This window comes from Leuresthes tenuis, unplaced genomic scaffold, assembly GCF_036924035.1.
Source record: "Leuresthes tenuis unplaced genomic scaffold, fLeuTen1.0.hap1 SCAF_3, whole genome shotgun sequence".
Lineage (NCBI taxonomy): Eukaryota > Metazoa > Chordata > Actinopteri > Atheriniformes > Atherinopsidae > Leuresthes > Leuresthes tenuis.
Window position 1 is genome coordinate 9,667,604 of NW_027325357.1, and position 551,554 is coordinate 10,219,157.

Genomic DNA, 551,554 nt, shown 5'->3' on the forward strand with positions numbered 1-551,554 from the left:
ATCCCCAGCCATAGCACTGATGGCAAATTTAGCTAATTAAAGGGAAACAACTTGTGAACATGCAGATTACAAACTTGATTTTCATTGGAGGGCAACTTAAATTTAAAGCAACCAGTTTAGGCTGTGTGCACACAGATGTCATTCCTGTGTGAAAAAAACTTTATACCCTTGACTTTAAAGGCTTTGGCAGAAAAATCAAGCAGCACTTGTGAAAGACGTGACTCATCCCCACGGCAACCTCACTTAGCACTTGTGCTACTTTTGCTGCCCACATTGTTTACACAAATTCCCTCTAGATTACTTTTACAAGGCCACAGTTATATAGCTCATTATATAGCTCAACAATGGACAAAACCCACTCACCCTCGTGAAAGGGTGCACCTGGAATTTAGTCCCAGGTCAAATAATTCGGCAGTAGTCAAGGATACTGTATTTGTTGGGTCGACTTCTGATGAGCATGTGGTAACATGACATCCAGGCAGACACATTAATTTCTGACATTTCTTTGGTGCAATGTTCCAACAACAGTTAGGACAATAAGGGTTTTTCAGGTTCTGTTGCCTTCATCATTCCAAAGATTCCAAAGAAGAGTTTTGAAAGAAAATAAAAAAGCAAAGGCAAGAGGTTCAGGGCCAATGGGTTAATTCTAAGGTTTATTCACTTATAACTGTAAGTGCAATAGTCACAACTATGACAGCTATGGCATCACGAGTCTATTTAATGTCTTCAAAAAGTAATAATTTGCCAAAATAATTTAATTCATTTTTAAAAACCTACTCATTCTGTCACTGAGTTGCTGAATGCTAACAGTGTGAAAAGTTGTCTTGTCATCAGGAAATGTTTCTTACAAACAAGTCTTTGTTCTGCTCAACTTTTTTTTCTAATTGAATATTTTTGTCTATCTCATAGTTCTTTTTTTAAGTCGAATGCCTTTGTGTATCAGACCAAGGTTGTAGCGTTGTACAACAATGCACAAAAAGGTTGTATTGTTTTAAATACACTTAAAAAGTGTATCCACACGAAAATCTTCCTTTTAAGAAATCTATTACCAAACAATGTTGGACCAAGTTTTATGATTTTATTGCCACCATGTCAGTCTTTAGCTCTTCTGCATGAGAGTTTTGGGGTTATTCACCTAAATCAGGTTACAACTGGTTTGTATATAAAAGTGAGGAGTTTAAAACAGGATCAAACTATATCAAGGGGAAGTTTTGGTGTATGCTTCGTTTCTCACAAATTTTCAACAAGATTCTATTAATTATTAGTCTTCCACATGTTCAAGATTTGTTTGCACGCAGGTTGCTCCTATCTCTGTACAACAAAATCAGCATGGCCTTAAAGTCAATGAATCCCTGAAATGAATGCATTTCCAGTGCCTGAACTGAAGAAAATTTGACAACATGTCTCTTGCACTTCTCCACATATGTGGTAAAACACTGAAAATTAGTTTAAATGAATGAGAAGTTCAAATCAGCTGTAAACAAACATTTGAGTGATTTTATTTTAGTGTCTGAAATAAAAAAAAATCAAGAACTGAGCCAGAGCAAATGAAAAAAAGTGAAAATCCCTATTTAAGTTAACCCTGGTTAGGTAACTGTCCATTTCATCATACTGCTGAGAATGACGTGCAGAAGTCAAAAGACATCCACTAAACTGTCAAACATCGCATCCACGCTGCGGTTTCCAAACACGCAGAATATCTATTCAACTACTGTGAAGGTCCTTTATGAGCAGCAAAACCCAGCGGAGCTCCAGTATGAAAGATCTTTCATTATTAATAGAATATTAGCCAACATAAAGGTGGATGACTGAAGGATTGTGTTTCAACACTGTTGGGGCTATAAAGTGCAGAGAGGTTAATTCTCTGATCCAAGGGTAGATTTGTATCATTGTTTGTAGATAGAAAGGGTTTTTCCAGGGGACTGGAGTCACGTCTTCTCTTTCTGCTCCTCGGAGCACTGTGGTAGATTGCCTGGTCTGATTAATCTTAATGAATTATGCAAATAGCCTTTATCTCAAATGATTTAGCAATGTTTCTGTATTGTTTTATTAATGCACTTTTGAATTACTCTGTATAATCACGTAGCCTTTTCTGTGCTGTTCGCTGTTTGTAATTCATCGCCAGCTCTTTATTAAATCCATGGTGGTCTCCCGTGAGTTGTATGCAGGAATGAGAAATTAGTCATTACTGTAATTTAATGATTTCTAACCAAACAAGACGCAACCTGGATCGCTAACCATTGCAACCCTCCTCATTCCTCCCCTTCAGCATCAATCCCACGGGTCTGATCTTTGGTAGAAAGCCTCCTACATTTTTGCCTAATTAATTGTGTTTAGCATAAGAGGCATTCTGTGGTGAATGTACAGTTTCAATTACAAGCAGGAATTGACTTAGAAAATATGAAATTGCTTATAAAGTGATGGTTTGTTTGGAGTTTAACCCCCCCCCCCCCCCAAGTGAAATACTTTCTCTGCAACAATGAGTGAATTTAAGTAAGTTTGACATCTTTTGTTTGTTCAAAGAAGAGTTTTGTAGGCTCTCCTTGATTGTGTTACACAGATTGAATGGAGATGTTTGTCTTGTATTCATGAACATGATTGCTACACATGAACTTTACATTTCAAAAATGTATTTTATTGTCATATCAAAGGAGGAGCCTGTGCATTGAATTCTATGATTTTCTGTCCCTAAGGTGTTCGTCACATGCAGGTAAAATATGAACACATCTCCAGTAGTTTCCTGCCTCATATCAGAGGCCTTTTTCTAACCTGTTTGACTTCCACGGAGAAGGGAATAGAGTTTCATGTTGATATCAGTAATGATGGTAACCACATTATATGCAACACAATAGATGGACATCTTCTTTGCCCTTGGATCCCACTGATTCAGCTGGCACGCTACCGGGTCTAAGTAATCCTTTTCCATTCATCCATTATCTTTTACTTTCCTATCATGCTACCCAGCCAACCTCTTTCAGAAGGTTTATTTATTTTAATGGCACACAGTAACAATACCTTATGGGATGTAATCAGGACCAAAAAGGAATAAAAGCTAGCACAGTTTGGTTTCTGATGTAAACCATTAATATAATACAAGAAACTCAGACTTGGATGACGCCCACATGTAGTTTGGGAAATAGATCAAATAGGATTGAGGTTGTTTTAGGGTGAGAGCTAATTAGCCATCTCTCACTTGGCCAGATTTCAGATGGATTTTTGTGAAGTCTGTTCATTTGAGGAGATATTGTGTGGTGAAATTTTCCCTTTTGTGTTTTTGAACATGGCCTATTTTTGCATTTGCTGATATTCACATTTCAGTTTTACCATGAGAGCTACCCCGATTAGCTGTGAGCTATCCTCCTCCCACTGACTTTTTTTTTCTCTGACGGATTATTTGCTTGGTGTGCTAATTTGAAGTCCCAACAGCTGCTGCTGAAACAGCACTATGACCTGGTGAGCAACACAGACCACACAACAACAACAAAAAAAAATCAAAAGTTTTCTTAACAGAAATGTTCATTGAGTTAGATTTATTGAGATAATACTGACATTTGTAATGAATAGTAGTCACCAGGCTTTGAAAACAACAGGTACCATTAAAACATTTTGGCAAAACTTAGCTATATTAACCATAGGTGACTCAAAGTCAAATATCATAACATCTTTTCTGGGTTTTATCATTGTGGCATTGTCTTTTGTCTTAAAAAGAGGACTTGACTTCCTAATAAATTAAAAAAAAAAAGACAGACTCTTTGAAATCAATAAAAAAACAGAAGAGATATCTGCTCCATAAGGCTAAAAGGAATGGAAATGCTTAGGATCTCACAAGATCATCCACACAGATACGCATCAAGAGTCCCAGGGCTCCTTGTGGCGAGAAAATAACACAAAATTTTCACATCACATGGTTTTGTTTTAAGGATGATTTTTTTTTTCAGGTTAGTCCACAGTCTTTAAGTCAATAAATATCTTCATGGTTGAGTCTTCTAGTCCATAGGAATAGAACTATAATACAAAGAGAGATTTGGTGGGTGGCAGAGCTCAGAGACAGCTACTGTTGATGCTAAATCAAAAGTCTGAAATCTGTTTGGCTATATAGTCTCAATTGATGCATCCTGGTACTTTTCCTCCTTTTGTTCACTGGAATGACCGTGAATACTGTCCTTGTTGGTCCCTTTTTTTTCCACCAGTCCCTAAATCACATAGTGTCCAAAAATGTCCTACTGTGTTGGTCAAAGAAACAACGTGTGGTTCCAAATAAGGTTGTCCTCGAAACACACGACTATCGGGTGACCTAGAAACAAAGAAAAAGACAAACAAGTAAGCAAACATATGATAAATTAATAAAATTAGTCTTTTTATTAATTTTCAATACCCATTTTATCCTATTCAGGGTCACTGGGGGCTGGAGCTTATCCTAAATACTATTGGAAGAGAGGCAGGGTACACCCCTTTATTGTCATCTTTAAATCAAATGTATTTACTCTATAATTATAAATACTGTAAATGCTCAGATTAGAGCTGATTTTGACATTCTAATGCCTCACTTTAGTCTAGACTGAAAAGTCTCAATGATTATCCAAGTTAGTGCCTTGAAATCTGGCATTCATGCACTCATAACTGGAATAACACCAGATATCCCAACAATTTTCACACACCATGATCAGCCAGCCCACAGAAAACTGTTATGTGATTTTCAAAGAAATGTATTTTAGCAGGAAGTCTGGTATGTGAGTTTAGCTGAAGGTGTGGCACTCGGCAGCCAGTAATCCAGGAAAAGGATATTTTGATGCCGGATGTCATCACAGTGTTTATTTTAATGCAAGACATGATGTTTTCTTGACTGTCTCGTTTTAAATACATAACCTTAACCATGCCATTTTTTTTTGTTTGTAATGTGTACAACAGTGATGAAACAACGAGTGACAATTTATTGGAACACTGGATGCAAGAACACCAATCCTACAAAAATAAGTTACTTGAGGGGACTACTGGTCAGGACTCGAGCTTGACTCTCCCACACTCAGTCGGGTGTTTAGTGTCATCCTCTGACCCCCAAATGTGACCTTTGTGCCTAAACGTTTGATGTGTCAGTCATTACTGAGTTACATCAGTCAATATGTTTTGTCAGATGTTTTTAAAATCAGTCTAAGATGTAGAAAGATGTATTTTACATCTATCATTTTAGTTATATATAATCTGCATGCTGATTGTTGTTCTTTCTTGGTTTGCCTTTTAAAAAATAGAAAACCTGTGACTTTCTGTCCTGCTCTGTGATAAATGAGAAACTTTAAAACATGCAAACAGATGCACACAGAGCTCAAAATAAGAACTCCTGTGTGAATATTTGCACATAACTGTCATTCATTTAGCAGTTGGTGGGGTCCCACCAGAAAATCAGCATGACATTACCACCCACAATCAGTTTTCTGAGCAATGTCGTTCTAAAATTCTGTGCTGGTGTGATTTTTTTTATGCCGTTTACAGCTATAGCTGATGGCCCTGTGCTCGCTGTTTGGGGAGATGCAATTTAATTTTCACTTCCATGCGACAATCTTCAGGAATCATGGTGTGAGAAAGGATATGGAAATGATCCGAGCTTGCTAAAGTTGCAGCACTGGCCTGTAGACATAGTAGGGCTGTTCCATTATGGTAAACATCACGATCATTCTGGTCAGCACAGACACTTAAGTGATGTCGCACTATTTACTCACTTTTTAAACATTGTGCATTTATTGAGCTTTTAAAAATATTAGATTTGTCATTTCTTGTGAGGCTCTTTGAAAATAGTGTTGACCAACACTGTTTTTCCCAGTGTTAAATAATCTTGGCGTGTTTTAAACATGATATGCATGATCCAAGCTTTTTTTCTTTTATTATTATGTAAGAAGAAAAATAAACAAGAACACAGTCCCAGATCAATAAGAAGGTAAAAGCTTAAATGCACAAAAGAGCAAAACAAAGCAAAGCAACTGCATTTATTTGCAGCAACAAACGCTTAGAGCTTGATGAAACCTCATCAAAGCTGTTAGGATGCTGTGGTGTTGTGGGTGTCACTGTGAGGGTTACTGGTGAGTAAACACACTTGAGGGGCATCACAACAGAAGGCAGTTCCTCAGGGCTTGGTGCTTAAGCTGCTTGAGGATGAAAGACCACACTTGACTGGTCATCTGTGGGTTCAAAGTTTAATTGACAAACAGGGCATAGTAAAGCAATCATATGTGCACATTTGTGTATTCTCCAAGGACTGTTTAATACATTGTTTATATTAGATTTTTCATTATTTTGGACTCTCTTTTTCGCAAAGTGTACATTTTTTTCAATATTAGTTGCTCTAAATTCTCATTCCTCATCAGTAGTTTAGAGGCATAAGAAAAGAAAAATCTAATCAACTGTCCACATTATGATTCAGCTCATCTTTACAAGTAATCTACTGAGTCAAAATTCACCACTATTTCTTATCATTTAACCCCAAAAGTCTTATTCATCCACTGTTTTGACTGACAACACAGTAGGGAAGTATCATATAAAGGTGTTTTTGATGCCACAGAACATCTTATTTTCATAAAGAAGTAATCACAACAAAAAGCTAAATAAACTAGTAATCTTAAAGTAAATAATGGTATTTAACTGTGTGACTACTTTTCATCTAAACTGTAATTTAATATAGCCAGTTATTTAATCTAATTCATCAAGCCAATCAACTGGCAAATAAACCGTCTCATATTGGTGAATTCGCTTCTAACAGCAAATATAAAGATATAAACATCAGGCTGCAGAAGTGTTGAATCTGCACCCTTAAGACCAGAGTACATTTCATAGCTTGGTGACATGTATCAACATCACAGCTGGAAGCTTGGAGTTGGAAGCTAGTGAGGGATCATGTTGTTGCACTAGCTGCTCCTACTAGCTGGTTGGGACAACTGAAATATGAGAAATGTGAATATTCAGGTGAGTTATTATGTCCTAGTGACACTTTATATTTGATTGTTTTATTCTCACAACTATATTTATTTTATTTGGCATCTTTGTGATTGGCGCTAACCTTTGCCTTCTGATCATTTCAACTCGCTACAATCTAAGTCTACTTGAGATGTCTCAAGCATGAGCAAACCACTAAATACACTCACGTAGAGAACCTGGGCTTATGTAAGTAAGACAGTATGCAGTAATAGACACTGCTACTTTGACGTCACCACTTTGTATGTGGGCAAATGTTTTTAAGCCCTTTGAAGCATTTTGGTTGAGCTAGAATGGGATCTGATTGGGAACCTGAGGCCACCATTATCCATACCGCATCAGTTGTGTTGCACCATTTTAGCAGCCAGAGGAGTCGCCCCCTACTGCCTATTAAATTCATACACATCAAGGCAATTTCACATTTGCTTAACTTTTCAGACATTGATGCTTTGCCCTGCTATTATAAGCACTTTATGCAGCATCTATCACTCAGGATTTGCAAGGTCAGCTGACCAGTGGATGGGTTCCTGTTTAGTCTGTTTTAAAAGCGAGAATAGTAAATATTTCATACATTTGTAGTACAGGAAATGTTAGACATATTTTCAATATGTCTTGAAAAGTAAGCTTGCAGACAGCTATCCATCAACAAACTTCAACACTTTCTAAGCAAGCTTCATAGCGCCTGTCAAGTGGAAAAGCTCTGTGGTTTTTTTGCTCTCTGCTCTCTGATTGATGGGAAGTGAAAAGCAGGAGCCGCTGGGGTTATAATTCTTGACATTACCAGCAGGACTATAAACCTAGCTGCTCCTGAAACATGTAGAGAAAGATGGAACAAACAGAGCTGTCCGAGGAGGGCTAGAGGGTGTTAAGACGTCTGATTTACTGATGTTACTTCATCATGAGGTGAAACCACACCATCATTTTTTAGCTTTTTTTATCAACAATGCCACCGCTGGACATCAAAGAAGAAAGGATTTATAATGCTGCGTGAGGAATGTTCTGCAAGTGAGCAGTTTGTTGACAGCTGCGGTATTCATTTGGGGAATAATTTGTGTGCTTTTTCTTATCTCTATGATTCAAAATATATAATTATTCAAAATAGAAGTACAAACAGTCTTGCATACTGCTTTCTAAAAGATGGTGATGAGAAATGAAAACACAGTTAAAGTACAAGTTAGAACAGCAAAATAAAGGGCAAAAAGACAGGTATCCATTTGCATACATTTACTTTTTAAATCTATTTTATTACAAAAACAGTTGATTATGGTAAGTTTAAACCACCAAAGTGCGGACGGAGACTTGGTGGTCAATTGTAGGTCAGTGAAAATGAGACCAATGTCTGACTACATTTACATTTGTGACTTGCATAGTTATTGTGTATATAAAGGGGTAATCATTTGACTTTAACCAAGGTTTTCTATTGTTTATCTCTCAACCGCAGCTGGAAATCCGATTTGATTACTGTACGTTTAAGAAAATTTTAAAGAACTGCTAAGATGACGTTTAAGCTCTTGTCAGAAAAATCGTCTCTCTCCTGTCTGTTCCTCTGTAGTGAACACAAGCTCGTACAGATCTATTCGCTTTGTTACTTATGCTTTTTAAAGCTATCAAAATAATTCCATGTTACTTCTGTCACACAATAATCTTTTAGCCCTATTTCTGCGAGTCCACAGCCCTCGTTATATCATCATAATTGTGTCACTCTAACTTCCATTCCCTCTTTCATGCAACCAGTTCTTCATCTGGATTTACCATGTTATCTCCACTGCCTCAGCCATCTCTAGCGTCTTGACTCTGGGGGCTCATATTCCTATCTCATGTTCTTATCCAGGACTCTAGTGCTGTGATGTTGCTTCTCTTTAGACTCTAAATGTCATCAAATGACTTCATGTGTGAATGCTGCTTTAGCATTCACTTTACTGAGATCCCCTTTTCTGACTTCATTACAATTTTGGCACCTAACTATTTCCACATACTTTCAGCGATTAAAACCATTCAAATGCCAAAATATTTAGTTCATTCAGGTGATGTGTTCTTACACACAATGTTTTCATAGTTATCAGGATTTCAGATATATTCAATATTTCCTTTAAATAATCTGATGGGATGGTGAAATTTCTTCAAACATACTCAACTTCAAATGTGTCTCTGTCCACATGCTTTCAAATAGACACCATTCCAACATTAAAATGTTCACATGAGAGTGGCCTATTGAAAAAGATTTTTGAGAGCAGTTTTGACAAAATTCCCATTGAAAGTTTGAAGTCCAATTCAAACAGATTTTGGATATATAATGGGCCTCTATGGGACAGAATGGTCAGAGCTAAAGTCTACAAACTGAGAGCAGGATTTTGGCCAAAAACTGTTGTGAACTGTTTTTTAATTTGCTTTAATATCAAGATTGTTTTGCGCAGCAACACACACGACACAAATAGTGTTCAGCACAGCCTTGTTGTTCCTAATGTGGCAAAGATGTGGCAAAAGAAGTTAGGGATTTTCTCTGAATTTAAGAAGTTTGAGACAAAGTGCGAGTGCATTTTCAGTAGCATGAGTCAAATAGAATGTTACCAGACTTACCATCACCGTGGCAACCTAACACACAGCAGCTGTTAGGACTGACTGTGTCGACACACACACACAATGACATTTATATAAAAAAAATCTTTCTGGTTTCTGTCTCCTGTTTTTAAGCATTTAAAAACCTCTTTATACAGATCTCACTGGAAATACTATTATTTGAAAATTGCATACTGTCAGTTGATGAGTAGTCAGTTCAGAATCAGTTGGTGAATTCTAACTCAATTTATATGCACTGAGGCATGTAGCAATTGACAAAAACAGACCAGCACATACAAACCAATATACACACTCGGAATAGACCACACGTACAAACCAACTCATAGCAACACACAAGTAACCAACACAACATGCAAGATCAAACACAAAACCAACACACACACACACAATCCTACCTACACATGGAATAATTTACATATACCAATTCCAACATATCTTAGTAAGTGGATGTAATGCAATTCTTTCACACACTTCTCATTTAAACATTTTATGTCTAAGTTTTTCAGATTCCAGTATGTTTTTGTTTTGAACATGGTTTCCTATGTTTCTATCAGATAATGCCTCAAGTTCACGTTTTTAAAGTAAAATCCCACTGCAAAGTTTTCTGAAGTGATCTAGTGGGATTATAACATTTTCAATTTCTTTATGCAGTAACTCCAGCTTCAAATTATGTCGTTTGTAATATTGCAGGACGTTCAGCATGCTCATACAATTCTATTCAGACACTTCAATGGCTTCTTCAAAATTTCACATTTTGGAGCAAGACATCATCATTCAACAAATTATCTAAATGATGGCTCCTTATTGAAATGTCATTCGTATGAATTTACAGCCCTCTAAAAAACCTCCCACACCACCAATGCCACACTGAGGCCCTGAGCACTATTCTAAGACAGCCCTTCTGTTCATTCCTCAGAAGGATTTCAAGTGTCCGGGAAGTTCGGGTACAAGCCATCCCTTGCTGGTTCTCTGTGGGAGGCAGCAGGGCCGTGAGCAAAGAGCGACCCCCGCTGACTCCCTAATCAAAAAAAAAGAACCCATGTTCTGCTAGCCACCTGGACCCCTGCTCATCTGTGCCTCTGTTTCTGCTTTCCTGTAGCTGTGTGAGAGGGCATGAATTATTAACCCAGCTAAAATAAAAAGCTCTGCCTCATCCAGGCCTCCTGTAGCCATGAATAATGGAAGAGGTAGCTCAACTACAGGCATTTGGTGAGTCAAACAGTGGACTGTGATGGATGGGAAAGGGTCTACTGCATCACCCCCCCCCCTTCACCTACCATCCACTTCAGGTCTACCACACCCTGAAACGCAAAGCACGCATCCAGACAACCTCTATTAATCTCTAGAAGTGCTGCAGCTTGAGCCCTCATGCCCTGCTTCAGCACAAGACACTTACCAATTTTGCTTCCTGGAGGGAATTTTGTCTGTTGTTTGCTTGTCTTTCTTCTACCTTTGCATGCTTTTGTTTCACTTTTTGAAGCCATATACAAGCCTGTTCAAAGGTCGGACCTGACACTATCTCACACTTAACGATAAAACCCCGAGGATGAGATAGATATATGTGAGATGGATCCAACTTTAACCAGTGTATTCATTGGTGTACAATCACACTGTATTACAGAGGTGATAATTGTTTTCCATTTTTAAAGCATTCATATGCTTCCATATCTCATTTCTCACCAAAACCACCAAGTGACAATAGAGAGCAGAATTTAAACCGATCTTACCATCTTCAAGACAACATATCTAACACATTTTCTCTGAGCCTTAAAATTTAGATGCACGTGGAATTATACATCAGATCCAAACTGAAATAAGACTCACTGCACAAATAAATATGGCACATTAACATTAATTTTGACACTACATATTACGTTTTGTAGTTAGGATCTGTCTTAAACAAGCTCATGTGTCAACTTGTGGTGAAAACCCCAAATTTATCTTAATGAATATTAATGAAAAAGCACCAAGTGACATAGTGCTGTATATTTCAAGCATTATTCACTTTTTCATCAATTTCAAACTTAATTGCCCAGGAAGTGAGAAATTTTGCCACTTTTAAACTACAGAACTGGTCTAAAAAACTAATCTTGATAAATGTCTTCATGTCATAAAGGCAAAATCTGTTTATTGTGCAGATGGACAAAAGTTGTATGTTGTTTTCTTTCTTATTGTCAAAGCAACTTTTTTTATTTTGAGGTTCCTGCACAACTTTTATGGCTTTTTCAAGTGGGGCAGGACTAAGCTGGAAGGAGGCTTGAAACCTTCTCATCTATTTTTATCTGTTCTTGGCTTTAAAAAACCTACATGTCTAAACTGACTTCTTGTTTGATGTTCCCTTTGTTTGTACTTATGAGTGGTCAGTGTCTTACCTATAGCATACAAAGTGCTGTTAGACTATCAGAAGTTCTCCCAACGTGCAAGCTAAAATTAAAAGCTTAACTCAAAGCCTGAAACACTTGCTTTTGGGGTTGCATTCCCTTCATTTCAACTTAAGTTACGATTCAAACAAAACCTTTAGTGTTATAAACTCCCATATAAAAGCAAAACAATTTGTTCCTTACCCAGGTCAGATGTACATTTTTCCTCTGGCTATATGCTATCAACTACTGATTTTGCTCATCTGTGGGTGTTTTGGTCTTTACCCAAGTACCAAGGGGAATAACGACCAACAATCTCAGCTATATTTAGAATAAATAACACAGGCTCAAAAATGTTCTGTAACACCTTCGAATAAGCCGATACTCATCTATTGTGTGAACAATTCTCAGCTGAACTGAGGTTTAAGTGGTTTTGGTTTGTCTCACCGGCTCCTGGATTGCTGACAAGCTGACCTACATGGTTCAACCCAATCAGCAGCTTAAGCAAAATACAATAATCGACTGTAGTTTGCTGCTACAAACTGGGGCTGTAGCTTAATACAGAGCTAAACTTAACTCACCCCCTTCCAGTGTTGTAAGCCAATCGCATCAAGACACACTTCACTGGCTCCCCTGTGAGTTACATCTTCCTCTCCTGCCTACTCTGCTCTGCACTCATCTGAAGTTAATAAAAAAATCTTTCAGTGCTCTCTTTAGCTCTTGTTTCATTCTTTTACCCAGCCATCCTCCAATATTCTGGAGTCAATTTTGCTAAAGTTCTTATTTCAGGGTATGGAACTGTGGTCATTTTGTACTCTTTGAAAACTAGTGACTCTTGTCAATCTGTTACTTTTGAGCAATACATTTGAAGATTACACACAATTTATCTACACATGGAGATATAATGTTTCGGAAATTATCCCACCTTAGTTGTCTTAACTTTGTTTCCTGTACTGCAGCTCCATCCTTTGAGATCTGGCAGCACTTTACACTCTTCTCCATCCATGCAGGGATGCATCTGGCACCACCACTTCTGTGCAACTATTGATGCTGTGAGGAAAGGAAAAGATGAAAAAGAAAACAGAAAACACTACTGGAAGCAATTAACAGCATGCTGTTTGAAAGTGTAGCACAATTTTGCCTAGACTGGAGCAACAACAAGCCCTTTTGGCTTCTATCTACATCCTTGTGACTGAAGAAAGCATTGTGATCTCTGGCATCTGTGGAGACCTGTCAGTCCTGCCCCTACGCGTTTCCAGGTCTGATTTACAGGGCATGGGTCAATGTCAAGCTGGTGGATGTTGTGAGGAGGTGTGATCAATGTGGAAGACAGCATGCAGTCAAGGTCTTATGTTACTTTCAAAAGGCCTAGAGGGAACATTTCGAGAGTGAGGGGAGAACTGTCAAAATCAAGGAAGCCCCTGTCACAGCTGTTACACTGAAAAGAGGAGATGGGGATCGATTCACCTGTGACTTAGGCCACTGCTGACATGATATTAAATGATCTGGCTATCTGTCTGCTCTGCTGAACATATCTGATGCAACTTCAACAACAAACAAAAGGCTCAGTGAATGAATGGATGGGTGATTTGATTTTGACAAACCTTAACATTGTATTTTTTCCTTCTTTTAAGCAACCAAGCTTTCAGGCTCAAAAGCTTGGTGAAGCAAGCACCAGAGGCTCAGTGACAGGTGTGACAGTTTTGCACTGTGCCACACATTTCTAATCTAAAGTCAGTCTCATAGCATTACCAAAACTATAATAGGAAGCCTGGCATACCATCTACACAAGATGGAGCTGCTCTTGTTGTTCCTGCCACCTGTCCAGGGAAGCAGGAGCATTTGACAGTCTGGGATCTCTCTTCGATCTTGTTCTTGTTGCAGCATCGGTGCGCTGCAATTACCTCACAGGTTCCTGCTTTCACATGAACTGGAAGCAAAAACACAGACAACGATTAGAGTGCATGTGACCGCCTTTTGAGACATTTCTTAACATTTTTCAGCAGAGCAGAATCCTGTAATAACAACAGAAATATGTATCCATGTAGATTGTATACACAGTTTCTTTTACTTATGCCATATATCGCTTTGTTTTAGAATAATCCAAAAGTCACATTAAAACAGTTAAAGCAGCACAGGATTAATTTTTCTCTCTTTACTTTCCTATATTGACTGTGGTGATCTGCCCGAAGTCTACTGTTTCCAGCTAAATATTACTCCTGGGCTGTGTATGGTCTTAGCAATTTGTTACTGGGATAGTCAGTCCCTACACTTACATTCACAGTTGAGTCCAGCTATGGTTAGAGTCTAACCTGGCCATATAATTGGACTACATTTGTCCTAGTAGATATGATCAAGAGGGGAATCAAGTTATCGATCACACTATGTCAAAAGATGACATAGGATACGTGGGGTAAAATGTTTAAGACTAAATATTTACGGTCTGATTTTTTTTTCTTAGCATATTCAACATATTCTTTTTCCCAACTGATGCTTCACGAGGAACCCTTTGCATCAGTTTTCAATGACCAGGGTACTGTTCCACAGCTACAGCTTTCCAGGTGTCCTTTTGCATCAGTAACTGAGGCTGTGGTGTTAATCCCAACTGTCGACAGCAAATGCTGCACATGGCATTCTACAGTGCTCACTTATTATGTGGTACTAGCAGGCACAAGAACAAGTCTTCCATAAACATGACTTACATCTGACACAAATCTTGGGAAAGGTATTTTTCACTTCCTTCTTTTCATCATTTTGCTCATTAATATGCTGTAATACTACTTGGTTAGACACTTAAAATGTTTAGCTAGGTTTAGGGATATATTTAAGGTTAGGAAAACATCATGGGTAGGCTTTTAAAACCTCAGTTTCAGTATGAAGATTCTCAGAATAGCCACTCCATCGGTTTATCCACTCTCTAGCTAACACTGCACTTTCTGCAGCACAGAAAAGAGTTCATTATAAGAAATTTTCTTAGTGCATCCTTCTAATTGGTGTGGAAAACTTGATGCTGCTGCTCTGTACTCCTTTGTGTTATCTAATCTTTTCTTGCCACAATATCAGTAATAAATCAGTTATTGATTTTGACTGTTGCACTCAATATGTGAAATTTGGCAGCCCTGGCCTATACCAATAACCAGAAAGACTGACATTACGGTTACACAAACATCTGGGCTGCAATCACAGCTCCACTGGACAACTTAACTGGACCGCCATCCTTGTAACAGTATACATGCACAGAAAGATAATCGAGTTACCGACTGAAGTACGTCCAACACCATGGTGCTAAATTTTCAAGACATTCTGCTGATTCTAACCTTCTCTGTGGGAGATCTTTGTAGGCACAGCTGAATTCTCTGCACAGATGTCTGTTAGTTACTTGAAAGGTGATTTTGTCAGATGATGCTGCAGTTATGAGCAGAGCATGAGTCTGGAAATTCTGTGAGTTGTGAGTTGGTTTGTAGTCTTGGTGGCCTGATTTTGAGCATATGCAAAACGCCTGGGCCTGTTTGAGCGCAGTTGATCTTATACACGCAGGGGTGATTCGATCCCCAAATACATTATCTGGTTGTATTTGCTCAGTTTCAAGAAGCTTAATTCCATGTTTTCATCAGATTAACATGTTTGCATGCATTTCTGACTGGACTAACATCATCATCTTTTTCTAGCATCATGTAAACTTGCTTTTGAGAACTGAAAACAAAAGTACTAAGCTTTGTTGGGGACACACAATTCTAACAAAGCAATTAACCAGATAAACAGCATTTACTGATTTTTTTCCAAAATAATAATGTTCTAAAGTACAAATAAACCCCTGGACATCCCTGCAGAAAGAAACCTCATTGCCACATTTGGTTTGAATACAGCTTTAGCTCAGCTTCCTTTTGTCTTGCCTGACCTAACTTACTTTGTTTTTATGTAATCTGGTTTTCTATGTAATTACCTATCACAGGCACACTGCAGCTTGAATGGCCCAGCCAAAAACTGGTAACAAATACAGAATCTATTCTAATATAGATGACGTACTTGAAAGATTGGCATCCTGGTTTTATGATAATGGAAGATACAGGACTGAAGATTATTTTGAAATACAGACTGAATAAATATTCACAGCAGCAAGACAATTTATGTGGGAGTACCTGATGAATTAACATGGTACCCAGTGCAATGCTATGTCTTAAAAATGTGCTTTTTTTGTTCTTTAATGTCTATGTCACACTGTAGGTCTATGGCAGAGAAGAATAAACTATAATGTTGGAAATTACACAATACCCCCCCCCCCCCCCCCCCCTTTCCAGTATGTGTGTGTTAAGCCAACCTAACCAGCTGAAGGTGGTAGCTTAATATTCATTCAACAGATATAACTGATATCAAATAAGCATATTTCCCAAAATGTCTCAATGTATTCCTTTGGGCCAGCTACACAAGCTTGCTTTAATCTGCTTGTAATGTGCAGGCAACCATCCAGATAATAAAATGTATCACTCATTTCTAATATGAATCTCCACCAACTGGTCATGTATTATGCAGAAATCCACAGAGGCTATGCAAACAGTACAGAGTCCACAGTGCTGAGAAAATGTTCAATAAAGATGATCATTGAGATTCTTGTTTATAAATCTGGCTCTACAAAAGGTCGAACACTGTTTCCTCAGTGGAGTGCTTCCACGTCTCCTGTGGCTCTCAGTGAAGCCTTGTTTTAAATGTGCAATCATAATGGCTACTTGAAATCCAGGACATCCCCCATGTGGAGGAACCCAGCTTTGAACCCCACTGCAGCCCAACCCACCCATTTATGCTTGACCAACATACTAAATCCACTGATCCCACACACCAACCAAAGGACAACCAGAGAAGCTATGGTGTAGGCTTATGCAGTTTTTTACCTAACATCCAGAACAAATGTAATTAGAAATTAAGTAATCTTAATCGCTAAATGACAAAAACAAAGTTACATTAGTAATAACAACACAGGTTACACTGTATGGCGTAAACACAAATTTTCCTCTCTATTTTATAATAATTGCTTAGACTCATCACAGTTTTGAGCATGTTTGTGTATCTAATCAGAAGAAGAAAAAAACAGGCCTGTGTGGGCGAGTGGAAAAACAGGTAAAAGTTTTGACATTCCTTTCAGAGAAACCTTAATTATGTGTGTAAAGATTTTCAATTTGGAACTTGACTTGAAAATAGATTGCAGAGAGCTTCCATCTTCCCATTAGCTAGCAATCCTGAAATCTCATCTACAACATTAAAAACATTTTGCTCCCAATCAATAAGGTGCTATTCACATTCCCACAAAAGGCAAGACAACAATTGCAGATTGAGTGCTTTTCATTGAGCAGAAACTTAGTGATGCAAAAACAGGTCAGGCTCCGTGCCCTTGATGTGATTATCTTTAAGCCACTAGCACGCCCCTCAGTCAAAGTTACTTTCAAAAGTTGGAATAGCTTGGATAGAAAATTCAAACTTCATTTGAGAGATACATGCTCATGGACAATAGGCAATTACAGGAGGTGCAATGGACGGTAAAATTTGCTGTCAGTCTGCAGAAACTGCCTTAAGATATTAAGTTGCCCATTATTACAAATCTCAAATCAAGATGGTAATAAAGCGAGATAATAATTCTGCACAAACCAATGATATACAGTAACTGAGTTAACTAGTCTGTTAAACCTAGTCTGCTTGGACAAAAAAGTGCTCCATGTGCATGTGTTTTTTATTTTTTATTTATTTATTTTTTTACTGCTGTATATAAGTCCACTGTGCCCTGAGATAAAAGCCCTGAGATAAAAAAGAAGGAAAAAGCTACTACATGGGCCAAGGCTGGTTCTGGAGTGGGACTCTCAGGTCATTAAGCTGCAGGAAGTGGTTAGTTGGAGCTGTCTGTGTGAAGAGAACTGCTGATTAAAACTGGAGCTGTGAGGCCAAGGTCGTGCACTCTGAGGCTGGACCCAGAAACACAATGCAGCGTGGCATGGATGGGAGGTCAGAGAGCAGGGTGTGACGGTCAGCCCCAAGTTCCGTATAAGAAACAACCATGAACTCGCTGACTAGTGTTGTTACATTAGGATATGGGTTCTGACTGACTCCAGATCCAGATAAGGTGTACTAAAAATTGTGGAACTAAGGTTATAATCTTTTAGTTTACAACACAAGGGTGCAACTTCATGATTTTTTTTTTTACCTTGAAATGTAATACCTTGAAATTACCTTATCATGCAAATACAACAACTTAACATAATTCAATTAGAGTTAAACATGAACAGTATACAAGAAAATGATCTTTACAATAATACATATAGAATGTTATATATTATATATATAAATGTATATGTGACACTTACTGAATATGATTAGAATAAAATATAACATAAGGAACAAATAATGTGCCTTCCAAGAAAGGAAGATCACAGTCACATCTTGCCAAGCTGTAAGTGATCAGTCTGGGGTTAAAACAGAACTTTGGACCAATTTGCTTCCCGAACTAGCCGCTGTGATGGGTTTTAGGTGTAATGCAAAAATCAATTGTTAAGCATATTCAATCGGTTCTAGTTTGTTTTGGCCTTATGTTGGTAACTACGGTCTTTCATGGAACAGTTTAACTAATTTTAAGGAATCCTTAAGTATAAGGTCAAAGTAAAGAGGAAACCTTAAAAACGTTTTAAGGGAATCTTACAAACAACATTTAAGGGTGTTTTATTTAAGGGAATCCCGAAATCAAACTCAGAGGAACATCTTAAGGGACTTTTTGCAGCTGGCTCCAGGTTTTATAACCTCATCCAGACTGAGTGTGAGATTTGAAAAGTGTAACACACATGAAGAAGAAAGGCTGCCTGTTGTCTACTCTGTGATTGAATATACAGGTAACAGCATAAATGGCTCATAAGCTCTATGATCAATACATTTCTATTAAAGCACTTAGAACTGCCATCAGGTTGAATCACGAGACACCAACAACAGTGGGTGGGAGAGATGAGAGACAAAGAGAGGTGAAAGGACAGAGCCCACTAATGAGAACTGGCACAACGCCCAACCCTTCAGCAAATCAATACCACTCTGAGTCAAAGCACTCTGGCCCACAATCATATTCATTGATCCCTGATTGATAAATACCAATGTGGAGCTACAACCCCTGCAGAGTTAGAAAGGCATAAACAGGAAAAGTCTGGGGCCCTCTTAAAACATTTCCTGCACACTCAAACATGAGGCACATGAGTTAGGACTGGGACTGTGCTGTAAAACAGGAAATCTGAATCTAAAGATATTTTAGGTAATAATAAAGAACGTTTAATTATTTTTCTTTATTATTATTATTTTGTTAATAAATTATCGTCTATAATGACGTCTATAATTTTCTTGGCAAAAAACAGATGATTTCAATGTCCACAGAAGAGTTTTAGAGGATGCATATTTTGGACTTTAAAGGAAAGTGATAAAAAGCCACATTTCTAACAAGCAGTCAGTCATATTTTGCAATTTTCAAAGCATTCTGCATAAGTTTGTGTTGATGAACTAAAAGTATAAGAGTATAAACCTGTAACTACTGCTGAGGAATAACCATTTGGATTTGAAAGCCTTTTTCTAAAAAAAATATACTCCTCTGATGCAAAAAAAGAAGAGCTGATGGATGCAGTCTTCTTTCAGTTATTCTACCTGTATCTTTGGAAAGTGCCTTTGACTTAATCTTGTGTTTCATGCAGGCATTTGCAAACATTTTCACAAAAGGCAGACAAAAAAAGAGAACCAGAAACCTGCTTATTAGTGCAGAGGCAGAGTTACACTTTGTTGTCCTTTTCTTTTTTTCACAAAACATATTTTTAATCCTCAAAATCCTTACAGGAAACAGGACAATCAAAGATGTATAGGTTAAGGAGGTTATTTTTTTCAACTGTGAATCTGAAAGACGCATTCACCTACATTTAACATGAGGGCAGAGACCTAAATGGATTTAACCCATTTACATCTGAATGTAAATTCAAGGTTAGTCTGACTTTAAGTATGCTAGTGTTGCTATCTGCTTCATATTTTCACATTGATGGGCTACACATTGGAATTTGCCCTAATACTAAAAAAATAAATCAGGTCCCACGACAGTAAGCCCTTGTGAAATTTCACTGGAGACTGAGCCTTATGGGACAGAACCGTACTTTCAGCTGTGCACTGAATCCTGTTGCTAGTCACTAGGTTAAGTGCTCTCCTGTTGTCCTTATCACAGAACTGATCGTATGGGTTAGAACTAAACCACAGGTTGCTTTCAGCTTCTACAGCAATCAAACAATTGATCTAACATGCAGGTAGGGAGGCAACAACAACAACACACTGTTCCAGCTGTCAGCTGCATGACTTGCTGTATCAACCTCACCTGGCCAGCCAAGCACAGCATACAGTAATAGAAGCACAACAGGGGATACATGAAAAACAGAAGCATGCTGTTCATTCTAATGCTGACAGAGAAACTTCACTGGCTGCAACAACCCAGAATCAAAAATATGTCTTGTGCCAAGACTGATGCCAAGGTTGTTTCATTTGTCATTGTGACACTGAAGAGCTATTCTGTTGAAGAAAAAAATTCCATCTCAAACAGACATCTATTACAAATATGGCACTGAGGTAAGAAGATCAGTCACTTCCAAAGATGGGGAAATTGTCTTTGGGCGTGGTTTATGTAAACTTCTTTCAAAAACTTTTTAAAAAATGTTGAATATGGACTACACTTTGATATACTGAGAGACATTATCTAACACATTACTCGTCCTTACTTTTAGAGAAGGAGTGTGACTTAATGAGACTACACTAAATGTATCTGAACATGCAATTAAAAGCACAAGAACCACATTAAAAAAGCAACTCACATCCCAAAATACTAGTTAAAATTAGAAAACATCATTCACCGCAGCATTAACAATGCCTGTGCATTTGATGTTACACCTGCAAACTTTTTTTAAATAACCAAGAGACGGATGTGTCAGTAGTTGTCACTACACAGGTGAAACCTGTGAAATCAATCAACGCATCTGAACACCAAGAAAGTTTCGACAAGCAGAGTGAATGTGCTGTATGTTAGCCACAGTAGTCTTCTTGGTTTGATTTCAGCTGAGAAACTGTGTTCATTGGTGAAAAACGTCCACATTTTTTCATGTAGTATACGGCAGTATAAGAAGACCTCATTTCAAGTAAAAGTCGTGCATGAAAATTCAGTAAAAGCATGCATGTCTTAGCAGTGAAATACAGGAATTTAAGAAAAATATTGATTTGATCCCTAGAACATTGAATTATCAATAAAAAAGAATGTAGCTGCCGCAGGTGCAGCTGGTTTAATCTACTTTTTATACTGTTTATATACACCAGATAAATTAGAGACAACAGATAAATTTGACAGATTATGAGTTGATTAAAGGAAGAGGAAAGAAAAACATAAAATATTTCAGACTCTCAAATCAGTTTTCAGTTAGGTTTTGTTTTGATTTTCTAGTTTTTTTTTTGTCAAAGAATTTAAGCATGTATTTAAATAAAACTGTATATTGTTAGATTTCTCTATGTATCAGTATTATTATCATTGTTCAGTTGGATTTATGTCAAATCAAATGTTAATTCTTGTTGACATGAACAGATGTATCCAGTTGGCATGAAATAAACTGCTTTATCCACCAAGGCATGATGCAATAAATTCAGCTTTCAGCAGGCTTTCACAACAGAGGGACAGAGAGCAAAATATATAAAGGTGTATTTTCTGATTCAATCCCGCCCCATTCAGCTAGCTGCCAGTCAGTCGACAAATGCAGAGGCAGATCAAAACACTGAAAACAGAGTAACATCCTGGCCACAGGGACTGACCACAGAAACAGCAGCAGCCATGAAAACATCCTCATACCCCTCTCTCCTCTAGCTCCTGTATGCAACATACACTCAAGGTTTTGAGGTGTGTGTGTCTTCTATGAAGTGTAGTGGATAGGACAACCTAGGTGGTCCCATTAACTGCACTCTACAGCTCTCAGTTTTAATTACACTTTAGACATTGCTACATATCACACACACACTGTTGCATACTCATCATACAGTTGCTGTGTTGTCCTGTGGTTTCAAACCATCCATATCCAGAGTTATGCTATATGTACTTGCTGTTGGTGTTGTAGCTGTTTTTTTTCTCTCTGTTTGTCTACCTGCAGGTGCTCCTGATGATTCTCCAGCTGGTTTCCCCACGGAGGCCGTAGGATGTTTTCTGTTTAGGTTCTGCTTGTGTAGAAGCTAGTTGTCTGGTTTTGTTCTACATTGTCTTCCCCTATCATTCTATTTCAGTCTCATTTCCCTTTCTTTTTCTTTGCTCTACCTCTTTCTCTGTCCCCCCATCAGGTTCAATGTTATTTTCTATAAAGTATATATAAATTACATTCATAAAGCTTCCCTTGGCAAAGCAAATGTGTTTGGCATAACATGGTATTCAGATTACAATTCTGCTGCCATAATGCTGGACAGGAAAAAGGGGGAAAGGTTATACACAACAGAGACACACAAATTAACAATGATTCAAATCATCCTTTTAGCTCGAGATGCCTATAAACCTCTACATGCTGAACACAACTTACTGCAGTATATTTTCCAGGTAGAACGGAGCCTATGAAGGACTGCAGCTGCGAGCTTCACACAGCCAAAACACTCATTAAGAGGAGCAATGAGTGGGCTTAAAAGGTAGATCTAAGTGAAACATTTCAAATGGCCACATTAAAGAAAATCTGCTAATGTGGAAGAAAAGACTCCTGAGACTGAGGTACTGATTTATGAAACATTTACTCCACTTGCCTGGTGAGAAACACAGTTATCTCTTATAAACCAGTGTTTAATTGGATTACCATATTCTGAAAAGACTAATTTATCTCCAGCTGTAAACCTGCTGAGCTGACAATCGGACCCAGCAGGATCCAAGAGATGCACTTACATCTAAGAGACAGAATTAGTAGTTTAAAAAAAAGTAGATTTTAATCACCCTGAGCATTGTTCTCATGTATTAGACCATAATTAATATAGGTTGATGTAATATTTGGACATTTAGCTCTTTGCGTTTATTGTAGAGCAAACTTTGCCCAATCAAGTTAGGAAATCTATCGGGAACAATCATGTAAATTCTCCAGCAGCTTTCCAAATAATGGAAAAATAAAGAAAGAAAAATATTGTGAATTATGTCAGAAATATCATCCAACTCTCCAGTATCCCTTTCTTTTAGCAAGGGTAATGGGAACTTATTATTTTCATTCATTTATCTATTTTGCTGTGAGAGATTGCAGTTTTTGGTTCGGTCAGCTGGTCAACTTCCTGTCAGCAAAGTCAATAATATAACTTCTTTGCTAAACCTAACTGACATCAAAAAGCAGAGAGACAAAGAATCATTTCACTTTGGGAAACAGTGGAGACAGATACTTCAGTTACTGAAGCCCAAAAAAGATATTTAAAATGAAAAAGAAAATTGTAAATATCTTAAATGCACCAGGTTAACAGATATTACTCACAATGAATGTTGATAAATGTTGCTGTGTCAGTGCTGTGTTTGCTGCACTGCAACTGCCTCAAGTGAAGAAAAAAATCAGTTACAGCAAGTTTAATTAAACAGATGTCAACGACTAAAAGCAGCTAAGGTCATTCGAACTTAATGTCAACTTAAATTATAGGCAATGTTAAAAAAATTTATCACTGAAAAAAAATTACCTACTAATGTAAATGTGGGTTTATTTAAGCAGATTATCTGTATTCATTTTCAGTCATGATCAAAGACAGGTGTTTGAGGTCATTTCTCAAAACTATGCAAAAATTTGTGATGACAGCCTTTTGAGGATATTTAGACCCATGCATGCAGTTGTTATTTCAAAAATGGTAACTGTAATGCTGCAGCCAGAGTTCTCATGAGAACTAGCAGGAGATATCATGTTTATCCAGTTTTAGCTTCACCTCATTGGCTCCATGTTAAATTCAGAGCAGTATTTAAAATTCTTCTCTTCACATATAAAGCTCTTAATGACCAAGCTCCATCATACCTTAAAGATCTCATAGTGTGATATTTTCCCAACAGAGCACTTTGCTCTCACCTGAGGGTTTACTTGTGGTTCCCAGAGATTCTAAAAGAAGAATGGGAGGCAGAGCCTTCAGTTATCAGTCTCAGCTGCCAGTTCGGCTTCAGGAAGAAGACAGCCTCTCTACCTTTAAAATTAGATTGTTCATGGGACCTCGCATAATGCACCTTTCCTCACTCTGCTCTCTTTACTCTCCATGTACATTTGACATTGTTGTTAACTTGTGTTTCTTTTTCAGCAGGTATCCCCTGTTGTTTGTTGTCCCCTCTTTTCTGTCCTCTTAACCCCCAGCCGGTCGAGGCAGATGGCCCCCTTTCCTGACTTTCCACAGTCGCCTCATGCACGCTCAGGATGGGGGACTGGATTACAGGGGTTTCGATGCAATAGCTTGGTTTCCTTAGCTCGGCAACTTTTTAAAAAATAATTGGCTTTGCATGACTTGGACTAATTTTAAATTTAATGGCTTTTTATTTAATTGGATTAACATTGTATTACAATCAATTGGGTTGCAATTGGCTTCAATTGGACTGTATCTTTGAAGTGCTTTGAGGTGATATTTGTTGAGATTTGGCGCTATATTAATAAAACTGGATTGAATTGTATTAGATTGAATTGAACTATGACTCTTATTCTGTCATGAGCCAATATGGAAGTAGCATAATGATAATGTGGTTCTCAGAGAAAAGGTTTTGGATAGATTGTTGATTGGGTCTATCAACACGGATGCTTCAACCCATAAATCAAAAATCACATTTAAATTCTTCTAAGTATTTAGACTAATTTAAACAAGTAGTTCCAGTTGTCTATACCTCTAAAAACCTTTTAGATTTGGGAGGGGTGACAAATGAATGATTTTGCCATGAAGATGCTATAAAAGTGATGTGAAAAACATTATCTAGTCATCAGGATTTCCCTTTTTTAAATCACAAATATTGTAAAATGGGTAATAAGATGAGAAAAATATGAGAATAATTCCCATTCTGGCAAACACTGGACGTTCCCCAAATGCAGTAGTTAAGTGCACATTTAGTAGATAATCCTGTAAGAGCAAACTAAAGCCACACCATAAACCATTTCCAATATTCTAATAATAAGTACTGCTTGCTTACCAGTCTTTGTTCTCACTGGCCAGTTTCCTTGTGAAAACAAGCAGAATATTCTTTTTCCATTTCAACTTTTCCTTTCGGAGTACCAGCTTTACAGAGAAAGAATACGAAAACAGATGACTGGGCTCTTACACTCCCAGGGTGTATGCTTTAGTGGTTTAGATGAGATCCGTGTCAGTACCATTCATCTGGCTGCCGCAGTGTAAGAGCCCACTACTGACTGATCAATTGGAGTCCCTCAAGGAATCATACAGCCTTATAAGTGAAAGGCTACTGAAGTTATTCAATCCAGGGACCGCAGTGCTGGCAGAGGAAGCAAGAAAGACAGACATATATACAGATGCATAGTTTTCTATAAAGAAACAGTTTGTCTGGACAGTGTCCACAGTCAGAGAAAGGATGTAAGAGAGACTCATTCAAGTCTTCTTCTCATCTCATATGTGATTTTATGGCATTTTCAGTAGTTCTTATCATCTAGTCTTAACATTGTAAGATGCAATGAAAAAGCATTTCTGTATGTTGCTTTCCTGACATACTGCAAGAATCTAGAATTCAAATAGTTGGGTATTTTAATACCAACACTGAATACTATTCCATGTGCATGTAGAGCAAGAAATATTTACCGCCCTTGCAAATTCTAGTTTTTGTTTTGAAATGTTTTGATTTTTAAGATCAAAGTCTAATACAAGTAAAATGTGATTTTTCAACAAATGAAGAAAAGGGCTGCTTCCAAGTAGGCCAAAGACTGAGCCCAGTTGAAAATGGTCTTACAACCCTGGCCAGAGTGATGGGCAGCAACAGTTGCTCCCTTAAGATCACTGCCAATGTCTTCCCTCCTTTTCATTGTCTTAACACACACCAGCAAACTGACAAAAAATTATTTTGATTAGCTGCACCTCGCTGCTATTTACCCCTTCTTATGAAAGCAGTAGGGGGGACTTAGTTTTTCCACACACTACTTTTGCAAATTGGCTTAGCTTTTGTTTTTAAAGAGATGAGACTGTGAGACATGTCATAGGGTGGTGTTCATCTGAGGATGTTTATACATAATTTTAAGAACTGGTAAGGTCAGACAAAGATCCTTTTAAGTTCTGTCCTGATAAGTAAAACCATTGAACTGAAAGGAGCATGAACTTCCTTTTTTCCACATGACTGTGTTTCAGAGTTAAGTCTGGATTTTATCTCGCATCAACTGCTGAAAGTTTACTGAGTGACTTAAATGTATAATTGTGATAATTATGGTGAGGATAACTTTGCATATGTATCAGTTAAGGTTTTACTCTTAACATGCTAACTAAACCTTAGCAGAACCACAATTCTGGCATGATTAAATATATCTTCCATTGTAAGTCAGTTGCATATCCTATCACGTTTGTCCGCATCCAAGTAACATTTTGCTGTGGGTATATGTAAAACATTAATTATATGGTAAGCCATAACTTATATATAGTATTGCTAATATAGCATGCCAGAAACTGGATTTTCTTGAAGCAGTATCATTGGCTCTGCACGCCAAGCTTTTACCGTATCTGCATTGGGCTCAACACAGGCAGACAAAAGAGATGCCTGAGATCCTCTTCTTCTCCCTCTGGTCTCTCATCTGACATGCACACATGCTGGTTATCTGTCAAGCGGATGTCACGTCTGCTCTAAACGGCTGCCATCTCTGCTCTCCAACTAGATTCCCATGTTTTTCATCTTGAACAGATTTCACTGATGTCTTTCAGAGCTGAGTGACAAGCACAGTGTCAGGAAACACACAGGACTGGCTCAGCTAAGAGGAGAAGAGGATCCCCTGTTAAACAATGACAAAACCACGATGATCTGAACTACAGACAGATCGATCTTCATTAGATGTAAGAGACGACATACTGTGGCGGAAGTAGAGCACAGTCTGAAAATAAGAAGGATGGCTCAAATTATTCATTGCTGAGGATGAGAGATTATTCTCCTCTAAATCAAACTGTCATGTAATTACATTAACAACACAGCTAACTGAGAGGTATATTTAACCACTTGCTCTAAATCAAACTTTGTGCTGGAAAACAATATTATCTCGTTAGTGGAAAGGCAGCCACCGGCACTGATTCTCAGTTGAATAGCAGGCTGCCTGAGGACACTATTAAAGGAGCATCTGACCCGTCCACCCACTGACAGCTCAATATAAATGTTCCTCTTTTTAATAGACCATCTTGCTGAAAAATATGTCGACAAACCTTTTAAAAAAGCCATTTCAGAAGAACTCCAATGGTCCCACCCATTACATTTTATGCTCCAGTCCGTTCACATAAACTTGATGCTCAGCCTCGGTTGCTGTTTTTATGGTCTGACGTGGACACTCTGTACTTCATTCCTGGGGAGATGTGAGCCAGAGGGCGAAAAATCATGGAGTGCAACGGGAAAACGGAGGCAAGCAACTAATAGACTGCATTACAGGAGCTTATATTTCACTTTACTCAGTCGGTATCCAGCCTCCAGTGAATTGCCATCGGGCCATAGCATAACATTACTTTAAAAGAAAAGAGGAAACTACCCAAGGCAAAAGATATGACAAGTTTCACTTCAACTTTCTGACTACTGATGAGCACCTGTAAAAATGTTCAGAATTACATTATCAGATTGTATGGGATAGAAGTTTCAGTGGACAGTTTTAGAGGAAATTACTTTTACAGCGTGATTTATGATGGATGGCTGCAGGGTACAGGGAATTAGTGTTCAGAGAAAACATTACATTTTCCTGGCATATCCTCGGAACATCGAGAAATTACAGCATGAGCCAATTAAGAGACGGATGCTAAGTTGGAGAAAAGTCTTCACCAGTCCTAATGATCGAGCAGCCACAACAAACAGTTCTGAAAGGAAAGAGAAAATCCTCCAGACGAAGTTCAGTTAATCATGACAAAACTGAGACTTAACTCAAACCAAGTTCTTTAATTCAAAATCGTTCAAAAAGTTTCAATATCGGACTCTTCGTGCCACGCCAAGAAAGCTTTTAGACCTGATCTAATTTTTGAAACAGTTCCCATGATACTCTGCTTGATTTTTTTTACAGACGGCAGTATAGAAAATGGATTTGAAGAGTTTGGTTGGGGCTCTGCATTTTTAATCTCTATTTGATTGCATTTTGGAAAACTGAAACCCCTAAAAAATAGCCAAACTAGCTGTAAGTAAGTGATGGTTGGAAATGACAGTGATAAAATTCTTTGTTTTTTTTTTGTAAGGAAAACATGTAAGTCTGTGAAATGTCTGCATGTTCTGCTGTTTTGGGATCTAACACCACTTTTTTGTTGTTGTTGACGGTGTTGGTCTCTTGGGGTCACGGCAGAACCTTTAGTAATTTAAATAGTCTAATTTGAACTTTGAGATGAATTTGGGTCATCATCTTGTTGTTGAAGCATTTCCCGTTTTTGCCATCAGTTGCTTTTCTAATATTGTGTTGTTTGATTAAAGATTTGAACTATGTTTCCCAGGTTCTGGGATAACTTAAACATTGTTCACCACATTCAGAGTCTAAGATGTTGAACTAAAGACCCAGTTCATCCAAAGTTCTCATTTCCTCCACGTCACTGCAGAGTATGTCCAGACAGGCCCTTGACTACATCAGTCAGCCTGCAGTACACACACAACACTACTATCTTTAAAGGTTTGAAATTTGCATCCCTGGGCCTATCCTTACAATTGTCCTAACAAGCTACCCAAGTTTAGCCATGTCAGATATAAAATCTCATTGGGTTCCCAAAGCTTTGCATGATAATCAAGACAAGACAATACAAGTTCTGAACTTATACTGTATCCAAACATGTATAAGCAGCTATTACTGTAGATAACATATCAAAGAAACAAAAAAGCAAAAAAACACATTGAAATTAAGAAAGAAAAAAATTGCTATAATTTAAATGTAGCACATAAAACACTTCTGGAATGTCTTGTACTTTTCAGAGTTCTTCAGTGTCCAAATAATACAGCTATTGTTCACTGTTACCCACTGACCTGACCTGACTACCAGGCAATTAAGAGTTGAATTTTGGTGTTCACACTAGGCTTTTCATGTTCTAAAGATTAATTCATAATTAATCAACCTATATTTCAACCTTTGAATTATAACAAGGGCCATACAAGAAATATCTGCATTTTTGGCAGGTTTCAGAATTGTGTATTCATTCTTTGGCTTGAACCCAGCAGTTGGTCGAGCTCTTTGATGTCTGAAATCCCAACACACCACAGGAACTGTGCAGACAGGTTGTAAATATCAGATCTGTTTGATAAGCTAGGAGCAGTTCAATCAGTCTGTTGCTTATAAACTGTGGTTGTAGTGCCAAGAGACCAAAATGTGAAGTTTTCCACATTTTGTTATGATTTAGACTTATCTCAATGACACTAGAAACTGAGCTCTTGTGCATCTAATGACTGCTACCAGTAGTCCTTGAAATAATTTTCCAGTTTGACTCAAGTCCATCTGTGCCTAGCTGAATTTAATTAGGTGAAATCAAGAGGGAACACACCTGTCAAGGTTTCCAGCTGAAGGTGTATGTCAGAGTGACACCCAAGCGAACAGGCTGACAGAACTGTATGTGGACAGGATTGCACTCAAGGATACAAGAACATTTCTGCCATATTTCAAGTTTCTAAGTCTCCATTGTTATAAGATGGAATAAGTCTGTAATGCTGGATGAAAATGTTAGTATCTGACACAGAGTGGGGAAGGTGGAGGACCCAAATGCCGGATCACATACAGGAGGCAGACAGGTATAGAAACTGAAGAGTCTACTTTAAAACAAAGAAGGCACAGTAGTAGAGTAAAATCGAGTATGTGGCACTGTACAAGGAAATCAAAGAGTATTTATACAGAGGGAGCTAATTGGCTAACAAAAGGCATGGGGACTTTGCTAAATGAATTCTTGCTAAAAGGTGAGCTGAAAGCAAACCATATCAAGAACCAGGCTGAGGACTGAGGATCTAAAACTATACAGGGCATATATAAATATATATATATAAATAAATATATATATAAAAGGCAGAGGTATGCTCAGTTGTATCTGGGATCCTTGTTACTCTGCTGTCAGGAGTGATCTTCTACTGTGATTGGAAGAGTCTGCACACCTCATATCAGAGAATTGTGACTGGGATTGGAAGTTTTCAATTCCAGATACAGCTGAACACGCTCTTTCGTTCATCCAGAGAATGATTGATTCACGACAGTGAACAGGGATTTCACACCAGTTTCCTCCAGTGTAACCATCAACAACTTCCAAAGTGCGGCTGCTCAGACAAATCGAGGATGAAGGGCATTAGTTACACAGATAACCAACTAGCCACTGGTCACTATGAATCAGATCTTGAATTACTTTGTGTAGATGGAAGAACCTTAGAGAAGCTAAAGTCATTTAAGCACTCAGCAGTCAGGCTTCCATGGTCAAGTTGCCAAACAGCATACTGGGAATTTGTCAAATGGTACCTAAATGAATTTCAGGCCATGACGAGTGATACCTCCTGACCTGATTAACCAAGAGTTAAATTACAGGGCACAATTCTCAATGCTGTAAATTACAGAAACTAGGTACTGAGCATCACATCATCAATACCAGCCCTGCAGTCAAACATGGTAATGGCAGCATCTGTCTGTGGGGGTGTTTTTGTCAAAGAAGATTTGCAACACTTGTTTGGAAAAACAGAAATCTGAACATAGAAAAATAGAGAGCAATCCTGTGAAAACCTTTTCCTAAGAGCTCAAGAGATCAGGTTGGGGCGAAAATCTACATTTCAAGGAGACAAGACAGTGGAGGACGGACTTTCAGTGTTTCATCTTTAAAAATATTCACAAAAAAAAGCAAACAAATACAATGTTTTCCTTTGCCTCTAACTAATAACAAAAGTGTGCAACATAACAAAATATGAAAAATATAATTGCGTTCTTCAGTTGCCTTTCTCTTCTGACCCAACTGACTGGTTCTCCACTTGCACATCACAGGACAGCTGCACTCGTCTGCTTGGGTTTCTATCATGACTGCCTGCTTGCACCTCTGCAGCTATGATACACCCAGACATGTACCACACGTCTGCCACGCCAGAAAACCCTAAGCTTAACAAAAAACAAGCAAAAAACTGTACAGCATTTAGCACAACACAACTGTAACATGCCCTGTTTCACAACAGCTCTTTGTCTTTTGAAAGTAGACATTAGAGAGCGTAATGTGTAATCTGGGATTTTATGCTCGAATGCATGCTGCAACTTCTTCACCGACAGAAATGAAGACTGAAGAAATGTCTCAGCAACACCACCTGTCTGAAAATTATACGGGCTGCATGATGCAGCTGATGAAAACTTAACCAGCATTCAGTTACAATTTCCTAACATCATGCCATACCTTCCTATCAAACTTTCTGAACCTCTGAGCTGAGATTCATTGTGCATATGACATTTTAATTTGCTGTACTCTGTAGTTTTATAATGTACAGCTGTTCTACCTTTCTGAGTTCCCTTTGAGCTCATTACTTTAAAGCCCCTGTCCTATATGAATCTCATAAAACATTTTAGTCATTTATTCAAATGGTTTTTCACTCTGGAAGATCATACATATGCCAAAACGTTAAGCGTTGTAATTACAAATTAAATTAAGTGAATCTGAGTTATGAGTGTGCTGCTGCCCCCTCCATTTAGTATGAGCTATGCTACTAGCGCATTAAGAGCAATATGTTTGAAAGCTGAACAATGGCATTATTCTTTATGAAACATAAACCGTAATAAGAGACTAATTCCAAAGTTAATGCAATGTAGAATTGCACATCAAACAACCTCACATATATCACAGTCTGTGGAGCAGTGAATCACTACCACAAACAAATTAATCACTTCAAAAACTCTTCGTCATATTAACATTTCAGCACTGAATATTTGTGATAAGGAACAGAGTCGTGGCAAACTTGAAAGGGAACTTTCCTCCTCCTTGCATTAAGCTTCAGCCAAGCATAGACCATTAACAGAAATACAACTGACTAACTTTAAAGGAGGTTGCTTTAATTGCTGGGTAAGGGCAGCCTTTTAGTTTGTAAGACCCAATTACTGCCGTGCTGTTAGCACTTCTTCACTAATTGCATTCATCAACTGAAATCATTATCAGCAGGCTCTCCTTCGATTTCTATCAAAATCCAAAAATCCTCATTTCTTTGAGTTTCAGAATCGCCAGAGGTACCTCATAATGTGGCGAGGGATAATGGGTTTACATTTGAGCTGTAATTAGAGAGGGAATGAAGATGGAAGACTTCTGGCGCATGCAGTTCTGGCACGGTAAGGGTTCTTTCAGCTGTGGTGAAACACAGACAGATTTTACTCTAGGCTATTATGACAGTCAGTTTTTTTTTTATCGTGATCAGATGTGAATGGAGATGAATGCAATTAGAGCACAGATGCTGAAGAGGATTCTGGTTTTCCCTTTTTTATTTTTTATTTGGCCTTCTTGAAGCATATGTTTTCATAGCTACATGTTTCTATGTAGGATGACAACAAACAGCAACAAAAACTCAAATTCAAATTCCCATACAGTCAAATGTTATGAGCAATTACACTTGGGGCTTCTGTGTCTTGGAGTATTCTTCTTAGCTGCCAGACAGTTGTTAGAAAATACATAGTTAAAAATAGCTTCTGTGCCATCATTAAACAAGTGAGAAAAGTAAAAGAAAAAGGCCAATGGTAAAAATATAATCCAAAGATTGCTATGACTTTTTCAGATTTTTATTTTAAGCCAGAACCTTAGTGGTACCTCTGAAGGGAAATCACTCCCATGGGGTCTGATCCCTGAACCCATTTACACTAACTGGACAACAGTTTACATCTGATCAAAAACTGCAAACAAACCAAACCTCTTCATTTAGAGATAAAAAGTGAGTTGAACACATCTGAAATGCTCCCTTTTTGCTCACGAAAGCTATGCAACATATTCCAAAACAGACTGCTGCTGGTACACACTTGATTTGTAGCTGATGCTTCAAATCCTGCCATTTTGAACTTCATCTCAGGGGATGGGCACAGTTAAAGTTGCATCTTGCTGATCCTTGCATGCTATAACTATGAAGATTTAGATAGTAACTTCAGATTATGTCTGATAGGTCAAAGTCAGTGAAACGTTTGATGTTTGAGTCTGTGCTCCACCAAAATGACCAAATGGGTAGTTAGTTCTAACACTTATCAAGTAGTTTTGACTTCTAACCCTAACCAAGTGCTACTATTGCCTAAACCCAACCAGGAAGTGTCAAAATGTTGTTGTAATTTGTTGTGTTAATGTGTCAACCAGACAGTTAACACAAAGTCATCTACTAAGATGAGAGTGGCAATGTAAAAAGAATGTATTTTAACCTACGATCTACAATCGTTTACTAACCTTAACCAAGTAATATTAGTGTTTAAACACGACCAGGAACTGGCAAAAATGTTTTACTATTATTGTTGTGTTATTGATCAAAAGTAATTCAGAAATTTAGAACAAAAGGAAGAAAGAAAAAACAGCTCTGAAAAACAATTGTGGGTCTCCCGTTGTTGAAAGCACAGCACATGTTTAAGACATTGCCCACGATGACATACAAGAAGTTTTATAAAACCTGAATTCCACTTTAAGCTTTGTATTAGATTAATGTGTAAAAATGTCTCCCACATTTCCCAGAAGCTCATGTCTGAACTTTGATTTCCTCTAGTGAAAAAAGACTATTGATATTCTCTTTGCACATGCACTGTCCCCTGCTCCCCTCTGTTGGCTACATAACCACACACAGAGAGGATACAACTAAGGCCACACGCAGCCACTCATGGCTCATCTATACAGCTGCCATTCACATGCGTATAGCAGAGGACGTTTGATGGTTTTCTAATCTCAGGAGCTGCCACTGGGAGATGGGGCGAGCTGACCCCTGTCATCCCCACAGTGCATCTCAAACAGCCCCACATCTCCATCTCAATCTCTCTCTGCTTGCTCACTATCCTCAATTGTGTCATCTACTGGCCCTCCAAATGTCAGGATGAATGCTCCACATTCACATTTCTACGCATCCCCAGGGTGGGGGTGACCTGCACACAGCCGCTCGGTATAATGTCATGCTATCTCTGGGCAAGGGTTTCACACTGACCTGTGATGTGAAGTGTCCAGAAAGCTAATTCATGCTAACATGCAGCAAAAAAAATCCACATTCACAACATCTATTTCAATTCAGGGCTCTTTACAAGCAAGCAAGCTGGAAGAGGCAACATACAGGGAAGCGCCTGAGTTAAATAATAAGGCAGAAATGTACAGAGGGTGTGTGCACTTGCCTGGGCATCTGCAAAATGTATTCAATAATTAATCTGTATCATGTCTCATGTTTAATCCATGCATGTTTTATATTTTTACAGCATTCCTAGAGACTAGAAAAGCAATTCAGTTTTTATAACTCACTGTTTAAAGTCTGTGAGCTGAGAGAGAAAGTGTGTAGCTACTAGCTTCACCTGGACTCTGACCATACGATACATTCAGAGCAGCAATGTCAAAGTTTTGTGTTTGTGTGTGGTCTTAAAGAGGATTGTTAAGTGGCTAATGTGTGTTCATCATAAAGTGGTTGTGTATCATATTGAATAAATATGTCACTATTTGGTGCTGTTAAGCTTTGGGGATGGAGAGATAAGGACCCAAATGTGGGACAGCAGACTGGAGGAAAAATGTGGCCGAGATGGAAAACCACAAACTAAACCATGAAAATAAAACTAAATACAAAACTAACCAAACAGCAAAAACTGACACACACCGAACAGCCGGAAGAACCATGAGGAAAATAACAACAATGATCTGACAAAGAACTATGAACAAAAAGACAAGTCAACATCAGACAAATAAAACCGGAATGAATCCTAATTTGAACCAATGACTTCTATTTCAAGAACAGAAATGTTTCTTGAGCTTTGGGCTTTGAATAAATTTAAGAATAAATAAATAAAAGCTATAGTTTCCCCCATAACTTTCAGCTGCAGACTTGGTTCGTCATAATCAAAATAAATGCACTCCAAAACATCCATCCATTTTCTATACCGTCAATCCGTTAATCGGGTAGCGGGTGGGCTGGAGCCTATCCCAGCAGTCATCGGGCGAAAGGCGGGGTACACCCTGGACAGGTCACTCCAAAACACTGACACAAAACAAGTTTGCACACAGCAGTACAGCTGACATATCATGCCATTAGGAAACACAAATCATTATGTTAAACAAACAGTAATACTTGTATATATTCGCTGGGCAAAACCGCCTTTATCTTCTGATGCTTGTCTTAAAAGGTATTCATCAAATGAATACCTTTTGAAATGAAGAAAACTTTAAAGTTTCTTTAGCTTTTTTTGTTTTGTGCTTGTCTGGTGACCCAAGAAAATATGAACAAAGGGAGAAGCAGAAATTACTTCAGTAACTGAACAGTGCAAAATACAGTATAAAAACTCCTTTAATTAACCATCTGGCTATTCCTTTCTAATATGTCTTTGCTGGTACACTGTGGCGCTGTTGTTGGGTTTGTTGTCAGTTTCTGTTATTTTAGAATTTCTGAAATAATCTAAACCTTTTAGCTTGAAAAGTCCACTGTTAGCATAAGAAGGTCTCTCATAGCCTTTTCCTTCCAAGCTGCCACAGGGAAGCAATTCAAATTCATATTTTGATCTTCGATTGTCATTAATGTAACATATCTTAACACATGTTTTCAAAAATTAATCAGACTTGGAAAGCGTGAGGGGTAAGGCGAAACTTTCTGCTTGATTCTATCATTAGTTTGGACTGTGGATAATCAGTTATATTGAATATTAGGGAACACTGAGAATGAAAGGCAAAAAAAGTTATAGCATTTGCATAGAGTAAAATAAAAAGAAAGGAAATCCCCTGAAGCATTAACAGAGTTTTTAGAAAATCTCTACCATAAGCAAATATGGAAATATTCTACTTAATTCAAATGAGCCAGAGCACAGTTTCATCTTATTAATAAGGTAGTAAAGCCCTTTGTGTGTGTGAGTAAAGAAAAGGAGGGTAAACCTGATCTTCAAAGTCATTTTACAATTTGTGGAACTATCTGCTAGCCATGTGGCTTAATGTGGTATATTCAAACATCTAACAGAGTTTACAACCTGTAAAGAGCACAGCTTGGAGCATTTTCATTTCAAGAAGAAGGAGCTGCTGCCATGTTGCCTCAGTTGGAAATGTGTTCTTTATGCCTGTTTTCCTCTCTACCATGTATGCCCTTGCAGACACTGACCAACAAACCAAAGAGCTTGATTGCTGTTTTTTTTCTAATGAGGCAGTGTGAGTTAAGAAAAAAGCTTCCAAGTATCTAAATAGCTGAGTAATGAGGCTCCCATTTGACCTTGTCACATCATCAGTCTAAATCCTATCGATGCGACCAAATCAAATTGTACAGCCGAAAGGTACTTGTTACCGCACTCACTCTCGCTCAGAACACCATCCTTTAGCACCCTCTCCCACCTTTCTTCACCCTTTCCACTCTTTCATGACTAGCTAATGAATGTAGATGGTGCTCTGGGGGATGCAGTGGTCTTATTACGGGGGGTTATGTGTGCACTATGCAAGCTCAGTCTGCTCCAGTCAGGCAATGGTGAGAGGTCCAATTGCTTTGGCAAAGCCCCCACCTCAATAAACAGAAGGGCTAAAGAGGTTTGTTTATTGGGCCCACCTTGGTTTGACCTCCGTAGCTCAGGGACAGGCTACGTGATTACAGAAGTGTCAGTGCAGTCTGTGGAGAGTCTACTTGTATTGGCTCTCCCTCAGTCTTCCAATAAATCACATGAATAAGTGCACAATCCGCAAGTGTGAGATAAATGAAAAAAAAGAGAGAGTCCAATGTAAAATTGGAGATTAAATGGTTTATTCACCATGTTTGTGATTAAACGTGGGATTCAGTTCTCTCCTGTAGGCCCACAATGATGTAATCTCTATAAACAAATATGTGTGAATATGCAGAATGAGTGGGAAAAGGATTCAACTTTGTTACGGGAAGCTACGGGAAGCTGTTTTTTGTTTGCATTCTAAGTAGTAGTGATCAGCCATGTTTGTTCATGTAGTGGTTGCATTCAGGTAGTGATGAGTTATTACACAAGGTGCAAAGAAAACATGTAATTTGCCTTAGGTATGTGGGCACCTGAATATTATAGAGGTACTTGATTGTCTGTTGTTATTCCAAACAGCTTCCTGCTGCAGTATATCTCAATTCACCACCAAGGTCTTCAGTGATGGTAAACAGTGAAGCCTGGCTTGCACTCAGTATTACGGCTTAACTGTGAAGGCCAGACAAGTCCTAAACACCAAACTTTAAATATAATTTCTTTTGCATGGTCATGTTTAAACAGGAAAAGGCCTGTCACATACTTCTGTCACCAAGTCTTCAAATCACAACCCTGAAGAATATTACTTGGGCTCAAGCCAGCAAGCCCACACAGCCTCAACCTTCTTGGTGAAAGTTAACTTTTTATTTTGGCTGGTGACAATATATTTTTTTATATAAAGGAAATCCCCTTGACAAAAACTTTTGTTTTATGTCAGCAAAAAAAGTCAATTTACTTTCTACCTTGCATCGCGTATATATCAGTGTTCACCCTGTATTTTCATCTGCTGTATGTTTTGTGTTTGTTTTATCGAGGAAAACTGTAAAAGAACATGATTTCTACTTATTACTAGGGACAAACTAGTCAACTCATTAAGCTGTGCAAGGATGCTTTACGCTTCCTGTTGAAGAGAGAATGAGCACAAGCACATCTCCAGAAATAAACACCAAATAATCCGACCATGGAGAACCTTAGTGGACAAATAAAACCACAAGGAGGCAACAGTGCAACAAAACACCTCACAGTAGAAAAAGTAAGTAAGAAGAAGTAAGACGACTATGGAGAGCCCACCATTTGGAGAGACCATGTCAAAGTTATTTTGCTATCTGAGCAATCCAAAGCAAACTTTCTCTTTGGCTTAAAAGAATTATCAAATGGCGGCGTGTGAGCCCTTATCCTTTCTATAGTCAGGACTGTGACAGTTAATGAGCTCACAGGTTAACCTTTGAATGAATGCTGTCTTATCCCACAAGTGGATTTTTTTCTGACATTGGCACTAATATTATTACAAAACCTGTGCACATTAAAACCAGGTGTGCACATAAAAACACAGAGCGCTTGAACAAATTCCAAGAATGAAAAACAATGGAAAAGGCAGAGCAGTATGCATGAGCAGAGAAGTATGCATCCCCTCCGTGCACAAAAAGTGGTTCTGGGAGCAAATGGCTGTGATGATCACACGCTTCACCCTTCATATGTACTCTCAACTGCTCAACCTACACTTGCTCGTCATCTGCCTGTCATCAAAAGACTGCCAAGAGAGACTCTCAAGGCAGGCACGGTGTATGAGGTCTCTCCTCCTCTGATAGGCGCTTCTAAGATTTCTTTTTTCACTGAAACAACAGGTCCTTTTATTTGAAGTAAGAATAGGAATTGGTATTATTGTGTTAGTGGCACAATATATCTTAAAACCTACTTTATTTTAGAGGTATTACAACAAACAGCCTATCAATGACATTGCTTTTAATTCTACTACTTCTATTGACACTATAACAGCTACAACTAAATCTTGTATGCTGGTATTTCACTTGCTTATATAGTCACCATAAAGTGCAAATAATATTACAGTCCCTAGAATTACGAGGGACCAGTTTACAGAAGCAATCTATGAACAAAACAATTGTAAATACTACCACACTTTACTGTAACAGCACTGCAATGGCATGAGAGCGCACAGTATCTTCCAGCACAGGTAGCATTTGGATTTGAATTAAATCAAAATTCAATAATCCCAAAACAAACATTATATTGTTACTGTGTATTTTTACACAATAATGATAATTACTAAAAGGCTTAAATGTCACTGATCCATTTCATGACTTCACTTTTAATTATAGTTTGAACCTATTCCAGCTGTCATAGGGCTGTATTAGGTGACCAATACACTGGTAGATGAGGTGATCTGCATGCACCCCTGTGGCCTTTACATCTGGATCCCTTATTTATGAGGAAAAAAAGGGCCAGTAACATATTACTAAAACATCAAATCTAGGTAAAATAGCTTCCTGCTTCCAGAAGTCTTTAAAGGTGAATCTAAAAGGAAGCTATTAATTTGTAAAACCATTCAACACATGCAAAAGTGTGCCTGACATGAAATTAATTCTGCTGCTGCAACTTTTCAACTCGTTTTTGCTTTGCTCTGAAGCCCACCTTGACAAGACATGTTCCGTTTCATTTCTGATAATGTGAGCCGTCTCTTTGTTTCCATCCTGTCATTATCCAATCAAAGTCTTTTTACTGGTCATGTTTCTGCTTTCAGCCACAGTGTGTTGACTTTCCTCCAGTGGAAAATGGCTCATTATTTCAATGTGTAGTCACCGTTTCTACCGTTCTGCCCAGGGTTCAAGCCATCTTTTCATTAGGGAGAATCACTTTGAAAGGTCCTCTCCCCAGCCTGAAACACACACTCCCTTAGAGATGTGTGCACACTTGGTGCATTGAGATTATGTTTTCCACGGAACGATCATCATGTGCAAAATGCAACCTTACAAAACATCATCACCTTACTGTTTTTCACAGAAACTAAGAAAGTCTAGCTAATTATGTCAGTTTCAATCTAAAAAAGCCAAGGAGTGAAATTTGGTTAGCTCATGTGGCTTGGGCTTTTAAAAATGACTTCTGATATGCTGTGACTGCTGTACCAACTTATACACAATGCAATCAAATGTAATTTGTTCTGATGCCTTTCACCATATTAGTGTGGTGATGTACTGTATGGTTCAGGGTGACAAAAGGCTATTCAACAATACAATCATCTGAATTTCAAATGCTGAACTTGGTTGGTTGACGGATAACAACCAATGACACAAACATGGATAATATTTCACAGGTTACCAAATCTGTAAAAATGAATTTACAAAAAACATGTACAAAGCTCTCCTTCCACTATCTGTTCTGTTTTCGCTCTTCCTGCTACAAATTACAATTATGTATATTTCCCAGCTGTTTTTTTTACTGGAAGTAACTCAGTAATTTCAAAATTACATTAAAATACATTAACATTTTATGGACAAATTATCATAGTTAGGGAGAATGCGTGTTTCTGGTTATTATAAATGAAAACAAATCCCTTACACAGAATCCCTTAGTTCAGATACTTATCCTCAGAAAAAGATCAAAAAGGAGCACATGTGGAGTACCTATGTGGCTTCGGTGTGAAGATGCACTGGTCAGTTGTCCCCAGAGAGACACCATACAGACGGTCAGCAGCAGCACCCTTCTGCACATGCTCTGTAGGTCCCTCTCCTGCATTCTGAAAGGAATAAGACACAAAAAAGCAGCAGCAGTTAGCTAATTGACCAACACAAAAACACTTGTGCATTTGGAGCTTGGTCACTTGGGCTAAAGCCAACCAATTCCCAGAGCTTTGACTTGACTTGTCACAGGTGGTCAATTAGCCGAACTCCTAAAATCACAAAAAAAGAGCTTTCAATGGGTATCTTTGTTGTGTAGAGGATGTGGCTACACACTGCAAGTATCATCACACCAAGGATGTTTTATGCCAACATTGAAAAAATTTTAATTTACAATGGCCTCAGAATAATAGAGTTGTAGTAACCAGTGGATTTGTTTGAGTGCCAGTTGTAAATCTGAATAAACTGTTCAACTTTGGGGCAACAAATCGGTGTGTTAGTTAGTTCTGTTGCATCATAGCAAGAAGTTTCTTGTTTGTAACATTGATAGTGTGTCTCTTTGTGTTTTGTACAGAGCAGGTTTCTCTTGAATCATGTTAGTTTTCAGTTCCTTCACTCCACATGTCTTTCTCTCATCACTCCCGCTTCTCTTCTCATGCACTTATTCAACTGTACTACACTGTAATACCAACCAGAGTGGGCTCTCCCTCTGACAGACCAAAAACAAAAAGACTGACAAGAGAAACTGATTTTCACCAAGGTGTGCCAGATGACTGATTATCAGGTTGGTGTATAGGGGCTCTTTAGCTCATTCCTAGTTTTAAACTAATCAAACTGTATGTATGGCTGTGAGTGTGCATGGTTGTTAAATTCTGTGTTAGCTCTGTGATAGATGGCAGACCTATTTGGGGTCTAGCATTTTGGATGCACTCCAGCTCCCCGTGACCCTAAACAGAATAAAGAGAGAGATTAGATTAGATTAGATTAGATTACGGTAGATTAGATTAGATTAGATTAGAGAGAATGAATGGCTATTCATTCAATTTGGAGTATTCTGACATGAATTTCTGCACTTTTGCAAGTCTTTTGACAGTGTTTGACAGAGAGAATGATCTTGTAGTATATAAGTGTTTAAGCCATGGTTTTATATCACAACTATTTGGTAAATATTGTATTAAAAATCTCTATCACACTCAAATTACACTTATACAATTAATATGGGCTTTTATGTAGGAGTAATCATATCCAAACTGGGGTAAATGTTAATAAATTACAACTCTTTAATATGTACAACCCTCTTTTTCAGGAGCTTTAATGTATTATGACAAATTAATCAAGATCTTTTTAATGGAAAGGGGTGGAAATTCCTTGTAATATTTATTAATTGAATAGGCAGGAAAATGGTCAAAAGACGATTCCAAGTGTGTCATTTGCATTTGGAAAGTTGTTGTCCCCTGAAACATGCAGTCAGTAGAGCACCCAATGCAAGTGAAATGAGCCATCCTTAGGCTGCAAAAGCAGAACAAATCCATCAGAGAGATAGAAGGAACATTCAGAGATAAAAAGGACGCATTGGTGAGCTTGGCAACATAAAAAGGCAGAGACAACCACAGTAGACAAGATTAGTCTGTGATCGCATTTGTGAAGGGCTTTTTTCTTTACCATGGAAGGGATTCCATGGTAAAGAAAAAAGCCCTTCACAAAAATAACACCATAAAGAGAAAAGCCAAGGGCAGAGGACCAGAGCAAAGGAAGAGGGTTCACCACTACGTGGAAAAAACATTTATAAGACATGACAACAGATAGGTCAGATAAGAGTCTGCGAAAAATACATCTTAAAAACCCAGGACAGTTCTGGAACAGTCTTTGGACAGATTAACCAAGATTTATCTGAACCGGAATGACGGACAAAAAAACCGTCAGATGAATGCATGGAACAGCTCAGATCTGACGCATTTAATGACATCTGTAAAACAGATAATGGCTTCAAGTGGTACAGTATTTATAATTACATGGCAGAGGTATCTGGATGACAGTGCATAGCGATGCGCTGTCTGCTTGTGTTCAGCAAAATGGAGCATAGCTGACTGGCTAATGCTTCACAGTACAGATAGACAACGACTCTAGACATGCTTAACAAAATAACATTTTTTTTACAGTCAAGACATAGAATATTCTGCACAGACTGGGCCAATCACCTGATCTCAACATGATTGAGCTGCGTTGAAGACAAATCTAACGACAGAAAGACCCACAAATAACATTGAAAGACAGCATTGTTATGTTAATTTGTGCAATTACAATTTAGTTCTGTGTTAGTTATATCATTTTAATGTAAACTGTATGTTATATTAAACATCTAAAATTACTATCCATCCCACAACTATTTTAAGTAAATAAGTACATTGAAATGCTAAAAGGTTAATTTATTGCATGTTAATTTAATTGAAGATTAGACTACGATCGAGTGTTATGATAATGTTATGGTGTACTGGTTCAGTACAGGTTAAACTGAGTTCTAGTTAGGTTGTTTTTCTTCCCTTTCTTGATCACCCGTGTAAGTGTTTGGTCAAAAATAGTTGCAGTTACAGTAGAGGCATGTGCAAATACACTTTATAACACTTTATTAAAGAAAGACTAAATGCAAAGAGATGCTGAGCTGGGTTTCCAAAATAGTCTATGTAGTCTAAAATAGTACAATGAAACAAAGTCCAAAAGTAAACAGGCAAGCAAGGTAGAAATCATAGATATAACCAGAATGGATAACAAAGACAAGGTACTAAACAAAATAAACTGGGAAGAATATATACGTAAATAAATCAAAACTAATTCAGAATGTTTATATAAAGTCTTTGTCTTTCTTTTTCCCTTGTCAATCCATCTGTTTACCTCACCTGTCTCGTTCCTATGATCCTCTCCTGTGTCACCAGCCCTGTTGGAACCTTGAATTCTTGCCTGGATTTTGTTTGATTGGGACTACTGTTATTCTGCCTCAGTGTCTGCTGTTCACTTCCGTAAGTTTGATTGAACTTTTTTACTCCACAGCTGCCTGCCTACTCTCGGCTCTCTTTGGTTCTTAAATAACGAATAAACAATGCATGTCCTGTGTGTGGCGTGCAGATCCTGGCTACGTGTTTGCTGGTACATTCTGGGATAATTTTAGAAAATACATACATACCGCAATTTATAACACCAATTTAGATCTGCAGACAGAGAGCAAATAGAGTCTGTTTGTGTTCTCTTCTGTCCCACTTGCTGTTATCAAGCTACCTAGGAGGTGAGTAATGCTGTTTGTGTGGTCTGCCTTCATGTGCTCAGTAATCTTCATGTACTTTCAGCTGACTGTTGTCCAGTAATACCCTCCATCTCCATCTAAGGAGCCCATGGAGAGTGGAACAAACAATAAGTGGCTCTTCTTACTGCCAACAGAGCTCGTCTCCCCTCTCCTGAGAAAGCAGCCGCAAATCACAGCTTTGCTTTGAACTCGGTTCCAGTGCAAGCCACTCAAATTAGTAAAATGCTTGGTTTCATGCAGAAAGATCAACTCTTGCTTATCTGGCAGAGGCTCACATGATGTTTTGCTGTGACTGTCTTTGTACTGACAGCCAGAGCTGGTGAGATCTTAACACGACGCTCTAATTCTGTACAAGCTCAGACAGCTGACGCAATCACAATGTTATGAGTGCACAGACTGCAGAAAAGCTCAGCATCTGTAACATCACCACAAAACCACCAAGGGAGCTATTTGAAGCCAGGGGTTTAAGTTAGCACTTGTTGTTGTCTGGTCAAATGCTGAAACCAGATAATCCAGATTTGGACAAAGAGGAGCCTGGGTTGACCTAAGGTAAGGCAAACTAAAGGCTGCCATGCGAGGTGAATATGAGGGAGAGGTGCATGTTAGCCAAGATTATCTCTGCCAACAAATGCACATCCTTCTAAGCCTAATTCTACTGAAAATCCTTATTGTTTTATGACATTAATCTCATGTCAAATGTGTTATTAGATGTTAATGCACTGGGATGTACAATAAGTGGATTTCAATGTAATAACTTTCAGAAAAATGTGGCATTATATGTAATGGTACAAGCTGAGTATTGACTCTGTGCTTTGATTATTTAGAAAGATGAACAATAATTTGTGAGTGATGATGTTAGTTTCAAACATTTTATGCTGGCAGAAGAGACTTAGCATGTTTTGTTATTTCACAATGTATTTATTATAGTTTAATTAAGCAGGATTCGACTAAATATTATGTTACAGTTAACAAGTATTGGACAATTGTGGGTTTAACATAATTTTACAAAATCCGCTAGTAATAAAATCAGCTACTTTAGCATTTAATTTTCATCAGTCCCTACAAATTAAACAAATATTTTAAAAAAATTGGGAGCTACTATTACACAACTCTGTATAGATAAGAATAATCCAACCAATTGCAAATTGTTTAATTGAATAACACCATTACAATTATGAAAAAATTTGCATGAACATTCTTCACAAGAACTACTTGAAACCCTTGTAACAGTGAGTAAAGTCTCTGTAAACTCTGCTTGGCAGGTCAATTTCTGCCTCTCAAACTGGCATTTCCTTTGCAGCAGCAACTTTATATTTATCCTCTTATGCAAACATGGGGATTTTCATCAACCCGGCAACCAGCTGCAGTCATGTTGTCAGAGCTTCAGTAATCTAACATGAAGGTAAATAAACCGCAACCGTACCAACAGAACCTTAAGCATTGATTTGACTATTAACTTTGTTATTATTACAAAGACAGGAACTTCCCAAACGCACCAACAACTGAAGAACACAGCAGACACATGTTTCAGAGAGGGCCTGATAACAGAAAACCCTTTTATCTAATGATTAATTAAAGCTACTAGTTATCTGACAGCTTTTACTGGTAATTTACATATCTCTTCTATTTAACTTGTTATCAAATAGAGTAAGATACTGCAGTAAATTCATAGTAAATTTGCTGACTCCTCCTCTCCAAGATGTCCTGTTCATCTCCTTTCATCTGTCACTTCTCTTACAGTGTTGTCCTAGTCTCAAGTTTTAGGCTGCCCCTGATGCTGAGGGAGGTCACAGATTATCATGGAAGAATGGCAAGGTGGATGTGTGAGACAGAGTTGCTCAGTGCCCAGGACCATAGGAGACTAAAGAGTCAAGGTACCCTTTTTGAGGTGAAGGACTTTTCTCTTTCAGACTCATCTGACCTTTACTGTTGTGGAGGACTTAAGGGGTTCTAAACTGCATGAACACAGGCCTTTACCTACAGCCAAGTATTGCCAATAGGTCTCTGAGCTGAGGCAAGTGCAAGAGAGGATAAAGCTTCTTTGAGAAGGAAGGTAACATTAGTCAAAGGTAAAAATGCACTCAGTGTAAATGCAAATGGTGTTTATGTAGCCTGCTCTTGTGAAATAGCAAATGAATAATAGACAAAGTCATGTTGCATGTCATTACAACATTTGTTGTAAAGGTTCTACATGTCATTGCATGTCATGTACTGAGGGATGAGAAGCCACATCACATGTTCCAACTATGCATCATTTTGGTGTCTTTGTGACAGCTTATTCGACATATTGATAAGATGAGACTCTGTTCTATAGTCATGCCTTAACTATTTGGGGAATCATTTTAACAGTGAAAAATTACTTTAAAAAATCTAGAAAAGTTAAACAAATGACAAGTAAAACTCTGCCCAGATGTCACATACTCAAATACACCAGCTGGGACTGTGGTAGATAAGGCATCCATCTCTAGAGGACAAAAACATCACACAATAATAGTTGACTTTTGGTCTGACATGACATGAAAACAAAGGATGAGATTTTCATTTTCACATTTACTGACCTAGTCAAATTTTGGCATTTGGCATTTGGCGTTATATGAATTAGACCAATTTGGATTATAATGAATTTGATTTAATTGGATTATAACTCAGTTACAATTAATTGGATTGAATGGGACTATATCTTTAAAGTGCCTTGAGACAACTTTGAATTGAAGATGAAATGCAGACGGTTCATAATTTGGTAAAAATGTCAATATTAACATGTATATGAAGAGAAGAGAATATATCAATAGTTTCATCACAGTTCAGCCCGAGAAGTTAGTCCACAGCTCAAAAACATGTTTAAGTGTACAGTACATCTTTAACATAACTTGAAACAATAACTGTGTGTGAGTGAGGAGATGTCTGCCTCTCAGATTGAGCTCTACCTTGCTCTAACAGCATCCTTGGCATGAAAACTGGCAAGCAAAAAATCACAGCTCTTTTCTCCACGCCTTGCTTTCTTGTTCATAAACGACACCACTGCTTTTTGCTCGCACATCGTTCTGCTGCCAGTAGTTTCTGCATAGTACACTTCCCTTTATTGTTAACTCTGACGATCCTTAAATAGCTCAACTTTTAAATGTGTGAGGTGGAGACAGAGAAGAGGAAAGGCAGACTGGTTTAAAGAAAGGTCTATGACTGACTTGATTTTACGTTTTGTCAGGCTTTTTATTATATTTTTAACCACAAAGGATAGAAGGGCCAAGTGTTCTTTACCAATCAAAAAGAAACAGCTTAAATGGCACACTTATGTAAGCAAAAAATTAAGCTTATTATCAATGTATTGTTTGCTGTTTTCTTAAAAATCAAAGATGTAAGTGCATAGCATCATATACTTTAGTTGAATTGCATTGTACTGAATAAAATTACATTGGCTTGCACTGGCAGCGACTTCATGTATCTTGAATGGATTGGACTGACAGGGAATCAACATTAGTACCGCATCAGCTTCAGTGATGAAGACTCATGAAATGTCTCTGAAATACAGAAATGAATAATTCATCAGGTGTCAGGGAGACAGAACCAACAAGGCACTGTGGCAAGAAAATACACGTGTAAACATTACATGTATGTTTGAAAAAATACAGAGTCAAGGACGAGTAAAATGATAATAACATCCACAACATCAGCTATGGACCACATGAAGTGGTAACGCAATTTTGAAGAAAAAAGCTTGGTTTGGTTTATCTTACAGAAAATAAAGAAATATGAAGCACGATATGAATAATTAAATGTTTGTGCTAAACCTTATTTTCATATATTTGCGGATGGAGAGAACAGGAAACAGAGAAAACTGATAAATCTGCTCTGACAGCTGAACTCTTGGAGTAATTACAATTTGAGAGCACGGTGCTGAGAAGGAAATTTACAGTATTTATTGTTTTAATGTAGATTTTTTTATTCAAGTTGTAGATTGCCAGGTTTTATTCCAAATTTAATTCTACTTTCTTGAGCTGCGATTGCAGTCGTGGGTCTGGTGGTGTTCAGGTGGCTTATTGGAGCTGGTTAACAAGAAAATTATTCCACCTGACTGATGTGACACTGGGACCAGGTGGCTCATCACAAAATGCCCTGAACAGGTTAAACCTATTTTAGGGATGGGTTTAGGCACATTTTAACATACACAAATGAGATCAATGTGTATGCAGCTATGTCACGTTATGGCCCACTCAGCTTCTCCTCTCACTAGACTGTAAGGGTCCTCTCATGAATTAACTTAGTAGTTTGTTAGATAACGACACAGTTAAACTCTGAGCATGTAAGATCTGAAAGTACATTTGAATAGACAAGCTACAACATACGTAGAAGGGAATAACTTAATTAATTCCGGTCTGAAACATTTAGACAATGAAAGGCATACAGACATGCGTACTGACCTTCATGAAGCAATTATTACTACCCATCAATCTGGGAGGGTTTTAAGGCCATTTTGGAACAATTTGGAATTTGTCATTCTGCAGTGACAAAGAATATTCAAAAGTAGAAAACATTGAAAAAAAATGATCAATTTTCCTAGAAGTGGACTTCCCAGTGAATTCAGCTCAAGGTCAGACTGTACAGCTCTCAGAAAAAAAAAACCAAAAAAACCAAGAGCTACTTCTGAGACTCTACAAGCCACAGTGAGTATGTTAAAACATCAAAGTTCATGACAGTAGATTTAGAAAATGACTGAAAAATGTGGCTTGTTTGGGGTTACCAGGAGAAAGCCTTTTTTCTCTAAAAAGAACATGGCAACAGAGCTGAGGTTCGCGAAGTTGCATCTGAACCAACCACAAGACTTCTGGGACAGTGTCCTTTGGACAGATGAGACCAGAGCGCAGATGTTTGGCTGTAAAGCACAGCACATGTGCTGTGTTGTTATTTATCTAAGGTTGTATGTATCTCATTTTAGGATCTGCACCTTGGAAGTGGAAAGTCAAAACAATTGTTTTTGCTTTGATATTAAGCCTAATTTTCATAAGAAATTACATAGTACCCTTAATCTAAAAATAAATCACTAAGAATATCACTATTTGTGTCAGGTTTTGTATTCCAACAAGAAAATCCCACTTGTTGTGAGTCTCTTAATGCATTTCACGTTCTCCTCTAACAAAACAAACAAAAAAAAAACATTTCTCTCTTAGGATTAGTCTAAGGACTGGGCCGATAGTGCCCAGGGTTTATTGAGACTACATGTTATGGAAGACCTAATCTGAATTTAACTGGCCTATTAACTACAGGCAGCAATAATGTTACTTCAGTGTTTCACCAAACTGGGCCAGTTCAACACATGACTCATAATGAGATTAAGTCTAAAAGAGGGATCAGTAATTCTTCAAACTGCGGATGATGTTTATATGTTACCTTTCTTATATTTAAGTATTTACCAAAAAAATGGAAATCTAAAATTTCCAGTCAAGTTTAGTGGGTGATTATGTGAGCTCGGTGTGCCTTGTGTGGTAGTGTGATCTCTCAGCGTAAGTACAAAAAACTCTTTCCAACCATAAAATGTGTTTTAAGGGTTACTGAGTGTAATATGTGTCCAAAGTGTGTTTGCATGATCATGTAAAACTGTAAGTCTGATGTCAAAACATACACGCTGTTCAGAAAACAGTAGTGGAGAGGAGTCAAAGGGCTCCCTTCATCCCCTAAACATACTACTTTTAACAGAGGTGTAAAGACATGGTTCAGAAGGGTGCTACAGTACTATTCTCCCATTATATTTTGACCAAAGCTTATTGTCAGATATACTGCCAAAAAGGAATAATATGTGTCATGTAACAATGACTTTTTTAACTAATAATAATAATTTTGAAAAAATGCAATGCCTCTTAGAATAAACATTATATCAACATCATAGCAAATGTACTAAACTGCAAAAGCAGAAAAACAATTGACTAAACATCCACAAGTATCCATCCTTCATTGTTCAGTATTAATTTGATTTCTCTATTAAAACACATTGTTGTGGCGGATAAAGCATGACAAATTGTTTAAATTTAGGCACAGTAACTCAACAAAACAGGACTGTTTTTCTATACCAAGCACACAGAACATGAAGTCTAGTCGGCAGTGTATGTCTTAAACAAAGCCTATTCACCCTGAGCACACCAGTTCCACAAAGAAGCCACAACACTGACTCCACAAAATGGCTTATCTCAAGGTTGGAACTATTTATATAATAAAACAAAACCAAATTTCCACTTTGGAATGCTTTGTCACATACAATTTCCAAACCTGTCAAAATGAAGTTTGGTTATTCAGAGCCATAAAGGCAGAATTAACTGCACTTGTGCACCCACCTTCCAGATGATTGTGTTATAAGAGTGCACACTTCTGGCCTCTGTGCAAGGCAAGAACTGGAAATCATATTTGATTGCAAAATTCACACATGCAACTTACATTTTCTCTAAGACAAAGCAGGTGAGACCATTTAGTAGTTTAGGAGAGCTGAAAGCTGAGTACCATGTGTGCCACAAGAGCTAAATGAAGTATGAATGCCACTGAGTTTCTCAAGAAATGGTTTCTGACTAAATATAGTTTTCTCACAAGAAAGCTTCATTTAACCACTTAGAAATAGCAACTCATCTTGTGTAGAGATAACCCATTATTTAAATAGATACCTTGCATGTGAATGGCAAATTTTGTGTTGCATAGCAACCACAGCGAAATAGCACTCACTGCATCCTTTGATCCTCTGCTCTTTTTGATTCTCACAACTGCTCATTGTGAAATAAAGCATTTTCTCTGATTACAGCCTAATGGATGGGAATAATGCACACACAAATGTATACACAAACACACAATCTCTCACACAGCAAACGACCCCCAGCCATCTTCTGCCTTGGTGCAGCAGCGAGTAAATGTGACTAATAAGACAGAGAAGTGTGTTTACAGTTGATACATGACACAAAGTTGACAAGCTCGAGGTGTCTGCGGTAGTTGGAGGGCAAATCCAAACCAGAGTTGCTGTATAAGTTAGTCATTTTTGTTCTTCTCACAACTGAATATGACACACAGTCGGTTGTGTACCAGTAGTAATGCCTCAGGCCAAGCTTTCCCTCAATTACATAAACAGTTATTACACTTACTGACACAGAAAGCATGGGCAGAACTATGGACTCAGGAAAATTATTAAAGCCCAAGTTCAAAGGCTGCCTACAGTAACAATCAGAGTTAATATATTTACATCTACAATACACACATATTTCTGTTCAAATCAATGTAATGTTTCACATATAGTTTTTTTCTCTCTTTACTTTCCATTTGTAGTAGTAAACATCATTACACATTCTCTAAAGTATTGTACTGTAAAGTACCGCAGGCTATTTTTTTACTTTTCAACTTGATTATTATCAGTTCATGTCACTTTCAACTTCTACTCCACCACAATTTGAAGCAAAACATTGTACCTTTGAATCAACCAAATTAAATGGCAGCTTTACTTCTGTGTACAACAGAAATAAAGCATTTATCCAAATAATATATATACATACATTAATGTATTCAGTATTCAGGGAGGAGAGTGTAACAGACTACATCTATGCAGCAGTAACAGCATTTCCTCAGTAGATGTAGTTCCTTTGAAAACTATACATACTATATGTTCTCTGTAGACGTGGGTTGTTCAACATTTTCAATGGAGTAACAAAGGGTCTGTTTGTGAATTTTCAAGACATAAAAACAGATACTCTGGCATGTGTTTTATCTACATATATACATATATATATATATATATATATATATATATATATATATATATACATATATATGTGTGTATATATATATTCATATATATATATGTGTGTGTGTGTGTGTTTTACACATCTGCTGTCTTGAATAATTTAACTGCATAGAACCCAGAAGATTCAAACATATAACACAGTCACTATTTTTGGATTGATAGTTACAGCACTTTTAATGTCTGGACAAGAAAACAAAACAAAACAAAAAAATATTGTTCCCTAGCTGCTGATCCTAATATCCCTTGTTTGATGAAATGGACGCTTACAGTTGTCTTTGTGATAAGAACAACTAATTAATCTGTCATCTTTCCATGTAGATGTATCACATGTAGTTCTGTACCTTTTTTAAAGCATCTTTATGACAAAAATAATGAGTTAAAACGCTAAAAACAGAGAAGCTGCCAATCCAGTAGGGAGCTGGAATGACTGGTTAACAAAAGGATTGTAATGACAGGATGAAGGAGAAAGCGTGCTACTTAAATCCCCAGATGAATGGATTGAGGGAATGGCCATTTCCATAAAGTGATGGAATTTGCTCCAAGCGTGCTTTGTACCCACAAATCCCAAGCAATCCTTTAGAAAACTGGAAAGAAGAAAAAAGATTTGTGCATTATACAGCTGACTGCCATGAGAAAATCACACGACAAGTGACAGATGAGCATCACACAGCTTGTCAGAGACAGCTTTAACTCTGCATGACTGATTACCTGACAAAATTATACGTTCTAAGGGAATGGTGCAAGCATGTAATCAAATGCATGATTAACACTGCAGCATATGGCTGAGTTGGCAGGCCTGACAAAAATGATGAAGTATGTAAATACAACTGCAACATATAGGGGGGTTGTTTGCTTGTTAGTTTTTCTTTCACTCACCAATATATTCCTCACATTTTTTTCAAAGTGCTCAAGACCATAATTACCTCATTCAGTTTCACTTTGATTTACTGACTACATTTTTTTTTCTTTAGAATATCGTCAGTCTATTAAACGGGCTTTACTACTTTACTACAAATAACCCAGATGGTACATGTCTTCCTTTCTGATTGCTGATGATACAATGATACAACGCGACCTGCTGAAGGAAAATTATTCAATTTGACCGATTTGACCTCTAAATTGTGGTAAACAAGAGATCTTTTACTAAACTTAGACATACATTATTATCACATTAACATCACCAAAGAGGAACTGAAACATAAATATGGAAAACAAATGTAGAAAAAGAATGACATGACCCTCAGTTTCCTGGATCAAAGGCCTTCTTTGCCAATACTGAACTCTTAGCTAAATGACCTGCACAGTCCCCTCAGTAACAATCAGCAGTAACGGTCTACTAAGTATTACTTTTTGGCTACTCACTCCCATCACTATTAATGTTAAAAACACTAGATTTGTGTTCGGTAACACCGGAGCACAGGGATCCCAATCCCTATGCAATCATCTGGTCCTGACCAAAGTCCAAATGTGAGCGGTTGAGAGTAAAAACAGGTTTGAGAGGAGAAAGACAAGACTTAATAATGTTTGCAATTTTTTGGGTTCTGATATTAACCAATGTAAATATTAACATAACAAATTTTAATTCATAGAGGTGTGACATCATTAAGGAAAAAATGTTTTAATGAGGTGTTGAGCTGCATCATGCTGAAAGGGCAGCTTGAACTTTACTCAAGTTTATGAACATTCTTTCACATAATTTTAATACCCACAAATATGCACACTGTCATTCTGTATCAGACCACATCACAGGATAAAGGTGATCACTCAAATCAAATTTGCATTGATTGCTGCAAGTAGTTTCAAACCATGTCAGCAAAAGGTTTACACAGCATAGCAGAGCCACTAGATTCCCTAAAGAAGAGGGAAAAGGATCAGGTTTGTCTTTTAATTTGTAATATACATGTACAGATTTACTCATAAAACATAATAAAAACCTATACCTATAGAACCTCAAATAAGATTTCAGTGCAAGGTTAAGCAGTAATACAACGTCACTTCCAATAAATTCAGACACATTTTATTATTCTATGAAAAACATGAGTTCATCTTGAATTTGATGGCAGCAACATGTCTCAAAAAGGTAGATTGGGGGTGACAAAAGGCTGTAAAAGTAAGTGGTACTAACCTGAAACAGCCAGTGTAATTAATTATGTTAAATGGAAAGTGGTCAGTATTCACAAATACTGCATTCACAAATTGTGGTGTAATTTTAGAACATAAAATATGTTTTGATTATCGCATAATCTGCAGTACATAATGTCATCAAAAGAAAATCTGGAGACATCTCTGTGTAAAAGAGACTCCTCTAAAATCAATATTGGATGCCAATGGTCTTTGGCCACTCGGCTCTGCAATAAAACAGACATGATTCTGTCATGGAAATCAGTGCATCAGCTCAGAAACGCTTCCAGAAATCATTGTTCCACCATTGTTCCACCACCTAAAGCACTAATGTACAAAAAAGAAGCCATATGATCCAAAAACACTGTAGTCTTCTCTGGACCGTCTTCTCAGTCAAAATGGAAAACAATTCTATACTCAGACGAATCAAAATTTTAAATTATTTTTGGAAATCATGGAAAACCGCATCCACCATACAAATGAAGAGAGGGACTATCCAATTTGTTATCAGTGATAAGTTTAAACATGTCTCCCATGGTATGGGGGTGCATTAAAGTTTATGGAACTCGCAACTAGTACATTTGGAAAAGCACCATCAGTGCTGAAGGATATTTACAGGTTTTAGAGCAACATATGCTCCCATCTTTTTCAGGGAAGGTCTTGTATGTATCAGCAAGACAATGCTAAACCCCACACTGCATCTATTACAACTGCATAGCTTCATAGTAGAGGAGCCTGGGAGCAACAAATTTAACAAAGACCCAGAACAACTGAGCTGCTCGAATCCCATATGAGACAAGAATGGGAAAACATTCCTTTCTGAAGGAACAGCGACTCTTTTTTTCATTTCACACATGACCCTGTCCTAACTTTTTTTAGATGTGTTGCTGCCAATAAATTCAAAATGAGCTAATATTATTCATGAAATAGCAATATTTGAGACACTTTCTATATATGTTCCAATATGAGTAAAATATTGTTTGATGACATTTGCAAAGATTTTCATTCTGTTTTTATTTACATTTTACCGCATCCAAACTTTTTTTTGTATTTGGGTTGTACTAAAAAAAACAAAAAAAAGAGTCAAATAAGAATCTGCAGCATTTTGGGAGGGTAAGGGTCCAAAACACATGTTTTCAGTCAATATCATGCTGTAAAGATTGTGTGGTAACCTCCCTCAACTGTGTTTTTCAAGATTTAACTGAAGCTTACCCTTACTTTGCTCCTGGGTACAACCACAGCAGTGATCGAAGACCTTTTAGTCTGTTCTGTTCAAAAGATTGCCTTCGAGTCAGACTATTTTCCGAATGTGTATTATAGGCCTTAAATGTATCTCTTCTTTTAAGATAGTAAGACTCGGAGAGATTTTCAATTCAGCTGTGTAGAAACTGGATCGTCATTATTTCCTATTCAGTAACTCGCCATAATGTGACTTGCAGACTCCCGTTGTGTCTAATGCTGGCAGAGAAAATGGTTGTTATGAAAAACAGCGGTAAATTTAGAGGGCAAAGGTGGAGGACTGTGGCCACATTCCAATGTTTGCTCCCCGCCAGGCTTGATATGACGTTATTTTGGAGGTGGCAGACCAGAGGAAACAGAGTGCTTAGTTCCAGAAGCCACCATCAGGCTCAGACCTGTAGATAAACATCCCCTCAGGTACAGAAGCAGAGGTCGCCTCAGTGTAGCTGCAGTCTTCTGACACACTTGGCTAGCCCCTCTATCTCTCCCTGTCCCTATCTATCTCTCTATCTCCTGTGTGTTGAGGTTCAGCGAGGTCTGCTTGCTTCTGACTCATTCTGAGTCCTCACAGCATGTTCTGTGCCACCGGACACATGGTCCAACGCAGCAGGGATCAGATAGCTGTCCCACTGAATCATCACACTGCACAGACACAGGTGAACAGAGGAAGAGTCAGGGACTGCAGGTTTAGAATGTAAATATGCAAAACACATTTTGTTTTGCATTCAATCACATTTTATTGAAAATGCACTGCATCCGGCACACTGTACGACGTCATTCAAGCATCAAAATGAAAATTTGAGAGGGAGAACATATTCTTGACTAAGCGCAGTTACATTTATTTTCATAGGCCAACATTCAGTACTTCTTAATATGTAATAGAAAGAAAGACATGCCCTCCTTTAACTTATGAAAGATTAAATATGAAAACATAATCAAATCATAACTAATTATATCTTATTTTACTCTCCACAACTTAGCATTGATGAGACATATGTAAACTGCTAATGTTGGTTTATGAAAGTATTATAAATTTCATATTAACAGTTGTTACAAAGCTGAAAACTTTCAAGCTTAAATAATTCCTGAGCTGAAAGAGCCCTCCTGCTTTGAACCTTGGCTCAATTTTGTGTGGCTGCATGTTCCCCCTGGATAGCTTTTCTCTGTTTCCTCCCTCGTATGATTTAGTATCTTTTTTCAAAAATGATTGCAGAGCTGCCAAAGAATAAGACCACGCAAACCTAGTCTGAGTTAAAAGTAAAAAAAACAATATGTAGAAATGCTGCCTTGTAGCATCAACATTTCCCTCCATTATCCTCTGGATACATTTGAATAATTTGCATTTTTAAAAAAATCTGCAAACCTTTACGACAGGTTATTTTTCTGAATTATTTCGCTCAGCAGCACTTTTGTCATGTCTGATAATGACTCATACACAAAATGCTGTTTTTTGTGTGCTGTGTACCACCGACTTAAATGCATATTCAAAACCGTGAAAGAGTATTTTGACATAAAGTGAATGTGTGAGCCAGCCATAAGCTGTAATAAGATCAAAGTCATGCTAAGTGGATCTTCAAGCCTTATTTTCCCTTTTTATCCAACAATGTGCCTGCTGAAGCAGAAAATCATTCCGCTTCTTTAAAGCAATATAAGTCACTCTACAATAAACATTATTTGCTCGGGTCCTCATATTCGTAAAATTAAGCTCCAACGACTGACTGAGCAGATAAGAACTATCAAGAGATGAACCTGACATAAAATGAGTAATGGTGGCAATAAAGCACCAGTCCAACAATCTCCACATATGTGGTGTTAACACTCAACAGCAAGTTGGGAACACTTCTGATTTTATTTCCTCCTTGAACATAAACAGGTTTTTTAACACAATGCATCACTGATTGATCCTTGCAGTCCTCTTTACTACAGCTGTACACAGATGTTGCTATGGCTTATATATGTCTTATGTATAGTTTTATTTATCTATTCATATAAGATTCAGCAATCGGCAACCATTTAGTTGGGGACAGTTTTATTTTAAATAAGAAAATAAAATGGCTCCACACAGTTTTAGGTTTACTATGAGGATAGAATATGAGCATCTCCCCCCACCTTTCTTGTTAGCATTCTCTGAGGGGTTTGCCACCCTGCTGTATTTTTTTAGGATTTTGTCATCTTCAGTACAGGAAATCATGAAAAGAGAATTCTGAGGTATGAGTCTAAAATCAGTACTGAATGGTGCTACATTAAAATCAGCCAGCAGTCGTGGAAATCCCTGCATGGGCTCAGGAATGCCACCTCAACAAAACACATTGTCCGGGAACAGTTTGTCCCTGCATGTATAAATACAAGTAAGAACTTCACTATGGGCCTGAGTTCATTTGAGATGGATTGTGATAAAGTGGAAAAGTCTCCTGTGGTCCGAAGATAAAATTTGGAAATGATTTCTGCATGTCGTGGATGTTCCGTCACTCATTCTAAAGGGAAAAGGAGCAATATGTCTTGTTTAAAGAATCAACATCAGTCGTCATATGGACTACTTCCACAAATATTTTACTTTCAAAACTACTTCAATTTGTGTCCTTGTTGCCCAAACACAGTGTTGTAGAGAAAAAAAAGAAGAGTTGGTGCAACACAAACATGCCCCCGTCCCAATTTCTTTGAAACGTGTTGCTGTGTTGTCTGTGCACTATTCTAAACTGAATACTATGTTTTTGGGTTTTTTTGGAATGATTGATGTAATATCAATTATTATTCTACAGAGAAACATCAAATCCAATCAACAAATATGCAACAAATAACGGATTCAGGAGAAAGTCATTTGTTTACAGTTTTCCCACAATGCCAGCTCAGTGGGAGGTGATGGGGGCATTGGTGCAGAATGTAAAAAAAAAAAAAAACATACATACAAACATATATATATATATATTTCATCCATCACGAGTCAGGTCAATAAGAGCACCGCACACATTCAACCTCTTTCTATATACAGCATAGAACCCACCTAACATACAATTTTGCAGTCTGTACACACAGCTTTGCATGTTTTTTGCCCTCATCTCAGTTATACATCTACCCAACTTACGGTCAGTTATTTGTGTTTTCCATCCTCTGATGTCTTGACCCACAGGGTCTTACATCACCCTCTGGTTAATTCCTTTTCTCTATTCATATACATATTTCTGCTATAATCTTAGTGCTGGAAAATACACTCCAAGTCTTCCTGATTCTTCGAGTGTGTTTGGAGTAATAATTTAAATGTTTTAACTAGTTGTTGTAGAGGTTGAGGTTTGAGGTTTACTTACGTGATACAAAAGGTCACTTTATGCAAGAACTATTAAGTAGCGTCATGAGACTGATTCATACTGTATTAATTAGACTTTTATTCCTTATAAGTAAAAATGGTCAATATAGATGTTAATAGTAATTACGCTACATATGTCTGGTTTATGTCTTTGTGAAATAGTTTTGACTGCTCAAGCAAGCTGGCTTAAGTGTCTTTCCTGCATGCCAAAGTGGAAATATGTTCCTGTGAATGTAACTCAACAGGAAACGCTACCGTTAAATGTATTATTACCACGTTTATCTGCCATTGTAGTTATCATTTTACCTTACCCAATGTGACTCTATGTTGATTCTTTGACCTACTTTCTGCATCCATGCTGAAGTGGCTGCCGTGTATGTTTCAGTACAACGTTGAGCCTTAAAAAAGTTTTCACTTCTGGCGATGAGTTGCGAGAAAAAAATAAATTCTAATAAACTGGCAGAGTGAATGAGAATGATGCTTTGCATAAATACTAACTGGGGGCAATGGATCTGGAATTCATTACAGATGAATTAGCTTTGGGTCCTTGATAAGCAGTTTGATGGTTCTCTGTTTAGAGAAGAAAGTTTTTGTTGTTTGCAGAGACAGGATTTAGCTAGTAGGTTCAGTTCATGAAAAGACTGCGGTAAAGCTTTCCAGGAAAACAAGAAACCAATACCAGCCACATTACTGCTAAGATAATGAATCCCCAAGCTGCTGCTGGACTCTGTTCTGCATCATAATAAATGTAAGGTCAAAAGGATAACTTGGAGCTACTGTGGTGCACCTCATTAGCCCGCCTTTAGGACAGCAGAGTAGGTGCCAGAGACTCCAAAGGGCAGCATTTTTGGGACTCGGGCCAGTATTCATGAAGCTGTAAGACAACACTGTGATCTACTATGTGGAAGTCCACTAATACCTTAGCTAAAACTGCATGTTGGAGCCAAATGTATTATTTACAGTGGAGCAATATTGCAACAGAGGTAGCTTTGCATGCATTCATAAATAATAAACGTGCAGCACAATGTATGGAAACAGGAAAAAGCAAGCATTAAGAGAAGCCCAGTCACACAGCATGACAGAGAACAAGGCTGTTTAATCTGGGCACAACAAAAACACCAAGCATATCACCACACCATCCATGTCACCCAAGAAGAAGTAACATGCAACAGAAAAACAACCAGAGTGAGCAGGTGACAACAACAAAACTAAATGAACAGCTCTGGCAGCATTTCAGTACGGGGCTGGCTAAATTGATGTAATCTCTGTCTGGCAATATGAAGAAAGAAAAAGCTCTGGATCAGATGAATATTTCATGTACCAGAAGGTACAATGAGAAGCTTTCAATGACACTTATGACAACTAAGCCAAAATGCTCTAAGACATGCTTTATTGCTTGCTTCAAGAAAACTGCCACTTAACTAATTCTTCTTTCAAGCTGCTGATGAGGGTTCCACACAGACTACTGTGACTGGTGCCGTGAAAAATGAGCAAACCTTTCAAATGGGATTAGACGTCAACCCCGACCTCTCACAAATCTAACGACGATTTGCAGAATGTTTGGATTCATTTTTCATAGGAGAGTAGTTAATAAAAGTTGTTCCAGCCAATAGCCCTGGGAGACTAGTGGCTGTAATTGGATGTCTAAGCAAGTACTCTGACATGTTTGGACAAGCTAATTCTCAGAGCAATTTAGAACTTCAGTTTTACTCCATGCAAAGCTCCACCGTTGTGTTCTCCTGACAGCCACCCACAAACATCAGTTAGACGCTGCCTTGAAGGTTGTCCTTTTCCATTTTGGTCAAATTAAATGAGCAGATGAACAGTACAGTTTAGTAAACAGAAATAAATGCAGCCTGTGATGTCCAGTGAAGCAAATATAATGACGAGGCGATCGCAAAACGGGGAGAGGATTTTTGAAAAAATTATTAAAATCTCATGTGCACAAAATGATTTTGCTACATTGGTGTTGGTCTTGCAACATCATAATACAAGCTGCTCCAGAACCATCATTCCAACAAACATATGAGCGAGACAAAAGACTTTATAAATAGACTCTGTGTGAGGTTTTTCTCCATAGCTGAAAGATCTGCAGTGGTTTGGCAAGACCCTATGTATTCAGGGAGAGGGAATGGTGAGGCAGTAGAGAGGCGCAAAAGAATCCCTTTTTGAATTCAATCCAGTTTAATTTTTTGACAGGCCTGCTTAATTCCCTTTTAGAGTCCCTTCAAAAGATTTAGTTGTTTGCTGCTCCTTTGTGTCTTTCCAGCAGGGAGTCTTGTGTTTGTATCTTCCAGTCACAATTCAAGCTTGTTTATGCAAGCTAATCTTAAGTATAAATGAGGTCCCATTTTTGGTTTGCATATACACTTGCAAGTGGAAAAGGAGTTGGGTTTACTTTTTTCCCCCAAAGTAAGTTTTGCAATGATGCTTAGTCTCTACAGAACAAAACACAATTTCAGGTTATATCAAATTTGAAAAAAACTCTTGTGAGACTGAAGGATGTAACCATCAACATTGTCTGTCTGAAAAGCATTCAGGACATCTTTTTAAAACTGATGCTTTGCAGAGCTGTATAAACCACAAAGTATCAGAGACATGTCCAGCTTTCCCATTTCATGGTGAGATTAGATGAAGGTAATCACTCATCATCTTACCTCATGCTTCAATATAAGGAAGGTACTCATTAGCTCAGATCTTTACATGACTCCCATAGACAGAGAAAGAATTAAAAAAGATATTTTTTGGTGTATCAAGTAAGAATACAGATCTGTCCACATGATCTGTTACATGCAACCTTTTTTTACAGAAATAACTGCAACTAAATACTTCTTATTTAAAGGAGAACAGCTTCAGCTCTGTGGAAAGAGATTTGTGCCAACAAATTCAAGTAGAACTTCTTTTACAAAAGAAGCCATTACAAAAGTAAAACCTATGGATTGCAAACAAATTATTTGTGTAATTTTATAAAACCTTCAACTTTGATTTTCTTACAATAAATCCTATTTCCAGTTTCCTCTGCTTCGTTCTTAAAGACAGTCATCTTCGCAGTTATGCTGACAGCTCTCTCCTTTGCGCTGCCTGACTTTTCGATTGCACTTCTGGCTCAAATGTGTCAGATGGGGGGGCTATTGACGGGTTTGTTTCCACTAGTAAGTTCTTGAGTGACAGTGTAGCTAGCAGGCAAATTCTTGTGGACCTTTCCGGTATAATTCTGAATTCATTGTTTAGTCAATGGTGAAACGCTGTTCCATCTCAGATGAGGTCAAACGGATGCTAACCATGCTACCACCACCCTGTTTCACAGACAGGGCAGTAATGTTTATTTTGGAGGGCAGTGCATATTGTTTCTCTAAATTGTGGACTTATGAACATTAACGTTAGTAAAGTCAAAGATGCCCTTAGTTGCTTAGAAAATCCCCAATGTTCTTCTATGGCCTTACACATAACTATGCGTCTTACTTTTGGAGTGATGTTTGTTGGAAAGCCATTACTGGATAACATAACAATATTCTTGAATGAAATCCATTTGAATACAACCAGTCTGTTTGGGGATTTATGGTAGTCTCAGGACTCAAAGAAAGCCTCCAAAATTGTACTGTGAGTGTCTTTTCCACACTCATTTCCATACTTGTTCATACAGAGAACCAGCTTACATGATGACATTTTGCATAGAGTCATGTTCTCGCAACATGATGACATTCATTTGCAACAACTCACTGCAAAATGCAGTGTTTCACAATAGGTCACGACTCGTCCTGCATGTTTTCCACTTCCACTCACAAGATTTTACATTTTGACTTCACTCCAACCCATGAACGATTAGAATTGATTACTATAAACGTTGTTATTACATTATTACAATCAGCTTGACTCCGGTCGTGTTGTTGATGCTGCTCATTATGGTGAGACTGGGCATTTCATAGAGTTAAAAATGTTTTGTTTTTTTAAGTTACAGCCTGATGAGCATCAACAACTCTTTCAGAGGTCCTCTGAATGCTCCGAATGCTCATGCCATATAACACTTCCAAAAGTGTGTGATGTAAAGCTTTGATTTATCTGTTTTATCTGTCTCAATAACACAGAACGTCCGCTCAGATTTGATTTTAATTCCATTTTCAGTTTAGCAGCTGATCCGAGAAGTTCACGTAATTTTTCCACTTACATTTAAGATATACTGAATTATTTTTCATGAATAAATAAAGTTTAATATTTAGCCTCATTTGTTTAATTGAATCCACTTTACCTACTTTTAGCAGAAATATGAAAATCTGATTAACCCTTTCACGCACGAATTATGAAAGCAGTCAGGATTTTCTTTAATGTTTTTGTGTTTTTATGTTTTCTGTTTTTCTTTATCTTTAGACATAAAAAGAACAAATTATTATTATTATTATTTACACCAATTATTTAAGGAGTTACTGAAATGTCACATGGAATGGACATTGTGCATCTGAGGAACAGAAACAGAAAACGTGAAGCTTTAACGCCCACTGTAGTGGCCTATGTGCAACTTTGACAAAAAAAAACATATATTATTATATATTTTTGTTTCTGTCCACTCAAGTGGACATCGTGCATGAAAGTGTTAAATCACTGTATACAGAGAATCACAATCACAAGGTTACAACATGTGCATTTATGCATATATGTGCACATACATATTGTACATTCAGGGTAAATAATGTGCCTTGTAGGATGTAAGTAGTACTGCACAAAGTATGACTGATGAGATCTTGCCTGAAACCAACATTTGTCAAAGTGTCACATTTGAGAAGAACAGCAGAAACAGACTGATGTGGGTTTGATCTTCCTTCACAGTAACCTGCAGGTCGTTCCACCCTTCAGCCTTACTGTGTTCCTACATGCCAGGGTGTTGTCACGCCAACGACAGCAGCAAAAAGAGCCTTGGGATTGTCCATATGGTGCAAATATCTGTAGTGTGAGGCACTGCATATTCTACTTCCTATCTTTTAATCTCTTAATATTTCTCTGCTTTTTAAATATATTTTGCAACCTTTTATCAAGTGAAGGAAAGATGTTTTTTCATTAACTGCTCAAATTGCCACTTCTGGAACTCAATAGCAATTAATAATGCCACTTTAATGTTACATACCAATTAAAATAATTATGAAAAATCTTGTAAAACGGTTGCAGCATTTCAATCGAATCCACCTGTACCAACATGCTGTGTATAAGTGGATGTGTCCGTGTGTGTGTGTGTGACAGAGAAAGAGTGCTTAACAGTGTTTGCATAACAGATGTATTGGCTGTCTGTATTTCTCTTTCCCTCTCTCCCACCTTCTTACTTTACCACATCCTTTTCATTCAGCTGCAGCGCTACATGAAGCCCAGCTCCTGTCAATTTCCTGTCCAAAGTATCTAAATACCGCGTATACCTTCTTCCCTTCTGCTCTCCACTGTGGAAGAAACTGCTCTAAGCTTATCTTACAATCCCACTCTGGAGAATTGATTAATTCATTCCTGCAAGATGTTTTTAATTACAGTGTCAAATGATCTGTTAATGGACAAAGTGAAATCTGTTACATCATTCTATATATAAGCAATCGTTGTGTGGCTCAGCCAACAATCCCTGGTCTCCAGTGGCTGAGGTCATACTGGATTTCTGATATGTGAAACAGTGTTCGTAGGCATAAGCAACACTTAATTAGCTCCAGTTTGCTCGCCTCTCACCATCTCAGTCTAATCCTGCATCTTCGACACCATCATGAAAAGGACGTTTTCTTTCAATCTTTAAGTGCCACTAAAATATCACACAAAGACATAAAAGTATGAAAATCAAACATTCAAGAAATGAAAATGAAATACACAATTGTTCAATTCTGGCAGCTTCGTAAGCAGACATTACCACACTGAGGTGCTGAAAAGGTGAAAAGCATGCAGCCTTGACATTGTGTTGAAATAAATGGAAGCATAGTTGCTCTCCTGAAAAGCGAGCTCAAGGCCCTGAGGTTGAAAACTGCTTTCAGTGCGTTTGGCCTGAAACGATAGCACAGCACATATTATAATGGCACTCTACCTAACGTCAGGTGAATGTTGATATGTGCTGTGTTATCAGTTTCTCTGATACTCTTTGAAGGCTTTCTTCAGCTTTGTATTTCATTCCTTAAATGAAATATTAATCTCCAGATCAAGAATGGAGAGTCTCTTGACAACATGTGTCTTAGCAATCTTTTCTTATTTTTCTTCCTTTGGTTTTTATTTATTTATTGTACTTTTTTTTTTAACGAGGAAGCAGACAGCAGACGAGGTGGAGCAGAAGTGACATTTTCAATAAGAAAGATTTATGGATGTCATCTGACCCAGACAAGGGAGGGATCATTGTTGCTTTGAATGTTCCCCTCACAGGAATGAAAAGTTGTGTTTCAAAAAATATGACTTTGTGATCACCAGTATGTAAAGCAGCCATAGTTCTTGACACGACAGGCACATGCGTAGGAGATACAGACATTGGTTTGTGGGCCTTATATACCTTTTTTTATGACAGCATTGATTCCATAAGCTTTGAGAATGCAGAAAAAAAGCTTTGTTTTATCCGAGATACACCAACAGTGTAAAAGGTTACACTGACATCACCTGAGGCTACAACATCCTAGAAAAAAATATCGACATTCAAGAGAAGAGTCAGTAAAATGGAAACATCTAAGGAACAGTATAAGAAGTCTTTTAGTCCAACAACATAAGAGCCTCTCTGAGTGACAGCATGTTTTTCTTTTATCCATGCATCCTCTGACTTGAGATCTGAAATTTCTCAGTGGGGCTACAGCGATGATCTACTAACTACCGCTCATTAAAATATCACCTTACACTTTGAACAACACTGCCCGTGCTGCTGAGCTGATTTCCACTCCTTTCCTGCTTGCCATCGCCTTTATCCTTTTTAACCACACTTTTTAACACTCTTGTCCACTTAGTTTTGTCCATATTCAGTAGGTCCCTCTGGGATGAGTCATGCACGTACTGCAAGTCTGGAGAGGAGCGAGGGCACCAGCTATTAAACACAAAATCAGGAGTCCAGTCTGTCTCAGATGTGTGCAAGACTCTTTCTAATTCCGCTAACCACTACTCTAAACGCATCTGTCTGGCCAGCTGTGGTGACTGCAGAGAGGTACCACTCTGTGTGTGCTCCTCTATGTAAGCTGACAGATTAAACACCGCTCTGGGACCATGACTGGTCATGCATTAGGAAAAGGCCTGATTGGCTCAGTAGATGGGTTTTAGTGAAAAAGCTTTTATCAGTCCAGTTTGTACCATGTGTCTACAGAGAAAATGTTAAAGCTAAGAGAAGAGAAAAGCAGAGTAGAAGGTTGGTTGATATTAAATAAACGTTCACATCCTCTAATTGATTTATGTGCTGTCGGACTCTCTCTTGACCAGATGCTTTGAAGCAAACACAGTTAGCCTTGTTTCAGTTTATCCTGCAGTTAAAGACAACAGCTACTATGAAGTTACTATAAACATTCATTTTGACTTGCACAACTTCAAAATGGCATCTGTTCCTGCATTTGGCTGGTGGCCTCAAGCTGATATCAAGCAGTGCACACTAGCAACGGCTGTGGTCATTAGGTTAGCGGTGACAAGGAGCCCTCAGGTCAGTGCACACTTGCTCGCATGTCAGGGAAAAGGTTATTACCACACCAATGGACAAACTGAGTCAGTGATTTAGAGTTTGTTGGTTGGTGTCTTTTACACAGCCTTTACCAAATAATTAATTAAATCTAATATGACTCATAATGTTATCATATTGAGCTGTCTACACCATGAGCCAGTACAGAATATGCATGCAGTTCCTCTCAGTCTTTCAAAACATTGTTGGACGAATCATTTTGTGGTGCTCAGTAATGACTTCCCTTTATTAGAGGCGTTCATTTTTCTATGAGCATGTTTCCATGCACAGGAAAGTCAAGCTACATTCACATTGTGAATAGGGCATTTAAATGGACCATTGTTCCTGTCCTAGGTGACAAGCAAGGGAGGGTGAATCGATTTTTTTTTAGGGTTAGGCATTAAAAAAAAAAGTAAAAATCTCATGGTGAAGCTTTAATATTATCAAATACATGGCTACAGTTTGGCACCACATCTTTATACAAAACAAGACGCAACGTAAAATGTAACCATCTCACAGTTCTTTTGCCTAGACTCTACTACATTTAGGTTATGTGGACAAACTTATCTAACATTACACGTTATCTCAGGAGACTTGGCTGCACAAACACAGACGCAGAAACAACTTGTTTTCTACTACACTATCTCTGAGGCCTGGCTTACTGTTTGTGTAACTTAACTCTGCTTCCAAGATTAAACAGGATATCTTTACAGGTGGAATTGAGATTTCCTTTGTCGTACTTATATATATTTCTTTTACAAACTACTTACCTTGACACTGCAATGAAAGGTTCTGTTTATTATTGTCATCAGGTAACACTGGCTTGTGAGCGTGCTTGCTTTCAACCTGGGACTGAAGTGAAACTGGAGATAGTTTGCACAACATGATTCAGCTATGCAGTGGGCCTGATTGATACGAGGACGTCTGCAATGTGCAATTCTATTTCAATGATGATTTGAATTGTAATGAACACAAATTAAAGTATGTGAATTAGCTGTGTAGTTTAAATGTCTTTCAGCTTTAACAGGTACATTCCCAACTAGGTTTGGGTGCAGTGCATAATTGAATGGATGATGTGTGATATTAGCACCTCTTTTAGGTGCTTCACTCTTTCTGTAATAACAAAAATGTCATTTGAGTTGTAAATAAGTCCAACTGGGCTTCAAAGCTGTGTTACTGCAGGGTGTAAAAGGTCTGAGAGAACATGAAGAATATGACAGATAGTTGTAACCCAACTTAGGAAGAGAAGAAAAAACAAATTGTATATATTTGTTTTTATGAGGTGCACACGAATGCATCATAACATATTTGAAGCACAAAACAAGGTGGATTTCAGAGTTTACCAAGTGTAGCAGTGGTGTGCTATCGAGTCCCTGGTAATAACTGTGTTTAGTCATCAAGTGATACAGAAAATGATACAAAAAGTGATGGAAGTGGTGATAACTTGACTGTGCACGTCAAGTGTAGATGGTGATGAGACGGCAATGCAATGGTACACTTTATGTGAAATGACAAGTCGTATTTCTGGGTTTCAAATGGAAATGTTTTCTCTAATGCATACTTGACTCCCCTGTAACCTCTTCTGATTTGTTCTTTGGAATCAAAAAACAGCAACAACTACTATGAATGTAGCAACAAGTATCGTGTAATACTGACATAAATCGGTCTGAACCCAACTCTACTTTACATAGAGGCCAAACACTGAAAAGCCTGGAACTTTTAACTATTATACCAGAGCATGGCTGTGTTTTTTATATATTTGTTTTTGTGAGACATCTCACCCCTAACTGATCCATACAGATGGTCATGCTTCGGGTTCTGCTGGAAGTCTCTTCCTGTTAAAAGAGAATTCTTCCTCTGCACTTATTTCTGCTGTCCTGTGCACACTTTGGACAGGGGATTGAATAAAAATGAAAGACTGTAATCTGTGGATTTCCTTAGCTAGGCAACTTTTGATTAATTAGCATTGAATGGATACTCTTATAATGAATTGGACTGAATCGCAATGACTTGGACTGTAATAAATTGGATAATAATTGGATTATGATTAATTAGACTGCATTTAACTGAATTCAGCTGAATAAAAATAAGACATTTTACATTTAGTATACAGCATGCTTTCATTGACAAAGAAACAGTATTTACAACAGTTGCTGAGTTGTACATATATTGACATTTCTCATTCATTCCATATCAGTTTCTGAACTTAATGACCCACTGAGTGAAAAATGCATGAATTTTGTGAAGAAAGTCTGAAAATGTTACCAGATAACCATTGTGACACTGTAATGCAACAGTAACCAAAGAGAAGACAGTCACTGTTGACATTTCCATTGTTGAATACAACTCATTTTAGCTTTTCATGGAGGTTACATAAGAAATGCTGTGACTAATTTTTCAACAGTCACTATGATCAATATTGGGACACTTTCATAATTCATAAGCGAGTCACACAATGCAGCAGACTAAGTGTGTAATGTGAAACATGACAGCAGACTAATGACAGCTGATGGAAAGTTAATGGAGGTTTATTTTTACATGTGTTTTTAAATCGTTTTGATGAGTGACAGCTGATTGAGAGTGGGATTTTAGGCAGGGATGAAGATGACACAATTCAGTCTTTTTTCAGTGCATTTTATTGAGACGTTTCAAGGGCCAAAAATAGATCGTACACTGAAGGGCCTGCATGTTGTTGTTTATGACCTTTTTTACAGGATTCGCTGAAGTTTAAATCAACTGGTGATGTAAACCACCCTGGTTCCCTCATTCGCTCAGTTGAGAACCTCATTAAATATTTCCCCTGTGATTTACCAAAGAAAAACCAAAGCAGTAGCTTTTGTTTTTGATTCCTCTTTGATCAACCTTCTATTGTGTGACTGAAATATTCATCACTTTTTTTTCCTCATCCAGGATTTATTTCGCCTGTGACTGTGCATGTTAATACTTTATTACAGCCTGTATGCTAAGTGGATTGTATAAGCTTGCTTAGCATAATCTCACTGGTGTAAGCATATGCATCACTGCCTGCAAAACCACACAAACACAAATTCTCACTGCTAACCAAAGCTAAATCAGAAGTTGATACACGAGCTTACTTACCAATTAGTTGAATTAAAGTCATTTTTTTTCTTTTACTGGATACCTTCGAATACATGTGTTCTCACCATAGCTGGCATGTCCTCCAAGTCCTGTAAGAGCCTAAGTATGTCCACTGAAAAATGCTAGCTACTTGCTTGGCCAGTGTGTAGAGAAACCTGGAGAACAAAGAACATGTTGCTGACTGCTGATTCTGATGCTTTTACTAATTTACTTGCTTTTCCTCTGCTTTCATTCCCTTTTCACCTTTTTGTAGTCTCTGTCACTTCCTTCTCTTTTTTTCTTCTCCTCATCTGCCTCCTTCCTCACAGGCACCTGTTTCTTTTTAGTAACCTGTGATTACAGTATCACCTTCCAGACGGGACATGCACCGTGCAGCTCACAAAATAAGCCTCTTTACTGCACCACTATTCCACATCAGTGGGGCCGATAAGAAAAGGGAAGCTTGCTGTGAGAATGACCCTTTTTTATTTTGAGAGAAGCAAACCAACTGAGAGAATTTGCATTGATCAAGTAAATAATCTACATGTGTGAACAACTGTGTTGATCTGCTCTCTTTGAGAAACAAGATGTTCATGTGTCTTTGTTCGTATTTTCATTAGATTTCACCTTCAGTCCCTCTCCAGCTTCTTTATTTTCCTCCTGTTGGTGCAGAATACAGTTTTCATGTAAAACACTGCACAATCACGTCCTCTCCAATAAGGCCAGAAGATGAACACATCTGCTAAAACAACATCTGAATAATAAAGTTGCACTTCACATGACCCCGAACACATTTATACATAGAGGCAAACTAACAACTGAGGCAGGTCAAAATAACAGTAATACTGCCCGAAAATGGTAGAGTTGAAAAAACATGTTTGTCTGTTTCAGTCTGAAATTCAGTCAGCTTTTAATGCAACTTGAAAATGCAGCCGTTTCAGTTAGATACTTTAACAGCACAGATCTCCAATGAAGTCATGATATTGTGTTTTATGACTAATCTTAAAAGTATTAAGGTCAATATTGAAGGTGAAATTAATCTTAAAGTTGAACCCAACAGATTTGTTGATTATCCAGGCCAGTCAATTTTACAAAAGAAAATCATACAAAATGTTATATCTACCGACAAACCCAGTTTGTAATTGTTTACAAATTTCACAGATTTGAGGCACTTTTTGTGGTCATCTCTCAGTCAATCCACTGTTGACATCATGCCGCAACCTAAGGGCTTCATATTGGATCATGCTGAGCTCTGTTGTTCTGCATTATAGAGGACTGAAATGACTGAAATGTGTCACCTAACAGACAAGCACAAACATGAGACAAACAACTACTGCTCAGACTCAAGGGAAGACACTGAGATTAAAACAACAAAAATAGTCTGCATGCTTCATATTGTGGTGTTGCTTCTCTTTGCAGGCGTCATAACTTTCATTAGATTTTACACAGGTGGACAAAACTGCTTGTTTTATACATATTTCATGTTTTGATAGTTTAGTCAGATGTTTTTTCTAATAGAAAGTAATTGAATTATTGATAATCATGGTATTTAAAGATTTAAATATCAATATCCTTTTGATAATAAACATTTTTGTCTGCAAATTGTGGATTTTGTCTTTTTTTACTGTTTCTTTCCACCTTTTCTGAGTTTAATTCAATTACTAAAAGAAGAATGACCAAAATTTGAAAAAACAGGGTTGAATTAGTTGATATTGATTTTTTTATCTAGTATTCAATTCATATTTTGTTAATAGTATCATGAATACTTTTGGCCATGCGGGACTTCTCTAAACTGAAACAGTGACTTTCAATTACTGATGTCTCAAAACAGCATTAAATTAGAAGCAGCTAATGGCAGTTCAACAGCAGATAAGTTCTCACAGTCTCCAGTAATCGTGAGTTCCTCTCAGAGACTGGCTGAGGATCTGAAGATCTAGCTAACTGATGCCTTCAAAGCTTAGAAACCATGTAAAGTGTGTCAGGCTTGCCATTTCCAGTGTGTGAAACATCATTAACAAATGGCAGAAAAAAAGAACTGTGAAAGTCAAGCGATGTCCTGAAGGACTTACATAAAAGTGAACATCATTTGAGTGGAAAGGAAAAACAAAACTCCCACAAAACTGCATTGGAGCTGTAGAGAAGCTTAGTGACTCCTCTGAAAAACAGGATCCTCATGGAGGAATCCTCTTAAGGGAACCACTCCTGCAATCTCTTCACAGCGCTTAACATGTGAAGTCTGCAAAACAACATTTTCACAAAATATTTTGGATTAAAATGACAAAAAATGTTAGTAGTCTGCTTTTCAGCCACTGTCATCAAGTGTCTGCTGTATGTTTATCGTAAAAATGAGAAACATTCAAAACAAAGGAAAAACTTGCTATGTGTTTAACTCATGAGTAGAAATATCCTGGATGTAAACGTCAAGCAAGGAGTTGAGGATGTGAAACTGAAAAAAGGTGGCTTCTAAAACAGAGCAGACTTCAATATCCACCATGAACACCAACAGAAAAAAATGAATTTTTTAAAATGGTCATAACATTGTCTGAGCATCACTAAAGAGTTCTCAAACCTCCTTCTTATCAAGATCTCTTCAGTCAATCAGAGCAGGGGGGAGTTTGACAGCATCTGTTTCCAACACACTGGGTTAACACAAGAGAAACGTGTTCTTCAAGCCTAACCACAAACACTTCCTATCCATATCCATTCCTTAACTTTTCAAGATATTGAGGTGTTATAACCAAACCAGCCTGCGAGCTAAAAGGGAAAACAAAAAGCAAAATGAAAGTGAAAAAATAATCCCAGACTGCCTTTCATCTAAGGTCTGACTGTCATCCAACACCCCTTCTTGTCTGTTTATGTAGACTTTACGATTTCCTCACATACTCCAGAAGGATGTGGGATATTTCAATATTTCTGCAGTTGGAGCATCACGACATCAGCGTCAAAGCACACCTTGTCCGCACATCAAAGATGCCACAGAATTTGAATAAAAGACTACAGCATTTGATTCCCTGGGATGAGAACAGGGATGTGCTGCAAGTACGAGTGCTCTCATTTGTCCCTCATCTCTTACTTTTAAATTGAGTATGTGCAGCAAATCCCATACCTACGTCACACTTAACCAAGACTGTATTTTGAAAATAATTGTTTTCGGTCCATTGTTAAAATACATTTAATGAGCAAAACTGTGTTGTGAAGTAACCAAATCTGCATAGAACCTTTGTTGAACATAACTGCGAGTAAAACCAGTACAATGCTGAATGAATTTAAATGCTCGTGCCCAGCAACAATGCAAAATACAAATGACGTTGTGATGCAGGAAAAGAGAGCAGTGTTCTTTAAATAAATGTGTTTTCATGTGACCATTACCTTTAAACACACAAAAAACAAACATGACTCAATACACACTAACCTGCAGGTTCCAACACACCCAAGTGTGATGATGCAGTTTTTATTACATATGTACACAACAGTACAGAAAATACATGCACAGGAAGTGCACGGATAAAAGAGTATACTCAACAAATGAGTGAACACTAAGCCAGCCATCTGATCAAGTCGACCATCTTTGACCAGGAACCTGATTCTTCATTCAGAACGGTGAATATTGATTTCTTTACCCATTTCTCTTCGTGTCACAGTCAGTGATGACTGGCTCTCTTCCGCCTGTCAATGTGCCTGTAGCTTATGTTGCATTTAAGTGGGGTGGGATCAATCTGTCAAATGACCTGACAGCTCAAAGCAGCAGCATGGACATGGGGATGTGTTCAGGGCTTTGGTGCAGTTTGTGAATGCAACACGAACGTGTGAGAGGTGCTGCTCTTAGTTATGAATCTGCAGCGCTCCTATGCTTTTCAGAGGTTCACAGACTGTTTCATCTCATTATATATCAGTCTGGCAGCTACAATACATTACTGATTTAGGTGACTGTCACCACTCTCATAATGTTGTATCCTGCTTTTCAGTGGAAATAGCTTTAAAACACACTGCATAAGACCAGCACGAATGGACAAAGATAGCAAGTAGCCAGTGAAAAACTGGAGCAATTAGCAACTAAAGAGTCAAGAGGCATTTCTCTGGGAGATGCTAGAAGCCACTGTTGTTTGCATAAAGAAACAACAGTCTGCTGGTAAGTAAAGTAAACTGCATCAGCTCAGCATCGGCATCAAGCTGGTCAATGTCTTGCTGACAACTGCTGACTACTACCCCATAAATACGTAGAGGTTGTATGAAAAACAAGTTAGCCTTCAAGGCTGTTCTGATCTGATATCATGTTTGACATGTGTACACTGTACAGTGTTGATACTTCTGAATAAGCTACCACACTGCTGCTTCCCATATTTTTCCCATGCTACATCCTGCTTAGTGTGGTCAGAACAGTTGAAGAACAAATCTATACAAAGCTTCTGGTGACCCTAATTGACATTTTCTTGAGGTCTTTCTGTGTGGGGTTTACGTGTTCTGACCGCGCATGCTTGGGTTCTCTCAGGGTACTCCGGCTTCCTCCCACCATCCAAAAACAAGCCTGTCAGGTTAATTGGTGGTTTTAAATTGTCTCTAGGAGTGAGTGTGGCCCTGTGATGGACTGGTGACTCGTCCATGGTGTATCCCACCTCTCGCGGAATGGCAGCTGGGATAGGCCTCAGTCGCTCCACAAGCCTGAATTGGATTAAGCACGTGTGGAAAATGGATGGATGGAGGAATGGATGTTTGACCTCCATCCAGCCTGCTTGAGTTTGTCTTGGTTCTTCATTGGAGTCAGGATCATGTTGATCAGAGCATCATTTCATGCTATTTTCATGCTGTATTCCTGTATGTTGCTTTGGAAACTGAAGCTGCAGCCATATTGCAAAACGGTCTACCTAAAGCTCTGATGCTTGCCGCTGGCTATTTTTGGGAGTGAGAGTGCTTCTCAGCAGTCAATACACATCTCAAGGCCATCATTTTGGAGCCACAAGTCTTTCATGTTGGTTATGTTTTCCTTGCGATGTCTAAATTATAAGTGTAGACTTACCTTTAAGATGAATGTCAAAAAAGGCAACACAGATGATTTTTTAGGAAATAAATAGACTTATTCGTAGAAAACAAATGTCATATTTCCATTTCATAGATTCCCCCTTCAGCTTTTATTGTACATTACTGACTCTGTCATGTTTATCTATATTTATTCGAAATTAAGATATTTTGGCTTGAAAAGACTTGAAACGTAATACAACGTATATATTTTGCTCCAGGTCATAAAGGGATGACGTTAAATAAAGCAATTTGATAAGTGAGGTGAAATCTTGTTGTTGATATAAAAAATGTTAACAAACCTGCGGGTGGGGTACAAACCTGGTCTCTGATGGCAAAGTCATATGTTGTGTATACACACCTCAGACTGTTCCAGGTAATACAATGACATCCCATCTCATAAACAAACATCTGCCAGAGAGGGTTATACATGCAGGAACTCAACTTAAATGTATAGATTGAAACAAATTAGGAAAATAAATATGTATTTTGCAGTGTTGAAAAACAGCATTGCTCTTCATAGCTCTCAATTACACTGAGTCATTTCCTATCTCCCGTCTCAGTGGCTTTCACTGACTGAGTTTTAAACACAGACATAACACACACACACACACTCACACTCTCTAAGACACACATATACCCTGTTAACACCCAAACATGCTGATGAGTGACAAGACATGGAGGCTATGTTTTGAGTGCTGCTGCAGACAGTGTGAAGACTTCTTACCAGACGGGCTAATAAATTGGCAAAAGCCAACTGCACCGTGTGCCAAACAGCAGAGAGTTATCAACAATGCAGCCCTGGCATCTGTTTGTCAGCCAGGAGGGCGCCCACCTGCTATCATCCTCTGCTGTTTTTTTTTTTCTTTATCATTTATTTATTTATCATCACTTTTTCACAATCTTGTTTTTCTCCTGGAAAAGAAGCTTGTTTCTAATTACCTCAGGGCTATTCATTACAAATGACACCCTCTACACTGCACTGATACAGATACTCGAGTGTTGGAGCAAATGAGGTTTGCCTTCACCCTGTGTTCTTCTGTGTTGATGAATAGTGAGATAGAGGGGAGGAAAGCTTTTATCTTTTGACAAAAATGCTATGCTGGGGCATGAATATCTGCTTTTATTGTCGGACTATCTTCTGTGTGAAAAATCTTTTAAAGGGAGTTGGTCTTGCTAGAGAGACCTGGAAGATGCATGCATTACACGAGTGAAATAAGGAAGATTCAACGTGCCGCAGAAAGTATCAAACATAGGAGGGAAGCATTATTTCTGCACCATCACAGCACATCTGCATTTCTGCCTCTGCACTGTGTCAGAGATCATGTGGTTTTCCTGAACTCTCTGTCTTAAAATAATGGTGGAAGTAATCACACATCCCACTGTTTGACTCACTTCCGGACAGAAATAACGTCAACATATTCAATCAACCCCCAGTGGACTGCAATATTTACCTCCTGCTTGTTAAGGCATGGCAAGGACAGCTGTTGACTTGGCTAATATTGCAATCACACAATCAATGCAGTGATGTGATTGCTTTACCGGCTGTTCTGAGTGAGTTTTAATGTGGATACACTCTGTATACAGCAAAGCAGGATGAAAATGATTTTTCAAATTGTTGTTAACTTTCCTCAGTGGGAAATAAGTTTATCAATTTAGTTTATCAATGTTAAAACAAATGGTCAAAAACGTTTTAAACTTCGAAAAGTAACAATGCTCCCTCACCGTCCATGTTCAGGGCTGATAGAGAAATTGCAGAACACTAAAATCCTTCTCTAGAGCCAGAGTTTGATTCGTTTCCTTCAGGGCATGAGAGTGCAACAAGGCGGGTTCAGTGGAAGAGGATCTGCAGCATCTGAAGGTAAAAATTGTTCTCTTTGGGCTTTGACAGTACACACACATAAACAACTGCTGACTGAAAAACACACCTATACCCAAATCAATTCTGGGCAATGTATTTCATTCAGTCTAATATGAAATGGTGCTTTATCTGTCAGCCTAAGAAGAATTGTCAGTAGTGGTGTAGGGATTTTTGTTGTTAATGATAATGAAAACGCAGGGATGAAAAACACAGGACTTCAGACTGACTTAATAACAGTCCAAGAAAACAAGTTCAAGAGCTTTACCATATTTTACTGGACATGTTGATCAGATGGGAAAACCAGCACACAATTTAAAACATGTAATGTATGCAAGGCTTCCAACGTGTACAAGAGAAACTCTGAAGGCAGTCATCGTTTTTCTTTTCAGCGTTTGCTTTTTACAACAATAGATTAAAAACAATCAGTCACCAAAAGAGTTGGAAAGATCAGTGTTTGGAGTTTGGAGGGTTTCGATGGTGGAGTAACACACGATTGTTCTGAGAGCTGTGTTTATGTACTGTTTGGCACAGTACTTCCCATACATATACTTACTTTGAAATATCACTTTTGTTGTTTACCTATCCTTTCAGTTACTGCGTCGTTAGGTTTATGAAATTATAAGCAGGTGCCTATCTTACACATCAAAGATTAGGTGGTCGGGGTTGAGGAAACATGATGACTTGCCTTAACACTAGCACACTCATAACATGTACTGGACTCGAGTGTAGTGAGACTTTAATTGGCAACTGACTCCATAGTAGTTGTGGGTATTTATCATCTTCAGCTCTAATCGGCTTTGATGGCCACACAAAACCTGGGGGTACAATAATAATTTCCTTTAATGTTTGGGGTGACAACAATGGAAACAGTTCACATCTTCTTTACAGAAACACATTTACCAAAAATAACATCCCATATGATGGCTCTGAAACTAACAGCTACAACTCAAAGACAAAAAGAGACGAGACTGACAGCAAAATGCCTGACTACTCAATCTATGTCTTGCTTCATGGAGTTAGCATCCATGGTCAAATCAAAAACATTAAAGGAGACTCTTCTTTTTTCTTTTGTCTTCAGCAAAAGACATAAAAGTTGGTTCAGACACAAGAGAAACTTCCCACTAAAATACACTGAGTGTCACAAAAAAGACAATATGTGTCCATCAGCTCAAGAATAAAATATGTTTTATTTTGTGACCGTTTAATATTTTGCAATAAAATAGATAGTAAAATAAAATACATAGATCGTTCTACCTGTCAAAAGTTTGGGTTCAACTACTTGACAATATTCAAGCGGTGTATAAATTTACCCAAAAACCTTTAGTTAAAGAGATATGTACACACATTGTTTTTTATATGACTGTAAACTTTCATTATAAACCAAAACATTTTTAGATAAATCGGATAATTAATATCTCAAGTTTAGTGAGATGGCTATCCATAGTGGTCCAATGTGACATTGCTCCACGATTGCAAGACAGCTTATACATATAAAGCCCCTCTGACCAGTCTTTGATCCACACCTTCACAGGCGCAAACAGTCAAGGCAATTAAGAAAACACACTGACAAAGCTCCTGCAATGCCTTTGCAAGCCCTGTGAGGCCACATTCACTTACATGGGACAACTTTCCCCTCCTGCCACTGTTGCAGTTCTTCAAACAAACATTCAATCATTTTACCGTTTTTAAAGGGGTGGACTGACCATCTGACATCGACAGAGGCACTTCTCAGTTGACGCCACTAGCATGGTGAGAAAACACACTCACTACAAGCAACACATGACACACACACATTTTGTTTAATTTTCACTTATAATGTAATTAGGGAAAAATCTCAGACACCTGGTTCCCGCAGCATTTAAAAATTAGGGTTTTTAATTTCACTGTCTGCTTAAATGTGCTGTAAGCCAGTCCAGCTTTGGCTCAACAGCTGCCTCCGGCTGCTAATGATGTTTTAACATGTGGCTTGTTCATTACCACTTCCTCCTCTGTTGATTTACCTTTTCTTCAGCAAAACAACAGAAAACTAAACAATACACCAGATGGTGACTTTATGATGAGACCAAATGCTTTGGTCTCACCAGGCTGAAAGACAACTTTTCAACAGCTCCCAGTGACTGTACCAAACCACGGGCAACACAGCACTAATGCATCATCCCTGGGTTAAAATTTTGTTTGTTTGATTTTTCTATTTCCAGCTAAATGGAAGTGACGGGACATTTCAAAGTTTAAAAGCAGGTTATGTAACAACATCAGTAAACACCATATTTGCTGTAGGTGCACAGTAAGTCACTCACAGTTCAGGAGTAAATGGTTCTCTCTAGCTTCACAAACACTTGACAATCAAACAGATGAAAAACCACTGCTGAACAAGCAGAGTTGGCAGTTTCTACAAAAGCAGTGGCCACTAACCTAATAGACCATGGTGCAGCGCAATCACAGGACACACAGTGGTCTGACTGACTGTTGCTCTCTCAGAGAAAGTAGCACTTTTGCCTTTTTTAACTTCATCACAAGATCAGTGCGCTTTCACTCTTCATCTCCATATAGGACTCTGAGAGCTGAGAAGGACTAGTTCAGATCAGCAGTTCAGGTGTTATCTCTGTGCTCCTGCTCCTCAGCTGCTCTCTTGAGATATCCTGGTGAAATATTCCCCTCAGACACAAAAGTATCAACTGGGCATTTGAGAATTTGCAAACATGGTAAGAACAGTTTAAATCATAAGCATATAAAAGCTACCTTGATAACACTGTAATTATGTGAATATTCAGAATAAGATCTTTTCAGAACACGATCAGGATAATAACTGTTATGATTAACGCTAAACCCCAAGAACAAAATGAAAATAGAACATACACGTACATTTGCAAGCTACTTTTTTCATGGTTAATTAAGTCTGTGAAGGTTAATACATCTTTATTGTTTTTTATTGTTTGTTTAGAAAAAAAAACAAGTAATCTGACAGGATCGCACTGGCTTCTCCCAGAGAAATACTTTTTCTATGGATATGTCACAGATCAAGCAATTAACTAAGACAGATAGAGATAACTACCATAATAAACAACGGACTATCTTACCACATCTTATTTCTGAGCAATAATACATTTTTTTGTAGAATTAGACTTTCTGAAAGTTCATTCACATTAACTCAAAGACGTGTCACATTCTCAAGTCTTTAATAAGGTTGTGCAGCTGGAAATTAACCAGCTGTTTAACAGCTGTTTAACATTCCCAACTTAAGCCCTCAAATTGAAACCTGAAAACACTATAATTCAGACTTGTAATTCAAAAGCGAACCATTTTTTATGGTAAAGAATCTTTCTTAAAGTATTTATCTTTGGTGCTTAGTTGTATGTTATACCTGTTAAAGTCAAATTAGCTCCAGTTGACCAGAGGCGACACCAGTGAACAGTTAACACACTTAAGCAAAGACGAAAGGGCAGTACATTTCAGCCAAGACTGGTTAAAGAAGCTGAAGGAGTGACACTCGAGAAGGCACAGAGGGAGGTGGACTGAGCCAAGGAGCATGTGAGGTGAGTTAGAAAATGGAGAGTTCAACAGAGGCAGGAAAAACAAGTAGAGGGGGAGGCAGAAATTTAGGAATGTGAGGGATGAAAGGGTATCAGGAGACCGGTAAGAAGCCTGGTGAAAATGGGTAAAAAGTTATGGAGAGATATAGACTTGGGAAATTGCATGACTCGAAAAGAACAGGGAGAAAAGGAAATGAGACTAATAGGAAAAAGAAAACCATGTAAGAGCTAAAGCAACTGATAGAACAAACAGCAGGCGCTCAATTATCCACACTTCCCGCTGCTTCTGCTTCTGCCTCTTATTGGACACCACAAATCTATCACCTCACACAGCAAACTAATTAATGCTTATATGGGGCAATCATTTCAAACAAAGTTTAATTTCGCATTATTATTACGCACAGTTTTCCAAGCTGTTTGCGTACAGTAAATATTTGATTAAAATTAATTGAGCAGTGGGGAGTGCTGTCAGAACAAGCAGCCACAGCCTAAAAATCCCATGTTTTTCGTAGTGATTGTTCAGAAACTCTGCTCACAAGCCTTTGGAGAGATGATGTCATTCAGAGCTAATAATAACAATAATTTAGCGCACTTTCTCAACTGCTCGCATCCGGCTCTCCGCTAGATTTTGCCTCAATGTTTGCAAAGCCAGAGCAAACAACGACGCTCACACATGCACAAAAATGCACACGTTATATTGAAAATGTCAGCAGAGAGACAGCATTCATCTGAGGCTGACAGGGCCCAGATCAATAAAGCTTTTGGATATTTTAAGAAAATGACTGAGGAAGCATGCAGGCAGCCCAGAGCTGTGCCACGGCCCCAGCTCTGTGTGTATTTACAGAGCTATTCCTGAGGGAAAGGCAAAGAGCAGCAAAGCTCAAACAGAGCCACAGAGTCATTATTTTTAGTCCTGTTTGCTGTGGGCTCGTTCGAAACGCCCTCTCCCCTCACCGGGAATGAAGAGCAGCAGCATGAGAAGAGAAATGGAACAGACCCCGAGGAGAACGCACACAGGCAAACACATCATCATGGAATCAGATACAACCATAATTGTAATCACTCAGTTTCATTTCTTACAGCTGGATTAAGTCATTACAGAATAAGGTGCATTGTGGAGGAACTACGAGTCTCAGTGTAAACGTTCTGCCGAAGACATTTTTCCACATCGAGTTAGATTACACTTTCGCTCTTTGTGCTGGTGGAGTTTTACAGGTCATTAGAGAGGAGGAGAGGTCTGACACTGTTCCTGTGGGATTTCAGCACTGAAAGCGCTCCTTCATCATAGTCTCCACAGATGTGTGTGACTGTATGCGCACAAATGTGAGTGTCTGCATGAAGTTGCTGTACATGTGTTGTGTAGGAGTGCATGACTCTATGTCCATGTACGTGCATGTGTGCACCACTGAAGCACCAAAGAGAGGAGCTCATTCCTGTAGGGCTAACACAGAACGAAGCAGAGCCAGAGATGACATCTATGATCTATCACACTCAGCCACCTGCTTCCCAAACAAAACGAAAAAAAAAAAGGCCATTTAAATGCCACATCTGCTCCAGTGCACCACCGCCCGCCAACCATAAAACAGAAAATGAAGACTAGGTTCCAGCACTCCCAGTATGTTTGGGCTTTTCCTATATATGCACACGGTAAAACATACACAAGGAAGAGCTACTGAATCCTGACAACTATTTGGAAGAAGAAAACTATAATAGCCTAATTTTGGCTTTGCGGTTACCCACATGGAGCCAAATGATTCATGTGCAGCTGCCATGAGTTTTAGAGATGGCTGCAGATAACTGCAGAGGTCACCCTGGCTGCACTCGCTGAGAACCAAAAGCCCATTGGTCACAAAGCGAATGAAGTCAAACGAAATCTGACCAGCTGTCTGAGTTCAGTTGGCTCACTGTGTGAACTGGGCTGCACTGGGGTGGACAAGAAATTAATGTGCTATGCTGCACTGCAGTAAGATGAAAAAAGTCAAACTAAAATCACAGATGACGCCTCAGGCTAAAACTTTCTAAAGCTTTATTTGTTTGTTTGTTTTGTGCTTTAACTTGGCTGGACACCTGACAGATTTTGATAAAAAATTTAATTTTGTTGAAAAGATGGTGGAAGATAATCATCTTTTCAGTTTGTTGCCAGTTTCCCCAGATAGTACTCTACATATATTCACACATGAAATGTTCCATTCTTGACTGAAAAGTTGAATATTTTCAACTTGTCCTTGTCAATAAATGTGAGGCTGGAGTCATTAAGCTTACCTTAAGTGTAGATTTTAACTGAGGAGACAACTTCCCAAAAGAACATGATCTACTACCAGGACTCCTAAACCGTTCTTACATCAGTTTTTGACCTGCAAAGAACTGTATCTCCTCCAGTTTGAGCACCAAATTTTGAACTCTTTGGATTATTTTGTGGAAAAAAAGAAGAAGTTTCTGAACATGGAGAGCTGCTTCCCCGGTGTAATGAAGAAATAGCAGGTTTTCAAGTGCAAACCATGACATCAGTGGGTGTATCTCATTGTACAGGTTGGACAAAGATGATGTGCAACGTTCTGTATTGATGATGGTATTTTTTTTGGTATTCACGGACACGAGTACAAGGAAAACAAACCAAAGGTTTTTAAAAAAGATTAAATTAGTATGTGTAGGAATTAGGAATGAATATGACATTTTGTTTCACGTGACTTTCATAGATGCTGGTATATGGACTAACCCCTTACTCGTAGGTAGGATTGTATCCCTCTGTTTCCAGTGTTCGTGCTAAGTTTAGTTAACTATCTACTAGCTGTCGCTGTATATTCCCAACTGAGTGATACCTAGATGAGTCCGACATTGCTCAGACTGTGGAGGATTTATAAAGGAGAAAGTACATGGCAACGCTTGCCAGTGTTGACGAAAGTCTCTATCACCGCTGAACATTATTGTTGGAATGGTGGCGTTTCTAATGCACTCTTTTGCCTTTAAGGTTGCCATGTTATATACTTAAAACAAACACTTTCAGGTGCCATATGTTTATTCTGCATCTGCACTCTGTGGACAGATTCAAATGTTAAACAGAGGACAGCACTGTTTTGTTGTCATGTGTTTACACAAGAACACTATTAAAACAATATCAGGCTAAAATGTGATGCAAGCTATTTTGTCATAAACAGCGATTTACTTTTAAAGCTCTAGATCTCTCTGGTTCACCTGTATGTCCTTTAGTTAATGATATTTATGTTTCCCATGACAACAACTACAGTCAAAATGAGACTCAATAAATGTTTACAACAATGTTAGTAAAAAGAAACTACAAGGGTAATTATATTTTTATTTACACAACAGATGATTACACTGCAATAACATGTACTAAAATAATCTAATCTCTGTAATTTTGAGATATTTAAAGATGGATATGGTCTTAAGTTCTCACTCAGAGAGTATCACATTTTTAAAAAAGTCTGATGCATCATCTGTGACCTCAATGTACCTCAATGTCCATGAAATGCCAATACAAAATGAGAAACAAACACAGTACATAGACTGTATTTTGTAAGATATACAAAATACAGTCTATGTCTAGATATACAAAAAAACAGCCTTTTGGAAACCACAGTTGCTACATATTCTATGCTGTATGTAGGGGTTCTCACAGCAGCTCTCTGCAGGTCTCTGCTGTGAGAACACCACCTGCAAATATTGCATCAGCGATGTCCTCTGTATGCTAAATTTCATGTATGAACAAATAAAGTGTGAAATACAGACACCAGGCACCAGATGCATGAAACCGTGTGCAGATTCATGAATAAAGCTGTGTGTACAAAGAAAGGCAGAAATGTGCATAAACATTCTTTTTGTCACATTTCTAAAGCTGCATGTACGGATGGTTCTCTTTTATTTATCAGAATAATAAAGAAACCAAACGCACTTTCACAAATCAGATTGCCACTCCCATTTTTAGCCATAAATGGTTACAGACACTCCCCTTTTTTGTCATTTAAAACAATTTTGACCACCACTAAATAGGCATGATGATGGAAGCAACACTGGAGAAAATGTAGAGTTTTACCAAATATAAAACTAGAAATGGTCAGATTATAAACCAGTGGTATTAAAAAAGAAATAAAAATCGTATCAGCACACACATCACATCCAAGGGTTAAGGACCGACAGCTCCTGTTTTATCTGCAGTGGATGAACGCACAGCCAGAACATGTTTTTGTCAGATATATAGAATGATCTCTAAATCGTTTTCTTTTTAAAGTCTCATTAGAGAGGTCTTCAACTGCGTTTACACATTACATGCTGCTGTAATTATCTGTAGCACCCACAATGAGCATAAATAAGAGTTTATTGTGAACGCACTATAAGAAAAAAAATCTGAAAAAAAAAAACATACAGAGCAATCTCTGTGAAATGATCAGTTTTCTTTTATGACTTTTCCCTCATATAAGATCACTGTCACATTGCTATAAAAACAGGTGTATGCATGGTCTGCAGAATGCATGACATGTGCACATTATCACTGCACATGGTTCCTTTTTAAATACCAGTTTGTGACAGAATAAGGCGCACACATGTTCTTTACGTGAATGATTCAGTGAATCATGCATTCGGCCCCAGGTTTATTGCTATTTTTTAATTTTAGAAGTTCATCATGAAGAAGAGAAAAATTGTTCGTGAAACTGAGAACATAATATGGATTAAAACAAATCTTCACAGAGTTAAAAGCTGTCTTTTTGCTGAGACAGTTTATGTTGCAGGATCTATACTATATACTATGGCTAGTGTAGTGGTAAGATTGCCACCTTTCATGTGGGTGACCTAGGTTCAAATCCTGACACCCCTGCATGAAAGGTACTACCTCCAGTAGGAGTCCTTAGGACCCCTTTACCCTACCAGTGTAAGTTGCTTGGGATAAACATACAGTCCATGATCTGAGGAGAACCCAAACATAGTACAAAAGAGGCAGGAGGCAGACAGGGGTCAGAGGGAAAAGCTGCCATGGCAGGAAATCCAAGAAGAAACAGAGCTGAGGTGAACAACATGAGCAGCTGATATACAGGACTAACACAGAGAATATGGCAAATAATAATGAAAGCCAAGAAGCATATATACTGAGATAAGTAACAACTAATGCAGAGGAGTGAGGCAAGAGCAATATACACAATAAAACCAAACATAATCTAACTAGATCATATTAACAGAACATGAAATGAAATCAAACACAGAAACATATGACAAACTGATGCTAAGAACCAGCAGCAATGACAGATGCCCTTAAACACACACCAAGAAAGTAGCCAGCAGGAAAGGTTTCCCTCACTTTGCTACTTCTTCATCTCTGTCTCATTATCAAGACTTGGTTAGCTTGATAATCAGCTCCATGTAGAACAAGATTAATTAGTACTAAGAGCGACTGCCTTTGTGACTGTGTGTCATTAAAATGTTCAAACCCGTGTCAGAGAAATAATAAATCAATAAAAAATACTTTATTCCCTTTTATGTTATGAAATAACCATCTTAAAAGAAACAGCAATGTATGATAATATCTATATATCTATATAATATTAAGGAGAGCTTCTAAACAAAAAAAATGTGATCCGACACATCTTTAGCCAGTGATCCATGTAGATTGGATGAGTTAGATTTTTTTCTTTCTTTCATTATTTTGGCTGAAACGTCTCAGTGTGTAGTGAGATCACTTTCTAACCCTGTTTGTTTTGCATGAAAAAGGCTGGCTGTGGTCCAGGAGCCACAGAGGAGGCTGTGTGGGATACTTTAATGAACTCCCTGCTTCACAGTGATGAATAGGTGTGTCTGAGTGCCATTTCTACTCCACCCCTTCAGAGGGCTCAACTACCAGGGAGCCCTTAAGCAGATTCTTGTTCTTCCCACACACACACACATATATATATATATATATACACAAGCATCCAATGCATGCTAATAATGAACACAACGGCATGTGTATTCACATAAAAAAACATACACTTAATGAATGCAGCAGTATTCTAACTCAGGTATATGAAAGGGCAAATTAACATCATCTGGGACCACACACAGAATCTGAAGGCAGTTACTAAAGAAAAGACAACAGCAACTGTTATCGCTGCTTGGAAAAAAATGCACATAAAGCCACGGAGAAATTATTTTCCTTTATGAGTCCCACAACAGATCATTTTCTGCCAAAGCTATAACCGTTTATTGTACTTTATCAGTTATCAGCATGTTTGCTTGGTAAATCCAATAAAATTTGATAAAAATCTAATCAGTCCCAGCACACAGTCATGTTTATACACATCATCTGTGACAAGTGTCGAGACGTTTTCCTAATCTATTTAACTTTTAAGAAAAGGTAATAAAGAATATCTTAATCTTTTACTTATCTTATCTACTTATCTACCTTCTTATTCAAGGTTTAAAATTTGATTTTTTTTAGGGTTATTAGAGTCAAATGCACATATATGCATTATTAAGTTATACATATATGTCTGATGTTCTAGTCTTTCACTGAGAAAAGGTTGGAAAAGAAAATCAATTGCCATTAATTGGAGAATTAAGATGGGAAGCAACAAAGTATACAAAAAAAGTAAACATAACTGCTAATAACTGCAAAAGACGACAAGCTAGACCACTGATGATGAATTCACCTTAAGATAAGGAATTCTGTAGCTGTAAGAATTAATGTCATCCTGTTTTCATGGTGTGAGCTGAGACTCATCATTCAGACCTCACACTGCTGTCAGCAGCATATTCAACTATGACTCAACACAACTTACTCAGCCACCGCTGAGCAGCGTTGCTCTGCTGCTACTGCTGACTGGTATAAGGAATCAAACAGACTAAAAAGACAGTGACAACAGAAGATGCAGCTGCCCTGGGCCCTGCAGTTCTCTCCAGTTACCTTTAGCCCCATCTGCCTGACTGAACACGAAATTCTGCTGTTTAGTTTTCTATTTTTACTTTGAAACTTGAAATCACAGGCGCAGACCATTTCGATGTTCTCTTCAGAGTAGAGAGGAGCCCCCACCACTGTGTAATGGTTCACATCTCATGCAGCAAAATACATCATTAAGGTTACCGTGGCCTATTTGCATTGTCACTGATTCAACTCACTACTACCCTCCTACTAAGATCCCTTCCATGCTGAATCGTGGAGATTGTCAGAGTTTTCATAGCCTGAATAATTCCTGTTTCACTTGCTTGTTTTAGTAAGATTTAAAGTGTAAAATAAAACAGGGTGAGAAAGATAACTGTCTTTGCTGCTGGTTGTAGTGGGCTGCCCTATCTGCTTGGTTGTTGTGGTAACAGCAGGACACAGCTTCCATATTTGTTCATCTTTTGTCATGTGTCAGTTAAAGTAGCTTGATTTATGGCTGCACAGCTGTATCTGTATCTATCCAATTATTAGCATGCTTTTGAAACAGTCGATCAGCAGTTGCTGCTCAAATATAAGCAGGTCTCTATTTGATGGTAAAAGTGTGACTCTGTCCATGTTGCTGAAAGAGCAAACTGTACTGCTTTCTGCGTCTCTCTCTGTTCCACCCCTTAGTCACCTTCAGTTTCCCCTAGGATCTGTCCTCTATTTCCATACAGCATATAATACAATGTATAAAGGCCCACTACAGGCCCTTATCTTAAACTTGCCTTGTCTTAGAAAACTGGCCTTTCTCTTTCTCAGCAAAGCTTGTTAAAGACATTTGATGAGAAAATTCTGTAAATTCTAAGATTTTTAGTAGCAGTCCTGTGCGGAAAATGGTGCAGGTGGAACAAAAGAAGGGTGACATCATCCACCTACAAAAGCTAGCCATCAAGATACATTAATAAAAAACAGCAGCAGAATAATATCTGCCGAATTTGCATCAGCTGTCGAAAAGGTCGCGACAGCTATGCAAGCTGCTGCTGAAGGATTAAGTTATCTGCTAACAACTGCTACAACTGTTTGAATCTTCTATGAAAATGACCTTTGGAAAAAACTGTCAATCTGACTGAAAATGTAATTCAGTCGGATTGTTTGGGTCAGTTGCTATAAAATAAAAAATGATCAGGCACATGAAATGCAGTATGAGTCAAAGCACTGACTGTGCAGGGTTTCATGCCAGCAGTTAAGATGGATTTTTGGAGATCAAAATGAAATCTGCGTGTTCTATAATGTCACTAAAAGTCCCTACATGCACAGAGAAACTGTGAGTGCAGAATACAAGCATATGGAATATTTGCCACTGGCAATAGATTTACCAAATGCGTTTGTCTTGACAGTTACTCTTATTCATTTTATTAGAATTATTAGAAACAGTGGATTTAAACATGTGTTTCACACAGCAGTTCTTGTTAAGTACTATCTTGTGTGAATTAATTTACATGAAACTTGAACATTTTGAAGCAGACAAGTATCTGATGTCGGGGCATGGTGTTGCATAACCGAAGACTTTCTGACAGGAGGAGCTGAATTTATTAACCTTTATTTATCCATGGCACACTTGAAGTGCAGGTTTTGTTTGTTCAGTCACGCTGCGCTGCGTACACACCAAAATGCCTGCAAGGGAGGATGAGCAAGACACAGACAGACCACCGTCCCTGCCGACTTATTTTTTCTTTCTCTTTTTCTCAACAGATGGAAGAGACAGCTTCTATAACACATCACAGTTTATTAGCAGCAATCCAGACCCGTTCCATTTTACTTTCTTTTCAGTGAACATTCTTCTTCTTCTCACAGTGGGCAGAATGACGCGCCGTCAGATTCTTCCAGTTTTTGTCATACAACGGGCTCCTTAGGGAGCTCAGACTTCACATCCCAGCTATGAGAGGGAGATGCTTTCAGAAACCTGAGTGTGCCGTAATGCAAATGTCCAAATCCATGTCCAACTCTGTAGTCCCAGTGGTGCCTGAGGGGGCTTCAGGCCAAGACATGCTATATCTTACTACAGAATTACTGTCCGTCAAGTCTCACACCATTAATTCAGTGAAGGCTCCACAAACTGTTAACCGTCAGGCTATCGACTTCTTCCTACCCCACCTACCCCACCCCATGTCTCCTTCTCATTTGCAGATAATAGGCCATACAAGGGAAAAAGTGCTCTTTTTCTAATTATCCCCAGGATTATGAGGTTTTAGTTGTTCCTGAATGCTAATAGATAGATGGCAGCTGTGCATCTTTGCATAAGGAGGAGTATATTAACCTACCATTTGGTCTTTGTAGCTGGTGGCTTACTGATGATCTGTGCACACCTCATTTGACTGTAAACCTAGAGTCTGGAAGGCTCTGCAAGAGACCTGGAAGTGTAATGAGATTCTGACATCTGATTAAAGAGTTAATGCCAACACTCATGCTGTATTCATTTTGAACAATAAAAGGTGCTGATAAAGATGATTTCATGGCAGAGAGTAAAACTCAGAAATCAAATCTTACAGCATGGATCAGATCTGAAGAGAACATCAGGATAATTTGGGGATTTTTAGTTGTGCTCCAGTGACTATTGAATAGTCTGCTGTAAACAACTTTTTATTGTCTTCAGCATAAGCCTAAACCCATCAACAACTATAAGGAGCTTAAAATGTACACTGCAAACATTGGCTTTTGCCCAAAGACCAACAGAAGTTGGTCAGAATGGTCTTATCTAACACTGAATGAACTTGATGGGGGTGAACACAAACATATTGTTTTTATTTCATATCCTCAAAACAACACTTTCCAAATGCCAGCTTTACAAGCAATTATCTGTTGAGAATGGGGGGAAAAAACATGCAATGAGTATTCTCTTTTTTAAAAAAATCTTCAGTTTATATATTAAATCTTCTGAGAGTGTGTTCTGATGACATGCACTGCAAAATATTAGTACATATTTCAATCAATATCAATAATGCTCACAGTGCTCATTAATTACAGCTGCTTTTCAGAGATATACCGGATTTTAGAATTACCCCCATGTTCTTAATACAGTCTCGAAACCACACAGCAGACATATTAATTTTCTTCTCTTTAATTCTCTATTTTCTTCTTGGCTCGCTTAGCTGCTACTTTGTCAGTGAATGTGGGAGACAAAATAATTGCCTCCATATTTCCTGAATTGATTTCCTGCACAGTTCTAATACAGTGGTCAGGTTGGCACACAGGCATCCCTGACTGCCCCCCTTGTATTGAAAGGCTTTGTATTTCTAGAAAAAAAAAACACTTAAGGGTCAAGATTTTTTTCTATTTCCATTATCAAGGGCAAGTGTTTGCAATCAAAACAGAAATCTCTTGTGTTGGTGCTATGTTGGTGGGAAAAACAATCAGATTGTGATACACAAATAAACACACCGATGATGCACCGTGTAAAGGTCAGGGACAACCAAAAGGTCGTGAATTAATGAGACTAGGAATGAAAAGAGGCAAATACACTTCAAATGATCTGTCTTCTTTTTAAATAAGCTTTTCTCAGGCCTGTAAAACTAATTCAGATTATAAGAGAGAAATAATCCATGGCGGCTGAAGCAGCTCAGAAACACGGAACAAGAGATCACACAGACTGATTCACAAAATCCTGGGTTAAGACTTCTAATTTGTTTTGGGTTTTTTATTACTTTTTCTGTTCTTGTTTTGCATCTGATAAAAAAAATGAAGTCACAATAACAAATGAGTCACAAACATTAACAAGGCTGCCTGTACTGCAGATCCGCCTCCAATCTTCTTTTTGCTAAATAATCTGTGGCTGATGTTATTTTATGGCTAATGGTATTTTGCCCTGGAGACCTGAGTCTGAGTTGCTCATCACATTCTTGATTCTACCAAAGAATTTGCTTTACACTGTCTGCCTTCAATCAGCTGAAAAAGTTAGACTGCAGAAGAACTTATTGTCTTACTTTCAATCTACTTTCAACTTCCCTCTCTTCTTCATTGTTTGGTAATGTTTAGGCTAAACATCAGCTTGGTTATTATGAGTCGGTAAAGTACCATGTACATGATCTCTGGAGTGATATGGGTTGCTTTCTATTTATAAGTTATCAGAGCAGATGATGTCACCGTTTGTCACAACTGAGGAACGTCCTTGCTACTCTGCATCTTTGCTAGCATGATGGCTGCCCAGTGTATCCTGCTGCTGGTCATCAGCTACAGACAGTTCTGCTGGTCTAACCCCCAAATACCAATAAAAAGACACTAAAAATAAGAGAAAAGTCTGGAAAGGTACAAACTGCCCAGCAGTAAACTGTCAATGGTGCCAATATTTCACTGCAGGGAATTAAACAGACCTTCTTCTGCTGAGAAAATACTGACAAACTAAATAACTGTCTAATTCAAGAGTGACCTGGTTGTAGTTGTTTTAAAAGGCAAGATTTGCTCATTTGTTTCCCCCTTTTGAGTAGTGATTGGCTCCCCAATAAGAATTCTTCTTCAAATCCAAATTAAGCTGCTGTTAACTGCAGGTAAGAAACTAACTTCTCATGAGCACTTCACACAACCAAATTAAAAACTAATGAAAATCCATTGAAGGGTAAGAAAGGAAGTCTTGGACCTAAAATAAAAAAAAGCAGATCCAGTGGTCATCCTCCAATGAGAAGACTCAACATCTCAAAGTCATTTTATGCAAGACTATGAACCTCACACTGCCCATAATAGATAGATAGATAGATGAATCGGAGGGAAATTCAAAGTATTCAGCAGCTACATAGTATCAACAAGTACTTAGTATCAACAACAAACAACTGTAAATTAAGAATCAGAATCAAGTTTCAGGTATGGAATCAACATATGGAATCAGAAACTTGTTTTCTTTGTTTTCTTTACATATGGAATAAAATAGAAGATAGATGCATTCTCAGTGACTGAAATAACTAAAATTATTAGGAGTGAGAAGGATTCCTCTTTACCCGAGCTAATTTCTTCTGTCGTCTGTACTCTTAATGAGCAAAGACAACACCAAGTCTTTTCTGATTTTGCAGCTCTTAATCCCTTAACTTTTCATCTTGTTTTACCCTTCATGTTGTTGTTCCCTGTGGTGAATATTCAGTATACTGACCCCCTTGAACCTTCCCTTCAGGTAAAAACTGCTCTTTAAATTAGGCCACAGCAGGAAAGGTACCTGCCACCCACACTCTGAGGTGAATGATGGAGAATACAGGGCCCAGCTCCATAGAAACAAAACCAGGGCAGATGTTCAAAGATGGTGAGACAGAGGTAAAAGAAATGTAGAATACCCTGTCCACTTACACCTGTCTTATCAAACACAGTGTCTCCTCTTAGTGGTCCTGTGGGGTGAAGGCACCTTTTGAACCATTTCAGCATGACTTCATGACATCAGACTTTCTGTAAAAGCCCCTCACACCATATGTGTGAGTGGGGGAAGACACGACATGCTGGATCAGTGGAGAAAGGACAGGAAGAGTGAGAGTGCATTAGACCTCCAGTGTCATGTGAGGCATCAATTAATGAGCAGCCCAGTAATGTCCATTCAGACAAACTCTGCACCGGGTTGCCACAGGAGGCTGGGCCAGGGCCACAGTTGGCTGGGGGGCATGAATAATTAAGTTCCCTGTTTTAAATGTTTAAATGAATTACGACCAGGGGAAGAGGTGTTAAGAGATGAACAAGAGGGAAAAAGGGAATTACAGCAACAAAAAAAAATCCATTATGCTTCGAATCCCGAAGCAGAAAAAAAGACTTTGGGAAGTTATATCATGAGTGGAAACTAAGCTCTACAAAATACCAGCCCTGGCACTTTGATTGAGTGAGCAATTTTTTTTTTGCTTTGGAAAACCAGGTGGGGTCTGAGTCAGATTTCTGTCTGTGTAAAAAAATTATAACACATGCAAGTCTCTGGTTGGGTGTGAAAATTTGCTTTTATCAGCCTAAACAGTAAATTAATTTGGTCATTCCAAGGGAGAATTTTCATTTTCTTTTTTTTAATCTACTGGATAGGTGATAAGTTTCAACCTGAAGTGGCTGCACAACATATTATCAACGACACAGTTTTGAATTGTCACATCGCTTCATATCACATAGAAAGTGTTTTAGAAGCTAAACATATTGTCTTCCAAGTAGTTCAACTGCCATTCACACATTTCTGTGTCATTTCATTACAAGGTCACTTCCCTGCTTTTTCCAAACCTCTGGCAATCACTACTCTTTGTCCTCACTGGTCTCATCATTAAAAAGATGAAGGGACTGCAGTGTTATTCAACATATTGTATTCTCTACCTGCTGAACCTCAAGACATCGATGGTGTAAATCTTCTGACCAGTTGATTTCTTGCCAGATGCCACTGATCTTTTTAATACACAGGCTTTATTGATCCCACATTAAAGTAATTTACAAATCTCTGCAGCAGTAGTAGTAATAAAATAAAAGTCGTCTTATTTTCAAAACTGATGCAGCAGCAAAAAGTTGGCAAAATTTAGACCAGTTAAATATTTTTAGTGAACAGAATTTTACCCAAATGTATTGTCTAGAGACTGGGGCAGGATGAAACTTAAAAGCATCATGGTGATGTGGAATTCAGCGGTTAGACAGGAAACAAGAGGATAGGCAGAGAGGACATGAAATGCAAAGACACCTAACTGGGATTAAGGCTAGATGGAAAACATGCACAGTCCCCAACAGAATTATTCAACTCCTAATGCAATGGATTCCCCATGCAATAGGGTTTGAATAATTCTGCTGGTGACTGTAGCAGTTCTATCTTTCTGTTTCACAATCCATTTGCACTTTGTTATCAAGAGAAGTGACGATGTCAAGAAAGGGCTACCTGCAACCTCAGAGCATAAACAAAGACAACAAAATGTATTTGGTGGGGTCGGTGGATGAGAAACAGCTCTATTGCTGTAACTGCAGATACAAAATTACAGCAGGGTTAATAAACAGATCAATTGGAACAGCTTCACTTTTTATATGCTAGGCAGTCATATAAGATATTTTGTTAGAGGTTGGTGAGCAGTGCTGGACAAAAGCCCAAGTGGAGCCCAAGGGCCAACAGTGTCACTGGTGTTCCATAAAAGATAAAAACTAGTATTATCACATAGTAATAAATAGTGCAACATAAGCAATTCATAATAATCTGACGCAACCAAAAATAGGATATAACAAGTGATATTTGAAATATGAAAGAACATGAGGGGGTCGCACAGTAATGTGGTGGTTAGCATCATTGCCACAAAGCAAGAGGGTTCCTGTGTTCCTTTCTATGTTTGCTCCCTGTGTATGCATGGATTCTCTCTGGGTACGCCGACTTCCTCTCTACCGTCCAAAGACATGCATGTTCAGTTAACTGGTGATTTTAAATTCACCGTTGGAATTAGTGTGCATGAGTTTGTGTCTCATTTGTCTCTGTGTTGGTGCAGTTATGGACCCTGAATTGGATTAAGTGGGATAGAAGATGGATGGATGGAAGAATATGATCATACAAATAAAACAATATCTAAACATATACATATTGTTTATATATAGTACATTAGATTATGTAATACTAAGACTGAGCTTTTGAGAGTTTTTGTTTCATGAAATGCATATATGTTCAAACTTAAACCAAATAATGTCATAAGGCCCAAGGTGAATGGTTTTGAGGGCCCAAATGTGGAAGGGAGCGAGAAAACTAATGAAAAAGTAAAGTGTTTATTGAAAAAACAAACAAAAAGTGCAGCTGAGCCAGAAATCCAAGAACTAAACTTCAGATACAATAATACTCAATAATAAAACAACATAACATAATAAACCCAGGGAAACAGGCAAGTGGAAAGCAGAGAGTTGAAGAAATCCAGGTAACAGCAAGGATCTGACAGGGACTGAGAGAAACCAAGGGGAATATATATATTGAGGGAAACTAATGAGGAAGTGACTGCAGCTGTGGTTGATTGAGTTGGAGACAGGTGTGGAAATGGAGCTAAGAACCAAACAGGGAAATTGAGTACAAAAGCCACAGATCATGACAAATACTACAGACAAAACCTGCACCTACACATCCAGATAATGCAGTGGGGGTTCAAACCACTCTGCATATGTAAGTTCAACTAGATTCAAATTAGCCTAGGCAAAAGTTTCAGTTTACATTTACACAGCATCAGAACTATTTTGGAATAGTAGATGACTACCTACATTTGATTATAATAGGGTTACCTCAGATGTCAAGTCCTGCAGGGATATAACTGACTTCCAGCAGGGCCTCCCATTAGATGGTACCCTAGACAACAGCTTATGTCTTTTTCAGAAAAGACAAACTGTTGATAAGGTTCCTCCATCTGTAAGTGTTAAAAATTGATCCCGGTGGTGTTTCAGTTTACAGAAAACTAATAGAAACAAAAATTTAAACTTCCAAGTTCAAATAGAATGGACAAAAAATATCTTCAGGGTTGCAAAACAGCAACAAAACAGTTTTTTTCTTGATATTCATGCCCCATCTCAACATCAGTGAATGCATTGGAAAGGGAATGTAGTCTTTTCTGTCTTCTAAAATAAACATCTCGGAGAATGAAACAGCAAACTAAAGATAGGCAAACATGCTCCACAGAGAAATCAGGAAAAACTGCAATCACAGTGTAGTGGCTTATCATAACAAACATTAATATGCAAACAAAAGAAAAGAACAAAAAGTCTGTAAAACATCCAGTCTTTTTTTTCACAGTGCTTACATTGTGATATAATTAATTTCATGATAATTCCAAATTTGAGGAAATTATTTCCAATGAGCATGCTCAGTGTTCCTTTTTAACTGCTGCCAAGATTTTTCAGTCCACATCTGGAAAGCAAATTAGGCCTTTGTGTGTATTTGTGGCTTTTTTTAATTATTTGAACTATTTACCTTTCTTTAAGTAAATTTCAGCAAAAGAAGCTTAATTTCACCAGACTGTCTCTTCAAACTGTCTGATGATAAATCCATATTTCCAATCCGCTCCCTGATTTGTCATTGCCCTGAATTACTGTTGCAAGTCTACAATGTATAGCAGTTGTTTTAGTGGCACACAACCTATTTCAGTTCACTTTTTATCAAACTGCACAATGGCACAGTGTGTGACAGTACAGCAGCTGACATTTGTATCAGTCCATTGTCAGCAGGACGCATAGAGTAAACAAAGCCGAGCTGATTGGCAGCCGTTCCACTCCACAGAATCCAGAAAAGACAGCTCGAATTGGATTCAAAAAGAGCACACTTAGATTTCAATTTCTTTTCACAGATGGAAGCATCACGCATGTTGCTTGTGTTTTGTCTCCAGTACCTGAAACTGGAGAGTAAACAGTGATAAAATTGACACAGTTCCACTGAAGCTACACACATGCAGGGTGCTCTGGGCTGGCACTGGTTTACGAAGCAAAACAGACAGACAGGCGGCCAAAAAGGCGACATGAGAGGTGGTATCGAGCTCCTTCAATGTGGGCGGCTTCCTGTGAGCTGCCAGTGCACCGCTGCTTCTCCTCTCCCTTTCATTTTCTCCTTCTCACCCTCTCTGACGCCGAAGTCCAAAGCCCAGGAGAAATTAGTCACCCTGCACGCTATGGTGAGGAAGTTGCTGCGTGTGTGTGTGTGATCGTGATCGTACGGTTGTGTGTATAAAGGAAAAAGAAAGTACAACAAAGATGGAGGGAGATAGAACAAAACAGATTCTCATCCCAAGGCTTATAATTCCACCCCCTATCTGAAAATTGATGCTGGTGTATAAAAAGTGCATCAATCCAAACAGAAATGTACTGCAGTATGTACTGCTTCCCTGTGCTGTACAGTTAAACAGTGAAGGGAATCTACAATAGCCCCTAACCTTTAATGTCCACACATACCCATACAGAGTTTGAGCTGGCAAGTGCAATTCTGAAAAGAAACTGTTAAAGGTTACACTTCAACCTCCAAATTAAAAACAAATATATCAAAACAATCCTATTAGAACCTATTGAAAACAATGATATACTATCAAGAATTATCTGCGATGTAAGCAGATTGGGCTTTTGTCTCTAGTAAACTGTATGAATATATGCTGTAACAAACGTGTATCTGTCGTGCAACACAGACATGCATGCTGTTCATTGGATGATTCGAAAGCCGTTTGGATGATTTCTCCATCTTTCGTGGTAGAGTGTTGCTGAATATTTAAAAACAGACCTGCCACAATCTTAGCTGAAGGCATGTTTCCTTTTCTTCTTCTTTTTAAGTGAGGTTGTGTGAGGTACTTATGAGTAGACACTGACGTCCCTGCCGCAGACAGCGCTCTCAGTTTGGAGAGTCAGGTGGGAATTCTAAAAGCTACTTAGAATAGAGCTAAAGAAGAGCAAATCTTATCCATGTTAAACAATTCAAATCTCAAATATTTCACAGCACCTCAAGCAAACACTATATGTTTTGCACTATGTAGCTTTTGCATCAGACAGTTTGCTTTGTTACTGTTTTCTCAGCCAAAGAAAACCTACGTTGCTCCTCATCATAGCATGCACAGCGGCTCACCAATATATCCTGCTTCTGATCACCTGTGCCTCATAATTCTGCCAGTCCAATTACAAAACACCAACTATGAGATAGTAAAGCCATCTTTTAAATCTTTGAGAAGGTAATGTCCAGCAGTAAGCTAATTCAGGAGTCTGAAACAACTTCTGACGGGCTCAGCTGATCAGCAGCAGGATTCATTGGGCAGCCACAGTGCAATGATGAGGAGCATCACTGACATTCTTTGGTTGAGTGATTCTAAGTTTTACCAAACTAAAAAATAACACATCTTTTGCCAGGTGAGCATGCACTCTGCTGAAAGAAAAAAGGTAACAATTGTACCTGCCTGCATTAGTCATTTCCAGTTTTGTTTCTACCCTGTAACTACACCACAGTCCAACTTTAAAAAGGTAAGTTCGATCAGCTCGAACAAGACAGAAGAATCTTTCCTGATAACTTTATCCCACACTGAAGGCTACAACTAAATCAATCTTATTGTTGTGTTGCAACAGGTATTGATTTACAAACACCTTCCTGTGTTTTTGTGTAGCCTTTTACATTGCTTTTAATACCAAAACATCAGCTTTTAGCTGTGTAGCACTGCAGGTATTTCACAGTATAGAATGCAGATAAAGTTACTGTCGCATTGCTTTGCTGCAAATTCATTTTACATTGAAGGCAGAAAATCAGGAGAACAATGCACACAAGAAAGGAGCAAGAGATTACATTTTCTGCCTGTTTTATTTCACCTTAAAAGAATAGGCTGTTTCTTTAGAGACAAGTTAATGAACTTGCAGTGTAGTGCGCCAGCTGCTCTATTGTCTACATAAAAACATACCAAATAGGATAATTTCTTTAAATGCACTTAAAACCTAAGGGAATTAATGTATTGCCCCTTACAATCCACAGCAAAAGATAATAATTCAACTTTGGGTGTTGCTTCTAAATCTGACATGTGTGAACTGGAGAAAAGAGGAGATGAGAAATCAAACCACAGCAGGAAGCTGACCAACTTTCAATTTAAAGAACGGCTGAACAAGCCCTCCTCCACAAAGCACGTGTAAAGACTAGTGATGATGATTGCAAAATTTACTGAGTCTGATTTGTTTCATTATGATTACAACACAGTTGCCTCTCTCCTGCTTACTCACCAAAGAAGTAACAAGCATGTAAGATAACAGGCCCATTTTTAATCCTCGCAATTGTAATTTTCAACCCAAATTACGGTCTAATGATTACAGACGCAAAGTGGAGCTTGACAGCAGCAACACCACAAACAAAAAAAGAAAACATCTGCTAAAGTCCCCCAGGCCCCATAAGAGATGAAGAAGAAAATCTGCCAAGAATAAATTAGTGCTCCTGTTTTCCCCGAGGAACCAAGATTTAGAAATATGGCCTCTGAAAATCTGCAATTCCCAAACCTTTCTACTGAGCTGATGGTTGAGGACTTAAAGTATCTAGTTCTTTGCTGCTGTGTTGAAGAAGTAGTTGATGAAAACTCTGCTGGCTCAATATTCAGAGCAAAAGCTGCCAAATACTCATGTCTATGTCAGGGAAAGGGAGCAAGGAGAGGATTGAAAAGAGAGTCAGAAGAACTGAAAACTACCACCTTTGAAAAGCGAATGTGATGGCTCATCTCCAGTCAAACCTCACCATCCTTAGCATCTAAAACACTTTAAGAGTCAACTGGAAAAAGTCTCAGGCAGTCATGTTGCTCCCCACAGGATACACAGGTTGTCGACACTGGCTTTAAAATGCTTGTATGCTTGCATATATTATCCATGCACAGCAAGAAGTCTGAGGACCAAGTTGAATCAATTTCAAAAGATGATCATATCTGTCAGAACTTCAGATACAATCCATGGTGTTGTATTTCATTATTTTAGTTTAAGTGCAAATATTCAGAAAACAAGCTGTATTACAACTCACCTCCGATATGTTTACTTTTCAGACGTATAGTTCTTGTACATGTTTTACTTACACAATCTCAAGTCCTGCAACTCAAGCAGAAAAAGAGACTGATTGTTTTATGTTCAAGCAATCAGTCAAGCACTCTAAACCGGTATGAAAAAGAATGAGCAGCAAATGTTAGCGTTTGCCAGCTTTCGCTAGCGGTGGCATGCTTCCTCATATGCAGCGAACAGCCTTTATATGGTACTTCCGGTGTACCAAATAAAAAGTTTGTAGTGCACGTGAACAAAAAGTTTTAACGAAAATTTTGAACAGCACTAAAATGGCTGCCTCAACTACATAGTGAATGAGTGGACAATTGAAACACAGGCCCTATTTCACTGATCTCTACAGGTAAATTATGACATAGGTATAGAATAAAAAACATGTTCTTCGTGCTGATGTACAGGAATTGCACTTATTTTTCATGACATGCAACACAGCTTTCAAAGACATGTACTTCTTTTGGTGTTTTCTTTCTGCACAATGTTTATGTCTAGGGGTGGGACTCGCCTCCCTGCAACCACACTGCTGCTGGTTTCTGGGGAGATGCAAATGTGAACTTTACCAGTCAACAAAAACGTTGGCAACCAGAGCCTTTGAAGAATACAATAATATTACCAACAGGACACTCAAATACAGACGTTATTCCACAGAAATGTGTCAAAATTTTACAGTGAATGCTCAAAATGGCTGCATCTTATGTCCTTTACCTCTGATCGCACCTGCAGTGATGCGTTTTCATGCCGCAAGCGCTGACGCTTGCAAAGCAATGATGATCAACAGTTGCCACTTTTGGCAAAGACAAAAATGGCACATTACTGAAAAGTAGGAGTCTGTGGGGGGTGTTATCCCTGAATGTTGAACTGAGACACTGCTGATTCAAATCCCATCCTGCAAAACCTTTTCTGTAGTTCTTTTACTTTTTTTCTTTGCTCACACCTGCTAATCGTTAGCAGTAGGAGTTAAAAGTACATGGTTAGTGATAGAAGTAGTGTACATGGTTCATATAGTTAGGAATAGAAACCTACATATCATCACAAACTACCCAGTTTAATACTCAATATGTGGACAAATGGTCCTATTTCACAGTTTCTGATGAGACTGGGCTGACGCTACATACTAAAGGCAGTCATGCCAATAAAATGGCTCTTTTTTGCAAGTTGGTACAGTTGTATACATTTCTTTGAATTCAAAATCTTTTAGATTGCCACTTTAAGCAAAAGGTTGAATGAATTATTACAGAAATGGTAACATTAGCTGTGCATCAATAATTATTGCATGAGAGTAAGATGAACTTCTCATGATTGTCAGTATTCCAATCTTGTCCACTGACCAGATGAGAAAAGAAATGCTAATGTGACATAATGATATCACAATACACACTTACACACACAGTTTTAATGTAGTAGTAGGAGATCCAAAAACATGAACACATATGCACGATGTGCCCACACACATCATTCACATAAACACTGCCACACTCGAGCTGTATGCACATGCACACACACACACACACTGTCTCTTGTTCACACACACCTACAGCCAAACATGCACAGAACAAATCAACATGAATAAATGAGATATGGAGTTTTGCTTCACAGCCTAATCTCTTAGGAAAAAACCGACTCGCCGCATCGGCACGGATCAGCCCGGGAGAGTAGCTGGGACACTGCTGGTTCCCAGAAAACCAATTTGTTAGTTTATTGTCTTGGTGTTTAGTCTGTGGTTACAGTTCATTTCAGCCAGCCATTCTTGGGCATGCTCCTTTAAATGGCATCTATAAAACATGGGATGTGCTCTCTTCATGTCCTCCACCTCTTCTGTACATGACGGTGAAGCACACAAGCACCACAATGCTGTATTTTTTTTCTATGATAAGGCTTTGAATTTCTCCTTAAGCACCCGATGGATTCACCCCAGTAGCTCAAGCTGGCACATTGTGAGGTGAAACAAACAGCTCTCTAAACACATTAACTTATGAACACCACTGAGAAGTGAATCTCGAGGTGCAGAAATCAGGTGTTATCATGTAATTAAATGGCTGACTTTTTCATTGTTCTGCTAAACTAAATCTGAAGAGCTGGTGGTGAATACTGAGATGATGCAATAGCCAGGATTTTATGGTAAACTCATGGTTTTGCTGTGCTACGTTTTCCATGACAAGACACAGAAAATGTCACAAGTATATGAATTCTGCATAAGCAGACGTGCCTGGCATCCCCACAACGCAGGAAATGAAAAAGCGCCATCTTAAAATGGAAACATTCGGAAAAACTGCAGTATAAAAAAGCAATCTTCAATGTACAATAACACAGAACCAAAGCACACTTTTATAAGGTGTCGAAAACAAAGTGCTGAATGGTTTTGTTTCATGCCTGCAAACGCAGGCATTATATATGTCCTATTGATCTGACAGAGTGAGCAGGAAGCTGGTGGAGAACATAAATACCGCCTGGGGTGGCTCCTTAAGACTAGAAACAAATCTCTTATCCATGATGTTCTGCACTGTTCTCTTTTGGATATCACCTGGTGGCTCATGCATATCAAGGACTCCTTCCATGCCTCACCCTTCCTTAGGTACTGCTGTTTGTTGCAGCGCCTGCGTGATGGTTGCTTTTAAAAAACAAACCACACTGCAAGCCAATCTGTCTCAGCTGTTCATGCTGGTTGCTCTTCAGAGCAGCATTCAAACGACACAAGAGCAAACATTTTTGCTTCACCTTTTGTTGGAGGGTGCGTATGTTATAGTGCAGTATTGCAATGTCATGGACACACAACTTCTGTGGCTCCACAGTAAATTCCCACTTTTCAACAACAAACTCTGCAGAACAAGCTTTTTTAAGTCTCCAGTGTTACTGACAAATACAGTGGACCTGTCACAGAGATCCCATCTCCAGTAATCCCAGGGTGGCCTTTGCTCTGCCTGTCAGCAATAGCAACCAATAACCTTCCACAATAAAACCCTCCAGAACAACAGTGGGCCGCAGGCAGCTTCAAGGGCTACTGACGGCGATCTATAAAACAATATAATGGGTTGCCTGTCAGTGAGTGTGAAAGGGAAGATCTGCGCCTCCTATGACTCTCTGAGGGGACTTCAATTAATCACAGCAGAATTGTATCACCGCGCAATAGGAGTGTAAGGTTATTACCATCCCCGTACTCCGTAGGATGAAATGCGATGATAGCACTAATTGAGGGGAAGAAAAAAAAAATAGCTGACCGTACAACACTTGTCAAGCGAATGAAGGGCAGATGAAAGAACATATTGAATGAGGAAATAGACTGATGGACACCAAAAAAGGGGAGAAGAAGAGACAAATTGGAGAGTGGAGAGGGAGGCACTCACAGTCGTGTGGAAGCATTGTGTGGAAACATAATCATAAATATCTAAAGTCTATGTGCAAAGCAGCTGACGGCAAACACAAGAGCCAGTTTTCATGAGGGACTCCAAGTCACAAAGCAGCTGCTTGTAGTTGGGGCTGTTTTTCTCTTGTGTTGGAACCCAGGTGAAGCACACTTGCCCCTGCTGTGATTTCAGATCTGTATTTGACCAGGCAATAGAGCTTTACCTTGGGGAGCCATGTTTAGTCGGGGGCTACCTTTCCATAGGTACAAAGGATGAAGACATGTAGATAAATTAGTGTCACACGCTCTTGTTGTAGGGTGGGGTTAAAGAAAAAAGAAACGCTTAAACTTAAATGTAATCAGATAGATAGATAGATAGATAGATAGATAGATAGATAGATAGATAGATAGATAGATAGATAGATAGATAGATAGATAGATAGATAGATAGATAGATAGATAGATAAATAGATAGATAGATAGATAGATAGATAGATAGATAGATAGATAGATAGATAGATAGATAGATAGATAGATTGCACCCAACTTTATCAATTCATCAAATTTAACCAATCTGAAGAGTTTATGTTACTGCATGAATCTGATTTTTTTTCTGCATCCACACAATATGAAGTTGAACATTTGCCATCTTGCAGCTACATCTGTACACCACCTGAAGTCATTAGTTTCCAGTAGCTTTATTGGTGTCACGAGTTAATAACTATTTGTCACAGTGGACATAATAAATAATTTAAGAAATAAACCTGCAAAAGTCAATCGTTTTGGATGCTTGGCTATATCATGAGCTGTTAGGGTTTAGAAATGCATAATGTAAACTGTATATATATTCCATATTTTTGCAGAATGTCAAAAGCCTAATAAGAGGTCAAAATACAGAACTGAATTGCCGTTTTACCTGTCGTTGTTGTGTCAGTTAATCCCGGGAAATGTCCATTTCATTTAAGCTCCATTGCCAACCACAAACACCAGAAATCTGTTCTTCAGGGAATTGCCATTTTCTTGCAGCTTCAAGACGCCCAGGACAACACATAATCTAAACACAGCGGTATAACATCAGCACTCCAAGTCATATAAGTCTAAAATGTGGCTGCTGCGTACTTTGTAGGCAGTGGACTTTAAAGTCTATAAAAGTTGCTGGTCCTCCGGCTCTGACTGACAACTTCCCATCCGCCAGAGCGCCGCGACAGCTGGACACCACGCCGGACGGTCGCACATAGTTTCTGGATTCAAGCAGGGTGTGTTTTTTTACAATCCTCCATCCACATACTAGGTACGGCTGTGCTTTGGCAACGGCTTCGAGCAGTTAGAGAAATGGATTTGAGGTGTCCTGCTTGAGAGCAGCCGGATTCTTCACGGGGAGTGTGTGCAGCTTGGTGGTGCAGCACTGGTGTTTTAGCGCCACCCAGCGGTCATCCACGTGGCGGTGACCCGAGGGACAACAGACTATTTTCACAGCCGCCTTTCAGACATGATCACTGGGTGATTGTGCTGTGCAACATTTAAGAAAAATAAAATAGAACAACATCAGGTTAATTTAAAGATTTAATATAATTCATAATCTTTTTTTATTTCTAATGATCGAGAATGACAAAGCAAAAAGCCTTTTTATTTTAAATTTGACATGACTTCGGAGGAAGGGCTTTGAGCTATTTTAGGTGAGTGCAAAAAAAAGAAAAATAGACTTATATACTGTAGGAAAATGAATCAGGTGAGGAGGAGTCCTGATAATTTGGATATAGTCAGAAAATTGTTTATGTATGTCTTTATATTTCATCCACTTTATCCAAAAAGGCAAGTCCCTCTCCAGTATTTTAAAGGGTGATAATGCAACTGCAAGTGCCCCCAATTTAAGCAATAAAAAAACATCTAAATATATTTTTCCACTGAAAAAATTGGAAGAACAATATTATATTTGACAGTTTAGCCTATGCTTGTGCATTCCAAAGCTGTTAATGAATCACTGCTTCTTCAGTTTGAACCAAGACTGCAGCCATTTGAAGGCTCGGTCTTATTTCAAATGCTGCACATAAATGGTTACATGAACAAACAGCCCTATGCTGTAGGGCTTTTCCACTGCAACCCACTTTCACTGCATATGGCAAAATATACCTCTGCACACACACTCCACCATCTTTGTATTGTCACGATGGGAATTACCCCTCCATCAGCATGAATAAATCAACCACTCTGTCAAAATTTATGTTACAGTGACCAGTAAAAAGATCCAAAGTTAAAGATGACACATATATTTATTATTCTAAACAAGATTACCTTTTTGTTTAGATCTCTTAAAGTGTCAAAATGGTACAAAAGGTAATTAACCCAAAGTAAAGTTTTGGTCAAGCTCAGATAGTAATGCAAACTTTGACAAGTGTCACACATTGTCAGTTTTTTGCAGTCATCTAAGATTTCATGTTTGGGATTTATTTATTTTTTTTCATTTTTCTTGACAATAGCTTCTAGTTCTGTGAGATTCTTGGACAATCATGCACTGCTCTTATTAACTCCAAATGTAGAAAACTTTCAGCTTGGAGCTCTTTAGATTGTATTTAGGATATTTATTCAGTTGTGTGGGTCATTCTTTCCTTTGCCAATAAATTATGTCCTCTGCTGCAACACAAGCCCAATAGATGATCGATCCACCACCAAGCTTAACAATTGGGGATGTGTTGTTCCCATGAATCTCTACACCTTTTGTTTCTAATTGGGGCTAACTTTAATTTGATTAGCCAGCAAGGACTTGTTTCCAAAATATATCCAGATAGTTTAGATATGAACTTGCAAACTGGCAAACAAGAATCTTCCTTCCTGCAGGTTTTTTGCAGTCAAACAGGGGTTTAGGATCCTATGAGCACTTCCCCTGAATGTTCTCTTGGTCTTCCAGACCTCAACTTGACCCCCACCTTTTCTGTAAACTGCAATTTACTAATTATTTTCACACTGAGAAAATGGCTGACTGAAAATTCCTCCTCTGGTTTATGGATATCTTAACTTGAGAGTGCTTGCTTAGAAAAGCCTGTGGGTGCTGAGCTTTAAAATTTGGATCACTTTGTTTTCCCCAATGACTGTGACCAAACATTTAGCCTTGCAAGTGAAGACAGTGGGAAAAGTTATCTCAATGCTAAAATTTCTTAAGGTGCCCAAACTTGTATATGGCACAGTCTTTATGTTTTTCTCTTAAACTAGCTCAAAACAAACAGCATTAACATTATGAATTCTTAAGATCAGTTCATCTTCTTCTCACTTAACTGCTCACAGAAAGAGGCACTTTGACGAGGAGTGCCCAAACTAACACATCTGTTAGTGTCTGACATTCTCCATCCACTCTCCTTGAGTCTACAAAGGCTTCCCCTCTCTATCTGCATCATCATCTTTCCATTTCTCAAGCAGTCTCTTTCGTCTGGCTCGTCGAAACGCAGGGATGGGTGGAATAATCAATACCAGCCTTTGAAACAGCCGGTAGAGATGGAAGACAAGCATTTGGATTTGGATTGGATTGATTTGGGGCCGCCTTTGGAGAGTGTTATCATCATAAAGCTAAAGCCATCAACCTCATAGAAAGTTCCATAAACACACACACACGCACACACAGAATCACACAAGCAGAATCAAAGGGCAGAGCACACCAATCCCTGCTGATCATGTATAAAAAAAATGTCGGCTCATTGTCATTGACCAGGCTGAGCTATAAAATTCAAAGCAGATAAGTAGACAACAGCCAGGTCTCGCATCGCCACATAACTGACGAAGAATAGAGAAGCTATTATTTTGATTCTCTTAGCGTCGTTTATATTATATCCTTCCCAAAGTCATCAAATTTATTTCTTCCTTTCCGAGTGTCTCTCACGCATATTGAGAGAGCAGATGACCTCATTAATCTTTCGAGCATTGTATAGACCTATCCTGTCATTCCCCTGACGCTGTGGTTTGTGACACCGCTCTGCTCATTAAATCATATGACAGGATGAGGTCAGCTGTGTGGTAAGGTGTCTCAAGCTGTGCAAGAGCAGATAAAGCCAGCAGCGAAGGTTTCTGTTGGCGAACTCAACTGCTAATGTACTGAAGGTGGCAGCTGAGGTGACGGTTAGTGAGCATTTGGCATCAAAGTTGAATAAAAATGTCTGGTTTTGGCTCTTTGAGGTCACACCACACAGAGAAACACGACACTCGCAGCGCTTGAGGCGTCATGTGATTTGGCACCTCTCAGAGGGAACCTTGCCGCCTCTTTTGGTTTTGTTAGTGTAGGTGGTGCTTTGCATAACAGTCATCATCCCATGCTTTCATCCTGTGATTACTCTCGTTTCACACAGGCAACATGAGCTGCGGAGGCTTCACAGCTCAACATTGATTGTGGTGGTTCGGTTTAAAATAACAGCAACCTAAAAGGGCGAGCACTTCACCTGAACCCTGCTTGCTTTCTCCACAGAAGTGTGTTTGAAGACAGTCAGACGTCTACTAGAAAATTGCAAGGGGAAAAATAGCAAGCATTATGGCCTCAGGAATGGAGCTCTCCATCAATAATGCAGAGGAAGCAGCAGTTAATGCCCCCTTTAATTCAACAGGTCTGCAGACATCGGCACAGTTATTCTTCCTCAGCGTCAGATGCTCGATGAGAGGCCGCTACATCAGGCTTTATGGCTTTGTGTGCGGTTGCACTGCCAGGTCTTTCCCTCGACCTCAATCCTGACTGCAGAGCCTTTAATGGGTTTTCATCAGGGGCACCCGATAATGGAGTTTCCGACTTCACCAACACTCTCAGTCGAACCAGCGGAGGGCTGCATCTACAGAGAAAGAAATAATGCCCACATAAACTCAGAATATATGATCTCAGTTCAGTGTGAGCACTGAGAGTACACATCCGAAAAAAACAGTCAGTGTTATACAGCAAAAACAACCCTTTACAGAGGTCAAGTTTAACAAAAGTAATAAAATCCACCATCAACAAAAGAAGATTTCACTAAGGTAGATTATTTTCTTGTCTTGAAGTTTTGCTTTAATAAAAACAGTTTCCATAGAAGGTCTTTAAAATAATAAATGGTACACAACATATTATTTTTTGGGAGAATTGCCTTTAAAATACTGATTTAAGTGAAAGAATAGTTCAATCAGTAGAGTAATGGATCAGTAAAAGGTAAAGCTAATAAATCTGCAGAACTATCTTCCTCCTGTGATATATTGTGACCTTTCACAATAACAGAAAGTGAAATCTTATGCTTCATAGTTTTATTGTTGCAGCTGACTTATGTGTCAGGATGACTGAATCATTATTGAATCTTTGCATGAGTTGTGAATGTTCTTACAACATAAGCCAACTTTACCTGATAATACTAATGTTTCGGATGATAAAGGTATTACAGTATCATTCAACTTATCAGAATATATTAAGAAAACAGTTTGAAATTGAAATTCAGAGAATTATTGTCACTTGAGAACAAAGGAAGAATATTCTTAATTCACTGTACAGAAAACATTTTGAAGATGTTATTGAGGCACGATATAACAGAACAGAGCTGTGAAATTGATGTGTTGGAGTAAATAAGTCCATATTTTACTCAAAAAATACTGTGAGGCAACAGTTTTAAATGGCTTAAACTGTAAATAATCCAATTTGGTTGTTAAATAAATGTAATGAAATGAAACAAACAAGAAAATTGAATTAGTTTTATGGCTTAAACTTAAACTAAAATGTTCATCCATTGCAGTTATGCGTTGAAGCTTTCTTTCTTTGATGTCAACCTGAGAGCAGCACCTCACAAGAGCAGTTTTTCCCTCAGTTTTGAGTCAAAGCCGAACATCAGAGGAGAATAAAAGGCGTGTATCTGACACACTGATGTGGTGTTAATCTGACTGACTGTTTTGAATTGCCACACAATGAAATATGAATCTCAGACTTTACTTTGATCTTTTTCCTATCTGCATTAGTTATCAAACGTCCCCTCTCAACAGATTTTTTTTTAACTGCCTCCAATGTTTTCACCATCAGTACCCTTTCATAAACCTATACGGAGAGCTCGAGGAATTACAGACACAAATTTTCCAATCATTTCAATGTTTCTCAGAGTTCAGTGTGGCCTGCCTCAGCGCCCTCTGTCAGAAGAGTAGAAGGATCATTTATCAGGAAAGAGATTAAATCTTCATCCACTGCTACAGAGTGTTGAGAGTACTTTATCTTAAAGAGAGGAAATGAAACCAAAGGGGGGGGGAAACATGTTTTGAGGCAAAGGAAACATTTAATTTTCTTTTATCACTTGTCAGCATGTGATGTTCTGGATGGCTTGAAGCACACCAGCTGGCATTACAAAAACAAATTGCAGAAAGATGAAATACAGAGAACTTGTTATCATACATACACATGTTTCCAACTGAGATGCAAAAAGCAGAATAAACACACAATCTTAGTGTACAAAATTGCCAACAAACATAAAGAATGAATGAACCTTTACAAGGTTCTTCCACACCATCATAGACCAATTCTTTCAACTTTGTCTTTTCTTTTATACATCTTTGGCTCCATCTATTGGTGAGTATAGATAAGTGCAAACATCTCACTGAACATGAAATTTTCACTGCAGAGTCAACTCTCTCCTGATTCAGGTCTGAGTGTGACCCACTGCTCTCCCAACAACTAAACAAACACCTCAGTCCAGTCCATTTCTACCCTGGTAACCTACCGTGGTGCCAGTCTGATCTCAATGTCCTCTTCTCAGCTCTGTCAGTTTTGGTTGGAACATTAAAATATTGATGATTCAGTTCATTATTCAACAATACCATCCTATTGTGACTGATGTGGAACTAGTCAAAAACGTTGAAGATTATTATCATTATTACAGCTACAACTTTTTTCTTATTGTATCATTGAACAAATGGCCTCAGTATAAAATATTACACTTACGCACAAACACAAAAAAATGTATATATATATAACTAATTTACATCTCTTGTTGAGCAGTGGTTTGAAAGAATAACATAGTAGTGTTGGCCCACCAGTGGCTCACCAGGCAATACCAAAGAATTGAGGTGTCCCATTACTGCGCGGTATGTTTCATTGAGATGTGATGTCCTCTTAATGTGAGCAACAAAGAAACGAACACTTGCTACTAGATGTTGCAGTCCAAGAAAATTAGTGAACAAATTTTACTTAAATCATCATCTCTTTCTTGCAAACAGTAGACATCAATACATCAAATTTCACTTTAAATCCTCCTTTAATAATAACATCACATCTCTATGACGGCATATTAGGGCCTGTACAGTTCCAAATAAATTAATGAATTAATATATAAATGCTTTTTTTTTCAAAAAGATGGAAATTCACTGTATAACATTGATATAGGGGTTTCTTACCTTCACTTAACACTGATTCATGAGTTCAAAGCATGAAATTATCTGCAGAAGGTTTTTTATAACAACATAATGTTGAATGCACTGCAACACATTGCAAGTAAAAATCCTTCAATACAAATTACAGTTGTGTTGGCAAATGTTTTCACTTCAACCAAAGCTCAAACTTTAAACAATGAATAGAAAAAATTTATTACGTTCTGCACATTCCTGTATGTACAACTTTCTCAGGAAATACTGAGTGCTCAACAAAGAATGTAGATGTGGTAACGTAGGATAAACAGAGTACTTTTTTTGTTTCAAGGGATTTGTTGGCAGAAAACCACTAACAAAGATAAGAGTATGTCCCAGTGGGAACAAGAAGAAATAGGTCAGAGGATACATTGCTTAAGAACAGTAAATTTTAGGAGCATACACAATCAGCACTGAAGCATTACAGTCGATCTTCAGTCCTTCAGCAGCTGAACGATGGACTGTGACCTCAAACATTTATGTAACACAACTACAGGCCACTCCTGTGTCTCACCAGTACTGCTTTTCTATAAAAGTTGGATCCAAACAAGTCTCGAGCCAAACTCCAGCTCATGTGTGTTGTCTTTTAACCTCATAAAGTTAAGGTACTTTTAGTGCCAGGAATATGGTGAAATGCAGTTGTTACCAACACTTTTTCATTAAGGCACCATTTTACAGGTGAAAGGGGTCTCTCCTTTTTAAAATTTGGCATTTGTCTTACTCCAGGTTTACTCATACTTTTAGCATTTAATTAATCATCTCAGGCATTCCTTCAATTAAATTAGTCAATTGCAGCCTAACATTTGACTGTTGACCATAACCACACCTGTTATCATGTCAGAAAATGGAAAAAAAGCTTATAAATGCTCAATAAATTGACCTCTTTATGGTAGACAGTTTTATTGAATATCATTTAAAGAGATATACAATATTATTTCCGTTATTGTAGCTTTCTATGACTTACAGATGAAAAAAATTGTATTGATGCTCTTATCACCTTACTGCTGTACCATCTCCTAAAAGTCACGTCAGCACAGCAGGTGCTCTGTGAGCTTTGGAGTCATTTTGACGGCTCATGCACTGCCCAGATTTGTATTCTTGATTATAAGGGTTTCTAACTGCCAAGGTCTCCAACAGCTGGGAAAGATGCAACATTAAGCTGAAAAGTATGGAGAAGGCTACGCACCACACAGTTCTATCAGTTCAAATCAAATCAATATGTCAAGTATAAGCCAGGCTTTAGGCACAACCTCACTTAAAGAAGCACTTTAACAACTTTATTTGAACTATCACCACTTGGGGGCAACGTTCTACAGAGAGAAACCAAAATGCAGTTCCTGCAAGACAATTGCTTATTGAGAACTTTTGCATATTTACAAAGAAAATTTAATCTTATTTAGCTAAGATGCATATTTTATTGTGACGTAAAATCTGGTGGAATTGCACCCTGTCTAACTGGTGCATTTGAGTAAAGGATGCTCAAAGTCCATTTTTATAAGCTGTCAACCCAAACAACCTTTATTGCAAACCAACAGAACATGTGAGAAATACAACTGCTGAGGAATAAAAACAGAGATATCCAACAATGGGCACTACAATGCCACTTTTATTTTCTGTGGATAAGTAAAGTCCCCCTCTGCTAAAAGTCAAGTTGCTATAATACATCTTGTAAGCAAAAGCAGCCATCAACGCTGTGGCCCAGGATTTGACTCAACAGGACACAGCCAATAGTCTTAGAAAGGCAAAGACAGACAAGCACTTCTAGGTAAAGTCGAGGAAAAAAAATAATTCTAAAAAAATGAAAGGCTTTTTGCATGCACTGTGAAGAACTAGATAAATAAGAAGCTAGAGCAGGCTAGATGTGAAGATGGCACACACTACAGTAGGAGGAGAAAATGGTAAAAGTAAGGGGTCATGACTCAAGGGCCATTACTGAGTGAACCAATGAGCCGGGAGACGGCCAATCAGTGGGGCAGTGAATTTATCATAATGTGGAACGCAATAAAGAGTAAATACATCGCCATTAGATACTACTAAGTGCTTTGAGTAGTCAACAAAACCAGAACAGTATATTAGCACAGTCCATTTACCATTTGCCTCTTATGATCTTGTTTAGCTTTCTCTTGAGGTTTGAATATTTACAGATGAATTCTTCCAATTAGTTAAACAGAGCATAGAGTAAGAGCAGTCACAATGCTGATGGGTGGCGTATGGGCAGGGTCAATTTAGTATACTTATAGAACACTGAATGAGGAAAAAGGTGAGGAATTTTTCTATTATGTTAAGTGTCTTTTTCACAGAAAAACGCTAAATATTAAATTTTAGGAGTAAAGATGACATGTTTGGTTTGTAATGACTGTTGGAGATTAACTTAAAGACATGTTGACACAGATAAAATCATGGTGGCAGGGAAAACTGCAACACCTTCAGTAAAACATGGTGCATGCTGGTTGTATAGTATCAAGGGCAACATAAAAATAGCGATCTCTGCCAGACACGGTCCTAATGGAGGGAGAGACAGAGCCACAACTTTAATATTGACTTTAACAATGACTGTGAGAAACAATAAACTCTGAATCAGTTGTTCCGAGTTTAAATATTAATCTTCGGCAGACAGTTAAATTGTTAAATCAGGTTTTCAAAGAGGTGGAAATATTCTCAGACTCCCAGGATGTACAGTATTGTTTTAGAGTTAAAAGCCCTCAGATATTCCTCTTTGTTGTTATTTACAGTACCTGTTTAACTGCTATTTCCTCATAAAGTATTGGTGAATAAAAGCATTTTGGAGTGTATTTAGTATTGAAAGAGGGTTTAAAACCATACGTTATGATGGAAATGTAATTATTTATTTTTTCATGTGAGGTTTGTGGAGTGGACATTGATACAGCTTGTTTCAGTTTTCATTAGGACTACTGAGGGATTCCCTAAACTTTTTTTTCAAGAATACGGCTGGTATCTAATTCTTTCCAAGCATATTTGACTTTTCTTAGTGTGACTAAAATTTCATTGACATATCTTCATTTGAAAATGAAATTGTTTCCTCGAGTCCTTGGCTTCACATTTTCCCAAAGCAGTGAATGTAAGTGAACTATAACTGCATTTTAAATGCAAATGTGTCTGAGTAAATGTATGTGTCATCATTTACAATTAAAGAGTAGATGATTTGTCAGACAGTAAGACACTGCCCTCATCATTTAAGGTGGAGAGGAGTTTTATATGTAAATGAAAGTCTGTAACATTCAAACTGTTGTCAAATGAGTTTACTCATTGCTGATCATGTCTGTCGAGGGAATGTAAATCTCTCTGTAACTGGTGTTCTGGTGATGTTCTCCTGCTGGTGAGATGGTAGCAAAGTGTACATTTATATTTACATCACTGAAAGTTGAGGAACAATATCCGCAGAAATCTCCAAACTGGCAATAAGAAAAGGTCATCGTGATAATGATCTTACAAGCCTGGGACACCTTTCCCATGGAAGTTTATCCTATTTTTATTGGCAGAGCGTGGGTGGATGGGGAGAATCAGTGCACAGCCATTTTCTGGTCTCCTCAAAGATTCTCCACTGGGTTCAGTATTCCTCTGGAAGTTTACACAGCTTTCAAGCTAAGTCTTTGATCCTCAACACTCTGGTAAAGGTTTACACTTATTCTACATCCATCTTCTCCTCTATCATGACAAGTTTATCTGCCCCTGTCACAGACAAACGTCCCCATTTCATTTCAAAGTACAATAAATTAATTTAGGTTCAGATGAAGAAGAACCCCAAGAACTATTGGCAGAAGTATGAGGTTTCATTCTTCCATCTGTAATAAATCTGGCCAAAAATATATATATATATAAATTAAAAAGGGGGGAAATGCATTCTGTGTGAACTGAAGGGAATAATAGAGCTAAATGCATTCATAAAATGTGTTTGAGACATAGCCTAAAACTATCATATTCTTTGTGATTGGCCTTGGCTTTATCTGTGAGTAAATGCGCATATTTGTTGTGGAGTTTGCCATTTTTTTAAAGAGGTTTTGGGATGTGTGTGAGATCTTCGCGGCTGGCTGCACACCCCTGTGAAGCCCTGCCTCCTGAGATGAGATATAGCCGCCTCTGATTACAGCCTATGCGCAGCGTCACTCACGGCTTTATTCTGTTTGAATGAGGAAAACATCGCGTCTGCTTTTCTGAAGGCTTGTCACATGGGGTCAAGGAGGAAAACAATCGCTTCCTGAAATGATCCTCGCCTTTGGCTGTATGAATTGTTGGATCCCCCTTCCCTTTCTACCGTAAAATCGCATCCAGTTTATTTTTTTCCGCCCGGATCTTTTGGCCCAGTGTCGGTACCGATGATGATTAGCAAAGTTAAAAACGCGATGTCCAACCTGGTAGGAGGGATGATGCCGCACGGACACCATCACCACCACAACCATCACGCAGGTGGCGGCCAGAACTGCGGACCGGACAGCTTGCCGCCGCGCTTCCCTTACGGCCGGCCGGATTTCTTGGACCTTACCCCGGAGCTCCTGCAGTACTCCACCGAGCACGCATCACGGCCGGTGCTCACGTTAAAGAGAGGCACCAGGCTTCCCTGGGGGACGGGATACGCAGAGTGAGTGGGTCAAGGCATTCATTGACATATTATTGATTATGTTTTAAAATCAATAAACGATAGCGACGCGATCACGTACGCAAAGGCCTCGTGAGTGTGAGGTGCGTGAAGTGTTTCTGTTGCTGCCGCAGCTCCGATCCACTGCAGCAGCCAGATGATGGCCAGTTATGGCCTTTTGCTGTTTCACAGTTTTACCTCAGTTCACACCCCTGAGCTGCTGTGTTCGCTTGGAGCAGCGCGTCTGTGCTGTAGTTAGACAACGCAGTTTCTGAAATGTGACATTCAAAATACTTGAATACGTAAGCTCCACCTCAGATCACTTTAAATGCACATCCAAAGCCGTTCAAAAGTGAAAGCAGGAAATGTGAGCTCACCCATATAAACATGTCTGTGGGTTGTGGTTTTTAGTTTTTTTATTATGTTTGCTAAAGATACATGTGTCTTTTTCACGAACTCAGAAAGGTTTAGTGGCCATCCACTCAGGTGAGATACAAAGCAAAACTTTTATTTTATCCTTATAACTGCTGGTGATTTTATTTGCACCAGCAACACTTTGACAGGTAGAAACAGTGCGGCTGTTTGTGCATTTCGTTCACTCTGCTGGGCAGAATGTGCTGTTTGGGGGATTCAAGCCGAATAAAAGCACTTTCAGACATTCCACTTTCCCAGAAGGGCAGGGGGTTCTAATGGATTTAAAGCTTCAGTCCACCAACATGGGGCCCATACCACCCCTTCCTGATCCATGATGGAATAAGAAAAAAAAGAAAAAAAAAAAGGTCTGACTCATGCAGAAAGTCTGCAGGGGACAGGGGTGAGTTGAGTGATTCAGAGGAGTAAAAGAGTCAAGTCCCAGCTGATGATGGCGTAGTGCAAAAAGTGAGATGGGAATTTGCACCATCGTCAATGAAATTAATCTGCACTCTGCAGCAAGTTTGCGTGATCCAAGTCTCTGAGACTGTAAGCGCAGCATTAGGAGTGCTGCACGTATCGCAGCATAATAAAGTGAGCCTCTCACACAGCAACTGTTAGTGTTCTTATAGAGTTTACACTCTTTACACTCCAGAGTGTAAAAATCCCCCAAAAGCTGAAGCCATTAGTGTTAGATTGTTACAGAGGGAGCAAACACAACTCAGTTGCAGTTAGAAATGAATGGCACTGAAAAGTCAGCAAATGACTCCTCAAGTAAAACACTGCACTGATGCAAAGTGTATGCAAATTCTCATTTGAAATGGGTTTTTTTCTCCAGTGTTAATTTAATTGTGTTTCTTGATGGGGGCAAACTAGAAGAATTTAGCCGTTAAGGTTCATTCCAGGTCCATTTGGCTGAAATTTGAACCTTCACAGAGATTTATGCATTGGACCATCTTCTTGCATTGTTTCTTTTCTGTTTGGTGCTGTTTGCTCCCCTTCTGTGTCAATGAGTAGGAACAATTATGTTTAGACAGTAGATGGAGGCTGTCCAGTTGGAAGCTACCCTGCTGGCCTACATTCAAACTTTGTGCAACTTCTCCTCTTTGATAGCACTTAATTAACGTCTTTCCGTCGTTCTGGAGGTAATGAGGATTTAATGGTGTGTTTTCTATTCCTGGAATCACAATGATTAAGCTGACAATTTGTACCTCACGTGGACCATTCTTATCACAGTGTTGCAACCCAAAGATGCACATGATTGCTTTCTCAGAAATGAGATGCACATCAATCTTAGCTCAAAGTGCTTTTGTCAAAAGCCTGTTAAATGCTATTTGCTATGGATGGGCTCCTCCAGAACGGGATCATGCAATGGGATCATGACAGAAAGGTAGCAAAGGCTCTGAAGCATAAAAGGAAATGCTCTCAGTATTATTTTTGGATTTTGAAAAAAACCTTTGGTTTTGTGCAAAAAACTTTGTGTAAGAGTCCAGACTTTTACAGATAGTAGATATATATATAGATAATTGTTTATGTGATGTGATTAAAATGGGCCACCCAATAACTTTGGAACAGTTTATGTACTTTGATATTTGATTAACACTTGACGGAAGAGTGTTCATAATTTTTTCTTTTTTTTTTTCTTTTTTTTTTTTCTCAGCAAGAAAGACATCATAAGTTAATCGGGGAGGACTCCTGTAATCTGAATAAATAAGCAACTGGACAGAATTGGCAACGTTTGATTAATTTTTCAAGCTGAAATGCTGAAAATGCTGATGTCCAGTTAGTTTAACTACTAATTGAGAAAAAAGAAACTATTTCAGAATATTTTTAAAGAAACTGACCCCCAGATGAGATGAAAACAGTGTGAGCTGTATTACTTATGTTCTTATTCACCTGTTGCTCATATGCCAAGCCTTTCCGTATTCTGATTGTTCTTTGAATACCCTTTGTTTTGTGTCCTGATTGCAGAGATTATACAGGTTGCAACATGCTCTAATTCTAATAACAGTATTATTTTCTAAACAATACCCAAGTTACTTCAGTGCCTGTTTTGACTCTTGAGATGTTAGTTTTTGTCATGTCTTGTCTGTCAGCATTGTTTCTTCATGTGCCGAACAGCTTCCTCTCCCTGGAAAGGAATTCAGACGATGACGAGTCTAATTCTTCAATGTTCCTCATGAAGACATTACTGTGAGACTGCAGAAGAGTTTATGTAACTGGGCCTGCAGTGTTTGTCAATCTGCCAACTTCCACCTGAAGTAGCCTCATTCAGCAGGGAGCTGAGAAGGTTTTGTCACATATAGACGTAGCTGAGAACAAGACAAACTGTTGAAACAGGGATACAGTTTTAACGCAGTTTTTAACACAGTTAAATGGTTTCAACCAAGGAGGAAAATACAAAACAAGCCTGTTATGGGGCCTGTTACGGGGGTTACATCCACATCTCAGATTGACAACAACTTTGAGAGGATTATCACAGAGGTGTTTCCACTCACTGGATTACATGCTCTGCTGATCTGCCTCCGACTAAACCACAGAAACAGTTTCTGCATCATTAAAACAGCTTTCATTAAATGGGAGGTTATGATAGACTCTGCAAACTTGTCTTAAGTCTGAGGTATTTAGTTTGCAGAGATCCAATTTCATAAGATGCGTGATGTTAAAATGCCCAGCAGCCGCAACAAGAGAATTCACTGGAACTTTCGACTTCCTCTTTTGAACTTTCCTTGCATAATATACAGCAGGACAGTTTAAACAGAGAAAGACTGCTTCACCAAACATGACCAGTTTGGTTTCCAGCCACAGGCTGTAAAAACATATGACTGAAAGATAGCTATGTCAAAGAGTTAAGTCACATTATAAGAGAGCTTGAGCTCCCCTCTAAGTATGAAATCCTCCCACGTGGCAAACAGTAATGTACAAAATAGCTCACTGGACTCATGTGACTGCTTTCAAAACAAGATAACCGCTGATTCTTTTTACTGTAAGCCTGGTAGCTCACATCACAGTCTCTGCTGAAGTCATTTTGATCAACAGTTCTATGTGATAACAGCACATAAAAAGCATGTTGTCTGTATTTGGTCAAACTTTTCTTCTAACCTAAGAGCATCAGGACAATGTTCTGCCTGACTGTATCCAGTCATTCCATATAGCACATGACCTTGTCAAAAAGAAAAGAAGGAAAAAAAGTGACCAAGCTGTCGACTAAGATAGACTAAAGTTAAAGAAAAGCAAGCAATATGTAGGGCTTAGTCAAAAAAAGGAGCTCTTCTGGATTTGCTGTGATCACATTCCAGTCTTGCATCCAAATACCTGAAAATGTCCTCAGCTCAGCAGAAAGTGTAGATGACAATCAGGTGATTTGAAATTCTTCTCTGCCATTACTCCTAATGCACTCAGCACAGTGCAGGACACTGCGGTGCCTGTCCACTGCTCTCAGCTGGATGGAAAGTGAAAGGGCTTTTTATAATCCAGATTTGGGCAGCCGTTGCATTTTGAACCTCGTGAAGTATTTATAACTGGCATCAAGGCCTCTGACCAGCTAGCATCCATTTTCTAGAATGACCATATTCAGCTGAATTATGCTTGTTTTAGTTCAGATTTTTTCACATCTCTGTTGACTATTGAGTTTGTCTTCTTTTATTTTCACTATTGTTTTAGTTTTCACTTTAATCTCTGAATCTACTTCTTTTACTTTTTCCTACGGTGACCCCAGCAGTAGTTGACACATTTCCAAAACCTGCTCCGTAGAAATTTTGGCAGCCACCTTAAAGACAATACTTAGATTATCGGTATTGCTTAATAGGCATTTTGCTGTATTATCCAGCTAATGTGGGATTTATCTATGATTTAAACTGAAAATGTTACATATTATACTAGCGTGAGCTCCAGACAGCAGCCTTTACAAGTCAGACTTCTGTGGCAGCTTGACCATGCCATTTCCTTTTTTCTCTTATTACTGATGAGTCACCACGAAACAAAGACTTTTAGGGGTTACGCATATATGTTTTGGATGTAATTTATGGTCTCTCCCAGACAGCTTTCTCATCTCCATAGTATTAAAAACCCAATGAGGAGTTTCTTTAAACTTTGCTGAAGCTGAAGTTAAAGGAGCTGTTATCAATGTTTTTATATTAGCAATAAAGTAAAGTGCAGTGTGTAATGATGCCATGTTCAAGTGTAATAACTTTCAAATCATCTCAGCTAAAGAGTCAAGTATTTCCCCCAGGATACGCTGGAAGATTGAATATTGGACTTAGATTTGTCAAGAGGCCAGAAACAGGACTCGACATGAACAGACACTTGCTTTGTATTTGCTGGCTCTGTAATTAGGGAACTGTTTGTTAATGGGTTTGTATGACACAGTGATCCCATATCAGTATAGCCCACGAGTGGCCAAAAAAAATCAATAACTGGAGTTTATGACTGCTCTAAAATGACTGCTCTGTATAGCTGTGCAGTGATATAAGCCATCAGCTTAGCTAGTGACGGATTGGAACTCAAATGATGACTGTGCTTACTAATTCTCAGAGTGAGGATGGAAGCTGAAAGCAGCAACTTCCTGAAAAATGCACTCAAAATGTTTAATCTGATGTATAGAGCTTGCGATTACAGAAATTCTTGCTTTACCAAACTGAATGTATGATGTAATTATTTGAGCATGAACATTTCAAACATACTCGCAGAATTGAGCATGCAACTGAATGTTATTAGAACTGATTACCATTTTAATAAACACTTTCCTGCAGCCTTGGCAAAATGAAAGCTGATGCTCTGCACTGGTCGTTTCAATAAATGTTGTAGCAACACACGCTAGGACAGATGATGCTGCTTGAGTATGCTGCTTGGTGCATTACTCCAAAGCTATTATCCTCCACAGTCATAATAAAAACACTTAATCCCTTCTGCAACTTCCCTCTGGGACATGACTGCATCCTGCCCTACTTTTTTTTACCTCACAGTTTGTAACGCACTCCATTTTTCTGGTTGCTGTTGTGTTTTCATGTGGTTAGAGGACCCAGAGCAAACATTATTAGTCATCAGACTCGAGGCTCACCTTTCCCTCCTTGTGTCTGTCTCCATCAGGGTGATCAATGCAGGGAAGAGCATGCTGAACGAGGACCAGGCCTCTTGTGAGAAACTGTTTGTGAGGAGGCCAACTGGCAAACACAGGAACTCCACTCTACTGGAGGACAACGGGGTGAGCCAAGAGCAAATTTCATATTATCAAAACAAGGGAATGTGGGATGAAATGTCTGGTGAAAGGCTGTCAGTAAATGATCACTGATAAAGTTTTTGAGTCTGACATCATGACTCTCAGAGCTCCAAATATTTTTAAGGGGAATATCACTGAGGGGTATTAAGAATCCTTGTTATAAAACAGCCTCGCTGTATTTGAACTGTTCATGCTTATCTGTGCATAGTTGGGTAGCTGACACTTTGGATGTGAATATCTAGCTATCACATGATTCTACTCCAGTTCTTCAGGTAAGAGTTCGGTTGGATTCAAAATGTATTCTGTTTATGTTAAGTACAAAATAGTAATAATTTCAGAAGCTATTCAAGTCCCCGTGTGCAGAGAAAGCAGAACTAAGCTTCAGTGAATGTAAAATATATGATTTTAGGAAGTTTTTGAATTGGAAAAGGTCATATCATGTGATTAAATACTGTATTAATAAATAAAATAAACAAATCAAACCAGTTGGCTTTTACCTTTGTGTCTCTGTGAAACTTCACAGATAAGACTAAATGGTTTTGGGTACTGCACTTACTGCGCTTAATCTTCGTTGTTAACCATGCTGGGTAAGGTGGTGCAATGTGGACTTTTAACGTGTTCTCTCAGTTTTTTTCAGCTCTGGGGGCAGATAATGTGAAACCAGCCATTTGTGGTGTTACCATTCTACTTGACTTTCATTTTCCAAACCTTGCATATTCAACAAGTTCAGCTTTTTCTTGCCTGGAACTTTGTCGAACTTAAAGTACCCCCACACGCTTGTCTTCACTGAAGACGGAAGTAGCTGCGTTTTCCTGTTACATCATTCCTGCTCTATATTGACTTAACTAACTACTCCGAAAGCTAACTTTACAACCGACTGATTTACATGCTGCTCCCCAGATGCCATACATTATCTAGTAACATGGCACATGCAGAGTTAGCTTCATCAGACAGACAAAACTCGATTTTTCAGAGTCGCAAATCAAAAAGTAAGCGTTATGATCCTAATGTGACTGTTTTTCACTCACAACTACCATTTCTGATTTCCATCAGAGGAGTTTTCTTGTGTGGTATTGGTAGACTCCCAAGTCCACGTTGCCCTTTTTAATTTTTCATCTATAGTTGCTCAATATACCTTAAACTAAGGACTACATTACTTTCTATTGTCTCTAAGCACCATTTAAAATCTTTGAGATCATTGTTTTAGAGTCTTGATGCAAAACTGAAGTATTTTTGTTCACCGTCAGTGCTCTCATTAGCTTGATTTTTTTTTTTTGCAGACAGATACAGTCTGTGAGTTCTGGTGAGCATACAGTATATTTTTACTCATGGGGGTGCATATTTTTGGTTAATCTGTTTTTTTCGTTCTGCAATAACATTGTACTAAACCCTAAACTTTTAGGTCTTCCTTTTAAGAAAAAAGGCAAATTAATTCATCAGGACAGGGAACCTCCATCAAAAAGCAAATATTTGAGGGTTTAGTAAGAAAATATAGATTTATACCACAGATTTATTCATCTTAGTGACAGTAGGGCTGTTTCCCAGCCTCCATATCTGTTTGGGTTCCACACCTCCTGATGGGCCTGCATACGCACACACACAGACACACACATTCGCATCCTCCATTTATTGTAAATAAATTACATCATCCCTCGCCGTGCCCTTCCCCCACTCGAGTGTAGTGTCTGTGGGGTAACCAGATGTCTCGGGCCTGGTAATTTATTAGTGAGCCAGGCTAACTAGACAAAGGTGGCAACGCCTTCCCATCGCTCATATGAAAGCAGTAAAAAGGAGCTTTTTCTTTCCCTCTTCATGACTCAAGTAGAGCGAATTTAGATATTGCAGAGCACTTGCTTTTTAGTATTATATCAGTTCTATGTTTTGTGCACTATTGTAGCATTTGAAAGCTGCTGTATGACATTATATTTGACTTATAGGATTCCAAATAAGGGACTAATACATAGAAAGTTAAGCTTTTAAGCTTAAATTTCCTTGAAATTATAATCAACATAGACTGTGGATGTTGATTATCTCAACTTTTTCATTGACCAGATGTATCCTTTACATTTTATATATCTCTGTTTCCATCTTAGGATTGCACAGGAATCCCCCTCCAATTCTGGGGGGTGTTTGATGGACATGCAGGTTCTGGTGCTGCCATCATGGCCTCCAAGCTTCTGCACCGCGTCATCAGAGACCGACTTGGGGAAATCTGCCACCTCCTAGAGAACCCCAGCAGCACACCTCCTATCTGCTTGGCCAAGAACGGCAGCCCATACCAGGCAGAGGCGAAGAAAGGGGCACAACAGGAAACAGAAGACCCCGACGCTGTCTGCGACTCCTCAGTGCGCTTTCACATGGAGAAGGTTGTTAGCTTGGAGAGCCTGGTAATGGGAGTCATAGAGACCGCCTTCAAACAGATGGTGAGCAGATGATAACAAACGATGCATGTGGAAAAACAAATAAAACAGCAATCGGAATTTTTCAACCTGCACTGGGTGTTTTGTATCTTTAGAAAGATTTAAACTGAAATTACTTGGGACAGTAACACGGCTGTTCTACACAGAAAGGAGACAGCACCTTCTCTCAATACTTTTTTGGCCATATTGCTTTATGCAAGTATCTTGGCTGATCACTCGCCACTCAGTCAATATGAAAATTTAAAAGAGATGTTTGTGGAGGCTTGAGGATGAAGCCAGGCTCTTTTGTGACTTATTTGTATTGACTACAGGGTTGACAAATCTGACTTATAGTACTGTCCTTACAAATTTGGGATGAATTGCCATGAAACATTGTGCTCATCACTCTCAGAATCCTAATAAAGATGGTGATCCACTTTGTTTCTGTAGCTTCACCATATGTTTCACATTCACGGTTATGCGTAAATGGTATTAACAACCACTGAAAAAGGTACAGATAATGTTCCCCACAGATTTTTAATTTTGATATCTTTGGTTATCTCCTAACTCTTACTTGCTTTCACTTTAATGTGGTTATTAGATCAAGGTACTTTTTAAATTTTTTTTAGACCAAATAACTGGAAAAATATTTCCTTCGGCCTCAGGTGTACTTATAAAGGAACAAAAGCCACAGTTAACTAAGATGTTTGATACCTGCTAAACATTATTGTGCATGCTGTGGTTAGCATTTGGCATGTCTGAATCTGCTGCTGTGCAACCCCGCAGAGCTGCAAGCATAGCTGTCCACTGTTATGTTTTCAGTCTAATTTTCTTCCTGACAAATAACCTGACATTATTAGTTTGATATTACGTTTCCCTGATGCAATTTCACCATCTGCTATATATGATACTGCCAACAAGCATCCCCTGTTTAGCTTTAAATCATTCCATCATTATGCTCATTGGCATTGCGTTGATAATGAATATGTGGGAAGAAAATAACGTGCTATTAGTTCTGATGAGGAGTAGATATGAAAAATTTAAGATTTTGCAGCTTTTTAATGCTACTTTGATTTATTACTCTCATTTCAGGATGATCTTATTGAAAAGGAGAAAGCTTCATATGCCATTTCTGGTGGCTGTTGTGCCTTAGCTGCCATCAATTTAATGGGGAAGCTCTATGTAGCCAATTCTGGAGATAGCAGGTGAGAAGAATGTTATCTACTGCAATAACTTGTTCCGCTAAGGCTTCAATATATATTAAACCTTTTTTTTTTCTTACAACTCTCTTGCTAACCAGCCCAATGTTGTGTCCTCCCACTCCTATTTCTCCCTCTTGTTTCTCCCCGCAGGGCCATAATCATACGAAATAATGAAGTCATTCCCATGACTAATGAATTCACACCTGAGTCTGAGCGACAGCGGTTACAGTATCTGGTACACTTTCTCTCTGCTGTTACACATGTCATATACATTTTAGTTTGACCAAACTTACTGAATACTTTATTGTGAGCTAACAGCTGTCTGTAAAATGAAGAGAATAAACATGAGCAGTTACACAGTAAGTCGTGTTTCAGACTGAAATAAATTGATGTTCACTGTCGCCTGTTTTAGCAGCTGTGTGTAGTTCTGAGTCATAGCGTGTGTGGGTGGGGTTTGCTGCTAAAAACAGGAGCTGTTATTTGCACTAAAGGCCTGCTGTCACACATGAAATCCTATCGCTTCTTTTAGAAAAAACACTGAGTCGTGACCAGCAAATCTTTTCTTTCTCCGGTTTGATGTAACCTATCCAATTTTGTGTGACACTCCAGGGCTTCCTGAGGCCAGAACTCTTGGGTAATGAGTTCACTCACATTGAGTTCCCTCGCAGGATCCAGCACAGCGAGCTGGGAAAAAAGATGCTCTACAGAGACCACACCATGACTGGATGGTAAACCTCGTTAATCACATTTCCAACACTTTATTTTTGGATTAGGGTATCTCGCATGTGTTCAGACGAGTTTGACTCTGGAGGATTTAAACTAGAGCAGTGGTAAGCTATCATTATTATAATGACAATAACTAACTAAATAAAGAAAATCAATCAAAATCTCAGAAGTCAAACTTACGGAAGTAAGTTACTTGCTTTGACGATTCAAATCTAAAGGAATCCTGTTACAATGATATACAATTGACACATTATGATACAAATCCTTTTTGCATTGTGTTGATTTACAAATGAATTTGAAACCTGTTTTATTGCTGCAGGGCTTATAAGACAATCGTAGAAGATGATCTGAAATTCCCCCTAATATATGGAGAGGGGAAAAAGGTAAGAAACAGAGAAAAAAAGTCAATACATTTTATTGTATTACAGCTTATTTTCCTAAGAGGCTAGACAAGATTGATATAATGATAATATAATTGCGTATCTGCTTGCAGAAGTGTGATGCTTTGTTTCAGTCTGTGTAAGAAGATTATCTTGATAATCTCATTTTAATTTCTAAAGAGTTCTCATATCTTCAGGTTTGTTTTTTGTTTTTTTGTCAGACCAGAAATGAGACCTCAGTTTTTTCATTATTCTCTTAAAGAACACGGCCTTCACTTGATAATCCCTCATGAGTGGATTTTCTAAGAGTTGAATCATATCCTGGAATCTGAATTACATTATCTTGCTTGTATGTGTTTGCTCTAACTATGGGTGTGTCGGTGTGTATAGGCTCGTGTCATGGCAACAATCGGAGTGACCCGTGGTTTGGGAGATCATGACCTGAAGGTTTATAACTCCAACATCTACATCAAGCCCTTCCTCTCATGTGTCCCTGAGGTGAGCGTGAGGAGTCAGAGGCAGTGTTGGTGTTGCCTCAAAGTAGAGTCGCCTCAGCTTTGCAGCTTTAGAGCATTTAGGGAAAATTCAAATTACTGTCCGGCAATCATAAAAAGAAAATGTTCGTGACGGGACATCTTCTCTTTTAAAGGTGCAATATAAGCCTTAAGAGGCCACTAAATTTCACATTAGAGAGCAGCAGTAGAGTTAAACAAAACCACACCTGGAGCCCAACTCAGAGCCCTTCACCAGCTTTGGCTTTTGAATCTAGTCTTATCCCTCCTTTTTCAACTTATTAGAACTTATACATAGGTACATGGAATCTTATTAGACAAAGAAAGTAGTTTTTTGGTGGAGAGATATCTGGAATTTCCTTTTTTTTTTTAGCTGGTTGGAATGGACCAGCAGACATGGCTCGCCTGGTTTTCACAACAAAGAGGCTCAGAGTAAAAACACACAAAAGGATAGTGACTTCTTTCTCTGCTAGTCGTGTCTCGCTGAAGAAATGTTCCATATGTTATATATTCAACCTCCAATGATGTTTAGGTGGGTGGCAAATGTCAAAGTAACATCCACATGGATGCCGGAACCCAACATTTTCCAACAGTGCTTCATAACAATAAGATCAGAAATGTTTTATTTTTACCTGACAGTGCTTTTAATGTTTGGCCTGATAAGTGTAAAGTTGTTACTTTACAGATTTTTATGCTCCATTTCTTTCACTTTCTGGAAAACCATTTCATTTCATTAATGTTTATGGAAAATGACAGTTTGTCCATCATATGCACATACTGCTTTTGTTGCGCTCCAGTTTTGTGCTGGATTTGGGCAAAGAAAACTTTTATCAGCAAATTTCAGTGAAATTGTCTGTTATAACAGCAAGTAAGAGTGAGTACTGTACACTTACACCTATTTACATGCTTCCTGTAAAACCAGAAGAAAGGAGGGCTCATCTCACTGTCTTATTTCAGCCTCCTCGTCTCTTCTTGCCTTCGCCCTCTCGCCTGTGACACAGAAATTGTTCACAGCCAAATATTCTGAAGGACGTCCTAAGACCTTGCCAGTGGATACATAAGTGATGATACTCCAGTGTGTCCTCTGTGGAAGTTTCAGATTAATTCCTCTTAAATTAAGAGTAAATGCTCATCGGACAAACAGATAAATCAAAGGCGACAACAAAATTGTGGTTTGATGATGCAGTTGTGTCACATATTTAGTTGGCATTGCTTTAAAATGATACCCTGAAGCAATGACAGCTCCTTTTATTAAAAACCTGTCACCTTGTCCCCCCTCTCCTGTCTGTCCCCGACTCCTCCCTTCGCAACTCTGGTGGGAGGAACTAAGACATGAGGTGAAGAGTCAATAGGAGGAATTGAGCCTGTGCAATTGGGGAAATGGAAAAAGAGGGAGGGAGGTCAGTCTTCTACCACTAAGCCAGTCTGTTCTGATTGGTCAGTTCCAATGACCTGGGTAAACATCCCCCACTATTCTTCATCAGCTCTGCTGAAATTAAAATGTGTGCCATTTTTCTACTTCATTTCTACAGACTACTTTCGTGTCATTGTTGAGCCAAATACTGGTGTATAGATGATTCAATATCTGATACAAACAAACATTTAAACATGACTCTGATTTAAAAGGAACTTTAAAGGAGAAATCCATAAATAGAGATGCGATTAAAATCAGTCAAAACAGTGTGGAGCTGGAAGGAAACAAGCTAACCTCTGCAGCCACTACCTCATTTCAACGTGAGACCTGCAGCTTTAGGCTGCAACCGGCTAACCGCACAGAAAATAAGCTCTCTGTTGTGGAGTGTATTGTCTGTGCCATGTTTTTATAAGAAAGTACAATGCATGACATTTTTAAAAAAAGACACAAAATGAATAGTTTAGCTGTATCACTCCTATCCTGTAGCTGTATCCCTCCTATCCTCATCACGACTCTCAGAATTATAGATGAGTCGCACTCCTTTAATATTACACCAATATACTCAGACTTATGAGAATAATTAGCATTCATGTGCCTACAGAGTTATTTTAGATAAGAGTTAAGATTATATGCTGCCAGAATTTCTTCATGTAATAATCCTTGATTTTGAATCTTCAGTTCATTCACATTTTATCTACACAGATTAATATGCACAATGATTCACATTTGCAGTCATTTTTACACCAGTTAGCTTTTTTTCAGTATTTTGAGCTTTATTACAGCACTTAATGAGTTAAATGGAGCTTATTCTGCTTTTTGCTCACTTACTGTTCGAGCACCTCTCAGCTCAGCCTCACAGAATCACCATCTGGTTTCTGTTTCTTCTGTTTGGAACTCATCTGATCATATCATGTTTGTTAAAAGATGCGACTCCAATTCAGTGTTAAAAATGTGACCGAACATCGAGTAGTTTTTCTCCGTCAAATTGATGTTATGCTCCTTACATGCCAGCTTACAATTACCAATCCTCTTATAAGCGTAAGTAAGTAAGCAAAATTTATTTATATAGCAACTTTCACAAAGTCCTTCACAGGAAGTAAGTACAATATGAACATTTAAAAATACATTACAGTCATACAGTCTTAGCAGCCCGGGGACCGTTGGGCTAGAATGCTTGTTTAAAAAATAATGTCTTTTTAAAAAAGAATGAAGCATCGACAGAGTCAAGTGATCACAAGTAAAGTGGTAATTCATTCCACATTCTTGGTCTAACAGCTTGGAAAGATCTGTTTCCTCGGGTCCTAAAGCAAGTGCGAGGGACCATCAATAGATATTGCTCAGAGGATCTCAAGCTACAAGCTGAAGTATAAGGCTGGATCAAATCACAAATGTAGGGAGGAGCCTGTCCATGCAATGCTCTGAATGTCAAAACCAAAATTTTATAGTTTATGCGGTACAATACAGGGAGCCAGTGAAGACATTTTAAGACAGGGGTAATGTAGGCTCTTCTGTCAATGTGCGTCAGGATCCTCGCAGTAGAATTTTGTACCAGCTGTAAACGAGTCAAATCCTTCTTGCTTAGACAGGTGAACAGGCTGTTACAGTAGTCTAGACTTGATTAAATAAATGCATGTTCTAGCATCTCAAGATTATTTTTAGAGATGATAGTTCTTAGTTTGGAGATGTTACACAGCTGTAAAAGGCAGGTCTTTAGTAATTGTTTTGTGTGATGTTCTAGAGACATGGCTTCGTCAAAAATGACTCCTAAATTTCTCAGGCTAGTTTTGGATGTCTGGCTGAGGCTACCTAAGTGCTGTTTGATGCCAGGAATAGCACTATCTGGGGCAATGATGAGGGTCTCAGTTTTTTTTTAATTTAACTGTAGACAGTTATCACTCAACCACTGTTTTATTTGTGATAAACAGTTGGTCAGGGAGCTCAATTTATGGGCCTCAGATATCTTAAAAGAACAATATAATTGGATGTCATCCGCAAACAGATGATAAGAGATGTCAGCAAACTTCTGTATAATCCTCCCTAAGGGGAGCATGTACAGCAAAAATAGAATTGGTCCCAGGACAGAACCTTGAGGTAACCCATATAGGAGACCAGCGGGGTCGGATGTTAAGTTGTTCACTGAGACACTAAAGTAAGAGCTTGAATAAGGGCAACAGGACTTCTTCTCGGATCTTGAACAATCCTCTGGTACAAAACGCATAATAAATGTTGACTGACGACATTAATATGTTTGTTCATCACAGGTGAAGGTTTACAACATGGATGAACATAAACATGGTCCTGACGACGTTTTGGTCATGGGCACAGATGGACTGTGGGACGTGACAACAGACAAGGAAGTGGCAGATGCTGTGTCAGCATTCTTATCATGCTGTGACCCCTCTGATCCCATGAGGTACACGGCGTCCTAAATGATCCTATACGTTAGGTCTTCGCTGTCTGTGTGTCATCTGTCATGTGTGATCATGTTCAGGAAAGCTAAAGCACATCAGAGTTTAATGTAAGTGTGGTCGGATTCTCATTGCAGCGTGATCACCTTTTCCTGGGTACTTGTACATTTCTCCCACTTTTCTTAACCCCATATCTTCCAATGAGGTAAAGGAAAAGAGTTTAGGAAAATATGACAGGAGGTCATTTTTTGACTCCTCTGCCAGTCTTCCCATGGTAACTTCAGTGGTGTTTGGTGTATCAGGTTTGCCCACTAGGTGGCGACAGATGAGTAGGTATGCTGCAAAACTCTGCATGTAATATGTTTGATCATCTCTTGAATAAGTTGTATTATTCAATTTTAATAAATCAGTAACGTTGCATTGAAATCAAATATCAACATATATGAGCTTTAAGACATAATATTTTAGGACTTTTTGTCAAAATGCATTATAGGATATTTTTAAATGCTTATACTGCTCACAAGTGCTCAGTAAAGGACTAAAAAGTGTTGTTTAATCTGCATTCAGAAAGTGGCGGACAGCATAATCATCTGTGATAGAATCTACATTTACTGAGATAATGTGTTGAAGTACAAATTTCTGGTACTACTGAGGCACATTCCATGGTCAGGTCTGAGCTTTATACTCCTCCTTAGTTCCATTTCAGAGAGAAATGTTATACTTTACACGAGTATTGAGCTGTTTTGTCCGTGATAGAATTTTACACCAATTAATATTTGACCTCATAAGATAAGAATATCGTTTGTATTTATTTGGAAGACTTCTGTTTAAGATACCTTTCATCTGCAAGCAGTACCACTGATGAAACATTTCCCTTTAAACTTATGTCATGGCAAACATTTAGATCACTGTTTGGGTGATTTCAGATTGTTTTACTGGTACCTTTAGCTAAATGTGAGTTTTTTGTCAGATATGTTTACAGAATGTGAGTATGTCTTTTGGTTTTGTGGTTGTCCTTAAATATAGAGTGCACTTAAGTAGTGTAATAACTGTTTATGCTCTCTTCCCTCCTTGTGTGTTGCACAGATACACTCTGGCAGCGCAGGACCTGCTGATGAGGTCACGAGGTGTTCTGAAAGAGCGAGGCTGGCGGCTACCCAATGATAAACTGGGCTCTGGCGATGACATCACCGTCTTTATCGTCCCACTGGCAGGGCACGAGTCAGAGACTTGACGAGTCATGTTGTAGCGACCACTGTGTCAGGGCTGACTCTTTAGAATCCGTCCCACGACCCCTCCAAGCAACTTAAACCCTGGACAGACGAGGCGGTGGGAGAGGAAAACATCTTAGTCATAGAGAAGACTCGGGTCTCAGCAACACCTTCATCAACTCTCTAGATCAGACCCAGTTTCTTCACTTCAACTTAACCCAGAATTAGTCTCCCATTGCCTTTGATTGGTTTCAATCATGCAACAAAAAAATTATCTGTGAGATTGTCAGAGATGTTAAAATCGTCCTCCCAAACCTGCTGTTTGTGACAAATGCAAGTGATCCTTTCAGTACCTTTGTTTCTTGTTTAGGTCCAAGACTGGACGGTTTATCAACTTTTGAAGCACTTGTTCATTTTATTGTCATGCCCAAATCCTTACATCCTCTTTGTCAAGAAAAAAAAATGAATGAATAAAAATTAAAAAAACTCTTAACAGTTTTTCAATCAAATACAGTAAAGGGGACTAAAATGGAGAATGTGAGGAAACCAAAGAGATGCTAAGCTGGAGGATGGAAATCTGTAAAAATGAAACACATTCACAAAAAACCCCAAAAAAATCATTTGACGTTATCTCTGTACATTAAAGGAGCATGGCAAAAAAAACAAAAAAACAACAACAAAAGAACAGCCGCTGGACCCAAACAGAGGCAGTTCAGTCTATGTTGCAGTATTTCTTTTTATTAATAATGAATGAAAGACAACACCTGAAGCACTTGAAGGCTACCACATGCTCTGTGGTAGCCTTTTGATTTGCATTATCTCTTAATTGAATGTGCTCATACTGTAAATGTTATTTTTCTCATTGAAACAAAGAGACTGGAGGGTTATACGTGAAAGCAGCAAAGAAAATACAAAGAAACAGAAACATTTGCTAATTTACCTACATGTTTACTTTGTCGAACCCTCAAAGGAGAAAGTAAATTGTTCTCCGTATAGTAAGATGTGATAAACTTCACACATATGCCTTATTAAAACATGAAAGGGAGTCTCTTTCTTCCAATGCACTAAATTTGATTCTTGTTGAAGAGACAAAAAACAATGTACGCCCTTAAATGTACCTCATACCTCTTTTGTACCATTTTTCTCTTTTGTTATACCATGTTGTTATTTAGATTATCCATATATTTTTAATGATCATTTTGGTTGACAGACGTTTATTTTTATGTTTCTATCCATAACTGTTGGAGAGTCCCAGAATCTAAGCTACCAAAATATGTGGTGGAAGGATAATGTGTTCCAGTTTAAAAATAAATCTGATTTTTCCCATTTCTGTTGAATGTGTTTATTACTTTCTGGAATCATTGTCGTACGGAAAAGTTCCTCGCATTTGCTCGAAGATAATGAACCTTTCGCGTATACAGACAACTGAGGAGTCAGAACAGTACAGCATTTGCACTGTTTGCATGACTTGAATAAGGGATTTGTTTTGGTTTGCAATCTTTGAGCATTATGAATAAAAGCAGTTCTCTAAAGAAAATTTCATTTGAGCAGAATTTCTCTGCACATTTTGGCCTCAAGTTCAAAAGAACCAAAGTGTTTTCCTTTTTTTCATGTTCATGTTCAGTGACATAAACACAAAGTATTTGAATATAGACATTAAGATATTTCTTTGAATCTTGCCTCTCATCTGTCCCTAATAAAACCTGACATTGTTGTGTCTTTCCTTGTTTACTCTTGTTTTCTCTTCCCTCGTGTTTCATCCTGTTTCATCTGTGTGTGTGTTTCTCCTGTATATCATCAGGGCGTGACGCTCTCTTCTCCAACTGCACGCCTGAGATGCATAACTCAGCAAGCCCCTGCTGTATACTTTGCTCTGCTCCCCGCTTCTCTCCAGATTGTTAGTTTGTCTTTGCAGTCTTCAATGTGTGTCCTCAGACAACTTTCTGCCTTGCTCAGTTCCTGCCCACCTGCTCCAATCCTCTTGTCAGCCACTCAACTTTGAGTGCTCCCTTGCTGTTCCGCTTCTCACCGACTCCCAGCTCTTCAGCTCACAATAAACCCACTTAAAGGTTCTTGCTGTCTTTCTGCTTTGTCTGCTACGATTCTGCGTGCATTTACCTTAACAAACACATGGATGAATATAAATAGTACCACTCGCTTTGCCACAAATGAGGCTTTCACTTCTGATGCCTCAAAGACAACAGATAACTAGCAAAGCTTTCCCGTCATGGGAGTGTACGCACACATACCAAATGTTCGTGCAACACAAGATTTATCTATTACACTGGCATTAGGAAACCGCCCGTCAGTCAGTCCAGCAGTTTGACTTTTTTAATTTAGCAGCTTATCATTCTTGCATTGCATCCAGCAGTTCTTATGACATGGCTTTCAGGGTGTTATTTTTGTTCTGCCATTCTCCTCTGGATGGTCAGCTCCACTGGCCTGCACAGGCATCACTCCACCACGTATTGACAGCATCAAAATACACCTAATTGTGTTTATTATCAGACTTTGTATTAGCCAGATTTTTTTCAATAAGAACACAATGAATTTCAGGTTTGCTTTGCAGCATTGAAAACTGTTTTTAATGAGAGCGGCCTCTTTCTGCGAAGACCTGCGTTTGGCAGAAGTCTCCCTTCAGGAATGAGGTTTTACTGAAGCCTTAAAACAAAGTCTAGAAAAAGTGTAGCAGTCTCGTTTCCTCTCAGACCACATCAACAACAGTGTCCTGAAAGGGTATCTTGGAAGTTTGCCCCAACAAGGCCATGCAGAAAAAAAGTTATACTACCTACCCCAGCTTTAAGCAAGCCTTGCAGTTCCTTGCCATGTTTTTAAATTTTAGGTTTTTATACAGGTAAAAAATAAAAATAAATCAATAAATGAGCCAACAAATTGACAGCAAAGCAAAGACACGGCAGCTTATTGAGGTAGATGTCAGAAACTTCAATCTTCTCATGAATCCCCAACAACTGGCTGCTGGCAAAAATCAAAACTGTGACAGCATGGTGCAGCTGGGTTTTCTACAAAACCGTCTCCAGGAGAGATCTGTCAAATATAAGGTAAATTAACACTTTGAAATATATCAGTGCACATATATGTATGGTTGATTGGCATTGCAGGTACCTGGAGTTCAGGCTACAATGTTCCTAGGGGGTCTAGATTTTTCATCATTGGTCAGACAGGGCTGCAAGTCCAGTTGTATTAAACAATAAAAATTTTAAAACAACTCTAAAGCGTAGCCGGTGGGTTGCGATAAATCAGTCAATAAGCGAAGGTTGGCGGGTTTTTTTTTTTTCCAGAAAGGCCACACTGCTGAGATCCACACCCATCCCTCCTGTTGCACGAGTGTCCTGTACTACGGATGATGTCATCCCTGACCGGGGAGGGAGGGGAACCTGGCTGACTCCACCAGCGCCTGCAGCGTTCACGTCAATTTAACAGGCTGCAACCATAAAAATACCGGAAATACGGGCTTCGGCTTCAAAACAAACTTTTAGCTTGTGTCACTTTAAAAAAACAACAACACAATAATGAATGACACGTTGGCCGGAGCAACATGTTGCAATGTTCCAGTACACCAAAAATATTCTATTTCAATTTGTTTGGACTGCCAACAAGGTAATGGTGCAATCACCCCAGTGGCTATTGGCCAATATGAGAAATTTCTCATTTGATAAGGAACAAACATTTCGGTACCTACAGAGCAACGATTTAGGATTTGTATTGCTTCAGACAATATGTGAGGACATCTTAATGTCATCCAGTGCACATTTAGTGGAGATGTCTCATCACGGTTAGGTCATATGGTTTCTCCAGTTGTCAAAAAAAGCAGATGTTTTTGGAAAAAAAATTCTTCTCAACAAGTATAAAAATGACTCCAAAATTGAAATACAGGTTAAAAAAATTACAAGAGAACGACATTACATTTTATTTAAATTTTAGTAAAAATGTCGTTACGCTGGTGTTTTCCCCACTTTTTTTAAACATGGTTACAGTATGTGAAACAGTGTCATTGTCCTTAACGCGCTTCTCTTTTATTTTGAAAGCCTGAGCCGGAAGTATCACCTGTTAGCTTAGCTTAGCTTCTTGCTGGTGCTGGTGGGAGGATCTCTGCTCGCCTCCGTTTCTCGACACTCACTGTGTAAAATTAGCGAACACTGCAGCAAGAAGTCTGTGTATGTGCGTCTGTGTGTGTGTCACGGTCGAGAAAAATCCAGAGAGAAGGAGCGAGCGGGGAAATTTATATTTCTAAGAACCTCTCATCCGGCTGGTGGCAGGTAACTATGAGACGGAGGCTGTGGTTCGACTAACTGCTCCTATTTGACACTATCTAATTATAGCTCTCTTACTTGGGTGAAAGAACAAGGTGGTGGCTTGTCTCCTGCCTTTTTTCCTGCTTAGGTTATAGTTTAATCCTTGTGGTGCTGATTCGTAATGGAGTGTTGTGGCTGTGTTTAAGTACAACTGTTGATAGCTTCATTGTCGCTTGTTTAAAAGTGACGGCAGCAGATCAGATCCTGTCAGTGTGAACAGTCTGTCCAAGTGCAACGACCTCAATAACAGACTACTCATGGCAAAGGTCCAAATCTCCTTATGAGCCTCTTTTTTCTTCTTCTTCTTCTTCCTGTGAACATTTAATTGACTTTAGTTTCAAGCTTGAAGTGTCATTATTTTCTAACACAACGAAATTATTTAAAAACGATGCCTCGAAGTTTGTTAATCTTTTGCAAAAACCTACCAGATTCTCGACATTTGTACGGACAAGTCGATTAATCGAACTGCATGTTGTAGTTGAAAGATAATAGCATTTGTAATCATTGTTACGCATCAAAATCCACTTATTGTCTTGGTCTGATAGATTGTTTTTCCTTTTTATACCATTATAGATGTCATATCTACATTTTCACTGAGACATGCAAGAAATTACAAAGCTGGAGACTTAAACTGCACAGTCATTTTACAGATTAGTTAATCCATTCGATTAATAAAAGTGACACAGTTACTTAACTTTAATGGGCTCCCTTAATGTCCAACATTTATTGAGGTAATCAAATGGCTTCTCGGTTACAGTTTGAAATGAAAAGATATTCAAGCTGAGATGATATGATGAGCGAGGGCAATTATGAAATGCCCTTTTAGTCGTGTGTTTTTCAGCAGTTCAGTTCGTGCATCCTAAAGTGAAGTTATGGAACATTTGCATCTGTTGTGGGAATAAACTTGCATTTAGAGATTAATATATTGATTTCTTTGTTTTGGACTGCGTGCCACACAGAGCAGTTATGGAGAACAGTGATGGACATTTTTCTCTGATTTCTTAAACCACAGACCAAACACTCATTAAAGGACCTGAGAAAATATCTTGGAAGTTATTCAATAAGGAAAATAATCTTTAATTGGAGCCAATCAGTGTCCAGGGCCAGTAAACCTGGCTGGATCCTCTTAACTGGCTGGTCGTTAGTCGGCGCAGGACCTGGGTTACTGAAGTGAAGTGAGTCATGAGGCGTCTGTCTCTCTCTCAAAGCCCCGCAGTGTGTCTTTGTGCCTGCTCATCCTGCTCCGGATACCACTGGCCGACTTAATGCCCTTGTCCTGTCCTACTTCCCTTCAGCAGGCTTCAAGAGCAGGGCCTTCTTTTCGTGTTTTTAAAAATCTTGACGCTGAGCGGGTTGTGAGTCATTCATCTGAAAATGGTTGGTGGATGTTGTCATCGCAGTCATCGTGTTGAGGATGCTGACTTTCAGGGGAAAATGTGCTTACTTACATTGTTGCTGAGAGTTGGATGGGCAAAAAACGGGGGAGACTTAAGCATGTATGTTAATTATGATGCTTTATGTAGACCGTTGGCACAGTTTCATAGAAAGTTCGTAAACAGGGGGAACCAGCTATCCTGGCTCTGCTTGAAAATAACAATCCGCCTGCCAACACCTGCGAAGCTCTGTACATTAGTTTCAACCGTATATAGATCAAAGTGTATATATGACGTGCAGCAGTTTCCCTGAGCTTGTCATTGTTTAGAAAAAATCATACTCAATCTACAAATATCCTTTTATATTCTGTTCATGATTAATTGTCTGCCAGCAGCCTTGATAAGGTTAATATTTTATTTGATATCTCGAGCTGACTGTTGACACATTCCATGAGCATACCAGTAGTCACGACTACTGTCAGTGACGGTAAAGAGCTGCCATGTTTGTAACAAGCTGATCTGATTTCTCGACTATGTTCCTGCTGTTGTGTAAGACACTCTCATTTCAGTTTTGTGCACTTGAGTCACGAGCAGAAACCCCAGGAATCTCTTCCTCTAATCCATAAATATCTGATCAAAGTCAGGCTGACGTTTCTCTGTGAGATAAGTTCTATAGTCACCAGATGTCTGAGCCTACAAGTGATCCGTTCTCTGCTGCCGCCTGTCAGATTTAGCCAGATAAGATGTTTCTGAGCTCGAGTGAAAGCAGCGTAGATGGCTTGTGTCACGGATGGTCTGCTCTGTCTCAGCCTCTATTTTTATGAACTTTGGCCCATTTCTCAGACTGACCACCTGCAGAGGCGGCTAATTCGTCAGTGCTTAAAATCCAAATGTTTCTCTCTTCTAAAAACAGTAATAGACCTTTAACTGGTGGAAAACCTCAAGATAGTTGGTTGCAGCATGACACCTGCTGAGATGCCTGCTGTACATTTGGAATCTATTTTATTCTGTATATTTGTGTTGATTCAGTGTAGAATCACAGAGTGAACGTTTCAGGTCAAAATCCACCTGGATTTTAGCCTCTTTCTATGTTTGTTATAATAGTAGCACAACAAGAAACTTCCTGAGTGTTGTTAGCTGATCTATAACTTTTTGAGGACGGTGTAGTTTATCAAAGACAGAGGTGCAGTCCTGGAAAGCCTGTTCGACCAGCAAAATAAAGCCTACTTGTACTCATTTCCTGTCATATGTTTGCCGGATAGCAGAACCACAAAGTCAGCGTCTCAGGAACAACAGGCCTGACATTAGCTGCATGTTTGTCTTTGCTTAGCATAGTTGTTGATATTGAACTCACATGAGGACTGAAAGGCAGCTCACCTCGCTGGTCGGGGTCACGGTCTGCTCTGTGCTAACTCTGCTCAGCTTGTTGCATAACTCCTGGTGGCCCCTAAGCCTCAGGAAGCCTCCTTAGAAAAGGGGAGATGGTTGTGGTGTGTTCATTAACCCGGGACACTGCTCAAATAGTTGGAGGAACTAGTGGTGCTTTGCCTTTCTTTACATTTCAGTGTTGTGTTTGGATCAGGTTTTCTGCATGCTTCACTGAGAGCTTTCACATTATTTCCCCTTTTGGGACTTCCGTGGGTGTGTTGCACCTGGACTTTGGCTGTGGATCTAGGTCACTGAGAGGGGTCCAAACTTGTTATGTTGCATCCACTGGATGCTTGAACGTTGGAGCCAGGCCATCACCTTGGGCTCTTTGTGATTTCCTGTAAAGCCATTCTTTAGCAGTTCTTCCAGTGTGTCCTGTTGGGGCGAAGAGCCGCCGCCATCAGTAACATTTCCGATTTGCTCGTTATTTGACAATATGTGTGACAACCTTTGGCGCATATATTGGGACCTATTGATGGCAGACATTAAAAAATCTCCATGGATGAGCATAATCCCAACTGGTTAGATGCAACTATTGGAGTCATGAATAATTCTTTTATAACACTAGAAATAATGATTGTAGTGCAGAGAGTTCCACCAGAAAGGTGCTTTTGCATCACTTCTCCACCACCTGACGTAGTCAGAAACCAGAATAGTGACAGAATGTTCTTGCTTTGTCACCAGTAGAGCTGGTTCTCAGCCGGTCCGAACATGTTTCTGAGCATAGCTCTGTGCGCCACCAGATAAATCTTTGTTGCGATGTAGAGTCAGAATCGCAGGTAAATGAAAATGTCTGCACCCTGAGCTGAGTTATGTTTATTTAGTCATCAAAGTTCAGCCAGTCGATACTGGATAGATAAGTGCTGCTTCCTCACTTGTTTTGATTGAATAAGGGAGAGATCAGGTTTCAATCCGCGTGCGGAAGAGAGGAATGAAATTATTATTATTTTTTCCAGAAACAGGGGTCCGTTTGATCCTTCTTGACCACAGGAAGCGGGAACTACCACAGAAACTCTACAGAGTTTCTGATTGGTTTATGTGTTTATTTTCACCTTTCTATCTCAGTCATGTCCTGTTTAATTTTCACCATGAAATCTTGTAACTTTAACCAGTGTCGCAGGAACAGTTGTGCAGCCTTCTGCCTGCTTAAATCAGCTGAGGAGACTGAGAGTGACTTAGGAAAGGGAGCGATAATCTTGACAAAAAAGCAGTGAATTGGGGCACTGTAATGTAAATATCCAATTGTTTCAAAGCGGTTACATTATCAGGCACAAAAAAAGCTCCCATATATATGTATATTTAACAGATTTTCAGTTGATACAACTGGAGCACACTTCCTGGTTTGACTGCTCTGTGTAGACTGCTGCTGTGACCCTGATACCCCAGTAAATAGACATGTTTTACACTTCAGTTGACCCCCCCCCCCCGTAACATACCGTAACATCTGTTACTACTGGCAACAGCTTGAACATCCACTTAAGCTCTTCCTGCCATTAGTATCCATTAGTGCCTAAATTTAGGCCATTAGTCACAGGTAGCCTGAGCATCCAGCACAGATTGTTACTATGTTTGGGACATCTTCATGCACCATTTCCCTTTGCCAATATGTCAAGATGTTCCTTCTTAGGCTCCACCAAGGAAAAACTCACTGAACAGGTCAAACAGAACAGCTGTGTTAGTGTGCATGTATGTGTGAGTAAGCAGGCAGGAGTGTGTGCTCACATGCATTTTGCTGCCTCTGGCTGCTCTGCTGATGTCTCTCCAAACAGACCTATAGCCAAAAACTCCTCCCAGACTCCACAGAACAGGAAGTGGATTGTTTTCTTTCACAGGGTGAGCCTTGCAGCCCCGAGCTTCTGTCCCCTTCTTGTTTGGCTTCTTGTTGGCCATCATCTTCTTTATCTCCGGTCCATTTGTCTCTGAAAAGTAAAGGCTGCAGAAGGAGGGTCTTTTGACGATTAAAATGCAGATGAAGTGGATTGTTACTTGCTTACTTGCCCTCCATGAGATGAGTAACCGATGTGTTCAATCAAGCAAACAACCACAGATTCCTGTGTAGCTGCTGGTTAAGTTAAAGACATAGAAGTTTATTTTCTTACCATTTCTATATACATCTACTTTAACAACAGTGAGTATAAATGTACGTATTTGTTGGCCTTTTTATGCAGCCGAAGCTGTTAATTTCTATTAGTTTTGACCAGCCTGAGATGTGTTTAAAAAAGTTGTCCCCATATGAATGATATCTTTTCCTCATATGTCTGACTCTGCTAAGCAAACTCCCGCTGTTGATAGTTCACCTGAATTGTAGCGTTGATGCCAAGGTAAGCATCAAACTTTCTACTTTAAAGCTATTAATGTAATAATAATACAACCCTAAATGAACAGATGCCATTATTTATTTATCAAAACCCAAGATACAGGAAACACCTTTTAGCTCTATGTGGAATAAATTCCGTTAATAATCTATTTATCAGGTCAGTCATGGTACCAACAGCTCGACTGATGGCCTTTGTCTGCGTTTCATTTTTCTTATTGATTAATGGCTGAATGTACCCTTGTTACTATGCATCTGAGCAGCGATTAAAAGTGGGCAGACACAGCTCAAAGTTTTGCCCGTGGCACTGGAAGATGAATTTCTCCTGATAAGTGGGTGCCCTCATGAAGAGAATTGCTGTCAAGACTGTCTGGCAGAAAGTGGATGAGGTGAGGAGCCAAACGACTATATGCACAGCTGCTCCCAGGCAGCGAGGCTCCAGCTCATCCATCAGTTGCTCTGCTAACTCATCCCCCAGCAGCCGGCACGCACACCAGCTAAACCAGCCCTCTGCTCCCAGGATGTTGCAGAGACGTTTCTCGGTTCAGTTTATTTACACAAACGTTGTTTATAGAATAACATCACTCTGTGGGATTGTACAGTCAGCAGATTAATTGGTGACAGGTGAGGGTATCTGGATTGGTTATAAAAGGAGCTTCCACCAAAGACAAAGGTGGGTGGGCAGCACTATGTGCCAGACTCCAGACCCAAATTGTGAAAAACTGCAGTTTTTCAAGACTTGCAGCTCAAAATCTGAAAAGAATATAGGGAGTGAGCCAGACCTCATTTTGCACGACGTACAGTGCAGCAGCGTGTGATCGGAAGCACATTGTGTGCGGTTGACTGGCCTGCCCGCATTCCAGATCGGTCCCCTGTTGATGATGTGTTTCAAATCAGTAATAGGAGAATCAGACTGAGGCAGTTCATCAGCTAACATTCAGCCAGAATGGACACAGATTCCTCTGTAAAACTGCAACAGTTGGTGTCCTCGGTTCCCAGCCGATTAAAAACCGTAACACAGTGGTAAATAGATTTGTTTGTGCTTTCTAATTACAGTTGAGTTGGTCAGTAATGACGGTAAAAATGATTTCCTGGTGCACTTCCTGTTGTTGCAGGGTAAAGTTTGTGTTATAGTTTTGGTGGGAAAAGGAATGGGTGGTGTTGTTGCTGTAGGACAGTTTACACACGTGCACATACTTGCTAAATGCCGTGTAAGCTGTTACAACCCAGCATGACACAATGTTGTCTTTGCAGGTTCGGCTCCAGCTCTTTTAATAAAGAAACGTTTTGAGATAATTACGGTGTTTTCTGTTATCAAAATATTGCTGAAAGAAACTGAAGGAGCATCTGAAGGGATCAAAGGCAAAGTAGTGTTTTGTGTGCTTTAGTACACTCCGTGTTCCGCGTACTTCACCAGCTGCTCGAATTTCCTGTACACTTTCCTCCTCCTCACATGTTGAAGGGGGGAACAAACAGGGCGGTGGAGGAGCCTCATGGCACATTCTTTCATGTGCTAGCTTGTCTCAACACCCCTGCTCTGTTTTTCATCCTCCTCACTCCTTTCTCATCCTCTGGCGCCTCCGTCCTTCATGTTGTTTTGTAGTCTAGATTTGGGTGAATCAAAGTCTCTGCCGTGGTTGCAGTCAGCTGAGACGACGTACAGATCAGACAGCCCTCCTTTAGGCGTAATGTGATGTTGGAGCGGTTATCTTGGAGCTACACATCACGAGCAGGAAAAAAATGTCATCTTGCAAACTGCATTCATCTGTACAAATATTTTAAATACTCAAGTAGATGTCAGTGTGAGACATTGTTTGACTGCAGCAGACAAATGCAGCCTCGCCTAAAAGCCATGAAGTTTCTTTTGCTCTGTATTACCTCTAAGAGCCCCTTGTTCTTCTCCCAACAGAAATGGCAGCCATTCGGAAGAAACTGGTGATTGTTGGGGATGGAGCTTGCGGGAAAACATGTCTTCTGATTGTTTTCAGTAAGGACCAGTTTCCTGAGGTCTACGTCCCAACAGTGTTTGAGAACTACATTGCTGATATCGAGGTTGATGGAAAACAGGTTTGTACGATTGACATTATTGTCCTGTTATTGTGTGCGTAAAAGGTTTTCCAGTGCATTTTCCTGTTGAAAAAAGACTCACGTGTTCCAGACAGCAAGAGAAACACATTTTCCCCTCTTTTTGAAGTTGACAGTTGAGCCTTCACATTTATAACACGTTTCCTGAAACTTGGAGCCTGTGAGAACAAAACAAATGCAACAAAAATAGCCACTTAACAGGTAATGGTGTGGAAGATTTAGGCCAAAGTGGGGATCGTACCATAGTGTTCAGAACATGTGCCTCGGTCCTGGTGGCTGAGAGTTAGCATAGGTTCATGTTAAAGTAAATCTAACATGTCTCTGTTAGAAAAAGAAAAAACAAGTTCACACCAGTTGATGTTCCATGCAGATGACGGGCAACATAAATTTTTTGGTTTTGTTTTAGCGAGGGTCGGATTTATAAGTACAATGAGGAAAATTGCAAGATCAGATTGTTTTTACTTTCGGTGCTACGAGAGATTAAGCTTTCAGGATTATGACTGAAAATATATTTTGTGACAAAGAACCCAAGGAGCTAATCTGTCTCTCAAAGCAACCCCACCCTTATTTACGTGCCTTGCAGTTTGAGCCTTGTTTGAGACATGAAGATGTGTCACGCTGTGTTGCATAATGAGACGTTGCCTCTCTTTACTATCTATGTTGCCTGGTTAGATTTAGTGCCAGTCAAATCTGGCAGAGATGTAAAGAAATGGAGAAAGGAAAAGTGTTTATTTTATGGAATCATACGTAGTGGGTTTTATGAGCCACTATCTTGATAATAAAGGTCTTTTACTTTTGAAACTCAATAAAAAAAAACTTTTTTTAATGTTCATGAGCAGTTAAGCAAGTGGGAATTCAATTTGGCGTCCAAACGATCCAACGTGTGACATCGACCTCACTACTACCGTTCTCAGGACTCTGGAAAGTAGTCCAGCTGGAAACATGTTTATTCCTGCTGTAAGGTTGAACATCTTAACATGGGTCTATGAACCAGGCCCAGGGGGTCATTCCAGGGACTGTTTTGGTATAGTTGGGTTATTAAAGACTAGAGAACGGTTGTTAACGCAGGTTGTGAGTTACACAGACATGTACTGCTCGCGTAATTACAGTTGTTACGCTGTGATTGGGCGGTTTGTTTTTAGAGGGGCAGATTTAGCCTTTAGTGGATGGAGACTTATAAAACAAAGTGGGTTTTTTTTTTAGTCGGTTCTCCTACTCCATAGTGCATGTGACGTCTTGAATGTGAGTCATGGGGAGTTGGTCGGAGAAGGTTGAGTCTCAGCTGCAGATGGCTTGTTATGTCAAAGGGTTTTGTTCACTTGATCTGACCACCGGTGCAGGATCACAACTTGGCAAAACAGGAAATGACTCTACTTCCTGGCTTCCTGTTCAGACAGGGAACAGGGATGTCTCCTGGCAATCCCCCTCCCTCCCTCAGGACCCTCCTCCTGCTGCTGCCTGATAAGTCTTTCATTTCCTGTCTTTCTTGTCCTGGCTGCACTTCGATGGAAGGAGGCAGGAAGGGGTTAACTGCTGTGGTTTGGATATGGAATATAAAGTTAGGAGTTCATAATGGACATCTCTCTGGAGGATGGCTGTTCTGTAAGAATCAGTCCCCTCCCACACCCCTGAGATGGAAAACATTTTCTTTCTCACACCTTCAGTGGACTGGGCAGATTCTATAAATGGCTGTTTTTTCCCTTTTTCCTTTACTCCCCAAAGTCTGCAGCTTACAGCAAGTCCAGTGGGAACATAATGATCTGGTTGCTCATGCAGTCTCAACAGTCTTCAGCCACCTCCCACCCTCTGCCTCTGCAAAGCTCTATTTTAGGTCTGTTGACTGATTCCTGTGCCCTCCGTGGGCATACCAGAAATTGCCCTCATTCTGTAAAGTTCCAGTTTTATAACTTTGTGAAAGTTTTCTTTCGCTGAAACCATCAAGTCAGCTAATAAGCAGACTCCATTCGAGACAGGCTGTTAATGGCTCTACAGGGACAGAAGGTATCTGATTTGATGCTCACTAATCTCCCACTTCCCCTAATTGAATTAATCAGCTGTGTGATGGGATGAAGCCAGTCCTCATGTTCACTTCTGTAACACTGACAACATGACAGACTTATGGAGCTGTTTGGGTCACAGCTGCTATGGTGATGATAATCAGAATCAGAAACCGTTTTATTGTCAAGTAGGTTCACACAGTCAAGGAATTTGTTGCGGTGTGCTGGTGCTTTGTTTTCCGGATAATTCAATAAAAACAATGAATAAGAACAGTAAGTAAAAGTGAAAGCGTCTGTGATCTCATCTGAACAAGGAATGCGTTTGAATTAGAACAAACACATCACAAGTTATGATCAAGATGCAAGGTACCAGTGGCAGGAGGAGGGAGGAGTTCCAATCAAGTCATGTTAACATAATTCCACATATTTAAGGCATTAGCCATTGAGAAATTTACTCAGACAGCCCACAGGTGTCAGCGTTCTTATGTCATCTTTCAAAGTCATGACACTCAAAGAAACCTGGTAACATTTGAAGTGGCAACGCTTTGTAAACTCCTAGCAGACAGATTATGATCCATATCAATCACTTCTGAGTAATCCAAGCAAACAAAAGAATCCTGGTTAAAACAGCGGGTAAAAAGAGAGTTGTTGTGACTCACGTTTATGTGAGCTGCTTCTGTAATGTTTCCTGACTCACCAGGTGGAGCTGGCGTTGTGGGATACTGCAGGCCAGGAGGACTATGACAGGCTGAGGCCTCTCTCATACCCTGACACAGATGTCATCCTCATGTGCTTCTCCATTGACAGCCCAGACAGCTTGGGTGAGGAACTCTGTCAAAACCTTTTATTTGTATACAATTCATTTAAATATGATAGTCTGAGTTGATAAAAACCTTACTGACATGGCAGCAGAACTGAAAGAAACAGTAATGCAATAGAACATTATTAAATACTGGGCTTATACTGTCTAAAATTTATATTTTGATAACATCTTGGTAGGCTGCTTGTTAAATGCTTTAATGGACTTGGTGGGAACCAGGACTACTGCAGCTAAAAACATCTTTGCCCCAAGCAGTCTGCAGAGCAATCCATCATGAGAACTGTTCTGCACCATGACTCTGTACTGCTTGCCCTTTTTTATCGCCCCCTCCCCTCCCCTCTCCTCCCCTCTCCTCCCCTCTCCTCTCCTCTCCTCTCCCCCCTCCTTCCTTTACTGCCTCTGGAGTCTTTCGGCTGACTTCTTTTCTCTCCCGGGACAGAAAACATCCCTGAGAAGTGGACACCAGAGGTGAAACACTTCTGTCCCAATGTGCCCATCATCCTGGTGGGGAATAAGAAGGACCTGAGGAATGATGAGCACACACGGCGAGAGCTGGCCAAGATGAAGCAGGTATGAAGGGCCCGAAAACGGGTAGAAAGCTATTCATATCTCGGGCTCTAAAGGCCTGAGGGTATGACTTATGTCTGACTTGTTTATGGACATATTCGTGACATTTTATGATGTTTTAGTAAAAGTCAGGTAACACTGCATTTATCGTCCTGCTGTCGTTTCCAGTTAACTTAGTTAAGAACTGTCAGCTGATACAAGGACTGCGGTTAGAAATGTTCACTTCATTGTTCTACTGGATTTAATCCCCACGTTTCCTACGTTACTCCACCATTCCATGCACTCCCTTCCATGCACGCACCACTCTGCTTACTAATAATATGTCTCATCCTTGTTTCAGACACCCTGCTTTAAACATGTCTGAAACGGATGCATATTGAAGCTTGTTTGGAGACATGAGATGGATAACTTTAAGGTTAAAGGGACATTCAGACATCCAGACTTTGGTCACTTTTATGTAAATGTTCGTCTTGGATTCATCCAGAAATGCCTTTGCAAAATTGGTCAGTGCAGTTGTTAAAATGAAAGTTTTCCCTCTTTCAGTTTGAAGGTTTTATGTATATATATGAAAAGAAACATCTGATCCTTATCAGATCTTAAAATTAGGGAAATACAACCTCAAATGACATTTACTCATTTAGCTTTTATCCAAAGCGATTCACAGGTGAGGAAACAACAATCAGCCATCGGTGCAGGAAAAAACGCTGGTCTATACACTGAAGGCTAAATCAGTATAAATCTGAGTACAGATGTTCACTCGGTAGCTCCTTCCATCATCATAGAACCACATATGAGGACAGTCTGAAAGGCAAACATTAATAACTTGAATTTTATTCGGGCAGCCAAATGAACAGCAACACGCAACATACTACACCGTGTCATTCATTGGACAGTTGAGCCAAAATGTTGAGGCAGAATGTGGAAAATTTTGAGTAAACCTGAAAGCTTTTCAAAGCAGCTTTGGGAGCAATAATTTGAATGAATTGTTTTCAGTCTCTCACATCGTTATGGAGGAATTACCTCGCCCAAAAATACCTTTCAGAATTAAAATGAATGCGTTCAACATGCTAAGTGAGGCTTAGCATCAGTCTCTCTGAGCATTGCATGATTTGACCCCAGGGTGAACTTGCTGGGACGCCCACTCCTGCGAAGATGAACGACCATCTCAAATCTTTTCCACTGTGGCCAGATGAACTTGAACTTGTTTGGAAATGACGCTGTAACCCTGTTCAGATGGATGGGCAGCGACAACGAGGTCATTGCTGATGTCTTTCCTCCTGGGCATTGAGTGAACACGCACCTGAACGCTCCAGACCAGCAACCTGACATCTGCTTCTGCATTTTGGCTTAGTTTTTGTTTAATATGACACGTTGTAAAGTGTAACGTGTTGTTTATTCGTCTCCACACCGTCACACAAACGTTTCCTCATAACAGCATTTGACTTTGCCATAAAAAGGAATATAAAGCCAACAGCTATGCTGCTATGTTAAAGTTGGAAATATTTTATTATTGCAGGTAAAAGCAATGATGAGGGAAGTTTGTTTAACGCTGTTATTTATTGATTCAGTTTGGCGATCTGTGGTTTTCCAAGCAAACGGCTGTTCACATCACATTAACTCACCTCTTCTGTGCGTTTGTCTGGTAAAATGACTGCCGTGGTACGCGTTTGTGCCGTGTTGAAAGTGAAACATACATGCGATACAAGGTCTGACCCAATCATAGGTCATTCAGATGCGACACTGACACTTTATGAGATTTATTTTGAACTATAAACCTCACTGTCTCTCCTATTGGTCACTGAAAGTTGACTTGCCCTTGGAAGCAGCAGTGATGGTGGTCTGAAAGGCTTTCACTGACCCATTTGTTATGCCATAATGAGAGCAACAGATCGGTTTACTCTGTCACAGAATGGCACAGCATGCCGCTGCGGCCCATTCTGTCCTCCTGGTCCAGCTGATAATGGGAACATGTTGACAAAGCTCTTCAGTTCTTTTCCACACCATCGTCAGCTTTTCTTTTCTGCAGAAATCAGGGAGTGTTCGACAAAGAGGAGCACTGAGCCATCGGTTCAGGTGTTTCAGATGTTACACATGGTTAAAAACAGATGTCCAAGACAGACAATCGTCCAGACAACAGAGTTCAGCTGCACTGAACTCAGATCATCTTGCTTTGACAAAAATGTTGTTGCAGGTGGAACTGGACTTTGCATTGGAGATTAGTATGTTTTATTACCTGTGAATGAAATGCCATTCAGTTCCTCCTGGGTGAAGTTTTTTTTGTTTCGAGTGTGACTTACTGTAAATGTAAATGTAGGACATTCCATTTACCAAACCTTGTTTGACAAAGAACAACAGGAATTTATCTTGTTTGAGAAGCTGAAACATGAGAATATTTGGCTCTTTTTGTTTGAAAATAAGTGATATTTTGAGAAAGTATCAGACTCGGTGCAACTGTTTAACGGACAAATTTCTGCAGCGCTAATTATGACCCGAAAAAGAGAAAGGCTGTTCTTAAAGTTTCTCTCTCCTGGTAAGTTTAAATCTGTCTAATCATTTCTGATATAACCCTGCAGGAGCCAGTGAGGATAGAGGAAGGCAGAGACATGGCCGGCAGGATCAGCGCTTTTGGCTACTTGGAGTGCTCTGCCAAGACAAAGGATGGTGTGCGGGAGGTGTTCGAGATGGCCACTAGAGCGGCGCTGCAGGTCCGCAAGCACAGGAAGAGAAGCGGCTGCACGTTGCTGTGAGAAGTCCAGATCCAGATGCCACAAACTCAACTGACCAATAGAAGAAAAGCAAGAAACCGAAAAGAACTGATTTATTACCAAATAGATCTTTGTACTGTATCTTGCATTTCTCACAAACAGGCAGACAGATGAACGTAAACAAAACCAGAACAGGAAAAGGACTTGTCTATATTACAACCATGGTTAGGAAATGAAGTTTAAAGCTCTTTATTGATTTGCTTTAGCTCCAAAATCTCTTTACACATTTTTTTTTCCCTTTTCAAAATTGTCTTTCTTCACACTTGTAGTGTAACAGGGCTGTGGTAGGTGCACATATATGTATGCAATTTTGTTCTTTACGAGCTCGAGTGAGCAGCATCCTCCTTCGCTTCTGTAGTCTTCATAAGTAGGGTGTTGATTAAACAGTCCATCTCTGTTTATAACTGTAGCAGTTGTCGTTGCAAATGACCACAGGAGCCACCGTCTACATGTCTTTGTCAGTCAGCCGGCATTTAAGCTGAGGACCTCTTCATTGTACCGTAGCTCATTTTACACAATGTTGTCATTGTGCGACCCGAGTAAAGCCGTAACTAAGGCTTTCAAAACAAATGCTTGAGGCATTTTTGCAGGCAGGAAACATCACCTTTCCCTCTGCATTCTCTGTTTTCAGTCCAAGACAGCCAGCTGCTTCTGTAATGTTGTAAATGATCAACGAAGGAGTGAGCTTTCCATTCTGTACCCCTCGTAACTCTTTCTAATCTTTGCAGTGGACCTAGATGGTGAGGGGAAGTGGCCAGTAGAGACCTAAGCCAATAAGACTCAACTATGCACAATCGCCATCAGGACCAACAGGGAGATGACACAGCTGAAACAGAATTCACATGGAGGCTAAGGCCTGTTTGTTTATTGTCACCTAGTTCAGCTCTCCTGCTACTACTCAAGTGAGCCTGTCACACCCGCTGTTGGAGCTGGAATGTTTCACCGGTTAGCCCAGTCATGGAAATGATGTCTTCATAGCTTTGTTGCCCTTTTTCCAGTCGGACGACATTCTTTACATGTCTGAGAGGAGCCGAGATGTGATTGAGCAGTTTGTTTTTCCCTGGTGCCTTCTCTGTTCTGGCGTGCCTTTGCTTGTTTCCTCCCAGACCAGGCTGACAAGGCTGCTGTATGCCGACCTGATACTGGCTGACAAAGTAAAGAGTAAACTCCCAGACATGTTTGACAAGGCTTGCTTCTTTGAATAGTTTGAAAAGTACCAGTGTCATTGGTCTGCTAAAAATACATGCAGGGGCTGAACATTAAGAGCTGCTGTATAAATGCAGAATCACATCATGTAGTTAAGCATCGTGACTCACTTGTGGAAAAATGTACTAAATTGTAACACGTTCCTTCAGCTTGCTTGCAATACACCCGCCTGCAGCCATGAAGATTTGATGTTTTATGACTGCTAGAAGTTTGCACAACATTCACGATTTTATGTCTCAAGGCAAATCACCAAAAGTTAATTTATAGTTATACGAACCTTTTGAGGCATTTCACACCGTCCACTCGTCCCAGTTTTGGCTCACGTGTCCTTTCAGAATACTCTGTTGATCTGAAAATACAACAGCTTAATAACCGACCTTCTCAGCGCCCAGTGACTGGCCCTCTCTTGACGGCAGTCCTTCACTCTGCCTGTGTCGCTCATTCATGTACAGTACATGTTCCGCAGTTGCATAAAGGGTGATTTATGAAAGGTCTGTGGCAAAACAATACCTTTGATGTTGCATGCTACCTTCTTAGGATGCCGGAAACCAAGCATACCTGCTGGTAAGGTCTGTATCTATTATACTTTAGTGTCGTATGTCTTGCAAACGTAATCCCTCTGCTGCTCAAGCACATGTTCAGTGAGTGAGCAATAGGAGAGGCTACAACCGTTCTAATTGTAGACGAGTACAGTTTTTCAGTCACGACAACTTGAGATGATGGATGCTACATTTGAATTCTGGACTTTGCATCATTATGGACAACAAGCACACGATTAAGGGAAGGGTGAACAAATATCAGAATGTGAGCTTTTTATCACTGAAAACAGGCCCCGTTGTCAGTGTTTCATAGTTGTGGAATTACGCTCTGAGGTCTCAACAAGCTCACTGCCAAGGAATCCTATGGAAGCAGAGGTCAGCAAGGATAGTAACTGTCACAGCTGGAAACACAGCGCCACGATGAAAGCATTCCTGTAGAGCAACAGAAGACCCGCTGGTAAACATATCCCTAAGAGCATGCGCCACACTGCTGTTACTGTGTACGCAGATGATGTCCAGCTAAATCAAAACGTCCTTACAATGTTGATGCATGCCTGGGAAGCCCACGGGTCTTTACTGTGCGCACATACACAAGCACTAACATGCACACGTCTGTGGGAACAGCTTCTGCTCAGTGTTGTAACTTTTCTTTCTTTCTCTGGTAGTATTTGAAATGATAAAAGGATCCAGATTTATATAAAAGCTCCTTGTAATAATGCTTTGTAAACAGAAAGTTGCTGTAGTGAATGTCTAATCTGAAGTGAACATTATTAATAAAATATTTTTTAAACAAGACAGACTAGTTTTCCGATCAGTTCTTGCGTCACACACCTGCAGCACATGGCTCCATTTTAGGCAATAAATAAATAACTGGGGGAGACATTACAATGTGGGTCAAATAGTAAAGACTTTATTTTATACAAGTCCTCTATCAGAGAGGAATTTGAAGAAGTTTAAGAGCAACACTGGTTGGAATGACAACGTTAGTAAGACATGGTGATGAATTCAGTGAGATTAAAATGTACCGCTCTTCATTTGCTGCTGAAAATGCTTCGCTTTTGAACAGTCACACCAAGATTTATTCAACTTTAAAAGTCATATTCAAAAAGACCAAAAGAGTCAAAGTGTAAAAAGCAGTAATTAAATAGATTCATGTATTAAAATCTCATCATTATTTGAGGATGCCAATCCTAGGTCCAAGGAAAACTGTTGTTCCCTGTTCTTCCAGTCAGGGTCCACTCACAGTTCAGTTAGAGCTCTCTCTCCTCGTCTGCAGGCTCTACAACAAAACAAAGAAGACACTAATGTAGTTTCTCATCAGAGGAAAATATCATGATTCCAGTCTGGCAAATGATACCACCTTACATGAAAATCTGCTTTAACCCACACTGTAGCTGTTAATGATCCGAACACCCACTTAGTCTCAGGCTTAATGAGGCTTCAGCCTGAAAAAACTGATCTCAAAATGAATGAAATGCTCATCACGATTTCCTAAAACCAAAAGGTGACGTCTTCAAACAGTTGCTTTGGTTCAACCAGCAGCTGACAACTCAAAAACAAGCTCCATTATACAACAAAGACCATTATCAGCTGTTGCCAGCTATTAAGAAGTAATTGATCTACTTGTTCCATCTTAACTGAGTGTAAAACTGTACTAACGTTCAGAATCAAAGATTCTCAGGGAGGCCATTCTTGCCACAAACTCTTTTTCCTCTTCATACTTTAAATCCAGGCCAGCATAACCCTTCATCTCCTCACAGTAGCTGATGAATCTGGAAAAAAAACAAACAGATTAAGCAAATATGGAAGAGAAATCTTTAAGAGTCCGAGTTAAGCTAATTTCACTGCTTTTTTCTCCCGCAGCTCAGCCCCTTCTGATCCCCTCTGAAACTACTCCAACAGGTCAGCTGATTGCGGCAAGCTAAACAAGCCATATAACACACAGAGGGGTTTGATACTGTTGTAGACATGATAGAACGGAGGCCTGGGCTACAAAACAACTACATAGTTAACAAAGAATCAGAATAAATAGTAGAATAGATTAGTTTGTAAAATTCAACTGCTGACGAGAACTTTTATACAAACGACAATGAGCTTTCACTCCCAATGATCACATTTTCAATTTAAAAAAAAAAACATTTTTCTCCTCTGAGCCCTTTTCAGACGTGGGATATGCAACATTAACGGGTTCATGTCTCTGTTAAAGCGAGGGCATCCTGTCTTTCAGATAAGGATCCCATTTATATGGGAAGGATATTTAGATTTTGGGGGTGTGAGCAGCAGTTAGTGTCTTACCTGTAGTAGAAACTTTATGACATTTCTTTAGTTTAAAGTGTTCTTGCTCCTCTGGTGGCCTCATCCTGAGTGGCTTTAAAGCTTTAAGTCGTTCCTTTGGAAAGCTGCTGAAAATGATTTGACCGCCGTCTGCAGCAGGTAAGACTGACTATAAGTACTACATGCAACCTCACAAAACAAAATATCCCTTTAATGTTTCCCGTGGTCTCACTGGACAGAAGAGACACACGAGTGTCGAGGTTTCTCCCCTTTAACAAGTTCATGTGAGAGAACAAAACATTCCAGTCTTGGATGGAAGCAGTTGAAAAGGTAACTTTTCTACTTGTTTAAGCCTGTTGAACAGATTGGCTTCTCACTCTTTAAGAGTTAACTGCACTCCATGTCCAAAACTATTACTCCCAAAGAACTGGAAAAAGCTTGTGTTGTTGACTTAACTGAATACTCATGAAGCCAGATAACATTTTCAGTTTACTTTAAGCTCTGAAAAGTGTTTAACTTCATTCAAGAGGCTGGATGGAGTAAGAAATCTACACTTACTGTCTGACGATCAAATGGACTTCTGATGCTTGTATTTATCAAATCTACCCACAGACAAAAAGGACTGAGAGCACTAATTTATATTAGAGGGAAAAAAAAAACATAAGAGAGTGTGTCAGGCAGCCAGAGCAGGGAGGCTGCAGCATGCTCATAAAATGAGAACATTCAGATCACTTTTTCCTCCTCATCTGTGAACATGTTTAGGTCATTAACCTAATAATGGTGGTGAAAACCATTGAGTTGGAAAGTTTTGTGGATTTCCTTGATATCACAATAAGTGGGACTCATCTAAACAGTCGTTCGTAAACCAAATAAAAACCCACAGCTACTTGTGTGCGTGCTCATAGGCTGATGTGCCAGTAGGAGGTTTTGTGACATGTTGAAAGTGAGTCTAAACTAAGTTTAACAAAGTAAGGCCCCTCAGACATGAGGCTGAAGCTGTTTGGACTTACTTCTCCCAGATTGGGTCCGTTTTGAGGATCACAGGGTTTCCGATGACAATAAGCAGGGACTTGGCTCTTGTCAGGGCCACATTGAACCTCTACAAATACATACAGGCATAAATAAAAATTTGAATCACTTCTTTAAAGATAAACACATCAGCGGTGTACACAGTTTCAATCTAATTTCAAATAATAAAGAATGGGACCTTTTTATTTGATAGGAATCCAATATTGTAGTCTCTGTCCATCTTAAAGTAGCTGGAGCTACTGCGAACAGTGGAGACCATGATGATCTTCCTCTCTTGTCCCTGAAACTCCTCCACAGATCCCACCTGATTTCATGAAGAGACATCAGACACACCACGATGCACCACTTTACATTACCCCACATTGAACACAAGCCTCAATAATTCAGTTACATTTTCCAATAGGAGTGAGCGGGATGTATTCCCTGCTAACCTTCAGTTCCTTGAGGTCAGTCCATCGACTCAGGGCTGGGACAGACTTCAGGGCCTTCTGGATTTTCTCAACCTGAAACAAAAGTAATAAGGCTACTAATGTGTACGAATATCTCTAACAGCCACTGTCTCTTGGCCTTTAAAACACAAATGAGCATCATGAAGCCTCACTTGTTTCCTGTATGGAGTGATTATGCCAATATCTTTAGGAGAGAGCTTGGGCAGACCCTTCTTTCCTTGTGTCTCCACCAGCTTGGTTAGGTAAGAGACCAGGATTTCAATCTCAGACACATTGAAGAAAGATGGACTGTTGGCCTCTCTCTCATCCTTCCCCATCACTCCGTGGAAGATCACAGGGAAACCCTGTTGTAGTGGAGAATAAGCAGTTATCAGTTAATGTGTTGAATGCTGTGTGTGAGATTGAAAATGATGCGCAAATCAAAATCTGGGTGGATAACAGAAACAATCCCCCTATGTTTATTATGCCATTTAAGAGTTTTAGAACGTTTATCAAACAACAGAGCTCATAGTGATGTTGTGGCCTGTGATGGGGGCCACAGTTGCCATAACGACATAACACTTTCATGTCAAAAGCAGCAGCATTCAAATTCAAATCCATACATAGGGGATATTACACTTAAAGTCAAGGGACTTCTGAGACAATTAAAATTTTACAAAATTCAGTAGAGGCTGAGATATCTAAAAGGAAAGTTTTTTTAATCATTCCGTATTATTATCATTGTAATTGTGTCGTTTTTATTTTGGATTGGTTTATTTTTCCCCCACTGGGGGATTAATTAAGTATTTTTCTATTCTATTCTATAACCATTAAATGCCAAGAAGTGTCACACCACAACAAACATCCCAACAGCTGCACCTTTTTGGGAAGGTCGTCCCAGTTGCAGTAGGCCTCGCACTCCATCTGGTCAGCGAAAACCAGCAATTCATTCTGATAAAACAACTCATTGGGGATTTTCAGAATCGCACCATGAGACCTGAGAAGAGAGAAAACAAGTCAACCCCGCCCCAAAAAAAAAGTTACAAGTAATCCAAACAAGAACAAAATAAACAGGAAACTCCCACCAGGAGAATGGAGGTTATAGCTGAGACTCACCTGTAGTTTCGCAGCAGTTTGGTGACAAACCGGGTGTCAAAGTCTCGATATAATTCATGTTTCATCAGCCTCTCCAACAGAGAAAGTTCTGGAGGGAGTTTACAAAACAGTATTAGATTATGTTATTAATCTGAGATATGACCCCAAGAATGGAAACAACAAACATTCACTTTCTCCCATAAAACTGCTAATGATGCACAGTGCAGTAGCTAATGCCATAGGAGACGGAATGTCCAAGCAAGTAAAGGGAAATTCAACACCCTGCTCTTACCGAGTCCATACTGAATTGCAAAAGGAGATCTAAGGATTGGTCCCAGCTGCTCGGGATCTCCTGCCAGCACCAACTGACCCTTCTCTGCGCTGAGCAGGCCTGTGAAACAACCCAACCAATCAGAAACAGGATGCATCAAATTCACCATCAATCTGACCTTTAACCCTCTGAAATATAAATGTCCCTTGTTGCTATATCTGCTTATAATCACCTTTTAAGGCACTCCGTATAACCTGACACCCCATACGTTGCATATCAAAATGTGCAGAATCTCAATCACACTGAAAGTACGAACCAATGATCAGTCTGAGAAACCCGATACACGACAGACATCCTTTACACTTAAAACTATGTCAATCAATGGATAAATTATTTCAGTGTGTGATTCAATCAATAAACTGTGTGATGCAGGCACAGACTCCTATGGGTAAATCCCAACACCAACATCAACTGTGCCAGTGTAATATTTAAGTAAAAGGACTTTTTTTTTGTTTTTTTTTTAATGGTAGTCAACACTTTTGTAGCAAGGCAAGTTTATTTGTAGAGCACAATTCGTACGCAAGGCAATACAAAGTGCTTAGCGAGGTTTGATAACCTACAACCTCTTACAAAAGTTCTGCCCTCCACAATCCAACTTCTGCTTATTGTTGAACCAAAGCGATCCTGTTCGTGAGCAGTGAACATCCCTGAAAGACTTTTTCAGAATAATCTGTTTTTTGAGGAATGGAAGGCATTTATTTCTAATGTCTTCTTCAAAAATAGCTTAAAAATTGTTTAAGGCATCATTCAACATGATGGTACATTCTGATGCAAAAATTAAACTAAAATTAACTCACTGTACCCAAAACGAGTCTTTATGAATTCCGTTTCTAGTTTGATTAATTCAAAAAGAAAATTGGATGCAAAAACTTGTAGATCGTTTTTTTTCACGGTTTCACCAAACCCAAAGATTTTTGTTACCAAAACCTTCAGAATTCACCTGCAAAGGCAATAGCGCACTCTGGCTCTGCAGCTTGGCCCGCTTCATCCACAAACACATGTGAGAAGTGGCCGACTGGGATCCCTCCAGTCACGAGTCTAAAGAAACACATAATTTACCACAGCAAAACTGTATACACACTGAATAATGTGCCAAATGTCACATAGAAGCCAACACTGTGTATGTTCTGTGAAGAACAGATACTTCATGTACAAGAGGGCAGCTCTCACCTGCCAGCTGTGAACAGAGTTGTGATTATAACTGTGTATTTCATCAGAATTTCTTTCTCTGGAAACACAAAGCAACCCTGTCTGTCGTCCCAGTTAGAGTATTTCTGAAAGACACGTAGGATGTGAAAAGTTTTATGACCATGAGGAATCTGGTGAAGATGCAGGTCTACGTGTCTGACTTGCTGAGACAAGAAAATATCTCTGCTTTCACTCACATTTATACTAAAAGACCCTTTGTAAAAAAATCTAGACATGACTTCTCATTCGTAGAGGAGATGTCGAAACCTTTGACAGGTGCGTGTGGACGCACAAGAAAATTGTGATGCTCACCAGCAGGTTCTTGGGGATGCTGCTCGGGTCACGGCTGTAGGCGTACATGCGGTAAACCTGATAAGAATTCGTGTGAACCGTCAGTCTCTCGCAGAGCAAGTCGCACGCACTGTTTGAGGGTGCGCAGGCGAGGATGTGGGCTGATGGATTTGCCCTGTTGACCTGACAATATAAGAAAATTAAAAACACATTACTTAAAAGGGAAAAGCTTTGTCATATGCAGTAATAAGTTATCAATGCAGTGAATGATAGGTTTAAAGGGATGCATAATAATGCAGTCTTGCTGCTAACTCGTTTTGGTCCCTTGCTAACGGTGCTACCACTAAACGCACACATATTTCCCAGAGCAGATCAACCCTACTCCACTGTTGCACTGAAATGTTATTACGCCTGAGCTTACTGTGATGGCCTGCTTGATGCTAAGATAAGAGGCAAATTGGCAAAACAAGAAAAATACATAACCTGACGTGGAAAACATGCCACAGTCATTGTTATAAACATTTTCGAACAAAACTGGAAACTTCATCGTGTTTCATTAGGCAAATAAGATGCCTTCTAAATCAGTCCTGTTAGTATGACATCATTGTGCTGCTACATCTGCGTCAAGCAGAAGAGTAAGAACACAAAAACACAAAGAATTTTAGAAGCACAAAAACATTTCACCATTTTCATCAATCGACACAAGAGTCCAAAAATGATGAGAAACATTACAACATCAAAGGTTAACAGAAAATGAGGTATTCCTTTTGTGACTTTCCATCCTTTTACTGACGAACATCTTCCTGTGACAAATAGGACACAAATTCATCCTTCTGTATGTTTTCCACAATGGTTTGGTTATACATTAGTAAGACTCTAATGATGAAAACCCGTCTCCTCTGGGCTTGTATTGAGCCGATACGTCGGTGCTGTTGTTACTGTGGCAACCAAAGCAAACATCCAAACAACCGTGAGCAGGCTCTGGTCCATGAATAAAATCTCACAGACAGGCGGAAATACACAGCATCATCATCTTTCTTCTTCACAGATGAGACAAATACAGAAATCCATCATGTGAGATCTATTTGTCTGGCAGATAATATTAACTTCATATCATGGAGTAATAATAATTGTATTGATAGTTATTTTCTTTACCGTTTGGTCAGTGTAACATAGTAACAATGGCCACCACAACATCTTACCCACAGTGCTATCAACTGTCTTTGTTTGGTCATTCAGTCAGTCATCTGACTAATAAAACTCTGGTTCATAGAGTGTGCATCTCCATTTCATATAGAGGAAGGATAATTACAGACATCAACAGAGATTTAATACAAACTGTCTTGGATGGTTAATACCTGTTTAATAGCTTCAACCAGAGTGATTGTCTTTCCAGTTCCAGGAGGCCCAAACACAATATAGGGAGCAGGCTTTGATGACTGGGCTGCTATGCGCCGGACAGCATCCCGTTGCTCTGGGTTGTCTTCCAGCTGACGGTTGAACATACTAGAGAGTGAAGCAGGAATGGTCTTTAACACTTTGCACTCAGACGAAACACTCAGACGAGGGGGTGGGAAGGTTTATTTGTTTGCTCATTGTTGTCTTTAGCCTCTGTGAGGCACTTTGTGTTGCTTTTAAAGTATGAAAGGTGCCATATAAATAGAATGTCATTTGATTTGATGACCGCTGGGATAGGCTCCAGCGCATAGGGACAACAGGTCTTTTAAGCTGGGGTCGATGCACCTTTGCTGCACATCGGTGTCATACGTGAAAGTAAAGAGGCAGCAGGGGGACAGTGAAGTTGATTTGCTGCTAAACCTCCCAGCAGGGGAGGTTGTAAGAGAGGCAAAACAGTTTGTGTGCAAAGGCAAGCCAGCATCGTCGAACATGCCCCTCCTACCAACTACGCTGATCCCACAATGCCAGCTTGATGCGTGTTAACACACACCGATGCAGGAATGATCTACCACTGTCTGGCATTAAACTCTAACCGTAGCTTGACTGATTATCACCCCCACGCCCAAAAAAAGGAATATCCATTTAATAGTAGCAGACTGTTCAAACTTGTCTATTAAACACATGGCGGTTACATCTCTGTGTTTGTTCCTGATACAGACCTGAGTTCAGGCAAGGGAACATTAGGTGCGGCTGCACCCGACGGGAACAGCACCTCCTCAAGCCGATGCTGCACTGCCAAATCCACAGCCCGCTGCTGCAGCTTCAAAGTCAGCCTGTTGACTGTGAACTCCACGTCGAACTTCATATTGCTGATGAAAGTCTCCAACAACCTCAAATCAGTCAATAGTGGGTAACATGTGAGATAGGTTCTGAGGTGCTCCAACTTGCCTGAGGTCACGTATCATTATTCCAGCTCTTACTTTTTAGAGAAGCCCAGCTTGACTCTATCCAGCTCTACTTTGTGTACATATCCGGTGTACACTGTGATCGGTGAACTTTTCTCCGCAGATTTGGTCGCCCACAGACAATCTCCTCGTAGTACAGATGGACGATTTTCAGCAACACCAGGGACCTGTAGAAAAGATTAATAGAACTTACTATTCTATGCTATACAGCAGATTGATTTCAAGTTTTACAATCATACATCTCTGCAGGTCATTCACATTCATTTGGCTATATTTTTGTTGATTAAAACTTATCTTTCAACACTCCTAAATATCAATACACCCCATTTCAGTGTACAATTGACCACTGTTTTTAAGAACTTTGTCAGTGTTGGAGCTGAAAAATGTATTGTAGGGATTTCTTCTGCAGCTCAAGTGCTTACTTGCTGTTTAACATAGCATCTGACAAGAAAATATAGAAAAATAATTTCAATTAAGCAGCTTTAAACAGAGTATAGGTGACCAAAGGGCTGTGTTTATATTTATCTTTCTCTCCCTTTAGTCCCAAAAATCATCATTTTCATCAAACAAGACATGAGGACTCTTTACTTTGAGTATGAGCAGTTTTCTGTTGCCTTGGTCTTGAGTCATGGTTTGATTGCGGAGGTCATACTTTCTGATGTCCACTTCCATCTGTATCTCTTCCAAGTAGAGCAGGAGGTGGAACCGACGAGAGTAGTTCTTCATGCTTAAGGACGAGTTGAGGACACTTCTGGACATAGAGCACAGATACAAAGAGCTTAGCTCTATAAATGCTTGAATGACAGAAGGAATAGTTCATTATAATGAGTTAGGCTGATCTCTCACTTCACTTCCTCAAACTTATTTCTGGCAGTTAAAGAGAGGTGCTTAGAGTACTCCAACCCGTGTTTGGCAAGTTCCTTCAGGTACTTGGGGCACTTGTATTCTCCTAATTTCACAGCCGCTGTCGCATTCTGGACAGTAGAACTAAGGAGAACAAAACACACCACATGACTGTAATAAGTGTGAATAAAACACAAAGTCTATGTTGTGTTCCAGGTTATGTTTTTTTATCTGAACATTTAGCATCATCCTATCATATATATTAACATGGTTTAACAGCTTACCCCTCAGGTGGTTCTCCCTCCACCACCACACTAACATCAGGTTTGAATGTAGCCACTTTGAAAGGCTCATATGGAGCCACAGGCCTCAGCTCCACAGCCAGAGGCGTCTGCACTGCAGCTTCTATCTCTCTGACAATCGCAAAGTGCGCCGGCGTTGGCAGATCAGCTATGAACTCAAAGTACATCATGACGGGGAAGAATCCCGAGTGCTTGAGTGTAAACCGAGCCTTGACGTCATAGCTCTCTCCTGTGGAATAAAAGAAGAAAGCAGGGATCCAAAACTATTCGGTGTATTTTTCATCATTAAAAATGACAAATGACGAGTGTTTGTCTGTCTCACCAGGACAGAGGAACAGCGGACAGGCTTTGGACACTCTCCTTTCATCCATCAGGGTGAAACAGCGAATCCTGCTGAGGGCAGTGTAGTGGATGAAGTTGATGTTGTTTGGGCCCTTGTTTACAATGTGGAAAGTGACAATGAAGGGCTCCCCATGATGAGACACGGTGAACTGAACCTTTCCACCGCTCGCCGCAGGTTCTGAAGTGATTTCAATGCCCTGCTTATCAGCCGTCATCTCTTCCCTGTGAGAGATAGACATGATCAGGCTGGTTTTTTTTTTGTTTTTTTATCTTGCTTGATGCGAGATGCCACCGTATCTCAGAGGGTGCACACAACAACCATTTTTCACTTCATGCAGGTTTATTCACAGTACAGAGCAGAAGTAAGCAGAGTTATCATAAGAATAACAAACTAGGCAAAGGGAACGCACCTCTTTTTAAGGAAGAGGTGGCTGTCACTTCTGTGTATACTTAGAACATCTTACATAAATAAAATCTGTTTCTGATATTCAACAACATAATGCCTTTACTTAGCATTCCCAGTAAACGACACGCAATCCTGTTTTCAACACAGCATGCTGAAAAAACATGAACTCTAGGTTATAATAACCCAGACATAACATTGTCTTAACAGAAACATATGAAAAAGAACTACTTTGCTGAACTTGAGAGCGTGTATTTGGGTGTCTGAAGTTCCTACCAGCTAAAAAACCTCGATGTAACAGAACCCTGACACTTATTTCATTCAGTGAGCCATTCAGATTTTCAGGGAAAAGTAATTCACAAATCTCAGCTCAGCGTATTGTGTTCCAGCCGTCTTATCTTATTTCCTCCCAAAAGTTCAACTCACGCTGCATTCGATGTGTTCCGGAATTAGGAACTTCACACTTTTTTAACACTTGCTATTTGTTTCGCCATTTACAACAAATTCTCATCAACAGCCAATAGTTTAGAAAAGTAATAAAATTCACTTCTGGAAATTTCCAGAAACAGGGTTTTTTAGTTGGTCCTTTCCTCTGCCACGTCTATTCGAAACCGGACAGCTTGCCAGTTCATCGCTGCAGAAGAGGGTTTCAGGAGAGAAATTTCAGCCTTAAAATGGGCCTTGGTAGGGAGATAATACTTTTGAGTGTTATGCTCTAACACACAATCCCCCAGAGAAAAGTAGAACATAGACAGATTTTGTTTTAGTACAGCTGAAGCAAACTCCGTGTGGCAGTGAGCAATAGTCTTCAGAAGACTTAACTTGCCTGAGCAACCCTGAACCTTCACTAACCCTGACATTAGAGGGGAATGCAAGCAACCCAGGGCTGAAATAAGCACTAAGATCTGAGCGCTGTTAGTCAAGATACAGCTAATTAGACAACTCTCAGATCCCCTGTTGCAACACATATCATTTGCACCTGCAATCGGCCCACAGCTCTTTCCGCCACTCTCTCACACACACACACAGACACACACACACTTTCACACACGCTGCAGGTTTCAAACATGCATCTAACTCAGGCCCCAAGTTTCCACTCACATATGATCATTTGACTTAGAAAAGATTGACACTCCTGTAGTGGAAGTGGCACAGTTCATAGCTAACTGTTATAATTTCATATACCCATTAACACAAAGCCAGTGTGCCATATGTAAAAGTCATATACTTGAGTGTTACATGTATCATAACCAGGGCTCTTCTGATTGGGCTTTGTAATCAAGAAACAACCAAGAAAGTCAATGCAACCTGGTGATTGGCATAACAGCCTAACTTCAAATATCTGATACATCTTTATTGCAAAGTTGCATCCTACACAAAGTACCTCCGGCTTTATTCTGTGAGATATCAATTGAAGTAAAACAAACTTCTGACAACTGGTGATCATGTCACTGAATGCTGTGACAAAGTTGGGTTCTGCCGGCTGAGTCTTTTTTTTTTTTAAAACAAGACCACTGCCTATATTTTTGTTAGATATATAATAATGACAAGTTTAGGGATGAAAAAAACGCACTGTAACTTATTTGTGTGGCAGACAAAATAATGCAGAACAAAGAATAAAGCTGCATCAGCAAAAAGACGAAGAGAAAACAAGAGACCGCGAAAACAAAAAAAAGCAAAAAGGAAGGAAGAGTATAGAAAACGCACCACAAGAGAAGCAAGAAAAATGAAGGAATGAGTCATTGAGTGAAGTAGACCATGACGGATGTCGGGTAACCTTTGGGTCGTTGGGCTCCGTCATGGCATAGGCTATATTTATAAGCAAATTAACTGCTTTAGTTACTTATTATGTCACTAAAAAAAATTATTCTCTTCCGTTCTGAGATAACTTTATATGATTATATGAGCCACTGTAGGACTAACACTGATCAAATCAATATACTTAGATACTCTATACTTAATATACTCAAACTCTCCTCCTACGTTGTACTTCTATCAGCACCCTATAAGGACAATGTGGTGAACTATGACCTTAAGTGGTTAAGTGGCCTCCTCGCTTTAGTTCTCGTCTTGTTTTCATGCTGAAGTCAAAGGTGCTTCATCACAAACTGCCTCTAAACCGTCTCTCTTCCACACTCCTGACGTGGGTTTGAAACGGTGTCCCGTCCCCATTTGGACCAGAATTTGACTCAGGACATAGTCTCCAACACTTCAGCAGCACAGCTGTGCAGATTATCAGAGCTTGATGCAGTAGAGTTTATTCCATCAGACAGACAAAAACAAAGTCAGCCTGGAGTTGACTGAAATCTGTGCGGTGTTACATCTGCTTTATGCCTTCAGTCTCTAGTGAAGCCCTGACTTAATGAGGAGAAAAAAAAGAGATAATGGTGTCATATTAAATTTTTTTTTTCCTTACTGGTTTCACTTTCAGTCTCAGCAAGTCCTCTCGGGCAAGTCCTGACATGCCCAGTGATATGCTTCACACAATCAAATGAATGTAATGACTTTTCATAACACCTGTTAATTATTTTTTATGTAGTGTTTTTGCATAATATTAATAATACGTGAACCTAGTGACTTACTTGATAGAAATACAGTGTGCTTGAGTGTCATGGTCTATAGCTTTTACTCCTACAGCATCTGGACTGATACATAGGACTGCACATTTCCTGCAAGATGTGCAATGACCTGCACACTGCTGCACAGATCTAGATGCTTCCGATGCTTACTTCAGTTTGTATTGAATAGAATAGAATAGAAAAATACTTTATTTATCCCCCAGTGGGGGAAATTCAAATTAGTCAAGTAACTCAAAAAAAATGTATATGTACCATTATTGTATATAAGAACACCAGCAACAATAATAATAATAATAAATGACTAAATAAATAAATGTGAGAAGAACATGTCAGCAGTCCCTGTTAAAAAGCCTTATGGCTGTGGGGACAAAGGACCTCCTGAACCTCTCAGTCCTGCGGCGCAGTGAGATGAGCGCACTGCAGCTGCTCCTCTGTCTTGCCAGGAAGCTGTGGAGAGGATGTTTATTATTCTCCAATAATTAAACTGAACTAAACTGCATTGTTGAATATTGTAGATTAGGAAAAGTCCCACGCTGCGTGTTTAAACCCATATATAAGATTTTGCTGGGGGCAAATGGTGACACTTGTGCAGGTCAACTCAGAAGTGAAAATGGAATCGGTTTAGTGTTCATCTTGGAAACATTGAGGGCACATGGCTGACCAGTTCATTCCTGACCACAGTGACACTTGTACCAGAATGGCATATGACTTGATGAGGGATCTTCACCTGACGTACGTCTGGTTATTTTCTCCGTTCTATTGTGGAGTAAGTTTACCGGGCCCCAAAAGTTATAGAATAAAAAGGCATGCTGTCGAAAAATTGAGGCATGCTGTCGAAAATTAAGGCATGCTGTCGACAGTTAAGGCATGCTGACGAAGGCGTGCTGTCGAAAATTAAGGCATGCTGACGAAGGATAATATATGGAAAAGTACCAACGTTTAGCTCTGTGTAAGGACGAGTCAGGCGTTAGGGTCATGGAAAGTACCTAAGGTCAGTGTCGAGTCACGCATCAATGCAAACATGAACAATGCAAAAAAAAAATGGATGTAGAGGGGAAGTCAGGAGTAGGGGGAAGGACTATTGCATGAATAAAGGTTTTAAAAAAAAAAAGACATGACTAAGGGCCCTGCCACGGGTAAGCTAATTGATTAAAACCTAACGGTGGAAGATGGACGGTGGAAAACACGCCATATGAAAGGAGGGGCCCGGGGAGGAGCGTCCACAGGCCCAACTTGTATAAAAGACGGGACTTTCAGAAGAGTTTTCAGACTTAGCCCGGGCTACTTCTCATGTATGGTCGAATTGTAACTCTGCAATAAAACCATCATTGGACCGCGAACCAGCTGAATCTGTCTCATCTTTGACACTTCGTGACTTCTCATCTTTAACTACTGAGTATAGCACATTAGGTAATTTGGACTCCACAAAAGTCACAACACTATCTCTAAATTATCTATACTGCAACACTTTCTCGATGGAGATAATGAATAGTTTGTCCACCCACAGCTATAATAAACAGACTTCTTTGTCTGTGACATCTAATCTCGTCTCTCGACTTATCCTTACTACAGATTTTGGCAGGTTCTCCTTGTCCGTTTCTAGTTTCTCTGTTATGAGTGCATTAACCGGGGCCAGGAGGGGAGGGGTCAGGGAAGGGCCACAAGGATGAAGCATGGGTGAACTCCAGGGACCTCTGAATGTACAACCATATTAAGATGTCAACATAAAATTTGTATTGAACATGGACCTTGTACTTCCTCTTTCTCCAGAATCCATGCAGGCATGCGTGTCTCAGGCATTACAGTAACTGAATTTCATGTTTAGTTCATCATATACAGAACATGGACATCCTGAAATTGAATATATGAAACCGTGTTTTTTTCCAGATAATTAGATATGAAACATGTGAAACACAGAAGTTCAGTCTAGACTTCTGGGTTTAGTTACAATCCCGAGTCTCTGTTTTTCATCTGTTGCGACGGCTTGATAGAAGAAAAAGAAGAGTAATCGACTTGGTATTCTCCATAACCCCTCCTGGCATCATCCGGCTCCCAGAGGTTCACTATTTCATAACACAGTCCAATGTTTGCTGAACCAGCAAGCACAGCCTGCTGTTCAAAAAGGTGTGGCTGTCCATCACCTCCCTGGAAATCTCAAGTTAGGGAGGGACCCACACGTTGCCAGTGGGATTTAAGTAAATAGATGAAGAAGCTCTGGTCATTTTCCGGTCATCTCTGAGGTGTTTGCTGGTGAGCCAAGCGGTGGAATACGTGATGAAGCATTGTACCGCATAAAGCAATAAAAAAAAAATGCTGTGGATGCAGCTAATTTGGGGGTGATTTTCAGTTCATTTTCAACCAGAAAAGGTCCAACTAGTTCTTCCTTAAGGACAGCAGCCAACATGCTGGGACTTGCCGCGAAAGGCTTTTTCACTCATGCATTTCAAGCTGAGACTGATGCGCTTTCTTTGTTCATTGGTGTCATGTGTGAAAGTACAGGCACCTTGGGGTCCAAGTTGATCAGCAGCTAATACGCCTCCGTGTGTGTAAAGAAGAGCCGGCATCGCAGAACTCACCGTTCTAATCAACTTTGCTGTCGTCACTGAGCTGATTCCACACCTGCTTGATGTGTAAAAGTAAACACTGATGCTGAGCTGAAACTCCTCTGTGTACACATTAATTCGGAGTATGAGCCCATACTGGATCACTGAGTTCTCGGTTCAATTTAGTTACTGTGACTAGAAAATGTTATCCAAACTTGTTTACCTTGGCCAAGTCGCAGATATCAGATGAATTCCTAATCCAAAGCTTGTATCATTTTCCCAGAAATCACCCAAACAGTGACAAATGAATGCCAGCTCTAATACAGATCTGGATTATCTGTTGACATGCGCATGGATGTGTGGTTGCTGATTTTATGCCCCTGAGTTTTTCAAACCAATTTTTCATTTTGTATAAAGTATTTAATGGCACTGAGTCATAAATTCAGCTGAAACTGGTGCAAATTAATTCTGAAGTACCCATTTTTCCAGACAACTGGCAGGAAAGTTTCAGTTGCTTGAACTAATGTAGTCTTTCTCTGCAGGGCTGAAGAACTCTGCATACCTCTGCACACAGCTGCGACCGCTAATCAGGAACCAAAGCGAAACGGTACACAAAACAAGTTTTAAACCTTGAAAACTTAGCACTGAGGAGATTATTCTGTCTTTTGCCACTCTTCCCCTTCAGCTAATCCAGAACACAGTGGGAAGGAGGAGGCACAATGAAACCGACGATTATCAGTCATGGGAATTTCCAGCTGATAAAGTCAAAGCTCTCGGATTTTTGATCTCCCATCTGAGCTCACAAAACACCTGACTTGGTTTGAAATGTGACATATCAGATAAATAACAATGGAAATAAGAAAATTAAAACCGTATATTTCCTTGGCAACTCTGGCGACTGCTTCATACATTTTTATTGTCTCAGGCTCGGTCTCTGTGGCTCCTTTTTTGTGAGAGTCGGGTGAGGTTTTGTGTGATTGATGGTTCGTAGTGAAGCTCTGAAACTTCCTGTTCATATCAGGAGGAGACAGCACCAACCACCCCCTGGTTTATCAGTCTAATGGAGAAGTCACTATAAGAGTTTCTCAATTCTTTTTGAAGTTCTGAATGGATGGAGACACTTTTAACGTAACTGTCTTGATATAACTGTACCATTTTTGTCTGGTACAGTTATTTTTATTGTTTTGTCATCAACTTGCATCTAAATTATCTCTGGGAAACCTTCTGCAACCTCCTGACGCTTTTAAAAATGCTTTAGTTGATGTTAACCCGACATAAAGAGCAACACGTTGCACAGACATCTGATGGGAAAATGTGTGTCTGCATGCCACTGAAAGGCCAACAAAGCGGAGACTTAACATGACCTTGTGATTTATCTTTTCTCTTCAAGAATGTGACCTCGTTACATCCTGAAACATAAACAAGTCAGCGCTCTGTGGTGGACAAACTATGAAAAGAGACAGTTTCTAAATCACCTTCAAGTTTGCTATCACCTACTTACTGCTCTGATTCACCTGTTTTTCTGTTTCTTCACTCAGACGGACGTTAATAACTGCATGTGGAGTGGGACAACGATGGTGGTCCAGTTAAATGGCCACGTCGAGCTGTGGCTATCGCTTGAGTCAACTGTGCATGTAGCTGTACTGACAGAGCAATGAATCCTTCAAGCACAAAAAAATAAAAAGGCTCCTAACTCAACCAGGGTTGAGGCAAAATATATCAGACAACAAATTCCTGAAGACCACTTAAAAGAATTACAAGGAAGCTCGTCTAAGAGGGTTCAGGCCGTATTGAATGGAGCTGGTCATACCAAATTTTGACTTTCAAGTTGTTAGAAATGTACAAACTTAATTTTCCTGCCTTCCTGGAAATGTATAAAGAAACATGTGGCAGCTCAAGACTTTTGCACTGTACAACTGTATTAAATCCTACATGTACCTGCTTACCATCTGCCTCTGCAAGCTGGCTGTGGAGGTTTGCTGCACTCTGACTTTGAGGTATACACTTATCATAAAAAAGGGTTTGACAAAAACACTAGAAAGAATACGATGGTGTTGCATCTCACTGAGACTCAACCGTACCTGTTCAGCCTCATCTTGCTGAGGATATCTGTTGCCACTTTGTTCTTTGGAGTCAGCACAAGTGCCTGTGTTTTCTGATCTCTGGAGCTGAGACTGTGTTTCCGGGGGGCCCGGGTCCTCCTCCACTGATCAGAGTACACCCGAATCTACCAAAGAAATAGCGCCACGTATCATTATATGTAGGTAAGCTAAAAGAACAGCAATGGCCATGTAAACAACAGACAACATCACAGCTTACCTGAGGTTTGACATGGCTGTAGATTCTCCCCTGTCTTAAATGGACTTTGTTGAATTTCAGAAGAGCAAAGAGAACACTGGAAAAGTTGGGGTGTTTTTGTCCGTCTCTGTGAATGCAGACATGAGACATGCATCAGAAACCGAGCAGGTCGCCACTGAACGGGGGAACGACTTTTTGGAGCCTACCTGCCCTTAAACTCGGTGTTGTAGATGCTTCGGATCTCAGTTTTGCTGTTGTTGAAATTTATTCTGTCTCCGAGAAACTCAATGAACTCTAGTCCGGATTCCAGCGACTGAAATAAATGCTTCGGCATGTCGACTTGCTTCCCCAGGTCTAAGCTAATGACTGTCGATCATCAGGTTGAAAATGAGGAAGCTCATGTGCTGGCTGGTGTTTAACTGACAGTTTCCCCAAGTATTACTGTGGCTGCTTGTCACCGTCAACTAGCGTCGTACTAGCACAGTGCTGTCCGGACTTCAGCTCACGTTTACAGTGTTAAGCTACCAGTCAATCCCCCAGACGTTTCCTCGTCCGAAAGATCAACCTGAATATATGGATCTACTATTTGGCTGTTACGCGCAAAGCTCGTGCTCAGGAACACTCTCCAACGGTTAATGTCAGGGAGAGTCTGCAAATTCTTCACGAAAGCAGAGCGAAACACTTTCAGCGACTCAACAAAATATAAACTAAAAACGAACAACTTCAGCGTGAAATGCTTTTTATTTCCACGATTTCCTTGATGACCGAAAGCAACGCCTTCTTTTTAGTCCCATGTAACGAGTGGTCCACTTCGGCCGCTCAGGTTTCTGTTGATACTCCCTGCCTTCACAGTTATGACATAATTGGAAGTAGATACACGAATACACGAGTCCTTCTTTTCAAATATATGTTTTAATTAATTTTTAACTTATTATTCCTATTAATATCACTATTAATTGACGTAGTCACCTTTTGTCATTAGCTAACCCACGACTGTTTATTTTTAATGTTTATTTTAAACGAAAGAACAAAAAGCTATTATTCGCCTTTTATCTCCTTATTTTTGCTTGATTTTAATTTGTATTTTGTCGTGATAAATGCCCCAAAGGAGTCATAAACTTTCAACCAAGGAGTATTTTCACAACATTCTTACCTACAAACACAAATCAATTTAAACTCCTTGAAATCTTGTAAAATTTTGCTCAACCTATTATTTTATTTATGTACCAACACACACATAGGAGGATAAACTTAAACGAGCTTGAAAATTAGATGGGTATAAGATTTATAAGAAAAAAAATATGGTCGATAAAAGACTCAGATGATTTAGCACTTTGGGATTGTTAGCACTTTGAGATTTTTAAATATAAAGTGCAATACAAATACAATGTTTTATTATTAACCAACATACATTTGATTTCTTTAAAATTAGAAACATTTTAAAGACGACTATTTTTCATTTTGTCTAAATATTGTGAAATTTTGACTCATTTCTAAAACACAATTAACCTAATACAAACCCTTTTCTGCTTAATGATTTTATCGAGTAAATCAAAAACATTTTTAAGTGTCTTAATAACAAAGGATCACCACATCTCCAAGGACCACATTTGGTGCAATAATTTTATTTCATGAATAATAAATGTACTTACAGTTTGTATAAAAAATATAGCGCAGGCTAAAGGCAAAGAGCTGGCACGAGGACACCGATATTCAATCAGTTCAGGGGACAGAGAGAGGCAGAGGAAGCAATCCTCAAGAGGGAAAACAAAAACTGCTCCAGAAATAGGACAGGAAAAAAAAGAAAGATATTTATGTTGATGTAAACCTGCTACTTACAACCTTGCAGCAGGAATGCATTTTTTTTTTTTAAAGTACGGGATCTTTTGACTGAAATTTGATGCAACCGAGTCTCTCCTGTCGGCTAACATTTCAAACTGCATTTAGTACTTGCCTTCAAACAAAGAAAAGAGAAGGGATATTAGAAGCTCTCAAAGAAAAATAGCTATGTTCGATTAAAAATGTAAATTAGTTGCTACATGAGAAGTGGAGAAGGGCTTCTGGAGGATGTGTCCCTGTGGTGTCAGGATGTCTAACAATCCTTGAATGTAATACTATAGAAAACACCAATGTGTAGCTCTGAGTCAATCATTAATGAATGCATGTGCGACAATAGGGACATAATAATAAGAAGACACAATGGTGGAAGGATGGGGGAAATATGCCATATGAAGGGAGGGGCCCGGGGAGGAGCAGCCACAGGCCCCAAATTGTATAAAAGATGGAAACTTTCAGAAGAGACTTCAGACTTAGCCCGGGCTACTTCTCATGTATGGTCATATTGTAACTCTGCAATAAACCATCATTGGACCGTGAACCAGCTGAATCTATCTCATCTTTGACGCTTCGTGACTTCTCATCTTTAACTACTGAGTATAGCATATTAGGTAAATTGAACGTCCACAGAAAGTCACAACATCCCCTGAAACACTGAAGGATCAGACACATGCAGACAGTAGAATTTCTGTGGACGTTCAATTTACCTAATATGCTATACTCAGTAGTTAAAGATGAGAAGTCACGAAGCATCAAAGATGAGACAGATTCAGCTGGTTTGCGGTCCAATGATGGTTTATTGCAGAGTTACAATATGACCATACATGAGAAGTAGCCCGGGCTAAGTCTGAAGTCTCTTCTGAAAGTTCCCCTCTCTTATACAATCTGGGCCTGAGGTTGCTCCTCCCCGGGCTCCTCCTTTCATATGGCGTATTTTCCCCAATTTTCCACCATTACGTCTTATTTACTATGTTTACCCGAGGATGGGCCCGTTGTCCTATCTTTTTTTAAAAACCCATTTATTCATACAATAGTCCCTCCTCCTACTCCTGACCTTTCCCCTACATCCATATGTCCTGTTTACCATCTTTGCACTTAGTGTGGACATCATTATAGTCCTAACTATAAAACAGATATGGTGTTTTCTTTGTAAAGCCCTTCCTGGACATATGGTGCTCGCACATGCATTCATTAATGATTGACTCAGAGCTACACATTGTTTTTTTCCATAGTATTACATTCAGGGATTGTTAGATATCCTGGTAACCAGACACTACAACGTATTATGTAGATGTGAGAATTTGGATGGCAGGGCCCAGCCTAACTTTCACAGTGTAACCAAAGGCATTATTTGTTAAAAAATAAAAAATATACGGTTAGAAATGAGCGACAGAAACACCACTTTATGTGTTTTTTTTCTTTTTTTTTTTTAAATGAAGGCATTCCAACTTAGTCCCCAACAGAACCTGTAACTCTCTGAAAGGACATACAGTACGTTATGCTGCTACAGCTTCTCCCCGACCAGTCTGTCGTAACCCCCGACAGATGCCGACCTCTAGGCATTCTGCATCTCCTTGCCGATCTTGTAGCTGAGGATCTTGTTCCAGTCAATCTTGGTGCGGGTGACTGGGAGCTGTCTACGTAAGGCCTTGAATGTGGTGTCTGACATGGTCTGATAGTTCTCAGTGATGGCCACCTGAAAGACAAAAAAAAAAAAAAAAAAAAAAAAAAAAAAAAGGTACATCAGTCATGATTTCTACCAATAGACACAAAATATACTATGATGCAATTTCAGTTTTTACTTATTTTGTCAGTGTGACACCTCTCATTTCTTTATATAATGCTGAGAAAACAAGGAATAGTCTCAGTGATAAACTGAAACAAACATAAATGGAAATGCAGAAGATAAGGGAAAGACAGTTTGTACAATTCTAACAAGCTTAAAAGTTAACATTAGATCACTTTTATTCTTCAACACAGACTGAACCCTCTTAGACAAGCTTTCTTGTCATTTCTTTAAGTAGTCTTCAGGAATAGTTCTCCAGGCTTCTCGAAGGACTTTTCAAAGCTCTTCTTTGGATGTTGGCTGCCTTTAATTCTGTTCTCTGTCAAGATGATCCCACACTGCTTCAAGAATAATAATATTCTGATTTTCATTCCACTTCTTGTGTCATTTGGCATAGCTCAGCCTTTTCTGCCTGCTTCCCTGCCTTACGAATGGCTTCTTGACAGCCACTCTTCCATGGAGACCATTTCTGATGAGGTTTTGGCCAACAGTCAATGGATCAACTGAAGGGTCAGATAAATCTCTCACATCATGTGTCTGGTCTTTGCTGGATTTATTCCTACTAGGACATCACTTTTAGATTCAGTTCATCAGCTGTAGATAGTTCTTCTCCGTTATCCTCCACTTTTCAAGGACACCAGGCTAAAGCTAGATTTATAGATTTATACTCTTCCAGAACGTCGTTGACGTGACGTCTTCATTGAGCATTCGAAGTTCTGCGTCGAGGGAACACGTTGCTCTGCAATTCACTATGCTGGTAGGGAGGTGTGGCGGTACGTTTGAGGGGTTATGGCTGAATCCTTGCTTTTTCTTCCGGTCACAGTTAACAACAGTAAACAATGGCAACCGAAGTGGAGCAGCTGTAGTTGGAACTTATAAGTAATGAAGAACAAATGCTTATATTGCAAATGTTGAAGCGCAGGCAACAGAGAAGACATTCGCGGGGGTGGTCTGTACGACCAGCCGAGGCTGGGAACGGGTGAATTTACTACTCTGGATGTGAATTCACTGGTGTGAATACATCCTGGATGAACAAATGCACTGTAGATCATTTCGAATGTCAATGAGCTTCTTCGCTGTATACAGCAATTAAGACAGGAAAAAGCAACTGCCGGAAATTACGTTCTGAGCAGACCAATCACAGCCCTTACAGCCCGCATCTACGCCACGCGTAGCTAGAATTTTTGGGAGGTGCACGTCAGTCGACATGACGTTAAAGCATAAACTACAACTAAGATGTGCCAAGTTATCAGCCGATAGCCTTTTGGGAATCATCTTGTTGGTACAACAATACTACTTTATGTCTGTCAAACTGTGTCATACTTGACCATTTCTGTACTTGTTATTGTCAAATGTCTGCAAATGTTATAGATAGATAACAAAAATTAATTTTCAATAACATTTTTTTTTTTAAAGCCTTTTTTAGGCCTGAAATGTTCAGCGGTTTAACAAACAAAACAAAACGCTCAGGCATGAGAACAGGACAAAACCCTTCCACCCAACCATCCATTTTCTACACCCGCTTAATCCAACTCAGGGTCGTGGAGGGGCTGGAGCCTATCCCGGCTGCCACTGGGTGTGAGGCAGGGTACATCCTGGACAGGCTGCCAGTCAATCACAGCAGGACGAAACCCGTAGAACTATTTCTCAAGCGGACTTTAAAAAGACATTCTGGCTCCTTGGAAGCAAAATACAAACAAAGAATTTTGCACAAAGACAACTACACAAAAAAAAATCTTATCTTGTAAGGGCCTCAAACAAAATGTCGTAAACCAAGAAATAAAAAAAAACAAAAAAATTATAAAAAAGGTTGTTCTTTTAAAGGCAAAGACATTTAAAACAGCACCAGCTGTTTGCATTTCCAATGTGCTTGTCAGATAGGATATTACAAGCATACGTTGGGAGCCAGGGGTCTTCTCTTGCTCTCAGAGTTTTTATTAAGGCAATTCCCACGTACCTGGTATTCATTCTCAGCTTCCTCAATAATTTTCACCAACTCCTTTGCAGTTTGGCTCTCATTCTGCTTAAAAACAAAAAAGAAATGAATCAATTAAAAACTGTGGCACACATCACAGTCAAGATAATAATCTGAAGAGAAGTATTATAAAGAGAAAAGAAACAAAGACTTACAGACACAGTCAGTGATTCCTGTATATCTTTATGGCTGACCAGCTGCACATTCCCATCCTCATAGTAATGTACCTGTGATACACAGAGAAAATAATATCTGGGACAATACGATAAAGCATCGAGATTAACCTCACAAGAAACCTTACACTGAACCCAATGATTAGTCAACACACCTGTACTTTTAAGACTCCAACCAGCTGTGCTGTAGACTGTGAGACACTGAACTTCCATTCAGATCTGTAGCGGCCGTTCCTGGAAACAGAAAATGTAGAGGAAAGTGCTTGAAAGCTGACCCTAAACGCATCACTGTCTCTACCCAGCACAACCACAGTATTCCAGGTAGATTTGATTAAGAAGTTTAAAAAGACATCATTACCCTTTAACCGCTATCAACTTACCAGAAGTTTTTAGGCTCAAATTGATGGCCCTCGATGCAAGCGATAACAGTCTGCTGGCCATCGATTGTCTTCCCATAAACCTGAAATAAATTAGACAGAATCAGTTATTATGTGCAGTGCTGAACATGGCAGCTGCAGTGCAGACTGGTAGAATGAGCTCACGGTGCAGACTCCACTGGGGTAGTGCTCCTTGACGTAGGTCCTCAGAGCAGAATCACAGGCGTCTCTCCATGACCTGAGCGCCGCCTCGCCCTCGTGGGGCTGGGGGTCGCTAGCTTCCTTCCTCAGGTGGTCAAACTTGAAAGAGATCTTGTTATGTGGGTCAAAGAAGCGGCCATTGCCCAGATCTCCGTGCTCCGTTATCAGAACCTACAGAGGACGCAGATGGAGAAACCTGCTGTTACTGTGCGAGCTCATGAAGGCATGAACACGGGGACTACAATTACAGTTTTGTCTGGTTTGATGAGATGAGAAAATAGTTCAAAGAATACTTGCCTGATCTTCATATCCATCAATTTTGGCACGAGAGAACTGATCCATATTATACTGGGCAAAGGCACTGTATTCAAGAAAAGATTACAACCGAAAGTGTCATTCGGATGCAGAAAGTCAGTCTGCATTTGCTGAGTAGAAAACCAAATTGAAGAAATTAAACTTACTGAGATGACCCTTCCCTGAGAAGATTATCATTGTTGAGCAGAAGACGCACATCTGAAAATAATGAGCGTGAGATAAGCTTCTTTATTTTCTTTCACAGGTGATTATTACAGGCAGCCTTGAATTAAAGACGTAAATCATAAAGAAGGCTCACCGTTGAAAACTTCATTGAACTCCCCTGGAGGGGCATGCATCACAAAATTGGCTGCAATACGGACCTGAAAATAATAATAAGTTCATCATAATACTTAAAAATACCTAGAAGCATCACTTGGTCTTCCTCTTCTGAGAAACTGTAATTAAGGGGAAATTATTTTCTTTAAATCAAGACAATTCATTTTTGATATAACAGGTAAAGTGAAAAAGTTGCATGTATCCACACGAGAGAAGAGAAGGGCAGTGGGTTAATATTCTTGGCTGGATTGGGTAGCTCTACTTTGACCACTCCTTAGATGGTATGCAGTGTACAAGGGCTTTTCTTAGCCACCAGTATGCAAGTGTAAGCACGTGGTGTCAAAATCTTCAAGTAAACTAGTTGTTAGAAGCTGCCTCTGCTCTCATACCGCAACTTATGACAAGTAGAAGTAGAAGAAGAAGCATTTGTTATCAATAAATGAGTTACAACAACCCTGCTCTCTTTTTTTTTTTTAGCTTTAACCAGCCCTACTTCTTAGTGTCCCTCACAGCTAGGTTAATATGTGGTTGTGCCAGTGACAGGTCCATCAGTCAGGCGGGATTATTAAAGCCTTCGGGGTTAAAGCTGGCACTGACCTACAATTGGGCTATCCGGCTGAAAGAGCAGAGTGACTTTACTACAAGTAACCTAGTTTCACTGCAGCCCTCACTCCATTCAGATCCCAGAAAGCCCTCACAGGCTCAGACTCAGCCTCTAGGTCATGGTTTTCAACAACAACAAAAATCAGGTTTATGGATGCTAGTTCAAGAATTTCAATCTTGTCATTACATTTGGAATCATTTGAAAGGTTTACTGTAGTAATACCAGGAGGAGTAAGCTCCTGGCCACACCATCAGCCATAGGAATGCAAAGCGTATCTTTACAACATGTTGCAGCCTGATGCAGGCGGCTCGACGAGTCACTGCAGGGCAGCATCTGCCGACACTAAGAGCCACAGCTAAAAGTTACTGCCTGACAAACGCAAACGCAAAACAGACCAAAAGTAGAGTATGTGCATCTTGATTAAATGTCTGATCTTATCAGGACCAGTTGAGGAAGTTAAGTTACTGTGTAGTAAACTGGGTGTGGGTGGTGTTATGCAGCGATGCTCTGTCCTTACTGTAGATGCAGGAAGTAGCCCGACTTCCCCCGGTTTAGCATTAGCTAACCACTGCTAATTATTCTTCATGCACACTCATGCTAAATTAGACAGCATAATCACTCACTTTTGTGAGATTGGACACACGGGGTCGGAATCGAACACGTGTAAGCTTACATTGGAAATGTCCCCTGGAGGAAGGTTTAATGCTCAGCTCCAAACTGTCAAATACAACATTGCTCTGGTTTAGCTAGCTCCACCAAAACTTAAAACGCCCCATTGAGCAATCCATGCAACGCCGAGAGTTTTGTACAGAGCATGCCGTCTCAGAAAGCGCTTAAACGTAAAAGGAAACATAATTTCTGAATAATAATACCTTCTCTTCATCGCTGAGCTCTTCGAAATCTGCCATCTTGACTCTGTGAAGCGTTAACAAAGCAACGGTGGCTAGATGTTGCCAGGTATGTGTGCATCTCCTCCCAGCTCACCGCCCAGTCCGGAAATCGGTGACAAAAACCTGCATTTGGTCGAATTACTGACTTTAGAGACAGAGATGTGATCACAGATAAATAGTATATGTAAAAAAAAAAAAAGAATAAATATTGGCGAATTAGATAGATAACTGATCAACTTTCTGAAGGCTGAAATGCTTATCAGAGTCTAAAAACACTTTTATTTTTTCCTCAAAAATGATAAATTCTGATGCCCTCTCTAGATTAACTGTTATATTTGTACACGATCTAAAGCAGCGTTTTTATCTTGAGAAAATCATATTATACAATATTTTCATCCAAAGCATAACGCTGATCATTTTCCAACCTGGCAACCCCACCAACTTCAAGTTCTTTGGGGCAGATGATTAATTTAAAAATTTACAACTGTATATACTGTACTCTTTGATTGGAGCATTAGTGTTGTCCAAATACATATAGAAAGGCCCATAAAATAAAAATATCCCCTCATTTAGTCACTAACTTCAACAGGGATTAACAGATTCATTCTCATTGTCCCGTCATCAGGTCAGAGTAAGATCTGAAAAACTGAAAGTTTTCAAAATTATTTTTATTCTCACTTACTAGAAATAGAAAGATAGTGTTGCTTCACAGCACTTCACAAAAACAGCTAAACAAACAGTATGAGTCAAGATAACTCGATTAAAAGTATAAAGTATCTATGCAAATCTATGAAAACTACTAAACTGATATCTCAAAAGTAAAAATATACAATTGTGCATTGCATTTTGCATAGTCACCACACTAAAAGTATCTGCCCATTATCAGTTAAGTTCGCTGCTTGATTTCAGGAAGAAAGATCGTTGTGGAACTATCATAAGTTATAGAAGGGGTGCATGTTTTTCAGTCACTACTAGCCAACAGACTGGGTGAGATAACACCAAAATTATTCATTTTGATTGAACAGATCCCAATTCTTCAGCCCATTTTAACATCAAAACCGGAAAGCTGTTCTCTCACCGAAATCCACGAGTTAATTACATCTTATGTATACTGTCACTTGGCTTATTGTGAGTTTTATTCATAACATTCCAAAGACCATATAATTTTTCTTTAGCATTTCCGTAACAATATTGAGAAGGTAAACTGAAAGCGAATTGAGTTGAAAATAATCTGCTCTGCTATGTTGCACTAGTTTTACATTTCCAGTCCAGGTGGTGAGTTGTGAACCTTTTGTCCTCCACAACCGGTTTGACCCTGGATGCTTCGTCATTGTTTCCCTAAACACCAGTGACTCGCAAAAAGTTAAGAAAACTAACTAAATAAACTTCATTCATGGGGAAATACACCCTCCAGCTGCTGGCGAAAGAACACAGCATAATCGATGTGAGGTTAGATTTAAAAAAGGAGAAAAACTAAAACATCACATCCACTACACAGAATGTAGTTCTCTGAAATAATACAATTAGCTCAGTGGAGCAGAGCATGCTAGGAACTCCGACCAACCACTAACAACACGCAACAATATTATGAATAAAGAGAGAAACTATTATTTTTGGTATCTTGCGGTCTCCTGTGCTCAGAAAAGCGGCGTTAGGTCATTAGTCGCGCGATGCTGCACCGCCGCTGAAACCCCGGATATTGAATTATAACGCTTTTAGAAACGCGCATGCGCAGCTCGGACTCATAAACGGTATATTGCTACGTTTTACCATAGAGCGGCTAGTGGTTGTCCGTGGCATCGGGAGACCTGAAATAAAAATAAGACATACGTTGGTGGTAAGTACACATTTGCATCGTTGTCTATAAAATAATAATACGCACTGTGACTCGTTTTCTAAATACGACTTGTAACTGTGAACCTAGTTGTTTGGTTTTAACCTTTCATGTAGCTAATGCTAAGTAGCTAACAGCGAATGCTACATGTAGCTTAACCATTACCACACAACTAACAATATATTAAAGAGTGATTGCAAACAAACGGAAGAAAGATGTTCTCAGTTTTAAGATGATGGATTTCAGATTTAAATTATATGGTTATCTGTTTTCATACCCTGTGCTGTCGTGCGTAGCACGCCATTTGCAACCAGACTGGCATGTGTGTTAGAATGGACTCCATATCGAAACAACGACATTAGCTTATTGGCTAACATAAGGCTATAAGCTGCCATTGTAGGAGTAAAGTATTTTCACAAATGATAACCAGTCAGTTCGAGGTGCTGCCCAGTAAATTGGCCCCGTAAGCACAGTGCATATCTGGAGTCAGTGGTTGTTTTATTTATCTAACATATGTACGTGTTAACCTAAACTTGAGCTGTTGGAATAACATAAAACAAGTTGCATCATCAAACGCCAGATAATTTACTGCATAATTAATCTTCTTAAAATCCCTGGCAGAAGAATAAGGAATCACCACACTTGGAGGATGTTCATTCAGCTTTTTTGCATCGTAAAAACACAGATATGACACCAGGAAATAGCTGAGTATTCATCGAATTATGCAAAAGAAATTTTTTTTTGGTTTGTAGTCTGGCTTTTATGGCAGCCTGAATTATTTTAGGCATAGCCTTAACTTATAATGATTAATGAGATGACACCTTTTTATTTTAAGAAACTTTTATTTTTTCATTTCCACCTTAAGTTGTCATTGAGCTTTTATGGCAAAATGGATTACCATCCTGAACTACAACTTGGTAACAATGGTGAATCTCTTTTCTTTCAGCCAGTTTCTTACAGTTTGGTCACAAACACTGACTCTGATTTCTGCCTATTTGTATTAGATCCCCTTTGGTGCACAGTTTCTATTTTCAAGGCATAACGCTTTGAGTTTCCTCTCTTAACTAATTAACGCGACCATCCCACTTTGTTTGTATCTGCTCCAAAGTTCCGACCTGGCTGATTTCGAACAACCAATATCTCTTGTCACTCTCTGAGTTGAACAACGTTCTTGATGGAGTTTTATAATCCTTTCTGTTGTTTCCACTGGCATCTCTGTTGTTGGGGGCACGTTTCTCATTTATCGGTCAGGTGCAGCAGCTCACTAAGCTCTGCAAGCACTCTTTTAACTGCAGACTCATGCATATGTAGACTAGTGCAAGTTTTGTTTTAGAAATACGAATTACAAGGTGATTCCAAATTTGTTTCCGTCTACTTCATAGGAAAAAAAAAAAAGAAGCAGAAAATCTCAATTTTATTAAGATTTTTTTTAGGTACGATTTACAAAGCCAGAACATTCAGATATTGAATTAAACAATTTTATGTCATATGTGTTTTGTTAATTTTTTCACTATATTAAAAAGCTGAATGAACGTCCTCCAAGTGGGATGGTTCCATGAATTTATTTTATTTTTTTTCCCCCAGGGTCGCGTGGCTAAACGTCTGAATGGTATTTCACCACAGCGTGGTGCCAATACACCAAATTAATTCAAATACATTGTCTCATGATGTATTTACACAAATGCCAGAGTTAAATGTCAAGAATTTGAATTTTATTTATTTATTTTCTAAATTAGAAACTCTTCTTATGACTCAAAGTTAATCTGGGTCAGTTTGTCTGAAGGAGCCTTAGAGAAACTAACTCAGCTTCTTCTGTTTTGGTAATCGGTATGTTGTGAAGTTATTGTAGACAGCTCAGAGCATCTGAAGTGACTCATTCTTTAAACTCTGGCTAACTTAATTTTTTCCCTTTTTTTATAGATATTTGGGTCTTCAAAAGTAGGCAGACTCCGAATCCAGGGCATCCAGGTTCAAGTTAAGGTATGTAAGGGGCTGCTCCCTGAAAAGCATGTATGCATTTACCTCCAGCTGAAATGTAATGTACGTTTGTGCTCAAGAGAATCTTTATTCTCAACATCACTTTACATTTTGGTGTCGATTTCTTTGGAGAATAAAAGAAAAACGGCATTTCTCCAGAGGACGAATGTGGCTTTCTTTTAAAAGAAACATTTGAATTTTGACATTTTCAGTCGGCCATAAACCTGTCGTTTCATTTTAAAACGGATTTTCTCATGATGGCTCCACTATTTCAACAGAAGAGGACATTTTAAAACAAACTTTTCATTTCATTTTTACAAAGTGCTGCTCGAAAGTCGTCTGCATGTTTTGGTGGATTTCTCTTGCGCGGTGTGACCATAAACCAACAAACTTGTTGAATGTGTGACTCGTAATCGTAACTTATTGCCGACAGTCCATTTTAAATTTGGTGGGAGAGAAGGTCTTACCCTCCTCAACATATTCTTCTTTGGTGCCTTTGTTTCAAAAACTGGGTACAACTTTGGAATTTGTACCTTTTTTTGTATTTTACATCACAAAATGAGTCATTTCACCTCCGATTCAAAACATGAATACTTTCAGAACAAAACAGGCAGTGATGGAGGTTTTCTTTTCATGCCGCGGTTTGAGCTACAAAATGATGTTTCTCCTTCAATGCCTCTGTAGCAGTGTTGCCATTTCTTCACTTCTTATTTGTTACTGGGACATTTAGCATTTGTTTTCAAAGTTTTTGGCTCAACAAAGAAAGCGAAAACTCATTCCTCATTTTAAGTGAAATAATAATACGGCCAATTAATATTGTTCCATTTTTCCGGGAAATTTTCACGATGAGACGCACATCAAACGGGCTTTAAAGGTCGCCGTCATTTGAAGCGCCCGAACCCGGTAAACCGCTTCGATCAAAAGATGAGCCACCGTTAAATTTCACGGGCAGGAGGAGCAGCCAAGTGCGCTTCTCTGATCAGTGCAAAAGTGGAACATTTGCGGTGATATTCTAACATTTTCATCATTTCTGTCGATCAACGTAATAAAGTCGTCGGCCGCTTCTGCAAAGTTTCCACTCGCCTGCGCGAGGGAATTTACGTTCGTCGTTGATCGGGGTGCATTTGATATTCACCAACCTTCAAAACTGTTGCTTGGGCCACTTTTTAAGGCAAGCACTCAAAACATTTTAATGAGCACAAGAGAAAACAAAAGACAAACGATACAGACAATCATCGCGAAGACGCTGCTTCACACGCACATAGGTTTTTCACCCTTGACATTTGCTTTTGAAAACTAAATTTCAGCGTTTGAGTCTACTTTGTCTTGAGCTTTGTGATTTTGATCTGCAACTTTTGATCAACTAAACTCTTTATCCTTGAAGGAATTTGATCTCTTTTCTTAACTCACTGACATGTTTCAGGATCGTGGACGCTTTAAAGACGCTTATTTGTGAACAGCCCGAACCTGTTCAAGCATTTGAGGCGCACGAAGAAAGAAACCGGTAAACCGTGGGATCTAGTCATGTCTCGCAGAAGAAGCCACAGCCCGTCACCAGGGCGATATTCACGCACCTGCAGCAGTAATGATCCGAGAGATTTGGAGAGAAGAATTTTTGTCGGGAATTTGCCGACTTCTGACATGGAAAACAAGGATTTGGAAGGCCTGTTCAGCCCATACGGGAAGATAGTCGGTTAGTAAATTCATGAGCGATAAGTTGCCAGTTTGAATTGATTGCAGTTTACATAAGGAAGGCTGTCCCTGAATGTCACAGCTGTTGGAATATTTTAGACACAGCATTAACTTAAACATTGATCTTACTATGTAATGCAAGAATGTTTCTACTGATGAACTGGATAGGTATCCAAATGTTTAGTATGGTCTTAAGTTTGTGCCACTTAAAATATTCCTCTTCCAGGCGTATCCTTGTTTCGAGGGTATGGATTTGTACAATTTGAGCGTGTTGAGGAAGCTGAGGCTGCAAGGGCGGCCCAAAAAGGCAGAATATATAAAGGTTACAAAATAGGTAAGCCTTACCTGCAGAAAGTGTGATTGTATGGCTGAAGAGGATGCGTATTAATTGTTTAATGGGCCATAAAAACAAGAAAATGACAGATTCAAGTCAAGGTTTTCTCTTTTCTTGATGGCAGTGATGATTTGAATCTCGTTTGTTATCATTAAAAATGCCTATAAAGTGCAAAAATGCAGCTTTTAAAGCTAATAGTTGTCTGTGCAGGATTAAATCCTTAAGATCATATGCAACATATTCTCACACCAGGGCTGAACATTTGTTCAAATTCAAACGTCAGTACCCAGAGAAACTCTCTTATCCGGTAACGCATGCCCTGGTAACTAATGTTGCATGTTATGATTACTGCGTTGCTACGGAAGTGGCGGAAACTAGTGAGCAAAACTGGCCTAAGAGGAGTAATCGGAAGCAGTCTTTGGAAGTATTTTTGCATCCTGCATGGTGTAAAGAGGTGGTGCTACTGCAGCAGCAGATGGTGGTCAAAACAACTGGTTTCTGAATTAGGCACTGGGTCTGAGCTGTATGTTACAACGGCAAAGTGCATTATAGGAACTGGATTTCACTTGAATCCCAGTGCATGACATTTGTTAAACGTCTTAAACAATAAACTCCACTCGTGTCTCATGAGGATCTCTGTCAAAGGTCACATCTGAGCTGCTTTTTGACCGAGAAGTTGCTGAGGGTTATGGGAACTGCAGTTAAGAATGCTGTAGTGACGCAACAGTGAGGCGATGGTTGGCTGAGTCCAAATCAGGGTGTAGTTCCTCCTTTGTGCATCAGCTCAGTAAACCCTGAGTTTCACCACTGCTCCAGTCCCCATCTTTAAGGAACGCACAGACATATGTTGCATTTGGTCTTACTGGTTTATTTGGTAAAAAATTGTAAAATTGTTTATGACATTCTGATCTTTTAAACGCCATTTTAGCAGTATGTGTTGACACTCAGCATTTAATGGATTGTATGTGTTTGATGAGAAGAGCGGAGCCCTGACCAACAATAAACAAGTGCATTGTAACATTCTGATGAATCTTTAAAATCTCTTGTTTTATTTGCAGTAGTGTTTTGGATTTCAGCTCATCGTGGATTTATTTGCGTCACTTATGTGGGACACTTGTGCTGTCGGGATTTTCTTAATTTCAACTCTGATCTAACTACTTCGTTCATCCTTTGCCAGTTGCAAGCAGATTTTAAAAAGGAGAAACTCCTGAATTTCTTGTTCATTCCATCTCAATTTGTCAGATTTGGCAACTCAATTCCGCTGTTTTCTGATCTTTCGCCCAGTTTGGATTTTCAAATTTGGATCCTGGCACTCGGTTTCTCCTGGATCGTGAAAGTGTTGACGCGGCCAGTCATTTTGCGTGAACAACATTAGCTGATCTACATGTCATTGTTATGTTCAACGTTTGGATTGATTTATTTTCAGATGTAAATATGGCAGTGGAGCGACGGCAAGCTAAACCTCAATCCCAGCAGAGCCCTCCACGAAGGTAAAGTAACGCAAAATGGATTTTGACCATCACCTCTGAGGTGTCGGGTAAAAAAAAAAAAGCGTGTTTAACTTTTTCCCCACCTGTAATTTCCACCAGTGAAGTCCTCATGGAAGCTGCTGCATCGTTGGATGGGTTTGTGATGGTTTATGGAACAATAAATATCTCACTCGAAGAATTCCTATGTATTGAAATAAAGAACAGAGACATATTGATGTAATTTAAGTGTCTTTGTCTCCAAGATTATTGACCTTATGGTGTTCAGCCACAGTGCTTTTTGATGTGTGCTTTCCACCGCACATTTCTTCTTGTGTCTAAAAGTTCAGGTTAAACATTAGTTACTGTCTTACATCCAACAACATGGTCTCAAGTGAAATATTTATGTGCCCTGAAACGGTTTTAATCATGGGAAACGGCTGTTCTCAAACGGGCCGCACTGAAAATGCGCTTCAGGGAACCTGGAGTTTAACTGGTCAACAAATGTGTACTTGCATTTACGACTCCATTACACCGCACGATTACTGTGTTGTTGTTTTTTTTCGTTTTTTAAAAATGTTTTTTCTTGAACACCTACAACCATCCATCAGCGGAATAACGTTAAGCCATCCGCTTGCTTGCGTCTGTGCGTGCATAAAACGCCAACCGTGGGAAAGCATCTTTAAAATGACAAAGCTCCGTCGTGCTACCTGTGATCAAAATAAATGTTTTTATTTTTTTTTTATTAACAAGCAAAGGGTTACTCCGGTTACTTGTAGCACCTAAACCAGCTCACAGCTGGCCACGTGTTAACAATTCAACACACGCCCAACCAACAATGATTTCAATAAAAACAACGTGTACAGCACTTATTCTAATATGATTTGATGGCATTTTCTAAGTTGACTGTCTGTGAAGCCCCCTCAAGGCTGAAGGTGGCACCATCATTTTCTGGAGCACTTTTACACTCATTTGCAATTATGTTTTGCTGTTATCTTCAATAAAGTTTGCAATGTGTTTGATCCACCTGAGCAAATGGGTTGGGCTGGCTTAGTTAGAATAGACCGTTTAAAGGAAGCTCATACAGTAGAAGGCAAGGATGACGTAACTCGAGCGTCATCTCTGACAGTACGTTTAGGAGAACGAGCACAATCGTAACGAAGCGGTGTCAAATAAATGTAAACTCTCAAAATCGGGTGTATTAACGTAAAACAGCCGAGCTTCTGCTTACGGATCGGAGGTGGTGTTGGCTGAAGGCGAGACGGTTCCCTTAATTAAATGCAAATGTTAATGTGAGGAAACCGGAGAGGTTCCACAAAATACACTCTGGGGTAACAGCTTTGGTTGACCTTTCACTTTCCGACTTGAGTTTGAACATCATGCAATAGGATTATATCCAGAGGTTTTTTTCTTTTTTTTTTTAATCACAAGGCCTAAACAACATAAAAACAACATAAAAACAAAACGTGTCTCTGAGGAATGGGAAACAAATGATCTTGTAGAGCGGAATATGCTAAAGGAACCAGCTTGTTAAAATGGTAGTTGGTGATCGGTTAACTTCAGATGGTTGATGATTGTACTTGTCCAGGATCACTGGACTTCTTTTAAAGATCCTTGAAGAGTTTAATTTCTACCTGGATTAAAAAAAGAGAAAGAAACTAGGCTTCATGTCACCAGTTAATAAGTTATACCCACTGTGGTGTTTCATAGGAACTCTCTCTCTTGCTGTTCTCGCACTAATTGAAAACGTTTCTCTCAGGGCCCCGTACAACAAAGAGCCCCGCCCTCGATCACGTTCACCCATTTATGGGCGTGACACACGAGATCCTCGGGACAGCCGCGATGGGAGGGACTCTGGTAGAGAGCAGAGACCAGGAAGTCACTCCCGTGACCCCGATTATCGATACCGCAGCACGGCGAGCCGAGACAAGGACATCCGGGGTGACCCACGGGACTCTGCCTACAGGTGACTGACTTTTGCCCATGTCAGCTGCAAGTCCCAAATGACTTGTCTATATTTGTTTCTGAACTTGAAATCTTTTCCACATAACAGAGAAGATTATGAACGATACTACCGCAGTGGCAGCGGGGCCGAGGATTATTACAGGAGGAAGGATGAACCCTACAGGGACCCTTACATGGATCCCTGGAATGGACGCCGTGAGCCAGGAGGTAAGTTTACAGCACAGAGTAATCAAAGTCTCTGAAATGATATTTCATTTGTTCAAGAGAACACATTCCCGAGTGTTTTCAATAAAAAAAATCTTTGTTCTTCATGTAAAACCTCAAGTAATTTTTTTTCTACCTCAAACATTTTTCTTTTTCTTTTGATGGAGCACAGGTTTACAGCAAAAGGCCTGTTGATAATATGATTTTTATAAAAAAAATTGTGTTGTAAACATAATTTCTTTGAAGTATTTTGCATATTTGCTGCATGTCAGAGGTGGAACTGAGGCTGCGTTCACACTGCTCTCTGAACAGCACAAATCAGACCCAGGCCACATTCAAATGTAAACAATGGACAGACACCTTTGATGGAGCTGGTCAGTGGAAACAAAGTGAGAGCTTGGGCTTCTTCTTCTGCACATGCGGGTCACGTCAGGGCAGTTCAGACTGTTCACACTGCAATCTGATGGCAGTCGCATTTAAATTATGATGTGAACGGGGGGAAAAAATCGACCTGCAGTGTGAATGTAGCCTGAGGTTCAAATTATTTAGTTTTATCAGCCGTTTTACTGAAATAAATGAGGACGACACTGATGTGAGACTTTTCTATCCTGCTCAACAGTAGATGATCGCGCTCGACCTGAGGAGCGTCGTCGTAATGAACTGTATCGACAGTACTATGAAGAACTCCAGCGGCGCTACGACACTGAACGTCCCGTTGACTGCTCCGTGATCGTCGTCAACAAGGCGCAGAAGTAAGTTTACTCTCTCTGTTCTTTACAGGGAGCAGAAGCATTTGTGTAAATATTCAACCAGGACATGGCATGCTTTCATTTCATATCGCTCCTCTGTCTGTGTGTGTGTGTGTGTGTGTGTGTGTGTCTCTCTACCTGTACCTGTGCTTCAAAAACAACTGTAGGGAGTATGCTGAGACGGTCGGGCGGAAAGTCCGTGATTTGGGAATGGTGGTGGATCTGATCTTCCTCAACACAGAAGTGTCTCTTACCCAGGCACTGGAAGATGTAGGCCGAGCCCGCACTCCTTTTGCCATCATCATTACCCAGCAGCACCAGGTGCACCGCTCCTGCACCGTCAACATCCTGTTTGGAACACCTCAAGGTGATTCACAGCAACACGCATGCATTAGTCGTGTCACTCCGGAAGTAGCGAGCGCAGCCTTTCAAAGGAATGAATACCCTCTGTCGTCGTGCTTGTTTTTGTGGGTCCTTCCACAGCAGGAACGCATCGACTTTTCTTTTACAATCACTCTTTATCGAGTCTATGTGCTGCAGGTGAATTTTGCCATTTGGGATTAATCAAGTGTTGTTGGATTCCACTGTTGTCACAGAGCATCGAAACATGCCAATGCAGGATGCCATGATGTTGGTTGCCCACAACTATGACACCTACAAAGTCGAAAACCGCGAAAAAGAACGCGAGGAGATTGCCAGAAAGGCCGCGAAGATGGCGGATGACGTGTTACTCAGAGAGCCTGACAGAGAGGGTCATCCCTCATCGGTGCTCACCGCCGTCACACTGCTGTCAGAGAACAGGTATCAGGTTTAACATGTTGATTAAACTATTGTTCTCATAGGTTTCTATGAAAACTCTTTTTCTTTAGAATTAAACCTACTCACATTTGTAGTAATGAGTTTTTTAAACTGTGCTTGTCGGATAGATTTTTAACTCCAGAAGAACTGGACAGTCTCATTGCGTACCTGAAGGACAAAAGAGCTCGGCTGGTACGAAGCACAGCGGATCCTCTTGCAGGTAATAAGTTCATTAAAGGACAAGTTCACATTTTACAAGTTACTCTTGTGCACAAATATACCTATAATATATATGCCTACAGAGCGCACCTGAATATAACCGCACCCTCTCATTTTAGAAGGAAAATCCATTTTGTACTTGTATAGGCTGCACCGGATTATAAGCCGCAGGTGTCCACGTTGTAATATGAGATATTTACACAGAAAGATATTCCACATAAGGATTTTTAAACTTCTAAATAAATGCGTATGGTAACATAAACAAATACAAACTGCAAATGCATTTTTTTTCGAACAGTGCCCGTAACACTGCTGGTTTAAAAAAAAAAAAAAATTTAAAAAAAGACGCCTTCTTCATTTTCCTCCTGCGCACTAAAACCATCAAAGTCACCTTCTTCAGTGTCCGAATTGAACAGCCTCAGAACTTGGTCACCCACTTCAGTCTCTTCGTTGTCGCTCTCACAATCTCATCTCAGATTGATCGCCTTTAATTTAAAAGCTGCATCATATGCATTTCTTCGTTTGTTTTCCATGTTGAGGGTGAGTACAAATGATAGATTTACAATAATTTCGCAGTGTAAGTGTGTTTGATTTATCGTACGATTTCATTGGACCACTGTGAAATATTCGTTAATTTTAATGTTCTAATGTTACGAGGCAAAATGTTTTCGGCGGACTGTATTATAAGCCGTGGCGCTCAAAGCCTGGGAAAAAAGAAGCGGCTTATAGTCTGGAATTTACGGTACATTAAATGGGTGTGTGGTCACTGTAATTGCGCGTGTCCCCTTACAGCTGCGGTCCACGTTGGGGCTCCTGCAGGAGTGCACCATGATGGCCAGCTGTCATCTGCAGGACTCCCTCCATCCACTCACACTGCCTCACAGCCAAGTCACCACAGCCTGTCGACTACTTCGAGCGCCTCGGCCAATCCGAGTCATCAACAGGAGCTGCAGGCTAAAATCCTCAGTCTGTTCAACAGCGGCTCTGGGACGGGCGCTGTTGGCCACCAATCTGCTGCCCCCCAGTCTCATCCCTACAGCTCTCTTGGCCCATCTCCCTCCCAAAACCCATCCCGCCCAGCCATGCCTGGGCCACCCACAGCCGTATCTCAGGGTTACGGCACCCCGCCGAGCCGCATTCCCTTAGCACCAAGTGGTCAGAGAGCCCCTCTGGTGGCTTCAGGTATCAATTTCGACAACCCGAGTGTCCAGAAAGCTCTTGACACGCTCATTCAGAGTGGACCATCTCTCAACAGTCTAGTGGGCCCCGTGGCCTCTCAGCAGCCACCTCAGAGATCAGCAGCCACCATGGGCCAGGTCCCACCCATGTCCATGTATCCCCGACACTACTGACGGGCTTATTCATGTGTGGCCCCGCTCCCCCTCTAATAGCAGTAGATACCGCATCTTTCTCTGTGTTACACATTTACCAGCTTTGTCTTGGTAGACTGTAGGAACGTTTTGTAAAGGTTTTTATGACCCTTTTTTCCCCCCCACACATTGTGTTGAAATTGGATGATTTCAGACTGCTGATTGTCTGTATTTTTGATTGTTCGCCTGAAGAATTTTATTGTCTTTTTACAAGCAAGTTAAACAGTGAGGTTCTGAAGTACATTTTGGTTTCTTGATGGAATCTGTTCTTTTCCAACCATTACAGTTTGTGTTTTGTAGTTTTGCACAGTATTCTTTAATTTGTATTTTTGTTGTCATGATCAAAACAAGACATGATTAAAAACTCAAGACACGATTGCTGTAATAAAATGGTATTGGTTTATTGCATTTTGTGCTGACAAATCTATAAAATGGTACGGGTATCGCCAGAAGCCATAGAGATAAGCATTTGAAATGTAAGATAAAACTACATTTTTTTTCCTCTTTTTTTTATATGTACCATGAATCACAATAGAGAATAATACATGTCCTTTTTTTTATTTTAGAATATTTAACTTACACTGACACAGAAAATAAACACCTCCACACTAATTATTTGTTTTATTTACACGTTGCTCCCTCCCACCCTTGCCCATAACCACCCCCACCCCCCCCATCCAGCAGTTGCAAGTGCACGTGTACACACACACACACACGCTCCCACAGAACTGAAAGGAACACACTACAGCTTAACTATAAGACTGGGTACAGTAGTAAGGAAAAATAATGAACGCTTCAGAGTGAACAAACGTTTTTCATATTAGTGAAATTTGACACAGGTGCGTGTACGCTAATCTACATCCATTATGTGTTTCAAGCATTCGTACAAAATAGTCCAGTGAATTAGAAGCCAGTTTGGACAACGAGATGGTTCCTCTGTAGGGAAGCGCTGCTTTTTAATTTATATCTAGTACTTTTTAAAACTTCCAAGTATTGAAGGAAATAACTTTTGGGGGAAATGTGTGCACTTTAGGAGGTTAATATCATTCAAGTCTGTAGCAGCTTGCTTAGTCGGGCACAAAGATTGAAAAGGAGACGTGGAATTCCAAAGTTTTAGGACCAAATGCATGAAATGTTGCCTGTTCGCCCCTTCCAATCTCTGTGCCAGTTCTTGACAAGAAAGAGCATTTACCAAAATTTTAAACTCGACTTTCTAAAGGTTGTTCGTCTGGAAAACCAAACAATTTGGTGACTTGAAATGTCCTGGGGTAGAACCGCAGCTCTTGAGCAAAAAAAAAAAAAGTCCATCTACAGTTTTGATCAGGCAGCAGATAAAACATCTGTCAAGCAACTTGTAGTCAAATGTTTTCATATATTTTAGCACATCTGCAGTTAACCATGTGACTTGGTTCAAAGATTTCAACAGCTGCTACAAATTTAAAGGCTATTTTCCTTGTCTGAATCTAATTCACTGGATCACATGTTTTCACACTCAACTGATAAATACTTTGGTAATCAGTTTATCTGCAGGTAACTGACACAACGAAAGGACCTTGTCAATAGATCTACCATAAAAAATAGAATTTTGTACCATACTATTCATCTTGGATACAACAATAGGCCAGTCCTAAGGAAAGAGAAAAATAACTTACTACAAGAAAGAAAGGTTTCTGACTGATATAAACAAAACACTTTTTATATCACAAACATCCAATATATTTTCAGCACACCTTGTTCAGGGTAGTTGCATGCATGCACTGAGTTACACAACATAACTGGGATGGGGCTCTGCTTGCACTGCATTGACAGCCACTTGAGCTTTGACTCCCAGAGAGATTGCGGCTGTTGTCTTCTCTCTGACGTCAGACACGTCTGTGATCTACTGAAGGTACGATCTTTTCTCGCCTCAGACTGCGAGGCCTCTCTGCAAAAAAATCTGGGGTTTACTTTGTTTTTGTTGACTTCTTAACAGGACAACCTCATCAACCCAGTAACAGATGTGTTTCAGAGCCCTTAATATCCATTTAAGGATGGAGACTGTGTAATGATCACCCACAGATTTGTCTCATGCTACAGTTGTGCAGGTGAAGGATCTGATCTAAATCACGGATCAGCTGGGGGGGAGAGGGGGACATGCTGGTTTCCCAGTCAGCTATCTCCTGTTGTCCAAGCAGAGCCGGTACCAGAATTGGAAGCGCAAGTTTATTCTTTGATCATTTTTCTGAATTATACTGCAGTCACATTTAAAATACAGAGCTGAAGGTGGATTTTGTGGCTGGGATGGGGGAGACCAGAGATTTTGGGGCAGATGGAGAGAGGCGGGGTGGGAGGATTCACAGAAAGAGTGACACGCACTATAAATTCAACAGTTATTTTTCTTTTAAATAAGTTTGGCAAGAGAATAAATTAAAGACTGTAATGCATGCTAAAATGTCCAAAAGATAACAAAATAAACAGATTCTTTTCCGTTATAATTAAATGATTTTATAATGTCAGCTGTCAGGCTGTCACAACTGGCTGTTATACACCATTTATGCCACCAGAGGTCACTGTGAGGCAGTCTGGACCCTCCACTGCTGCAGACCGTCGCAAAGTGCCCTCTCAGTGTGAAGTGGCTCACTGTCGCAGCCACATTTGGTTTCAACATGATTTGACCTCTTCAGGGTCCAAAAGACCTGGCGACAAACACTGCCATTCAATCGGTGTCTGCTGACTCCTGTTCAAACGAAAACAAAACTGACTAAATGAGAAAAGAAACCAAAGAGAGAATGATATTGCACATGATCTTACAAAACTCCAAGACTTTGTCCACAGTGATAGAACAGTGTACAACAAAAGACAACACTAGTAGGTTACAGTGTCTCTGACTTAAGTGATATATATATATATATATATATTTACAAAAGTGAAATGATCCTTCCTAAGGCCCATCTATTCGCAAACTCAAAATCTCCTACGTTACATAAGACTACTTGAGCAAGATTGAAATAGAACAATTAACAATATAGTGAACTCATACTTTTCTTCTTTTTTTTTTTTTTTTTTGCAAAAGACTTGTTTTCAAGGTCTGGCCATGTTACCGACTGCAGTTCTCGGAAAATACTCATTGAGAACAACTGGCCGCCTCCTCTGCCCCACTGCTGCACCTTGAACATGTAAGTCGTTACTATAGAAACTACTCAAACAAATATTGCCACAGAGTACCATGCAAACAGCAATTATAAAACATTTATAATTCAATAAATAAAGGAATTTCCAATAAACTTCCCCAATAAACATCAGACATCTTCTCTTCTGAATAAATTTAAAAGGCTCAGATGATGCAGGCGATGTTGCAGAGGCAATCCTAAAATAACAGCGTTCCTCCAAAAACTGCTGCGAGCAACCTCCTCGTCAGCGTTAAAAGAAAATCCCCCATGACCCGACACTCCGACATCTTTGAAAACTCGGAGTGGCTTCTTGTTAAGTATCACAGGTGTCAAAGGTAGTTTTTCCAAACAGCAACATTTATCAAATACATCAGAAATACTCATATTTAAACATTTTGGCAACGCCTTCTTTAAATACACCACAGAAATGAAAATCCTGTTATCTTAGAGTCGCTTCTCTACTTGTGGGATTTTAAGATAAGAAGAATGAGGAGATAATTTAAAAAGAGAAAAAGGGTGGCGCGTTTGCCCTCAGTTGGAATATTGCATCAAGATATTCAGTTTTCTAGTAAAACAGAAAGCTAACCCTGTCCAGAGATCACAGGCCAAATGTATACAGGTAGCCTCGTCTTGTTAGATAAACACCACCACCACTGATATGTATGTCTATACCCTTTTTCACTTTATCTTTAATGTTGACTCAGTCATCTATATTTACAGTACATATAAATCTATAGATGCCTACTGTAGCAGCATTCACAACATATGGTCAGACATTCAAGCAACACTAAAAACATTAAATAAGTTTTTTTTTTAAATAGTTCTAGAAGCTAATTTGTTTCGCTTCCCTATACTGTATATACGGCGTATATATACGTATTTATTTATATTTATACTTCTACTACAAGTGCAAATGACCAAAAATAGTTTCTTCAAGAAAAGAAACAGGAATAATCAAAGTAAAGTGACAGCTGTCCTTGGTCAGAGTGAAATGATTCTGGATTGTATAAGACTTACGAAATCTACATATACAAAATATACGTGTAAAAAAATAAATAACATGATCACATGAGTCCAGATTTCAGCTATTGCACATTCCTTCCAAGATGCACTTTTTCAACCCAAGTATGATTTGCTAACAAGTAGCTCAGTCGGGGACACTTGTGGCTCAAATCTTCACCAATCTAGAGGATATAAAATCTGCCTGAAGAATCTACTGCATAGAGTTCATTCTTGTGGACGAAGCGGGGTTTGTAGCTACAAAAGTCGTAGTCCTCTTTGTTTGGAGAAGACCCTATAAACTAATAGCTGATGGATGTCCAACATCTCACCCTGGTCTCAGCAGCTGGCTGTTCATTCTTTAACTATCTGTAGGGGCGACTTTACAACTACATTGTCTCTAATCTAGTTTCACGTAGACGCTTCTTGCAACTTTTTAGTACATTTTGTTCGCTCTCATTGGAATCAATAAAGTTTTTGTTCCCTATTTCTCATCGAAAAATACTTTGATATGGCACATTGAATGCATCTAAATTTGGCAAAATGATGATACATAGCTTTGAGTGGCAATAAAAATGACATAAAACTATTTAATCAATATGTTTAACATCTGTCTATAAACATAAATACATATTTGTTCTCTAAATGAAAAAATAACATTTAATTTTATTCTAATGAACTTGATGAAATCATCAAAATTTCACTTGTTGCACAATGGTGAACAGTGCAGGTACAGTGCTTTTTTTGAGCTTATACTGACGGTTATCCACCTATTAGGAACCTATGCCATCCAATAAATAAATAAATACAATAAATAAATAAATACATTTTTAAAAAGAGCAATTTCGAGCTGTCCCTTTAAGCAAAGGAACCTTTTCTCTCCATTAGAAGCTTTTAAGTTTGTCACAAAAATACTACACTCATACCGAACAATGCGTCAGAGCTTGTACATTATTTACAGTGACTCACGAGGGTCGAGGGCTGCTGGCGATGGTAATCTCCTCGAGGGATGGGCTTTGTACCGTTTCCCCACTCTGCTGTCACACCAGCTTTCAACTAGGAAACTATTCACAGTTTAATCATGTGTCAATCTCAAGAAACTAAGCTAGCCTTGGAATTTCTTTTCTTTTTTGGCACTAACAGTGGCCACGAGGATAAACAGCCACCAAAGAAAGAGTTTGAAAGGAGGGTGGATGTCACTAACAGAACAAGTGTAATAAAAACACACACACAGTTGTAAGGTTGTCGTGCTAAAGAGTGATCAGGTTAAAGATGAAACCGCAACTCTGACCCATATTTCAGTCTCCTTTGAATACATGAATTTCACAGTTCTTATTTAACAGCTGCACTCTCCTCCTTCCTCCAACTTTCACCGGAGCCGCAGAGTCTTTTGCCTCGGATGACAATTGACATCAGTGACAACAGGCTGCGTCCGACCACCACGAGGGAACCTAACAGACAGTCCTACACTGAGCTGATTTCAGCTGCCTCTCCTTTGCTCTGAGTGGCAACCATGTTTGCGCCACATTTGTGTTTGAAAAAAAAGTTTTGAAAATAGACAGACACGTACATGCATGTGCACTCACACCTCAGCTGACAGCCCGCACCCACCAACACCTCCTCCTGACCGAGTGCGAGTTACTACAGCAGATTACAGACTAGCAGAGAAAAGGAACAAATCGAAGTAGCGTTTATTTTCGTCTTGTGGTTGCGGTATTTAGAGCAGGTTATTGAACAAGAGTAAATGGTTTCGTTTGTCTGCTGGGGAAGGAGCTGAGGGAGAGGCGCTGAAGCTGAGCGGGGCTCTTGGTTGGGAGTGAGAGGACTATCTCACAGAAATAAACAGGACGTGATCGTGAAGCAAAGTTGATGAAAGGATGGGAGTACAGCTGACACTGGATCGGGGCTGAGGGAGGGGTGGTAGTCGGGGGAGTGGGGGGGCTGCTCTTTCAGGAGTAGATGGTGATAACCTCGCGACCGCCTCCGCGGACCAGGAGGACCCGGTTGAGTCCTTCAGTGAGAACCTCCAGGAACTCCATGTCTGTGGGAGAAAAGTTAAAGAAACAACCGAGAGAACGCAGCACATTCAGCCGCTGCAGAGTTTCCATCCCCTTTGCCTGGAGATGAAAAGTGCACAAAATAAAAACACGCACACATTTCGCAGAAGTCAACAAGAACACAACAATTTATAATACAGAAAACAAAACAGCAGACTTGAACTCATTTCAGAAAGCACAACATTTTGGCCACCCAGACAAAACCTCAGGGCCATCACGGTCTTCACTCCATCGGCCATAATGACTATGATAAGAAGTCCTTTAAGATCTTTTTGCCAATATCCAGAAAAAAAATATATATATTTAAAAAATCTTGAGCTGCCACGTCCCTCTTGAGCTCATCTACTCTGTCTGGCTGCATAGCTTACTCTTGGAAGAGTCCTGCAGGCGTCATAGCGCTTCCATTTCACGACCAATGGGAGCAAAGTGCTTCTGGGATCATTTAAGGCTTTAGAAATGGTTTCATAGCCTGGTCCTGATCTATGGCTCCTCACAATATTATCACAGAGGCCTAAAAAGGACTCCATGTCTCTGAAACAGTCTGAGTACTTTGGTAAAAAAGGGACTTGTTATTCCTTTTAAATAAGTATGTTCAAAATGTTTAGGAGAAATTGGCTTTCTCCTTATTGAGCACAATTGAGGTAACATTAGCATTAATTTTATGACATTTTAAATGAATCTACTGCTGTGTAACTACACAGAGAGTTTAGTTACTTGACAGTTTTCCAGTCCTGCTCAGGTGATTTAAGAAGACAGCTACTCACTTGTTACTCTTGAATTTGGGGAATAAGCTTAAGCTTCAGGTCTACTTTCCCGTGTTTTATGTAAATGTGACAGTGGCTGTGCTTTTGGATCTCTTTGTGGTGACTGATGTGCAGCTCAGTGCTGTGTCTGATCTGTGTCTGTGTGGACACAGATGAGGATCTGGAGCTGCTGCTCTGTTAACTTTCTATAACTCTTGAGCACAGGGCTCAAGTGCGCTGTTCACTTCCATTTCATTGCACTCACAGCTGTCAGCAGTGTGGAGCTGGACCGACAACATACAGTCAGTATGTGGGGGATTAAAAAGATGTAGGTGTGGGGATGGTGAGAGAGTCTCGTCTGTTTCAGGAATTGAGTGTCTGAGAGCGATTAAAGCACTAATACTTGTCAACATAATTAGACTGAGGAGTAAAGTCATCTCTTTTAATTTAAATTACTGGACTCATACACATCTCCTTGGTGTTCTTGGACTACAGCACCAGTTTTTAGGCTGTCGTCTCCAAACTGTTGCACAATGTCTGTAATTTCTTAAGACATCTAAGTTATGAAATGTTTTGAAATCAAATTAAAATCACAGATCGTATCTTAATCCTGTGAATTTCACAGAAAATGTCAATTGTGCACACATTTGCAATAAGCCAACGTAATGGTTATTTGATTTGTTTTTATGGGTTTTTATCAATGTGAATTAAGACAGCCAGAGCTGCATCTGATGGGATAACACTAAAACTATCTGTAGTGACTGTGTTTGGGATTGTCCTCTCTTTGGAAACATGTAGCTCCTGATCCATGTCTGTGATTGGTCAGTGGTCAGATGCCATTTCCACCACTTTTATATGGGTTGATTTGAACGTCGTGGCACCACTTAAGGTGATCTGGATTGTTTAGGTCTGTTAAGCCAGATATTATAAAGATACTCTGGATATGTTGAACCTGCTTTGTAATACAGGGATCAGAGCCTTTTTTTGCTGAAAATAACGAGGCATTGAAACACTTGTGGCTTCTTTTTGTCAAAACATTGTTTGCCTGACGAAAATCCAGAGCAGAAAGTTGTTTCTGCTAAACTGGTAATATTTAAAATAAAAACTAACAGACCTTTACAGTGCTGTCAATACATCATAGATAATTTATACAATCACCAATTGACAGACGAAACTATAACTGCCAAAAGTGATCCATTTCAATTTGAATGCCATGTGTTTAAAGAGTTAAAAGAATAGAGTAAATCAATAACCTGCAGAGATTGCCTCAAAAGATATTTCTTCTCTGTTTTGGTGTCTGCTTCAAAATCCTAATCAGCTCTTTGCCCCATGGTCATTTTACACATATTGTTGTTCCTGAAAGCAAATTAGTTCCATTTATTGTTTAAATTTCTTCCAAGAGTTAGAATAACCTGGGGATGTATTTGTATTTATCTGAAGTGCTCCTCTAAAAGTTTTTAAATCACTGGAATGATCACAAACTCTGGTTACCGCCTAATATAATGCTGTAGTTTTCCTATTGAATGAACATGTATGATTTAAGTCTCTCATTTAAACTCAAAAAAAATATTAATAAAATAATATTTTCAGTGACGTTAAGATTAGCTCTTTCTTAGCAGTACTTTTCTACTGAGTTTTATTATATTTTAGATCTCCAGCCTCGTTCGTATTAATGTTTAAATCTGTTTCAGGCATCAAAAATGCTGGTGTGGCGTAAAAACACTTCAGGTTTATTCCTGGGACTCAAATGGTACTCAGGATCTGAGCATAAGTGACACCGGTGTCATAGCTGATTACCTGTGCTTTGAAAGGAAGGCGGCGCTGTCACCGTCACTTTAGAGACTCAGAGTAAACCTACTTCTGTCCTGGTGAAGGATACAGTTCTCGTCACCTATCCGGTTCTTCGGAGCTCCCGGCATGTTGAGGAGGACTAGTTTGGCTTCTGAGGACTTTTTAAGAATGACTTCATTCAGCCGGAGTGCTGTGTGCATACGTCTCACGTTGGACTGGTTCCTGAGTGAAGACGAAGCAGCAGAGGAGGTCAGGCTCATCCAGACTAATTCGAGCTGAGATGTTTTATATTTTAGAATGTGTAACAAATCATTTTGTGATGATTGGAGTTAACATCAATGACAGGGGCTCATTCACACACTTCTCAATTCATGTGAACAGTTTGAGATGTAGAGGGACTGCATGAGGTTTATAAGGGTTTCAGTACTTACAGGTTCTCCCACTCACTGCAGCATAACAAGGAGGGAAACACGTCATTATCAGGACTACAGTTTGTTTTTAGTAAGCTTAATCTCTCCTGATGCATGCAAGCTTAAAATCTTCTGCTCCATCATAATTCTTTGGTGCTTTGTTATTAGCAACAAAACAAAAAAGAAAGAAACCGCCTGGAGGATCTTCTTTAAAAAATTTTATCAGGAGCGAGAAAATGGCGCACCTTTACAGCAGCTAACGGTTCATTGAGCATTGCAAAGCACTCACGGCTTCATGTTAAAGATGTCTTTGATGCTCTCCTGTGCGGCAGCTCCAGGAGGCTGGGCTGGCTCGCCGTCACATTTCTCAGTCCAGGTCCTCTGGACCTGCTCCCCGGGGCTCTGAGCCTCCTCTCCGGGGGTCAGCGGGGTGGCTGGGGTTGCAGGGCTGGCTGGAGTGGTGTTGTCGTGGATGAGCTGAACCTGTGCAGGAGGGGACACAGTGGGAGAGGCCGACTTTGACTATGAGACGAGAGGAAAACGGGACACGTGGATTTACATGTGCGTTACATGGAAAGTTGAAAGAGCCACAGTTGAGGTGGAAATGTAGGAATGTAGGCCAAGTCACAGAGTGTGTTGAGAGAAGGAGAGGAAGGAGAAGTGTGATTAAGAAGCCTTACATGGTTGATTGTTTAGTTTTTTTCATACATGGTTTGTTTGAATGTACAATCCCTTAAAAAAAAGACAATGTTGTTCAAGCTTAAGATGTTATCAGTTAAACAGAAAATTGAACATAACAGGAAGGAACATGGTTCCTCTCCAGTGGAATCAAATTATTTCAGCTATAAGGAATGTGGGAAATATCTTCGTTTGCTTCACCGCTAAGAGGTAAATAATGATAGCACTATCATTCACGCATCTTTAAGGTAAAGAGAAAGCAGCTTCATAACCAACCTTTGCACAGTAACTAGCCTGGCTCCCTCCAAAGGCAACCAGTTTTATCTCTAAGCAGTTTAGCTTTACAAATAGGAAGCTGGACAAGAAATGAAGGGAGACTTGAAAGTCACTCTATAGTGGTGAGTATCATTGCATGTGAAATAAAGTCTTGAAATAAAGCCGCCTGAGTTCCTGGATATCTGGGGCAGAGAAACCAGGCATAAAAAACTGCTTACACAGCAGGATGACTCAAAAGCAGATACCAATCATATTTAATATTCTTTCCCTTAATGAACTCTCCTGTAATGGATTTTGACTCCCTCCACTGTCTTTTTTTAAGCTGTTTTCTGACTCCAGCAAACACTTAAAAGGGACAACCAATATTGCTTTAATGAGGCATTTTTTGATAAATGTTGGTGTGGGAGTCCAGTGTCAAAACTGGCCGTGACCTGGATATTTTTACACCACAAAGTGCCCACACATAAGCTGCAACATGCTGTGGGTGGATTTTCACATTTAGGGACAACCCAGAAGAGTCAGTTCACACTATTTCCAGTATTTAGGTTACCGCTTTAAATCCCATATCGGCAATGTGATTCTGCGCTGCTGTCCAGTATTAGTAAATGTGGAATAAATGCTTTCCCGGGTGCTTGGTTTAGTCTTAATACTCGCTTTTGACTGGTTTTCATCCTGATGTGTGACCATACAAATAAACTTCACATCCTAAACCAAAATCTCCTGGAGAGGTTGATCCTACCTCCTCTTCGGGCTTCTCCTCCTTGCTGGCTGCAGGCGGTTCCTCGGTCACACTCAGCTGGGTGGTGACAGCGGCCGGGTTTTTACGGCGGATGGACCCGCGGGAAGAATCTGTAATGCTCTGGATCTGTGATTGCAGCAATGAAGGAGAGGAGAAAGATGTGATAGATGCCCTTCATTTGTTAAAACAGTTATTTTAAAAGTAATTCATTGACCAGAAATAGCTTGCGTAGAATTTGATAGTGATCATGTGACACTGATATCGAAACATTTCACGCATTTTCTAAGACTGTCAAAGCATCAAAATGCCATCAAAAACAACAGCAAAGCAGTTGCTATTGTGGCTGTGGTCAAATCTCTGATAGAGTGGATAAATATGGTGTCCTACTGCTCTGATTTAGCCTTAGAATATGCTTTTGTCTAGAGGGGAATCATTGTCATGTTAAGTCAAATCAAGCCAAGCGAAGCCAAGTCGGCCTGTCAAGTCACGTCAGTTTCATAAGTGTATCTTTGAATGTATTTCAGAGGAAAACTTTGACGTCAACAAACTTTCTTACCTCTCTCTCGCGCTCAGTTTTGGTCAGATTGATCTGTTTAAGCATCTGTGACCGTTGCTCCATCACCAGGGTCTTTTCGTAAGTGTAAGCTGAGATGTCACCATCGTGCTGTCATGAGGAACGAAACATCTTTTTACTCAGTTGATATCCATTGTATATTCACAGCTACATTTCATTCAGTAACGCTATCCCCTTTTCTTTCTGACTCATCTTTAGACGTCCTGACATCGTTGTAGTCACCAGCTGCTAAATTTCTCCGAACAAGTAGAACTTTATAAAAAGGGTAATGTTTGAGGGATGCTCAAAGCAAACTAGTTTATACAAAATGGTTACACCCTCAGTCTGGCAAAGACCAAAGACACTCGTCCAGTGTCTCCAAGTTGTACAAATGAAAAGTAATTTGGCGAAGAATGAAAAATTAGCTTGAAAGTTAATTAAATTCCTGCCTGCTTTGTCATTGCTGCATGCCTGAATGAGCACTTCAAATGATGAACATCAAGAGTTTAATTGTGGGATTGGAAATTACCCAAATTACCCGACATGGCCGCTCACTGCCAGCCTTGGAAAGGTGTCAGGGAGGAAGGTTTTAACACTGTTTGGCCATCTGACAACGCCTTTGAAGGAAGCATTCTGACACCTTAGCACACAGTATTTCATGGTGTCACTTTAACAAGCTTCGGTTGTCTAACGACCACAGCAGCCATTTCCTCCTTGAGTATAAAAATGTTGTTGTGTTTACTAGAGCCACGGACCAAGCCTGAGGCATTTGTGGACTTAATAATCAAGTTCCCAGCTGAGTGGCTCTGACTTTAAAGTGCTTATAAATGTGGTTTTATGGGATACGTCTGTAGCTTTACGAATCCAATAGTGCTTCCAGCTTTCAGAAAACTTACCATTTCTACAACTTCAATCATCGCTTCAATACGGAGGTGATAGAGGAATGTGGTCAAGTCCTTTTTCATTTGGATGCTGTTGTCGTCCATCTGGGCCACGGTGAAGATGCGCATCTTGCACTTCCTCCAGACCTGAAGAGCAACAACATTATTCCTCATTCAGTATTCATAGTGGGATCAACACGGGCTAATTGTGGGCTTTTGTATTTGTTAGGAATTATTAAAACTCAAAAAAATTGCATGACAGAGAACATTTTTGAATGCACGACTCAAACTGCAGATTTGACTTCTTAAAGAAAATGTACATGTCTTCACATAGTCTGTAAGAAATTTGGATATGACAGTGAAAGTCTTCTCATTTGCACATGTTGAATTTCTTTGTAGCGTGAACTACTGCACCGTACCTTGTGCTGGCGGAGGAGGAATGGCAGCAGCATCAACATGCCTCCATCGTGGACGATCCACCACACGTCAATGTGACCCTCAGTGAAGCGCTCGCCATTGGACGGGAAGGCTGAGATGTTTTTCGGTACAAGCAGAGCGAGGCGAGCTGCAGTGGTTTCTCTGACCAGCTCTGCAGAACACAGGGGCAGAAAGAAAACACTTAAGCTGAATGACATCTGACAGAGACTCTAGCTATAAAGGTTTCATTTCCACGCTGCTTCACTTCCTTTTATTGCTGTGGATTTTGCTCTCGTTAGCTTGTGGCAGGTATGTCGGTGTGCTTCTCATTAGCAGATTTTTTTGTTTCAAGTTAAATTAAATATATATACATTGTTATTTATAGGCATTGTTATTTATTATTGTTATTTATATATATTTATACATTGTTTCAATGTACAAATATTTTCTACATTCTTTCTCTTCTTCTTCTTCTTCTTTAAAGGTGTACTGCATTACTGGATGTTGCACACATTCCCCTTCAACAGAGAGCTTCAACAACTGGGTGAACTACAAAAAACTTTTCTCACGAGATGCTCCGGCTGGACATAAAAAGTGTATTAACCCTTTGTTTTTACTTGAAGATAAGAGTGTTTGAGCTCCTCCCCAACTGTTTACCTTAAAAATCTTATTTCCGATGTGATTATCAGATTCCTTTTACTTTTCCAGGAACTCACCAATAAAGTTCCTCCAGTGCTGGTGCTCATCTCCTTGCTTCCAGGTGCGTGGCCAGGAGAGCAGGACAGCATTGTGTTTTAGGCCTCCCAGCCCACTGGCCTGCAGCAGATGTGATGTAGCATCCCGGAGGTTTGAGGACACGGTCACCTGACAGAAGCCCTTCACCTTCTCAGTATCCATCAGTTTACGAAGTGCCTAGAATTGCAAGAAAGAGAAAATTACTGTTACCAAAGTACAAAGATGGCTACTTAATCTGAAACTTGAATTTCCATGATAAGAACTTGTGATTTGTTGTTCTTGGATCACATTTTATGACACTTAAAATTTTTTTCACATGTTGAATCTTCTACTAATTCACATAATTATTATGTATTATATGTACAACAGGAAGGACTATGAGAGAAACATGCAAGTAAATTATAATTATAAAGACTAATTTGGCACTGAAACAATCTCAAACTGCAACTTAAACATAAACTGGTGATAACATAGTAAAAATGTAGAGCTATTCAGTGTTTATTGCTAGTATAAAATGTATTGTCCGACACAGAATTAACATATTACGATGAACTGTCATGATTGTTAAAGGCTCTTTACCTGCTCTGCACGCTGGGCCTGTTCACTATTCTCCAGGTAGGTGCCCTCCAGAGCCGTCCCAACGATAGTTAGACCTTTGCCTGCTTTCAGCTGGTTGGTCAGAGACAGCAGACGTGGCTGCTCTACAGTCTGCTCTGCATCAGTACTAACCAGCACCAGCAGCTGTGGCCTGAAGGGCAGAGAGAGCGGAGAGCAGAGGCAGTGTAATACAGAGCAGAAAAGTACAGGAAGACAAATGTGGGTGAAAACAACAGTGGAATGATGAGAAGTCAAAAGCAAAAGTAAGAAAATGGCTGAGTTGGCCAAGTTAAAGTTAAAGTGGGAAAGAGAGACAGAGGAAAAGAGCATGAAAGGTTCATGTGTTGTCATGTTTCCACAAACACTTCTTGTTGTTCGACAGCACTGACGGGGGAGTGACATGCGCAGACATGTTATTCATTTTCATGTTAATCAGAATCATGATAAAACCACATAGTGCGCGTTTGTGTGTGCCATACCTCCAGTTCTTGGTGTGTGGGGGACCTTCCTCCAGCCTCATGAGAGCGTAACGTGCAGCGCTCAGAGACAGACCACGAATCCCATCACCCCATTCTTTCTCCGCACTGTCAGACACACAAGTGTCAACAAAGTGCCAGCGTCAGTCAAAACATGAACAATAGCTTTTCAGTTTCATGGTGAATTTAAAAAGTGACAGTGATACAGTCTGATGTGTCAAAGAGATTAAAGACGGTAAAACTCACTGGGAATCAAAACACTTACATACGGCTTTTTACTACATAACTAAAGCATTGATCGATCACTGGAAGACACTTACACTAGGGTCAAGTGATCATAAGCCCCTGAGTTAGAGACTCTTATTTGAAATACACATTAATGTTTATTAAGTCACAGACCTCAGCTTAAAATAGGGATGTGCTGATCCTGTTTTTTTTATTATAATGGTTATAATGGCTTATAATGGTTTCTTAATGGTTATCTGCCAACCAAAACCAATCTAAAATGACTATTAGTATTATTTTTGTTGTTTATCTTTATACTACACCTGTAACAGTGACGTTTCTTTAAATTAGAAAAAGACACTTATGCTTTAAGTAAAATTCACAATGCAGGGTAAAACATTCACATCACAGGACGTGACAACGGGCTCAGTCAGTGGAACTAAATCCAAAATCACAAATAGCCGTAAGTGCTAACATGAAAGCCTCACGCTTTTAATATTCAGTGCATACACACATCCAAACATACACACACTAGCCAAATACAACCAGGCTCTCACAGGATTGCGTTGGACTCACCCTGCAAACTCAATATACTTGTAGATGGAGCCGGCAATTACCATGGCGACGATGGCATAGTACCAGGAGCAGATGAACATAAGAGTGAGACACAAGCTCATCCCCAGGAAGGACAGAGCCCTACAGAGAGAAAAAGAAACATTTAAAATCAGAGGTTTGCTGTGAAACATGAACATGAAGTTTTTCTTTGTAGCTGCTGAACTGACCAGTGATAGAACTTAAAGCGGGGTCTCCAGTTTGGAGTCCTCAGCAGCGTTTGGAGGGCACAGGCCAGATTCACAAACATGTAGCACATCAGGAAGAACCTGCGGGATGCATTTTAACTCAATTTACAACACAGTACCTCTTATGTAGTGTGACATAATGTTTTTTTATCAAAGGCAATCCAAGGTGTTTGTTAACTAAACAGAAAAAGTAATCTGTCTATTTGTGTGATGAGAAATATCTTGAGCTCATAAAATTTCCATTTAAGAAAGTATCAGCCTTTCAACTCTCCCACCGTTGGCTTGAAAAAAAGGGTTTAACTTCTCACATGGAGAGAATGGGAGCTACTGCATCCAGGGAGGCAATGAGGATGCCAGATTCACAGATACAAGCTGTCAGCAGGAGGGACCACGTGGGTTCTCCGTTGGCCTTTCCATGGCCAAAGATCTGGAGGATAGACCAAAAACATTTTTTTTAAAAAGACCACCATTGTGATTTAAGTATGAGGCGTCAAGTACTGTAAACTTTTATGACTGTATGCTGTAAAAAGCAGACAGACTGACCCGAAGGGCAGGCACGATGCCATCCTTGGCGATGGCCTGCAGAAGACGGGGAGCTCCTGTCAGGCTCTGAAGCCCCGCCCCGCAGGTAGAGAAGAAAGAGCCGATCACGATCACCCAGGGCGATGGCCAAGCTAACGTGCCAATCACCAAGTTCCCGTGGACGCCCTCTCCGAACCTAAAGGAGATTGACAGCGGGACTGTAAGATTACAAACAGCATCACTCTTGGACTTATTTAGTGTTAAAAACGGGCACAGTTAAAGAGAATAATCACTTTTGGGTTAAGCAAGGATTGACTCACTTGTCCCTGAGGACAACTCCCTCAATGCAGGCACCAAACAGAACCACACTGGACATGTCTGAGCAGTTGTTGATCAGGGAAATAAAGCTGTTGCATAGAGACGGTTAGCATTTCTTTCAAACTGTTGATACTGAATAGAGTCTGTCAGTTTCTCTCTTTCTATTAGAAAAATTAGACACTTCTCCTTCCAAAGATGCATTTAATTTTCTGACAAACCAGTTTAATGTAACAACTGAGAGCAGACATAAATCGATTTAATTTCGGATTATATCTCAGAGATCAATCACAATGTAATAAATATCTTTCAGCTTTATTATCTTGCACTTGCGTAGGCAGTCAGATGATAAGATTAGAAGTCATAATCAAATTTGTGGAAACCAACAGCTGATTATTCAGAGAAACACCGGAGGACATTCAAGATGGCTGCCTCATTAAAATCTGCCTTTTATCTTTAAGCATGTATTAAAGCCATCTGGTTAAAACATTTAATGCGAAAAAGAAAATAATTACATCATAGAATATGATTATACTCCTAATATGGAAACAAAAATCCCCTGTAGTGAAACACTAAACTGATTCAGAAGCCACCATGATTTTAAAACAGAGGCCAGTTGCTTCCCCTATTAGTGATGCACACATAGTTTGGACTACATGTTAAAATTCAACTGGTATCATTGCAGTAGTGGCCTTTTCAAATTTAAGATACTGACCTTTAATAATGAGGCTCCCCGCAGACCAGTCGCTGAAATTACAAATTTCAAATTCTGTATCTAAAAATTTTAAGTTACTAGTTTTTTTTTTACATCAGTGTGTCCAATAGCCCGTGATGTCCTGCAGAGGGCAGAAGTGAGAGGATACAGACCAAAGAGGTAGTGGTGATGGCTGCAATAGTCCCAATGGGGATTGACTTCTGAGCATCACGCAGATCTCCAGAGCGGTTGGATCCAGCCATGATTCCTTAAGAGACAGTTGGAAAGCAAACGATATATTAAAAAAGAAACACGTGGTGTGTTAAAAGCAGAAGAAAATCAGTCGACTTGTGTAATTGCACAGCTTGACATTTTGGACAATATCAGTAGTGTCACATAGAAACCTGTTTGGTAAACAATCAATACAATCAACAAAACTGAAACATCAAAAAACAATAACTTGTGAAAACCACGTTCACCTGTTACAGATGGGAAGTAGATTCCAACCAGCAATGTGAAGAAACTGGTGATGTCGGCCAACACGTAGCGGTTAGAGTTGGTCAGAGGATCATCCTGTTCTTCTACTGATGCCATGTTGTTCCTTGCAATTAAGTCCCCTTTCTCATAGTAGTTCCCAAAGATGTTCTCTGAAATGACCATAAACAGTTGTAGAATTAGGCTAATGATTGGTTTGGACAGCTAAACATTTACATAAAAAACAACAGAAAAAGCAATGTGCAATACTTTCAAATTCTCATCTAAACCCTTTTTAAATCTACCCTTCTCCTTAGCTATTCAGTGATACCTCAATCAAGATTGTGCACAACTAGTTTGAGCCTTTAAATTTTTTTGCTTAATTACAATGAGCATAAAAGGAACTGCTTTCCCACAGTTACTTTGTAGGGATCCTGACACTAGGCTTAGCCATTGCCTGGGACTCCCAAATCTATGCACAGTATTATCTCACATCAAAAGCGAGCGGCTAAACGGTAACTTTTTTAGGGCTTTTAGAAAACCAAGTGCTTAATATTACGACTACCTGAAGGACATAACTTTTGGATGTCGATGAAACTGATGACATAACATACTAGTAGTGGATTTTGTTACCGTGAGGTTTTCATACATTGAATCAAAATGCATGAATATTGTATCTTCAAATTTTTTTACACTGATGAGCAAAGAAAGAGCGCTCAGTGTCAAAGAGAAATCATCTCTGGAGGGCAAACTAAATCAACTGCATGCATGAAATTCAAAATACATATTTGCTTATTTCTCCAACCTTTTTAACAGGACCCAATCATCTATGGGGCAGCCAGGCAGCGTTAAAAGTCACCATACGTGACATTAAAAGTTTCTTGTTATTTATCAATATAAAAAGGTTACATTAAATCTTTTTTGATTCAAAGCTGCAAAAGAGCAAAATATGTGAACTTTCAAGAGGGGAGAATAATTTTTAAAGGGCACAGTCTTACCTATGGACTCTGATTTTCAAATGTAAAACCTTAACACAGATTTACTGATTAATACCAGGCATTTTTCAGACCTTTTCAGACATTCTGCTGTTGATTTGCTGCTGTGTTTGGGATAATTGTCCTGTTGATGACCCATTTAACGTAAAATATTCACCAATGCCCCCTTTGTTCATATGGGCCATTCTAACAAAGCACTGGGTTATGCTGCCAACTTTCAAGCTGCCACGCATAGCTGGTTTTGGACCAGGCAGGATTGGACCTTGAGTTGGTGGGACAAGTTTCAGAACAAGGTAGTAATGATGAAGGAAATTTTGCATATCCAGGACACTACTTTTGTTTTTGACTGCGCTGCTTCTCCCATACATTGAAGGACAAGAAACTGTAAGATATCACCTGTCAGTCCTGTCAGAAACGTTGCATGCGCACTGTAACACAATCACTTTTTTTTTTTTAAAGTACCTGTTTTAGGGTGTACTCATCCAAAGTGTGGCCTAACACATGATTTCAGCCCTCTTCACTATATCAACCTTTTTTACTCATGTTTCTCGTGTCCATTTACCTTTTATTAGGGAAATCAAATCTATGTTTTTCCATCACTCAACAGATTTTTTGTGGGAAAAAAAATAAGAAAATAGATCTTCTGTTGCACTTATCTTATGGTGAATTCATCATACTTCAGCTTTTGAGCAAAGAATAAATGAAGCCTTATTCAGTTAACAACAGACTTAAACTGCGAGCAGGTGTAAGACGAATTAACCAACCTGCCAAGATTCCACTGGTGACCCCAGGAATGCCCTGGATTCGAGTCACGTTGTTGGCAGCAAAGTAACTGTCACAGGTGGCGTTGAGGAGAGGTGAGTCACAGAACATGCGCCACAGCTGGGTGGTGACTGTCCCATTAACTGTCTCAATGGTCTTGGCACAAACATCAAAGGTCTTCCACACCAATGTGCGGTTTCCCAAAACACAAACACTGCAGAAAAGACAAGAAGAAAATGTTTTTTAAAGCCTTGACTTCACAATGTTACAGTATGTAATTACAATTTTTCATACTTAACTTCATGAACAATTTGGTTTTTCATGGTGCAACAACTATAACAGTAAGAATAGACTGTTTAAAAAGATCAATCCCCAAACAGTGGGTCAAAAAGTGTCTTGTGTTTTAAGTTAGGCCCCCAGAGAGCACAAATGTGGCTGATACAGTGAATTTACAAAGCCATGTAGTTTTCTTTTAGCAATGAATCTACTGGTATAGTACTGAGTCATGTTCTGCAAAGCTTGCAGGTGTTTAAGTGAGCTGTTCCTCTCGGCCCTGATCACCTATGACCACATGTGCATTATGAGAGCTCAGGTGTGCTCCAATTTGACTTCTGGTTACGTACAGCTGATCAAATTGTAATCTGCGGGATGGTGTTGGTTGTAGTTCCTTACGGGAAGTCAGGAGCATCTATGCCTGTCTTGATTACTCCGGCATAGACGGCCAGGATGGAGAGGATGACGCAGGCCAGAAACACCAGGGCCAGCTTATTGACGTACTTTACGCCAACAAACACGACCGTAGCCATGGAGGTCAACAGGATTGTCCCATACACGCGCATGTTGTTCAGCAGGGCTGCCTCCGCCTCAGCACCCTCCAAACCCTCTAGGGGAAAGATGGCTGCTTTGGGCGCTATATAGATCTGAAGAAGAGGGTTAAATCCTTATTATTGTTACACTTTCTGTATCCAGGGAAAACACAACTGCATTTTGTTTTACCATAAAAGTTCTATACAATCTCACTGTGACTCAAGGTAAAGCCTGTATTACTCATACACTTTCACTTCACTCTCTCCAGCCTGTCTGGAGATTTAAACAGTCAGATTTAAGGTTACAAACCTGCTTCACTGTTCAAAGCTGAACTTAATAAATTTCACTGAACAGAAGAAAGAAGAAACACATTTAAAGAGATGAGACAGGCAGGGAGGAATGAGTCGAGTGAGGCAGACAACTCTGCTAAATGTAAAAACGTGATGCCCACATTGATCCTCTTCTGCTGGAGCTTTAAGCAGCATAGTGGCAGCTATTTTAATTCAGCTTAATTATAGAACTCAAGCATGGAATTAATGCTGAATCAAATTTACCGTCATCATTACACAGTTACTATTACTTAATCTTAGAATAGTCCCATCATACTATATAAAACAGCAAACCTATAATTAGTCCATCAGTATATGTCATCAGCTTCAGATGATTCATGCAGTACTGTTACATAAGCACGGGAATTTCTGCCATTTTTTTAAACCATCCTTTGGTTTCCACCACAAACAACTCAACTACGATAGAGAGCTATAAGAGAACTGAAAAACAGCAGGAAGCCATGGCTGAATTCGGACAATTGGCTGGAGAAGCAGATCTGATGCTAATAACAGCATATCACTGGGCAAACAAATCTCCTGCCTCACTGTGAACGGTTCATGCCTCTTTAAATAGCACCTTCAGTTAGTGTTCTTGGCATGGGTGGAAGGATGAAACATATTCAAATCAACCCTCTTCATATCCGCTCCTCACAATTCTGCAAGGATTGTTATTTTACAATGGAAACTAAGCCAGCTTTGACCCAGAAGACAGAATTAACCTCCAGGCATCATCAAACTCTGCATAACTGTTAGAGGCAACCAGAAGGAGAATAATAAAAGAATGAAAAATGTATATTCTAGTTTGCTGATAACAGTGGGCTGAAGCGTTGAAAGCTGTTTCAAGGAATGGATTTACTACCCCACCAGTGTCTTGATGTCTCACTAATGCAGTTTTTACGTAATTATCCATTATTCCGTGGAGAATGGGGCACTGCAGAGGAAGATATGTGGAAACAACGGCAGAAGAAGAGGAGAAGGATGTGGATAATAAAAACATCCCAACATTACTTCATAAAACCAGACATCACATTGAAGAAGACTAATAAGAGACTAAAATGGTTGCAGAGTGCAGCGAGTAGGAAAACGACGTGAATATAATAGATTACATTCTGCACAAAATAATATGCTGGAATTGAGACAGAAACAGCATGCAGAGGGTTTATCTGCTCTTTTTTGGCCATTTTCACCCTGGTTCAAGACCTCTTGTGCTCACGGACAGCTGTTTCCCTTATCAGAAAATTTGAACCAATCCGAGGCTTGTAGGAAAGATTAAAAATGAGGGGATCATCTTCCTGCTGCTGGGCAACAAAAATAGTGACAAGAATGGATGAGATTAACAAGCAACAGAGGTTGCTATAGGAACACTGCAACCTAAATATCTCAACGTATTCCTGCTCTTGTTGTTGGAGTTGGAGAATAAGACTGATATCAGCTACACTAACATTAATTGAATGGGGCAAAAACCCTGATTTAAGTGTAAGAAAAAGAAAGATTAGACCCAGACACTGACGTAGGCATCAGTGATTGATTTTAAAATACCCTCGTGCTGCTGGTGTTGTGTGGCTTATTGAACTGTTTTCAGTTTTCTCTCCAGATTTCCTTGGATCAGAAGAACGTGGTGTGCACATATTTGATACAATAACAATTTAATCTGATTGTAACCCTGATTATATTTATAGCACTAAGAAATATCGGGTTCCTTGAATGCATCGTAGGTTTCCCGTATCGTAGGGTTCTCGTCTGATAATTTAATTTTCGGGCTTGTCCTGAACATATCACCTGCAGCTCTCGTGAGAGCAAAGGTGTGGGACAGAGGAAAGACCGGGAGAAAAAGGAGAAGGCAGGAGAAACTCCATGCTGCCGTGAAAGCACGCTGCTTCCTAATTAGCAGAGGAAAATAGTTTTCCATAGGCATTGGGAAAGAGCTGCTGTTAGTGGTGAACCATAACCCAGTACCTACCTCGAAGGAGTCGGAGTGGGCTGGAAGAGAGCCTTCGTCGGAGTGTTTCCTCAAACTTTTCGAACTATTCTGGTGAGTTAGCTTAGCTCAATTAGCACTATAGTTGCGGTTCAATGCGTTGGAAAATAAATAACCAGTCAGAATAGTAGATGAATGTTGTTCAATGATGCTTGAGACTTGTTTGTATTGAGTATTGTGATGATGTGATGAATGTTTAGCACTTTTAAGTGGCTATGCGCAGTGCATATACAGTAGCGTTGCTGTAACTGCGAGTGATGCAGAGTAATGCCATTCAATGTATAATGTGTTCCAAAATGCTGTGTATTTTTCATGTTTGAAGCTTATAATTCATGTTTAAAGCTAGATATGCACATGATAATTCAATTCATTACTTGTTTCATTCCATCTGTGAAGAAAAAGGGGAAATATTTAATTCATGTATGGGTTAACTAGTTAAAATGCTATTTTATTTGTTTTAAAACAAGGACATTAGAGAAAAAGACATTTAAGAAGTGTGGAAGTCTAACGGTTCTGCATACTTGTGTGCAGACTGTTTTTTTTTTTTTGAGGGACAATTCTGTCTGTGCCAATTGAGGAACTGCCCCATCGTGGTCCAGGACGCCATTGCTGTTGTGGATGTTTGCCGTAGGAGGAGGCGGTAGGAACAAAAAACAAAAGGAAGTTCACTTGAGAGCCACCCTTTTAATTGTTTTGCTACTTTTCTCCACCTGAGACTCAGGTTGTTTTTTGTTCTTTGGCCCAAGATGCACGAGATAAACTGACTAAAATTTCAGTCCTAAGGAACTGAAGGTTGTCAACCAGTAAATAGAGAAGTGGTACCACAATTTCTTTTCCTTTTCTTAATTTCTTTTTGGAGTATTGAAATATTTAGTTTGTTTTACATCCATTTTGGTTGTTTAAATTATTTTTGTGGTATGTTTGAGTTCTATTTTACTTTGAAGGTATTCCTACTGAACTGAACAAGCTGTTTATATAAAGCTAAATTTCTGTTTCATAAATCTGTGTGTTGAGTGGATTGGAGGGGTCATTCATTCTTACAAAGCCTGCTACTGCCAATCTCCTTCCCAAACCTAGTAGATCGGTGAGAGAGAATCTGAGTAACCTTGTGATGAATCTGAGCTGGAAGATCGTAAGTCTAAGATTTTTGATACAAGCCTAGACTCACCTTTGTAGATATTATTTTGGGGTCAGTACAGATCTCTTTATAAGATAGAAAGGCACATATCCAGGTTACATGATCAAAGGGGCAATATTCACTACGGACAGTGCTGCAATTGCTACACAACAATGCTGACATCACCTTAGAGTAAAAGAGATTATTTGACAGATAATTACCTTTACCTTCCTCTGACCCTGACAGTCTGTTGATACTGTCAGTGGCAAAAAAAATCACATCCTAAAATAAAAGGTGAGCTTATACACCTGCCCTGATGATGACAGTAACAGAATAAGAGAGCAGTGGAAACAGACACTGACGTAGGATGTTTCTTACCAGGAGCAGCTCGATGGCTCCCAGGATGTACATGGCTCCAGCGTAGGTGGTTCCCAAATAGAAACAGATCCCCACTGCTCCACCAAACTCTGGGCCCAGTGAACGGGATATCATGTAGTAGGAGCCTCCAGCTGCATGCAAACACAAAATGGAACAAATACTGTGTGGTGTGCACATCATTTCTGCTGTATGAAGCAATAACATGAATCATCTTCAATCATCTCTTTTAATAAGATTTTAGCTTTGACATTTGTGTGCAACATGTTTGGATCTGCATGAAAAAGTGCTTGATTAATACATTTACTAATAATTGATTGAGCTAATGTTTAACAGCGAGTGAAAGTGCACATTTGCAAAAAGAAATGAAAATAATTCAAATTACAGTTTGAAATTATGCAACCACTAAATGTCTGGCAGCTTTACTTAAATGACAAAAAGGTTACAATTTTCATCAAAAATAATGATGCAATCTAAGATGTAAAACAACCCTAAATGTGTGACTTTTAGTGCTGTCAAGCAATTATAATAAAAAAAATTGTAGTAAATTGCAAGCAATTGCGAACTTATTTTACTATTTTAATGCAACTATGCTCAAAACAAATGTATCTCACCTGCCGAGCCTTCTCCTTTAATTAGTTGCAGTCAAGTGGATATATTTGTCATTGTGATACTTTAACTAGCATCAATGATTTATTTCAATTATGTCTTATAGCTTTCTAGTAATTGTAATTTGGACTCTGCTGGTTTTGTTACAGCATGCAGCAACTTATAAACATTGTCTTATCTCTGCATCTCAACACAGGGCTTTTGTACTTGTGTGCAACCGTGTGCAAACTAATTAATTGGGCATAACTAAATAGACCTTAATCAGCACGTTGCAGCAGCATAAAGGCTTCTACCAGTTATAGGGCAGACAGTTATAATTGGCGTACAGATCCCTGCTCCTCTACAAGCCTGTAATTTGCTCTGACCCTTGCAGTATGAACTCCAACTGGTAAGACACAGGGCATCATTACATCATTACAACATATGTAACTCCACACTACAAAATGTAGCTTTACTGTATGTGTACATTAATGTGTCCTCATACAGACACAAACCTCCCAAATCAGATCTCCATGGCAGGCATTTGGCTGGTGCTTTATTTTGTGTAAATAATGTTGTGAGACGAAGAAGTTAAAGTCCACAAGAGCGCAGACTAAAGCTCTTAATATTTCTGGTGATATCAAGCTGCGCTCGGAGTAACATGCCAAAAGCAATCAGGGAAAATAGAAATTTAGAAGCAGACAGTTTCAAACAGAGATGACTGTCTGGCACCAGCGTCTGCTTACCCACCTGGCACCACTCCATTGGTAGCGATGGCACTCATCGAGATGGCAGTCAGCATGGTCTACAGGGAGAGAAAAATGAGATCATATTTATCAGATTCTACGGGTAAGAGGTCATGGCTACTGACTTTCTCATCCCTCCAGCGTTTGAAATGTTACCAGTTGCATTCATTGTTTTCTTTAATCAAAACCCTGATGTATAGCATGACTAAGTACAGTTTTATATCAGTAGGTTTTATAAATTAACTTTATAAGTTCCATAACTAACAAACGCTACTGAGAGTTTACACCTGTGCTTGCAGCTCTCTGATTCTATGGTTTTTAATCGCATTGTCCCAAAGACTGGAAGCAGAGAGCCTGACTGTATCTTCAACTTTTGACAATTAGTACTAAATTAAGGGTACAGCTGAGGCAGATGGGGATATAATCAGCTTAATCAATAATCAAAGAGTTTAATCAATTACATTTTTTGACTTAATGATGCAATAGAATAGTTAAGAACCATCAAAGCGAGTCACCTTAGCAGATTTTATCAGCTAAATTTTGTAACAAGACATTCAACAGACAAAAAAAACTTAATAAAACTATTGCTGAAATATGCAAGGCCTTCCCTAAAAAAGACTTGATGGTACTCCAGAGCCACTTATGCACCGTCATACCATCAGAGATTCAGACTTTTGAACTGAGCGTTGATAACAAGCCATCTTTAGTCTGGAGAACACCAGACTCCACTTTGCCTCAGTCCATTTTAAACAAGCTTTGGCCCAGAAAAAAGGGCAGTGTTTCTGGATCATGTTCACATTTGACTTCTTCTTTGCATGATAGAGCTTTCCATGACTGAATGATTGTGAGCTGTGTCCGATGTGCACAGAGATGTCTCCAGAATCTTTTGATATTATGTACCGTGGACGATGAACTATAAAAAGTGTTTTCTTCATTTCTGCGAGACTCTGCAGAGACTCAGTCATGCTTCTTACTTTTTACCAATTAACCTAATTAGTTGGAACATGTTCCTCCAGCTGTTTCTTTGTAGTATCATTTTACTTTTCCAGTCTTTTGGTGCCCATGTCCCACCTTTTTTTCTGAGACAGGTTGCTGATGAGCTAATATTATTCAGGAAATAGCTAAATGACTTCCTTATAATATTTGAGTTTTGAAAACATTAACATATTTCTGTCCTATTGTGAATACAACATGTTTTGTTTCGGGATTTTCAAATCACTGCAATCTATTTTTCATTGACATTTTACACTGTGTCCCACTATCCTTGGAATTAGGGTTTTACATAAGTGATCTTTGTGTAAATTAGATAAGATCATACATGAGATGGGCATATCCCAGTTAGTCTGACATTGCAGCTGAAAGTCACTCATAATGATCTTATGTAAGGACGTGAACATCGCACTGAAGAGAAAGTCATTGGATTTCTTAAGTCATTAAGTTTCATCCTCTGGCTATCAGAAATGTCTTTGTAAATATCTTTGTAATCTATCTGATAGTTTATGAGATATTTCTCTGTGAGCCACGGAAGATGGCAGACAATACTTCTCCTAGAGCTGTTATAATGGCAAATAATAATGTAATCACATATCTACTTTTAGAAGTAAAGTGAACGAATAAACAGTCTTTCTGTAGGGACAATGAGAGTTTACAGCAATGCTAAAAGCTACATCTTCCTGCTTTTTGACTGAATAAATAAAAACACCACAGGGCCTGTCAACAACTGTCAGAGCACATTCAGACAGCTAATCACATCTCAAATGGAAGTATGATACTGAGTGGGGGATTGAACACCATAAGAAATGTAAGAGCACGCTCGAGTGGAGCTGCATTCAACGCTGACAGCCAGCTCTCACTGCCCTGCAGAGGACGAGAGGGAGCGATGCGTGCAGTTAGTGGAAGAACAGGCCAGAAAAAAATATTTAAAATAAGACAAGGTGAGCAGCTGTGAGGCTGACTGAGACTGAGAGAAACATGGTGTGTTTGACAGTTGAAATACTGCATTAGGATTTTATCATTCTTTCAAATGCTACTGTTCAGTTTCTGAGTATATTTTTACAATGTCTGCACATTAAAAAAAGAGAGCGACAGACAGAAGCATGAGGAGGAGAGGAGTCTGGTAGAAATCAGAGCTCCAAAAGCTATTATCTCACTGACTCACTGCTCATTATAATATGCCAATGTCTGCAAATACTTATGCTGTTTAAATTGATGTTTTATTATTAAAATATGACTACATTTTAAATTGTTACTAATTTAGCTGTGCATAGTTCAGAAAAGCTTTCAGATTTGCAAATATGTGCATTTATGCAGCAATCACTGATGTGGATAACAGCTAATGTCATGAAAAATCTAATGTTAAAGGAGCAATACAGTACTGCATTTATGTGGTGTTCTCTGTATGTGCATAGAAATGAAAAATTCAAATTACTCTTATTTTCTAATTCATCCCACATTGTTGTTGTTCAGGTATTAGCTACAATAGCACAAGGTCGGTCGCTTTGGCTATGTTTGACTGTCATTACATCTACATCTGTGAAGACTGTAATGTGGTTAGTGTCACCTGAAGGCCCGGTGGGCTGATGATCAGGACTGAAGAGTTAGTGAAGATCTGTTTCTGTCTAATCTGGTCATAATGAGGCCACAAGCTCTTCTCCCACAACAGCAGATAGGACAGTAATTGTTTAAGTGTTTTATCTGATGTGGGCAGTAGCCACGCAGAGGTAGCCCGCTGCATACCCAATCACTGAATCACCATTCAACTGTAGAGACACGCCAGCAATGTGCCCAGCAATGGATGATTTATGCTGCCAATACAATCTAATAGAATGTAATGTATATTGGAAAAACTTGATGCTGAATTCCGTATATTTCAGAAATGCTAAAATAAAGAGGCAACATGGCAATTCATGAATTTTGCTCCCCATAAATTTAATTTAGTCTTTAAAGTTGTAACCAGCTGTGTTGTAATAATCTCTTTTTTCCTTCCAAACCAAGAAAAACATTTTCTTTACTTTCCATATTGCAGCACTTTAATCACTGTGTTCCTGGCTCCTCTTAAACTAGCTTTTATTGTTGTTCAAAAGTGATTTTGATGCTGATGATATTGTGCACTGTACCTGAAAAAATAAACCGATAAAAAAATCAGCAAATGTGTAGATGGGGTCTGGCTAAAGTGGCTCACCTGTCATCCATAACAAGCTAAGCACCTGCATGATTGTGTTGGGTTTCCGTGCCACCACAGCAGCTCAGGTCGGTTGAGGCTTGGACTGGGTGTGTCCTGTGGTGAGTGGAGCCGGGACATTGGCACTGACATTGACTTTTGGGCTTTGGTTTAGGGCCTGTGTGGACTGGGCTTGTTACTGAGCATAACACAGATGGTTGATTGAGTGAGATTTGACAACCTTGGGCTCTTCTTTGTGTTCTTCAACTGTTCATTTGTAGTTTTTGTCTGGATGCACTGTCCCACAAGTCCCATCAATGTTACTTCCGCTCCTGTTAGTGGTTTTGATGTTGTGGCTGATAAGTGTATTTATAGATAACTACATAGTTTTCAGTATGCTTTCAAACAATGTCTTAGAACTGAAAGACAGCCTCCTCTTGCTTTTTGCTTTTTCTGATTCATACTTTGCAGTAAATGTCACTTGGACTCATTAGTTTTAGCTGACAGTGTAAAAACAGAGCTGCTCCTTTGTTTCAGTCCTTTCTGCAGTGACAAGCAGCTGATGAGGTTGCTTATTCTTATTCTCAGAGACGTGGAGCTTCAGCTGCAGTATTTTAGCACAGTTTAATTTATGCAACCATCAACTCCATATTTAAGACCTTTTCACAGGCACTTTTTGCGCTGGTGAAACTGTAATTAGCCACATAGACAGCTAAATCCAATAAACTTGGTCGTGACAGCTGTGACTTCAGCTTTCAATCTCAGTGGTGGCTGGCTAAAAATGAGACGCCTGCTACCTCTGTGTAAAATCGAGAGGCTCCTCTTTTGAAAATGACTGAGAATTTTCAGTGGTACTTCTTCCAGTATTATCACTGACAAGTGCTTCATATTCTTTGGGAGAACAGAAATCTTTATAAAGAAAAGGGCAGAAACAAAAAGCGGAATTTGGATCAATGAGTCATTTGGGGTTTATAAGGTTCTTGTTTTTTTTTTTTTTTGTGAAATTAAAACAGCAAAAGGTTTTTGTCTGGACCACAAAAAGCTCCACACAGGGCAAAGTAAGAACCATAAATTCACATAAAGCATAATTTATTTTCTCCTGTCAGATAGAAAACGTTTGCTGTGACTGGAGTGCCACAGCGCTAAACATGTGATTATTATGTAAAATCCCATGTAATCACCTTACCTTTACTTTAAGCAGTGTCCTGATTATATGACACTAAGGGCATCACAACAGACATGGACATGAACAGTCATCATCAACCAGCTGCTGTCACAAACATAGATGACTGTGACCTTCCTGTACTGACCTTGGAAGGTTTCAGATTAAAGTTAAGATAAAGGTGATCGAATAACTACATTTAATTGGATATTAGGATTTTCTATTAGTATTTTTGGGCATTTCAGGTAGCTGATGGCCAAAGAGCCAAATTACCTGTCCTGATTACCTCACGTCTGAACCAGCAGTCTATTGGTGGACTGGCACTAAAAGCAGCAGTGTTCTGCTGTAGAAGCCAGGCTTGGTGGCGTCTTTTTTTTTTCCCACTGACCCAGAGCCTGTGGCCTGTTTTATTGTCCCACTTTTAGTCAATGCGGTCAGCCTAAAACTGTGACGGTTTAAGAGTCTGTGTGATAGATTTTGGTTTACTAACGCTAGTTTTCTCTGAAACCTGGAGTCAGTGCCTCCAAACACGTACCCTCTGGCCTCTGAGCATGCCAGCAGACACCGTCAGATTATGCTGCCCCGCCATCTGTCTCATCCACATGAGGTACAACAGCTTACGTATCAGAGAACGGGGCCATTTTCTTTCAAAGAAAGTCTGACTGGCAGGAAAGACTAAATCATTGCAAAGCTGTAGTGGTTACAGACGAGCCAGACAAATGTATTTGAGAATTTATATTTTTAACATAAGTCTGCTGGCTGATGCATTCCCTAAGTCTGACTGCAGAGGACATTTTCGGTCTGTTTTGTCCCAAAGCTACAAACAAACTCAGATGTGCCCTTTAGTCGACCTTAGAGCTGAGTAGAAATGAGTTTCGACAGGAATGGGGATTTTATGCTGCCCTGAGAGGGTGCTTCATTATCGTGCTTCATTACACAAATGCAGAATAGTTTTGTACAAGCACAGGTTTATCAATTCAAATATAGCCGGACAGCAGACTATTTTCAGCGCGCTGCTTATCACTTGAAATCCCCGTGGATGGAATAGCACGGAAGGCAAAAGTGCCAGATGAAGGAGAAGCAGGTGATTTTTACTTTCAGACCGACGGCGAGGATCGAATCTGATCACAAGGGGACTGAGATGCGGTTGTGAGAGTGAGGTGGATAGAGGTGGCCGAACAGCACGAAAAAAACGACAGGTGGGAAAAAAGAAGAGACGAGCCGAAAGAACAAAAAGAAAGGAAGCAGAGAGGGGAAATAATGTGAAATGGAAAAAAAGCTTTGCAGACACTGAGGAAGTGAAAGAGATGAGAGGGAAAAAATAAAAGACATGAAAGGAGGAAAGCATCCTTAGCATTTAAATGAGTCATGGCAGAGGGCAGACATCCCTCTCCCCTCACAGCATTTGGATTCAAGACCTGGGAGTAATGAGGAAGGCTCAACAACACACGAGTTTCCATCGAGAATATTAAACCTCGTTTCATCTTCCTGACAAGCCCGCATTCATTATGTGGGATAAAAATACGACACACAGCAGATGTTTGAATATACCGGCTTGGAGGGTGATATCTGCAGTGTGCTGTCTCTTAAAGTGGTTGCTTGTGTGTATAATTTCATGCTCAATGCTGGATGTGTCAGATCGGTTTCACATGAAAGTTGTCTGACGGCAAAATTATGCGTGTAAGTGTTCGACAACAGAATTGTGATTAAGCATCTGATGAAAAGTGCGCTGTCAGTGATATCCTGTCTGTCAGGTAAATAAAGTATAAGGGTCACACTGTATATTATCAAGCTCCACAGCATCTGCGATTGCTTTACACAAATCCTGCGGCTTTCACTCAGGTGGAATGCATGTACGCACACATGCACGCACTCCTCTGTTGTGTTGCTGGCAACCCCTGGAGGTCTGGGTGGTTGTGTGTTATGTAAGAAGCTCAGGAGGAGAGAGGTGGGGGTTTCTCACACACCGTTCATGCTCAGGCTTATCGCCCCGGGGCTCTGCTATGAGCTCGGTGTGACTGATAAGAGATGTGAGTGTGTGTGCGTGAGATTGAGGAGGAAGAGTATGTGTTTTAGAGCCTAAACATACTCTGGTTTGTACACGGAGGGAAACTGTAGTGTTAATGTGTGCATATGAGCAAAGGAAATGAAGTGTGTTTGTGTGTGTTTGCAGGCTTCCTGTCAAACTGAGTCTGAACAAGCTTTGATCTTTCAGGCTTTTTTCTTTTATACTATTTCTAGCATAGATCAGGAACTTTTTTCTTTTTCAGGAGCTTCATGAAATCTATTCTCTTTCGGAAAATAATATAATAAATATAAGTCCTTTCAATCATTAGATAGTAATAGAATATCTAAAATATTGATATATATATATATATATAAATTAACATTACTACCTTTTCTTAATAATTTTCTGAATAAGGTAATGTTAAAAAAAATCCTCAGACATTTGCTACACTTGCATATCAATTCAATCTACAAATTTGTAGATCAAATGTAGCCATACAAAACATACAGTGTCTTCAGTGTTATTTCAAAGCTCTCTTTATATTGTCACAGAGAAACATGATTTGGAAGGAATGTATGCAGGAATTGCATCTGAGCTGGCAACTTTGCCATGGTTGGGATTTGAGGGGGTTGTTCTATAAATAAACTCAGTGCAAGAGGAAAATCTAGGTTGCACAAACACACTCACATACAACGTACAGACCTGCCATAACGCACCGAGCAAATCAGAGAAAAATAAACGCACAGCTCTGACAGCCGATTGTATGAAACTTCTACATACAAGAAAAGAAGCATTGGATTATCCATCCAAAGGCTCAAATTCTAACTGAAATTGTCTTTAATATGTCCGTGATATCTGGCAGGAAGCTCCTTTCAGCAGAAAAGCACTAGGAACAGACGAGATGTTTGGCTTTCACCAGAGACACAATAAACACTTCCTGGCAATGAAATGCATCAAACAAGTCAAACACAATGATTTTGTAGCAGGCACTCTGATAATAGGCAGCAGCACCATCGATCTTGTGGGACAGTGTCGAGCGTAATTTGAGTCTCAAGGCCACTTCAGGGTGTCAGTCCAAAGTCACTGTAACACATGACAACAACTCTGTGGCATTGACAGTGATGGAAACAGCAGAACGTCGCAGCATGTCATCCATTTTGTCCTTTTTACAGATTGACTGTGTGGCACCTGGGATATTCCTTATTTCTACAACCCAGTTAGGTGCAAACTAGCAAATGTTGTGTCAGTTCAGGTATAGTTACATTATTCTAGATAACATTAACCTGCTGAAATTAGATAAAGATGTAAATTTCCTTCCTTAAATTACTGCCTTGGTATTGGCTTTATTTGGTTTTAAGCTGGTTCCAGGTTCCATCCCCGCCTGGGGCCTTTCTGTGGGGAGTTTGCATGTTCTCCCCGTGTATGTGTGGGTTCTCTCCGGGTTCTCCGGCTTCCTCCCACCGTCCAAAAACACGCATGTTAGTTTGATTGGTGACTCTAAATTGTCCTTAGGAGTGAGTGTGCATGGTTATTTGTCTCTATGTGGCCCTGTGATGGACTGGCGACCTGTCCAGGGTGTACCCCGCCTTTCGCCCGATGACTGCTGGGATAGGCTCCAGCCCACCCGCTACCTGATTAACGGATTGACGGTATAGAAAATGGATGGATGGATGGTTTTAAGCTGGGTCAGACTCAGGCACGTGGAAATACTGATGATATCCATCAGACAATAAAAGCATAAAACTGTCAGCTGTCAGCAGGTTGAATTGATGACTTAATGCTGGTCCTGGTGGACAGCGACATACAGGTCAGCAGAGTAGAGGCTGAAGCAACTTTTATAAGCACACGCACTTGTTTGTTGTAAATACATTAGAGTTTTTATCAGGTTGCTGGCCAGGTAATCATATTAGCGGGCCCCACTAAGCCTGGTGTCATGATGAACATGACACATTTAATTCAAGCTGATCTCACAGCACTATCCTAATGCCATAAATAATCAACTACATCCCATCTGAAGTTGAAAAAGCCCCCAATAAACAACTGCCTTTGAAAATAACTGAGCCTTAGGAATTATTTTTCCCCCGCAATGGCCTCACTTAAAAAGATAAATGAACGTGATAACCGCTTTCAAACAGAAACTTTTAACTGTTATGCAGTATATTCCTCCAACTAGCTCCTAAACCTTTATTGCTCTGGGAACGCTTATAATATTTGGTATCTTTTTCTCCTGCACAGGTTATTACGATGCACACCTGCTGCCTTACAAATCATGTCTTAACTCATTCACTATTCATTTGTGAAATTCTGATCTTCAGGACAAACTAGAGCTAAATCAAAAAGAGGTAAAAGACTCACTGTGGTACAGCAAATGAAGACGATGACGAAGGTACCGATGACCCCTCCGATTCCCACCAACCAGGTCATCCTGAGGAAGAGGATCACTCCGAAGATGTTCTGGATGCACGGCAGATAGACGCCCATCAGGGTGCCGAGCTGGGGGGCCTGCAGGTCGGCGAAAGAGAAGTTTTTATGACATGAATCCAACCTGAGTAAAAAACAACCCTTATACATAACTTGTTTGATTCACAGTTGGTATAATTTTAAATTTCAGACAGTCCATGCCAAAGACTTTTTTTCAGCCTAGTGGTACTTGTCAGATTGCTATCAGGCTCATTCGCCAGGAGTGCAGCTGCGTGTCTCTTGCTACATTTTGGCAGAAATGTGACTGTGTGCCTTGTTTTTTTTTCTTTTACATGCAAATAGCTCCAAAACACCACAACACAGACTGTCACAGAGCCTTTGTAACAGGTTGCTTAAGGCTGGACAGGCTGCTGTTGCCACATTAATGCCTTAGTTTATGTGGATTCATTGTAAACACATGCTCTAAGTTGTGTTTTACTTCTTCCTGTATTTGTGTTACTGTTGTTTAAAATCCACTTCAAGTTGCAATATATCCAATTAGCTTCTATCTAAAAACACACAATATGTTTTACTTTAGTCTAGTTGTTGGCATCTAAAATGGTTACTTTGAGTCCATATAATGAGGAAACCTTTGCGATCAGAGAGCAGCCATGGGACCAATCTGCTAAATACCTGGATGTTATATTATTGGATTTCTTAAGCGGCTCTTTTTTTGTGGTGGATTTGTCCTGGGTGGTTTTGCTGCAGTGTTGTCCCCGCTGTGGATCAACGGACAAAGAGAGGCTGCAGCTGTGTGCAGCACAGGAATCGCTTTCAAGGATGTTCTATTGGGGGCAATTACAGACACTTGAACACTGGAGTTACATTCTCTCATATTTCTTATTGATGAATAAAAATGTTTTCTTCCTCCCGAGCATTTTGTTTTTTGATGTGAATGCGCCTGCTACAGTATACCACTGTGTCCTGTTGCACGTGTGTCTGCATCATCGTGATGGCGTCAATTAGATTTGAAGCACACATCCAATGACCCCGCACAAAGCAGAGGAATATTCATTTCCTGCTCAAGGACAGCTATGTCAAAGATGGGTAATTATGCCCATATCCAGCCGTGACCCATTCTGCCGAGTGGAAGCTTGACCTTAACACATCATCACAGAAACAGCACATGAACAAACTCTCTCTGCTGAGTCTTTGTGCTTAAATACAAACTGGATGGATACAGGGAATATTATCTGTTATTCATGCCAATGCAGACGGTGTTATGCATGTGAATGTTTCCCAAAAAGGTTTAAGTTTCACAGATAGATTCATTTAACGTGACCAATTTCCATAAAGTAGGAATTCCCAGCTATTTAAGACTATACACACCTGGTAGTTCAGGGAATCAGGCTTTTTCTACCAGAGGAAACTACTGAATCATACATTTTGAGATATTTTGAGTGATTGTGTGATTTTTTTTCTATTCTGTGTTCATATAAAATATCTATTTTTCAAAACCGTATTTTAATCTCAGCATTTATTCCAAAGTGTATAAGACAACTATTGATGGTTCTCAGCTCAGTCACCGATATGTTTCTTAAACAGTTGTTACTGAATTATTCAATCTTATTTAATTTTTTTAAAGAAGGCCTGCACTGGTAAGTGATAGTAGATGCTTAATTCTGAAAACAGATTTCTAATTGAATCATCCTGACAAGAGGGTGACATCAAATGAATAATACTGTGTCTGATGTACGTGTTTTGTTTGATGCTTGGCTTTCAAGCATAAAAAAACTACCATTTATGCAGAGGAGACGACAAAGGACGAGCTGCATAGTGGGACACAGACATAGCAGGTCCAAACACGTCTGAAAAATACAATTATTCTCACTTTTCCTTTAAATAAACAACAGAGCTTGTTCCCGTAACTCTGATTAGAAAACTTAACACTTCGGAGGCGCCCGCTCTAGAAATGATCTCTCATATCATATCACATCATTATCTGAATGATGTATTCTACAGCGTTTGTGATGAGTAATGTGACCAGCCTTCCAATCCACTTGGTAAACATATGTAAACAGGGCATCTAAAAGGAATGTGAATCGTGTAGCTTCAATCGCACTTTGACACGAACAATCACAATATTTTCTGCAGAGTTTAAATGTTTTCGATTATAAGCCAATGGTGTTTCTTTCCAGATCCATCACAGAATCAGCTGTGAGCATCACAGTAATTGGTTTGCGGTGACTAAGCTCTCTGGTGTGCGGATGCGCTCTTTGGCCAACAAATTAAAAGACTAAGCAAAATCTCAGTAAATCTGAGCCATCTTTTTTTTTTTAACAAATCTGATATCCTCCTGTCTTTTCAAATCCCACGCTGTCCCTTGTTTGTCACATAGCTTTGCACTCAACCGTAGCCCAAACATTTAAGCCTGTTCGGTTGATCAGTTAATGTCAACCATGACCTGTTTTGCTTAAGGGATAAATTGTCTACATCATTTTAGGTCAATTTCATGACATTTTCTTAAACATTAATATTTCTAAACTCTCAACTCCAACATGAGAGTAAAGACCTGGTCAGCAGAGATAAGAAACCATTAGACGAAGCTACAGGTTCTGCAGTTTTCTGTGTTTTCTTTCAGATTTCATTTATTCTTAGCTGCCGAAATATATTTATTCACCTCAGTTCTCTTTTCAGCTAATACCATTTTCCTATTTCCAATGACTGCATAATATTGTATTATTCTAATATTCTGAATGTTTTTTCCGCATCAGTGAGACCTACAGAATATTTAAACAATGCATTTGTCACATTTTCTGTGTATATGCATGCAGTTTGCCTTCCACAAGGCTGAAATTTAACCTACAACTTCACTGCCAACAACTTAATCCTCACAGCAGGGAATCTCTCAGCCTTCAGCCTGGTTGTGCTTTAATCATAGAGCCATGTCTTGGTCTCCACAGGTAGCTTGTGGGAGCCGCTGAGAGCAAACCTCGTTCATCTCCATCACATCCCCCACTATATGATAATGATTTATAGTCTGCCTGTTGCCTATGGTATGTAAATCAGACTGTGACTCACTGTGACTGTGCCCTTCACTGTGTGGCACTGAGGATTTTTCATCATCATCATGTCAAGGAACTTAATGTAATTTTTTCTGAATTTGTGAGCCCCAAATAGACTTCAAGTACACATGTATTGTCAAAGCAATGTTTACTTTTAGTGAAGTTTTACAAATTTCCTATGCTACCAGTGCCACACGGCCAAAAGGTGGAAGGTTCAAAATGTATTGCCTTATAAAAAACGGGCAAAAAAGTCACTTTTACATGTTCACAGTTGACTCAAGCTACATTTACAGTTTGACATTGTCAATGATCTGGATCACTGTCCTTGTCTCTTTATACATGCAGAGGAGGGTAATCAAGTTGTTGCCTAAATATGTCCCACACTGCGACGGTGAGGACTGTGTGGAAAAAATGTTCAAGATATTCTGTTGCTTTGAACTTTCTCTGTGGAAGATCTTTGTGCATGTAAGTATCACTCCACAGATGTTGTCTTTGAGTTACTTGATTTTGTCAGATGATGCTGTGATTATAAAATCAGGAATTTATTAGAGCAGAGTGACAGTAAGAAAACGCTTTAAGCGACTGTGAGCTGACATGTTGACAATGTCTGACGTGTTTATTCATCTAACAAAAGAAACAGAAAAATGTGTAAATGAGAGCAGCCATTTTGGGAATTTGGTTGTAATATACACTTATGCTTTACTGTTTTTACAAAAAGAAGCAATAAGATAGAACTTTGAAGCATGTGTGGCGCACCTAGGCCCATTTGAGTTTAGGTGAGTGTATATATGCAGACTGATTTGTGTAGTCCGGGTTTGGTTGGCCAAACAAACTATATTTATTTCTTTCCAGTGTCATGTCAACATGCTGAGTGTTTGTGTTCAAGATCAGAATCAGTCAATCAATAATTATATTTTAAGATGAGTCTTTAATCTGTATTTACTGAAAATAATCATATAAAAATGTGCTCTCCCCCAGAGTAAAACAGGTAACAAGACAACATGGATGATTTCCATGTCTTCTAAAAGATTCTTCTAAAAACTTGCAAAGTCACTTCTTTTCAACCTCCAAAATTCTTTTCTGTCCCACCAACCAGAAATGCTGTAATTAAACAGTTTCCATTGGCAGGTCCTTAAGGGACTTGTGTGTAATATATGATAGCAGTCAGGTGTTACAGGCAGACAGGTCCCCCTGCGGTCAGCACTTTGTTGTTTCACCCAAAACTGCTGCCGCTGCACAAAGCAGATTAAGGTCAGTTTGTAACATAACAGGTAGCTTAATAAGGGAAAACCTGTGTGCATTAACAAACTCTAGTACACTGCTGAAGAGAAAACACCTTCAAGACAATGAAGGTCTTTAAATCCTTTCAGTGATGGTGAAGGTTAGACTGTGTGATCCAACAAACAACCTCTTTGTAGAGTTGCTAAAAGAAAAACAGCATTAGTTTAATAATCTGATAGTTGTCATACAGTCTCTGTCGACTTAGTGAAAGGCAGGTTAAAAGTACAGAATGAAAGACAACAAAGCAGCCTATACTCTTCAGACCTCAAACGTGTTCAAATACTAGTTAGTATCAAAGCAACGAAAAGGTGTTTATGCTCCACAACACTCACCAAGAGCGTGACAAAACAAAGTAGGCAACAACCCTGTCCAGACTTCAAAAGGTCATTTTCCCCGGCTGTTCCCCAGCACAATGGAAGAGCATAATCAAGCAGACCTTCTCTGTTAGCCCGCTGTATGAGTGCCTGTGGAGGCATACAGCACTTGTGTGCATGAATTATAGTCCAGATTCAACAATAGGCAGGCTTTGGAAAGCAGTATTTGTCTACCAGAAATCCTGGTTGTTACACTAGATGTACAGACAATAAACACTAACAGGGCTTAAACTGCCCATGAAAACCTGAACATGAACACCTCTGCAGGTTCAGTAAACACAAACAGAAAAATCTTGTGAACTAATAGATGCATTTAATAACCGTGTACTGAGAAATAGGCTGAAACAGATGGAACAACTGCATTTACACTAAATCACTGACCCTTTGGGGAGAAAAGGTTTGTGCACAGGGAATGCGGTCTTGACTGGCGTCGGCTTGCATAAACGCATGCGCTCACACACGCATACAGAATGAGAGACTGTTTAATTGCCTGGGAGCCAACAGCGTGATGATTTCCCTGGAGAGTGAGCCACCGAGAGCAAAAGCAACACAAACTGCTGCAGAGCTACAGGTACGCCAGTGTGGCACCACTGAACTAGGAAGGAACAGCTGCCCACCGACCCCCTGGGACGAGAAGTCAGCCCAACGAATGGATGGCTCAGGTGTGCTTAACAAACAGCAGAATCTTTCAATGGATCTGCCGTAACGCCTTCCTCAGATTCTCTACCTCCTGCTGTCCAACCACTTACCACTAGCCTCTCACCAGAGTGGGCTTCTCTGTCTGCCTCTGTCCAGCTTTACGTCCACAGGGAGCACCATCATCAAACGCAAAGTGGACTTCATCCGTTAAAAGACAGATAAAAAGTAATCCCTCCAAAGCACTCACAATGAACATAACAATACTTTGTATTATCAAAACACAGTATCTGATCGGACTTTCCTTATAATTACTCCTCTGTTTAAGTAGCAAAAGTGACACAACTTTGCTTGTCCAAAGAAGTGGGGATTAGGAGGTGTTGATGGTTGTGTGTGATGGAGCGTGTTACTGAAACATAAAAGACCAGAATCACTGGTCAATAATGCTGATTCTATGATCCTGAATCATGGATACTCTCCAAAAAGCACTAAACTATAGTTCTGCAGCTTGGTAGCTCTGGTAATATCGTGTGGGCATTTTGTATTTTGTTATTTTTTTGCTGGTTTAAAGCTGTGGTGATTGCTCCACGTACTTCTGACACTTTGCAACATCTGTTATTTGTTACCATGCCAACTGAAAAGTTGTTTACAGGGATGAAAGAGATCAGGCTCTGAGGAGAAGCGGGTCAGACTGATGGAAGTTTGGAGAGAGCTGAACATGTTCTTTAATGGGTTCAGTTCAGAACAACACTCAGCATTCTCCTCAGAGCCGCCTCCAGCTTACTGACCTTAACGCAACCTCATCAGAAAATACACAGACCTCCTCTGCCTCCCCAGCTAACCTGTCTTTCTCCAGCAGTTAGGTGAAGAAGCAGCTGAAAGACTGAAGGCCTTTGCTGAACAGCTATGTGGGTTACTACTTCTGCTATTCTCATCTGGACACCTCAGACTTCCAGCACAACTCAGAGTCCTGTCATCTACAGATATACTCAGATGATTCGGCAGTTGTTGGGTGCATCAGTGATGGACAAGAGGCTGAGTACCGGGAACCGGTCGACCATTTTGTGGCATGGAGTGGGAACAATCAACTCATCTTGAATGTGAACAATACATAGGAGATGATTGTGGATTTTAGGACAACCAGGAACAAGGCAAACACTGTATTCATCCTTGGGGAAAAGGTGGAGGATTGTGGAGGACTACAGAGTGTTTACCAGGACAACAGACCAAATTGGGAATGCAACACCGAGGCTGTCTACATCGAGGCACATAGCAGACTCTACGTCCTAAGGAAGTTTAGTACTCTGGCTTCCTCCCACTGTCCAATAACGTGCATGTTAGGTTAATAGGTGTCTCTAAAAATTGTCCTTAGGAGTGAGTGTGACACTCTGTGTGGCTCTGTGATGGACTGGCGACCTGTCCAGGGTGTACCCACCTCTCACCCATTGACAGCTGGGATAGGCTCCAGCCCCCCCGTGACCCGACCGATGGATTAAGCGAGTACGGACAATGGCTGGACGGATGGAGCTCACAATGACAAATTCCATTCAACTATGTTGACATGGCAATAAAATATTGACTCTTGGAACTTGAATTAGGATTAGGTCCATGTAACACCATGCATGTATGACCTAATACGATCTTTATTAAAACTGAAATACATTCTTTTTTATTCTTATTAATTTATTTTATTCAATTTATCAATTCAGTTTTCGGGGCTGTATGGTGGTTAGCACTGTCGCCGAGCAGCAAGAGGGTTGCTGGTTTGAATCCCTGCTGGAGCCTTTCTCTGTGGTTTTCAGCATGTTTTCCCCGTGTACGTGTGGGTTCTCTCTGTGTACTCCGGCTTCCTCACAACATTCAAAATGTTAGGTTAATTGATGATTCTAGATTGATCCTAGGAGTGTGTGTGCTTGGTTGTTTGTCGGTTTTGGCCCTGTGATGGACTGGCGACCTGTCCAGGTTGTACCCCGCCTTTCATCCAATGGCAGCTGGGATAGGGTCCTGCCCCCCCTGCAACTCTGAATTGGATGGAGCGTATAGAAAATATATGGAGATCAGTTCTCTCACAAAAGGTCTGGTGATTGAACTACTGTTAGTGTGGGATTGCATCACTGAATGTATGATAAGTAAGGTTGTTTGATGTTTCTATTTCCCGACACAGATCAGTGGAATCAGTGCATTTGACATTTAATTAATCAACTTAATTATACATCAAAGTAACAAATTATATAGCGTTTGATTTGTTTGGTTCCTCTACCTGAGTACAGAGAGTACACAGGCACGGTTACTGTTTTATTACTTTCATTACTGGCAGAAATAGAGGCGTGAAGTGAAGCGAGTGTTGCCGAATGAAGGGGTGAGTGGGCTAACAACTGAGGGGGAGGCAGAATGAGAGCTTGTAACGCCATCTCCACGCTCGGCTGGCTAAACAGGAGCTGATAGGGCAAATGTGTTTCTGCTCAGGTGTACTGAATTATTAAACAGACAGCATGAGGAGAGGCCAGCGAACATCAGCCTCCCTGACTGGCTGTGGATGAACCAGTCAATTTGCGGTCATGTTGGTTTGTACGTGTGTGTGTGTGTGTGTGTGCGTGCATATAACAGCCAATAGTTATCTGTAAAACAATGAATGGTGCAGCCTCTGCGGAGCCCAGCACTCGCCACCTCAAAATAATGTCTACATGTCTTACTAGAATATTCTAGATCAGAAAAATCCACAGAGCCTCATGTGTGACGGTCAGTTATGGTTTAGCAGCACTATCGGATTCAGGACCAAAAAACTCTGTGTACCCTTATGCACATGTTCTGCTGCTGCACTGAGACTCAAATCCAGGCTTGACATAAACAGGACAGGTAGGTTAAAAATGCACTTTATTAAAATTCTCCAGCAAATGAGCACAATATTGCATTCAATCATAAGAGATTAGATGGAATTAAACAAAAAATCTGCCATTACGGGAAGAAAAAATGACTTGTTGAATATCAGATGACACTGATACACTGATAAAGATTCTTGAAACTGGATTATATGTCTCTTAATTCAGCTCAGTCTACCCTTTGTCTTGAAATTTAATTTAAGACTTCAGCGAAGACGTCTTTTGATTATATCTAACCACTACTCCAAAATCAACACACTCTGTCAGTCACATTGAGACAACAAACTGTTGCTGTTCATCCTTGCATAAACTAAATAATTAATCTCTGAATCCAAAAATGACAGGAAGACTCAAAAACAAGAAGAACAGTGCAGAATAAAACTCTGCTGAGGCTGTTAGCTTTGGGTCTCAGGTAGGTGAGCAACACGTGAGCGGTGAACTTTCATTTAGTTCCGCTGTTATGAATAACACAAATTGACAATGATCAGGATACATCTTCCAGCAGGCTGCTGATGGGAATACCGATCTGATACGGCAGTCTAATGAGAGGGACAGGATGTTATGGGTAGAGGGGGAGAGGCTGAGGGCAGAGCTCAGAGCGGGATCATAAAACACCCAGAAGGGAAACAACATTTATGTGAGGGAACATTAGGCCGTAAAAGGCAGACGGGGAGCGTATGGACAAATGTTCCTGTAATTTCAGGCAGGAGCAATCATCTAGAAAATTACGAGAATAAAAGTAAAGAGGTGAAGATTTCTATTGTTTTTAGTTTCTGAATATACAAGATGATATTAAGGAAAAATCACAGTGCAGGTTTTCTTGGATTTTATTTGAGGAACTACATACAAAAAGTTACTTTTAACTGACTGACAGTTTCCATAGGTTGCAGCTTTGAGTACTGCTATTGGATATTGTTAGATTGATATCATTATTGGTTCTAGCAAGAAGAAATTTTATGTTAGTTTGATTTCTGAGAAATGAAGACTCAACGCAGAGTTGGAACTCCTGCTCTTTTCGCAGATACAAATCTTTGGTTCAGCAGCCATGTGGAGGCAGTAACAAGTTGAATCTCCTGTCATGTAAAACAAATAGCAAGAGCTAAAAGTCTTATGTGCAGACTAGATTAAACGCATCTAATTCTGCTTTATGCAAAGATCCCTCCTTTAGCCCCTCTGTGAAGATCATTACACAACTACTCCACGTTCATGATGCCGCTGTCAGATTTCTAATGAGATCTGTGAGAAATGAGAATATTACTGCTGTTCTTAATCCAATATGTCTGCAGTTTAGGTCATCAGATTAAAACACACGGCATTTGTCACCAAAAAATACAGAGCTGCAAGTGTTCAAGGAGACTGAATGACTGTGGGGGGGGGAATGAGTGGACCCGACGAGCGGTACAAAAGCAGGGATGAGTTTGAGACTGAGATTGAATTTACAATATACTTCAAAACTGGTTAGGTAATTTTTTCCTTGTAATTTTTACCATCCTAAACAGTAAACAGCTCTCCTCTGTGTGTCTTAGGGAAATGGCCCACACATGCTTACATTACATCTGGCCCTCCCCTCTTTCTGTTGCACATGTCATGATGATTAATGTGAATATAAAGAAAACGGTAGATAAATATGAATATATAGATGAAAAGTACACTAATATAATTGAATTAACTGAATTCACCTCCCCCTCCCTCTAAATTCTGTATTGTGATGAAGATCAAGAGTGTTTAAAATTGTGACTTGCATTAGAAACGAGCCAAAATATTTCTCTGATAACTGCCAACATAACCAACCAGGAACAAGGTGCATTTAGCTACTGCTATGGACACAAATGGAACCAATGCTTATGATCAATATTTTCTGTTACATAAGATTTTTTTGGATTACTTCATTTTCTAGCTGATACAAGAGCAGGTAGTAAATAATTTATTAATCTTAAAAGGATGGATAATTTTCTCAGTCCGTTAAAGGAGATTTCATATTCCTTTACTTTGCCAAGATGCATGCATTTGTTTAGGGATGCACTCTGAGCTGCATACATATATGAATGCTTCACACTGCTATAATGAATGGATCAGCAGGGAGAAAACCACAGACGGATCAACTGTGACTAGTTTTCATCTTGACCTGTGTGACCTTCATGCTGCTCCGTTGTGTCACGCGTCTTTAATCTTTAGCTTTCAAATGGTACCAAAGGACGCCTGCTGGCTCTGTCTCATTCTGTCACAACTCAGTTGATGAAGCAATGATGAGGGATGCAGAGTGAGGAGGGGAGTGAGATAGAAAGAGGGAAGGTGATGGGAGAGACTGGAGGTGGTGTGAGCAATAAAACACCACAGGCTGCCTTAATGAAAAGCCTCTTGCGGCGATGGCGAAATTACCTATGGAATGGGCTGCTGATTGGAGATGTAGCAGCTTGGTGCAGCAGGCAAACTAATTAAAGTAGGGAAGGGGTTGAGGTGAGAAGATTAGGCCTTCTCACGGTGTCACTTGAGCTAAGGAGAGCTGGAAAAGTACAACATTCACTGGAGATGATGGAATAAAATAACTACGACATGTTGAGCCGAGGCTGACCCCTGATTTGGGCAGTGCTGTGTTCCTGCAATCAGTTGATAACTGATAATCATGTAAAAAATCAGATGATGATGCCATACTTTGAAAACCAGTTTGAAGGTTAATTCACCCAAAATACATCTGTTTTTGTAAAAACAGTTTCCCCCGACTCCAGGCAGGGAAAAGTTCTCAGTGTCAGCTATTTTCACAGGAGCAATTTACACAGCAGAAAAGCAGCGTCGATGCCCATTGTGTGCTGTGTGGATTATCCCAATACACTAAGGACTTGTCCCCGGGAAAAAAAGCAGTTGTTGATGCTTTATCCAACCCTTAAATCAAAGTTGTGTCAAAACAGCTAAAAGTCCACAATTAAAAGCATACTAAGTAGAACTCGCCCCCCAAAAAAACTCTTGACTCATAACAAGCTAATTGCTCTCAATCATGTTTTATGGCCCAGAAGAAATGTGCAATAGTACATTCCTCTGCAAAGATGTGTAGACATCAGCAAAAAGGTAAGAGGACTATAAAAAATACAAATAAGTTAAGTGCCAACTGGAAAACTATCTCATATCACACACATATAAAAAACTTCATTCACTGTTAAGATGTGGTTAAAATCTCTCAAAAAGGAGAACACTTTCAGTCACTACACTTTTTTAATAATACAGAAATCAATGCTTTGCTCCCAAATTAAGTAGCTCCTATAAATCTCATATCTGCTGCAGGTTTAGAATTTTCACTGAAGAGCAACTGTATGTCTGCTCGATTTATCTGGAGGCACAAATGAAAGCGAATCTGATATAGTAGGTACTCTGACCTCCGAGGTCTACAGCTACAGTGATTTGCCTCAAGGTAGAAAGAAAAAAGGAACACCTGAGTGAAAGTAAAACAGGGTGAAAGGTGTGGGGAGGGGTGGAAAAGTGACAGACTCATATAAGGACAAACGCGAGAGCGGAGGGAGAATATCTGGCTGATTAGACACCCGGAGAGACAGATGCATCAAAGGTCATAGAAATCTGTCAACCTGTCACTGCTGTGGCTTTTCAATGTCTTAACTATGTTTTACCTCATATGGGCTAGCTCTGAAGTCACAGACTTCTGAAAGTCATTGTGAAATATCTGGATCAGTCACTTTTCCACCAGTCTGCTGCACTGATTTTTGCACTGTCTGTCGATCAAGTGCTGAGAAAGTGCCTGAAAAGTAAACTCCTTCCTGCTGGCATCTCAACAACCAGCAGCAGAAAATATCCATGGGATGGTATGCAGGGAGCTCATTAATGAGTGACATTTAAAATGCAATCCAGTAACATGAACAGGGGATTTATAATATCAACAGAGAGTGAGTGACAAGGTTTAAACTGGTGAACTTTTACCGGTTCTCCGATAAGTCAACAAAACAATCGAAAACTGGGCTATTAGGGATTTATTATGTGAACTTATGTAAAGTACAAATCTATATTTGGAAACAGTTAATGACTATCCAGCAACAATCATACAATAACTTTCCTTTCTGGTTGAGCAAGTTGCCCAGAGTGCACGGTGAATAATATTACTGCTGCGAATGTAAATCCACTGGAAAGTGATTTACGGAAGCACACAGCATCATACTGAGCAGGAAGCCAAATTGGTGTAAGTTGATTTCTGTAATTTGTTTTAGGAGGAATAGTTTTTCATAACGAAAGCCTGGCATTTTTCATGCAGACAGCTTAAACTATCATTGCAATATTAATATCTATGTTGCAGCGAATGACATCATTAGTTTGTGCTTCATCAGTGCGGCTCAAACTTTAGATTCCTTTGATGTGATGCAGAGACTGTGCTGGATAACAATGAGCTGCCTTTAAACAACATCTTTAATATATTCAAATTCTTTTATGAACTAATAAAAGCCTCAGTGGTTATAAGCATTACTACGCATCCTAGAAAACACTAAACTTTACCTTTACACGTAATGGCTTTTGTGACATAAAGCCAAGTGAAAACTGATGAAAAATGTAAAATTGTTAATTGAGCACAAATTCTACAAATGACATAAAGTGGACTAGTTGAACTGCAAAGTATTTGAATTCAAAAATATTTCTATCATTAGTTTGTACACAAATAATTTATGCTTAGGATTCTGTGCTCCCAAATTCAGTTGTATGTATGTACAATAGGGGATATTTTGGAAAATACCTTGACCGGTTTCTTGCGCGCTGACTCTGCCTCGTTGTTCTCAGCCTCCTCATGCTCCTTGCTACCTTGGGGCAGGTTGGAGTAGTTGGCCAGGCTGCTGAGAAGAGACGACACCATGGGGCTGGTGTCCATCTCCTCCTGCAGAGACAAAGACAGGCAGAAAGGTGCAGTCATCCTCATCATTACCAGTCTCAGGTTGAACAGTGAACCCGATGGTTTCCAAAGATCCCTGGTAGAAGTAACTATTTCTAGTGCTGTGTTATCCCTCCTTTTGCAAATTCCAAGGAACAAAGCACTCACGCAACAAAATGTTTTCCTTTTTTCTTGTTCAGTCTGGGAGTCCCACTGAGAACACTATGTAAATACATTGTGCAGAGCTGAGGCAAATTGCTCTGTTGAAGTTCTTTCCTGTAGCAGTGTGAGATTTGCTTGCTTTATCCTGAAGTTTCCACATGCCCTTCACACAATAATTACGCTCATTAATCGATGTCAGAGCCCGAATTCGATCGCTGAATAATGAAAACAAGTGTATCTCATTTCTTACATTTATTTCTGAATATATGTATTAACAAATCTGTGTGTGTGTGTGTGCCTGTGCAGAGTATTAGATTGTACCTCAAACAAGGCCATGTGCTTGCCGTCATATTGCTGGCTCTTCTCTGCAGCAGCATCACTGCTGTTGATGAAGGGGCTGCTCTCCTTGGGGTTACTGTCGCCTGGAAGAAAGAGACACACACACACACATATTCTACTTTTAGATTGGACTAAAATAGAACGATCAAAAAGAGCAGACTAGAAGAAAGCAAAAACGCACAAGACAGTTTTATCAAGTGAACCTTTTTCTAGGCAAAGAGTAACTTTCAAGAGCAGGAAGAATTTTGAAATGGATGACTATCTATTTATTTATTCATCTTTTTTTGTTTTAAGAAAATACACAAAAGGCTTTAAGTGGAGTATGTTTGCCAAGAAATGGGCGGGGGTCCATAAAACACCCACTGTCAGAGACACAGAGTCATACCTAATGGACTGTGCATTCACAATATGTGCAGAGCTATATATTCCATATGTCCATGGGGAGAAACCAGACACCGGAGACTTGGACATCTCAATCAGTGGCTTCTTTGCACAGTGTTATAAATTTTGCTACTTTTTTGCCACACTGACAAACAACAGTGAAAGTACGAATGCCACCTCGGAAGCAACATATGCGATGCTCAAGAACTCTGCCGCTTCTTTACCCTCAAACCACTGAGAAGTAGGAGAAGCATGACATTATTTTGGTGACAGTTTGCTCAAGGCATCATGACTCTATCGAGAAGCATCTGTCTATATGTTCTCGGGACCGAAGCGAGGGTGGATCTCCAAAACAAACAAATGCTCACAACAAACAGTGCTGAAAGGGCAGCATGGCCCTGGGCAGATCTATTGATTTTCAGCCTCCGAGATCATTGACAAGCGCATTGATTTCCTGTGATATTTTTAAAAAAAAATTACAAACAACATAAGTCGGGGATTTTTGCAACTAACTGTTCCAAAGAGATCTCACTAAGCTGTACTATGATTCCAGTTATCAACTCAGTAAGTCTGCTATCTGGGCTCTAAAATGCAGCATAAAAGAGATTTTTGGATACTTTATAAGATGTATTTGATACACTGCACATTCATATAATGTGTGACAAAAAGGCAAGGGAATATTCTATATTTCAGTGACTATTTTGATTGATAAAGTCATAAATCTGAGATCAAAATCTTTTAAATTCAGCAGGAACAAGCTTTAGAGTAATCAATTCCTGTTCTAGGCTGCATAAACATTCTCTTTGGCTTGATACGTCTTTAAAACAGATGCTTCTAAATGAAAGTCAAAACAGCATGATCGGTCCTTGATTCCAGTGGGTTTGAACAGAGACGGTCTCATTGCTTTTTTGCTTTTTAATTTTTCAAGATAAGTGATTGGTCAGGAGACGGTGCTTTTCTGTATGTTGATCACTTATCCTGCACTGGAAACCTTCGAGAGTAGTCACCACGGTTGGTGATACAATCCAATCACAAGTGAACCAGCTTAATGATACTGAAAGTCCGGAGCTTACCCTGAAGTTACCTCAATAAGTCACTGCTCCTGTTTTGTGATACTGGCCCCAGGTTTGCAGCCGTCATCAAAATTTAAATAGTGCTACAACCAAACTTTAATAGGTGACATGGAAGCTACAAAAACATTGGCGGTGATATTATTTCTGATGAAAGTTTAATCGTGGGGAAACCAAGTTGAAAAAAAAGGCTTTACATGCTGAAATCTGTTAGTAAAACTCTGTCAAATGTTGCATTTACATAGCAGCTGAGGGTTTGTCTTTTTATCACACAGCAACTATGAAAGTTTAAAGATAATTACACATGGTCTATACAAGTGATAATTATGTAAACATCAATTAAAAAAAGACGAGAAATGAACATACTGATTTGTCAATCAATGTTAAGACGGTGCTATTACTGAAATTTTAGCCTCGTTGGTTGAAGCTGGAGTGAAAGCTGTCAGTTGCACGGACTAAACTGGTTAAAATCAAAAAGAAAAAAACAATAGTCGATCTGGCTGCAAGCTGTAAAATGTACCAACAAGAGGATTTTATCACAGACATTAAAGCCAGAATAATAAAGTCGTCCAAGCAGATATATCAGCTGATGCTTGCTTACAGCAGATAAGGGGAATTCAGTTTTCACAAAGCTAAATATCCTGCACAGTACGCAACTTGGTCACAATAAACAATATTAATTTAGGTTCCAGTGGATATGCAGCACAAACCACGCATTTACAAGATCTATTGGTAACCATGGTAATGCATCTACAGTGTCTGTGACGATGACAGTGTAAGGACCGACCAACTGAATTCCGAATGGTGTATTGTTTAAGTTCCTCAGTGCAGCCAGAACTTTAACGTAACAATGCACCACTATGAATATTTCTGCTGGAGTGTAAGAAACTGAAGTCCTGTGTGAAGCTGTAAATCAATCCCGATGCTCTAAAATCCACCGCTTCTTAACAGAGATTCGTTAGAGACTGATGCTTTACTGTTGTCAATAAAGCCTCTGAAAGTGATGGATGATACAGACAAGCAGACCTCACATTCTTACTTATGTCTTGAATAAAACCGCACGACACCACTGACCAGACATTAGCTATTGTCTGGAAGAATTTATTCACCCCGAACGACAAAGAGAAAGCTGTTTAATTTGCAACTCCGAGCAGCTCTTGAGGGAGACAGCAGATTGCGCTCCCTCTGGTTCTTGGTCCTGTCTTGGACTGAACACTGTGAGACCAAGTTATTTATAGCCAGGATGCCGCAGCCATTTGCCCTGACGTCGGGGCACCGCTAACAGACGGCACGCTGTTCTTCAGAGACATGGGCCGCTCATGTGGTGGCATGAAGATAAGGAGGGCATTCGTGAAAAAAAGACCAAAGACAGAAAGCAAAGAAACAGGCAGCAGAGAGGTTAATGCAAAGAACTGAAAATCGGGAGAATGAGGGTGCGGATGGGAATATGGAGGAATACACAGTCAGGTGGTGTGAGGGCGAACAGAGAGATATGTCCTCAGACAGAAATGGGAAAAGAGAGAGAGGCGACGTGCATATTTCTGGCCGTAAACTGTAAAAGCCTCTGCAGCACTTAAGGTTGAGCTCCCTTCGACCTGCAGGTTAAAATGAACATAGCTGTTAGAAAGGAGGCCAGAGCTCCCCACTGAGTATTTTCAGTTATTTAGTTTTTTCTCTTTTTTCTTAAAGTGTTTTTAAGCTCACTTGCTCCACTGGGAAACAAATTACGCTGGAAGCAGGCCCAAATGGTGTCTTCAATGCACTTTCACTTTCAATTTCACTGTAAAAAATATGTACAATATCAGCAGAAGCGACATCACATGGATATTTACACTTCCAGTATGTGGCAGTAAAATACCTGAAGATTTTCAATCATTTTACAATATTCAAAAGGATTTCACTAAATATTCAAATAAAACGTGCTTCACTTGAGACTCATTCAGTTAAAAGAGTAGAAATACACTGAAAAGTGATAAGTTACTGTTAAAGTATGACTTTGTGTAGCAATGAGTCATCTGACAGTTGGACTCCAAAAACAACAATGACTTTACAATTACTGAAATTTATTAACTTGTTATTAAGGACGAGCAATAATTTTCCACTTGAATAGTCGTTAAACTATAAAAAATCTAACAGTTTATGTGACTATTGTCTTGATATGGAACTTTTATGTACAGTACATTTCGAGAACGTACACTTAACAAGCTGAACGAAATAGTGTTTTTATTCCTGCCAGTAACCATAAATTACATCCAGTTCGAACTCTTCCAGGTAAGGTTAGCATGTCATAAACTGACCACAACTATGGTTTGTTATTTAAGAGCGAAGCACCCAGTGCATTTTTTAAATTTATGACAGTGTAACACCCATTTTGTGCTATATTAACTACAGCATTACATTGCTGAAAAATGTGATACTAAAACAAACAAATGTAAAGAAAAGAGTGTGTGTGCACATGTAAGCATTGTGGGGGTAGCAGTGGTGGCCTCACAGGCAGCAGGTCATATATTGGAAAAATGGTTGAATCCTGATTTGGAATCATATTTCCCCTATTTGTTATCACTGCCTTGCATGAGTCTTAGCTTCGTCTAAAACAAGCTTTTTCACAAGGTCAGTCTGTGCTTCTCAAACCAACATTTCATAACGAGAGACACATCCAATTACATTTAGCATGGAGGTCGTCTGGTCAGTCCAGCAACTGACTGAGCTCAAATCAGTGAGAGCGTCAGAGCTTTCCTAATCTAACACGGAGGAAGAATTCCAGACGGAAAACACACTTTTATCTTGATAATTAACAGTTTGTAAGGGACGAACACTGTAAAGTCAATATTTCTATGAAATTCAGTAACTGTAAGACATGGTTATCAGCTTACATCAGATCAAGACCCTGAACATCAGAGCACCTGCCAGTGACTTCTGAAAACAGTGATGCTTTATCGGATTGTGTTATCAGAGGTGTTGTGAGTATTGTGTATATGTGAGTGAGTGCTTTTAAAGGCTCAAAGCACATGCACATGAGCAGGGAACTTAAAGAATACAAAAGGAGAAGTGGTATCAAACAAGCACACACACAGTTGTGTATCTGTGGGATGAAGCCCCAAAGTCTGTCATTTGATTTATCTCTTCATGGCCCATTTCTCTCAATAATCTAATAATTAAAACCCCATCATCAGAGGAGTGATGGATTTCTTCTTTTTGGAAAAATGACATTACCCAGAAGAGTTTAGCGCTGACTGCTTCCCCAAAGCAGCTTATCCTTCCTCAATCTGATGGGCTCAGTCCAACAATGTTCTCGCTATCAAAGCCTCCCTATCTGTGGTCCAAATCCAGAGGTTCACCACTCTGAGAGCATGAGATTGTCGCCTTCAAAATCTAGTACCAGAACACCAAATCCCATGTTCTTATAGCTGACAGTTTATTTACAGCTTGCTTTACAACGCTTACTATCACGTCAGGTAAGAAAATCTTTTATATAGAGTCGTGTTGTGTATGCAGTAGACATATCGCAGCCTTTTTTTCACAAGCTGACTCAATCTTCCGGTCTTAATGAAATGTCTGTGACATACTATGGTCAACATAACACATGGTCTGCCTCTTTTGGCATCTGTTGTACTTAATCACCCTTGGACCACACTGATGTGGGGATAGCCTACAGTATGTAGTCTGACAGCTCAGACTACTCACCAAACTGATACCTGACTGGCATTTTGTTCTCAGATACTTACTATTTAATTGTCGGCAGTTTGACGATGGACAAATGGTAAGCCACCAGTTACAAGTCATGTGTTGAACTGGCCCACATTGTTAAAACACACAGCAGGATATAACAGTGAGTGGTCGGTTATTAACACCATTAAGAACTTACTTCATAATACCTCTGACACATATCGGCTCCATGAACTCTTGACTTCACTGTCGCTCCATTCCTCTGTGTTTTGTTCAAAATTTTAGCAGCTAACAGCACAAACTTTCTTATTTGCCAATATTTCACTGATGTTTGTTTCTGAAATGGCTGTAATGATGGTGCATTGAGTGACAACAACAGGAAATCGGATTTTCTAACTACCCGCTGATGAAATAATCAAAGAATGCCAATTAGAAGTCAGTTTTTCTTACAGGGATGTAAATAAATTACTAAAACAAATACTAAAAAAGTACTGGTAAAGCATTATTAGCTCTTTTTTATGTTATGTGAAAAGAAGTCATGAGATTCTATGTTAATAGCAAAGCAAAAACCAGGAACAAAACAGTTTCAACTCTGCAGTCATCAACCTAAATTGATGCTAGGTAAAGATAGCTGGAAAAACTAACGTCATAACTGACATAATTCTTTGGGGACCCAAAAAAAAGTTTTATCAAGTTTCTGAGTTGGTAGGGACTTTAGACTTCCAAATATATGCTCTCAAACAGAAGTGATATTTTAATTTACTTGCCCTATTTAAAGGATTAGTCAGTGTATGCTAAATTAATTATTACCACTTCTATATGTAGTTACTTTTATAATCTTATTAATTTACCAAACAAATAATAAAAAAATTAAAGAAAAACTAGTTGGAATCTGCGAAAAAACAAATATGCTATTTAATGTCAAAAAGGAGCAAATCCTTCAAAATCACATAATGGAATAATCAAATGAATCATATATATTACAGATGTGAAAAATCCAGTATGTAAGAATCATGTTTCACAAAGGGGATTATGTTCAGTTCAGTTCAGAAATATATGGACACTGACAACATTTTTGCTTTAATTTACAGTTAAGTAATGAATACGGGGTTTAAGTACAGACAAAGCTTTAATCTGAGGGGCTTTACATCCAAATTGAGGGAAGGGTTTAAGCTTTAATACCATCTTCTTTGAGGCTTAAATGTCATTGGGACACATCAATATAACTACAAATTAAAAACTCATTTTTGATATAACATCAAAAATCTTTTGCAAGAAATGGCTGCTTGAACCCTGAAACCAATGGACATGAAAAAAATTAATTTGTTTCATTCAGCCGTTCATGCAGCCGTTGTGTGTTTGTGGGTCTCCCTGCCTTTAGTTTTGCCATTTTTTTCATTCTGCTTAATTTCCTTTCAAAACTCCTGGGTCACACTGACTTCATATTGTTGCCCAGATGTACTGTGAAACATCCTCAAAACAGCTTTGCTGCATTTGGCTGAACCTGAGGAAACTGTGTTTTTATGCACTTTGAATTTCATCAGACTACTTTGGTCTTCTGTCACATCATCAATTAACACCAGTGACCCAGTGCCATAGGAAACCATGCATATCCATGCCATGTATATCACACTTCCTCCATCTTACCAAAGATGCTGTGTGCTTCAGATCATGAGTTGTTCAAACCCTCCACATACTTTTGTTCCTTCCGTCATTCAGGTACAGGTTGAGCTTAAGAATGTCATTGGAAAGCTGGTTTGGCCTTTTTAAAATGTTCTGCACCCTGTAGTCCTGTGAGGCCTCTTCCTCGTAATAAATCTGGAAAATGACATGCTGGCCATCATCAGATTGTTCTTCACTTGTTTGGATGTTGTAAAAGAGACTAACTTCACCACGGACCCAATCCTGTGATTGGGATTGGGATCCTGTTGTCCTCTATGGACATCCAGGCCTTTAAATGTTCAAGTTCACCAGTGCACTCTTTTCTTCTACAGATTAAAGAGCTGTAATTTAAACCCCTGTTCCAGTTTGGATGTGAATACCTTCAAATTAAAGGAGACTTAAAGGGGAGTCTGTACTTTAATCCCATATTCAGTATGTAACTGTGACCTCAATAAGTTTTGGGGAAATGGCTGAAATAGCAAGAATTTCAGGGTCCAAATATATCCAGGTGTTTGATCAATGTTTGATCTAACATCTGAGACACAATCAGTGTAAGAAACTTCATAAACAGTTCGGAAAACTGTCCCATTGTATACGTTTGGCCCGACTGTATCCTGCACTTAACTGAATCTGTCAGCTTGCTGTTGTCAGTGTGTTGGAGCCACACCAGAAGACACTTCTACTGTTTGAGAGTAAACATAAAATTCAGTGCAAACGAGTGGAGGCCTGGTCCGCTGCTCTCACCTCAGTTTTCCAACAGATCTTTGAACAGAGCCACAGAGGATTACTTGGTGAGAACTATTTGACTTTGCTTTATTGATCCCCCTTGTGCGGTGCTGAGGTGGCAACAGTCACAGTTATTGCTGTCTCTCCCTCTGCCTGCTATGTGTCACGTTACCGTAGAGATCTTTGTCTCTGAGGACATCAAGAGGAAGAGCCAAAGAGTTAGATGTTTTCCTGAAGAACTGACTCAACTGAAGCTCTGGGACCACTTATTGGTTTGGTGTGCGCATAAGAATAAGTGTGTACACACACACATATACATATATATGTACTGTATATATATGTATGTATATGCATGTGTGTGCATATGTGTATGTGCTTGGCTCAGGCCCGACTAACTGTGTCGTACAGCAACAGAGGAGCGGCTGTGGCCAATTAATCTCAGTCTGGGCACAGACGCCTGGATTTCAGCCATTTCATGAGAAAATAAGGACACTCACTACCCCATAGCAGAAAAATTTGGCTTTTTCTTTGCATCCCAAATTTATTCACCATGACTTCAAGTATGACTGTAAACACTGAACATCCTTTTGGATGTCAGTCTGAGACACAGCGGAGTAAACTGTGAGTACATGAGCTCAGACAAACATCTGTTTTGGATCCAGGGGGAATCCAAATGGAATTAACGAGACAGAAACAAACAATTTAAACAAAAAATAGGTTAGAGCCTCTTTGTACATCACAATATCCAAGCAGGTTTGCTCAATGATTCTATTCTAACTGTGACACTGGTGTATTAATTCATGTCAAGCAATCAGCACTTTAGGTCTCTGTGTGCCTGCGGTTGTGGCAGAGGGATGCTGGGCAGAGTCAGGTGGAAGATTAAGGTCACTTTAATCTAAATTCCAGTCAAATCAGGATTTACAGTGATTTAACATGTACCAAAAAAAAAATGACAGTAGCTAAGTAGTCCAGGAGTTAAGAAAAACAAAACAAGTTTGTGTAAAGTTGACCTATATGCAGAAGTTTGTACTTAAAAAGCTGTAAAAGGATGGATCAATGGGGTAGAGGCTAATGCTTAACCCAAATCTTGTTGGTACATGATATATGATCAATGATTGAAAACAATGCTGCAATATTACAAAGAATCCTCAAATGAATCTTCTCAAACTACTTTTTATTGTATTTTGTATAACAATTGTTACAAATGTAATCTTAATTAAGTCTAATACATCTAAAAACATTGTGTTCATTTGATTTTCCCAGTGTTGGAGGGTAATATCTTCAAATCCCATGTGTTGTCTGACCAAAAGCCCTGCAAATATAATCTGTTATCTGTATAGTTTATGAGTAAATTTAGGTTTTAAAGTAGTTATTTTGTTATTCAGCAAACTGCTTATTGTTCTAATATTATGGATTAGATCAGATTTTAACATGTTAACATGTTAAAAACTGAAATATTTACATAGAAATACTTTAATACTGAAATGCTTAATTATGATTTCTTAGAATGAAAAAAATCATGGCTCAGGTGAAAATCTACAAATTGGGTTTATCTTTCTAACAGATTGGAACAAATATCTGCCTCCACCTGCGCAAAGTCAGACTGTTTACTGTAATCTATTCAAATTCCCGACACAGAATAATTGGTTGATACTACGTTTGCCGAGTTTACGGCGCATTTATATTTTTATTGATCTTGTTTTCTCCACACTAATCTGCAGACGTCTATTCATGACAACACACAGAGGCAGCAGGAAGCCAGAAGATACCCCCTTTGTTTCTTTTTTAAAATTTTGCATTTACTGGTAATTTATTCTCTTTCAGAAGCACAAACATACCGTACGGAGGAAAGCAGCTGCATATAGTTACATGACCACATCTGCCCACACACACTGTCATAAACAGATATTCGTTCTCTCTCCTTCCTCCGATCGAGGCTCCGGCAGCACATCAGACACAACAGCCTTGTATAACTGGATCTCACACTCTGTCTCCCACTCTCCTCTATCCAGCTGTCTTTATTTCACTTCTCTCTGCCTGACGCTATTTTCCCTTATGATAGATTCTTATGGTTACACAGTTTGTGTGCACACAACATCACGGTTGATATCTATATGAAATAGCCCAGTTTCTTTCCTGCGCTGCGGGAAAGTACCTGTTTGCTGATCAGCATTCAGTCTGTTGCTCCAGCACAGTATGAATTTTAACGCAGCATTGCCTCACCGGGCACGACTTTGACACAGTCCCTTCTCTCCAACCCATCAACATCTCCAGCAGAGATCCTCGCTCCTGATTGGCTCTTGAGGTGACAGCAGCTGATTGGCTGAGAGCGGATGGAGGACGGAGGACTGGTGTTCACGTGTAATAGACTGTATAGCATGTCTTAGCATGTGGACTGCGCCTCCTGCTTGTGTCACTAACTGGTGTCTGATGATGAATGGGTGGATTTGGTCCAATTTCCCCCCGCTGCCACTGCCCCCCATCCGTCCCCTACCTTAGCTGTGCCTGCCAGGATTAATTTTTGTTAAATGGCAAACTCCCGTAATGCATTCTCAGCAGCACCCTCTCTATCTAGCATCAGACATACAAGGTGACAGTGCACGGGAGAATGACACTCAAATAAAACTAAGCCATCCCTCCCTGCTTTACTTGTAAATCTCTGTGACTTCCAGTCGAGCAGAGGAATATCTTGACAGAGACAGAGACACAGATGCTTCTACGAGGACACAACTGTCAGATTAAAACATGAAATGATGCAGAAAAAAAAGGCACACTGAAAGTTTAAAAACATTTTTTTGGGGCTGTAAATCATACTTTAAAACTTCACTTCACTCACTCACTCTTAAACTCATCATTCTATGGGTGAATTCAATCTATTCTTTTGCTTCTGTCATCACATGATGTGTTGTGTTCAATAATCTGCTACCTTAACATTTGTTAAGCTATCTGATAGTATCTCCATCTATCAGATAGCTGGAAATAGAAGGCTCCCAGATTCACCGACAGTCACTGCTTCACTGTAAAATAATTTTTAGATGATAGATTTAGTGATTTATGGAATGCCAGGATAGCTCACTAGCTTCACATGACATATGGCAGGATGTGAGCTGCAGTGACAACAGCAGCTGTAAACGTCTCGGCAGATAATTTCCAGATGTGTTTTCAATTTACTCTGCTCGAGAACAGAGAGAAAGTCCACACTGCACAAGTTTTCTTGAAAATGGCTCAAATCTAACCAACACATTCACTCGCTATCATGTAAAATGTTCACCTCACTCCATTTATCATCCCCATTTCCCTACACTGTGTACTGTTGTGCATTAGTGATTAAACTTTTGAACCAAAACCCTACACCCCTCTGGCTTGTTACCTTGTCCATGGATGTTCACTTGTGAAAGAAAAAAGTCTCAGGCAGGCGGAAGGCCAATTGGCGCGAGGTGCAGCAAATGGTCAGCCATGTAAAGCCAGCCACACTAAGCCCCGATGGAGCCTGGCTATCAGACAACCTCAGGTCTTGTGCTTGCTTCGGGAGAGCACTATGTCATGCCAGTCAGCTGCACGCCTCCTGCATGCATGAGACTGCCTGTGGTTGTGACTTCAGCTAGCTGCCTATTGCCGCTGTAATTGGTGAGCCATGGAGCCGCAGGGATGAAAGAAAGAGATGAAAAAAAGAATAATCGCGTGGGTGGAGGAGAGGGAGTGAGAGTGGAAGAGAGGGAAAAAGATGAAGCTGGGTAGGATTATACACTTGTGAGGTAATTGGTTGAGAAGCAAAGGTGCCTCACACCTGCTATCTTTTACTTTTTTAAGAACAGTGTAGTCAGAAGAAAGACACTGGGGCAGGAGGCAGATCGAAACATCGGGGAAATGGAAAGTGGCAGGATGGAGGACACGATAGCAACAGAAAGATCGACATTTTTCATGAGGTCATGGATTAAAAATTCACCCCAACTTATCACACGCCAGGAAACCAATTTAACTCTGAAACATAATTTCCTTCTGTGTGCTCCGGTGCCAGGTCTCGACGTGAAGCCAAGCGCTATCACACTTTTATTACGTTTGGCACCTTTTTGGACAAGGGGCTCCTATAAGATGGCTCAGCAGCCTGTAACAGGATGAGAGAGTTATCTTGACTGAGTCTAAAAATGAGAGAGAGGAGAAACAGCAGAGGGAGTAGGTTGGGGATCCAATCTCTTGCGGGAATGCCTTACAGATTGCTTGTGCAATTGCTAGGACCAGTGGAAGATGGTGGGGCTATCACCTTGCCAGGTCTGCAGCTTTCTGGCTCGCTAATGGAAAACTGGAGGTGTGAATTGAGGTCCAAATTAACACCAGAGTGTTCCCTGCTGATCTCCCCTCCCTGGGCTGTTGCCATATTCTGTACCTTTCCCCACTTAAATTCAAAAGCAAGAGAGGAAACAATCTTTCCAAAAGCCCAAAGGACAACAGGGAAAGGGGACGTCTTTCAGCACCTTTCCTCATTTATTTCACTCTCTCCTCTTCAGCCTTATGGTGGGATATCACGTCCCCATAGTGCCTTCATTCCCACAACTCTTCACCTTCTCATCCTATTCTATCTTTCGTGCATCTATTCACACCTCTCAAATCTTCTTTGCAACATTCTTCCTATCCTCCAGAGACATAACAAAGTCAACAGGCTGAGCTGTGAAGTAGCACTAAAACAAATTTCAAAAATTTCATGCACACTGGAGTGAATCTGGGAGAAAAACAAACCTACAGAGTGATCAGAAATAAATGGAAGCAGAATCAAAAAGAAAGAGAAACAGATAGAGGAATAATTGGGTAATTAGTGAGTAAATTCAAACAAGTGATAAGATTGCCACCTTTCATGTGGGCGACCTGGGTTCAAATCCCCTGCATGAAAGGTACAAACTCCAGTAGGGGTCCTTAAGCAAGACCCCCTAATCCTACCAGTGTAAGTCGCTTTGGATAAAAGCATCTGCCAAATGAATAAACGTAAACATAAAGTGGCTAAAATGGGAACAGATTACGGCATCCCTGAAGTCTGCAAGGTGAATAGAAAAAAAAATCCAACCTAGAAATGAGATTCAAACAAGAGAGAGCTTCCAGTTTACTGCAAACATGACCAGCACAATCCAGTTAACTACAAGAGAACGTTAGCAAAAAAAAATCTTATGTTGAGCTTTACAATTTTCCATGAGTTCCTATTCCAGTGAATGTCTTTCAGATTTGGACTGCTGGCTGAACAAACACATATAACAGAATTTAAAGATCCTTACCTTTTCGGGTCCTTATCCTTATCGAGTTATTATTTTTTGGACTGTTTTGTCACATTTCTTTAAAGACCAGAGATCGACAGATTAATTAGCTTTGCTTTAATACTATTATCAGTTAACGGCATTGAAATACAGAGCTAAAGACCGTCTACGTCAATAATGACTTTCATGTAAGATTTTTGTTAAATGTGTGTCGCAGAAGTGTCGATTTAACTCTATGCTCGGATGATATAATTTGCAGCTATGATCTGCTGTACATTATATGGATAACATGAAAGAAACCAGCGACTGTATAACTGGTTTCAATTAAAACAACAACATTTGTTACAAAGTAACCTACAAAATATGCTCATTATTTACATTGTGATCACTCTTAAAGGGCACAGAATAACAACTTGTCAGGTCTAGGACATCTTTGTGTATACTTAATGTTTACTGATTAATAATACAATGCAACCGACCAGAAGGAAACTTTGGCTCACTCTACTGGAAAAACTTCCTCAACCCCAGATGGTCTGTCTGCCTCTGCTGGCCTCTAAAGCTCTTCTTTTCCAATTCTACAAAAATCAAAGCAATAAAGCAGTCAGTTTCAGCGTTGTGACGACTTTTTCTAGGTTTTTCTTATATTAAAACTGTGCAACCAATAGCAAGGGGCTGAAGCAAAATAACATCTCCAACACAACACAGTTAATACTTTAGTGCTGATATGCCTGCCAACTGCTCAACATCTTACGGCTTCATAATGAGAAGAGACAGAAAGAGACTTATTATGTAACATCGCCACATATGACTGCAGCGAACACTTCGCCATCCTATCTGAAAATAAAGAGCCAAACAAGGGATGGTGGGGATAAATCTACATCAGATTCATTTGGAAGATCCTAACCGCATAAACAGCAGCAACAACATCAACAAGCATCAAGAGTCATAAAGCAAACGCAGCCAACTCTATCACAGCCCCGCTCAGGCATGCAACGGTTTAAATTAGCCCCTTTCCAGGCCTGCCATACTTTGTACTGTGATCCCAGGAGGTTTTGTTACTTTTCAGCCAGCTGACATCACTTCCACCCCTCTGTTTCGCCTTTAACCTGAGATGAGTTTGAACTGTCCTGGTTATAAGTTAGGAGTGGTCGGATCTGGGCCAGATTTCATCTGGCAAGCCAACCTACAATGTAACACCACATAAATGACATTGAAATGATGGACTGTCAAAACTACCACAATTGTATGTGACGCAAGCTGAAGTAACAGCCACTGGTCTTTGATGGGCACTGGAATAATTTGTTGGCACAAAACAGACATTTAGTCACATACATTGCTCTTATGGGTAAACTCATTACAAAATGTGTCATAGCTTTGTCGTTCTAAAGCACAAATGGTAGATTTTAAGAAGGAAGTGGGGTGGTGGAGGTGCATGACATTACTTTCTGATACTTGGAAATTGGTAGTCCAAGACTCATCCTGCACACTTTCCATCGTCCTTACTCTTTTCTACTTTGCCTTGCACTCGCAGTTCCTTACTTTTCTATTCTGCTCTCACCTACAAATAGTTATGGTTAGTAGTTAGAAGTATATGTGTTGGATTAGAAATATTTCATTAAGATTTTTTGGGCTTTGACATTTTGATAGTGACATGATGCCGCTCCAAAAAAAACAAAGCAAGCTAGCAATATGCTATCTTTTAAAAAAAAATTAGTTTTCACAATTTTTCACTATGTTTTTGACGTGTAGAAATGTACCTTTTACACATTTTCTGGTGAGCTAATAGAAAATAGCTGCCTACAAATTACAGAGCATTAGCATTAAATTATAGTCTTGTAATCACTCTCTTTGTCTGTCCTCCACAAGCACATACATTAGGTCTAAGTTAAGTGCATCCCACAAATGGAATCAGTAGCAAATTCCAACAATGACTTGAAAAACAGAAAAAAAAAGAAAAGAGAAAAATATGAAAATTAGGGCATTTTCTGAGATGTGCAGTAATTTTCCGTAGGTTTGTTACTCTTTGTTATACAAAGTCATCTAACTGATCGTTGAGGTAAAATACTTATCAGTGCAGCCTTAAATTTAACTAGACCTTGTGAGCCTTGTAGTTCTGCCTCAGCAGAAGGTTCCTGACATTTTAAAGGAAATAAAAAGACGAAGTAACACGTAGGGAGCAAGAGATCATCCGTAATGAGCTGAATTTATAGCCTTTCCTCTTCAACAGCAGACTGAAGCGCTGAAGCAGGTGGACAGAGACACAGACACAAACAGTGGGACAGACATACCGACGGAGCCACACACAAAAAGAACGAAGCCTTTTTTTGGAGTCTGGCACCAGCTGATAAGACGACAGCATTCAAGGATTTATCAGGTGACTCGGTTGAGGTGCATTACCTGGACAGCTGAGCGCAGTCCCAGTCTTTTACTGATAGTCTACACTATATGTGAATCATGTGTGCGCGTGAACCTTAACACTCGTGTTCTTACTCTGCCCTTACATTTGTGTGTTTCTGTGTGTGTGACCGCTCTTTTCAGAGACCCACCGCAAGGCTGAGGCTAATCTTGTTGAGGACGGGCAGATCTTAGCCGATATTTCCAGTCTCTGGGAGATAAATAAATAATGGAACACAGGTTTGGATTTAGACAGAGATGAAAGCTTTAAGAGCTGGGCTTTTTACAGCTGTACCCTGGGAGAGGGACACAGAGAGAAAGAAAGCCAAAGTGGCACCATGCAAACATACACAACCAAGTGCCATGACCCCAGAAGTGACTCCACGTCTTTACAGTGCACTGTTGGCACACCTTGAATCCTTGTACTGTACAGTATAATATCAAGGCAAAATAGGGCTTATTAAAATCTTATGGGTGTTTCTCATCTGCATTTCATGAAATTCTAATTGGATACGAGCCTAAAAACATGTTTTTGTACCACAAAAAATCCTGTCTCTTTGGAGACGTGCTTGTGAGAAAATGGACTGAGCAAAAAAAAAAAGAAGAGCAGATGAAACAATAACTTGGAGCCAAAAAGCTCAGAGTTTATCTCTACTTGTGTGTCTCTCTGCAGAGAAGGAAAGTGCAGAGGTTTTGTAAAAAACTGTCCCCTCTCTGTCTCCATCTTTTCCTTTTATTCCCCTCTTTCTCTCCCTTTTACCCTCTGCAGACTATTGCCTGGCTGGTAGGATCCTCTATTCTTTTGAATTGATAGAGTGGTTGTGTGTGTATGTAAAACTGTGCTCTGGTGGGCCCATAGACTCAAAAGACTAAAGCTTTTGTCTGCCTTTGATTACACCTATGAATTATGCATCCTGCGCCTCTCTGTTTTTGTGTGTCCATTTGTCCCTCAGAGTGTGTGCGCGTGGAACTAAGCCAGGGACTGCAGTGGTTGGTGACAGTGACTGATGCTGCTTTGCCCTCCTTAACATCCTTACACGCATGCACATACATACAAAATCATGTATTTTCACATAGACAGCCACAAGCACATATATGAAAACATACATGGAAACTCAAAGTGACTGATACGTGTCCTTCTTTGTTCTTTACTCTCTCAGGCATTTGATCCTGAACTTCTGTAAACGTTAAAAACTATGCCCAACTGCTTTATGTTGAATAAGACTATCTGGGAGTGAGTCACTGGTGTACGTTTCAATGAAAGCTAAACAAAAGTAATCTATTAAATACTTTTTAATATACATAAAAATGTTGCATCTGGTTTTAATGAGTTAGCCTATATAATCATACAGATAGAAAGTTAAAAAGAAAGATAACATCCATAAAGTTATTTCTGTAAATTACTTCAGTTACTTAAAAAACAAACCAAAAAATAACCTCATTTCAGTGATTCAGATGGAGGATATTTTTTCATTTAAGCCAGATAAACCCATTTTCTGTCTGAAGCCTGAAGGATTAACTTGCATCAGCACGAGTTTTAACATGAGATAATGTGAGTCCAGATGGGATTTCGATGTACAGACAGAATTAGTTCAGTTTACAGATTCTTTGGTGAGAGGTAATCCCTGTGAACCGCCAGCTTGTCTGACAGCAAACAGCCACTTAAAACAGCCACTTTTGAATGACAACACATCTGTAGCAGAATGTGATACATTAAATCGTGATATTTCTTTTTGCTGCTGAACATATTTATATAACTGGAACGATTGCAACAAAAATAAGCTGCTGGATTGTTGAGGTATTTCAAGGATATTGATGAATTTTATCAACAAAGTAAATCATTTTAACTGAGCAAATGGTGGTCAATGAAATTAACTTAAAAATTTTAAGAGAAAAAAAAAAGATAATTTCTTCTAAAACTGTGTTTTAATCCAATACTGGCATTCGCACCATAAGTGAACAAATTTTTAATGATCATTTCTGTTTGGGTTGTCATCATATTAATCTGCTGTATGTCCACGGAACACCTGTTCATGGCTCTGAATAGAAACAAAGAAAGAATAAAAGAAATTCCTAGATTAGGTTTCTGACATGCAACCAGGTGCAAACTTCAGACTGAATACAGTATTTGGGCTCAACAGTCCTCCTGATCATCACTTTTTATGGAGTGGCCTTCTGCTGATGCTGTTATATCACCACATCCATCCATCTTATCTATCTCTTATCTCCCATGTCAGGCCCAGGGGGAGGCCTGCACTGCTAAACAGGAACAGCCCTTCAATCATGGCCGAGGAAATCCCTATAGACACTCGCTTCTGTGCAAATAGGCAAAAGACTGAGGCGCGATATTTCGAAATATGCAGCATATATACGATAGCTGCTAGGATGCAGCATTGTCATACCTGTTCCTGACAAGCTAACAGATGATTCATCCACCCACTGTCTTCTCCTCCCTCTTCTTCTATTCTGTTGCAACCTGACAGCCTTCTTTTACGACAGCATTTTCTGTGTCCCGAGTGTGATATTCAGTGGAGGACACCAAAAAGTATAGAAACAAATAGAGAATAGAGAAAAAAGGAGAAAGGGTAACTCCAGTATTCTAGTAGTTGCTGGGGAAAAATGGCTGCTGCAGAGGCAGAGATGGAGCAAGCTCATGGGAAAAGGCAGAAAAGAGATAGAAATTTAGGAAGAGTTCAACAAAGGGAATCCATTTAGTCCAGACATGTGTTGCTATTGAGATGCATTCGTCTCAGACACAATGCATCAGTCTCTTCAGCCCAATCCACATTTACAGTGAATAAAAGATGCAATCTTCAGAACATGGAGCTGTGAGCTGCCCCAGCCGCTCAGAAAGGGACAGCACGCACAATGTTGGGTCTCTTGCTCTGATAGGAGTTTGGATACTCTCACACTTCCACTTTCATCATCTCTGGATTCACTTTTCCAGATTCAAAAGTTTCTCTGGTGGAATACTGAAGACTGTGCGCAGTTTAAAAAATCCTACATTGGGTTTGGACTGGGAATTGGGACAAGTTTAAATCCTTAAACATTATATAAATATACTAATATGGAAAAATAACTTTTTTTTTGGTGCTTGAGAGCATATGTTGGTGCCTGAAGTCGATTAAACTCAAAAACTCAGAGAAAACAACACTGGCATTTTGTATTGCAGACCCATACGTCTGAAAATGTGTCATGGAGTGTAGGGAGAGCAGGGCCCTGGCACTGCTCAAACCACATATTGTTTCGGACCAGAATGAACTCTGTCTAGACAATGACGAAGCTGTAGTAGCATTCTCAGACAGCAGGTGCCACATAGAGAGTGGGTTTGGGCCACATACACACAGAATGATATCAAGAGGTATAAGAAGATCTCACAAAATAAGGTCATTTGGAATTTACGTACATGCTGCCATGTACATGTCTCTGTGTCATTCTAATCAATAAATTCCATATAAGAGATTGCAAAGGTGAGTCCGACTACTCTTTTCTCCACAGCAGCAGTGGTCCATGCAGATGTGCTAACCCATACGTCACTTTGCAAGGTTATCCAGTTTCAGACAACATCCACAGGGCACAAGGAATCTGCTACAAACGTCCCAGTGCAGACTGTGTGTCTACAGATCACAGCTGCTCTGGTGACACAAGAGGAACATAAGCAATATTAGGAAAGTGGTTTTAATCTTCTGGCTGATTGGTGCGTTTAAACCTTCAATAAAGATGGTGTGTAAAATGTTTTCTCCTTATCTTGAAGTGCGAATGTCATCTCCACTTCATTTACCAGTTTTTCAAAGTCGGAAAGTGAAGTTTGCTTTCTGACCATCAACTAAGGTTTCTACATTCAGACAATCCTTTGAGTACGCTTAAAGCCGACTTACTGACCCTGTCCACACGGACAGAGGGCATATGCTCAACCATAAGTTTAGTCAGCACTTCAGGAAAATGTCAGTACATGTTTCTACTGAATTTACTGATAATTCAGTTCCCCCTTTTACACATCTGTCATTGTACAGTAAAAGTTGTTTATCTCTTAGCTTTGATCAATTCTTTTTTTTTTTTTTTAAAAGCCACGAGAGAAGATAAGATGATGATCACAGCATCAGCAGCACAAACCTTTTGACTGCTGATCAGACTTGATGTTCTCTCAGTTGCTGCTGCAGCCCTTTTCAACATGAACCAGTCTGCTGGCTGCTAACCTCCCTCTGTTCTGCCTGGTTGTGTGTATTGTCGAGCATTTGACAAGACACCTCTGCCAGCTTCCCGCCACAGTCGCCTGCGAGCCTCCCTCAGAGAGACATAATGCGCTCCTTCCAAGTGGCTGTTAACCAAGCCGCCATTTTGGGCACTCCAGTCTGTGGGAATCACTCGCTAGTCAGGGACTCTTTTTTATGGACCATGAAGACAACACAGCTTGTTCATAGGCAATATCAGAGACGAAGAACGAGCTTTAAAGAGTGTCTGTGTAGGTTTTTGTAATCAGACTGAAGTTTGGTTGTTTTCTTTGGTAAAATATTATCTTATATTCCACGACCCATCTATGTCTGCAGTACTCTGCACAGAATTTTTAAATATTTTGAAGGACATAGTTTATTCAAACTAAAATTGTGTACAAGTGTATGAGACATAAATATATGCATTGGTTGTGGTGGTTTAATCCTAACCTTGTGGGGACATCTTCTAAATGTTTTGCTGGATCTCATAATGAGTTATCACTTCATTCGTTGCTGCAGATCTTTTTGATTGCCCTATAACATTTCAACAGACTAACAAATTTACAGTCAATTCACCAAACTAAAAGTTAGCAAATCCGTAAATGACATCAAGACTGTTTTGTGACGACTGTTGCAGTGGTTTCTGAAGAAAAGACAGAAAAAGTGAGGGGTGATGCAGATGGAATCAGACATTAAAATGAAGAATGAATTTTAACTTTCGGTTAAGTCAATTTTCAAGATATTAAAACATGACATAAACGTGTCGTAGCTCATGTTTTGAGGACTAAGTAGTGGAGGGAGTTTGGGATCATTTTTCAATGTTTTTAATGCACCCAGCAGAGCTCCAGCAGCTGTCATGTTTTGACCCCTGATGAGCTATCACTGGGTGTGGTTGTGTTGTGTTCTGGATGTCAGTGATCTCATCAGTAAAGTGACGGGACTGTGTGTTGAATTTAGACCAACTTGTTGTGGGTGCTGTTTTTTTTCTCTTCCCATCACTCCGCAGCATGCCTTCTGAATGCTGAGTTATCCCACTGCATGTGTGCACGTACGCAGCTGCATTCTGAAAACTAAGTGTTAAACACTATATTGTTAAAGTGTGCCTGTCTTAAGTATCTTCCTCTGTGTGCCCTTGAGTTTGATTCTGCATGCAGATTAAGTTAGATGGTAAATAATGGCCCGTCCATGCTTGGCTATCCACAGCACATCTTCTTGGCCTGTCTGAGTGATGGGAGGGGGACACACTCCCACTGAATAAAACATGAATTCAGATTCACTGTCAGCAGACACAAGTCACACAAGCAGGATGATATGACATATGTTCATGCGTTTGTGACAGAAACAACTTCTTCTTGAGTTTACATTAAAAATGGTAAACTCATAAAAAGCTGCAACTTCAGATTAATCTTTATTTTCTAAAACTTTTTGACAACCATGAGCTGAATATATTTGTGTTACTGTCTAGGTTCCCAGGATAGCTTTAAACTTTACAATCAGGTTAAGCTAAAAGGATTGTAAGTTTGAATTTTCTGTAAGAATTTGTTACATACTTATCTTGCAGCAACTGAGCAACAAGCTGAACCCCTGCAGCGTTCCACAGTAGATGTTTAGTCAGAGCTTGTGCATTATTACAAGACAATGGCGCCAAATTTTTTTTGGCACAAGCACAACACACGTACAACATGTCATTTCATTCAGATGTTCCTCATCCATTTGGAAAAATGCATTCATATTCAAACTAATAAGCCAGACACACTTTAAAACTTGCATTTAGGATGTCTTCCTTGTGACATAGAGGTAAACATCACATACAGCTTAGTCCTGTCTGACAAATGTATGGTACACACTGTTCTTAGCTTAAGCCTACTTCATTGATGAGACAGCAACACCTCTCCAATATGTTTTAAGTAGTCTTATCTCTGTTTCCTCTGACCTGATCTTCTTCTTCTTTAATCTTCCCATGGCCTCCTTGTGCCCTTGTCTCTGGCTTATTTTCCTATTCACTATTTTTCACTTTCCTTGCATCTTTCCCATCATCCCCCTTTCCCTGCTCCTCTCTTTCATAAGCAGCTGCTGGTCCTACGTTTGTGTCGGTGGGTTCCCACCGATGACACACTGGCTCTTACCGAGCCGAGGCAGATGTGCTCCTGGCATTAAGTACACTCCTCCTAAGTACACTTGAGCCTCAGTTAAGTACACATCTGACAGACGGAGTGCGGGTTGACCAGGCCAACTGATTACTGCTGTGACACTGACACCGATCTTTAATAAAGCAATCAAGCCATTTTCTAACTTGAATCGAAAAGGCAATCAGTAAAATGAACGACTCATCAGATTGTTTTACTACTGGAGGGGGGAAGAACACTTCATTTGACTTCATTTTAGCCTAATTAGAATGCAGTTAAAGTATTACATGCTGCTCTTCTCTATTTGTTTTATTATCAACAATACTAATAAAAAAGTGTGTGAATTTGTTTTCCTCCCTATCAACGTATTTAATCCAAATCTTTGACAAAATAAAGAAAGAATGTGGTTAGAGATTCTGACTGGAGGCTCTATAATTGCATTAAACAGCTGGTTTTCCTTCAGTCAGAGATGAGAAGTTTAATAAATTTTTTCTTTTTTCTTTTGACAAATACTGGAGACTACTTTCAGCAGCAGATTAATGCATACTTCACCAAGAATTAAGAAAAATTTATGTATGCGCTGGTACTGGGAATAAGATGTACCAGGCTTTGGTAACTAAGGAAATACTAGTAGGAATTTTTCTTTCCATGGGAAGAAGCTAAAAGTATATGTACCAACCACGAAAAGTCCTTAGGAAGTCAGCCACAGCCATGCATATACAAATTGTAAGGCAGGTCCTGAGGAGTTACCTGAATGGAATAACAAACTCTGAGCCATCAACACGTATGCCCTGCTAGTTATCAGATATGCCACTGATATATTAACCTGGCCAAAAGAAGAGATAGAAGCTGCCGAAATTAGTAAAATAAAATGTCTTACAATGCATGGCATGTACCACTAACAGACTGAAGAAATGGCTTTTATCAAGGAATCTCATCAGTGACCAGCAAAGACTGGTCTGTAAGACAACATGTATGTATAGATATACATATATATCTATACATACATGTGATGTATTCTTCTGAGAAAGAGCACTCTTGATTTGGTAATCAATAAACTGAGTAAAAATTCTAAATTGACCCATGTACAAGAGTGCTGCAACTGTCAATCCCTGTCAGTATTAATAATTTTAATGGCATTTAATTGATTACCAGATTAATTGCCTCGTCTTCAAAATGTCAGATAATACTTTCACAGTAAGTGGTAATTTATGTCTACTGTAACTATGATGTGATTCATGGTTTCACCTCCACTATAAATAACTTTAATACACCCACATGTGTTATTATCATCCTGGGTCACATTGTCCTTGAGGCTGTCTTTTGTTTCCAGGTTCCTGTTACATGACCTGACCACAGTGAACGTTTAACTGCAGCAGCTTTTTTAACTGTGGCATTAGCCCTCGCAGCTGAGGACAAGGGCCCCTTTGATATGAGCACGCATGTGTGTGTGTGAGTCTGTGTGATGCTCCTTGCGTTCCCTGCTGCCTTTGAAGACGGATGCCGGTGAAATGCTAATTACCTCAGGCCACGAGGCAGGACGCGTGCACAGTTCAAAGACTGGGCCGGGTGCAGCCCAACCTCAAAGCTGTTAGGCTGAATCTGTTCCGCTTTGAGGCTCTCCTGCCTCCAAAGTCCGATTCCTCAGCTGAGACGAACTCTCTTCCCCTTTCATTACATGCATTACACATCCACAGAACATGGGTTTGACTGACTGTATGCGTTAATGTGGGGGCCTCTGAGTGCATATGCTTTTGTAAGCATGCTAAAATGAGAGGGACTTGTCTCAGCAGCCGTGCATTGGAAGCTACTTCAGTCTCCATGATGCGGCACATTCTAAAGTTGCACTGTTTCTGTCTCATTGCCTGTCTGTATTAGGTGTCTTTAGGGAAAGATCTCACTTCTGAAACATTTTGCTGTGCTGTCATCAAACTCTTTTTATAACCTTGCCTTCTAGTGTTGGATCAGTCCCTCAGGTTTGGGCTGCTGATGTGTGCACAGCTGGAGTGAAAGGCTCGATGCTGCATTGCACTGCAGCAGCTGTGTGTTGAGGGAGGTAACAAAGTATGACAGGTAAATAGAGGTCACTTCCTGAAGGAGGGTAAGCAGGGGAAACAGGTGCATGTGTGCAAACACACACACATACACACGTAAGCCAACTCTGTCTCTGCAGGTGATTTATGCAAGGTGTCGGCTCTGCAAGTGTTTGCATTTGAGGGTGATGTTGATGAATCACCCACGAAAGCACAGTTCCAACAAGTTATCGCTGGATGCATTTTTATTGCTCTTGACAAAATTGTGTATATATGTGTGTTTGCGTGCATTCATGTTGACTGCACTGCAAAAGGGAGTGCAGTACTGGGGGATTCTCACCACCAGACAGAGCTTGCTGTGTCATCTATCACTGCATAAGAATAATTGCACCAGTTTGCTTCTGCTGACAGTTTACTGTCTGTAACCGTTTAGGAAAGTCACACTACTGGAAGAAGGCACAGGCATAGACACACACATTCAGTCATAAAACAGAAAACCTGCTGGTTTTGTGATAAAAGTAAGGACTTAAATATGTTTTGGAATGATAAGATGACTCCGGCCCTCTTGTCTTGTAACTACATGATTTATCACAGAAGAAGAAAATATGAACTTCCTCACATTCTCACAAGCAGCACACTTGCAAAAATTACTAAAAGAAGGGAACATTTCCAATAGACCTGACTGCAGTATTTTTGGCTGAGTCTTGTCCTGGTTTGTGTCTGTGAGACTGAAGCAATGAACGCTGCTGGAATAATAACACATCATTCCTTATTTGCTCCGTTCCACCCAGCACACATGCAAAAGAGGTTTGCACACATTGTCGTTTTACATTTTGGCATACCAACACCCTAAAAGAAAGAAGTGCACTAACATGTTGTCCAAACCTGCATTCTTTTAATCTATTTTCACAATGTTCCACTTTTAAACCTGATGACCTGATCAGAGCTGAGCCTGTTTAACAAAGTACAATTTCTTTGCTTTTAAGAATGAGCGCACAGAAATAAAGTGTTACTAAGCAAAAAACTGTTTACAAATTACAGTAAATAGACTGCATTTATAGTTGCACGGTCATCTCACAGCAAGAAAGTTCTCTTGTCTGAGGAAGCCAAGGATCCAGGGAAAATAAGGCTGCTTTGGAATAATCTATACAAATTAAACATCTAGGCTCCTTTAATTGAGGCCCTATTACAAAGCAGTGTGTTTGAATGTTCCTCTGCACCTAGACAGATCGGACTCTAGCTGTAGCTCAGACAACAAAAAAGGTAAGTATCTGTACACTGACTGAAGGATGAAACTTGAGACTGAGACTTTGGAATACTAATTAATACAAATTGTCATACCCTGCTTCATCCATTTGTTTGTTGTGTCTTATCAAGTTCACCCAACTGGAAATTAAAGCTTCATGTTTAGCCATTAACTGAAAACCTTATCTTGTTAGCCTAATAGCATAATTGCCTAAGTCATATTTGAATGTTTTTGGAAAATCTTTTTGTGTAGCGTCACAAATGCACAAGTCAAAGAGATGACTAATCTAAAATGTGTTCTGATAAGTCGAGGACATCGGCAATAAGGCAGGGTGATGCAGCAGTGGTAGGAGAGTAAAGTTAGGCAGATATCACAATTGGGCCAAACAATGTTATGTTATGTTTATGCATTTGGCAGATGCTTTTATCCAAAGCAACTTTCAGGTAGGGTAAGGGAGTCTTGCCTAAGGACCCCTACCGGAGGTAGTACCTTTCATGCAGGGGATTTGAACCCAGGTCTCCCACACACAATCACACTATTATGCTATTAGGCTAATGATGTAATAATTGGTTGTTTCACACCAAAAACAATTACAAAAGATGGCATCTGAAATATCAACTTTAGCTGTTGTATTAGATCAGGGTTAACCGAGCTGGAATTTGAGATAAAACACAACTTAAAGTTTGAAATGCTTGAATCAGTGCAGTTGGAGCATTGATTCACGATACTGAAGTGACTGAACTGCCTCAGTGAATATAGATTTATATGACTTTATACAATAAAGCTTTAACTGGATTCGTTGCCCAAAACCATACAAAAATACAACATTTAAATAAACAAATATATGAAAATAAAGAACTGGATGGTGAGACAAGAAAGGAACCTGATTTCTGGACTGGCAGTGCTGTTAATCTGCTATCAAGCTAATGCACTAAGAAAACATCAGCACCATACACCACCTTCCATAACTGTAAATATATGAAAAATTCCTAACAGTCTCCTCAAACATTTGTCTAAGACTACTTCACAGCTGGTGTAGGAAATCCCAGAACACTTTTGAGAAATGAAGCTATGTACCGCTTTAGATGAGTGATTTTGTAGGTCTGTGGAGCCCATCGACTTGGCACTAAGTAGCACAGAAAAAGAAGGGAATCAGAAATTTGTTTTCATTGAACATTTTGGCACAAAAGAAAATTCAGAATAACAGCAACCTTGTTCTTTACTAGCATAACGGACACTGTGAAAATAAGCATCTTGAAGAGATAAAGTGTTTTACCAATGTGTCAACAGTCCTTCACTTGTCACGATCTTTGGCGGATATTCAGCAGGCTCAAAGCTAGAGATTAATCAGATGGGCTGAAGACAGAGGAGGGATGCGAGGAGGATGGAAAAACTGTTGCCATGACATTTTCAATCCACTGATAGAGCGCGATTCGGGAGTTTTGTGGTACAGTAGTGAACAGTGCGGTACCACTGCACATCTGATGCAGGCAACTAGAGATGTATGTAGGATTGAATATATGAGGATGTTCAATAAATCTGTCAAACAGTGTCACATGTTTACCAAGAACACACAAGTCTTCTTTTGGCTGTAACGTATCCAATTCAAAACTAGATCTGCAGTTTTTAGCTTCCCTTTCTCTCACTCTGTTCATCTATTCGTGCCCTCATCACTCTCCTGATCCTCCCCCTGCTGTTTGCTGAGTGGGAGGGTGGGAAGAATGCACACCCTCTGCATGGCAAACAGTTGAGGAAGAAGGAGAGGTGAGACACAGCTCTGATGTAAGTGATTTCATTAGAGGGCGTTGACATTGGCATTGGAGGCTATTGACACGACCACAGGTATTAATAACCTAATGAGGGTGTTAAACTGTCACTGTGTGCTTGGTTAAAACGGTGTGAGTAGGTAATTTATGTGTGTGTGCGCTCTTGAAAGGTCTGGACTGTGTGAGATGGATCATATGTGCGCAGTGAGGACACCGAACAGACACGCTGAAAGAAAGACAGAGAAATGATGATGGATTGTTTTCACAGATCTGAGAAAGCTTCCTCCTCCAGAAAAGACAAATGTCCTATTTCTTATCAGACCTCACAACTGTGTAGCTGAGCTACATTAAAGTCAGTGTCACAGACGTGTGTCTGTGCTGTTCCAATATCGGAGAGCCAGAAGTCTGACAGCCAGTCTTTACAACGTTTGCTCTTCCTTGGTGACCTTGACGAGACTAAGCTTATCCTGAGTGAGAAAAGTAGATTATCTCAGCTGACATGTCTGTACCTGCAGTACTGCATTTGTTCATTACACCATGAAACCCCCTCTTCGTGTATTCTGTCACTGAAGCCAAATTATGTTCTTCCAGCTTTAAGAGTCACAGAGAGCACATTGAAATGCAAAGTTGCTCAGCTGCTCAGAGTGAAAGACGAAGCTGTTTCCTACCCAGTCTTGAGTAATGCACATTCTGAAGAGCTACCATTTAGACACAAAGCTAATCTGCTATTAAATGTAAAATATTAACACACCATTGATATTTCCATCTGCATATGGACACCTAGAAACATCTAAGCCAATCTGCCAATGCTTTTTAACATGAGTTAATTATGTATTTATGATTTTGTTTGCTGTGCCAACATTTTTTCTGCATATCACCGCCAAGACCAACACGTGATCTTTTTTTGATCTCCCCAACTGAATGCTCACTCAACCTTTGCAATGCATGTTTGTGCTTTGAAGCAAAGCAAAGATTTTCATAAGCATATCACTGCAGTAGCAGTGGATTATTGTACAAAAGGGGGTTATTCAACCTGTACAATATAGCGAAAAAAGAAAAAAATGCATTTTTATATCTGCTTCTCAGTAAATTTGTCTTTTTTCCTTAAGAAGGCAACAAAATCAAGATTCAAACCATATATCTAAACAATTATAGTCTCTTCATTTGGGTTTCTGCAGAGAAATGGATCATTTTCTGCAACATTATAATAATAATCTTTTTTTAAAGCTATTTTCTAGTTTCTTTTTTAGACCAAAAACTAGTTAACTGAATTAATTGACTGTCTTTAGAGAAAGCCAAGCATGAGTAACATGGTTAACAGAGCAGCAGTGGAGGTTTTTTATCGGAGTGTGTACACAGGAGGCCTTCCAGGTACTGTGCTAAACATAGGTAACCTAAATTTTGAAACACTCAAAGACAAATAAATAATGACGGCAGATTTCAAGTCCTAAATCATTGATGGGTTGCAACCAGCTTTGTAACTATATCGATTTACAGATGCTAAGAGTCCCATCAGAGATGGGCGCTACATTGACATGTTGCAATTAAAGTTCTCTGCAGATTAACCAAAATTGAGGATCAAACATTCACAAATACTACATACCTACTATTTTTCACCTTTCATGCTACCTCCATTCCCCTCAAACAGGTGATTGTAAAATTGATGCAACTGTATAATACTGTGTGTCGTCAATGGGCATCAAATCTAGCCTTTTCTTTTCCCTTATTTTATGGGAGAAAGGGACTTTTTCTGACTTCTAGTTCTGTCTACTTTCTCATTTTCCATGATCTACAACAGAGGTCTGTTTCCAGGGCTCTTTGCTACACAGAGATAATTGTTCTAACTTTATTCGTAAAACAAGGAGTTTGTTACTTCTGCACACACAGTCGAATGAGTGAGGAACAGGCTGGAGAGGTGAAAGCCTCCTTTTGCATATTTGTCCACCGGTTCAACCAGTACTGGGGTTGAGTGCAACCCATGCTGACTGTGATCCCCTTAAAGAACGGCAAACAGGGAGAGCATTTTTCCATCCTATACCAGAAATAAAAATGGATGTACTCAGGGCTTTTCCGGTGCCTCTGTCGAGGCGGTTGATCTAATATTCATGTTGTGTTATGTTTTCTAAGGTTCTGGCTAAAGTTACAGTCATATCTCTTACATTAGCTTGTAGCATTTGTTATGTGAGAAACGTGTGATTAACCATGTTACTCCAAGTACCAAAGCTACGTTTGTAAGAATACCCAAATAGTAAAATAAAATCTGATGAACACTTCATGTACATATATGTCTGCAACTGTAAAAAATTTAAATATGACTCTCGGAGTATTTTGAATTGATGCTTTTTTACTGGGATTAAACCTTGTATCTAATGGATATTTCAATGATGAATTTCTTTAGTTAAATTATCAACCAGAATGAAGAGTTTGGAAATGAACATTACAGAAAATACAGCAGCAGCACAGAGTATTGTGGTTTTATATTCTTGGTGCAAAGAAGGAATATTTTAAGACTGCACGCTGTCTTCTGAACAACTAAAGGTGGAAAAATAACATCACCTTTTTGAATGAGATTGTCAGGTCGACGTGTCGGTTTGCATTTGTGATATATCCTTTCACCTGCCTCACAATCACCTTTTACAGATACTATTCTCTGATTCTTTGTTCTGTGTGAAAAAAAGACTGCTTTTCTAAAAATCCATCCACAAACCACCTCCTCTGCCTCTTTTATAGTTTGCTCCCATCTTCTCTCAGTCCTGATCTTCCTACACCCGCTGTTTCTCTTCTTATCTCATTCCTTTATCTTCTATATAAACTCTGTCTTTAACCCTCCCTCTCCATCTCTCTTTCGTAGCTTCCTTTCTCTTCTCTAGTCGAAGTCTCTTCTCTTGCTGTAGCTGTGAAGCTGGTGTGACTGCAGTGTGACCTACTTAGCAGTACTGCAGCGGCTGCTGCTGCTGCTGACTGGCATGGTTGAGAGTTGGCATAGTGATGAAGGCACCCGAGAGGCTACTATGATGAGCGCTGCTAACTGAATATCACCACGCACCAGAAACACAGAAAAATGAAGAACCTTACGCCTCTGTGTTTCTCTTGGTATGCAGAAAGAATTATGATGTTGGTTCCATTTTGAATATCAAATCAGGTATATTACATAATGATATAATTATATCTCTTTGTCAATTTTGGAGATATGTCCATGTGTAATTCAAGTCTCACTTACTGAAGTAATTTACAGAAATTTGATTGCTTCATTTTGGTCTGCATATTGTTAGATGTTTTGGCTTGAAAATGACAATCTGCTAGACGCATTTGGGTTTCCATCTGTAGGTAGCGATCTTCGTTGTCTGTTCAATCACATGGGCTATTTCTGCTGAATGTTAACAGCCTGCGTCTTTCATTTGTCTCAGATGAACCCAGAGAAATCCTTTCTCCAAAGACTTAGGGAAAACTTGACTCATTTCTGTTTCTCCTTCTCATTTTCTATTTCATATATGAAGGACAGAAAATAGCAAGATTTATTTCTTGATGTATACTAAACTCTTTGTGTTTAGTGGATAAGCTAAATTCATGTTCAGTGTTGGGTATCTGTGCCGTTTTACATTCACGTAGAAGCTAATCTGTTGCAACGAGTAGTTAAACAGAGTTCCTTAAATTAACTTACAATAGCTTGTAAAGATGTGTCCATCTAAGCAACCAACTTTCTGCTGCTACTAACTTTTTTCATTATTGTAACTAACTTGCAGTGAAGAGAGCTGAAGTTTCTTACCTGTTGACAAAGTCTATTAGCGGACACAGCACAGCACGTACTGAATCAAATGAAACAAATCGAACTTGTGGCCAACCCAAGCTGGTTATAGAAAAGAGATCTGTGCTTCATGACCGATGTCCTTCATACACTATTAATGCTCTCAGACCTGCTTCACCAACACAAACATCTGGGGACAGTTCAAGCAGAGATTAGAAAATTGTATATCAAAATAGCCCACTTTTCATACCTAAATAAAAAACAAAAAAAAACTTCCCAGTAACTTTCCAGCGCTCAACATTTTTTCTCTTCAGGCTTTTTAAAATGAAAGCTTGTCACTTTTTGACCAAGGGCTGTCTGTGTTTTCACACAACTCACTGTGGGTTTTAATTGGCAACACAAGCCTGTGAGGTTTTAATGGGTTCAAAATAGATCTTGAATATCTCAACAGACATAGAAGCATAAGCTGTATGCAAAAATCCCCACTGGACTCAGAGAGGATTTCATGAATAACCTGCACTGTCTGCCATACAAACAAACACACAACTCAATTCTTTCCCCAATGATTTGGGGAAACCCAGGTGCTGTGTAAATGACACAGGTGACGTTGCTCAGCCCTGCCTCTGTACCTGTACTTGTCACTCACGGTCGAGGTTTTGTTTCAGTGGAAACCCTGAAATGACTGCAGATCCTGCAGTTTTTCAGGAACATGGTTTTCTTGGGTGTATTTGTGTTTATGCTTATGTGTGCAGGATTTGTGACCTACTCGAAATGTAGCACTAATGAGTTGGGATATTAGGCTTTGGACATCAGACATGGGACAACAGATCCCCTTTTTGTTTGTTTTTCTTCCTCTTAGCCACGCAGAATTTGTATGCAATTGCCCAGTTTACCACCTCTACACGTAGCATTTTGCAGTGCAATTTAATTTAAAGGCACAATTTGTATGGGCATCCAATTCATTTATTTCATGAAGGAAACTGCACATCATTCCTCTGTAAAACATTGTTCTAATGATGAGCAGTTTTGTGGAAATTAAGAAGTGAGTTATGTAAGTAGAGGCACTCACATTTTCTCCATATTTGTGCTGCACATATGGAGCAAAGTGAAGGAAAAGGGAAAACTGTGCAAAAGAGAGGTGACAATATGGAATCCCAGGGATAAATCAGAGTGGACTATCTGTAAATTATAGATGCATGTTCATTATCTATAGATACTGTATATAAGGACTGTAAGCAGATATCACTGAATAGAAATGCTGTTTTACGTGAGAGCTTAGTTATCCCGCCTCGATGCCTCCAGCTCCCTGCATACCCTGTTTCCTCACGCAGAACTGACTGTCACTATCCATCTATAGACCTATTAAAGAGGACCCAGCCCGAAGCCCTTTGTTTTCACTTTCCTGATTAAAATGGGCTGATTAGCACACTACCATTTTGGGAAAAAACAGGAGGCTTAATAATGGAGGCTGGGTGACACATATGAATAGTTCAAATGCACAAAAAAGGTGACTTTTTTGTGGCAAAGACTTGGTCCCATCTTATATATGGCTTACTGTTCTGTTCTTCCGTGATTTAGCCGGGGACGAACATAAGCACTCATTCCAATTAATTTTTTGTTAGGTTTTGTCAAACAGCTCTCACGTTACCTAGAGGAATGGACAGTGGACAATGGACTGTACTAATGCTGGGGAAATCTTTACCTAAAGGGCTTGACTGACATTGTCATAGTGGTGTTATCTCTCTCAGAGAGCTGTGTCTTCCAACGTTAGGATTTAGAGTCGTAACACTCTGATATTGTGTTGTACCTTAGCAGACGGCACAAGTACGCATGAGGATCGTGATGGAATAGATGAAAGCTATTCTGCATTTATTACCACTGGGGAGGCTGATTTGCAGATATTAGAGACATGGCAGCAGTCCTTTCTAAGAGAGTGATGATAAACCAGCTGCAGTGGTGAGGTATTTCAGGACAAAAGAAGGTTGCTGAGGGAGACGCATGAGTGAGAATTGATCAAAAACGGCAGGTGAAAAGGAATGCGAAGTCATGTTGCTATAGCAACTAGCCATGCAGCGAAGGATAAAGGCTGGGGTTACGTGTGTGCAGCTCCTTTCTCTATCTCTCCCTCAGACTTGCCGTTTGACCATCTGAGCAGCTTCCGTATGCTTTTGGTGAACAAATAACATGTCAAGTATTCTGTCCATCCGACTGTGCCATTTCCCATTTACTCGCGGGGGTGGAAGCACTTTAATCTGTCTTCCATGTTTTTTCTTGTTGCTAAAGCCAGACAGTGTGATCCATTCCAGGATGGATCACATGCACAACTTCCCATTTGTATGCAAGAGACAACACTGCTGCCTATATCATTTCTGGAGGCAACTGCCTGCAATGTCAAATAATGGAGGTAGAAAGACTGCCACAGCAGCAAAGAAGCAAATAGTAAAATATTTTTTTCTGCAACAGTACGTACGTGCCAATGACCTCAATAGTAATATTAATGCAGACACATACTTTAATACTTACACTGTTTCCACTTACTGATACTGTGGTTTGCTTAGCAAATGAGCTTTGAGTGATTTTGTGGCCAACCAAAAGTCTGGAAGCTGCTGGGATGTTTGTGTGACATTTGTGTCAATATGAGTTAAAAGAGGAACAGCAGCATGAGCAGGGAGGCTATAATAATAAATAATGAACAAGTGTAACCCTTAACTGACTGACAGCTTAATATGAAAGTGTTAACGTATAACCTGGTACACTAAAATCCTAAATATGAAACTGGTGGCCCCATTCAGTCACACTTGGTTTGGCCAGCCATGTACCATTAGGCCTGTCAGGCCTTCCGGCCCAAAACATACCGAACACAGTTTATTATTCCCTGTTGTTGCACTCTCTGAAACACAGGGTGACAGTTGCTATAGAGGCAAAACAGCAAAATAAAGAGACATGCCTTGACATGACTCTTTTTCTGAGTCTATTTGAAGGGTAAAAGCAGGGAGCAGTCACTGGGGGGGGGGTCTATCACTAGCATAAAATAACCCATGCACACACGAGTATGCCGCATAATCACCAACCTGTTCTTATTACTGTGGTAGTTGAGTAAGCTGACCTAGCGGCCATCTTGTTTAGATATCTGCTAAGGAATCCTTTGATGTGTCTGAGCAATGATGGCAGCACCCCCTCCTTCCCATGAGCCCCACTGTTTCTATTTTCCCACACATTGTGCTTCTGAACTATCAAAGGCTCCTTAGCCTCTCCATCTGCACCACCAACAATAATGAAATGAAGTGACTGCGTGACAACCAGCAGAGATCACGTCATAGAAGTGTCCACGGGACTGGAGCTCAGGGAAGAGAAGGCAAAGACAAAATAAGGCTAGATGATTAGAAGGAGAGTTGATGCACAAATCAACCTCATAAGAATGAACACACTGTTTATGCTTAACTGTATAATAATAAGTGATTCCCAAGAACCCAAACTACTATTCCTCTTTGACTTGGCAGCATAAAGATCCAGAGGCTTGACCCAGCTGTTATAAAGAGTGTCTGAGCGTAGGTCCTGAGCTGCTACTGAGCTAAATGAAAAAGTAGCAGTCTGTGGATGACCAGCTGTGGAATAGGTGGATGAGGGGATTAGGACGTGTTGGGTTTAATAATCTAGACATCCTGGACGAAGATGACAGAGTAGAAAAGAAAGAAGGCTAAACATAGCAAATGTGGAGGGATCAGCAGTGAGTAAGAACAGGTCCAGGGATTAGTGGATGGAGGTCACGGAAAGCTTTCAGTCTCAGGTGGGTAGACACATGCAGAAATCACTTTTGAGGAGAAGAACAGGGAGCATTGAGTGAATGGACCAAGATCTTAGCGCACTCGACAGCTACTGAAAAATTTTAAACATACATAACATTTGAACAGTGGCTGGAGAGAATGGTAGCATGTGAAAAACTTCCCTTGATGGATCACAAATTATAGGACATAACAAGAGACCATAAGGACTTCTATTCTTAGTAGGTTGGGAGCCTTTATGTCCCTTACTAAAGATGCATTATTGAATCCAAAAAAAAGGAACAGGAATATCAGTAGATCAGAATAAATGTATTCATGAGAGGAGTTAAAATGGTCAAAAGTGTCATGACAAACATTTAAATGAGGTAGTGTCTATAATCTACAAGAAAAAATATGTCTCTGTGAACACTGAAACACTGTCATCTTCAGACCTGTTGTAATATTTCACAGGAGCTCAAACAAACTGCATTGCACTGGTGTGATGGAGCTTGTGATTCATTTCTAATATTTACCACCTTCCTCACACTAATCAAGAGTGACTGATCTGAAGGGCAGGCTTGGGTGGGTTGTATTCTTCAACACCTTCCTGAAATTCCATCTGAGTTTAAAGTATATGACGGTATATTTCATATAAAGCCGCCATACAAAGCAAATACTAAACATTTACCATGTAAAGTTCCACAAAGTCCACAGTAAGTTCAGCAGTAAGGCATGGCAACAGACAATGACATGGGAGCTTGTTTCTCTTGTCTGTAAAGATACTATAGATGGCTATTTACTTTATATTACTTTTATCAAGAAAATGGCTATTTCTGCATGGCTATTTAGCTTATGCAACACTAATGACATGAGTATCTTTAAATCTTTATTTAGACATGCTTTTTACACCAAGAGATGCAGAGTGGCTTGCCTCACAGCAAGACCGTTTCTGACTTCCTCCCTCAGTCCAAATACATGCATGTTGGGTGAACTGTTTATTCTAAATTGACTTCAGGAGTGAATGTGTTAGTGCATGGTTGTCTCTGTCTCTGCGGTGGTCTCTGTGATAGACCAGCCCCCGTATCAAAAAATGGCTGAATAGACTCTAAAATAAACTGTGAAATGAACTACAAAGCTTGGCTAACTTGTAGCAAAGCTGCTCCAAACAAATAGACTGTTTCTGGCCTCGGGAAGGTGTCCTTGTGGCTAATTTGGATGTGCCAAAGTTGCTGAGGAAAGTGGGTACAAATTAGTAATGGATGGAGGGCCACAACAGAGCACAACCTGGCTGCAGTTGATAAATGTATGCCAGCACAGAAGATTTGTTGTTTCATTATCAGCTGCTAAATATCTAGAAAAGCTCAGGTTAAGGGAAAACTGTTTACTAAATCGTGTTCAGTGTCTCATAAAAGTTGAGGTCATGTTACAATGTTGTGTCTCTGTCCCTTTTCTTCAAAGTTGGTCAAGACAGTGAAAGCAGTTTTTCATTTTCATTTGCTCCAGGTTGAAACCGTTCTTTAATTAATCTTTTGCATGACTGAGCTGTCGAACAGGCCTAACTGTGTGGTTTGCTTACATTGGATGTTGTAGCCTGGCTGTGATAAACTCCAAAAAACCCTCTTTACTGAGGTGGCAGCTTGATGAAGAAAGCTGTGGTGCATTCTTCAAAGCACCTCGGCCTGATAAAAACATTGACAAATTAAACAACATTACAGGTTCTATTTACCAGGCAATCAACACAAAGATGCTCAAAGAGCGGAAAGAAACTGCACAGTTATGGTATCAATTATTCTACAAGAGTCTACAAATACAACAGTACAACAGATCTTTGACTAATATTGCCACGATCCATGTCGTTTTTATGTTGTTTTTCCATTCTGTTTCTTGCTTAGGTTCTGTCACTTCCTCACTTGTTTCTTCAGGCTCTCTTCAGTATAATCATCAGCTCCACTCCCTTCACCTGTGTTCACTTATCATCAGCTGCACTCATTCACTAATCACCTTCCTCTGTATTCAAACTCCCATTTTTTTTTTTACTCTTTGCCAGATCCTCACCGTTATCCCCTCTCGTGTGCTTCCTAGTTCCTTGTGGCTATTTTTGTCAGTCTAGTTCTTTCAAGTTTTCTCAGCGTTTTGCTTTTGTTTTCCTATGTTTCGGTTTCTATGTATTTCTGGCTTTGCCAGAAATGAAATAAATAAAATAAATAGTTAATAAAATAAATAGTTTTGTTTAATTTTTGCCTCCTGGCTCTAGGTCAGTGTCTGCACCTGGGTCCTCCTTCCTCGACTCCACTATCAAAACGTGACAAATATATAATTGATTTATTAGTGAAACTTGGTTACAGAAAAACAATAAAAACACCTCAGTCACTGACTGAGGTAACCTGATGTTGTAAATTGGTGTTACAAATGGGAACACACTTGAATAATAAAAAAAACATCTTATAAACTAACTAATAATTACACTTACAAATATCTGTTCAGCCATGTGGTGAATATAAAACATCAAACGGTAAGAGGGCCATGACAAAGCTTCAGTATTTTCGCCGCAGCACACATAACACCAATCTCCCAGCTCTCCAGTTAAGTTACTTCATTTCCTATTTGACAATAGCTAAATGGGTTTCTATTGAGGGCCAAGATGGGACGCAGGGCAAGTAGCACAGCTCCCTGCCGCCTGCAGAGCAGCCTGAATGATAGATGGTTTATTTCCATTTGCTGAGAACGCTGATAGGCTCTGTGGGCTGTGGCAAAATGAGAAAAACTATTCGTACAGGGATATGAGCTGTAGACAGTTGCCTGATTGAGAGTTATGCAGACATGTCAACTAAGCTGTCGTCAAAGAGAAGGAGTGAGACAGATAGACAGAGAGAGGTGTCGTAGCACTGGAAGCTAGGTGGTCAGCCTAGCCAAGAAACACAACACTCAGGGGAATAGTGTATGAAATCCATACAGACCATACAGACATAAATATTTTATTGTGAGATTATACTACATCTATATGTCCACTTTGCTCACTAGTGTTACAATGGGCTAAAAGGCAATGAGTCAATAAGACGGGTGTGTGTGAGCAATTCACCGCTTTCTGTGACGGCAACACAGAGATTAATTTATTCACAATGTTCAAAGAATAGCCTGAAATCTAAAGGTAAGCAGGTTCAGATACAGTCACCTCTTAAATATGCTTAAATCATAAGAAGCCAGCTCAGCAGTTGCAGTACCATTCCTATAACAAGACACATAACAGTGTATGTGACATGACAGGCAACATTCACAGATGCTATTAGCCTAAAACAGCCGTACCAATCACTACCTCTCCATGTCTCTGTGTATTATTTCCTTCTCTGTCACGTCTGTTTGATCCCTGAGAAGGCCAGTGTCATCAAATGACTCTATGACATGAAAGCGTTGGTGGGAACACGCTACAACTGTAAGAAGGTCAAACTAAATCTATGGGGACTATCAAACAAATTGGACCATTTAGATGATAGTATATAATCAGCTTGGGTTTGTGTGTGTTTTATAGAATTAGCTGTCTACAGTTTATTCTAAAAGGGGGTAAAGTGTCTTCTTTCAACAATGACTGACTATTTTCCCAAACAACTCCACTGATAGCCCTCCCATTGAAAATGTTCAAATTACAGTGTTGCTCTTTGTGTCCCGGTCATAATGGCTGTAAGCCAGTACTGTCCTTATATATTTATCTGTCACTTCAACTTCAAGTAATGGTTAAAGGAGGAAATGAGATTTCAAGACAATTGTTGAGTATGTAATATATACATAAAAGTATATATATTCCACATATTGATGGATTGATAAGATGTACTGTATATGCTCATCATCTTACAAATGATAATGATAAAATTTAAATGTCACTTTTTGGCCTAGAATAGATATTAGTCTCTTATGGAAAAGCATACCCTAAACCCTAAATCACTTTGTGGATGTTTAAAATAACAAAAAGCAACACAGGTAGCACCAATGGTATAAGTACCTCTGTGCTTTCCTGCTGTTCTCTGCCTTGGACAGAAACATCCACCCACAATCCCCCCTCTGCCCCCAAAAGAGCCACAAAACCATGTCTGAAGGAAAACAAATTAACAAAAAAAAACGTAATAAAAACTTAATATCCTGTAATTATGCTCTGGGCAGCCTAATGACCATGAACCATCTGGAAAAACAGCTATTTCTAAAACTTCATCACCTGTTATGGCCGAAAAAAGCAACCACTGAGCTTTAAAGTGGTCAGTCATGTGAATAGAAAGACTTATGATCAACGTCTGCCTCAAGATATTCATTTTCATCATTGATCACATGTAAGTTCTGATTACTGTGATCAAAAGGTAAAACAGGTTAATCACAGTCTAAACATTAAACCTACCTATAACAGCCATAGACGGGATAAAGAAGTCACTCACAAACAAACCCTTACGGATATCACGTTCTGCTGTTTGATTCTGGCTCCAAAAAGCCAAACATGGCAACGCCCAAATGCATCACTCAAGTTTTCAAAATGGCAGTTGACAAACCAGTGAGTGACAACTCATACGAAGTTTGTGGGGAACATGATATAATCAGTTTTTCATTTTTGGAAAATGTACTAAATATGTCAGCATGTAGTAATGTGATTTATAAAGGAAGAGTAAATCATCTGAATTTAGCTTCTTCTGACTTTTCCTCATCTAAGCATCCTTTCCATGTTCAGAATGTGTGCATTGAAGATCTAATGCAAAAATGAGATTCTGGTGCCATGCCCATGTGCCTCATTAGCAGTTCAAATCCATCCCAAAAAAGATGTACTCTGAATGTTTGTGTTTCTGGAGAGTCCACAGGCGTACTGCTGGTCAGAACAGGCATCCTGGCAGTGAAGCAGACTGAGAAGCACTGATGCCCCTCTGTGCTCTTCTCCGGCCCAGTTACAAGGCTATATGTTTGATATTCATTCACTTGGGTCTACAGAAAGAAACCTCTTTCTTCCCACTCATGCCCACCAATTAAGCTGCTTGCTACCTTTAAAGGTAGCAGTCCCACAATGCCATGCTTTGCCAAGGAGGATATTCCCACAGGCCCACAGCTAAAACTGTACATCCACTTTTTTTCTAGCACACATGATAATGAGTTTCTCCCAGCCGCTAGTTGATTTCAACACGAGCAGTTTTCTCAAGACAGGAGTCAACATTATCAAGGAAAAGCTATTGAACACATATGTATGAGAATCACAGATTGAACACATGTGACAGCAAGTAGTTCGAATTAAAGAAAGTAAATAGTAGGTTCGTGGTTTCAAAAGCAAATAAAGATGAAGCTTAGGTGACTTTGAAGCGTTCCTTAGAGCTGGAGTGAGACAAAAAGTGCACCAGGACAAGGGAGAAACATGGCTCCTTTCTCTCTTATGAAAGGCAAATGGCATTTACACCAGGGAAATTATGTCAGTAAATAAGTGAGAGTATATTATTTATGAAATCAAATGTATCAGAGGAATTTTTTACTTGCATAAAGCGATGAATGGACGTATGTGCTGTTTTTATTTGTCATGGTTAACCCCACTGTAAAGACTGCATATTTAGCAAATATATGGAACATTTCCAGCTGTCCAGACTGTAACCATGGCAATCCACATTACCTACTTGGTTATTTCTCTCCTGAGCCAAAAGAAAACAGCTTGATAAAATGGAATGAAGCCAGGCTCCGACCTACACATACACACAAACAGTGATGTAATAACATGTATTATTTTGCTTTTAACAGAAGTCTTCGTGTATAGCTGCTGACCGTGGAGTCATCAGACCGAGTGGGCATCATGATTCTGAAGCTGGTCTCCGCCAATTTCAAGCTTATATCCCACAAGTAGTTATATGACTGAGAGCAAATCGATACGTGCCTTTTCATTATTTTTTTCGTCCCCAAGCACAGGTTGGTTCATAGTATTGTCAGATAGGGTGTAAATTGAGAGACTCATTAAGGACTAAAGCCTGTTCAATAAAGTGCAGCGGGGACATGACGAGGGTCTGGAGTGTGGTTGCTTTGATTTACTTTCTCTGTTGTGTGCGGCTCCCCTTCACTGGTGCATCTGAACGACCAGATTCCTTTTGAAAAGTAATTCAAAACCATTGAATGGAACTTCCTGCTACTTATAAGATGCCTAATCACTAATTAAGAATGCAAAAGTGTACGTAATGACCCCAAAAGTTTTGTGTTTTCATGTTGTATCATTATTCTTTTCTTGCATACACTTTTCTGGCATGGTGTTCAAGGTGTTCCCCGCCTCTCAGCCAATGGCAGCTGGGATAGGATCCAGACCCACCACCTCCCATCCTTTTTGATTTCTAAGATCTTCGAGTGAGTGTGCCTTTTGACACACTAACAGAGCATTCAGCATTCTGCCCTGATCTTTACTAACAATGACAAGAGCAAACGAGAAATCTGTACCTTAAAACCACACCTTGACCTAATTGTGATGCTAAAAGCCTCTTGTATAACAATCTTTTCATGCTCCTGCAAAAATTCAAAATAACTGAAAAGGGGAGCAAATTTAACACATATTACCAACAAACAATTTATGGTAAATTATTCTCACTGATTTAATTCTTGCTGAATAATAAGCAGGGGAGGCAAGCTGATCACTTTAATCTGAGAGCCATTTGAGATCAGTCTGAACACCGTCTGGGACAACAGTCAATACTACTGAGCTACACATGTAACTGATAACTGATAACTTGTATTTCAGCCAATGCATCTTCCTCCACAGGATAATTTACATCAGTTTGATCAAAGCCTACTTTAAACATAACAGATAAACTACAAAATGGAAAGCTTCCAGTATCAGAAATCTGGCCCCTCCATTTTGACTGCAGGAAGCAGATGTTAAAGGGATCCAGGGGAGAAATTTCAGCCTCAATCATGGCCCTCTTAGGAGTCTATCACTTTATGAAATAACTGCAAACATTTGGGGAGGAGCTTACAGCATGGAGCACTTCTGATTGGTTTTAGTATTCCCAGGAGTTTATTTCCACTTTTCTGTCTCAGTCATCTTAAGTTAACAACAGCTACAACAGCTCATAAAATCTGTTAACTGCAAGTTGCACCAAAGGAGCAGTTGTTTCTGTTTCTGAGCACAGCGTTCAAGCTCATACATTCATATACAAGGACAAGAAAGAGCTCAGATTGTTACAAAAAAAGTGGTTAAATCAGAGCAGAAAAACATTAATATCTGATTCACAGCAGTTTTGCTCAATAAAAAGATGTAAAACCCTGTTGAAATGTGTAAGATTACAGATTTTAAGTGAATGGAGGTGACTTATCAAAGTAGAAAAGAACATATGCTGCAGTGGTGGAGTGAGCTCCAGACTGAATGGTTGCTCCAATTGTGAATAGAAGCTGAAATCAGAGCAATAAAATGCCAATCAATGACACACAACACAAGGAGCAGCTGTGATGATTACAAAGATGAGCAATAAAATCTTGGTCTGCGATTTTTGTTAAAAGCGGTTATAGTCTGAAGCACGAATAAAAAGACCCTAAAACCACAGAAAAGTGTTAAACATGAGCAGATTAGCTTTAACACAGCTGAAGCGCAGTTTCTGGATTTACTGTTGGTCAAAATGCACCTTTATAGAGATGCACTTGTCATGAATAATTATGATCAACTGTCTGAGGATCGTTTAAAACTAATTCTGATCTATTCTGTATGTAAGCTGAAAAGAGCTGAAGCCTCATCTAACATATGGTCACTAACATATGAACTTTACAATGAAATTACTAAATTAACTTGAATATTTAAGAGCTTATGTAACCATGTGAGCAAACACTCTTGTACTTTGGTTGTGCACATCCCTGATCCCCTTTTTGTCCTGTTACATCCTCTACTGAGCAACATTTTATCTGTTTTTGATATGCGGCCAAGCTGTTACCAATGAAATAATGGAGATAGATTAAATGGACCCACGAGACAACATACTGTTCTTTACTAAGCCAGCTCTCGCAATGTTTGGCAGTGTAAGGTTATAAAGAACAATCATTTATATCATATTCATCTGGCAGGTGCTTATATCCAAGGTGACTTCCAATAAGTTCATTCAAACTCAAAGAGGACAGTCACTAGCTCCAAAATTCAAATCGAAAACTAAATATATTAAAAGGGACTTTTTACTTTATACCTATGCAAGAACAAACAGTTATAGCTCCAGAGGACTGTTATCCATTGTCATGCTGACACTGTTTTATTCATACATTCATTAAGGTGTTTCAATTCTGGTCGTCATTCATGAATTCTATTACAGTTATGAGCACTCTTCCCAATCAAAAAGCTTCCTAATGAAACAACGTCACATTTCATTTTCACGTACTGAAATCAAGTAGTTTCAGAAATAATGCAGTAAGAAACCAAAGTGCACAGATTTTTCATTTTATTTCTATAAGAGTGGTGAAAGAGAAGGACAAGGTTCCTGTGCCAAGCTTGATTGAACTTCTTTTGACATGATTCATCCGTTTCTTTCATGTCAGCCGACCTCCCCTTCCCCTCCGTAAAATTGACCATCTATTTCTCTTCATTTGAAATCTTTCACCTCAGATAACCTTGGAGACTGAATATTCCTCCCACCATATTTGTTTCTGAACAGGGATTTGGGCAGTTGTAATATTGCAACTGCATTCAGTTAAGTGGAATGCATTTAAAGAATGTTTCTGTGTCTTCGTATATTCTCATATACAAGGAAAGGAAAATATTTAGTATGACTATGACTAACGGCCGGTTGAATGCCATTTTTTTTGTGTGTGTGTGTGTGAGTGCGTGTGCATGAGCCCCATGTTTGTACTTTCTTTTGTCTGAGCTTTTCATGATAACAGTATGAGTCAACAGCAAGCTTTGGAGAAGCAGAGCCCTTCACCACTCCTGCTTTTTAATTGACAAACCAATGAATGAATAGCCATCCATTATATCTGGACACCCACTACTGACGGTAACCATACTCTAATTAGCAAGAAAAACCCATTCATAGTGATGCAAGTCTTTGTATTTATGTTTCAATCATACCCACTTTTATTAAATTCAATTAGGCAATACATAATTAGGATCTATCTTTGAACTTCGGGAGCCATTTCTCTATTAGTATGGTGGTTGGTTTTCTGATGGAAAACACCATTTACTCACAGGCAGATGATTTCTGTGAATTTGGCATTGGGCAGATAAGGCAAAACTATAACTTTGAGCTAGATATTAATTGTCAACAGTTTGTCTTTGTCAAAAGGGCTCAGCACCTTCATGCTATACGATTAACCTGGTTGACATGGCAGTGAGATACAGTATGAAACTGGACCTAAACAGCCCTATACTGCACGATACCAGGAATATGTGTGTGTGTACTCATGTGGATATGTAAAACTTAAGCAGTCAGCAATAGAAAATGTTTTTGTGTGTGTGTGTGTGTGTGTGTGCAGAGAGCTACCTTTCAGAGAACAAGTGCCTGTGGTTGTGTATTAGCCAGCAGTCTCTCTCTCTCTCCATTCACAGCAGACAAGTTGCAGAGTGGGTAGACAGAGAATAATGACGTTGAGCATGCACAACAACTGCTTCACGAGGAGAAGGCCCCGGGGAGCATTTTGCAGGATTATGAAGTCAGCCATAGCTAAAACATCATTACCACCCAATTGAGAGCCTGGACCAAAGTATGGACTGGCTGCAGAGAAGAGGCAGATGGACCACTGGAACTAAGAATTGTTTATGTCATTTAATACTCTCAATTAATCTGCATATTGTTTCATATAAACCACTTATAATGGCCATTTATATGAAATACTGACCACATACTCGTACTTGAAGTGGATGGATACATTTGGACCTGTACTGATACTCTTTCCCTAAGGAGACCTCCTGCTGTACGCAGTCCTGCCATAAATCCAGATCAACGTAAAGCCTCAGGTTGGCAGCTTCTGATTAAACACTGAACTTACTTTTGTGTATTTCATACATGAGCTCATAATATTTGTTAAAAAAAAAGTCAAAACCCTATTCTAATATAACCAGCAATAATATTTACAGTTTTTAATCAATATTTATGTATTTATTGTTTGAGGAGATTGAACAATGATGTTAGTATTGACATCGCATCAATGTCAACATCATATTTCACATTTTACTCTTTGACCACTAGTTATCACAGCTTTTACATTATTGTTAATGCAATCCCAATACCTCCAAATAGAAGTTTACATTAAAAGCCCTTCTATTGAAAAGAAATGTACTCAAACTAATGTGAAGCTTTAAATCACCCGCTGTTAATGGAAGTATGTTTGGTTGCACAAATGTACCAATTGCATAAACAGTCATAAATAATCTCTCTCTATTTATCTGTGACTGTTTTTGTTTCAGCACCTGGGGTTTCATTTTTAGTGAGGTTACTTATGTACATTATACAGCTGATCTTGTCCTTTCTCCTGAGTGACACTTAATTTTGTTTCTGCATGACATCTCATCTATAAAATGAATCTTACCCTGTCCAAAAGAAGCAATTATGTGCAACGATTTTTAAACAGGTCTCTGTAGAACCAAACGTCACTTATTCGTGACGCACACACATACACACATACCCAAAACCACTGACTTTGTCCTGGCAGAGCTCAACAGCAATAATTAATTATGTAAGAAAAACTAGTCACTCATCAAACCACAGCAAATAAACTGACAAGTTAATGAGCAGCTTGTAAAAACAGAAATGGAAAAATTTCAGACAGTAACAAACATTTGGGGAAGTAGCATGAAATCATACTGTTGAACACTGACAGCTCCCGTTAGTGCTCTGACAGCCTGAAACATTGTTTATACCTGCTTATTATTATCATGACAGACTCAAACATTTAATTGATGTCATGAATGTATTAAGTAGTATTTGTTGCAAGTGGTAAGGTTGCTCAAAAACCTTAGACCAAGAATACCATAATGTGTTTTAGCACCTTCCATGAAGGGAACGACTCTTTAACCCCATCACTTTATCTCTCAGATAATACCAGCTTCTCCTCTTGCACACCAAAAAGAACGAACACTCCACCGTCAAACTATAAAACTTGTCTTCCCCTTCAACCCTTGACTGTTTTCCACTTTCTCCCACTTTTCCAACTGCTCTGAGGAGAACAATCTACAGCTGATTAACAATATGATGTGAGAGCAACATGGATGCTCATGAATATGTAAACATGACTGTGATTCAACATGCACTTCTTTTATTGTCCCTACAACCTTTTGTAATTTTTCTCAGTCGTTCCTTTCATCTCTGCATGCTGTTGGCTACACAGTGCAATAACACACCCCTTTAAACCACCTCCACCCTGTGCTGTATGCACTGTGCCTCTCACAGGCCGATATCCAGCCATGTAATGAAGGCTGTAAATCAGCACCTCGGACAGCGCTAGGCAGCTCAGAGGGAGAAGGGTGGGAGTCGCTTTCAGCACCAGGGGGAGCGGACAGTGACAACCCCTGACGTTACTACTTATTGGCGCTGCCCTGCATAGTACTGATGACTAAACATAGTTATTCAGGTTGTTGCCCTGCTAGCTTAGCAGAGCTGTGATTCAGACAAAAAGGATGAAGAGGTTGGTGTGTGTGAATGAGGTCCTATCCTGAGATATGCTGCTACTGCAGAGTGACAAAAAGAGAAAGAAAGAGAGAAACTGACGGGGTGAGAGGCTGAGAGATGTGTAGGGAGTAGGTGCTGAGGGGACACTAATCCCCTTTCCATGGGTCCCAACACGGTTTTGAGCACACTGCATGCATAGTTTACATCTGTGTCACCTCAGAGGGAAATTTGAAGGGACAGTTTTAGAAATGACACATTCTGACATTTATTCATAGCTGAGGATGCAGTGAGCTACATGCACACACACTTTTCATCACATTAGCGTGTGTTCAGGATGTGTGTCAACTTCAGAATGCCATCCAGATACATACACAAACATCAGAAAGTAAATCTAATAGAGCTAAAAGAAAGAGGCCCACAGTGATGCTAAAATAATTGTATCAGCTTAACACTTCTGCAGTTTTAAGTCAAGCTAGGTGACCTGCCCCTGATGTCCCCATGCTTACGGTGCCCGTAGTTCTTAGCACATCATTGTAAGTCTTTATAAACACTGCATTAAGTTAAATATTCATGTTCCTAGCGCTAGTCTATTTTTATCATTGAGCCCTCACAGGTAGAAGAAGCAGCATAGTGACTGTTCTCTCATCTGCAACCTGCTTCTCCAGTGCATTCCTTGGAGCCCAGAACTGACAAGAACGGGGAGATTTGTGCATAATGAAGAGTGGGAGAGATGAGAAAGTGAAAATGCAGCTGAGACAAAAGCAGATAAAAGAGGACAGTAAGTGAGAGACTTAAGAGAGGGATATGTGCAGTGATACAACTATCTTTAACATGTAGGAAATAGCACAAAGAAGTGCTGCTGTTTTGATGCTTTTACACCAGCTATTCCAGCTTTTTTCAAACTGAATAAGGCTGTGACATGTACACTGTAGTCAAACCAGGGACGTACTATTGTGAATTAATACAGTTCTATAATGTGCAGTGTTTGCAGCAACAACAGGTGCAATGTTTTCACCAGGGCCCGAGAAGGTTGGTGCTATCTGGTGTCACCCACAGCAGAGCGCTCTGCACAGACCAGCAGTCTACAGGTTCTCTCCTGAAAGCCTGCAGAGACTGAAGAGCGGATTGAGTGACGGGGATTGGATGGAGGGCTGACTTTGCCAGCTGGGGGGCGATGGGATTAGCAGAAATGATGGCTTGGTATCTGTTATTGTGAGTGGTTCTGTGTGTATGTGCATGTGTAAATGTCCATACCACCTGTCCGAACACGGCCATATGTGATGGGAATATTAACACTGCCATGAAGAGTGGATGAACACTTTATACTGTCTGTGCATGAATGCGTAATCATTTGTGTGTGTGTGTGTGTGTGTGTGTGTGTGTGTATGTATGTTAGTGAGAGTGTGTGCATGCGCTGGACGGAGCTGTAATGCCCTTATGCTCACAATCCATCGTACGGAGTGAGCCCATTACTATTCTTGTCACAACAGCCTTGCAGTAAGAGCAGCAGCAGAGGAGGCAAGCAGGCCAACCACTGTACAATGTAACACTCACACTCACACACACCAGTTCTCTTCACTCCAAACAAGTTGTGTGTGTATAAACCTACGTCGTGCAGATTGTTTTTTTTTTTAAGAACTATTTTCTGCTATCTTACTCTTCCTTGGTGCTGTTGCGTCGGGAGATACAGCACTCTGCCTGCATGTCATGCATCGCCATGTGAACGTCCCTATTTGTACATATCTGCTCATGTGTTTGAGCGACCGCGTGACACATCTCATCACTCACCCTGGCTTTGCGCTCCCCCGTCCCCCTCCTCTGTGTCGGTCAGATTGTTAAGCATCCCGGCTCCTGTATGGTACTCTTCTTCTGCTGCGGAGCAACGTCACCGATCAAGCTGTCGGCGGCTCTCCCTGCACTCCAGGCACTGTGATACAGCCACAGAAATTGCAGGGAAGCAGCGCAGAAAATATGCCGGCCGGATCCTCCTCACTCCTCTTCGCTCCGTGCTGCCTGTAGGATGCAACGACGAGAGGCAGCAGAAGAGAGAGAAGGATTTTTTTCCTCCTCTCTGTAGTTCCTCCTCTTGACGTCTCTTCTTCAGCTGGTAAGCGTGACTCTCTCTCTGTTGCTCTCTCTCTCTCCAGAAGGAGGAGGAGGAGGGAGGGGAGAAGGGAAGCGGGAAGCTGCAGGAGTTTGGTGGATGATGGAACGCCTCAAAGCAGCATACTTTCTTTCCCTCCTTCCCAATTTCCTTCTTTATGTCTCTTTTTATGTCTTTTTATTCTTTATGTCGCCTTTCTCACTCCTGATCTCAATATAACGCTACTCCCCTGCTCAAATGTTGCTCTGTCATTGTAAACTGCCAAACTGATTGCATATAAGCAGCAGTGTGGTTTCCTCTGTATCTATTTCTCCTCTCTATCTCTTTCTTCTCATCACCCTGTCAGACAGAGAGATGATTGGAGAAGCAGAACTGAAGAGGTTTGAAGAACGAGCACACGGCAGCCTCGCTGCTCTGATGTTTTCTGTCCACAGAGGTGCATTATGCATCAGCTTCTCCTTCTGTCTGCTTCGTAATAAGCTGCCGCACTCACTCCCCACTTTAATGTCAGATGCAAATAGACCCTCTGTTTCTTTCAAGGGATAAACAAGCCCTATCAATGTCATCTGTATGCAGTTATGATAAACAAGAACAGTAATGCACTCAAATTCACACAAGCACAGACTCAGCCTCAGCAGTAACAACCAGTTTTACAAGATGCTTTATCCTGGACATTTTTTTCCCATTTAATCCATCTCTCTTTAAAGCGTAAAGACGTTTGGTTCCAGCTGAGAGGACCTGGGTGCCGTGTGGTAGCAGTGAAGCATCCTTGCCTCGCTGTCAATTAGACCAGCCTCATTTTGATTCATGTAGATTCATTTTGATCTGGTACATCGTGTACTTTGAGAAAAAAATGCATGCAGCATGAGGATACTGCATGTGTGTTCTAGTGGTTGTGATTCTACGTCATGCATATGAAAACAATTAATCTGAATTCTAGTTGTTGCACAGAGCACAGTTAAAAGGAAAAAAATAAGAATATAACTACACGCTCAGCTCCACTGAATGTTTATTACCAATGTCTACAAACAAAACCGGTTTTGTCAAGACACAATTACCTTGACAAAGACCCAATACCTTGAGCCGTGGTGATACATTTCTGCACTGTGCTTTCTGTTCCCTCTCATTTTTCACTCACGTTAGAGCCAGCAGTTTGTTTTAAACAACAAAACTGTCCCTGACAATTTCAATTTTGATATCCAGCGAGAAGAAAAATATCTGGATTAACAAAGTGGAAGCATTAATTATTTCCAATGTATTCTGAATGTTTGCATCATGTAGATTATACTAAACATAGATTTAAGCAACAGTCTGATTGGAAAAATGTTGGGAGCCATGACTTTCTATTTGATTATTTCCTTCAGCTTTTCCATGGACACGACAGACTTGGATCCATGTTGGTTTTAAGCACTTGCATGTAAACATGTACACATGCATTATTTACAGCACATGGGCATTTATCACTGTACTAATGGGCACTTTGTGGTGTGACTGCACCACATGAATGTGCCCCACACACAGAGCTCTGACGGTACTGTACCCACAACCCGGGTAGGCACTCCACCTGCCCAAAGGAGATGTAACACAGTAATGATCCATGGTCCTGTTGACAGTCACCGCTAGCTGGTGGCTCATCACTTATTCAACAAGAATCAATGCATGGACGGTTAGTAAATGGTTAATTTAAAACCAAATACAGCATATGTTTATGTCTCTGTTACAGCCCTTAAGTACAAAAAACTATCAAAAGCTTTTTTAAAATCATTTTTTGTTTCCTCTGAGTTTGAGAAATAAAGAATTTACTGAATGTTGAGTTTTTCAGAAAAGGAGGCTGTTTTCAGACAATACCAAGGTTATGCTTAGGCTTTGTGCTACCAACAACCAGTGATTGTTGTCAGTCAATGACTTTTTCTTGTATATTAGATATTCATGTACAACTCCAGCTCATAAAGGTTTGTATGCTGAGTAAAATACAAATGATTTGCAAACATCATAAACCAGTATTTAAACCAGTATTTAATTCACAGTAGAACATAAACAATTAACTATCAATTGTAAAAAAAGACATTTTGTCATTTCTTGAATAACTCATTTTGAATATGAAGACAGCTACATGTCTCAAAAAAGTTGGGGCAAGCCCATGTTTACCACTGCTTAGCATCTCCTTTCCTTTTAACAACAGACTGTGAACATCTGGGAGTTGCTGGATCTTCTAGCTGCTGTACAGTCCTGAATCTTCTTTAACATATTTGGTCATACTTTCAGTTGGTCAAAGGTCTGGACTGTATTCAGGTCAGTCCAGCATCTGTACTCTTATACTACAAAGCCATGCTGTTGATGCAGTATATGGTTTAGCGTTGTCTTGAATGCAAGGCTTTTAGTCTTAGAATCATAGATACAATTTTTTTAAAGAAAGCCAATAATAAATGTTAATTCAAGGCAGTTATATTCTGTTTTTTACTAACTTACACATCAATTTGCAAGTAAACTTATTGGTTTGAATCCTGTATCAGTGTTTGTTCTTTATTTTCTACCGAGTCCTGTTAACATATATATCAGACTTCATAATGAAGCAGTGATATTGATCAGTAAATTTAACTTATGTCCTCACACAGTCTGCAGCGCTTCCGTCTTGGGTTTGGATGGACCCATGTTGTATTAACCTCCTCTACAGGACTCTACGGGATTAAGATGACTGGTCATCTGGTGCTAGCAAATATTAGTTAACAATGTCCCTGCATTTCATGCTGCTATTATACTTCAAGAGTACTTCATTACTACAGCTGACTGTGTGCAGTGAGATTAGCACCACAACTGATGCCCCTTCATGCAGGTTTAAATGTCAGAGGCTGGACAACAAGCATCAACTTTGCGAACAGATTGATAGCAGTGATATGTGAGTTGGCTGACTCAAAAGAAAATTAATTTTGCACCAAACAAGCTGACGTTAGCCAACAGACTGCCAAAACTCTGCAATATTTTTTTGATTTGAGGGGACACAAGGTAGGCAGTGAGCCAACTGTAAATTTGAGTAATTTTTCTGTTTAACATTGTTAAGCAGTGTGACATCTTGTTTGACAACACTGTCCTTGAAACAGAGCTCCTTCATAGCATACTGAACTATTTGGTAATTCCTAAATCAATACTCAAAATACATTCAATGAACAAAATCAAATAAAAAAAGCTGCATGCTAGCAATATAAAAACTCTCTAATGGTCCAATCAGTTCTGAAAATGTTTTATATATATATAAAAGGGCATCTCGATGTCAGATAACCACCATCACTGTATGTCTGCCCTATACACCAAAACAAAAACTACTTTGCAAAACATCAGCATAGAGATTAATGATCTTTTTTTCAAAAAAAGAAAGCGTTTAACCTCGTAATGAATTGATGCAACATCTAATATAAACTTTTCACCTTATTATCCCATTTATGGTTCATGACAACAACATATTGTGTCTCAGGGCAATCGGAATCAGGAATGTAGAAGGAAAATATCAGACATTTACTGACTGCAGCGGTGCAGGGGGACCTGCTGACACAGCAGCTGTTTTTTCCCTGACAGAGTATGAAAGAAACACAAGATTTAAATACCCCAATCTAAAGACAATCCACGGAACACCAATTGAGGTTCAAAAGGGACAATTTGCAACTGCAGAACACAAACTTAGGTTAGAAGAGCTGTTAAAATGTCACTTATGCTTTCATTTCATTCAGGTTTGTAGGTTAGTCACAGCTAAAGTTTATCTCTTATTTTGACAAATCCAAGCAGTTAGAAAGTCTAATTAATGCAATTCAGATTTTCTGTGGGCAAAATTTTGTGCACAAACTGCTGACTCTTATTTCTTAAACGGAATGGCTTATGTGGTTGTACACAAGAACTTATCAGTATCTTGTGTACAACCAAAGTCTTGCTATTGGATTAGCACAAACCCTTACAACAGCAGGACACCGCCCAAAGGAACTATTGGGATGGGAGGTTCAGCACAACCAGCAACAACAATAAAACAAAACTACAGTGGAGGCACCATAAAACAAAACTGGACACACTTATCTGGGGGGGTGTATATGTAAGACTGTAAAGCTGTATGCATGTTGCTGTCAACAGTGTTGGAATAAATAACTTAATGAAACAGTGAAACTTTTACATGATTGTAGATTTTTTTAGCAGAGTGAGATAAAGAGAAAGTTAAAGGGATATTGAAAAATTCTGTAAAAGGGTTTTATACCTAAATGTAGATGCATGAGTCACCTTTTTCCTGAACTTGTTATGTGTGAGCTGGCATTCAGAGGCGAGTTTTTTGTTCCTGTGTCACATCTTTCTCAGCAGTACTTGTACCAATTAATCGCATTTGAGAGGATTATTTACAAAAGGTTTTTTTAGACAGAAAGGCTAAATTTACATTTTCAAGGGTTGAAGTTGAAGTTGAAGTTGAAGTTGAAGCCAGGATCATTTAAATCTCATGAACTATGAGCACAACTCTAAACTGGAGCTGACTGGGACAATCTTTAATTATTAATGTTTAACTAAATAAAGCCTTTTATAAGGTATGCTGTGCTTAAAAGCTTAATAATGAAGCAGACCAGCTACTGTTAATGATGACAGGGTCAAAAGAAACTGAATTGTGTTTTAAACAGAACTCGCTGACCTTCAGTGACTGTCTGTTATCAAAAGATGGAAATTAGAAGACTAGGATGAGAATGGAATAAAAAGGAGGGATACACGGTGTACATGGGTAGGAGCATTGAGTAGAAACTTACTCAACAATGACATCTGGAAAAAAATGTAGAAGAGACTACATCCTCCATCAAAACCAGTGCTATATTTGGCAATTTTAACTAAAGCTATCCTGATCCACACCAGTATCGTATGGGTTTTTCTCCACAGAGTTTCATTAATGTTGCTTGGTATTTTTTGCAGAATCAGACAACCAGAAAAATAGCAACGATCACATACCTACGCCAAGGCAAAATTTTCTATATAACGTAGTGAAGCAATAAGCAGGATTTACTGTGCCATAGTGAAAAGGACAAAGACGGTGAAATGATATTAAACTAGACTGTACCATCCACAGTGAAGGGCTATCACTTCTTACATAAATAAGTTTGAATGCCAGGAGACTGCAGCTCCTTTCTGTGTGGCTTCCTCTCAGCTTCTCACTACATTAAGACGTTGACTGTCAAGTTTGTCATGGCTCCAGCACTATCATACGCACCTGAAACCCCTCTCCTCACTTTCACAAATGGTGATGGCATTTTCACGAGTGTCTGGAAATGGACCTGCTACGGCAGACTGTGTCCAACATTGACTTGCTTGGTTGGGTGGCAAGCTAGAAGGTGAGTGAGCAGATTTGCTGGAGTCGTAAGCAAAACAGCTGCTTTGTATAAAGTCAACAAATGTCTCATTACTATTTACAAAGTCAAATACAAAGTATTTCTCAGATTATTTGGTGTTAATTTTTCCTTCATTTTCTTGACAAACCATCTTAGCTCCTGTAACTGGGAATTTTATCAGGACATGCATAAGGTCAAGCTGACATTAGAACACCCTCTGTTGGATCACAAAGTACAAAGTTGAAAGCATGCATGTCCCTGACTTCCTCCAAGTGAGTCAGCCAACTTACTGATCAACTTCACACCTATAAATGGAACAAAACGATCACATCCCACAGCTAATGCTTTCTGAGGTTATGTCACACGATGACTGCAGCCATAGGAATATCCAGTGCAACACCTACAACAAAATAACCTCCCAACACAGGTCGGTTTTTATCAGCTTGTACTGGACCTTTCATTGCAGCACTAAACAAAAGTGTGCTGCTTAAGCTGCTTTGGTTATCATAGGATGAGCTAAAGCAAGGACAACCAGTTCCAATCTGCAGTAGCAGCAACGCTGCATCACCTGTGATATCTTGGCTTCCTGCCAGACCGTTATGATCTGTCTAAACACCTTCAGACATTGACAAGGGCACACTGCTTTTTATAGCTCCCCCCTGGTTAAGACTTCAACTGGACACATGATACAAGAGACAAAGACACAACTAACCATGGTAATACTCAACAGCACTGAAATATGGTTCTGTCCTGCTGTTTTCCATATGTATGTGCAGAAGAAGCATCTTAAACTAAAAAAACATTTTGAGTGAGAAAGTGCAATAATGCTTAAATACGGCGATACACTGCATTGTTATCAGTTAAAACCCCGGCCACAAGAACAAAAACACATCAAGAACACCTTTTTCATCACAACTTACTAATGTTTGTTTCATATAAATAAATAACTAGGTTCATTTGGAATTTTTTGTGTGGAGGTAACCATTATTTAGCATTCATAGGTCAAACATGTAGTGGATGATGACAAGAAGCAGCAATGTCTGAGACATTTTTAGAATGAAATGTGCAAATATCAAAACACCTCCCGTAATGTGGATCTGATGGGCACAAAGTGCTATCACGGAGCCGCGGTGAAACAATTTTGAGCATGCAGATTGTTAGCACAACACTCAGGCACTTCTGCTGATGAGATGGACTTGATTAGATTTTCCACGTGTCTTACTTTCTGTCTCACCTGTTAATCTGATCAGTTTTTGCTCAAGAACAATCTAATATCATCCTACGGCAAACCTGAGGACAAACACAAACCTGATTGCATGCACAAACGCTTCTGCAGGGTTTACTTGCATGGAACTGTGTCAGGAGAGATGAGCTCAAGAGAATTCCTTTAACTTTGAATTTAGCCCTGGTCTCCTGATAGGTTTTTGCAGCAAGCTGTGGCCAATCATGGATATTATTCAGAGGATTCCACGTGCTGCTGCTCATCATCTCCCAGGAGCTGCCAAATTGTATATAAAACTCACGCCCACTGTTTGAACTATCTTTATTGAACTGACCCCCTGAAATTTGTCCTTCAGAAACAAATCTAACCATAGCTTTGTCGCCTGTGAAAGGTGTTTTTTTAACTTGAAAGAACTACAGTACTCTGACCATCATTATATTTTATGAGTTGGAAACATAAAAGAGAAGGGCAGAAATCAATTTAGCACAATTGCCTAAAACTGAGCTTTGATGAAACATCATTATATAACTTATCCCCACAATGTAATGTTCAGAGCCTAAAGCCTCCATGTCAGTGGTGTCAGAGATTTGCTTGTGCTGAAACCTGCAGGGGTGGCAGAAGCTCTTGGCCCTCAGAGGGACTGTCAAGTAATTAATCTGAGAATAGCCAGGGCAGTCCTTAGGGATGAGCCCCCGCATTCGACAGGGCTTTGATTGCATGACAGACATCTAAAGATGTAAGGGAGATTCTTGTAGCCGAGGAAGGAAGAATGAAGAGATCAAAGTGGTCCAGTGATGTTTCGACACTGCACAGCCAGGCGTTTGTTTGCTCGAAACATGTTTTATCTGACAAGGCCTGCCGGCCAGCCTCTGAGTGTAATAATAGCCTAATCTTTCCACAGCAACAGCTCCCCCATACTGATAAAAGTAGTTGAATGTTTCAGTAAAATCCTCAACACTTTCTATATGCCAGCTCATCATCAATAAAGCATCACGTGTGTATACATGCACAGACCTTGACTTCCATACAACAAAAAATGTTACTTGTATACAAAAATGCCACAGCAACAGCACGTAGATTAATTTAGGAATTAATAACTTCATTGAATGAAAAAGAAATTAAAGCAAAAGCTGCAGACTGATTAAAACTCATGGACTTTAGTGGAAATAACAGACTCTTATAATTATTCTTAAGAGGATTGCTCACTGACAGGTGAAGGCATGAAATATAATGATTTAAATGGACAGATTTTCCATTCAAAATAAGAGAATGACTTCATCTTACATGTAAAACATGTCATGTACAATTTCAAACAAATCTTAAATACAGAGATGTAGGACAGTGAATTTTTTCTGCTGTTTAAAATAACATGTATTTTGTAGATCTGTTGAGGTCAGACAAATTAAAAATACTGATAGTCAGTCCAAATTTAACTGTTTGAGTATATTCATAATATTCAGTTTACAATCTTTACAACTTTTTCATCCAGACAAGAGGTCACAATCATAAAACTTGTTATATTACGGTGAGGCGGGTGAGCCATAATATCATAATGTGCAATATGAAGCAGAGATTAAAAGTAAGATGTCAAAGTTCAAGTGAAGCAAATTCATAGATTTACATGGAAACATGTTGTACTGTATGCGTTAGACAGAAGTCACTTCATGCATCTGAAAAGGCTGTGAACCATGTTTTACAGAATTGTGGATTTGGGTTGTCAATTGTTTTTCATTGATTCTCCATCAGAATTTTTAGGACAAGTCTTAAATCCCGTTTTCTGAGTGTGATTGAGAATAAAAGTTGAGCTAAGCCAACAACACCCCAACACTGGATTATTATAATCAGACCTAATGTGATGCATTAGCCTTGGACTGGCAATTAGCTAGCTAACCTTTCTGCTATCATCACTGAAATGCATTTTCCTTGCCAGAATTTAATATTGGAATTTGCAGAGTCGACCTAAATTACAGAGGAATAATGAGAACAAGAAAGGCTGTACTCATTTTGGGAGGAGGGAGACTGAAAGGAGGCACTGTCGCAGATCTGGTGACACACCAGCTTGGAAGCCAACATCAGCATCATTCAGCTCAGAGAATCAAAGTTATGCTTGGTGGCGTGATGGTTGAAGTTAACCATTTCTCACTGCGGTTGTCATAAACTGTATGTACAGGTACACGACATGTTACACAACATGAACTAATTTAGGAAAAAGCGCACACCGCACTGTGGTTTTAGAGCTGTTCTTCTACTCAGAGAATGAAAGTTTTATGAGTAACTATAGTCAACCATGGTGATAGAGAAGTCCACAGCTGAAAGGTGATATACCGAAAGAGTATACTCATACTATGTCTGTGTAACTTCTTTCAATCATATAAGCTTTGTTTAACTGTATTAATTGAGTGTTTTATATATATATAGTATATTACATTGTAGTTGTCAAAGAACTGCAGGCAAAAACCAAATTTTTTGGCTGACTGTGGTGCATTTAAATGTTGTTTGTTTGCTTGCTTGTTCTGACTTTGATTAACAGTTCATTCACAAATTGAAATGATGAAGTAAGTGTCATCATTAGCGTATCCTATCATCCACTATCCTGTGTGTTATCACTGTGTGAGAAAGAGAAACTCTGACAACTTCCCGCTTTAAAAAAAGGTGAACCTGACAGAACCATTGAGCTGTGGTGGAAAGCAGTCTGCGCTGAAACGCAACTGAAAAGTTAGATTAAGACATAGAAAGAAGAAAAGCAGCAGTGCGATGTACCTTCTGCAGGAGGGAAAAGACACACAATAGGTTAAGGTGCTCTGAGAGCGCTGATATTTTGAGTGCTTTCGGATTAAGAGTACATGTTCATCCAAGTACATATATTCACTAGTTCTCCAGTAACTCTTTTTTTCTAATTATTCAATTTTTGCCACTGAGGAGAAAGAGCAAGAGGGAAAAAAAGACATGACCTAGTTTAATTTTCTCCAAAGTAAAGAGATGAAGCAAGGGAGAGAAAAGACGTGAGAGAAGAGGATGAAGAGGAGCGGGGAAATGAGAACAGAGAGTAATAATAACGAGCGCTCATTTCCATGCGTGGCTCTGCTACATCTTCCAGCCTACCAACATTGATCACTGTGCTGCATGGTGAACCCAACAATACTGAGGCACTTGTTCCTCGCCAAACTGAACACAAGCTGCAATAAAGTTACAGAAAAACAATGGAATATATGCAAAACAGAGACAGATAAATGTATAACTGTATGTGTAATTATAGAGGATTGCGCTTGTGTTCAGAAACATAATAAAACGCCCTGTTTGTGGTCTGATAATGATAAGGTCCACGAACCCCGCCTTCAAGCTGTGTGCCAATATGCTGGTCCATCGTGTCAAGAGCACCAAGACACTTTAGGCATTTCCTTTTCATGAAGCAACACACTGCTATTGTACAGTAAGCTGCTTTAGAGAACAGAACATCTGTTTATGTCAAAGCGGAGACACTTCACTGAGACTGCAAAGGGGGGATTTAACCAGTGTAACACAAGTCAATGTTTGGTTCAGTCCTCACAGAAACATCATCAGAAGGAGCCTGTTTAGTGAGGAGCTGATAGCTGTGTTTGGTAAATCTGTGAAAATGAAATGCAGGGGATATGAAATCTGTGGTTTGCAGATTTGATGAGTTTCAGCTGCTGAATTGCTTCATAATCCGAAGGCATAATAAAGAAATTAGAAATGTTCTGAAAAATACTGGATGAAATGCTGCATTATGTGAAAATGAAGTTCTGTTGTGCAACAATTAACAATGCTCTGCTTGCCATTCTAAAATAGGTCCTAAAGGGTTACAGTAGGCTTAGGGTGTGTGAGCATTAAGGTTTTTATAGGCTTCATTCTGGACGGTACTATTTTTGCATCACATATTTGGGGTCCATACCTTGATTTAGATGAATTAGCATTCACTGGAAAACTTGCATCAAACTAAATACAACAATCTGTCATCAACAGCGATAATGTTTTTTTCTTTTCTTTCTTTATACAATATCCCACACACTCACAGGGAAACTGACACTTAACTGTTTTTGAGAAAAATAATAATACCAGCTGCTTGTTATACTGACTTTACTGACTCACCAGATGTTTGTATTAAGTGGCACAAAGAAGCAAAATATGATCTAAATTCGAATAAAAAAGGTGAGCAGATTCTCCACAGACAAATTAATGGATTTGGGAGTAGCATAAGGTTGTTTTTAGTTCAAAAGTGAATTTATAAATCTAAGACAATGCAGTCGTTTGTATTCAGTGACCAGGTGTGTTGTCTAACTGGTTTGTAACGCACTATTTGTCATAAAGGGCCTTGGGATATGAATGTCCAGGTCTGGTGAGCTTAAAAAAAGATCATTGTTCATCTCGTATACTCCTGCACAGCTGCACAAACTTATGGGACATGAACAAACAGGTCAATGATCAAGAGCGAATATGTCTGGTTTCCAGATAAAAGGGACACTTGTATTTAAGATATACTGCAAAAGCTTCCTAAACCTTCATATTCCCTCAGTCATACGCTTCATGTGTTTAAAACATATGGATTAGCCATGAAAGGTCACCTCATTACCACTCCGACATTAAGCAATCTGATGTCAATTTTATGCCACAATGACCTTTGTTCCTATTTCTATCTATTCTGCTACAGTTCACCTGTAAGCTTGTTGGCACTAAGCTGACATTTCTTCAAAAAAAATCTCAGTTGCAGTTAAAGGGGAAAACTGTCAAGCATTGAATGTGCACTTAGTAGAGCACACCTTGTTCTGCCTTTAAAACAGCTGCAGTAGCATGGTCACATTGCCCCATGATGTTGAGTATTTGACAGGTACTCACAACTGTTCAAACTGCTGGCAAAAAGATGGTCTGCTGTCAAATACTGCACAAAACACTCCAAATAGTTTTTGATTTATTGTTGAAGGCAAATTCTTCACATCCAAGAAGCCTTAGTGGAGAGGAGATGAGGCTAATCAAAATGGTCATCAGTACTCATGATATCAACGCTGGGTTAAGTCTGTGTTAACAGCCAGGGTGCTGAGAGTGAACTGTCCCTTTGAAGAGTGTGGCTTTTATCCGCCATTCATAAATTACTCGATGCGGATTCAAAAACCGGAGGAGCAAGTGAAAAAGAGAGCAAATGAGTACACCCAAGATGCCCCGCTGGGACCTGCAGGCATTTGCTGGGCTTGTCTTCTGTCTATTCATATCACAGTTAATATCACATTTTCCTCCATTTGTTGGTATCTTCCTCTAAATTTCAAGATTTCCACTGCCTTCTTACTGGAGCAGTCAGCCATTGATACAGCAAATACCCCAATGACTGTGAATACAATAATCTTGCTGTTTTGGGATAAGTACATATTGGCCATGGGCTGGTTTCAAGGTATAGTGTTGTTTTAGAGAGTCATACCATTTCCATGGTATGAGCTGTTTTTATGACTCATCAAAGACAGAAAGTGTGAAAATCCTTCAAGTCGTTTGCAGCAGAGAAATACTCCTCCTCCCCCCTCTGTTTGGTGGTAGCAGTCAGTCAGTTATGTATGATGTTTGAAGGATGTCAACCCAATGGAACTTTTCACTGCATCTAAAACAATACGAAGTTGGCTGTTTTAGAGATTTTTTTCAGGTGAAATAAAGGTAATCCGCCATTGTGAAGAGTGGCAGCCAGAGGAGGCAGTCCTTGAAATAGAAAAGTACAATTACAGGAGCACCATCCATAACTGCTAAATTCAGAGTCATGCTGTCTTGGAATGAACATTTAAAACTTGAAAGCCTGTGCAGCAGTGTTGAAATAAATGGCCAAACACAGGCTTTTTATACAGGCAGGTAACATGGCTTATCCTCTAACATTAGCTCGTTACTCTCCTAATCTTACTTTACAAAGTGAAGAAGAACAGAGAAGCACTAATCTTCTGTAAAATTTGAAATTCAATTTTGGTATCATGGTCTCACATCTATACTTTCAAATATTCCAAGAGTATGTTTTTTTTAAATCAAGTGGGTCATGTAATACATTGTTTTAATGTATGTTTAATCCACAACTGTATGTACATATTTACTAATGTTCCAAAGATGTAGATGTGGTTTGAAAATAAAATAGACTGTATCATATAGAAAAACAGTGATATGTTGCTAAAGTTTATCATACCTTGTACACATCATAATGTATATCTGAAATATACTTGCATAACATTAAAAGATAACTTAGTAATACAAACATATATGTAAGTAACTTCCTTTACAACATAGTTGGGTTGATATGCTATTATATACTGAACTTGAGTGAATTAACCCCTACAAAGTAGTCAAATATATTTGTTTTTCATGCAGTAGGAACATCATTGTTGCTGACTCTAAAACAGGTGAACTAGTCAGAAATTTAGTGCTGATGTATTTAAAATTTACACTTAGTAATTCTCAAATTTGGTGCTGTTGGGAATTTCAACCAAAGATCTGATGAGCCAGCAGTAAATATGATCACATAGCATTAGAAACAGCAGTGAAACTGGCACTATCACGTGTTGCAGATTTTTGAGTAAGAACGGGAACTTTTTAAAAAAATATATAATAAAGTGAAAATTGTTGCATTGTTGTGCAGATAATCTGTGTACTACAGTCTGTAGTCAAAATGTCCATGGCAGCATGGCAGATAATTTAGGAAGGCTTCCTTCACACAAGCAGAAGATCAGCAATGTATTTTGTGGAACTGTGCAGTGGAATGGTGGTCTCACAGACCCTTACAGCAGCAAATCATTGTTTTAAAAAAACTAGCGTGAAAACATAGTGATGATGCACAATAAGAGACCAAGCGAGAGACCAGCAGGTTGTATCCACTGAAGTAAAGTGTCTCATCTTCTCTATAATTAACTGACGATGGGAGTGGCCAGCATCACTAGAGGGACAATCTGATTGGATCAATTGACACATCTGGCTTGTGATAGGTGATAATGTCCTATTCTGAGTGGATAATGCAGAGGTAATCTGCCCTGTGGAGATCCATATCGCTACCGAGGCCCCTCCAACCCCAACTTTGTTAACCACAGATAATAAGATTACAGCTCAGCTTGTGGCTGATACAATTACGACTATATCAAGGAGGTCGATAATTTCAGATTATTGTATGCCTTTGGACTGAAGAAGGACTCACACTGACAGACTGTCATCTCACATTTGCAGTACTGGACATGTTCCCTGGGCACTGACATTGTGTCAGAATGACTGTGGATTAGGTTTCATCCTTCTGTAACACTATCATTATTACCTTTTGGTTTACACATTAGAGCATAACCAGTGTTACAGTCTGCCAGCATCAAAAGTTTGATATGAGATATTGATACAAAAACATGAACTGCAACACCAGGAATTTGAACTAAAATCAACTGGACTTCTTTTCTTGGGTTTTGAAGATATTTCACCTCTCGTACGAAAGGCTTCTTCAATCCCAACTATAGAAGCTTTCCATAGCTTATAAGCAAGAAAATCCCCATCAGCTTGTTAGAGCCGAATGTTTGGATGAGAGGTGAAATGTCTTCTAAAAACAAGAAAAGTAAGTCCAGTTCTTTTCTTCAGGCTCCTAATACTGCAGTTCATGTTTGTTACCTTGACCTAGATGACTGAGAATCTACACTGCCATTTACTGTAATAGTTGGCTGATTGTGCTGCATGTCTCAGTATTACTTTTCTTGCAGAAGCATAGAGAAAGAGTGATTTGTCCTGAGGATACAGACTTTAACTTGGGATGGGAGGACAGTGGGACAAAGCAAGATGAGCAAAAATCCCATTTGAACTGTTAAAACATTTTTTTTTCAAAGGAAAGTATAATAGAGCAGGGCTGTGATATATTCTTTGTGACAAAGCAATTAGAAATCCCAGAGTACATACTTTAATCTTTTTGAACATGCTCATACATAATGTTCGCCCAGGTGCAGTTAATTTCATTTTGCGGCTCTAAACTATAAACTTTAATGTAATTCCCCGTCAGTTTTTTTTTTTTTTTTTTTTTTTTTTAATATCTGGGGCTTGTGGGGATACAAGAAGCCTATTTAAATCCTCTGAGACCAACAAATTCACATAAGGATCAGTCAATGCAGCTCATGCCCCAATACAGTAAGCAGCTGAGCCAAGAAAAACTTAACTGGAGCTATAGACAGTGAAGGAATTTGTGTTGCACAGCAAGTCTGGTCTAGTGCGTCCACAAATTAAAGGAAAAAGGCAGCAGCATGTTGTCGATATGGCGACGCTCAAGTTCTCACAGCCAGGGTGTAGATCTCGCCAGCTAGAAGTGAGAGAATGTCTGCTGCTGAATCTAAATGCTATAATCTTATCTGCCCACTGGAGCAGGAAGCAGAGAGGCACTAAATTCCCTCCTGGTGACTGGCTCCAACATCGTTGGAGGAGCCTTACTCACACACACACAGAGAACCCATCTCCTGTGTGTCTCTCCTGTGTGTCTTACCCACTCGCCCCAGAGTTATTGGACATCCAGAACTGAGGAGAAAGAGTTTCTCTGGTTCTACTCTCCTGACTTTGTAATTTACAATGAAGATCTCAGGATAAAAAAACAGAGTAAAACAGCAGTGTTTCTTGAGGAGCCATCGTCTGCCTGTAAGGGTTGTTTTGCTGACTGGCTGAATGGCTAACTGACTAACAAGGTGACACATGTCACATGTCTTTAGTACTGTGTCTTCCAGTAAAGGTCATTTCAGGTTAATTCCACCAGCTAACAGGATGATTGAGTATTCAAGGAAATTCGCCATCCTAGCAATTATTTGATAATATTTCTCAAAAACAAATTTTTCATTTGCGACTACTTTCTTAATCAATTGTTCATTGATTGACTTCCTGTGCTTTTGTGTTTGCTGCCATGTGTTTGTGTATGTTTATAGTCTTTATCTGTTTTCTCTACTTACTTTTCCTGTCCGTTGTGCATTTTGGTTACTTTATTTGGAACAACTTGTTTTTGGACTATGTTTGATTTCCTGTCCTTTTACCGACAGCTCCTTTTTTGTGCATTAAAGTAACTTTTATTTTGCTTCATCGACATCTTGCTGCGGCCTGCAGTTGCTGAGTAGCTTGTTTTTTCTATAAAACTGTCAAGATATATAGTTTTCAGATTAAGTTTAAAAAAAGAAAGAATCCGTGTTTAAGAGGCTAGAGACGTCACCTCGAAGAGAGGTGTTGTTTTGAGAATGGGTAAATCTTAACATATTTGATAGAATATAAATGTTAATTATGTGAAAAAGTAAGACAAGTTATAACTGTTTCAGCCTATCTTTGTACAATGTAATTAAGTTGATTCATATATATCAAATGGGATCTAATCCAAAGCAGTAAAGTAATAATCATTTTATTGATAATAAGAAAAATAAGATATCTCTTAAACTGATCATTTATCTGCAAACATATGCGTCAGATGTCACTGCAAGAAACTTTATTTTGACATTTAAAGCTCTAGACATGGGGAATCTCTAATTCTAACATTCATCCATCCATTCATCTATAAGCTGCTGTAGAGGGTTGCGGAGTGTTGGAGCAGCAGGGTACTCCCTGGAAAGACTGCCAGGCCATTACATACTGTACTTAATACTAACACGCACACCTACAGCCAATTCAGAGCAAAAGAAAACCAATTAAGTATTAAATATCTTTGGACTGTGGGAGGAAACCGGAGCACCCGCTGAAAACCCACACAGGCACACGAAGAACATTCAACCTCCACACAAACACAGCCCCAGCCAAGCTTGCTGTGAGATCCATCAATGTGCTGCCTTTGTGTAACATAGCTTGGCTGCAGGCAAACATGTTTTACATTCATTGGTGTGTAAAAAAATAAATAAACTGCTGTCTACACCTGAGTACTTCTCTGAAGCAGGTACAGGCAACGCCTAGCCATGAGAAGCGCAATACCCACATATTACATCCGGTGTTATGGGTGAAACATGGTGTGAAGGGCAGTGCAAAAATGGCACGACTTCATTAGAACAACTATGTTGATTTTTTAAATATCCACTGTAGTGTGCAAACTAACAAGTGTACAGTCAGCAGGTTCAAATCTGAACTTTCTACCAAGAAACAAGTGTGAGTCCCATTTAACCCAAATGTTCTTGAAGGACTTGTCACTTTTTTCAAAACTTTGCTGTTAGTCATTGTTGGTTAAAGTTAAGACTTAAAAAATACAGCCAATAATTACGTTTTAAGAAAATTGTAAACCTGTTGTGTTTCTATGTAAGCAAGGCAACCAGCAAAATGGTGTTAAGGATGGCACGATCACATTGTAAAAAAAATGCTTGTGAGCCTTAAACCTGTCCAGGGTGTACCTCGCTTCCTGCCCAATGGCAGCTGGGATAAGCACAAGCCTCCCAATGACCCCTGAATTGCAATAAATTGGCATAAATAATGGACAGATGGATGTTTTTAAACCTAACCAAGTAATGTTACTGCCTAAATCCACCAGGAAGTGACAGAAGTGTTTTTTTGTTATTGACAGAATGTATGTTGGTCTCACAAAGGCCCAGAGCTGAATGCAAACCGCCCGTCCAACCCATCCTTATCCTTCTTATGATGACATTCAAGCTTTTCAACTTGAGAATTAAGTGTGCTCTGATGTGAAAATACTCATGAGTCATATATCTATTGCACCTACTCTTGTGAGACTGGGCCATGACAGTGCACAACAAGAATATACTTTTACTTTTCATTTAATATAGATAGAGCTAGTGAATGTTTTAAGCTAATTAGATTAATATTTCTATTTAGGCCTAACTGGATAGCATCATTCACTGTCTTGGATTATATTGGCTAAGTATAAGATAGCAAATCACGAAATTGACTGAAAAACTGAAAAATAGATTAAGAATACATCTTACAGTTGTCTTAACAGCAGTGCCAGAATTCCGAGCCTCCAACAAGCTTTTCCTGCCTGTCCTTCCAGTTCACAAGCTTCGAAGGAGCCTCAAGGAGAAAGATAGCATCTCAAACAAACTTGACGGGAAATGAAGTGAAAGTGACACAGCGAGGACAGCCTGTGCCCTGCGGCGTTACCTGTTCCAACCTGACACGCAAACTGGTTCCACCTCAGAAACCAGCTGTTGAGCCAGCAGAGAAGGGGAGTTGGGATTTGAGGTTTGAGACGCAGGACGAGATGACACAACAAGCGATGGAGTCAACTCAAGAGAGGATAAGCTGATGTGAAGTGTTACGGGAGGTAGAAAGGACATCAGAAAGGGAGCGTTCAGTAAAAAGTGTCAAAGAGAAGTTAATCTTATGTAAGTTAGGAAAGAGATGATGATAGAGACTTAGTGAGAAAGCAGTAGAACAAAAAGAAGATGACATAACAAGGTAAGTGATAAGAAGAAAAACACATGAGCCCAAGAGCCCTTACCTTGGTGTGTTAATGTCTGTCACATACTGGAAAGTGTTCTGTACAATGAAAGGGTGTGATGTAATTAAAAACTGGGTTAACACATTTATTTCTCATTTCCAACTCTATATGAAGCTCCCTGAATTTAGACTAGAAGGCAGCTTTCTCTTTTGGCTACAGACAGTTTATTATACAATCAGTTCATTTTGAGTTTTTTAGTGTAATTTTTTTTCCTCTTTCAAAAGAATGCTGCACATTTTTCTCTGTAAATAAAAACAAAAAAAAAATAATGACAAAAAGGGTAAAGGGTAAATTTACATCCTCTTTTCAACAGTACTGCATAGTATTTACAGTGTAAGCATCAGTTAATGCTAAAAATTGTCCATTAATCTATGAATTTCAGTCAGTTTTACTTCCTGGTTTATGGGTTTACTTTTGATTATATCTTAAGTGTGAACTTCAAAAGACCTATATTTACTTTATATATTAATTTTCATGTATTTGTTTAACTGTGTGTTATATTATTATTCTATCTAATTTCCTTTACATGTATGGTCCGTTAACATCTGTTTAAGATTTTAAACTTGAGCCTTAGAACCTGGGAAACTCTTGACTCTAATTGAGATGAGTGGGTGACAAACTTTCTGTGTAGCACCTAAACGAGAAAGGCTGCAACAGTAGAAGAGGGCATGTTCAAGCTAACATGATTTTAGGTTTCTCTTTTCCAGCTTTATCTCCAGCTCGTGTTGTAACTTGTACATATTCCAAACAATTAACATTTATATCAAAAATCAATAACGACTGAGGTGGCAGTTGTGCACATTCTCCTAACACCTAAACAGAAAAAGAGAAATGAATCACCATTTCATCAGGCCATTTAGTAATTACAGTTATTTATCAGCTTAGTGTGCTTAATATACTTCCATTAATCTTAAAAGCAGGAGTGCACAAAGGACCCATCTTATTAGGAAAGTGGCAAAAAAACAAGCTGACAACATGTTATGTTCTGCAGAGGCTCAGAAATAGCCCAAATATCTCTGCCACAGATTGTTTTGAGCTCCCATGGATGCAGCGATGATGTCACCTCGTGGGTCTTATAAATTAACTGTGCTGCCTTGAGGGGAAATATGCTTGAATGGGGAAGTAAACAAAACTGTTGCAATATCTGGTGTCTGCGCAAAAGAAGCGCCTCATCGTCTTTTGAAGTGTTTTGTGAGACTGAAACATAACTACCTGCAATGAATAGGCCCCAGTTCATTTGATGAAGATTGAGAAACTCAATGGAAATGAAACAATATTGTGCCCTTGGATTGGCTTTGTGTTTTTTTTGGACAGTCACATAAATCCAGCATTTCATGAATGGGCTTCACTGGAAAATAAATTCTTGTAATATAATTTCGACTACTTCTTACTAATGTAAGGACATAAACATGGGAATATATAATATACAGAAATGTAATATATAGAAATCTGGTTATTAAATCTCATCTTATCCTGAATTTGGTCCGGTTTAAAGTTAATCAAACATATTTCAGCATGAAGGGAGACTCCCTTCAACATCCATGTTTTTGAGCCACCTAAATCTGAATGTGCAGCTTTGAGCTTGTTTTTTGTTCATGCATGCATACTTGAGTGTCCACTGTCAGAATGTAGTGCATAAACAAGTGACTCTCCAAGCTCTAATTATAACAAATGGCAGTTGTTCATTGATCAGTGAGTAAACAACGGGAGGTAAAGGTATAAATGTCTAGATGTACATGACCTTATTAAAATGACAGGATTTTACCCTGAGAGCAGAAAATGACCAAATACAGATTGATAACCACTTTAACCTGGTGTTTAAATTAGGCACTTGTCCCCGTGTTCACAGTGTAACTGCATGCTTTTCAGCTTTTTATTCAAATGCATATGCCAAAAATGATCCAGTTGGAAATCTTCTTCAAGAGACAAGCTATTCAGCGACTTTGCAGCAATAACCAGGGACTTTGGACTAGAATTAAGCCAAAACGTAGTTTTAATTCTATTCTTCGGTTTCAAGTTTTAGAAGCCAAATGTCTGTAAACTGACATGGATCTCATCTAACAAAGCATATAAACCTATTTCACAACATGAGTTTGAGTTTTCTGACATTATTTTTTGTATTTCATTTTGTATTTTCTGCTGCAGCACAAGTGGACAGAGAGGAAAAGTAGCTCTGCTTTATTTCGTCCGTGTGAACGTTTCAATCCCTGAATTTCCAGTGGAAACCTAGTTGTTCCTCAATGAACAAAAGTGAACTTCCCGTGATGCTGGAGGCTCTGCAGAAACTAGACAACAATCTTATCTCTGCTTTTGTGAAATCATGCTTTCCATCTCTTCATGTCAGCTGCCTTCTTTTTACTTCATTGTCACTTGTGGGTCGATGTGAATGGTTATCAAAATGCAGACTAAATATAATAACTGCCTTTCTTTGTTACATCTGCACTGTTCACCACCCCTCTCTTTGGTAGAGAGTGAACATTTTATCTGCATATGAGAGTTGTGGCAAATAAGAATGAATTATCTAACCATCATTATATTTTCATTACTCATCATTATATAAGAAGTGACAGAATGGCCTCAGATTTTTCATCTCATTCACATTCAATCACTTTCAGGTGTCACGCTGCTTCTTTTTCTGTCGGAAATTAACTGAAGAGATTGTGGTCAAGTCTACTGCAAAATCTACGCGGGATAAAATCATCCGTATTCTCATCATTATGGTCATGCGTGTGCATGAGCTCTTCCTTCTCCGTTCCTGCAGCGACAGTAGTTCTAGGCAGCTAGACTTTTTTCTTCTAGGTTCTTTCATGAAAAAGAAAAAAGAAAAGTTGCTAAAAGGGTCTGAAAAGGCACTAAATGTACAAAAATTCTTAGCTGGCAGCAGCATAACAACAAGTTGTCTTTTCACAGATAGATATGTACTGATTTGGTGTATTTGTGCATTAAGAGGACAGGGTGGAATGCAACTTTGGTGTGTGCGTGTGTGTGTGCGTGTGTGTGTGCGTGTGTGCGTGGATGAGCTCTGTGTACCTCTACAGTAAAAGAAGATGTTACTAGTTTGGATAGTAAAAAATTACAATATAATCCTATATACATGGCTAGCGGTTATGTGATACTAATATTAACATTGTTGGGGAAACAGACAATACAATAGATCTTGCTTTTGCAGGTACATCATTTCTTCTTTCTGGACACAATCCAACTTCTTCTGCACAGTTTGCAACACCTCTTTGTGAATAAAGCATAATTCAGGGCTTTATCTATAAAAAATGAGGTCAGGAGAATGAACTCCTTCTCACTTCTCAAGAAATCTGTCTTTTGTCACAATTATATTGAAAAAGATAAATTAGCAATTTCAATACAACCCAGTGAACGTTTTTTGTTCACTGATATCAACAGATACTGATCCTGATTGTTACTGATGCTAATGATTTTACTGCTCCTCAAAGAACTTTGACTAAATTACATAACAACATAGCATCTTGTTGTTAAAAATAAACCTGACAGTCAAACCACGCAAATGACTTCAAATGTATCTTTGGTAGCATATTCTGTTCAAAATAAACCTCTGTTGCACAATTCTCACAGGTGCTGCCAAGACAGACCGTGTTTCCCCTGTTTGAGTTTCTCTTCACTGGTTCACTGGTTGTGAAATTTAGAATAGGATTCAAAGGTTTTAAAATTCCCTTAATTACATACAAGGTCCGTAATGACCAGGCACCATCATATCTGAAAGATCTCATTGCTCCATATCACCCCACATGAACGCTTTGCTCCTAGAATGCTGGCCTACTTGTGGTTCCCAGAGTTTCTAAGGCTAAAACGAGAGGCTTTTAGTTATTCATACTTCTCTCCTGTGGAATCAGCTCCCAGTTGGGGTGCAAAATCCTGACTGCCTCTCTGTTTTTAGGACAAATCTTAAAACATGTCTCTTTGGAAGAGGTTATACTTACCGTAATTTACTAATGTTTGTGTGCTATTTGTTTGAATATATCTGTATGTGATTTTGTATTGCTATTTATATTATATTCAGTGTCCAGCTGTTGTATTGTATTATTTGTTGTCTGCAAATTGCTTTTATATGTGTGTTTATGTGTGCAATCCTCCTGTAAAGTACTTTGGGTTTGAAAAGTGTTACTTAAATCAAGCTGAGTTAAGTTGAGAATTCTGCAACATGTCTGCCAACATACACACAGATACCAATCTGAAAGTAATATCAATCCCACAGATTAATCTAACCAGGTCTGTCATATTACTGCTACTATACACAACAGTAATGATTCTGTCCTCCTTACATAAGACGTACATCTTATCTTCTTGCTCGTGGGATCTGTAATGACTCTCAGCTCAGTGTTGGCTTCAGGCGAGCTATGCTCCTATGCAAGACTCATTTAAAAAATTCAAGTCAACATTAAAGATTTTACTGTAAACGGTGACATTGTATGGCTTAGACAGAGATGCATACTTTCAGCGGAGTAGACCAGACAAGCTGTTGCACGAGGTCAGCAGGGGATGATTGTGCTCTGACGTGATGTTTGCTCAGTACTCCTGAGGGACTGGGGAACAATAAGATGCATGATTGAAATACATAAAAAAGAGGACGGGAGTGGAGCGCAGGAGAACAAGCGGAGTGGTGAGGAAACATAAGTCAGAACAAAAACAAAGATGAAAGGATGTAGAGGGGCAGGCAGGGGAGGGGGACCCAGAGGTAAGAAGAGTAGGGGAAGGTGTAGAAAAAGAGGGATGTAATCTGTGATCCAGATGGAGTAAGGCTTGTTGTTGGGAGCAGCAAGGGATTGGGGCTCTCAGCTAATGTGACGGGCATGCTGGGTAAAAATAGCCTGGGGAAGAAGGGCAGGACTCCTCTATGATGAATAATACACAGAGGAAAAGGGGGGGGGGGGGGGGGGTGGAGCCCAGAGAGGAAAGAAGCATGGTTCGCTTATAATAAAATTATTAATGACATGCATTCAGCTTTGTCATTATCCATCTAATATCCACAATGACAAATAATTTTGCCTTCTTAACACTTGTTTATGTAAAAAAAAAATGCAGATTTCAAAACATGCCTAACTCATGAGACCACAGAACAAGGAGCATTACAAAACCATTTGGGTTGAAGAGAAGTGAGAGGAGAAATGTGGGGCTTTTATCCCCACCACATCCACAGAGACACAGGAATATGCAATAAGCTCTTCTCTCTGTCAAACATGCACTCAGGGGAGAAATGCACTGGATCCCTAAGGATCTGCTTGAGACACTTTGTACATCCATACAGGTACATTTCATCATATAATCTCAACAGGCAGCAACCTTGCAATTTTGCATTTCTGCCCATAAAAGAAGCTCTCAGTCCTCCAAGAGCATTGCTTGACAGTAACAGACAGTCGCAACCCAGACGAGGATGAAGCGGACAATGAAATAAGACTTAAGAAAGCAGCAGTGATTTGTGGTAAGTGAGAATGAGAGCACCGTGTTTGTTGAGAGTTATACGCACAAAAGCAAGAAGGGAGTGAATTAATTTGAAGCGGAACCTTTATGCTTTTTATCCTTTATCATACTCCATTTTCCAAATCTTACTTCTTGAATAAGCCTTCATCACACAGTAAAGGTTTTTGAAAAAAAATCACTTAAATTGGTTAACATAATCTATGTCAAATTTAACAATGACAGCATGTTTCAGTGAGTGTTCCTTATTGAATGCTAGCAGCAGCGACGCATTGTTTGAGCGTTACTTGAGGAAAATTGATTGCCACAAGCATTATGTTGCTGAATGAGTTTGTTTACCCCGTTCGGTTTACAAAAATGATGGGGGAGATGTTGTTGCCACTCAGTTCTAAACTAATCACCCCGTCTCTCCATATCACAACAAAGCAATGATGAATTTCTCTCTATGAAAAGGTAGATTATGCCGTCAGCTGTTTGACTGACAATCTCTCAGTCTGGCCATAATGCATTGCTAATTGAAAATTCAGCTCTGTGGGAAGGAGAGTTTTTACAACCTTAATGTGCCTTTACCGATCTATGAAAGTGTCGCACAGCAATCACAATCACTCAAAGTCATAGTCCATAGACCTGATTCACCTCTGAATCCACCATCTTGACTGAGATTAAAGATGCACTTTAAAATGAAGAAACTCTCTAAATTGTTGGATTTACTGTACCACTTTAATCCAAGCTGGTTTGTCACTAAACCAAGTTTTTCTCATTTCTTATTCTCTGGAATTCTTCGTGGCACACATAAACTTCAAAGGATGTGTGTGTACCCTTGTGTGCATATAAACACGTGAGCATGCATGTAAAAAGGGATAAAAAAGACTGTTAAAGTAGTGCAGATCTACAACCAGAGGCTAAAGATAAACTTAAAGTGCCTGAGGTGCTTGCTATCCTCCCTTTGAGCTGAAAGTCGAACCAACATTCAAATATTTAAATGACAACGCTGGTGTGACACTGAACCCTTTTATTGAATTTATCAACTCAAGTAGAAAGAACGAAGGGAGCTAAAGCCAAAAGTAAAAGCCAGAAAAGAGTGGGGAGACAAAGAGATGTGAGTTTGCTCAGAAATATGAAAAGCTATTCATTTGAAGTTCTGTTAAGTGGAGCATGCTCTGCACAGAAAAACATCATTACACAAATATATGAATCTTGCTTATGGAATCGTATAAGCTACGAGTACATGTTACCAACTTTGTAGCTGCTTTAAAGACAGAGTGCCCAAAATGCAAAACTTTTCAAAATGGATGTCAGAGTTTATTCATGACTTCATTAATCCCAGACTATGTAGCCTTCCCATGAAGGAGCTGTTTGCAGTCTGCTTTGAGAAATCTCAGAGAAGCTTACAGAGGAACAGATGTTTGAAACGCCCATGAAGTAGGGCAAAGCAGAATGCAAGAAAACACGAATCCTATATCTTTTCATTTTCAAATCTTTCAAAAGTTAAAGACTGAAAGGCTGACATTACTCTTACTCTGAGTTTCTCTTGACGTTATCAGAAACCACAGAGAGCTATGAATGAACTGACTTGATGGTGCCTGTGATTATGAGCCCCTCAGAATTTTCTAGATTTCCTCATTTTACTAGAATTTAAAAAAGGGGGACCTGGTTAAACATGGAGATAAGCTTATTCAACTTCAGAGTTGCACAATTTAACAAATCCTGTCTTTAAATTTCGACTCTTAAGTTTCTCTGACCTGCAGGACTGATCAACAGTTACTACAAAACTTCTCAGCCTGTTGTTCTGTATTCTCCTTTTGACCCTTCCTTTTCATCTCCAACTCTGGGATGTAGATATGCTTACTGAAATGAACTTCTCCCTTTAGGTCATTCCATAACATTTTTGTTGGATTAACATCAGGAATATGACTTTCTTAACCATTGTTTGATACATGTCCTTAAAGATGATCCTGCTGCCCGACCCACATTCTGTCAATATTCTAAATACTAAATCATGGAGCGAGACAAGGCCCTTCAATTTCCATTTTTAAAACTCGTCTTAAAACTCATTTTTACTCCCTGGATTTTAACCCAGCATGAGACTCTGTTTCTGTTTTTGCTTTATTGTTTTAATATTGTTATCGTTTATTATTGTTTTTATATTGTTCTTATGTTTTATGTCTTATACTTCATGTTGTTATTCATGTACAGCACTTTGTTTCAGCCACGGCTGTTTTTAAAGGGCTTTATAAAAAAAGTTGAGTTGAGTTGATACTACCACCACTCTTCTCAAATAACTTATCCACACGATAAACTTGGAAAGAGGAAAGCCCCACAGTCCTGCAAGTAGTTTACAGATTAAGTATCGAGAGCATTAACATCAGTCTCTAAAATGTATTTCATAAAATAGTTAATCAAGTTAATATTCTTAGAAGCTGGTGTGCAATATGTTGAGGATGTCAGAGCTGTGGGTAAGAATTGGTGGCCACGTTGAAGATCAAACTGTGTGCTTACACGAAGTGTAAATGTTACGTATTCTATGTTATAAGAGTGCATTTAAATGAGCTATTAGCTAGGTTTCCTTCCTATTCTAAAAAAGAAGAATCAGACACATTTCCATTGCCCGGTTTAAAGTGAATGAACCAGACTGCGACGTGTCACCAGAGTGCGCCGCTGCCGCTGGTTGTAATTCAGTAGAAGAAGCTGAATTACGAGTCAGCTGAGTCACAACGAGTCAGCAGCTCCTAAAGGAAAAATAATTTTAAAAAAAGCATGACAACAAAGACTGCTGTGGACATCCACGAGACCTGACACAGGCGGTGTTTCATGTCATTTTAATCTTTGCCAGGTCATAACTTTGTTTTCTTTCCCCCTAATGTGCATCAAGCCATGCTTGTCCTGTTGTTTCTGTTGGACTTGGAGAACTGAGAATTAATGCAATTTTCTGGAAGATTAATTTGAAACAATGTGCATGCCTTGTATATTTTCTTGTCTGAGTGAAACTTCCCTTTCATGGTCTTTCTCACTTTGGTGCACAAGCCAATTTTAACTTGGTTTGAGATATTTGTGTAATTTCAGGGACAAAAAATTTAAAATGTAACTAAAAATGTGATTCAGAAACAAGGGAAAAGTGAACGGGTACAAATGATACAAATTATTTCAAAGGTACTGTTCATAGAATTAACTACATGAGCTACAACACCTGTGTTCATTATATCAAAAGAAAGGGAAGCAATGGTGTGCTTCACTTGTTCTTATTATTGCAAGTGAAGAACTTGAAATATCAGCTATAAAACCTTTTATCGTCCTATTTTAAGAACAAACAGTATGTAATCTCACTTTTAAATATTTTGGAGTGGTCAGTTTCAGCAAAAATATATCAGTAGATGTCAGCTGAGAAAGTTTTGTTTGGGAATCTAAATGTTTCAGTGCATCATAGAACGAATATGTAGTCAATATTCAATTTAAGACCCTTTTGAAATATTTGAGGGACGAAATGTGTGGTGGAATCAAATCTAAACCTTTCCGACTAATTTCTTTGATGTTTTTTTTGTTTTTGCTTGTTTGTCATTTCACAGCTAAATATCTTTAAGTGTTTTAGTTTTCACAATTTGAAAAAATAACTGGCAGATTATCAGATAACAAAATCCCTTCATACTGCAGCTTTAGTTGTAACAATGAATGTTATATTCACTATTTCAAAAGCTACCATGAAGACACTCTCCTCTTCTGTGGCAAATCAATAAACAGGCTCCCCTGTACTTCACCATGCCTGAGAATGAAACTCAGTGGCTAAGGAGCATAAGGTTTAATCAGTCTACAACAACTGAGAGTAGAATGGCAAAAGGCACCATACAAATATGTTTGGGAACTCAGCTCATAACTGTCTATATGTTTCTTGGTTTCAGTGTTAAATGCTATGACTTTGAATTCTGCAGCCTTAAAAAAGGTTAGACCCCGGGGCGGGGGGGGACACGGACAACAACAGTTTACACAAAAGCAATGAAGGGTGCTCTCCAAACACATGCTCAGTTTTCGACCGACAATCTGACATTGTTCTCTGCACCTGTAACATCTGTCAGGATGAGCACAACTGTTGGCTAATCTGGCACTCTGTGAGGGCTTTCAGCTCAGGTGGGTCCGGTGCCAGCCGCTGCGTCCCAAAACGAGGGGATTGTAGCGAGCAAAAGGAGTGGCTGATTCTGGTGCCATATTAGCTGACCCCAGATGTGTACTGAACATCAAATCCTCTGCAGTAATTCCACTCACTGCTCCAAATACCAATTGAGGGCTGCTGGTTGCCATGGCAACGGCACTCCTATCCAATATAGCAAGTAGTGGGTCTGCCAGTCTCTTGGTTTTAATCTCTCGCCCTCTCTTTTCTTGTCTTACTCGCTGTTATCTGTGATGCGTGTGTAAATGACACGGCGTGGATTTGCTGTTTACATTCTTGTGCCGTCGTGGCGTGACTGGACTCATAGCACATATGTACGGCGCATGCCTTTAATGTAAGCAGGTGTTTAGGTTAAGTGATGTAATAATGCTTTTTTATTTATTAAAGCAGAGAGTCGAGCTGGCTTCAACAATGTTTGAAGCGCTCCAACATGATCAACCATTTGACCAGTCCATATTTGCAGGGCAAGATTTGCGAGTAATCAGATATCTACTGACAGCTCTAACGATGAGCCTCATCTGATTTTTGTCTGGGGAGCAATGAGAGTTTAGCTACACTCTAATAAAAGTGCACTGATAAGTCCGAAAGTGAATATAGACCATTAAGCAAAGAAGCTTTAACGGAATTATCTGTAGACAAAATTAAGCTGTATTGGCGAAGTCCATGCATTTACCCCATTCTGACATTCACGTTTATGATCCACCTTTTTGGTCTCTTCAACCCATCCTCTTTGTGTAATTTACCAAATGGTTCTAACCCATTTGTGCTGGTGCACAGCTGAATATATTCTACACTCAGTCCCAGATTCAGCAGACTGCCCTTTTCCACTTGGCTGCCTGGCTGCCCATGTGCCAGGCTGTGGTTCCCACTGCCAGAGCTTTGCCCTCTTCCAGTTCGCTGCATCTCGTCTGCCTTATGCTGCATTCACAAGGCAGGGTCTGCTCACCTTGCGTGCTTGCCTGTCAGGCCCCTGGCAGTCTACACCACAAGATAATAATTCCAGTCAACGAAAAAGTGTGAAGAGATGAAGGAGGCAGCTGAGTGTTCTTATCTGTACTAAAGCTCCAAAGTGAAATCCTGCATTATGCTTCAGATATCTATCTTGTTCACGGCTGTAGTGGATTATTTTTTCCTGTTTTATGACAAGGGCTGCTGCAGTTCTCATAGTACACTATAATAGCAAAAAAAATACAATTAGCTGCTACAGACGTAAAGTGAATCCAGGCACCTAACCTTCAATTTAGGTATAACTGTTACAAGGCAGTACATCGTGTTCCCAGTCACAGTTAAAATTGATTCAAAGCCATTTTGACAATAAAAAGACTCAGTGACACCGGCTTCCTTCCACAGTCCAAAAACTTGCATGCTATTATAATCAAGTTTTCCTAATTGACTGTAGCTGTGAGTATGAGAGTGCATTGTTGACTGACTCACAGAGCTGTACTACTAATCTCAAATAAGGCACACGACACGAAGGAGAAGGATGGATTCATATGGCTCCCCCTATCACAAAAGCTGTGACCGAAGGTTTAAAGACAGTAGTGGAAAAATGAGCTGTTTTACTGTATCTCGACAGCATTCTGTCCAAATCATCCATTTTCTATATACCTAGTTATTCCAATTTAAGGTTGGGCTGGAGCCTTTCCCAGCTGTCATTGGGCGAGAGGCAGGGTACATACCGGACAGGTTCGCCAGTCCATCAGAGGGACAAACAATCATGCAACAATCTAGGTCACTCCTAGGGTCAGTTCAGAGACACCAGTTAACATAACATAAAAGAGGTAGTAGGTAATAGAAATAAAAGGTGTATTGCATGCTGTCTATTATGTGAGATGGGGAACATACCAGCAGTCACTGTTAAAAAGTCTAATGACAGTGGTGACTAAAGATCCCCTGAACCTCAGTCCTGCAGCGCAGTGAGATGAGCCTCTCACTGCTTCTCTGTCGTGCAAGGATGTCGTGGAAGGGCTGTTTATTTTTGTCTATTACAGCATTCAACTTCCTCCTCATCTGCTGAGAGGGTCCAGCCTCTTGCCAAGCACAGAACTGGTTCCAGTTTGTCTAGTTTTTGCCCATAGTGCCACTCCCCCATCAGACAACACCATAGAACAGTGCACTTGCAATGACAGTGAGATAAAACATGCACAGCATGTCACAGCAGACGTTGAAGGACCTGAGCCGTCTCAGTGCCCCTTCCTGCGCACTGCATCTATGTTGGCAGACGACTCCAGTTTTTCATCCAATACCACACCCAGATATTTGTGGGTCTACACAGTCTCTATCTCCTCTTCGTCAATGCAGACTGACTGGCATGGTGTTTTAGATCTCCTGAAGTCCAACAACACCACCATCTTGGTGAAGGCCTCCTCATTGTCTCTGCACTCTGTGCATGTTTTTGGACAGTGGGAGGAAGCCGGAGTACTCAGAGAACATGCAAACTCCACGCAGAAAGGCCCAGCTGGGATTTGAACTCTCTTGCTGTGGGGCGACGGAGCAAAGCATGACACCACTGCACAGCCCACAGATATTTCTTTAAGACCTCAGGAATCTGTGTAAACTTCAAAACAGGGCATATTTCTCATTTGTGTTGGGCAACTTTTTACACTGTGCTCAACGTAAATTTTCACACAAATTATACTCAGTAAACCCAGAAGCATGTTATCACTGTGTTAGAGAAAATGAACACTGCCAAACACCTGATTCTATTTTGATAAACTTGCATTTCCCTCATCTGCAGTTCATAACTGCTGTATATTCCACACAGGCTCCATAAAACTTTGGCTTCACTGTCAGCACCTTTCGTATTCCTTAATAATACCAAACTGCTGTTGCACTGCTGAGGACGCATTCAGAACAAATTGGAATTTCCCCCTTTCAAGATTTGATTAGTAGCATTTTTCTCTCTTACGTTTGGTGAACTATTTAACTGATGAGATGATCATTTGTTGTTAATAGCAAAAGCAAAATAACTTTTAACATCCTTCTACCAAGGGACAGAGGTTCCAGCGAGATTTGAAGCTGAAGCTATGGATGGATAAAGAGAGTGAGCCAAATTATTTCTCCTCAGAGCTGGAGGTGCGACGTCTCACTATCCTGAAAATCTAATGGCCCAAGCAAATTGTCTAGTTTGGGTTTTGTCGGACTCTGACAGTTGGTAGTCACTTCAGACACCCACATCTGCTCACAAGCACTGAAAAATGGGACCTTTTTTTCATAACACGACCCTTTTAAAAGGATAGTTTCTCATGTAAAGAAACCAAAAAAAATTAAAGAATTTGATAAACCAGTTCATGCCTGGCATATAACAAGTGCTACACAAATAAACTTCTGAATGTGAAAAGCAAGTTTTTGACTTTTGGCAGGATTCCAAAAATTCTATTCCATTATACAGAAGTGTCTCTCTGCCCTCACTTTATTAACATGAGCCAACTCTGATGTCCTTAGCAGGTTTATGTCCATTTTGAAGGACAAACCCATAACTGTGGGTTAAAAACAAATGTCACAGGCGGAAGTAACTTTCATCTGTTTTCTCTCAGTTCAATGATAAATCGGCGTAATCGTTAAATTAGCTTTATCAGTAGCTCAGAGACACTGAATTGTCAGATAATGGAGATATGAAATACAGAGGGTATTTGCTATGCTCACCTCTGTCTCCACTTTTCTCCACTCCACTCTCTGTCTTGGCCCTTTTTTTCAGTTTACTCCACAGACAAAGGCAACAGCATCATTCCCTGTAATCAGTCACGGGTGCTGTACTGAATGGCTTCTAACCTCAACTGTGATACATTGCCCACAGAGTGAAACGTGCATGATAATAAGCCTTATGACTCAAGTTTCTGGTGCAAATGAGGTTTATTTTCATTTCCAGAACATCTACAGCATTTCTGAACAAAGTCATTATACTTAATTATAATACTTAAGCTGCACTAGGTTATACTTGTAAAGTTATTATAGTGTACATTATATTTACTGTCTTGTTAAGCATGCTCTCACACAATATGCCAATTTTGCTTTCCCTGAAACAGAAGCGTAACATAAGTAACGCTCATAGTTGTCATGCTGGGATAGGCTGCATCATATGTTGATGAGACCAGCCTTAGGTCATGCTTAAACACAACAACACCAGACAGATGTTTGAAAGCTGCTGCTTAGATCACCCGGGCCACTGGGAATATCTGGCCAAGAAAACACAGCCATGTCTTAATCTGCTTTCACAGCTAAGCATATTTAGCCAACAGGATTACAAGCATGACCATCACAGCATGCACGTGTCAGCTGAGAATATCAAATCAATGTTTGGTGGATGCATAAGCCTCTTAAAGATTCACAAGGGGAAAGCACATACCAAACTATTTTGAGGTATGAGGACTGGTGTCCACAGCAGATGAATGCACTCAGAGAGATTTCAACAGCTCACTAATTAGAGCAGCTACTTATTCTTTCATTAATTACCATGTGTTTGTTCGAAGGTGATGGCTGAAGAAACGTCTCAAGGATTATATTTACTTTACTGTGAAGATGTGGTTGAGAAAACCTGTCTCTTTGTGAGGCAACTGAGTTTTAGTTACAAAATGCAGTCCATGAGCAGCAGCCAACCGCACAAAACTTTGGACAGCAGCTCGTCAGGAGCTCAAATTTTGACCTTACATAGGTTCTAGAAATTGCTTTTTTCTCTTATTTCTAACTTACCCATTCACACAAACACCTTGTAGAGCACAAACTTGCACAAGGGCTGTGACTTGACAGCCCCTTTTCCAAAGATCAGGTTTGAGCAGGTGTGCCTCTCTTCACTGGCTCTCATCGAAACAAAGAGTTGATCTTAGATACATTTTCATTGTTTTTATATCAGTGAATGGCCTGGCTTCCCCATATGTTGTTAGGATGACCCTTCATCTCATCATTGTACTCAAGAATAAGATCTAAATCTGCTTATAGCGCTCTTTCTAACAAGAACTCGGGTCTGCTGCGAAAGCTGACTGAAAACATATTTCTCCTAAGGATTCAGTTAGGTTTAACGTGTATACTTAGTGGGTAAAATATGTATACTCTTTATACTATTTTCTAATTTTCCATGTGATCTTGTATGTTTTTTACACTTTCACGACTTATATTGTTGCTTCTATCCATTTTTAAGCACACCAAATGTACTTCTAGTGTATGAAATATACCAAACAAACAGCTAACTTGACTTTGTATTTATTCAAATGTCTCCCCAGCCCCGTGGAGCAGCAGTGGCTCAGGTGGGAGTGTACCTAAAAACTTCTCATTTGCTCAGAGGGTGCAGCTCTTGGTGTGATGTTTGAGCTGGGATCCCACACACAGGATGAGAGCGGGCTAGTTTGTGTGCCGCTGCTCTAACACTGAGCCAGATACCACAGTAGTGAGATGAATCACTTGATGAAATTCTCCCACATCTTATTTACTGCCAAGGAGAAGACAGGAATCACACCAACAAAAGTAAAGAAGAAAAAGTTATCAAAACTTCACTGAATCTTGTTAAGGCTCTAAGCTCTAATAAAATCCTCATTTTAGCATTTCTTACATAATTTTTGCTATAATTTTTCGTCATTCAGTTCAGTCCCGCTTTGAGCACAGAAGACTTTCACTGAAAGAAATACGCCTCTATTTTAAATGGTTTCCTTGACTACACGGTATCCTTGGCACATCCATTTATAGCACACAGTGACGCTGATGCTGGATCCCTTCTGTGGATGAAGGGAAAGAAAAGCAGAGAGGAGGAAAATGCGAAACTCTCTGTACAGGATTTTTTGCCGCTCTGCCAAAAGCCTCTTAAAGGAATGAGAAAACAAAATGTTTGACCACTGTAAAGGGATTTAACAGTCCAGTCCATAGAAGAGTGCCTTGTAAAAGATTAAGGCTGACAAGATCTTTAGCCATGAAGTGCAGCTTTGTGTTCAGCGTTCTCAGACATAAGGAAGGAAACCATCAATGGTGACGCTGCTGCCGCACCAATTGATATCTGTGGTGTCAACTTGTCTCTGGTACGGTGTAATAAAGAGTAGAAGGAAAAGCGAACAATTCTCTTTTCACAAGGGCTGGGAAAAAGTGCACCCAGCTCTACATTGGACTCAATAGAAAGCAGTTTGGGGGTTCAGCTGGTATGACTAAATTCAATTAGCGGTGTGCACAAACAGCCTGGACAATTGCCCTCATTTTATCTGTGACAAATGCTGAAGGAGAAGAAGAAGCCTCCACATACTTTTAAAGCTTTGTCCTTACTTTGCCACTCGAAGTAAAAAACAAAACCGAAGCATTTTTATTACTAACACAAACACAGACAGTCAAGAGTCCTACATTAAAGAGAGGAGGAGAAATATGGAGTGGAAAGTAATGAAATAAAAGGACTGAAAGAAGTGTTAAATCCACAATATTGACTCCATTAGAGGTTTTCATTGCAAGTGAAGCAACAAATGAGTGGAAATTAACATCAAATGCAATGATGTTTATTTTCAGCCTTCGCTTCCATCAGAAGAGAAGGTTAATAACACACATTGTTTTGTATAACTGAAAACTTATGAGCCTTCCAAAACCATTAGGATGCTTTGGGAGATTTGCAGGCAGCTATGCAACATTGCCCATCTGTTATAGAAGCTTCCTTTGCTGGAGACAAAATCAATTTCAATTAAATCAACTCTGGCAAAGACAGGCCCCCATTTCTACCTTGAAAGATGGACAGAGATAGAGATCGACAGCTTCAACATAAGCTGCCGACAAGCACACGGGGCATGTATTAATTTGACCAACAAATGAGCTCCTGGACCAGCTCAACATGGTTAGATCTTCAGCACCCCATTGATCAAAGCTTGCGTAATCCATTTCCCCTTGGGTGAGCTTTTGAATTCTGTCTTGATTTTTTTTCCTCTTTATTCTTTTTTTGTTTAGAAAATACACCTAAAATCATCCATGTTAATAAGAAGCAGGGCAAGCAGAATGATAGTAAAAGTATAACTTAACATATGCACTTTTTCTAATTTCCGTGGTCAATGCCAGTTTAATTACAGCAGAATACTTTAATGAACAAATTACCAGATGCTATTAATTAATTAATTGCAATCTCCTACATCTAAAGTGCCGGGTTTCATTAATTCATTCATGTACTTGTTGCTATTTGAGGTCCTTTTTTGGTACATTTTCTTTTCCACAACACTGAGCCATTGCATCTATGAAATCGGCTTTACATTCTTAGTGTTAAAGTATTGTTCAGCTTTATCTAGACTCTATGTCCAATCAGAGTGGTGACTATTGGTCTATGGGTCACGCCAACGCTCTCCTCCTCCGCACGAAACAGTATACGGGAGAAAAAAGCCTGGGGTTGCTGTAGTGAGCACAGAAATTAGCTGCCTGGAACAACCATTTTGAGAATTGCATAGGGGATTTCCATCTGAGGATGCTTGCCGTCTGATCTTCTCACCCCGTACTCTCCCTCAGTCTCTATAAATATGACTTCTGGACTTATGCTAGTCATAAAGAGATCAACTAAGCAGATATAATCTTTTAAAGTCACCATAATTTTCTAAAAAGTCAAAATAAATAAAGTAAAGTAGACAATAAATACAATACTAAAAGTTTTTCTGCAGGAAGCTCATGTTGCACGATTTGAGAAGATATGAAAGCAAAATACTGTTCAAAGAAAACAAACATTAGCTCTTTACACTGACATAAATCCTAATTTTAATAGAGCCTATCCTCACAAAATATATGTGAAATGAAAGATTAGAAGTATATAAAGTTCCACTGTCATTTTGCAGGTAACATTAGGCAGCCATAATTTTGCACATTTTCCTCACCAAACAAAGAATTTTTGGCCCCTGAACCTAATCTCTCTAGTTTGTTTTCAAAAGACAAAACAATGTGGATTTAAGGAAACAAAGCAGGCGCACTTCAGTATTTGTTTGAGTGAGAATCAGAAGTTCTTGCGGCCTGGTGCAGTTTTATAGTCTTAAAAGGGATGAAAGTTACAATCAGCTGAACTCAGACTGAGAATTAAATACACGACTTAGATATCCTTTACTTTCCTGAAGTCACATATTGTCTGAGACACTGAGGTCCTTGGGCTGAGAAATGTGTCTTCATAGTACTATATAAGTATATGTAGCTACTTTTTCATTATTAAAAACAAGCAATCAGACTTTCACTTATTCATCATAGTTCTTCTCATAGTCAAGAAACCTCCACAACTTTAAATAAATCTCTACCTAAAACTGCAACTGGAACTAAAAACTGAGTAATCTGAGTGGGAGAGATGCCTAATTATCAAATGTGCCTGCATGCCAAACACAGATAATGTACATTATTTAACTCCACATTCTCTGTACTAATTACAGTTTCACCCCAATACTCTGGACGACTGCTAGACTAGAAAGACAAGTGAAATTATTTCAGACTTTTAGATTTCTCCTTCAAAAAGACAACAAGAGGAAGCAGGACAACACCACTCATCTACATCAGTGATCATAACTCTTGGTCGCTAATCTCTGCATTGCTCCAGATTGTGGTCTTTCCATCAGCACTCACAACATGTCACAAATGTCACTTTAAAAAGGGCTGTGCAGTTTGTACTAACTGTGGGAGTCCATAGAACAGTCTTCAAAACTTCAGATTTAGATGCAAGTAAATGTGCACACAAAAACACACACAGGCACAGCACGTGCGCACATATATACCATTATTCATTGATACATATTCACACATGCATACATAGACATCCTCTTCTCAAACATGCAATCCATTTCATTAATAAACTATGCCTGTGCCTGGAGAGGAGTTGAAGCATGAAAGACAAAAGCATTACGTAACACTGGCATGGAATTCTAAATCACTGGCTCGGCTGTGGGATTTCACAAGTGAGTGTTAGCTTTAAATAACTTGGACTACAACGAGGAACGCTTCACCGGGTTCGCTTCACACAGTCCATTGTGCCTCTGTGGCAGCGGTGGGATAACGTGCCGCCAACTCACCTGAGTGAGTGATAAATAAACAGGCAAACCCTTTTTATTAGAAGCTGTGCCTTTTTTTGGTCTTTTCAAATAATTCAGATAATATTTCTGTTACATAAATTAAATTAAAACCTTTATGCAAAATTAATCTTCGAAAAAGAACTACCTTTTTGACCAGTGACCTGATATATATATATATATATATATATATGAAGTATTTTTCAATCGTGTGTCTTTGAATTAATGATAAGCCTGACAGGACATCAGCATCACAGTCAGTTTAAAAGCATGATAGAAGAAAATGAAAGCATAAAAGAAAAGCACATAAATGTCGCTCCAGGTTTAAAAGGGAGTTCATGCACATGGCACATTGGGTATTAATGGCAGTGTGAGTGCTCGACTGTAGTTTTAACCACTTTTGTAAAGAAAGATATGCAGATACCATTATCTTAAGATTTTCTTTTTAACACATCAAGTCTGTGAAAATAAAACTTGATGAAGACAAAACACTATACTGAAGATGTGAGTTTGAATCCATTTGTTAGCTTGAGAATACTTGAATCCCTCATCAAATCTATGTTCAATCACTTCCAGAATTATCTGGATTAATGCTACAACACAATGCCAGTCCCCTCCTACAGTGTGTCTTCTGGTATTTCATCCCAAGTGTGACAGATAACGGCAAATCTTGAAAAAGCCTTTGTAGTCCAAAGATCTATGAAGTGTCTTCATCCCTAAGAATCAGAGAGCCATCAATCATAAAAACAGACAAGGTGATTGCCCTGCAACTATTTAGGAAGCATGAGGCTTCTGATAAACTCAACAGACTATGAGACATCTTTATGGAAACTTGCAAATATTCCAAGCAAGAATAAGGGCAAAGTATTGTGTTTTGCTTTTTCTTTAAAATCACGTGCAGCTTATAGAAATGGACATGATTGAGGTTGCCGCTGTACTCATTCTGAAGGCTTTGTCTCTCACTCTTGGTAAGCCTTGAGAGCGCATAATAAAAGTAAAGGGGATAGAGGAGTGGGGCTAAATTAAGAGAAAAAAAGTACCAATTGTGTCCGTATGTGTGGTGTGTGTATGTGTGTGTGTGTGTGTGTGTGTGTGTGTGTGTGCGTGTGTGAGGGAGAGGAAGAAAGGGAGACCTCGTTTGCCAAGGCTGTTGTGTCTCCAATGTGGTGGTGGAGCCACTGCAATGCACCAAAACCAAGGGGAGAGAGGGTGTAAGAGTGAGGGGGTGGGTAGAGACAGAAAAAAAGAAAGACAGAAGAGAGGAAAGAGAGGGAGACAAAAACACAGAGAAGAGGTGATGGCAAAGGCAAAGATGACAAAATCAAGGAGGGGGAAAGTGAGCAAGAAAGATCACACAAAAACGGAGCGAAACCGAGCAAACCTGGAGTATGGATTGTGTGTGTGTGTGTGTGTTGGTGTGATAGAGAGCAAGTCTAAATAAGCCTTTTTGCCATCCATCCAGCTTTAGCTCACACTTCTTACGGATGGGATGGGGTGTGAGTCTTAAACCCAAGACATAAGTATTCCACTTTTCGATTCCCCTTGGTATTCACAGACGGTCCTGATCTCTGCTGTTACAACCAAAACACATCTGTGCACCATTTTTCTGAGCACACAAAATGCAGACAGCCCAGTCTACCTATCATCCCTTACACACACCATTAACAAAGCAAGCCAGCCAAACATCCATTCACACACTAGTGAGTTTGACCATCCATTCAGCAGCCCAGACAGTCAAAGTTGCCCCCAGCTGAATGAAAATAACAGGAGGAGAGACAGGATTGGGTGAAAAAGTGCTATGTGTGAAAATCCAGCTTAAAAATGACTGAGAATGGACATTAACTACCCATTGGGTGGACTTGCTATAAAGATAGATCACACACACAGCAGAGCTATAATGTCTGCAGTTTACCTGGCTGACAAAATGCACATGGTGTGAAAACAAATGACTGCGGAGAGCGGGATCATAATGTGCCATCTTAAAATACTCGTCATTACAGCAACTCCAGATGCACTCGCCTTTTGGCAGGCAGATAAAACGAAGGTCACAGAGACATGAAAAAGGGAGGTGACGACGAGAGCAAACACAGACGGAAGGAAAGGGGAGGATTAATGAGTTTTCATGACTCAATCCACTCTTAAAGCAACTTTTGGGGCTTATACCCAAAAAGGATAGTAGCCCTGTGTCCTTTCACACATGCACTACTTTCCATTAATCTGGTGGCAACTAAATCTGTTTTTGTGCTTTCTATGATTTTGTGTGACCCTCTCTGGTGGTTTCTTTTTGTACATTTTTTTAACCCTCTCCTGTGCAGCATCATGTCAAGCAGAATAATCTGAATGCTCTGTTGTGGCAAACACATTTGCCTTGCCAAGGGTAGCTTTATGGCAGCTTTATGATGACTATGTACTACTTATTTATTCATTTGTTTTTGTTAAAAGTACATATTGATGCCAAATCTGACAGGGGGAACAAGGAAAGAGGCAGAGCAAGGGAAATAAAAGTGAGACAGAGATACAAAGGAATAATATAAAAAAGCAATAGTTCAGAAAGACAAAAAAACAGACAAAACCAGACAACCAAATCTGCAGAGAGAATTAACAGAATAAATTATATGGCATCTGTGTTGAAACCAGGCGGAGAACCATGAGGAGCTCCTGCAAAAAGACAAACCGAGAAAAACACAAACAGCACAACACCAGCAGCAAGCACAAAAACATAACTGTGGATACTGATGACTAAAACTACAGGACACCACAGACATTGTATATTAAGCATGTGAGTGAGTGAATGTGCTTTGGAAATATATGGCATAGGTCTTACATGAACTGTGCTCAATAATGGGTGCAGGGGGCCACCACCATAGAAACAGGCAGAAAAGGCCTCCACGGAGCGTAGAACCCAGGCAGCCCACAACAGGGATAACCATGGGCACGTCCAGAAGACAGCAGAGGAAAGCCCTAGACAGGGCAGCCCACGGCCATGTAGCAACTGCCCCAGCCGGGTAAACAGCCACTGGCCCTGCCAGGCACCAGCCACCCAAGTATGAGTCGAACACCCGAGAACCATTCAGCTCCCTGTCAGAGGCCTCGACTGATACCCAAGAGGGTAAGATTAGACAGCCAACCAAGGACCTGCCCCAGTGCCCCCAGCAAACACCTCGGGGAACTCTCTGCCATTTTCTATTTAGAGAGATGGAAATCTGACTAGGCAGACCTAGTAACATACACATATTGATTCTGTCACTTTTTCTTCAAAGTTAGAATATCTGTTCAAAAGTGGAGAGCAGAAGTTGCTAATGTTAAGTTTGCTACGAAAATGTAAGAAATTAGTGTAAAAAAACAGTCCCAAGGGAAAACCACAACACTAAATAATCTGAGAAGTGCATTTTGGATTGTGTAAACATAGTATAGTAAGGAATAAAGACCATTTTTGACTCTGTACATAGCAGCTTTTTTACTCGACAACAACAGAAAATCAGCAAACTACAGCTAGCTTGGCACCCACCAAATTGAGGCAGTGTAGGCACCACATACAGGCGAGTCCACATGAGACACATTCTGTGACACCAGGTCTCTTACCATTACTGATAAGATAGCAAACTTTATATGCAAATATGTGCAACCCATCAGTGTTGTGTAGGTACATACGTTTCAAGAACTTATGATGGAGCCACAATGTACTTTACAATCTGACCTTTGTGGCGAGGAGCTGAGATGAAGCCACACTGCTAATCGTGTCACCTCCAGTGAATATCTCCCTTTAACGGCTCAAGAATGGACTGTTGCTCAGCAGTGACGGGTTAATTTGACATATAATCAGTAGTTCAGATGAATCCAACAACTTGTAATTATAGATAGATAAATAGCAGCGCTGCTGCTTTCTACTAGCTATACCTGAAGCTCCAACTATCTGACTATATAACAATATTTTGAACTTCTCCCATTCTTTATAGTTCTGTGTGTTTATTTACTTGATAACTGAAATAAAACTGGAACTCTAGAAGAAATTGTAGAATTTTGTGTGATGGTGTGGAAAAGTTGTCCTCAGGTGAACTAAACCACAATTTTTCTTGAGTTGCTAACAGCTCCCCTCACAGTATAACACTGTTAAACAAGCTTAACCACTATACAACCACTGCTTGCTTAGGAATCTAACATAAACTATAATGTTTATATGACATGTTGTTTTGAGAAAACTGTGACTCTTTAAAGACTATTGTACTGTAAAGCATTTTATGTATGGTCCAATCTTGCAAAACTGCAAATATACCAGAAACAATGTGTCTTTCTACGACTTTCACAGGCGTGTCTGATCGAAGGGTGAGAGACATAAATGGAAACATGACCAACATATGAATGATTGCATGCCATAACTTTAACTGATAGATCAGGATATCAATGTTATGTATCTTGTGTGTGAAAAAGGCTCAAATAAACTTAATCCAATTACAGAAGAAATTAATGGATGGAGTAAAATAACTATCCTATGTTTACAACATGTTGAGACTTTTAACAAGGCAGAGTATAGATACGTCAGCTTGCCTCCTAAAAAAAGAAATATTAATGTTTGCCTGGGGAATTTTGGACTCAGTTGTTTTGTGAAAAAGCTGTTTTTGGAAGAGGGAATCCTATTCTGTTGCTGCTACTGAGGATTCTGGTCTACGTTGTTTTTATTTTGTTTATGATGTTCATGCACACAGGAATGCACAAAGAATGTAAACTACACAGCATAACTAAAGAAAACCAGAAATTCACAGACCAGAGGAACCTTTCTATATCTTTTAAGAAAAAATTACAAACTATGTTTAAAGTTTATCAGGAACAACATTTCTCAAAAGAATTTGTATGTCAAGTTGTGGCTAATAATGTTTTTTTTCTTTCAAAACTGCAGCTAGATGACATGATGTGATGCTTGGTTTAATTTGTTCCAACAAAATCAAGTTGCTGTGTAAATCTGAAAGAAAAAACAATATAAAAAATGACAATCCATGCAAAGTCACATGTCAAGAAATCCAAAAAAGTGTGCTTTAAATGCATTTACACTTAAATGGGACACCATTCAGGTTTTGGGTTTCCAATACTAGCTATGTTACTTTGTATTTGTCAGTAGAAGAAGTAGTTGTTCTTAGAGGAAGCAAACAGAGAATAAATAAATAAATAAATATAAGAAAGAGAACAACTGCACAGGACATCGTAGGAGCAAAATGGAAGAAGCTCGTCTTCGAGGATTACTTTCATCTCAGGGAATTTCTAAGGTATCATTTCAGATGTGGGAAGACACCGGTCAGGCATATCAGTACACTATGTGCAGGCCCAGACCAGAAACAGCTGGTGAGTCACATCATTAATCTTTGCCAGATCAAACGTGATTTGCAAAATTGCTTTCATATCCCCAAATGTGCATCAACCCTTCTTCAAAACAGGGAATAACCACATTGAGTATGCAAACAACTATTTTTGAGCATCAGTGAAAGTGTCCATTTAACTTTACCGCGTCACTTCTTCATAATGCGAATCAAAAACAACACTGAAAACCCAACTAATGTAACATATGGTTCCCAACAAAACAGCTAAAGTGAGAATTTTTTATTGAACCAACGAGCAAGACAGCCTACATAAACTACAACCTGCAGTCAACACCGATTAGGGCTGCACAATATATTGAAAATTTACATCAACATTCACAATATCAATATTGCAAAACACTGCTTGGTCTGTAATAAATTAAATAAACTTGGCAGATATTTGGACTTGAAATTATAGGACAAGCACAGGTGTGTTAATGATGTCTGCATTCCTTTTAGAGTTAGTTCTGCATTATCTACATTTAACCAGCACACACAGGTGCAGAAGTGGCATGTAGCCCTTTTAATACACTCGAGCTTCATACCTTACGCTGAAATATCACAGGACACATTGTCATCATAATATTCAGCTGTTCAACGATACATACATATATATATATACATATATATATAATTTAATGCTTCTTCGTTTTCTAGCTCTATAATTTCTGAAATTCAATTAAATCTAAACAGATCTATAGGCTTGTTGCAGATTGGGGTCAATGTAATATTCTCTATGTAATTAAAAATCATGACCTAATAATTATGACTGTCTTCAGCTTGCAGGTGAAATGAAAAGAACTGAATTGCACATTCTGAATAACACAAAGATTCTTGGTTAACATGCTGCAGCTAAACATAGATCTCCATACGCTCTCTGTTGGTGCCTCGCAAACGCATGTCTACATGTTATTCCATTTCATTGTCACTGTTGGGAACGGTCTCATAAATATGTGGAACAATCTGAGCTTTTAGGCTGCTCTTAGTTGTGCTGGCACTGTTACTTCATATCTGCTCTGCTACGGAAAAGACACACGTCAGATTGAACGAAGATCTGCTTTGTGATGTAGTAAAATAAAGTGTTCGGGATTATTGTCCATTGCAGCTGTTGTTAATGTTTTTCACCTGTGCTTCTTTGCTATCTATGATTTCCTGGGAAATACTGACTCAAGCTTACTTTCATTTAAACAGCATTCAGTCAGTCCGTTGCGTCACCTCCAGGGCCTGAACATGTGCTATTCTGCGTTTAAATAAATGCCAATATTTGGGGACTAAGAGCGCTGCAGAGAGACACCTCCATGAAGGTTTAGAAAGGCTCTAACACTGCAAGTGACTAAACTTTATATTAATGCAAATACAGACCATATTGTCCATCAGTGGATGTACATGAAGTGCAAGACAAACGTTTGGACACACCTACTCCTTAAAAAATAAAATAAAATCAAAAGTTTAGTACATGTGTCCAAAATTAACTTTGAACTGATAACATTAAAGTTCTAACATGAGCAAATAGGTATCACATAGTTAAAACAATAGCAAACCAAAAACATCTAATCAAAACTTAAATTGCCATTATACAGTCCATGCTAAATAAATGTTCTTGTGTACTATTAAGGCAATGTATTCTAAAGTGTATTCAGTGTAATTAGAACTATTACAATTGCATTTAAATATATGTGCATGTCTTTATGTAAGTATACTATGCTTGCACAGATATCATATTAGATATAAATCCCTGAAGCATAGCTTCCACAAAATGAATACATGAATAAATAAAATGCCATTATAACCATAGTAATAACATCATAATTAAATACCAAAAATCGAACTCTGACTTTAAAGTAATCAACGTTAGCAGAATCATAGGATAAGCAGCAGAAGCATCATTAAGTTCATTATCGTGAAGCAATGACATATACCTCTGCTTCATTAATATTTAAGTGTTTGCCTACCAGGACTATGTCCTGTGCTGACCCATTTATGCTTTCATATGCTCCTTTTAGCAGCGTGTTTATTGTTGTTTGATTAATTTCATCTGAAAAAAATCACCACAGAAATGTCTCATGATCACTAAGACAGACAGTACTGAGCAACGTAGGCAGAAAGAGGGAAAGCAATCCACACAGTCGCAGGGTTGTTCTGACAACTCTCCTCAACAGAAACTAGCTACGGTTTGTGCAAAAAGTTATTCAATTTGTCTTTATGCACAACATACCACCACCAAATCATGATGCTGAGAATGAGGTGAGGTTTGGAATGTGTTAGTAGATCAACATGTGCACTCAGTGACGGAGGAAGGATGTAAACACCTGTATATCTGTGCAGCGGAATCTACTTGTCTAATGCAGAATTGTACTACATTCATATGCATTGTTATTCCAATTTTGTATCGCATTTGAAAAAACTGAGATATTAAATAATAGAGACGTAAACAGACATAGCTGGAAATGCAACAGGTTGTCTACTATAAGTGACAGAGCAGACTTTAGAGAAGATGTTGCACATCTTCCTTTAAGTCTACGGTGGAGAGTGCGATCTGCTTTGCAATCATCTGTTGAGAGAGCAGTATCAGAGCCAGTGACTCAAAGAAACTGAACAAACTGATGAAGAAAACTGGCTCTGTGTTGGGAGCAGCCCTGGAGCCCCTGAAACTAATGAAGTAAATAACAACGCTGAAAGACTGTTAAACATAATGGACAATGCTGCAAACCCTCAACATAACATCATGATCAAACAACGAAGTGTGCTCAGTCAAAAGCTTCCAAAGCCTTGCAACAAAGAACGTTACATGAGGTCCACAACAATAACAACAAATTGAACTTATCCCAGTGAATAATGACAAATATCTGTTTTGAGTTCTTTATGCTGGAAAATTTATTTCCCCATTTTGGGATTAACATCTTAATCACACTGTTACATCCTACCAGAGATTTCACACATCTTAACACACACGTTGCTTTATGATGCATACCTGAGGCTCCAAAGTTACCAAGTCCAAGTTTACACTTGTTTTTTAAGAACACGGTCACTTGTGTCATGCTTGTTTTAGGGTTGTCTCCATTTGGTCAGATCAGGGTCCCAATCAAGACTCTGGCATCTGGATCACTGACTCTCAACTACTGATCTCTGTTGATTTACATCAGCCATAACAGCGGCATTCGATGGAAGGTAATTAGGACTTGGCTAATATCAGCATATCAGCACATCAGTACAGAGCTGCAATACTGAAGCAATTTCTAAACCCAGTTACTATAATTATATGTAATTAAAAATATGATAACAGCACATTTTTTCCTCAAATGAATAAAAAAGTTTCAAGTCACCGATATCACATCCCAGTCAAAATGCTGCATTCAGTGTCTATATGGGACTACTACAATTTGGTACTATATGCCTATTATGAGTTTTTTTGGTTTGTAAATTTAGATGTCCCAGTTTTACTTCTGCAGTGTTACAGCAAATGTGTCGATTGTCTAAAAAAAAACTAAGAAAAAGAAAAGAAAAACAACCTTTTTTTGGATGTAATGTAATATTGTGAGTATGATTTTGTTTGAAAAAAATATTACCGCAGTTAACAGTTAAGACCTGTCTGTAAAACATTATTCATGTGGCTCTTTACATGGCTATTCTTTAAAAAAAAGAAGACAAAAATCTACTTTCGGACTGACTCTTATTATGACTCTTATTGTATTAAGACATAAAAGAACATAATATATGAACTGAACATCCCGTGCTTTCAAAGACGGGTTTGCTTGTTTCTGCCACAAGATCTGGCAACAGTGACTCAAGCGGATTTCCGTGCAGAACAGAAGAACTGGAGTATAAAGAAAACAGTTTTGGAGCAAGTGAGAGACCATATTAGGACAATGCTCCATGTTTTGAGGTAAGTAGACACAGGGAGATCTTTGGATAGGTGTAAACATAGGATTTCACATGATGTAGCTTTATCATTTATTGGACTATGCTCTGTAACATGTAAACAGGAATATGAACTGAATATTCTATCATCTATTCGTGTACAGATCATAACTGAAATATTGTACATTAAGCTCAGTATTTGAGCTATTGCTGTGTATGTACACATGGTCAATGTGTGGTAAGCTACTATGAAAGTATGAAACTGATCTACAGGCATAGTTTGTTTATTTTTTTATTGGCATTCCATAATCAATTTTGTAGAAGTTGTATTTGCAAATGTCATCTCACTTAGGCCAGCATTACGGTCACTCTCTTGACATTGCACCACAGCAGTGGTACGCTTTGTAATAGCGATGGAGAGTTTGTACCAACCAAGCGAAACAAGCTGATCGAACCTTTTGAGTGTGGAAAAGATCGAACTTGGGAATAGCTTCAGTGAGACAGTCTCCTCCATCTCCTTCTCACTTGCTGCAACGCTATGGCAACTAGCCTGGTAGCCAGCCAGCTAAACATTGTAGAAATTCACATAAAAAATGAACAATTAAATTCATCATATAGTTTCTTTTACAGTTCACCTTTTAAAAATCCGAACTGTGCCCCTGAACAGTTCCTAGCCACATAGCCCTTTCAAGCAGGAGAGTGAGAGACTCGGAGAGCACAGTGTGTGCAGTGGTCCTGGGGGACCAGAGGACCTGGTCTAATTCCTGAATACCAGTCTAGCCCCATGGGGATGCATGACCTGCATCTCTGGGCTTCTGCTCTTTGCCTCCAGTGCCTCGGTGAATGGTCTGTACTGCTCTCCAAATCAGACACACACAAACACACACATAACTACAAGCTGGGGTAAGCGATTTATTCTGGCAAACTATGTCGGATAAATTATCATACTGACCTAATAAAAATAATCTACTTCCCAGATGCTGCCCTGTTAAATATCTACATAAATGTAAATTACATAAGTATATTTTTTTTATGTTTAGTGACCTGTCCTGTCTGGGTTCAGCTGTAAACCGCGAGGAGGGGAATCATAGGAGACTTGGCAGCTCTCTGATCCTGATGGTGCTTAGCTGAGTGAGAGCAGATACCACAGGACTAACAAACACATTCAAAATGATGAAACAAGCCGCAACATTCAGATTCCTTGACATTGACATGTTTAGTATAAAAATGAGAAACACAATACTGAAAAATCACTGCGGGGCAAAGAGAAAGCAGGAAATACAAAGATGTGATTGACTGTCTTCATAACAATGGGACACAGGAACTCTACATCATTTCACAGGTGATTATCCATTGCTTACTTCTTTATTGGACCCCACATGACAATCATACAGAGAAATGTCACTTACACTAATCCAGTAATGATACTAAATTGTTAATCATATTTTTACAAAAATAGCAATACAAAGCAAACGATAAAAAAGATTATATAAATTGAAAAAGTATTTAATCTTTAGACACTTTTAGAATAGTAACTTTTATATTCTATAACTTTTATATACATATAAATATGACCACTTGTCCAATATAGTGTGCTCTCCTCATCCTGCCAAAAGTGCTATGACCAGTCAAGGCATGATCAAAGAACATCTGAAGGTGTCCTGGAGTGTCTCCGACGAGGACTTTAGCAAAGGATCTTTTGGACCCTGAGGGTGCTATCAGATCCCATCAGATTGGTATCTGGAGAGTTTAGAGGTCACACCTCAGGCTCTTTGACATGCTTTTTAGACCTTCCTAAGCTCTTTTTGTAAGGCTCAGTGCTGTCCCTCTGAGGAAAGCTACTCATTAGGGGTGTGGTGTTGCCGTACTGTGGCTGTGGGGGAGATTGGTTTGCCGAAATATTTATGTAGGTGTCAAAGTGAAATCCATGAGAGTCCCAGGATGCAGGTTTTCCCAGCAGAAAATTGCATTGTATCAAGATGAGAAGTGTTGCTCGCTTTACCTGTCAGTGGTTTTAATGTTATGGCTGTTGGGTGTACAGAACAGAGTTAGCAACAATGCATATACCATTTTACCACATAGAAAATAGCCCAAAACAAACAAAATTCTTCAAAAGACAAGGCTTTAATATTCAATTGTTGTGTAATATCAATGGTAGTGACTTAGAGACTGCAGATGTTAAATAAACAGTGTAGGGACTGTGCATCAGCTTGTATGCTGAAGAGAGAAGCCAAGTTACTGGACCTGCAGACCTGTGATGGATGTGCCAGTGTCACAGTGAAGTAGTGGGAGAGGATGCTGTACCTCTCCGTGCTGATGTTTTCTTTTTTCCCCCTGTTCTATCCATGTTAGTGTCACTGAGGTCTGCCCTGCAGCCTGCCTGCATGTGAGGAAGATTTTGTCACTTTCTATCAATTATTACCCACCATATACTCAAACAAACACACACACACCTCCCCCTGTTTGCAGACGCAGTTACATAACAGCAGAAGGATTTCTGGGCTTTGAGAGGTTTACAACTCATCTCTTCCTGATCTCTTCTCTCTCTGTATCTTGCTGCTTCTGCTTTCATCCTCAATCACAAAAAAGAACACCCACACCTTCTCTTCTCTTGCCATGTGCTTAACGAGCACCTTCATCATACACACGACACAGACTGTTGTGTAATTCACTGGGTTTCTGATCCCACTCTCATATCAGGTTTTCTACCACATGATACAGACAGAGGGGAATACACATAGATATTGGCAGTGTAGATGAGGAGAAGAACACAACTGCCCCCTGTTGTCTCAACAAAGAAATGCAGGCACTAAATTTACCGCAGAGCACTTATTTATCAGGTTCAGCCTTTCAGTTCAGATCTGCATTTACATATTTTTTTCATGTAAAAAGCAAAACATAAAAGAAGAAAACACAGAAAATGTCTGGAAAGATAGTCAAATGACATAAAAGAAAGCAATTTGTAAAGCTAGAAATGCTCACTATTCATCATTGATAGAAGAAAATAAGAACAATCCCAGGTTTCTTTTCAGCACCGTCGCCAGGCTGAGTCTTAGCTCTGCTGAGCCATGTACTCCTTTAAGTCTCAGTAGTGATGACTTCATGAGCTTCTTTACCAATAAAATGTTTCTATCAGAGAGAATATTCATGAAAGCCTTCCCACTAACGTCATTGTTGTATCATCAAGTACAGCAGCTTTAGAACATGATTTGTATTCCAGTCAAACTCTCTGATCTAACATTAACAATAGTAAACCATCAACTTGGATTTTAGACCCAATCCCAACCACACTGTTCAAGGAGATTTTCCCCTTCATCAATACTTCCATATTGGATTTGATCAATCTGTCTTTGTTGACGGGCTATGTACCACAGACTTTTAAGGTTGCTGTATTTAAACCTTTACTTAAGAAACTTACACTTAATCCAGGAGTGTTTGCTAATTATCGACCTCTATCCAATATCCCTTTTTTGTCGAAAGTTCTTGAAAAAAATAGTTGCAGCTCAACTTTGTGATCATTTACACAGAAATAATCTGTTTGAAGAGTTTCAGTCAGGATTCAGAGTGAATCATAGCACAGAAACACCACTGGTTAAAGTTACCAATGATCTCCTCTTAGCCTCTGATAGCAGACTTGTGTCTGTGCTTGTTCTGTTGGATCTCAGTGCTACATTTGATACGATCAATCACAGCATTCTATTACAGAGACTTCAACATGTTCTGTTCCAGTTCCATTAGTGCCAGGGATGCCACTAGGATCAACAAACTGATAGAAAAGACTGGCACAGTTATTGGACTGAAACTGGAGATGTTTGAGTCAGTGATGAGCAAGAGATCACTGAACAAACTGCTCTCCATCATGGACAATCCTTCCCACCCTCTCCATAAAACACTGCAGGGATAGCAGAGCTCATTCTCTAACAGATCGATTCAGCTCCGCTGTCACAAAGAACTGTTCAAGAAGTCTTTCTTACCGTTCACCATCAGACTTTTTAACAGTTCTCCTTTGGGTAACAGATGAAATACTTTGCACATTCATTACTCTGTTTGCATCTATCCATTTCGGTTCAGTATCATTTTGCACAAAAAAAAAAAATTCATAACTACTTTATTCTGTTAATATATATCTATTCTTATCATTTGTATACTATGTATATATCTCTTTGGCGTATCTCTGTTTTGTTATCTATAATATAACTTGATTATGTGTACTTACTGTTTGCTGCTGCATCAATAGAATTTCCCCTTGCGGGGTTAATAAAGGACTTTGATTTGATTTGATTTGATTGTGCTATTGGGACTAAAGGAACTGCATTAGGCTGGTTTAAGTAATATTTATCTGATAGATTCCAGTTTGTACAAGTAAACAAAGAATCTTTCTCGCGTACCAGAGAAAATCATGGAGTTCCTCAGGGTTCTGTGCTTGGACCGATTCTTTTCACTTTATTAATTCTTTTATTAGGTAATCTTATTAGACAGCATGGCATACATTTCTATTGCTATACTGATGATACTCAGCTGTACCTATCTATGAAACCAGATTAAACCAACCACTTGGTTAAACTACATAAAAGTCTGGATGACTCAGAATTTTCAGCTTCTAAATTCAGACAAAACTGAAGTCGTTGTATTTGGACCTCAGCACTTCAGGGAGAAACTGTCTAGCCATATAGTTACTCTAGATAGCATTTATTTGGCTTCTAGTACTACAGTGAGGATCCATGGAGTTATTTTTGACCAGAATTGATAATTTGACGCACATATAAAACAGGTTTCTAGGACTGCCTTCTTACACCTTCATAATATTGCCAAAATCAGGAACATCCTGTCTTAGACTGATGCAGAAAAACTGATATTTATCTTGTTAAGATTGGACTAATGTAATTCTTTATTATTCGGCTGTCCCACAAACTGAGCAGAATATAAAATTCTTCTCTTCACATATAAAGCTCTTAATGACCGAGCTCCATCATACCTTAAAGATCTCATTGTGTAATGTTTTCCAAACAAAGCACTTTGCTCTCACACTGCAGGTTTACTTGTGGTTCCTAGAGTTTCTAAAAGTAGAATGGGAACCCTATAGTTGGGGATGGAACGGGTGACCCTGAAACATCCCATAGTTATGTTAGGAAAGGCTGCTGGGGGACCTCCCATAATGCACCTTTCCTCACTCTGCTCTTTACTCTACATGTACATATGACATTATTGTTGTTGTTAACTTGTGTTTCTCTCTCTAAGCACCTATCCCTGGTCTGGTGTTGCAGTGTTTGTTGTCCCCTCTTTTCTGTCCTCTCAACCCACAGCTGGTCGAGGCAGATGGCCACCCTTCCTGATTCTAGTTCTGCCAGAGGTTTCTTCCTGTTAAAAGGGAGTTTTATCTTTTCACCACCATGTTGTGCAGGGTCAGGATGGGGGATTGGATCAAAGAGAAGTTTCAGTGCAATCTGTTGGTTTCCTTAGCCAGGCAACTTTGTTTTTAATTGGCTCTGTATAAATTGCTCTAGTTTGGAAATTAATTAATTTGATTTGATTGGATTAAGATTGTATTTTTACAATGAACTGGACTCTAATTGGCTTGAATTGGACTGTATCTCTGAAGTACCATGAGATGATGTTTGTGATGATTTGGCATTATGTATATAAGACTGAATTGAACTGAAAACTCCATTTCAGCTTAACATAAATGTATATATTTCATATTGGTTACAAGCCTTAGAGATGATCAAAGATTCACTGAAAACCAACGCATTCACCAGCACACTTGAGTATATAATTCAAACAGTAAAGTGGCTGCCCTCTGCTGTCAGGTCAACCTCATTGCATTTCTCCATCACAAACTGTCCGGCCCCCATCCATTTAAACTACAATGTTGAAAATTAGATAAGAACCGATCATGGATAAGTCATGGCAAAAGAGTTTATTGATCCACAGTGCAGTGTTGGTCCCTCATCTGACAGAAAAAGTAATAACAAGGTGAGTGATACTGCAGAAGCTATGGCATTTACTGGCTGACTAGATTACCAATCGATGCCTCCTTTGATAGATAAAATTTCTGCAATTTAATGGCATAGAAGCCAAAAGAGGACAGATGGGCATGGAGAGAGAAAAAAGGAATGTAAATGAAAGATCGAAGTTGTTTTTTAGGTCCACAGAAACCAAATGCAAGCAAAACAGGCCTCTCTTTTTTACAATATCTTTTCAGGACTTGTATTGAAGACATTTCTCGGGGGTCATTTCAGTGCAACTTTGAAAGCCCTGAAGCTAAAGACACAAAGCAAACCTGTTTTACTTAGTTTTAAAAAGAAATCTTCTTTACAAAGAGGGTTAATTGGTGATTCTATGATTGTCACTAGGAGTAAGTGTGCATGGAGTAAGATTGCATTTACAAATTGAAAGAGCAGGATCCCCCTTTCAGACATGATGCTGACATGCTCAGTTTCTGTCAGAATAATGCAAAGTCCATGACTGAAAGAAGCTTTAACTCTCAAGGCAACTAGTAGTGGTTCAAACTAATGAGGTTTTTAAAATCTAAATGTTACACGGTCCAATTCAGTAAGATTTCCTTCATGAGCTGTTCTGGAAAAGCACCACGGTGCTTACTAAGACATATCACAGACATGCTTTGTTCCCATCCCATCAAATGAAGAGCAGTAAAAACCCTAAATCCTTTATAAAGAGAGTTTCAAGTCAAATATTTCCATCTTAAATTTTAATACTACTTCCAGTAAGCTTTTCATGACAAAATATACAGCCAAAGATTTCTGGGAATTGATAATATTCCACCATTCCATAATAACCCAAAATCATTAAGAGGTGGCCATGTTGTCATTTTTCCCATGAGTGACTAAGACAGCCTCCTAATTATATCAATCTGTTAACATCAGTCAAAGGTGCCCTTTGTACCTGAATATCTATCCTCACCATCAGACAACCACACTCTATTTCAAAGGACTCGTCTATTATTTACAAGGCATTCATTACATTTCAGGGGCAGAAAAACGTCTAAAACACACAAACAATCCTCCATCTGGTCAGCCAACACTCAATTATCACCAAGGAACAATTGTTGGCAACCACTGCTCGATAAGAACTTCAGCCAACTTCAAAAGAATATTACTTTTTATAAAAAGCATCTTCAGAATAAGTCTGAGGATAGTCTTTACAGTCATATATAAAATCCCAAACTAGGAATGATAAAATACAGCTGAAGACAGGTTTAAATTTGAATTTCCTGTCGGCCTTTTTAGTATAAATTCTAAGAAAGCTCCTCCTTGTCTCAAGTCAAATATGATTTACTTTGACTTTATGAGTTCATTTTAAATAGTTACAGGAAACATGACTCTGCATATGTCTGGTGGACAGTATCTATGTAGCGTGGTACAAAGTGAAGTTGTCCTCCACTACACATTTAATTTGAAAAAGTCTTATTTTTGTTCTGCAAAAAGCAAAATATATATATTATTTATCAACGTTACGCCACACACATCTTCACACTCAGGTGTGTGTTCTCGTTCTCACAGCGTATTCTCGCGAGATCTTGTCCCTGTACATAGTGTAGCGAACGCGCCCTCTGCTGGTGAGACACTGCATCACAATATTTGTCAAACAAACGAACCTTTCCCGATCAGACAACACACAGACAATTTTCAACACACTCATGACCTATACTTAATGCAAGTAATATTAAAGATATTAATAATAACAATGTGGGTATATCACTGATGGCTCTGTATGCCACATCTACACTTTCTGATCTTTGTTCAAAGCTTTATCTTATATAAAGACAAGAGGGATAAAAATGTTATGATTCTAATTTCGATACAGATGTGAACGATCCAGCTCTGATACAATGACAAAACTAATTTAAGAGTTTAGAATCTCAGCCTCAGTGTAACAATAACTCATGTTTACATTATGTTCAACAGCAGCAGGACACCAAAGAAGAAGAGGAAACAGAGGAAGTTTAATAGACCTTCAACGTCATGCCAGTGTTAGTGATGGAAGATGAGGTGCAGGAAAACAGATCTCTGCAGCAAGTGCTAAAGAACATTTGAAATAAAAGCACAAACTAGATAAAAATGCACACTGTGAAAAATCTGCCTCGCAAAAGTTCAATATTGTTGGGAATACAACTAATACAAGAAACCGTGTTATCTGTTTTCATTCCAAACATCAAACATCTGGATCTTCAAGTAACAGAGCCAAGGTCAAGGTCACATTTATTTTTTATGGCACATTTAAACAACCCGAGTGTACCAAAGTGCTTTACAAATATCAATAAAAGTACCATAAAAATAAAAGACCATAAAATAAGAATAAAGTACCAACAAATAAGAAGAGTCAAATAAATACAACAGTATGCAGCCCAGTTAATTATCCAAGGAATAACGAGGAGCTGTCACATTTACTCTCTATCTCTGACAAAAGAAAAAGATTCATCAAACATGAGGCAGCTTTCATAGCAGCTTTCATAGCTAACGCTGGTTTTTATGAGCTGTTGAAGACACTGAATCTTTAGTATGATTACCCATCACAAACAATCATTCCTGCATTCTGCGACCATACTACAAGTCTCAATGAAAAGCGTCGTGAGCGCTTTAAAACAATTCATTTTTAATGTAAGCTGTAGTCGATGAGCGGCCGACGTTGTGAGCTTCATGGGCATCGCGAGCTTCATGAGCTTAGTGAGCATCGTCAGCTTCAAAAGTTGAGAAAGGCTCAACTTAATGCAAATGAACAGTGACGCGCGGCGACGACAGCCAATTGGGGCCGATCTGGATTCCGAAGGCGGAAAAAAGGCAGAAATGGGCAGAAAACGGCAGAGTGCAAATACAAAGAAACATAAAGAAGGCTGCCCAGAGTACGATCCATGGTGAAAGAGGGAACCGATGTATGCATGAATTATTGTATATGTCTGCTATTTGCTATACATATAAGCCCCGCCCCTTTGAGCCCCCGGTTAAGAAGCCATTACGCGTGTTTGGTGGCCTTTCTTAACAAATGACTCGTATGTACGAGTCATTCAGACACTGGTAACAAAACGTTGCCTGAAAACATTGAAAAACAGAGGAATTCATACGAATTTGAGTGTTTATTTTCAATTTATTATTGAAAATGCAGTTATGCGTACTTATGGAGTAATTTAATTGCATTTTTAGATGCCGCTAATCGTCAAAAGTTGAATCGAATCCTGAAGCCAGCAGAGTCAGACCTCTCATAAGGAGAACTGAACAGTCTCTCATATTCTAAGATTAACAAAAATATTCTCAGTGCACTGTCAGCAACATGATATAAGCAAGTATGCTTATATCCAAAGAACTTAGCCTTGAAGTCCACATAAAATCAAATCTGATGTTTAAGTGTTTTTTCCTGATCTCTTTACTATACTTCTATACTTGAGGATGTGTAATTTATGTGTAGTGTGTAATTTGATAAATAAAACTAAAAATGCTTTACACTCATCTTGGGCTCGTGGGTAATGCCGAACAGACCACTGACCAGTGACCAGTCAGACCAGAGCTGTCTTTGCTAACCTCTGCTATAAGCAGAAACCTTAAATTATGCAGAAACAAACTGCACTTCACCAGTCGTTGAATGGGGACTTTAAATATGACAAGGGCATTTCTGCTGTGTACTTACCTCCATTAACCATGAAAAGACAACAAAATGAAACACCACTGCACTGAGTAATGTTCCAGCACTGCAACAGCATGACCACAGGCGCTGCTGTGTACTTTGAGTCAGTCACACTGTTCTGCAGTCATCAAAACTGAACCAGATCTGCAGCTGCAATACAAAACAATGGTGCTCAGTCATTTTAAGGTCTCTCCCTGAACCCCAACAACAAGTGTATAGACCATATCTTTGTAAACAGATACAGCTACTCATTATCATTCAATATTCATTTCTCTTTTGCCTTCCTTTAGTCATTGTTTTAATTTAGATTAAATCTAAATTAAATCCAGTTATAGGCATATGTCTTTAGCATGGAACTGAGACTGGATAAAGTTTGGCAATATTGAGAGGTTGACTAAAACATAAAATATGGAATACTGCATGGCTTTAATAATGCAGACCAGGCTCGCTATGTTCTCAGTTTAATGAAAATTTAAAACATAACAACATGCTTAAACACAGGGATGCTATGTACATTACAGTAAACACACACACACACACCTAGTTCTGTTTACAGATTTAAATGCATCTCAGAAAGCACTGACAAAAGTAAAAAGAGACTCAAATCAATTTAAAACAATTATCTCTTTGCAATGAGGTCAACTAGGTTGTGGTTTGTTTTTTGAGGGCGTTCTTTTGTGGTTGAGACCGTTGTTTTCATTTTCATTCTATGCAGTGTTGTCCTCCTCTGGTCTGAATTCGCTTGGAGACACAGATTAAACCGCAACCCGGCTGGCCTTTCTGCTCACGAGCCAAAACACTAAGGACAAAGCTGAATCCCTGTCCTTACCATCACATGTCTATGTTTTCATTTGTAAGCCCTTTGAGCTAAGAACTGCGCCCATAAACAAACTGCGTATCAGAATCTGAATTAATGAGGAAGTAACCATATACAAGTTCCTGCTAAAATGAACTTTTCCTTCATTCAATATGAAGGATCAAGAAATTCAGTAGGAAATTCAACCAGCTCCATCCTCAGTGAGGCAAGAGTTTGGGCCCACTTTGATTCTACGATGGAAAGATGGAGCGGGATGTGACTTATTTCATATGACAGCTGATGACCAATTCATACTGCCACATTACCAAACTTCCAGCAAATTCTAAACGGGCAGACAATAAACTACACAGACCAACACCAACCTTTAAGCTTTATATATAGACGGCATACCATTTTATGAAGTGAGCTATTCCTTAGCTGTATAAAAAAGATGAAAATTCAAAGTTAGAGGATGGTGAAGCCTTGGTTTAAAGCACTGACTTTCCTCTCTTAAGAAAAACAGTTGGATCTCCATGCCAGTTGCTGCTGACGCTGCAGCTCATGAGCTAATTGTCTTGCATGCATTTTTAAGTAGTAAAAAATATGCACATTTGACTTACAATTCCAGATCCGTTATGAAATAATATAGCATAATGAAATATAGCTTTTGAGCACCAGTGCAAATATGCGGCTTGGTAATTATGAGTGTAGACTTTGTGCAAAAAAAGAGAAAAGTTAGGTGTGTCAACGCTCAAATTTAAATGGATATTCAATACTGTATTTCTCATTTGATTTCACATGTTTTTCTGGTTTTTTTTTTCCAATCTAAGAACTGTGGTTACCGCTCGACTCATTGGTTACTGCACATAATCGTACTGACTGCACCGTGTAATGACTTGTCACATTACCTAGGCAACTAGCCACAGTGTACAAAACGGAGCAAAAGCTGATGTGATTCATCTCTCTGTGTATAATTCCCTGAATTATATGATTGTTTGCATTGTTTTGAGTTTGCATTTGCACTTGGGTAAAAAAAATTCCATCTAAGTACAAAATGTGATGATTAACAGTCAGGTATTATGTTGTAGATATGCAAAATGCAGAGTAATATGTCACACAAAGAAACAGAGCCCCAGCTGGGGTTTTTAACATTCAGTATACATGGCTTTGTTCTTCTCAAACTACAAAGTCCAAGTTAGAGTACACAATTTGCTACATTACTATAAGTGCAATGAAAGCATCTCAACACACGTTTATCCGTCTAAAACCAACATGCAGAAAAACATACAGCCCATCCCGAACCTATCAGCAGCCTATTCCACTGAGCTCACAGATATGAGAAAGATATAAGGTTGCTTTACATGGCTGCAAAGTCAAGGACAACAGGGACACTTGGCAGAGTAAAATCTTTCTTCCTGCTGCAGCCAGATATCATCAACCACAGTGACTAGTTCAGCCAACTGAGCTCACACCTCCTTCTGGATCAATAAAAACAGGATCATGGGTCCAGGCCAAGGCGGAAGAACAAAGATACTGTCCTTGTACACTGGCTACAAACAGGAACAAAGCTGAGGAACCTTTGATAGCCAGTGGATTTATAACTTGGCAAGAACATGGCACGACTAGGTTGACAGATTAAAATCTGTGTACAACCACAATCTGCAAACAGGTATCACACATTTGAATGCCAATACCACAGTACTGGTGTACATCTACAATCTAGTGATGAACATCCACTCTACAAATACAATTTCCTTGACTATGCAATACATCAATTAGATGGTTAAACAATAAGTTGCTTGAAACAATTCAAATTTTCTTTCTGTTCAATATCTATTAAAGTCGCCGTCCATTTTCAAGAGACTATGCTAAACATTGCAAAAATATTGCTTATCTAAAGCATATATTTATGTTTATGTTAATCAGAAAAACAAGATAATAGATATTCCTTTGGTTCTAAGTACAGTTGAGGGAATTTTTCCATATGTGTATATAAGTCTGACAGTAATTCATTTACAGTTTATCATTTGTCCTTTCACAACCCTTCCTTTCTCCTCTGCCCTCTAACTCAGAAGAGGGCAGGGAACATCATGGAAGACTCCTCTCACCCCGCACACAGTCTCTTTGAACTGCTTCTGTCTGGCAGGCGCTCAGAGTCCTCCAGACCAGGACAAACAGGCACTGGAGCAGCTTCTTCCCCACAGCAGTGACCTTATTGAGCAGTTTAAAAACACTGGAACTGTTGATTTTACAACTGTCACTTACAGTTTTTATGTATATATATTTATATAAAAAGATTTCCTTTTTAATATAATTTATGACAAGTGCATGTGAGAGACAACAAATGCCAGCAAAGACTTCCTTGTATGTGTCTACGTAGTTGGCAAAATAAATCTAATTCTGATTCAAGACCATGGAAATTATTAATTTCATGATGCTACATGAGGCTGTTCTAAGTGTTTTTACCTTACTGCCTTACTGTAAGGCTGTTTGTGTGATAACTGTACCACATATCACCATGGTAACCACCAAAAGGGTCGCAGAGCCACCATTCTCCACAAGGCACAAGGCTTATATAAGGGAAAACCTTCAAGGAAGAGCTCCTTCTCTGTAAAGGGGAACATAAGCAGATGGTGAGATATCATTTTTCTGACCTATGCAGCCATTTTCTGTCCAGAGGACTGATTGATATACTTAAATGTTAGGATGGAGAAATGCTGACGAGGCATATCTATGTTAATTCAATTGCTCGGGAGAAGTCGATGATACGTGTTGAATCTCCAAGGCCCTCTGGAGCTGCGGGGAAAGCTGGACAGGTAATTCCCTCCTTTAGTGGCCATTTGCTTTAGTAGTTTAAATTTGTCAGCACTTTTGAACCTTGGAATAGTGCACAAGAATTGAAAAGGGCAGAGAGATAAAGTTGTAGAAAGTATCTGGATTTAGAACAGTGATATAACAGGAAGGCAGCAAAATGTCCATCATAGGGATGTGAAATGTATTGTTTTAGCATGGACATTAACACACGCACACACACACAAAACTTTATTTAGAAGATACAAAACATTGTGTACTGATTCGCACTGAAACCTCTTAACAGGAAGGCTCTATATTCGACTTTATTTTGATGTATAATGCATCATAAGAGACTGAATAAGGGGAACAGGACTTATTTTTCTTGATTCAGGAACCAAGCCCTTATTCGACCTCTTAGGATTATCATGACCTGGATCAGAGAGAATCAACACAGACATGTTGACGGCATCTTCACTGCTGATAAACAAGCTTTGCACATGCAGCAATGTTACAGACCGTTTCTGATTTCAGAAGGAAAATGCTATTGAATTTCCAGCACCGAGAAGCTTTCCTGCCTGATAAAAATGTCCACCCGCCTTTGTGTGATCAGCTGGTGACGGGCATGACGGACTCCAGTTGCTCAGAGCACTGCACATTGATTTGATTGGCAGACAAATTGCCTGAAAGTACAAATTGGTTCAAAGTGAACCAATCAAAAACAACATTGAAAATTTGAACACATATTGCCAAATGTCTGGAGCTTGTCTACATGTACAGAAAGTCACCCTCTTGACAATGTTAACACGCCAAAAGTTATACATTCAAATATTATCCCTTAGTAATCACAAACATTTGGATAAGTAACTAATTTAATTCCATGATTGTAATATAATTTTTTTAATCTAATTGCATAACTCTGTCAAATATAACGAGTTCTCTTGTTTAAAGTTATTTTGCATCTGCACTGCACCATGAGTGAGGAGAGAACATTAGAAAAACACAGCAAAAACTGCCAGTCATCCATCTCCTACCAGCAGTTTATGCTCGTGCTGGCATGCTTGGAAAACTGTACCAGGATCCCATTGCCCCTCTTTCAGCTCCTAAAGAGATGTAAAAGATATACACATCCCTGCTCTACACTTCTGTTTTCCAGTAACCCCCCCCAACTCCCCACTGTTAGGGAACTGAAAAACGTACACATTACAGTTCTGCAACTCTACAACGGCATTCTGCACACGGCCTTTCAGGGAGTTCTCGGAAGCAATGTGGGCCCTCGCCTCCAAAAACACCCCAGAGGACGTTTACCATTACTTAGCAATAATGATGATTGCTCAGTTGGAGGCACAGGAGAGCCTCCATTCCAGTCTTTGATGCACTAAAACCAACTATAAGACATTATAGTTACAGATAAGACATGGCTTGCACTAAAAACGTAAAAAAAACAAAAGTTTTCAGAGTAAATGATGATTCCTATTTTCTCTGCAAATGCTCGACCCTGTAGAATCACAACAGTCCTGCAGTTATTTGTTATAACAAAATGCCAAACCATGAGCATTTCATACAAATGCTTAGCATGTATAAGTAATGCTGGTCATAGCTTTTCACATATTCTTAAGAGTTAGGCAGAGTGATCGGGTCTGCAATACTTTGAATTTAGTGGCAGCTATTATGAAAGCCCAGAAAATACACGTGGGAGCTTTTTAATTAGAAATGTCATTAATGTAGAAGCCTTTAATGGTTAACCTTGGCAGGAAATGTATTGACTTACATGAAGAATATGAAATCTTTATTTGCGCTTGACTGGACCTGAATGATTGCACTTTTTCCTAATGCTAATCATTGGTAATGGTAAAGGCTCCCATTCCTGAACCAATGGGAATTTCAGCGGCCATTTGTTCTGCACTGCTGCTTTCAATTCACACAATGACGGAAAGGACCTTGATCATTTTAGGGAGGTGAGTTGGTGAATTGTGGTGCTGGTTCCAGGAAGACCTAGTGGGAAGCGCTCAAAGGGACACTGGAGGAAACTGCCATAATTTAGCTGCCCGATGAGTATTAAGATTCTTTTATGTTGACCAGATTTGTTCACTGCAACAAACTCACGGCCTGTCTTGGATTTTGCAAACCAAATTAATGCTAAATTGAGCTATAACTCAAGCTCCAGATGTTTCTCACACTGTAGCAGCAAATTAAAGAACCTGCAGAGAACGAAACTACAATAATTCAGGAGAAGTGCATCTAGGTTCTTATTTGACGCCTGGAAAATGTCCCATCTCAGTGACAGTTGCTTAAATATGGTGCCGTAAAAATATGATTGCATGTTGTGGAAGTGGGAGTATCATTTCTAATTCATACACATTTAGCAGACAAACATAGGGACAAAGCAAAAGACTCCCCATTTTGTTTGTCAACATAGTCCATTTGCATTAGTGCATTTTCCAAAATTTTGGGGAATGCAAACACTACAGAACAAGGGGCCTTTCTACGTTCTGCTATGCCTCTGTTGTTGACCAGACAATGCCCTCAGAGGCTATTAAAAATTCCAGTCACACACAGAGACACAGAGGTGGTGTCACCGAGCAGGAGACAAGCATCAAGGGTTGCTAGCTTACAGCTAACAAACAGCATTAGGATGAATGAAGTGAGTGTCACTCCTACCTTTCAGCACAACCTCCACCTCGGCACCGGCTGCAGCCTCCCCCTCCGTGGCGCAGGTCGGCGGCTCATCTCCCTCAAACAGCTGGTTTACCTCCCCCTGGATGTCTGAGGGGCGCCGGTCGCCGTCGCTCTTGGAGACGGTGAACCTCAGGCTCATGGTTGTCGCCGGTGAGACAAGAGACGTCTTGTCACGGTGCGAGCTGACGCGGACGGACAAAGAGTGTGAAAAATGACCTCGCCTATCTTGTCGTGAGGGTCCACTGTCACACTAAACTAAGTTTACCACTGACCGCACTGTCCTGTACAAATAGCCGCTCTTTGTCGGTATATTAGATGTGTTATGTCGAGTGGAGCATCTCATCAACCGGTGTCTGCTGCCTGCCGCGCACCTGGGTCCTAAAGCCGATTAACACCTTTATCAGCGCTGTGGTAACAAAATGCACTGAGTTAAAACATTCTAATGAATTGTGATGTTTTGTTTGGTTTGAGACAAAAAAACAACAACTTGATTTTGTCATTTCACTGCGTGATAACACTATTTTTACAACCTCTAAAAGCGTCTTATCCCTGTTTGTTTCAGAGTTGGCGTTGCTAGGCAACGGAAGAACAAGCTAAAGATCAACTGTCAGGCACTTAACTACCAGCAGCACATCCTCCACTGTACAACCTACAGTGATTTGCTACAATAACAACCTAATTACAGCTTTTTAAAGTATGATTGAACCACTTGTTAAAGATACATTATAGTCATGCCAGTATTCAGATGCTGGGAGGCATCAGCTATGTTGCAATCTGGTACAACTTCAATCAAAAACTGTGTTAGGGAACGTGTACCAGTACAAAAATTAAATTCCAAAATCCAAAACATATTGCACTGCGGGAAATGTATAATATAGCTTAATATTTCTATATTTCCATTACTAAAGCACTACCCATCTCAAATTATAGTAGTCAAAAAGTGTGGTTTAGCTCACTACCTGATTTCAAGCCCTATTCAAGCCTTATCATATGCAATTTTAGTATGAAAACCCTTACTGTTTTATATTTTGCATGCAGAATCATGAATTGTTTGATTTGACTCTAAATTTCTTACACCCACTCCTGGGATAGATCATTTCGACCACTCTTTCTATTGCACAGGAACAGAAACTCCTCTCTCCCTTCGGGCCACCTTATCGGGTTAATCCCTTCCACCATTGAGCACAGTCCCTGTGCTGGGAATGTTATAAAAATGTAACTTGATCCATGGGATATTTACTCAAAAATCTGCCAAGTTATTAGAACAGATCTCGTCAGCCCAGAACCTGGTCTCAGAGCATGTGTCTGTATGTGAGGAAACACTTTAAAGTTTTGTCCTGGTAGATGCTGAAATACTTAGTAAAGTAGTTTCTCAAATAAAACCATCAACCTGCTTTTTCGATCCATTCCAACCTCCTTTTTTAAATCAGTTTATGGCTCTTGTCACGATTTAGAAGGAGAGAGTTTTGCCCCTTGTTTTGCTCTCTTTGGAGATCCTCAACCTGATCATTATTAAACACTCTTGCATTGAAATCGACCCTGCATCTTTGTCCTGTGGTCTGTGACAGCTCTTTAGATAGGGATTTATTGACCATTGCAAATGATCCCCTTCAGATGGGTGTTTTTCCTTCTGCTTTTAAGACAGCGTTGGTTAAGCCCCTTCTGAAGAGAAATAGCTTGGATGTTTTAGATCCCAATAATTACAGACCAGTATCCAATCTGCTTTTTTAAAGTAAGATTTTAAAGAAGCCTGTTTTCAATCAGCTGAATGATTTTTATCATGTCCAAAAATATCCATGAGAAATTCCAGTCTGGTTTAGACCTAAACATAGTACAGAGATTGCACTTGTTAAGGTTGTGAATGACCTTCGATATAACGTTGACATGAGAAAACTTGCAGTTCTATTAGACTTGAGTGTAGCTTTCAATACTGTCAACCATGGAATACTTTTAAATCGTATTTACAGCCTGATTGTTATATCTGGTACTGTTTTTAATTGGCTTTAATCCTATCTAAGTGCTATCTATCCTATAAGTTTTAATGAATGTTCATCTAGGAGCTATAAACTGAATAGTGGTGCCCCCCAAGGCTCAATCTTAGGTCCACTTCTTTTTTACCACTATATGCCGCCACTTGGTGATGTCATCAGGAGACATGGCTTAAATTTCCACAGTTATGCGGATGATACACAGCTTTACATTGCCGTGTCTCCTGATGACACAGGGCCAATTGATGCCCTTTTTAACATTTTGGATAGCAGAAGTCTTGGATGGCACAACACTTCCTGCAACTCAACCAGGACAAAACAGAAGTATTGGTTATTGATCCTGAAGCACCATAAAGAGAGCTGACATTACACTGGTTTTAAAGTCTCTGCACTGGTTACCTGTATGCTTCAGGATTGATTTAATTATTTTACTTTTTTTGAAAGCTCTTAATGGTCTTAGTCTTCCTTATTTATCAGCTTTGCTTTTAGCTTATGAGACATCCAGAACTCGCTGGTCTTTAGATACAGGTCTTTCATTAATTCCTAAGGTTAGATCTAAAACTCAGCAGCTTTTCATTATTCTTCTCCACGCCTGTGGAACAGCCTTCCTCAAAACCTGAGAGCAGCAAGTGTGGACATTTTTAAAAGTAAACTTAAGACCCCTTTTTAGCCTGACTTTTGATTAATTTTATTCATAGTTTTTATTATATTATATCCTTTTATTTTAGTTGTTGATGATCTTTTATTTGTGTTATTTATTTTTAGCTCCTTTCTTTTATTTGGTCACCCAGTCTCTGGTGTTTCCTCGCTGCATTTCGCTGACAGTAAGATAGCGCTTATGTTACCTTACTTTATATGTATGTGGGTGTGGGTGTATGTGTACATATAGATGAGTGTTTGTGTGTGTGTCTGTATGAGGCCTTGGGTTTCACTGCTTTGTTTTATTTGCTTCTATGTTGTAAAGCACTTTGTGCTACATTTTCTTGTATGAAAAGTGCTATATAAATAAAGATTGATTGATTGATATGCATGTATAAATATGACAAACCACAAAATATCACCAGTCTGGTGTTTCAGTGGTGTTTTAGGCTGGTGGATTTTTTTCAAAGAAAAGAGGACACAACAAAATCCAGATATTTTACAACATGGCAACATTGCTAATAGTAATGCATGATAACTAATGTAACGTATGATGACGTAATCTATTCAGAAACTTTTTAAAGGGTGTTTTTTAAAGAGCACCAGTTCAATACTCACAGTCTATGTTTTGTAGTCATCAATGTGCTGGAACCAGATCTTGCACTAACATCAAGAAAAAGACTGAGAAAGCAGAAATCTTTTCACACCTTTTTGTGTTTCGAAACTTTGTAATGTGTCATCTGCATTACACAACATCAGGTACACGATGGCTTTTGGAGCAAATGTTTGGGGCAAGAGTCAGATATGGTTTGATCAAGGATGTGGTTTTGTGGCTTACTTTAAGCCAGATCACTCAAAACGATTAAGCACACACAATATGGTGTGCATTGCGTGTTTGTGTGTGCGAGTAATGAGGTGCTAAGAGGCTGAACACTTCCTCAAAGGTTCACATGATTGTGTGCAGCATTTTCAGGCTCACATTTAAACGCACGTACTTCAACACCACCATTAATCTTTAGAACATCTGCCTGTAAGAACACATCATGGATGTAGGTGAACTAATTTACACGGTGGTGGAACTGCTCATTGCAGCTAGCTGCTGTCTGGGTAACATGTTGGTTATTTTTGCACTGTGGACTAGTAAGTGCATCCATCAGCCCACCTACTGCCTCATAGTCTCCCTGTCTGTGGCTGACTTCATGGTTGGATGTGTGGCCATACCGTTGGCTGTGGTGGTGGACGGGCGAGTGAACACTTCATTCCACACTTGTCTCTTCATCAGCTGTGTGGTCATCCTGTTGACGCTTGTTTCAGTCTTGTGTTTGCTGGCTATTGCTGTGGACCGTTACCTTCGGGTGTATATCCCTATCAGGTGAGACTACTCCTGACTTTTAACTGTGCTCATGTCACTGTAAGATGTAGGTTTACAGCTTTAATAGTTTTTCATTTTTAATTGTGTTACCTGAACAAAAAAAAATATTCTGATTTACTATTCAACATTGTAATATGAAGTGTTTTAAAATATAAACTTTGCTTTGTAATTTTAGTATCGATCAGAATACACACTTTGTGTTACAAATGTATATGTCATTTGTCATAGGTACAAAAGGACTGTAACACAGAGACACTCTTGTCTGGCAGTAGCTGCATGTTGGCTTGTTACAATACCACTGAGTTTTGCGCCCATGCTTGGATGGTACAAACACGAAAACCTGCCTCAGTCTAACAACACTACAATTCTCTGCCAGTTTGTGGATGTGATCCCCATGTCCTATCTGGTTTACTTCAATTTTTTCCTGTGTATCTTGACACCTCTGTTGGTGATGACAGTTCTGTATGGCTGTGTCTTCAGTAACATTCAAAGAAGCCTTCGGCAAAAACCAGGCAACGGTGCCCAAAAACCGTCACTAAACTACCTGAGGAAAGAGAAACAGCTGGCAGCATCTCTGTTTCTGATCTTGGCCCTGTTTGCTCTGTCATGGCTCCCTCTTCACATAATGAACTGTATTGTTTTCTTTAATGGGCCGGGGGCTGTACCAGTGATAGCTTTCTACATTGGCATCGTGCTTTCTCATGCCAACTCTGCAGTAAACCCTGTTGTGTATGCATTCAAAATGAAAAGAATCAAGACTGCATATCTGAAGATCTGGAAACAGTATATTTCATGTTCAGCAGAAAATCAGGGATCTCAGACAAGCCAGACGATGGACAACAATCCCAGCAGTAACATTATGAACAACCAGTGAAAACTGAGTGTGAATTTAAATGTTTAAGTGTCTATGAACGAATCTTTACAAACCGTAAGTTTCATGTCTTTTTCAATTGCTCTACAATACATCGGTGTTTTTTATAAGTTCACTGCATGATGCCAGAGCCCTGGCTGTTTCACCTCAAAAGTGTCTACACTTACTTTTTTTTTGTATGTGGTTGTTAAGCGCATTTCCTTTTTATCAGTCTAGATTGATAGGCCTGCTTCTGTAAGATGTTCTATCTCTGTACAGGAAACCAAAGAATACCAATACTGTTATGGGACTGAGTCAAATGTGGGGAAAATGTCAAAATGTGCTTTCTCAATAAAGGTATAATCATAAGCGAACTACAACATGTCAGTTTCTGTAACATTCATCTAACAATTGCAAATGATCGCCATCCTCTGACCTCTCAGCTTTTTAAAATACTTAATAACAGCAATATATAGATAGTACAGACATATTATGACTAATTTTTTATTTAACTAAATCATTCTAAGTAATGCAACTGCACTCATTTCATTGGTCACACTCATTAAAACACTCTTACACCTAATTGTCTAAATATGTCATCATTTGAGTGAATCCAAAAGCTTTGAATTACTTAGTGTGATCTGTGGAATTAAGAGTTTTCACCCATCCTCGTGTGATCCTCATTTATTTCTTTTTGTGAGTTCAAAGTCACTCTTCTCATCAAGACCTCACATAGCAAGACTTGTTTATCAAAAGATGCTCTCAGTGCTAATAACTAATATCCATCCTTGTCTTGAGAAGACAGCAGAAATACTATAGATGCCATATTGTTTAGGAAGGACTCTTTGTCTTCATGTTGTGTTCTGCTTTGCTGCAACAAAATCTGTTTTAAAAATGAGAACAGTGTGAATGTACATTCAAATTCTTGCACTCTTAAAGTAGACTGTCAAGATTATTTTTGAAATAAGGATGTGAGAGCTTTGTGAACATTTATATTTATGTAAATTAACTCTACATCACCAATGATACACAATAACACCCTTCCATACAATAAAATCTTTCATTTAGGTACTTAATTTACTAATGCTGTATCCAAACTGACATCTGAGGACATGATTAACCATCTGGGGGCATAAGTGAAATAGTAAAGGGACACTTTTAGCAAAACCTCACACGGCATTACAGGAAAAAGGCATAGGGCAGACTAAAACTTTGGGCCATTTTGGCTTAAAAAGCAGTCGTCGAAAAAAAAAAGTGCATATAACTCACCATACATAAACACAGTTTAAGATCCATATCGCTGATAAAATCAATTGTGTGGTTTCATTTGTGCCTGAATTTAGTTCATATCTGTGCGTCCACTGTGCTTTCTCACTTAGCATTTAGTACAGGCAAGAGCTGAAAAAACATACGCAAATGTTTAGTCATATGCTCAGAGGACATAAACAGAGTATGTCGATGACTATAACTTTTAATTTTGACACAAACATAACTTAATCATACTTGGGAATTTAGAAAAAGTACAAACTTTTTTTCCCCATCGTGCAGATTGTGAGCTACATGTACCTTCCCTCTGACATAGATGAAGTTCTGTTCCTTTTTAAGCATCTTGTAACACATCTGTTTATGTTATCAGAAGGCGATGACCAGTCCTCTTTACCATGTCATCTTATCTTGGTGTTTGCTGACTTCGTCTGCGTCTAGTTGTGTGTGACAGGCATAAGCCTGTACAGGACACATCTACTGCTGTGTCTCAAACTTCATGCTATCTCACAAAGAGACTTTGGACCAAAATCACTGGAAAGTACCTGAGCAGGTTGGTTTACTGCTTAATGACAAAGGACAAAACGTCCACAGAGCAACAACTACATTGTGCATATAGGAGATAAAAATCTTTACTATTATGACAATTTGTTTTTCAAAATTACTGAAGGTTACCCAAAACTGAGAGACATAGAAGATGATAAAGATTAAACTCATTTTAGAATCCACATGTTAACATGTTCATCATGAAACTTTTCAGTGGATGAAGCCTTTTTCACACCTATTTTCACACCTATTGTTTTGAACCTTTGCAATTTTCCATCTGCATTACACAAAATCAGGTGCACAGTAGCCTTTGGTCAAATGTTTGGGGCAAGAGTCAGATATGGTTTGATCAAGGATGTGGTTTTGTGGCTTGTTTTACTTTAAGCCAGATCACTCAAAATTATTTTCTTTTTTTTCCCTGTTAAGCACACAGGATATGGTGTACAGTGCATGTTTGTGCGTGCGAGTAATAAGACGTGCTAAGAGGCGGAACACTTCTTCAAAGGTTCACACGATTGTGTGCAGCATTTTCAGGCTCACATTTAAACGCACGTACTTCAACACCAGCCCTCTTTACCTTGTCATCATTCTGTCTTGGTGTTTGTTGACTTCGTCTGCGTCTAGTTGTGTGTGACAGCCATAAGCCTGTACAGGACACATCTACTGCTGTGTTTCAAACCTCATGCTATCTCACAAAGAGACTTTGGACCAAAATCACTGGAAAGTACCTGAGCAGGTTGGTTTACTGCTTAATGACAAAGGACAAAACGTCCACAGAGCAACAACTACATTGTGCATATAGGAGATAAAAATCTTTACTATTATGACAATTTGTTTTTCACACATGGTACTATAGAAAGTTACTGAAAGTTACCCAAAACTGAGAGAACTATAAGATGGTAAAGATTAAACAAATTTTAGAATCCACTTGTTAACATGTTCATCGAGAGACTTTTCAGTGGGTGAAGATGTCAGCATCCCAGTGGGTGAAATCCTGGTGCTCTAGATGAAGGTGAGCACGTGTTCAGCTGTGTCTGACTTTAAAAACTTCAGACCACTGTCACAATATCCCAAACTAAAGAGGGCAGACCTGTCCTGTCACAGAGGGAAAAGGAAATCGTGAATTTTCGATCCCAGATACAGCTAATAACGCACCTGGCTTCATCAAGAGCACAATTCATCTCTGTACAGGGATTTCACCCACTTGAATACTGACCCACATAGTGATTGTAACTGAATAGCTTGAAGCTAACTACTGTAAAACACCAAAGAACCATAGCAGGATTTCTTTAGCGATGCATCTGTTTGTTTTCATGATTTACAGGAGAGAAAAGCAAAGACAGTCTTAATTCACAAAAAAATCAGTGGTAGGAATTCACATTCACAACAAAGTTTTATCCTGTTGCCACATTTCAAAATGTGGTAATTTAGTTAAAGGGGAGAGTAATAGGGAAATAGTATAGAAGACTATCTTTTATACATTTGAGTATATTCTGATACTTGCTTGTCAGCCTTTCATATATTTTGAATATGAAAGTGTCTGCTGCAACTGTAGCTTCATCCTCAGTGGCATCTTCATCAATGAACAAGCAGCTTTCAAAGTCTGTATTGAGATATAATAAGTTGATATTTAAAATATATATATATATATATATATATATATATATACCACAACATATATATCAACAGATATCAACATTTTACCATGATCTGAGTTAAACATCTGTGGTTTGGACCAGCCGAAACACTCTGTCTGAGTCTCAAACTCCTTCAGCTCAGCTTCAGTGACAACCTTTCTTCTACCTGGAGAAGAAGTATCATTAGAAAGAAAAGCCTTGTGGTGATTTTGTGTCCAAAACACCTTTATCTAAATCAATCGATCCATTTAAGACACAAATCATTCCTTCTTACTGAGGAGCACAAGAACGTCACTGTCATCGTTCGCCTTTACAACGATGCAGTCCGGGCAGCTGGTCTGCAGCAGCACATGTGGATCACCAGTTGGGACATCTGTTGGAAATAACGTGGAAAGTTATAATACACAAACATTTGAGTGGATCACATTCAAACTATATTATAGTAACCCCAAGCTGGCCTTTCGTTGCATGATTTTTCAAGTGATCTCAAAGCTGTAAAAAGTTTTTCATGGTCAGAATGAAATCGGGAAGAATCCCACGAGAGTTGTGGTCCGCTCTCGGGCTCTATCGTTTGGTGTAAGGTGGTCATAAAAGTTCAACCCAGGCTGTTTTAAGGTAGCTTTTTTTTTCTCACATCTTGGGGTTAGGACAAACTCAAACACGTTCCACGTTAAACCTTCTTGTTTTATGCACAAGGCCGTAACTACCATTGAGGACACCGAGGTCGCGTCCTCGGTATTTATATTATTATTTTCTTTTGCTTAAATTACTTAAATTGTGGTGATTTTATATTTTATATCAATATATTTATATGTTTCATAAAACAGTGGCTCAGTTTGGACATGCGTGTTCAAAGTTTAATTTTGGTTAACTCAGTCAGTACCAGTCGTCAATCAATTTCCACCGGTTGAGTCAACATTCATTTTGCGATTGAAGTGTCAGCGACGTCTTCGATTGAAAATGAAACGTTTATTCAGTGTTGATTTCTCAATGTTGGATGCTGAATCTGTTATATATTTCCGCCGGAGCACAACGCAGCAACACGACACAGAGCAGAAAACAGGATAGGAAGGAAAAGGCGGAGCCAAACCAAGCTCATCATTGGGCCAAACAGCAAGAAGAGGAGCAGTGATAGAGGGAGAACAGGTACTATAAAAGGAAGAGACTATGCCAGAACTGTATACGTTTTAAAAGTCAGATGTATAATGCATGATAATTGAAGTATTGTGTAAGATTATAATAGAAATGTGTTCAAAAGCTGGCTTTCCTTAACAAGAGTGAACAGATTAGGCACTATCATCAACATGATAGTGTAATAGGGCTTGGGTATCTATTTTAAATACTGAAGGAAATACGAAGCATTTTTCCCTCTGTCCCAGGACAGTTTCCTAATTCCTAATACCTAATCCATGACTTGATGAAATTCATTCTCCAGTTTTACAATGTAACTCATTTTCAAATCATTTAGGATGAGGGTGTTGTTTTTGCTCCTTAAGACTCTGAAAATGGCCAGATTTAAATAACGGAATTAAAAAAATGTCCAGGGGAGCATGCTCCCAAACCCGCCTAGAAGTTCTGACTCATGACCTCAGTATTTTTTGGGCCCTGCGTACAGCCCTGTTTATGCATAATTGTGTCGTTCAGTGGCGCATTTGACGATTTCAGCCAATGCATGCGCATACTGTCACTTACAAACAGGAAGCAGGAGAATCTGCGTTTTCAAGGGTCAGCGCGGCGATGAGACAAAAAACAAACAAACACATGGTTCAATTGGACCATACAAAAGATTAAACTACCAACTGCATCGTGGAAGCAGCGCGAATCTGTCTACATCGTATCATCTGCTTGTACCACTACAGAATGAATAAGTGGAAAGGAAATGCGGTGACACAATATGGAACTAAACTAGAATAGAAAAAAATAGAAAAATCTATTTGTGGTCTTGCCAATAAGGACCTTGAAAGATCTGAAGACTTTAGTCTGTGACTTCAAACTTGAGAGAGTGTTAGAAATTTGTCTTTTAAAAGTTGTTTTTAATTTTTTTTCAAAGTTGTCTAGTGTATTGAGGCATTTTTTTTATTAAGAAAAAAAAATCTATTACATTATAACAGCGTTATTATGACCAGCAATGCAATTATAAAACTATTTGATACAATAGCTCTGGTCACTACAAGTTCAAATCTAACTCAGGAATATAGTCATTTCTGTTTTTTATTGTTATTGATAACACAGCATGAGAGGAGGCAGGTTTGTGAATGAGCAGAAAATTACGAGTTAAAATGTCAGCAGTAGTTAGAAGAAGCAAAGAGAAACGGTCATGTTAACAAGTTTGATATCCTAAACAAAAGTCTTACCGTTACTGTCGATGTCATTGATATACGAGTTGTTATAGAAAAAAGGTTTCGATTCGTTGAAACAGTAGCCATACCTGTAGAGGATTTATTAAAGAGTCAACATCTGAAAGAACAACTATTTCAAGGCATGGAGATGCATGATGCATAAATTCTTTGACTGTGTGAAGCATCTTAAATTCAACCAAAAATGTCTTACATTTTCATTTTTAAGTTGCCATCATAGACATTTGGTGTATCTTTGGAACTAATATCTACTGCAAGACTTGCCCAAAATATAATATCAAATAATGTTGAAGACAAACAGGACATTCTGGAAAAAGCTTGTTTGTACCATCTCCCAGACAGCTGAAATAAATGGAGACAATATTAATACAATATAAATGTGTCTGAGAAAGGAGTTTGTAGTTATAAATGTTAACATTAGAGACTTACATCTGGACCTTTTTCTACTGGCTTCACCAGCTTGTTACAGGTCAGAGAGGCAGGCTGGCACACTGAGATGAGACTCAGCACGATAACAGCAACACACAACGTCCTCATCATGGCTCAGTACGGGCTCCTTTCTGATGTTTCTCTCTCTCTGAGGTCTGTCTTTAAATGCTATCACTAACCAATTGTTTTCCTGCTACTTCTAACCACCCCTTTCTCATATCTGCAGTAACTGTAACAGTAAACCACATGTTCATCCTGATGTTTGCTTAACAATCTCTGCTTTGCAAATAAAGACGGTGTTGGTCTAATCATTGATGCTGTTGCTATTGGTATCCCTTGACTCTCTTAGATCTGACTTGTATCTGGTTTTATTACATTGTTTAACATAATTAACAATGTTTTAATTCATAATAACAGATCTATACATAAGACTGACGTCATATCACCCAGGAACAAAACTCTGTCAGACATCATAGTGCTATCAAACTGATTAAATCACAGCTGCAATTTCAAATTCCAACCCTAGACTTCAACAGTCTTAATGGGACGGGCTTGGCAAGTACCAGCATAATTCAATTAAGCATATGTGTATTTTGGGTGGAATTTAAAGTCAAGCTTAAGTAAAAATACATCTATGTTCTGAGCACTGGACACTGCACCCAGAAGTGGGGACTTTAAAAACTGTTTTTACTAAATTACATCAAAGGAGACTTGTGTAGATGACGTCCAACTGAAATCTGGTAAAAACATTTCTAAATTAAATTTAAAGTCACTGACATCTATGGCTACATCCTTGTGTAATTTCCAAAAACACATAGAAATGGTTATGGCTTTTTTTTTCCACTCTGCGTGACCTGATGTGCACAGTAAGTATCCTTACCTCTATGAGACCACTACAAATATTTGTTTTTCATCCCCAGTTGTCTTTGACGTGTGTTGGGAGGTATTACTTGGTCAAAAAAACAGTTTAGAAAAAAAAAGTTTAATTTTCTTTAATTTTCTTTTGCAAAATTTTCACAATTTCTTGATCATACTAAGGTTTCAGCCCTGCAGCACTCTCATGAAAGCGTGCAGTCAAAGATTTATCTTGATCTTAAGAAGATAATGCTTCAATCAGTTTTGTTTGCAAGTATTAAATAATTATTCTCCTGGGAATGTCTTTCATTAGTTAGCAGAGACACCATATCATGTGTACAATCACCACAGACTCACACCCACACGAATCTTTAAACACTCTACAATTTAGGATCTGGCTTATTTACATATTTTAAAATAATGAAAACATTCATCCAATTAGTAAATCGGATAAATAATTTGAAATGGTCCAATGGTAATTTTTCGGAAAAGACAGTTGCCTTCAATTGTAAAAAATGAAACAGAAACTTATACAGAAATGTAAAAAGAAAAACTAAAATAACTGCATGTGGGAATTTTTAGGGAAAGAAAACAAAAACAGCAATTAATATATCTTTAAATGAAAGAAAATATAAGGATTTATTTGAAAATCCAGAGTTAAATGCAAATAATGAACTGAAACGGGTTTGGTTTCACATCCAGCTCCGCAGGTTAAATTGTTTTTGTCTTGATTGGTGTTTCTCAGTTTTGTCCATGTGTTTCCTGTTTTATTTGGTGCACTAATTTCCTTTCTTGTTTCAGGTATCTTGACTTCCTGTGCTTCCTGCCTGTAATCAGCATTTGCTCCACCCTAATATGTTTCACCTGTATCTCACTGTCTTCTCCCCTTCTGTGCGTATACAACCCTTTCCTTACACTCCTTCCCTCCCAGTTTGTCCAGCGTTCCAGCCTCATTTTCATGAGTTTTCCTCTTCTAATGACCCTGGTTGCCTCGTCTATTTTGCCTGCTGCTTTACCCCTTTTGGATACCTCTGCCTGCCCGTTTATTGACCTTCTTACTTTGACCTTGGACTGTATCAAAAAACATCCATTTTACGTCTCTTGTGTGGAGTGTTGCAATTGAATCGTTCTTCTTTGACCCAGTTTTGTGACATTTAAGGAAAAATGGAAAAAAAAAAACTTCCATCCATTTTCCATACCCACTCTGTCCAGTTCAGGCATCCCAGCTGCCATCAGAGAGGCAGGGTTCATACTCAAAGGGCCAGCACAATGACAGCCAAACATGCTCACACTTACTCCCACGGTCAATTTAAATAAGCTAATGTGCATGTTTCTGGACTGTGGGAGGCAGCCAGAGCACCTAAAGGAAACCCACACATTCATAGTGCAAACTACTACACCACTGTGCAGCCAGAATTAGGAGATAATGCGAAAACAAATTAATGTAGAAGAAATTAATTATAAGGATATGAATGAATGATTAAAAAATAAACAAAGTTTGTAATAAGCAATCAAAGGGATATTCATATATTTATTGAGCCAGTACCTCAGTAGTTTCAGTTATGCATTGTATTAAAATTACTGACCAGTTATTTTTCTCCATCTACCCACCTGTCTCTGTGGAAATCAACCTCATGTTAACCCCGGTGTTCTTTCCTTCACTAAATCTTTGTGTTTTCCTATCAAACACTGCCTATGTCAGTCTACTCATTAACAGAGCACTAACATAGCACATTAACATACACTACACCTAGCTGCATCTAAAACAAAACAGTTAAAAAAAGGAGATGGTCGCAGATGGAAGGCTGTGTTCAGTTTGTAGTGGAGGTTGTGCACTAACCGCTGGGTTGGCTGTCTCATTCCCGGACTCTCCCGTTCATAAGCCAGAGTGTCCCTGTTTCATTGACAGGACACAAAGTCCAAGGTGTGGACTGTGACTGTGACAGTGACAAATATTAGCATATTTGTGTGTGAAGGCCTTCCATAGCCTTATCCAATAATGGGTGGGCTTTCGTCACTGCCCTCCAAACCTCTGAAGCAGTCTATAGATGTACACAGGCTTACGTTGTTGTCAGTCCTTGTCTTGTGTAATGGGCTTAGTTTTCTATCTATATGAAAAATGGAATATGGATGTGAATATATACAGAATATATGACATATTAGTAATATAAAAGAACTTGTGATTTGAAATACAAAACCGGATTGTGCTAATATTTTATAAAAGATTCCCAGAGACTGTATACTCTGGTATACTCTCTGGTAGCAGAGCCTATACATGGTATTTCAATTGCGTTTAATTTTTAATATATCACCAGATTGAAACGATATTGTTTGATTAACTCTGAGGATGTGTAACCTGAAGTGAAAACATTCACTTCATCGTTAATGTCATCGGGAATTTTAACTCATGTATGAAATCTAACTTTGAAAATTATAACCATAATTCCCGAGTACTGTGGGAATGACACAATGTATTGTTTTATTTATTATAATCATCGATATCTATATCTAATTTCTGGCCAAATTCGTGTTTGTCATCTTAAAAGCGGCCCTCAAACGTAAATACCGTAATCCCCCATGTATGTGCGCACAGCCAAATAAAGCGAGGGCTGGTCTGACCGCAGCTATCTGTGGCTCAGTTTCTCCCTCTGCTGAACTTTGGCCCGACAAAATTATGAAATGTGCCTTATGGGGCATGTCTTTGTTAACGTCGTGGCTGTGTGTTTTGTTTTAGCTTGTTTAAACGTTAACTCTAACACCGGTTCACGGGGTTTGCTACATAGGTTCGTAGTTCCTTCGAGCCGCTCAGGCTATTCGGGGAGACTGCACCGCTAACAACGTGGGACCAACTTGCACAACTTACTCGCATCTCTGTAACGTAAAGGTCTGTCTTTAGTAAAGTGTGGCATTGGATTGTAGAAGTAATGTGTCTTTGTAGTGTTTTGGACGAGGTATTGTTGTTTTGGGGGCAATTTGTTGCTCACACACAGGTTCGCGTTGAAGTTAGCTAACACTGGGTTTAACGTAAAGTTAACGTAAAGCTCAAAGTTATTCGACTTTGTTTTAGTTTTGGAGCTGACAGCGCTGCTGTATGTTTGATAAAACCATGCAATGTTCCTGCACTTGTGTTTAGTTTATAACACGGTAACTGATCGTACATCGATCAGGTTAACTTATGCAAGAAAGTTAAAAAAAAATAGAATAAAATAAAGACACCACGATGTGAAGTTACATTTGAGTTCATCATTGAAATCAAGCCATTATTAAGGCAAATGTGCTTTGAATATTAAAGGGGACATATGTGCTTTTAGTTAAGACACTGAAAAAAGATTTAGATACTGTTATAGATTGGTGTTATTGCTGTATCAGTCCTGTCTGGGTCCAGCTTTTTTGATAGCGTTACTTTTCTAACAAGAAAGTAAATAAGAGAAAACGGTGAAAAATGCCATGAAAGTTAAACAATGTCCGAGTTAACACCAAGAATGTAAAACCGTGATCAACCAGTGAAAGGTATTAAAAAGTATGGTGATTAAATCGTTACATCTGAGAATGAATGAGGCTTATTTGATGTTAAAGCCCTGTGATGTCTTACTATAGAATTGAAGTGCAAGTTTAAGTGAGCAGGAATGTTGTAGAGTTGATAAGAGAGGGTTGTGGGAACAATAAGTCACTCATCATATTAGAAAATAATGTCTCACAAGGTAAAAAGGTGCGGTGAATAATTCACTTGTTCATCTGGTGGTCATTTTCTTTATTAACTTTCTCGTAGAAACGTGTGAGCAAAGAAGTAAAATTCTTTCGTAACATTTGCTTACTCTGTCTCAGTAGCAAATAATTGTTGTCTTTGCTTAACAATCGACTTCGATCATTTTAATTGATTAGGCTCTTTGTTAAGATGGCTGACAAAAACATTTATTTCTGCAGCTATAAGCGTATTGAGCAATATCAGTGACCGAACAGCTGTCCTGACACCATGCCATGAACATTTACTGGGTTAATGTTGTCATCTCTGGCTGTTCTCCTGATCCACATCTCACTCACTAAATGTTACTGTGCCCACAGTGATATTAGCCCGATATGAATATATGTTGGGGGTTTTTTTACCTTAAAAATGCCTTGTTTTACAGTTTTTAGTGCAAGAGACATAACATTTTATGCACGTTCACAAAAAACTTGCAGTAAAGTAAAATTCACTGAGGGAAGCACTCATTTCCTCTGATAGAAATGAATAGCAAACCAGGTTCAGCTGATGCTTGAGTGAGAAGCTCAAGGAAGAACGTTGAAGAAAGTTATTCATATCTTGGGCAAGATGATGAACTGAGAGAATAATCATCTGATAAATCAGGTGATGAGAAGCATGTACTTAGTGTTTAAGCAAAGTAAAATGTTTTCCTTGTTCTTCTCTGTAGCTCCTCCGATCATGCAGCTGGCGATCCGCCGGTACCGTCCTTCAGACAAGGACGCAGTGCTGAGCCTGTTCAGCATCGGCATCCGGGAGCACATCGGTCCTTGCTTTCAGAACGCCATGACCAGCCCTCTGTACCTCGCCATCACGCTGTCTCTGTTTGTCGTCGGCTACCTCATCAGCTCTGTGTTTGCGGCTGTGCTGTTACCAGCAGCCTGGATGGGCCTCGTCTACTACTGCTGTCACGAGCTATATACCGGCTACGTGAGGGAGAGATTGCAGACAGACATGCAGGACATCGTTGGGAACTACCTGAGCAAACCTGGCGACTGTTTCTGGGTGGCTGAGGCTGAAGTGGATGGGAGGACGCAGATTTTCGGTATAGTGGCTGTAAATTCCAAACAGAGTGGGAAAGAAAAACATGGGGAGATGTTCAGGATGATCGTCTCACAGCAGTGCAGACGGATGGGCTTGGGCTACAAGATGACTCAGACAGTGATTGACTTCTGTAAGGAACGAGGCTTCTCTAAGGTGGTGTTGGAGACGAGCTCCACCCAGATGGCTGCAGTGGCCCTGTACTACAAACTGGGCTTCAGTCTCGCCCTCTTACACAAAGAAACACATGCTCCCTTTTGGCTCGTTTTGCTGTCCAGAGTCACAATTTTAAGAATGGAAAAACACTTGTAAATCTTAGAGATCAGCTTCTTTAGTGTTTGCTCACTTGGCTGAAACCATTACAGTGCACTCCATAATGAAACACGACGTTTTTACATACGAGCCGAGCAAAAACAAGTTTCAGGGAGAGCAGAGGCGAAGAGTTGGGTTAGTGAGAGTTAGAAACACAAAACTTTATCTTGTATAGTTTAGATTTTAAATTACATTTCCAGTCCATGCATCTACCTCCAGCTTTTGCTGGCATTTCTATCCTTTTTTTTTTTTTTAACAATGAGTCGGATGTATGTATTTGTCATAATTACGGCATGGAAGTTATGAATTATAAGAGTTAAGCATAAGAGAGTTGTGCTATATGTAACGTAACAAGACAGTAAAGGACAGAACCCACTGGTGTCGAATCAGACACTCCTATTATTTTCTTTTCTAACCGCAGCTGGCCGTGGGACAGCACTTGATGACGCCCTATAACTTCTATATCTGCTCCATGCAGGTACATCCTGGTCCTGTCGCACAGCAGCAGCACTGTCACTTATCAAGCATGTTTGTAAAATGGCTAAAGAGACATTTATTACTGAGGCTGAGAAACAACTGGAGCTTTCATTAAATCCTGTCAGAAAAACTGCTCTTTATGTAAACCACCGAGTGTACGTCCTGCATATCCACATAGGAGTTGAATCGTGTGTGTTTGTGTGGCTGAAAACCTTTTTATGATAAACATTTGGATGAAAAATGCAAGCAATCTTTGCTAACGTTAAGGAAATGATGTGCTATATATCTTAAATCTCCCTAAATGATACAACTATGCCACCTGCTGATGTAAACTGGTAGGCTAGGTGCGTTGTCTCTTCAGTAGGGAGGTATAAAAAGTATTCTAACTTTAACCTAACTATTTTTAGGAAGATTATTATTTATATACGTTATTCACAATTTATGTCATGGCTTTTTTTGTCATGTCGAAACATTATTTAACCACTTAGGAAGTCTTAGAAATCCTTAAATTGAACTTTTGAACATGTGCAGCTTTATTTGAGGCTGAGGAGTTTCCAACAACATGAACGTGACCATTAGGCCACAGAAAGTAAAGCAGCTACTCTGAGTTTGATTTATGTACATTAGTTGTATTATTTGATTACATTTTGAGTACAAAATATCAAAATCATGCTCACTGTGAAAAAATAAACAAATTTTTAAAAAAAATGTCTTTGTCGCCCATATTTCAGCATATCGTCGGATTATTTTGCAGGCCGACGTCATGGTTACTGCTTTGACTCCGTGATGATACCTCACTGAAACCATACAGATCTCCTAGTATACATGACTGTGGGTAACTGTAATGATTTATTAGTATGGATCATTTCTCTCTGTTTTATCCGTTATAGGGCGTCATCAAGTGCTGTCCCACGGCCAGCTGCGGTTAGAAAAGAAAATAATAGGAGTGTCTGTTTGGACACCAGTGTGTTCTGTCCTTTTACTGTCTTGTTACGTTACATATAGCACAACTCTCTTATGCTTAACTCTTATAATGTTCATAACTTCCCTAATCCTTATTAAAGATATGTCATTTTATTACAGTTCCACTACAACTGAAGCAGAAGAGTCCTCTGTCGACCCATTTTATATCATCATGATGGGGTGTTTTATAACCTGCTGTGTTTCAGTTAATTTCATTTGTTTTTTTTAACAAGCTTGTCAGTTTTGCACCAAGCAGGGTTCATACTATTAAAGTATTGTTTGTTCGTTCGAACAGCAGAGGGCGCTGCTTATCTAAGTGACTGTTTCTGACGCAAGTTAGTTGGTTTGTATTCTCGGTATTTACAGGACATGATTTTAGATCATTGAGAATAACAGTTTCCCAGCAACAGAAGAGTAAAGTCATCTACTTTAGTGTTTTAAAGATCTTTTATTTGCTATTTCCTTTGGATATATTTTCCATAGACAGCAGGTCTTATAATATATGACACTGATTCCTTGACAGACGAGGTACTAAACCACGCTGCAAGAGAAGCAGATCAGTTTTATCAGTGCTGATGGAGAACATGTCAGGGCAAAGGTGAGCTTGTATGTCAGTCACACAACTCTCAGAAACATGCAGAGGCGGCATTCCCACACAAGCTGACATCATTCAATTCCTTTCCTGCATTTAGTTTTACTATCGGGATTTAAATCTTATTGGAATATGTTAAAAACAAACAGTAAATGCTCTACATTGCTCAAAATTAGGAGCGGATTTACCCATGTTTGGTTAAGGTATTGGGCCAGTTTCATTCTCCGAGGACAAAAAGGTACAACGTGTTAAACCTTATAAGAATTACAGTTCTTTGGTTAAATTTGATGGAGACACTTGGCATGTTTACACTTGACCTTTCTTAGAAATGTGAGGAACATTTAAAAGACATAGATGTAAAGTTTTTGTTGTTTCTTTTAATGCAGCTTAGACATCTCCGTGTTATCTCATGGAATGAAAAGCAACTGGTCACTTTCTCCTCAGAGATTAGATCATATTACTCAACACTGATTGAGAACTACACAACTCCAGTGTAAGGCACACTGTCTCTTGGTTTTGAATGTTAGCATTTTTCCAGTGGAATACGTGCAGCTCTTATCAATGAATACATTACAAGATGGGTTTACAACATAACAATATGCTCCTGGAAGTGTGCACTGGTTTAAGTTTATAGTCTTGAAAAACAGTTCCACATAAAACAACATATCTAGATTTCTCAAAAATCAGAATGTGTTGTTTACATGGATGAGCTATAACCTGGATATATGCTCATCCCTTTGTCTGAAACTGTAAGTTTTTTAGTCTGCCACAGGATGGGGCTAAATGTGTGGGATCTTAAACATACAGACACAGACACACCTCAGTATAATCCCATTTTAGCCTCAATCCTTCCCTTTAAAGTATACATCCATCCATCCATTTTCTATACCTGATTAATCATATTTAGGATCAGGGGGGGGGGCAAGAGACGGGGTACTCACCCTGGACAGGTTGCCAGTCCGTCACAGGGCCACACAGAGACAAACAAGACACACAACCATGCACACTCACTCCTAAGGACAATTTAGAGTCACCAATTTACCTGACATGCATGTTTTTGGGTGGTGGGAGAAAGCTGGAGTACCCAGAGAGAACCCACACATCCACGGGAAGAACATGCAAACTCCAACATAGAAAGGCCCCAGTCGGGATTTGAACCTTTTATACATATATATGTATAAATATATATATAAGACGATTCATTGGGACACGTATATACATACATATATACATATATATATGTGTCCCAATGCACTCTTTCAATCCTCTGAGTCACTGATCTTCTCTCTGTATGTAGTCCATTTCTTCCATTTGGGTCTTCTGGAGTCTGGCACACTTACATCTCTAGTCTGTCAGTTTCTCTGTCATATAGATTTTCTCACCAATTTGCATCCATTGGTCCAGAGTCTATGGGTCTGTCTGGTTCCATCTCCTTGTAATTGATTTCTAACAAGCCACTGTGAAGATTTTAGCCAAATATTTATCCCTTCCCTGTACATATTCATCTGGAAGATTGCTAATTAAAACCCAGGATTTTTCCCAGCTCACTATTTGTGTCTTTCAAAAAAGGTGCAGGTGATTAGGAAACTGATTATAAAACTGCAAAGCTGAAACAAAGCTGCGTGAGATCTGGAGGGACCTTCAAAAACAAACACCACAATTCTCAGAAAAACAACCTAAACCTACCTGACTGTTACTTTATAGATGAAAATACAACAGAAAGTGCTATGAAGCTTATTCAGAATTAGGATGTGAATATAAATAATCTTGGGAGTGTCCAGGTGTTTGTTATTTCAGCTTATTTTACCAACTAATTATATTAGATTTGGGCTGTGGTAGCCATTATATTTAATTGTGTAATTCTGGTTTAGTTTAACCTGGTGAAGGCTATTTCCCATCGATATGGCCTTTGTGGCTTTTATGGGTCATAACCACTTTGTTTTAGAGATTGATTTAAATAAGAAGTTACACAGCATGTGCCACCTGGAACGACCATTTAACTGTGGTAGGATCTCTAAAAAGCCTCTGGGGAAAGTTTTTGCAAGAGAATTAGACAAAGATTGGGTTGTTTGGCCACATTAAAGATGTTGTACAATCACTCTGCCTCTGAGAAAGAACAGTTTTCACACATCATTGTGTTTCCATGACATCCACATGCATAATGAGTGGATGTAAACTCCCAGGCACAACTGTATTCCCATGTCCTATTTATTCAAATAGACCTGACAAATCTCTGCCACAGGAGCATGTAACAGGTGAATTGTTTGGGGAAAGTATTAGGTTTTACTTATGTATAGTTATTAAGATACATAAAACAATTAAATATAGCTCAAGTATCAAATCAACAGATTCAAAGATCCCAGAAGAGCAATAAAAAAATCTATCTATATCCTCCTGAAACTGAGAGCGACTTTCCCTGCAATTAATTATTTTGATAAATTATCTGCACAAAATTTGTTATTCCCATTATCGCAATATAACAAAGCTCGTTTTCACCTGGTAAGTTAGTTCATCGCTTTCTCTCGAAAATTCTGCCTACTGCTTTCTCAGGATCTTGACATATTGTAGCCTGTTTTCATCAGTATACAAGGTTTGGTTTCTTGAGGTCACAGGATATGACAGTGGGCTCAAAAATCAGTAGTTTTTGTGTTAACACCTAATTTCATCGTTCGTTATGACTGTCATGATAGTTGGGGAGGACATACAGTGGAGTTAGTGAGCATAGATAAGAGTTTAACCAACATGGCAACCTTAAGGCAATTCCACTGCTTAAGGGGAAAAGGAAACTTTACCAGGCCAAACTAACAAAATATATCAACCAGTTGTCTTAAGGAAACAAGTCTTGATATATTGAGACAACAACATAAATGTATCTATAATCACAACAAAACAACCCTTGTGTTGTTTTGATCCTCTAACAACGTAATGAACTCATTACAAAACAAACTTTATTATTTCAAGATAAATTGACTTAACTTTTGAGTTTTTTTTAATCAACTCTGTAGTATATATTTGCCCTTTAATCAATGAATGATACAATTAATTAATTATACGCCTATATGTTTAGTTTCTTTTCACTTTAAGCTTTTTGGTTGAAAAAATGCAAAAACAAAATGGCAAAAAATCCATTAAACATAGATGATTTTAGTCTTTACAAATGAAGACACTGTCCTCTTCCTCAAAACGTGCACCTGTCGAGAGTGTTAAAGCAAATATTATGGGACATCTAGTGGTCGTGAGAATAACTGCATTTGAAGAGTAAAGATAGTGGCCAGTATCTGTACAGTCATGTTGTAAAAAGAATGTTGTGATTACATTTTTATTTTCGAGAGCCAATTAGAAAGTGGCAATATTTGTTTATACGGGGTGGCTGTAGCTCAGGAGAAAGAGTCAGTCTTTCAATCAGAAGGTCAGTGGTTCTAATCCTGCCTTCCCCACATCACGTAGAGGTGTCATTGGACAAGAAACTGAACTCAGTGTTGCCTGTAATGCATTCATCAATGTGGGAATGTATACAACGGAGAAACAAAAGCACTGTGTAGCCTGTAAAATTGTGTAGACAAAGGTGTGCTGTGAATGGGTGAATGTAGTATTTATAGTGTCAAGGTGCTTTGAGGGGTCAACCAGACTGGAAAAGCACTATATGGCATCTATTATGGTATTATCAGCCCTAACCATGGAAGTTTTCTAACCCAAACCAAGTAATAATACTGTCTGTGCTGTCAGTTTCTAAAAGACAGGAACTTTTGTTTTGAAATAAGAAAAAAAGGGACTTTTATGTTTCATTAGGGAGGCCAGAAAAGGCCATTTATGGCCAGAAAAGTGCTGATTAAACAGTGAGCATATGTTGTGTGAAGCTGAAAAAGGACTTAAGAGTTAAAGTACTGGCCATCTCCAGGGAAGCTATTGGCGGGAAAACAGTTTTGTGTTCAAATTTGTTACGAGTTAGCAATTTTGCGGCTAAAAATGTTGTGCAGCTATAATGTTAAGCTGAACTAATTTGGCTAGTATTAGAAAAATAGCTTTTTAACATTTTAACATTTATATCTAAAAAGGTTTTCTACAAATAATTGTATTTTGCATTCTCTTTTCATTTCTTGTGCATCGTGAAGGTTTTCAACCTGACTAACGTCTAACTAACTGAGGGAACACTTGGCTATGTAAACAAAGAAAAAGGAAAATTAAGAAAGTTGTCATCTGAGCTGATCTATCTTACTCTGTTCTTGGCCAAGGCCTTTTTCAAGTTTGGGCAAACTTTAAAGTAAAAACCCTGAATAACTTGATACTACGTAAACTCAACCAAGAGTGTTTTAGTGAAGTGTCGTCATGTTGTCATTATTGACTGGACATATGTTGGTCTTATGTCACACAAATACCCATGACTGAAACTAATACCTCGATCTTAAATGACAGACTTAAGAACAATGACTTATCTGATGTGGAAACCCTCGTTTGAGTCGTATTTCCCTTTTGTGCTGTGACGCTACTTAACAGGATGTCGTTATGAGCCGTTCAGTTTAAGGAATTGAAGTAAATCGCAGTGGTAAAGAAGATCCATCACTCAGTGGGTCTACATGATGAGATTAACTCGATTATAGCTATAGTTGGGTTATGCTCATTATCTGAGCAAGGGTAATTATCCCTGGATATATGGCGGTGAATGAATCAAATCTCTGGCACAAAGCATGCAATACTGCAGTACGATAGGTAGCGCTGTACCCATTTTAACTATCAACAACAACAAATTCAGGAAGATGAAGCTACGTCCCTCTACATTTGTGGTGAGCTGGTTATGGCACAAACGCGATGCACAACGGCGCATTCTCCATCGCGTAGTTTATTTCTTTCCAACGGCGGCGACAACAACAGTAATATCGTCTCCTTCGACTTCCAGGTGACGAACGGGGAAAGAATCTTGAGCATGCGCAGAACGCTCGATCCGCTTCACTGTTGTCTACATGCACGTTCAGTGTACAATTGGATCGAGTTATCTTGGGGTGCTAATTCGATCGCGAGTAACCCGATCCGTTTTTTTTTGTCTGATTAAGGTGTCTACATGAACTGAATAACTCACTCTTATTGTAATTTAACCATTAATCCGATCTGACGGCACTCATGTAACCGAACTGAGTGACAACTATCCAGTATTTAAATATCATATATATCATGTGACTCATGAGGGACATTATAATCTGCATTTACTTTTGATACTTTAATCACTTTTTCTGGTTATAATCAGATTTTTTCTGGTTTTGCCAGTGTAAAAATCAGTTTTTACACTGATTAGAAAATGCTTACAATTTAAAGATTTATTAGACTTAAATATCGAAATACTTTTTTGCTCAGTTTTACTGTAACTTTTCAAGAACCTTTAAACAGATTTGTCTTTCTCAGAGAAAAACAAACTATGTACCTTTCAAATTGCTTCGCCATTACTTCTAAGAAACACACAAACATACACGCATACCTTTGCCACGTGTGTTTTTACACTGATAGCCTCTACCAGCAGAATATCAGTCAACACTCAGCAGGACAGACCCCTGCTGGCTCTGTTGAAGCAACATAACTATGCTACATTATATTACCTTATTTACTACCTTGTGGAAAAAACTCCAGTCAGGCTTGTAATAAATGTTTTAATCTCTAGTTCCCAATGAGGATTTAATGTTGTTTCTTTCACTTTATAGGCCCTGTAAACTTATTTTAGAACAATCCGTCCACTATTTTCTGTTTTATTTCTGTTTTCACATGAGAGAATTCTGTATTTCTTTTTCTCTCTGACCTCTTTTCACTGACTGGGCTCATTTAGAGAATTTGACATACTTATGCACGCCACAAGGGTTTTAGGTTAGTCTTGTTAAGCATTACATGATGCACATGTTTTGAAACTCTGATTGTCTCTCAGGTGTCAAAGGAATATTCAGTAAATTAGTCTTCATGTCGACCTTGAAGCAAAGGCTGCTGTCATGTCTTTGCAGTTATTAGGAGTAGCTGTTCACCCTCCTTGAGCTAAGCTCAACAACCACTAGCTTCATGTATACTGCTCAGACAGAAGAGTATCAATGCTTTCAACTGATTCTCTGAAATATATGTTGAGTTATTGTTTAAAGCCCACTTGTGTAGATACAGAACTAACCAGCCAGTCGGGCTTTTTGAGTTTGATCTTTCTTTTAATACTAGATAGAATGCCTTTATTATCCAAAAAGGGAAATTCATTTTCACACTCTGTCACTGAGCAACATAAAACAACATATAAACATCACCAACACAAATCAAACATCTGCATTAATATTTGTATTTTCGATATTTGTCATTTGTGTCGTTGTATACCACAAGGATATATTTCAACCCTGTTCTTCACTTAGAGTTTGTTGATCCTTTAGGTGTTTCTTCTTTCAGTCTATCCAACTCACAACTTTCTCCATTTCCACATCTTTGTACCCACTAAACCAACACATGACACTTGTTTTGAGTTCATCACTACGCATTTCAGGTGAATAACACTTGGCGGTTTCCCAAAGCAAAGAGGGTGATTGAGAAACCACAGGTAAAGTTACTCCTGCCTGTGTTATAACACTTGGCAGTGTTTTTGTGTGCTCTATCTGTCCATCAAAGGCTTTGAGTTCAACATTTGTGAAAATGCCAAACAAGACGGTAATATTGAATCTGTGTCAGTTGTTAAAGAGGCAGAGGGGACAAACATATCAAGGTTTGTACTAGCAATGACCTTGCATGAGAGTCAACACACAGCATGAGCACACTGTGTGATATAACCAAAGAGTGGAAACTTTTTGTTCCATCTTGCCATTTTAGCTACATTCGAGATACAACTTTTTAATGGAAAAGTTTACAGAAAGAAAAGTTAAGTGGAGCTGTGAGCCTTTAAATCCTAATGTGGGGTACCATCTTCCCCCTCCCTGCAGCAAAAAAATCAATGCAAAGAAAACCAGGATTGCAAAAGTAAAGAGGAGCCTAGTAGAGTTCAGAAACAATGAAATTTGCAACATTCACTGCTTTATAAAAAGCCAAGTCCAAAGTTAGTCAGCTGATCTGAAAGGGTAAGACTTGTAGGTAACATTGCCATGAAGCAAACTTGACAAATAAGAAAACAAACATCATTTGTGCACGGATTTTTATGTATTTCATTGTCAAAAATGTAGATAAAGTAACAATTGAAGCTCCTATATACTGGAACCTGTCAGCTCAGTTCCCACTGGGCACGAGTTAAGTGGACATCCATCTTCACTGCGTAAACTCTTAATCAGTGACAGCGGAGTGGTCTGCATTTTATTTGCTTGAATTGTTGTTATTCTTGAGATTTGTTGCTTACCCACACAAAAGAGGCTGAATAGTGACTGATACCTCTTCCTTCCAAAGTTCAAATTAAATTCCAATCAGTGTTGTGGCGGAATATTTATTTATTCTTATTTCATATTACGTGTCAATGGCTCTGTGTACATACACACCAATATCCCATGTGTTGACATCAATCTAAATGAGACAATATTCCAGTTACAAAATTGTGGATAATCTTGTTGATATTACCTTTTACTTACTACAGACCATAGTCTGCATAATGACTTATGCTCAAATTATGTCTCCCTATGCAGCTATATTATTTGTGGCCACCTACATCTCTAAAAACGCAGAGCATAAGCCTACTTGGGTCTTTTTACCCAAACCTCCTTGTTCCACACTGAACACTGATGGTGCAAGTGTTGCTAGATATTGCAACAGAAACAAGCAGCCTGACCTATAAAAACTTTTAAAGACATGGCATCTCTGGAGCCTACTGTAGAGCAGCAATGCAGGTCGAAAGATGTATCGAAAACTCTGGAATCGTGTAATATTGACTAAGCTGTCTACATGTCTAGCATGATGTGACAAAGATCAACGTACGCCTTGTTGATTAATCCGATTGTTGCTTCCTCTTAATATAATTTTATTTGGTTAAAGTGATCAGAAAATGCTTTTTACATGGTGGTGTCTTATTCAGAGTAAGGTCTTAAACAGGTCAATATCGTGAGATTGCTGTTCATGTGCCACCTCACTTCCAAAAAAGTCTGGATGACATGTAAAATGTAAACAAAAACATAATACAATGAATTTAAAATCTCATATGCAAAATATCTGGGAACTGAGGAGCCCAGTTGCTGGACCTTTGGGAGAGGAATGTTGCCCTATTCTTGTCTGATGTAAGATGCGAGCTGCTCAACAGTTCTGGGTCTTCTTTGTTGTGTTTGAAATGTTTTCAGTTGGTGAAAGGTCTGAGCTGCACACAGGTCAGCCCAGCACCTGGACCTGTCTACTATGATGCCATACTGTTGTCATAGATGCCGTATGTGGTTTAGCATTGTCTTGATATAATATGAGGGGCCTTACCTGAATGGGAGCATTTGCTGCTCTAATACCTGCATGTACCTTTCAGCACCGATGGTCCCTTTACAGATGTGCAAGTTGCCAGTTCCACAGACGCTAATGCAACTTAAATTGAGCACTGATAACAAGCTGGAAGGTTTTCCTCTTTAGTCCAGAGAATGCCATGTCTATGAATTCCCCCAAAAAGGTGTTCAAATTTTGATGAATGTGACCAGAGAACAGTTTCACACTTAGTCTAAGTTAATTTTGAATGAACTTTGGACCAGGGAAGACAGCAGTGTTTCTGTATCATGTGCACATATGGCTTCTTCTTTGCATGATAGAGCTTTACTGTGAACTGTGTTAACAGACAATGATTTTTGTAAGCCTTCCTGAGCACATGCAATGATTTTCAGGACAGAATCATGTCTGTTTGTAAAGCAGCACTCAAAGATCACAGGGATTCAAAATAAATATTTTGCGGTGTCCCTTGTGCACAGAGATGTCTCCAGATTTTATGAATCTTTTAATGATTTTCTGCACTGTACGTGATGGAATATTCCAAATCTTTTGACATGAGGCACATTATGATGAAATTGCTCAACAACGTCACCACTGTCAGCTGTCTGAGATAGAAGTTGAATTTGATATAAATCCTTCTGCAAATTAAGCCATTTCAAACAATAATAGATAACTAATCTTTCTAATTTACTATTGCAAAGTGAAAGTAAAGCAAAGCATTGTGCATGAATATCTGGTGGTAGCTGTAGATAGTTGGTCCAGTTGGTTTTTGTTCAATTACAAGGTTGGTAGCTTGGTTGAAGTTTAGTATAAGGACCGATGTGTATGAGCTGCAGCAGAAATCACACAGCAGTTTCTACACTTACTGCCATGTCTAGTTGGTGTAATTGCTGTAAATAATGCAAATAGATAGCTATCTATCTATGTTCAGTTACCTCTGATTAAACCTTTAAAATGCTCCATATTTTCAAGAAAAGTTTTGTTATACTGTTCTCTAATTATTATTATGTGTGTAAGGATGTCATATTTTTATCATGTATGGATTTCTTTACTAGTTTTATTATTCATATTATACAGGTTTTAGTAATCAACATTTTATTGACTAAAACCTGAACAAATTAGGTGGATATGTACAGTAGGCAGCACAATTATCAGGCAGGAGAAACAGAAAAAGTTCTTAGAGTCAGTGTATCCTTCCACACTTGAGAAGATTTCTGTTGGATTATGTGATCTGTTTCAGTTCTTTACAACCGTGTGTCTCAGACACAGAGGATGCATCAATAATGATGGACCGTGTTCTGTTTTAAGTCTGTCTGTGAGTAAGGATATTGACTTTGTGCTTTTCTGTAACATTCCCCTCTCCTCTTCTCAGACGTATTTCTGAATGGTTATGTAAATGTCTTAGTTAGCACAATCTCTGCAGTCTTTGAAGTCTTTGAAACTGGTCTTTTTTTAAGTCAAGTGAACCGTCTGAACTGTGAGGAGGAACACTCATATTTCCCATTGCTACGGAACAATGATTATGGTAACACAAGAGAGGTGACTTTTTTTTGGTTCTCAGAAAACTCGGACTGCGACCTATGTCTGTTTTCATTACCTGTTCACCCACCCGGAAATGCACATATAACAATAAACAACCTCATTAGATGACAGATACTTTAATTCCCTCACAAAGATCATATTGTATAATTGCATATGTAACTTTACTCTGTGACACCCCTATGAATTATGCTTTTACATATAGATTGTTCATACCTTTAAAGCCAAAATGGCATCCTTTCAAAGTACCACCGCTACATCAGAACAAGTATCATTCTTAAGTTCTTCCTTTAAGAAGCTGATAAGCCTCATAAGGTGGAGGTGGTGGGGTGATAAATCATTCATGCATTCATGACATGTATAAGACAACAAGCCAATTGGTTTTTAACTTCTGAGTTATGTTCGGTTAATAACACAACAACACTCTGTGAGTTCCACATCATACAAAGGTAACTATAGGTAATTTCGGCCTGCATGACCTAGTGTCATATGGGGACGTGTTTGGGAGGGAAATATGAAGATCTGCCATAGAATGCAGAAACTATGTTCCTCAAAAAATAAAAATCACAGCATCAGTTGTTACAGTTAAAAAGACAATAAGCAAAAGAAGAAAAAGTTTACCTTCAGGTGACGAACCTCTCGACACCAGAGGGACACTTTCTTATCAGCTTCTCCTGAGGAGAGAGAAGTAGAAAATAAGTGTTTTAGGAGGTTGAGTGGATGGATGGGTCAACAAAACATCAAACTTTAAAACTGTAGTTTGTTTTATGCTTCCAAATAACAGTGAATGATTTTACTGCCTGAAAATGATTGTTACCCGTCCTGTGACTATCATACAGCAGTAATAGTGACACTGCAGGAATTTTATTAGTACTTTATATTTGTTGCCATACCATATTGGCAAATATCTGCAGCATAAACAACATTCATGTCAACTTGGGCTATAAATGTGTTTAATGGTGTACGTCATAAGTGTACTAAGAGAACCCACGTTATCACCCAGACACTGTAGCTCTCCCACCATAATCACCCTTGAAAACAGTTTGCAACATCTGTCAGGGAAAGTGTAACGTTTGTATTTACCGGGACATATGCATACATATTGCTAAAACTATTTGCTAATAAGCTAAGCTCATAAACCCTTTAAAGTCAACATTTTATTACTTGCTTTCCATCTAACGTTAATACACAGCTTTAAGTATATCTTGATGAGGAGACTGTAGACATTTTATTGTTTTGTGATAACATCCATGGGCAGCACGGTGGTGTGGTGGTTAGCACCGTCGCCTCATAGCGAGAAACCCGCCTCAAATCCCGGCTGGGGCCTTTCTGTGTGGAGTTTGCATGTTCTCCCTGTGTTTGCGTGGGTTCTCTCCGGGTACTCCGGCTTCCTCCCATTGTCCAAAAACATGAATGTTAGGTTAATTGGTGTCTCTAATATTGTCCTTAGGAGTGTGTGTATGGTTGTGTGTCTCGTTTGTCCCTGTGACGAACTGGCAACCTGTCCAGGGTGTACCCCGCCTCTCGCCCGATGACCGCTGGGAAAGGCTCCAACCTGCGACCCAACCGACAGATTAAGCGGGTATAGAAAATTCCTCACTGATGGATGAATGTCATCCAGCTGATATGTTGCTTGTGTTATTCCCCACAGAAGTTGCTGTTGGCAAATGCATCTCATTTTGTACACGAGTGCCTCGGAAGCAACTAGCGAGCAATGACGACACCAACAGATAAAGCAATGCTCTGCTTGGGTAGGTCAATGACACACACCAAAAATCATTTCTTGCTGTACAAAATCTTACATGAATCTTACAAATATATAGAGGTGTATAGTATTGCAGAGCCTGCGATGGGAACTGATTTACGTTCAGTTAGTTTATTAAGGTTTAACTGAGGCTGGGTAGCTCGGGTAGTTTGGGTAGTTAATCTGTATAATGTCTTGCTTGAGGTTGCACATATCAAACACGACTAACATAATGAGTGAAAACTAAATGTGAAGACCTCAGAAGTCTTAACTTTTTACAAAATAGGTCAACTTGCTGACTTGAGTGCTGTCAGCCTCGTAACAGCAGTTGTTGTCTTTGCCTTGTAAGTCAAAGTTATGTTTTTATCTTCTGTGAAGTGAAGTGGAGACCAAAAACACACACGTAAGCAAGTTCTAATTCCAGCTTGCTTCATCCTGGCAGAAATAAGGGATCGTAAATCTGAAACAACGTAAGAGTGAGTGCAGTTTCTCAGCCTCACAAGAAACTGTTGCGTTTTGTTACACAACAGGCAAACACTTGTAGAGACACATGCAGGCTAATGTTCACCAAATGAAACAACGAATGCTTTCACAACCAGCTACTAGTTGACCTGGTGAAAAACCTCCAGCACAAAAAGGGGAGAGAAATGCCCAAGTACACATCTTAACACTATCACACACACACTCACACGCAGAGTGCAGCATGACCACACAGCTGCCAGAATGTGTAACAGTTATTTGATCAGGTCATGTTGACAGATTGACCCTTTAATGATAAACCTCTGTGCACCCCGGGAGGCAGCAGGCCTGACTTCCTCTGCAGGCTCGAATAGAGAACACAACTCAGGTCAAACTAATAAATTTGCTGCCGACGTACACACGCACCTCCCGCCCGTCGGCAAGTTTGCCTTTTATATTTTACCGTAAATGCACAATATCGACAAACTGTTTTTTTGACCCTGTGACCTTTTGAGGGCTTGATAAAAAACAGAGGATGTCAGAATGAAAAGTAATGGTCAGTTAAACTTTACCCACAGAGGAGGCGACAAACGTTTTACAGTGAAAGTAAAGAGAGATTAATGGCAAAACTTTTTATTGAAGCAAAGATTTGCAAAATAAAGTCAATAGTTTTTATTCAGGTGATCAAAGCAAAGGGATAATTCCTGTTGATAAAAATGTTTTCTAATCTTTTTACACATAACTGCATTGATCTGTATGTAAGGAATTTTTTGGTGACTAATTTCACACGCATATCATGAATAAAATCAGAGTCAATATGCATAAAAAACATTTCGAATGCCTTTCTAAAGCATTCACCATTGGTTTCTTTCCTGTGTCATTGAATTGTAACCTGTTATTTGAGTGGATTTGTTTTGGGATTCCATGTACACAAAATAATCCAAAGTAGTGAGATGAAAATAAAATGAATTTTGAATTAAAATGTAAATCAAATATCTAGAAAATATTTAAAAAAGAATACGAAATTGAGAAGTTTTGCAGTCCATATAGTTACCCACATTGATTTGAAACCATAAGTGACAGTAAGGCTTAGTTCTGCCACTGATACAACTGAATATCACTATAAAAACATCTGTTGCTAAGCCTCAGAAGACGATTATTCACCTCAAACTTAATTTTTTGCAGTATAAAGCTGTATTTGAAATACTGTGATGATGGAACAGCAATGGTTGCATATTGTTATGTTATGTTATGCATTTAACAGATGCTTTTTCCAAAGCGACTTACAGGTAGGCAGATAGGGTAAGGGGGTCTTGTCTAGGACACCTACTGGAGACAGTACCTTTCATGCAGGGGATTTGAACCCAGATCTCCCACACAAAAGGCAGCAATCATACCACTGCACAGAAACATATGTTGTTATTCAATTTCAAAGCGCTGTTTCAGCAATAGCAGCATCGATAAAATAATCTACATAATCTACAAACATGTCAGGGACAGTTCTGAGAAAGTATAGATTAAGGTTAGTTTATAGCAAGTAAAGTATAAGCAAGTAAACATAACAAGCCCTGAATATCCCTCGGCGCATCATCAAATCCATCATTAAAAGTGTAAAGAAACAACAACCTGCCAAGAATCGACCATAAAGCTTACGGACCTGGCAAGAACAATTTATATCAGAGAGGTAATAGAGGTAACCATAAAGGAGCTTTAGGAAGAAAACAAAAAAACATATTTGGAGTTCACCAAAAGACATTGAAGACTCATGTCAAGCTAGCATGTGATGCTCTGATCAAATGAGAATAAAATTGAACTTTAATGACGGAGGAAAATGCCACATGTAGGGTAAACTCATTATCCTATAACCATCCCCGTAGTGAAGCCTGGTGGTGGCAGCATTATGCCGTAGGGATCAATTTCAGCTGAAGGGCCTGCAAAATTGATCACAACTCTAGGAAAAATGTTTGGCCCGTTGTGTTGATAAAATCTATTTTAATTTCCAGGCTGAATGGCCACAAAATAGGAAAAATACCAAATGTGCTGAAATAAAAGCAGTTTCTTGAAAAATGTTGACAAGTAATCTAAATGTATGGAGAATTTTTATTTGGAGTGTCACAAATGTGTGACATGTTTAAATGTAGCTATGTTGATTTATCATTTTAGATTTCATTTTACCTCTAAGATCCATTCTAACCATATATAATGTAAAAATGAATACCTGAGTGTCTTCTAGAGGATGTTTAATTATAAATCAGGGGGTTATTCACACAGAAACTGGCCATACTAATTATTTATTGCAAGATTTCACCAAAAACTGACTTCTTGTGTTATATTCAGTTCCAAAATTTGCCAAAAAAAGAATGAATGATAAAAAATAAAACTTGATTGAAGATCTTCTTACTTGTATTTCCCACATCTTTTATCTTAAAAGGACTTCTATCTTAACTTTGAACAATCCACATTGGCTGGACAAACAGCTGTTGGGGAACGTCATATCATCCATCGATTTTTCTTTTTTAAATTTCAATTCTTTTCTTTCATTCTCTGGTTTCTGTTTCCTCTCATTCCTCCAGAGAAACAGAAACTGAACTTTTCGTTCTGCTGGTACACACTGTAACCAAACACAAATGACAGCAGTTAAATCAGGCCCCACAGAGACTCAACTTAAAGCTGAACAGAGGTAATTAAAGTTTTACAGTGCTCTTTCAGAGAAAAAGACTTCCGCTGTGGTGAAATAATATTTATCACCCAATAAACTGTCAGTGGTGCATTATTTAGAGTAACTACACCTCACAACTTTTACAAGGGACTTTTACCAGCAATTAAACTGCCCTAAATGTTCCTCTGATTTTCGAAAGCTGGGCCACAGAGATGTCAGCCTGTTTTTGAACTTTCTGTCCACAGTTACAAAAAATGAACACAACAAGTTCACGGCTGCAAAGCGCAGATCAGAGTCCTCCATTGGGAAACCTTGAGGAGGGGGTTCAGGGAGAAATCAATAGCGTAAATTGAAATACAGTAGCAAAAACAGAGTTAGGAAACAGGCAGAGAGCTGGAGAGAGGGTCACACAAACACGCACACACACACGTTAGTGTGATTATGCAGTGAGGGGTTAACGATCAGATGGGCGGCCTCATCGATGTGTAATAACATCTGTGGGGAGGTCAGTCACTTTATGGCCCCGCTGGCCCCCCACAATCATCCGACCTGTCCACACGCAAACACCACACACACTGTACACATGTAGTTCATGTGTCAACTGTTAAGAAAAACAAGTAAAGCAGAAAACACAATTCCAGTTTAAACCTCGTTCTGTGAGCCTCCTGACAATTTCAGAATTCATTCAAAATCTTTATTGCTTCTACGGGTCATCAGGGTCTGTGACTTTAAATGTATTAGTAGTTAAAAATCTACACTGCCGCTGAAAAGTCTCATAAGCAACATGTGACTCAGCTTTTTGATCATGTAGCCCTTCATTTTGGTGTTGAAATTTATTTTTGGCCAGGGAGTTGTTTTATTAATACTTGTTTATTAATTAGATTGAATCCAGTTCAGTTCGTTTTTATTTTCATAGAGCCAAATCACAACAAATGTCATCTCAAGGCTTTTTAAAGACACGATCTGACTCAAGCCATTTGTAATCCAATTCTAATTCTAGGACTGCCTTGTGGTCCTAGAAACCTGTGCGTGTTGCTATGCTGTCACTCATCTGCCTGTTGTAGCTTTCTGTTGCCACTTGGGGGCAGGGCTAATAACCGGTGTCTGTCCAATAAGAGTCATGCACATCGTGAAAGTTTGTGACTGTGAGAAATTTACGCTGTGCAACATCTGTAGTCTATTTAAGCAAAGCAACCACGTTCTTTGTGTCTGAAATGCCAATCGAGAAAACATAGCACACGATCAAAGAAATAAGACATTTATTCTTTTTTTTTTTCTCCCAGCAGTTACATTGTAAAGCCCCAATAAAAACACCCACACCTCAGAACAACCCTTTTAGAGGGTGCCTGAAGGTGCCCACCTGCCGCTCTCTTCAAACTGTACATGTGGACTAAGAATCTCTGAGTTATTTTACAGTGCATGCGTGTACAGTACCACCAACGTCAAAACACAGACTTAGGCTATTTTCACACTGCAGGTCTTAATGCACAATTCCGATTTACTGCTCAAATCCGATTTTTTGTTTGGCTGTTCACATTACGTCTTTAAATGTGGCCTGTCTATGGATTGCTGAGTGAACAGCTCACGCTCCTGAAGTGACCCGCATACGCAGTTGATCACTGATGACATCACGCCCATAGACCACGCCACAATGGTGTTTACGGAAGCGACCATGAGTGGGAGTGGGGCTATATTGGGTAGCAACGGGCGGGGGCGGGTTACCGCACCTTGGCCAACCTGTTTGGCATCACAAAGTCCTCCGTTTGCGCTATTGTGCATGACTTCTGCAAAGCTGTGCACCAGGTCCTCATGCCTGACTATATTAAACTACCCCAGGGACAGGATCTCCAGGAGGTGCTGCCAGGCTTCAGGCAGAGGTGGGGTTTCTCCCAGAGTCCTGGGGCGATCGATTTCTTTTTTCTCTTTATTTGGCATTCATTTACAAAACAGTGCAGTGCGAGCTGGCTGTTCAGATTGCGGTCGCATTAAAAAAAATCAAATCCGATTCAGTACCACATTTAAAAGTGGCCTGATTCTGATTCGAAAATGTCAAATTCAATGCAACTTGTGCTGTTCATACTGTCAAAAGCAAATCAGATATGGGTCACATATGAGCGAAAAAATCGGCTTCAGGTCACTTGCAACTGCAGTGTGAATGTAGCCTTAGACAAAAATTGAATTTATGGGATGATGCTGTGTTATATTGCCAAGCCCAAGCAGCATGGGGAAAGCAGTTGCATCCTGTCGGAGCTTGAATGAAACCTCAACTTAAGTTGGATCTGACTTGGAAAATTGAATAATTTCACAATTTTTGAGCCTTTATAGTGAAACTGCAAGGTTTTGTGCTATGGACTAATGTTGCTATTTTACAATCTGTCATAAGGTGTGGTTGTAGGAGATCTGTGTCTGTGTACAGCAGCTAAGACAAACTGACTGCAGAAGATGAAAACTTTCTCCTTCCCACTACTGCTTCGCTGCTCTGTCTGAAAATCAGCCAGACAAAGTCAAAGTGATGGGAGCGTCTTTTCACACCACAGTGGACTTGCGCTTAATCTTCACTGCAACTTCAGACCATGTTTAACAGAAGGAACCTTTCCAGTTTCTTGAAATTAAAATTCCTGAAATGAAAAGAAATTGGTACTTATGGTTGGCTGTAGATGCTGCCCATGTTGCTCATTTCTAAATCTGCCAATGCGTGTAATGTTTCCAATATGTCAAACATAGATAAATGGCAGGATGTATGGTGGTGCGGTGATAAGGACTGTCAATGATTATGCATGTGAGTTCGTTCTGGATACTCTGGCTTCCTCCCACTGGCGACTTGTCTGATGATAACTAACATAGGCTCCAGCCCCGCCTCGACCCTGAGCTGGATTAAACAGGTATAAAAAAAATTGATGAATGGATGGATAGACAACAAGGACTTTAAAGGACTACATAGTTAGAGGCTGAAGACACGGTGTATGACGAAGACACAAAGGTTTCTACCAAAAGACTTAAGTTCAGCTTCTGTGGATTTTAGGCATTTTGTTTGTCTTTTTTTGGTCTCGTCTGTAATACTTTTGTTTTAAACTCGTGTTAAATGACACATTTCTTCTTTTTACAAGAAGATTCTCCTCCATCTATTGGGTCATCAAGGTGACATGTCCTGTGACAGGGATATAACCGGCAGAGAACACTGGCTCAAAGTGTCTACATCAGATGTTAGATGACTTTTCTTAAAGTCTATTGGATAACCCTGCACCCATAAAACTGAAGCTGAAGGTAAAGCTGAAAGTAAAACTGAAACTGAAGGCACCAGGTAGTTCCTCGAGCAAAACTGATAGGCTCTTGACTAAACTCCTGTTAATGACTACATCTAAGGGTTCATGGAGCACAACGCAATTATCCTAATAATAAATTCAAACATCAGGAGTTCTTCTTTGTTCTCAACACAAACACAATGCAAAGTGAATGTGCAGAGTTCACATGAAACCACTCAGAGATTTGTTTCAGTGCCATATAAATCACACTGTCATAGACCCTCTTTAGAGGAACTTCTTTAATTCAAGTTTACTGAACTTCCTAAACCAGACACAGAATAACAAAATCTCAAAGACCCCTTCCTGACCTGTTCGATTTAGTCTTCATCACAGCTTGAATGAGTTTCACAAAGTTTCATTTTCTGCTTGGAATAAATAAACTTTAAATAACTAAATAAGTTTATTTCAATCTCTTGTGCCCCTCTGTTACAATATTTTGCAAATATATTTTACTCTGTCATATCGGTATGTAAATACCATGTTTTCTGAGTCTTTGATTTATTTTGTTCATGGATCATTTCTAACATAATTGTTGCATGTGAAGTTGTTGTCTTAAGAAATAGTAAATACAGTGACTCGGGGATATATGTGTTCATTTGGTGGGTTTACTGAGGGTAAAAGATGTTTCAAGCAAAAGATAAAGCTTGTTATCAGTAGCAGTGTGACACACATGAACGCACACACACATACTTTGAATACTACCACCACCCCTTTCACCCCTCACACACACACACACACACACACATCAGGGTTGCAAGAGTTCAGTGCAGGGTACACAAGGACCCCTCTGAACTCAACAAGTTGGCTCCTTTCCAACGAATATCTCACCTCAGTTGCACAGCTCATAACAGAGTAGAGTCTCCGTGCCCTCCCTACCTCGCACACACACATACACACACTCCGACACACTCCGACACACTGGTGAAAAACAAGCTCGCCTTGCCCAAGTGCACTAAACAGCATTTTAAAACCCCCTTTTGATCAAGCTGCATGACCTCAGGGCTTCATTTCACCACACCATCAACACACAACGCCAGTACGGCCTGTGCCCTGGCACCAAAGCCAGACAGATGTTGTAACAGCCAGGGTGACTGATGAGCCGGTTGAAACCACATCAGACTTTGTAAACGTGAGGGAAGATGCTAGAACAACAGGCACATGGAAAGAAAACAAGAGGTGAAAAAGCCTGGGAATGGTGCTGGATCACAGAAAAGTTGCACACGTGTTAAAGCATGCATGTGCGCTTTTGTGTAGCATGTGACACAGAAGGCGTAATCACACACTCACTGAACTTAATGAATGAAAGTTTTAGGCAGGTATAGATAAGGCCTCCGCACACAGCTCTACCAGAGCAGAGACTTAAAAACAACAGCCCAGTCCACATAATTGCCAAAGAACCTGTACATTTAGCCCAAAGTCACCATCAAACTCTTATACTCAAGAAAATCAAACTGTTGACTGGCATCCAAACATCTGAGAGAGCATCAAAAAGCCGTAATATTGCCATTCAAACCGGGAACATGTAAAATGATATCATTGGCCTCCAATTGTCGGAATGGCGACACTTAGTTTTTTATCAAACGTCCCGTCATTCCGACCCTTTTTCCTCCTATGGTCGGAATGGCGGTATGTTTTTTTTTTTTTTAACATACCGCCATTCCAACAGTTCCTTTTAATAGCCTATTTTTTATCCAAAACATCTTGCACTAATGATATGCCGACGCAAATACGCCCTAAAGTTTGGCGCACAAACTTTAGGCCCACAACATCGCAGACAAACTTTAATAATCTATTATCAAAATCCCCTTAAATTTCAAATATAAAAATACAGATATTAATGTAACTCTGGCGAGACTGAAACTGATTAAGCAGAAATACAGTGTCAGTGACTTGTCTCAGCAGCCAGCTGGAGCGGAGCTCTCCACAGAGCCCATGCGTCTTTTGCACGCTGTCATCATATGCAAAAGCAATAATTGCAATTACAGATATCAATAACAGCACTCCAGTTACATTCCTGAAATCACTGCCTACAGCGAGAACGTGTCACCTGGTACAGAGGTGAGCATCATTAACATGCAGAGACTGAGAATAAATGAGATGTCCACTCATTATAGCTTATTCACGTGATTTATGAGTACTCGCTCCAATTTTGGGAAGCGCGAATGGGCTTTGCACATTTGGCACAAACACACAGCCGTTGCGCAAGGCTTTATACGGCCTGTTGATATCTTAAGGACTTAACTGGTCACACCTGGAAGTAGATGTCATGTAGAGATTGTTTTTACGTGACATTACAGTTGAACATATAGCTTTCATCCACAAACCAACGTGGGAGAGCCCGAAGACGCATGTACCAGATGCACATAGGCATGCGTAAAACCAATTTTGACCACTTCATGCTGTTTATTTGCTTTCTTTTAGTTAACTTTCGTTTCTTTTGGATTCTTGTGCGTATTATGGAACCGTTTCGGTCCATGTTTGTAAGCCTATTTTTCCTGGATTGAATTTTCAGAAGTTGAAACAAGTGGCATTGGAGTGTGTGACTGAAAACCACCACAGTCTGCTTCTCCTCCTCCAGTTGCCAAGACTTTGTGTTTTTAATAACGCAAAATATCTGTAAACATGTGTTAAACATATAAATTGCATGAACAGAAAGAAGGGACTAACCTGTTGAATAACGCACATTTCCTTATACGGAAAGCCTTGTCGGAATGGTGGGACGTTTGAATGTCGGAATGGTGGGATTTCGGAATGGGTGTTGCCACCCTCGCCCAGGACGCACAACAAGGTAGGACCGCCACTGAGTAAGTTGCATTATAACTGCATTGAATACCATCAGAGATATGTGGCAGTGTCAGAAGTGAGACTTGTATTCTAAAAAAAAAGAAAGAGAGATTTCTCAATGTTTAATCACAGCTGACCTGAAGATTTTTAAAAGGGGTATTGTATGACACTTTAAACCACTTAATTGTTTCTAAAGTTCTATCTAAAGGTGATGCTTAAACATCATATAATCGCTATATTTCAAGGCTCCAAAAAACTAACATGTTTCTGTAGAGAGACATTACTATGTTTTGGATGGAGCAAATTCAGTTTTAGACCACATTTGCATTGCAATTTGTATTCATTTATAGCTTCCCAGTCTCTCCATTAAGTTCCAACAAAGAACAAGCAATAGGTTAACATTTTGGAGAAAACGTATCTTAAAGAAGGGCATTTCACGGAAATGAAAGCAGTGAATATGATAATGTAAACAATACAGGGGCATGTGTGTGTGTGTGTGTGTGTGTGTGTGTGTGTGTGCGTTTTATGGACTGCAGTTCTCTGTTTGTTAATGCATTTAGTAAGTTTGATACGTAGTTCCTGACCACACTGTCAGAAGATTAAAAAAAAAATAAAAAATTTCCCTGTGAGAGAGAAAAGCAACGTAGTCACAGATCATCAATCTATCCGTCCATCCATCCATGCATGCATTCCTCTAAACTCACTTCATCATGTTTGGAGGCTGATGTCTATTTCATGCAGCTAAGGCGAGCATCCGAGTGCACCAGCCCATCACAAAGCTAACGCGGGACAGAATCACCGTTTAACTGAACATGGCTGTATTCGTGTGTTGGAGGAGCCCAGAGCAACCAGAAAAAGGCTGTGAGTTATTACATGCAAACTCCACAGCAGCAGAGATCCAAACCAGGACAGTGCTAACCAGTCCTTCCCATTGCTGCCCATCACTTTGTTCAATAAAGGAAAGTCCTGCAAAGGAAAGCTGTCAAATACTGGTCTCAGAGGACAGTTAGGAGTCTATAAATGTTTGAACGGCAGCAGCAGAAGGATGTACATGTGTAGACGGCCTTAAAAATTTTAATTCACAACGAAACGTGAGAAAAGGTATAAGTTGGGGCAGATATATAATTTCCAACCTACACAGTGTGTTGTTTAATTTCTTTACTATTATTATTTGAAGCTTGTTGATCTTGTTTTCCTTTCATTCAATTATCCGTTTAGTGGATAGTTGAATGGAGTAAAACAACACAATATACAGTTGAGGCAGCGTAAAACAGCGTAAAGACAGTGTGATACCCAGGACAGCTCATTTAAGCAATCTTAGCACAGCTCTGAAAAGTTTACAAGGAGTAATTGTGTTCTTACACTTCATTAAAAGAGCCAACTTAAACAAAAGTGGAGGAAAAAGGTCATTCTTTGGTAAACTTTGTTCTATTTGATCTTATGTCTGTATTTGTACCTTCAAAGCAAACACGATTTTTGTCCCCAACACATTTATCGTCTCATAAATCTCAGATGCTTTTTCTCTTGTGTAGCCCTCTGAATCTCCCAGTATTTTGAGGATTCTGCAATTAGTAAATCTGAGGTCACATATGGCTTGTCTTTGTCCATGGTTCTGATGCATCAGCTATTTTTAAGAACTAAACTCTGGTAAAAAACTTGACATAAAGGTCACAGGACAACTTTTTGTAGCCCTCCACTTCTGTATGAGCTGAGCTTTAAGCCTCAGTCCTTTCAAGCCAGTTACACCAGTTATTCATGCTCAATGTAAGAAAGTCTGCAAAAATCTTAATTCACAAAAAGGATCCAAAATCTAATTTTGCACAACTCATCATACATCCAATCCTAACATATCTTACCCATCAAACAAAAGTTCTGCCCATTAACCAACCATTCACTTTCTTACACCCTAAATATTTTCTTTTTGTTTTGCAAAGTTGTAAAAATTGCATCTCTAACCAATACTGTTCCTGGGTCAGTTATAGGGGCAGCTTCAGCGTCGATAACTGCTTCTTAGTATTGCTTAAAAGCACCTACTTTAGTCTTTTTCGTGGAACATGACATAGAAATGACCCAGGGGAGAAATGTGCTCTGATTTGTGATGGTTCCAAATGAGAAATTGACATATTTCTGCTGCTGTTTGCCACAGTTATTTGAAAGAAAAGTTATTGATAGTTTCCTATGAGCAGTTGTAAGTGACACTTGTGAATGCCTCAGCATCTAAACTGCTCTGCTGGGTGGTCTGAACAGACAAAAACATCTTCTATTAACAACAGGGACGGTGTGTATGCCTGCACAAGTATTGCTGCATTTTTGTTTTTTTTCCCCCCCTCTGTCTCTTCATCTCTGTCTCCTCTGAGGAACATTTTTTTCCCGTACAGTAAATCAGCGTGAAGACCTATCAAAACATCTTCTTGCGCAACTTATTTCTACAAGAGTAAAAGTGGGTTTTCCCACAATTTGTTTTCCCACATGTGCGTAAAGGAAAACAGTGTTCTACAACGTGGGAGTTTAGTTTGAGTTGTGCATTGTCTCAACACGCTTGTTTTGATGGTTTAAATCCCAATTTCCATGTCCTTCTCCTTGTGTTTACTACATCATTGAGCCATGGAGTTCTTTTCCCAATGAAACCTGATACTGTTACTGTACGCTCAGGAATGTTTTTCACCCAGTGAGTATAGGGTGTGTTCACCTCTCTTTGCTTGTACTGTGTGTGCTCAATCTTTCTTTATGAATGAGAAGTAACACATGCCACATGTCATGCAAAAATGGAGTTACGGTTTTTCCTGGAAGTGTGTGTTATTGCTCTTCTCTGCAGCCCAGTGGTCTGGTTAATGTTGTAACAGATGTTAAATGAGTGCAAAACTATCAATCACTGTGCTGTAAACAAAGCTGTCATCCAGTGAGGAGGTGTAAAGCTTTCATCCTCGACATTGTTTCATGTCTTAACACATATTGTAAATAAAGAACAAAGGCGGTTACTTTAATACCTCTATGTGAGAGCAAGCAGACAGTTTAGAGAGGTCAAACACTGAGTTCTTCCATTGGTTCAGTTTTCCATATGTATGTACAGTATTTACAGAAACATTATCTCGGCTCATCAATATCTGTCAACAAAGGAGACGACCATGAAAAAAACTCAATGAACTCTTGTTCCTGTAAAAGCTTGTCAGATACAGTGTTGGACTTGTTGAAATCTGTTTCCTCTTACTTTAACCGGACCCTTATTAACTGATAAGAGCCTCTTTGATGTCTTATCATCCATTAATATAGAGCCCTTAACCTAACTTCAGATAGCCAAGAACACAATTTGATTGCGGAACACTTGAATGAAAGGCTTCCTTCTAAGAACTGGTCTTTGACCTCAATACTTAGTACTCTGTACTTGTGCATACACTGCAATGCAGGAATAGAATCAAATAAAGAATATAATTCCAGAAGCCCGTTCCAAAATTAGTTGAAGCTCGGGATCTATTTAGCTGAAAATAGCACAAAAAATAACCTGAAATTTTTTTCTTTCTTTCTTTCTTTTTTAAATAAACACGATGCTCTGAATAAGTTTGGACATGGCTACGTTTATCACTTGGTGTGCAGTATCTAAAATTCGAAGGATAATTTTTTCCATTTTAGCTTGATATGTTTTGGAGCAGCAAATGAGAACATTCAGTGTAGTGAGAAGCTGAAATCCTTGCCAAAGCCTGCTATTAATCCGACCAACAATTAGCCGATGCTGGTTACTGACAAATAAGAAGTTGACTACCCAAATAACTTGAGTCTAACTTAACAAGACACTGCATGAGCCACTGCTCATGTTCAGTATTATTTCACAAAGGCTCACAGCTAACAAACCAATGGACTAAATGAGCTGAAAAGTAAGATGGTGTTTGCATCTTTGTGGTCAAACTGGCCACACTTTAACACACTTAATTTCAGACCTTTATTTTGCAAATTCATTCTTGGAAAAGCTAGATTTTCTAGTCACTGTATTTTCTAAAAGCTAGAACAAAAAAAATTAAAACTTAATGCACACAAGTTTTAAAAAACTTTCACTGATGACTTGACTGTATTTGGAAAATTTAAATCATGATGACGAGGTTTGGAGTGGGCCATGTTTACCAATGAGATATATTATTCTTCCTTTTGACGAGACATCTTAATAATTTGGGAACTGGGTATACTAAATGCTGCAGTTTTTAAGAGGAATGTCTGTCAATTTTATGCTTATATAAGATTTCAGCTCCTCAACAGTGGGGTTGTTGTTGTCTGATTCTCCTTTTTATGATGGTTCGTGCATTTTCAATAGGAGACAGATGTGGACTGCAGAAATGGAGCTGAGACATGGCCTCATATGACCACAGAATACGTGTCCACTGTTTTTCTCTCCATTTGAGATGAGTTCAGGGAACTCGGTTTTGTGTCTGTGCATAGTTGATATTTGGCTTCGTCCTTGCATAATACAGCCTCACGCAGAAGCTGCTGTGCTGATAGACAATAGTTTTCCAAGGTAGTTCTGAGCCAATGTTGCTATGCTGATGATGACATGATGGTTTATTGTGCAGTGCTACCTTGAGGCTCAAAGATCATATGTACTCCATTGTTATCTCTGAATATTTTCCCAGATTCCCTGAACATTATATATTTAAGATAGCGAAAGATCAAACTTCTTTGCAATAAAAAGTGGCAAAGTTTGACACACAAGGTGCACAAAGTTGTGAGCCTTAACCCTTTCTTGCTTGCAAAGAGTAACCCTTTGGTGGATGCTCCTTTTATACCCAACCCTGACACCCTTACCTGTCACCAAGTAATCTACTGATTATAGAATAATCTAGAAAAGTTTTATTCTATAAACTTCTGTCTTTCTTTGCTTCTCTCACATTATTTTTTTTAGTGTGCTGCACATGGCTGCAGCACAACTCATTCACTCCGGTAAGGACGTCCATCTTACTCAAAGTCGTCGTTCACATTGTCAAAATTTGATAAATATCCTGCCATGTTGCACAAAACTAGCAGTAGCAAACTCTGTGTGAAGTTAGCTGACTGTCATAGAGCGAGTAAATAAACTGTGCTCCAGGGGGGCGTGTGGATGAAGTGGTCCCAGTAGAGTGCCTGTGTAGAAATCCCTCCGTTAGCTCTCCGGTAGCCGCAAGTAGTCACATAACAGCACCTATGAGCTAACAGAGCGATAGTACACGTTCGTTCATTCATTCTTCCTAAAGTATTGGTGAAATAAAGACAGATAATGTCTTATTTAGAGGCTGCATCGTTTTTGCCCCGTTCATTCCTTTATATGGATGGCGAGTTATCTAAATAGCTTCCGAAGGATGCTGACTTTCACCAAAGTGTTCTCGGTGAGTAGATAAACGTATTTCATGCCAGAAATAAGGTCTAGGTTTAAAAATACCGGAGTTCCCCTTTAATGGCGTCTTCAAAGATAACCAAGTCATTCTCTTCTATGAGCACCAGTGCACTTCCATACTATCATGGATGCTGTCTTCTTAACAGTTACTGACAGCAAGTCCCTCTCTTAATTAGCCTGGTGTACATGGTGAGCATTACAATATCCTGAAAAATTATCTTTGGAATTCGTAAAAGTTTTCTTCTTCACCTCATTAAGTCTGAAATGAGCTGTGAAATTTTCAGTTATGGATCTTGTTCCAGGTGTCTTTTTCTCATTTGCAACATTTGATATGTGGTGATTGTACTATTTTCAGTTAAAGAGTTACATTCTGTTTTTATTTACAGTTTACATGATCTGTCAAACGAAGAAACTGGTATGCATTAACTTATGCATATTACTTATGCATATTACATTCAAACCACTGAAGAATGTTAATTAAAAAGTGTGGTTCCCAAGTTCTCATAAGTTCTCAAGAAGCCAACATTACATTACATGAAAGAAGGATGTTGATGGGCTGAGTGCCAGGCAGCACTCAGTTTACATACCTGAAGCCAAAATACAACATTGCCCTCTGTTAGGGACCAATTGTGGTGTGAATTTTCCAAGAGTTAGGACACATTAACCCTGATCCAGTGCTGTATTATCTATCAAAGTAATGCATAGCCCTAAAGATCCAATCATAACATTTCTTTGCCCTGACATATTAGGACACACATACTCACTGGGCTCTTTACAAGGAACACCATACTAACAGTGGGCCAGGTCTCCCTTTACTCTCAAACTGCTTCAGTTCTTTATGTTGAAAACCTTCCTGTTCCATGTTTACATGACTGAATCTAACCAACTATCCCATTCCACCCCAAACATGCTCACATTTGGATCCATTAAAAGGGTTGATTATGGAAAACTTCTTTTTCTGTTTGAAAGTGTATATTTGGGTGTGTGTGGTCACTACAAACTCAAAAACTGGGCATTTTGTTATGGCTACATTTCATCAAACACTCAGCGAGCCAAGTTATCTGACTTCTTCCTGCTTTATCTTCCTCTAACTTCTTTACAACAAATTAAGCTTTAACAAACAGATAAATGCTGTTGTAAATAAATATTTTTTATCAACTCAGAGTTCTCACAAAAGTGAAGCCTTTAATGTCTTTTAAGGATTTTGAAAAGGTCATCCATTCCTTTATTTCCTCACCGCTCGATTACTGCAACAGGCTGTATGCAGGTGTTGGAGTGTCTCAGACAAAGAGACTACAACTGGTCCAAAATGCTACAGCTCATCTTTGAACTGGCTCACTGAATAGAAATCACATAATGCCTATTTCTTTTAGATTTTAAGATTTTACTGTTTGTTTTTAAAGCTTTACATGGGCTGACACCTCCCTGCCTCAGTAAACTCTTACTCATTTACACTCCACCCAGATCATTGAGGTCCGCAGACCAGATGCTTTTAAATGTTCCTAGGTCTAGACAGGGCCTTTGCAACAGGCCATAGATTATGGAACAACTGCCTCTGCACATTAGAATCTCCCCAACAATTGATGTTCTTAAAACACATTTGAAATCCTACTTTTACTCACTGGCTTTTAAAATTGACTGAGCTTAGGATTTTCATTTTTGTTTTATTGTTTTTATTGTTTGATACTATTATGTTGCTTCACGTTGTTTTTTAAAAGTTAAAAATACTGGAGATCATTTGGAACTGGTTTTCCTGATCTTAATACAAGACTAAATGAACAACAGCCAGATTTATTCTTTCATTGTTTATTTATTCATTCATAAGGCATTGAATTTTTGTAAAATGGTGCATTATCATACTGAAAGTAAATATTCTGAAATATTAACTTTACGTGTTGGTGACCTGGTTTCAAATCCCCTGTATGAAAGGTACTACCTCCAGAAGGGGTCCTTAGGCAAGACTCCCTTACCCTATCCGCCTACTAGTGGAAGTCGCTTTGGATAAAAGCGTCTGCCAAGTGCATAAACATAAACATAAACATTAAACTGTGCTCAGAAATGGAAGCACATGGTTTGTGTGGTGAATGATGACTTATTGTGCCGATGGTGCTTAACTGTATTGCATTTTAAGGCCCTCTGCATTGATCCACCTTCAACAGTGGATGACTTTGCTCATCTTCTTCATACTGTGTTCTCACAGTAGCAAAGCCGACTCATTAGGGTACATCCCTGTAGTTTACCTGCTACATGGTTTAAGATTGAGCAGCAGCTCTGGGTCGATTCCAGCCTCAGCTCATGTTGTCCCAACGACTTCCTGTTGTCCTTGCCGTATTTGTCACATACATGAATAAAGTGGATGTCAACAACAGAGCTGTGCGGCAGATCTTTGTGAGAGTTCTTGTGACAGTGCAAACTTGCCTGCAGACTTGATTCATACCTCTTTCTTTGGACCCACTGAATTTCAGTCATACCTGAGGAAGTTGTAACTGGAGCATATAAACTACCAGGTACGATTAGCTCATTGAGCTGTCTCTGTCTAATCACAGATGATGAAAAAATTTTACTTTTCTCCAAAGTTTTGGTCTTGTCTCTGTCTTAAAACATCCTGGTCTTGGTTGCGAGCCCATCGTTTTTCAAAGGCCTTTGTTTTCAATGCACGGGGCGCCCTTTTATCGTGACATTTCGATGCACACGGAACTATTCTGGAGCTTCAGTTGGAGCTGCCAATTAATAGAACACTTGAAAAGCGTTGAACACTCAAAAGCTATGTGTTTCTGACTTGTTTTGAAATACTCTGACCTTTGTTATACACACTCCAGACATGACGGTTTCCACCCCTGCCCCACATCGTTTTACTTCATGGTCGCTAGACATTATTTGATTTGGATGGTATTCATGCGAAAACAGTTTATTGGAAAGCTTTGTTGACATTTTTCACAGTGCCATGACTGCTACATTATCCGCTTAAGAAACCCTGTCCATACAAAAATTATGCTGTTTAGGTACCCTCTCCATTTAGAACCAAAGCATTGGGCTCCATACAGAGCGTCATCTGCTGACTTGGTCTTTGGGCAACACACTTGTCATTGAGAATAATGTGTTTGTTTGTTTTTTCAAGCTCATTCATCACTGTAATGAAGTTAGAAAATGAAATATACAGTTAAACTATTGAAATTACCGTTCTACCCAAAACAACAACATATTTCGTGCTAACAAATGCTTGAAAAAAAGAGCAAACTAACTCAAAGTACGCACAATGATTTATTATGACTTATTTAAAGTCAGTAAAAGTACAAATAGTTTCAGGAGTTGTTAGTGGTTCATTTTTTTGCTCAGTTGCCATGAGGGCAGTTTTATTCAGTCATTTACCAACCTAAAAGTCAGATAAAGCAATCTAAAGTTTGATGTTTATCTGATGAAGGCAAATATTGTGTGAATGTTGTGCAAACCTCTTTGTTTTCTGCCACGCGCAGCCTCTGTTGAACGCACACTGACAGGATAGTGGTGCATGATGACATCCACCCCGAGCTCATGTTTATAGTGATAAGATAACAGCAGCAGGGCATTGAGTTGCTGGGGTCGCGGGGATTCGTCATATCTCGGGGTCAAAACTATGACAAATTTTCCTCTGAGGCTCAGGTCACCCTGTATCGGAGTGTGCCAGCGTCAACAACTCGATCTTCGTATGACAGCGATGTACTTGAGAGCATTTAGCGTTCCTTTTTCATCACTGTCTGATATGTCTGGTACATTTTTTAAGAATATATACTCACTAGTAGTTGTTAACTTGTTAGAGGTTACCGATTTTTATTTCAGTATCCATATGATCTGAGTAGGAGTTTGCAGAAGCAGTTGTTATTGACATCAACAACACAAAGTATTGTCAATAATAAACGTCACAGTGTGTCATAGTAAACACTGACCCTGTCAAATACTATTGCACTTGTTGCACTCCTTCAATAAATGGCCTTTAAATGCTTCAGTTGATTTTACCTGTTAACCTGTTGGGTCAGTGTGTCTTGAAAGTAAAACAAGTCTGTCTTTGGATCACTCAGCCTCCTTCATCCCTTCTCCCAATGAGCAGAAAAAACACATTTCAGACATTAACAGAGCTGGTCTCAGCATGTCTATGACCCACATATCCTTTGACACCTCTGACAATCATATCCTCAACTGGGTGAGGAATAGAATTGATAGATTACAGCAAGCTGAAATGTGTTATGGAAAGGTCATTTTACCAAATCAAAACCCCTTACTAATCTTTGTGCTTTGATCTCAGGAGTTCACTGAGTTCCCTGAGACTATATTTGCTTTGTACTTTCCTTCACATTTCCTCAGGTTAACCGTTTCAGCTCTTCATAACTTTAAGTGTTGGTAAGGTGTTGCAGCCTGTGATACTGTGTATATATGTATATTTATATGTATGTATATTTTGTGTTCAGTTAGTGTCTGTTAAAGCTACACGATAGCATCCTCTCTGTCTGGCATATCTGTCAAAATGAATATTCCCCCATTTCATTGTTTTGTATGATTTCAATGCACTTATTTATTGTTTGGTTTCTCATTTAATTATCATTATAGTATCATTCTTTTACTTTATTATTCATAGCCATATAAATTATGAGTCTTCAGAAGAAATGATACGTTTTTCTCATTTTTGGAGATCAGGGGTCACCACAGCGACCATCATCATCGATCTGGCTCGTGTGCTCCCCAGTGGCTGGTCGCTCACACTCACTCCTTGGGACAAGGGGGGGAGCTGGAGTACCTGGAGAGAACCCATGCCTACACAGGGAGAACATGCAAACTCCACACAGCTGGGAATCAAACCTGGAATCCTGTGTCACCTGAGGCGATGGTGCTAACCACCACACCACCATGCAGCATGAATTAACAAAGAAAAGTCTTGATCTTAAATACATCTGGTTTGGATCCCCCAGTTTTTAAATATTGTAATAAATGTATCATAAATCAAAAGTATTTTTGCCAACTAAAGATTAAAAACATAGCCTTAGAAAGTTTGAAAAAACTGTATTACCTGTGGCTGTGGTCAGTGAATGCCTCTTTAGATACCGATCTAATCTTTGTAAAACAAAGAATATGTCAGACTTGTGACTTTATACTTCACACAGTGGAATAAAACACATTTGTAATTTTAACCAAACTACATGTTGTTTTCTTCATTACTTTGTCAGGGCAGCTGTGGAGGCTGCGGATCAGCTCACAAATAAAGTCTTATTTTCTTAAAAACTCGATGAAATATTTGACTGATTTGTTCATGTTTTTTTTCCACTTGTAGAGCTTTAACTTACATTTGTGAAAGCAGTAAAGATCTCTCTTCACTGGCAATAGCTTTCAGAAATGTTCCTGATCCATGCAGTAATTTCCACCACAGACTGCCTCTGTTATATTAATATAATTCTGTACATACAATTTGTAGCAACAAATTTATTATGTTGAGACATTTTTTGCTTAACTTGTCTTTCACAGAGTACTGAGCTTCTACCCATCTTTACTTCTGAAAGTCTGAACTTCCCAGGGACGCTCCTTTTATTTCCCATCGTGCTCCTGGCTTCTTAGCAATGAATCAAATTAGCTGTGAGATATTCCACGTGACGTTTTTTCACCGTAACACAGATTTATACATTTTTGAATATGTTTTTAAATGAATGATTTAAGTGATTTGTTAATGACTGCTCTTGGTTTTTATTTACATTTTTTCAATTATTCCAACTTTTTTTTTTAAATGGGATTATGATGACTCAGTGATACTTTCCTATTTTCATGTGAACTGTTGACTTAAGACATTTTGTTTCTTTTTATTTCACAGAGCTTTATGCTCTCAGTGACCTCTACATCTCAGTATCACAAGCAACATTCCACCTCAGTCACTTCTATTTCAGTTATTCCTCGTTCTCAGCCTTTTTCAGCATTTTAGAGGGAAAAACTTAACAGATTTTTGAGTCCATATGTGGATATGTTCTTAGCTATTGTTACTTCAAAAGAAAACTCCATTTGTTGTCTCAATTCCTCCCTTACTCATTCCTTTCATTTAGCTTGTTTTTGTCAGAGAGGAGGGAGCTGGGTCTCCTCCATCCAGGGAATCCCAACCCAGATATAGAGCATGACTTCCTCTGCTCAGGGCTGAAGGCAGCCAGGAGGCAATAGCCGCCTCGATCTATAGGAGGAGGTCACAGAGTTCACGGAAATCTCCTTGCAGCTGCATTGTTGAACAGAAATTACCTACTTTTTTGGGTCAAAGCTAATAATACATTAGATTGAAGAAAATATAAAACAGTTTAAGTATTAAAAGTGTTCATGTATTGTGATTTTCAAAAAATGGAGCATTAGTAGCCAATCCAGATACACAATGACTCAAGATGCCTTAAAGGCTGTGAGGGCAAATTGTTACTTAACTCTGAGATCAGCAACCTTTTGTTACATATCTCTGTGAGAGTTTCATTGCTTCTCAGCCAGCCGATGTAATGTGGGACAAACATGTTGCAAGGGGGTGGAGGATGTTCTGAGGGCAATGCTCCTTGAATTACTTCACTGTTGCTGCATGGGAAATATTTTCAATCTTATTGTAAAGGTGGGCTTTGAAGGGGCCGCCTCACATTCTGGGTCAGAGGCATTACATGATCACTCAGTCTGATGTAACTGTACGTCCACACAAATGATTCCAGCTAATCTCCTCCTCTGTGGCCTCTGAATTATTTTTCCTGGAACATGGTGGTCTCGTGCTGTGCACATGAATATGAATAAACATCTTTGTGTTAATCTGAGACTGTCTTTTTTTCCTTTGCACATGCCCTGACCCATAAAAAAGAGAGTAGCTTCCACTTTAAAACCAATTACTGAACTCAATGACCTGTCACTCAGTGTAGACATGAGTGACTTGAGTCATCGGGTTTGCCTGTCCTGTACGTGGACGACTGCATTGTCACATGAGAAGCACAGCTGTCTTCTATCTCAGCTCATCACTTATCTCGCTGCCTGCTGATATTCTGACAATAGTCCTCTCTGATGTCACTGTAAGAAACAGATAAGACTGACTCTGACTATGATCAATATGATAACTAAAAGACAAAGGCTGAGCGGTTAGTGGACTACAAACCAAGATAACAATAAATTATCATTGAGAGTACCAGCAGAGAAAGAATACAATACTGACAAACTGACTTGAAATTTGAGGTAAAATTCCAGTTCCTCCACCCAGGAGGATTTTATTGATGATTTGCTTTTGAAGAGTGACAGAAAACTGGTTTTTGGATGTTTACGGGAATAAACTATAGAGTTCATCAGAGTTGTGCGGTTGTTGCTCATTGTAACTTCCTGGAGACATTAAACCAATCACCTAAACTAGAGATGAGAAAAAGAGTCCCACCGTCCAAAAACATGCATGATGGGTTAATTGGTGACTCTTAATTAACCCTAGGAGTGTGACTGGTGACAGTTGGGATAGGTCCCCCAGCAACCCTAAATTGGATCAAGTGGGTATAGAAAATGGATGAATGGACATCTACCATTAGGTAGATTGACATTATCATGTCACTGTAAGTATTTCATGTCAGGAATTGCTGAACTACAAATTTACTCTGAATAAGCAAGAATAACCTGACAAACATGGTGGCCACAGACCAGAAATCTTCACAATGAACAGGATTTAACAGGAAACTGGCCATAACTTCCCATTTTTGCAGACATCTTCATGTTGTACCACAAAGTACGTCTGCTGAAGCACTCCCAGCCCAACCCAAAGGAGGCGTCATTAATGCCACAAACATTTCACAAATTTTGATGCATGTGACCAAGGTGCAGGCATTAAAGCGTCTTATTAATTTATGCAAGCGATTTTCTCATCCTTATCTACCATTTTAAGCCTTTGTCTTCTCTAGTCTGACCTGAATCTGCTCAAAGACATGAAACTCAGCACCTAAATGAATAGTTGTGTGCAAATACCTCACTTATAATGATATCAATCTATTCCTTATGAAAAGATTTTAAGTTTCTACAAATCAAAAATACCAGCAAAAGAGACTTTTGGGGACTTCGAATACTGTTATTGATGTAGTTGTTTTTGCTCATGCACACAGTGTCTACATGCACTATGTTACTATTATAATTTTGTCTTTTTAGTTTAGGACACATGCACGAGCAACTCTAGGCTGTCACACAAAGGCCAGCTTTGTCGAGGTAGCTTTAGTGGGTAGGAGGGGAGGCAAAAAACATTAAATATCTATGTATGGAACCATCCAAAACATACATGTTGAATACATCTTAATTTCTAGAGACGTAAGACAAGCCTGATGGTGAAGCTAGAAATTACAGGCTTGAAAGGGAAACATTTAAAAAGCCGTGTCTGTTACACTGCTGAACAGTGAGTCCTAATTTATTTAAAAATCTGCAATTTATGTTTTGTGAAAAGCTTCAATGATAATTAATGTTGTATTTCAGATTTCCCAGCTCGCCTGCAATATGTGAAATAGTATATATTACAATAATATATTTGGCATTGCAGGATCTAGCAACAAATCCATCCATCCATTTTCCCACTTCATCCAATTTTAGGGTAACGGGGGGGCTGAAGCCTATCCCAGCTCTCACTGTGCGAGAGGCAGGGTACACCCACCCAGTCCATCACAGGGCCACCAGAGACACCCAATCATACAAGCTCACACTCACTCCAAGGGACAATTTAAAGTCCTAGTAACAAACCTTTTCCTCTTTACTTGTTTGCTGAGCACTTTATTTGAAAGATGTGAGTCAGGAAACTAGGCACATTGAGGGGGATGCAGCCAAGGATCACAGGTCTGGAGTCAAACCTGGGCCAGCAGCAACAAGCCAAACATAAAATTTTACCATGAATGCAAATCATCTCTTCAAATGCCACCGACAGCTGTAATATTTCAAATAGCAGGGCTTACAGGGTTGATTTTCAATGATTTCTGAGTTTTGTAAAGTATGAAAGCTGTTGCTCGAAGCTTTAATTTTGTGTAGATTTCTCATTTTACATACAACAAACTGCATTTTGTGGCTTAATTTTCTAACATCGTGATTTTTTTTTCATTGTTTTTTATTTGTCATCTTCTTTTGAGGGACATCATCAGTCGACTGATGAATAAAAATGGAAACGATGGAGGGTTTATTTGTGTGTGTCTCACTGGTGTTCTGGTACTGATTCTAAACTACACGGCAAAATTAAGTAGACCAAAGAATGATGCCTAAAATGAAGAAATGTAAATCATCTGAAAAAAACTGTCTTTACGTGTGCATTACAGTACAAATTCCACCAAAGTAAATATTGTTCTTGACTCGAGAACACCGAAAATTGTATGTATACTTTTATTATGACAGACGGAGACAAATAATCATGATGACCACCAGTGACACTCATGCAACAGTCCAATAAAACCTTTAGTCTTTCATTCCACACAAGGTCATAGAGGAGGGTGTTGCGTAGTTCTGTTTGCCTACAGAGGACATCATCAGAAAAAACATGTTTTCTCTATGACTTGCATGTTGCTCTGTGCCAGCTGTGGCACCGCCAGAGCTCAGTGTGCCTCAGTGTGACCAGAACACTGCAAGGCTGAAGTCCCGAACGAAGGCCTTGCACAACATCAGCCAGTAGCTTTTAGCAGTTCAAGTCACATCTAAATTAGAACTGAAACAATCTTTACTTACTTCCATAACTTTTTCTCCATGCCATACATGAGCATCAAGTAAAAGCCTTTGGCTCAATGTTCAAGCACTGCTTGGGTGAGTACGGTCTAAGGCAACAAAGAGTCGCACATGTTCTGAGGGAGGCAACAACCCTTCTTCACCTTCATTGCAGATGTTGCTGATCGAAATGTCACCGTAACATTTCTATTTTTATTAACTGAGGTGACATATGTACCTGCAACATACTGCAGAGTTTTTTGGCACTAACAGGGCTTAATGCTGGTTATACATATTTGGTTAGATTATTTTCTTGTTTTTTCTTTTGTCCGATGAAAAAAGGGAATCGAGTGATTTACAGATCTGCGCAAGGAACTTGGCACCTTTGGACAGGCTGTTTTCCCTTGTTTTCCAGTCTGGCTGTTGGGTTTCTTGGGAGTGATATTGATCTTCTCATCAAAGTATATTTCCCAACATTTCAGCTCCTTCTCCAAAGGGAAAGAGAGGACATTGAGCATGATTAAAACATAAACTGACACTGCAATTACCAAAGCTTCCTCAATACAGCGTGGAGGAGAGAAAAGGAACACTATGTGCTTGTAGGTGCATGGGTGTTGTTTCCTTTCTCTTTTTTTCTTGTTTTGTGGGAGGGGGTGTGGGGTGATTAATGTGCATAAGCTACACCTAGACAGGCTTTTGCTCACTCACCCAATATGCAAAAAAACACGAGAGTTCAAGGCTGTTCTGATGCCACCTGAGAGTCTGTGAATGAGCAATTTTACAGGGTAACACCGCAGAGGCCCTGCACATGTTATTTAAGTCATGCCAGCACTGAGGGGGCGGTGTGTGTGTGTGTTACTGTAGGTCCATTGGTAGGTCTATCTTTCTGAGGACCAACATGAGTTTTAGACTACTTGAAAGGGAGAACATTTGGCAGGTCCTCACCTCGGACACGTCTGTAAAGGGTTGTTTGAGGGATAACGCCGAGTTTTAAAGTTCAGGTCAGAATCAAGTTTCTGAAAGAAAGGAAGAAAGGAAAGGAAGAAACACTTCTTCCTTTCCTTCGAACAGTGGGTGTGGGAGCATAGAGATGGGTAATGTCTCCACAAGTAAACCTATCATTTCATGGATTATTAAAGAATATATCAATAAATAACTGAAACATATCATTTTAATTTTGAGCAGATTCAACATAAAGCTGTACATGCACTTGTTGATAGCTTGTAGGAAGAGGCTGCATCTGAGAGTCTTTGAATTAAAGCGCATTCCTGTTTTCATCTCAGGGCTTTTAGTTTCGATAACTGCTGAATATATTTCGTCTATATTCCCCATTGCCCTTAATTTGAATATTTTTGCAATTATAACATTGGAAAAAAACGTATTTTACTTAAAACTCGAGCCCCCCTCCCTTCAATCCTGCACAAAGAAAAACACCATCAAAGCAAACACGCAACCAGCAGTCGGTCAAATATTTGCCCGGTGCAGAAGTGTGGCAGTAGTATTTGCTTTGCCAGAGTTTCGGTTCTTCCAATCTCGGGTCGCAGTGAAACAGGTTCGAGCAGAGCGCGTCACCTCCGCTGTTGTGTTTATTTATAAAGCGGGGGTGGAGGGGATGCGGGGGGTGCGGGCAATTCCACGGTCTATCTGGGGTCATACGATCCTCTCAACGTGGATCCATAAATGTATGGTGGGCCCGACAGCCACACCATGCAGGACCCGTCCCTGATTGGTTCGATGCACAGCAGGAATAAACACTCAGGGTATATATATTGCAGTGAGGTATGACACTTCCAAGAAACAAGAACCCGTACTCGCATTGCCTGATAAAGAGGAGCAGTGAAACCTTAGATTATTACTTCAAACTGAGCCACATAGTTAAGGATGAGGGCGCAGATCCAAAAAGTTCCTCAGATTGTTGAGTTGCTGAGGAAGAAGTCTGTGGGGCTGCAGCACTTCAAGCCAACATCCTCAGTGTGCGTCCTGGAGGAGAAGGATGCTGTGGAGGCTGCGCAGTGCCCTTACGCTGCCTCACAGGCGCAAAGTTTGGACGCGATCCCGGGACCCACCAACTGGCCCCTGGTCGGGAGTCTTTTTCAACTCCTCAGAAAAGGTGGACTGACCAGACAACACGAGGCACTGGTACGGTATCATTATAAACGTTTTTATTTATAGCTAAAATACGGACTATTTTTAATCTTGATTGGTAAACACAAAGCATATAGGAAGTATTGTATTACGAATCAGATGTTTTCGACAATCTTATGGCTATTGATTCATTTTCAGATTGATTACCACAAGCAGTTCGGAAAGATTTTCCGGATGAAACTGGGCTCTTTTGAGTCGGTGCACATTGGCGCACCTTGCTTGCTGGAGGCGCTCTATCGGAAGGAGGGCAGTTATCCTCAGAGGCTGGAGATCAAACCCTGGAAAGCATACAGAGACCTGAGAGACGAGGCGTACGGACTCCTTATTCTGTGAGTACAGGCTTTCGATCCCTTGTTTAATGTCATCTAAAGTAACCCTTACAAATCAGGACGCAGCTTGAAGCGCAAGGGGCGCACATGTTTTACACTGAATTGCGCAGAAGAGGGAAACTCACAGCTGCTGTTGATTTGCAGAGAGGGAGAAGACTGGCAGAGAGTGAGGAGCGCGTTTCAGCAAAAGCTCATGAAGCCGACAGAGGTGGTGAAACTCGATGGTAAAATAAATCAGGTGAGAGTCTGAAACGTGATCGTGATACAACGAGTTGTATTTGATCCAGTTTGGGAACCACTGCGAACGCTGGCTGAAACTTTCTGCTTCTGAAAACAGGTTTTGGCGGACTTCGTTGACAGAATTGGAAAAATTAACCACAATGGGAAGATTGAGGACCTGTACTTCGAGCTGAATAAATGGTCATTTGAGAGTAAGTTAAGCCATTTATTGTTCCGTAATTCCTTAAAGCATGTGATTGTATTATTAGAGTTACATTTGCTTTATGTTTTACCTTTAATGTTAATTAATTAGAAACCAAAATTGAAGATAAAATGACATTTTTCTATCATATCCTATGTTCTATGACAAAATGTAGAGATAGCTTACTTGCTGCCACGTTCAAAAGCAGAAAGGCTGAAACTACCATCAATGTTTGGCATTTTATGCTTAAAATATGTCCATCAGCTTAAAGATTTACAGTGGAATCATTCATTTTTATTATTCTAATCTCTAGTGATGCTTTTGTGTCATGTTCGTAACCTCTGACTTTAAAAAACAATCACCGTTTAGTATGTAAAATACAGAGTTAGGTAATAGAATATTACAAATAATCACTTTAAATTAAATTATGTTCTGAATCTCTGCTCTTTTATTATCTCTTAGCCATTTGTCTTGTCCTCTACGACAAAAGATTTGGTCTCCTGCAAGAGAAAGTCAACGAAGAAGCTATGAATTTCATCACAGCTGTGAAAACAGTGAGTAATGTTCACCTCTTAGGATACTTGTGGAGATCTGTGAGACGCCACAGCTGACTTTCTCCTGTAGACTGTGGAAACAGTTCACTGGGTTCAACCAGTGCAGTAGTTCAATGTGTGACTGAACACTTTTGCTGTATTTACTGAAAAATGACTGGGGCAAACCAATAGCCTATCATCCAAAGTCAAGAGGTGATAAGCGGAGGCTCTCAAAGGTCTCACAGGACAGTGGCTGAAACAATAAGCAGGGGTGGTTTCAAGAAGAGTGAATTAGAGACTTTCAGTGATTACATCTAACTCCTAATCCTTTTTATTTTTCTTTATATCCTATCTATAGATGATGAGCACATTTGGCATGATGATAGTCACACCAGTGGAGCTACACAAGAGCCTCAACACCAAAACATGGCAGGACCACACCACAGCCTGGGACCGGATTTTCAGCACAGGTATAAACACAAAACAGAACTTGTTCCTACAATACAAAATTACACTAGTACAACCCCTTTTTGCAGTGAATACACTTGTATTATAATGCTCTGGTACACTCTGTCTCCACTTCACTTTGACCAACAAACCAGTTTGAGTTCACTTCTTGTCAGATGAAAGATAGGAAAATACAGAGAGGTTTGATCGTAACTGGTGGTCTCTGCGTTTTGTGTACTTGGCATTCGGGGTAAATGATGGTTCAGAGGTGTAGTAAACTGCATGACCCAAGGTGGAGAAATATGCCAAATATTTGTTGTAGCCGGGGGGGCTGAGGGCAGGGGGTTTAGAGACAGGAAGAGCAGGATGCTGATTACAGACTCTCACAAGTGTACATAGACACACACTTTCCTGTACTTTGGTGGCAAATTCCACAAGACAGAAATATTTTAAGCAAGTGCTTGTACTTGAGTGAGCAAGGCGATTTTTCTATTCAGTGAATTTTATGTTGTACTATTTAGATGCTGGATGTGCATCAACAAAACATGGGCACATCATCAGCCCAACTTTTGGAACTGTTGCAAACTGCTACAGCCATGTATAATCTAAAGCACACTGGGGACAGACAAGCTGATATAAATGCTGTGGATCTGAAAAATAACTTCCTCTATCATAAGAAAATGGAACAAAAGTTAAAGAGATTCCCATACTCCAATACAAAGGCTTAAAATATTGTTGAACCTAAAATAAATGTAAATTTCTTACGTATTTGAACTTTTATTGTTTACAGTAATGTAAAGGCATGAAAAGAAGCCTATATATGTTAAATCTCTGCAATCACTGCCTGAACAAAGTAGATCAGTGATCATCTTAGTCACTGATTACAGAAAGGAAGGCCATAAAATCTTCAAAGGTGATTTAATAGCTTTTCAAGGAATTAAAGTATTATCTATTCCACTACATGTAAACAAAGGTTAGTACGTGAGTATTCTGACATGTTGAGTTCTCTGTGTTCTTTCAGCCAAAGTCTACATCGACAAAAAGTTAAAGAGGAATGCCAACAGAGCGCCTGACGATTTGATCGGTGACATTTTACATCAAAGCCGTCTCTCCAAAAAAGAGCTATATGCAGCCATCACCGAATTGCAGATTGGAGGAGTTGAGACAGTGAGTATTCAAAAGAAATCCTCTCAATAAGGTCACAGTAATGTCTTGCCAGCCTTGACAGCAGCCTGTTAGCTTAGTTTAGCATAGTTTAGCTAAGAGTAAAAACTTGCAAACAGTTTGGCTAGCTCTGTCCAAAGCAAAGAATAAGAAAAATGGTAGGAATAAGCGAAAAACCCAATCATTCTTCAACTCGTCTCAGGAACCCACTGAGGAATGCATTTAGAGTAGTTGTGTCACTAATTCACATCTCCTCCCTTTCTCCCTCCATATTTTTTTCTCTCACTATGTACAGACCGCCAACAGCATGTTGTGGTTTATTTCCAACCTGTCCCGTAACCCCAGGGCTCAGAAGAGGCTACTGGAGGAGATCAGAGCGGTGGTGCCTCCCGACCAGGACCCCTGTGGAGAGCACATAAAGAGCATGCCCTACCTCAAGGCCTGCCTAAAGGAATCTTTGAGGTACAGTACAACCCCGCCATGGTTCATTATGAGCAAGGGCAGAATTTCCAAATATAGTCCAGATGATAGAAGATCTGAGTGGATAAAAGTGTTCATAAATTAATGCACTTTACAGGCGCCACAAAGGCTGCCTTGACTTACTGATGAAGACTGTGTACACTATTTTCCTGGAAAAACAACAGAAGTAAACATAAGCCAGTGATAATGCAATACATGGTCTGTGTAGTAAAGATGCAGATACAACCAAAGACTCGTGAATAAATGAGTCATATAAAAAGGAATTTACAATTACACAAGAAAACAACTCTTACGCCAGTATAGTGCTGTCAAATGTATGGATGCAGCTTGATCAATTTAAAACTTTGAAATGTCAGCTTTATATGTCACATAGATTCATAAGAGTGGCTTCAAATCAAGCCCACTGGCAGCATCAGGATTCCCACCAGTACCTTTGAGATTAAGAGGGAAAACTCACACACATGACTGCCAAGTTCAAAAACAAGCTTCATGCGATATGGTGGCATGACTACAAAAAGCCAGTGATCCCAGCTTAAGATCTACCACGCAGTCATGTTCTAACTGTTTCCATGCCCTTACATGCTCCACTTTCTCCCTTCTTTACATGCAGTCACAAGAGTTGTCAAACATGTTATTGTAGGCGAGCACCATACTCACAGGGAATGTAAATGACCTCTGACTGGAGATTATATCTCACCTCATCTAGCACTGTGTATGTCTGGCTCCTATTAAACAGCTTAGACATGTGTCATGCTACACTGAGTTCTTATTCCCATGTGTGTTTTTGAAATTCTTACAGATTGTCACCATCAGTCCCATTCACCAGCAGGACCCTGGACAAAGACACTGTGTTGGGAGATTATGCCATTCCCAAAGGGGTAAGTGGCTTACTTCTTAGTACACCTGATATGAGGATTACATTCTTGTGTACATTTACATTTGACTGTCTGAAATGTGCTTCAAATTCCTGCTCCCTTACTGTACAAAATCTGAATGTGGCAACTCTAATAGCATGAGCCACAATGACTTTACTGGACTGTATCCTCATTAACCACAGCATTTCATACCTAATTGTATCTGCATTTATCAAGTTTTGTCTTTAGGTTGTCAGAATACTTCTACTAATACAAATGAATAATTGTTATTATCTCCATTTACAGACCGTGTTGATGATTAACAGCCATGCACTGAGCTCCAATGAGGAGTACTTTGATGATAGCAAACAGTTCAAACCGGAGCGCTGGCTGAGGGAGAACAGCACCATCAACCCCTTCGCCTACGTTCCCTTTGGAATTGGGAAGAGGATGTGCATCGGCCGGAGGCTGGCAGAGCTGCAGCTGCAGCTGGCCATGTGCTGGGTACAGTCACCACCAGTCCCATTAAACCAATGTAAGAAGGGCGGCTTTAGCAGCAGCTGGTGAAACTGAATTCTGTCTTCTTTTTTTTTTGCAGTTAATCAGAGACTATGAGATCGTAGCAACGGATAATGAGCCGCTCGAAGTGATCCATTCAGGGCTTTTGGTTCCCAACAGAGAGCTACCAGTTGCCTTTATTAAGAGATGAGGTAAGAAAGAAACACAGTTTAATGACACTGTCATAACTTTACAGTTAACATTAAGCTTCTGAAGGCAGTCAGCTTTTCATAGCCATGTATAAAGATTGGTGTTTGAAGGACAACCAGACTAGCTCACAAGGCTCTACAGCTCTCAAATATAATCAAGACAAAAGCAGAAATATTTCTGTTTTGGGCATTATATAGACTACTTTTTTTATTTTAATTTTTTTTAGCTCTGGGCAGTTCCAGGCAAAGGCCACATAAAACATGAAGTCAGTAAGGATGCACTCTAAAGTGCAATACCACCAATGACCACTAGATGTCTGCTCTTAAACATCCATGGCTCCTGTTGACTCCTGTTAACAAAAAAGCATCAGTTCCACTCAGGAACAAAGTGAATACATTCTTTTCAAAAGTCTAATTTTGAATAGTATGTCTAATGTAAGTAGATGTCAGGCCTTAAATGCTTGTCTAACTCCATCCCCCTGTCCAAATATAGACTTTTTAAGAAAGTAAGGATTTAAAGAAATGCTCTAAAGACACACAGTAAAAATTATTAGTTTTGTTGTGAATGCTTCTGTTCTGTATAAATTATTATATTATAAAACAATCATCAGGATGTATTTGTTATTGAGCTCCAGAGGTAGAGTGGGTTTTGTTTCTTTTGAACAGAAAATACTCCCATATTTCTCCCTTCTCCAGTTTTAATGCTAAGCTAAACTAGCAGCAGCTGTGTTCAGCTTTATCTCCGACAAACAGACCGCTCTCTGTTTTTATGTCCCACTCAAAATAGTGTCTAAAAAACAATTTCATTTACTTTCTTTTTAGCCAATGTCAGACGAACATGAAGACTTGGCCTTCAGCTTGATTGATGATTTCTTCTTTTCTTCCCCTCTCTAGATGGATGTAGCGATGGAAAGATGAAACCTCTGTTGCCATTCTCCTGATGGTCCAGTGACTCCCTGCATTGCTGCTCTGTACATAAAAAAGAAAACAAGAAATACATGTAATCATACCATGAATACCTCAAGCTTATTTAAAACTAATATGTCTAACTGTTGATGACTGACCAAAACACCAGTTGTTATGTACAAATTGAGTGTTGTACCAAGGCAGCTGTCTTCAATCTTCAATCTCAAATGTGTAGGATGTAGACTTTGAACTATAACTTTATACTATTCCTTGTTTATTAACTTGTAAATATTTATACACATACACACACATATATAGATATAATGGTGACGCAGTATGTGTATTTTTCAATGTGTATATAAAGTGCAATTGTACATTGTTTTATGTAGAAGCATATTTTATTCACTTAAATAAATGCATTAACAAATGTATCAAAGCCTCAAATCTGTGTTTCAACATTAAGGAATGGCACTAAATAAGAATATCATTTTTTTTTGTACGGAAACTGAACATGTACATTAGCAGATGAGCTCATACTGTGACACAATACAAAATCCAAATCATTATTAGATCATCTAAGATAAGCTGTGCTTCTTTTCCATCACCTTGAATAAAACCAGATAATTAAGGTTATCATTAATGGGTTTACCATTAACATGTAACCAAGGCAACCGACAAAATGGCATACATGGTGCAGTTGCAATGAATATAATCAAATAATGCCACTGCCATCACCCAACCAGTAAGTGATAAGAGTGTTTTAGTAATGTTTTGTCGCGTTATTGACAGATTGTATGTTGATCTTGTCTCACGTCACAAAAAGACGACTGACAGCTGTGCTTGACTGCTTCATCCAGCCCACTTTTGGTTTAGAAAACAAAAGACTTCAGAAATGTGTCTTCTTTGATGAGGAAACGCTCATATGAGTCATATTTCCCTTCTGCTGCTTGTGTGGTCGGAATTTTATAGGACACCTTTATGTTCCATGTTGAGGGGTATGAACAAACAACCAATTTGATCGTTTCGCTGTCACATCTTCTGCTCCTCTTAGTAAAACAAGCTGCAAAGAAGACATAATCTTAGACACGACCCACAAAAAAACAAAAGCTGCATTTTGTTATTGTTTTAGGCAGCAAACCTGAGCACTTGTGGCATCGGGGTGAAAGGCTTCTCTGCTGTACTGACTCTGTGCATCTTGTCTTGTATGCAAAGACTGACAAAACTGCGCATATGAAATAAGAAAAACAAGCAAACAAATTACATATTTTTTCCTCTATGGCCACCGAAAAGTTTCATAAACCTGCAGCATCTGACCGCTCAATACACTGTGGCTGTATTTTGATTGTAATTTCTTTATCTAGGAGCTATTTATCTGATCATTTAATCTAAATTTGAGGAAACAACGTCCTCCAAGTGCATGTATCCTGGTATACTTATATTTTTGTGCACATCACTATGATGCAGCTATTTCAGATATGACAAATTGATGTGAGTAAACGCTTCACTATGATGGTTGTTCAACATTAGGTCACAATACTGTGAAGAGGAAGAATAGATCCTTAGAGATTCCCAATTGATGGTGGACTACAAGGTCGTTGTGCCGATTGAACTCCTGATTTAGCAGACCAGTGGTCTAACTACTGAGCTGCATGGCCAGTAATTTGACCTTTGGTAATAAACACTTCTCAGGGGAAAGGTGATTAATCATTATATGATTTGATTTGAGTATTATAAGCCTGCGTCAGTCCTTAGGGTGACTGCTAATGCTGCTTAATGCCTTAAAAAATCCCTTACACACGTGGAATGTACGAAGAAGCATGAGACTAATTAAAAACTGTATCTTTGAGGGTCCATGAACTTACGACTTTTCCATGGCAGAAAGGTTACTGTGAATCTGATCTTTTTTTTAACCATACAGAGTATTACCCTCACTTCATAATCAGCTAGGTTCAGTTCTAGCCGTGCTTACTTAATTCCACAATCTCAAAATCAAGTTACACAATATAGTCTGCTGTTACTGTATGCTGAAGGTAACAGGGGGCCTTGTGTTAAGAAAGGGAGTTATGAGGTCAGGGGATTATGCGTCACGTTTCTATTATTTGAAATGAAAAGTACAACCGAACAAAATAGTGCGGAAAGAAATGAGAAAAAGAAACAAAGAGTGAAAGTGAATGCAGATAAGCCCTGGATTTGAGCGTTTATCCACTTAAACAATTTAAGGAATTAAAAGAGATGAAAAAACATAACAGCCCTGACCCAATGTAACATCTGAGGGTTAAACAAGGATACAGAGACTTTTAATACCTCAGGGTCAAGTGCAGCAATGGAGAAAATGAACCCTTCCTCCAGCTCCGACTGAACTCGCATATAAAAATATACATTTCTTACTTAATTGCATTTATTTCAGAGTTGATTTGAAAATGACTTTGGAGATTAATAATTTCTCTGTGTAATATGTAAAGGTACAATGTACCGTTAAAGATTACTTCATTAAGAAAAAAGCATGTGGTAGGGCCCCGTTGACATGGAGATTTTTAGCAGAGGTTGATGGGGATTTTTCCCTTCAGACTTCTCACCTGGTTTCATTTTAGATAGTAATTTGAGGTAAAAAGTAATAAAACTTTTCAAAATTACCATGAATCATGTCACAACCAGAGAATCACACCAGCAAATCTGGATAATCACATTTTGCCGACACTAACTAATTTTTTGCTGAATGCCTTCTCTAAATGGATGTATGTATATTATACTTGAATCTTCAGCCACTGCTCAGCGGTCAAGCCTGACCTGTAAGATGAGGGATGCTCCTTTGAAGACAAAGCAGTGCAGATATTAGACAGAAAAATCGGCTCTATTGCAGTTACCCATCAGTTCTCACAGTGATTCATTAACCACGTTGACCCATTTGGGTCCCATGTGATATACGGTAAACACTCACATGTGACGTTGGTATGTTCCAACATGTGAACCAGAGGAGGATAAACTGCCTCTGCTTCACTAAAGTCAAGTTCGAGAGGCCCCGGTGGTGAAATGATGGGAGCAAAATATCTACAACATGAAAGTTTACATGTTCTCTGATCGGTATTTTAAATGTGTTCTTTCACAGATTTCCCATGGTGTTCAATCGCCTTTAGTACATTTTGTTCTAGAAAATGTTTGTTGTAAACCACTTCTCCCTCCTAGCTCCTGTCTCTTTAAGTCCCCCTTCTGAAAGCCACCGTCTGCCCTCATTCATCCTGTAATTGGTTACAGAGTGGTAGTAGTAGTAGTAATAGTAGTAGTAGTAGTAGTAGTAGTGAGTGTCTTAGCCAAGACATAAAGCAGCCCAGAGCAGGGACTACACAAAACATACTTTTAGAAAAAGTATTTTCCACATGTATATATGATATGAAATTAACAACAAAGCCATCAGAAACTGTAACTATATGTGAAGTTATTGCAACAGTTATCAGCAGATGTTTCCGCTTCTAAAATTATTATAATTTGCTTAAATTATCTCAGTAAGACAATCTCGTTAAGGTTTAGGTACTTAGGGAGATTATTCCAAGTGAGGGAAGCAGCATTTAAATTAAGTTTTTCTTTCAACTCAGAACCTTTGGTCCTGTTAAAGGGGAACATATCTTAAAAGCATAGACATCAACTTGCCCTACCTTTAAGAAGGATGCAGGTCTGTTGTTGGGATGGGTGGGAACCACGAATAGGTTCAGAAATTAGTTTATGCCAGTGTTTAAGTTTCAGACAAGAGGACAAAGTAGACCATCTAACCCAAACATACAACATACAATGGTAAGTAAGAGTTTCAGGGTTTGTGATAAACCCCAGTTGTTTATGATCAACTGTATCCGGGGCATGTAGGAATTTTTGAAAATTGTGACTCTTATAATCCAGAACAGATATAAAAGTGGCCTTTTTCAATTCCTTCAGTAGTTCACTTAAAAGGGATTCAAGAACTTTCTCAAGAACAGAACTTTGATATGGACCTATAATTATTTAGATCACTTGGGTCACCATCTTTGAATAAAGTGAGGAAAGCAACAGTTTTCTAAACAGAAGATCTTCTGTTTGAATCCAGAGAGAAATTTGAATAAAATCATCTGCTAGCTTTTAAAAAATAAAGCTTCGGATCATGTGGACCAACACATTTTCAAAAGTCCAAAAGTTTGATGAATTAATGTTACAGAAAAATCATCAGAACTAACTGTGAATGAGTCCTTTTAACATTGAGAGACTCACAGAAGAATCCAGAAGCAATTAAGTCTGCATTAAAACAACAAGGCATTTCAGGCATGCCAGACATTTTTTGGGGTGTCTTTGACAATTGTAGAGCTCTGTACCATTGATATTTCCAGCTGAAAGTTTAACAGTCTTATAAAATTTCAAAGGATTAAACAAGTAGTTTTAAGGTTTCAGAGGGAATAATCCTCTTTGACCTTTCTGATTGAAACTGTGCATTTATTGCATAGCTGTCTAAAAAAGCATCCGGTCTGAATTAAAATGTGGTTTTCCAGGCTTTTCTACTTATGAAGTTAGATAGATCAGGGGTTAACCAAGGATTGCTGTCCCTCGACTCAGTATTTTGTGAGGGAAAGATGCTCGTCAACAATTCAAATATAAACCATTATCATGAATTTTTGGTTAGACACTTTCCTGGTCAGAATGAAACAGGTAGCAAAACCCCGTTCAGGAAAAAATGTTGTGTCTCTTTTAAAAATAAAACTAATTTTACTTTAAGGAATATTTTTGTCTCTGTCTGTGGCAATACCACAGTGATTATTATGGCAATATGGAATAATTGTATCTGTGAGGAGTGTTTGTCAAGACAACCAAATTAAAGATGTTAAACAAGTTACTTTAGGCTTTAAAATCACCAGACAATGTGTGCATTTTGGGATGGTTTGTTTTATTGGCTTTGTACCCTTTAGAGGATTTTTTAAGTCATATTTTAGATAAAGCAGTAACATCAGTTTCTGTCGAAGGTAACCAGACACATAGGAAGTTCATCTTAGTTGATAATCTGTGCACATTTGGATGAATAAGACAAAGACCAGCCCTTGCTTTAAAATCTGCAAGAGTGTTAGAGTCAGTGCCTGGATTGGTTTACAGATTTTCAGAAAAAATATCAAAAACACCTTAAATTAATAGCAAAAGGACACCCTTTCAGTACAATTACAACTGCTAGAAAAACAAGACCAGCCGAGTTCACAGAGTTAAGACAGAGACATCATGGGTGGTTAACAGATTAACACCCAGCACGCAGTCAGATGTGCATGTTTCATCACATGTTACCTTAAGAAATGTATGTACTGGATGGGACTTAGTGCTTCCATTAAGCTTCCATGCAGAGTTAAAAAGTCTAACAACAAAATTGTGCATCTCAATCGGCTTATAACCAGTATCTGAGAGGAAACTTTGCAAAACTTTGTTCCACATCATGTAAAAAAATGTGCTGGTATAACAATTAGAGGTCATCGTGCTTGTCCTTGTCATTTACAATGAAAGTACAGAGACAAGGGTAAAGGTCAGGGTCAGAATAACCTCTTCTGCAGGAGAAAATTACATTTTTTTGTGTGGACATTAGACATTTACATGCAAATTATGCACTGAATGAAAAAAATCCTCCCCCAAAAACATTTTAAAAAGTGAACTGTAAAGCTTTTTGGGAGAAAAATTGGAAAATTTAATTCAATATAACATCCATAATCATGTTTTCATTAGTGTAGATTTTTTCGGAACAGAAAAGTTGTTGTATTATTGTTGTTTTACCAAAATCTTTAAATGAATCATTAGCCCTCCTCACCGTCTTAGTTAAGTTTTAGTTCATCCAGTGATTTAGGAAACTGTCATCAAATCCAAATGTGCTTTCAGTGTAAACAGCAGTGCTTTCTGGTTTCAATTTAGTTTAGCTGATGGAAAGTTTTGTCACGACAAGTACCTACTAACAAGAACAAAAAAAAAAAAAACAAACTATGCAGCCCAATGGAGTCTGTTCCCACTGAAATTTGTGACATACCACAACAAGTACGGCTTTACCGGAAAGCTGCCCCTGCTTCTGGGAAGAGCACAAACTGAATTCCCAAAGGCTCTTATGAGGAATAATACTCACACTCGCTTGTTTACAAGAACAACGCTCCACCTACTGAGTAAAAAAGCCACAAATTTTGTCCAACATCCAATAAGCATCTGGGAAAGCCTTCTTAAATGTCCACAACACTGTCTACTCAACAATGTGTTGAATACGCTTCACATAAGTCACCTGCTTTATGAATGTAAAGCAGAGATGATTGTGACAAATATCTGAAAAGGCACAATTATAACTTCTGCACAGCTGAGTTGAGCCAGGAAAGGTTTTTTTTGTTTTTGTTTTTTGTTTTTTTTTAAGCAAGATACTGAGATTGGTATTTTAACCAGCTGTGCACTATTGCCACTCAGTGGACAAAGTCTGTATGAATCACTTCTAATTTATCAGAAACGCAACTTTTTTTTTCTTTGTGGTTGTGTTTTGGTGACTTTTGAACAGCTACTTTAAATGTGCACAGTCAGCATTCTATATAGTTTTCAACTTACATGATAGTACGTTCAGGTAAAAAAAAAGAGTGGTGAAAGACTTCAGATCGTAGTTATGTTGTAATTAAGCATCTTTTCATTTCAACACCATGTGGCAAACAGCGTGCAACTCACAGTTAATTTGGTCATAAACTAGTTAAAACAATATGTAAATGTATTGATCAAACAAAGCAAAAGAACAAACCGTCTCATCTGATTTTATAACAAATTTCCATTTATATCATACATCAATCAGCCAGCTGAACGCACAGGAAGAGATGAGACTTGTTTGCGCGCGCGCAGACCTATGCACACACAAGCGCGCACATGCACACACAAACAGGCTTGCCATCAGCAGCACTGACAGGAAGCGCTGTTTTTTTCGTCGCCGCACCGTTTGATGCTTTATTTGAGCAGCTGCTATCATTTTAAACAGATCTAACAGAGCTGTTACACAATTTCAATTTCTTTCACTTTTCCGCACAATTTAATCGGCCTCAGTCTTGCGAGTTTGAAAGCTTTTGAAAAGACACACCTGTCGGGGGAACATCGACGTATTCAAACCTGGAGATGACTTCTGGTGGTTTGGGGCTTACCGAGGGCCTGGGGCAAGACATAAGCCAGGAGGAGTTGGACTTTTCCGACCTGTTTCTGTACAATCAACCTGGAGAAGATTTCTCTGTAGGTTGCGTTAAAGGTGTGTATCAAAATATTAATCTACATCAATCTGTTACAATCTGTTTTCCTGGTATAATATGGCCATTAGAGTTTAAAAAGCCTTTGATCTATTTATCACTGGAACCTGAAGACTTTTTTTTGTCCCCATAATGAGTTAAGAATTCAGCTGTAAAAAATATGTCTTTAGTTATTAAATGATGCACTATCTTGACAGGACCTGCTGCCTTGTTTTAGTTTAATAGTTGAAGCTATGTTTTGCTAATCTGATATTCATTCAGGGAGGATACTTTCTCTTTGTTCACATAGAAAAAAGCTATTTATGATGTGTATATTGGGCAGGAATTTGTTATATCACAGACAGACTGTGAAAGCCAGCTAACCGTTAAACAAGCAGAATTTGGAAATGGGTTGGAAAAACATTTGTATTTCACTGATTTTTGACTTTTCACTTAAAGAGAAAAAGTGGATAAGAATGTTTTAAAAAATGTCCATGCATTTGATTGAAAGGGAGATGTGAGTTATTTCCAGAATGTATTCTAGATAGCATGACTCAGATTAATCCTTTCTTTGGTAACTGACAGATGATCCAGGTGCTCTTCTTCAGAATGACAGTCAGCCTCCTCTGCTGGTAGTCGACCATCCTGCTGGGTACATCTCCAACTCCACCCAGCCAGTGTCCAGTCAGGACACCTCCTCTCACAGCCCCAACACAGAAAACCTGTCAGGGGCTGTGTTCGACTCCCTCGGGCTGACATCAAGAGCAAGCCACATACCTGCTCCCAGCCCCAGGATTGAGATCACTCCATCAGGGGACTCTCTCAGCTCTCAGAACCTGGCGCCAAGCCCTGGCTCCAAAGCTCTGGGAGCCTACAGGGAGTGTGTCAGCCCTGCAAGCAGTAACTCCTCCACAGGCTGGCCAGCAGAGGCATACTCTCCCCTGAACTCACCCTGCGTCTCCCCTCCAAATGGAGGCAGCTACGCCGTCTCATTGCCTGCCTTGGACCTCTGTCCTGGCCTGCAGAGCATTCACACTTTCTCTGCCCACTCCTCTCCTGGAGCCTCGCCTCGTAACAGTGTCACAGATGAGACCTTTCTCCAGCCACATCCCCAGTGCTCCACCTCACCGCTTCCCCACCAGCGTTCCCGCTCCACCTCACCACAGGGAAAGCGCACTTTTGACCAGGCCCACTCCTGTCAGGGGGGCACTCCTGTCAAGCAGCGCTCCCGGAGCCCCAGCCCCATCCCATCGCCACACGAGCACCAGAGGCCATACTACGTTCACCAGTACCCGGCTCAGGCTGACTTTCAGCCCCAAGCTCAAACCTCAACACCAGGCCTGGAGGAGATGCTGAACAGCCTCAGCTCCAGTCTGCCAAAAGCAGTGCCTCGTGCTGTGGTGAGAGGTCCACATGTGCAAGCTCAGAGACAGGACTGTGCGTACAGAGAGGGGTACGACTGGACCAGTGACCAGGAGAGGATGGGCCGGGCTGGAGCTGAGGTCAAATCTGAGACCATCTACATGCTCCCAGCTGTGTGGCCTCCCACTCAACCAGTCCATCAAGCTGGAAGGCCCACATTCAGGTGCTTTGTTTGTCCTGCCTTACTCATTCTGGACAAAATTGGAATTATTTTTCTGTTTTATATTACATTTTTCTAATTTATTTCCTTTCCATTTCTGTAATTCCCCAGTGGTCTCGCTGTCGCTCCACTCCCCTCCTTAGAGTGGCCATTGGCCAGTCAGTCCGGCCAGTACGAGCTACTGATCCAGCAACAGCCCAGATCCCACCACAGAGCTCACTATGAGACTGAGGGCAGCCGTGGAGCAGTGAAAACGCCAAATGGAGGGCATCCTGAGGTTCAGGTGTGTGGAATTAGGTGTTAATACAAATCAGGAAAGATAAAGACCATCACATCTAAAAATAAAAGCACTAACAAAAAGGGAGTATGAGATTGTAAGTGGGGGGTGGTATTTCCTGGTTGACACGTTCATGTGAAGTTAACAGCCATGCAAATGAAGAGAATCTCATGCTGTATCACCACCATGTCACTACTCCCCCATTGATGATAATTAAGCCATGCATTGTTCAAATCTACTGAAATATTTATTTAAGTATAACATGTAGTAAACTAATATACTGACATGTAGTCAGTCATTTACTGAATAAAGTATGAGTTGAGTAATAATCTCTCACTATTGGTTTTCCTGCCCTATTGCACAAACAGACTATGCAAAGCAGTGATCTTACCAGTATGATAATAATCTGTGAAATCATCGCAAAGAAAAGGGATTTATTGTGTGTTGTAAATTTGCTATCAGGAACTTAAACAGTCCAAATTAAGCATAGATGCATGCTTGTAATCCCTTTACCAGCTCTGTGGGTACCAAGGCACAGCTGCACTGGGGCTGCTGGTCTTCATCGGGACGGCGGATGAGAGGCTCCTGAAACCCCACGCCTTCTATCAGGTCCACCGCATCACCGGGAAGACCGTCACCACACCCAGCATGGAGAGAATGATGAACGGGACTAAAGTGTTGGAGATCCCCCTGGAGCCAAAAAATCACATGAGAGTGGTGTGAGTTAAACAGAGAAACACGTTTTGCAAGAAAGTCTCACATAAATGTTTCAAAATAATTCCAAACTCATCACAGAAAGTCATTTGTCTGTGACCTCATTCTTATTAAGCAACCTGCAGACACCACAGTGCTGTTTTTGTATCTCCCGGAGATACAGACGCAGAGATACTGTAACCTTAGTTGTCAAGACGGTGCTTTCTTCTGATTTTAAGCCACGAAAGCCATGAGGGCGGCTGGGTTTTTCATCTTTTGTACTCCCAACAAGTTGCTGTTGGTGCTGACGGAAATATGAAATGCATCACTTCCTGTGTGCCAGAGAGTTTTTCCAAGAAACACCTATCAGATTTTGTGTTTTTGCAGCAACAGAAACTTTTGATGAGTCATTAGAAAAGCAAAAGCAAAGAAGTGATTTTGTCACTAAACAAATACAGGTCAAAGTAATCTCCTTGTGGACAAATTGTTGTAGAGAAACAAGATAGATTTAGATATAAAAAACATATAAAACTATAAAAGGCCATAGGAATAAGAATGAAGATCATGTGAAAAAATAAAGCTGGTTAACTTTTGTTAGACAAAGATTTTGTGTGAACAAATGTGAGCAACTTTTGAGGAAAAACAAGATGTTGATATTCTGTTGATAGCAACATCATTTCAGAGCCCTTTTCATCTGATGTGCCTTCTGTTTTGCTGCATAGAATTGACTGTGTCGGTATCTTGAAGCTGAGAAATGCGGACATCGAACTAAGGAACGGCGAGACGGACATTGGGCGGAAAAACACGCGCGTGCGTTTGGTGTTTCGCATCCACATTCCTCAACCTGGAGGCCAGCTCGTGTCTCTTCAAGTGGCTTCTCATCCCATTGAATGCTGTAAGATGTGTTTTACTACTGATGAGCTAGATAACCCTTTCCACGCAGCCATGACATCCTGTACTGACTGCAGCGTTGTCACCTTGTCTTTACAGTATTTTGTTACAGTGTTCATTGTTCAACTTTTCAAACTTTGTATGGACCTCATTGAGGAACTGATTTTACTGTGTCAGTTTTCTGGGGAGCAAGGCCTGCTGTATTGTATGCTCCAAATAACTAAGTCTCATGAAATGCAGCTTGGTAGATTTTTTTTCTTATCTTGCAGAGAGACAGACAAGGCAAGCCAAGAAACATCACTGAAAACAAAATGACATGTTTCCTGTATGTTGGCTCTTGACCTGGAGGAAAAAAGTCGTTTGCTACCATCAAAATGTTCTCCACTACATATATTGTTTATTCTGTGTGGCCTGAGGCTGTGCCTTCATGTTTCCTCAGCTCAACGCTCAGCTCAGGAGCTCCCTGCAGTCGAAAGGCAGGACCTGGACCGATGCTCCGTACTTGGTGGTCAACAAATAGTCCTTACAGGACAGAATTTCACATCTGAGTCCAAGGTGATATTCTCAGAGAAGACTCAAGGTGAGATTTTATTTTTGTTTGGTAAACATCTGTCCACAGATATCTCAAACTCCTGAGGCTTTAAAGATGAGCAGTAATAATATATGATACACTCCTGAAAGAACAGTTTTGACATTTCTGTTGAACATGCTTTTTTACCCACTGCGAAACAACACTGATGCCGCTCATGCTTCTGAATTAAATATGAAGCTGATTTAAAATAACTTTGCGTGACTTTGTACAAAGCAGCAACCTCGATGGCTGAAACATGAAGTCAACATGGAAGCGTTTAAATGTTTCCCCGCTATCTCTGCCCCCTTTCCTGTCCAACTACTAGCGCCCAAAAATCCTAAATTAGATAGATAAATAAAAGTAATAAATAAAATACACTCAATTAAGGGCGTGGCTGCATGGAGTAACAGGTGAGTGTTGTAGCAGTGGACATGCATCGTGTCCCCTTCTGGGTTCAAAGTCCAAAAATTGTGATGGCCGAAGGATTAACTCTCTTCAAGAAGTTAATAATATTTTCAAAATGTGTAAATAGGCTATTTAGATTCAAACCTGTTGTTATGGTTGAAATGGACTAATAATCATATGTGGCTTGCCAATATCCTGCTTAAGCGTGTCCACCTACACATATTGTATCTGTATTTTTAGATTGTTTGCATATCACCTGGGAAACATCAACCATGAGTGACGCACATCTTCCTCCAGCCCCCGTTTTCAACTTTGACTAAACAAACCACTAGTTTAAACTATTACGGTTTTGCTGGAGGTGACAACTTTTATTTATTTCTAAATGGAAATGTCTAACTTGGTTGCTGCTCCTTCTGCCCACACAAAATTGTTTGGTTGCTTGGTTTGAGAGCAGGATGGGTACAGTTGTGCATGTAAAGCCTCCCTGTTGCTTGGCGTTGGGTTTTGTGCAACAGGATGTGGTTTGACAGACTGATAAAGACCCAGAGCAGAGGCTTTGCCATTTTTTTTCACTGCGTGGGTGCTACACATAAGCAGAAGGTAAAAATTGAGGTAAGAATGTAATGCTAAAACAGACTTCCGTTAAAACCTCGTTACCGTCCCAGTCAGTAGCAGTTACCCTATTTTAATGGCTTAAACTGAAGAAAATGGCTAACTGTGGTGTGCAAGACGGGAACAAAATTCAACAGCTTGTACCTCATAAGCCAAAAATTAGGCAGGCAAACAGCAACGATGTGTTTCTGACAACGTAGATTCATAACAGGTTGCTCATAGGCAGATTCTGCTTAAGGATAAAGCTGATACATTTGTTTTCCCTAATTATCAAACTATGGTTTCAGACTTCCTCTGCAGAATGCATTCACACTTTTTCCACTGCTTTTAGATGGTCAGCAAATCTGGGAAGTGGAGGCCTCTGTGGATAGGGACAAAACCCAAGCTGTAAGTTAAATTCAACTTTCTTTCTATTATATCCCATTTGGGAGATGTACTGATTGTCCACTGGACTGATAGTTCTGATTGAAGCGTGCATGTGTAAGCACAGAAATTGTGACCACTTTGCTGATTTGCTGCTAATTTGAATTTGAATATTAATTTTGAGCTGTGCCAACACGAAAGATTGGCTGAATCATTTCTTGTCTTTTTTAATGCGTGTGTCACTAGAATATGCTGTTTGTTGAGGTCCCTCAATATCGAGACCGCACCATTTGTCAGCCGGCTAAAGTCAACTTCTATGTTATTAACGGGAAGAAGAAACGCAGTCAACCTCAGCACTTCATCTACACACCTGTGATAGGTCTGTATCTCTCGTCACATTACAGGGGGAACAGGTTTACCTGAATGTATGAGAAACAGGAATGTTTTTAAAGGTAAATATTTCCCACCCTGAGGTCAGCAGGTAAATAGAGGGATGTGACTAAAACGCTGCTCTTACAAACCTGATGCATGCAGGTCGGATATAACAAATTCAACTCTGGATCAGTGCTAAAAACTCATTTATGCCATAAATTTAACCACAAATTTAACTGTAACAGGTTAATATAGTTAGTTTCTTATGCTTTAAGAAACCTGTTCAGATCCTAAGCTGTCGGTTCATTTAATAGAACATAGTTTGCTTGTTGAGAAGAAGCAAACAGTGTTTACTTTTCAAGGGAAAGATCTGTCACTCTCTATTGTTTTCACTAATTCTCCCAACATCTACATGTACCAACAACAAAATGCCATGTTGCAAGAAAGCAGTCCAGCAAACAAATGATATCAGTAGTTTCCATCTATTTCTCGATCTACCCTGGCTGGTTGAGGCAAGTTGGGTTGCCTAAAAGAAGAAAACACCTCCTTGAAATCAGGATCATGCTAGAATCTTGCAAATCTTCAGTGAGATAACTGGATATCCTCTTGATATGTTGCCAAAAAGTTTAGTTTCTGTTATTTCATCTCCACACATCAACGTGAGCACAGAGGCATTCTTTTAATGGCTCAGAGGAAAATGTTGGACCTATTTTACAAAATACTGTATATATAAATAGGCATTTTCAGACTGACAGATCAAGAGAAACTTATCTTTGTGCAAGACGTATCTGTGTTGATATATATTATGCAAACGTGACCAAGATATATGTAAATGTTGACATTTACTCATAATTCACCCCAGTCCAGTTGCCATGAAAGAAGAATCCTTACATAGTGTGTTATGGTACGTCTCGCATTTGCATACTGGGACCAGAGCACCGTGTTGTGAGGAACTCTTTCTCTTTACCTGTGCACATAATTTTTCTTGCCTGATTTGCTTTTCTTAAGTTTGGCTAAAAAGTTGGGCAAATTAGTCAAATCTGGTGATGAAAGAAAACGTTGGAGATGGGAAAGGGCAGAAAAAAATGCACCTTACCGGAATGAATACAGCTTTGCCGACTAACCCTGATGTATTGTCGTGAGTCTGATTTAGTTTTTGGACTAAATGGATGTACTTTGCATGACTACAAAGTTACAAATCAAAAGGAAGTGACCTTCAAAACTAGACCCCATCGTTTGGCCATTTATTAATGTAAACCAAATATAATATTTCCAAATACTTTCATTCATTCATTAGATACTTTGAGTAGAAATGGACTGAGACAAGGCTTTAGATTCTAGTCTTACAGTGGGTACATATTTACATAATCCCGAAGGTTAAAGTGCGTACAAAAAACAGCCTTAGTCCTCACAATATAGCATGAAAACTTACCCAGTTATCCAAAATTCAATAGTAGCTTAAGATACTCTGCAGAGAATATGTTGTTTTCATACCAGACTGTACATATGTTTGGTTCTGATGAACATTTGGGCATTTTAATACTGGTCTATGGGGATTGACTTAGCCTTCGTTTGCCATTTGATTGTTAGCTTGCTGAAAGGCCACTGTGGGTAAATACAGCCTCATTGAAGTTTTACCACAACTGTAGTGTCTTAGTCACGTTTGCATGCTCTGATCACGACTCAGACAGTAGAGCTATGATGTCTTTGCTCTGTTGGAAATATCAAAAATCGTTGTTTTTATTTTTCAGCCATTAAAGCAGAGCCTCTGGATGACTACCAGTTGAATTCATTCAGCTACTCAGAAAATCAGTCATTGTCTGGCATGTCTATGAAGTCCCTCTACCATCACCTGGAGCATGACAGCAACCCTCAAGTCTTGAATGTTTCTTCAACAATGTATCATCTACCCACTGTGGACCCCCGAGGCCACATGTTAACCCCAGATTGTCTGGATGAGCCAGTCTACTACCAGTCCCGAGCTGGCGCTCTGATGAACAGCCCAGTGATGTACCACTCTGCAAACCAGCGTTACAGTAACTGCAGCACTGCCATGCCCTCCCATACTGCCTCCACACCCTCCCACTGCTATAGTGCCAGAACCCCTGTGGCTAAACTGGTCGAAGATCCTCAGGTCGGTGATTCCTTTGAGGCTTGTTTGGTGTCAAGACATCAGGGATTTGTGCAGTCATCACTGCCTTTGGGAAAGTCGCCACCTTCAAGATACATTCAAGGGAAGGCTGGAAGTAGGATGGAGTCAAGCGGGCAGCCTTTGACTCAGATTGGATCTGCCAGAGGATGCCATGATGATCAGGCTCCAGAGAGAATCCCAATTAAGCAAGAGAACCTGAGCTATGCCTACCTAGAAGATGGTGAGAATAATTTAGCCTTTTATTGATGAAACTGTCCTTTTAACAAGAATCTTAGTCTTCAGGTCTGTCCTTCCTTCTCCATCCCTCCTTAATAAAGTGTGTACAGCTCTCAATCTTTTACTGTTCAAAGCACTCGATCCGTCAAACTTTTATCTGACAAACTTCAGAAAAGTGTTTAGTTAAATAGAACTGTATGATGGTTAATATAATGCATAATGTACTATTTACAGTTTGGAACATTTCTTCAGATAAAACAGGGATCTCCACAAGTTATTGTTTTAAAAAGGAAAATTTCTCAGATACTCACTTGATTAGTCCAGTCCAGTCAGACAGTCAGAAAGCCTCATATTACATTTACTGCAGCATGAACAAACCTGTTTTAACATTAATATGGGCACCTGACTATGCTAAAAGACTCACTTATCTAACAGTGAAACTCTTTACAGATCACTTTAATGTTTTAGTCTTTATTTTTTTATGTTGATGGCTACATAAAGAGGCAAAGTTCACAAAGTTCCCGGGTTCAGCTTGCTTGAACACAAGATTACTAAAGCATTCATAGATGCTAGTGATAAAAAAGATAGATAAATAAATAAAGACTGAACAGGTGCTTTTTATAAAATGCACTCAACGTGTAACTCAGAGGTGAAACTCTGGGGGTTGAGTGTTTGTGGTCCAGTCTGCAGTGCACACAAGCACACTGCAACTGTCGACTTGCAAATCCTGCCTCATGGTTTTCTGTCAGGCCTTTCTATCCACTTTCCTGTCTGTTTCACTCTCACTCACACACTCATTTTTAAAGCTTAATGAGAACACCCAGTTTCATTTAAAGTCAGTCAAATACAGGTTGTCGAACTTTGGATGAGAAAGAAGTAACACTATCATGAAATGAGACACAGAATGATTCATCATATTGCCGTAGGAGAAAGTTTCTGTTTACACCTTTGTGCTGGAGGGCAGAAACAGGAAGTAAACCAAACATGCAAATATATGCAGATTCACCTGTGGTTGAAAAGCATCAGTTCATTTGTTCTGGTCTCCCATACAAACAGGGGCAATAGTGAAAGTTTAGGGAACTACAGATGAGCTTCATATACAAGCATACCTAAACATACTACTGCGATTATTTTATTTTTTCTTGTCACAATTGTCTATTAATTCATTTTTAATCTTTCTGTCAACACTGATACCTAAAAATCCTTTGATAGTCCAGAAACCAGCACAAAATAAATCTCTGATCAGAATACTCAAGGCATCCAGTGGACATGAATGTAACTTCAGTTCTTTGTCCATGCAGAGATTGCCAGTCATCGCTGGAGTGATTTATGTTTATTATTGTGTTATTTCATCATAGGGCTTTGACTGAGGTATATATGGAACCAACCACAAACCTCAAAATTGCTGGTTCAAGTCTGGTAAAGGACCTCTTCGTTGCCCCCTTCTGCTTTCATTTCCTGTCATTTCTCTGCCTAAAATGAAAACACAACATGCCCAAAAATGTCTCGACTTTGGCGACTCCTATTGGTAGTATTGTAATAAAGCATCATCACTTAACAATTTAGGTCGTCTACCCTTCCTTTTATTTATTTTATAATAAAATTTAGTTTTATTTATGTGTGTGTCATCAGCATGAGTAAATACATCTGCACAGTGAGGCTGTCAAGTAATTTATAGAAGATAAATTGCTTTAAAATGTTTAAAATATGCGTCTCCTTTTGCCTTGTTGGATTTTGTTTCAAACATTACAGTTGCTCTTCCCTCTTGTCAATGTTTTCTAGTGAATGACATCATAAGAAGAGACATGAAAGGACACCATGGAGACTGAACCTGCAGCAATGCCACAGCTCTGAAGACCAGTACATTTAAAGTTCAAGCCCTGAACATAAAATCCTGGCCGACTTAGAGGAATTATATCATTTTATCCATGATAGGCTTGTACTGGGAGGGCGGTGGGTCAGCTCTCTGTTGGCCTTCAATCAAGCCAAACATTTTAGCTTTTAGTGTATCTGTTGTGTCTTTATTTTAACCATTTTGACTTCTCTATGTTCATATAATTGTACAATTGTTCTCGGTGAGCATGAAGAAAATATTTTATATTGAATAAATTCCATTTATATAAGTCTGTGTGACAAATGTGAGTATGTTAAATGTAGGAATGGACTGATGATTAAGCCAAATGTTCATAGCACACTTTTATTAAAACTTATATTCAGATAACATATTACAACTGCCCTAGTTTTTTAAATGAAGATCCATATTTCAGACACCATTATTAACACAAGTGCATTTTTTTTTATTCAAGAAATACTGTAGTTTGAATATGCTGAGGATAAACGGAAATTTTGTTAATTCTTTTTTACATGGTTTTGAAAGTAGTAATAAATGAAAGCACTGAAAATGCAATCATATGTTTTATTTACTGTTTTTAAGCGTTAGCGTATGCTGGCAAGCTCAGTTAGGACACAGGAGACATATTGAATTTACTTAAGAAAAGTGACATCAATACGGTGTGAAAATGTAATTATCAGTACAAAGAATAAATCCTACATTCATGTTGCTCACGTGGGCAAACTGTTCTCATAATTCAATCTCAGCTGTCACTTTCAGCAACATTTGGACTCCACATTGTGTTTAAACATTTATACATTATGTGTATATATGTATACATTATTGATGGTTTGCATGTTAGTCAATCCCACATTTTTTGTGACATTGAATTTTTTTTAATTAACATCTTTGCATCAGTTGTATACTTTTGTATGTACTTAAATAAGGCGTGCATGATATGTTCTTTGAAAAAGAAAAATAATATCATAACCAACTTTTACTGTAGGACTGTGATAGTAGAAAAATACTTCTTGATTAGATAAAACAGAAAGAAGCTAAATGTCTATGGAATGAATAGTATTCAATTTTCAATTCAGAACTGGGAATTTATCAATATTAGCCATGCATATGAAAAAGCAAGTGATATGTTAATGGTGCGGTTTTACCACGAAGAGCCTAAAGTACTACATATTCTGTGAGCTGCTGCAGATCTAAGCTATAGTGCATCATATTTTACACTGGGTGTACAATTATTGTGCAAGTCAGAGTTGTTATCCAGATTGTATCTTTATGTCTGTGCATTTTTCGAAGCTTCTAAACTTCAAAGGTGATTGCATTTAATCACACTCATTTTATATTTATTTTTGTAATAAGAATAAAAATAGAATAAAGTGCTTAACAACTAAAATCAATGTGTCAGTAGTTATTCAACATCTTCATTGTTTCAGAAAAAGTGGTGAAGAAAAGTAAGAAATCTATAAATGCATTTGAAATGCTGCAACCTTTCTGAAATAACATAACCATCGAGGGGTGAGTGACACATGATTGTAAAGAGTTCCAAAAGCTATATGAGAAAGAAAAATATAAGTAATAATACAACATGAGTGCAAAGCCAAGAGATAAGAGACATGGTTGAGATAAAGAAGGAGGAAAGGCAGTCCACAGGCACTAAGTCAGCATTTTAGGAACAGCTTAAATGACTATTTATGGGGTAATACACCCAAGACACTACTTTGGGCCAGACGTCACTTATGTGGCTATTAAAAAAAAAAAATTTTAATAGCTGAAAATTGACTAAAATTCAACTTCCAAATGGGCCATTTTCAACCTTTGACAAAGGAAAAAGTCTGCTAGTTTTTGATGACAGTGCTCCATGTCATGCATCTAGTTTCTCCATTGCATGACCAAAGCTTATGGGCTCTTCCCAAGTTTTGAATTGCATTTTGGAGTCTGACACTTAAGCCTTACTGTAAACAAATAAAAATAAACTGACAAACTCAATTAACAAAGAGCTCATAGATCATAAATGGGGCTTATTGGTCACTTAAAGTAAAGTAAAACAAGTAAGAAAAAAAACTAAAACAGTAATTTTTGTGTTTCACATTTGTTACATTTACTCTGAAAATTGAGAGTAAACAAGTGAGTTTGGAATATGATTTCTATTTAGTTTTCCTATAATTCTATAGAATCTATAATTTAATAGACTGAAAACTGCCAGACTTTTGTTCAACACAAATTCTTTAATCCGTTTATGCAATGATTGTGCACAAAGTGTTTAAATGATCATCATATTAAATAAGCTTTTTTATGCATGATAAACAGCAACCAGAAAAGTAACAACAGTTTAATTATATGAAGGAATGAATAAATGAACATTAATTAGCATCAGGAGTCAACAAACTGCACTGTAGTTGTTGAAATTGTTCTCATAAAAAAGAAAGCGTTTAATTTTGTACATAAAAGAAAGTCTCCGTGAACGTCAGGGGGCGACGTTTTCAAACCAATCGTCTACCAGAGCGGAAGTAAACCACAGATTTGTGTCGTCACTTCCGAAATCCTTTTATGTTTTTTTCCCTCTTTCACGGACGACATAGATGTTTTTTGTTCGTGTTATTGATACTTTTTTTGCTCTAAATTTGTCAGACAATAATTTTGAAAGGACATAAAAGAGGTGAAATTCTTTTGTCGCTGGTGGTGGGCACTTCTTCGGTGATTTAAATGCTTGTCGTGCTACAGCTCTTTAATAGGTTAGTTTAGCCAGAGGTATTTGCCACGATGTAACGGGGCTGCAGCTGCATTACAAATGTCTCATAAATGAGTATGACGTTGTTTGATTATATGAGAGAAGAATATATAATTTATTCCAACAGATTATGTGTCAACTGTAAACAGTGTGAATGGGCTTAAAGTTACAATGAAAGAAGGGAATGTTTTAGTCAACGGAGCTGTGATTATGCACCTAAATATATTTTTCGCTTGCCCTTCCTTCTGTTAATTCACAGGAAGACCACTGAAGGAAACAGAACAGGACCATGTCTGCAGAACTGGATCTGTCCACTCCTGAAGTCCCTGAGCCCACCTTGCTAGAAAGCATTCTACGTTATGGGTTGTTTTTGGGCGCCATCTTCCAGCTTATCTGCATCCTGGCTGTCATCTTCCCCACATCCAAAGGTCATGAACAGGTAGGTGGACACACAGGAAGGAGCAGAAAAAAGAAAGGGGGGGTTAATTGGTTATCTAAAATGAACAATAGACGATAAAAACATAAGAAGGGGAGAATTGATTCAACACCATTTCTGATTATCTCCACAGTCTTCTGTTACTCAACTATACCATTAAGACCCCTGTTGTAAATTTAAATGCAAACAAATGCCATGCTGAATAAGAACCTGGGATGTATTTATAATTCTGTCAGCCACATTCACAGACACATTAATTATTGGAGATCGATTTCACTGATGCTGAGCTTGAGTTTAATCTCCTCCCTCCATCTATTCGGAGTAACACTCTAGAAAGGCACATCAGTTGGCCGCTTTCGATAGCTCTAGCTGTCTGTGCTCCTTACTCTGTTGCTTATACTAACCCTGCCACAATTAGACTTTTCTCACAAAATCCTTTGCGATAATCCAGTTATTTTATCAGACAAGTTCTTTTGTCATGGTTCTTCAAGGGAAGTGATCTGTATTTGGGTCATGAATGGAAAAAATGGCAGTTTTTAATACTGTGCAGTGACACCATAAAACCAAGTCCTGTTCCCAGGCTGCAAGTCTTCACACCAAAGAAAAAAAGAGTTGAATGGATGCAACAGTAGTCTGCATTGTGACGTATGTATTTATCATCAAAGTATATGAAATAAAGAGGGACATAGTTTAGGTGGTTTGTCTGTGAGCTCAGACCTGAATATCTTTTGAGTCTGCGAAGACTCAAAATCTCCAATACTAACACCGTCAGGAGAGATTATTTATAGAGTAGAGCAATTATATCCCCAGTCTAATTATTCTATTTTCAGGTGTCGTTATCAGGTCCACTGATCACTCTTCACAGTATGTTGCCATTTCATCTTCTACATTTTCATCCTGTCGGTTTTCTTGCCTTCCTTCTTTTCTATATACTGGAGATAATAGTACACAGAACGCCAGCTATCAGGAAAACCACAAACTGAAAAAAATACTGAATACAAAATGTATATTGATGACCACAAACTACTCACTCTACATGCATGTTACTTTGTATGAGACAAAACTTATTTCTACATTAAACAAAACCATAGCGAATACTGATTGTTTTTCATTTAGCAAAAGCCTTATCCTTTGTAAATATTAAGCTAATCATAGTTAGCCTTCATGTTTTCGTACTATATTTTAGTAACTCAGTCTCTCTCTGTTGAATTGAAGGGTGTTAATGTTTGTGGTGTTTGCTCCACAGGAGGAGACGGAGTCCACTGATGGCAAAACTGCTGAACAGATGAAGAAACCTAAAGGACAGACACCTCAGGTTCGACAGAAACCCAAGAAAGAGAGCAAAAAGAAGCGATAAATAGCCTTGTGTGACTCATTATCTCTGTATGTGTGTTAACCTTTTTGCGCAAATGGGTGTGTTTTGTCATTGGCAACAATTTGGTTGTTAATACACGAAAACATTGATGTCAAATTAGTCATATTATAACACTAATGCTGACACACTTTAAAATGACCCCAAGCTATTTTCTGTTTAACTTGAACGTGGTTGTACAAAAAGCAAATTGTCCTGGTGTTTCTGGACTGTTGATGTCACTATGAGTATGTGTCTCTCATTTTTCTTTTATAACTAAATATTATTGAATGGTCTTTGTATTAAAACAGACAAATGAAAGTATTATGTTGTCATTCACCTTAACTGTCTTAGATGAGCACCAAAATTCTGTTTGTTTAAATGAGTCAGAATGGTATCATGTCCCAACATCACATCCTCAAAGAGCAAATCACGAGTGTCTCATAAAGCCAGTTTTGTGGCTCAAGGATAACCTGCTGCATAACAGGTAACGTTTGTTTGTTTTTCACATTTTTCTGTTAAGATACTGTAGATTTTTCACTGGACTCCAAAATGAGATGATAATTAGGGCATCTGTTATCCACAATTAATTATCAGTCTTTTTTTTTTAACTTGGTGAGAAAACTGAGAAATTGTTTTGAAAACGTTTAGCGTTTTCGTAAAAAAGAAAAACCCCGACACAGTATGCATTATCTGATGTTAGCCTTAGCCTTTCCTACAGTTCATGCCTCATCTTAGTTTTAATTGGTTAATAAACGTGAAAAACAAACTGCACCGTCGGAAAAACACCGAGGTTTCACGTTAATGCGTCAGTTACGGTCGGTATTGTCGGCGAAATGTGTTGCTACGCAACCGATTTACTTAGCTAGCAATGAAACAAAATGCATTTTCCACAGAGAAGGGTGACTTAAAAACGTTGCATAGTTTTGTCGTGTTCTACATTTATCACACACACACACACACACAAAAATAACTAAATGTCGTGTCAACTAAAGGAACCCCATACGAAGGTGTTCAGAAGTCGTGCCTGCCAACGCCTCGGCAATTTCAACTACTGAATCGACTTGCGCAATGTGACGTGAATCCTCCCGCCGCTTGGATCGTTCCGTAAAATACGTAAAATCCCAACCTCCTCATATTTTCGCTCTCATATTTCGCCAGTGATGCACTATCCAGCGGCTTCCCCACCACCAGGCATGTCTTCCCCTCTCTACATCGCCCCTGCTTCGTCGCATGTTTCCCCCATGCTTCCGACTCTTTCCAGCTGAGCTCTCTAAAAGGTTTGGTGTTTGCCCGGCCCACCGGAGCCGGCAGCAGCTGTGCCCCTTGTTCCTGAAGGCAGTCCCCGTCATGACCTCCTCCTTCTGCGACTCCACTGAAATTCGCTAAATGGGATTCGTGGCTGGCCCGAGGTTTCCACAGCAACTGCCCATCGGCTTCCATTATTTTTCTAATGAGGACAACCACACGGAACTAACACGGTTCCTCGCTGCGCGTCCCTGTTTTTTGGGCTGAATCTCAAGACGCGTCAAAGGTGAGTTGATTTGGGCTCGTGTTTTTTTTAATTGTTTAATTATTTCAGCGACGCGTAGGGAGATATATTGAATTTTGACCTACAACCGGGGCTTTTGGTGTGATGTTGCGCTTTTCTCTTTCTTTTTTTCCCTCACATCTTCTCCAAACAAAGCGTATGATGTCCCCCGGCACAGACTTGCATTCATTGTTGCACAGGCCATTCAGTCAGTGTGGCTCCCACATTTGGACAGTGCCATTCAGTCTGCCGGGGCTACGTTGTTGACGACTTACTACACCCCACAAAACACGAAGCGTACGTGCAAGTGTCGTTTTTGTTTCTTTGTTACAACCCCGAAATGCTCGGGAAAGGCGCAATAAATCGACTGTGCACAGAAAATAAAGCCAACGATGCATCGAAATTCAAAATGGAGCTGTAACAGCACCTGTTTTGATTCATCAGGCCGCATATGCGCTGTATGGGCGCTTTGACAGTCAGAGGGGCATTGTTCCTTTTTATATCCCTCTCCCATTCACAAATTCCCGATCGCGTGCCCGATGTGGACCACTTCGGGAAGTACTGACTGTGGGTGTTTTTATTTCTTTTATTTCTTAATTTTTCCTTTATTTGCACAGCTAAATCCATTTTCAGTTTGACAGCTGCCACCCCTGTAGGCAGCAACCACCCCACCCCGTGATTCTTTGAAAGCAGCTTTGCTGACAACTGGTGTTTAATCCCGTGGAAACATGATTTTAATTGTGTGGCTAATCTGTTTACGGTATGTTTTTTTGGCTGTTTAGTTCCAGCTAATTTCCATAAGGCAATGGGTTCAGGGTTTGCCATGAAAGAGATGCCTGAGTCGTGGGAAAGCTCAGTATCGTATTTTACTACGGGACGACTTTACAAGATGCTTCATTTGGCAAACATCTGAGTAACGTCAAGGCACCTAGGATTACCAGATTAATTCCTGAAATTACAAATGTTTTGCTAACGGAGAGATCACAGGAAGTTCGTCGAAATCGACTAATTCATTTTATTCCAGTGGGGCAGTAAAAGGTTGACGTTGGGTTGAAAGGGCTGCGCCGCAAAGATCATTTTCTTCATCGATTAATCCATCAGCTGTTTTCTCAATTAAGTGGAGAGCAGGTATTGAAAACGCTCATTAGACGTCTCCGAAACCCAAGGCTGCGTCTTCATTGGCTTTGTTTTTGATGAGTTAATAGTTGGAGGCAAATATGAGAGAGAAAACTACAAATCTCTCATGTTTGAGTATTGATTGATGTATTGATTTATCTGCTAATTATTGCAGTAATTGTCAAACAAGCTTTTGTACCCCTGCATTTGTCAGACTGCTTCCTGGGATATAACATATGGCACATTTGGGAGAAGAGCAAATTTCACAAATAAAAGCCTCCTTTTTTTTAAAACATATTATCTTGTAAACCTACAGGACTTTGCCACACGAGTTAATCACTTGTGTCACCTCTGACATGAAACACCCCTCATATCATGTACAAATCATCATGCTGTGGCAGCCACCTCTAGTTGCCTGGATCACTGGCTGCCTGAGCCTCCTGTCAGAGATGGGCGGAAGTGGGTTTTATCAGCTGAGTGCCTTAGTCCTCCTCTCTTCCTTCTCCAGTTGTTTTTTCTTTTCCTGTGTGTGTCTGCCAAAGGCAAGATGAGATGGCATGGTGGAGCCAACCCAGGCTCGTGCTCTTTATTCTCCAGCAGGTTAATTATGAAAACATCTCGGGGCAAAGATGGTATAGTCGATGTGATTCTTGCAATCATGAAAATCAATATGGGACATAACTAGTCTGCATTTTCCTTATTTGGCCTTCTTTTAAATCAGCTGCTCTTGTTCTCCTTCTCTCCCCCTGACCCTGGCTAAAGATGATCAGTTTTATATGTTTGTGGACAATATTGTTTCATGTCCATGTGCAGCTTTTAGCGAGATAAGGTGGCGACACTAATGGGCATATTTCCGTTTTTTTTGATCTTGAGGAACCATCCCTTTCTCGCCTCCCTCCCAAGGGCAAACTGTAATTTCCCCATTGAGCTGAAACATTGGCTCGAGCGTCTTCACTCTGCAGCACAGAAGCAACTGTTACCGTCTGTTGTGACTCAGTGAGGTTTGTCGCAGCCAAATGTGCAGCTAGTCTGCTCAGCTTCACATGGGGAATGTTGATCAGGGTGGCCAAATGTGAGAATGAGTGAGAGTGTGTGTCTTTTATTAACCTAAGCCACATCGGAGGGAGCCTTGCAGTACCAAAACATTGGCAACATATTTTTAATCATTCAAACTTTAATGGTTGTGGACCAGTGGTTTCCAAAGATTCAGAGTTCCCACCCTAAATCACACCCCCCCCAGACCTTTTTTAAAACAGTGTTTTGAAACAGAATCATCATTTTGTCATGAACGTGGGAAAACTCTGGAGAAACGCTTGCTTCCTGGCTGGCTCGTTTGATTTGTATCGTATGATAAAAGTAAGTAAATTATACTCTGTCGATCATTAGTGTTACAACATTAAATAGGTCTACACACAGAACATTGTATTGACAGCTGATTATTAAATATTTAGAGTAATATTCATGACATTAATACTCTGAATTAGCAGATGCTTGTATCCAAAGTGTCTTACAATAGTGGCATTGAGTATCGTGTCCAAACACTCTTCAACATGTGTATTGAACTAGTTTGGGATTGGACCAGTAACTTTCCTATTGTTGGATAGCTCCTGAGCTACAATCGAAGCACAGAGGATGCATTTACTTTGTCAGGCCCTGTGCTTGCCGTAAGGAGATTCCTTCCTGCAGACCCTCAGTCACTTGAAGCTAATATACGGCTTCAGCTGTCTTTGTCTGATAAAGTGGATATCTTCAAAGACACTGTCGTAGAAAATTCCTGCATTGTTTCCCCAGACAATGGCTCTTTGTTGAGCTGTGGTTGACAGACAGAGAAAGTGGGGCTGTGAGTGTAAAGAATGCCTTTTATTAAGGATTCAGACTAAAACCAACTCTATTAAAATGAACAAGTTTACAGACTTATCGTTTGGATTGTATGGCTCAAGGTAAAAGGAAACGGTGGCGTTCACGCTGAAAGGTAGTCCACCAGGAACATCACATTGGAGGCCTGTAAATTTGGACCTCCTCTGGAAACCCCGTGTCACTGCTGATAAGAAAAGATTTCAGTGTATGTGTTGTTGGATCAGTGTTTCAGAATCAATAATCTGGATAGTCAGTTTGGCTCACATGTACCACGAAACTGTTGGCTTCCTGTGATAAACTTTCAGGACTCGATAGGTGTTGGGACTTGCCTGCGTTCTTAACCTGCATTCCATCTAGGTATCTGGGAAATTTCCCTTTTATTTTTCTCTCTCTTTTCTTCCCCCTCCCCATTATTTCCCAACTTCACGCTGAGCATTCATTTCATGTACAGAGACGGGTCATAGAGTTTATACGACTCAGTCAACACTGTGACGGTGAGAAAGACGCTGGGTAGTGATAAATGTAGAGTCAATATTGAAGTGCTCTTGAACTCCATTGTGGATCTGGGGTAAATACCACTCGGAGCACAGCCTTTGAATAAAGCCTGTATTTTCCGTGATTCGTATCTAATCCTTTAAATCTCTCATCTGGAAACACGAAAAGGCACAGGTTTATACACTAGAGCCTGCTGTTTTTTGTGTGTTATTGCACAATTTATGGCAGCTTAGAAATGTAACATTAGGAAGACACTCTAATTTGCATGCATGGATCAAGTAGAAATGCGTTTCGTGACATTTATACTGTAGTTTGTCATGAGACGTAAGGTGCAAACCAACAGGGGTTTTCTCCTGGAAAGGGAGTCTTTTCTTTTGCGTCCAAAAGAACGAAGTTTCTTTGTAATTGCACGCATACACACACCATCCTCCCTCATCTCCCTCCTCACTTCCTTCCTCCCATCTCGGCCTCCCGCTGCTCAGGTGCCTGTTCTTGTTGCAGTCGCTGGCAGTCGCAGCAGTGTGGTGCAGTCCAATTCTCCCACATTCCTCTATACTCTTGTTATATGGAAAAACTCTTGGTGACTGGGAGCTCTCCTCCATCTCCTGTTCCTCATTATTTTTCCATCTTTTTATTTCTCCTGCAGTATTTTTCTGGTCGTTTGAACTGTTTGGTACACTTTTGTCTCCACTGCCGAATCATCACTCATCCACTCTCCTCCATTTTATCACAGTGTTGGATGGAGTCGCATGTTAGCACTTATTGATATCAGGGCACCATATTAGGAAGAGGCGTGAGGCCCAGCTACAGGCCCAGAGCTCTGTTGTTTACAAATGCAGCCTCTGAGGCTTTTTAAGTACACTCAGGCGTGTGTTGTGTTGGGACACTATGCACACTTTCCAGCTCTCAACACAGAATTTAATTGTAAGGATATGAGATTATTCCTAATGAATAATAAATAATCCCAAATCATTTTGAGATTCACAGCATCAGGGTTTTAGTGTTATGCTCTGTCATGTGCTCATCGTGCTGAATTACACGAGGGAGATGTTACTGTGCTTTGTCCAAATAGATTATATATTCCCCCCTAGATTTTCTACAGGAAGGCATGTTGTTGTGTCCTACGGCTTACATTGGCTTTGAAACATTTACTTGCCGTTTTGTTCCAAACGTAGGACAAAATGATCGGCAAATTGGATCGTACCATTTCAGCTTCAGTTGAACTGACAATGCGTGAACTAACATCTGTCAGCTTCCCTCCCTCTTCCTCGCCTTTATACATGCTCGGCCCTGGAGGTTTCTGAAGGGAAAGTTGTGGAATTCGTTCTTGTCAGTTCTCAGTTTTCCTCTTAGCGCTCACGGTTAGCTAACTTGTATCCTCATGCTCGTGTTCTTGCTCTGCAGTAATTAACAGGGAGTTTCTTTGGCAGTCGTTCAGGGGTCGTGTTGCAGAACTGCGCTGCACAGAAGTTTTCAAAAACAAGTGGTTTTTCATATATAAATGAATAGAGATTTGCTCTTTTTTTGGCAGTAAAGTGTGAGTTTTCTTTGGTCTCCATGCCTGTAGAAATATACTGGGAGCTGTGGTCTACCTTTACCTATGTGTGGTGATGTTTTTCTGCTCCTGTATCATCCTTCTTTCTGTTCAGGACATGTTCAGGACACTCTTTCAGGCTGCATCCTTTGGGCAGATGATGTTTGGGCACCAGCCAATGGCATTGTGCGGTTTTGAGCAGCATGATACAGCAATCAGTTCAAATTTCTGTCCCATTTCCATTCCTCGGCTGTGTGATTGTGTACTCGTCATAACAAAGGCTTTCATTTGAAGTCCTGCGGTTCAGCTGGTCAGTTTTTGCAGGGTTTGTGTGGAGACGGTTATATGTGCTTTAGAACATCGATGCAGTGATGAAATCAGTAGGTTTCACTTGTCAGATTCGCTCTTTGACTTTCTGAGGCCAGGCGTCAAGTTGTTTTCTAACAGTAACCGAAAATCGTTGCATGGTATGCCTTATATTACTCATAAAAGAGCTTGTAAATTACCTCTAGGCCAGATTTTATTTAACTAACTAATTAGGTTTTTATGAGGACTTGACACAAAATGTCACCAAAGGAGTGTTTGAAACTATGAAGGTTTAAATTTGACACAATTCACTCTAAATTCAGTGTTATTTTTCTTCTAGTTCTGATTAGAAACTACTATGAATTTGTATATCTAATGTTATATCAGCTGATATCACACTTTGTTGCTGTGTTTTTACTTATTCACACATCTGGGGATTCACTAACTTAATGTCGCGTATGCTTTGATGAAATCACAATAACGGATTTCACATTTGCTCTCAGGATTTTCTTTTGCGTTCACTCTACAAAAATATCTTCCTTTTGATACCATTGTTTGTTTTATTCACGTTTTTAATTGATTCTGGAAGTACGTCGGCTAACATCAGATCAGTGGGTGAATCAGTCGGTGGTGTCATGTCAGGACTGAGGTCCTCGGCTTTAGAGACACGACCTCGAGTAAGATATGTCTGAACACAGGTGATGTACGGGTGCCCGTGTCACTCATTAAAACCACCAAGGATATCAGTGTGGTGAGCTGTGATCGTAGTCCACTTTGCCTCAATGTAAATGCATACATTAACCCCTAAGTGAACCGGATTACACCCTGGCAGAGGTTGAATCAAAGCTTGCACGACTGATTATGCGTTCAGAAATGTGCTCATTCTCGTGCGCAGTTTGCACTCTCAGAAGCTTATCCACCCACACATTTGCACAGTAGGATCCTGCCATGGCGTTGAGAATCCCCATACCTGTGTAATTATGTTATGCTCACGCATCACACTTTAAACACCCACTAAGCCTCAGCTGTCCATGCAGTACACAACATCCACCTACACGTTCTTTTTAGAGCCACAGCCAGTTCCTTCCTCCCTGTCTGTTAATAACCCTCCTCTGTCCTGTCTGTCAGACTCACCAAAGTGTGTGTTGGAAACACTCACAAGGCTATATGCATGTATTGGAAAAAAGGATGTGAGACACAACTGTGCTTGGGTGTTAGTGTGCAGTTGAGCCTCGTTTCCCAGAGGCCAATGAACAGCTGCTAATGCACAAGAACATACACACACACACACACACACACCTACACACATGCATACACTCTGTCTGGAACTGCGAGCGCTTCTGTTCACAAAGGAACAAGGCTGTTTCATGTGTGTGTGACTGTCTCCGTTTCAGCTGGCCTGAAATAGCTGGTCCGCACAGTGACTCATTCCACGCTGCCCGGAGGGGAGGAACGGACTGGTGTGCGAGCACACTCCAGCTTTCTGTGGGTGCACTTGACTGTGTGGGCTTGTTTGTCTTTGTACCTTTGATGACAGCACACTTTTGACTTGTTGCAGTTATCCAGACATAACAGATGTATGCAACACGTTTGTGTCCTTGTCAACTCAACAGCTTTAACAATCGGCCGCAGCGCGTCCATCGGCTCCTCTTGTTTGAAGCTTTGTTTTTCTTGTTGATGCTTATCGATTCAGACTTGATTTAATCAAACAGAAATAACCTTGAATGTACTGCATGTGTGTCGTTTTGTAAGTGTTCCGCTCTTTGTGTTTGCTAACGCTGTTGTTTTAGGTTCTAACCGAACCTGGAATATCACCAGTGACACTCTGCGGTGGGTTAGGAGAGCTAAAGTGGATGTGAAACTCACACTGCACACTAATAAGAGAAAATTTTATGGGAAACGGGACCAGTTCCTGTCCCTGAATTCAACACTTTTTAAATTCTATTTATTTGAATTGATAGTTGTAAATAATTAACAGTTAGAACAACTTTTAGCTTTTGGAAGGTGGTATTTTAGGTGGATAGTAACAACGAGACTTTACGTCTTAAGTACTGCATTCTTAATCATGGCTGGTTCTTGTCCCAGGTCTGCACATGGGGGCGGGCAAGAGCAAGCCCAAGGAGCTAGGCCAGCGCTCCATGAGCTTGGATGGAACCATAGGCACAGGCTCAGACAGCGGGCACTTCCACCACCTGGGCCCCGCCCAGCAGACCCAAACTCCCAACCGGAGCCCTGCCGTCGGGACAGGCAGGCGGGTGCAGCAAGGCCAGCACCACCATGCCCCAACTAATACTCCTGAGCTGGCTCTCTTTGGAGGGGTGGATCACACAGGAACTATCACGTCACCTCAGAGAGGACCTCTGGCAGGTAAGAAACACATGATGAAACTGGTTTGGTATGACAGAGTCAGGCAGCTGTATTTATATAGCACCATTTATCTGCAAAGCACAACAGCGCTAGAACTAGGACATGAAAGACATGCTACTGGCTATTTGAATTTCCCCTTTGGGATGGATAAAGTATTTATCTATCTATCAGACATCAAGGCAAGATGTAAAGAAAACACTGGACAATATGAAAAGATACAGGAATAGTTTTGTAAAGAAAGTGAGATTATGCATGATAAACAACCAAAGTCGAAAGAAGGCTAAGAAGTTTTTAAAGAATTAAGAGTAACAAGATCCTAGTGTATTGTGAGATCTGAACAAACGTCCCTAAATATAACTCAAACAGAAGTTTCAGAAGCCCTGATGTGAAGGAACTGAGCAGCCGGTGCACCCATCCAACAAATGTACCTGCTCATAACTCTCTGTGTAATCAGAGAGCTTTAGAAAGTGCTGCAAAGCAGCTTTTGTTGTTTCCTGGCTGTCGGCTGTGTGTAAATAAATCTGAGGACCAGATTCATTAATATCCGATGATGAATTTTGATTTATGAGTCACTTGTTTTCAGTTTGAGATCACAAGTGTCCTGTGGAAAAAAGAAAAAAAAAAAGCTCCATCACAGTGAGTCACACAGAAAAACATTTGAGAGCTTCTTTCTGCCCACCATCACATAAGCAAACTTAAAAACTTCTCTTTGACTTAGTGCCAACATGTCTATGATTTACTTGGATGTTTAAGCTGTCTAGACCAGCCAGATGGTTGGGTTAATGTTACTCCATCCAGAGAGCAATGGCCTGCTGGTCTATCAGAAACAGTTCTGCTAACTGCTGTCTCCCGTCATGCATCTAATGAGCCAATCAATGATTGGCTGGAGAATTCACTGGTTTAGATAATGGGGTCATTAAACAGAAGGCATAGAAATCTGCTCAGGAAATAGAAAACCATTAATATGGTGACTTTGTCCTTCAACAATGATTGGTCAAAGGCCATCTGAAGATCAATATTTTTCATTACGCCCCGGCAAATTGTTCACTACAGAGAGATCGCAGGAGCAAAATAACACAACGAATAATGAGTAAGAGCAGGCTTAAGTCATGCAAGTTTAGGAGGAAGTGCCCTTCATTCTCTTTTTAGTGGCTTGAATTACATTTATACAAAATGAATATTTGTCACTGTGTGGTTTCTTCAAGGAGGCGTCACTACATTTGTGGCATTGTATGACTATGAGTCAAGGACAGCGTCTGATCTGACCTTCAGGAAAGGAGACCGGCTGCAGATTGTCAACAACACGTAAGAATCAACAGTCATCCGTCTCTTTTGCACTGATGTCACGATTAATATCTCAATGAACAGATGTCTTTACGCACACATAAGCACACACATTTACATTTGAATAAACACAGACAAACATGGTCCGAGTCAGGGCTGGTAACTGTGGAGAGATTCCTCCCATCTGTTTACTAAAGCAGAAGACAATGGCTCTTTGCTGATGCATTAGGTTCCTTTTGGGCCATCATCCTGATATTTAAGACACTTTACAGAGAGCCCGTCACACTGAGATATACGCTCACATTCCTTTCTCACACGGACAACTCCAAAAAGGTTTTTTTCTAATGAAACGAGGCACGTGTTGAACTCTGTCTGTGCTGAGATGTCATTTAGATGGAGGGAACAGAACACATTCAAGTTGAAGCATTATACTGTATATGTTGTTTTCAAGCTAAAGTCATTGGAGCAAATTTCCAAACAGGCGTTTAAATTCAGAGCAATTCTGTTTATTTATTTAAATTTTTTTACCTTGTGTATTTTTTCCATAACTTTCTGCCATAAGTCTGCTCTGCTGTTCTTGCTTCTATAGTCTGGCTCTTCACAGTAGGGCTGTAAAAGAGAAATATTTCACTTTGTGACCAATATATCAGTGTCTGCATTTATTCACTGCACGGAAAGTTTTGTATACATTTTTCAGTTTTTAATTAATTGAAGTTTTGGAATTTGTGTAAAGTAAATGACGACTAATAAGTATTTCCACGATTGTCCCGTATGAGTATAACAAGCCACACTAAAATGGAAACTGGACCTTAGAACAGCCCTGCTGTGTGGTCCCACAGCACATCCAGCTCGTCTGCTCTCTGTCTGTGCTGCTTGCCTTGCTGTGTTTCCTTGCTGTGTTTTGATGTGTCTGCTGTATCTGTTATCTCTCCCCCTCTCTCTTCTTTTCTCATGCTTCATGGTTTCTTCTAGGAAAAAGTACAGCTTCAGGTCAGTAACATTTAATGCCATTAAAAAAAACCTCATGCAACGTTTTGTTCGGTCCCTTTGCTGATGCATGTATTTGTCTGACCAACCTCACAGTGTAACCGTGATTAATAGGTTAAAAAGTGAAGAATTCCAGCCTGCTTGAGGTCTATGTATACTGAGGTCTAAAGAGCTGGAATGTAAACTAAGGGACTGCAGGCAGAATAAAACGTTGCCTGTGGCCATTTCCTATTTCAACACTGAGGTTTCTTGCACCTCATTCTGGGACCTTGCAGTGGTGTGGAATAAGGTTTATTTATTTTTTTGTTTCACTATTGCTATGTTAAGGCCACAATGAGTTTTAGTTCAATGATATGGAAGTTGTAGGAACTTGTACAGGAAATGTGGAATGTTTGTCACACCATGAGACGCAGATATTGTAGTATTTATTGGACCCAAAGTACATGCAAAATCAAAACCAGCATTGAGTTATTGTACACTGTAGTCTAAATCCTCTGCCAATTGACCTTTATAGATGCATGCCTCACTATAAGAAAAGACAGCTGTCATTGTAAAGACTTTACCTCAGGAAGCACAATAACCTGGATCATTTTATGTTGACAAAATTCAAAGATGTGCCTCAAACGCGTCAAATGCAGCGGTGTGGTGTTCTGCCATAAAGGACATGCATGGAGGTAGTCAGTTGCTGTGGCAGTGTAAGAAACACACATAACTAACAAGCATTACTGCTTTGAAATAAGAACGGTGATGAAGTTACACTCTAAAGAGCACACATTACTTGCTGCTAATAGATGCAAAGCCAGTGCTAAATCAGCTAACTGTGTCTTTTGCTAAATATTAGAATGGTTGGTCAAATGCTTTCCCGTAAACACCAGGAAGCAAGTCATTCTTGTGCTGATGGATGACATGGCATTAATCTTTCCATGTCCCTAAAACTTCTCGCAGTTAGAGGCAGTTTGTTGCTGTGAAAGCATAGCTGTAAATGGGATGAAAAAAACTGTAAATACTTCCTCTGCAACATACCCACTAAGTTGGTTTGAGACCAGATGGAGGGTTGTCAAGAAAAGAAAAAACATGTGCACACAAATGTCAAAATTTTATTGTGTTAAAAGGTAGATGTTTTTAGGTGTTTGACAGTCGAAGAAAAAGTAAGTCACAGACCTCCGCACAAAGTCACTGTTGTGCTGCATGTGTGTTGGTAACAGACCGGTGGAAGAACAGCAGTTTGAACTGCACATACACACCCTCTGCCTAAGTTTTGGAACTCAAAAACATCCTGAATACAGCCAAAATGAAAATAAAGGAGGAAGATTCAAGCAGGTGGCAGGGTGTCCGCAAAGAAATGCATCCCTACTCACTTGCGGTGGGTCATAAATGACAGTTGAAAGGACTTAACTTTTTTCTTTTGACTTTGGAGAATTCTGCCAAGCCTGTCTTTACAACCCCCCCCCCCCCCCCAAATTAAATATGGTATTTCCATATTAACAAGAATAAACTGAAATCCCTATAACTATCAAGTGTTTGCCTGGTCCTTTTGCTCTGTTTGATATTGATTGTCTGGCTCTTTCTTTTTATCTTCTACCCTCAGAGAAGGGGACTGGTGGCTCGCTCGTTCTCTGACGACGGGAGAAAGTGGTTATATCCCCAGCAACTATGTGGCTCCGTCCGACTCCATCCAAGCAGAAGAGTACGATATCTTCTCTTTGTGTCAATGCTTTAGTTGGTTTTGCTCATACACATTTGAAAGTTGTTTCCGGTGCTGAGCCTGACTGTGTGCAGTTGTGTTCTGTGGTGATGCATGCATGGCGAGGCTACGTTTACAGGTAGAATGTTGCAAGTACAGACAAGGTATTTTCATGCATGCGTAGCCCTGCCTGTCTGTTCCAGCAGCTCAGCAGCAGCTTCTCTCTGATCTTCCCCTCTGTGGCAGGTGGTATTTCGGGAAGATCACTCGGCGTGACTCAGAGAGGCTTCTACTGAACCTGCAGAACAGACGCGGGACCTTCCTGGTGAGGGAGAGCGAGACAACTAAAGGTGAGAAAGCAGACTGTATGAATCACTCCAGTGGCTGCAGTCATTATGATCCATTATAAGAGCTAGTTGGGACCATAATGATGTATTAAATCAGTCACTTTCACATATGTCAGCCGTTTTCAGACCATAGTAGCTGACAGACGTTTTAAAGACACAAAGTGATGCGTAAAGTGCAAAAACGAAAACTGTGTATTACATTGTGAGATGTAATGGAAAAAAAGCTGAGCGTCAAGTTTAAAGCTGCAGCAATTAGGCGATTTCTGGAGGAAAAAAAAGAAAAGAATAATTATTGAGAGCTCCTTGAATTGCTGAATTGCTTCATTTTCAAGCCAAGCACTTACAGTTCCAGATAATTCCCTGACTGTCCATGTCAAAGATAATGGTGTATTGAATATCTTAAGTTTTTGTCATTTAATTGGACAAAAACAAGCACATATAAGATATCTTTAAGCCTTGATGGCGTTTTTTTCTCCACTTTTTCACAGATTTCATTGGCTCAATAGTTTATGGAAAAAAATATGCTGATAAGTCGATACTGAGATCAGTTACGAGTTCCAGCTGGAGTGAAGCTGTATTATTACAGAGCTGCAGCCGTTCATTTCTGTTTCATGGTAGCGTACAATGTTGGGACAATATGCTCAGATTTTCCAAGAAAATGCAAAAGATGTTTTTTTTCTTTTAAAGCATGTGTTAAAAGTGGTGAAAAAAAACCCTAATGACACACTCTTTATCCCTAGAGTTTATACTGTGGAGCGGATGTGATTCACTTTGAAATAAGAAGATCTTCAGGGATTTAATTTGAAAGAGACAGAACCTTGTAATTAAGTTATTTGCTGGCTTTCACACAGGCCTGTGGTGCTGTAGCTTTGTTCTTTGAGCTTTTGACAGAGTTTTGCGTCCTTCTCTGAAAGTCTGCAGTCAGATCTAGTCCCTGTGACGTAGATGGACTCTTCGGGGGGCTGTTTTCGGGAGAGGGAAGGAAAAAGGAAAAGAGTTGAGTGGGTTGGACTTGTGAATGAATAGGGGTGAATCACTCTGCCAGAACTAGGTCAACCTTGGAGGGTGCTAGAGTTCCCTCTGGCTATAAGTCTCTGTTCCCTTGCCATACTCAGGCTGTGAGAGGAGTGGTAGAGAAGCATGAAGGGGGGAGAGAACTGTACTGGGGCAAGTCACAAGAAGGGGGGGGCAGGAGGAGCTCTGGCAGGAGATGCATTGCCTTTGGGTGCATTCTGTATTAGATGTCAGATTTGAAGTTCACAGTATGACAGAGATGAGCAGGAGTACGCCACTGACATGTTGTACAAAGCGTTCGCCATCTTAGACGGTACCATGAATATGATTCCATGGCTCAAGCTTTAACACGCAAGGTGTGCACATCCGTCGTTGAGAAGTGTTTGTGCGACTCATCGTTCTTAGCAGAAAACTTTGGAGTTGAACATGAAGGGTGGGGGATTAAGATGATGGAGTAGGGCTGCACTGATAATGTCGATATTTGTGGTGGATATACTTTGGGAAGTGTGTATTTCCTGCCCTAGATTCTCTTTCTGACAAGGGAAGCAGAGTGAACATCAATCAGCAAACCTCCAGATCAAAGACGATGGATTCTTATTTTTTTTTCACAGTGGAGTAGCCTCTTTGTAGACCTTAGTACTTTGAATAACCTGCTAAATCACATTTTTACAAGATAGCTGTCACATTTCTATTAGCTCTAAGTCCTTTTAGTCTTCTATCTGTAATGACTTTCTATAAATGTACTCTGGATTTACAATTTCATTTGATAATTATTATAAAAAACAGGTAGATTTTCCTCCCTGGCATGCAGATTGACAGTTATCGTGGCTAATAAACCAATAATGATTCTGTAGATGACTGTAATTCAACACAAACTCACTCGCCAGGTAGTCTGGTATAGTCTGCAGCTGCACACGTGTCTGGAAAGTTCCAGCTTTATTATAACAAAGCTTATAAATGTAAACTGAAATGATGTGCATGTTCTGTCACACCGAGTTGTTATCTGTCGTTCTAAAATGTTTGCAGCTCAGTTGCACAGGTTGTATTTTATTTATTTATTTATAACCATCATGTTAGATTAGCACAGACCATGGGTGCAGTGTGTGTTTCCAGTTTGATGATTATCCTTGTTGCTGGGGAGGAAATGTTAGTTTGAGAAGCAGAAACTGATTGGCTGAGTAAACCTGGGATGCTATCAGATGCCACTTTTTTCTTTTTCCTTATTTACTGAGTTAAATGACCCGTAAGGATCTCAGTGGCAGCCATGATAAGAGCTGCTTTGGAAAAGGAGTTTCAGTCCCTCCTTTGTTATCTTCTTTAGCGTTTAAGAAAGTACGAAGAGATGGGGCCATCTCACATGTCCTCCACTTTCAGCTGGATTCATTTCATACAGTCGTACTCACTTGGATTCATGTAGCTAAATATGAGGACAATAAGGTGAGTGTCAGCAGTGAGTGTTGCTTTTTTAAAGTTTCCACCCATGGTAATGAAGTAATAATTTATCTTATATCGTATAATAGGATATATTTAATAGGCTGCTGTCTCACTGAAACAACAGAAGGCTGCATTAGGCAGAGTGATAGAGCTGTGTTTTCCTACGTCCTTATGAATTCCACCCATTATCTTTCCTCAACCTTATGAATGTTTTTATAAGGTTTTAGTGTTTAGGAAGACATAAAGGGTCATTTTTCTCTTTTTTGACTATCTGAGCATACCCCCAATTAAAGAGAGGCCTTCCTTCTGCCAAACTGTTGACGTGATAAAGAGTAAAGTCTGAATTTTAAGCTAAAATTCTGTAATATTTATAGCTTCATTGAATTAGAAGATATACTTCATTTGATTTAAATTCTAAAGCTTTTAGATGTATTACTTCCAAAATTGATCCTGGTTCTCTTCTACTTTCCTTGTGTGGACTTTTAATTTTGATACTAGCAGGTTTTATCATTTTCATGTCCAATATACAGTTAGATGATGTTAACTAGTGGAACCTGCAGTATCCTGCAGTCAAAAGCTTTAATCCATGTATTGTGTGCTGTGGTGTTTTGGGAGATTTTTCTTTTTGAAATGCTGTTTTCTTAAAAGCTTAAAGAAACAAGTTGATGAAAACTGTAACTTTACATAGAAGTGAACTCTGGACATGAGGTTGGAGAGGTGGAGATCCCAGGCACAGCTGCACTCAGCAGCTGCCACAGAGGTTCTGAGCTGCCGGGCTTTATTGTCCTAACCTGTCTCTGTGTTGTTTTCTCCTGCTCACAGGGGCATATTGCCTGTCAGTGCTGGATTATGATAACACCAAAGGCCTGAATGTTAAACATTACAAGATCAGGAAGCTGGATAGCGGAGGTTTCTACATCACCTCCCGCACGCAGTTCACCAGCCTACAGCAGCTAGTCTTCCACTACCGCAGTGAGTACATAAACCGTGTTGATGGTTAACAACACTGCTGGTGTTAACCTGGCCTTTCACTTACTCTTGTTTGCATGATTTCAGAGCACTCTGATGGGCTGTGTCACGCTCTAACAGACGTGTGTCCAGTGGCCAAACCTCAGACGCAGGGTCTAGCCAGGGACGCCTGGGAGATTCCTCGAGAGTCGCTGCACTTGGATCTTAAACTGGGACAGGGTTGCTTTGGAGAAGTCTGGATGGGTAAGAGTCCCTCACACACCATATCAGATCGATTGGGTGTGCTTTAAAAAAAAAACCTTGAAGCATCCTTAAGTTATTCTGTCAAGTGCACAATAATCCTGGTTTAAAAACTACTTTTAACTGTTCGATTTCTTAATAAATCTCCAATATGTGGTGATATCTCAAACCCAAAAGAACCAGATTCAGTGTTTTATTGAAGTAATACATTGTGTTTATCCTCGTTCTGTCTGGTTTATGACAGGTACATGGAATGGCACAACACGGGTCGCCATTAAGACCCTAAAGCCTGGCACGATGTCTCCAGAGGCCTTTCTTCAGGAAGCACAGGTCATGAAGAAGCTGAGGCACGAGAAGCTGGTCCAGCTATACGCTGTAGTGTCTGAGGAGCCCATCTACATTGTGACAGAGTATATGAGCCAAGGTAACACGGGATGTAACTGGTTATAAAACTTTAATGCTTGGGGAGATTAATTATGGTTTTTGTTGCTCTTGATCAGCAGTTGAGACTATTTGTGTGCAACGGCAGCTTTTGTAAATATAATATTTTTGATCTCCCCTCAGGTAGCTTACTGGACTTCCTTAAAGGGGACTTAGGGAAGATGCTTCGTCTGCCACAGCTGGTAGATATGTCAGCTCAGGTAAACTGTTAAAAACTCCTGAAGGTTTATTGTGTTCTTGCCTGTGTTGATATTGAATGAAAACGCAACACACCCGTCCTGTTTCCTCCCAGATTGCTGCAGGCATGGCTTATGTGGAGAGGATGAACTACGTCCACAGAGATCTGCGTGCTGCCAACATCCTGGTAGGAGACAACCTGGTGTGTAAGGTGGCTGACTTTGGTCTGGCAAGACTCATTGAAGACAACGAGTACACTGCAAGACAGGGTAAGTCTTCACATAACATGCATGATATAGCCACTGCAGCTCTTGTTTGAGCCACAAAGCTTGGTTAGAAATTTAAAAAATGCTAACCTTTTTAACTTTCAATGTTAGGAGCCAAGTTCCCAATCAAATGGACAGCACCAGAGGCAGCCCTGTACGGTCGTTTCACTATTAAGTCAGATGTCTGGTCCTTTGGCGTGCTGCTCACAGAGCTTGCAACTAAAGGCAGAGTACCTTATCCAGGTAAATGCTCCACTTAACAATGAAAATGTCCTATTCAAACGACAAAATAAGATGACAAAATAACAAGAACTGAAATGATTTGTCAATTAGCCTGAAAAGTACTCCCATTGTTTATGGTTTCCAGTAACTCTCAGTTTCTCTTATGTGGGCTCTATCTTATTGTTCTGTGATGGCCATTTCTCTAAACTTCTAAACTGTTCATTAGCCAAACAAAAATTATCAGCAGAACTATTTCTGATAAGCATCTCTCACAAACATTGACAGTGCAGATCCACTAATTAAACGCATTATATTTACATATTTACTGTAATAGGACTTCCTGTTTGTCTTGACAGGTATGGTAAACCGCGAGGTCCTCGACCAGGTGGAGCGGGGCTACAGGATGCCTTGCCCAGCAGAGTGTCCCAGTTCCTTGCATGAGCTCATGCTTTCCTGCTGGAGGAAAGATCCAGAAGAGAGGCCTACGTTTGAGTACCTGCAGGGCTTCCTAGAGGACTACTTCACCTCCACAGAACCCCAGTATCAGCCTGGGGAGAATCTATAGAACCACACTGAACCAAACCTGAATGCGGTGGGGAGGGCCTCAGCACTGAATGATCTGCACTAACTGACCTCAGCGGGTTGGAGGATCTGAGCCTGTGAAACTCACCTGTGAGGAACTTCTTCAGTGGAAGCAAAACTGAGATTAAAAACCGGCAGAAGTCCCCTTGTGTGTCATACACAAACTGCCAGAAAAGAACCTGGAGAACCCCCATTCTACAAGCTCTCACCCATGTTCTCCCGAGTAGAAGCTGTTAAGGGAGAACTTTTGCTGGAGAGACTCTGGCTCAGATTGAATTGAGTAACTAAACTTGTTGGGTAAATGTTGTTGAGAGGTGCAACTGGCGTGGGAGGAACCAAATCAGGATCTACAGACAGAGTGAGGGGTTACAGAATAAAGCTCCTGCGAAGGAGATATGGTCAGGGGAGAATATTTCAATCGGGCATGAGCTGTTAAGTGATATCTCCCTTTCATCCCTCCTCTGTTGTCTCTACTCTTGCCTGGTACCTTATCCGCCCACAAACGCGCACTGCCACTGTGGCTCAGGTGCCAAAGGAAGATCTGTCTCCCTTAATGTCCTTTCTCTCAACTGTGCTTCACTTTCTCTTTTCTGTCTGACTTTCAGTATCTCTCTGCAGTTTTCTCAAGTGCTGCTTCCTCAAAGAGTCTCCAAATAACTCGACTTTTGAACTCTACTTTGCATCTTCATGTTTACTTGGACTTTGGTTCAAGGGTTTTTTCTTTCAGTGGCAGATAGAAAGGGTTTTTTTATTTAACTTAATTGTTTTTCTGTGATTTTGTTTTATTTTCAGTAGACAAGGTTATTAAAACTATCATGGTAGTGCCAGGGTAAATCTAAGTGGGTTCTGTAACACTGAAAGTGAGAAAATTTCAACTAACATTTGAGGCCTTTTCTCTCGTTTAACCATGCTGGATCCAACCTCCATTAAAAACTATTTTGATGCAGGTAGTGTCTGAATGCTTGTTGTTTTAATTTAACTTTGATTTATTCCAAGTTGATAGTTGCTTTGAAAATGATCAGCACTGTTGTAGTGGAACTAAAGGGCAGATAAAATTAATGTCAAGCTCAAGTTTCTCAGAAGCATAAATGGGGTCATTTTCATCAAACATTTATGTGACCTACTAAGAGGCTTGTATGACTGCTAAGCCAATGAAATTACTGGCAAATATCCCCCAAAAAGAGCCTCTTTGTTTATTTAGTGCCAAACTAAACTCATTTCTTTACTGCTGTCCATGTATATACTGTTTTACATATGCCCCAGTAAACTAGATATCAGTGAGGAAACAGGACAGATGATCCTTCTACTGTTGCTTAGGATACAGATAGTTTTTATTAACTTATAACACATATAAAATATGCAACCAGGCAGCCCTAATGAAACTGTAATCCTCTGATCAGGTAACCCTAATAAAACTGTGTTTGACTTATTACTATAAGAGTTGATTTTGTTTTTGTTTTTCTAAGCCAGTTAGCATGCTTTTGTGCCATTCTTCTCTCGACCATTTAGCTGATATTTTTTTACATTTATGCTGTACTGTACATAAAAATGCGTATGTCTACTCATGGTTCAGGTGAGGCACAGGGATCATACATAGACTTCTGAACATTGGTACCATCAAATTTTTTTAATTCTATATCTTACTCGCTGTCATACTGTACATACTGTAGCTCTTTAGGGTTGTTTTTTTTTTTGTACCATCTCTGCCACTTTTAAATGGCAGGTATTCATGTTGGGTGTCGCACATTTCACAGTGGATCCGTTTGTGATGTAGTCGATACAATCGGAGCTAGTATAAAGGTTTAGAAACCAGTTATCACAACACGAGCCATACAGCAATAAGATATGGTAATCCATGCCCACCAGTATAAAAAAAAAAATACGATGGCTAATTTCAATGATCTCTATGACTGAAACCATAACGAAAACGGAGTTTGGGTTGCGGTGTTAGTGTGCCATGAAAATGTGGTCAAAGATGTATATAGTATCTTAAACAAATGACTGTGACTATCATGTAATTTCTTTTGTACAGTTTTTGTTTAATTGCACCTTCATATTGAGGTTTTTACAGTGACACGCCTGCTCCCTAAATGTTAAATTGATGAGATGCTAGTGCAAACAGGGCTGAAGGAATGTTCTCTTCTTTTTAGTTTTTGACTTTATATATAATCATAATGTTTGAAACCTCTATATCTGCAAAAGACAATTCAGAATTGGACTTGAGATAAATGTATTTTTTTTTTCCAGGAACACATCAATGCTGTCCTCTTTTAGACTGGGAATTGCCCTGTTTGAGTGGACACTGAACCGCCTGTAAGTCATTAGGACAAATGCAGAAGTCAGCAGGCTCATGACAAGCGTGAGTAATGCTGAGGTCAGATTGGCTTTTATGTGCTATATTAAAGAAGTGTCTCATTCTTTTCTTTTTCTCTTTCTCTTTGAAGTTCCTTTGTTTCTAAATCTATGCAGTTTCAGTCTTGCATCCCTGCAACTTTTATGGCCATTTTGTTCTAAAGTCAAAAATAATAATCATAAACCGAAGGTGTGAGCATTTTGTAAGGACTTGTTTCGTCTTTTTTGTTTTGTTCTGATGTAACAGGATTGAGATAAGTATCGTGCCACTTTATGTTGATCTTTAAATGTGCAATAAATTATATTTCAAATGTGTTTTGATAAGGGTGTGTGCTGGTGCGTGTGCTGTCTGAGAACCTGAAAATATGACTTTGTGCATGACAAGCTGCCCCACAGGTCACATGTTTACAGAAGTGGGCAAGTCATGTGATGATCATCAGTTTGATGGAGAGGTAAAGAGAGGATGAATCGGGTTACATGTATGACAGCCTTACTGAGCGACTACATTTTGAGAGGATTGTTGGAGCTAAAGTATAAATAAGAGTCCAGGGGATGACTGAAGTGGAAGCCACCCTAAGAGTGTTAGATGACGCGTAAGCAGCTGACTTCATCTGGAAAACCAGATGAGGTTTTTTGGGTTGTTTACATGTGAGGAACTGAAACTTGAAAATGTCACATGAAGTGAGCACTGAAACATGTCTGTGAACATGTGATGTGAGGATCAAATGGTTAGGCAAGAAGCAGAATTCAGCAACGAGGTGACTCAAAGTGCTTTACAAAGAATTTAGAAGCATTTAAATGTAAATTTACTATTAAAACAGTTTAAAACAGAGAGAGATGCACAGCTGTGAAAGTCCTTCAATTCAATTAAATCAGTTAATTAAAAGCAGTTGCAAACAAAAAAGCCTTAAGGTTTGATTTAAAAGGAGCAATAGCTGTTGCAGACCTGAAGTTATCTGAGAGTTTGTTTCACATATATGGTGCATAAAAACTCTTCTCCTTGATTAGTTTTAACTAATTTGGGGACAGAAAGCAAACCTTTTCCTGAAGACCTGAGATATTTTGACGGTTTATGATGTACCAGATCCAAACTATTTAAAGCTTCAAAAAACCAACAGCAGTGTTTTAAAATCAATGTTGTGTTGGACATGAAGCCAGAACAGGGACCTCAACCGGACTGATACGATCCACTTTTCCATCACAAGATTAGCTTGTGAGCAGATCACATTTTGGATGACTGCATCCCCAAATGCCAAATGCATCCCCCCCTTTCCTGTTGGCAACATTAAATACTTAGGAATAAACATTAGCCCCAAGCTGTCAGAGTTGTTCAAGTTACAGTTGTTCAAAACCATTTTAGACCATCTCAACTGTTGGGTGAACTTTCTCTCACTGGTAGTCAAAATGTCAATATTACCCAAAATCAGTGATCTTTTTACAATAAGCCCAACCCAACCTACTACCAACTGGTTTCAGTCACTGGACTCTATAACAGGCAAATTCTATTGGAAAAATAATCGACCAAGGATCAAACTTGCTTTGCCTTGAGAGATATTCATTCCCATCCTGACATGTGTGGAGCGCTACCTGGCTGTTGTTCACCCCGTCACCTACCTGGGACTATATTATAGACCTATATTAGGAATGGTAATAGGAATATTTAATGGGATTAATTATTAATGTTTAATGAATCAAAATAAATAAATCATGTAAAGTAAACCCACACAGCTCAGATTATTGTGGCACAAAATGACTGAACTCAAGCTACTTTTATTGATATGGCACATGCAAAAACAACAGGTACTTTCACATAATATAACAGGAACATGGTGCAAGTTTCATGAAAACAAGCAGTAAACAAAGCTGTATTTATTGTTTTTTTCTTTTAAATACCCACTGTAGGAGTTAGTAATCTCCTAAATACTCTTCTGTCTTCCTCAAAACTGTCAATATCAAAGGTTTTGTCAAGGAAAAACAAAATAAATTCAGCTGCACATGTTTGAACAATGAAGGGATTCTACAAAGAAGGAAGATAAATTAGCTGAGTAATACATTTAGTTATACAAGATATCATCTACCAGGTCTTAAAATCTGAGATATGCCACGTTTTCATCTAATAGCTCTTTGGGAATCACCTTGTTGCTGCAGAAATCCTATTTTCTATCTGTCAAACTGTGTTATCTTTGCTGTTTTTTATAGATGCAACTAAAGACATGGGAACAAATGAGACAGGCTGCTAGTAACAAAGTGCCTAAAGATCTAATCTGGGACTTCTTTGCTAAATTCTCAGTTATGTGTCGACACAAGACTGGTTCATCCCTTGAGTTAGGAGCCTTTTTTCTGCTTGAACGATTCCTAGATCAGAGTTAAGTGGCTTAACAAAGAAAAAACACATTCCTCTGAAAATGCTCACGTACAAAGACTGGAATGAAAATGAGAGAAAAAGCAGAAAATGTCCAAAGAAAAACTTCAGACCTTCAGAAAGCTGGAGAACTATTGAACAAGACACTTTGATCAAGACACAGATTACAGGGAAGTCTGTCTGTTTGGAAGGAAACAGGAAGAAATGAGGCTGGATCAACAGTTACAGTTTTATATAACTGAAGTTCATGCACCAACAATGTCTCTTTGGATATTGTTTATTTTAATGGACACGAATTGTATGTTTTCCAAGTTGTTATGAGAGGTCCAGGACGGCTGCGACCGGAGAAATTGCTGTTTTATTTGTTTTATTTACAAGGACTCCGGTGAGTTTTCTGGTTGTATGCTACGTGCTAATATGCTAATCGATAAGCACATTTTCAGTCATTATGAATGCTAATGTTGAACGTTCTTATGTTACAAAAAAAACGATCGGAGATTTACCGTAAATGTTGCAAAGATGTTTCAATGTTTCAATGAGTTAGCATTATATTTACAACTATACAGGGTGCGATTTGTGAAAAAAAATTTAAACATTTTATTCAGAAAAATTACCACACAACAGTGTGAAACATGAAATCTGTTGATTCTTGTGTAGATAAACCTTACACTTAGGCTACATAACTTAGGCCTATTTTGAACGAGAACTTAACCACTGCATTTGCATAAATATTTTAAATTTGTCAAATAGAAATTCAATTTTAATTATTTCCCGATATCAGTTCAACAGAAAACATGAAATACCACATTATTATTTTTTTAATGATTAATCTGATAGACTATAGGTCAGACTATGAAAACAGTATATATTTTTTGTTGTGGTCCTGTCAAATATGACGATATGCTGCTCTGGATTCTTTTCATTTTTTCTCCATTTGATTTAAGCTTTTGTTTTGGCGCGGATGACGCTGACAGGAAGTTGGACTTGTGAAACGCAAGAAAATCCGGTGGGTTTTCAAAATAAAACTGCTTTCTGCGAGCGCGACGCCTCTGACTCGCTCCCGGTAGATCAAAATCACAGCACAGCTTTGTGGACTTCAAGGTTTAACGTGATACATTCATTCACTGGTTATTTTTTTAAGGAAATGTATGAAATTTTATGCAAACCAACACAACAGCTGTGACATATATTCTTATACTTTCACTTTTTGTTAACATTATCAAAGTGATAATAATTATACTTTCTGAAAATCTATGAAAGAAGGGGAGCAAGTGTTTATAAAAATCCTTCAACTAAAATCCTTAAATGTTTGGAGGGTTGAAGGATATCTTCACTGATATGGTTTATTGGGACACTTCCGTCAAAATCCCTGTTGTGAAGTAAAACAAAAGTCTACTTAAGCAGGTGTCTTCTTTACCTGTAACCCCTTTTTTTGCTTTATGTTCATGAGTCCATTTTCCGTGTCATACACTGAATGAAAACAATGTGATTTTATCTTTGCTTTCTTGTCTTTTTAGCGCTGCCCTTACACCAGATCTGTTCACAGAACAGTATGTGAGAGGTTGAGGTCTGGGTCAGCCAGCTCCCCCTTCACTCAGGCCTGCTTCGTCCACATGGGGGCAGTATTTGTCAGGAGTATTAAGGACATTCCAGCGGACACATTTAGCAGCGGATTGTAACCCACCTGCTGTGCAGTAGTCTCCACTAAACAACCGCAACCTTTGTTTGCCATGTACGCACAATTTGATGGATTACAGCCAGCGAAACACCTCTCAGAAAATATGACTGATGGGACTGTACTGTAATTTAAAATTCATTACATGTCAACCCAGGGTTCATTTTGTCTCCTTTGTTTGCTTTATGTCAAACCCCCCCTGAAACTGGCTGCAGATGGTAATTGATCACAGATGACTTCTTCATATTGGCTTGAAGCAGTGGCCATATTGAACCAGTCGGGAGCTGACATTTTCCCCACTATTAAGTGGCTACTCTTTCCTGCGGTTTTCTGCTCTGCTGTGATTAGAAGCAAACATGTAGCAACTGATAAAGTGCTTAATTTCTAAGTCTGTTTTGGTGCAGAGGTTGTTGATCTAGTACCAGTGCCAAACAGAAATTAACTGGCACTTAAGAAGATCAGGTAACTTTAATTCATCTACTGTGTGTGTGTACAGTATGTTTTGCACGTCCATGCACGTCTGTATCCATGAATGCACGAGCGCATACAGTATTTCTGTGTGTGTTACAGACTGTTGCTTTTTCCCATCTGCTGAGCTGCAGTAAGAGCCATTTATCTCAGTTATCCAGACAGTGTCAAAGCTCCATCTGTGAAAACTGTAAACACACTGACTCACACTCTCTAAGCGACTGCCATTGATACCAGACGAGAGAGCCCTGAGGACACACACAAGATACACTCAGGGCTACAGTTACTGTTTGTTTTCACCTCATTAGAGTGACAGGAGCACGGCAACCCCTGAGAGGAGTTGGATAATAATCATGTTTTGTCATGTTTTTTCCCCCCTACTAATGGTCCAGGTTGCTGGTCTCTTTTAAATGATCACAAGTCTGTCTGCACACAGTGAGTGTTGATGAAGATATCCGAGCTGCTTGCTGCTGGATGAACCACAGCATTGACATGAAAGCTGTCTGTTTTGTTGTTTCAAGTGTTTTTACTGTCAGTCATCAAACTCACACAGGAAAGGCCTTTCAACAGCCTCTTAAAACTTTAGGCTGACTACAGAGTGAGTCTAGTCTGATCCGATAAATAGAAATCATGAATCACAGAATCCCGCAAGAACTTCCGCTTAAGCCGTGTTGAAACCTACAATTGGAGGCAAAAACCAAAAGACAAAACCTGCAAACACATTACAGAGAGCTCGCAAAACACCGTATCTAATTAAAAGGGACAATATTTCTAGCTCACTCGTTTTCAGGCGTCATCTTTTGTCTGATTTCTGACAACACAATTAAGTAGAGGAAAACGACAAAAGAACATCTCAAAACTCCTTATAGAAGCAAGTAAATGCCAAAATAAACAAAAGTCAGAGCTTGAGATATGTTTGTAGGAATTCATAAGTCTACGCACGATGAGTCAGAGAACACACATTTACAACCACGCTTTTATAGAAACTCTGAGCATGATATCTAAAGTTACAGTACATTTACACTCAGTAGTGGTTTGTATACTAGTGTGGTTAGCAGGGTTCAGAGGTGTATATTATTTAGGGCTACAACAGACTCAGTGTTTTTTCTCAGATTACAGTATGAAATAGTATGTGACATATGGGGACCGCTTTGTAATTTGGCGTTAAGTGGGCCTTTTCTTGTTTTTTGATTCAAGATGAAAGAAATTAGTGCCAAAGTGAAAGACACAGGCACACTTTATACATGCAATTTGCAATGCTCGAAGCTGTAAGTGTTTTATAGCTCACTTAACATTCAGTGTTCCAGCTGCATTGCTGGGTGACAGCATTTATTTTTATTGTTACAGCAGCACGAGTCCTTTTTGGGGGAATTATGCAGTGCTTTTGCATGAAAGGTTAACTGATGTGCTCAGGTGTGTATTTGAAAGTACACAGCATTAAGTGTTTTTGCCACAGTGAATGTGGTATTGAAACAAGTGTTTTAAAAAAAAAAGAGAGAAACATTTTCTGGCAATTGCCAACATTTTGAGATTCAAGTGTAACGACCGAATAATGAGACAATTCAATACTGGCAACATTCAGGCCAAGACTGTATATTAATGCAGGCGGATTTGGTTCCACAGAAGAGGAGTACAAAGCAAAGTCATTAACAATTGATGTTAGGTGATGGTTTTCGAGCATATTTCAGCAAATGAGCCCAGAATGACTATTTACCTGCATGCAACCAAGCTCACACATGGTTTGCTAGTACTAGAAGCACTATGAGTAAAAACCAAAATCTTGTCCCTTCACACAATGTGCATATTTGTCCAAGATCTTCATATTTGTCTGATTATATCTGAGACTACACATGTATTTTTGATTCGTTTGAAAGTAGCATTTTCTGTTTTTTTCTCCCTTAAATACCTCTGATCTTTAGACATATATTCCTCCCCCTGTTTCTTCTCTATACTCTTGATATGTTCTGTTTGAAGCTATAGGGCCCTCTCCAGAAGGAAGCTGCTGACCCACATGTTCTCCATCATCAGCTAACTTCAAACAGCAGGAAAATAACTCAGCTACATGTACGAACAATCCCCAGAGTTTCCTTTGTGCTCTTAATGACTCTCTCAGACCCTGCAGGATATACACTGTGTAGTTTATGAAGAGTAACAGGAGATTCTTCTTGATATCAGAGGATGAACAGGTGTGCAGACGGCCCCAAACTTTAATCAGTCTTCCTTTGTTGTGAAGCACCATGCTGTGTTGACAGAGCTGTTTAGAGCCCAACCAGCATTACTGCCTTACGTGTTGCCTGCCAAGTTGCCACGGGTTGTGGAGCTCTTTGTTGCATGCAGTTACATCCTGTAGCTGTTACCAAAAGCAGTCGCCTTGGCAGGAGAAGTTTCACCTCGGGCTCAGTTCTGTCATGCCAGCGAGAGCTACGTTGGGATGGTTTTGATACGCATGAAAACCTGTGCACACATCTTCAAGAGACCTTAAAATATGTCCCGCATTTTGCAGTGTTTTGATGCTGGGATGAGCAGAGGATTTAATCTCTCTTCAGTATGGGTTTTAAGGAGTTGTTATGCAGTTACCTCACACTCTTTTATTGGCTTTCACTGGTTTCTTTTCAGAGGTTTGGGGCCCAGGATGAATGAAAAATAGTCTTTTTGTTTAAAATAATCTGTTTGCAAGGTTGCCAGGCAAATGCTTTTATTTGGTGCTATTTTTATAACATGGTTCTTTAACCATTGCATATAGTGGGTGGATATTATGTGCACATGCTTCAGAGAATATCACAAGTAATGGGCTCAATACATTATGCCATCACTATTCCCCCGGTTCCTCTTTCTCTTTTTTTCTTTCTTTCTTTAGACAAGCAGCATATCTTGGGATGGCAATAATAACATTCTCAGGATATCTCATCAACTATTGAATTCTCATGATTTTGGAAACTTCTGACTTTTTATCTAGCAAACATCCAGTGGAATATCACCTTTTATTTTTCCGACAGGCATTTCATTTTGTGCAGAAATCCTCAGTTTCCAGAAAATGAAACCACGGATCCCCTGCTGTCCGTTATTCACAGTAACGGGTCATGCCAGAGGACACACACATCATCATTGACCCAAGTGTTGGAACACTGAGTAAAAAATGTGTACCAAATCCTTCTTCATGTTAAATAAATTTGGTTTGGATGCAAAGATGAGGACATTCGATGGACTTTGTAGTTCCTATATAACTTGGATTGAATTGATTTTGGATGCATTAATCTAACCCAAAGTCAGATAAATGTTTAAGTTAATTTTACGCCCCTTAAAGTGCGACTTGCAGCTTAAAAACACCAGTGACTTAAAATGTAGAAACATGCAGGAAGAACCACGCATCTATTTCAGGGCTGTGGGTTGAACGTGGGAGGAAGCTGGAGACAACCCACACATGCACAGGGAGAGCATGTAAACTCTGCGGGAACAACTAGGTTTTTAAAAAATATTTCTGATGGCCTGAAAATGACATTTAGAGATGTTTTAGTATCAGAGTTTGGTCATTTCTTTTAAATGCAGCTCAGCTGTGACAGTATAATGGAGTTCTAGAACAGGTTTGATAGTAACAATAACACATTTCTTATTGTTTAACTCATTCTAGAACTCCCTCGTGCCATGTTTCCAGTCTGCTTGTGTTGACTAATTGCAGCTGTGTAGGTTTTGGTCACACTTAAAGTGAACTTGTGCTTGTTGCTCTCTGCTTCCTGGCAGCTCACCCTCCACACCTGATGTCTGTCAGGCTCATCAACCTACAGCTACTCTACCCTGGTTTATCCTCCATTCATCAGCAGATTGTTGTTTATGCCAGTCCACTGACACAGCCATTGTTCTGCAAGAAATGTCATATTCTACTGTTTTGAACTCTGCCCTGCCTGACTCACCTTGCTCTTTCTGTCTCCAGGAAAACTGTCTGATTTGGACTGACTGATCTGTCAGCTCTGCCTGCCCGTCTTCATTCAGTCTGCCCAGTCGATCTGCCTGTCATCCAGCCAACAACCTGTCTACCCAATGTGGAAAAACAAACTGGAATTTGAATAACTTTCACATATCTGTAGTAAATCTATTTCAACTTTCCAGCTGAATCTGTGCTCTGTATTTGAGTCTCTTTTTCCAATCAAGGCAGCATATATGAACAAAGTGGAGCGATCTGGTGACTCGTACAGAATACTAACCTACAGCAGCCTTTATGCTAACCTCTTCAGAAGTTACCATTAAAGACTGTACTCTCAAATAGGTTACGTGCTGATACTTAACTTTCTTTTTTAATTGTCTTTTAACACGCATATTGAACGAGTCTCTAGACTGTCAGAGGAGATAATTTTTTCCCTGTTTATGCCTCCCTACATTGCCTTACTGTGAAATTTAGAATAAATAAAGTCCTCCCTATCACATATATAGCTCTTAATGGTTTTGCTCCATGCTGAATTGAAGAGCTTATAGTTCCTTACAACCTAACAAGAACTCTTTTGCTCCATCACTGCAGGCTTACTTGTAGTTCGGAGGAAGCCCAGGTCCAAAATGGGAGGCAGAGCTTTCAGTTTTCAGACTCCTCTTCTGTGGAACCAGCTGCCAGTTTGGGTATGAAACACTGACATCCGCTGTTTTAGGACTAAGTTTAAAACGTACCTTTTTGAAAAAGCTTTGGTTTAATTCACTTAACTTTTGTGCACCAATTAACATAATCTTTTTCAGGTCTTTTTTTGTTTGTCATTTGTATTATTGCTGTTTTTATCAATATCTTACTATTGTTTACTGTTAATTGTCTTTATCAGTGTTCTTTATAGTTACATTTCTTGCTTGCGTTCTTTTTTGCTTTGTAAAGCTTTTTTAGTTGCATTTTTGCTTGAAAGAGTGCTACATAAATAAATATTGACCGATTATTTGATTGATTGAACAAAAGTATTGACCAAATTTCCACACAATTAAATAGTTTTCTTTCAGCATACAGTGATTCTGCTGGATTAACATAATCTTCACCTGAAAATAATTTTCTTCCACATGAATGAGTCTTTTTCTATGTTACTCATGTCAATCTTATTGAATAAATCAAGACTGATATGAGAAATCTCCATAAAACCAACACTGGTTCATTCAACACTGAATGTAAAATTTGTTTAACCCACCCAGCTCAAGTAAATAAGTAAAAACCTTAAAATATTGTGAGGACCAACCTGTGAATTTAATACAACAGAATTCCCCAATGTTGACAGAAAACCATGTTATTGTGTGGAAATTTGCACCATGTTTTTTTTCATCTTCATTCAGCAAGTTATCATTTATTTCAAGTGCTTGATTTACATAAAATCAACAATAATGGATCACTTGACAAATATAAACGCAGTCTGTGTTATATAAGCATATTTCTATTTAGTCAATATAAAGTGTTTCTTTGTTGATTTAGTTTTTTCCACACCTAAACCACGCCTGTAGATGACCGTATGTGCTGACTGCTCAGATCAATCCATCTGCCTCATAAGGTAACGAGTTTGCCTCAGTATGAGCACAATATTCTCACTACAGTCTCACTATTGACTGACACTAAGTCTTTCTTTAATTCTTATTTTTCAGTTTCTTTCCATTCTCGGTCCACTTTTCACTTTGCACATAAATCTTTCCTCCCTTTTCAAGCTCTCCTCCCCTGCTAACACATTGTCACATCAATCCTTCCCACTTATTCCTTCTTTCTCCTCACTTATCACTGCAGACACTCTCCCTCTACCTGTTCCTTTATCTTTCTTTATCTCCCCTCCTCTCCTTTCCTTCTCTCTTTACCTGATTTAAACATTCATGTTTTGGATCTCAGTGAGACCATGACCTCCTTCTCGCCTGTTCCCTCCATTGTTATTCATCATCTTGTATTGGTCCATTTATCAAATAGCCGAGATGCGATTGGTTCATACTTCAACAAGCCAGAAGTCCTGCAGCTGCAGACAAAAGCCAGCACCGCCTCATGAATGTAAAGTTTGATCTGTAAAATTTCCCCAAAGTCAAGACTCCTTTGAAGAAGACTATTATTGAGTGCTTAGTCTTTACAAATTACACTACATTATAAGAGTTGTGATAATGATAAAGAATGCTTTCTTGATTTGACTTAACAGGCATTGCAAATAGACAGACCTGCAACTGATTAGCATGTTAGACATGAAAGTGTAACACGGAGGACCTCAAACATTAAATGCCATCAAATCTAGCCTGAGATATTGAATTGTAGGCATTGAAATTAATAAATGAATATCTGCTGTTCAATGAAATCACCAGTGGTTTACAACACAACTGCTAATTGGTCTGTTTAAAGAAAAAAAAAAAACTTCGGATGGAGTCAATCGGATGGAAGTGCATTTAAATTTGAATGGTATTTGGTATTATTAGTTCAGGTCTCATAAATCATACTTTTTATGGTGTGAGTATTTGAGGATTCTGGAGATGCTTGGAAAATAGTGATGCCGCTTAACAACCTGTTTATTGTCATCTTTTAGAAAAAATGCATCTTCATGCCAGGTAACATGAACGACCTTATTTGCATTTGTGTAAATTTGAGTGAAAATAAGAATCTTTGTGTTTTTATTGGATTAGAACGAGCAGTTAAGTCCATCTAATCACTCATTAATGCTTCAGATCAATGTTACAACAGTACTGCATCCACACAACCAGACTTTCATTGAATCTTTTAGTGGTCTTGAACAATAACTCTTAAGACTTTCTAAAGTTAACAATGTTTTCCTTTGGACATCGGCTGCTTTTTAAACTAATTTTGAGAATTATACTCTAATGAGAATTTGACAAATAATCAACTTTGAATAATATCTTTAGACACTTTGTTACAAGCAGCCTGTTATAAAGACAAATAATTTGTTCCCATTTCTTGAGATGCATCTGAAAAAAGCCAAGGAAAACACAGTTTGTCATGCAGAAAATAGTATTGATGCACAGCTAATTTTAAGAGTCAAAAAATGTATCATATCTCACGATAGTGGTCAGCACATGAACTGTATCTGAAAGCGATATTAAGTAACAGGAAAAAAGACCTGCGAGATGCATCTGGACTAGTCTTCGCCAAAGTCTCATCAGAAATGGTCTCTGTGGAAAGGTGGCTGTCAAGAAGCCATTCTTAAGAAAGAGAAACAGGGAGAAAAGGCAGCGGTATGCCAAATGACACAAAACTGGACAGAAAATCAGTGGTTTTATGAAGTGATAAATCCTCCCCAGAGCCCAGACTTCAACATTATTGAAGCAGTGTAGGATCATCTTGACAGAGAACGAGAAGTATGAAGAACTATTCCTGAAGACTACTGAAGGAAATGACTATAGGTTTTAGGCTGTGTTGAAGAATAAAGGCGGTCAAACCAAACATTGACTTTCAAACTAATTAGAATTGTACATAATACTGTTTTCATAATGTTCTTTTAACAGCACACAAAACACAAAAATGAAAGGTTGTTTAAGGGAAAATCTTGCTTCATCTTATAAGGGAAAAAATTACAGGTGTTACACTAATCTATCTTAATAACTGGTCCCTAACTGGTCCCTAACCAGTAAAATAAACATTTATTGTATCACACATGATCCAGAAACAATGGCCAATATATAAAAATACAGCTAGTTATGATGAATACTAATTCTGAAAGAGAGGCTCCTACTTTGATTTATTTAAAGTTTCATCTATCTTGATAGAAAGTTAGTTTAATAAACATTTCTTGCATATATAAACACGAAACTTGTGAGAACGGATGCCTCTGTGTAGGCTGTTTATTATATAACGATGTACAACTATATATAAGCTATTCTTATAATTAGTTTTTTCTTATTCTTTTTAGTTCTACAATGGCAGCGTGCTGCAGTAGCTCTGTTTTCTAATAACATTTAAAAAAAAAATTTCTACACTGGTTTGGAAGCTGTGCTGCTGGAATAATTTCTGAAGGCAGCTCTGCTATGGTTTTTGCATCTATTATGATGCGTAACCAATGGCAACAGGAAAGTTCTTCCTGTTCAGTTGAGCTTTCCAAAGCCCAAGTAAAGCCTTCAATAAGTTCCAAATACAGATTAGTTGAAGAAGAGATGTCAAGGATGCAGAGCAGGACCAAAATGGAGGCAAAAGACGAAGAAGGTTAAATAACTTCTTCCCTTGATCCTCATGGGGAGTGTCAGATCACTGGCAGATAAAATGGACAATCTTTAAGCCCTTGTGTTGATGCAGCAGGAATATCAGGAAGGCAATATTAGATTTTCACTGAGACCTGGCTGCAGGAATAACTGATATCTCTCAACTCAGCTTTAAGATTAGATGGATAGACAGACAGATAGAGAGATGAACAGTGAAGGAGGAGTGACTACATTGTTATCAACAGATCCTGCACGTCACTGAGAAGGGGAGTCTCTACACCCTGTTCCTGTCCATGTTGTCCACTGAGAGAGTGCACCTGTGTTACTTGCCAACATCATCAGCTAAGTTGTTGCCAAGCTACAAAATCAACAAGCCAATTCACTCATGGCTTTCTGAAGATTTCAACCATACTTTTCTCTGCTAAACTTCAACTTTTCTGTCACCTAATTTTTATTTCATTTTGTTATCTATCTGTATATTAAAAAAGTATACCAGTGATAACAATTCATACTGCAGCAAAATAATTTGAAGTATTATTGAATTAATGTGAACTGAATTCTATTTTTTCCCTAACTCTAATCAGTATTCATGTCAGCCCTTCTTAGGATTAATCTATTTATATTCAGCTTCCTGGAGACTGATAGATAAAAAGATAATGAATAACAATTAAGTACAAATGTATTTGTGTGTGTGTGTGTGTGTGCGCGCGTGACAGAGAGACCGCACGTGTGTCTGTATGACATCATTCAACTGTGACATCATCAAAGAACAGAGTCATGCAACCGTAGACTCTAGAATTCTTGTTTTCAGTTCTGAACACAGATTTCCCAAAGCACAACACGTGACTTCAACTGCAGTTGAGTAAGTCAAGCGAAAAGGCACGCAGAAAAAACAAGACGGAGAATTTGAAGATGCCTAAATATCAAATGGTACGTTTACAACATCCTTCCTAAAATTCATGTGGTTGTACAGCAGTTAACTAAAAAACCAAAAAGATGGAAAACAGCAGCACATTTAATTTTACTTTTAAAAACACATCAATATTTATTTAAGTTATAAGTTGCATTATATAAAAAATGTGTTTCATGTGAATGTGATTTTTATCTAAATTAGTGAACATCCAGTTTAAACTTTTAGCTTTTGATCTCAAATTTTGGCATCTTATCAGAAGCCTGAACTGTAGCTCATTTTAGCGAGTATGAGATTTTTAAAAATCTTTTTTTAACTCTTTAAATCCCTTTCGTGTTTGCTGATAGTCCCACATAGTCAAATATATAGTTTTCTGAATATCCCTCATTATTTGATCTTATCCTAACAGATATTTATCACAAATTCACAACTGTTGCTGTTTTTGCTAACATCAGTGGCTTTTTTTTTATTGTTGTACTTCGAATCATGAAAATTTGTGATTTGTTAGAAAATAATGCATCTTATTTTACGAATGTACTTGCAAGCAGTTACCTGTAGTAGACAGCAGTCTGAGCTCTCAGTTAGGTGAATCAGAAATTTATGATGGGCGAGTTAAGATGACAGTAACTTTAGTAACTGAGAACTCTCTGACCACAGTCCACAGCAAGTAAAACAGTGACCACTCATAAGTGCTATACACAAGTATACTCTTTCCTTATAAAAAACAGATAATTTGAAGGTGCACTTTTAAAGCTTGTGGCTGCGGTTTATACTCACAAAATTCCTCTTGTTTAAAAACCTTGCAGAACTTAACAACGATAGATTTTTCTTAAAGGTTGTGTATAGTATTAATGAGTTCTCAGTTTAATGCCTGCACTACACAGCAGTCACAGTACTCTCAGTTTGAATAATCCGAAAGAAATCTTGATTAGCAAGCAAAAGTTCAAATGTAATCAGGGGGGCATAACATTAGTAGATTTTTCATCATCTAAAATAGATGGTTTTTGAACAGGAAATGTACTGATTTCTTAGAACTTTGAACTGCTGTTTACTGAACTTCAGACTCTGACTATTCAGTTTTTTGTTTCTTTAGAATCAGATTGTTTATTTCTGATATTTATAGTTCCCTTATACAACACAATTCCAAAAAAGTTGGATTTACACTGTAAAATATAAATGCAATTTATGCAATGATTTGTAAACTAATGAATTTACTCACAATAGAACACAGAAAACTTAAAAACAATTTACTCTTTCATGAAAAATATTAGCTCAACTTGAATTTGAGACTGCAACACATCAAAGCTACTTGGGATAGGGCCATGTTTACCACTGTGTAGCATCCTCTCTTCTTTTTAGCAACCATCTCTAAATGTCCAGGAATTGAGACGATCAGTTGCTGGTCTCTTTGGGAGAGGAATACCGTCTCATTCTTGAATTTCAAATTTTGATTAGTCTGCCCGCAGAACAGTTTTCTACTTTGTCTCAGTCCATTTTAAATAAGCGCTGATCAAGACAAGACAGCAAGACTTCTGGATCACGTTCCCATATGGCTTCTTCTTCTTGTCTCCAGATTCTCTGAATCTTTTGATTATATTATATGATATTACTTTAGATGTTGTAATATTCAAAGTCTTTACAATTTTATATTGAAGAACATTTTTCTGAAATCGCTTCACAAGTTGTAGATGCAGTTTTTTTGCATTTGGTAAACCTCTGCCTCTCTTGGTGCTCTTTTCGTACCTGATCATGTCACTAACTCGTTGCCAATTAAGCCGATTAGTTGCAACGTGTGCCTCCATCTGTTTCTTTTTCATACCATTTACTTTCCAACTTCTGTTTTACAAGTCTTGCTGCCATCAAATTCAAGGAGAGGTAACGTTTTTCATGAAATATGATGAAATCTCACTTTTAAAATCTGCTTAATTTGTTATGTTCTATTGTGAGTAAAATTTTGGTATATGAGATTTGTAAATCGTTGTGTAATATTTACTTTTGAAACTTTTTTCGGAAATTGGGTTTTTTATATTTAAGCTGTGTTACATTTTGTGCTTTGTGTGTGTTTTGTTATTTCTGCTGACTTGAGCTGCGGCTTGTTTTGGCCAGAACACATCTTTTAAGATTATTTGCTATAGATTTAAGAACTATTTTGTACTAACAATTGTATACTTTCTTGTGTCTCCCTAAAGAAATCAAGACACGGACCCATCGGAGAGGAAGCCTGGCTAGTCAATTTCTCTCAGTCCTCATCCGACAGAGGAGCCTCTGATATGATCAATGACAAAATTGTATCAGAAGTAATTAATCAAACTGCTGACAATACCGACGAGGTGATTCACTCAGTCTCCAGTTTGGAAGAAGAGGATCATTCAAAGTTGGTAGGGAACAGGAAAACCTTAGAAGAAACTAAGGGCGGACATCTAAAACAGATTTATAATAAATTTAAGTCAGGATTGAAGCGCTACTTCAAATCAAAAAAGGAGGATCTTCCAGCAGTAAAAGAAGAGCTGGAGCTAGAGGGAAGTTACTCAGGATCTACCTCTTTATCTTTAGACACAACTTCAGTCTGTGTCAGTGAAATTCAGAATGAGGATGTCTCAGCTCCGTCTCTGAACGTAATATTTCAAACGGCAAATCATTCTGAAGAGAAGTGTGCTGTCATGGAGGTACACTCAAACACAAATATGGAATCAGCTCCAGGACAAAGTGTGGACTTAAACGAGACTGTTGAGGATGGATCAGTCTCTCCGTTCATCACAGAGATTAATGCACCCACTGAGGATGATGACGTGCAGGGATGTTCAGGGACAAAAGCAAAGAGCATAATCGCAACTTCAGCAGATAACACAGAGGAGGCCACAGGCAACAGAATGGCCTCAACTCTGGAGGAACACATGCCCGAATCTGAAACTGAAAAAGTGAAATCTAAGGGCATGTATCTTAAAACTAAATATAAGGAATTTAAGTCTGGATTGAAGCGCTACTTCATACCAACAATGAGGGCCCCTCAAACAGCAGAGCCACGTGTTGTGCCAGAGAGAAGTGACATGGTAACTCCTTGGACTTCTATTGACTCGTCTTACCTTTGGCTTAGTGACTTAAATCAAATTAAAGAAAAGGGCAATGTTGAGTCAAATGTAACTGACTTGAAATTTACCAGTTCCTCTCTTGACTCACCCTCAATTAGGCAGATTAGATTAGATCAAAATGAACTGTCTGAATGTGTCTCAGAAGAACAGGAGACGGATGTTAAGTTAGAGGGATGTGACTTGAACTGTACCTGTCCCTCTCTTCATTCTACCCCAATTTGTTCAAATGAACCGGATCCAACAGAGGAGAATTTGTCTGGCTCAAATTTGTCCCCAGACCCCCAGGCAGGAGACCATTTTGAAGACCAGTGCGCTCTCATGGAGGAAAATTTCATCCCAAATACAGAAACATCACCAAGGCATGGTGGACCTTCACCAACATCGGAACTTTCAGAGCAAGATGGACCTTCAGGGACGCACCTGGAACGTGAGAAAACTGACAACAGCGTTGACAGTGATCTGACATCCAGCACCACAACCACTGAGATAGAATCATCCTCCCAAGAGGATGACAAAGATGACAGCAGAGCCTCTTTGACAGTTGGCACAAACTCATTGTGTGTGTCTGAAAGGATAAACAAGGAGCCTGCACGCAAACATAGCAGCAAACTACACAACACCACGTCTAAACAAAAGAACTTCCTGAAATGCAAAAAAGTCCAACCGGCAGTGGAGGATTTAGTTGACGAAAGCAGCGACTTGACATCAGACAGTTCATATTCCAGAGAAACGTCTTCCAGTAAATCAGCACACACCAGTGATGACATCAGAGATGAAAGTGGATCGGATCTGAGCTTTGTCACTGTGAAGTACGCTGATAACATCAAGAACAAAAAAATCTCACAAAGCAAGACCAGACCACCCTCGGATTTGCCCCCCACAGCGTCATCTGACCGCACCAAGCATTTTAGAGATGAAAATTCTACCGTAGAGTTAGGCCTCAGCACAGACGTGGCATCAACACCAACAATCAATCCAACCAGCCTGAGAACTTCCGTCTGCAGCATCATCAATGAATACTTTGCCGATTTAAAAAAAGAGTAAGTTTCCTACTTCTTTCATCAAAACTTTGACACATTTACTGAACATCTATTCTACTTATTTGTTGTACTTTATTTGTGTTTTCTTATGATCTAACACTCATTTGTATTTTTAATCAATTCTCAGGCAGAGGATAATAATCAACGAGCCTTTAGCCAACATGGATGCAGAAGTGGATTTGATCGAGATTCTCCAGGAGGAACTGAGCGTTTTCACAGAGTCCATCATTGAGGCTCTGTCGGGAAGCAGCCAGACATTTGATCTCACCTCCCCTGAGGACTATGAGACAGAAAGATTTTCTAAAACACGGCTACAAATTTACGAGACACCTCAGAGTGAAGTTAGTTCCTGCCGCTGCTGCAACAGAAGCTGCAAGGACTTCTTCCAGAGATTTTTCAAACAGCTTAAAAAGCCCTGGTCCTGCATTTCCAGAAGATATTAAAACCCCGCTTCCTCTCTTCCAACCCTCTCTTCTACCCCCCCCTTCTCCTCCCCAATCGTCTTTTTCTCCATCTTTTTATCATTTCATTAACAGCTAAATAAAACTTAATAATAAATAAAAAAATAATAATCTTTGCATGTTTTTGTCTGATCTGTAGTAAATTAACCTTGAACGATTGTATTTGCTTATGTTAAGAGAGAAAAAGAACAGACGTAGTTCCTAAAAAACTGAAGTTTCAGATAGCTCCACACACAGAAACCACCTTTAAAATCATACTATGAAGCCATTTCCAATTGAACTTCCACTTTAAATTCAGGATCATCGGCCCTGTTATACTGATGTCATATTTTGCCCAAAATTCAGTAATGAAGAACTCTCTACTTTAATAAATTGAAAACATTTATTTCAGGATACCCCTTTAAGATGTAGCATCTCATTTTAGAGGGGATCCAAAAAAACACAGACACAAAAATGGAATAAACAACTCTGTTTGACAAAGAACAAGTACAGACTGCTTGTTTGCCCATTCAGCCGTACACCAGAAACTAAAAAAATAAAAGCGGTCAAACCAAACATTGACTTTCAAACTAATTAGAATTGTACATAATACTGTTTTCATAATGTTTTTTTAACAGCACACAAAACACAAAAATTAAAGGTTGTTTAAGGGAAAATCTTGCTTCATCTTATAAGGGAAAAAAATGACAGGTGTTACACTAATCTATCTTAATAACAAAGCAACTATAAATGTATGGAGTCCCTAACCAGTAAAATAAACATTTATTGTATCACACATGATCCAGAAACAATGGCCAATATATAAAAATACAGCTAGTTATGATGAATACTAATTCTGAAAGAGAGGCTCCTACCTTGATATATTTAAAGTTTCATCTATCTTGATAGAAAGTTAGTTTAATAAACATTTCTTGCATATATAAACACAAAACTTGTGAGAACGGATGCCTCTGTGTAGGCTGTTTATTATATAACGATGTACAACTATATATAAGCTATTCTTATAATTTGTTTTTTATTATTCTTTTTAGTTCTACAATGGCAGCGTGCTGCAGTAGCTCTGTTTTCTAATAACATTAAAAAAACATTTTTCTACACTGGTTTGGAAGCTGTGCTGCTGGAATAATTTCTGAAGGCAGCTCTGCTATGGCTTTTGCATCTATTATGATGCATAACCAATGGCAACAGGAAAGTTCTTCCTGTTCAGTTGAGCTTTCCAAAGCCCAAGTAAAGCCTTCAATAAGTTCCAAATACAGATTAGTTGAAGAAGAGATGTCAAGGATGCAGAGCAGGACCAAAATGGAGGCAAAAGACGAAGAAGGTTAAATAACTTCTTCCCTTGATCCTCATGGGGAGTGTCAGATCACTGGCAGATAAAATGGACAATCTTTAAGCCCTTGTGTTGATGCAGCAGGAATATCAGGAAGGCAATATTAGATTTTCACTGAGACCTGGCTGCAGGAATAACTGATATCTCTCAACTCAGCTTTAAGATTAGATGGACAGACAGACAGATAGAGAGGTGAACAGTGAAGGAGGAGTGACTACATTGTTATCAACAGATCCTGCACGTCACTGAAAAGGGGAGTCTCTACACCCTGTTCCTGTCCATGTTGTCCACTGTGAGAGTGCACCTGTGTTACCTGCCAACATCATCAGCTAAGTTGTTGCCAAGCTACAAAATCAACAACCCAATTCACTCATGGCTTTCTGAAGATTTCAACCATACTTTTATCTGCTACACTTCAACTTTTCTGTCACCTAATTTTTATTTCATTTTGTTATCTATCTGTATATTAAAAAAGTATATCAGTGATAACAATTCATACTGCAGCAAAATAATTTGAAGTATTATTGAATTAATGTGAACTGAATTCTATTTTTTCCCTAACTCTAATCAGTATTCATGTCAACCCTTCTTAGGATTAATCTATTTATATTCAGCTTCCTGGAGACTGATAGATAAAAAGATAATGAATAACAATTAAGTACAAATGTATTTGTGCGTTTGTGTGTGTGTGTGTGTGTGTGTGTGCCCGCGCGCATGCGTGTGTGTGACCGTGACAGAGAGACCGCACGTGTGTCTGTATGACATCATTCAACTGTGACATCATCAAAGAACAGAGTCATGCAACCGTAGACTCTAGAATTCTTGTTTTCAGTTCTGAACACAGATTTCCCAAAGCACAACACGTGACTTCAACTGCAGTTGAGTAAGTCAAGCGAAAAGGCACGCAGAAAAAACAAGACGGAGAATTTCAAGATGCCTAAATATCAAATGGTACGTTTACAACATCCTTCCTAAAATTCATGTGGTTGTACAGCAGTTAACTAAAAAAACAAAAAGATGGAAAACAGCAGCACATTTAATTTTACTTTTAAAAACACATCAATATTTATTTAAGTTATAAGTTGCATTATATAAAAAATGTGTTTCATGTGAATGTGATTTTTATCTAAATTAGTGAACATCCAGTTTAAACTTTTAGCTTTTGATCTCAAATTTTGGCATCTTATCAGAAGCCTGAACTGTAGCTCATTTTAGCGAGTATGAGATTTTTAAAAATCTTTTTTTAACTCTTTAAATCCCTTTCGTGTTTGCTGATAGTCCCACATAGTCAAATATATAGTTTTCTGAATATCCCTCATTATTTGATCTTATCCTAACAGATATTTATCACAAATTCACAACTGCTGCTGTTTTTGCTAACATCAGTGGCTTTTTTTTTTATTGTTGTAGTTCGAATCATGAAAATTTGTGATTTGTTAGAAAATAATGCATCTTATTTTACGAATGTACTTGCAAGCAGTTACCTGTAGTAGACAGCAGTCTGAGCTCTCAGTTAGGTGAATCAGAAATGTATTATGGGCGAGTTAAGATGACAGTAACTTTAGTAACTGAGAACTCTCTGACCACAGTCCACAGCAAGTAAAACAGTGACCACTCATAAGTGCTATACACAAGTATACTCTTTCCTTATAAAAAAACATTGTGGCTGCGGTTTATACTCACAAAATTCTTCTTGTTTAAAAACCTTGCAGAACTTAACAACGATAGATTTTTCTTAAAGGTTGCGTATAGTATTAATGAGTTCTCAGTTTAATGCCTGCACTACACAGCAGTCACAGTACTCTCAGTTTGAATAATCCGAAAAAAATCTTGATTAGCAAGCAAAAGTTAAAATGTAATCAGGGGGGCATAACATTAGTAGATTTTTCATCATCTAAAATAGATGGTTTTTGAACAGGAAATGTACTGATTTCTTAGAACTTTGAACTGCTGTTTACTGAACTTCAGACTCTGACTATTCAGTTTTTTGTTTCTTTAGAATCAGACTTATAGTTTATTTCTGATATTTATAGTTCCCTTATACAACACAATTCCAAAAAAGTTGGATTTACACTGTAAAATATAAATGCAATTTATGCAATGATTTGTAAACTAATGAATTTACTCACAATAGAACACAGAAAACTTAAAAACAATTTACTCTTTCATGAAAAATATTAGCTCAACTTGAATTTGAGACTGCAACACATCAAAGCTACTTGGGATAGGGCCATGTTTACCACTGTGTAGCATCCTCTCTTCTTTTTAGCAACCATCTCTAAATGTCCAGGAATTGAGACGATCAGTTGCTGGTCTCTTTGGGAGAGGAATACTGTCTCATTCTTGAATTTCAAATTTTGATTAGTCTGCCCGCAGAACAGTTTTCTACTTTGTCTCAGTCCATTTTAAATAAGCGCTGATCAAGACAAGACAGCAAGACTTCTGGATCACCTTCCCATATGGCTTCTTCTTCTTGTCTCCAGATTCTCTGAATCTTTTGATTATATTATATGATATTACTTTAGATGTTGTAATATTCAAAGTCTTTACAATTTTATATTGAAGAACATTTTTCTGAAATCGCTTCACAAGTTGTAGATGCAGTTTTTTTGCATTTGGTAAACCTCTGCCTCTCTTGGTGCTCTTTTCGTACCTGATCATGTCACTAACTCGTTGCCAATTAAGCCGATTAGTTGCAACGTGTGCCTCCATCTGTTTCTTTTTCATACCATTTACTTTCCAACTTCTGTTTTACAAGTCTTGCTGCCATCAAATTCAAGGAGAGGTAACGTTTTTCATGAAATATGATGAAATCTCACTTTTAAAATCTGCTTAATTTGTTATGTTCTATTGTGAGTAAAATTTTGGTATATGAGATTTGTAAATCGTTGTGTAATATTTACTTTTGAAACTTTTTTCGGAAATTGGGTTTTTTATATTTAAGCTGTGTTACATTTTGTGCTTTGTGTGTGTTTTGTTATTTCTGCTGACTTGAGCTGCGGCTTGTTTTGGCCAGAACACATCTTTTAAGATTATTTGCTATAGATTTAAGAACTATTTTGTACTAACAATTGTATACTTTCTTGTGTCTCCCTAAAGAAATCAAGACACGGACCCATCGGAGAGGAAGCCTGGCTAGTCAATTTCTCTCAGTCCTCATCCGACAGAGGAGCCTCTGATATGATCAATGACAAAATTGTATCAGAAGTAATTAATCAAACTGCTGACAATACCAACGAGGTGATTCACTCAGTCTCCAGTTTGGAAGAAGAGGATCATTCAAAGTTGGTAGGGAACAGGAAAACCTTAGAAGAAACTAAGGGCGGACATCTAAAACAGATTTATAATAAATTTAAGTCAGGATTGAAGCGCTACTTCAAATCAAAAAAGGAGGATCTTCCAGCAGTAAAAGAAGAGCTGGAGCTAGAGGGAAGTTACTCAGGATCTACCTGTTTATCTTTAGACACAACTTCAGTCTGTGTCAGTGAAATTCAGAATGAGGATGTCTCAGCTCCGTCTCTGAACGTAATATTTCAAACGGCAAATCATTCTGAAGAGAAGTGTGCTGTCATGGAGGTACACTCAAACACAAATATGGAATCAGCTCCAGGACAAAGTGTGGACTTAAACGAGACTGTTGAGGATGGATCAGTCTCTCCATTTATCACAGAGATTAATGCACCCACTGAGGATGATGACGTGCAGGGATGTTCAGGGACAAAAGCAAAGAGCATAATCGCAACTTCAGCAGATAACACAGAGGAGGCCACAGGCAGCAGAATGGCCTCAACTCTGGAGGAACACATGCCCGAATCTGAAACTGAAAAAGTGAAATCTAAGGGCATGTATCTTAAAACTAAATATAAGGAATTTAAGTCTGGATTGAAGCGCTACTTCATACCAACAATGAGGGCCCCTCAAACAGCAGAGCCACGTGTTGTGCCAGAGAGAAGTGACATGGTAACTCCTTGGACTTCTATTGACTCGTCTTACCTTTGGCTTAGTGACTTAAATCAAATTAAAGAAAAGGCCAATGTTGAGTCAAATGTAACTGACTTGAAATTTACCAGTTCCTCTCTTGACTCACCCTCAATTAGGCAGATTAGATTAGATCAAAATGAACTGTCTGAATGTGTCTCAGAAGAACAGGAGACGGATGTTAAGTTAGAGGGATGTGACTTGAACTGTACCTGTCCCTCTCTTCATTCTACCCCAATTTGTTCAAATGAACCGGATCCAACAGAGGAGAATTTGTCTGGCTCAAATTTGTCCCCAGAACCCCAGGCAGGAGACCATTTTGAAGACCAGTGCGCTCTCATGGAGGAAAATTTCATCCCAAATACAGAAACATCACCAAGGCATGGTGGACCTTCACCAACATCGGAACTTTCAGAGCAAGATGGACCTTCAGGGACGCACCTGGAACGTGAGAAAACTGACAACAGCGTTGACAGTGATCTGACATCCAGCACCACAACCACTGAGATAGAATCATCCTCCCAAGAGGATGACAAAGATGACAGCAGAGCCTCTTTGACAGTTGGCACAAACTCATTGTGTGTGTCTGAAAGGATAAACAAGGAGCCTGCACGCAAACATAGCAGCAAACTACACAACACCACGTCTAAACAAAAGAACTTCCTGAAATGCAAAAAAGTCCAACCGGCAGTGGAGGATTTAGTTGACAAAAGCAGCGACTTGACATCAGACAGTTCATATTCCAGAGAAACGTCTTCCAGTAAATCAGCACACACCAGTGATGACATCAGAGATGAAAGTGGATCGGATCTGAGCTTTGTCACTGTGAAGCACGCTGATAACATCAAGAACAAAAAAATCTCACAAAGCAAGACCAGACCACGCTCTGATTTGCCCCCCACAGCGTCATCTGACCGCGCCAAGCATTTTAGAGATGAAAATTCTACCGTAGAGTTAGGCCTCAGCACAGACGTGGCATCAACACCAACAATCAATCCAACCAGCCTGAGAACTTCCGTCTGCAGCATCATCAATGAATACTTTGCCGATTTAAAAAAAGAGTAAGTTTCCTACTTCTTTCATCAAAACTTTGACACATTTACTGAACATCTATTCTACTTATTTGTTGTACTTTATTTGTGTTTTCTTATGATCTAACACTCATTTGTATTTTTAATCAATTCTCAGGCAGAGGATAATAATCAACGAGCCTTTAGCCAACATGGATGCAGAAGTGGATTTGATCGAGATTCTCCAGGAGGAACTGAGCGTTTTCACAGAGTCCATCATTGAGGCTCTGTCGGGAAGCAGCCAGACATTTGATCTCTCCTCCCCTGAGGACTATGAGACAGAAAGATTTTCTAAAACACGGCTACAAATTTACGAGACACCTCAGAGTGAAGTTAGTTCCTGCCGCTGCTGCAACAGAAGCTGCAAGGACTTCTTCCAGAGATTTTTCAAACAGCTTAAAAAGCCCTGGTCCTGCATTTCCAGAAGATATTAAAACCCCGCTTCCTCTCTTCCAACCCTCTCTTCTAACCCCCCCTTCTCCTCCCCAATCGTCTTTTTCTCCATCTTTTTATAATTTCATTAACAGCAAAATAAAACTTAATAATAAATAAAAAAAATAATCTTTGCATGTTTTTGTCTGATCTGTAGTAAATTAACCTTGAACGATTGTATTTGCTTATGTTAAGAGAGAAAAAGAACAGACGTAGTTCCTAAAAAACTGAAGTTTCAGATAGCTCCACACACAGAAACCACCTTTAAAATCATACTATGAAGCCATTTCCAATTGAACTTCCACTTTAAATTCAGGATCATCGGCCCTGTTATACTGATGTCATATTTTGCCCAAAATTCAATAAAGAAGAACTCTCTACTTTAATAAATTGAAAACATTTATTTCAGGATACCCCTTTAACATGTAGCATCTCATTTTAGAGGGGATCCAAAAAAAACACAGACACAAAAATGGAAAAAACAACTCTGTTTGACAAAGAACAAGTACAGACTGCTTGTTTGCCCATTCAGCCGTACACCAGAAACTAACCACAAAAATCCAAATAATATTAGAAAAATAATAAAATGGAAAAAATACAAAAAGCAAAGAAAAGGAATCTTGTGTTTTATATGTATGTATAAACTGTGTATGCACTTAAATAGTGAAAGATTATTTGAACAGATTCTATTAAAAAACAAGTAAAACTGCAACACTTTGTGTCCAACTTCTTTTCAAATGGTAAGAACCATAAAAATGTATCATGCATATGAATAAGTGTATATAAACATATATGTGGATTCAGAAACCATTTCAAAGAAGAGCCACAATGTGAAAAATGCAGTTAGAAAATGAACTGCATCCAGTTTAAACAGCCTTTTAACACTTGTAATGAGTCCACTGAGAGGAATTACACATAAAACTGGTGTTTAAAGGGATGTTGGGTTTTCTTAAGTGGTGCTGTATAAAGTGCTTATGAGTTGATACACCGTAAATTTTCGTAGATTTTTACGTGAAACCAGTAAAAATCTGTAAACTCTAAATTTACTCTAAGTTTAATACCATTTCCTTGATGTTAAATCACCCTACTGTAAAGCACTCCTGCATTGTTTTTTAAGTTAGTCAATACACAATACTGTATTTTATCACAAGAGTGAAGTCATTTATAAACATGAGCAACAAAAACTTACAGAAAGTTAACAGTATATGTCTGAGTACACAGTTGTGTTATTTGTCTCACGTCTGTAAATAATCAATGTGCATAATTAAGTGTTAGAAATGATTTTATGGTTTTAAGGAGATAAAATAATATATGTGGAACAATTATTTAGCAGTAACAGTGCAGGGACATATTATGCAAAATTCCAGCTCTTCTACACTAATATATTTGAATTCGGGGGAACTGACTTGAACTCACCCTCAATTAGACAGATTAGATTAAATCAAAATGAAGTGTCTGAATGTGTCTCAGAAGAACAGGAGTCTGATGTTAAGTTAGACTTTGGGATGTGACTTGAACTCTACCTGTCCCTCTCATGAATCTACTCCAATTTGTTCAAATGAACCGGATGAAACTGAGGAGAACTTGTCTGGCTGAAATTTGGACTCCAGCAGTGGTCAACACCCAGTCTCCACCCACCACGCCCTAAAGGTGAGGGGCACCCATATTTCATATTTCATTAATCACAGCGAAGAAACACGGTTTCAGTATGGTGAATTTGAGAGCAAATCATGTAAGTTGCTCTGTTGTTGGCTGCAGTGACCAACAAAAGACCCTGCATTAGACCTGAGTCTCAGAGAACCTATGACGGGAGTAGAAAATGTTTTTTTTTTTTATTTATGTTATTTTTGACGACGAAGTGCTGGCCACGGTCAGCATAAACCTATATGTGTGTGCCAAACATTTTGACATGGACTGCTTTCACAATTTGGGTCAATGCAGGACTTTCAGCAAAACTTTTCCTAAAAGAGGGATTGATACCGACCATTCGTGGAGAAAGGACAGACAATGTAAGTGTGCTTTGTGTTTCTTTTGTCCGATTACCACGAGCTAATGCTAACCGCTAGTTCATGCAGGTACAAACTATGCTGAAATAAATTATTTATACAGCAGGTTGTGTTATAGAGTATATACATTCTCAGGGTCTGACTCTGGCTCAAACGTGGTTGAAACGATGTGTGGGCAGCCATGACCAGTGCGCTTGCTCAACTGTTGTCATAGCCAAGGAAAAAAGCCAAGGAAAACACAGTTTTCGCGATATTAAGTAACAGGAAAAAAGACCTGCGAGATGCATCTGGACTAGTCTTCACCAAAGTCTCATCAGAAATGGTCTCTGTGGAAAGGTGGCTGTCAAGAAGCCATTCTTAAGAAAGAGAAACAGGGAGAAAAGGCAGCGGTATGCCAAATGACACAAAACTGGACAGAAAATCAGTGGTTTTATGAAGTGATAAATCCTCCCCAGAGCCCAGACTTCAACATTATTGAAGCAGTGTAGGATCATCTTGACAGAGAACGAGAAGTATGAAGAACTATTCCTGAAGACTACTGAAGGAAATGACTATAGGGTTTAGGCTGTGTTGAAGAATAAAGGCGGTCAAACCAAACATTGACTTTCAAACTAATTAGAATTGTACATAATACTGTTTTCATAATGTTCTTTTAACAGCACACAAAACACAAAAATTAAAGGTTGTTTAACCCTCTCAGGTCTATGATCACGCTGGCGTGATCAGATCGCATGACGTCATTGTGGCGTCATAGAAAACAAACTAGGTCACATGGAGCGCTGCCATCAACTTTATTCAAAAGTGCGGATTTGAAACTATCTCCTAGTTTTTATTTGACTTTGATACACCACGTAAAACCGGAGATATGATAGTTTCAATTTTGTCATAAAAAAATATTTATTCGATCGTGAAAAAGGGCGGGATGGGAGGGGCAGGGATTGCATTTCTTTCCATATCTTCGTCATTTTTTGTGATTTTACAAAACGGGAAAAAGTGGTCGAATATGTTAATACTACTCTATATAACCAATGTACCAAATACGTCTGACATCGATCACGGGATGCGGGGAGCGCCAAAAATTGCTGAACCGGAAGCCAACAGCGGGAGTTAGCGGCGGGAGTTTTTGAGGAGAAGACAAGTGTTTTTGTCAGAAGGAATAAGACAGAAGAACAAGATAAGATAAGAGCTTTTGAGAGAGAAATGAAGCTGTCATTAGATGTCAATCAAGCCCTCAGGCTGTTGTATGCCGAGGACGACAACGAAGACGATGTCATTTCTTTTTCATCCTCCTCCGAGGAGGAGAGCGGTGATGAGGATGATGAGGTCACAGATCCGTCTTTTGTCAACAGCGACATCGTCGGTGATGAGAGGTAAGTCATACTAATCATGACTATTTGTAGCTTTTGTTTTGTTTACTGCTGTATTGTAAACGTTATAAAACTGTCTGATATGTATATAACGTTATATTTTTATATAGGTTTATGTGTACAGAAGAGCAGGGCTGAAATGATAAATACAGAACTATTCTGATTTTACAAGTGTGTATTTTGAGTTATATTTAATGTTATTTGTTTTTTTCTTTTTAGTTGTGTGTATTTATTTATTACTTGTAAGGTTTTTTTGTAAACTGAGTATTCACATTGTTGTAGGGAGCAATGAATTACGAATTTTAGTGCCCACATTTGTATTCACTATCCATCATGCACATATGAGCAATAACCTGAAAAATCTCTACTTTTGTATTTATTATTGTCATGTGTATAATACTGACAAGTGACTAACCCATAATTCACAGATATGAGGACAGACCCTTGACACAGAGGCCTTCCCGGAGAGGACGTGGTAGGAGAAGACAGGCGAGGTCCAGATCTCCACAGGCTCAGCCACTCCATCGCTTGGAGCCCTGGAGAACTGAAAGCGACCCTGACACTGCTCCACAAATTAGCCGCTTCATGCCACGAAGAACACCAGGAGCCCAGGTGGACACACATGCAGCCTATTCACCTCTGGACCTGTTCCAGCTGTACTTTTCCCCAGCCACAGTGTTAACACTCTGCACCAACACCAACAAGCGTGCAGCAAAGGGCAAAGAAATGGGAAAGAAGTACAAATGGGCTGATGTTGATGTTGAAGAGCTCTACAAGTTCCTTGGGCTCCTTACATATACTTCTTTGGTGTCACTGCCAAGGATCGCAGATTACTGGAAACAGAACACCATTACATCTGTGCCATTTCCAGCTACAGTGATGGCGAGGGACCGTTTCAGGGTTCTGCTTTGGAACATCCACCCCAGTGACCCAGAGGAGGATAAGAAAAATTATGAGAAGAAGGGAACACCAGAGCATGACAAACTGTTCAGGATCAAGCCGCTCATCGATGACATCCTCAGTGCCTGTCAGGCATATTATCACCCAAGAAGGGAATTGGCTGTGGATGAGAGAATGGTGGCCACCAAGGCAAAAACTGGCATGACCAAGTTCATGAAGGACAAACCAACCAGGTGGGGGATTAAATTATTTGTTTTGGCTGACTCAAGCAATGGCTACACAGTCAATTTCAACATTTACACAGGAAAAAAACACACACACACAGTTCATGGGCTCTCATATGATGCAGTGATGCAATTGATCCAGCCATCAAATCTCTGGACCGGCTACCATGTTTACATGGACAATTTCTACACAAGCCCCCAGTTGTTCCGTGACTTGGCCAACTTGAAGTTTGGAGCCTGTGGAACGTACAGGGAGAATAGGAAAGGATGTCCAAAAGGGAGGGAAAATGCTCTGAACAGGAAATCAGAGAGGGGTGCGGTGAGATGGATCAGGGAGGGATCCTTGGTCTTTGTAAAATGGATGGACACACGGGAAGTGTCACTGTGCTCCACAATCCATACAGCAGTTTCTGGAGAGGTGGTCAAGAGGAGGGTGAAGGAGAAAGATGGACGCTGGACAGTGAACAACATCTCCTGCCCCACCCCAGTCATTGCCTACAACAGGAACATGCAGTACTACTCCACCCACCGCAGAAACGCGCGCTGGTACCACACCATGTTTTTGCACCTTGTGGACATTGCCACCACCAATGCCTACCTTCTATATTGTGACATTAGCACCTCAAATAAAGTGAGGCCCATGTCCCACAAGGACTTCCAAACACAACTGGTGTCCCAGCTGTGTGGGGTGGACGGGATGGGCGTGTCCACCAAGAGGAGGGCTGACCACATTCCTGTTCCCATTACCGTGGTAACAGATGCCAGCCTGAAAGCCACACAAGGCCGCAGGAGTTGCCTACACTGCCACCAGGTCGACAAAAAAAGAAATCTTACTCCCTGGAAGTGCCACTTTTGTGATGTGGCGCTGTGTCTTGTTGTGGACAGAAACTGTTTTGCAGAGTGGCACAAATAAAAATTTTTTAAAAAGTTTGTCCCATTGTTTGTATATTGTTTGAAATATTTGTATATAGTTTGATTACATCTAAATTTTACCTCTAATATTACATTTCCACTATTTGGAACTCAGGGAGTAGCTATTTGAGACTCAGCTGATACAAAGCACTGATGTAGCTCTCTGTATGATTTTGCACTTACTTTGTTTTGAAGACTTGAAGGTGATAAGGTAAAAAACGCCTGGAATTATACATGCTTTTTATGGAAAATATTTTGTATAATGTGTTACTTTATTTAAATTTTACATTTATTTGTTCATATTTGCAACCTATGTTACCCTTTTCAAGTTCCAAAACAGTTCATTGAGCATGTTTGTGTTTTCTATTGTAATAAATAGTATGTTTTTTAAATTCGGATTTGATCATTTCTGTGTATTTTTGGGCTCAATGTGTTAATAAAGTAAGTCAAAGTGAAAAAATAACTATTAGATCATATAGATGAAGTTGTGCTGAAAAAAACGATAGCAAGCATGAGTATGGCAAACATTTTTTTTTTGTGGAATATAAAGGCAAAAGCAAAAGCATTCAAAAACGACCAAAATGGGCTCAGACCCCAGTGGGTTAAGGGAAAATCTTGCTTCATCTTATAAGGGAAAAAAATTACAGGTGTTACACTAATCTATCTTAATAACTGGTCCCTAACTGGTCCCTAACCAGTAAAATAAACATTTATTGTATCACACATGATCCAGAAACAATGGCCAATATATAAAAATACAGCTAGTTATGATGAATACTAATTCTGAAAGAGAGGCTCCTACCTTGATATATTTAAAGTTTCATCTATCTTGATAGAAAGTTAGTTTAATAAACATTTCTTGCATATATAAACATGAAACTTGTGAGAACGGATGCCTCTGTGTAGGCTGTTTATTATATAACGATGTACAACTATATATAAGCTATTCTTATAATTTGTTTTTTCTTTTTCTTTTTAGTTCTACAATGGCAGCGTGCTGCAGTAGCTCTGTTTTCTAATAACATTTGAAAAACATTTTTCTACACTGGTTTGGAAGCTGTGCTGCTGGAATAATTTCTGCAGGCAGCTCTGCTATGGTTTTTGCATCTATTATGATGCGTAACCAATGGCAACAGGAAAGTTCTTCCTGTTCAGTTGAGCTTTCCAAAGCCCAAGTAAAGCCTTCAATAAGTTCCAAATACAGATTAGTTGAAGAAGAGATGTCAAGGATGCAGAGCAGGACCAAAATGGAGGCAAAAGACGAAGAAGGTTAAATAACTTCTTCCCTTGATCCTCATGGGGAGTGTCAGATCACTGGCAGATAAAATGGACAATCTTTAAGCCCTTGTGTTGATGCAGTAGGAATATCAGGAAGGCAATATTAGATTTTCACTGAGACCTGGCTGCAGGAATAACTGATATCTCTCAACTCAGCTTTAAGATTAGATGGACAGACAGACAGATAGAGAGGTGAACAGTGAAGGAGGAGTGACTACATTGTTATCAACAGATCCTGCACGTCACTGAGAAGGGGAGTCTCTACACCCTGTTCCTGTCCATGTTGTCCACTGAGAGACTGCACCTGTGTTACCTGCCAACATCATCAGCTAAGTTGTTGCCAAGCTACAAAATCAACAACCCAATTCACTCATGGCTTTCTGAAGATTTCAACCATACTTTTCTCTGCTACACTTCAACTTTCTGTATGTTTGTCACCTAATTTTTATTTAATTTTGTTATCTATCTATATATTAAAAAAGTATACCAGTGATAACAATTCATACTGCAGCAAAATAATTTGAAGTATTATTGAATTAATGTGAACTGAATTCTATTTTTTCCCTAACTCTAATCAGTATTCATGTCAACCCTTCTTAGGATTAATCTATTTATATTCAGCTTCCTGGAGACTGATAGATAAAAAGATAATGAATAACAATTAAGTACAAATGTATTTGTGTGTGTGTGTGTGTGTGCGTGTGTGTGACCGTGACAGAGAGACCGCACGTGTGTCTGTATGACATCATTCAACTGTGACATCATCAAAGAACAGAGTCATGCAACCGTAGACTCTAGAATTCTTGTTTTCAGTTCTGAACACAGATTTCCCAAAGCACAACACGTGACTTCAACTGCAGTTGAGTAAGTCAAGCGAAAAGGCACGCAGAAAAAACAAGACGGAGAATTTCAAGATGCCTAAATATCAAATGGTACGTTTACAACATCCTTCCTAAAATTCATGTGGTTGTACAGCAGTTAACTAAAAAACCAAAAAGATGGAAAACAGCAGCACATTTAATTTTACTTTTAAAAACACATCAATATTTATTTAAGTTATAAGTTGCATTATATAAAAAATGTGTTTCATGTGAATGTGATTTTTATCTGAATTAGTGAACATCCAGTTTAAACTTTTAGCTTTTGATCTCAAATTTTGGCATCTTATCAGAAGCCTGAACTGTAGCTCATTTTAGCGAGTATGAGATTTTTAAAAATCTTTTTTAACTCTTTAAATCCCTTTCGTGTTTGCTGATAGTCCCACATAGTCAAATATATAGTTTTCTGAATATCCCTCATTATTTGATCTTATCCTAACAGATATTTATCACAAATTCACAACTGCTGCTGTTTTTGCTAACATCAGTGGCTTTTTTTTTATTGTTGTTCTTCGAATCATGAAAATTTGTGATTTGTTAGAAAATAATGCATCTTATTTTACGAATGTACTTGCAAGCAGTTACCTGTAGTAGACAGCAGTCTGAGCTCTCAGTTAGGTGAATCAGAAATTTATGATGGGCGAGTTAAGATGACAGTAACTTTAGTAACTGAGAACTCTCTGACCACAGTCCACAGCAAGTAAAACAGTGACCACTCATAAGTGCTATACACAAGTATACTCTTTCCTTATAAAAAACAGATAATTTGAAGGTGCACTTTTAAAGCTTGTGGCTGCGGTTTATACTCACAAAATTCCTCTTGTTTAAAAACCTTGCAGAATTTAACAACGATAGATTTTTCTTAAAGGTTGTGTATAGTATTAATGAGTTCTCAGTTTAATGCCTGCACTACACAGCAGTCACAGTACTCTCAGTTTGAATAATCCGAAAGAAATCTTGATTAGCAAGCAAAAGTTCAAATGTAATCAGGGGGGCATAACATTAGTAGATTTTTCATCATCTAAAATAGATGGTTTTTGAACAGGAAATGTACTGATTTCTTAGAACTTTGAACTGCTGTTTACTTAACTTCAGACTCTGACTATTCAGTTTTTTGTTTCTTTAGAATCAGACTGTTTATTTCTGATATTTATAGTTCCCTTATACAACACAATTCCAAAAAAGTTGGATTTACACTGTAAAATATAAATGCAATTTATGCAATGATTTGTAAACTAATGAATTTACTCACAATAGAACACAGAAAACTTAAAAACAATTTACTCTTTCATGAAAAATATTAGCTCAACTTGAATTTGAGACTGCAACACATCAAAGCTACTTGGGATAGGGCCATGTTTACCACTGTGTAGCATCCTCTCTTCTTTTTAGCAACCATCTCTAAATGTCCAGGAATTGAGACGATCAGTTGCTGGTCTCTTTGGGAGAGGAATACTGTCTCATTCTTGAGTTTCAAATTTTGATTAGTCTGCCCGCAGAACAGTTTTCTACTTTGTCTCAGTCCATTTTAAATAAGCGCTGATCAAGACAAGACAGCAAGACTTCTGGATCACGTTCCCATATGGCTTCTTCTCCTTGTCTCCAGATTCTCTGAATCTTTTGATTATATTATATGATATTACTTTAGATGTTGTAATATTCAAAGTCTTTACAATTTTATATTGAAGAACATTTTTCTGAAATCGCTTCACAAGTTGTAGATGCAGTTTTTTTGCATTTGGTAAACCTCTGCCTCTCTTGGTGCTCTTTTCGTACCTGATCATGTCACTAACTCGTTGCCAATTAAGCCGATTAGTTGCAACGTGTGCCTCCATCTGTTTCTTTTTCATACCATTTACTTTCCAACTTCTGTTTTACAAGTCTTGCTGCCATAAAATTCAAGGAGTGGTAACGTTTTTCATGAAATATGATGAAATCTCACTTTTAAAATCTGTTTAATTTGTTATGTTCTATTGTGAGTAAAATTTTGGTATATGAGATTTGTAAATTGTTGTGTAATATTTACTTTCTAAACTTTTTTTCGGAAATTGGGTTTTTTATATTTAAGCTGTGTTACATTTTGTGCTTTGTGTGTGTTTTGTTATTTCTGCTGACTTGACCTGCGGCTTGTTTTGGCCAGAACACATCTTTTAAGATTATTTGCTATAGATTTAAGAACTATTTTGTACTAACAATTGTATACTTTCTTGTGTCTCCCTAAAGAAATCAAGACACGGACCCATCGGAGAGGAAGCCTGGCTAGTCAATTTCTCTCAGTCCTCATCCGACAGAGGAGCCTCTGATATGATCAATGACAAAATTGTATCAGAAGTAATTAATCAAACTGCTGACAATACCAACGAGGTGATTCACTCAGTCTCCAGTTTGGAAGAAGAGGATCATTCAAAGTTGGTAGGGAACAGGAAAACCTTAGAAGAAACTAAGGGCGGACATCTAAAACAGATTTATAATAAATTTAAGTCAGGATTGAAGCGCTACTTCAAATCAAAAAAGGAGGATCTTCCAGCAGTAAAAGAAGAGCTGGAGCTAGAGGGAAGTTACTCAGGATCTACCTCTTTATCTTTAGACACAACTTCAGTCTGTGTCAGTGAAATTCAGAATGAGGATGTCTCAGCTCCGTCTCTGAACGTAATATTTCAAACGGCAAATCATTCTGAAGAGAAGTGTGCTGTCATGGAGGTACACTCAAACACAAGTATGGAATCAGCTCCAGGACAAAGTGTGGACTTAAACGAGACTGTTGAGGATGGATCAGTCTCTCCATTTATCACAGAGATTAATGCACCCACTGAGGATGATGACGTGCAGGGATGTTCAGGGACAAAAGCAAAGAGCATAATCGCAACTTCAGCAGATAACACAGAGGAGGCCACAGGCAGCAGAATGGCCTCAACTCTGGAGGAACACATGCCCGAATCTGAAACTGAAAAAGTGAAATCTAAGGGCATGTATCTTAAAACTAAATATAAGGAATTTAAGTCTGGATTGAAGCGCTACTTCATACCAACAATGAGGGCCCCTCAAACAGCAGAGCCACATGTTGTGCCAGAGAGAAGTGACATGGTAACTCCTTGGACTTCTATTGACTCGTCTTACCTTTGGCTTAGTGACTTAAATCAAATTAAAGAAAAGGGCAATGTTGAGTCAAATGTAACGGACTTGAAATTTACCAGTTCCTCTCTTGACTCACCCTCAATTAGGCAGATTAGATTAGATCAAAATGAACTGTCTGAATGTGTCTCAGAAGAACAGGAGACAGATGTTAAGTTAGAGGGATGTGACTTGAACTGTACCTGTCCCTCTCTTCATTCTACCCCAATTTGTTCAAATGAACCGGATCCAACAGAGGAGAATTTGTCTGGCTTAAATTTGTCCCAAGACCCCCAGGCAGGAGACCATTTTGAAGACCAGTGCGCTCTCATGGAGGAAAATTTCATCCCAAATACAGAAACATCACCAAGGCATGGTGGACCTTCACCAACATCGGAACTTTCAGAGCAAGATGGACCTTCAGGGACGCACCTGGAACGTGAGAAAACTGACAACAGCGTTGACAGTGATCTGACATCCAGCACCACAACCACTGAGATAGAATCATCCTCCCAAGAGGATGACAAAGATGACAGCAGAGCCTCTTTGACAGTTGGCACAAACTCATTGTGTGTGTCTGAAAGGATAAACAAGGAGCCTGCACGCAAACATAGCAGCAAACTACACAACACCACGTCTAAACAAAAGAACTTCCTGAAATGCAAAAAGGTCCAACCGGCAGTGGAGGATTTAGTTGACAAAAGCAGCGACTTGACATCAGACAGTTCATATTCCAGAGAAACGTCTTCCAGTAAATCAGCACACACCAGTGATGACATCAGAGATGAAAGTGGATCGGATCTGAGCTTTGTCACTGTGAAGCACGCTGATAACATCAAGAACAAAAAAATCTCACAAAGCAAGACCAGACCACCCTCGGATTTGCCCCCCACAGCGTCATCTGACCGCGCCAAGCATTTTAGAGATGAAAATTCTACCGTAGAGTTAGGCCTCAGCACAGACGTGGCATCAACACCAACAATCAATCCAACCAGCCTGAGAACTTCCGTCTGCAGCATCATCAATGAATACTTTGCCGATTTAAACAAAGAGTAAGTTTCCTACTTCTTTCATCAAAACTTTGACACATTTACTGAACATCTATTCTACTTATTTGTTGTACTTTATTTGTGTTTTCTTATGATCTAACACTCATTTGTATTTTTAATCAATTCTCAGGCAGAGGATAATAATCAACGAGCCTTTAGCCAACATGGATGTAGAAGTGGATTTGATGGAGATTCTCCAGGAGGAACTGAGCGTTTTCACAGAGTCCATCATTGAGGCTCTGTCGGGAAGCAGCCAGACATTTGATCTCACCTCCCCTGAGGACTATGAGACAGAAAGATTTTCTAAAACACGGCTACAAATTTACGAGACACCTCAGAGTGAAGATAGTTCCTGCCGCTGCTGCAACAGAAGCTGCAAGGACTTCTTCCAGAGATTTTTCAAACAGCTTAAAAAGCCCTGGTCCTGCATTTCCAGAAGATATTAAAACCCCGCTTCCTCTCTTCCAACCCTCTCTTCTAACCCCTCCTTCTCCTCCCCAATCGTCTTTTTCTCCATCTTTTTATCATTTCATTAACAGCTAAATAAAACTTAATAATAAATAAAAAAATAATAATCTTTGCATGTTTTTGTCTGATCTGTAGTAAATTAACCTTGAATGATTGTATTTGCTTATGTTAAGAGAGAAAAAGAACAGACGTAGTTCCTAAAAAACTGAAGTTTCAGATAGCTCCACACACAGAAACCACCTTTAAAATCATACTATGAAGCCATTTCCAATTGAACTTCCACTTTAAATTCAGGATCATCGGCCCTGTTATACTGATGTCATATTTTGCCCAAAATTCAGTAATGAAGAACTCTCTACTTTAATAAATTGAAAACATTTATTTCAGGATACCCCTTTAAGATGTAGCATCTCATTTTAGAGGGGATCCAAAAAAACACAGACACAAAAATGGAAAAAACAACTCTGTTTGACAAAGAACAAGTACAGACTGCTTGTTTGCCCATTCAGCCGTACACCAGAAACTAAAAAAATAAAAGCGGTCAAACCAAACATTGACTTTCAAACTAATTAGAATTGTACATAATACTGTTTTCATAATGTTTTTTTAACAGCACACAAAACACAAAAATTAAAGGTTGTTTAAGGGAAAATCTTGCTTCATCTTATAAGGGAAAAAAATGACAGGTGTTACACTAATCTATCTTAATAACAAAGCAACTATAAATGTATGGAGTCCCTAACCAGTAAAAGAAACATTTATTGTATCACACATGATCCAGAAACAATGGCCAATATATAAAAATACAGCTAGTTATGATGAATACTAATTCTGAAAGAGAGGCTCCTACCTTGATATATTTAAAGTTTCATCTATCTTGATAGAAAGTTAGTTTAATAAACATTTCTTGCATATATAAACACAAAACTTGTGAGAACGGATGCCTCTGTGTAGGCTGTTTATTATATAACGATGTACAACTATATATAAGCTATTCTTATAATTTGTTTTTTCTTATTCTTTTTAGTTCTACAATGGCAGCGTGCTGCAGTAGCTCTGTTTTCTAATAACATTAAAAAAACATTTTTCTACACTGGTTTGGAAGCTGTGCTGCTGGAATAATTTCTGAAGGCAGCTCTGCTATGGCTTTTGCATCTATTATGATGCATAACCAATGGCAACAGGAAAGTTCTTCCTGTTCAGTTGAGCTTTCCAAAGCCCAAGTAAAGCCTTCAATAAGTTCCAAATACAGATTAGTTGAAGAAGAGATGTCAAGGATGCAGAGCAGGACCAAAATGGAGGCAAAAGACGAAGAAGGTTAAATAACTTCTTCCCTTGATCCTCATGGGGAGTGTCAGATCACTGGCAGATAAAATGGACAATCTTTAAGCCCTTGTGTTGATGCAGCAGGAATATCAGGAAGGCAATATTAGATTTTCACTGAGACCTGGCTGCAGGAATAACTGATATCTCTCAACTCAGCTTTAAGATTAGATGGACAGACAGACAGATAGAGAGGTGAACAGTGAAGGAGGAGTGACTACATTGTTATCAACAGATCCTGCACGTCACTGAAAAGGGGAGTCTCTACACCCTGTTCCTGTCCATGTTGTCCACTGTGAGAGTGCACCTGTGTTACCTGCCAACATCATCAGCTAAGTTGTTGCCAAGCTACAAAATCAACAACCCAATTCACTCATGGCTTTCTGAAGATTTCAACCATACTTCTCTCTGCTACACTTCAACTTTTCTGTCACCTAATTTTTATTTCATTTTGTTATCTATCTGTATATTAAAAAAGTATACCAGTGATAACAATTCATACTGCAGCAAAATAATTTGAAGTATTATTGAATTAATGTGAACTGAATTCTATTTTTTCCCTAACTCTAATCAGTATTGATGTCAGCCCTTCTTAGGATTAATCTATTTATATTCAGCTTCCTGGAGACTGATAGATAAAAAGATAATGAATAACAATTAAGTACAAATGTATTTGTGCGTTTGTGTGTGTGTGTGTGTGTGTGTGCCCGCGCGCATGCGTGTGTGTGACCGTGACAGAGAGACCGCACGTGTGTCTGTATGACATCATTCAACTGTGACATCATCAAAGAACAGAGTCATGCAACCGTAGACTCTAGAATTCTTGTTTTCAGTTCTGAACACAGATTTCCCAAAGCACAACACGTGACTTCAACTGCAGTTGAGTAAGTCAAGCGAAAAGGCACGCAGAAAAAACAAGACGGAGAATTTCAAGATGCCTAAATATCAAATGGTACGTTTACAACATCCTTCCTAAAATTCATGTGGTTGTACAGCAGTTAACTAAAAAAACAAAAAGATGGAAAACAGCAGCACATTTAATTTTACTTTTAAAAACACATCAATATTTATTTAAGTTATAAGTTGCATTATATAAAAAATGTGTTTCATGTGAATGTGATTTTTATCTGAATTAGTGAACATCCAGTTTAAACTTTTAGCTTTTGATCTCAAATTTTGGCATCTTATCAGAAGCCTGAACTGTAGCTCATTTTAGCGAGTATGAGATTTTTAAAAATCTTTTTTTAACTCTTTAAATCCCTTTCGTGTTTGCTGATAGTCCCACATAGTCAAATATATAGTTTTCTGAATATCCCTCATTATTTGATCTTATCCTAACAGATATTTATCACAAATTCACAACTGCTGCTGTTTTTGCTAACATCAGTGGCTTTTTTTTATTGTTGTACTTCGAATCATGAAAATTTGTGATTTGTTAGAAAATAATGCATCTTATTTTACGAATGTACTTGCAAGCAGTTACCTGTAGTAGACAGCAGTCTGAGCTCTCAGTTAGGTGAATCAGAAATTTATGATGGGCGAGTTAAGATGACAGTCTTTAGTAACAGAACTCTCTGACCACAGTCCACAGCAAGTAAAACAGTGACCACTCATAAGTGCTATACACAAGTATACTCTTTCCTTATAAAAAAACAGATCATTTGAAGGTGCACTTTTAAAGCTTGTGGCTGCGGTTTATACTCACAAAATTCTTCTTGTTTAAAAACCTTGCAGAACTTAACAACTATAGATTTTTCTTAAAGGTTGTGTATAGTATTAATGAGTTCTCAGTTTAATGCCTGCAGTACACAGCAGTCACAGTACTCTCAGTTTGAATAATCCGAAAGAAATCTTGATTAGAAAGCAAAAGTTCAAATGTAATCAGGGGGGCATAACATTAGTAGATTTTTCATCATCTAAAATAGATGGTTTTTGAACAGGAAATGTACTGATTTCTTAGAACTTTGAACTGCTGTTTACTGAACTTCAGACTCTGACTATTCAGTTTTTTGTTTCTTTAGAATCAGACTGTTTATTTCTGATATTTATAGTTCCCTTATACAACACAATTCCAAAAAAGTTGGATTTACACTGTAAAATATAAATGCAATTTATGCAATGATTTGTAAACTAATGAATTTACTCACAATAGAACACAGAAAACTTAAAAACAATTTACTCTTTCATGAAAAATATTAGCTCAACTTGAATTTGAGACTGCAACACATCAAAGCTACTTGGGATAGGGCCATGTTTACCACTGTGTAGCATCCTCTCTTCTTTTTAGCAACCATCTCTAAATGTCCAGGAATTGAGACGATCAGTTGCTGGTCTCTTTGGGAGAGGAATACTGTCTCATTCTTGAATTTCAAATTTTGATTAGTCTGCCCGCAGAACAGTTTTCTACTTTGTCTCAGTCCATTTTAAATAAGCGCTGATCAAGACAAGACAGCAAGACTTCTGGATCACGTTCCCATATGGCTTCTTCTTCTTGTCTCCAGATTCTCTGAATCTTTTGATTATATTATATGATATTACTTTAGATGTTGTAATATTCAAAGTCTTTACAATTTTATATTGAAGAACATTTTTGTGAAATCGCTTCACAAGTTGTAGATGCAGTTTTTTTGCATTTGGTAAACCTCTGCCTCTCTTGGTGCTCTTTTCGTACCTGATCATGTCACTAACTCGTTGCCAATTAAGCCGATTAGTTGCAACGTGTGCCTCCATCTGTTTCTTTTTCATACCATTTACTTTCCAACTTCTGTTTTACAAGTCTTGCTGCCATCAAATTCAAGGAGTGGTAACGTTTTTCATGAAATATGATGAAATCTCACTTTTAAAATCTGCTTAATTTGTTATGTTCTATTGTGAGTAAAATTTTGGTATATGAGATTTTTTAAATCGTTGTGTAATATTTACTTTTGAAACTTTTTTCGGAAATTGGGTTTTTTATATTTAAGCTGTGTTACATTTTGTGCTTTGTGTGTGTTTTGTTATTTCTGCTGACTTGAGCTGCGGCTTGTTTTGGCCAGAACACATCTTTTAAGATTATTTGCTATAGATTTAAGAACTATTTTGTACTAACAATTGTATACTTTCTTGTGTCTCCCTAAAGAAATCAAGACACGGACCCATCGGAGAGGAAGCCTGGCTAGTCAATTTCTCTCAGTCCTCATCCGACAGAGGAGCCTCTGATATGATCAATGACAAAATTGTATCAGAAGTAATTAATCAAACTGCTGACAATACCGACGAGGTGATTCACTCAGTCTCCAGTTTGGAAGAAGAGGATCATTCAAAGTTGGTAGGGAACAGGAAAACCTTAGAAGAAACTAAGGGCGGACATCTAAAACAGATTTATAATAAATTTAAGTCAGGATTGAAGCGCTACTTCAAATCAAAAAAGGAGGATCTTCCAGCAGTAAAAGAAGAGCTGGAGCTAGAGGGAAGTTACTCAGGATCTACCTGTTTATCTTTAGACACAACTTCAGTCTGTGTCAGTGAAATTCAGAATGAGGATGTCTCAGCTCCGTCTCTGAACGTAATATTTCAAACGGCAAATCATTCTGAAGAGAAGTGTGCTGTCATGGAGGTACACTCAAACACAAATATGGAATCAGCTCCAGGACAAAATGTGGACTTAAACGAGACTGTTGAGGATGGATCAGTCTCTCCATTTATCACAGCGATTAATGCACCCACTGAGGATGATGACGTGCAGGGATGTTCAGGGACAAAAGCAAAGAGCATAATCGCAACTTCAGCAGATAACACAGAGGAGGCCACAGGCAGCAGAATGGCCTCAACTCTGGAGGAACACATGCCCGAATCTGAAACTGAAAAAGTGAAATCTAAGGGCATGTATCTTAAAACTAAATATAAGGAATTTAAGTCTGGATTGAAGCGCTACTTCATACCAACAATGAGGGCCCCTCAAACAGCAGAGCCACGTGTTGTGCCAGAGAGAAGTGACATGGTAACTCCTTGGACTTCTATTGACTCGTCTTACCTTTGGCTTAGTGACTTAAATCAAATTAAAGAAAAGGGCAATGTTGAGTCAAATGTAACTGACTTGAAATTTACCAGTTCCTCTCTTGACTCACCCTCAATTAGGCAGATTAGATTAGATCAAAATGAACTGTCTGAATGTGTCTCAGAAGAACAGGAGATGGATGTTAAGTTAGAGGGATGTGACTTGAACTGTACCTGTCCCTCTCTTCATTCTACCCCAATTTGTTCAAATGAACCGGATCCAACAGAGGAGAATTTGTCTGGCTCAAATTTGTCCCCAGACCCCCAGGCAGGAGACCATTTTGAAGACCAGTGCGCTCTCATGGAGGAAAATTTCATCCCAAATACAGAAACATCACCAAGGCATGGTGGACCTTCACCAACATCGGAACTTTCAGAGCAAGATGGACCTTCAGGGACGCACCTGGAACGTGAGAAAACTGACAACAGCGTTGACAGTGATCTGACATCCAGCACCACAACCACTGAGATAGAATCATCCTCCCAAGAGGATGACAAAGATGACAGCAGAGCCTCTTTGACAGTTGGCACAAACTCATTGTGTGTGTCTGAAAGGATAAACAAGGAGCCTGCACGCAAACATAGCAGCAAACTACACAACACCACGTCTAAACAAAAGAACTTCCTGAAATGCAAAAAGGTCCAACAGGCAGTGGAGGATTTAGTTGACAAAAGCAGCGACTTGACATCAGACAGTTCATATTCCAGAGAAACGTCTTCCAGTAAATCAGCACACACCAGTGATGACATCAGAGATGAAAGTGGATCGGATCTGAGCTTTGTCACTGTGAAGCACGCTGATAACATCAAGAACAAAAAAATCTCACAAAGCAAGACCAGACCACCCTCGGATTTGCCCCCCACAGCGTCATCTGACCGCGCCAAGCATTTTAGAGATGAAAATTCTACCGTAGAGTTAGGCCTCAGCACAGACGTCGCATCAACACCAACAATCAATCCAACCAGCCTGAGAACTTCCGTCTGCAGCATCATCAATGAATACTTTGCCGATTTAAACAAAGAGTAAGTTTCCTACTTCTTTCATCAAAACTTTGACACATTTACTGAACATTTATTCTACTTATTTGTTGTACTTTATTTGTGTTTTCTTATGATCTAACACTCATTTGTATTTTTAATCAATTCTCAGGCAGAGGATAATAATCAACGAGCCTTTAGCCAACATGGATGCAGAAGTGGATTTGATCGAGATTCTCCAGGAGGAACTGAGCGTTTTCACAGAGTCCATCATTGAGGCTCTGTCGGGAAGCAGCCAGACATTTGATCTCTCCTCCCCTGAGGACTATGAGACAGAAAGATTTTCTAAAACACGGCTACAAATTTACGAGACACCTCAGAGTGAAGTTAGTTCCTGCCGCTGCTGCAACAGAAGCTGCAAGGACTTCTTCCAGAGATTTTTCAAACAGCTTAAAAAGCCCTGGTCCTGCATTTCCAGAAGATATTAAAACCCCGCTTCCTCTCTTCCAACCCTCTCTTCTAACCCCCCCTTCTCCCCCCCAATCGTCTTTTTCTCCATCTTTTTATAATTTCATTAACAGCAAAATAAAACTTAATAATAAATAAAAAAAATAATCTTTGCATGTTTTTGTCTGATCTGTAGTAAATTAACCTTGAACGATTGTATTTGCTTATGTTAAGAGAGAAAAAGAACAGACGTAGTTCCTAAAAAACTGAAGTTTCAGATAGCTCCACACACAGAAACCACCTTTAAAATCATACTATGAAGCCATTTCCAATTGAACTTCCACTTTAAATTCAGGATCATCGGCCCTGTTTTACTGATGTCATATTTTGCCCAAAATTCAGTAATGAAGAACTCTCTAATAAATTGAAAACATTTATTTCAGGATACCCCTTTAAGATGTAGCATCTCATTTTAGAGGGGATCCAAAAAAACACAGACACAAAAATGGAATAAACAACTCTGTTTGACAAAGAACAAGTACAGACTGCTTGTTTGCCCATTCAGCCGTACACCAGAAACTAACCACAAAAATCCAAATAATATTAGAAAAATAATAAAATGGAAAAAATACAAAAAGCAAAGAAAAGGAATCTTGTGTTTTATATGTATGTATAAACTGTGTATGCACTTAAATAGTGAAAGATTATTTGAACAGATTCTATTAAAATACAAGTAAAACTGCAACACTTTGTGTCCAACTTCTTTTCAAATTGTAAGAACCATAAAAATGTATCATGCATATGAATAAGTGTATATAAACATATATGTGGATTCAGAAACCATTTCAAAGAAGAGCCATAATGTGAAAAATGCAGTTAGAAAATGAACTGCATCCAGTTTAAACAGCCTTTTAACACTTGTAATGAGTCCACTGAGAGGAATTACACATAAAACTGGTGTTTAAAGGGATGTTGGGTTTTCTTAAGTGGTGCTGTATAAAGTGCTTATGAGTTGATACACCGTAAATTTTCGTAGATTTTTTCGTGAAACCAGTAAAAATCTGTAAACTCTAAATTTACTCTAAGTTTAATACCATTTCCTTGATGTTAAATCACCCTACTGTAAAACACTCCTGCATTGTTTTTTAAGTTAGTCAATACACAATACTGTATTTTATCACAAGAGTGAAGTCATTTATAGACATGAGCAACAAAAACTTACAGAAAGTTAACAGTATATGTCTGAGTACACAGTTGTGTTATTTGTCTCACGTCTGTAAATAATCAATGTGCATAATTAAGTGTTAGAAATTATTTTATGGTTTTAAGGAGATAAAATAATATATGTGGAACAATTATTTAGCAGTAACAGTGCAGGGACATATTATGCAAAATTCCAGCTCTTCTACACTAATATATTTGAATTCGGGGGAACTGACTTGAACTCACCCTCAATTAGACAGATTAGATTAAATCAAAATGAAGTGTCTGAATGTGTCTCAGAAGAACAGGAGTCTGATGTTAAGTTAGACTTTGGGATGTGACTTGAACTCTACCTGTCCCTCTCATGAATCTACTCCAATTTGTTCAAATGAACCGGATGAAACTGAGGAGAACTTGTCTGGCTGAAATTTGGACTCCAGCAGTGGTCAACACCCAGTCTCCACCCACCACGCCCTAAAGGTGAGGGGCACCCATATTTCATATTTCATTAATCACAGCAAAGAAACACGGTTTCAGTATGGTGAATTTGAGAGCAAATCATGTAAGCTGCTCTGTTGTTGGCTGCAGTGACCAACAAAAGACCCTGCATAAGACCTGAGTCTCAGAGAACCTATGACGGGAGTAGAAAATGTTTGTTTTTTTTATTTATGTTATTTTTGACGACGAAGTGCTGGCCACGGTCAGCATAAACCTATATGTGTGTGCCAAACATTTTGACATGGACTGCTTTCACAATTTGGAAGGACTTTCAGCAAAACTTTTCCTAAAAGAGGGATTGATACCGACCATTCGTGGAGAAAGGACAGACAATGTAAGTGTGCTTTGTGTTTCTTTTGTCCGATTACCACGAGCTAATGCTAACCGCTAGTTCATGCAGGTACAAACTATGCTGAAATAAATTATTTATACAGCAGGTTGTGTTATAGAGTATATACATTCTCAGGGTCTGACTCTGAGCCAGAGTGGTTGAAACGATGTGTGGGCAGCCATGACCAGTGCTCTTGCTCAACTGTTGTCATAGCAACCTGACGCCGAACCGAGGGGCGGAGTGAGCATTAGCAGCGCGTGTAGCAGAGTGTACAGAGAGGGCTACTGTTTTTGATCAAATAATATCACAGACATGTCATTAAGGTGCCTGGGACCTTTGTGAACTGATGGAAAAGGGGTATAATTGTTCTCCTTTAAATGACTTATTCATAATAAACTTGTAATTTTAGTGCATGAAGCCATTCCAGCATAACATGACCCAACTCTGACGGTATACAGACAATAGATTTATGATGTAACTTTTAAGGCACTCTAACATTAAATGCCAGTCTGAGAAGAACTAATAATGTTAACACATAATATGGGAAAACGTTCTCCTATTTCATCAATGATTTGGGAATTTAGGTAATGTAGCTAAAGTGTATAAAACGAACATCTAGATATATTTTTTGGTTACTAAGCACCATAGCAACAGTCAAAGCTTCTGTTCTGTATTCAGGTCAACCCTGCTGTTTGTGGACACTGGTGAAACTGCAAATAAATTATTTACATAAAAGGAATTTAATTTGAGCACAGCAGCCCTGTGTATGATTAATCACTGCTGTGTGTAATACCTGCAAAAATAATTATTTCTGAACATCACACAGAAACCAAGCTCATCACATACAGAGTCATACAGCTGCTGGTTCTGTGGAAACTCATCCTGACGGGAATCTAACTACCTCCAACACACACACGCACACATGTGATATGGATAGAAAGACAGATGTCTGCATGAGGCACTGCTGCATTCCTCTGGTTACACATAAATGTTTGCACGTGCTCAGAGCAAACGCACAAGCACATACGTCCTGGCTCTGATACAGGGCTTCAATGGCTCCTGCAAGAGACAAGACACACATACACATCTGACCCACTGGAGCCTCAAACAACCCAAAACAATTTTTCAGACTGCACCCACATTTTCATACACAGACTCATACTGTTTGATATTAATTACAGTGTGAATGTTTTTAGACATCTGCTGTATTACACCACTCCTGTTAGAGGACACATCTGCTTCAGACAAACCAGCTCATGTGTCTGTCGCTGTCCTCGTCACATTGTCGCCATCTAAACCTTCCGCATCCCAGAGAGAGCAAATGAAAGAAGAACACATTTATATGCACATATATATATATATAAATGCATAGTTTTGCAACATGTCTCTCTAGAAAATGGGTTTATCTCATCAACAGTGACAGAAAGGTTCTAAACCTCCCAATGAACTCACTTTCATTTTTATTATTTCCGCTCAGCAAAAGCTGTTGTTTAACGGTTCACGCTGAAGGCTGCCAACATTATAAAAAACCCCATGTTTCTAAAATAACCTTTTCACATCCAATCAGATCATAACAAATGTCAAGCTAAAACACAAGGGTCTTTTTTCAACATTTCGGAGGTACCTGACGACAATTATATGTTTCTGTGATAACCAAACGGGACTCACAACCACAGGAATGAGCAATTCATTCACATTTTCATCCCATATCGCCATTTTGTGAAAGATACTTTTTGAGTATCCTCCATTATATTTCAGTAGTGTGCATCTGAAGTCTTTCGAGGTATGGATTAATAGCCGGTTTTTATTATTTTGTGCAAAAAGGATTTGAAAAAATAGGACTTCCTGAATCTGACAAATGTTCATTTGCTGAAGTTACAGAGAAACCTGACATTTTCTTCTGTGAACTCATAATATGTGCGTGATGAGCTTAAGATTCAATGCTCAGAGACAAGTTGGCTCTTTTCAGCTTCCCCAAAGGCCGAGAAATCTTGGCTCATTGAATGCGTTTTGTTTTTTTTGGGCCACCAACACGGTCGGGAAAATGTTTGGATCTGCTACACTTCATGGACGACTGTGTTCTGATCAAGGCCCGGTACAATGTTGGCTTCCCGGGGAGACTGTAGCTAATAGTCGAGACTGCTCCATTAATGCAAAAAGCCGTGAATTGAAGTGTTTCAAATGTCTGCCTCAATTGGTATTTTCCCACATTTGTGCCTAGAAAAAAGGAGTATTCAGGGAAAAATACATATACGGTGAGGAACTGTAAGTCGACCTAATGATTTACATATTCAGGTAATAAGCATATTTAAACAAAGACATCTTGCTGTAATCTTTGTTATTACAGTTTGTTGTGCACTTTGATATTTGTGATCTGATTCTGGCTCGAACCAAACAGTTGGATCCTGTGTTGTCATGCTTCAACGTGCAAGAATAAGAAATATGCTAACAAGTTTCTCAAAGGGTTTTCCTGTTCACATGTTGCCGTAGCCCTAACCAGCAGCTGGAGAAGAAAACCCTAACCCTAACCCTAACCCTAACCCATAAGAGAGACCAATCCCTCCTTCGTAACTATCTGTACAAACTATCTGTAGCTGCACAGCTAATCTAGAGTTTCCCCAAGATAAAGATTTAAATGACTGGTAATGATCGTGTCATGCTCTGTTTAAACAAAGTTCATAAAAAGAGAAGAAGAGGAAAAGGAAAAAAGAGGAAACTTTGATGTTAAAGTAAAAAGAAAATACAACATACTTTTTTTTACCGTTCCTACCCCCTAAAAAACCCTTACTTGTTGCTGGATAAAGCAGATGAAAACATGCATGTGTATCAATGACAACTGGATTGATTTATTTGGAAAGAAAAACATTTTGGAGAGGTTGTATTGTTAAACCATTGCGGCCATGTGCAACCAAATGTACTGAACATCATTTATAATTCTGCAGTACCTCTCACAGTCTTCTAAAAGCTCTTCAGGACTAATTTTATGATCTTTTTGTGCTCAGGTTTGGATTTTGTATTTTGCTTTCTTGGTTTCTGATGTCACTGATGTTTACTTTGGTTAATCTTAGTTTAATTATGATTGCTTTATGTCTGGTTAGAGTTTTTAAAATAATTTCTCTTTTTATTCTGGTTTATATTGTAGTTTTACAGCTTGTCTTCATTTAGGTTAACTTCTGCTCTTGTCACACCAGGCTTTGGTTTGCTGATTGACACTCACCTGTTGTTCATTTGTCATCAGTGCCCTCAGTATATATTCCACCCAGTCTCCTTCACTCACTTTCAGATTGTCTTGTTGGTATCATTTCCCTTGGTCCCTGTGTCTTGTCTGCATTGTTTCGGATACTTTCATTTGTTGTTGGCTTTGCTTCTCAAGCTGCACCTTTAGTTTTTGTTCCAGCTCTGTGAGCTGTTGAAGTTTAAGTTTGCTTTACACCTCCTCTGCTGTTGGGTGTGTGTTGTCTTAAACCTTAAACCACTCTTCATGACAAACTATTTGATAAAAAAAAGTTATCCATGTATAATTTTAACCGTGGAATTTAGTTTTCCACATCCTGCCACATTAATTCAGGCTACTTTTTTTGAGGAGCAGATTAATTGGCTCGGATCCTGTCATCTTTTGTCCATCTGATCTGGCAGCACGACTCTTCTGTGAGGCTTTGGCTCGGCGGTGCTTTGAGCTAAATGCTGCCATCAGCGTAATAGCAAACTTCCAAAGACTGCTTCCTGTGCTCTATTGGCTCGCTAACTTTTAACCAAACACATCTGATTCTGATATTAGTGTTAAAAGTTTTTCAGCTATACGTCAAAATAAGAAAGCAGTTATTTTTTCTTTAGGTGGTGTTGTACGTAAAGTTACAGAAAACACAAGTTACAAGTAATCAAGAGAACATGAATTTATGTTAAAGATATTCATCCATCCAGTAGTTTTATGGATATATCAGTTTATATAAAAGTAGTGAGCCAACTAACTGACAAAATAACACTTCACATGAGTGTTCACAGCATTGAAAAATAACTAGAAATTAATTTCTGGCTATTTGTCTAATCCTCAGAACTCACTATGAAACTTTTTTTTGGAAGAACCTTGAACTAGACAAACAGTCCCTTTTCAAAATGGATGACACTCTTGTTTCTGTAATAACAGTCTTAATCAAGAGTGTCCCCTGTTACCTCAGATAATCCTCTCAGGGGAGGAGGTAAAAATCTTAGGCTGCTGACAAAACAATATGTAAATGATACAATTTATGACTTTTGTTATTTGGCTGAACTGACTTTTAAATGTGGGTCTTTGGATAATTAAGAGGTGGAGTGCTCTGAAAATGGTGATTTGTCAGGATCAGTACCGGCTGCTGGACCATTTGGATAAAAATCAAAGTTTGTGTGTGCTTACTCCTAAAGTGTTAGAGCGCAGTATTACGGTGTCTGCACGTATTCAGCCGTCCATATATCAGCCAGTGACCGCACAGCCCCCAGTGGTGAAGAAGGGGGCACCTGAGAGTCTTGTGCCAGTGTTAACAAGGTCCACTTCAGTGCCATGTACACTCTCCTGCAGCGCTGCACCTGTCGCCCTGTGTGTGTGTGTAGAGCATGCAACTAAAACGACATGTGGTGCACATAAACATTCCTTCTGCCCCGCTCATGAATCACTCTGCCCCTGCCGACTGACAGTCCTCAGAGAGGGAGGAAGAGGGATGGGAGGGTAATTGAATGTAGGAGGCTGAAATATGTGCAATGTAAGCTTGTCGGGATGTATTTTCACTGTTTTTATAAGCTTTTTAAAAAAAAAATCAAGAGGAATGGATCTCTGCGGGATGGAGATAGAACAAATTGGTTAAGGAGATGTAAGAAAACACACTTTACATGCACTACAGTGTGTTTCAGGCTCGTGCTGTGTGTCTTCTGTTGACAACAGACAAGCTGCAGCTGGCTCGAACGCTGCCTGAAAAGATGACTGCAGATGGCACGTTATGAAAATCGAATGATCATTTTGTTTCAAATGTGACAAACACTGGAAATTTAGACAAATGAATGTGTGTGAAACTCGTCACAACAGCTCCCTTTGGTGGGAATGAATGAGCGTGGAGCCATGTTGAGGACCCAGCCGAGATATTGGAAAGGCAATATTATCTGTTCCACTGATGCGTGGCTGCAGGAGCAACTCTCTTAGGAATTTAATCACTTTCTTGGCTATACTTTAATTTCCCAAAAGTTTTTCAACTGACTTGTATTTTTTTTGTTACAACAACAAATCTGTAATAATAGTTTATACTACAGAAATATTCATTCCTCAAGGGAAATGATTTAAGTATTATTGAACTGAATTCTGAGACTGGTGATGTTTTTTTACACAGTGATCAGTCAGGTTTTGGTACCAAAACTATCCAGCGAGTCAGTCAGTATGTTTATGCATACAGCTGAGTTGAGCTATGGTTATAGCTTGATGAGGCCCACTAATATTGGGAATTTTCCTGGTTGATCCATTATATCATGGACCAAAACAATTGACAAACGGCAAAGCAAATTTATACCAGGTGGAGTTGTGAATTGAAGACACTACAAACATTGTTTTTCTCTGTGTCACAGTTTAATCATGTTTCCAAGTTATGTTCTAGTCCTGTTTTTCCCCTGCCACCTCGGTTCACTCACGTCACCTGTCTCATTGTTCACAGCTGCACCTCATTCACTGATCACTCCCTCCACAGTATTTAGCCTCCTGGTTTCCTTTCAGTCACTGCAGAATCCTCTCTATCCCTTCATGCCGAGTCACAGAAAGATAAGGCTGGTTTTGCCTCATAGTCATGTTCCTTTGGTTTTTCACAGTCATAGTCTTGTTTCATAGTTAAGTATTTTGGATCCGGCTCTGCCGCGCTTTATGTTTTTGTCTTGTTTTTTGGAATAAACCTTGTTTTGGAAGTTAAAGAGCTGCATCTGGGTCCTACCTTTTCCCCAGTTCCTGACACTCTGTTGTTACAGATTTCTTTTTAGTTATAACTAATTCTGTTGCTTCCTGGTCAAAGATCACAACAGTAACTGTGGTTGTTGGACGTAAGCAAGTATTTTAAAAGTCCATTTTAGTTGGGCAAACAAATTTTATTTCTTTCATTTTATTTTAAAGTACTGAGGGCCTAATGCCAAATGACCCTGATGGAAGCTGTGATGCCACAAGACTGAGAGAACATTTGGTCAGCCAATCAAACTGAATGATTCCATTGGGCATTTTCCACCATCTCAGATCAATTTCTTTTTACAGGCAAAGCATAGTAGCCCTACTTAATCGATGCATATACTGTATATACATAAATATATGCAAAGTGTTTAAATGCAGTGTAGAGTTGGATGGCATTACCAATGGTTTTACTTTCACAGGATTTCACATAATTAGAAAATGCACATCAATGACAGTCCATCATGTCAACTATCTACAACACTGATATGTGTTTCTTGATGAAACACAAGCTTGTCCTACCACTGTCCCCACACACCATGACTGTATCCCATCCACTCACACTCTCCCACTGGGGCCCGAAATGCCTTCGGACACAATGTTAAATTCCACATGGTTGAACTACCTGGCTTTGCTATTATTGGACCACATGCTTGACAGGACGGGGGTGGGAGGGGGCTGGGAGGAGACAAAGAACAACTGTGGGACTGATTAGTAAAAGTGCTGGAGACAGGAGGGCGAGCAGCTCCCTGTCAAACAGGAGACGGTCAACATCGCTCAAAGACAGAGCAAAATAAACACTGCGAGAGCTTGTGCAGATGAAACGCTGCCTGAAAGCCACAGAAGCTGCGATGAGAACGCACAAACTCTCTATAACATCTCGTAGGAGTTCAGACACCATTAAGTTTCAATTTGTAAGTTAATTATGTTTTTTTTTCCTCATATTGTCAAACAAAAACTCTCCTAATGCTCAAACACACTATTTGGATAACTAATGTAGTGGATTCATAACTTGACATTCAAGGACATGCCTTTTTTATTAAAATAATAGCAAAAATAAACTAAAAGAAAGCAGCCTGCGGGTAGTTTTATTAGTGTTAGCTTGCTGTCTAAAATGCTGTGTACTCACATCTGAAACTTTTGAATTTCACTTAAGCCATAACTCCCAGCAGAATTGTTGCCCCCCTCTTTTCTCTCTTAAAGGCTATCTCTTGGTGCCCCCAGTTTGTTTTTCCTCCAAAGAATAACACATTTTATTTGTTATTCAAGCTGCCAGATTGTGTATGAAGCCGTAGCCAACACACACACACAGTCATTCACATATTACATAATCACATTCCACAATTTTCAACCCATCTCTCACCACAACCTGGCAACTCGCCGACTAATCTTAAGAGGTGAAAGTAAAGCTGCTCATTGTGCAAACAGGTAGACCAGTTACTTCACTACTTAAGCTACTTTAAGCCCAGTTTTAATATCCCAGGCAGAATTTTGGCAGACGCAGACAGGTTTGAATCTGAGGCCAATCAGTGGTTAGATTGGCAGTCATCTCTCGCCATACATGAACACTTCCCCTGCTGTATGTGATTTGTAAGGAGTACACGCTTCAGTCTATGGCTAATAAACAAGGGTGCTAAGCACAGTGCTTTCCCGCACGGGCCTTTGTGTGATGTTCTAATTAATTGATATACAGTCTGTTTATAACATGACAAAGCTTAACTAAAACTCCTTTTTTCACTTCCTGGTTTGGTTTAGGCAAGAACATTACATGGTTAGGGCTAGAAAAAGATCACGGTCAGGTTTAAAATACATTCTTTTTGACATTGTGTCACCTCTTATAGACGCCATTGTACAGGTTGTCTTGGTTGCATGCAAACAAAACACATTATATAAAAATGTTGTCCCTTTCTGATTGGGTTTAGAAAATAACATCAAAGTAAAATCACATTACACCAGTTTTAAAATCGCTTTATTAGCTACCCGTACGTTTCAGGATCAATTTCAAGGTTTTTCACTCGTTTTTAGATGTCTTAATGGTCTTGGGCCTTATTTATCTGACTTACTTTTACCACATCAACCCTCACGGACCCTGAGGTCTTCCAGCACTGGCCTTTTAACCATACCATGTGTTCGATTGAAAACACACGGGGAGGCGGCTTTTAGTTATTATGGCCCCCGATTGTGGAACAGCCTGCCGGAGAACCTCAGGGCCACAGAGACTGTTGATGTTTTTAAAAAGAGGCTCAAGACTCACCTTTTTAATCAGGCTTTTATTTGATTTTATTGATTTTCTTTATTCCTTTTAATCAAACTTTTATCACATTTAATTTTTGTTCTATATTATTTTAATTATATGTTTTAACTCCATGTTTTAGTTAGACAATTTAACTATATGAGCTGAAAAGCTTTTTATCTATTTTGTTCATTTTACACCTTTTTATCTTATTTTACTGTTTTAGTCTTTCAGTTTTTAGCTCCAGTGTTGCCTCATGGGGGCCTACCACACTGGGAGCTGCTTTTTGGCCCTCTGACGGGGGTGCTGTTCTGTGGACTGCTCTGGCCCGGGTGGCTGGAGGACTCTGCACCTTGGTGTGGGGCCTCTTGTCTGCCCGGGTCGGGACTGTCTCTGTGGCGGCGTTCCCTGTGGTCGTGGGCCAGGAGCCCTCTCAGTGTGGTCGACCCCCCCAAGGTGGCTCCTTCCTTGCCTTAGGTCTGGGGGCCCGGCCTTGTGTCTATCTGATAGGTGCAGTGAGTCTGAGCTTGTGTGTCTGTTTGTCTCCGTGTCTCTCTGGGTATTTATGGGGATGGGAGGGTTGGTATGTTGTATATCATTGTTGTGTTTAGCCTCTGTGAAGCACTTTGTGTTGCTTTTAAAGTATGAAAGGTGCCATATAATTACAATTTGATTTGGGTATAGTTAGATAACGATCATGGTTTGGGATAAAATGCTTTCTTTACAACGCAAGCGTTGCTTCCATGGATGTAGTTTTGACCTTTCACACCCAGATCTGTTATGCCCACGAGAGGTTGCATATTATTTGAACGTAATTATTGCCAGTATGTGCCTGCATGTACCACATGGGCACGTTCAGGAGGAGAGGACAGCCGTCACTCATCTCATGTGTGCAGCATTCTTCTGTTGTGTGGTAAATTCAGTCACTTCTACAAATATAGTCTTTTGGTGTGCTAATTTGAGTCCTTCAAACTTTGCATGCAACTCATCCACAAATAATAATGATAATAATGATAACCTGGTTTACTGATGTGGATGTGCTTTGAACCTTACAAACTCTACTCACGAGCATCCCTTAAGTTTTCCATAAAACAGAACTTTATGAATTCTTGTGGCAGAAATAAGTCATTACCAATTAAGTTGACCATGTTCATTTAATATTCCACAAAGAAAAGCATTTTCATAAAGGCTCCATTAACACGCTCGCAAGATGTTTTCTCTGGAAAGACAGTTAATATTTCTGTGCTTCTTGTGTCCAGAAAAACAAGAACCTGAGATGCTATTAAGGATGGCTGGAAGTTAATCTGCTGCCAGAAGAGCATGAGATCATCTCTGAATCAGCAAAGCTACGATCCATAATAACCACACGTTACAGCCAGACGCTGTTGTGTTTGGAGAGATATGCGACTATCCTGCACACTCGTTTTCTCAGGCAGACTCTTCTCACAGACAAGCTCATATATTTTTAACCTCCTCTTCACATTCAGCCCCACACGGCCTCCTCTTCTTCCTCCCCCCAGGTCAAGGTTCTAGTGTATGGTAGTGATAGATAAAACTCTGCGTGGGAGACAGAGTCAGATGGTTTTGTCGGTGAGATCGACTTATGAGGAAAGAGAATAAAAAGGGAGAATAGGGAAAAAATGAAATTAGAGGAGAAGATGGGAGAGGAGGCTGCCACGGCCAAATACAACAGATGTTCAACTGCGGACATTTGGTTTCTGCTGCAGTGTGAAAACGAAGGAGCTCAATGTGATTTACCTCCAACTTTTTCTTCTCTCCACCTCTTCTGTTACCTCTCTTCGCTTCTCTTTTTCACCTATACTTCTTTTCTCTTCTGTTCACCTTTCTTCCTTCTCTTCCTTTCCTTCATTGATTCCCTTTTTTCTGATTCCACATCTTCTCTTTTGTCCTTTGCTTCTTGCTCTTTCTGCTCCTCTCTTGTTTTCATCCAATCTCTTCCTCCTTATCTCCTCTCCCCTCCACTCAGTTCCTATCTTTACCATGTCTTCCTTTTGTTTCTTTTGAAGTTATCTCCTCTGTTGTTCATTTTCTTTTTTTCTCAACCCACTCTTCATCCGCTCGTCTCTTAGTCCTGCATGCATATAATATTAATTGTGGTACAAAAGCCTTTGCTGTTGCTATAATATCATAGCATTACTTTATTTTTGTAGATACCACAATGACAACATTGCTTGTTGGTTCAGATCAAAGTGCATCTTTCACTTCTCACTGAACTTAGGAGCTTGTAGTTATTTCTGGATCAGTCTGGGGAAGTCACTTGTGCTGAGATGGACAAAAAAAAATCCCTCTGCCTGCAGCTAGCAAATGGAAATCATTATGTGTGATTGGAGGATTTGGCTGCTGGTAAAATTCCTGACTGTCTCTGTGTATGACAAACTGGACTTTCCACCGGCTCTCAGATGGTATTTTTGATAAAGCAATCGGCCCAGAGGATCATAAAGGCCTCACTCTGCTGCCTACCAGTCTGAATCCCTTTGTTAAGTTTCAGTGTCGTGTCTGACAGAGATTAATCTGTTTCTATCCTGAAGATCCGTCGTCTCATACAGGCAATTCCTGCATGCCAGAGTCTGATAAGGTCTAAAACAAGATAATTAGTTCAGACCTCTTGTTTTCTTGTTATGTTTCCCATGCAGCTCTGCTCCTGACCTATACTTTCTCCTCCATTATTCTAATCTCTTTTTCCCTTCTCTCCTCATCTCCTCCCCCCTTCCTCTCTTTTCTTTGATGTTCCTCGTCAGTATCACTCCACCCTTTCCAACACCAGACATCCCGGTTAGCCCAGATTACAGGGTGGAAGCTGAGAATAAAAGAAGCAACTCACAAAACAGTCATTTTTTGTTGTTGTTATGCAAAAGTCAGTTCCTGTCTTTCTTCCATTCTCACTTACCTTTAATGATATCCACTGTGTTCATGCACATTTCTGTTAAACCCTGATATAATAAAGATGCAAACATCTTATTTATTGATGCTCTTACGAGAAAGAACTGCATTCTTGATATTTCCTGTCAGCTTCCCCTTTACTGATAAATATTTAAAAGTAACAAGTTTTCATCTTAAAGCCAGTAAATCACATGTGATATGATTTATTTACTTAAACACCTGTATGGTGCACATTTTACGCAGTATCTCATAATTGAATCTTAATTGAAATGAATCTTAAACTTCTTTTGACACTCACTTAACATAGTCAACATTTAACTACAGTCATTTCTGGATCAATATGGAGAAAATCACTTGTGAAACACATGGCCCAGCCTATACTGTCAGGGGACACGAGATACACAAGAACATGACATTACAGCAATGGATTTTAAAGAGAGACGGTCCTCCTTTCCTAAACGGGCCCAAGTAGCCTTAATTTCTAACCTTCACCAAGTTAAGTACAACCGTGAAGTCTGTGTGTTGTTAAATAGAAAAAATTGAGAATGACGTCTGGTCTGATATGAAAATGATCACGAGTTGTATTTCCCTTCTGCAGCTTGTGAGCGAAACTAGATGACCGTTGCAGTTGGAGGTCTTATAATTGGGAGATGGACCAACACGGTGCTGTTTTTCTGGGATTTGTTGGATAATAATGGAAAATTATCATAATCTGAAAAACTTGAAAATAGCACACTTTGAGTTTATACATAACATGATCATCTTCTAGAGCAATATTTACAAAGACTAACTAGTTACCACTAAGCTCTGATGTGTTTGCCTCTGGTTTTTGGTTGATCCATGTGCTCCTGATGTATTTTGTTCATGAAATTCCTAAAACATGGCCTCATCCGCACAAATTCTGGTTTCCACAAATCCCCTCCTAATAATGAAAAGACTTGTAGAAGAACAAGTAAGATTATTTCACTGGCTGCTACCATGGTGCCTTATCCCCCTAAAAACTCAAAAATCTGCGTATCTTGAACCATCCCCCACTCAATCTCGTCTGCGTGGTCCACTCAACCTCAACACCCTAATCTTGACCCCAGCTCGCTCTGCTCCACTCCCCTAATCCTGACCTCCCCCCAGCTCTCGTCCTCCTTGCCACGTCAGTATAATAAATGCACACCAATACTAAAACACAGCATGCTGCCGGTCAGTGATGGATGTGCACATCACAGCCGCAGTTTACAAAGCCTCTGTGAATACAGTGCAGCCACCCCAGAACTTGTCAGCTGAGTCCCTCCGCTCTGCCTTTAACACTGCATGCAGAGAGGCTTCCTGCTAGGAACAACTCTTAAAACCTGATAGCAGAGATGGTGGAAAACCTCATCCATAAATGTCAACTTATTCGCTCTCCAGCCCCCACAGCGAACACCAACAGCAGCCATGGAGAGTTTTAGTTCACGCAGGCACCACTTTATGGGGGTTTTACATGGGAAAACTCGGGTGTGAAATTGAAGATGAATCGTTGTCACTAAAGAATGTGCTGCAGACACATAGAGTTATTGCTTATTTTGTTTGTGCCTTTAAAAACCCTATTTTTTCCCCACACCTTTTTCTGCAGTGGCACTATTCATCTCTCCAGCAACAGGCCGTTAAACTTTAAGTCAAACAAGAATCCTGAGGCAGTCAGACATAACCCTCAAACAACGAAGTTCCCATCAATAATGCTTCACCTCTGCACGAACTGGCAGAATATTACACCGACTATCTATTTCATCCCATTCCTAACTCTGTAGAATCCTAAAGCTGTGCTACCCGGACAGTAATCTGAGCCTTGCCATGATATTGCATGAACTCCCCGGACAGGAATTGTTTGTCTCGCTGTGTGTATCTGTGTGAGCATTGGGTAGGAAGTGGTGGATTTAGGGACAGCGTCAGACACTAAACCCCAAGATCAACCACCTGTGTGTTATCAAGAGCAGCCCGATAATCCTCCCTGCCCTGTAAGTGCCCTTTCTGTTTCCATGCACACACACAATCACACACCAAAAAACGCGTAGGGGTCACTGGTTTACTCCTCAACACACTCCTGCACAAGATATCACAATAACTCAACTCTAAAACACAACTGCAGATGTTCAGTGATTATCTGAGCAGTGAGGGGATGAAGAGTCTACATTTGTGATCCATTTCAGTTGCAGGGTATTATCAAATGCAATCAAAATGTTTCTTGTGTGAATTTTACGTTCAAAAACCTCCAGCTCCTCCAGGCAGCAGTAAAAATATATTTGTTTCAATTCTGATGAGGGGGAATTTCCTCCACCGCATAATTCAAACTTGCACTGAAGCATTGGAGCAGGTGAGGGCCTTGAGATGCAAATCATGGGAATATGAGCACGGCTGTACACTATAATTTCCTCATCAAGAGGAAAGGCATGCTGTCATAAGAGCTGCTTCAATCCAAACCACATCTCAACAGGTAATTAGACATCAGATGTTCCCTCTTTAAATGAACCTACAGCAGGGTCTTTTTGCACCCAAAACACAGGAGCCAACATGTCAGCTGCACACTGTGCCCACAAACCACCTCTACACTTAATTTGAAAATTTTTCACTTGCTCCCTCGACCTGTTTTTGCCATTTGCTCCTGCAGACGTCTACAAAATGGGAACTCCATTGCAGAAACATGGGTAAATCCACCCAACAAGGGAGCCTATTCTTTAAGGGATCACTAAATTTTTGGTGTAATCTAATTCCCGCATGCCTGCTGTCCCGTATCTTGGCTGCGTGTCTCTAAGGTACAACACCACAGTAAATAATGGCCAAGAGCTGCACCTCTACTGGCCAGGCTGTTATTCCTTTACAGTAGAAAATCATAAAGGGGCTGCAGCTATAAATACACATCGTTCGACAACTCTCTAAAGGCTCCACAGATGAGAATTATGGCTGTGCAGAGCTCTTTGCAAGGATTGGAGACCATAAAAACTTGAAAAACAATGCCTATTGTTTTAGTGAGGTTTAACATGATACATTCGGATGACTGGAGCAAATATGCGTGCACTCGTCAGCTGAAAGAACAGCACTGAAGGAAACAGCATTTGTGAACAAAACAGATGATACACAACCTTAGGAACTTGCAGGCGATTCAACAGACAGGCAAAATAAAGGGGAAGCATTACAGTTGTTTGAAATAAATGTTAAATACTGGTTAGTTGCTTTGAAAACCAAAGTAGACATGAAGTCTAGTCAAAAGTTTGTATCACAGTTTGTGTTTTGAGGCTCCACAACCTGAACCATTGTATGTGTTGCCTGGCTTCAGTCTTCTCTTGAAAAGTTTGGTTTTCTCTTCAGATCGGTTCATGACCAAACGCTCATTTACGCTGGCATTATATGCTGGGAAGGAGGCAACGTAGGTGCTGTCAATTTAAGTAAATTTGAGATTTATAAATCAAAGAGTTCATGACTTACAGATTTAAATAAAACCCATAAAAGTAATTTTATGTTGTTTTTTTTTTTTTTTATCGTTGATTAAATGACTATTAAATCAGTCCAAAAATTTATTTTTTGCAGAAATGTGCACGTTTGAATTTAAATGAAACTTTCTAAAGGCAAACCGTTAGTTTTGTTTTTTTTAAATACAGAAACAAACTTTTAATTGATTACAACTTAACAAAAAACAAAAAGGTTCTGTTAGGGTTCATAGCAGAAACACAAATACATCAGCTGTCATTTGTTTTTCAGTCCTCTTCTCCTCTCCTCCAGTTTGTGCAAAAATTAAACACGGTGGAGTTCAACTTACAGAAAACATCGTGGAGAATTCAACTTCCAATTTGCAGACATAACATTGTTCACTTTTGGAAGTTGTAACGATCCACACAAGTCCTGCATTCTGGTCTTAGTTCCACATCACATCGTCAGGCCTCGCCCTGATAATCTGACACCACTTCCCCTCTTCAGGAGCAGGAATGAAATCTATCGTTTCCAGATCAGTGGAGAAGGGAGAGTGTGTGGGGGGGGGGGTGAAGCGGGAGGAATAGCATGACCTTCTTTGATCCCCCGTGAAGGTCTTCCTCATTCCCACCGTCCCTCTGCTCTCCTCTTCCACCTTTCACATGCACGTTCTGCCCTGCCAAGCACCTGTCTGCAGGTATGAAATTAGAGAGGGAAAGAGATTTGGGGCGTTTACCTACACACAATGTCTTCTCTCACCTGCCTGTTCCCTATGCTTTCCTCTTCATCCTTATCTGCCTTTCAACACATCTGTTAGCATCAATATCTCCAACTAAATTACAGACCTGGAGTGGCACAAAATAGAGGCAATGATGATTACAATCAGACAAGAGATATGCAATTCAGAGGTGTTAACACACACCTTTTTCAAAGGCCAACAAGCTGAAGCTTGATGTGTCTGCAGCTAACCTGTTTTTCTAATATGACCCACTCTGGAAATTCAGCAGTAAGACAACAACCTCAATTAGACTGAATAATTATTGCTGGTTGTAGCTGAGAAAGAGATGGAAGTTGTAGACACAGTTTAACTGTTTAGTCCAGACTGGAGCCCATAAAGCACATCAGTTTTAGTGTTGAGTCGTAATTAATCATTTTGGATCAGAGGTATAGTTTGTCTACCCTTACACCAACACTACGAAGTATGTGAACCTTAAAACTACGTGCTTCAGACTCATTTGAAGTACACTAATCTTAAATTCTGAGGCCTGAAACTGCCCTGCAGCACCTAGGAGCTGAGATACCACAGCTCATAACGTTTCACACCATTTTCCTATCTGATTACGTCTTTGTGGCCTCTTCAACATTGTGCCAGTTTTTAACACCCTGGTTATCTTTACTACCATCACTTTACAACATACAGCTCTACTGCTGTATATTCCCTGTTATCCTTCCGAAATGGTAAATGAACCTCCAGCTGCACCAATAATATGAAACTCCTGAGCAATTTACACAGACCATGTAAGACGGTTGGAGCGGCTGCTTTTATTTGTACTCCCTTTGCTCTACCTCTGCTTTGTTAGACATTAAAATTATTTGGTTAAGTTTAGGAAAACATTGTGGTTAGGTGTTGAAATACACAATAAAATACATTTTACTGTGGAAAACTTTAGTGATACTGTCTGATGCAACTCGTTCCTGACTAAACATCAGTACGTGACAATCTTAGAGTAAGAAAGGGTTGGTTCACGCAGATCTTGAGGATTTCCACATGTTACATCGCAACTCAGTCATTCGCATGAAAGCACTTTTGTTTATTAATGGAAAAAGTGAAATATGACACCAGAAAAGTCACCATGTACATATCTGTATTTGCGTCCACCTGAAGTTGTATTGTTCCATGTACGTTGAATGTAAGGAAATAGCTGTCCGTTGAATCCTTCTTTAAGTTCATTATCTGCAAACATCTGCTGCTATATATGCTTTTCTTAAATTCTTTTGTGACAACCAACTGCATACGCATCTTTTAATGGAGCAGCAAACACAGTTTGAAACAGAGCACCATCATGAAACAGCTACCGTTGCCCCCAGAGGTGCTATCTGTGGTCGGGATCAGCTCTCACCTTAGCCGGCCTCCTCATGTCTTTCTCTAATCTCTCATACTGGGACCAGAAGCCCTTACAGAGACCTCCAGTGGAATGTGACAAGTCATGAGACCGCCACTGCTGCATCCCTCCTTCCCTCCCCCGCAGTTTCTCTCCCTCTTTCATGCACAGACTGGAGACCAGCTATAAACTGGAGAATATGAGACACAAGAATTGCTGACCTCGGTCACCTAAAATACTCAAGGTGTGTTTGATTTACAACAAACAGTACAATGGCATTTCTTTAAAATTGGGAATTTCTGTATGCCAGACAGGGCCACTGACTAGACTATAAACTGAAACTCATGTTCAACACAAGATGGAATTTTTTTTCTCAATTTTTGAATATGCACTCCATATGTTATGTAATGATCTACTTCTGCTGTTTTGTGGGAGGCTGATGCTGAAAGAATTTTATGATTATGTGTTACATCGCTCATAAATCATCAGTGGCGGTGAGCAGGTGGTGTCAACATCTCAAGTTAGCCTGTATAAAAACTCGCTCAGGCTGTGGATTTAATCCAACATGACTTTTGCATGACGAGTTCCCATTTGCGACTCGGGATGAAATCTCCTGTGCTGTCTGAGGTCAGGTAAAATAATATGTGGGCAGATTTGGGAGGCAGCTGATACAGATCCAAATGGCAGATGACAGCATCCGCAGAGAGGAGTGCTAAAATGCATGTGTGTGTTTGTGCCTGTGTTCCAAAGAGACAGTGTTTGTGCAAGTGTTCCCTTTCTGCGTGTCCTTGTGCATGTGCCCGCACATTCCCCATGGCAGGATCCATCATCTGGATCATATTACAAAGCGGTGGGGATCCTCAGTCAATTCCGGCTGATGGATGAAAAGAAGACCTAAGATGGCAGCTATGTCAATAACAGGCGCAGCCTCTGCTGACATCTGCCAGCCTCAAACCCTCACCCCATTAGCTCCTTTTTGTACACTTTACCAGCCAGATGTGACGCCTGCCTGCATCTGTCACAGTTTGGGTCAGTCATTTTGTTTAGTTATGTTAAAATATTTCATTTAGCTGTTACTGGAGTAAAATGATTTATCATCCAGACAACATACAACAAAATTGTTTGTGAGAAATCAGTATTGTATTTCACAGCCACCTGTCAAACGAGCCCGGGAAAAGCAGCAATACCAGCATTGAAATACACATTAAAGCAGTTAAATGACTTTGGTTGAAAAGCTTTGTCCAATTACAGTCTGGATACGGTTCATGAAAGTGTTTGCAATGTCATTGTCCTCCAGAGTGAAAAATCAAGCTGTGTGCAAAGTGTCTGCTAAAAGATGCATAAATCAGGAAAAACTGACTTTGTATGAATCAAAACACATGTTCAATCCGCACAGAAATTCATTTGAACATTAAACTAATAAATAACACTCTTATTTGGTTATAGAATGCTGCAGGCACAATAATATCTTGATTATTTCACAGGGGTGTAATGCAAGTTAAGATGTGACGATTACACACTGAACAACAACAATCCTGGCTCCACCAGTGAAGTTTAGAAGGGGTAGTCACGTTTTTAAGGTTGCACATTTTTGTATAAGACGAGGACTTAGTTATCTGTTATCTCTCCTTAGCTCAGACGATATGAGAGAAAAAACAGAGATATTTCACATGCCATGAGATTATCAAACTCTTGATACAAGCCAAGATCAGCAATAGAGCAAGCAAAGTTTGAAGTATTCATCTCTTCATTCTCTTTTACTTGTCAGTACATGGTGTTATAGATTTTTTTTCCACAGTCAGGATTTAGCAGCAGTAACAAAGCCAAGACTTAAGGCTTTGTTTTCACAGCAGAAACCCATGCTGATTCACTTTGCAACACTTGTGAAAGAAGTAGTTGATTTTATCAAGTGAATCATTTCTCAATTGTTACATTGATAAAGTTTCAGTACAGTTATCAATATTAAATGGGACTGAGCTGTATGATATGCTCATAAAAATATTTGTATGTATCAGACACTGCCAAAAGCTTTCTTTAAGATGAAAGCTTTAAGGAGGGATTTTAAGCTAGCCACAGACTTGGTGTGCCAGACTTCCGTGGCTCCCATGGAAAAGGGCCGATCTCCCATTGTAACACACTGATCGGGAAATCATTAGGAGGGAATAGTCTGGGAGCAGTTCTGGGGCTGAAGCCCATCCCATCTGCCATTAGTCGCAAGGCGGGACACATCCCCTACAGTTTAGTAGTCCATCAAAGAGACAAATGGTTATGCACACTCACGCTCACTCTTAGGATCAATTTAGAATCACCTATTAGCCTAACATGCATGTTCTTTTTGGATGGTGGGAGGAAGCTGGAGTACCTGGACAGAACCAACACATACAAACTCCACAGAAAGGCCTCAGCTGGGATTCAAACCAGTAACCCTCTCGCTGTGAACCAAAAGTTCTTACCATCATGCCACTGCAGCCGCAGCCCGTATCAGGCCTATAAATCACAACAACAAAAAAGAGAATGGGAAGAAAAGTCATCCAAGTCTGTCATCAAAAGAAACAATTCCTCAAATGTAGAAACTCAGCTGGGCTGATCTGAAATAGTAGGCTGGACCTGCTCAAGATACTGGAAGAGACTGATTTAGTTCCATGGGAACTTAAAAGTCTAATGTTTACTCCCTTTTCAGTTTTGGCTCATCTTCATCTGGATATTCAGCTGCTCGGCTGCAGAGGCTCAACTTTGTTCGATAGCTAGTTGCTAAGCTTGTTAACTTAAGCAGAAAATTTAGGTTGAGGAGAGCAGGTGGAAAGAATTTGCAGGCCACCTGACCAAATCAGTTATGGTTTTGCATTAAACGTCTTCATAAGTCTACAGCTTAAACTTTCAACTCCAGTTGGCAGAGGGGTGACTGATGCTGCCAAGTTATGCTGAAAAATGACTGAAACCAAAATTTACTGAATGGAAGTTTGACTGAATATGTGAGGAGCTAATATGTTGGACAACAATCCATTCACTAAAATAACAATAATTACTGCTGTAAAATCTTTGAGAAAGACTGATTTGATATGCACCTTGTACATTTTACATTTCTTTTCCACAAGGTTATTATAATTTAAACATAGTCATCATATGTCACCCAGCAAGAAGGGCAGCAACAGTAGTTGCAGTCTGTATCATCACAACGTCTACTTACAGTTCTTTAGAGCACCAATCTTAAAGGAAAATATATTTTACAGCAAATAAATGGACATTCCAGTGACTTCTCATACATTTGATTGAAGAAAACTTTAAGTTGACAATCAAGCAAGGCACCACCTTCCAAACTTGTACAGAAAACATTGTTATTTCTGGTATACTAAGTGCCGACAACTTGTAAAGCCATCTTTTCCAACCTAGCCTTTCTGTTGCAGAGTGAGCAACTGGTTCAAGGAAGTGAGACTCGCTGAAAAAGACCACAAAACAAAGCAATAAAACTGAGAGAAAGAAAAGCCAATGTCTTCTATGGGACCTCTTAAAAGATGCTTCTTTGGATTTTTTTTGCAAAAGTTAAATATCAGAAGACGCCTTCATCACTGCAGAGAAAGACTCTACTGCACACTTCTGGTGGCCTGTCAGACATGGCTGAAAGACATCATTTTTGTATGAGTCATCTATATTTTGTATATTTAGGAATATTCTGTAAATTAAAGACCCAGACAAATTATTTTGGTTTGTAAATAACTCACAAGTTGTGTCAAACTTCTGCAGTTGAACAGTCTGTAATCAATTATATTTTTATCCCATGGTGGGTTTTATAGAAAGTGTATAATTAAACCCTTGTCAGTTCGCAATAAGTGAAAAAATTTGTTCGCATGAGTTTTATTACACTAATGAATGAAAACTTTGCAAAATTTGTGTAACAGAGGAGCAGTTGTGGCAACCTGCAGCTCGGGTAATAAATAACTCTGTGGTTGGCAATCATCTGTCAGTAATCAGTGCTTCTGAATTTTTGCTAAAGTGTTCCTGGAGTGCACATTTCTGCCAGAGACGCTCCATCTGGCTCTCACTGTCAGTATCACGAGACACTTTGTTTCAACACACACACTTAACTGTTCTATCTATGTCTCTGCTGCATGTCAGCTGTGTGTAACTGTCCTTAAAACTGTGGATAAATATGCATAAATGCAAAAAGTTCAGCATCAGATTTCAGTTCCAGTAAAGGAAAGCAACACCAATGTTTTTGTTTGTCATATTGTGTTTTTGTTGTTGAATACAATTTCTTTGTGACATTATTATCACTGGACTTTTCACTATTTTTCATTTCTATGCTCGGGTAGCCAGCAGTTTTTTTCCTTTGCTACAGACAACGCCAGCTACTGCTTCCTCTTCTTCTTCTGTAGTGGATTCTCATCAGTGTTGCAAATTAGCTTTACAGGAAAGCAGTTCTGCCCCCCGCAGCTGTGTATCCCAGCTGCAGAGTGTATATAGATATATAGACATCGAGGGAGGCCGTGGCTCAGTGGGTCATCTAATAACCAGAAGGTTGGTGGTTCGCTTCCAGCTCCTGCTTCTCAAAAAGACTCCTTGCCATGGCTGAGGTGCCCTTGAGCAAGGCACTGTACCCCCGGATGGGTCAACTGCAGAGGAGTAATTTCGTGTGACGACATGACAATAAAGTGATCTTAACTTTTTACATAATGTGATAGGTATTATTTTTTCCAGTTTTGTTGAAGGCTTTTGGTGAAATTTTCATTTACTTTTAAACTTTTCTTTATTTGCTCAGGTTTGCATGACACTGACCATAAAAGTCTGATGGTCAATATAATCTCTAATCCTTATCCTTAGTTCACGTTTCATGTGTTTCATGTTCACAATGTAAATCTAGTTGTATATGTATGCAGATTCCTCAGTTTTACAGAGCCTTGATTTGATGTACAGTAAATCCTTACATTTCGTTACAAATGTAGACTGATATGTGGAATAATTTGGTTGATTGGACAACACTGACTGCTCACAGACACTGACACTGATATAGTTAGAGCTACACTCTGTTACATAGTTGCTTTTTAATGTACCCCAGGCTGTAATAAAAATAAAATAATAATATATATATATATATACCTATTATGAAATTAAGAATATCATAAAGAATATGATGAGCTGTGCTTTCTTTAAAAAAAGAAAACATTGCAGAAATTATTTATATATATATATGTTCTACACTAATAAAAGAATAGCTATGAAAAATACACTGAATTTCTGCCAAAGGTTTCCCCAAATGTCACAAACTGTAACACTGGATGTTTACACTCAACTTTGATTGCTTGGAAAATCAACATTATTATCACTCAAACTGGATGCAGGGTGAGCAGATCTGTCTTTGTTAGAGTGGTACTGCTCCCAGGTTGCAGCAGCGATAGCGAAAATGATAGCATTCCTCTTTTTGATTACACTGTAACGTGTTTAGACATCTGCAGCAGGGCAGGATTACAACTTCAGACAAAAACATAAGCCTATCTTCTCATCAGCACATTTGGAAAACATCACCATATCTCAGACTTCACCGGATTACGCCACCCAGCACTGTCAACATACCCAAAGTTCCCAAGTGCAGTGTGCACTGTTTAGCTCTGGGTGAAAGCTTGAGCAAACCCTGCTGCTGGTTCACAGTGAAGGTGCGTGGACAAAGGTGAAGAATAATACGCAAGCGATGAGGGTGTCAGTCTTTCTCTGGTTGTATGTTTGGAGTTTTGTATCTTGCAGATAAGAGGGAGGGAGGTTACTGTGTGATGATTAATGAGCATGGTCATATCAGCAGCAGCTTTAACATCTGTGGCTGTGAGTCACGAAGGAAGCCTTGTATCTCGTCTTCAAACACGCACAAAAACGTCCTTAACAACCATCCTGCTGAAAAATAAGCAAAATCTACTGTGGGGTTAGATTTTTTCATACCAGAATGAGAAAACATGAGTCTTTTTTTTCGTATTCTCAAGTTTTAGGCCTGTCCTCTTTCATGAAATTTGTTTAATGCAACTTTAAACAAGAGTTCACACTGCAGCAAGATGTTGTGCCTCTGAAGTTTTCTGAATTTTTACACTTCTAAGCCCTTTTTAGACAAGAGATCTACTGTATAACAGCAACAGATTTATTGTCATTGTTTGATAAAGGGAAAGCGTTCAGTTACTCAGTCATTTGCTCATGTTTGCATTAATGTTCCTCATCGCTTCTTCCAGACATATTCATGATGGTGGCAGACAGCAGTGGTATGCATGTGAGATTTTCCATTTATGGAAGATAAAATGTATATTGCTTGAGGTTTGAGTTACCTTTCTGCAACATATGTTGTTATGGCTATCCATAATAACCCTACAAACATAAAACATACCAGTGTTGGATGGGTGTATTTGAAAATATTGCTAAAGATCCAGTGTAAGAACAAGTGTAACAAGTGCTTTAAGCAGCCTATGGATATTCCACTCTGAAAAACCAGAGCAATGTTGACTCTTGTCTTATCCGTCATGTTGTTATGGGCTTTCTAGTCAAACACTTAGTTTATTCAGTGGTGGAGCATAAACCAGAATATACCGAAGAACAGAGCAGCTTGGATAACAACACACACAGAGGGAAACTAACTTCTTTTTCTGGAAAGGAGGCAATTACACAGCTTTATATCTGGGCTTCTTACAAAGATTTTGTTGCACTGAGAAGGACATGTGCAGTTTTTGTCTTTTTTTATCTTTCACTTTACCTGGGTTTGCTAAAACTTCTACTGTTTGCGTGTTTGTTATAAAGAGAAGCTACAAATGTGTCTTTAAATGTGTCCCTTTATTTGGGAAATCAATGGATAAGGAAAGTTTGAACAGAATAGTTTTCTGTATGTCTGAAAAGCAGATCATGTGGCAAATTAACCCACACCTGCCTGTGCGTGCCTTTCAATTAATTTAACTGCAGTTTCTGTAATGATAATTAGATCTCAAGGAAGGGTGTGAAATGCATCTGTTGGTGCATAGAAAACATGTAGCAATTCACAAGTAGGTCAAAAATATGTAAAACAGCTACACTCTCCTTTCCCCGTGGATATGGTTTGGAGTTATTAGTGCATGGTTATAATTAATGTAGAGGGTTATGTTTCTATGTTCAAAAAGGATAGATAGGGTTGGAAAATTAAATATTGTCACAGACCTCCTCACACGTGATGCAACACCACCCTACAAGATATGACTGCCTATTAAAACGTCATCTCACAGTTATGTACCCTGGATTGTGTACATGTTACAGTTTTTCATTGTTGTGTAGTTGAAAAAGAAAAAGCAACACTGAACTAAGACTGCATATCTAAAACATAACCATTGTGTCTTCCAAACCCTAATTAATTAATTGTGCCTAAAACTGAAAGGGCAAATAAAAAATAATGGAAAACAGAGCAAATCTAATTGATAATTATTCCAGTCTAAAACTCAGGTCTCATGACTGAAAGTCTTATAGTGAAAGTCTTTCACCCTCCCACGGCTTTATGTACTTTGTCCCTCATTCAAGAGGAAATACTTATGTAGGGGTGTTTGCTCTGTGTCAGATTGTCACTGCTTCTAAGTCAAGGCACCAACAGCTGAGGACGCCATGTGTTTCGAGACGCCAGAGACTTCAACAAATGAGCTGTATTTTATGCCTTGGGAGGAGAACATGACTGCTAAGTTTCTGGAAATGATGTTCACCTCTTTTGTCATGTCTTCACTGTTCTGCTGTTTTTCAGTTTTCCTTGACAAAAAAACTGCTGAAGTGGACAGAAAAGAGAAAGAAAGGAGAGCAAAACGATGTCCAGTGCACAACAACTTACAGCCCCACTGAGGGCGCTGATGCCTCACACCAGCATGAATGAACGCACACTGAAGTTTTGTGTATATGCTGTCCATGTGAACGTAAATGTGATTACTCAAGTGTTCGGTATGTGTGTGCTGAGGTGTCGGATACTTGCCCAAGCAAACACACACCACACACATAGCCCACCAAAGTTTACAGCTCATGCTCGGTGGAGGAGTGTAAGTTACAAAACTGAGAAATTATTTGATTATAAAATTGCGTTGGCTGTGTATTCTTCAGCAGGTCGTGCCAGCTCCCGCACTGGTGTGCCAGCTGGCTGAGCCCAGGAGTTTTTGTGTGTGTGTGTGTGAATATATGATTCTGCCTGTTGAATACAGGAAAAGGAAGATAAGGAGTGAAGGTGAGGATGAAAAATTGTAAAAGCATGCACTTGCACAAACATCAGTGCGTCCTCACTGATGTACGGGTGTGTTGTGTAGTTGTGCATTCCTGAAAAGACCCTGAGTGGATCAAAGCTGCTGACACCCCAGGCAGTGTCCTCCTGAGGGAGCCAGCTGTCAGATCTGAGATCAGAGATCAGCGGCATCTGTCCTCCCTCCTCCTCGCCCTCTGTGGGGTCTGTCACAGCAAGTTAGCGCTTAGCCAGCGGCACTGATCAACAATCAGATTAGGCTCTCCGCAAATAATAGCTGTGACGTCCGGCAGCAAGAATGAGAATGTTCAAAGAAAAAGGAGCCGTACAAGGAATGCTATTGTTTCTCATTTTAACCATTAAGTGAAAATTCTTGTTTGCTTCAAATCTTGTAATCTGATGGAGTAAGAAAGACAGGGCTGTAATCAAGCTGACATGTCAGCCAGAGTTTCCTAACCAGCAACTTCTAAAGCACAAGTTTTCCTTACAATTTTTGTCATCCCTTGCTTTCTTTGTGGCTTTTGCTTACATTTGAACACCTTAAAGACTCATGTGGGGAAGCATGTTGTGTTACCATGACAATCAACAACATTAAGTTCACACCACAACATTCTTAGCAGCAACAACTGTATATCTGCTGTTTAAAAGGGTGATTTTCAGTGTAATGTGACTGATTTCTGTTTTAAAACTTAATAAAAGTGATGGTAACATGAGAAAGAATTCAGATGTATCTTCTGAACAGAACTTTTTCTGTATGTGCTCTATATTTGTAACTGTGTGATACAAAAATTAAGCTTTTCCTGTTCTCAGAACATAATCCTGGCATCAGAAGCATTTTTACAGTAACGAAATAAAGAAAGCAAGTTACTGCTGTAGGAATTACAAGTTTGTTGCTTTTATATTGTGTGAAACATATTTTTTAAGGTACAACAACTCTCTAATTGTCTGAGTATTTTACTTAGTGTGTCCATCGCCACAGCAAGTGTCATATGCCTCATTAAAAGCTGTGTGTAAACTCTTATGGTTAGAAGTTTACTGTTTGCCTTCTTTTTTCTTAGTCTGGCCACTAATGTTTCTTCTTTTTGGAGATATAGCAGTTAATGGTAAAGCTGTGTTATTTTTACAGATACAGACAGAAGCAGTTGGAAAAAAAGAAAGAAAAAAAAACACTGAATAATCCTTAATACCTGTTGATGTAGTCTTTAGTGACCACGAGACCATGGCAGAAAGGCTGTGAGAAACTGTTCTAAAGCTTGAGAGAAGCCGACTCAGAAATAAAATGTTTAGGCATACTGACAATTGGCACCAAAATGTTAATATAAGCAAGATGAAGCATTCCAAATGTGCCATATAAAACACTACCGGTGGTAAAATTGCTCAGTCCAATTGCATTGGTCATTAGCTGTGTGTGTGCGTAATGGTGTTGGGAGTGTGCGGCCGCTGACTTTGTGCCAGGGCTCCGGTCAGCCCACGCTTCGTAGATTGGCTGCCAGCTCTTGCTTGGCAGGGGTTTTGAAACCCTTCTTTACCTCCACAGTGGTCAACAGTGTCAACAGTTCCATCAGACCACATGTATACGCTGACTCTATGAATCAGTGTGACTGGAGCGTCTGTCTGTGCATTTGCCTTTCTAATGATGTGTGATGCAGGTTGTGCAAACTGTGTGTGTGTGCAGCTGCTGCAGACATTTTCTGATGATACTTTCTTTCAGTTTAGGTTTATTCACTGAAACTCATCTTGTGTCTGACGATGAAAATTGTTTTTATTTAGGTTAAAAAATCAAAGATGTTTTATTCTTAAAAGATTAAGTCTATGGACCTAATTAAATTTCCTCCTTTGCGTCAACATATTATTTTACTTAGAATGGTCAATCCCTCTGTCCATCGCCTCTGTGTGAATACATCCAGTCACAGTCCTGACAAACTATTTAGGTGGTACAACTACATGTCAAAGATTTTTTAGCAACCTCAGGGCCAATCTGTTGTGGACAAGTCGGGTCTAAAGGCAAAATGTTAACCTGAAAACCCACTTTGAATGAAAAGGTCCCCTTGTTTGCATAATGAAGCAGGAATGAAAACAAAATGTAAAAATAAATGCAATCGTTTTAGGTGAAATATCTACATAAATTAGAAAATGAATGAAAGAAGAGAAACTAAATAAGGTGAATTATCTTAAAGTAAATGTAGAAGCAAACTGAAATATAATGATAAATTTGTGCAACATTTAAAAATTATTCTATAAATTATTTTGCCGCATCTAATAACAAATCAATTCCTTAATTCCTCCTCAATTAATTAATCGTCATTTATTTTTGGCAGTTTCCATTCTCAATATTCATCCAGCTATTCTTCATGTAAAATAAAGACTAAAAGTTAAGCACATGATAAACAGTGTTGGGCGAGCTATGCGGAAAAATGAAGTGACATCATTCGTAGCTGTAAAAATAGACATTTTGACATACAGGCAGTAGTATTTACAGCACAAATCCAGGTGTTCCCTGAATGTACAGAGTGCTTTCCAGCCAGCTTGAGTGCTCACAACATAACTCTGGAGGCACATTCCTCTGCACACCACCAGCTTTTTCACAAAGCCACCACATCCCAGACGAGCAAGTAGACTGAGCGCACAGAGAGCAAACTGGTTTTAAACTCCCTCAGCAAGACAGCAAACAAACCAACCTCCAAGCTGTTGAAGAAACCGAGGGGTGTTACCGTTGATAGCTAATTTATTGATTCAATTTAAAACGCATAAAACTCTGCAGCAAAACATAAATAGATGAATAATCTACCCACCTTCATGTTTTTGGGTGGAGGCAGGAAACTGAGACAAGAATATCTTAGAAAATATCATCGTGGGAACATCAGAGATGTAGCGGGAGAGAGTAAAGACCTCAGGTTATACATAATAGATGTTTTACTGATGTTTTACAGCATTGTGGCTGTAGTGTTAACTCCATCTTACTGCTGCCCTTTTACACCTTGCTCTAAAAGCTCCTCAGAGCTTTCACAGGAGAAGTTTAAAACTCAAACACCCGCCCTCCTCCTCCACCACACACACAATCTCACACAGAAACTTTCTCTATCTCTGCCCTCCCTCCATCTCTCGCTCTGCTCCCTCCTCTCAGCTCAAAATTATAAGAGCCAGACAGGAGCGCACATGCACAAAATCCTCCTGCCCACATGCACGCACACACTTGCTGCACATGCACCGAGTGGAGCACAGTCACAGTGCTGCACGGTAGTGAGGCAAGGCAAGAAAGAAAGAGCAATTACTCCCCGTCTCGTCAGCTAAAGGAAAGCACCAGCGTGGAGAAGTTGCATGAAAGAGTGGTCTCAGCAGAGGACTTTTTTTTTTTTTTTATCAAACTATGGAAACCAAGAAGTGGAGGTAGAAGAGAGGGCAAACTAACAGCTGGCTGAAGAGGAGACTTTCTTCTGAGGGATTACTGGACACTTTGTGTATGAGCTCTTGTCATGGTGTTATCCCACATCTCTTGTTGACAGGAGCCTCTGTAATTTGGATTTCCCACGGATCAAAGTTTGGTTTCTGAGCTGTTTGTGTGAATGAAACACCTGGAAGCAGGAAACATGTCAAACGGGCGTTTCAGTCACCTGTTGAGGGAAGTCTGGCTGCTCTGGCAAGGTGAGTTTAGTCACTAACTCCCATTGTGTTAACTGATGCAGATTTTTATTGATATGTGAAAGAATCCCAAACATGCCAGTCAAGTATGACCCTTATAAAGGGATTTCCTGAGCTCTCATGAAGAAACTCTCAGAGTTGGATCCTGAAAGACTGAAGCAGATTTCCTTCAAGAAACCAAAGATTTTCCACTATGAAAACAGAGAGATAAACGCTCTCTCATGTGAGAAATCAGCTAAACATTTGGGATTAATATAGTTTAGAGAACACATGGCAGAAGCAAGTGACAAAAAGGAAAAGATTATTGTAGACAAACTCATAATTACAGGAAAGTCATTATGTAATTTGTCACAATTCAAACGATTCACAAAGTTCAGGATGTGGATCGCCACTTTAAAAAATAAAAACATGACTTATGCTGACATTAGACTCATGAATAGACAGTCTGTGTTCTCCCTCTCCTCCTGTGTGTGTCTTCAAAGCTCAGTCAAGCCCGTGGCAACAGGACAAGTTGAATAAAAAAGGGCTCTAGCTGGTGCCTTTAAACAATAGTTCCCTGGGAGCATAGAAGCATGGCCCTGGAACTAATGTTGCCATTATGTTAATGGTTAGAATAACAGGAGACAGCCATTACTGACACAGCCCTGGGCTGCTGTGCAGACCTGATTGTCCAGCCGCCGCTGCCTCGATTCATGGTAACGAAGGCCATCAGAGAAATTAAGGTTGATGGGCAGCAGGAGACAGACATGAGAAGGCATCCATTCAGTTATAGTCATCATTCAACAGCTCAGTGTCCCTCTGTTCCCTCCATCCCTCACTGCTTCAGTGATAGACTGGTATCTCTGAGCTGTTTCCTTATTCTCTGCTCAAGTTTAGCCGAGGAGAAAGGCGAGGTTGAGTTGCTGGCTCCAAACAGACACGTTAAACAGAGTTTAACAGGTCACTGATATCAGAAATTGAGACATTTGGATAAGATCAATTTGGACAGGTGTCAGGTAATTTCTGTCAGAGAAAGCGTTCTAGTCCACGTTGAAGTACATTTCTCAGAAATGTCCCTCTTGTTTCCTGTTGTTCTCCCCTTCTTATACCGTACTTTTTAATAAAAAAAGACCAGATCAAATTAATCAAATCAAATATTTGATATTTTGATTTTTCAGTGAAAGATCTAAACTTCATCTTCTTGAACCTTGGATGGACTTTTGCTTTTGTTTTTGAAAAAAAAAAAACAGATCTCAAAAACTGTCTTCAAACTGTCTTTAAATTAAGATGAATCTGATACAATTTTGTCTCCAAAACATCAGTGGACCATCAACTTCCCTTGTCCGCTAAATGTATCTTGCCGGTGTCGGCTGTCCACAAAGAAGATACAAAACAATGGATATAAGGTGCTTTGATAATTCAATATCCTCCTTGTTGTCTGTAGGCTCCAAAGTCCAAGGTGTTGCGTTTGAATCACAGCAGAAATTGTTGAGAAAATATGGAGGTGAGTGGATGTGTTGGCTTGAGGACGTAGCTCTTTTATTAAGCAGGACAAAGTCTGTGTGTTGTGTCTTTGTGAGCTGGAGTCGGAGCTTGCTAACCGCTGTGGAACAGCGTCCACTGGGCAAACCCCTATAGATCTCTTGTCTAAATAAACGCGGCCGCTGGATTAAGCAGCTTACGCTGTGATGAAAAGACAACAGTAGTTGTCCTTACACTGTCCCGGGGACACAGTGATACTGCTGGCCTGGAGGGCCACAATGAGATACTGGGGTCAAAGCAGAAATAAGGAAAGGGGGAAGGTGGGGGCTCAGGGTTAGAATAACACCACAGACCTCATGTTCTTTAAATCATTCTGACCTTCGCCTGACTGTGGCGACAAGGGTGGAGGGGAGGCAGGCTACTGCAGCAGGAAAGACTTTGTAAAGTAAAATTGACTTTGCATGGCGCTCTGTTTTCAGCTCCTGACAGTGAGGGGCAATAACACTTTCTTTATAGTGTAAGAATGGCAATTATAAATGCCTTAATTATTGTTTTGAATCCTAGTGTTCATCTTTGAATCAATAAGTCTACTGCTCATCATTACAGTCTGTCTTACTGAACGTTATCACTATGAAACTTATTACATAACACAAATAACTGCATCATGTGCTGGGGGGTTTAGAACATGAAAGCAGTAGCATATTATCACCTGCACAATGTTTGTTAATGAAGTAATGCAGGTTTGATTGTGTGCACAGGGGCGTAGCAAAGGTTTATCAAAAAATGGTGCCTCTGAAAGAGTTTTTTAATTTTCTCGGGCTGATATTTAATTTCAGAGACGAGGGTCATAACAGCAGTCAAGTTGTGGGAATTTTGTCTCCATTTATGATAAACAAAAAATTATTTTTGGTCACCAAAGTAAAGTGTTGCAGTGTGAGTTGCTGCTTCCTGACACCCCTTTACACATTGATGTTTATAGATAAATATGTAAATATATATTATAGATTGATTAACACCTCCAGAGTGTCCAGAATAGGATGATTTTATATTTCGACAAACCACACATGAATAAGTGTTTCTGAACAAAAACACCCGGGTCTCACTCCCATCTTGTCACATACCAGAACTTTTCAGGACTGTGTAAGACTGTGATGCTTTTATTACGCATTATACAAGTTGTCTGTTGCCTAAAACAAACCTAACAGCTAGTGAAAAAAATTTAACCCAAATCCAAGCTAAAAGTTGCACAAGTTATTCTCCCAGCATCCCAGATGCAGCTTTTGTTTCTGGTAAGTAAGGCACTGATGCATGTCACCGGAGAAAGTGCATTAAATCATTGCTGCACCATATACATCATTGCTGAGGCACTGTTGCCTTATGTGTATCTCAGAGGTATGAGATTTTACCATGCGTATCTGTGGTTTGCAGAAACATAAAATGGTTTGTTCTCTGGTAACTGGCTTGTTCTGAAATGGTGCTAAAACTGTGATTTTGTGGTTTGACATTATTTTGTTTTAAAGGATTTATTGTTCCACAGCAGTATGTAAACTTTTGTCTTCAAGGACATGACTTTCTTTTTATTTTACATACTGTAGATGGAGGTTGAACATAATGACATGGAGTATGGTCTCACAGCACTTTGTGAAACTCTCGCTGAAGGAGAGTTTTCCAGTTTCAACAAGTGGTAAAGTTTGCATTGGGAGTGCGGACACCAGAATATACATATGTCACCATGACGATTGAAATTGTCCTCTGGTTAAAGGCGATTTTTTTTAGAAATGATTTAATCTTGAAGATAACTTTTATTTTCACTCGTTGTTTGTCAAGTTTTGGGAAATTAACTCCCGTGCTTAGGTGAGGCTTGCCTTTCATCTGACCTTCTCACAACATTTAACATATGTTTGAAATTTTCTTTTATTGCATGATGAGTCAGGACCCAACTGCGAAAAACCACAGACCTGATGTGGGCCAAAAGAGACATAACCGGCCAGTGGAAGTTCCACTTAGCAATCCCAAAGAAACATTCAAGTTGTGTCCGTTAACACAAATAAAATTGAAAAAAAAAACATAGTTTCATGTCTATTTCACAATTTACCATTAGCCGAATAAAGAGAACAACTATGCTTTTAGTGACTTATCTGTCCTTATCCTCTCACCTTATAGGTTAATACGATGGGCATTCACCTGGTTAGCCTTAATGTGAGCAACAGTATAAAGTAATACAATTAACTACCTCTACTGTTACACAGCAGGTAAGGTGATTAACATATAATATATAATGGCCAATTGATCTTTTACTTTTCATTGGTTTACAAACATGGGTTTTGCCAAATGAAAGAGCAAAGCTGGTTCATAATCACACAATAATTCATGATTTATAGCTACCATGGGATCACTTTATGATATAAATACCATTCGTGTGTGTAAACGTATCCTGTCTGGAAGGACAACAACATAAATCAACATGTCAGATAATTAGGTTGACATTTGTGAAGTTGTGTAATACTTGAAAATACACTTTATAGGAATCTGCATCTGGTGACGATGAGTAGCCAGCAGACATTATTTAATTGCAAGGTGTCACAAGTCTAAAAGGGTTGGAATTATTGACTTATAGCGCCCGTCTACAGTCACAGGCAGCTCAGCAGCTCTGAGAGCCTAAAAAAGCATCTGAGAACTGTGAATAATGAGAAGCACTCAACTAAGTATGTAGAATGGGGGGGTCCTCTGGGCTACTGTAGCATTTAATACCTCTGTTGAGAAAAACACACACATGCACCTCACTAATCACGTCATTCCAATGCATGAAAATGCCTCGTCCCTCCTTAAAACACCCCTTTTCCTCCTGACTAACTCCATTCACCTCATCAACTTCTGACAGACACCGAGAAGCAGGAGAAAAAAAAAGAAACAAAGAAAAGTAGGGAGGAATCTGACATCCATCCAGGAGAAATGAGGCGTAAATATCGCAGCTTTTTCATCAGCAGGACGGGAGCAGAAATTATGGGGAGGGGGAGAAGGCCCGGGAATTTATGGGGACAGTTGAGAGCGTTTTGTGCTTCAGCACTGAGACAAAGAAAGATAAGAAAGGGGCTTCACATGACACTGAGGTAATCACGCTGAAAGAAAATGTTACGATAAAAAAGAAATAAAACACACATGAGGATGTTGTGATTGTACTGGAAAACAATGGGAACGGTCCTGCCTTGGTTTGATTTCAGATCCTCTGCAACATTTTCTCAGGTATAGTCAGTTATACATTTACACCTCAGGGCAGCTATGAAGTAAATAAAGGCATCTCGCTGTAATGAACAAGGCACGAGCGCTTGATTCCCCGCAAGCCCCGAATCAGAAGTGTTTGGATCTGGTTTTTGTTTTGACAAGGTAGCTGCATATACAGACGCACATAAATCTGTATTTTGACTGTGGTTCGGTGGGTGAGAAGTGAGAGAGGAGAGCTCAGGCTGCCACACCGTAATCACAAATGCAAACAAACAAATAGAGGACAGCCCGGAGGTCTTTTATAAATGGTATCCCTTTTACAGTACACAGTAAATCGGTGTGTTTTTGTGAATACACGTACAGGCATATGTGTGTGTGTGTGTTTGTGTGAGTGGAAAGTGAATGAATATAAGAGCTCAAAGACAGGTAGATTACTTTGGCCAGCCATCAGTCAGATGAAGTGAGGGCCAGTGGTAGCTGCAGTGTTGGTGGTGATGACGGAAAGATCGTCCAGACCACACACAGCTCGCAGGCTGCAGCGCTGACCCCTGGTGGGAGAATTGTGAAACTGCAAGAGGACAGCTGAGAGAGGATTGTTGTCTTCCACTGGCAAAAGTTCCCAATCTTTTGCATGTTGTTCAGCTGGTCTTCACAATGAACTGAGGTTGACTGCAGCAGAAGAAAAACATTCCCGACTGATGATAAATTAAACCAGCAGGGGAAAGTAGACAGAGGAGCAGTGTTTGGAGTGGCTTTAGGTTCTGGAGAGGAAGTCTGTCAGGCAGTCTTGGGGTCCTGTTGAAAATTTGACCGGACCCTGACTGTCACAACTTTCCTCTTTTAGAAAGCCCATGGCAATGTTTGATACATTCATCACACATTTTATTATTATGTTTTTGCGAAAATTAACTTAACTTTAACTCACCTAATCCCTTCCTGTAAAGCAAAATGTTATACAAATAATACTTTATTATTATTACTTTATAAATCTCTCAGACCTCCCTATTAACTACACAATGAGAGAGAATGTTGGACAACTTCATATTCACAACACAAAGCATCTAATAACTTCTTCCAAGACAAACATGAATTCTGCTATTGTGTATAAATCAACATAAAATCAGAATTACATCTCATTCTTGCAGTGACTTTTACTGATAGAAATAGATAGAATCTGTTTTTGAATAGATGCACGGAGCACTATACTGTGACAGGGAGGTTCACTTTGCGTGAGTGGGAAGTTTTAGGGCTCATGGTGGAAAAATAAATCAGTGGGAACCGTTGATGGGTAAAGCTAATGATATCTGACTGCCTGTATAGGAAGTGAATCAAATAAAATAGTCCCTGGTTGCCTCCAAATTGAGATGGGGGTTGGATATTATCATACTGTATGTATTACACCATCATCTCAGTTGTGGTTGGAATAGGCTCTTCTTTAGAAGAATACTTAAAACCCCATGATGAGCAATTTTGTTTGACTAAGCTCTGCTTTTATGAGCACTCTCTTAGTAAATGCAACCATATGGCCAGCTGGCAGGAGATCGGAGAAAGGGAAAGGAACTGAATGACAACTGACCTCAAAAAACACTGTATAGAAATGCTTTGGCAAAAACAGAAACTCATACACAGCAACATAAATGTCTCCTAATCACATGCTGTGAGTCCTCTTTCAGTGCCCGTTCATTGTGCTCTTTGTGTGTGTGAGTGAGGTGGATTTTAGGGAACGTATTGCATGCAGCTACAGAGGTTGAATAACATAAAACAGGCATTGGATGACTTGCACAGAGCATTGAGATTAATTAAACCTGATTTTTTTTTTTTTTCTGATTCTAGTTCTCCAGAGGGAGCGCATCTGGGTCTGACTGGGTTTCTTTGCCCGTTGCTGCGACATGCAGCATAAACAAACACATCATCACATGAATGCAGTTGCAAACATGTTTTGATGCCTATAACGGCAAAAAGAATTACTAATCTTATCGATAAGTTGACAGGCTTCTGGATGGAGAAGAAATATGCTTTCAGTATAAATATGGCTCTGCGGTCTGTGACTGTACAGTTCAAACAACCAAATCTGTGTGTGAGTCTGTGTGTGTGTGTGTGTGTATCAGGTGGAAAAGCGCTGGGAAACGACTGAGCTGCACACATGTCTGCGGTTGTGGTCAGAATGAAGGGAGCATTCCAAGAGTGAAAGGAACAAAAAATATCCTCCATTTGACATTAACAAGGTTAATAAATGCCGATCAGTCAGTCTCCATTTTGGAGCCTTTTGTAGAAAAATCAACAGCACACAATTTCCACACAGAGTTCCCTTTTTTTTCTCTGCTTCATCTGCTCAGCCACAAGAGAGCAAACCGATCAGTGGGTTGATGCTCCCAGCTCAACTACAGTTTTGACAGCTGATGTTCTAATGGGCATCTAATGTTGAATGAGAGCAAAAAGGGAAAGGGAATAAGGGAAAAGGCAAAACGAATGAGAGGAAAACAAGTTGGACACCCTGCCTTGAAGCAAAAGTTTGAGATTTCTTGAAATTTTCTTACAGCAGAGAGTTAGACGAGAAGGCTGATAACACTTTCCAATATATAAGCTTTGCAAATGAAAATATTTGCACCCCAAAAAGCTTTAAGAGTGAAGGAGAAAACAGGAGCAAACATAGAGTCCTGTGGGCGAACTCAACCTCTTTGCATTTTTACATTTGTTTTGGGAGTGAAACTGAAGCCACACAAAAAATGCACACACTGACCCCAGCAGGTTTCCTCATGTTGCAACCATGAGGGTACAATCAGGAAAACTCTTGGCCTTGGTCTCAGCTGAAACCGGGCCGGAGCGCTCAGCCCCGTTGTGTTGACAGCACACAAATTTCTTCAGAAAAAAACAACTACGATTAATGACAGACTGCAGATGTGCACATGCCAGGTCAGTAATAGTTATAGAATGAAAAAAGCTCTTAGTTGGATTAACTGTCTGTGTTTGGGGAAAATCAAGCAAGAATATTAATCATCATTAGTATTTTAATGTTAATTCATATGTGTTTGTCTCAGGTGGTCTGCTGTTGTCAGTGACCCACTGTTTCCTATCAGTGCGGGAATTGCACATGTACAGAAAGCATGCAATAATCTAGGGTTATTTCCACCTACATTGACACACACACACACATCCTGCCTCTGATCTAACCCAAAATTGAGGGGCTGTGTGCTGCAGCTGCATGGTGATTGGAGTGACGGGACAAATCCGTGTGCACTGAGGCTGACATCCTGATTTACAGATATCTATGGTTTATTCAGCACCAACTTGTCACTTATTTACATGGAAAATGTCTCAAAATGACTGCCCTGAAACAACTTACACTCTACCTGATTTGTGTTTAAGTGTAACTTGAGGAAAACGGGGAAATCTGTTATATTCTGATAAAGAAGCTTGAGATTAATCTTTATACACCAAGGCAGGCTGGAATTATCTGTGTTTATCTGATAACTGTTGTTATCTACCCACTGTTCTTCTCCTTTGCAGCTGTGTTTGTGGTCGGAAGTGGGAGTAAACTCTGGGAGGTGCCCACACGTCCCTTCATGTCCTCCTCCAATTTCAGTGGGAGCCTGCAATGGGAGCCCCACTGTCAGTACCCCCACCTACAGAACGGAGTGAAAATCACAGCAGACATCCCCCCATCTCTGGATGGCACCTGGGTGTCAACAAGGTACATGTTCATGCAGTTGTTGTAACAGCGACTGGCATCACTACATGTTAGACTGCACTCTCACAGGACATCACATGATGCCATAAGTTGTAGAAGAACAACAAAGTCTCAAATAACATGACCCGTGTTTGCAAGACCCATGTTTGTAAACTCAAATAACATGTAGAATATTTATGAAGGAGGATACTGTGCACTTAAATGAACAGACTTTGTCCTGTAGCATCTAATTGTGGAGTGCTTTGTAGACAACAATATTTGAATAAAAAAGACAGTCTTGAGAGTGTACAATTGGAAGTGAACCAGAAATCTCCAGAGCCAGAAACCTGACACTTGGACATTAGCTATCATCAACATTTTATTTAATTAAGTTTTCTGTAATCAAGAAAATAAGTTGCAGATGTAGTGGCAACTGTATTTGATCTTCAGCATTGTTTTGGTTGAGTCTAACCACTCTGTAGTCTTCAGTTTCCCTATTTTGTTGCTTTTTCTTTTAACCTGAAAAGCAGATCAAATTGAACACAGAAAAAAAATATGAGAATTTTGATTATAGCTGAATTATGGCTCAGGCTCAGATGATGGTAAAACAGGTTTGCTATCAATGACTGGTAATGTCAGTTTGATCCACAGCCTCTCAGCTGCTGAGTGCAAACTAGTTAACACTGAACACTTTGTTACATAGTATATTACCTTATTATTAAATTATTACCAGTCTTGAGCCATCCCAGCAGACAGACTGTCTTGCAATCTTTCAAAGTTGTACTGCTCAATAGTTCTCAAGGCTTTCTGAAGGTCTTTCAAAAGTTTTGGGCATTGGCTGCAACACTGACCTATGAATCATTCAAACTCAAAAAAAGGCACCTAACTCGATGGATGAACTAGTGTTGTGTCTACACATCACAGAAAGGTAATAAAGGACCAATTGTAAATGCTTTTGCAGAATTGTACCAATTCTGTCTTTGGTTTCTTTAGTTTTATCTATGAAAAATACCAGTAAGAACACTGTTTGACAGCAATAAAACTATTTTGTGTCAGTAAGTTAAAAAATCTGAGGGAACTGGACAAGTGGAGGACAAAAGAAGAGACTCAATGCCTGGGGACCTGAGAGATGCATCTGGTCCTTCAGTTGATCCATCTACTGTTGGCTGAAGTCTTATCAGAAATGGCCTCCATTAAAGGGCTGCTGTCAAGAACTCATTCTTAAGGAAGTGAATCAGGGAGAAATGGCTGACTTATGCCAAATGACTCAATAACTGGACTGAAAATCAGTGGCAGCGGGTCTTATGGAGGGATGAATCCTTCCCAGAGCCCGGACCTCTAAATAATTGAAGCAGTGTGGGATCATCTTGACAGAGAACGGAACAAAAAGCAGCCAGCATCCAAAGAAGAGCTTTGTAATGTCCTTCAAGAAGCCTGGAGAACTATTCTTGATGACAACTAAAGAAATTAAAAGATAGCTTGTTAACGTAGGTTTAGGCTGTGTTGAAGAATAAAGGTGGTTGTACCAAATTCTGACTTTTAAGCTCATTAGAATTGTATTGTTTTTGCCTTAAACAGTATATTTCCACTTATGTTTGTGCATGTTCTCAATTGCTGTATCTAATTTTGTCATTTTCCTGGCAATACACAGTATATACAATGAACTCTTTGCATTTACAACAGAGACATAAAACTGTCTCAAATGGATGTAAAATAATCACAGACAAATATCCCAAAAATATGTCATTTGACTTAAAAGAAATAAAAGAACTGCACAGAGATGGAAGACAACCACAAACTATACTACAAAACAATGACCACAAAAGGATTAAACAAACCTAAGCAAGAACTTCAGAAGGATACTATTTGGTTTTAATACATCTGCAGGATACAAGAGGGGGAGACATAAAAAAATAACATGACAGCGTGATTTGTATTTCTTTTGTTCTGTTTGATTGCCTTGATGATCCTTTGGGACCTTCTTATATGTCTCTGCCCAGGGTGTTATTGTTTCAGGCCTAAACAGCATGCAAATAAAGTTAGTGAAGGGAGTTTAGTAGTTGAATAAGTCTGAATTAGTGTTACAGAGAATATTTCCTGCTGTAAATAAAAAGATCAAAATTAGTTCATGCAGTTAATCAAAGTTCAGTAATTATAATAAAGATGTATGATACGAGTCTAGCATCAGATCTGAAAAAAAAGAATATCTATATGTATTTTTGCTCATTAAAATCTAGAAGGACTTTTGAGTGTGACAGATTGGAGACATGTACTACATGAGTCCAGACTTCAGATACACTTCAGAACACCCAACTGAAATCAAATTCATGCTAAAACAAATATTGTATTCATCACTCTCTCTTTATTTAGATGTGAAGTTCGGCCGGGTCCGGAGTTCCTCACCCGATCCTACACCTTCCACTCCAGCCGTCACTTCCAGGCCCTGCAGCACTACTACACTGACAGCGGCTGTGAAGAGCCAGCCTACTCCCTGATGATCAGGGGGAAGATTCGTCTGCGTCAGGCCTCCTGGATTACCCTCGGAGGCACTGAGGCTGAACAACACCTCAGCAAGGTGGGCATTGTGGTTCACACTGTGGCAGCCAGGCAGAGACTGGCCTCCAGGCTGCCTGCAGCTTGTGTGGGTCTGAGTCTGGGTCGAGCTGTGCCCGGGAAGATGTATGAGCTGTACAACACACGGGCAGGGAGAGGATGTCTAACAGCGCTGGGTTTCTCTATGATGGAGATGGATCTGGTGCGAGTGGAGACCCAGCACCACAGCCATGGAGGGAAGGTGCAGGAGCTGTTCTTGGGGGATATTCACACAGATTGGATCCAGAGAACTCAGCACAGACCCACAGGGTACCAGCAGCCACTGCAAAGCGCCATGGTGAGGCTTTAAAACAGTTTGGATGATTTGCGAGTGTTTGTATTGCTGGCCGCTGAGCAGCTCAGTTGCAGTGGAGGTTTGGATGCCTTGTTTAACAGCACTTAAAACATTTTCAGAGAGGAAAATATTCATCATTCCCTCAGAACTCTACAATTTTCCACCTGTTATGGGGAATCAGTGTGGCATAAGATTACCACAACAATACCACAATATACATCTAGTGTCCAAATCGTTTTTATTGTCATAGTTACCTTAAGTTAGTTTTTTTAAGTTATTGTTAATTTTATTTCAAAATATTTGGCTGATCTCACAAAGGACTGCAAACACACTACAATCTGTCAGACTTTAGAAAAATGTTTCATGCATCCAGGCAACACCCTACATCAATTGAACTTTGCACATAGACCACTGTATGTGAAATCTTGAAACTATTCAATTCAATTCAGTTTATCTATACAGCGCCAAATCACATCAAATGTCATCTCGAGACACTTCAACGATACTGTCCAATTCAAACCAATCAGTCCAGTTCATAATCACAATCTAATCAAATCCAATGCGTAAAAATTCAAAACATATGCACATTTTAAATGTGATGCCGGCAACATGTTTTCAAAACACATTTTGACCAAGATTAACAAAAGATTGTAAAAGATATGTAATGATAACAAATTAAAGAAATAAATCAAGGAAACAATGATGATAACTGCCTGCATATCTCGAAAAAGACTAAGGTGTAGGAGCACATTAGTGCACAGTAACTTGTACATCATGAATGCTATTCGATATACAGGTTTTGGACCAACATACTGTATGCTTCCATCCAGATGATGTTATTTTCAGTGAATGTTTTGTTTACTTTAGCAACACAATGTCAAACCAAATCCTTCATGTATTACATGAGCATGGCTCGGTAGTAAAAAGATTTCCAGCTGCTAAACTGTCCTGCCAACAGTCCAAACTGTTATCCACGGAAAACATTTGGCACATCAGGAAACTAACTATACAACAAGTTGGGCCCCATTGAACAGCTGAAACTCTTAAAATGTAAAAAATGGGAAAATATCTATTTTCTAAAATTACACCAAGTTCCTCTCCTCAGTTTCCAAATACTTAGTGTTTAAAAGAGGCGATGCAACACAGTGGTTCACATGTTCGATTCTGGTGTCAAATTCAAACTGAACACTTTTAATTCTCTGCTATGTTGTAACATGTTACATAAACAGTCCAGTCATAGAGAGCGGTAAAACTGCACATGTCTACAGGACGCACGAAAAGATACACCTGTAAGTCAATCAGTTTCCTCCTAAATGTGCAGAGTTTGGTTTTATGTATATAACAAACTCACTTTCTTCTAACAAACCAAATCCATGAAGATCATATTTATGATTGAAAACATACAATTTACTCTTGAAGCAAAGCTGTAGAGCAGAAATGTTGAGTTAATTCGGCTTTTAATCAAATAACTGGTAACTGGCCACAATACCAGAACATTACTAGATGATTATGATCTCCAAAAGCCTTTACATGAACAATATTGTTGTAACAGCTATAGAAAACTTTAAAAATTCCTTTGTTTTCAGAGCAGTTCACCTTTGTTTTGTTTTTTTGGCACCTGAATTGCATTCAAAATAGAATACAAGGGAGTGAAAAAATTGTACAAAAATCCTACTCTGTAATAATTAGTGTTTTTATTTCATCGGCTTAGATCAAATCACAAAATTATTATAATGATGTGTATTAATACTACATTTGTACATCACTACAGCTACAGGAGCAGTTACACCTTTTTTTCTTAAAAACAGTTCATGCATAATCATGAGTTGCTGGCCTAAAATTCTCGCCTCTCCCTCTCATTTTGCAGTATCACGTCCACCCCTGCCCTGTGTGCGCTTTGGTGTATCGTTCCTCAGAGCAGCGCCCCCCCAAGTTGCCCCAGAGCACCGCTGCTCCTTTGTCTCTGGCTGGCCGCTGGGTCAGCCAGCGCTGTGAAACCCGGCCTACTGTCCTCTTCCTCAACCGAGACTTCACTTTTGATCCTAGCCAGCATGCCTGGGAAGGAATCTACAGGCACTACTCCGACCCCGCCTGCTCACAGCCCACTTTCACCCTGAGAGCCTTGGGCCACTATGCTCAGGAAAACCCCTCCACCAAACTCTCAGGAGCATATGAGTTTGTCTTCAAGGTAACCCAGGTGAGAGTCACAGCCTGGGACGAGCCCACCGCCAAGTTGCTGAACAGTACGAGGCCAGGAAAATGTGGTCTGGCAGGAAGCTGGAAGGTCAGGGTGGAGCAGGACTTGACCCCCACAGATGGGTGCCCTGTGCTGGGCATCAAGCTGCCACACAAGGAGTATGAGCTCTTTAAGATGGAGCTGGATCACAGGAAACTCCCACTGCTGTTCACGGGAGAGAGGCCAACTGATGCGTCCAGTCCTGACCGACCGCTGAGGCGACCCACGTCCTTTCAGCCTCCCATGGTGCTTTGTAGTGAGGGAGAGACACAATCCTCCCGCATGAGTTTTAACAGCAAGCAAGTACAGTTAGCCAGCGCGACAGAGAGGCATGCACAGCTGGTGCTGCTGGTGTTTGGCTGTGCGCTGGGCAGCTGGCTCTGTGTTTATTAGAGACACTGTTCACAAATCCAACCTGTTACACAGCTGAAGTCAGTGATGAGTGTTGTTTTCTGGCATTTGCTCTTCACTCTCTGTCTGCATAATGATAACCACCTGCGAGATGGTTCAGAAGAATGAAGAGACATTCAGGAGAGCTGAATTTTTTTCTCTATGTCTGGCTTTCAGATGCTACCTGTGGGTTCACTTTCATGACTCACCTCAGCTATTTTTCTATGTAAAAACTAATCTGTATAGACCACCAAAATATCATAAAAGTCCCTCAAAGTAAATTGATTCCAATCTGGTAGTGTTTGGATAATAAATCAAACCAATTTTATTACTTTACAGCATCATCTATCATATATGACTAAGAGCTGTTTTCTTATGATCCTGTTACAAAGCAAAATACTGATGTTGAAATCTGGATCAATTTTTCCACATAAAAATGTAAGTCATGGACTTTTCACCAAGATGCAACACAACTAATGCACTTTGTACAGAACATTTTTTCAATAGACATACTGGAAAGACAAGAAGCAAGATAGAAAATGTGTGTGCAGCCAAGGTCGCTGGTCTAAAGCCACTGTGGTGTGAAATGTTGTTTTATCTCTATGCTCTTTTAAAACATGTGCATTAGTCTGCTTTTCTGTCAGCAGTCAGAGTAAACAAATCTAATGAATATTTATTTTAACCATTTATATAATACTTTTTCATAAAAAGAGAGATTTTTTTGTCTAATATTTTAGTTACCTTTGTATGTAATATTTTCTCCGTCTATTAAAAATGGCTTTTCTTAAATTCTTGGTTTTAACTGATCTTTTTAGCATGACTAAAGGTCTACAGCCATGTTAATGGCTCTATGAGCTTCTACTATAGATAATCACAAATAAGTCAGAGTGTGAGTTGCCCCTGTGGAACGTCACAGCATGGCCTCCACGAGACCTCTGAAGGCGTCCCATGGCAGCAGATTCTTAAAGTTCAGCAAACAGGGAGGATGAGACTTGATGCGTTCTTCCAACACATCCCAGAGACGCTCGATCGATGTGACAACATGGGAAATTGAAACACTTTCTCATGTTCTCCAAGACCCTTCCCGAATTATTTTTGCCATGTGGCAAGGTGTGTTATCCTGATGAAGAAAAGGAAAAAATAAATAATTGTCAAGAAGAAGTCCCTTCAGAGGTTTTGGAAGGTTGTCCATGAGAAGGTTCGGTCCCAAAGCTTCCTGGTGGCTGCAGCGATTTGCCTTTTTCCCACGGTCACTTTCTGAATGTACTCAGCACGACTGCACAAACCATGAACACCCCACAAGACCTCTGACCCATGTCTACCCACTTCTGTTAGCTTGGCCTTTTTTTCCCCACTGCTAATACTCAAACTACGAGAACTGACTGCTGCTAAATATCTCCCATCCATTGACATGTTAGCCACTCTATCTGTCGGTGATTTTTATGTTTTGGCTAAAATGTGGGTTAACAGAGCTTTCACACTGGGCTCCTAACACTGATTTATTCACATTTTGAAGTGGTACTTCACAAAAAGAAGAAATTCTCACTAGCTCACATTCACTGAAGGTGGTTTATACCTTTTTCAGAAATGAGCCAAGGTCCATTAGTGGAAATGACTGACATCAATCATTTCTGGCACACCAAACATGCTACTGTTTTTTCACTTTTTTGCCTTTATTTTGCACCTCTTTTGACATAGATTCTTGAGGTCTTAATGAAAAGGCTGGAACATGATTTTGTCAAAATACCACAGAAATAAAGCACAGAACCTCCCTCATACACTAAAAAGCTACTGATTTTAGGAGTAGGAGTGGCGCACTCCCCTCTACCCCTCTCTTCTGTGGGGTTGTGTCTGCATTTGAAATCTGTCCAACCACTTCCAGCTACCATGAGAATGTATTACACATATTATAGTCAATAACCCTTAAGGCATGTTATTATTAAGAGCATACACTATTTAGCCTGAGAGCTCAAACTGAGAGAGCCCACAATAAAACACATCAAACTGATACTGATACTTTAAAATTACTTGACGAGCAGTTTTCTAAAATACTGTCATCTCCCTCATTTACAGTTCAGCTACGGACAGTTGGTGCTCTTTTAGGCAAAATTTTGTTCATTTACTGAACTGGTTCAGGTGTTAAACACAGCAAACAGAAACGCTGAAGAACCGGTCTGTCAGCAGAAAAATCACATAACTCCTCTATCGCATTTTGGCTTAATAAACCCAGTGTCTCTCCATTCCACTGTCTATTGTAATGAACTGCTGCTTATATCTGCAACTTTTAGCCAGTTTGTTTTTGTAGTAACAGAGGGCCATTCGTTAAAAGATAAATTCTAAATTCAAACTGGTAAAAAATTTAAGAATGATAATTAAAAGTCAGATTTGCTGGACTGGATGTATCCAGACATTAAAGAAAGTACCAGCAGAGCATAATGAGCTAATTTCTCTCTTGAATTAAGTGAACTTTACAACTGCTGGTGAGAGTTTGCTGTTATTGGCAGAAACGTTTCCCTCGTTGCTGTGGCAGCATGTCATTGGACTGTCACAGCACCAATGTGGAAAACTCTGGACATCCCCTCTGAGTTTAAAATGGACTGGACTGAGTGTCAGTATATGTGACAAGTTCGAGGTGAAACTTTTTGGATTGTTCTGTATAAGCCAAACTAGTGCAGGAAGCATTAAATAACAAGGGGCCACAAATGGTCTTACTACTGGTCCTCAGAGAAATATGAAAGTCTGTTCCAAACAAAATGGAGATTAATTCAAAAGTTGTTGACATATGTCAGTCTAAAACTCAAATGTCAGGCTAATTGTGCTTGCAATGAAAAATCAAGTGATGACCAGAGACAGAGTTTTCATCCTTTGAAAACCAGGAGCGCTCAGAATGCACTGGCAAGCTAGTTAATAGCTGCTGAAATATTTCATTCTTGACCGAAGTGGTGGACCGACCAAGCTGGCAAGAATTAAATCAAAAGTTTACTTGAACTGTGTCCCAATGCTGATGTTTCATTTCAAGAAAGAAACTGAAAAGTGGGGTGAGCATTAGCTTAATGCGATCATCCTGTGGTCTGATTCAAAGCCCTGATAGTGTGTGCATACTGCCATGTGATAAATAGCCGTCATATGGCTTGCACATTTTTCGACAGATATTCCAGTGCAACAACTACTGAATGGACGTCCATCAGCCAAGAACACAGACCTCGCCATCATTTTGACAAGAAATGAGTCGAGAGCAGCAGCAGAGAAGGAATAAACAGTGTTTAAGTCCAGATAGTCAGTGTTATGACTGACACAAGTGAAGTGTTGTGCACAGAGATGCATTTGTAAAATAACACTTGAGCAAGTAGAGGGAATGGACGCGCTTCATTTCAAAGAATTTAAACCAAATGGCAAAGTTTCCATATGTGGTTTACAGTGCACGGGGCTTTGGTGAGAAAGATGACACCACACGATGCCATTAACCAATCAGGATTTTCAGTATCTAAAACGGGATCTGATTATAATTCTGTAACAGTAAACCTGATCGGATAAAATCTAATAAAAGCACATAAACACTGTAATGGTTAAACTCAACTGAACTTTTAAGTGTTAAATTCTAAATAAATAACAAAAGGTTTGATTTCTTTTCACTTTAACTTGCTGAATAAATTAATTCTTGTTTTATTATTGAACTTTTCTTAAAATGTATTTTTACCACCCTTAAACATTAGCTACGACACAAAAGTATGAATTATTTCTTTAAAAAACACATTTGCATATAGAGTAAATCAATTTTAAGCAGTATAAAAAGTTTATTTTTAAGGTAGAGTGTCATGAGAGGTTAGTGATAACCATGTAATGTGATAAGGAAACGATCAGATCTGGAGTAAAATATCTTTTGGCCACTACCTCTCTGGCAGAAATAATCTCTTAACACAAACCCTGATATATTATCAAGTTGCTCATAGAGGTTTTTTGGAAACTCAGCAGATCGCTGAAGCTGAACATTGCCACAAAAGTAAATTGAAACAATAACTTTGTGGCACAGGAGCAAAATCAGTCAAATAATAAAAAAGATTCCCCATGAAATCATCTGAGCCGTTGATATCAGAAGATAGGTGAGACTTTCTTCTGTGAAAACGGTCGACGTGGGGAAGTAACCACAAAACCAGTTTCTGTGAAAAGAAAATATTAATAGAAATATTGAATGCACGCAAAGAGCTGACTCTGTGAAAAAAAAAAGAAGAAAGAAAGACTGACTTCTCCAGGGGCCACATACTGTTCCTATTAACTCCTGCGAGCATGGTGACGGCAGCTGCTGGCCCCATGAGGTCATCCTTCAGGCTTGGATGGAGAATATAGATCTGCTCCCCCCACCCCAAGCCAGCACAGAGAAGAACAGAGACTGATTGAAAGAAAAACACGGAGTGGGTGAGCACCATTTGTCTGTACAACAACATGCAGACTGTGTAATTAAACTAGCCCTGAACCTGGATAAATCTTTAACTCCAATTAATCCAGCAGCAACCACGCGGATCCACCCGGAGTTACACGCTCAGCGATGGCTGCGCTGGGGTCTGTTTGAGGTTTCTGTTGTGCACCATAAGGCAGGGGGAGCGCAGGAGCCCAGCCTGTGAGTGGCTTATCAAAAAAGATAAAACAGAGAGGCAGCTCAACTGGTTACAGTTGCTTTAGTGTGTTTACACCAGACTTACAAATACCCATCTTTATAGTCACAATTATTACCATTTATTTACTTGTTGGTTTTTTTTCTTTAAACAGAACATGCCAGATAGATCCCAACATAGAAGACAGAGTTAAATGAAAGAATCAAAATTATTTCTGGATTAGGAACAAGTTACATGGAAAAACATCATTCATTTAATTTCAAAGACATCACTTCTGGCAGATATTTAAAGGAAATTCTCAGATGCCAGTTACAAGTTGAATGATGTTGCTGGAATTGAAAGCAGAAATGTCAGAGGTCCATAAGCAAGGAATGAAGTTTGGCCTCTTCACTTGAATTTCTGCACCTGATTAATAAGTCTGAAGAAGAGACCTTCATGGGCAACCAAAGTGCTCAGCTGAGAAAAACACTCCCAAACAAGCAGCAGAGTGGCTGCTAATCACAATATCTTATATCCTATAAGATTGGATTGGAAGCTTGGATCAGTAAAACGAATGTTGTGAGATTCATGCTGGATTGTTGAGCGTGAACGTCTGCACACAATATAAATTTAGAGCTATTAGCACACTGGTTGTGTCCAAAGGTAACGATATCTGATATGCCAATTATTAACTTGTTATGTCTAGACTAAAGAGAATGAGCCGTTTCCTAGAAGTCTAAAAGAAACTGAATACATGCATTTCTCAAAATGTCAATCTATTCCTTTTTAGGGGGAAAAAAATCTCATTGCTGAATATCTTTAGAGCAAATAAAGAATGAAAAAATTTATATTAAGGGACACATGTGGTAAGAATGAGAAAACTGCACAATTTTCCTTCACCTAAAAATCATCCACAGCAGAAATTAGGTCCAAATTTTGGTCTATCAAATATGAAATGGAACATGGAAACCTTAAAGAGCCAGTTGAGCAGCTCAAAATAATCCCATGGACCACTGATGCGCTTGTAAGGTTATCATTGAATGAACGAATAACTTTATTTATTTTTCTGTGGGTTTCCATCTACTGGAACAATGCGGGACCCAATCTTTTGATGCGACTTCTGGGAGAATTTTTTTTTTTTTTAAAGGAAAACAAAACAAACCCCAAGGAGTTTCCCCTCAGCTTAAAAAAAGTTTCCAAACCACGAACGTTTGGTGGTTTACTCTGACAAATGTTCTGGTAGAAGAAGGACACAGTGCTGCTTTTGGACAGAGATTCATTAGAAAAAACAGTCGAGGTATGTTTCTTTTTCTTCCATCTTCTGCTTTCCCATAAAAATCTTGCATGTGCAGTTAATGCTCACACACATCCCTGGGATGACATCACTGCAGTAGTACAGATATCTTCCAACTTCTCCCACACATTCAAATTTCAGGCTCCGTCAAGAAAATCCCATTATTTCTATGAGAATATGAGCTGCAGCTGCATCATAAAAGATAACATCGACCACAAGTGGGCTGGCTTAGTTTAAACAAATGAGTTTCTATTAAGAAAAATGCCTTTCTGTGCAACAAAGTGCTGTGTTTCTGCCCACAGAGCTGCAGTGCGGAGCACCGACTGCTCTTTCTGCTTGATCTCGTGCCAAACAGAAACGGGCTCCTTTCTGTCATGACCTCATGCTCATGTACTTAACCAACTACTGAACAGACCCAACACCCCATTCCAGCAATTTTCATTCTCCGCTTGAGCTCCTAATCTATCACAACAACGAGGTGGAAGAGCCTTTATTCCATTACAGGTAAAAAAAAAAAAAAAAAATGTAATAAGTAAAAACACATAAAAGAGCTTTTACTATTATTTGCTTTGCTAAAATCACTTTAATCTGTTACCTGCTTTACAATTCCATCATATGTTGTGGAAATTGTTCTTTAAAGCACACAACAATGTAGCTGCTATGAGAAATGTACAGTGGTGATTAAAAGTTGTGAAATCCTTTAGAATTTTCTATATTTCTGCTTAGAAATTACCTTAAAAAAATCCGATTTTAGCAAAAGCAGTTAAAAGAAACATAATTAAAGAATTAACATGTGATGTTATTGGCTTTTCTCACATGAAGTACGAGCTCCAGGTTTCCCACATTTTAATTGGATTAAGATTAGGACTTCACCACTTGCGTGCTCAGGGTAATTGCTGCCAGCGAGGTTCTTTTTGAAGAATAAAGTCTTTCTCCTCACAATCCTGTCTCTCTGCACTCTGACGTGCGGCTTAGGGAAGCTGGGGTTCGAACAACTAACCTTCCCACAATCACCCTCTCTTTCTAAGGGTTAGAAAAAAGTCACAGCTTTCGCATGTTACAAAGCTCCTTTTCTTTGTCTTACCAGATGAGTCCTGCTCCATCTGTAGAGCACACTAATGCAGAAACCTTCCACGCTGAAAACCAGCGAAATTACTTCATTTGATAACAAGCAAATTAATTAAGTTTAATCAAAACATCAGCCTAAGAGTTTGTACTTGGCAGCCATCCAGTAAAATAATTATTTTGGTACAATACATAATTACAGGGTCTGTCTAATGCAAGCTGTGATGCCCTCCTAATCTTGACTACTTTGTTATGAATACATACATTTTTAAATACGGGACCTTAACTGAGGCTTGTAATATGTAAAAAAAGAAAAAAAATGAAAGTGCAAAGTGCAATGAATCAGTGACTGGAGTTATGTTTTCGCCTGAAAGGATTGCTGTTAAATGCGAAATGAGACTTCATTATATTTTGTTTATGGTTTGAAGGCAGCTCTGAGCGACCGAGTGGACAATAAACTCTTAATTTTTGCCTTCTGTGTGCAGTACTGAACATTTTTTGTACTTCACTGGGTCTTCAACAGATATTTCCAATAAAACCATCAAAGATGGTTAGAAATTCAACACCTAAAGTATATTTTTAAGAAACTACAGCTGTCAAATAAAGGAGTAAAAGTCCCAGTATTTGATTGAGAAAAGCTTGTGGAATCGGAGTGTAAAGCAGCATAACTGGAGATAAAACAAGTGACATTTAGTACAGCCATACTGTTCAGGATGCAGAGAAAAGAAGATTTTTTTTAATTCTCACTTGCCATGTAAAAACATAACAGATGGGCAGTAACTTGTAGGTTCTAGTATGAGACAACATTTTTAACATGGATTGCTTTTGAGACTTTTTGACTGAAGCATTCCCTTGAGCTATCTGCAGGTCCAGGTGCCTTGTTAAATCAAGTCATGTTTCAGTTCAAAGATTAAGATCACTCTAAAAAAGATTTGTGCTGAAGGGATAAGCAGATTCTTCCAGGCGGCGTTGCTTGCTGCCAAGCGTTCTGCTCCCAAACTTTATGCCAATCCGCAAAGTCAAACCATTCAAACCATAAGTGCCCCCAAACTCTTACAGGGACCTTTTTGTAAATAGTAAATTTGGATGAAACGTATGTGCCAAACAGCTACACGTCTTCAGATACAAGTATTCTGTTTCACTTTAAGAAGGAAAATAATTTAGGATGAAGAAAGCATGCCAAAGATGTAAAACCTTTTGATAAAACATTGTTTTGAGTACTTTAATAGCTCTGGTAAACCAAACTAATTACAGAGCCATGGGTTAAATCATGAATATATTGGTAATATATCTGTTTCTGTGGTGAACCGTCAAACATGATCTGGTGTTTTTTTTTGTTTTTGTTTTTTTTCTAGATTAGAAGCAGGTTTCTCAGATGAAGAAGAACCTTCTATGGAAATTCAAACGTTACAGCTGATTGACCAAAGCTTAGTCTCATCCCCAACTTTTCAACTTTTCCATACATTCACTCGACCTCCACTGATGGACACAGACACACCAACCCAGTCTCACAGCAATAATGTTGAATAGCCTTAACTTAATCAATTAATTTGTGTCCACAGACAAGAGGTTTTGTGCTGCCAGACACAAACTAACTATACGCACTTTGTTAAATAGCCTCAAAACCATTTTTGCATCATAAAAGTCTATATCTGAAGGTCAGAGGGGTTGGAGAATGGAGCTACACAAACGATTGTTAAGCCAAACAACCGAGTTCAACTCCTGTCATGAACATCCATCCATCTGTCCTATTTTCTTCCCCATATCCGAGCTCGGGTTGCGGAGGCAGCAGGTCCAGGAGGGAAACTCAGATGTTCGTTTCCCCATCAACACTCCTGCTTCTCCTGGGGGAGCGCGGGCGTTGTCAGACTAGAAGGGATATATAATCCTTCCAGCGTGTTCTGCATCTGCCCTGGGGATTCCTCACTGTTGGACTTGCCAGAAAAACCTTGAAAGGAGGCAACCCAAATAGCCATTGATGTTTCAAAGTAACTTTTCTTTGAGACGTCATTTTAGGATTCAGTCATTGTTTCCTCGAGCTTGCAGTTGCTTCACTGTTTTATAATGTAAGTGGTTAAGATTAAGGATTACAATCTACATGGCTATGGTTAGGAAAAGATCAAGGTTTTTTGTGTTAAAACTGACACTATAATGGTGTGTTCTACAGTAGCTAAAGGCTGAATGCAAAGTGAACTCCCATGGCAACATTATTACATGTTAAGTCAATAGAAGGATGCGGGTGGACCCGTTTTCGCTTTTGGGGATGGAAATATGAGGCAGCAGGAGTGAAGAATCTTTCATGATGCTGTGTTGCTACAGCCTATCAGCATTAAGATTCACCCCATGTCTCCAGGCGTGGAAATCAGTAGTGAATATAAAGGACCTGTAAGACTGCCAGATAAGTTATGAAAATATGTGTCGGTTGTAACTGACACAACCAACTAGACACAACAGCAGTTTTTGGTGCTTAAGGGATTCCTACAACAGGTACGAGGGAGCAACATAAGTTATCTCCCTCATTGTTAATGGGGTTGAGATAACCCTTGCCCCTCCTCTCCATTTGTTTACCATTTGTTGTAAACACACCATAATAAAGCATGGTATCTAATATATCTTTTTCCAAGATCCAACCCACCTGGATAAACACACAAAATGTCCTGGACACTGAAACCAGACCGGGAGGGAAGTAGAACGAAAATGTGCACGGTGAGTCTCGAACAAGCAGCCTTCCACCATTCCCTCCTTCTTCTTTATAAGCTTCTGATGGTGAAATGGACACTAGCGAGATATGGAAAGTGGACATTATGATGTAGGAACACATGGAGACATACAGTAGAATGTGCTGACGAATCGAAACCTGAGCTGCCTCTGTGTAGGTGTAGGGAACAGTATGAGTTGTAGTGTATTTTTCTAGCTATTACCATGAAACTGCAATGTTCCATGCTGTGGATGGACCAACACCTGTTCCAAACACCTGGACCAAATCATGTTCAGATCAGTTTAGACCAATATTTAGATGGCCATATTTTACTGTTATTGGTTCCTTTGCTTCACTTTACCTGTTCCAATCTCACATTCCATCACAAGTAGCACTTTACCGTACGATTAACACATGTAAAATGGTAAATCGTTTTAATACATGCTGTCTATATTGGTTCTTAATTGGTATAAAGTCAACAAATATATCTTTACACAGAATTTTAAGGCTTTCGTGTTGGTCAATTAGACCTATGAACAAAAGTCTGATCGTCACTAAAGGCTTTTGTTTTTATGTTAGAGACAGACAGTGATGGATGTCTCTGACACTCAAGCTTTTTATATTGATCTAATAGTGAATTTTCATCCATTTACCTGCCCAACAGTGTGACCTTAGTGCTGAATTTCGCTTCTGAGGCATATGACCTCCTTTTAGAGGCCTTATTTCTTGTGCTATTGCGTCATCACATGCAGCAAAGGGAGAGTTAACATTTTATTGTTTTTTCCACTGAAGTTTAAACGAGGTCAGGGGGAAACTAAATACATATTTAATGGGAAAATAGTGGTTTAATTTATTTGTTTTGCTCATACAGCACAAAGGAAATGGGTCAATGTGACAGAATATCAGTCAGGCGGAGGATTTGAAATGGAAGTTTGCACTCTTGACGTAATAATATTTCATTAAAGACACTTATTAACTTTGTTCCAAGACTTAAATGAAAAGATTGACACCACATTCATATCCGTGCATTGAATATGAAGCTGTAGCCATTTCCTTTTGTTATAAAGACAAACACCAGAGTTAAACAGCTGGCCTGTCTCGGTCCAAATGAAACTAAATCCACTGACCAGCTCTTCCAAAACCCTCTAATCAACATATTGTTTGTTTAATCAGCACAAGAAATGGTAAAGCATTTTATAAGGGTTTATTTGTTTCGTTCCTTGGCCAATCCCAGCTTATTACCTTGTGATCTTACTCATTAAGAACAAACTGTTGCTATCTCTGACCTTTCCCTCAGGTGAGCAGCAAATCTCGGGACCTCATAATTTGCATCTTCTCTGTATTTTGAAACATTCCTCAATGATTTTCCTTGGAAATGGATTATTTCCCAATTGAATGTAAAAACGTAAATTAACCCGGCTTGCCTCAGTATTGAGTATGCAGCTGTGCTTCACTGATGCCAAGACAAACGGCTGAGAAGCTACCGGGCCCAGGTGCAGACCCAGGAGTGCGGTTTCCTGACACAAATTCCTCTCTCCTGCCTCCATCCACGAGGTGCGGACAGAAACAGTGTCTGGTTGTTACCGATACAATAACACTGGATGAATCACCAGGATTTTTATTTCTCTCAAAACCACAAATGCACAAGTGAAAATCCAAGGGGTAATTAATTTTCTTGCAGCTATATATTTTCAACACTCTTATCCCACTGCAAATTGTGGTGCTGCCAAATCAAGCAAACTGGTAGCAGCACAGCTTTGAATTTAACCAGGTGCAGGTCTCTCTGTGTTAAGAGTAGAAGTCAGTTCATCTTAACAAACTGTTAAAGCCCCACTACGGCAGTTATTATTCTCCTTAAAAATTCATCTGTGTTCCTTAAAATGATACACTTTGAAGTTTTTGCCACAAAATGAAAACCCTTTCATGTTATTATGGCTTGGTACTGGAATCGGAGGCCTTTTTCACTCATTCAGTGAATGGGAGTCTATTAATGTCTGAATCGGCCCACATCTGCAAAGTTTACTTGTTCCTGACCTAATGCTTGACTCAGAGGTCCTGGCTATTTTGGCCACCAACTTGCCTTGCTTACAAGTTCAATGCCGAGTACTCAGGAGAGCAAGCTTGGCTAGCTTCCAGCTCCTGTTCAGCTAAACTCTCACTGAGAGATTTTAGTCACCTACACCTACTTAGTTTGTATGCTACTAAACTTACCTCAGTAAACATTGTTCTTTTTTCTTCATTTAACTAGGTCAGAGACTACACAAGTTTGGTTTTTATCCACAAGCATTCGTTAACGCAGCTTAAGCAGAATTCTTCTTTTGAAATGTGATTATATTCGGTGAAAGCTCAAAACCATTTGCTCTGTGGCTTCTTCCTCATTTATACTTAGGAACAGATTTTCCGTAACTTACACAAAACGCATCGATCTTATCTGTAACCAAGTTGTGCTGTTCGTCA

The 551,554-nt window shown here is 39.3% G+C and overlaps 15 protein-coding genes across 22 annotated transcripts; 10 read left to right on the forward strand and 5 right to left on the reverse strand.

The window, feature by feature from the left end:
- Positions 1-3,352: 3,352 nt before the first annotated feature.
- On the reverse strand, positions 3,353-103,133 carry tafa3a (TAFA chemokine like family member 3a). The gene is made up of 5 exons (XM_072383110.1): positions 102,713-103,133; positions 40,315-40,427; positions 13,678-13,827; positions 12,823-12,947; positions 3,353-4,294 (listed from the first exon to the last, which is right to left on the reverse strand). Exons 2-5 carry the CDS (start codon positions 40,424-40,426, stop codon positions 4,283-4,285), a joined length of 399 nt encoding a protein of 132 aa, XP_072239211.1. The 5' UTR covers position 40,427; positions 102,713-103,133; the 3' UTR covers positions 3,353-4,282.
- A 10,140-nt stretch (positions 103,134-113,273) lies between these two features.
- On the forward strand, positions 113,274-130,971 carry ppm1j (protein phosphatase, Mg2+/Mn2+ dependent, 1J). The gene is made up of 10 exons (XM_072381719.1): positions 113,274-113,767; positions 119,264-119,378; positions 121,487-121,816; positions 122,885-122,997; positions 123,145-123,229; positions 123,604-123,722; positions 124,040-124,103; positions 124,491-124,598; positions 128,288-128,439; positions 129,521-130,971. The coding sequence occupies exons 1-10, from the start codon at positions 113,505-113,507 to the stop codon at positions 129,666-129,668; spliced, it is 1,497 nt and encodes a 498-aa protein (XP_072237820.1). The 5' UTR covers positions 113,274-113,504; the 3' UTR covers positions 129,669-130,971.
- Positions 130,972-133,761: 2,790 nt separating this feature from the next.
- On the forward strand, positions 133,762-149,847 carry LOC140303100 (rho-related GTP-binding protein RhoA-D-like). Its single transcript, XM_072381722.1, has 5 exons — positions 133,762-133,922; positions 140,983-141,140; positions 143,856-143,976; positions 144,415-144,545; positions 147,116-149,847. Exons 2-5 carry the CDS (start codon positions 140,985-140,987, stop codon positions 147,287-147,289), a joined length of 582 nt encoding a protein of 193 aa, XP_072237823.1. The 5' UTR covers positions 133,762-133,922; positions 140,983-140,984; the 3' UTR covers positions 147,290-149,847.
- Positions 149,848-149,952: 105 nt separating this feature from the next.
- Positions 149,953-168,089, reverse strand: mov10a (Mov10 RNA helicase a). The gene is made up of 22 exons (XM_072381720.1): positions 167,568-168,089; positions 167,383-167,488; positions 167,145-167,290; positions 159,519-159,760; positions 159,179-159,425; positions 158,898-159,038; positions 158,640-158,802; positions 158,067-158,218; positions 157,806-157,976; positions 157,047-157,194; positions 155,710-155,871; positions 155,380-155,483; positions 155,150-155,247; positions 154,171-154,269; positions 153,900-153,987; positions 153,663-153,780; positions 152,957-153,148; positions 152,787-152,858; positions 152,534-152,659; positions 152,337-152,425; positions 150,712-150,824; positions 149,953-150,331 (listed from the first exon to the last, which is right to left on the reverse strand). The coding sequence occupies exons 1-22, from the start codon at positions 167,693-167,695 to the stop codon at positions 150,303-150,305; spliced, it is 2,934 nt and encodes a 977-aa protein (XP_072237821.1). The 5' UTR covers positions 167,696-168,089; the 3' UTR covers positions 149,953-150,302.
- A 2,510-nt stretch (positions 168,090-170,599) lies between these two features.
- LOC140303099 (F-actin-capping protein subunit alpha-1) lies at positions 170,600-175,923 on the reverse strand. Its single transcript, XM_072381721.1, has 10 exons — positions 175,819-175,923; positions 174,323-174,386; positions 174,171-174,222; positions 174,007-174,070; positions 173,674-173,880; positions 173,512-173,591; positions 173,287-173,365; positions 173,114-173,185; positions 172,941-173,003; positions 170,600-170,893 (listed from the first exon to the last, which is right to left on the reverse strand). Exons 1-10 carry the CDS (start codon positions 175,852-175,854, stop codon positions 170,753-170,755), a joined length of 858 nt encoding a protein of 285 aa, XP_072237822.1. The 5' UTR covers positions 175,855-175,923; the 3' UTR covers positions 170,600-170,752.
- Positions 175,924-177,564: 1,641 nt separating this feature from the next.
- ncoa5 (nuclear receptor coactivator 5) lies at positions 177,565-188,834 on the forward strand. Of its 4 annotated transcripts, none has more exons than XM_072381726.1 (12): positions 177,565-177,673; positions 179,591-179,650; positions 181,071-181,340; positions 181,566-181,673; positions 183,100-183,163; positions 184,899-185,105; positions 185,193-185,311; positions 185,928-186,060; positions 186,222-186,424; positions 186,654-186,858; positions 186,984-187,075; positions 187,867-188,834. In XM_072381726.1, exons 3-12 carry the CDS (start codon positions 181,172-181,174, stop codon positions 188,424-188,426), a joined length of 1,860 nt encoding a protein of 619 aa, XP_072237827.1. In that variant the 5' UTR covers positions 177,565-177,673; positions 179,591-179,650; positions 181,071-181,171; the 3' UTR covers positions 188,427-188,834. The 4 variants fall into 4 exon arrangements, with proteins under 4 accessions (XP_072237827.1, XP_072237828.1, XP_072237829.1 ...); XM_072381727.1 differs by having other exon boundaries at positions 186,225-186,424; XM_072381728.1 differs by lacking the exon at positions 181,566-181,673.
- A 1,290-nt stretch (positions 188,835-190,124) lies between these two features.
- On the reverse strand, positions 190,125-345,670 carry slc12a5a (solute carrier family 12 member 5a). Of its 3 annotated transcripts, none has more exons than XM_072381724.1 (26): positions 345,322-345,670; positions 235,979-236,079; positions 235,364-235,501; positions 222,358-222,504; positions 213,677-213,731; positions 212,342-212,472; positions 208,405-208,652; positions 207,735-207,946; positions 205,981-206,148; positions 205,671-205,769; positions 204,813-204,870; positions 204,514-204,688; positions 204,279-204,397; positions 203,953-204,051; positions 203,747-203,866; positions 202,949-203,053; positions 202,452-202,620; positions 201,854-202,049; positions 201,140-201,309; positions 200,736-200,867; positions 199,843-199,950; positions 199,287-199,412; positions 197,883-198,076; positions 197,615-197,629; positions 197,272-197,405; positions 190,125-194,633 (listed from the first exon to the last, which is right to left on the reverse strand). In XM_072381724.1, the coding sequence occupies exons 1-26, from the start codon at positions 345,476-345,478 to the stop codon at positions 194,542-194,544; spliced, it is 3,468 nt and encodes a 1,155-aa protein (XP_072237825.1). In that variant the 5' UTR covers positions 345,479-345,670; the 3' UTR covers positions 190,125-194,541. The 3 variants fall into 3 exon arrangements, with proteins under 3 accessions (XP_072237825.1, XP_072237824.1, XP_072237826.1); XM_072381723.1 differs by having other exon boundaries at positions 197,883-198,115; XM_072381725.1 differs by lacking the exon at positions 345,322-345,670 and adding an exon at positions 283,379-284,050 and having other exon boundaries at positions 197,883-198,115.
- A 3,276-nt stretch (positions 345,671-348,946) lies between these two features.
- Positions 348,947-350,426, forward strand: LOC140303112 (adenosine receptor A1-like). The gene is made up of 2 exons (XM_072381738.1): positions 348,947-349,338; positions 349,567-350,426. The coding sequence occupies exons 1-2, from the start codon at positions 349,010-349,012 to the stop codon at positions 350,210-350,212; spliced, it is 975 nt and encodes a 324-aa protein (XP_072237839.1). The 5' UTR covers positions 348,947-349,009; the 3' UTR covers positions 350,213-350,426.
- Positions 350,427-352,711: 2,285 nt separating this feature from the next.
- On the reverse strand, positions 352,712-356,651 carry LOC140303111 (uncharacterized). Its single transcript, XM_072381737.1, has 6 exons — positions 356,421-356,651; positions 356,185-356,333; positions 355,989-356,062; positions 353,909-354,007; positions 353,702-353,800; positions 352,712-353,600 (listed from the first exon to the last, which is right to left on the reverse strand). The coding sequence occupies exons 1-6, from the start codon at positions 356,529-356,531 to the stop codon at positions 353,425-353,427; spliced, it is 708 nt and encodes a 235-aa protein (XP_072237838.1). The 5' UTR covers positions 356,532-356,651; the 3' UTR covers positions 352,712-353,424.
- A 3,222-nt stretch (positions 356,652-359,873) lies between these two features.
- Positions 359,874-364,077, forward strand: nat8l2 (N-acetyltransferase 8-like 2). Its single transcript, XM_072381730.1, has 2 exons — positions 359,874-360,159; positions 361,685-364,077. Exon 2 carries the CDS (start codon positions 361,696-361,698, stop codon positions 362,365-362,367), a length of 672 nt encoding a protein of 223 aa, XP_072237831.1. The 5' UTR covers positions 359,874-360,159; positions 361,685-361,695; the 3' UTR covers positions 362,368-364,077.
- A 37,904-nt stretch (positions 364,078-401,981) lies between these two features.
- cyp24a1 (cytochrome P450, family 24, subfamily A, polypeptide 1) lies at positions 401,982-408,692 on the forward strand. The gene is made up of 12 exons (XM_072381731.1): positions 401,982-402,417; positions 402,562-402,752; positions 402,897-402,990; positions 403,090-403,183; positions 403,636-403,727; positions 404,065-404,176; positions 405,175-405,320; positions 405,613-405,779; positions 406,597-406,675; positions 406,958-407,155; positions 407,250-407,361; positions 408,253-408,692. The coding sequence occupies exons 1-11, from the start codon at positions 402,160-402,162 to the stop codon at positions 407,358-407,360; spliced, it is 1,542 nt and encodes a 513-aa protein (XP_072237832.1). The 5' UTR covers positions 401,982-402,159; the 3' UTR covers position 407,361; positions 408,253-408,692.
- Positions 408,693-415,173: 6,481 nt separating this feature from the next.
- LOC140303106 (nuclear factor of activated T-cells, cytoplasmic 2-like) lies at positions 415,174-425,903 on the forward strand. Its single transcript, XM_072381732.1, has 10 exons — positions 415,174-415,504; positions 416,067-417,066; positions 417,175-417,346; positions 417,857-418,059; positions 418,756-418,928; positions 419,364-419,504; positions 420,844-420,899; positions 421,122-421,254; positions 422,999-423,619; positions 425,398-425,903. The coding sequence occupies exons 1-10, from the start codon at positions 415,378-415,380 to the stop codon at positions 425,442-425,444; spliced, it is 2,673 nt and encodes an 890-aa protein (XP_072237833.1). The 5' UTR covers positions 415,174-415,377; the 3' UTR covers positions 425,445-425,903.
- Positions 425,904-428,011: 2,108 nt separating this feature from the next.
- Positions 428,012-430,311, forward strand: manbal (mannosidase beta like). 2 transcript variants are annotated; one of them, XM_072383111.1, is made up of 3 exons: positions 428,012-428,117; positions 428,449-428,628; positions 429,872-430,311. In XM_072383111.1, exons 2-3 carry the CDS (start codon positions 428,479-428,481, stop codon positions 429,980-429,982), a joined length of 261 nt encoding a protein of 86 aa, XP_072239212.1. In that variant the 5' UTR covers positions 428,012-428,117; positions 428,449-428,478; the 3' UTR covers positions 429,983-430,311. The 2 variants fall into 2 exon arrangements, with proteins under 2 accessions (XP_072239212.1, XP_072239213.1); XM_072383112.1 differs by having other exon boundaries at positions 428,104-428,193.
- A 789-nt stretch (positions 430,312-431,100) lies between these two features.
- LOC140303107 (proto-oncogene tyrosine-protein kinase Src-like) lies at positions 431,101-451,496 on the forward strand. Of its 2 annotated transcripts, XM_072381733.1 has the most exons (13): positions 431,101-431,510; positions 438,901-439,182; positions 440,388-440,487; positions 441,439-441,456; positions 443,042-443,140; positions 443,384-443,487; positions 446,755-446,904; positions 446,989-447,144; positions 447,386-447,565; positions 447,706-447,782; positions 447,875-448,028; positions 448,137-448,268; positions 448,604-451,496. In XM_072381733.1, exons 2-13 carry the CDS (start codon positions 438,909-438,911, stop codon positions 448,810-448,812), a joined length of 1,653 nt encoding a protein of 550 aa, XP_072237834.1. In that variant the 5' UTR covers positions 431,101-431,510; positions 438,901-438,908; the 3' UTR covers positions 448,813-451,496. The 2 variants fall into 2 exon arrangements, with proteins under 2 accessions (XP_072237834.1, XP_072237835.1); XM_072381734.1 differs by lacking the exon at positions 441,439-441,456 and having other exon boundaries at positions 431,102-431,510.
- A 73,586-nt stretch (positions 451,497-525,082) lies between these two features.
- apcdd1l (adenomatosis polyposis coli down-regulated 1-like) lies at positions 525,083-540,219 on the forward strand. Its single transcript, XM_072381735.1, has 4 exons — positions 525,083-525,591; positions 533,779-533,962; positions 536,309-536,828; positions 538,693-540,219. Exons 1-4 carry the CDS (start codon positions 525,513-525,515, stop codon positions 539,452-539,454), a joined length of 1,545 nt encoding a protein of 514 aa, XP_072237836.1. The 5' UTR covers positions 525,083-525,512; the 3' UTR covers positions 539,455-540,219.
- The last annotated feature ends 11,335 nt before the right edge of the window (positions 540,220-551,554 follow it).

What these genes read in the sequence shown, in the direction of transcription:
- slc12a5a (XM_072381723.1), bottom strand. Translation starts at nt 345,478, where the DNA reads ATGAGCCTGAGGTTCACCGTCTCCAAGAGCGACGGCGACCGGCGCCCC. An exon ending in CACCACTACCTCTTTGGTCT is followed by an intron (nt 204,871 to 205,670) that starts GTATCCTCTCAC and finishes ACAACTGCTCAG; the next exon opens with ACATGTCCAGTGTGGTTCTG. An exon ending in AGGAGAAGCCCGAAGAGGAG is followed by an intron (nt 198,116 to 199,286) that starts GTAGGATCAACC and finishes CTCGTCTCATAG; the next exon opens with TCAAAGTCGGCCTCTCCCAC.
- cyp24a1 (XM_072381731.1), top strand. Translation starts at nt 402,160, where the DNA reads ATGAGGGCGCAGATCCAAAAAGTTCCTCAGATTGTTGAGTTGCTGAGG. An exon ending in AGATTGGAGGAGTTGAGACA is followed by an intron (nt 405,321 to 405,612) that starts GTGAGTATTCAA and finishes CACTATGTACAG; the next exon opens with ACCGCCAACAGCATGTTGTG. An exon ending in TGCAGCTGGCCATGTGCTGG is followed by an intron (nt 407,156 to 407,249) that starts GTACAGTCACCA and finishes TTTTTTTTGCAG; the next exon opens with TTAATCAGAGACTATGAGAT.
- LOC140303100 (XM_072381722.1), top strand. Translation starts at nt 140,985, where the DNA reads ATGGCAGCCATTCGGAAGAAACTGGTGATTGTTGGGGATGGAGCTTGC. An exon ending in TGACAGCCCAGACAGCTTGG is followed by an intron (nt 143,977 to 144,414) that starts GTGAGGAACTCT and finishes CTCCCGGGACAG; the next exon opens with AAAACATCCCTGAGAAGTGG. An exon ending in AGCTGGCCAAGATGAAGCAG is followed by an intron (nt 144,546 to 147,115) that starts GTATGAAGGGCC and finishes ATAACCCTGCAG; the next exon opens with GAGCCAGTGAGGATAGAGGA.
- mov10a (XM_072381720.1), bottom strand. Translation starts at nt 167,695, where the DNA reads ATGCCGAAGCATTTATTTCAGTCGCTGGAATCCGGACTAGAGTTCATT. An exon ending in TCCGCTGTTCCTCTGTCCTG is followed by an intron (nt 159,426 to 159,518) that starts GTGAGACAGACA and finishes TTTATTCCACAG; the next exon opens with GAGAGAGCTATGACGTCAAG. An exon ending in TGCAATTCAGTATGGACTCG is followed by an intron (nt 153,988 to 154,170) that starts GTAAGAGCAGGG and finishes AACTCCCTCCAG; the next exon opens with AACTTTCTCTGTTGGAGAGG.
- LOC140303107 (XM_072381733.1), top strand. Translation starts at nt 438,909, where the DNA reads ATGGGGGCGGGCAAGAGCAAGCCCAAGGAGCTAGGCCAGCGCTCCATG. An exon ending in GACTCCATCCAAGCAGAAGA is followed by an intron (nt 443,141 to 443,383) that starts GTACGATATCTT and finishes CCTCTGTGGCAG; the next exon opens with GTGGTATTTCGGGAAGATCA. An exon ending in TGGTAGATATGTCAGCTCAG is followed by an intron (nt 447,783 to 447,874) that starts GTAAACTGTTAA and finishes GTTTCCTCCCAG; the next exon opens with ATTGCTGCAGGCATGGCTTA.
- nat8l2 (XM_072381730.1), top strand. Translation starts at nt 361,696, where the DNA reads ATGCAGCTGGCGATCCGCCGGTACCGTCCTTCAGACAAGGACGCAGTG.
- LOC140303099 (XM_072381721.1), bottom strand. Translation starts at nt 175,854, where the DNA reads ATGGCAGATTTCGAAGAGCTCAGCGATGAAGAGAAG. An exon ending in GTTCAATGAAGTTTTCAACG is followed by an intron (nt 174,223 to 174,322) that starts GTGAGCCTTCTT and finishes CATTATTTTCAG; the next exon opens with ATGTGCGTCTTCTGCTCAAC. An exon ending in AGGAATCACTGACTGTGTCT is followed by an intron (nt 173,004 to 173,113) that starts GTAAGTCTTTGT and finishes GTTTTTAAGCAG; the next exon opens with AATGAGAGCCAAACTGCAAA.
- ncoa5 (XM_072381726.1), top strand. Translation starts at nt 181,172, where the DNA reads ATGTCTCGCAGAAGAAGCCACAGCCCGTCACCAGGGCGATATTCACGC. An exon ending in CCCATACGGGAAGATAGTCG is followed by an intron (nt 181,341 to 181,565) that starts GTTAGTAAATTC and finishes TTCCTCTTCCAG; the next exon opens with GCGTATCCTTGTTTCGAGGG. An exon ending in CACAGCGGATCCTCTTGCAG is followed by an intron (nt 187,076 to 187,866) that starts GTAATAAGTTCA and finishes GTCCCCTTACAG; the next exon opens with CTGCGGTCCACGTTGGGGCT.
- tafa3a (XM_072383110.1), bottom strand. Translation starts at nt 40,426, where the DNA reads ATGCAGGAGAGGGACCTACAGAGCATGTGCAGAAGGGTGCTGCTGCTG. An exon ending in TTCACACCGAAGCCACATAG is followed by an intron (nt 13,828 to 40,314) that starts GTACTCCACATG and finishes TTTTGCTTCCAG; the next exon opens with TTCATGTGAAAGCAGGAACC. An exon ending in AGCTCCATCTTGTGTAGATG is followed by an intron (nt 12,948 to 13,677) that starts GTATGCCAGGCT and finishes CTTTCCTCACAG; the next exon opens with CATCAATAGTTGCACAGAAG.
- apcdd1l (XM_072381735.1), top strand. Translation starts at nt 525,513, where the DNA reads ATGAAACACCTGGAAGCAGGAAACATGTCAAACGGGCGTTTCAGTCAC. An exon ending in AGTCTGGCTGCTCTGGCAAG is followed by an intron (nt 525,592 to 533,778) that starts GTGAGTTTAGTC and finishes TCTCCTTTGCAG; the next exon opens with CTGTGTTTGTGGTCGGAAGT. An exon ending in AGCCACTGCAAAGCGCCATG is followed by an intron (nt 536,829 to 538,692) that starts GTGAGGCTTTAA and finishes CTCATTTTGCAG; the next exon opens with TATCACGTCCACCCCTGCCC.
- LOC140303111 (XM_072381737.1), bottom strand. Translation starts at nt 356,531, where the DNA reads ATGATGAGGACGTTGTGTGTTGCTGTTATCGTGCTGAGTCTCATCTCA. An exon ending in CAATGACATCGACAGTAACG is followed by an intron (nt 354,008 to 355,988) that starts GTAAGACTTTTG and finishes TATTTCCAACAG; the next exon opens with ATGTCCCAACTGGTGATCCA. An exon ending in GATGTTTAACTCAGATCATG is followed by an intron (nt 353,601 to 353,701) that starts GTAAAATGTTGA and finishes ATCTCAATACAG; the next exon opens with ACTTTGAAAGCTGCTTGTTC.
- manbal (XM_072383111.1), top strand. Translation starts at nt 428,479, where the DNA reads ATGTCTGCAGAACTGGATCTGTCCACTCCTGAAGTCCCTGAGCCCACC. An exon ending in CATCCAAAGGTCATGAACAG is followed by an intron (nt 428,629 to 429,871) that starts GTAGGTGGACAC and finishes TTTGCTCCACAG; the next exon opens with GAGGAGACGGAGTCCACTGA.
- ppm1j (XM_072381719.1), top strand. Translation starts at nt 113,505, where the DNA reads ATGATGATTAGCAAAGTTAAAAACGCGATGTCCAACCTGGTAGGAGGG. An exon ending in AGACCGCCTTCAAACAGATG is followed by an intron (nt 121,817 to 122,884) that starts GTGAGCAGATGA and finishes CTCTCATTTCAG; the next exon opens with GATGATCTTATTGAAAAGGA. An exon ending in TATATGGAGAGGGGAAAAAG is followed by an intron (nt 124,104 to 124,490) that starts GTAAGAAACAGA and finishes CGGTGTGTATAG; the next exon opens with GCTCGTGTCATGGCAACAAT.
- LOC140303112 (XM_072381738.1), top strand. Translation starts at nt 349,010, where the DNA reads ATGGATGTAGGTGAACTAATTTACACGGTGGTGGAACTGCTCATTGCA. An exon ending in CGGGTGTATATCCCTATCAG is followed by an intron (nt 349,339 to 349,566) that starts GTGAGACTACTC and finishes CATTTGTCATAG; the next exon opens with GTACAAAAGGACTGTAACAC.
- LOC140303106 (XM_072381732.1), top strand. Translation starts at nt 415,378, where the DNA reads ATGACTTCTGGTGGTTTGGGGCTTACCGAGGGCCTGGGGCAAGACATA. An exon ending in CTCTGTAGGTTGCGTTAAAG is followed by an intron (nt 415,505 to 416,066) that starts GTGTGTATCAAA and finishes GGTAACTGACAG; the next exon opens with ATGATCCAGGTGCTCTTCTT. An exon ending in ATAGGGACAAAACCCAAGCT is followed by an intron (nt 420,900 to 421,121) that starts GTAAGTTAAATT and finishes GTGTGTCACTAG; the next exon opens with AATATGCTGTTTGTTGAGGT.